Consider the following 572,450-nt stretch of genomic DNA (forward strand, 5'->3'; position numbering starts at 1 on the left):
ATGTTACCCAGCCATATCAGGCTGCCTGGTCTTGCCACTTCTTTTCCTTTGTCCTGTGAGGCCGGAGGGGCCAGAGCTGTTGCCTTCATGTCTTGGTTCATGAGTGGGCCCAGTGGACTCTTGGCATGCCCTGGCTTCAGTGCCCAAGGGTCCCAGGTGGCATCCCTTCTCTGCCCAGCAGGTGGCATGGTCCCAGTGGGACCATGTAAGGGTCAGCCTCTAGGCCATAAAGCCTGGAGTGAGGGCTGACCAGTTGGTCCCCCCTTCCCTAGCCCCTCAGCTGAGGGAGTGGCTGGGTTTTATAGAGGTGCTGACATGCATGGAATGCTGAGCTCTCAGCCTTCAGGACAGCTGTCTGTCTGCCCAGCCCAGCAGTGCTGTGCCAGCTGCTATACTGGCCTCCTCCAAACTTTGAACACCCGGCCCACAGGAGTGGGTCACCCCAGAGCACAGAGGCCTTGTTCCTGTCTGGGGTCTACTGAAGTTACCTGGAGGAAAGGAACAAGCTTCAAGTCTCTCTAATTCTACCTTTGAGGTCTGTGCCTAGGCAGCCATTTGGGGCTCGGTCTGTGTGCAGCACAGGGATTGTGATTGGCAGCTGTCACAAGTACGAGTACCTCAGGACACTGTGGCCCCTTAACGTGCCAGAAGGTCATGCAAAGGCCTGCCATTCCTAGCATGGAGACCTCAGCTGCTTTATGTCCCCGTGAACTTCTGCTGGCAACTGCGTAAGGCCAAGGGGCTCAGGGCAGGCCAGCCCTCTAGTAAGAATTGTGTGGTCTGCTCCATACATTGGTGGGTTCTCACCCTGGAGCTGGGTGCTGGAGCAGAGCTGGGTTTCAACTCCGGGTTCCCTGCTGTTACCTAACCCCCAGACTATCTGGCAAATGGCATTCACTGTATGTGGCCAGCCACACGCCAGGTCTTTCTGTGGACCCAGGAACTTGCTCCTAGCTGTGCAAATCTTCTCTACCAAAAAAAAAAAAAAAATCTAACTCTAGGTTTTAATATAGCACTCAAGCTTCTAGATGTAATCTGGTTTGAAAAAGCTATTCCCCAAACCCTTTCAACCATTCACGTTTCGACCTCAAAACCCTAACTACCCAAGAAGTCCTGATCAAACTTTTTATCATTCTTTAGGATACTTCTCTCAATCCCTGGATTAGAAGATACAGGCTAGTGGTAGAGAAGTTGGTTGGGATGCCCATGGGTCCCTTCTCCTGGATTTGCTGGTCCCCTGGGATGTCCCTGACTTTTGCTGCTGTGTACAGACCAAGCGCGGGCAAGCTGTGATGTCCCAGGAGCAGTGAAGGAGCAGTACCAACATTCCCTGGCTAGCATTGGCCTGGGTGTCCAGCTCCTCAGCTTTCTATTTGGGGAGTGCCAGCAGCAGCTCACTTCCAGCCACCTTAGGACTTCCAACCCTGTCCTTGCTTAGATTTGGAGAGAAAGGAAGCCCTCTTCTTGTGGAATCTCAGACCACAGTAGCCTGAAGAGTCCTCCCTAGCCACAGGCCTGGGGTTCCTCAACTTGAACTTCATGTGTAGACTTCACAGAAAAGCCAGTATTCCTGGATGAGATAGGCGGGGAACCCAGAAGTCTGTGTGGTGGTCTAGCCCAGGACATTCTCACGTTCTTGTCACCCCGGAGTCTGCAGCCCTCTTCTTGGGCAGCCTGCAGTGGATAGAGGGGCAGTGACTCAAGACTGTCCTTCCTTCAGCTTTGAGCTAGCTGTATCTCAGAGGGAGTCCCAGCCTCAAGTCAGAGAAGCCATTCCAGCCAAATAAAGTTGTGGGTTCTTGGGGGGAGCTCTCCAGAACAAGAAGCCTTGGAGGAGCACATTGAGGGCCTCAGCATGTGGGGAAGAGTGATGAGGCAGGGCCTTGAGGCAGTCGGACAGGAGCTAGACCAGTGGTCTGGAGCCGCTGGCTCCTTTGGTGACTCTGGGCTACCTCAGGCCCCAGAAACTTGGTAGGTGGAATCGAGAACATGGATACAGTGGCTCCCTGGACTACATGGACAGATTATTTATGGGACTCAGAGCAAAATGTCCTCATTCAGAAAGCAGGACAAGACTTTCTCCTCCTCAGTGCATCTCTCCTGGCACATCATGACATTTTTATCACTTGTTTAACGCTGTACTTCTTTGGCTCAGGGCATTTGACAGTTAAGTAGCCACTTAACTGTGTGAGGGAACCCACTGAGGATAGAGAGTAGCAGCCATCCTTGTGTGGAGGAAGAACTTGGGGGTGGGGGTGGCGCTTTGAATCTGTTTCTGTCTCTGAAATCCTCAGCCCATTGTGGACCAGGTAGTTATGTTATGGCTGCCATAGAGTCTTGAATCTAGAAGCTCCAAAGAGTCAGATGTAGGGACATGAAGGCACAGCTAATGCAGGGATCCAGGGTCTAGAGGGTCACACCCTGGTGGAGGTCGCAAAGCCAGCGGGATACTGGCCCCATGGGTCTGTCTTCCAGGTGGCCAGGCTATGGCCTATGCATTGCCAGGCCAAGGGAAGATGCTGGATGGTTGTGTCAGTTGGCTGTGGGGTCCCTCCCAAGGGAAACTTTTAGTCACCCTGGCACTGGGGCATGTGGAGCCAGAAGTGCCAGAAGAGCTTGGTTCTGTTCCAGGGTGTGCAGGGCCTAATAGTCAGCCAGAATGGAGGAGAATAGTGGTAGAGGCTTCCAGAATAAGAGAGATCTGATCTGTGTCTGTGAGATCCTGTGTACACGTGCATTCATGTGTGTGTGCTTTATGGCAGGTAATAGAATGTCTGTGCTTCAACTCACTGGCCCCAGGGGGCAGTGTGGGCATGGGTAAGGGTCAGGGGAGGTCAGGGTACCAAAGAGCAGAAACTGAACACCCTAAGGTCAGCTGCCACAGAACATACAGAGAGTAAGACCTGATTGCTTGGCCCCCATTAGGGTCTAAGTTGGAAGAGCCAGCCAGCAACTTTGAAGAACCAGGCAGAAAGAGAGGGTGTGTGACAGAGAAGTACTGCAACCTATATTTGTCTCAACTTTGATGTGTGGCCTTAGGCAAGTCATTCCATTTCCCAGCCTCAGTTTCTCATCTGTAAAGTACAGATAACGAAGATGCTTGTTACCTAACACAAGCCTTACAAGGCTGGGTGTTTGTTGTTACCATTGATTGCTTTGTTTCTGGACTCTGTCTGGTGGTCAAACACAGTATGTCCACAGGGTACAATGCTTAGCAGCCCAAAGAGGCAGCTGAAGAAGTTCACCATCCAGCACAGAGGGAAGGAGAGAGAAGGGAGAGGGGGAGAAAGAGGACTTCCAGTCCCTGCATTGTGGCGGCAGGAGCATGACTGAAATGGCTCAGCCATCTTATGAGATATTTCAGTATCATTTGCCCTTTGAAGGTGTCTGTTTTCCAGGATGGAGTGCTCTGGAGGGCCAGATATGTCAGAACAGACATCCCATCATTCAAAGTCTGCTAGAATCCACAGGTAGGACTGAAGCTGTACACCCTTCAGCTCCAGCTCAGCAGGACCAGAACCCTGGAGTCCAGCTTGCTTGCCAGTAGCTGCTCAGCTGGTGTGGGATCCAGCCAAACTGATACCAAACATCTGCAGAATACCCCATGCCAACCCTCAACTTGATCCTCCTAGGCATCTGGTCAGCAGAATGTAGCCGCCCCTTCCTCTCCCTGGAGCCATTGGTTGGTTTATCTCTGATGCCCCCCAGTTCCTCAGTTGTTCAGATCTGTTTTCCAAGGATGGGGGGTGGCCTGGACACACACAACCTCCAGACCTCCGTGCCTCCAGGTGAATGGGAGTTGGCAGCCTGGACAGCACATGGTTCCCAGCCTCCTATGGAAGCTGAAGTTAGATGGGTGGGGCAGGGGGCTCTGCTCCACTCCTGCCAATGTCCCTCCACGTGACCTCAGGCTAGTTTCTCCACTAGGGTCAGTCACTCCGGGCCCAGGGAAGCCAGTCTCAGGCTCACTCACTGCTTCTGGACTGTGGCGGCAGCAGCCAGCAGGCAGCTGGACAGCCTGGCCATGCTCCAGAGGCGCAGAGCGGGTTAAAGTGTGCGCCCGGCCAGCCGCCAGCAGGCTGGGCGGGGGAGCAGCGGTGGGAAGTGTGAGTTCCTCCCCGTCTGCCTGACAGCTATAAAGGCAGCTGCGGCCACAGAGCAGCCACTGGGCTGAGCGCCCCTCCTGGGAACCCCCTCCCTTGAATGCTCTTTGAAGTGGGAGAGGGAGGCAGCTGGGGAAGCAGGACGAGAGACAGGCAGAGCCCGCACATCTCTGCCCTCATCTGCCTGCGCGGTGCACCTGGCAGCTAGCTCTCACCCCTTTCTCTGGGAGGACAACCTGCTGACCCTGGGTGAGGTAGGCCACCACATACTTGTCCCGGCTCATGCTGTGCTCTCTGGGAGGTGTGAGATGCAGCCCACTCCAGGCCAGACAGCTATTCAGAATGGGGCTGGGGGATATCCTAGCCCCTGGGGAGGGTATTCAACCCTAGGGGAAGGGGGAGCAACCTGCACCACACTGTGGCTGGGTGGCCCCGAGGCTGGCTACAGCCTTGGTACTAGCAGTTGCTGTCTGTGATGCAAACCTCTGCTGTGGGCCTATTGAAGGTTTTGGACCCTAGGGAGAGATGGATCCTGTTTGAGCTGGACTTGGCTGGAATCCAGCAGTGTCTAGGATCCTTAATGAAAACCAAGTGTGAGGCTGACTGGGCACCTGTCTTTGGCGGGCAGGCAGCAGGGACTGGGGAACCATGGAGGCCAATGGGACAGTGTGGGATGGGGGCTCTGTGCTAGAGTAAAAATGGTGATGTAGATGGAGACCTGCAGGGGAGGAGCAGGCAGATGGGATAGGGGAGATGGTGGACCGCTGGTGGGATGCAGGGGTCTCAAGGATGAAGCTCCACATTTCAGGATTTACAGTATCATTGCATAGTCTGTCTGGGTGCGTCTGGGTGTAAGGGTGTTGCTGGCTTAGCTCCCACACACCTGCAGGTGCTTTGGGAGGGAGGGAGAAAAGGAGAAAAGGAGGAAGGGAAGGAGGGAGGGAGGGGGAGAGAGAGGGAGAGAGAGAGAGAGAGAGAGAGAGAGAGAGAGAGAGAGAGAGAGAGAGAGAGAGAAGTTAGTGTCAGTGTTTCAAGGGTGCAGACAATCTCCAGACTTTCCTCCCCTGGAATTATCGGGTGCTGGACTGGGCCCCTAAGTTTGCTGTGGGGTGTGGGGACAGTAAGCTGCCTTGCTGTGTGGCTTTGGGCAAGTTGACTTTTCTCTCTGGGCTTGGTGTTTCCTGAAGCCCATTGTCTAACTGGCTGGCTGATGACAACCACCTGAGATAAACGCTAGCCAGAGGCCCTTAGCTCCCTTTCTAAGACAAGGGTTATGCTGAGACTCAGGGGAGCGCTTCTGGGAGGTGAAACAGCAAAGCGGAAGCTCTCCCTCATCTACTTCACCTTAACCCTTGGTGGGTGTTTGGGCTTCAGGTGCTAGCCTGTTGGGAAGGAGTCAGGAACAGGGGCCCCGGGTCTACCTCCTACTGCACCTCCTGCAATCCCATGTTCTCTCTGGAGAGCAGGGCCCAGACTCCTGATTTGTGCCCCCACCTGAGGACCAGATTGCTGAACACTCAGCTATGAGGATGTTCCTCTGATAAGGGGAGGCTGCCATTTCCTGAGGACCACTGCGGGGGGGACAAATGAAGGCAGGGAGGAAAGGGAGGACACTCCTTCTACAGCTCATGAACTCTACGGGGTGGCCGTTCGCTCAAGTTGGCCTGCCAATGTTAAGCAGGTAAAACTCCCAAGGTGCTCTGGACAAGGCAGTGGGCTGAGCCTGGTTGCTATCCCTCTTCATAATGAGCTCTCCACCAGGCTGGGCCTCCAACCTCCTAGGCCGTCCGTCTCTGTTCTTCACAGCCGGTCTCCAGGGGCAAAGCTTGGCAGAAGATCTCAGATGAAGGGTGGCTCAGACTTGGCACTCATACCAGCCCTTTGTGCCTACGCCGGGCAGACATCTGTAATCACTTACCAAGCTGCTTGCTGAGCCCAGATGGATGGCTCAGTTTCTCTCAGATGGCAGCCACTAACATAGGATCCCAGATAACCTTACCACCTGGGGCAGGGAGGACCCTGAGAGTTTTTCTCCACAGCAGGGCCTGATCTGGTAGTGACGGTGGTCTTGCTTCATAGGATGGACGGCAGATGGCAAAATTCACACTGGGCTTGGTCTTTGCTGGCCATGGCAGTTGTGGCTGGGGGTACGGCATCTACTGAGGCCTCGGTGAGTAGCACTGTCCAGTGCCCCCCCAACCCCAGCTTCTCAGCCAGGTGTTGGGCTCACTCTCAAGTGGGCTGACTTTGGAGGATTGTGTAGTAAGAGTGGGCATATGCCATGCCCAGGGGTCTCGGTGTTCCCTTAGGCTCCAGAAACTTGCTCAGAGAGCCATTTAGACTAGTCCCCGATCTGGGAATCTGACCATCCTGTAGTCCCTGACCAGCTAGCCAGAGAGTGAGGTATGTCTGGTATTTCTCTTTCCAGCAAGGGTCTAGAGTCAAGCATATATAGATGGGAGTTATGTGTGGGGTGAGCCTGCAGATGCTGGTGTAGTGTGGGGTGTGAGGGAGAAAGCATGGTAGGTTAACACATGTTTCAGGCACTTGCCAAATCTCAAGATGCTCAGCCCTTAAGACGTGGGGCACATGTGGTCACCAATGGAGTTCTCTTTAGGCCATCTGAGAGACTTGAACGCAGGTTTCTGAGAGACCCAGCCAGCAGCCCTTTAGGAGGATGCATCATCCTCTTTCCCCTCAGCTGCCAGTGACGCCCTGTGGTGTTTGGGGTGCAGGTTCTCCTGTGTTGTGATTGAGCCTTCTGCTCACTATTGGGGGGCTTTTCACCCAGGACAACAGCCCCACATCCAACAGCCTGGAGGGGGGTGCCGATGCCACTGCCTACTGGTGGGGGGAGTGGACCAAGTGGACAGCCTGCTCCCGAAGCTGTGGGGGCGGGGTGACATCCCAGGAGCGCCACTGCCTGCAACAGAGGTGAGTTTGTTGAAACCCCCAAGGGTGGGTGGGCAGGGGCAGCCTGGTCCGTGGCTTGGTGGCTTTTCTTCCGGGCTTGCATTTGATGTATATGGTCTCCTCTTCCCATTGACTTCCACTGGGCATGGGGCTTCTGAGAGATCCTTGACAACAGTGTTCTGGGGTGCCAGAGAGGGAGTGTCAGAAAGCAAAGTCTGTTGTTTTAGGGCTCTGTCACTGAAACCTCCCCCTTGTTTTCTGAAGCATGAGCTACAGAAGCAGGGAAGAGCACAGGAAAGTTATTAAGAGCCTTTGCTATCAGAGGAACCTGGGTTTGAGTCTTGTCTCTGCTACTTCTGAGCTGTGTTACCTTGGACAGGGCACTTAATCTCTGAGCATCAATTTCCTCATCTGTGGCATCACTGGGGAAAGCATGATGAAGCCAGCTCATGTTTCTGGGCATACATGATACCACATGTGTTTGCATGTTAGCACAGGCCTCAGCAAACATGATTGTTACTCAGTACAGTTCTGTACAGCACAGCTCTGTTGCTGGTGCTGGGAATATAGAGGAGAATCAGATGCTATCCTAGGAGTCTGGGAAGCTACTGGAAGCTAATACATGCATGACAGAACAGGTGTCACGACCCATAGCTGTCACTCCAACCCTGGCTTGGTACCACGTTTTCCCACCAGGAGGAAGTCTGTTCCAGGAGCAGGGAACAGGACCTGTGTGGGCACGTCCAAACGGTACCAGCTCTGCAGAATGCAGGTGAGGCCAGATGCCCAAAGCTCCAAGGTCTTGGTCTTGCCCCTAGATCTCGGACATCCTGTTGCTGACACTATCCTCTCAGGGAGAGTCCCACGTAGGCTAGCTGATGCCCAGGCTCACACTGAGCCCTTCATACCTCAGATGTTGCATGTTCTGTTCCCTGCATGTTGGATGTGGTAGGATGGCTTGGATTCCCACCTGATCCTGGAAATCTAAGTGCAGCTTCAGAAGCTGGGGTTTCCCACCACAGTCCAATCTGCCTTGGACATTTGTACACCAGGAAGCCACAACAGCTATCCCTTCTTCCCACCTATGAAGCAGTCTTGCTGGGCAGCCACCCCAGGCCTCTCGCCTCAGCTCTTAGGTGTGCCTGTGTGCACTATTTCATTAGCCTTGGCTGGACACCAAGATGGCAGAGGCTTGGGAGGAGGCATTGATTCTGCCCGGGGCTCCAAGGAGCACTTTTCTATGGGACCAAAGTCTGTCTGAAACCTGGCTGCCTATCCAAGAGCCACCAGGGTGTGGTGGTGGAGGTGCCAGCTCTGCCAGTCTTACTTGGCTTGTCCAGCTGAGCTGTTGGAAGTCTGTCTTTGTGAGTGCCCATGTGGGGTGTGAGAGTTGAAGGGAAGTTAGCTGCCACAGCCAGTCATGGAGTCAGGATTTGGTGGACATTCGGGAGCTCCTGAAGGAGGCAGACACTAACCTAGCTTGGACTCCAGCTCCACCGTGGGCAATTGCCTCCTGTACCCCCAAGGTTCTTCTTATAGAGTCCCCTCCTGATTCAGTCCCTATGCGTAGCTATTAAGTGCACTGGATTAGTTGCAGGCACTTTGTGCACATGTGTGTACACGTGTGCAGATATGCACATGCTGACAGGGTCTGCCAGAGGATGGGGGTGTGGGCAGAGCCAGCAGCGTCCCATCTATTCCACAGTATGGCTGAAAAGTTCAGGGTGATATCCAGAGTATTAGGAAGGCTGATACCCAGTGGTATTGGAAGAATAGTCACTGGCCCTTCTGAGTAGTTGAAAGTGGGGGGAATGGAGGCTGGGAGCAGGGGCAACACGGACTATGGCCCCCAAGGGTCATTGGTTGTAGCCACTTCCTGCTCAGCTCCTCCTGGAGCTTCTGCGCCTTCTTCTTCCAGGAGTGTCCACCGGATGGGAGGAGCTTCCGTGAAGAGCAGTGTGTCTCCTTCAACTCCCGTGTGTATGATGGCCGGGCATACCAATGGAAGCCTCTCTACCCGGGTACCTGAGCCTCAGGAATAAGCTCTACGGGTGGGCGCGTGGGGAAACTAAGGCTTAGAGCCAGGTCTTGCTGAAGGCTGTGGTGGTCATCTACAGAGGTTGGAGCAGACCCCACTTCTCTAGAATGGGGCCTGGAGGTCTGCTCCCTCCCTCCCCCATGACCCATGACATCACCGGTAACAGATTATAGAGCTGAGTTTCCTGCAGGGCTGTCCTCTGAGATCAGGACTCCCCCACTGTCTCCAGGGCTTAGACAGGAACCAGTCCAGACAACCCCAAATGGGGACTGGCCAAGGTCTCATGGGACTGGGGTCATGCTGGCTGTTCAGTGCCCACTGTTCTCACCCCCCTCTCCCCATGGGAGAAGAAACAGATTGTTTAGGCACAGTGTAAATGAGCTATTATTCTTCCTCCACCCTGTGGAAGTGCTGAGGTGTCCAGTCCCCCTGCCACGGGAAACCTTTTTGTGGATCTCAGATGTGATGCCCTCTCACAAGGAGGCAGAATTTGGAACTCAGAGCTTGGACTGGGCTCGCTTCATTTCTGCTACCAACACTTTGTCAGGTCCCTTCTTTCCAAGCCTCAGTTTCCCCATTTTTGTAATGGGAAGGGTGCTATGTCAGTAGGAGGAGGGGGGTGAATCCAGCACCCTCTCCCCTGAGACTCTCCGCCTCATCCCCCAGATGACTACGTCCACATCTCCAGTAAGCCGTGCGATCTGCACTGTACCACGGTGGATGGCCAGAGGCAGCTGATGGTGCCCGCCCGCGATGGCACTTCCTGCAAGCTCACCGACCTGAGAGGGGTTTGCGTGTCTGGAAAATGTGAGGTTGTTAAACATTGTACCAAAAGTATAGCCGTTCTCACTGTGCTGGCCACCTGCCTGCCAGAGGCGGTGGCGCCCCTGTGCCAGCCACAGCGCCTCAGCAGCCTCTCTCCTTGCTTCTTGCAGCCCATTGGCTGTGACGGAGTGCTCTTCTCCACCCACACACTGGACAAGTGCGGCGTCTGCCAGGGGGACGGGAGCAGCTGCACCCACGTGACAGGAAACTACCGAAAGGGCAACAATCATCTTGGTAAGGGCGGGTGTGGCTGGGTGGGCGTGTCCCTCCATCTCACCTGCCAGGTAGGTGTCCTGGATCAGCTGCTTCCTATCATAGATCCTCTCGTTCTCCGCCCAGGCCCAGGCAGAGGTGTAAGACTCCTTCCAACTGGCAATAAAAAGGGGCCCTTCACATCATCTGCACACCAGAGGACATAGCATGGGGATCACATTTGGCCTTTGAGGCAGTCTTCAGGGAGGGCTGAATGGGGAAACTGAGACATGAGTCTTAGCGTGTGTGAGACTTGACTCTGGATATGCTGGATTCTGGGCTCATCCTGAGACTCCCCTCTCTAGTGCTGTGTTTAATGACTTTGTGTTTACGTCTGGCACTGGCCTGACCCTCGTGTTTGGGATCCGTGCATGAGACAGACCTTCATACATCACTCGTGACAGGCCATGCTCAACCAAATGCATTGCTGTGTCCCAAGAACTGTGTGCGGAGTCAAACTAAGTTATTATAGAGGAAGGGAGGGCAACTTGAAATCCACTCAGCAGATGGGGAAACCGAGGCCCAATGTGGGGTTTGAAGGCTCCAGTTCTCCTAGGGAGGCAAGGGAGTCCTACTGAGACCACCGGAGGGCCAGAAAGCCGAGAAATCTTGCTTGCCCTCACAGGAGAGGCGATCACAGAATCAGTGTGGGCTCCAAGAGTCCCTGCAGGAAGCCACCAAGAATGAAGCACTGACGTAGGGTCTAGGGAGGAGACTGACAAGGAGGGGTGGGCACAGCAGCAGCTTGTGTGTAGAATCTGCATGCTGTGTCTCTCTCGTGTGGTGGGCAGAGGCTCTTTCTTTGGAGGCCTGCCAAAGGTGGGGTGAGGCAAAGCTGGTCTGTTTGCTTGTCCCTCCCTTCTTCCACACACCTGCCTGCACAACTTTCCGCTAGATTCAAGGTGGAGCTAGAGTCAGGGGTCAGAGGTCAGAGGTCAGAGGTCAGGCAGTGCCTCTCCTTTAGAGCACTAAGCTCGTGTCAGATGCCACATGCTATAGCAAGGCCCACCAGACAGGGCCTGGGCTCTTGGTAATGCCCCCTCTGGGCAGGCTGAGGCTGAAGTGAGACGATCCCTCTAATTCCGCCGAGTGTTTCCCAACCAGGCACAGAGCCAGGTCTGGCCAGCATTAACTCATCCACATCTGGGGACGTTGCTATTATGCAGTAGCTGCTACTGTTGCCCAAGGCTGCAGAGAGAGCAGAGGGTTAAGGTGACCTGAGCTTCTAAGGCCTTGGGTCTCAACCTGGGCAGCAGGCCCTGGGTCCTAGCTGCAGAGCGACATATCTGCCCCGAAAGATCTGTGCTCCCTAACCATGCTCAAGACCAGGCCATATCCGGAAGCTCATGGGCGTCGAGCTCAAGGAGTTTTGTGAACCACTTGCTAGTTTGAAAATTAAAGCTGGCTGTGGTGGCACACGCCTTTAATCCCAGCGCTTGGGAGGCAGAGGCAGGAGGATCTCTGTGAGTTTGAAGCCACCTTGATCTACACAGCAAATTCTAGACCAGCCAGGGGTTCACACAGAGAGAGCATGTCTCAGCAAAGGGACCACTCCCCAGGCTTGAAGCCTCAATCAGTGTTTCGTCTTATGGCCATGCTGTCAGGAATCTCTTCCCGGCTTTCTGCCCAGAGACACCAACCACATGGACAATTTGCCCTCCGTCAGCTGCAACGGGACAGTGTGAGCCACATAAATAGCTCAGTGCTACAGATCAGAGCCCCTCCCCGCTGCTTCTCGAGGAGCCCAATGCGAGACACAGTCAGGGCAGGCTCTTCAAGGACCTGTAAGGTGAGGGCGGGTTCAGGGACGAGGCAGGAACATCTGGCCATCGATGGCTCGAGTGTGGACCCTGCTGCCTTGTACAGAGAATTCAGGACAGAACCACGACTCTACCAAACCCTCTCCTGAGACCCCTCTCTTTTCCTAGGAGATGACTCTGTTATTATTAACTCTTTCCTGCCAGAGCCCTCTCCACTAGCAGCTCTTTTTCCCCCCGCCCCAATTCCTGCTCCCTGTTGTGTTGGGAATTGTCTGTGGCTATCTCCCCACTATACCAAGGCCTGGGTGATGGGGTCTGAAATGACAGGCAGTACCTCTCACAGTCCAGGCATGTAGACAGTGGCCCTTGTAGGGTGGTCAGCTTCTATTTGAAGAGTCGACATCCGCTCTTTGTGTGGAGGCGTCAAGCCTTGGCCATCGGCAAGATGTTCTGATAAGATGGAATTTGAGAGTAACATGTGCTGGTGTTGATGTTTCTGGACTAGATGAGAAAACTGAGACCCCAAGGTCTCTCAAGTGATAAAGCAGGACATGACCTAAATCTGTGGACTTCAGCATGTTTAAAGTCCCTGTAGTCTACTGTGTCCCTTGTGGGGGGCTGGGGCAGGCCAATGTTTTTGATGGGAAAGGGTGTATGTACCTGGGCAAGGGCTCTGGAAGAGGGTCAGCTTCCTGGACAACATGAGCCATTCAACAGGACTAGGTGAAATCACATACCGACATCTGGGACAACCTCTAGGCAGGTGCCCCTTACCTATCTGGAGCTCAGAGATTGCATTGACACCCAGGAGTGGCTTTTCAAGGGACAAATGGCAGTCCCTTCTGTGTCCTGCCTTCCATGGCTTTGCTCACAGATGTTCCTATTCCCCAGGTTACTCTTTGGTGACCCATATCCCAGCTGGTGCCCGAGACATCCAGATTGTGGAGAGGAAGAAGTCAGCAGACGTGCTGGGTACGTAGGTGGAACTGGGTGTGTGTGTATGGATGGAGAAGGGCGCCTGAACTTTGATCTATATTTTGAGAAGTGGGATAAGCCAGGTGACAGGGCACAGCTGTGGAAGCCAGAGATGTACCTAACTGTTGGGGAGGAGGATGCTGACTTCACGCCCTGTCCTTAGAGGTGCTGAACAAGAGACAGGGTTTGACATCGGGTAGTGAGCTCCCCATCACTAGAGAACCTGGCCCAGGCAGAATCCAGGAAGCCAGAGGTAGGGTCTATTCAAGGATGAGTCACAGAGCTGAGAGGTGGGTGGCAAGTCCAAGGTCATGAGCTGCTGAGGAAGGATTTGGTCACACGTCTGTGATGCCATGCTGACCATGTCCAGTTTTCTGCAGGAGGTGTCACTCTAGAGTAGAAATGGCTACCTTGGACATCCTGGAGATATTACCCAGTGGTGAGGCCCCATCTTGATGACAGTCTTTGGATGGGTAGAATGTGAAGCTGGAGAGCTGACATGATCTGGTGGTGGAAGCTCCATATGGGCAGGTACCAATACCTATGGGTCATTCTGCCCTGGGCTCTGCCCTGTGTGGGACAGACCCAGGGCCTAGGCTAGGTTAAGGAGCAGCTCTCCAAAATGAACTCAGTCTTGATACCATGTCCCATCGCCCACCTGACTTCCCATCCCACACCTCAGGCTGTTGAGCATGGCAGAGCTCTACTCTAGGGATGTAGAAAAGAGGAGGGTGTGTACTGAAGATCCTCAGTTTGAGCCCAGCACCAGACTCTCCTGTCCCCTGCCAGGCTCACAGAGCATTTGAAGGCCCAACCCCAGCAAGTTTGCACATGGCTGGCCCCAGGCCTACACTGCTGGGGACATCTGTGGATTGAGCATGGAGAGCCGGGCCTCCAGCCAGGCCGGTGGCTCTGCTGTCTGCTAGCTTACTAGGGCTGCAGGGCGGCCGGGAGACGTTGTGTTCTCTGAGCTGGCTGCAAAGCTCTCATTCTTGAAGCAGACACTGGAAATACCAAGGGCTGGGAAAGCCGCAGGAAGGAAGGTCCTCGCTGTCAGGAAACAGGTTTTGGATGTGGGCCTTGAGCTGAGCCCTGGGCGCAGAGCTGGAAGCTGAGCCGGGACAACCAGGCCCCAGCCGGACTTGGACTTGACGCTATGTTCTGACGTTATTACGTTAAGGGTATTTTTCAGACACGTCCTGCTTGTTGCGTCTGTCTGATAATAAATTAATTGCCCCGGCTCCTCTGCTTGGATTGCATCAGGGCCTTTGGAAACGGCACTCGCTCCTCTGGCGGGCCAGTTCCTGGAACCGGCTTTAAGGACACCCTCTGGAAGACAGAATGTCCCCCGGTGCTGAGACTGCCTCCTCCCTTTCTTCCCCAGCCCTGGAGGCTCAGAGGACCTTTGCTTAGTCCCCATAGCTTCCAGAAAGGCCAGCTTCCAGGCTGGTGTTTGGCACTGGGCAGCTGGGAGATGGGCTGTTGGGGTGCCATGGGCATATTCCTTTCTGATCCTGGCTTTCAATTGCCTCCAGCCAAGTCCTCAAAGTATCCAGTCGTACCTGCCCAAGGGAAATGGTGATAGATGTGTCCAGACTGCTCTTGCCTGATTGGGTCCCCAGTAGGTGTTAAGCCCAGCAGGATGGACAGATTAATTGGGTAACAGTGAAGTCAGACGACTCAATGCCATTGTTTCTAATAAGGAGGACAGAGCTGGTCATCTTAGGGTGGTCCCAGGAAAACCCTTCTGGACAGCACTCCACACCAGCCAGACCAGGCTACAGTGTCACTCACTGTGGGCCTTGGATGAGGCACTGAGGCCCCTTCCTCAGTTGGGGAAACTGGAGCTGGTACCACAACCAGGGTCACGTCAGGTTGTTCTGTCTAGTCTAGTATCTGGCTGGTACCTGTTGTTCACGGCTACAGACCCTCCTGGTCCAGACTGGCCACTTGGCTATGGCGCTAGCTCATTACCTTGCAATCCCTTTGGCCCATCTGAGGCAGCCAGAAGGGCAGGGCCAGCCTTCCCTGTTGGCTCTTCCAACCACCCAGACTGGCCTGTGGTTGTTTGTTTTAGACTGATAGGAAAGTGTGTTTGTGTCTCTTAGGCCCTCACTGGCCAGGGCCACATGCTGGCCCCAGGCACAGTGTCTGTCTGATTCCCTGTGACATTGAATTTCCTGTCTTTGGGTCATTTTGGAGAGGGAAGGCAAGGCTGGCCACCATTCTTGGAACCTGCATGCTGGCTCCTCCCTGTGTCTCTCTCCTTTCTGCTCAGCCTGTCTAGCCCATGTGACTCAGTGATTTTTACTCTTTCAGCTCTCGCAGATGAAGCTGGCTTCTACTTCTTCAATGGCAACTACAAGGTGGACAGCCCCAAGAACTTCAACATTGCTGGTACAGTGGTCAAGTACCGCCGGCCCATGGATGTCTATGAGACTGGCATTGAGTACATTGTGGCACAGGGACCCACCAACCAGGGCCTGAATGTCATGGTGCGTGTGCCACAGGCTTTGGGGACAGTAAGGGTTGTGGGCACTGGCTTCCCAGAATCCAGCTACAGGTTGGGGCTTGAGGGCCCTGAACACACAGCAGTATTGTTGCGGTCTGGGGTGGTGGTAGTGTGTGTGTGTGGGGGGGGGGGGTTGGGGAGGGCTTGTTCATTCATCTATTCACTGGTCACTTTCTCATTCATTTATTCACTTAGGTTTAGTTCATTAACTTCATTTCCCATTGATTCATTAATTCATCTATCCATTCACGTGCTTCCTCTCTCTCATTCATTTTTTCATTCATTCATTCAGTCAGTACCACTGTTCTGTGTCAGCCCATTCTGTGACCATTGGGAACCTCATGGGAAGCTAAGGAGAGGTGGCTGGACCCACTGGCTGAGTTTCAGATGGGTCTTTATGTCCCTTAGGTCCATACTGCCTCCAATGATACTGCTATGTTTTCATAGCTTTTGGCCCCTTCCTCCCCTGGATTCTCAGTGCTGTGAGCAGCTGGCAGGGCAGGGTTGGGACCTGTTCTAGTGTTTTTTCACAGCTAGCATCAGGAAATGAAAGCTACTGTAGCTTCTCACCCCAGATCCATGGATACACAGAATGATTGTGCCTGAAATCAGGGCCATCACAATGAGCAGTTCTGGCATTCTCTGAGACCTGCTAGTTGTCTTCTGGACTTCTAGATCCCACCACAGTGAGCTCTATAGCCTCACATTGTAGGTGCAGAACCTGGAGGGGTTTGTGTAGTTACAGAATATTGTGTAGTTGCAGAATATTGAAGGCAGGTCTGCCTGGGCAGGGTCCACTTGTCTGCTTCCTTGTTGTGCTGGAGACATCTCTGGGACATGCAGAAATTCCATGACATCTTTCCACAGCCCACCCACCCAGGCATCTCCGCTGCTACTACTGCCCAGGGGCAGGCTGTGTGCACCCCAGCTGGGTCTGCACAGAACCCTCTCTGCTGTGTTCCACAAAGCAGAGGCAACATTTTAAGTTACCTGCTGTGTAGATTAGACTGATGTTACTGGATATGGAATGAGTCATTCCCAGAATTCCTGCTCATGGTAGAGGCTGCAAGCTGTAGTACCAGCACAACGTCCTAGAGAATGGTCCTGCTGTTTTATTACACGGTGACTGGATCACAGCTGTGTACGTTTACTACGATTCACCCAGGTAGATGGAAACTGCTCTTGGAGGAATAGAAGGAGAGTATTTACCACATCTGGGCCAAATATGCTCAACCTAAGGCCATGTTAATTTGCTCTAGAAAAGCCACCACACCTGTCACAAGGCTCAGTAAGGGTAACTGCTTGGTTGAGCTTACAGCACTCAGTTCTACTCTGATGACAGATCGCTGAAGTCATTTTAGTACTGTCAGGGCAACATGAGCGATGGGACTGAATGTAGGCTGTGTTTCCTACTCCTTTGTCCTTGAGGTCATGATGCATGGCGCTGACATTGATGGTACCCCAGGAAGCAATGGTATCTCAAATTTGCTCGCTCGGATATGTCAGGTGTATGCACTTAGCACCGTCAATAGAGGGCTATGACAGCTCCTTCTATTCCTCCAAGAGCAGTTTCCATCTACCTGGGTGAATCGTAGTAAACGTACACAGCTGTGATCCGGTCACCGTGTAATAAAACAGCAGGACCATTCTCTAGGACGTTGTGCTGGTACTACAGCTTGCAGCCTCTACCATGAGCAGGAATTCTGGGAATGACTCATTCCATATCCAGTAACATCAGTCTAGTCTACACAGCAGGTAACTTAAAATGTTGCCTCTGCTTTGTGGAACACAGCAGAGAGGGTTCTGTGCAGACTTACACACTTGGGGATGAGGGCCCCAATAGACACACTACTAGCCAGACCTAGGCCACCCCTCTGGTCATTACTCATCCAAATGTTTGCAATGAGGGCATCAATCAATGGTGGTTAGGGTCCACAGTCAACAGTGATAACTCAGACCTGCCTCCAGAATGTCCAGCCTTCTCTCCAGGCAACAGTTGAGTGAGCAGACAGCTGTCGGCTTTTTAGGGGAGAACTGTGGGTCCCTCCCTTGTTCAGTGGATTCTGAGTCTAGAAACTGGTTCAAGAAATGGAGGCAAGAGTCATAACCTTGCCCAGACAGCTGCTTCTGCCTCCTCCTCTAGCTTGGCCAGTGCCAATTAAGAAGGGTCTTTTTTTTGGCCCATTTGTCCATTCCCAAGGTGTGTGTGCGGTGTTCTGTCTTCTGTTAGCTATGTCTCTGTGTCTTGTCACTCTTACTGACTGCCACTGAGATACTGAATCTGCCTTGTGATTGGTGTGTGTGTGTGTGTGTGTGTGTGTGTGTGTGTGTGTGTGTGGTGTGTGTGTGTGTGAGAGAGAGAGAGAGAAAGACAGAGACAGAGACAGAGACAGAGACAGAGAAGGGGGACATGAATGCATTGGAAGGTCACAGGAAGACTTCAGGTGCCTTCTTCATCCGTCGCATTCTCTTGAGACAGGCTGTCACTGAGCCTGAAGCTCATTCCTTCCATTAGGCTGGGTGGCGAGCGAGCTCCAGGGGTCTGCCTCTCTCTGTTCTTCAGTGGTGGTGTTACAGAAGTGCCCGGCTCTCACATGGGTGTTGGGGGTTTTGACTCATGACCTCATGCTTGCACAGCGAGTACACTTACCTACTGAGCCATCCATCCGGCCTCTGTCACTGTTCAGGGCCTTCTCATACCTACAGCTGCTGGGGGAGTCCAGAGCCTGCCACCACATCTTGCCACCAGCCCTGTCATGAGAGAGTGTCCCACACTGTCCCTCTAAATGACATTGGCATCATTTGGCCACCCCTGAGTGAGCAGAATGTTCTGGGCTTTCCAGGACAAGTGGTCACCCAGGGAATTGCCTGCCCTCGAATCTCTCCTCTTGCATCTGCACTGTGTGGGCCTCACTCACTCTACCCTCCCTGTTAGCAGGCCAGCGTGTTATTCCAGAGGGTAAGAATACTAGAGGGTTGTGCTGGTCCTGAAGGCCCAGGAGGAACAGTCTATTCTCTAGGACTTCCATGGTGGGTGAAGGAGATGACTTTACCAGACCCTTTGGTCTGGTGCTCAGGAGAGACCAGACAAGGCCCAGAGGAAAGACAAGGTTAGGAAGGGAAGCTTTTCACACCATCTCTCCTAAGACAGCATTAACTGCTGAGGGAAGAGCAGTCCCTTCCCAGTCCCAGAGCATTCAGGGCAATTGAGATTTCACCATTTAAAGCATCTTGACCCAGATCTCTCTTTGTGGTGGGGTCCTACTGACCCAGCCTGACTCTTTCTGGTGCAGCAGACCCAGCAGGGTGAGAAGTTGACCTGGATTCCTCCTTTCTGCCCTGAAGCTTTAGGCATCAGAGTTTCTTGACCACACCTGCAGCCATCTGGTTAGCTTGAAACAATGCTGGCTCTCTTTGTCATCTTGCTCCAATGGCGTGCCTTCCACAGTCCCTGCTCCTGTCCCCAGGCACCCTTGAGATGTCATCCCAGTGGTGGCCATTCTTCCCTTGGCATCCTGCAATGGCTTATCTTGGCACTGCTTAGCTTTCTGTGGTTTGCTCGGTACCACCCTTCCAGGGCCCTGGTGTGCTGCGTGCTGCAGCCAGGCAGTGCTTGAGCTCCAACACTAGTGATTCAGAGCTGTGGCCCCAGGAGCAGCCAGTCCCACTGCCAAATCCACTCCTGCCGGCCTCCAGATCAAAGGCTTTGAAGTCTGCCTAGGAGAGAGGTCACACTGGCTTGTGGTCTCTGCAGAGGACTTGACTATCCCCCAAGAGCTCCACGACCAGGTGATCCTTCAATGCTGTCCTGAATGGACGAATGGTCTGGATTTAGTACCCCATCAGCTATCCTAGGAGTCCTGGTTAGATGCAGTGACACCAGTGCTATTAGGATTTCTGGCTTGTGATGGCAGTAACATGCAGTATGTCCCAGTATGTCCCCTATTCCCTGTTCTCAAGGGGACCTGCCCTCTGACCCTTTTGGTGTGCCTCATTCACAATCTCTGGGCACAGCTGCCCTAGGACATTTGAATGAGGCCGCATTCTTGGATCAAGTGTGATTCCCTGGGAAAGACTCGGCTGTAACTAGGGCTGCTTTTGTCTCAAGAGGCTTTTGGTGCTAGGTGGGGGCTAGGAAAGGAGCCAGGTCTCACTTCTTCTCCTTCCCCAGGTGTGGAACCAGAATGGCAAAAGCCCTTCCATCACCTTTGAGTACACGTTGCTCCAGCCACCACACATGCACCACCTGCAGCCTGTCTATTACAGCTTCTCCGAGCCCGCCTCCGAGAGCGCAGAGAGCACCGAGGGCCAGGAGCTGGACAGTGCCAGGCTGCTGGGCTTCATGCAGCATAATGGCTCCCTCTACCACCAAGCCTCCTCAGAGAGGCTGGGCCTGAACAACCAGCTCTTTCAGCCTCCAGCCCCTGAAGTCGAGCGGGGTCCCAGCAGAGGCCAGGAGACCAACGAGGTGTGCGAGAGAGCCAGCGGTGGGGTCTGTGAGGGACCTCCTAGGGGCAAGGGCTTCCAAGGTGAGAAAGAGGAATAGTGGATATGGGAAAGGCCAGGGTTCCCCAGGTACAGAGGCCTCAAGTCAAGAGTGTTGGTCCCCTTTGAAGTCTACAGAAGAGGCTAAAGAGAATTGCCAGATGCTTGCACATTCTCTCTGGGCAGGCACAGTGTGAAGTCTGAGGTATACAGTCATAGCTCAGGATCTGCAGATTGATGATAGACTCCTCTTGGACGCAAAATTCTCAGCTTCTTAAATCCTTGTATACAGTGGTGTGTTTGCGTAGAACCCAAGCTCTCCTCCATGTACCTGTGATCACCACAGCTGACCCACAGTACTAGATGCAGTGTGTGTGTATGCTGTGGGTAGTGATGACACTAAGTCATGGCAAGGTGACACGTGACAGGACCTATCCATCAGTGGATTAGTCATTCGTCTTGTGGCTGTGACGAAATGGCTGATGAAAGCAACTTCAGGAAGGAAGGTTTTATTCCAGCTCACAATTCCAGGAGATACAGTCCATCATGACGGCAGAGCATGAGGCAGCTGCTCACATTGCATCCGCAGTCAGGAAGCAGAGAGAGATGGAAGCTGGTGTTCACTGTCTCCTTTTACACGGGATGGTGCTGCCCACAGTTCTGGTGGGTCTTCCTTCCTCAATCAGCCTAATCTAGATAATTCCTTATAGACAAGTGCAGAAGCCTATCTCCTTGGTGTCTCTAGATCCCGTCAATTGACAACAACATTAACTGTCAAAATTGGCTTAACATAGACGTAATTCTTTTTCCTCCTCCTCCCTGCTCCTCCCCTTCCTTCTCCTTCTCCTTGAAACAGAATCTCGATGGAATGTGCTATGTAGACCAGGCTGGTCTCAAATTCACAGAGATCCATCTGCCTCTGCCTCCCCAGTGCTGGGATTAAAGTTGTGCACCACCAGACCCAGCCAGTATGCAATTCTTTTTTTCAAAATATTTTGATCCTTCACGGTCTGATTCTTAGGATGTAGACCCAACATCTGCAGAGGGCAAACCATATATGGTTTTCTGAGTCAGACAGAAGAGATGGGCTTAGAGAGGAGATAACTTGTCAACTCTTCCATCCAGTGGAACTGGAAGTCAAGGGCACTTCCATGGCTCACTTGGATAGCCCTGGCCCCAGGACATGGATGTTGCTGATGGCCTCAGGTGTGTAGGTTCATATATGCCTCTCTCCTGTGCTAGGCTTCTTGAGGTTTATGTGTCTGTGTTCTCTCTTCTTAGGGAGGCACTAGTCATAAATTTAGGGCTCACACTAAATTCTGGTTATATTATTTCATGAGCCTATAAATATCCTCTTTCCAAACTAGATCTTAGGCTGAACTTCCAGCTGAGCCTGGGCCCTGGGGACGATGCCCAGCTGTCTGCCGTGGCCGTTGGGTTTCCTATCGCTTGATGAGGCTGGCCCACTGTGTCTGATGGAGTAGAACCTGGGAGTACCTACTTTTTCCCTGCCCCAAGAAGTCATCCCCATTATGTAACTCACCTGTCACACACAGGAGTAGAGGAGGAGGGGCAACAAAGATCAGCACAGTAGCAGCCATGCATGTTGAAACACCTGTCTCTCTGCAGACCGCAATGCCACTGGGATAGCTCTCTCAGGGGACAAGGATGACCGGGAGGTCGATGCGCGTTTCACCTCCCAGGAGCTTCTCTCCGCCAACGCCATCTCCGATCAGCTCTTGGGCACGGGCTCAGACTCCGAAGAGTTCTCTCTCAATGAGACCATGAACAGCATCTTTGCCCAGGGTGCCTCAAGAAGCTCCCCAGCTGAGAGCCTCTATGTTGATTATGAGGAGAACGAGGGGCCTGCTGCCTACATGGTCAACGGGTCTTACCTGGAGCTGAGCAGTGACAGGATCAACACCACCTCCTCTGAAGCCCCATTCCCCAACACCAGCGCCAGCCTCCCCACCTTGGCTGGGAACAGGACTCACAAGGCTAGGTAAGAGACACTTCTCCTTGCCCTGTCTTAGTTCCCTATGGAGTAGGGGCCATTACAGGGTTCTGCCAGAAGGTCCAGGGACCTGGAGGTAATTGGAAGAGAGCCATACTTTCAACCACCCTGTGAATCTGACATGAGTTTATGGGCCTGGACTGTAACATGTCTTTTCGAAAGGTAGTTTCATGGGTCTAAGTGTCCCAGCTATGATTGCTTCAACTCGTGGTGCTGACCATGAGTTGAAGAATGCTGGAGGTATGCCGCTAACAACCTCCCTATGCTGGGATGGATTCACTCTTTTATATGCATAGATCAGGGAGTGATCACAATTACCCTTAGTGTTAGGCTCCTGGGAACTCAGAAGGGGAAACCATGCTGAGTGCACAGAGCCTAAGGATTTGGAGTCCTGGGTTCTATGTCTGGACAGCCATTGAAACATGGCTAGTAGGCACAAGACGGGCTCTGTCTGTAGCCCCTCAGGTGAATGTGGAGCCTCAACAGCAGCCTTCACCCCAACCAAACAGAAGATGATAAGAGAACCTGGGGTTCCCCCTCCTCCTGACAAGGAGACCCTGGATCAAAGTTAGGAATAGGCTGCTAGCGTAGTGGGCCTATGCAGGAAGCCAGCACCACAGGCAACAGCAGCTATGGCTAGGGAGGCCTATAGAATCACAGCTGGGGACACCTGCTTGGAGAGTGAAGCTAGAGATCCACAGAGAGGTGAGCCTGGGGATGCCTGGACAGCCGGGGCTGGGACAGAGGGCCCTGAGGTCTCATCCTCCTGGGCTAGTGTTATTTGGGAGCAGGTGACCCTTTCAGACCAGAGCTAGGGAACCTCTCTAGTTACTAACGCTGTTTCTCAGGTGCCTGGGTGTGCAGCAGGGCTCGTGTAAACAGCTGGGATTAGAATGTTAGTCACTGGTGGTGGATGAAGACTGAAGATGGGAACCAGCCCACTGGCTTTTGTGTTGTTTTCTGGGAACCCACTCGAGTCTTGAGATGAACTCTATCCGGATCAAGGGAGGCTGAGGCTGGGGTTTGGTGGAAGATTTGACAGTCACTCTTAAGGTGACAGGGTTTAGGTCATCTCCTCCACTTTTCTAGGGTTTGAGAGTAGTAAAGCTGGAGGCTACGGTGTTGTTCTTCTCTCACACTGCCTTCTGAAGCCTTATTCCCAAAGGCTGGTGCACACCAGGGACCCTGCTGACGAGCTCTGGCTACATGGGATTCTGGGCTGGCCACTTATCCTGACCTCGGCACCATCAGAGCTTCTAGGGCCCTCTGCCTAGTTTTGGGGAGCCAGTGGCTGGCAATGAATGACAGGCTTTACCCTGGGGGCACAGGATCAGAGACTGAGAGAAGTCACAGGCAGTGGTGATGGGCAGGGCGGTTCTGATTCAGAAAGCACCTGCTTTGTGACCCAGCCAGTCTCTCTGGGCTGCCGGCTCTCTTTGTATCTTCCTTTGGGACAACAGGGATTATATTTATATATATATAAAATGCACAACAAAGGCCCTAGGTATGGATGCTCCTAGTTAGTTACTGAGCATCCAACGCTTGGGGAGAGACCTCCCAGGAAACCCACAGCCCAAGTGGTGACAGCAAATCAGTGCTCTATGTAAGTTTATCAGGTAGCTCAAAGTCCCTGTCCTTTATTCGGCTGTGATATGGGCTATGTGGGTGGTGGTTGTGTGGAATAGTGAAAGAGCAGGTCACTCCATGGGAGCTGGATACATCTCCATTCTTTTCCAGGCCTCAGCTTCTCTGTCTGTCAGAGACCTGGAGGCTCAGCAATGCAATGCCTCACAGGCCAAAGTCACACACAAGCTGTTGAGGGCAGGGTTGGGCCCAATCAGGAGTCTCAACGTTGTCTGGGTCAAGCCTTAGGGACTGTTTTTTCCCCCATGAGAGGTTTGGATTACTCTGAGTAGGTGCTCTAAGCGGGTCCCACTGGAGTGCCCATGGTCCAGAATCCCTAAGCCACATTTGAAAGTGCCTGTCTCTTCTTATTCTGTCCCCTTAGCCCCGTGGGACATGCTGGATTCCCAGAGCCAGTCATTAAAACAGGTTGTCAGCACTCGGAAAAGCGCAGCTCAGTGAGATGCCCAACCAGCTGCCATCAAAGGATGCTGCTGGTGGGGACCAAAGATGGTCTGGGGAGATAATGGGCTGAGAGAGGCCGTGGGGGAAACTACCAAGCCGAAATAGCCACGTCTCGGCGTGTTGTCCAAACACAGGAAGTCGAGTCTGCTCTGGGAGCGGGTGAAATCAAAGGGGCAGCCCAGAAAGGAAGGGCTATTTTCATCTTCTAGAAAGGCTTCAAACAATCCCGGGAGGGGCTGTCACCAGACTCTTCGGGAACAGGCGTCTGGGATGCAGAGGCACACATCCCTCTCTGAAGCCTGGAGCGGGGTAGGAAGAGAATTTCTGGTTCACTTATAAACAAACAGTCATTTCAGAGCTTCTGCTCTCTGGGGATTTCAGGAGCCTGTGTCCCGCCAGGCACTGGGCAAAAACCCAAAAGCGGTGGCCACCGGTATCTTGGAAACCATCACTGCCGAGGTCAGGGCCCTTCCAGATTGGGGTGGTGATGGTTTCCAGGGTGTGGTGCTTCTTGGTGCACGGTCCAGGTGCGGCACTGCGATTCGGGCGGCACCCAGCACCCCACACGTGCTAGAGAGTGGGTGTAGACAGTCCCTCCAGAAATACCTTTAGGGCTTAAAATCCAAAGGGTTATTTTGAACCTGGCGGCTAGCTCTTGACTCAGGGATGAGTCATGCGGGCTGCGGCTGGGAAGTGTGTAATTATATAAAGATGGAGGGGCTTCTATACCAAGTGCATCTTCTCCTCTCTTTTTGTTCTTGGAAGGAATTTAAGGCTGCTGAAAGCAGTGTGTGGGGCCCAGACTGCTCCGGTGTTGTCTGGGTCAAGCCTTAGAGACTGTTCTCCCTAGTTCTTCCTTGCTGAGAGGTTTGACCCACCCTCGGTTGGTGCTCTAATTGGGTCCCACTGGGAACTCAGGTCCAGGATCCTTTGCTTTGAGATGAAGGGTCTTGGATGCCCTCCCTCCATGTTAAAGTTGTGTTTGTAACCAGAGAAGAGGACAGAGCTTCCCCTGCATAGAGCCTGACTCAAGGGTTGGTCTGAGCCCCAGAAGAGGGGGCCCAGGCCCCTACCTCCCTCCTTTCTGCAGGCACCCTCTCCTTCTGAGAAGTCACAGAATCACAACAGTGAGGCTCCCGTTGGCAGATCACTTCCTGGGTTCTCAGAGCATGACGTACTATCAGGGCAGTGCTCATCCCGAAGCACCCTCTTGGGAAACATGAGCCAATCAGAGCAAAACACAGGCGTAATCTCACCCCCTTGACTAGCAGTCCCGACAGATGTCTCCAACACAGAGTGGCTTTTAGAATGTAATGGCCTATAACACCCACAATCCTCCAGTGACTATAGTCCCCAGGAAAGAAACTGGTCCATTTAAGTCCTGTGAAAGACGTCAGTGCACAGCCCTTAGCTAGCCCCTCTTAGTTCCAAGGAAGGTGGAGTTGGACTGTGTGGCCCAAGGGAGCTGCTATCGATGGGGCCGTTCCTTCAACTGCTCTTCTTGCTTTGGGGGTCATGAGACTCAGGGGCTGTGTTCTTACTTGAGTGGCTAGGTCTTAGAGCAGACACCCTGGGTGGAGGTAATGCTGCAGCAACCGCTTCCTCCCCCTGCAGAGTCCCAAATAGCCTGCCCAGGGGGTGTTGAGGCTAGTTCAAAGAAGCTAACAGTCCTAACAATACTTGGCTGTGGCCACCAGAGTTCTGGCCAAGAATCATAGCTGTTGGCTGGCCGGCCCCAGCGTGCCTCTTCCCGTCAGCTGGCTTGTGCCGCCACTCACTGACCTGAGCTGCAGTGTGGGGCCAGGCCACTCTGCCTCCTGCAGCTGGCCTTTGTGAGTTTGAAAACTGGAAGCTGAATGGCCGGTGTCCCCATTCATCAGAACCCCAGCTGAGAGAGGCAGCTGGGGAAAATTCTGGAACATCTCAGTCCCTACGGGGTGGGAAGAAGGACTCTGCTGACCGATGAGAGATGTAGTGAGAAGCCTGCTCCTTCACTCGTTGAAGGAGCAGTTGCAATGTTGGTGAGTCCCTCATTGTTCAGTGAACCTCTGAAAGAACAGAATCTCTCCACACAGTCTGTCCAGTTCCTGAGAAGGGAAATGCCCATGTCTGCTCAGTGTCAACATGTGTGTCTCATTTGATTTTTGTTCCAGAGGGTGGGAGCCCTGGTCTTCATAGAGGGTACTGGCTGAAGCCCAGGAAGGTGTGTTTTTAAGGACAGTGTAGCCTCAGAGGGAGAATGAAGCTGTCTGAGAATGAAGCCTTTAAGTATCTAGCTCTCTTACCACACTCTCTGACCTTGTTTCAGGACCAGACCCAAGGCACGCAAGCAAGGTGTGAGCCCAGCTGACATGTACAGGTGGAAGCTCTCATCCCATGAGCCCTGCAGTGCCACATGCACCACAGGTAATGAGCCTGGGACCACTGGGCCACCTTTTCTGAGCCTACCTTTGCAGTGACTGGGCCTTAGCTGGAGACTCACCCATACACTTGCTGCCCCAAGCCACCCCCAGGGAACTTGCCTGGCTTCTTCACCTGGGAGGTAGAGCGGGATGGCAGGAGTTGGAGGGTCCCAAAAGCATCCTTGTTCCCATGGCATGCAGGATGACAGTCAGGTACGGGCCCATCTGTCAGCCCTAATTATTCTCTGATATCTCAGGAGAGAAGCTCTTCAGAGTAAAGATGGGGACCTTCAGCTTTGAGGGTCTGCTCATGCTTGCCCTGCCCCCAAACACAATGCTGCCCTGTACCTAACAATTTGGAAGCTAACGAACAACTTGGGGTGGGGTTGCATTTAAACCATACTGCCTACTGTATCACACCCCAGGCTCACAGCAAAGTACTACCGATTTTTACCTGTAAAATGGGATGTACTGTGGCCAAGGTGTTTGTGGGATAAGTGAGAAGAAACCACTTGTCTGGTCTAAATTCAGCCAGTGAGCACCATTGCTACTATGGGGTTCCAAGGCAAGGCTGAAGCTAGCCCTAACCCGGGAGCAGCCAGTCCACTGGCTCCAACAGATGAATGAGTCCTGTGACATGCCTTTCATAGGATGGACTGTCAGGACCAAACTTATGGCAGGTGCTGTGGCCTCAGCTTCTCAGAGCCTGTTGAAGCTGGGTGTGGGCATACTATGGATCCTTCTAGCCACCCTGGCTGTGGAACTTCCCATGTGTTGTGACAGTGGAAACTTTCTGGAGGCTGGGGAGGTGACATCACTTGAGATGTTTCCAGGTTGAGGCAGCCTTGGTGGCAAGGGGCCTGATGAATGAGCCTGCTAGATGATGTCTCCAGGGAGAGCATGACACTATTGTCTTTCAACACTTAGACAGTGGCCAGGCCAGGGAGCAGGGCTGTTCTGTGCTGCCCACAGTGCAGAGCAGGACACAGGAAAAGAGGAAATAGGGATACTAGGGAAGGGATGACCTCTGCCTTAGACAAAGATGTCAGAAGCAGAGAGGCTCCTGTCACCTCTGGAGGCACTGAGCCAATTGAGTGGCACCAGCAAAAAGGACAGAGAAGGGCCCATACTACGGACAATTCACTGCCTCTGCCCCTTCTGGCAGAACCTCATTAGTTGTTTGGAAAGCCCTACTGTTGCCAGGGCTTAAATTTGATGTGCACAATTGCAACCATGCTGAAGAAGGCAGGTCACAGTATGTGGGTTTTGCCAGCTGTGGATGCACACAATGTCTGCAGATGTTCTGTAGAGAATCATGGGTGTGAGTTGAGGATTTAGCTCAGTGGTAGAGCGCTTGCCTAGCAAGTACAAGGCCCTGGGTTCGATCCTCAGCTCAAAAAAAAAAAAAAATTGAGCTATGGAGAATCATGGGTGCACCCACTTCTCTCCCTCTTCCTTCATGCTGAGATCTGTTCCTGAGGCTATGCTAGGTTATGGGGCCTGCCTTCTCTGTACCCTGAACCCCTAACCATGGTAAGGACCTTAAGTTTGTTCTTTTGGAACAACAATACTGTCAAGTGGTCTTGAGACTTGGGGTATGGTTTCTGGACTGTCTCTCAGTCTCCCAGGGCATAGCAAAACATCCCAGGATCAAGGTAGTTGGTAGGACCATTACTGAGGATGGACATCTGGTCTTGTCTGTTTCATAAATCAGAGTGCAAAGCTCACTTCAGCACAAGGCACGGGCTCTGAGGTTAAGAAGTTTTGAGAAGCTCCCTACTCAAGATAGGTGTAAGGAAAAGGTGCCCAGAAAAGTGACATTTTGATCTTGTAGCCTTTCTGGAAAATTCCCATTCTGGAGATGAACAATCTGGGGCTGTGATGAGTCTGCTGGCCCTGCTAGATGAGACTTGGATTCTCTTCTATGTGTTTCCATTCCATGATAACAAGCCAATGCATAACCAGGTACTTAGGGCAACTGCACAAGTCCCCAGCCCTGTTTGTATATCTCTGGGTCCCAGAGTTAGTGTCTCTGAGGCCTGAAATCTTTCAAGTAGACCTGGCCAGGCAGCTGTCTCCTTCTCCAGCAGGCTGAAGGATACACAGCCCAGTGCTGGCAGGGGAGGAACTAGTAATTGCCACCTGGCTTGGCTCTCATGGAAACACACACACACACACACACACACACACACACACACACACACACACACACACGGTTTCTTCCCAGACTCATGGCTCTGTCCAGGGCTGGGTTTTGGAGCAGCAAAGGCTGCTGGGTCTCAGATACTCCTGGGAAGGTAGATACACTGAAAACCTCAGGAGGCTCTTCCACATACAGCTCCACATTGGCTTTCCCCAGCTAAGCACAATCCTGGCATACCTTGCTCTGGGGCAGGGGATGCTCACCCTTTGGAAAGCCCACATGCAGGCTTGCTCCTTGCTCTGGGGCAGGGGATGCTCACCCTTTGGAAAGCCCACATGCAGGCTTGCTCCTTGCTCTGGGGCAGGGGATGCCCACCCTTTGGAAAGCCCACATGCAGGCTTGCTCCTTGCTCTGGGGCAGGGGATGCCCACCCTTTGGAAAGCCCACATGCAGGCTTGCTCCTTGCTCTGGGGCAGGGGATGCCCACCCTTTGGAAAGCCCACATGCAGGCTTGCTCTTTTGGGTCCCGGGAAAAAGGAGAGGTGGTGCAGCCTGGGAATCCATATGGTTAGGAGAAGGCCGGCCTTTCATGTGTGCATCCCTCCCTATCCACAAGTGATCTTAGAATTCAGAAATTCCAGAAAAAGCCACACAGAGAGTTAAAGACATAGAGGTGCTGGTTAGGAGACCTTTAGTAAAAGCTGGGGCACCTAATCTGATATCTGGGGACAGGGCTGTCAAGGGCTGCAATGGTTTGTTTTTTCTTTTCTTTTTCTCTTTCTTTCCTTTTCTCTCTCTCTTTCTTTCTTTTCTTCTTCTTCTTCTTCTTCTTCTTCTTCTTCTTCTTCTTCTTCTTCTTCTTCTTCTTCTTTTTCGAGACAGAGTTTCTCTGTGTAGCCCAGGCTGTCCTGGAACTCTCTCTGTAAACCAGGCTGGCCTCGAACTCAAAGATCCACCTGCCTCTGCCTCCTGAGTGCTGGGATTAAAGGTGTGAGCCACCACTGCCCGGCTGGTTTGTTTTTTTCTGCCTGCCTGCCTGCTCATCTCCTACAGTGGGGTTTGTCAGACAAATGCACACCAGGGTACCTGGCTGTACTTATTCTGCCTCTGTAAGGCTCATTGAGGTTTGTGGCAGGTGAGCTAGATGCCTACGCTGGGCAGAGAAAGAGGTCATAGTTCAGATCCTGAGACTCTGGCCCACAGAGCTTTCCCACCTCCAGCTCTAGGCTTTTACCATCCCCAATCCAAGAAACAGATCTCTGAGTTGTCATGTGACTCATCCAAGCTCACAAGGCTCACCCATCTGCTGGTATCCAAGGTTCTTGCTGTTAACCATACAGTTTACAGACCCTTGCGTTGCCCCAAACCTAGGAGTCATGTCCACATATGCCATGTGTGTTCGCTATGATGGTGTTGAGGTGGATGACAGCTACTGTGATGCCCTGACCCGTCCTGAGCCTGTCCACGAATTCTGCGCTGGGAGGGAGTGCCAGCCCAGGTACCTGTCCTTGAGCACCCAGCTGGGTGTCAGAATGAGTGTGTGTGTGTGTGTGTGTGTGTGTGTGTGTGTGTGTGTGTGTATGTGTGTGTGTGTACACACCCATGCTCACACTAGGGCTCTGCTTTGCCTCTGCTGTGAGCTGAGGGGCTGTGTGGGGAGCAGAGCAGAGCATGCGGGACGGTCACTAGATACTTTCCATCACAGGGGGTTTTCCCTCTATACTAGAGGGCTATCTTTGTGCCTGGGCTGACCTGCAAAGCTAGGATTTCTGTAAGCTAGGGAAGATTACTCCCTGGGAGGTGAAGGGAGCCCCATCTTTCTAGCCCCCATGTCTCTTATCTTGTCTTCAAGGCAGAAGCAGAGCCTTGGTGTCGCTTCCAAGGAGCCATGTATTTCTGGCTCCCCAACATGCCACATCCCTTCTTTTCTTCTGGCTGCTACATCTAAGCATTTGTTCTTTTCTGGAGGAAAAGGCCACAGAGCTGGCCTGCACTTGACTTAGATTCTTCTCCAAGTATGTTTTCTCAGAGGGCCTGCATGGAGGAACCCAGTCTTTTATAACCCCACACAGCACAGGGTGGAGATGGGTGGTTATCCTGCACACTGGCGATGCCCTTCTCTGGGTATACAGCTGGACTCACACCTTTGGTTCACTCTTACTGCTGTCCCTGAAGAATTAGAGTCCAGAAAGGGCCACAGTCCCCTGTGTGACCCAACAGGGAAAGTGAGGCCTGGGGCTCTGGGACACTGGAGTATGGAGGGTGGTAGGTGCAGAAGGAACGGGAACAGACAGAAAGGACAAAGGAAGAAGGCCTGGAGGTGAGGGTAGGTGAAGGTGGCCAGGTTCCTGAAGAACACTCACCCAACATTCTGCTTAGGGCTACCTAACACAGGGTTACCATGGGCACAGTCCCCACTGGTTGGTCTCACCTCCTTCCAGTCTGGTTTGGCCTGTGTGATTTGGGGCCACTGAGGGCTGTCCTCGCTCCCGAGGCAGGTGGGAGACCAGCAGCTGGAGCGAGTGCTCACGCACCTGTGGTGAGGGCCATCAGTTCCGCATCGTGCGCTGCTGGAAGATGCTGTCCCCTGGCTTTGACAGCTCCGTGTACAGTGACCTGTGTGAGGCCACAGAGGCCGTACGGCCCGAGGAGCGCAAGACATGCCGCAACCCGGCCTGTGGGCCACAGTGGGAGATGTCTGAGTGGTCGGAGGTGAGAGTCGGCAGACGCAGGGGTGGTGGCCTGTGCTTGAGCACAGATGTACCATGATGCTTCTCATCCCGGCTTCCTCGCAGTGCACAGCCAAGTGTGGAGAACGCAGTGTAGTGACCAGAGACATCCGTTGTTCTGAGGACGAGAAGCTGTGTGACCCCAGCACCAGGCCCGTGGGAGAAAAGAACTGCACAGGGCCTCCCTGTGACCGCCAATGGACCGTCTCAGACTGGGGACCGGTGAGGGCAGATTTGGGCCATGGGGCTAGTGACAGGACCCTGACCCTGAGGACGCTGCTTTGCTGTGCATCAGTTTTCTCATCTATCTGTAATAAAGACATGAGGAGAAAAGTATAAAGACCTCCCTTCCACTCTTTTATGGACTCAAACCCCTGTCCAGAAACAAAAGTGGACTTAACCATCCCATTAACAACCTCTGTTTCCACATCTCCTGACGACATCTCTCCTTGTCTCTTTCTGTCTGCATGCCTTTCCCTGTCTCTGTCTTTCCGCCTGTTTTCCCTCCCTGTCTCTGTCGTCTCCATCTGTCTCTCTCACCTGGAACAGAGCTGCTCATATGCTTGGTAAGGTCCTCTCTGGTGGTGGGGGCTCTCAGGTGACCTTTGGAGCTGTGCTTTTCTCTGTGCGTGTTTTGCACTGAGCATGTTATGTCTGTAATTAGAACAGAAATGTTATTTAAAAAGTGGTTACCGTGGAAACTGCTTCCCTGACACTGCCCTGGGAGCTGTTTCTCTTACTTGGGGATGATGCAGGTCGGGGGCTGGTGGAGTGGCCCGTGTTATTTTACCAGCCCTTGTTGTTCCCTCTCACAGTGCAGCGGAAGCTGTGGGCAGGGCCGTACGATCAGGCACGTGTACTGTAAGACCAGCGATGGACGGGTAGTCCCAGAGTCTCAGTGCCAGATGGAGACGAAGCCTCTGGCCATTCACCCCTGTGGGGACAAGAACTGCCCAGCCCACTGGCTGGCTCAAGACTGGGAGCGGGTGAGTACCCAGGAGCCTGCACAGAGCCTCTCTCTGGGTCGCATAGGGGACAGGGGAGAGTTGGCCTGAGTGTCGATGGCTGGTCACAACGAAGAATTCATGACAAGCTATGAAAAACAACTGACTAACGATTAATTTGGGACAAAGCTAAAAAGGTAGTAAACCACTTCCCATCTCCTCCCACAGGGGTGTCTGCGGGTCCCCAGTATCTTGTCACTGGGCCCTGTCCCGGTGGACACAAAGCCAGAGATTGCACACACTTTCAGGCCACAGGGCCGTGATGACTTTTGCTATCACAACCCATTTGTCTTCTGTCCCAACCTGCCCTTGTCACCAACTTGCCATTTCAGACAATTGTTCTCAGTCAATGGTTTCAGGCGGGCCACTGCTAACTAAATAATCTTGGGCCAAATTGCTTTCTGCAGAATTGATTTTGGCCTGATCATCCTTGGCCAAATTACATTAGCCAATTTGTTTCAAAACAGATGGTTTGAGGCCTAATTGCTTTTGATCAAATCTGGATGGGGCCAAATGGTTACCGAACAAAGAGTTGTCAGCCAATCTCCCAGTTGAAACTGTTTACACTTTTACCCAAATATCATCGACCAAACCTTGGCCACCAGGGGTGCTGTGGTCAGGGTTCTGGTTCTCTGGGCTTCTGGCCACTGACCCATTCTGTCTGGCTCCTCAGTGCAACACTACCTGTGGACGTGGTGTGAAAAAGCGGTTGGTTCTCTGCATGGAGCTGGCCAATGGGAAGCCTCAGATGCGCAGTGCCCCTGAGTGTGGGTTATCCAGGAAGCCCCCTGAGGAGAGCACGTGCTTCGAAAGACCTTGCTTCAAGTGGTACACCAGCCCCTGGTCAGAGGTGAGCACCCAGCAAGCCTCCCCTCCCCACACTCCCTAAGGCTGCTTTAAACGAGGCCTGAGCTCTGATCCTGCCACAGAGCATCCATCTTGGCCCATGTCCATCGAGCCTTCCTCCAAGCCTCAGTCAGCCAGGGTGCTTGTCCCCAGATACTTCTAGATCAACTAGTGGAGAGCCACCACTACCCAGAAGCCTTTGCTGATCTTACCCTGGTGTCCTGCAACTCTTTTTGTGGGCCTGTCTGGGCCTGGTCATTTCTGGCTTAAAGATGAGGCCTTTAAGTGTTGTGTTTGCTAACAAGTGTACCTGATACTCTCCAAAGGGTAGTCCAAACCTGATGGATACAGAGGGTAAGATTGGCTGAGGCATGGCTAAGACAGAGGCATGAGACTTGGGCATACAAGTGGCAGAAAGTGAGCCCTAGGTCAGTGGGCAGAGCAGCAAGTTGTCCTGACCCAAGCCTGACCCCCTGTTCAGTTCTACGGGATCCTTCCCATGCTAAGCGGGATAGAGCTGAGCTCTCATCTCTGAAGCAAGAATGGAGCCATCACCTGTTGTCACCATAGAGGTCACTGGGGGCAGCTGTGGTCCAGCACTTGTCCCCAGATCTCTTTTCCAATTGTCACTTACCAAGAGGAAGAAACTGAAGTTGAGAGAGTTTTCCAACCTGGGGCCATAGTTTAAGGTGTGTTAGACATGGGGCCGAGGACTCTGCAAAGGGAAGGAGGTGCAAACCAGTCCATCCCAGGTGTCCGGGCCAAGGAGCCTAAGGTGTGAGTAGCCTCAACTCACAGGCAAGTGATGGGCAGGCAGAGAAGCAGTAAGTAGAAGTATGGGAGGGTCCCCTACCCACGGGGGGGAGGGACTTCCTGTCTAGTCTCTGATTGGCACAGCAAGGTAACTGCACCTCAGCTGCTCTTCACCCTGCCTGAGATGTCATACCACGCCTTGAGGCTTGTCAGCGTCCTGAGCCTTCCTAATACCACAGAGGCAATCACACCTAGATGTCAGCTTTTATTAACTCACATCAACATCTATATGCCATTTCTTCCTCCATGTCATCCCATAGCAACAGCATCCCATAGCAACAACACCTGTCCTGTGCAAGGACAAGGGGAGTCCAGAGCCATCTTTAAACATCCCTGGGCAGGCTGAGGACAGGACTTCCATGGCCAAGCTGAGTAACACAGGGTTTCAAGCTGTCTATGGTTTTGGTTCCCACATAGGTCAACTTTGAATGTTTAGCAATAGTAGTGGAGTGACAGATGGGGCCTGGAGTCCGGAGTCTTCATTGTGATGTTCTCTAGTGTCCAAAACCCCAACACATAGGTTCTCCCTGGGCTCAGCTGCTGGGATGGGTGGGTTACAAATTCAAGACTTGAAAGTCCAAGGGCTCTGTGGGGTGAGGCCCCAGCTGCTGTCCTTCTGAAATATGAGCTTAGGAACTCCAGAGTTCTTCTGTATAACACACACACACACACACACACACACACACACACACACACACACACACACACTGTGATACCCACCAATACCCATCACCTTGAAGGTAAGAAGGAAGAAGCAGGGCTGTGATTGCCTAGAGGGTGCATGGCAGAGCTTGAGGACCAGCAAATATCATTAGAGGAAGCAGGTAGAGAGACACACAAGGGTCTCTGGAGTGAAGATCCCCTATGAACTGATTGAGCTTAGCTGGAACACTGGTCTTAGGGTAGCTGTGTGGCCAGAGCCTAGTAAATCAAGGACCATGTTGGGCAATAAGAAAGGAGGAGTTTGATTAAGGAAGATCCCCAAAGCAGCCATGAGGGAGGGGTGCTTCCCATATTGCCCTGATGAGATAGCAGGAGCAGAGGGAACACAGGAGTGGTGGACATGTGGGAGGGAGCCTGCCCTTTCTGCTCCTGGCTGGGGCAGTGCCCTTCTTTATGGCTGCCTCATCATGATGCATCAGTTCAGTGTTTGTTCATCCAATTGTTCTGTCCCATTCATCTGCAGGGACAGAGGAGCAGGTGCCAGGACCTGTTGGGAGCCTACTTATCTTCAGGGGCATCTGCAAAGGCAGAGTGTCCTCTGGTCGCCTGTGCCAAGCCAGCCTCCCCTCTCCTCAGGGCGGGTGAACGGGCGGGTGGCCTTATGCCAGCCTTCATCAGCTCCTCTGTGTCTGGTAATCAGACTAGGGTGAGCCTGGGGCGGGGGCCTCCCCATACCTCAGGTCCAAGGCATGCCTGGGTGATGTGGGGTCACCACATCAGGGAAGCACTGCCTGCAGGATCTTGGCAGGGGAATAGGAGGGTAATTGGGGTCAGCAGATGTCCCTGGTATTCTGGGTAGCTCAGCAGGCTTTCTGAGGGGAACATCTGGACTCAGTGTGATGGCTCTGGAAGTTACATTGATTGGCCCATGGCAAACTCTCTGTGTCACTAATCTGGGACAGATGGAACCTGAGCACCCAGCAGGTCATAGTTGGCACAGGAGGGGCCACCCTCTCATGTGAAGTTGGGAAAACTGAGGTGGAGAAACCAGACAGTGCCTTTCCTCCAGTTACCTCTGCTCAGCCCCAGCTCAGGCTCTAGATTCTAAGGAGCAGGTGTGTCCTGGGCCAGCCTGTGGATGGTTATGGTGCAGAAGGGAGAGTGATGAGTGATGAGAGTCCCAGTCTCTATCACTATGGAGAGCCTTGTTATGTACCTGTTTGTCTGTCTGTCTGTCCCACACCAGTGCACCAAGACGTGTGGGGTAGGTGTGAGGATGCGAGATGTGAAGTGTTATCAGGGAACTGACATTGTCCGAGGATGTGACCCACTGGTGAAGCCTGTCGGCAGACAGGCCTGTGACCTGCAGCCATGTCCCACAGAGCCCCCAGGTGAGAAGAAGGAGGCTGGGCACAGGGCGGAAACTGGTGGGAGTTGTGGGCAGAGCCAGGGTCTGGAGGACCAACAGGCATTAGTTAAGGGAAGCAGCTGCAGAGATACACAGGCGTGTCTTCAGGAGAGGTCTTCTCTAAGGGGGAGGGACTAGCTGGGGCTCAGGGAATCCATGCAGAGACCTATGTCTTGGAGAAAGCACTGACCTAAAATGTGGTTGGGGGAAGCTGTGGGACCAGGGACCAAGATGACCTGGCCTGAGCAGCAGGTGCTGACTCTCAGGAGGCAGGGAGGTAGGAGCTAGGCATGGTCTCTGGCCTGGGCAGATAGACAAGGTCCAGTCTCCAAAGTGGATGCCAAATGTAGGGGAAGGTGAATTCTATTTTGGGAATACTGAGGCGAGGAGAGAGGGACCCACGGGCCCTGGAAGGGTTTGGACTTTTCAGAGGAGGTCGAGGACCTCTTCCAAATCCTAGGGTTTTACTGCCACCCCCCCCCAAGTGATCAGATCAAACTACCTAGTGGGATCCATATTTTCCTGGAGAGGGACTTGCATTAGGAAAGGGCTAGCTGGGACAAAGAACTGGAGATCTGTAGTAGGTGGGGTACTCTAGACCTTGGGGGGGGGGACTCATCTGTTGACCTGTTCATAGTGTGACTCTGGGAGCCCTTCGTGAGCTCCTGCCTTTGGGAGGATACTATGACAAGAGTTGGGGACCCTGGGAGCTGTTCCCCCTGGTCCTCCTGGCATTTCATCCTTCCTTTTGCATTGTGTCCCATCCCCAGATGACAGCTGCCAGGACCAGCCGGGCACCAACTGCGCACTGGCCATCAAAGTGAACCTCTGTGGCCACTGGTACTACAGCAAAGCCTGTTGTCGCTCCTGCAGGCCTCCCCACTCCTAGCCGGGGCCGTAGCCCCTGAGACCTGAGCACCACATCCCGGGGCTCTCATTGGACACCCACCCTGCAGGAGACCCTGGGCTGTGAAGATGTGACACAGAGCACAACAGACAAGAAGGGATTTTTGACACTGTGGGCACTGTCTCTGCCTCGGGGGAGAGCCTCCAGTGCCCACAGGCCCCTTCTCAGATGGAGCCACCCTGCTGCGGGAAGTTGTCCATGCTCTCCCAGGATCCTGTGTCTGTGCCCACCCTAGAGGGCCCAGAGTCCAGAACCCAAAGTGGGCAGTACCTGCCCATTTCCAGGCCCTTCTCTGAGGTGACTTGCAGATGACCCAGGAAGGAGAGAGTCTCCCTTCTTTGGCTGCCTTGGGCAAGGAGGGGTCTTGGGTCAGCTGAGGAGCCCAGACTGCCCTGTCTCCGGAAGTATTGAAGGTACCCCATCCTAAGGCATTAGTGCCACACTGCCTCCCCTCCTGGAGTTCTTGTGCTGGATGGAAGGGACAGCCTTTGCTCATGGTGCCCCTACCACCCTCCTCACTACTCACTGGTGCATGTTAATAAAGTGGCTGTATTTATGGCGGCGTGCTGGGGTTTCACTCACTATGGGCAGAAATGGTGGTCAGCCTTGGGAGCTTTAGTGAGGCTGTACGGGGTCCTTCGCTGGACAGTGGGTGCAGAGATGGGTGGGAACAGGGCAGTCTGATACAGAAGGCAGACAAAAGGCAACCGGAAGAGCAGGTGGTGTACAAGGACGGGCACTGTGGGCAGCAGGACAGTGTCGAGGTGGAAGCTAGGGTGAATCTCCAACCATCTTTAGCTGCCTTTGGTCTGGGGCTTATGGCCAGGATGGAACACAGGGCTATAGGAACGCTGGAGGAGCAGTGGGAACAGGAAGGCTAGAAGATACAGGATGTGGCCACCATGAGCACGCGTGGCCGTGGGCTCAGGTTTCGTGTAAGGCCATCTACCATTCTCTGAGGACAATCCTCAGAGACACAAAGGCAGCTATTGGGTGGTGCTTCAGTCTGGTTTTTCTTGAGTGGAGGAGAGTGGAAAAGACAACAGCATACGTATGCACGCGAGCGCGCGCACATACACACACACACACACACACACACACACACACACAGCCCCCAGTGAGGCAGGGAGGACAGGGCTGTCTGTGTCTGAGATGATCGTGGCTAGTCAGTTCCAAGACCCTGGAGGAATCCTCTGGGCCCAGGTAGTAGGGAGGCTGGTGGCTGTCTCCTGTGCTTTGGGGTCAGTCTGCCCCGACAGGTCTGCCAAATAGCTCTGTCCCTGAAGGGCTTAGGGTTTTGGGGTGTGGGGGAACTGAGGCAGCAACACAGCCCAGTGCATTACTGCTTCTCTGTGTGCCTGTACCACAGGGACTGAATCAAGGTAGCTGCTCCTAGAGATTTTATTTCCGTCCCCCAGATGCAGAAGTGGTCTGGAAGATGATAGTGCGTCAGGTCACCAACTGGGCTCGGACAGAGCGGTTTCCTTGTGTCTCAGGGGCTGGGACCTCTGCCACACCTGAGTCCCATCATTACCTCTCTTCCAGGCTCCTCCCCCTCCTGACTTCCTCCCTCTCTTCCTCATCCCACACTCCTTTCTGTTGGCCTTTATTGTGCACCTGACTATGCCAGGCTGTGTCGTGCATGCCACCATCACTGGCTGGTTTCATCTCTTTTTGAGGTGGGCAGTGTGAGCACCCCACTATGCTGATGCCAGCCCAGGGACAGCCAGCCCCTTGTCCTCAAGAAACATAGCCCATCATGTTCAATCTGCTCTTCAGGTTGGTTAACAGCGATCTTGAAAGCCATTGGGGGCACTGGTAAACAAAGGTGGCTTGTGATGATGCCCCTTTGCCTGAGAGCTGATCTCAGCCCCTCTGGGTAGAGCTGGAACTCACCAGCTAGGCTGGGAAGGTGGACTCCGTCTGGTTCCAGAGAAGGTCTGTGCCTGAAGGTGCCCAGTGGATGGACAGACAAGCAGCCTAGTGTCATGGTGTGGGAAACAAATTTATTGGCTTTTGCTTTTTCTCAGGGTGCTGGGTGGGTTCCTGGCAGGTCCCATGGTGGTGTTGAGTGAGCTGGTAGGGATGGATCTTTGAAGATGTCTATGGGTCTATACAGAGATGGTGGAGGTTAAAAAAAAGGAGGGGAGGGATAGGACACAAAGACAGAACAGCCCAGAGCACCCCTCCCTACCTCACCCATACCCCAAGTAATGCAAGGGACAGATGCCGTGGGGTAGACTGGGACAAAGAAGCAGAGAGGAAAGGGGTATTTTGGGGACTTCTGTGATTCTAAGGGTGGATTAGACCTTAGCAAGACCAAACCGAGGCAGGAAAAAGAAAAGGAGAAAAAAAATTCAAATGCCGAAGACAGCAGATCCTCACTAGCACGGTTCAGCTGCCTGTAGTAAGTGTGGAGGGCCCTGCTGTGGTACCTGGCTCAGGAGTGGCCACTGTCCTATAGGAAGGCACCTTCACGGGGGTCGGGGGGCACTTGCTCCCCCAGGGCTCCATTGCAGGGCCTGGGGATGAAATAGGGCCCCAAGGGAAAGGGACTCTTGAGGCTCTGCTGCCAAGAATGGTGCCTCTGTCAGAGCAGAGAACTGTATGCCTGATGCCTGGGGTTCTGGGCTTGGGGCACCTTCAAGGGGTGACCACCTGACACCAATTCCTCATCCAGTGGAGGGCTTGGAGCAGCATGGCTAGAGATGAGGCTTCCACACATGGGCAGCCAGCTCTAGCTGGCTGGGCCTGCGACCTCATTCCAAGCAGAAAACAAGAAGTGGATGATCTATTGCTCGGCTCTCCCCAGGGACCTCAGTTCCCACTGAGGACCAGAGTCCAAAGGGCTTTCTGCAGCCAGCTCCCCACTCCAGCCACTACATGTATGAGGATTCAAGCCCATGGATGGGATGGCTTGCCCAAGAGTCACACCTGAGACCCCTAGTGCATAGCTGGGCCATCTCCAGTGCATCAGCAGCCTCGCTGGGTGTGTCTGTCTGTTGACTGGGCTTAGGGATGAGTACGGGATGTGTAAATTTTGGTGTCAACCCTCCCAGAGTAATGTCCCCCGTGCCTACGCCTCCTCTCTCAGAAAAGCAGATCGGGGTAGAACAAGTGTCCCAAGGACACTGCTGTCACCTAAATTCTCCCTTCCACAAGAAGACTTGTCCATCTTCAGGGAGGCCAGAGCAAAGGGTATTTCAAGCTTGGGGCAGATGCTTGGCACCTAGGTTCAGTGTGAGACAAAGTGTGGAGAAGGAATGGATAGAGGGTGGGGAGAAGGATGGGAAAGGGGAGACTGGGTGAAGGGACAGAATATTTATTTGGTCCACGGTCTCTATGGAAGGTTCATGCTTGTAGGGCCATGGCAACCAGTGAGACCTCTGCTCCCTTGAGCAGGTAGGAAGCCCAAGGCCTGGTGAGGGAATGACAGACTAAGGCCATGAAGCCAGAGACTGACAAGTTGCTGGGGTGGACATTAGCCATCTTCTCATTTCCTGGGAACAGGACCTGGCTCCTGTGCCCCAGCAGAGCCTGACCTTACCCTCCTGACCCCTGCTTCCCCTCTTGTGCCAGCCGTCCCTACCCACAGCTGCCACACCTGGTTCATTGGGCTTTATCCTTGCAGAGGGCCCGGGGGTTCCCCATGCCTAGAGGCCCTAGGACAGGGATACAGGGAAGACTTGGCTGAGCCGAGGTCTGGGCATGGGGCCAGGGCATGCCATGGGGATCCTGCCATGATCTCAAGACCTTCCGGGGCTGGATGCCTAGGCAATATGGAGGCCTGTCACACGTCGGTGCTAACGCTGCGGCTGCGGGAAAAGGCCTCACGCATGGCAGAGAGGCGGTTGGGGTTGAGTGCCTGCAGGCCCCCGAAGCTCGCTGGGGGCAGATCCACGTCCTCCTGGCTGATGGTTTTGTAGGCCACGCGGCCCCCACCGTTGCGCACACCCTCAAAGTCGTCGTCCTCTGGCTCCTGCAAAAAGAAGGTGGGCGGCTCGTACTGGGAGCAGCTGCGGCAGAGAGCACGAGCCTGTGGGGACTTCTGGCTGAAAGAGGTGGTGGCAGCTGGGTAGAGAGCGGGCCCGTTGGTCAACACAAGGTTTCGGTTGGAATGCAGGGGCGGCAGGTGTGAGTGCACGGCGAAGTCGGGCTCCTCCTCGTCCTCCTCGGATTCGTCCTTCTTGCAGCAGTAATACTGTGGGTAGAGGGTCAGGTGACTGCGGGGCACTTCCCACCAGTGTTGACTGGAGGGTAGACTCCAAGATTATGGGGTGGCCCTGCTCAGTCACCTCCACCTGTTCCACCATCACCCAGCATCTACCCCAGCCCACTCCGAGCGGAGGTCCCCACAATGTGTCACCTATCTATCTCACCCACACAGCTAGATGTAAGTCTAATTTCCAATTTGCAGGCAGGTAAACTGAGGCACAGTTAGGTAAGAAACCTGAAAGTGGCAGAGCTGGGTAAGCCATTTCAGATCTTAGAGTTGTCGTAGGCACTGGGTGTGTATGCCTTGCACACAGGTGCTCCTTCTTCTCGGGAAGACATGGGGCCTCAGGGGCCTCTAAAGTTCAAGCAGGGAAGGGTACATGAGGCAGCACACCCCTCACTGCTGCTCTCCTGAAGGGTAGCTGTGCGCCACGAGCCACTTGACTCTCTCTGAGCCTTAGCAAAAGCCTTGGTGAGATGGGCATCTGGCCACTGAACTGCACAGAGATATCCCATCCCCTGAAATCTGACTTTACCCTCCTCCACTCCACCCTGGACCCCGACCTTCTCTGTCTTCTTGGGAGCTCCCCCGGGAGAGGCACCTCTCAGGCTCCACCTCAGCCAGATCCCCTTCCCCATCCCTTGGGAGTACCTGAAGCCGACAGTAGCACAGAACAGCGATGATACAGAGCAGAATCACAGTTGCCAAGATGCCCCCAGTGATGACCACAGTCCCGGCTGTCATCCGCCCACTTCTCCATCAACAGCCTGCAACAGATGCCACAGGCCACAGCATTGTTAGTGCCTCTATGCAACAGCCACTAGACCACAAGACCAGCTGGAGGGGAAAAGGAAATACCCCAAAATGTGGACACCACAGACTGGAGATCAGCCTGGGATGGAGCAGGCAGGAGGAGATCCCAGCCTCCAAGCTCTGCTCCACCTCTTAGCCTCAGTTTCCCCATTTGCAAAAGGTGACTGCTAATAGCCTGACATTGGAGTTTATTTTAATTTTTATGCGTATGGGGTTTTGCCTGCATGTATGTCTGTACACCAGGTACACTGTGCTCATGGATACCGAAAGAAGGCTTTAGATCCCCTGGGACTTGAGGTACAGACAGCTGTGAGCTGTCATGTGGGTGCTGGGAATTAAACTGCGGTCCTTTGGAAGAGCTGCTGGTGCTGCTGGTGCTCTTTTTTGTTGTTGTTTTGGGATTTTTGTTTGTTTGTTTGGGTTTTGTTTTCTTCTGTTTTTTTTTTTTTTTTTTTTTCCCCAAGACAGGGTTTCTCTGCTTAATCCTTAGCCCAGAGCCTTAACTCTCTCTGTAGACCAGACCAGGCTGGCCTAGAAATCACAGAGATCCTCCTGCCTCTGCCTTCCAAGTGCTGGGATTAAAGGTGTACACCTGGCCTAACTGCTGGTGCTCTTAACCATGGAGCTATCTCTCCAGCTCCTGACTTGAAGTTCTCTCTCTCTCTCTCTCTCTCTCTCTCTCTCTCTCTCTCTCTCTCTCTCTCTCTCTCTCTCTGTGTGTGTGTGTGTGTGTGTGTGTGTGTGTGTGTGTGTGTGCATGTTCCTGGGCATAGTGTCTGAGTATATGTGTGTACATGTGAGTGTGGATGGAGGCCACAGGTCAACATCACTATCAGGTGGTGTCTTCCTCCATCTACCTCCAACTTACTTTTGGAGACAGATCCCTCACTGAGCCTGAAGCTCACAGATTGGCTAGGCTGGCCAGCCAAGGAGCTCTTGTCTCTGATTCCCCATTGCTAGGGTTATAGATGTGTGCCACCACACCAGGCTTTTCCATGAGTGCTAGGGAGTGGAACTTGGGTCCTTATGATTACAAGGCAAGCCCTTTGCTGACTGAGCCATCTCCTTGGTCCAAAGGCAGAGCCTCTTGAGCATGTCTTTTAACATTAGACATAATACTCTCCCTTCCAGCCTAGCTCGACACTCCCACTTTAAAAAAATGTACTCAAAGCAGGGCACAGTGGCACATACCTGTGATCACAGCAGGGAGATGGAGGCAGGAGGATCAGGAGTTCAAAGTCATCTCCAGCACCATAGCAAGTATGTGGTCAGCCTGGAATACCTGAGACCCTGTCTCAAAAATAAACAAATAAACAAACAAACAAATAAACAAGTGCCGAACCCAGTCCAGGCAAATGCTGGCTTTAGAACTTGTCTATCTGTCTCTTTGTCTGTTTTCCCACGTCCACACGTTTTCTTCTGTAGTGTAATTTCTGACATATCGTACTACTCAACACAGCCAACCCCTTTACATATTTAGTGGTGGTAAGAGGCACAACACATACATTTTCCATCTTCACTGTTCCTGTGTAGCTGTGCACAGCTCTGGGACGGCTTGGATGCATGTGTGTGCCATGTGTGTAGAAGCCAGAGGTCCATCTCCAACAGTTTTTCTTAAGAGCTGTCTACCTTTTTTTTTTTAACTTAAAACATTTTTATAAGATCTATTTATTTGTGTGCATGTATCATGTAGAGATTAGAGAAAACCTGTGGGAGTCAGCTCTCTCCTACCATGTGTATCCCAGAGATGGAACTCGGGTTGTCAGGCTTGGCCGCAAGTGCCTCCATTTGCTGAGCCTCCTAGACAAGTCTCTGGTTTATGTGGGGATGGTGTGGGGGGGGAGAGAGTTGTTTGGTTTTCTTTTGTTTTGACAGGTTCTGTCATTGGCTTAGTATTTGCCAAGTAGTTGAAATGGCTAGCCAGCATGCCCCAGGGGTCCACTTCTCTCCACCTCCCTAGTGCTAGGACTACAGATGTGCATACCACATCTGGCCTTGTGTGTGTGGGGGGATACAGGGGCTAAAACTCAGGTTCTTGTGTTTGAGCAGCAAACGCCTCACTGACTGAACCGCCTCTCCAGTCCTGTCTTCATCACTGTTAAGTGTTCAGTTCAATACCGACTAAGCAGATTTTCTTTCTAGAACTTTTTCATCTCATGAAACTGAAAAAAATAAACAATTTCCTTTTATTTAGGAAATTTATATTTAGAAAAAATATATTCCCAGTGACATTATAGGGAAGCAATAGTGAGCCCCCCCCCCCCCCCGCCCTCCGCCGGCCCATGTTGCAGAACCAAACTCAATGACTTTTTCAGAATGAATTCTTAGAAGACAGATTTCTGCAGCCACGATGGCATGAGCCCCTCACTGCAAGGCGCTCACAGCCTGCATTCAGTGTGGACCTGTGCTGATTAACAGCCCTGCCCCCAGGACACAGACTCCCCTTTGCGGTCTTCCCTTCATATTTTGCAGGGTGTCCATTCCAATCACGGCCAGCGCCAGTTGAAGCAAGACTTAACAGCTTTCCCACAGCCCTTTTGTCTTCCGGGGCCCGTCCCTGACCAGCTCCAGCACCTGGGCAAGCCCATCCCTGACTCCACTCCTAAGACTTTCTGGTTCTGTGGGGCACAGGGGAGATGACATGGAGGGAGTGACTGGACCATTTTAAAGGAAAGCCAGCGTATCTCAGTCTACCCATAAACACTTCTGTACAGATGACAGAGGGGCACTCAGAAAAGCCTCCTCTCTGCTTGCCCCGCCCCCATCCTCTGAGATGTCATCCGTACAGTGGGTCTGCACACATTAGGACCACTTGTGTTAGACCCTTCATTCCAGAATGCCCCAGTTCTCTTCTGTCCTTCTCTTGCCTCCCCGCCACGTGGCTAGAAAAGAAACGGTGTCATTCATCTCACAGAATTTTCTATGTACTGGAGTTGGCATGTTTCCTGGTGTGGCAGTTAACAGGCCGTTCACGGCCACTTGGAACCCTAAGGTGGCCTCCTGACACATCACCTTCAAGGTCTAGAGTTGATTTCCCTTCTTGTGATGTTGCGTTGACATTGGTTCAGTCCAGCTCTTCCGTCATGGGATCTCCCTCCTGACTGCCACCGACTGTTCTAGCAATATCACAGCAAATGCAAAAGAGTGATTTTTTCCAAAGTTTCATTTCTCTCCCATTATTTACTCAGGTTCTCCCAGATAAAGTTACCAAGAGCTTGCTGAGCTGGTGATGGCAAAGCCGCATCTGAAGAGGGAAGTCATCCAGGCCCAGTTCTTAGCCCGGCATCTTCTAGAGGAGGCCTAGCCTCCCTGAGGCTCGAGGCTGTGTCCGAGGCTCACTGCAGCGCTGCTCACTGTCTGACTTGTTTCCATCTACTGCAGTCATGGTCCTGCAGTCAGTGTTCACACTGTCCCAGTGGGGCTGTGGATTTGGAGCCTCTCCATGGCTACTGCTGTGCCATTCTGGTGACCTCATGAGCCCCTGGTGGAGTCTTACAGGAGGATACTCACCGTCTCGATGTTCACAACAACCAGAGCATGGGGATCTTTTATTGTGAACTAGCTCATTAATTAATTTGTGTGCATGTCTCATTCCCTTGAGACGGGGTTGATCACTGAACCTGGAGCTCACTATTGGCTAGGCTGGGGACCAGGACATAGTGATCCTCCTGTCTCCAACCCCCTCTCCCCAGGGCTACAGGTACAGGGCTATGCCTCCAGCATTTTACGTGGTTGCTGGGGTTCCAAACTCAGATCTTCATGGGTGCACAGCTCTTACCCATTGAACCATCTCTCCAGCCCAACACTTTTTATCTTTTTTGTTTTTGAGAGACACAGTCTCATGTAGACCAAGCTAGCCTCAAACCTCCAGACCTCCTGACTCTGCTTTCCAAGTACTGAGACTGCAGGCAGGCACCACCTGCCAACATGCTTTATATTTTCGGAAGTGGAAACCTAAAACCCGAGTTTCTACTGATATTTGCACTTAAACTTTGGGATTCTGTTTTTTGGTTTGGGTTTTTATTCATTAAAATTTGATCTTTCACTTCTTTTTTAATATCCTAAATTTACTTGCTTTTCTCCTTGTATTTGTAGCAAGTTTGAAATGACAATGTCAGTATCCCCACTGAAGCCTTCTGAAAGCTCATTGTCTCTCTGTGCTCACATCCATGAGGATGGAATTGAATCAAAAGACTTTCAGAGTCACCATAGTAATTCTTAACAGTGGCTCTCCACCAACTCCACATCCAGAGTCACTTTTTCATCATTTGTTTTAAGTATAAAATTAATTAAATTTTTCTTTTCAATTATACAAAGTGCTTGGTTCTACAGACCACAGCATAAATCCAGGAGCATTTGGAGGCCTGCCCACCCTCCTCCCTCCCTTTGTCCCTCTCTCCGTCCCTCCGTCCGTCCCTCTCTCCTTTCTTTGCTATGCTCTGCCCTGGAAGCAGCAATCTGTCTTAGCACTGCATTGCTCCTTCGTGGTCTCATCCTCAGCACATGCACAAGAACACTTTCCCTTTCTCAAAGAAAGAAGGTGCTGTTATGTCATTCTGCACCTTCCTTTGCTTCATGAGGAGTCCGGCCCTGTGCTACAAGGATGGTCTTAGCGAGCCCTCTGGATCCACTGTGGAGCTTGCCTGGCCTCCTCAAGGCCATGTTCTTTAGGTAGAAGAACCCCAGATCACCCAGCTGGACCCTACAGACACCGTTGTCCACTTTTTGCTGTTACAGAAACATGCGCACATTTCTAAATTTCTGCTAAACTTGGCCAAAGACTTGCTGGGATTTGGGTTGATTAATCCTCTTCCAGGAGTGTTTGAGAGTAACTGAAAGACTGGTGTTTTGTTGACTCTCCAGGTCTAGGTGGGAAGGGTGTATATGAGGTGTTCTCACATACTTTGCAGCTGGACTTGGGCGGGTCAGATGGCCTAGTGGGGTCAAGCAGAGGCCTGGGTACAGATGGAAGAGACATGGATATATACTGCCAGGGAGAATCTTGCTCAGGCCACGCTGTGAGCCAGAGGCGAGGCTGGAACTGGAATTCAGACCCCAGAAGACAGATGGACAGACAGATGACAGACAGGTCCAGACAGACCCAGAGCAACAAGGCAAGAGACACAGACAGACTTAGGGACAACTCCAACCAAATACAGGCAAGTCCAGACAGCCCCTAAGTGTGAGACAATGGGGTGCAGAATGCTGGAGACACAGACAATGAAGGAGCCCCAGGGACCCTACACATTCCTGGGCACACTGCCTGGCAGCTCTAGCCTCTTCGGGGCCAGCTGGCTAGCTGGCCTTGCTAGGGCTGTAGGCCTGTAGAGCAGGAGATGGGAGCCAGTGTGCAGTAGAGGTATCTGGAGGGCTGTCCAGGTGCATGGCATACTTCTCACAGGAGGGAGACTCTGAACTGTGGTCACTGTGGCCACTAGACTCAGCTGCCTGCTCCCATTCCTCTGTTGGGGTGCAAGGAACATTGATTTTTTCTGGGGCCACTGAAGAGATCCCAGAAAGCCCTCCTTGGTGGTCAGAGGAGCTGGGAAGGGTGGGCAGGTACCGGAACCCTGATGCTGTAGGAAGAGGACTGAGGAGTGTCCACCAAACAATATCTTAAATAAGGTGAGACTGGTCTACATGTGTCAGCCTAGCATGCACTGGTATCCTAAGGTTGAAAGCCCTGACAGCTGGGACAGGGCCCTGTTGCATATAAGAGGAAAAGAGTAGTAGAGGCCAGTGTCTCCAAGGCACAGAGACTGCCTTCGTCCCTATCATCCCACCTGCTTGTCAGCAGACCCTTCTCTGAAACGGCATGGGCCTCCATGGCTGCCTACTTGAGATGATGTACTAACCACAGCCTGGAGCAGGGAAAGTGGCATGTTCTAGAGCCAGACCTACGGATGTGCTCAGGAATGTGTAGGGTCTCTGGGGATGCCTCCATCTACCTCAGGGCAGGAATGTGTCCTCTGCTCTACGCCCTCACCACCACCACCACCACCACCACCACATGACTGCTAACCCTTAAACCTCATCTGCATGAATGTCCTGAATCCTATGGCATCCTCATGGTACACGCACTGCAGCATACAGTTTGGGACATAGCCCAGCCTTACCCTTGCTCTCCTTTCTGGGCTCTGCCTCTGAGCCAAGAGGCTGGCGGCTGCATTTATACCCTTCTTGCTTGTCCTTGGATTAAGCAGGGATATAAATGGGCTTGAGGTGAATGCACGCCCTAGCCTGGGATGGACAGGTTCTCTCCTGGGAAACGGAACAGGAGATCCACTGGTTCCTGCTGGTCGATGGCCTTCCCTGTGTGAAGACACATGTGGCAAGGGCTGTCATTTTCAGCCGAATGTGTGGAGGAGAATCAGAAGGAGCGGCAGAGGCGGGAGAAACAGACACAGATGTGGAGATGTCCTGACTACTCAGCCCAGGACCCTCCGAGCTCGTAAAGATGTCACACTCAAGACAGATGACCATAGATAGAGCCCCATGGGCCACCATACTGGTGGGAACTTGTTGCACTCAGACAAGCCAAGTGGGAGGCAAGTGGCCAGCAAGCTGGACTTCAATGCCCTGGCGGTCAAGATTCAATGTCCTGCAATGACCCACCCCATCAGGGGGCTCACATGCAGGCTCACATGCAGCCACATCCAGGAACTGTGGCTGGGTTCTAGTGGCAGCATATGCCCCAGTCAAGGGTGCCCTCACGGATGCAAGGCTGGAGCTGAGGGGAGGAGCGAGCTCACAGGAGGCATGACAAGGCTGAGGGGCCTCCTCAGGACAGGGAAAGGAGTGCTCCACATAATGTACTCCAAGGCAACCTGAGTACCAGCCTAGCTCTTCCCCAGTCAGTCACTAGACAGACCCTAGATGCCTGCTTTTTTCGTGCCTCAGTTTCCTCCCTTGGAAGGTTAGGGAAACACTGAGGATTCTGGGAGGGGCAGGGTGATGTCATACTGTAGGCATGAGTCTTTCCTCGGTTCAGTTCTCTGAGGGATCTGGCCACACTCACCATAGAGCAAGGTCTGAGAGACACACATCCCTTGCTTGGCCCTCAGGGCCCAGGCTGCTTTTTGCTGCTCCTTGGGGCCTGGGTCCTCTCCAGCAGCAGGCAGCCTGGCGGCATGATGGGAAGGGTGCCAGCTTAGGCCAGGTGCCCAGGGCTGTCAGCAGCCGCTGCTCCAACACCCAGGCTATCCAGCTGGAGCGTCTCAGCATCGCTTTGCTGATACACACACAGCAACAATGGGCGCCAGGTCCCAGGGCCGGCCCAGCGTAGACACACAGGCCACTGGCAGCTCTGCTCACATCCAGCATGACATCATCTGTAGTTAACCACCAACAGTCTCGGGGTGACCAAGCCTCCCTTGGCTCTATCCACCTGCTTTCCCTCTGGGATACCCTTTTCCCACATGTCCACTGCCATTAAAGCCTAACATGTTTGTTTAATCCAGAAAGCCTTCCTGAATTTCTCTAGCATGTACCATATATTTGAAAAATACTACTGCTAGAAGGAACCATGTTGCATGCTTCTAGTCAATGGAAGGGAGAGTATGGACAAGAGGCCACTTCCTTCCACCTCACCCCACTGCTCTTGAGTTCTTCCCTACACATCTCTTCAAAGGCTGGGACTTCCCACAGCTGCACCTCTGCCCTTACCTCAGGACAGAGGCCTGCTCCTGGGCCCCAGTTCCCTCATCTGAAATGCTGATTCAGTGTAGTTTATCCAAAGGCTTCCATCTACTCCACATTGTTTGGTTTTTAACCAGCCTGCAAGGGGTCTTGGTGATTTAGATGTTGAGGGTCATGAGTGTAAGAAGTGTCCAGCACTGAGCCAAGGTGTCAGGGAAAGGGCTTCTGATTCATTTGTCCTTGCCTGAGGGAGGCTTCCCAACAGGTTCTGAGAAAAACAAACCTGAATACCTAGGAGAACAGGAAGGCTTTGGGGCTCAGAGAGGGAGTTGGGCTGTATTCATTGGGAGAAGGAACCCAGGGAGCTTCCTGGAGGAGGAGGAAGTTTCTACGCTGGTCCTTGAGAGATGGAGAGGAGGAAAAGAGCCAGAAGGGTCCAGGACAGCCCAGTCAAAGACTGAAGCAGGCCCAGTGACACCTGGCAGAGACCACCCTACAGTCTGTCCACAACCCCAAGGTGATTCTGCAGTCTTCTCATGCCAGCCAATGAAATTTGGCAAGGCTTTTGCTGAACTGTTAATTGCTCCCCTGGGACCATAAACAGGTTTATGGTCTTATAAACACGTGCTCCCCATCTCTATCCCTGATTTCTTCAAGGACGGAGTGTGAGTTGGAGCCACTATGTGGACTCTCCACCCGTTCTTGGAATCTGTATGTGTGTGTGTGGGGAGGGGTGGTGGTTCTGGTGAGTGACAGTATGTTTCTCATAACCCATGTCTAGGCAGCCAGCCTGGAGAATAGCCATGTTACAAGCTCCCGTTGTCTCCTGTGTAGAGGCCCAAGCGTCGGGGGCGGGGACAAGGCAGGAAACACCTGGCAGCAGAACCAGACGCCTCCACCTGCCTCCTCCCGTGAGCTCCCTCCTCTGGCAGGAGCCCCCCACGTAGCTGCCATCTGGACTGTGCATCCTGGGTTTAACCCACTCCTTTCTCTGCTCTGTTCACTGTGCCCACTCTGTCTTCTCAGCCTTAGAAGACTCTTGCATCCCACATTAGCCCCTGCCAGTGTCCCACGGGGTACAGGGCACATAGGAAGGCTTTGTGAAGGCCAGTGCTCTGGAGCCAGGGGAAAATCCAGCTGCCCCACTGGACCTAGGGACTTTCAACACCACAGGGTCTGGCAAACACAGCTGCCCCGGGGCACAGTGGGGCATCATGGGATCCCAAAACTTGGTGGTTTAATGAAGGTCTCTTCCAACCCAGTGAGAGTATTACTGCTTACTTCCAGATGGAGAAACTGAGGCTGGGACAGAGAAGGTTGGCTCTGTCTGGGAATCCAGGCTGGCTGCCTCACAGCCTCTTTCCTTGCCAGAGTCTGGGCAAGGGCTTATAGGGACTCAGAACCCTTTTCCTCCCCCAAACACATCTGTCTGGTTACAAGTATTTCTGCTACCTGGAAGCCCGAGGGCCCTGCGGTCCTGAGCGAGCAGAGAGCGGCCTGCAGGGTTCCTGTCTAGACCTCCTCTGCATTTGTTCCCAATTTCACGCTCTGCAGGCTCCCAGATTCCTGTGTTCGTTCAATAATAAATAGATGGGAAAGTGTTCAGCAGCTCTGTGTGGCTGGGTTGGTCTCAGAGACACTAACCAGAGCCCACCACAAGGGAAGGGCTGACAGGAGGCGGCTGGCTGGAGAGCATGCCAGCAGTGTTGGAATGTGTCCCCTGGCACTGTTGAGCCTGAACAGTGCCCCCGAGGACCCAGGAAGATTCCCAGGGGCTCATAATTTGTAGAGGACCCCAGAAAATGCCCACAACAATTAATAAACCTAGGCCCAGGGTTGGTTAAGAAGCTGTTGGCACAGGAAACATGGGGATGTCCAGAGCTTGCCTGATTGGTGGTCTGCACTCCTTAAGGGTCCCCTAGAAGGAGCATAGGGACCCATACATTCTACCAGCCATCTCCAGGGTATCATAGGTGGAAGACTTTCTCAGATCCCAGCTGAATAGCTCAAAGTCAGCCCAGACCTCTGAGCCTGGCCATGACTGGCGGGCTAAGCCCATTTCATCTTCAGGCTCCCCCTAGGTGGGTGATCTTCCCTGGTGGCAGAGTGAACCAGTCAGCAGATGCACCCTAGGCCTCCACACATCTCTGCAGAGACGACCTGACTCACATTCTGTAGGAATACACAGGCCAGAAGGGTGAGACCACCAACCAGGCAAGCAGGAGCTGCCTGCCCAAAATGGACACTGCGACTGTGTACCTGGAGGAACCTTCCTGGAGCTCAAAGCCTGTGGAGTCCACTCTGGAAGGCCACATGCTGACCAGCTCCAGCTGGCCCAAAGCCAAAGAACCACACAGACAGAGGATTCCCAAGGCAGAAGTCCTGTCCCTGCCCACATGGGTGTGGCTCAGAGCTGGGCAGGAGAGCCCAGAGGGAGGTACAGACAGGAGCAGAGAAGAAACCATGCATCTCCAGGGTGTGCTCTCACCCTGGAGAGGAAGCCCAGGCTGGGAGGGAAGCAGGAAACAGGAGAGAGCTGAGCTTGCTTCCCACTTCTTAAGATCCATCCACAGCTGGGGTTGCCTCAAATCTCATGAAAAAAGTCTCCGTTCTGCCTGAATCCCAGAGAACCCACTCCCCATCCCAGGGCCACAGTAAAGGACCCAAGTTTGGGTAAGAGAGAGAGCAGGTTAGGTAGGGTACAGAGGAAGTGTTGTTACCAGCAGAGGGCTGCAGCTGACTTCGTGGGTGGGCAGGTACTGGCCCCATGAGCATGGCTGTAGCCTGCTGGGCGCAGTTTTGGTGGAGCCAGAGGGTTGTTTTGTTTTTTTTTTAACCCTCAGCCTCTGCCTGATCCAGGACTCAGTTTCCTAGACTGGGGCCTTTGTGTACGGGTCTCTTGGGTCTCTCTGAGGTAGAGGGAGATGGAGAGAACAAGATGGAGGAGGCAGGGGGAGAGCAAGAGGGAAGGGGAGGGCTGGGAAGATGACTCAGTGGGCAAAGTGCTTGCTGGGAGGGCACGGGGACCGGAGTTTGGTCCCTGGCACGCATGTAGAAGCCTTGTGCGGTGGCTGTCTATAATCCCAATGCTGGGGAGAGAGTTGGCCAGGTCGTCTAGTGCTATCAGCAAACTGGAGATTCAGTGAAATAAGATGGAAAACTGTAGAGGAAGACACCTGATGTGAACATCTGGCCTCCACAGGCGAGCGCGCGTGTACACACACACACACACACACACACACACACACACACACACGAGTGGTAAAAACAAAGGAAAGTGAGAGACGTAACTTTGAAGGGAACCTTGAGCCTACCCCCATCTGATCCTCCATTGCACACAATCAGGGAGAAAAGTGAGAGGTCCCCTCCTTGGGCTGAAGAACCTGATTTAAAAGTGAACACTGTTGGCAGTCAGGCTGGAGCTGTGGCCTGAGGCTGAGGATGATACTGTGTGGGCTGTGTCCACAAGGGGGGCACCAGGGGCAGTGCTAAGTGACACAGGAGGGTATAGCTCACTCCTTCCTGGTAAAGGGGTGGCTCTGCCCCACTGAAAAAGGAGCTTTGCTTCAGTGAGGGGCGAACTGCTTCCAGGCTTGGGGTAGGAGGAAATGCAGGTGTGAACACAGCAAAGGACAATGTTTTAGTTAGGGTTTCTACTGGTATGAAGAGATACCATGAGCATGGTAATTCTTATAAAGGAAAACAGTTAATTGGGGCTGGCTTACAGTTTCAGAGGTTTAGTCCATTATCATCATGGTGGGAAGCATGGTGGCATGCAGGCAGACATGGTGCAGAAGGAGCTGAGAGTTCTACATCTGGATCCACAGGCAGCAGGAAGAGAATGAGACACACTAGGCCTGGCTTGAGCTTCTGAGACCTCAAAGCCCACCCACAGTGACATACTTCTTCTAACAAGGCCACACCTACTCCAACAAGGCCACACCTTCCAATAGTGCCTCTCCCTGTGAGCCTATGGGGGCCATTTTCATTCAAACCACCACAGAGAGGCTTCTGGAAGTTGAGCTCAGCTGCTGCTCAGAGAAGTGCTCAGAGGTCCCCCCTCCCACTTCCCGGTGCTCTGCAATGGTCACACCCCTGTCCTGGAGCATGCATACAGTTGGCTTCCATCTCTGTAGCCAGCCGATCAACTGCCGACCTTGCTGATTCTAACCAAGTTGAGATAGCCACTCTTCAACGGGAGGATGCTCAGAAACATCCCAGGCATGAGCAATCGCCCAACCTGGGGCTCTTACCTCACTATCATGTTGCTCCACTGGGCTTCCCAAACCCTAACAGCCCTACAGGTCACTCCGGCTGTGTTCCCAGTGACTCTTCCTAACAGTAAGCATACATCCCATAGTTAGTTTCTACACCAGGGGATATGTGATACCTTCCACCGCCTCCTTCAGTCCCTAGGACACCCAGGCAGGGCTGTTATCAGCCTATTCTACACACAGGAAACAGCATGGCTCAGCATTTGGAAAGAAAAGCACACATAGTCACACAGTAGAGATACAGATGAGAGAGGGGAAGCATGCTACTCAGAGCTGATGTCTTCACTGGTCCCCAGGTCCAGCTGCCTGCAAGTGTGAGGACATGGGTTTACTGTCCCTTCATCTCCGGAACCCACCTCAGGTAAGACGAACAAAACTGATTTCTCACCTGTTGGCAGTCCTCCGGCCACAAGGGGGCAGTACTGTAGCATATAGTGGGGGCTGTATCAGTATGCAATTGTGTGGACTGGGTTAGTGGGGAAAACACAGGGTTCTGAGTGTGGCAGTGGCATCTAGTGTGTGTGTGTGTGTGTGTGTGTGTTGGTGGTGGTGGGGTCTAACTTCTGTGGCCCCTGCCCTCACCTGCCTGTTCCCAGTGTCTCCTGAGGGCACAAATCAAAAGAGCTGCCGTCCGTTCAGGGCCTTTCCGGGGATGCAGTTTCTCTCCCTTCAAAATAACAAGGTCCAGAGGTCTTGTTTCAAACCCTTTATGCTGCTGCTGTTGGTTTTCTGGTGTTGTTTCTTGTTTGTTTGTTTTTATTTTTAAATTGCAACTTCCTCTCCCAAGAGCTCAGTGAAACTCTTGGTTCAGAGCCCGGACAGAGAGCAGGAGGGCGCCAGGCCTGAATGTCTGGAACCGTTAGCACCCCACTTCTTACCCTCACAGCATGTTATGTACGGCTGGAACATCTTCACAAAGAGAAAAGCAAAGGCGGGCGCAAGCATGGCCAGGGCCCATGTCCAGGTGTCTCAAGTTCAAGTCCTATTTTAGCAAAGCCCTCACTGGCCTGAAGAGAGGCCCTGAGACCCCCATGGATGTACCCCAAGGGCTCAATGATGTGAGGCCTGCAGGGCTGGGGAAAGGCCTGGCTCCTGGCCCCTGTAACATGATGGCTGTGGAAAGGGAGGGTATCAGCTCAGTGGTAAGAGGAAGTTGGAGCTGAGTGAGTGCCATCCTGTTAGTCTCCCCCTGTCCTAGCCTGAGATGAGTAGGTGAGTGATGGAACAGGTCCACAGTCCCCTCTCAGCTTGCTTGACCTCTGGTTCAGACCCTGTTGGGCATTTGGACCAGACACACCCACTCACACTACATTTACTGGACCTCTGCCTGACCTGCTACCTCTGCCTGACAGTCCTGGGGTTGCAGGAAAACCTCCACACTCCAGCTGGCAGCGTGGTTCGGCACTCTGACTCCAGCCAGGAATTCTGGGCTGTGCTGGGGACCCCTCTGTGAGTGGCCCTGAGTGCAGAGTGGCTGCAGAGCATGTGTGGAGCTGGGATGAGAGAGTCACTGGACACTGCTCCCCACCCCCACCCCACCCCCACCCCGGCCTTTTGGAAAATGAATGTACCGGGACCCTGAGAGGGGGCTGGCTCTGGGACTCATCACTCTGCTTCAGCATGTAGGCTCCCCTAGCATCCATGCAAAGCCCTGAAAAGTGTTAGGCCAAGCCTGGGGCATTGTGGGCTGTTAACGAAGGCCTAGCACCCCCTCTTTGCTTCCCCGTGTCTTCAGGCTGCCCTGAGGCGCTGTATTAGCTGCTGCCACACCTGCCAAGGGGTGGCACTGTAGGCCATCAGTCTTCTAAGACGAGGTTTAACCACACCTTGGCTTTGGCCCTGCTGCCTTCAATCCATCACCTGGCAGGCTTCAGGCTCTTAGAGCTGAGGCTCACTGCACACCAGGCAGTTTGGTCAGGGAACACATCCCACTTAACCTCAGGAGGCTCAGGTCCTGGGAAACCGGAGGACAGGAACTGAACAAGACACATCCAAGTGCTCTCTTTATCCTGTCCCCTCCCTAGCTTGTTACTTGCTGAGGACACAGTCAGTCTGTTCCCAGCCATGGTCTATCTACCTTCCCCTAGGGTTCTGTCTCAGGGTGGTTGGCTCTATCTTCGGGGCTTCTGAGTGGGGACCAGGCACACTTCGCCAGCTCTGAGGATGCCGACGCAACCAGTTCACAGGCCACACTCTAAGAACCCTGTGCTAAACAAAGAGACCTAAGGCAGGTCCAGGCTGACAATGCCCCCAGAACACAGGCCTTACTCCTTGGGTCCGGGCTCTGCCCCTCCCAGGCCTGGCCGGCTGCCTCTGCTTCAGGTCAGCGCTGGACATGCAGGTGGCTAGCTCCCTCTGATCCAGAAGGCCCTCCCATGTCTCTCCTTGTAGCTCTGCTGTATGTCTGGCCTCCAGCTTTTCCAGGCTTGATTCCCTAATGCCACAGGCTCCACAAGGGCTGCATCATGGCCTCACCCTGAGACACAGGCCCTGGCAGACAGCAGGTACTTTATAAGCGCCTGTGTGTGGTGACGCAGAGCCACCGGAAGCCGAGTATGTGGTTGGGGTGGCAGTGTGCCAGCATCTCCTGGTGATGTGTGTGTTTGTTTATTTGTTTCCTAGGCTGGCCAGAGATGACCTTGAACTTCTGCTCCTCTTGCCTTCACCTCTTGAGCACTGGGATTACAGACATAAACTAACATACCCGGTTTATGCACTGCTGATGACTGAACCCAGGGCTTCCTGCATGCAGGGAAAGTGTTCTAGCAAGCTTCTGTCTCTCAGACTTCCTCTTGCATAAGGAAACAGGAACAGTTCTGAATGTGGGAGCCTCAGGGTGGAGCCCTCCCCTGGGTTGCCTGAGGAGAGGCCTCACTATGGGGTACCCAGTGGATGAATTTATGGCTCTGGAGAGGGCCGAGTACCAGAAGGGGAGGGAAGAAGGAGGCCTGAGCAGAGCTGCTTCTGGTCCTTGCCAGCTGTGTGCCATTGGGAAACCCTGCATCATGGCCTCACCCTGAGACACAGGCCCTGGCAGACAGCAGTACTTTATAAATACCTGTGTGTGGTGTCTGCCCAAGACATCTCAGTTTCTTTGCCTTTAACACTGGTGTGGTGACTATTTAAGCCTTCACAGTGCAAAGGACAGTGCCTCACCACCGTCCCCGGAACTAGAGTCAGTGACCTCATCTTACAGGACAAGGAACCAGTTCCTGAAGCAACATCGCTTGCCAAGGGTGCATAGCCAGGAAAAAGCAGTATGGCTGAGCTGGGTCTGGGTGTTGGGCTACAGCTGGGATTGGGACTAGAGTGAGGCTGGGTCTGAGACTAGAGCTGGGAGTGGTGCTGGATCTGGGCTGTGGCTGTGACTACAACTGTCCGAATTTTTACTTGGGGCTGAGGCTGGAGCAGGACTGTGCCTCGGCCTCTGGCTTCCCCCAGGGCTTCTCCTTTCTCCAGACAAGGGGCCAGTCAATCATTGAGTGTAAGCATAGGTCTCTGGTTGGATACTGGGTCCATCCCTGCTGTGGGTAGGCGGCAGTGGAAAGGCTGGGTGGGAGCAGACGTAAATGGAATGAGAGCCGAGTCCATTCAAGTAACTCAGAGGTCAGTCAGGAGGTGAAGAGGGCTTTGGGAAAGGAGATGCTCCAGCCAGGCCAGAGGATGGGTAGACGTTATAGCTCACAGGTAGGAGTGAATATTGTCACAGCAGGCACCCCACCTGGGAAACAACCTTGTCTCTTCAACCTTGCACAAAACCACACCTATGTGGTGTGCACCAGGTCTGGGCATTGGCTATGCCTACCACCTCAAGGGGCCTTGTGCTCCAGGCAGCCCATGCTCAAGCCTGTGAATGCCATCTTTCCCCGCACAGCTATGGACAGCTTGACATCATGTCTGCCTGGGTATCAGAAAGACCCGAACAGAAATTTAGACATTCCTCCTGTCATAGTATTCGTATGTCCTGGTACCTCATCTTATTTTATCTACTGTGGCAGGATCTAACTGTGCAGCCCAGGCTGGCCTGGAACTTTCTGTGTAGCCCAAGTTGGCCTCAAATTCAGGATCCTCTTGTTTTATCCTCCTGAGTGCTGGGATGACAGGGATATGCCACCACCCCTGGCTCTGTCCCTCATTTTAGGACAGAATGATTATGCTGCTCTTTAGGTGGCCCCTCTCCATATTTCATGCTGACTGTGTGATGAGCACTGGGCTGTGTTGGGTGTCTGGTGATGAGGGGCACACAGTCCTCCTGCCTGTGGAGCCCCAGGGAGCAGGGCTATTGGGCAGACTGGACACATCCCTAGCTCAGGCCTCATGTGCAGCCATGGTCTGGCCTTGGTGGTACCCACTGACTTCCCCTCTCTATTTCCTTTGCAAAGTCTGAGTTCTGGGCAGGCCTGTCTTGGTCACAGTCACTTCCCCTGACCTAGCACAGGAGTTAAGTTGAGAGGACAGGAGCTGCTGTGGGAGGGGTGTTCAGCCCCCGGGGGTCTGCAGGGTGGTGGGTGGGGATGTTCTGTTCTCTGCGCATAAGAACAGCCTTGACAGGCTGCAGCTTAGTTTCCAGAACAGCTGCCTTGGTTTTCTCTGCAGCATGCCTTCTCCTATTGTGTCCCCACCGGTCTCTGAGCACAGAACTGCAGGTTCTAGGCCCAGGTATCTGTGTTCCTAGGCTCTCTATGGTTGCCCTCCCTTCCCATCCCCACCCTGTTCTGCTTGGAGCCCCAGTGTCCTCCAGGACTCCTTGTATTTTTCTAGGCAGGCGCTTGTTCCCCAGCCTGCCAACCACAACCCTAGTAATTTGTTTTTCTTGTCTTGGGGACTTTGCTGGTCATCCCTGAATTCCCTCCAGCTCAGCTTCTCGTTCAAAGTCATCATTCAGCCAGTTCCTTGAGCATGCCTTCTCGAATCCCACCCTTGCTCCCTCCTCCAGAACCCAGCAGCCCTCACTGTCCACATCATATACTTGGCATTTAAAATCTACCCACAATTCAGATGAGATCAGGCACTTCCAGGGTGTTAATGCCATAGACATCTGCCTACAATTTGGCAGTAGAACCTACTCACTCAGTCCTAGCCCATCCTGGTCCTGGATCCATGTCCCTACCCTGTACTGGATAGTTTTATGTCAACTTGACACAAGCTAGAGTTATCTGAAAGGAGGGAACCTCAATTGAGAAAATGCCTCCATAAGATCCAGCTATAGGGCATTTTCTTGATTAGTGATTGATGGAGGAGGGCCCAGTCAATTGTGGGTAGTGTTATCCCTGGGCTGGTGGTCCTGGGTTCTATAAGAAAGCAGGTTGATCAAGTCAGGTGAGTAGGCCGATAAGCAGCACCCCTCCATGGCCTCTGCATCAGCTCCTGCCCTGTTTGAGTTCCTGTCCTGGCTTGATGGACTACCATGTGGAAATGGAAGCCAAACAAACCCTTTCCTCCCCAACTTGCTTTTTGGTCACAGCGTTTCATCGCAGCAATAGTAACCCTGACTAAGACACCCCCTTTTGCTGGTTTAGTCTCGTGGGCAATGTGAACATAAATTAATACTAGGGAATTCGAATGAGGGAGAGTGGAAGGTGCTAACAGGGAGAAGGGAGTAAGGAGGGGGCAAGCAGGATGCCAAGCCCCGAACGTGACTGGGGAGGGGGTGATGAGGGAGAGAGCACCCCATAAAGAGCATGTTAGGCACAAAGGCCCAGAGGCAGGCAGAGCTCAATGGATCTGATCATCAGAAAAGCTCAGTCTGGGGCTGGGAGATGGAGCTCAGCTGGGTAAAAAGCTTGCTGTGTAAGCACGAGAACTGAATTTGATCCCTAGCACACAGATAAAATCTCTTCATGGTGGTGTCTGCCTTTAATTTCAGTGCTAGAGAAGTGGAGACAGAAGGATCCCTGGGGCTTCTAGGTCAGTAGTGAGTTCCAGGTTCAGTGGGAGAACTCAGTAGTGAGTTCCAGGTTCAGTGGGAGAACTCAGTAGTGAGTTCCAGGTTCAGTGAGAGAACTCAGTAGTGAGTTCCAGGTTCAGTGAGAGAACTCAGTAGTGAGTTCCAGGTTCAAGGAGAGAACTCAGTAGTGAGTTCCAGGTTCAGTGGGAGAACTCAGTAGTGAGTTCCAGGTTCAGTGAGAGAACTCAGTAGTGAGTTCCAGGTTCAGTGGGAGAACTCAGTAGTGAGTTCCAGGTTCAGTGGGAGAACTCAGTAGTGAGTTCCAGGTTCAGTGGGAGAACTCAGTAGTGAGTTCCAGGTTCAGTGGGAGAACTCAGTAGTGAGTTCCAGGTTCAGTGAGAGAACTCAGTAGTGAGTTCCAGGTTCAGTGGGAGAACTCAGTAGTGAGTTCCAGGTTCAGTGAGAGACTCTGTGTCAAGAAAAAAAAAAAAAAAAGAAAAAGAAAAAAATCCTCATTACCTAGGAAGGCATCATAATTCCTCAAATACTGGAAAGTTCTGGAGGGTTTGGGCTAAAAGCTGCTCTGGTCTTGCCTCACAGAACTTATAAGCAAGACTTTGAAGGGTCAATTGTTTGGCTACACCCAAGAGCCCTACTAGAGTGAATTGTGTGTGAGTGTGTGCGTGCACACACACTCGAGAACTCCCATTCATGCATGTGACACATGTGAGCATAGGAGAGTCCAAGGACAACTTACAGAGTCAGTTCTCTGCTCCGTCATGTGGGTCCCAGGGATTGAACTCAGGCCATCAGGCTGCCAGCGAGCACATTTACCCACTGAGCCATTCTGCTGGCACAAGAACATATTGAAATACACAAATACCTAAGCTCCCAGCAAGGTAAAAATCCACAACACGTGCCACCCAGGAAACAATTACCCAGTGTCAGAAAAGCAAACAAACCCACAGTGAAGAGAAAATCCAGTCAGGGACACTAACCAGAGGCAGGTCAGGTGACAGACTAGGGAGATGTGAGTGCTAAATAGTTACTGTGTCCTATAGTTCAAAACACTAGGGAAAACCCAAGGACAATCAGAGTTAAAAGAAACAGAACAAAGTCCCGCAGGTAAAGAAGTAACAATGTCAAAAAAGACAAATATAGAACCACTCCAATTAACGTCAGATTAGACAGAGAAGGAAAGGCTGGGGAACCCACGGATGGCGATGGAAATGATGCAAAATGAAACATGGAGATAGAACACAAGTAAATAAAGAACAAACAGAGCCTCCTAAGATGTGGAAACTGCAGGTGGCCCACTGTCTGGGTGATGAATCCCCAGGAAGATGATCAGAAGATAGACTGGATATTTTCCAAACTGGGGGCCAGCGGCATGGCTCAGGGGGTAAAGACACTTGCTGCAAGAGCCTGGTGGCTTGAGATCAATGTCCAGAACCCATGCAAAGGTGGAAGAAGAGTAATCCCACCAAGTTGTTCTCTGACCTGCATGTGTGCACAGGCGCATGCACACGTGCTCACACCCCCACACAGACACACACGCACACTAGAAATGTTTTAAAAAAAAGTTTTCAATCAGGATAACGATAATAAGCCTTTAGATTCCCCAAAGCTCAACAAACTGCAAACAGGAGGGTCTTAAAGGAAACAACAGCCAGGAACATGCCTGCAATATCCAGAGAGAGCCTAAAAAACACAGCACAAAGACTCAAGGCACTCAGGAATGGAGGCAAGAATGACAGCAGACTTTGGGCTGGAGACAGCGGCAGGTCGGAGACAGTGGAATGGGGTGCCAATCAGTTAAACACAAAAACAATCCAACAACCTGGAGCTTTCTATACAGAAAAAAACCAAAATTCTTTCCAAAATGAATGGTAAGTCTGAGATGACTCAGAACTGACCGCCCCTGCGACACCCAAAAGACAAGGTCCTGGAGTACAGGGCCACAGTGAAGCCAGCCCCTTGCAGGATGCACCGGTTTGGAGCTGACACAGACAGATTTTTATTTTCACTCTAGTGGCCCAACCTGGGCAAGGGGCAATATCCAGGCAGACTAGTCGAGGGTTTCCTGTGAGGACTTTAACCCTCACAAAACCCAGCCTCCCAGGGTCTGAGGGGTATATAAACTCTGCTCACATGGGAGCTTGTGGTATCTGTGTATTTTGGAAGAGGCCCAGGCTGAGAGCAGTGTCTCTGAATACCTTCACCAAAGAATAGGGGTGGGGAGTGAGGTGTGCTGGGCACAGTGATCTGAACACACATGCCTTTGTTCTTAAGCCTCACCTGTCACTAAGGCATAAGCATGCAGAAGAAAATCTGTCAATATTTTTAAAAAGTAAACCAGGAAAAATACATTTTAGTTGTTCCTAAGGTCACTTGTAGTTGCCATGGCTACAGAGGTGCCCCGGGTGTTGAGACAGGAAGGTGGGGCTCTCCTCAGTCCTGCACTTGGCGGTTCTCGGGTCAGAGAGTCCCAGTTTGGCTTATTTCACGGGTGGGAAACTGGGAAGAGGTACCCACGTCACTTCAAACAGCAGAGGGGTGACATGAACCTCAAGTCCTTTCAGGACCACACCTCAGGCTGGTCAGCTCAGACAGAGGTGCCCTGACAGCAGAACCCTCGTCTGGTGAACGGCAGGGCTGGTGTCCCCTGTGACAGGCCCTTCCCTCACTTTCACTTGTACTCCCCTTCTCTGCCCAGGTCATGTCTCCCTGGCTGGACTCATACTCTCCTCCATTCCGGTCCCTCAGGGCCTCGCCTGCACCAAGTCCTCACTGTCTCCTTGCTTCCACCTGCCACTCCATCCCCCCAGAACCACCTCAGGCCTCACCACTACGTCAGCTCCTTTCTCCGGTCTCAGCCAGTCTGGCCTTTGGGGAGCTCTCTTGACCAATGCTGATCCATCCTCGGGGAACCTTCCCAGTACAGGGCCTATGCACCGTGTGTAGTGGCCTGAGACGTTATCTCCCTACTCTGTGTCCTCCGCAGCCATGGGACAGGAAGTGTCTTCTCCTTCCCCTTGCTCCTTACACACTTAGGCTCTGCTGGGAGGGACATGAGTCCCCTTCCCTCCCCCCCCCCCACTACCTTCCTCCCTATGACCCCAGACTTCCTCTCTGTCCTCATGTGGACACACCAGCAGGACTTGAGTTGCCTTGAGCCAGCAGGATGAGGGGGCTCCTCACTCCTCCGCCTAGTCTTTCTCTCTCCCCAGTGTCTGTTCAGGGCCAAGTATCTGCCAAGCCTGGGAAAACGATGCTAGCATTACCAGCACGAGCATTTATCGAGTGGCCTCTTCATGCCAGCCGATTTCTTTCCCCCAGCCATCAGTTTTACCAGCTCGGGCCACCCCACTCACTCTCTCTGCTCCGACTGGAGGGAAGGTGAGGGAAAGGGGCCTCGGCCTGCTCCTCGCCCATCACTTCTCCAGATTGGCGGAACTGGGGCAGACCAGACAGCAGGAGCCAGCTCTGAGCTTTCATCTCTGTGAGACCTGCTCATGATATCACATCAGGAGGGTTTGAGCCTAGCCACTCCTGGGCACTCTGTAAAAACACAGTGTAGCTAGAGTTTTCCTGCCTGGCCCACAGTCAGGACAAATCTCTCTCAACCGCCAGTCCCACAGCCGCTCAGACCCGACCAAGTAAACACAGAGACTTATATTGCTTACAAACTGTATGGCCGTGGCAGGTTTCTTGCTAACTCTTCTTACAGCTTAAATTAATCCATTTCTATTAATCTATACCTTGCCACATGGCTCGTGGCTTACCGGCATCTTCACATGCTGTTTGTCATCATGGCAGCTGGCAGTGTCCCTCTGACTCAGCCTTCCACTTCCCAGCTTTATTCTCCTCCTTGTCCCGCCTATACTTCCTGCCTAGCCACCGGCCAATCAGTGATTTATTTATTGACCAATCAGCAACACACTTGACATACAGACCATCCCACAGCAACACAGACCCTGTAAGCTTCCTCCCTCCCCTACAATGGACCTTGTACTACTGTGTGAGTGGCAGAGTCTTATCTTGGTGACCTTGGCTTGGTCATATGACTTAACCAATGAAGCAGGGACAAAAAGGACCACATCCCAGTTCTAGGCAAAGTCTTGAAGAAGTATGGATTCCTGGGATCCAGATAGTGTATCCAGAAAGCACACACTCAGAGTCTGGAGCTGTGGAAGAGCCCTGAGGGTGTAGACTGGACACCCATAGTGAGTGGAACGGCCCCAGCTACCTATACGCCTGTAAGCAAGAAGAGCTTTGCTTGCTGTCCTCTTAGCAAATGTCAGGACAACTTGTTACACAGTCACTATGCCAATAACTGACCAATACACATGTGAGCTATCAGCCTTGCTTCTCAGGCTGAGACATAACAAGTGCTAAGTACAATAAAGCAAGAGTGACTGAGAGAATGCCCAGTGGTCCTTTGCTACCCAAAAGGCAGAGCCTGATGAAGCTTCCTTAGGAGTTGGCAGTCAGAGAACATGAGGGCGCCATGTTGCTGAAGTAGCCAAGTGAAAGCAGTCCTCCAGGAGGCATAGAATCTTCCAGAAGCCTGGGTCATGTGCCTGCAGAATGGGAGCGAGACAGTGTCTCCAAAGCACGGTGTTTCTTCCTGTCCCAAGGCTGCAGAGGGCACAGGGTGAGCTGCGTGTGTCTCTAGGTGTGTGTTTGTCCACACATGTATATCTCGTGTGTGTGTGTGTGTGTGTGTGTGTGTGTGTGTGTGTGTGTGTAGTCCTGGAGATAGAACTAGTTCGCTACTACTGAGCTACATTCGCTCTGTGCATATGTGTTGTATGTATGTGTATGCCTCTGGGTGTCTATTACATGCATGTGCTTGTTGTGTGTGTTTATGTGTATTTTGTGTTTCCCCATGTGTGTCTCTACGTGCATGTCTCGGTGTGGGTGTCTTCTCTGTGTGGGCATGTGTGTTTTTGTATGTGTGTCTGTGTTGGTCCTCATGTGCATATCTGTGTATCTGCTAGGTGCATGTCATGTGTGAGCATAGGTATATTTGTGCATATCTCTGTGTGTGTTCATGTATGTGTCCATGTGTGTGTCTATATGTACACGTGTGTCTCTGTATATCAGCTATGTGCATGTCAGTCATGTATGCATGTCTATGTTTCAGAATGTCTCCTTATGAATGGCTCTGTGTCTGTGTGTGCATGTGTGTTTCTGCTGGTGTCCCATGTGTATGTCTCTCTCTGTGTCAGCTGTGTTTTTCGTTGTTTCTTTGTGTGTCTACTGTGTCCATGTCATGTATGTGCATGTGTCCCCATATGCATGTCTGTGTATACCTGTGTGTTTGTGTGTGTATCTGCATTTGCCCCTGTTGTTCATGTCTGTGTGTGCACGACTGCCTCTGCATGTGTCCCCATGTGCATGTCTCTGCACGTGCCTGCTGTATGCATGAGTATCTGCATTTGTCCCTGTGTGTGTCTGCATGTCTGTCTGTGCTGTATTCTGACACACAGGAAGAAGACAGGAACAGAGTGGGGTCTGGGGTCCCAGCCATCCCACAGATGTCAGCCAACCTGCTCAGCAGTGAGGGAAGGGCTGCAAGACCTCTAACACCAAGCTGAGTCCCTGCCTCTTTCTCCTCCCTGGTAGCACTACAGGTTCTCTTAGAAGAGGACGTACAAGGTCCTCGCCTGCCTACACCCCTGTAGGGCCAAGCACCAGATTCCTGTGCTGTCTGCCCACCACGCATCCTTGGCCCCACTGTCCCCTTCATCTCCTCACTTAGCTGACTGGCATGGCTCGTCCACCCGGAGCAGCCCTGAACAGCAAGGCTCAGCACAGACCTGCCTGGAGCATTTTCATTTTATGGAATGGGGCTCAGCCGGCTGTGGTGACACACATCTATAATATCACTACTCAGGAGCCAGAAGTTAGAGGACTGTGTTGAGTTTGAGGACAGCCTGGGCTACCTAGTGAGATCTTGTCTCAAAACAAAACAAAATAAACAACAACAACAACAACAAACAAGGCAAACAAACCAACAGACAAACCAGGCTTTGGGGATTTTCAAGTGAGCGGAAACATGCTGAACACACCCAACTTGCAGATTAAATAATCTTTATAACTCTTCATGGTCCTGAAGTGGCAGTGTTGACCCCAGGGTCTGATGGGGTGAGGCTCCCCCACCTTGAGTCACCCTCTGTCACTGGCAGCTCTGTGGCAGGAGAGCTGAAATGAGGCAATAGGCCCTGGGGCTATAGGCAGGCTGCTGCATCCTGTGATGGTCCTCTGTCCTGAGGACACTGGACAGGGGTGCGGGAGGCAAGTTTTCCCAAGGCAGATGCCACTTCTGGCTCTAACAATGGTTGTCCTGACCTGGAGGCCATTCAGGGCCACACAGCTACTGCACCTTTCGGAAGATGGGACTGACCCTCATTCCACATGGAACTACCCATAACAGGGCCCACTGTGTCCCAGGTGCTCTACCAGCTGCTGGGGTTGGGGTGGGGTATAATGTGCAGCACCAGGCCTCAAGACCTCCCAGCCTCGATGCAGACCAGACCAGAGGGGAACAGACCTGACAGTGACAGGCAGAGGGGAACAGGGGGAAGACCTTCAGGGGAAGGCTCTCAGAGAGTTCCAGAAATGCACAGAAGCAAGCATGCGGGGCATAGCAGGGCACAGCAGGGCACAGCAGAGGTTGAGAGGGTGGATCCATTCCATGAAGGGCTCCATGGGCTGTGGCAGGGTGTCTGAGTTTCTCAGCCCACATGGCATGGGAGCTGGTCAGCAGCCTCTCTCCCTGATCCAAGTCCAGAGACTCCAGAATCTACCGCCATGTTCCACCATGCTCCTGCAGGGGCCTGGAATTATCTCTGATGTCAGAAGGGAAACCACTCCTGTCTTTATATGCCAGGAAACTGGAGCAAAGAGAGGGGTAGTGACCAGGCTACTTTCACCAGCAGGTCCGAGGTAACTGCTAAGAGTCTGGTTGATGGCAGACCCTACCTCTTCCCAGGCTTCCCCACTCTTCTCTCTCTTATTCTCTCCCCATCCTATCTCCTCATCAGTGAAGTGTGGCTCCCCAGGAGAAAGGAAGACACAGACTGGTGGGAATAAGAACAGCTACAAGAGTGATTTCCCAAGACACTGTGCCGTGAAACAGCCTTCTGCAATGGAGTTTTGTTTTGTAATTAGAGGGCATCTCATGTGGGAAGCCTCAGGAAGGTAAAAAATCACAGACGGCTGTACTCTTTAATTCTGCGAGTTGGTTTATAAGGAGCTTCCCACGTAATGAGTGTTTTAACCAAACAAACGCCAGACACAGGTAAACACCCCACAGTCCTTATGTCAACCACGTGGGCAAAGACTAGCGAATTCTAGAGAAAGCGACACAGACTGCCCCACACAGCCCCAGCCCGCCTCCTTTCAAAGGAGATGTGATCAAGGCCTCTCACACATAGAGGGCATGGTGCCAGTCCTGGGGTAAGCAGCCTGGACTGTGGGGCTCTGGAATGGGCTCAGAAAAAAGAACCCCAAGTGGGTGTCTGCCTATAAACTGGAAAAATGAACATCTTTATTTTGCCTTAGGGAAGTTCCTGAATGTTCCCAGTGAGACTGTGTATGCCAACCCTGAGTGGAGGGATTTGGAAAACACAATATAAATATTACATTTCAAACACTGTAAGGTGAACCCCAGACACATGCTAATGGTACTCCCAGCATCCTCCTCATTGCCTCCCAGAGCTCTGCAGTCTTGCTCTCCTAGCCTCCTGATGCTCCTGGCACACGGACAGCAAACAAGCACTAAGGGGTGTGCTGCCAGGCATGGTGGGTGGTCCAGCAGCAAGTGAACTGACTGGGCAGGGATATGGGGGAGCCGGCGATAGAGGGTCCTTTGGCCAGGGCCAGGAACGAGAGGTTGGCTAAGCCTGCCTTAGGAACCAAAGCACAGGAGTGGCATTCTCAAATACACTCATACAGACACAGTCAGAAGCCAATGAGGCACCTGGGATTAGCCCCGTCTGGTGCTTTCTTTTCCTCAAAGAAAAATCAGGGGCATTTCTGGAGCCCACTGATGGTCAGCTAGCACCTCCAGATGGCCTCCCTTGCCTCCAGCAATGGCAGTAGTATCTGGCCCTCTGTGCAATACCTGCTTCCTTGACTATATACCTACCCAGTGGGGGCTCAGCTCTGACTGCATCCAGGATGCCTTCCCTGACTGCTCCAGCCTGAGGTGATTTCCATAGAATCTGGAGTACTTGCCTCCATGCTGCCATCCACACAGAACCTTCCCACACTGCAGTTTAATCCTGTTCACATACCTGCTCCCACTCTTCCCCCTCCTCCTCGGCCAGCCACTAGAGCCTTCCACTCAATGTGTACAGCCCAGTCAACTCTAAAACAGAGTGAACCAGTGGATGGCACACAGGCCTGTTGCCAAACCAATAGGTAGATCTGTGAGTCAACAGCAAACATCTGGACCAGAAAGCCAGTCTGGGGCTAGGGCTTTGTGATAGAGGATGAAGCCCTGAAGCCCATGCCCAACATGGGAGCGGGAGTTAGGCCAAAGAACAAAAGAGGACCACTCATGAACGGGGACACTGAGGTCCAGTGTGGCGGCAGAGGAGCATGTAGACCACAGCCAAGGAGTCAAGGGCTTTTAGTTTGCACACAGTAAGCCAAGAAAAGCTGGACTGATCTTCCTTTTGCAGCACACACACGTTTGTTTTAATACAAATATTTGAATATATTATAAAAATGAATATATATTAGGTAAGCACACACAAGGCAGAAAATAAAAGAGACAAAACCACACATCACTGCTTTATGCAAGCAGAGACTGTTCCTGTCATAATGACTGGTATGGGTGTTTGCTAATCCACGGTTAGGGAGCCAGGGCACCCACTTCCAGAGAGGTTGGCTGCTGGTCCCGAGGCCACAAACCAAATGCCATAAGCAAGTAACAGCAAAAGACAGAGGCTATTAACAGCCTGGGCACAAGCCCAGCCATTGGGCAGAGCAACCTGGGAATACCCAAGGATCAACTTTGCCACTGGGTAGCCTGCAGGAAGCCTGGAGCTGGTTGTAAGAGCTGAGCCACAGGTGGTGACAGCTTTGCCCATTGCTGGCTTTGTCTGTTTGACAAGGGCATCTCTTGTCTGTTCTGAGGCCATCTTCTGGTTTGGCCGGGAACAGAGTACCATAGGAATTTCCCAGCAGTGTGCAGACGCTACTATGAAACTGGACCCTCGTACAAGGTGAACGAAGAACCCGGGGAACAAGGGGTTCAGTAACCTCACTAGGGACATATACTTTAGACATAAACACTGTCCCGGTCAGTTCCTAAGCTGTGCCACCCCGCCACCCACACCAGGCATGCGAGGTGGTGAACGTGGCTGTAACCCTAGGAGCACGGCTTGTTCTGGAAGCACTGCTCAGGTCGCTAGCTAATCCTCTCCTAATTCCCAGATAGCTGTACAGCCCTCCTCCCAACCACCTCACTACAGGAGAAATGGTTTTAGAACCACGAGCACGCATATGCGTGTGTGTGTGTGTGTGTGTGTGTGTGTGTGTGTGTGTGTGCACGTGTATGCCAGAGGACAACATGTTTTTGAGACAGGGTCTTTTGCTGGCAAGGAACTTTTCCAAATAGGCTAGGGTGCCTGGCCAGCAAACCCCTGGGATCTGCCTGTCTCCACCTCCCCCGTTCCAGGATTACAAGCATGGACCCCCATGCCTGGCTTTCCCGGCTCCCTCTCATGGGTCCTAGAGATCAAACTCAGGTCCTCCTGCTTACAAGGCAAGCACTTTACCAACCGAGCCTTCGCCTCAGCCCTGCTACTGGAGAGGTAGACAAAAGCACAGGGCACTGGCTCAGTCCTGGCGAGAGCCTTTCCCACAGATGCCCCTCTGGAGTGGCTGGGAGGACCCTGAAGACAGGTAACAGCATCCCACTGGGGTGGGATGTACCATCGGGTGCTACCTTGGTGCTGAAGAAAAAGCGCTACTCTAGGCCCACAAGGACTGCCTCCACATCACTCTCACAGCTCACCCCAGACTCTAGTGTAGGCCAGTCTGGGTGACGTTTGTTCAGTCCTGGGCAATATTCCCCACTACTCCAAACCACCCCAGCACCCCACACGGCTGGCATCTGCTCAATAACCACCGTCCTGGTCCAGATGGACATGGTGACCTCTTCTGAGTCCTCTTGCCTTCCCCCTCCAGTCAGGCTCTATATTGCAGGCCACAGTGTTAAGGCCAGGCCTGACCGTTGTCCACCAAAGTTTAGACTTTTGCATAAGGCCATCTTATAGCTTACATATAGCTTACAGAGCACAGCTTACAGCCTGGATCTGACTCCCAGCACATCTCCAGTCTCCCCGCTCACAAGATCCCTGAAAATTAGGGACAGAGTCCCTGTGTCATTTCTTAGGAGTATAAATCAGGAACCCACATGTCAGGCTCTGCACTCCAGCTTCCCACGAGTTAAGGGTTTTGGCCACAGACTCCCTGTGCCTTGGGATACGATCCCTTCTCAGGCCTTTCACAGCAGCTCCCAGCAAGGGAGTCAAGGCAGAGGACTTGGGCAGGAGTGGCTTCAGCAACTTTAGCCTCTTCCGTGAACCTGATTCCTGACGGAATGGAAAGCTTTGGGAGGAGAGAAGGAGAGGAGCTGGCAGGCACTACGGCTCCAGCCTGGATGAATCCCCTCTGGAGTGGATCCAGAGGGCCTGAGACTGCAGGGAAGTCTCAGCAAGGGCAGCAATGAGGTGGGCAGGAAGCCCCTTCCTGTTCCACCACATCCTCACCACGCTTCTGGTCATGCCCGAAGCCAGGTGCCACCAAATACCCACAGGAAGGCAGAAGCACCCTTAGTTTTGAAGATGAGAATGCTGTATGATTTACTCAAGACCTGGGCCTTGAATCCACATTCCCACCATACAAATAACCACTTTCCTGCCACCTAGTTCAGGGCTTGAAGGGGATCGGGGCAGTAGTGGCTGTGTGGGAGCAGAGTGGAAGGTCTGGGCAGTGTGCCACTCTGCCTCTCCCCCCAACCCCTGAGAATTTAGAGTCCAATATAATTGACTGTGAGGTGACAAATTTCTGCTTTGAGCACTATCATCATTACTCCTTGGATTGCTAGGTCTGCAGGAACAGGTCTCCAGGCAGTGAAGCCTCGCTCGGAACCGGCACCAGGCTTAGGCACTTAGACCCAGCCCAAAAGTGCAAAACCTGGGTGACAACTTAGGTAGAAGATGGGATGGGCAGGAATGGGGAGGACTGAGAAGAACCCCAGGGGCTATGAGACCATCCAATCCATCTGAGGTCTATAAAGGGACAGGAACTGGCCCAAGGTCACCCAGGAAGATGGGCAGACCTGGCCCAAGTCTTGACCCCTCTATCTGTGCCCATGTTCTCTGTAAGTTCTTTGTTCATGCTAGCCGTCTGTGCTGGCACAGCAGAGGCCTGGGGCGCTGGGAAACCTCTCCCACTTGCAGGAGAGGTGAAGGTGGAGAATTCACAGCACATCCTGGCTTCCACTCTCATGGCATTGGCTTGTCCCAGAGAGCCAGCAATGTTCTCCGGCTCCCCACCCCCAACAGATATTCCAGGCACTCAGTTCGGGAGCTGTGCCTCCTCCCAGACCTTACACCCTCCCAGCTTTACAAGTGAGTCAACACCAACCAGCCCTACAGGAGCTCAGGTGATGGGTACCAAGATCAAAGCACAAGACCACTCTGTCTCTTCCATGGCATGAGGCAAATGTACCACAAATGACTACCAAAGAAAGGTAGAAGGAAAGGGGGAAGTGAGCCCCTGGCCTCAGGAATGGAGAGAACTCAAAGACACACAAAGTTGCACGTATTCAGCAAGCCTGTAGCCCATGTGTCCAGGGAGGGTTTCAACCATATCCTCCTGGCCAGAGGTGCCAAGTTTGGAGAGTCTTGGAGAGCCTTGGCATGAAGACTTTACTCCCAATTCTATCTCAAGAAGGGGAAGACGGGAAGATGGGCCGATGTGCTTTTCTGCAGCCATAAACTTCTAGGAGGTAGAAGCTGTCCCTGGAAGCCTGCCAAGAGTTTGTCGACCAGCATAGGAAGGAAGGATCACAGGGGAGCAGCCTGGTGCTCTCCTGCAGACCCCTGAACTCTAGCTTCCCCCAGAAGGGCCAAGGGAACATGCTGGAACCTGTAGAAAGGTCTGGGGACTTGTCACCCGGGTGTCTTGCCCCCAGTCCCATCAGCAAAAGCAAAGCCATGTGACCCCGGCCTGGGGAGGACAGGACATTGAGCAGGGTGAGAGAGTGGAGCCAGAAGGATGGATGTGAACCTGCTTTGGGGGGTTTTGGTGTTTGGGGCGTGTCATTTCCCGCTTGAAAAACACACCTGCCAACCTGCTGTCCCCCTCCTGTCCTCACTATTTAATGTGGGAAAGAGGTGACAGGGGTGCCACCACCTGTTAACTCTGACCTTGGACAAGAAGCCAAACTTCTCTAAGCCTCAGTTTCTCAGTCTGTCAAATGGGGCCCCCAACCCTTTCATACAGGGGCTGGACAGAATGGATGTCAGCAGTAGCCCATGTCAAGCATGCAACACCAACCTGGTGGGAAGCAAGTCTCACCGCAGGAAACCAAGCATCTCAGTTCCAGGCAGGAAAGGATGAATGGAGCCAGGTATTCCATCTCTTCAGACAAACTTTCTCTCCCCATGCCCCTTCCCCCAGGCAGGCCACCCTTGGAGGGAAACAGAGTCCCTCTTCTGTCAGAGGGTTCCTCTGTCTCTTGGCCAGGACCCCACTGCACATCTCAGGGCACTTGGAAGGTGGGCCGCAGTGGGATGGGTCATGCTGTACCGGCACCTGTGTAGGTCAGGGCACCTGATGCAAGGTGGCCAGGGCAGGCTGCAGTGGGGACTCCAGATGAAGTGGGTGCCGAGCCAGAGCTTCCCAGCCTGCATCACCTGCTCTCACACCGTGACCTGCGCACCCTCTCGGCCCTTACCTTGAACCATGGGAACCACGTTGCCCCGGCTGGCGGAGGACTTGGACGCACGTGACAGGGCAGGCGTCCCTCTGTCCCGGGCACAGCGAGTAGCGGCAAATGCAGCCCAGGCCACGGCCGGTGGTGCCTGCTGGGGCCAGACTGGCAAGAAAAGAGCGGAGAGGCTCCTGGAGGCCCCAGAGGAGGCAAGTGCGTGCCCAGGCGAGAGCCCCTGCCAGCTACGCGCTGCGGCCACGGCTCTGGACGCCAAGCTACCTCCCCGAGAGCTGCACGCGCGACTCCAGCCCAGTCCCGGGCACGGGGCGCGCTCTGGAGGGGAGGGTGCGCGCGCTAGCCTGCTGGGGAGTGCGCGCTGCGGGTCCTGCGCGCGCCGTCGGCGGCGGCTGCTCCCCCGCAGCCGAGGAGCTGTCCCTGGTGCTGACGCTCATCCGCGGTGCCCCCCCCCCCCCCCCCGCGGCTGCACCCATATGCAAAGTCTGGGGACCCATACCTCCGTGTGCGCCCTGCGGGGGTTCTCTCCGATCTCCACCAGTCTGTTTTTGTTTCCCTGATGTTTGGTCTCAGTGGTGCTGTGGTTGCTTGGCTGTGGACAGTGCAACCTTGGGGCAGGTCCCTGGTCCTTCTTGTTTCTGGGGTGACTGACAGCAGGGCCTTTAAAGCTGATCTGAAAATGAAATGCAAAGATGTCCATAGACATAGCACACCCCCAAATGCTTGATAAATGCTCTCACTTGTTCCCATTCTCTGGGTCAGTCTCGTGTATCACTGGAGGGCAGTGCATATTCTCTGTACTGGACTGGTTGGTGACCGAGGCCTGTGACTGACTCAGGTTTCCAGCCTTTGAGAAGGAAGCAAATCTGTACTTTATCCCCAACTGCAGCATTCGGCCAACGGTTGGAAGATAAAGCAAGGCAGATTTGAGCTGGACATGAAGAGCTTTCTGACCTTTCCTCTTGAGAAATATGGTCCCAAGACAAACCCCATCCCTGAAGACGTTCAGGAGTGGACTGTGGCTGCAGACCCAACCTCAGGAGATTATATATTGAATGAGGCTTTGAGTTAGAATGCACAACACTCTGAGAAACCTTCCTGGATCACTAGGAGTGCTCCATGGATGCTTGACTGTGCTAGGATTGACCTGTCCCGATGTGAAGGACATATGTCAGCCCATTTTGAGGGGCTGGGGAGCTGGTGTAGTCTCCTTCACCTTTGCCCACTAGCTGGACATAGAAGGACCAGTAACTCATTCCAAGACATGCCACAGGGCCAGGGAAGCAGGTGCTTCAGCCAGACACCTGCACAATACCCCCATCCCTGCCAACTTCCCTGCTGGGTCCTTCCTAAGGATCCTCACTGAGCTCCCTAGTGATACTCAGATCCTTGGTGTTTGAGAGATTCCTTGTAACGAACTGGGAACATCCTTCATCCCATTTAACTACCAGGAAGAGCTGGTCCCTGCCTTTAAGTGTCTCTGCCCCTTGCAAAATGGGTAATTAATTGTCACCTGCCTCATTTCTCCAGGGACTGGTGGCTGTGTTTGATTCATTAATTAACTGTACTCAGAGCAGGCACTTATCTCAGAGTAAACATCACTCGTTATGTGCTCAATGCATTCCAGATGCAGTGCTGAACACTTGCATACATTGTCTCATTTAGCCGGCTCAGCAACGGCCAGGAAGATCCAGCTGGAACCCGTTTTGCAGGTGAGAAGGAATGACAGGGTCCTTTGCAGCAGACCAGAGCTGGGGCTCCTCAGCCTGTTTGTGGATCTCCCACACTTGACAACATTCCCACTCAGAGACAGGACAATGGACTCCATAGAGATGATCTATATAAGGGGAGGGCAGAGAGCCCTGGAGAGTGCCAAGGCGAAAGCACAGACCAGCCAGCCAATCAGCTCCTGCAACCGTTTTTTCACTGTCTCAATCAGGACTTCTTGGCTTTTCGTGATTGTCTCAGATCCTTAGATGCCGTCAAATGTGTGCCAAGAATTTCAAAATGAGCCTCACCATCAATCCTGCCTTTGCCCACCAGTACACCCACACTTCCACTTCTTCACATGTCCACCCCAGACAGTGAGTGTGGTAGCCATCATCTGAGCAGCCAAGTACCCAGGAAGTGGCTTGACCTTTGACTCTGGCCTCCAAGTTACTGGTCCTTCCTATGTGGAGCAAAGAGGTACATTTTCAGTACTGGTGATAGTGCAACTTTATTTAGGTGATCCATCTTATTTAAACTTGGCTTCAGTGACTCACAGCATGTACAGCAGACATGTGTACTAGTGTGACCTTGCACGTAGAGGTCAGAGGTCAGCAATGGCTGTCTTCCTCTATCGCTCTCCTTATTTTTGGAGACACTCATTGAACCTGGAGTTTACCATTTCATTTAGACTGGCTGGTCCGAGAGTGTTCAGGATCCTCCCATCTCTGCTTCCCCCCAAAGCTGGAGTTACAGACACATGCTGCAACACCCAGCTTTCAGGGGGTGCTGGGAAGCAACACTCAGGTCCTCATGCTTGCACAAGTGCCATTATCTGCAGAGTCAATCCCTGCAGCCTTCATTACCTTCAAAACATTAACAGAGGGGTGAAGTGACTTTCCCAAAGTCACACAGCCAACATGCACAGAGCAGATTTCATTCAGATTATGGCATAACGGTCACCACTCAACTTGTTTTTTTGTGTACGGAAGCATGCCTTGATTTTATTTTATTTTTTATTTTTTATTTTTTGTTTTTTTTGAGACAGGGTTTCTCTGTGTAGCTTTGCGTCTTTTCCTGGATCTTGCTCTGTAGACCAGGCTGGCCTCGAACTCACAAAGATCCACTTGCCTCTGCCTCCCGAGTGCTGGGATTAAAGGCGTGCGCCACCACCGCCCGGCCTTGATTTTATTTTTTAAACTCATTTCTAAAATTAGAAAAGGGAGGAGTCTGGAGGGGCCTCTGAGCTGACTTCATAGAAGCAACGTACCATCGAGTTTCCTAAAACAGCAAGTTTTGGTACAAAGAAAGAAGTCCAGCCCCACTCAGTTCTTCAGACTGGGCAGCAGCAAGCTATGGCATGGGAGGGATGCGAGAGTCATTCCCCTACGACAGGCTTTCCAGTTGCGTGGCAACTTCTGTCCTATCCCAGGCATCTTTCCACAACATACAGTTTAGTGGATGTAACCCAAACCCAACAGATGGTGGAGGTGTTGAAAACTGTCCAACACACAGCAACATGTGGGGCAGTTTGCAAGGCTTGCTTTCCAGTCTGGGTGAACGTGGCTTTAGTAAGAGCAGTCTCTTATGCTATGGAAATGGGGCCTTTGAGTGTGTTGATAGATGAGCAACTTCAGGGCTGAGGGCTGATAACCTCTTCATCAGAGGCAGGGATACCAAGCATTTCTCTCCAACGCTCTGCAAATATCCACACTCAGGGTACACTCTCTGGTGGGGTGTGGGAGAAAAATTACTAGTGACTATGAGAGGCTATGAGCACTCGACCATACCTAAACACCCCTAATCACTGTGGGTTAACGTCTTCAATATGACAGGGTCTAGAGTCACCAAAGAGCCAAACTTCTATGTGTGTCTGTGAAAGAGTTTGTAGATTGGTTTAACTGTGATTAGAAAACAATCTGGGTGTGAGAACACCATCCTGTAGTTTGGGATCCTGGGTTGAATAAAATGGAGAAATGAGCTGGGTACCAGCATTTATCCTTCTCTACTTCCTGGACATAGATACGATGTGACCAGCCGGCTTGTGGTTCATGCCTTCCCCGTGATGGGATGTACCGTCAAACCGTGAACCCACACAAGCACTTCCATCTGTATGTGGCTTTTGTCTGGTGTCTCGTGAAAGACAGTAACTAACACAGTCACCTGCATGCTGTGCACCGGCTCTGGGTCCTCTGGCTGGAAAGGTGTGCACCGGCTTCTGTTCATGATGGGGAGTGTCAGTCTGCAAAGTGGAAGGCACAGAAGTAATCCTGGAGGAAGGAGGCTTCCGCCAGGACCTGCAGAGCCAGGGCCAGAAACAATTTCCAAGTCTCTTTCGGGGAAACCTTGGAAGGAGGGATCTTGAGACTCCAGAAATAATATAGTGAAGGCTGGTGGGGACCCTTTCTGTCCTGGACACCTGAGAGATTTGGGGAAGGGTGGTGCTGGCTGGTTGGCAAAGGATTAAATGTTTGTATTGTTGAACATTGCCTTGTTCTCTCAGGCTGCGGTCATGAGGGGCTCAGAAGTTGATTGAACATGTCAGGTGGCAGAACCATGTGTCTACCCAACTCCAAGTGATCTGCTCAGGTCAAGTCCATCCAGACAATGAATGAATTAAAAGTAATCAGAGGCTCAGACACTATCGGGCAACTGTGATTATTTTGTGTTGCGAGACAGAGTTACCCTCACACCTCAGGTCAAGGCCTGTTAAAATGGGCAGCTTTGAGGCATGGCCAGGAAAATTAAAGTGTTCGAGAGAGCAAGAGGGTTAGACAAGAGTGCAAGAGAATGGAGACTGTGAATGGGTGGGGGTGCACCAAGAGGTGTGAAGCCCACAGGAATGGGCATGTGTCTCCTGCTGTAGTTCCCAACAGAAACCTCGTCTTTTTGGAAAGCATTTGTGGTGGCTTTTAATTACTGTCACATCCTAAAACATTGTGACAGTGAGCTCGATGTTCTCATTCTTGAGAGCTCATGGCGGCTGATAGATGAGGAGGTAGCGCACAGGTATCAGTCCTGGGTCTCTTGGGGTTCCTTGTGTGAGTCACAGGCTGGAAAATCTTGATGGCAGGGGAAGCCAGAGTCAGGTTTATTGTTCTGGGACCTTCATTGGTTCTCAGGATGTTTCACTCCAGAGAAGCCTTAACCAGAAGGGTCCTCCTAACCAGTCCACAGCCAGGCAAGTGGCTCCAGCAACCCAGATGGAGCATTCAGACTTCATTCATTTGTTCACCACACACTCTGTATGTGGGGAGACCGAAGTAAGAACCTGTGTATTCTGGAAGCTCAGAGCTGAGTGAAGCCTCAAAGTGAGGTTCTTTAAGTAGAGAAGTGTTCAGCTGGGCATCTCTCCTGTGCTGTTATATCTCTAAAACATTTTGACAGTGGTGAGCGGAGAACTAGTCTTTCCTTTGACAACCTCACAGCGAGGAACCTGTGACAATAGCCAGGTCCACGGGTCTCTGAAGTCCTTGCTGGCGATATCTTGAGCCCAGAGTGGTACCCTCAGTCTATTATGATTTTTTTTTAAAAGCCAAGGAAATAATGCAGAGACTGACTCTTTGAATTATGTGAGCCCCAAGTTAAAGCGGCCCCTCTGTACTTTCCTGCTTCTGCTAGCACTGCTTTGTGAGGAGGTGCACACTGGGGTTTAATAAAAGCGTGACACAGAATCTCTTCTGTGATTGACACATGCAAATACAGTGACAATAGAATGACAAGACAGACTGAAGCCCTTTTTCTCCAGGGAAAGACGGGGTCTTTCTCTTGGGATGGCTTCTCCAGGGAGAGCACCCACAGGCAGCTCTGTCCATCTTGGACCTGCCTCTCACCCCGCCCAGACCTAGGACACCTCTTGGGCACAGAGAACGAAAACTTGGACTTATTCCTCTTTCTCCTGCCAGAATTGATCACTACTACCAGCCTGACACCTGCTGACAGTCTGGATTGGGGTGACAGGAGGCAGCGTGTGGGGGAGGAGGAGGAGGTGGAGGAGGGAATAGGGGGATGGAGCTGGGGAGCAAAAAGAAGCATGGCAGATGAAGCATGAGAGATGGAGGCAGGAGGGAACCCCGAACCCCACAACTGTCTGGGGTTATGGCATGAAAGGGCACAGGTGAATTGCTAAGTCCTGGCCTTAGGGGCTGTCCTAGTCCCCCATCCAGGTAGCTTGGGACAGCAGGAAGGAAATCTCTATGCCCTAAGCAGAGGCACAGACGTGACCTCTTGTGACCCACCATAAAGCCTGAGGGCAGATGATGTGCCAGCATCCTTCTTGCATCTCTCTGCCTCAGTGTCTGTGAGTCTTCTCACACCGCAGTGCTTCCTGGATGTCTTTCTCAGCCTTTGCTCTGGACGGCCGAGCTGTGAGGGCAGAACTCTGCCTCTTGCCTTCCGCTAGCTGCACCACCTCTGTGGCCATTGGCTGTATGAATGATAAACATTCCCAGGAGAAAGCATTGGCCTGAGGCTCCCCGGCAGCATCACGAACACTGTCTCCAACAAGCACTGTTGGTTCTAGATTTTAGACACCCAGACAAGCAGTGGTGAGCAGCAGATCTCCCCCAGCCATTGAGAGGCCACCAGCCATGGAGATGCTTCATGTGGGATTGGCAAGGGCCAGGTGACTGGCTGGGCAGGGAGGTGGCTGGCAGCCTGGCAGTGCCAGCTGACAGATGTACCTGGCTCCACTTGTTCTGGACTGGGATTACAAATGTGTACCGTCATACCTGGCTCTTGTGTGGTGGCTGGAGTTCAAACTCAGGTCCTCGGGTTTGTTGATCAGTCACTTTACCCACCGAGGCATCTCCCCAGCCCCCACACTGCACTTTCTTAAAGTTGTCTTTTTCTGCAATTGTTGGCTTAATGCTACTTGAGCTGGATGTCTGAAGCCCAGGGGCCAGCTCAGACTGGCTCACCTGTTCGTTGAATACCTGCTATGTGTGTGTCCACTGTTGGGTGCTGGGAAGCAGACTAAGCAGGATGCTCTGCTTGCTCTCTCGGGATCCCTTGCCTTCTAGGCCTGCAGTCAGGGCAAGTCTGCAAGGAGCTACAGGACAAAGCCCCTCCTGCCCCGAGCCAGGTATTGGGTGACTCACACTTGCAGAGGGAAAAAATGGGACTCCAGACTACCCCTTTCTCACTAGGGCCTCTTCAACTGGGCCTATTTTAGACCTCAGTTTCCTCGCAAGCAGCATGGAACTACAAAATCTTTTTTCTGGGTTGGAGGTGGGGTGACCCTCGGGCTTGCCGGCTTGACTGGGCTTGACCAGCCCAGGTTCTCTGCTGACTAAGCTAAGGGAAAAAACCCATAGTAAGGGTCCACAGGCATCCCTGCTTTCCTTTCTTAGATCTGCTTCCTGTTACCAGTGATGGCTCTGGAGCCTGAATCCTGTGGCCTCACGCTGAAGAGTTCTGTGATGTGGTGGGGGTGGAGCAAGAGAGGACCCCAGGCAGACAGCCCTGGTGGGTCTCACAGAAGTGGGAGGGTGGAAGACTCAAAACTGCTCAGGCTAGCCTTCTCTGCCCGGGCTTCATCACTGCCATCTTGTGTGCTCCAAACCCCTAGGGGCTGTCCCTCCTCCGCAGGGCTGAAGAAGGCTTTGCATTCTTTCCCTTGGCAACGCTCTGGTTCCTGGGAGGCTGGGGGTGGGGAGCTGCAAGCAGCAAAGCCTTGGAACACCTGCATGCAAAGTCCTGGAGCACCAGCATGCAGAACCCTGGAGCACCTGCATGCAGAGCCCTGGAGCACCAGCATGCAGATCTTAGGAACACCAGCATACAGAACACTAGCCCAGATGAGGTTTTGTTGCTTCCTCTTTCCCACCCCAGGAAAATCCGTAAGAAATGCCCAGCCCTACCCTGGCCCTTCCTCCACCCTGACATAGTGTCAACCTTGACTAACCACCTTCCAGAGGGGTGGGTCTGGTCCATAAGTGAAATTCTGTCAGTACTTCATGCCCTAATTCTCCAGGCCAGGGAGGGAGCTCTGGCCATGCCCTCCCACCCAGGACAGTGTCTTTCCTCACACCTACCCAGTCTCTCTGGCATTTGCTTTTGTCTTGTTGTGGTGAGAGGGTTGGGGTAGATATGACACTGAAATCAACTGCACAGTGGCTTGCATGTCACACTGCTACTGAGCAGACTGTCTGCTGGCCTCAGGTCTTTATTTGTAGCTAAGACCCATCTGGGAATGGTCTTGAGTATTGGTGGAAGTATTAAGGCAACTCCATGCAGTTAAAAGGGAGGGTTATTTTGGGGGGTAACTTACAAGTAAAGGGATAGGTTACAGGGTCTGGGAGAGGTGTAGCGCAGTCCAGTAGTGTTCTCTGGAGAACTCTGCTTGGTCTACCTCCAGCATCCAGAATCCAGCAACCAAGAGAGCCGGCACATCCGGATCTCAGGTCTTAAAGGGCTCCTGTCTCGGCCCCGCCTCATGGGCGTGACAGTTACCAGAAGCCTCAATGGGGGTAGTACTTTCATGTCAAAGCTGGAACAGCTACCCACTACACTTGGGAGCTTGGGACAAGATGACTTACTTGGGCTGAGTTTCCATTTCCCCTCAAAACCGTTCAGTGAGGACTCCACTCAGCTTCCTTACAGGGCTTGGCTTGTGGATCCTTCGGAGTGGATCTCCTGGAAAGGTGTCTGTGGGTCACCCAGATAATAAAGTGAAAATGGTCACCTTTGCCCAGGTGCACTATGGGCTTCACTGAGGCTGCTGTGACTTCCAAACTCCCTGTAGGTATGACATATGAGGGAAGAAAAGAGGGACAGGCAGTTTTTACAACCTCCCAGTGGGACCCCACCTGTTGGGTCCATCTCTCTCTTCCAGTGTGAAGCATGGTTAGAGGAACATAGGTAAGCAGAGAAAGCTAAGTCAGGCAGGCGTCCTGATGGTGACCCTCCCCACCCCCAAGAAGACTCTGTGAGAAGAAATAGCAGGAAGGGCCAGGGGTGAGTAACTAGACAGGACCAAGAGGGGAAAGGTAGGACCCAGGGGCCTTACAAAACACCCAAGCCAGTGCCCAGCCCTAGGTCTCTCATATCCTGAATGAATAAGTCGTTAGTTTTCTTTTCTCTGCTGCTTGGCTGTCTGTCTTCCCTGGTATCTGTTCGATGGTTCGTTTGTACCGGGGAAAGACCAGCAGTCCCCTAAAGCACTGCCATCACCTCCATTACAGGTGGCTCTGGTGAGGCCCCACTCTCTTCCTGCCCCCAGAAGGGGCAGATGACACTGTGGCTCATCTGTGCCACTCGTGGCCCGGCCCCCCTCTCACGCACAGCCTCTTTCATTAAGGTCTCCTGACACACCTAAGCTGAGCGACTGGCCTTCTCCTTCACAGAGATGTACCCTTTCCTAGCCTCAGGTGGGACCATCCCTCTGCACCTTGTTTGGGCCCTACCTATTGCACAGCTCCTAAGTTCCATCACCTGGCAGCTATGAAGCTGAGGATCTTCATCATCACACCTTTGCTGGCCAGGGTTCCCACTCTGTGTCTTAGCTCCATGCTGATCCCAGATGCTGTTCATACATTCTGAACTTGAAGCCTTCCTGTCAGGAATAGAATGGTTCTTCACAGCCTCTTCCTTCTCATCAGCCCAGGACAGCTATGGCTGCATGTCTCACAGCCTTTGTAGAATGTTTATATTTATCTTTCTTTTAAAAATTTTTTAAATCACATTTATTTATTTATCTTGTGTGTGTATGGAGGTCAGGGGACAACTCATAGAAGTTGGTTCTTTCCTTCCATCGTGTGGGTTCCAGGATGGAACTCAGGTCATCAGGCTTGGCAGGCCTTCGCTGCTGAGTCGTCTTGCTGGCCTGATAGTTTTCAACTCATCCGAGATCTTGAGAGCCAAATCAGAGTAGCAATATAACCTTTCTCCTTTGCCTTGCATGCATAGGAGGTGGCTGCATTCTTTACTACAGAAGCAAGCGTCTGTTCTTGGACCCTGTGTCATCTACTTCATGGATGTATGATAGATGCTGTTATCTCAGCCCTACAGGGTGGTGTCACTTAGAAGGCTGAGGTTCCCACACCAAAGACCTTTTATTTTTCTGTCATTTCCCCTTAGTTATCAGCTGAATGACTTCTTATAAACCAGCCTGTGAGCTTTGGGCCTTTGCAGAGTTAATTAATATGGGGTTCGATTCTAGATTAGGTGGAAGAAATTGGCAAGAGAGAACCCAAGTGGCAAAGGCTGAAAGGAGCTAGCCTGGGTTCTTTGTCCCTCCCTCACTGTGTGATCTGGTACAAGTTAGTTGACTTGTCTATACCATAGCTCCTTCATCTATAAAATGGGCTAAAAATATACAGAGCCTTCTTGTAGGCCTGGCACAGAAAAGCCAATAGACTAATGCTATATTGGTAAATATTGAATCAATGTCTCTTTTAAGATAAGTCATTACTGTATTTACTATTAGAAAAGGAAGAAAATGGAGTTAGGAGAGCTCTGATGCACACTTGATTGCAAAGTGCATCCATTTCAGGGATGTTCATGTGTTCAAGACTTTTCTTGGGGTGACTCCAGTGACTGTTAACTTTACAGCATGCCAATGCCAGCCCTGCACAGAGAGCAGCCATGATTTTTATTTATGTGCCTTTCTTCATCTGTGAGTTAGACTTTACAGTAGTCTTTGCACTTATTCTGAGGGTCTTTGGTGACTTCTTAGGAAGGTGAAGGGGTCTTGAACTCAAGCTGCTTGAGAACCGAGCCAGGAACTGGAGTCCTTCATCCAGTCTTCAAGGATGCTGAGGAAGCAGTTAGTCAAGGTTGACACTTTCTGATGATGCAAACCGGCCAGCTGTGAAAGGATACCCAGCCGGAAGTAAACATGGAAACAAGCTGAGCTGTTCGTCCTCACCCCACAGCCTCCCCGTGACAGAGGAGGGCAAGGAACCTGAAAAGACAGAGGCAGAAATGAAAAGACACAAATATCGACCCAGAAGGAGCCTAGCTCTGACCACTCCTGACATGCGGAAAATTCCACTTGATAAATTCGAATGAATGTACCAAAGATTTATTGGGATAAATTATAAGTTTAGCAAGCTGACAAGATACAAGATAAACACTTTTTAAAGATTAACGTTTTGGGCCATTGAGATGGTTCAGCAGTTAAAGGCACTTGCAGCCAGGCCTGGTGTCCTGAGTTTGATACCCAGGACCCACATGCTGGAAGGATGAAATTAAGTCTTACAAATTGCCCTCCTACCTCTACACATAAGCCATGACAATCACCACCCTCAAATAAACAATACAAAAACAAATCTATACAGAAAATTTCAAACATAATTTGTGTTTAATTTCCAATTTCCATAGCCCAGTAATATGGAACTTTGAAAATTGATTGCATATAGAAGTCTAAATGAGGCTTGCTGCACTCTGTGATGCAGATACATCACAGTGGACATGCGCACCATCTGGATAGTGGTGAACAAAAGAACATTTGTGACATGGTTCATTGTATTTTTCTTACATTTAAAGACTTTGATAAAACAAAGAAAGCAACAAGATTCCATCTCCAGCAGTTGCAAGAGTCCTTAGGCATGGCACTATAGCCCCTGGGTTTTTACTATCCCCTCATTCTCTGTCCTTAGCTTCATCTTTCTTGTGTTAGAGTTTTCGTCTCATAGGAACACACCCTGCAGTAACTCTTTCGGAAAGGAGGGTATTATGAATTAACTGAGTCTGGTTTCTATTTCATTCCCAAACTAAAAGCTGGGTTTAGGAGTTGCCAGGAAGAAGCTGGTGTTGGTCTCTGCCCTACAGGGATCTCTCCTCTGTGTCCAAACTCCAGTTATTTATTTATTGTGTGTGTATGTACACATCTGGAGGAGTGAGGAGGAGGAGGAGGGTGCAAAAGTCGGAGGCCACAGTTAGAGTTCTTCTTCACTCACTCTCCACCTTGGCTTTCCTTAAAGGTTTATTTTTTCATTATTTCTAGTTATGTGTAGGTGTATGTGTCAGCATGTAGGTATGTGCACGTGAGTGCAGGGCCTGTGGCCCTGTGGAGGCCAGAGGTGTCTAACCCTCTGGAGCTGGAATTACAGCTGGCTCTGAGCCAACTGACATGGACGCTGTGAACCCAATTTGGGTCCCTGGGAAGAGCAGCAAGTGTTCTTAACTGTTGAGCCACCTCTCCAGCTCCAAACTTCGCCTTGTTCATTGAGACAGGGCCTGTCACTGAGCCTGGAGTCCACCAATTTGATGAGGCTGGCTGGCCATGGAGACCCAGGGGTCCTCCTGTCTATGCCTCCTAGAGCTAAGACTGGAGTCACCATAGAGCTCTGCTGGTTTTTATGTGGGTGCTGTGGAGTGGACTCAGGTCCTCATGCTTGCTTGGCAAGCACTTTGCCAACTGTGCCATCCCCCCAGCCCACTCCTCCTGACTGGTACTCCCGTTTGGTCTCTCTTGAGCTTTCTGTCTCTGGATATCAGATTCCTTTTCCTGTTACCGGCCTGTTTCAGGCCTCTTTTCTATGTTCATCGGCTTTGAAGACAGTGTTGTCCTGTGGTTGGAGAACAGCTGGCCATTTTCTCCACCCTTTCCTCGCCACCCTGCCTTTGAGAATGTCTGCCACCCACATGGGGGCCCTCTGGAGCTGGTCCAAGCCCCCCACCTTTCCCCTTCTGCCCTTTGCACTGAATTCCTCGGGCGGCACCTGCCTGATCCTCCAGCTCACTAATTTGCTCCTCAGATGTCTCTCTCTGCTTTTCAGACCATCTATTTTAAATCTCCATGATCTCTAATTAGTTCTTTTATATAAAAGCCCATTCTTGCTTCATGAATACAATAACCGCATATCTCTTTAAGGATAGTAATTATACTTATTTTAGAGTCTCCTTCTGTTGATTTGATCAACGCTGCTTCCTCAGGCATCGGCATTTCTGCCTCTTTCCTTGTGGTTTCAGCTCACACGTTTAGGCGGGCGGGCAGTGCGCCCAGCTCTGCGGTTGAGATTCACCATTTATCTGTCTGCCACTGGGGTATCTGTTTCTGCTCTTCTAATGCAAGTCAGAGAAGTATAGTCCCTTACCTGAGGTTTCATTGTATGTTTTTTTTTTTTAAGCTACCCAGAGGTCAACCTGGTCAAAAGAAATATTCAATGGAAGATTCCAGAAATAAACATACATAAGCTGCAATGCCTTTCATTAAGAATATGGTTTGAGTCGCTCTGAGTTGCAATCAGTCTCTTCCTATATTTGGCTTATAAATTAAATTTGATCCTAGGCGTATGTAGCCACACAGGGCTCCCCCAGCATGTGCACAGGGGCTGCTGTGCATGTGCCCAGGTGGGATGGTGAAGAGCTGCTGTCCTTCCACTGAAGTTGTTATCTTTCCACAATACCCCCATAGCTGCTTTCTACTCACACCATGATCACTGTCCACTCCATCCCACGACCAGTGACCACTCCATACTATGGCCAATGTCCACTCTACCATATCTCATGGCCACTTTCCACTCTACCCCATGACTGCTGTCCACTCTGTACCATGACCACTGTCCATTTCACCCCCACAGTCCACTCCACCCCCACTGTCTACCCCACCCAATAACTGCAGTCTACTACACCTGATGGCCACTGTCCACTCCACCCAGTGAACACTCCATCCACTTGCCATGGCCACTGTCCACTCTACCCCATGACCACTGTCTACTCCACTCCATTGTCACTGTTCACCTCACCTAATGGGCACTATCCACTACTCTCCATGGCCACTCTCTTCCCCACCCCCTGGCTACTGTTCACTCCGTGGTTGCCAAGACACTGCATCAATTCCCATACCTTCCAGGATACTCTCTCCTTTGCATCAATTCCCCCATCTTCCAGGATACTTGCTCCTCTGCATCAATTCCCCTATCTTCCAGGATACTCTCTCCTCTGCATCAATTCCCATATCTTCCAGGATACTCTCTCCTCTGCATCAATTCCCATACCTTCCAGGATACTCTCTCCTCTGCATCAATTCCCCCATCTTCCAGGATACTCTCTCCTCTGCATCAATTTCCCCATCTTCCAGGATACTCTCTCCTCTGGCATCTGCCTCCCTCTTACTGTATGAATCTGTTCTGCTGAACAGTCTGATCTGCTGAAGTCTTTTTTGTGTGCTCCTGGCTGCTGAGCCCAGCACCTGCCACAATCAAGTGCTCCTCACAAAGGGGACACTCAAAAGTAGCCCCTCTCCAGAGTGGCATAGCACCGGTGGGTTCTCTGGATCCTGCATCTGTTGTTTGGGTGACACCTGGGCATTGACAAAAAAATTGAATCTCTTCAACCATCAGAGACCACCCAAGACCACCAGAAATAAGACACAAGGCTCACACCCTAAGCAAGGTCCATGATCAGCCAAGTGTACAGCCACCTGCTCATCAACTGAGGTCTGTCTTGCCCTGTGTCTTAATTAGGGTTTCTATTGCTGCAAAGAGACAATATGACCATGGCAACTCTTATAAAAGAAAGCATTGAATTGAGGCTTGCTTACCAAACAGAGGTTTAGTCCATTGCTATCATGGTGGGAAGTATGGCAGCACGCAGGCAAATATGGTGCTGGAGAAGCTGATAGTTCTTCATCTGGATCCACAGGCAGCAGACACAGAGAGACACTGAGCCTGGCTTGAACATCTGAAACCTCAAAGCACATGCTGGTGACACACTTCTTCCAACGGGGTCACACCTACTCTAACAAGGCCACACCTCCTAATAGTGCCACTCCCTGTGAGCCTATGGGGGCCATTTTTATTCAAACTACCACATTCCGTTTTCCCATTGCCCATAAAGACACGCCTCTGTCCAGTTTGGGGGAGAAGAGCTGATACACCCTTCCATTCCAAGGAGTTCTGGAGAACAAAAGATGTTCCCAGTCAGGGGGACAATTGCACAGATTAAGATATGGATGCTGGGGATTCTGTGATGTGCACCCTCCTCAAGCCCTGCAACAGACTAGGAAATCCTTGGCAGTGAGCATATGGTGGCCTCAGCCATCCCCAGTGCTGAAAGCTGTGATTCAAAGATTCCTGTTCCAATAAGTGGGCCTTTGGCATTGACATCCAACAGGGCCTGCCTTTCTAAAAGATCCCATCCCTCCAGACATCGACAAGTCATTACCCAGAAACATGTCCTCATCAGCACCCAGGCTGACACGCCTCCTCTCCACCGGGTGCAGCTCCTCCACCCTGGTCATTTTAATCTGCCCTTTCCCTGCTGCCTTAGGCTGAGTCTTTCCTAACTCGATCAGCAGCAGGGAAATTGGATCAGGGCGTGCAGATCAAGGCCACTCCTGCTGTATGAATGTCAGAGGCCTCTGGGCTCAGAGACCTGTTCTTTTCTAGAGCTCCATCACTGACAGGCAGATGGCGAACTTCGGAGGGCCTTATTGAATTTGTCTTTATGGAAATGATGCGTCTGATTATCGCCAGAGGGAAGCAGCCTAAGCCAGAAGCGAATGTGGCCTATCTATGAGGCTTAAATCTACTTACCTTTAGGAAGGCCATGTGCTCCATGGGGACAGCTGGGTCTTCTGGCTGGTGCCAGAAGAGTCAGAGACTAAATGTTCTCCTTGCCTTGTGACCCTGGGGGTTGTCTTTGGTTGGGAACTGAGACGCAGCTTTCATGTGCTGATGCTCTATCCATATCCAAAGTGGACATAGAAAAGTCAGCAACAAGACAGTAAGGAATAGTGATGGTTCCGGGAGTCTGTCCTGTGGTGATTTGAATGAGCAACACATAGTATTTTAACACTTGGTCCCCAGTTGGTGGTGCTGTTTGGGGTGTTCTAGGAGGTGTGGACTTGCTGGAGGAGGTATATCACTGGGGGTGAGCTTGAGAGTTTAAATCCTCATACTACTTCTACCTGGCTCTCTCTACTTCTGGCTTGTGGTTCAAGATGTGAGCTCTCAGCTTCCTGCTCTTCTGCTGTCTTAGCTACTATTCAATTGCCATGACCAAGACAACTTACAAGAGAAAGCATTTAATTGGGGACTGGCTTACAGTTTCAGATGGCGAGTTCATTATCATCATGGCAGGGGGTATAGTGACAGGTAGGTAGGCGTGGTGCTGGAGAAGTGACTGAGAGCTCACATCTGACCCGGAAGTTACAGAGAAAGAAAGAGAGAGAGAGAGAGAGGAGAGAGAGACTGGGCCTGGCATGGGATTTTGAAACCTCAAATCCCACCCTCAGTGGCACACTTCCTCCAGCAAGGCCACACCTCTTAATCCTTCCTAAACAGTTCCACTAATTGGGACCAAGCACACAAACATATGAGCCCATAGGGGCCATTCTCATTCAAGTCACCACATCTGCTACTTTCTGCCATGCCTCCCATCATGATGGACTCCCATCCCTCTAAAACTGTAAGTCAAAATAAACTCTTCCTTTTATAAGTTGCTCATGGTGTTTTATCACAGTAACAGAAGAGTAACTAATATACCCCCCAAATTAAAAAAAAAAAGATCACACACATGATCCCGAAATATCACTTCTCACTATGAACCCAAGAGTCAAAAAATGGCAACAGGCAGGGGATGGTTCATTGGTAAAGGCTTGTCACTTGTAATGATTAGTTTTGTCAACTTGATCCAATCTGGAGTCATCTGGGAAGAGAGTCCAGATGAGAGACTGTCAAGATCAGGTTGGCCTGTGGCGTGCTTGTAGGGGGGTTGTCCTGATTTCCTTAATTGACATGGGGAAACTGTCATAGTTACTTTCTGTTGATGGGAAGACACCATGACAAAGGCAGCTTATATAAGAAAGTTCATTTGGGGCTCTCGGTTCCAGAGGGTGAGTCCATGATCATGATGGTGAGAAGCACAGCAGCAGGTAGGCATGGCATTAGAGCAGTAGCTGAGAGCTCACACCTTGAGACACAACCATGAGGTAGAGAGAGGCAGGGGGAGGAAGGGGAGAATGGCTAATCGGGAATGGCATAGGATGCTGGCCTCTGGTGAAATATCTCCTCCAATGAGGCCTCACCTACTAATCCTTCCCAAACAGTTCCACCAATTACTCAAATATATGAGCCTATGGGGACCATTTTCATTTAAACCACTACAAAGACCAATCCTGAAAGCAGGCAACACCCTTCCCTGAGTTTGGGTCCTGCATTATATAAGAGTGGAAGAATCAAGCTGAGCATAGGCATCCTCACATTCTTTCTGTCTCTGCTCTTGAGTGTGGTAAGGTGTGACCAGCTGCCACAAGCTCCTGCTGCCTTGAGTAACCCCACAGTGATGGGCCTGGAACTGAGAGCTAAAATAAACACTTCCTCCCCTAAGTTTCTTCTTGTCAGGACATTTTATCACAGCCACAGAAATGAAACTGGGACACCGTGTAAGCAGAAGGATGTGAGTTCAATCCCCAGCACACACATGAAAGCCAGATGTGTTGGCACACCAGTAATCTCAGCACTGAGGAGGTGGAGACAGGAGGATCCCCAGGGCTCATTGGCCAGAAAGTCTAGCCTCCTTTTGAGTTCTAGGTTGAGTGATAAAACTTGTCTCAAACAATGAGGTGGAGAAATGATTGAGTGAAGACACTGGACATCAACTTCTGGCGTCCACATTGACAAGTGCCTGTGTACACACATACTCACGCACACAAATGCCCATCCACAGATGATGGATAAGTAGCTGTCCACCCACACAGTAGAATATTATTTAATCTTAAGCAGGGAGGGCCTTCTGACATTTGTTGCAACGTAGACAAATCCTGAGAACACTGTGCTGTGTGAAATAGCTCAACACAGACCATACACATACTGTGTTAGTCCACTTGTATAAAGTCGCTACAGTGCAGAGGTCACACGGACAGATAGTAGACTAGTGGGTACCAGCCCCAGGGGAGGAACAGAAGGTGCTGTTTAAGGAAGAGTGTCAGTGTGGTGAGGAAAGATCTCTGGACAAAGATGACGGAGGCCGTCTTGCAAGATGAATGTGTCCTGAAGTGGGCACTTAATGGCAGTCTAGAGCTTTGTTTTGTGATTTCAGAAGTGTTTGTAGTTTTGTAACAGCAGAGATTGTTAACTTGCTGGGGTCTTTAGCACAGGCACATCCAGCCTCTGCCTAAGACAACTCAGAGAGCCACCATCCCCCAGTGCACCACACACACACATACACACACACACGCACACACACACACACACACACACACACACACACCATCCACCTGTCACATCAGCTCCATTGTGCCCTGAAAGAGAAGGAGACCTAAACAGGGAGGCCAAAGCATGAGGTCCTGCCTCCTTTTGCCTGTCACAGCAACACTTATTTCATTGTCAAGCATCAGGGGTCATCTTTGCTTTTAGGTGGCCAAGTGCTGAGCGTGGAGCTGGAGGCTGTGTGCTGCAGCAGACCTCAGCTGCCCGCTGTCCCTGGGCTTAGAGGCTGGGATCTCCTGGGACTGAGATCTTTTCCCCTCTGGTTTGAGGAGATCAGTTTTCTTAGCCGGATATGCCCTAGAGCTAGTGGGGGGTGGAGGTTAGGGTTGGTGACTTCTGAGACCTTGGGACCTGAATCTGCTTGCCTCAGCTTAAGCTGTTGGGTGAGTTGGGAGTCCTGGGGTTGGGTGGCACCAGGTTGTGTCAACGGTGCGAGGCAGCAGCTATCATTGGTGTCATATGGGATGTGGCAGCCCCAATACTTGCAGCAGAGGTGATATGGCTGCAGAGATCTAGGCTGGGGTCTAAGGGACAATTACAGGCCTGCAGCTCAGGCTTAGCAACTGTTCACTTCTCTGGAGCCCTAGTGAAGTCACCTTCGAAGTGCAGCTGAGACCAACAAGATCCTCTTTTCTCCCCTTCCTCCTCCTCTTTTCCCTCCTCTTCGTCCCATGAATGCAGACACCCACCCTGCCCAGTAGACAGCCCGCACTGTCATGGACAGTACCTCACTACCTTCATGTGGCCTTGACCAGAACGAGAGCAAGGGTCAACACACAAGGACATCCAGCACACACTTTGTCATTTGTGGAAGACACAGTGCTGCAGATGGACCTGAACAGAGAGCATGGGGGACTTGGAGTGATTGCTGTGACAGCATTCCTGTATAGACTCCTTCTGTGTGCCATGCAAGTGCCCAGGGCATCCTCACTCACTTCTCTCCCATGGATCTGCTCCAGGGTCATCCTTGGTACCCATAGTTCCCTGTGATCTCTGCCCAACCCCACTCCCCAAACTAGCTTGTGGACTGGCTTGGCTCACCTCTGAGCACCAACGCCTGGTAGCTTCTTTCACCGGTGACAGGCGGGGAATAAAGACTGGCTCGTTGTCGATAGTTTGGGGTGCACTCCAGTCTCGTCAAGTTGCCCTTGGGAAACTGCTCGCCAACATACTGCTTACTCATCTGCTTCTTCTCTTTGCACACCCTGGGGTTGTCTTTCATATAACCATCTTATGTATCAGTCCTTACCTTAGTGTCCGTGTCTAGCCTGACCTGAAGGTGCTCAGTGCTGAAGCAGCCGCATGAGTTGGAAGAGGAACAAAGGCTGGGAAAGTGAGGCCAGACTGCAGTACACACGGACCCTCTGGCCGCTGCAGTGAGCTGTCAATCACGCAGTTCTGAGGTCAGCAAGGCAGGATCCTCCTGGGCCTGAAGAGAGTCCATTCTTGCCTCTTCCTCATCCGGATGCTGCTATATTCCCTGGCTTGGGTATTCTTTCAGCATCAAGCCTGCGTCGTCTCGTCCTTGGACCTCACTTCTATCGTCATACCCACTCTGATTCTGAGACTCCTGTCACCTTATTCTAAGGCCACCCTGGCTCTTCTGGGTTCCCTGGGAGAACCTAGGACCATCTCTCACTTCAAGATCCTCAACTGAGTCTGGGGGATGGCATTGTTGGTAAAGTCCTTTGTGCATATGCTCAAGGACATGGGTTCAATCCCCAGGACCCACTGTCATATTGCATGGTGACTTGTACCCCTAGTGCTGAGGTCCAAGCAGAAGCAGGTAGGATCCCTAGGGCTCAGTGGCCAGACAGCCTAGCCTACTTGGTGACTCCTACACAGTGAGAGACCCTGTCTTAAACACACACACACATACACACTCACACACACACACATACAAATGGTGGCTGGCACCTGAAGAAGGTCTCTGAGGTAGTTCTCTGGCTTTCTCATACCCATGCATATGCACCCCAACTCATGTACACACAAACATACATATCCACATATGCACAAAGATCCTGTATTAAATAACACAGGATCTCTCTACCCTATGACCTCACCTATCCCCAAGATTGAACACAGACATTGGAGTATGATTGTGTCAATCCCATCACACCCTGGGAACCAGAGAGCACCCTGCAGGTAGGAGTGCCAATCATATGTCTCTCTGGTACTCTCCTGGGCTGGGAACCTAGCCGTCCAGCTCTGTGGTGTGAGGCAGGATAGCTGCAACAGGGAAATCCACGGTGGACAGGCTTCACCTCTTTAGATTGGCAGATTTGGGTCAGCAGTGGGTGAACGATTCCTGGAGAGCTAGTGATCTCTGAGACAACTAAGCTGTGGACCTCCAGGTGCTATGTGGTCTCACAAAGAGGCAGAGGAGGTTGTTAGAGGTGCTTGTGTGAATGTGAGTGAGTGAGTGTGTGTGTGTGTGTGTGTGTGTGTGTGTGTGTGTGTGTGTGTGTGTGTGTCTGGAGGACTGCCTCCCCCTTCACCCTTTCTTTACCCAGTACACTCAGAAGAGATGGAGTGTGAGGGGGATATCAAGGGTCCAGGTCACTCACTCCTGAAGGCTTGCTTGTGTGGGCTGCTCAGGTTTACATGGGATTTCTGGGTACCCCCCACAGGGCCTTGATCACGGATATCTACTTCTGGCCCTGCAGGGAGCTGGGTGCCCCTGGATCCTGCCACAGGTTCCACACTGCTGGGATGGACTCCTGTGGTAGCCATCCTGCTGATCCTTTTGTGGCCACTATTCTGGTTGCCGGACATCTCAAGGCACAGATGTCCCGTGGGCTCCTCCTGGGACAACTGCCCCTTCAACCTTCAATCACAGCCACTGTGCTTGGTTGAGGGGACAGCAGGCAGCTACCCAAGGGAGACACGCTGTCTGTCACAACCTTGAGTGTTGATCTGCCACAAGAAGTCCCTAGGGACTCAGCTTCAGGCTGGCGGGGTGCGGTCCTATGGCCCCCGTTGCTGCCGTGGAGCTGCCTGCCCTGACTAGTCTGGATCAGTTCTCCAGGCGAGCTTCCATGCCCCAACTCCAGGAGCTGCACTGCTGGTTATCACCGCCCACGTCAGGACGTAGCCGCAGCTGGCCTCACGTGGCAGAGCCAATGGGGGCTTACAGCTCCTGAAGGCCTCCAGCATCAGAGAAATTCGGGAAGGCAAGGGGCTTATTAAAACGCTGAAATTGGTTCTAAATGAGGTCAGCCATCGTCGATGAGCCTTGGCGCGAAGCCAGGCACTGAGCAGAACACGGAGCCTATTTCCTGACACGATGACAGTGACGTCCTGGGTGCCACCCCCAGCCCACCCCCACCCTGGGAGGGCAGCTGACACAGTCAAACCCTAGCAGAGTCAGCAGGGTGGGGATGCAGGCAAGAGCAGGAGAGAAGGGCACCTCCCCCAGCACTGGACCTCCCAAACACCATGAGGAAGTAAGTCCAGCCGGCTCAGTGGCTGTAGGTACTCAGAGCACCTGGGATACAGGCAGGATGGCTGAACACTGTTCCCTCTCCAGTGTCTGATCACTCCTTCTCAAGATTAATAAGAGAAGGACAAATAATGATAATAATAAATAAAATGAAAAACAACCAACATTGAAATTAAAGGACTGGGGAGATGACCCAGTCAGTAAAATGATTGTGTCACAGGCATGAGGACCTAAGTTCGAATCCCCAGCACCTATCTGAAAAAGCCATGCCTGGGTGTGGTGGCATATGCTTTTAATTTCAGCACACAGGACGCAGAGGCAAAGCAGACAGATCTCTGTGAGTTCAAGACCAGCCTGGTCTATATAGTGAGCACCTGTCTCAAAGATAGATAGATGGATAGATAGATAGATAGATAGATAGATAGATAGATAGATAGATAGATAGATAGATAGATAGGTGTAGCAGGAATCTTAAAAGTCCTTATTAATAAAATCAAACCTGAGCCAGGTATTGGGTTGAACACTGGAAGATCAGAGAGACAGAACAAGCCACAGCTAACCTCACCTGGCCAACTTCTCAACTGGTCTTGTTTCCTCAGACTGGAAGCCTCTGTGTCCTCATCTGAATGGCTCTCAGCTGAACTGCTGCTCGAAATTCTGAACGCTTAACCAGCCAAATGCTTAACCAGCCAAATGCTTAACCAGGCCAAATGCTTAACCAGGCCAAATGCTTCTTGTTTCTGGTCTTCACGCCTTACATATCTTTCTGCTTTCTACTCCCACTCCCTGGGATTAAAGGCTCACTTTCTGGGATTAAAGGTGTGTGTCACCATGCCTGGCATTTCCAATGTGGCCTTGAACTCACAGAGATCCAGAGAGAGTTCTGTCTCTGAAATGCTAGGATTAAAGGCGTGAGTGCCACCATTTTCTAGCCTCTGTATCTAGTGGCTGTCTGTTCTCTGACCCCAGATAAGTTTATTAAGGTACACAATATTTTGGGGAACACAATACCACCACAGATAAGATAGATAAGACAGATAGATGAGAGAGAGAGAGAGAGAGAGAGAGAGAGAGAGAGAGAGAGAGAGAGAGAGAGAGATGAGGAGGAGTGTTGGCTATAGATACCTGTGGACCCTGCTGCCTCTGCCTCAACCTCTGGTTTTTCTCTCAGGTTGTAGTTCTGGTCGGCACATCCTCATGACTCCTTGATTGTCAGGGTGCACCCCTACCCCTTATTCTGCTAAGAGAACCCATTTTGGGATCCCTTAATGCTGCACTATCCTGCTCTGCCCTGCTCTGTCCTGCCCATGATGGCTGTATGACCCTGGGTACCCATCTAACCCTCTCTGTGGCTTTCTCCCCTTGGGTGTCAGATGGGGACAACCGCAGGCTGGTTTCTCAAAGGCAGCAAAGCGGGCAGGCCCGCTTCCCTCTCCTGCTAACTGCCAGGACTGGGTAATGGTTGCTTCTGAAGTTGGCTGAATCACTTCTGCCAGCGTTCCAGCCTTGTTCCAGGCTGCAGAACGGGAGCGCTTTCTGAGTCTGTTAAAAATAAATGTGTGTGCGGCACTCTGCTGTTTACTAAGAACCGCGCCTCTCCTCCTCTGAGAAGCGAGCGCAACTGTTGCACTCGCCCTGGATCCAGGAAAGGGACTCAACTTGCTGCAGTCAGGCTCCTGCCTTTCTTGTGAGCACTGGGAGGGCCTGGAGCCTCACTGCCCCAGGTGGCCCCAGGCTGTGGCTGAGCTAAGCACACCCCCACCTCAGAGCCTGTGACTCTTGTCCTGGCTTGTGCAGAACAGTGTGCCTACTAGCCCTGGACCTTCTGCCTATCAGCTTCCCAGGGCAAGGCTGGGACTGTCTGGAAATCTCACCTGTGTGCAGGACTGAGGTCCCCTTTCCTCTGTGGGACAGAGCTCAGCGCGGGCTAGGCCTTGCTGCCAGAGGCTCAGGCTGAGCTGCTGTGTTTCTGAGAAAGCAGGAGGGAAAAAGAAGGAGAGAAGGGAGGAGGGAAGGACTCACAACTCATTCGGAGGGACCTGCAATCGCAGTCAGATGCAGAGGCGGGTGGCTTCGGAAGCAGGCAGGAGGCAAAGGAGGATTTCCGGGGGTGGGAGGGGGAGGCAGCTGTGCATGTCCGTCCAGCTGCTTCTCATCATGAAAGGGACAGGACTGAGCAATGGGGAGGTGGACACCTCAGACTGGTGGTCAAACGGTGCAGAGGCCCTGTGGGAAGTATGGGAGAAATAAGACTCGGGCCACGCGGCCTGAAAGGCAAGAGGAAGTCCTGGCTTTGAGAGCTTTGGAGAGAGAGGAACAGGAGTGTCCCCCACCTCCTTTTCCCTAAGGACTGTCCCCACAGCCACGCCCCTCACTGAGTGCCCACCTGTCCATCCAACTCCCTTTCGGCCTGCCCTCTGCCGTCTTCCCCAGTGACACCCCACACCAATCTGTACCCCATCTCCACACCCACTCCTTCTGTAGCAGCCGTGGCGCCAGCTGGAGCCCGTGGGGAAACAGGAGAAAAAGTGGGAACAGCAGGCCTTGGAGAGAGTGTCTAAACATGGACTATTTGGGGACTGTCTTTTATTTTTAGTTTGAAATTTGTCCACCCTCCAGTATTGTAAAAACAGGAGCCGGGAGCCCACCACTCACTGTCACCCCCAGACCTCCGTTGGATCACGTGTAGAGGGCATGGTACCTGGCTGCCTGTGAGGCAGTCATTGGGGCCTGGCTGGAGGCGTCCTTAGGGCCTATGGCTGCAGAGTAGGTGCTTCCAACAGGCGTCAGAGAGTTGTTGGAGGACATCAGCCATTCTGCTTTGATTCTCCTGATGATGTCCTGTGTCATTAGGGCCAATTAGGAGAGGATGGGAGCAAAGTGTTTGCCCCAGGGCACTGGCTGGTGGGAGGGCCACCAGGACAATTGAATTCCCCACCAGACAAATGTGATTAGGAGAAGCCTGGCCCAGCCCCACTAGACAGGCATAAATGCCCCGGTGGGGCCGGTGTGTTCATCCCAGCCATGCAGGCTCATCCCACCCACGGGCGCTGCTGGAGCAGCCTCCCCAGCCCCAGTGTTCGTGAAGCAGCTTCCATGTACAGTACTGCTGTGGCCATCTTCCTGGTCATCCTGGTGGCTGCACTGCAGAGCTCAGAGCCTCCAGAGAGCTCCTTTCCCTACCACATCACCCTGGACCCCGAGGGGATCCTGGAGCTCTCATGGAACATAAGCTACGTCCAGGAGATCATCCACTTCCAGCTCCAGGTGCAAGGGCTGAGGGCTGGGGTTCTATTTGGAATGTCAGATCGAGGTGAGATGGAGAACGCAGATTTGGTCATGCTCTGGACTGATGGGAACAGATCCTACTTTGCGGTGAGTCCTCCCCCACCTTGCTAGCCTGCCTGCATGCCCATACCCGCTAGCTGACAGCATTCATACAGCCATGCTCCACAATCAACAAAGGACGCTTGCCTACTGCTTCTGTGTTTGAGGTCAGTGGTCGGAATTAAGCCTGCGCACCCCTGTCAGCATCATAGGCACACTCATTAGACGATGAAATGGTAAGCAGATTCTTCCTGCAGTCCTTGACTGCACCTCCAAATAACGGATGCAGCAATCCCAAGAAAGGTAAGCACAGATGGAGGACCCACATGCCAGGCGGCACCCCCTGCCACGTGAGTACAGACCCTCCAATATCCACCAGTTTTACAAATAACAATTCCATGCCACATTGCCAGTACATGCACACCTGTTGTGGGCCAGGTGGTGGTATGTGGCTTAGAGCAGGCAGAATGCACACCCGCCTGGGACACAACACACACAGGCCTTCTGTGCTATACTCGACAGTGGCAGAAGTAGACGCAGATACACCACAACTCAGGTGTAGGACAACTCCACCCTCACCACACAAGCTGAACCTAGGCCAAGAGGATGCAGCTGGTTCCTTCTATTCAAAATCTACCTGAATGCCTGCCTGCAAGGGTGGCTAAGGAGGTCTCCTATATACCGGGGCAGCTTTCACGGACCCCAAGAAGCTACAGGAGGCAGCAGAGTGGGGAGAGCCCCTATAGACATCTTCTGGGGCCCTGCTGTCCCTTCCTCTGCAGAGGGGACTGACCATCAAGGCCTCTTTGTGTGTGAGTGTGTGGGGAGGTTTGGAATCTAACTCTCTACACCCACAGGGAAAGGATGGTCATAGATTTTCCTTATCAATGCAGGACATAACTTCTTCGTACCAGGCTGACCTCAACTTTGTGTTAATCCTCCTGCCTCAGCTTCCTCAGTGTTGGGATTACAGGTGTGAACCACTACACCTGACTAGGAGATGCCTTCTTGACCTGAGCAGGGCAGCCACGCTACCTGCTTCACAGTGAGGCTAGTCATTTGCTCAGAACTGGCAGGCAGAGTGACAGAGCAGGCTTGGCTATACAGTGTCTCTGCAGTCACAACCCTGTCTGAGACGTGTGGAGGACAGAAGAGCCTTGCTGGGTCCCAGAGGGACCCTCCTTTCCCCGTGCCAGGCAGCTTCTCCACGCTGCAGCTCCCACAGCCACGGGAGTCAGGTGTTTCACTTCATTTGCACAACCAATTCCTGTGAACACAAGTGTCAGAAGTGGGGCTCCTTGGGCAGCAGTATGCTCAGGAGCACACTCTGGATTCCCAACGGCAACGCTGCTGGCTGCCTGTCTGGTCCTGCTGCAAGTCAGCAGGGTCCTTAGCAGGAGCTTCACCACACTGCTGCTGTCCTCCGGGAGATTTTTGCAAACTCCTTGCCTTTGCTTTCCTTAAGACGTAATGATAGCCTTGGAGGTAGGACTAAATAGAAACAGCCCAGACAGTCCTTACAGTAGAGGCACGTGGTGTTCGTGAACCCAGAAGGAGGCCCTCCCACACTGGGTGTCATCCTATAGCCTACCTCCCTTGCACTGGCCTGGAGCCCTGCCGGGGAAGGCAGAAAAACTGGACCGGTGATCACGGCACTAGGAAATATCCTGGGGAAATATTTACTCCAGCTTCCAGTGTGGCTAGGGCAGCATCCCCAGCCCAGGCCTCAGTTTACCCTCTCCAGGCAAGGCTGGTGTTAAAGTGAAGTAAGAGATTCCTAGGGTACAGTATTGAAGGCAGCTTTTGCTCTCAGTGTTATGCAAGTGTGGGGTTGGCACCTGGGAGTGAGTGCCACCTTAAATGCTTGCCTGCCTCTTTCCACTCTGGCTTCATCGTCATCAGCCTGGGTCCAAGGCTCTAGTCTCAAATTTCTAGCCCTGGTGTGCACTCCTGTCACACCTTAACAGTGTGTACAGTTCTTCACGTCTGACGAGAATCAGTATGTCTGACTGTCCCTGGGATTCCCAGGACACCTGGCTCATGTGTGACAGGTTGGAAGGATGCTGGATTGGGCTGCAACTTCAGGCAGGATGGGCGACAGAATGTGATACGGGTGCTGGGAAACTTGGGTCAAGGGTGGACTGATCAGCTTGCATACATACACCAACACTGAAAAAGAATGGGACAGGTAAGATCCAACAGGAGTGAGATTCACCCACTGGGTGTTCCCGTGGAGCTGGTGACTCACTAGGGGTAGTGGATGTGATCTCGGCTGAAGAAGAGCAACTATGCCCTGCCATGCATGTGCTCCTTCCTGCTCGGACCCTGAGCCTGTCTCTGCAGGATGCCTGGAGTGACCAGAAGGGGCAGATCCATCTGGATACCCAGCAGGACTACCAGCTGCTCCAGGTGCAGAGGACTTCAGACGGCCTATCCCTGCTCTTCAAGAGGCCCTTTGTCACCTGTGACCCCAAGGATTACCTCATTGAGGTAGGCTGTCCGGTCCAGGAGCACAGTTTGCCTGAACTGTCCCTGCATCTTACGGTGTCAGGCCAAGGGCCCTCCCTCCCTGTGAAGCCTGAGGTGGGGCCCACACACAGGGAGAGAAAGTCCACTCAGCATGTGGAAGCTGTCTTGAGAGGCAGTGGCTCTGCCAGCAGCATGAAGTCTCCAAAGAAGCAGCTCCCTGTGGACATGCAGTCAATGTTCTTTCCGGATGTGAGTGCTATTCGGAACCCTCTTGCTCTGGGGTGTATTTCTATCTTGCTCCCGTCACTGTGTCAGGTAGAACCCTGTACAGAGCCCAGCACACCTGGCTTTCTACCCCAAGCACAAGGCCGGTCCCTCTCCCTGATAAACCTCAGTCTGCTGTCTATAAAATAAGGCTGGGAGCTACTGGATTCCCAACATGGAAGGCCTGATTGTGCACTTCATGGCTGCAACATAGCTCCAAAACACCTGGGCTCCTTAGCTGCTCCGCAGTTAGGAAAAGCCAGTCCATCTTGATCCTGGCATTCTTGTTATCTTAGTTAATCTTTCCTGTCCGTCCTGGCAGGGGTCGGCAGTTTCTATCTCCACTGTAATTTGTGGTTGTGGCTGAGAGACAGAGCGGAGATGCTGGTGCCGTATAGTAAGAGACTTACTACTCACAGTCCCAGGGAGGGGCCACCACAGCATGTGGGAAGTAGGAGGGTTAATCACTAGGTAGAAGCAAGGGCAGAACCCTGACAATGTGCTTGACTGGGCAAAGGCTAGGAGGGGCCTAGGAAGCACCAGTCTGGATAATTCTGACTCTTTTGAGCTGCAGGGTGATCTCTGCTTGCCAGTCCTGGCCTTGAAGCAATTTAGGGCAGGAGAGGTGCTAGCTTGGAGTAGAGGGTTGAGCAAAGCATGGTGATTTGGGCTCACCTGGGCTACAGGATTTGGAAGGCAGTTTACACCCATTCTAAGGCTGGATCTCAGGGATGAGGTAAGTAACTTTGGCCATTTGCTTAGACCTGTGATTGATTAATGGACATCAAACAGACAAATCCAGAATCCAAGAAAACAGATGAGGAATTGAGGCCAGGGAAGAGATAGACTAACTCAGGAGCTCTTGGCACGGAGACTAGAGCAAGGCCATTGGAAATGGGTCATCTGAGTCCCCACCCTCCTGTAGGCAAGGCAAGAGCAGTCAGAGGACCTTCGAGAATATGCCATAGGGCAGGCTGTTTGCATGTTTTGGGGTCAGAGACTTCTGCATAGAACTTGCAAGGTGTCCTCCTCAAGATCAGTTCATGGAGCTCCTACCAACCAGAGCACACCGGCTGCCCACCATGAGTGTACATCCATCAGTATCCAGAAAAAGGCTGCAGGAATTTCCAGCAACATATCCACCCAAAGCCACCGGTCTCCATCCATAGCAACCAAGCCAGCTCCATCTCTGTGGTCTGGCTCGGCCCTCCAGCATGGCAATGTCCTACAGACCTTTACATGTCCAGCTCCTGGAGGTTGAGGGAAACTGTGTCACACAGTTCACTACCAAACTCAGGGCTCCCCAGACTGGTTTCTTCACTCCCTAAGTGGTCACTACCCCTCTGGTGTGAACCAACCAGAAGAAATACCTCTTCCCTGCCCCCAGTGACCCTGGGGTTCGTTCATAGAGGAAGCAAGTGTCCCATCCTGCCTTACAGCAGGGCCCAGTGGTTGGATGCATAAATGGATGCTAAGCAAATGCAAAGTGTGTGTGAGAAAGACAAAAAGATGTTTGACTGGGTGGAGACAGGATTCCAGAAGCAACCTGGGGCCAGGCAGAGCTTCAAAGTCTTCTCACTTGCCAAGCTGACAGACAGTGAGGAGCTTTACCTGGTAGGAGTGGATGGGCAGGGGCATGGTTCCCTTCACTCACCACTGAATCTATCTATGCTGGCTCTGAGTGTGCAATAGACTGGTTCTGTCTGGGCTACAGGATGACACTGTCCACCTAGTGTATGGGATCCTGGAGGAGCCATTCCAGTCGCTGGAGGCCATCAACACCTCAAGCCTGAATACGGGTCTACAGCGCGTGCAGCTTCTGAAGTCTGAGGTCCCCACTCCAGCCATGCCTGCGGATGTACAAACCATAGAGATCCGAGCCCCTGACATCCTTATCCCCGACAATGAGACCACATACTGGTGCTATGTCTTTGTGCTGCCCCCAGACTTCTCTGAACGCCGCCGCCACATCATCAAGGTACACAAGGGTCCAGCTGCTCTGCTTTCCACCAGGGGCCCAAGAGCTACTGTAGCCCTCTTAGTGCTTGAATCTGATGTACTGGCCTGACTTCCTTAGAAGCAGCACGTACATACCAGTCCTCTGTGACCCTGTCACTGTCTGCCTCAGGGCCCCTGTATTCCTGTCTTACCTGCCTGGACCAAAGCAATAATTTTTTACTTCTGCAATTGCCCTTGAGGCCAGAACTGCTCTCAATTTTTCAGGCAACCTCTCCTCACGTAAAAGTAGCTCAACTCAATTGCTCCAAAGTTGCAACTAGGGACTTCATCACAGTGGTACCCAGAACCAGATACTGTCCCTATTCTAGAAGAGGAAGAATAACCCAGAAAGGTCATGTGAGTACCCAGGGTCACACAACAAAGAGTAGCCTGATTGTGTGGCTGTGCTTAAGGCCCCAGGCTCTAACTGAGAGGCCATCTTGCTTCCCAATGGAGCTTGCTTCCCAGGGGCCCAGAGTCACCCTAGGCACACAAGGACAGCTGCCTTCCTAGTTCCATCTTGTCAGGATATAGTCTATGTGGGTCCCTACTTTCTTCCCCAGAGCTCTTCACGGGTTCCAGTACCTCCTGGCTCTGGATTGACAATCCTCAATACCTAAAGCTGCCTTACTTTCATTTATATTTATAGCTTCTCATTTATATTTATAGCTGAGCAGATGAGGACCAGCAAGTCCAGCAGGGTGGGAGGGTTAGGCAGGTCCTGGGCTCCCAGCTCAGGGTGTCTGTTCCTCTGCAGTATGAGGCCATTGTCACTGAGGGCAATGAGGCCCTGGTGCACCACATGGAGGTCTTCCAATGTGCAGCTGAGTTTGACAGCATCCCCAAGTACGACGGATTTTGTGACTCTAAAATGAAGCCTGACCGGCTCAACTACTGTCGCCACGTGCTGGCCGCATGGGCCCTGGGTGCCAAGGTATGTGCACATTGCTCTATGCTTGTTCTGCTTTGCTTCCTGTTGGGATAAGGGGAGGAAAGGATTTACTTGGCTTACATTTCCAGGTCACAGTCCATCACTGACGGACATCAAGGCAGGCCTGACCAATATTCTGTGTATCCCCTCTGACTAAGGAACTCATAGCCAAGGAAGAACAGCAGGAACACTGGAGGATGCTGTTTACTGGTTGGTTTGCAGGCCAGTTTATACTCAGATAGCTTTCTTACACAGTCCAGGGAATGGCGCTGCCCACAGTGGGCTTGGCCTTCTGTATCAGTTAAGAATAAAAACAAACCTCATAGATGAGCTCACAGGCTGGACCTCCTGTATATCAAGTAAGAATCAAGACAAACTTCATAGATATGCCCACAGGCTCATCCTGATGCAGGTAATCCCACAGCTGATATTCTCTCAGGATGATTCTAGGCCTTGTCAATTTGACAGTTTAAAGTTACTTAGGACACTACTGCACCATCCCCAGGCCTCCTTTGGCATTCTCAGGATTCTAACTGCCTGTATCCATCTCTGCAAAACCACATCTTAAAAGGACCCAAGAGAGAGAGACTGAAAGGGGGTGCACCAGGCCATCCACAGAGTGCAGGCTCCAAAGAGCCCCAGTTGCCTCTACGATGCTTAAGCTTCACTGTTCTATGGGGCCACAGAGGCTCCTTCCAGCCTTCTGTGAAAACACACATGAGCATGAATGTATACCTCTCACAGGTACTACCATCACTGCGGAGATCTGGGTTCTGTGCACAGCATGATCCTGTGGCTGCCCGAGGCCGGGCAAGTTGTCTACAGACTATGCCCAAGAGTCTCATCAAACCCCTTCCCTGCCCCAGGCCAGAGGATGGTGAGGGCAGGACTGGAGGGTCTGGGAGGGAGCTCAGCCCAGGCTCAGTGCCCTCCTGATAGGACCGTCTGTGTGTGACAGCAAAGGAGAGCATCCTTCTAACCCAGCCACTTGCTGATATTACTAATTTCTGCTCAGGCTCCAGAAGCTGGGCTTGTTTGTCCCGGGCTCCCCAAAAGACCTCTGTCTGGTACTTCCGTCCCACACAGGCATTTTACTACCCAGAGGAAGCTGGTGTCGCCGTTGGGGGCCTGGGGTCTTCCCGGTATCTCCGACTGGAAGTTCACTACCACAATCCACGGAACATACGAGGTAGGTATGCATCTTCCGATTCTGCTCCATTTTCTCAGAGACGCTTGGTTGCAGCTTGTCCAGGCAGAAAGTAAACAGGGCGTATGTGCGCCAGAGACAACACAAGAGCTTTGCTCTGGTCTGCTTTACTGTAGTCAGCAGCCTAAGGAATCCTCAGTTCTGGGATCTGGGTGGACCCTTCAAGCCAGTGCTCTAACTGATTAGTGATGTCTGCCATAGACCCTGGGAGCAGGGCTTGGTGCTGCGCTGTTGAGCACCTGAGCACTCAGTGGAGACAGACCTTCACAAATCCCATGGGGTGGGCAGGATGTCAAGTCCACCTCCTCCCAGGGTGCCACAGCAGGCATGAGATCCTAAAGGCCAGGGCCCTGCCTGTGGCCAATCCAGCCGGGCGCTGACTGCTCTGGACCAGGTTCTTTCCCCAGTTCATGTCATATGTTTAGACAGCCCAAGGTGTCCAGTTAGCTTAGAAATGCCCAGGGCAGGACCACACCTGCCCACCTGTTTCTACTCCCTGCCTGCATAGAGCTGGAGAAAAGCAGGAGGCGGCCTGTTGGGCCTGAGAACACTGTGTTAGACAAGAGAATCTCAAGGTGAGCAAGACAGATCCATGCTGCAAACAGCTTCTAGAAGACAGACAAGGGGTGTGTGTGTATGTGCATGCATGTGTGCGTGTGTGTGTGTGTGTGTGTGTGTGTGTGTGTGTGTGTGTGTGTGTGTGTTCGTGTTCACATACAAGGGAAGAGCAAGGATTCCTGAAAGGGCTAGAGTCCAGGTGATGTGACTGGAATTTTGGTGACATTTAGTATGGATCTCGCAGGCATAGCACATTCCCAGGTAAGGACAAGGGAAGTCATCGTTATGGCTAGATCGCCCCGTGCCTGAAGGTGAGCAACTTGAGTGGGTCATTAAGGGGATTGACAGAGGACACCACATCAGAAACTAAACATTTCTTTGCTCTTGTACTTCATTTTTCATCAAATGTACCCCCTTTCCCTTCCCTTTCTCCCCGCTCCAGCTTTCTCTTCCTCTCTCTTTCCTTTTGAATGACACTTATATTCATCTATGCGAATGAGGAGCAGAAGGGACCCGATAGACAGACAGTGGCCAGAAAGAGACTGGAGCAGCTTCTGCACCCAGCTCCCAGCCGGGTGTGGACACTGGTTGTGCAAATTCAATGACGCAAGTGACTTTCCCTCTGGCTGTATAAGCAATGCCTCTGCCACCACAGGAATTATCTACAGCGTGCAGGGTAGGCGAGAGGCGGCTGGGGCCTGAGCACCATAGCGGATTTATTGCTCATTTAAGACCTGAGAGCAAATGGATTTTTGAAAACTCCTTAGGCATCAGGGAAGTCTGTCTTCCCTGATTGTCTGCATGTATTTATGGATCTTTTGCCAAATATAAGGGTTCTCCTGTCAGTTGGTGAATTTTGAGACAAGCTGCTTTTCTATTAATATCAAAATCCACGATTATCTCATTATTTAATCCCCATCTAAATTTTAACCAATTGCTGCTGCTTTTTATTATTTGCCTCTGATGTCATCAGCCCAGAGACACAAGGGGCTGTTTGAGTTTGGATGTTGTTAGGGGGGAGGGTGTTGAAAATAGCACAAAAGGAGGTACTCTCAGATTTGATGAGTAGAAAATGGCCAGGGCCCACTAGCAACATCCTGCATCCCAGCCAGCCGGTCCTGGGTTTGGGGCCCAGTTTGGATGCTTTCCAGACCTTGGTTTTAGGCAGAGTCTTCCATACAGCCTCCAGCTTCAATTTCTCCATTGTTAATGGGAACAATGGTTCTTACTATGACAAACTCCCATAGAGGTGACAGGTGACCTGAGAGCAGCTTCTGGCTCCACTCTCTCTTGCTCTCTTCAATCAGAAAGGGTGACCAAGCACACTGTTCCCTAAGGGGTGCCTCAGGGGCTGCTGCTTACTACATGCCTCTTCCCCAGGCCGGCATGACTCCTCCGGCATCCGCCTATACTACACGGGCAGTCTCCGGAAATTCAATGCAGGCATCATGGAGCTGGGCCTGGTGTACACGCCGGTGATGGCCATCCCCCCTCAGGAGACTGCATTTGTCTTGACTGGCTACTGCACAGACAAGTGTACCATGATGGTGAGTGGACTGGTCCTCTGCTGCTTGCGCTGACCAGGGGAGGGCAACATGAAGGATCCGGACCCCTGACCTGGAATCAAGGTTGTCTGAGTCCCTGCACCCCCCTCTGCAGCAAGAACTGGGCCATGCCCATGCACCCACACTTCCATGTGCCACTTTTAATTTTTATTTATGTGTGTGATTTTATGCCGTGCTCACGTGTGTGTGTGTGTGTGTGTGTGTGTGTGTGTGTGTGTGTGTGTGTTCCTGCAGAGGCCAGAAGAGAGCATTGGATCCCCTGGAGCTGGAGTTAGGTGGTTGTGAGCCTCTAGACCAGAGCATTGGGAACCCAAGTCCTCTGGAAGAGCAGCAAACATTTCTTCCCAGCTGAGCCATCTCTCCAGTAATCCCATACAACACATTTTAACTGCTTTTGTTATGGGACTATCAAAGCTTCCAAATGAGGCTCACCTTTTACAGGTTGCCCAACCCTCATCCTACCATATTTTACCACCAAGCATGGACTAGGAGAGGCAGCAAAGTGCCAGTGTCCCTGAGGCTGTGCAAGCCCTGGGTAAAGCTGCAGGGTAAAGCAGATGGGGCCTTGGCTTCTGCAGTCAGTAGGTAGTGACTCCTAGCCATGCCGGAGTCTGATCCTCAGCTGGGACGCTGTCTTGTCTGGGCTCACCTCTCACCTAGCAGTAAGCTGCAATGGATCTGGTGTGAGGCTTGTCCTGCTGTGGAGATCTAGAGAAGCCACAGGTCTCAGTAAGGGTAGTGACAGGCACCAGTGGGGATCTCACAGAACCCCCTCTAGACTGTCTGTCTGTGATGCCTTCCCACTCATGCTATAGGCAGCTGTGGCGTTCCCCCATGGTTGGAGAGGCAGGCAAGTGCACAGACTATAGCTCTCCCTTGTCCGTAGCCTCTGTTCATTTCTGCTAACATCTGCTCTTGCCCCTTGTAAGGATCTCTGGCTGGCTGCCATGGGCCTTACTGTCTGGAGCTCTTGCTATCACAGATGTGACTTCACTGTGTTCTCTGCTGGCTGCCTCTTTTTACAGTGACCTGTCAGGGAAGTGAAGATAGGCCTGGATCACAGACAGGAAGACCCAGGTCTGCCAAAAGAGGACACAGATCCCAAAGCTGCATCACAGAGCCAGATTGCTTTGTCACAGAGCTCATAGTAAATTCCCCTTCCCAGCGTACTCACGGGATGACACCTGTTTTTGGGTCCTCCCTACCCAAGCACCTGGTCTTTCAAGTACTAACTAGGCCCAATGTTCTCAGGCTGAGATGCTGGACACATTGGCTCTTATACTCAATCAAAGACTTTAGTCTGCGGCCAGGATGAGAAATCAACCTCCCTCCCCAGTCAAAACAGACAGGTCAGAAAAGTGATTGCTGGCTTGCTTCTGAAACCTGTGCCCACATTCCCACACACCCCCGCATGCCTGGCTCATTAGCAATGAATGGTCCCTGACCCAGCATGTATGTTGTCACAGATGTAGTCACGAAAGCCGCTGGTTTTCATTGCAAGAGGGATCAAGATACCCACAACGTGAAGGGCAGGGGCAGTAGCTGGCCAGAGCAAGACAGAAGGTTCAGAAGTAAAGGTGTAGCTAGCTCAGCAGTCCAGGGTCATCCACTGTCACCTGCCAGCCCTAAGCTCTTCAGTTCTGGCTGTCAGCATCAAAGGCGCGGAGGACCATGGCAGGGCGGCAGAAACTCACCACGTACAATGTGTCTGAGAAAACTTAGTATCTAAAGACGTGAACACAGATTAGGAAAACTTCTGTTCTCTGGAAGATTTCCTCATGCGTTAATGAGGAAGGGAGGCCTCCCACGAGGGCTGGCTATCTTTCCCCCACTGGCTTAGTGGTCGGCACCCTTGCTATTGACCGGGGTCATGTGATCTCAGAACACAGCCTCTTGTTGTGCACAGGGCATTCTGAGGCCTGCCGGGGCCCCTGAACATGATGGGAATTGCAGAACATAATTGACAGGGAACCCACAGAGAAGGGAGGTCCTGTCCAGCCAACAGGGAATGGGCCTCTGCTGGCTGAGGAGAAAGAGATCTCAGTCTTCAAGCACCCCAAAGAGACCAAAGGACAGGGGTGCCATCCACCCTGAATGCATTCAGATCTGGCTGCTGGCTGGGGCTTGCTGCTTCAAAGTCTTGGGCTTCTGGCCACAGTACACTCTTAAACAAGCCACTGTCTGGCAGTTTTATGATAGAGATCAGAGAGAATCATCTAGAAAAAGCAGATGTTCTGGTAAGGCAGGGGATGCTGCCTCTGCTCTGAGTCTGACTCTGCCGCCCCCCCTCCCCCAGGCACTGCCACCCTCCGGAATCCACATCTTCGCCTCACAGCTCCACACACACCTGACTGGCAGGAAGGTGGTCACTGTGCTCGCCCGGAATGGCCAAGAGAGGAAGGTTGTGAACAGAGACAACCACTACAGCCCCCACTTCCAGGTGGGGACCTTCCTGTCACCAGCCTCCTAGGCCTTCTGCTTCCCAGGGTTGTCCTCTAGCCTTTGGTGGGCCCTGGCCCAAGCTGCTGGGTGTCAACAACATCTTGGTGACAACTTGATTGATCTTGTCTCCTCCTGATTGGAGCTCACACTTAGTCCTGACTCCCTAGAGAGATTGAGGCAGAACTGATACCTCGGGGTAGCTGGACCAGGGCTCACAGCTCTCTTACATCTCCTGTCTTCCCCACTCCAGGAGATCAGAATGTTGAAGAAGACTGTGTCTGTCTTCCCGGTGAGTGTCCAGCAGGGACAAATGGCTGGGCAGGAGATACTTGGGGAACACTGTGCCCAGAAGAGAGACAGAGGAAGAAGTAGGGCAGGAGAGAATCCCAAAGACAGGCGCAACAGGCCTGGGTGAGGTCCATGTGGACTTCACGGTACAGAGGGGACATCGCCTTTTAGCTTCGGCTGAATCACAGTCCCAAAGGGTCTCACCCCTTGAGAATGCTGGAGAGAGATGGGGTGCCAAGATGCAGTCCTTGCCCATGCAAAGCTGGAGCTCTGACCTGGCCAGCCAGGCCGCTGATAGATATAAGCCTCAGGGATATTCAGATTATGAACCTCATTGGGGAGGGTTCTGGGCTCCTCATGGGAGATCACACATCACAGCGACTTGGCCACCATGAGATTGAGCTGAGCACATCTGTAAGTCCTGAGTGGGCAGATGCTAATGTGTCTGCCACCTCACTCTTCAGGGGGACGTACTCATCACCTCTTGCACATACAACACAGAAGACAGGAAGCTGGCCACAGTGGTAAGTCTCACTGGCTTTTCCAGCCCCCCCCCCAATCTGGAAAAGCGAATGGCCCAGAGTCTGGGTAAAGATTTCTAATCACTCCTGTGGTTGAATGTAGGCTGCCAGAGGCAGGACTGCTCCTCCCGCATTCGCCAAATGGACCGGACACTCTCCAGCTATGCCTCTGGCCCCCTATCTCTAGCAATCCTCCTCCTCCAGATCCTCAGTGCTTATTTATCCAAGCAGCATGCTGGGCCCTACACTGGCCCCACTGAGTCAGATACAAAGGTGACACTGTCAATACGGTCCCATCTAAGAGCCACTACAGTGGGTTCTCATTGGCATCCACGTGCTCAGTGTCTCTGTGTCATGGGAAGAAGCCAGGAAGCACTGTAGAACTCAAAATCCACCTGGGGAGGCAGGCCACATCTGCTACAGGAGAAGCAAAGTGACAGGGTCACAGAAACTTCACGATAGCCAGGACATCACCCAGAAATGACAGGAGGAATGTGAGGTCGGGGGAAGAGCCAGAGAGAGATGGAAAAGAGCTCTGCACAGGGATGTGTGGCAGAAGCCCCAGAAGATAAAGGTTCTCAGGATGGGGAGATGTTCAGCTGTGACAGGGTGGAGATGTGGGCAGCGCCAGGCAGGTGGGTACGGCAGGTGGGTACGGCAGGTAGGTATGACAGGTAGGTATGGCAGGTTGGGTACGACAGGTAGGTATGGCAGGTGGGTATGGCAGGTGGGTATGTCTGGTAGGTATGGCAGGTGGGTATGGCTGGTAGGTATGGCAGGTGGGTATGGCAGGTGGGTACGGCAGGTAGGTATGGCAGGTGGGTATGGCAGGTGGGTATGGCTGGTAGGTATGGCAGGTGTGTATGGCAGGTGGGTATGGCTGGTAGGTATGGCAGGTGGGTATGGCTGGCCAGTTCAGAGAAGTTACATGAGTCTTATTTTGGCTGGGCTGTGGATAGTCCAAGGAGGAGGAGCACCTCATGGGAGGACTATTTTAAAGGTGAGGTGTGCAGAAAATGTCTCATCCATCTGGGACCCATTGGGCAGGGAGAGGGACGCTTTCCACAGTCGTCTTGGGTCACAACTATTCCCAGCCATTAATCCCACTTACCATTTTTTTAAAAAAAAAATTATTTAACTTTATTTTATGTGCATTGGTCTGAAGGTTTCAGATCCCCTGGAACTGGAGTTACAGATAGTTGTGATTGCTGAGAATTGAGCCCATGTCCTCTGGAAGAGCAGCCAGAGCTCTTAACCACTGAGCCATCTCTCCATCCCCTCCCACTGACCTTTTTTTTTTTTTATTTTAAATTATTTATTATGTATATAGAAGAGGGTGGCAGATCTCATTACAGATGGTTGTGAGCCACCATGTGGGTGCTAGGAATTGAACTCAGGACCTCTGGAAGAGCAGTTGGTGCCCTTAACCTCTGAGCCATCTCTCCAGCCCCCCACTGACCTTTGATCTTTGAGCACCCAATAATTAACACATCAAGTGTGGTGTTCAGAGTGGGCCAGACCTGGGGCTACACCCCACCCTGGCACCCCTGCACCCCAAGAACTCCCATCGATACTGTAACACTATCTTCTGCACACTGTACCAAGCCTTCAGCCAAGGTCCAGGGTCCCCCATTCTGTTTCACATGTGTTCTTTAAATAGCTTCATTGTGAGATGATTCACACACCACGCAGCTCAAGTGTGAAGTGTGCAGCGCGTTGCCTGGAAGCACATTCACAGTTCCATGCACACAGTCAACCCACAGCTGTCACCTCCAGGTCCCCTCGCCCAGCCCAACAAACACAGATCCGTTTGCTCTACATGTTTCCACTCTGGACACTTCTCATCACTGGATTTACATGCTCTGCAGCCTTCTGTGACGGGATTGTTTTCCATACATTTAATCCATCTTAGTTTCGTGCCAGTCTCCAAGGCAAGCATTTCTCCCCGCACTTTCATAGGCATCATCTCCTTCCTGCAGGTGCATCTGCTACGGGTGGGGGCGGGGAGGTGCTTGCCAGTCATTGGTGGAAGAGAGGCCCCAGGCCTGCTCTGCCAGAGGCGTTTCTGCCAGGGCTGTATTCCTGTCTTGCAGCTTCATGGCTGAGAACTCTCTTGTCTCAGGATGCTCATGGCCATGGCCTAGCAAGCACCTAAAATCTCAGGTCCTAGGTCTTCAGGTCCAAGTCCCAAAGACAAGGGACCTCCTTGGCTATTTAGGCCTCATGACTTCTTAGGGTGGCTCCATCTGGGATCAGAGGGAATAGGAGCTCCCAGCAGGCAGGCAGGAGCTTCCCAGCTGTGACAACTTGTGGATCCAGAGAGATGGGGGCCTTTGAAGTGCAGCTTCCGTCCCAAAGTGAGAGAGGAGGGGAAAGCAGCCTGCTCTGACATCCAGGCCCTGTTCTCGTTCTTGAGGTGGCAGAGCTAGGTGGAAGAGGGCAGATTATGGGGGAGTCTCATGCCCACTGAGGGCTATGAAAGTTGGAAAATGAGGACTGGGGACAAACACTACAGGAAGACCCATATAGCACACAGAGGCCAGTCCAACTTCTTGTTGGTGAACTTCCTTCTCCCACACCTCTAGAGAGCTACCCCGGGCTCCCTCCACTCAAGGAGGGGCCAGCTGAGCTCTGCACCATCCCTGTGGTCTGTCATGGAGTAGGAAAGGCCTTTCTCCTTCCAACAGTTCTGGCCAGCCAAATAAAATCTCCCTTCCCACATCATGTTCACAAAGAGCCAGGATCCTGGAAGGAGGCTGAGACAGCCTTGGGCTGGACTCTCTGCCTGGTTCCTGACCCTACTGTGGAGTTCTCTCTCCTCCCATCAGGGCGAGTTCACTATATCTACAAGCAGCAAGTGGTGGGGGTGTCACCCACTCTGTCCCTCCCATATTGTGGAGGACTGGAAACTCTTCCAGGTACTAGCACCTCTGAAGTACCAATGTGACTAGTGGCCAGAGAGGTTTGCAATGTGAAGGGAAGTCAGCTCCCACTGGAGACCACAAGGACTTGTCCCCTGGTCCCTAAGACTCGGTTTCTGTGACCCGTAAAGCAAGAACAGCAAAGCTCTGTTTCTTTGTTTCTGTTTCCTTATCACCAGCTGATGCTTATTTACCGGGTCTCTGTCTCTCCCGCCACTAGCAGATGCCATGAGAGGGTGACCTCTCTCCTGGGTGGGGGTTTGAATGCCACATTGCTGCAAGCAGATGAATGCACCGGAGGACAAGTAGCCAGGAGAAAGCTACAGGCAGATTGCCGCTGAGAGGGATGCACTGAGGGCTGACAGGCTCTTCTCTCACCTCCAGGGGGGGTTTGGAATCCTGGAGGAGATGTGTGTCAACTATGTGCACTACTACCCCCAGACAGAGCTGGAGCTCTGTAAGAGTGCCGTGAATGATGGCTACCTACAGAAATACTTCCGCCAGGTGAACAGGTGAAAGGCTGCTTTTTGCTTTCTGCCCTTGGGAACCCAGCAGGGATAGTCTCTGCACCCTGCCCCATGCCCTCTCCTCTTAGGAGGCTGGGTGGCCAAACATGAAGAATTCAAGCTAAGTTCTCGGAGCAAAGTCAGCACGCATACCATCAGACCTATGTGTCCTTGGGGGTGCCTGTGGCAGGCATCACTAATCAGTCTCCTGGCTTACAAGCTATCCCCAGAACAGCCATTATCAACAATCAAAGGTGACATAAGCGATGGAGGCAGGGCCAGGACAGCTTCTTAGGCGGTGGATAAAGGAGGCAAGGCTGGGGAGGAGGTGACCCAAGGACAGCAGCTGGGAGCCGTGCAGGGTCTCCCTCCCTCTGCTAGATCTTTAAACTGAGTGACTGTCTTTCCTTCTAGTTTCAACAATGAGGAGGTCTGCACCTGTCCCCAGGCCTCTGTCCCCGAGCAGTTCACCTCCGTGCCCTGGAACTCTTACAACCGTGATATGCTCAAGGCTCTGTATCGCTTTGCCCCCATCTCCATGCATTGTAACAAGACCTCAGCGGTCAGCTTCCAGGTACGACAGCGTGACTGTGAGTGGTGGGTCGCAGCAGGCATGCAACGCTTGCTCATCCCCTATCCAGTTCCTGGCAAGTCCCACTGCTGCCTGAACCTCCAATCCCAGGTCTGCCCAGATCCTGAGGAGGACCCCAGGTGGGTTGAGGAGGGCCACCCTGAACCACGAACAAGAAGCACTCACATGAGATGGGGAAAATAATCAGATAGTGACAGAGACAGACAGATGGATGGTAAGGGGACAGGCCAGCAATACCGCCAGGAAGGCCTGGGCGCAGTGCAACAGGGGACTATGAATGGTGTGTGAGAGAGTGCCAGCATTCTCCCCAGGGCATAAAAATAGAGCTATGGCCAAGGGGTGGGGAAGAAACCAGCATTCTGTGACAATAGCCCCACAGCACCACAGCCCCACAGCTCAGCTTCTCCCTCCTTATCTGAGTCCTGCTGGGATTCAAAGGCACCTCATTTATTTCCCAGCAGAGCCAGCCAGCAGCAATGCCATCCCAGAGCTCTGGTCAGCAGACCCAGCCTACTGCATTAGGCAGGGGAGGCAGGCACTGCAGGGGGGCGGGGGAGGTTGAATAGTCCTTCCTGGCAGCATTTGGGTGCTGGATTAATTGCTAACCCAGACACCCATACCATGGGGGAGGCTTGATCGCCCCAGAGCGATTTGGGGCACTGCTGGATGTGGCTAGATCTAGGCTTTTGTAAAAGCCTTGGAGGACAGTGGCCAACACTGCAACCTGCCTCCAAGGATTCTCATCCTTTCCTCAGGGTAACAGTTGAGTGAAGGGGCAGGCATGGAGGTGGAGGAGCCTGGAAGGCTCCAGGTTCTTGACCAGAGAACACAATAGCTTGAAAAAGGGACATGGATCCTCGGCGGTAACCCTCAAAGGGTGACTTGGAGGAGGTGGGGAGTGTTCAGCTTGGGAAAAATGAATTTAAGGACAAGAACCCAATCAGCTAGGGAGACAGCACCCTGCCTGGCCCCTCCAGCCTCAGTTTACCTCCTGGTCCCTTCCTTACAGGGTGAGTGGAATCTGCAGCCTCTGCCTGAGATAACATCCACGCTGAAAGAATCTGCCCCGAACTGCCCTGCCCAACAGGCTCTGAGCCACACTAACCCCACCATGGTCAACATCAACTGGGGCAGAGGCTGAGTAGGGGCCTGTTCTTCAGCCCCTCCTCATGATGTTCCTGTGGGCTCACAGCAGCTCTGTGAACCCCCTTTTGAAGACTCCCCTTCATAAAATAGTGCTGTTCACCTAGAAGGAAGGGGCTTGTCACCCTGGAGCCACCTGCATGAGTGACACCATCCCATGAGGACCAATTGGACAGAACAGACCTGGACACGCTGCTGCCTCCATGTGGGAACAACTTGCCAGATTCAGCACTGCAGGACCTACCTTGCCTCCAGAACAGCCTTGCCAGGCTGGGTGCAGACTCCCCAAGCCTCACAGTCCCCACCCTGTTGGTCCTCCAATGGTGACTTGTGTTGGTGTTTGCCATGACAGCGCTGCTTAAACATCTCTTTGCAGAGTGGCTCATGTTTCCCAGTGGGTGGCTTCCCTGCGACAAGTCAGGACAAGGCGTTTAGCTAGTTAGAGACTCTCCAGGGGAACTCGCTTCATGGCAGAGTAAATAGATATTTTCGCCCACCTCTAGGGAAACCCCAGCAAGTAGTTCCATCATGGAGAGCCAAGATGGCTAGAACCAGGCTCTGTGAGGGAACAGAATGGTTAGAGCCGGTTACTTCTCCTGCTGGTGACAGATCAGGCTCTGGGATATGTGGGTGAAAGCTTGGCTTAGCCCTTTCATGAAGGAGTGACTAGGGCAAGCCGCTTAGCTGTCTGACCCTTGGTCTTCTTAGACAAGATGAGACTCACCCTCACCTAGCACGAACTGTGGACACATAGGCAGGGCTGATGCTCCTGCCCCTCCGCTGAGCCTTCCTGGGCCCTATGGTGCCACACACATTGCCCTGTGTGCATGAGGCCTGCTTCTAAAATTCTCGTCCCCTCTACCCTCCCCGAGTCCTTCTCTCCCTCATCTCCTGTTTACGGGCCAGCTCAGCTCTTTGATGGCTTTGGAAGGGAGAAGGAGACTGGACTCTTTTCAGCTCTTTCAGCAAAATGCAGGCCAGGCTCCTCAGGGAGGGAGGGTGATGGATGAGCTTCGTGTCCCCCACTACCACAGACATCAGCTAAGCGCTGCCTCCCCTTCAGCAAGGCACTTTATTACTGGGGAGCGAAGGTGCCCGGACTCTCTGAGTTGTGTAGTATGAATCATGGCTCCAGGCGCCCATAAGTCATGGGCGTAATCGGTGTGAAATGCCAGGTCTGACAGCCCAGAGCAACGCTCAGCCCTCCGTCATCTTTACAGCCTGAGGTGGGGGAGGCAGGCCGTCTCCATAGCTGTGCCTTCCCTCCATGGCTGCCTGCCTGAGTAGCCCAGAGCCAGAGAACGCAAGACTCGTGGAGCTCTGAGGAGCCTGACCTTCAACACAGTCACTTTACTCCTAGTGGTATACCAACTTACAGACAGGGAAACTGAGGCTCATGGGGACTAAAGAGGATCTGCCCGCTGCCCATGTGACATGTCCAGACCCACAGTCCTTTGCTTCCCTTCTAGGCTGTCGTGATCCTTCTCCAGGGAAGCCATCTGCACCCTGCCTGGCTTCTGTCACAACAGGCCTCACCAGGGTGATCAGGGTGTTGTTACAACTGCCAGTTGAGGCCCATGAGGCCTCCACCAGCTACCCAAGCCTTTAAGAACTCACTTTGTGTCTTTCCTAGACAAATGAGAAAATAGAGGCTCAGAGACCCGAGGTTAGCTGACAAGGTCCCTGTAGAACTAAGGGTACACAAGGGACCGAGACCCCCTCCTTCCCTAAGCCAATGCAAGTCTCCAGAACTAGCCCTCTTCTGAACTGGGGTGGTAGAAAAGGCCTGGGTGTCAGCCATTCTCACTTCGCTAGGTGTATTGTTCCCCTTGCTGGGTTTGGGTACCCCATGGAGCGGAGGGCTCTCTCGCCTCTCAGAAGCCAGGGCTTTTAGGAGGTGCCAGAGGATGATGTCTGCTACTCTTTAACAGTGTTAAGAGGGTCTTGAGTACGAGTAGGGTGTCCCCAGACCAGGGAGAAGGTCTTTCATGAGCTGGTCCTGAAATGCTCCAGGGCAGTGCCATTGGGTAACCCTCAGTCTCAGGTGGCTGTTTCATTTTTATTTATATTAATTAACAAATGGCAAGCACCACGGCTAGAGATGTAGCTCAGGTGGTAGAACACGTACCCTAACATGCACCAAGCCCTCGCTTCAATCCCCAGAACCACATTAAACTGGGCACGGTTACATGAGTACACCTGCCATCCTAGCACTTGGGAAATGGAGGCAGGAGGATCCGAAATTCAAGGTCATCCTTGGCTGCACAACAGAGTTCAAGGCCGGCTTGCTCTACATGATACTCTGTCTCAAAATTGAGACAGAAGTTGGCTAAAAACACAGCTTGTCATGCAAACGAAAGGACTGAGTTCAACCTCCAGAACCCATGTGAGGGTGCGTGTTTATAGTGCTATCACTGGGGGGTCGTGGGGACACGGGGATCCCTGAGGCTTGAGCCTCGTCAGCCTAGCCTAACCCAGTGAGCCTTGGGTCTCAGTGAGAGGCCTTGTCTCAGAAAACAAGGTAGACCACTGAAGAACAAAACCCAAGGTTGACCTTTGGCCTCTATATACTTGGGTGTGTGCACATGTATGCATGTACATAAACACACCACACACACACGCACGCACACACACCGTGCATGCGTGTGTGCGTGAGTGCGTGTGTGCGTGTGTGTGTGTGTGTGTGTGTGTGTGTGTGTGAAATATTTACAGTTCTCTTTTGGTGTCATGCCTTCATGTCAGGGCTCAGCAACAGTATGTGACTCATGGCTGCCACATTGGATGGGGCATCCACACAGCATGCTATCGTTGTAGGGAGCTGCTTGGGATTGGGGCACCAAATGAACTCCAGAGGGCTGCCATGGGCTGAAAATACCAAGCCTTTCTCCCGGTACCCCTCAGTAAGCCAATTATCAGTGGCTCTACACAGAGCCACCTACACAGCTGCAGGGATTTCCTGTGGGTCCCTTGGGGCAGGACCTGTCTTTGAGGCAAGGGGCACCCACCACCTGTGAGGCAGAAGGTGGAGACTCCTCACCCCGTGCAGAACTAGTGACACCCACTAGCTGTGGTGACCTCCTAAGATGCTTCCATGAGCTTGCATGCAGAGGTTCCCGGGCTTGCCAGTTGCCCAAAGCTCCCCGAGTTGGCCGCCACTGCAGCTTGCTTAGCAGTGGGAACCTAAGAACCCGGGCACCCATGCAAAGTGCCTGCTTGCAGGTCGTGACACCATCAGGTCTTTGGTAGAAGAAGCTGGACGGCTTGGTGCCTGGGCAGCGTGGTGTTCAGATGTTCAGCTATCTCCATGGGGGCTGCTTTCCTGAAGACTACAGGGAGAATATGGAAGAAAGTAGGAGGGGACCGAAGGTGGGAGGGGCTACATGCGGGGTACTCAGGTATCTGACCTGACTGGATCCATAACAACTGGCCAGGAGGGAAGTCAGGGGGCACACTGGCCAGTTTGCATCTTGACAGGAGGGTCACCTGATGAATGAGTGTTAACAGCTTGAGTTAGCCCTCCTCTGATGCCCTTCACAGATGCCCACCATTGTCTGCCTCTCACTCATCACGAGAACAGCCTGGTTCCCTCTGCCCACATACAGGTTGGGCCTGGAGGGACTCAAAAGGCCTCAGCTCTGCCTGTGAGCTTTTTACAGCTCTCTTCCTAGAGACCCAGAACCACTTGCCTGCCTGCTCTCCCTTACCCACAAGAGTGGCAGGACTGTCACTTGGGCTGTCCTTGGCAATCCCTCTGGCCTCTGAATCCCCATGGGGTCAAGGCAAGACAAATGCATAGGCTCAGCCAGGCTGGATGGAGGTCCAGGGGGCATGGTTGGTCCTCCAGGCAAAGTCCCTAAGCTGAGGCAGAGTGAGACAGCCCCATCTATCAGTCCCCCTCTACAGGTTGGGTGGTTTAGATACCACCAGGGCACGTAGCATGCTGGTCAGGCCTACCTCAGGACCACGACACATGAGCAGCTTGCTCTCTATGGCCTGTCTGTACCTCCCTCCTCTCCTTTGCCGAATGTTTCTGCTGTCTTCCACACAGACTAAAGGGGCGTGGCCCTGTGGCAGCACCAGAAAGCCCCTGGGATGTGTGGGAGGGAAGTAACTAGAAGTGACCTGGACATTTTGCCCTCAGTCCTTACCAGGGAAATGGACATCTCACCCTGCCAGGGTCCCCTCCCCGTCTCCCACCGGAAGGCATGTGGTGTGGCATGCTGCTTTGCGCTAATGCAAGCATTTTCTACGTGACCAGGACGGGGGCAGCAAGCCTGTGTGTGCGCCTGTCCTGCTGTCCTCTGCAGTGACAGCTCCACCTAGAAACCTCTGAACCCCAACACTGCTGTAGCTCACTGAGGCATCTGAGGGTACCAAGACCCCTGTCCCCCCCTCCCCGCCTGCCTCACTCACCTCCCCACACTTTGGGCATTTTCACATCGGTTTTCCAGTGATTTCTGATAGGCAATGCTCAGCCACAGTGGGGGCCATGGGGCATGATTTTCCAGGAAAAAAAAGTTTTGAAATATAGCAATGAAATGTGCCTCTAGATTGGCAGTGCGGGAAGCCGGGCCCGAGGTCTCTGTGATCCATCCAGGAGGGGGTGCCCTGGGCAAAGGCACTTCAGGGACTTTCCAGATGAACTTGGGAGGTGATTCTTGACAGCTGCTCTCACTCAGGGACCCAACACCCTTCCAAGGACTGCATGGGGGAGGCAGGCAGGCATGGGAAAGGCATGTGAAGTCTGGGAGAAATGAGTTCGGCTGGGAAAGCACTCAGACCTCCCTTGTCCTGAGCTATCCCCAAGGACAGGTTGTGAGCCACACGTGGTCATCGGCCTGACCACAGACTTGGGGGAGGGACGGCTGGGCAATCTGGGCAGCTGCCTCCATTCTCTCCTCCCCCTCCTCCTCTCCCCTCCCTACTCTATTTTACCCACACACACACTTCTTCCCCATCCTCCCATCCTCCCTCCCCCCTCCCTACTCTACCCCCCCACTTCTTCCTCATCCTCCCCCTCCTCCCCTCCCGACTCTTCTTTATCCCCACACACACTTCTTCCCCCTCCTCCCCTTCCTCCTCTCCTCCTTCTCTTTTGCTCACTCCTCCCTTTTCTCTCCTCTGGCTCCACATAGCTCATGTCATCCAAGAGCCAGCACTGTGCTCCCGAGAGACCACAGGTGTTCCTTCAGCCATTCAGAGATTCCTCCACACCCTCCCGCCTCCAGCCCTTCCCCAGACTCAGGGGACCAGATCCGCGTTTGAAAGGCCAACTATACCCCACACATCTTCCCATGGTTTCAATTTTATTAGCTTGACCTTTTCCAGCTCAGTGTGTGGTATGGGAGCCTGTAAATATTCCGAGTCCACCCAGGACAATTGTGCCCAACTCTCCCCTCTGCTGCCTTCTTTGGGTTTAGGAGACCCCGGCTCCATGCTGACGCAGCATCTGCCCCTGCTCCCCTAAACAACAGGGCATGAACTGTAAGACGACATGGTGACCTTTGTTTGGGCAGTCACAGCATCCCCAATTTCTAAGTCAGGGTATGAGGACTAGATCTATAGAAAAGTGACAGATGTTCACCCCAGGAAGGAGAGACAGGGTCACTCCCGACACGCAGGCAGGTGTAGGTGGTAGAAACGCACACTGCAGCAGGGCCCTGCGCAACAGCAAGCTTGGCATCCCTGGACCCACGAGCCACGGCGTCAGTGGAAACTGAGATAGAAGCTGGCACTGCTGTGTAAGGAACGGAGGTTCCTGGTCTGAATCCCATGACAGGTGCCCCTGCCCCCACCCCACCCCGTGTCACAGGCTGGTGACTCTCAGAAGGCTTTCTCTCCTGCAGAACTGGAAGGTTAAGGCAAGCGCTTTCTCTCTGTCCTCTCTGGTCTGGAAGGCAGCCATCCTGAGGAAGGACCGCACCAGTACAGCACATAGCTCTGTGCTCTCCATCCTATACCTGTGGGGGACACTGTTCCTAGACCCCTACCCGCTGTCCCCTGATTGCCCGTCAGCCGAGTGAGGAACAGAGGGGAAGCCTGCCTGTCTGCCTTCCGGCTCCTATCTTGGCTCAACCATACGCCTTCTGAGATACTCACAAGGACCTTGAGCCAAGACATCTGCAGGGTGCATTTTGGGAGGACTAGGGTGGATTGGAGACCACTGTGTGGTCCATGAGCAGGAGGAACATTGTGGTCCATCTAGTCCTGGTTAGGAGCTGGGGTGCTTAGCAGGACCAGATGGAGGCTAAGAGTTGGGAAGGCTCTGTTTGGCCTGTATGCTGGGTCTTGGGACACAGGGCATTTGTGCAGTGCAGGAGTTGGCAGGCAGTGTGGGAAGTGTGGCAGTTTCCAATGGCCTGAGCAATGTAGCTTCCGCCCTACAGCCCATCAGTAGATGCCCTTCACCCGCTTGTTGTCAGGGTCAAAGGGAGACTTCAGGTGAACTTGGGCAGGATAGGTGACCCCCATTCTCTCCAAGGCATATTCTCCACTCTTCACAAAGTCCAGAGAGACCTAGGAGCAGAGGGAAGTCAGACTCATTAAGTTGTTACTGGAGGGGAGGGGGTGTCTAGGGTTTCTCAGTCCTAAGTCTCTACTAAGCCAAGCCCTGTGCCAGGCCCCTTCTCTGAGATGGAGCTCCCAAGAACAGCAGATCATGTGTCCTGTGCCCATGAGCCAGACAGGGACATCTGAGTCCATCAAAGCTTAGGCCCAGTAGCCGTCAAGACCTCTCCCTCAGCACGACTTGTTCCTGTGACCTGTTCCAAGCTCCCTGGGAAAATGGGGCTCAGGCAGGAGCCTGGATGCATTTTAGAGCCAGACAAACACACCATTATTATAAGGCCAGGGCCAGTGGCCAGACACATTATCCTGAGGGACAGGGTGGACAGAACAGCTTTCTGGACAGCGTGGCCCCTGTACCCTCCCCCGTCCAGCCCATATCTGGCTCCCTCTTCTCAGCAAGCCCTCTGGAGCTGTTAGCCCTGGGAGCAGGTGCTCCTCCGACAGGGGAGAGTGCTGTAGCCTGACACTCTACTGTGCAGAGGGAGGAACATTCCTAGGCCACCCATGGAGTTGCTTCTTTGTGTACAGTGATGATTCCAGGCCCAGGCTGGAGGGGTCCTGGCGCTTGTTCCCCCCCCCCCCCCCATTCCAGGTGGCTCAGGACTGGATGAAAAAGAAAAAAAGAAAAAAGGCAGCACACCTTTTTAAGCCACAGGATGTTCAGGGATGAGTCCTCTGTGCCATGCAATTCCCTACATGATGGGAGACTGGTGGATTTCAGCAGGGTAAAGGCAGGTGTTCTGGGACTAGCCTAGTTCAACTGATAAACACCCACGAGCCACAGAATCCCCGCTAGCTCCTTAGTCTTACTTAGAAATGTGGGTTACCCCACCAGATGACTGATAAATAGGGAGAGAGGGGGTTGGTTTGCAGCATCTGCCCACTCTCATGGCATGAATATTCTAGAAGCTTGATCACAGCGGTGGGACATGAGTCTCTCACTCCTTTGGTCACCTTCAGGGTCGGGCTCCTTGTCTGTGCGGGGTTTATGTTGGGCCCCCAGGCTCTGTTTATCAGAAACCCAAAGAAAGAGTGGGCAGGGTGGGTGGCACTGATCTCTGAAAGAAAAGGCTGTGGGTTCTCCCCTGCCCACCAGGCCTGGGCACCAGTAAATGAACTTCTAATTTTGCCTTGGCCGGGACCCAGGTTGTGGCCTCTCAGTGTTAAGGAAGTCCTGTGTAACCACCAAAAGTCCCGGGCTGTTTTGCAATGTGTGATGACTGTCAGTTACGCTCCACTCAGTGTGGTGCTCCACACCAGAGTCCTGTGAGGAAGGTGGGAGCCTGTACCCTTTCTATAGGGAAAGCGCGGGATCTTAGGGAAACCTCTGGTCTGTGGTCATAGAGCAAGAAAAAGCCACAGGCTCAAGTCAAGCCTGTATCCTGAGCCTCCTGCTCTAGCACAGGGCTCCTCTCCACTCAGTCACCCCCATCCTAAGCTGGGCTCCACAAGTCAGGCTACCCCCAGGTCCCAGGGGAGCCACTTGTCCTTGCCTCTTCCCCAGCTTGGTAACCCCTTCCTCCATTCAGCTGGACACCGTGGTCTTGGTGTCAGGCTAGAAGGCAGAGCCAGGTCAGCACCTCTGGGACTGAAGCTGGGGCATAGGAGATCTCAGTGAGACTTCGGCAAAGGTATGCGTAGGTAGTGTGAAAATAAATGGCAATACTCTTTGCACCTCTACACCCATGGCTGGGAAACAGGGAGAGGTAAAGCCACCCCTTTCCTCCTGGGGACATAGCTGGCACCCTTCTATGGCTCTCCAGGCTGCCCCAGCATCTGCAGCCTGGGTTTGGCTCACTGGGGTTGAGGTATCTGGGATAAGGAGGAGGGGCAGAGATGGTCCGCTAGCCTCTGGGACCAGAGAATGTTGTTCCGGGCCCTGCAACTCTTTTTGATCAAGAAAATCCTGGGGCTGCCCCAGTCAGTTTCTTTTTGAGATAAAAGAGAAAACTGGCAAGATGCTGCTGGAGACCATGACTAGGCATTCCTCTGCCCTTCCTGGCTTCCTCCTGTGTTCCCAGCATGCACAGGTATGGTCCTGAGGATCTAGTGTTGAGCCTGGAAAGGGACAGGGAACAGGGCTCACCAGTCCACCGCTGGGGTCTCGGATGTAGCCATAGGCGATGGTTTTGTTTACAGTGAACCCAAAGTCAGCCCTCCGGACGTGGCCCACCACTTGGCCATTTCTCCAGATGGCCTCCAGGCCAAACATAGGCACCTCCCTGCAAGAAGCAAGAAGATGGCTGAAACCCCAGACCGTGGTGGGAACACAGCCTGGGAAAGCGAGGCAGCTGGACTGTATCTACAAGAGCATATGCCCCACATGGGTACAGCTACCCTACAAAGACCTTGCAAGCCCCCAGTAGCCCAACACCTGACCTAGGATGACAGGGGACCAAATGGGAGTGAACAGGGAATGAAATCTAACTAAAGCCGGGCAGAGGCCTGGGGCTTCCGCAAGGCCCCATTCCATCCCCTTTTCATTTAACTGCCTTTTTTAAAGGTCTATATTAACTATAGAAAATAATGGGGGGGCTGGAGAGATAGCTCAGCAGTTAAGAGCCCTTGCTGCTCTTACAGAGGACTACAGTTCCGTTCTCAGCACTCATGCCACGTATTCACAATCTCCAGAGGATCCTATGCCCTCTTCTGACCTCTGTGGGCACCCATGCACGTGTGGCATATACTCACACAAACAAACACATACACATAAATAAAATAAAATCTTTTAAAAAGAAAAATACTCTATTTCATTGTGAAATCATCATATATATATACATACTCATTCTGTTCACATTCACCCAGCTACCCTCTCTTGTCCCCCCCCTCTCTCTTTTTTTTTGGGGGGGAGGTTTCGAGACAGGGTTTCTCTGTGTAGCTTTGGAGCCTGTTCTGGAACTCACTCTGTAGACCAGGCTGGCCTCGAACTCACAGAGATCCACCTGGCTCTGCCTCCCGAGTGCTGAGATTAAAGGCATGCGCCACCACCGCCCGGTTTGTCCCCTCTCTCTATCCTCCCCTTCTACTTTCATGTCACACACACATACACACACACACACACACACACACACACACACACACACACGTGCGCATTTGCACAAACACACAAATAAAGGTCTTTTAAATAACAAAATAATACATGACCCCCCCACACACACACACAATAAAACCACAATTCTAATTTGTGGATAAATAGTGAGTAAATCATACACCATTGTGTATGTACCACATTTTCTTTCTAATTCATCCACTGGGCTGTGCACGGTGGTATACATGTTTAATCCCAGAACTCAGGAGACAGAGGCAGGCAGACCAAGATGAGTTCAAGGCTAACCTGGTCTACATGGTGAGTTCTGGGCCAACCAAGTCTACATAGTGAAACCCTGCCTCAAAAATAAATAAATAAATAAATAAATAGAATCATCCATCGATGGGCGTCCGGGCTGGTTCTGTGTCTTGGTTATTATGAACACTACTGCAGCAAACTTGACTGTCAAGTACTTCTGTGGCATGCTGACTCAGAGCCCTTTGGTATCACCAAGAGGGCGTGGCTGAGTCATGTGGAAGTCCCTTTGCCACAGTGGTTAGAGTGACTTACATTCCCAGCAGTGGTGGATAAAGGCTCCTCTTTCCCTGAATCCACACCAGCTGTCCTTCCTTTTCTTGGTGTCAGCCTCTCTGACTGGGGCAGGATGGAATCTCAGCATAGTCCTGGTTTGCCATTTCCCTCATAGCTGAGGACACTGAGCAATTTTTCCTGTGATCACTGGCCATTTGCATTTCTCCTCTTCTTCAGCTGTCTGTTCAGTTCATTTGCCTGCTTACTCTCTGGATTATTTGTGGGGTTGTTGTTAAATTTTGTTGTGGTGGTTGTTATTGTTTGTATATTCTGAGTATTTATCCCATCAGGCGGATGTCCCCCGTTCTGCAGGCTGCTTCTTCACTCTGACTACTGTTTCCTTTGCTGTGAAGGAATCACTTTGTTTCAGACAATCCCACTCACCAGTTCATGCGCTGACTTCCCACTCGGAAAGGCCCTGCCCACATTTATATCTTGAGGTGCCTTCTTCCCTCAGCAGTCCTCTGGAAGTCTCAGAGTTCCAGAGATTTAGATCTCATCCACTCCGGGATTATTCTCATGTAGGATGAGAAGCGGGGGTCTATTTCTTACTTCTACACGTGGACATCCAGTTTTGCCAGCACCATTATTAAAGAGGCTGCTTTTCTCTGATGTGATTTTGAAGGCACCTTTGTTGAGAATCAAGTGACTGTAAGAGCTGCGTGGCTTCTCTCTGGGTCCTCCATTTGTTCCCTGGGTCTACACGTCTATGTTTGTGCCAGGACTACGCTGGCTTTGTCACTATGGCTCTGCCATATAATTTGAGGTCAGGTATGATGGTGCCTCCCTCATTTCTCTTTTTTTGCTCAGGATTGCTTTGACTGTTCTGGATCTTCTGCTTCCATGTAAACTTCAGGATTTTTTTCTAGTTCAATGATGAATTCCATTAGAATTTTGGTAGTGAGTATGCTGAATCTAGTTCATTAAACAGCCAAGTGGCCTTATTTTACCGTGTTCTGGTCATCTGCTCTTTATAGTACATTTACCTAAAGGATTTTTCTTTATCAATGTACTATATTAATAATGAAGTTTTTGATTCAAAATTCAAAATGGTAGACAAAAGGAAAAAGAAAAAGAAACCCACTAAAACCTGGAAATGTCAGTGTCCAGCTCATGGTAACATTTGGTGCCATTTGCAGACTGACCCTCTGGGCTGTCATCAGTGGTGGCTTCTCAGAATGACAAGGGTCAGGGCAGGTTCAGATGCCCTCTTGGGTCTGCAATGCAGAGCCACACCATCTGGGTACCACCCACCAGAGGATGGGGGCCAGGAGGAAGGCTTGGTGAACATCTCCTCCCCAGCATCCTCTCCAGTCATTCTCCATGGGACAAAGCGGCATTGTGGAGGTTCCCAATTCACCCAAGTCCCCTCAAAGCAGCAGGCACACATCAACGAGTACCTTGCAGCCAAGAGCTACAGGGACAGGAAGGAAGCCCCTGAGCAGGACAGGTGTCAACCCTCTGCTCTGGACCTAAACACAGGCCTCAGAAGCTTTATTGAGGCTGGGACGGGGAGATATGGCAGTTCTGCCCCACCTGAGAGGCCCCTGCCACCCAAGCTGGGCAGCCCTCAGGGGAGTAGGTGAGATCTCAGGAAGAAGCCACAGTATGATGACAAACCCTGGTGCTGCTCATTGCCTCTTACCACACTTGACACTCTGAGCCAAGTGGCAGCATTTGTGGCTGGCTGTCAGCTGCAAAGCAATGTCCAACGTCATCTCCCCTTCCTGGAGACAGTTGCTATGAGAATTCCTATGGGTGCCACCGTGGGCCACCAACACTATCCAGTATGTGATTCTGACCCAATAGAACCCAGGCCTCCAGGATCCAAACTCTCTCGGTGACTTGGAGCACTTGAGCCTGAGCCTGTGTCCCAGTGACGTGTTCCAAGCTGTTTCTTGGTGAGCGGAATGGAAGATCGAGTTCCCCAGAAAAGGTCTCACCTTTCACTTCTGCTGTGTGACTGGGTATGAGTCCATGTCTCTGCCATTCTGTGGCCCTCATTTATAAATGGAGGGTAGTTCTGCCCAGTCAGGATTTAATTGGAACAGGATGGGAGGTGGTTGCATAGGGACAGGGCACCGGCTTGTAAGTAGGGGTCACCCTCCCAAGTCAGGCCTGGCTCTACTCATCACAGAGAAGCCGGCCAGGCTGCAGAAGCTTTTAAATGCCTTCATTGAAGAAGGTTAAGCCTTTTCCATGTTCCTGGGTCCCTGCCCATGCTCCCATCTCTGACCCACTTCTGGCCCACTCAGGCCTTGAGGGGTCTGAATTTGCATACCAGTTCTGCTTTTACCAACACACGATGTAGATCTTGTGTTGTAGATTTAGATCTCCTGGGCCTCACTTTTCCCATGACAAAGGGCCGTGGTGAATGGGAGGCTGACCCGAGGGACATGCCAGTCCCAGGGGCTCTCACTGTAAATGGTAAGTACCACCTCCTCCGTGTGGACAGTCACCCGATGGGCCAGAATACTCACTCTTCCACGGTGAGGCAGACCAGGCGTCGGTAGAGGCCTGTGGCACGCTGCTTCTCCAAAGCCTCACGGCCCAGGAAGGGCACTGAGGACTTGAGCTTACAGGTGAAGGCCAATCCTGCCTCCAGGGGGCTGTCATCAGGCCTCAGGTCTGCGTGCCAGTGTCGATAGCCTGTGGGACAAGGAGGACGCGGGTGAGGGTCCAGCTGGGGTGGGCAACAAGTCTTTAGAAGACACGTGTGGGTGCTGCCCAAACCCACACTACCCAGTCCCAAATCTCCACCTTCACTGTTGCTTAGCAACCTGGGCAGCCCAGGACGATGGAGCAGATCCTGGACTCCAGAAGGTTCCCTATATGAGTTCCTGGAGCAGACTAGTTCCGTGAGCTTTCTGGTCCCTTGTACCATCAGGGTGGGGTGTTTGGTGGACCTGGGAAGTGGAGTGAGCCTCCGTAGAGGAAGGGCAGATCTGAACTTTTATCACCTTTTAAAGGAGGTGAGGTGGCCACTTGTTAGCAGCCCATCCTGCTCCGAGTCTTCACCTCCCTGCAGATATCTGGGTGTCGCTAGTAGAACCCCACATAGGCATATGTGAGGCCCTGGGTTCAACCTCCAACACCAAATTCTTAAAAAGCTAAAAAAAAAAAAAAAAAAAAAAAAAAAGCCTCTCCAGGAGCCAACTGTGCTGAATTCAACCCCTCCTCACTAAGGCCTACTCCCTCAGGAGTCTAGGCAGGGCCTCACCTCTCTGAGGCCCAGGTGTGTGCAGGTATTGGGGACCCCAGCATCACTTCTGAGGCCCTGCATAGGAGACCCCACCCATAGGCAGTGAGGAGGGTTTGAGAAAATACCCAAGGCTGGGAGATAGAGGGATTTATGATGCGAAAATCTGGACACCAGTGACAGGAGCATCCCAGCTTCTTCCTGGTGGCTTGGGTGGCCTTCTGGAGCTCACCTTTCTCGATGCTCAGGGAATCAATGGCACGGTAGCCCGCATTGACAAGACCATGCTTGGCCCCTGCCTCCATCACAGCCCGGTACACTGGTAAGCAGGACGCACGGGGCACATGCAGCTCCCAGCCCAGCTCCCCCACAAAGGAGAGCCGGATGGCCCGGACCTGAGGAGACAGGGGTATGAATCAGACACAGCTGCCTCAGGATGATGAGGTAGGTCCAGACACAGACTACCGCTTAACCAGCAGGCCTGGCCTGGTCAGATTCTCAGTGAGAAATGGCGTTTTCTGAGGAAAGTTCACAGAAGCTGATCTGGAATCTTGATGTGAAGAAAGAAGATTGAACTTAGAGAGCAGGAGACAGCAGTGGCCAGCTGCTTCCCTACGGTCAAGCAAGTAACCAGAAACTGGGCAGCTCAAGCCGATGGAAATGATCTCCATGTCTGTTCTGAGGTTCACAGCCTCCTGGCAGAGCCACACCCGGAGGCTCAGGAAACACCTTCCTGGTTTCTTCCAAAGCAAGGGATCAAGTAATGCTTCAAATGTATCTGCGCTCAGCATCTACTGCTCTCTCTCAGCTGCCAATCTCCGTGGTTCCCGCCTCTTACCAGGACTCTGCCGTCAGGCTTCGGACACCTGGGACGGTTGACACTGACCATCGACATGATGGGATCTAGAGTCACCTAGGAGACAAAGCTCCGGGCATGTTTGAGGGAGGTTCTAGAGTGAGTTAATGGAGGGAGGAAGACCATTCCATAGGCTGAGCTCCCAAATAAAATAAAAAGGAGGAAGTGAGCTGGTGCCCACATCCATCTCTCTCTCTCTGCTCCCTGACCATGGATGCCATCTGACAGCTGCCCCAAGCTCCTGCCATCATACCTTCCCTGCCATGATGAATTGGACCTTCAAACAGTGAGCCAAACAAACCCTTCCTCCTCCTCCTCCTCCTCCTCCTCCTCCTCCTCCTCCTCCTCCTTCTTTTTTGTTTTGTTTTTTGTTTTCTTTTGTTTTTCAAGATAGTTTCTCTGTGTAACAACCCTAGTTGTCCTGTAACTCATTTTGTAGACCAGGCTGGACTCGAACTCACAGAGATCCACCTACCTCTGCCTCCTGAGTGCTGGGATTAAAGATCTGCACCACCACCACTCGGCAGTCCTTCCTTTTTTAAGGTGCATTTGTCTGGGGTTCTGTCACAGCAACAAGATGGTGACTATATAAACACACCCTCAGTTGGTCCCATCTGCCTGGATCTTATGTCCAAGTACAGCCACAGCCACAGGCTCTGCCAACCTGGGCTCTCTTTTTAAAAAGCCTGAAGCCTCTTCCATTCGTGGGAAGCAAGTGAGAAGTCGTAGGCATAGTTCATGCCTTGTCTGCATCAATTCAGGGTGGCTACATGCCAAATTCATCATTCTAGAAGCCACACGAATGAGCATCGTGGGTTCCTGAAACTGTGGCTCACAAACACAGGCATGGTGGCACCACTTATTGGCTGTCTCTAGGATGAGAACTTCACACACATCCTACCTAATCACAACCATGCAGGAAGGGCACTGAGGCCCAGTGCAGAGAGCTAGAGCTGGGTCTGAGCCTGGGGTCCACACTCACACAGTCAACATGAAGGCTACCTTTCCCAGAAGATGCAATCCTTCCATACATTTGGCTTAGGTACATGTCCCATACCCAAGACACCCAACAACTGATGCCTACTTCCCCGGCCTTCAGGCAAGTTCTGGGGTATGTAAGTGAATGTCCCCAAGGGTACACTCCATCCCAGGATCACCGTTCAGCTCATCAATGGAATATGGGGGGCTCAAAACACCTCACAAATAAAGAGGCCGGTGGCCAGGCCTGTGCTGCCCTCCCCCCCCCCCCCGTGCTGGGTAGGGGAGGGAACTTCTGTCTGACCACAAAGTCAGCACCTTGTGACCCTGACAGTCTAATCAGACAACCACTGAGAAACTGGATTCCAAACGCTTTGAAGCGGCACCATTTGCCTGGCCTCGTGAAAAACCTCAAACTGATGCAGAAACTGTGCTGTTGACATTCCCCTGCTTCCCAGTGCAAGCTGTAGGCCCCTGACAAAGACTGCCTTGTCACCAGGGTGCTAATTTTAGACAGCCCCTGAAGGAGCTTGGGGCTCAAAGCCAGCCTCATTTTGAAGCAGGAAAAGTCATTTTTAAAGTGCACACAACCATGCACCCCATTCAGACACTCCTCACCCAGCCAAGCACACAGGTGCGGTGATGTCCATGGGTACCTGAGGTCTCCTGACCTCAGTGGGACATAAGGTGGCCACTTCTGGGTCTCTACTGCAGACCAGTGTGTCCCATGGCAGGTGCCAAGAACTCCTGAGAGAAGACAGTAGGTTCTTATCCCTCCTGGCAAGGTAAGAATTTGGAGAAGTCCACATGCCTTCCAGGTTCGTAGATCCTGGTTACCTGGGTGCCTTACATTTTTTTTTCCCTTGAAGTAGTAGAGCTGAAGGCGGGCCTCATTTCTTCCTAGTATTGACGCACAAGGATGGGACAAGACTGAGAACAAAGATATCAGAAGCTCATTATCCTCATTCCTATGGGCCAGGCACCTCCCAGCCACCTTGAGGGCTCAGGTTATGTGCCCTGTCTAAGGAATGTGCTTCAGACAGGGTTCATGAGCAGCAGGGTTACAGAAAGTTTCATGCCCGGCATATATTCACCTGCCATCAAATGTTGGCTCAGGCACTGGCACAATCGTATTCAATGCTGCTGGAGTCACACTTGCAAGGAATTGGAGCCAGCCTAGACGCCCACCACCGGCTTAATGGTTAGTACATACACACATGGAATTTTATTTATCCATAAAAAATGAAATTATGAATTGTGTCGGAAAATGGGCAGGATTGGAAAATACTGGGTTAAGTGAGGAAACCCAGGCTCAGGAAAACACCACCACACTGGCTCAGGTAGCTTTAAAAGGCTATTGAGAGGGCTGAGGATACAGCTCAGTGATAGGGCACCTGCCTAGCATGTGGAAGGCCCTAGGTTTGATTCACAGCACCACAAAAAAGTATGAAATAAAAAGGCTTAAGAGGAGGCAGAGCTCCTAGAAAGATGCTGTTGGCAATGGCCAGTGCTAGGATTGTAGAAGGTTGGCAGGGCCTTTAACCAGGTTTTGTTAAAACTCTTTTCTCACTCTAAAGATTCCACAGTAAACAAATGCAGCAGTTTCAAGACACAAAGCCAACACACAAAATCGTCTGTCTCTATACCCTAGCAGTGAACAACCCAGAAACGGAAACTAAGCCAGGAATGGCAGCGTACACCTGCCATCCCCATGACTGGGAGATGGAGGCAGAAGGACTGAGCAGTTCAAAGTCATTCCCAGGTACATAGGAAGTTTAAGGCCAGCTAGGCTGCATGAGAGTGTCTTAAAAGTTCAAAAACAAAATAAAGAAGGAAACTAAAGCAATTTCATTCATGCCAGCCTTCAAATGTTTAGGAATAATCCCAACCAAGAGGTGAAAGGACTCTAAGATGACAACTGAATTCAAAGACACCCATGTTTAGGGGTTGGGAGACATATTCCTAAGATGCTCAAAGTACCCAAGGCAGTCACAGAGGCCACGCAGCCCTGGCAGAGTCCCCTGATACTTATTAAGTTGCAGGGACAGAAAAACAACCTCTTAAAATTCGTGCAGATTCTCAACCTTAAGAGCCAAGTCAGTTTTGAAAACTGACAAAATTGGGAGATCCACTCTTTTTCATTTCAAAGCAGACAGCAACTGGGCCACAGCAATGAAAACAGTGTGGCGCTGTCACAGTGACATGGAGAGAATCACATCAGCGAAACTCAGCAGAGCGTCTGAAAGCAAATTCCCACGTAGGTGACCAGGTGAGCTTCACGCACACAGACACACAGTCACATCTTCGATGAAGAAAGGAAATCATTTAGCAGGGCAGTGGTGGCACACGCCTTTAATCTCAGCACTTGGGAGGTAGAGGGAGATGGATCTCCGAGATCGAGGCCAGCCTGGTCTACAGAGTGAGCTTTAGGACAGCCTGGGCTACTCAGAGAAACACTGTCCTAGAAAAAAAAAGGCGACCCAGTGGGTAAAGGTGCTTGCTGCCAAGCCTGAGGACCCAAGTTCTACCCCTCGGACCAACATGGTGAAGAACAGAACTGACTCCCACAAACTATCCTCTGAAACCCACAGGCATGCCATGACACAAGTGTCCCCACGCATAAATAAATAAATGTAACGTAAATTTCACAAAATGCAAAACAAAAAGTAACAGATGCTGCTGAGGGTGTAGAGAAACCAGAGGCTTTGTACATGCTGACGTGGACATAAAATGGTGCTGTCACCATGGAGAAGTGTGACACCCTCTTGAAATTTTGAAGTAGACCTAGGTGGTGTGGCCTAGCTTGTGTGTAAACACCCCACCCCACCCCCCAACAGGGGAGGCAGAGCTCAAAGAGGAATTTTCACACTTGTGGCACCACAGCTGGAGGCAGAAGCAACCTAAGAATTTATTCACACAGGACAGCAGTCACCTGTGTTCCAGGATGTCCTGACACCTGCTGAGATGAGGAGGAACTCCAAGGCTGTGCTGGGTGACACAAGCCAGTCACAGAAGGGTCTATGCTGCAGGGTTCCACGGGACATCCTTTCCAGGACCAGGGCTGAGAAATGCCCTAGATTTGAGTATTAGCTGAGCAAAATGAAACATTCTGGAGGTCTGTCTCATAACAAAGGGAATATGCCCCTACTACTGGACAGAAGGGTTAAAATGGTTGAAGCTAGGTGTAAATCAGTACTCAGAAGGCTGAGGCAGTATTATGATTCAAGGATAGCCTTGTCTATATAGATGGATCCTATGTCCCTCCCAAAAGATAAGATGGTAAAAAACTAACAGACCCCTTCCAGGGAGAGAAAACTGAGGCCTGAGGATCTGGGTGAGGTGCACTTTGTCTGTGTCTCGATTGCTTGAGACAGAGAGGACAGATGAAGGCAGCAGAGCAAACCCAGGGAGTGGGGCCAGTGGGAGCTCCATGCTGTGCCCAGTGGTAGGTTAAAAAGAAGATCCTGGCGGGAAGAGGGAGAAGCAGAGCTGCTGTGGGTCCCAGCAGCTCTGGGGTCTGTCTTGGGAGGAAACGAAAGCTGTATATTGACGATAAGTCTACGCTACTACATGGTACCCTGCCACTACATGGAACTTCACCATCATACAATATAAAACCACCACATGATATCTCTCTGTCACACAGTACCCCACCATCAATGGTACCCCATCACCACACTCTTACATCCCAGCACGTGGTGGTGCTCCACCACTAAACAGTACTCTACCACCACGCAGCACGCTGCACAACATAGTACCCCCACCACCACATGGAACCTCTACCGCTACATAGTACCCATCTGCCACATAGTACCTTACTACCTCACAGTACCCCATCATTACCTGGAGCCTCATTTATATGTAAATTTTGTGTGTCAGCACAGAATCTACAATCAGACCCCAAGGAATACCTCTAGTGTAACTGTCATCCAGAAGCCCACCCCTAAGTGCCTGAAGACACTTCCAGTGGACCACAGGTTTAGGATGTGGGTTATTTGGGAGGATGTAATGCTATGCCCGGAACTGTAGAGCCCAGACTCTGACTTCAAATTTTCATGCAGCTCAGACCCTTGGCCAGGCAGACTACCCTGGGAGTGTTGGGGTAAAACATCCTGTCTGAGGCCAACTCTGGACACTTTGAATTAGACCCATGAGGGTGAGACTATAGAGAAGTCCTTGTCCCTGTGGAGGGGATTGTACCCTGGAGTTATGCACCTGTTATCAGTGTATAGATTAAGTGCTACAAATAAAGGGCACCTTTTTAACTCAGGGGCCCCACGGGGAGGCGACAATCTTCTGCCTGGCCCCAGCTATGACAAGGACTCAGGATCTATGGTCTGTCAAGGACCAGAGTTGATCATATGCAAGCAGAGCCACAGTAGCCTTCTGGGCTCAGGGCCTTGGATGGCGGAATGCAACTGGTTGAGAATTGTCTCTAGAGAGGCCCATAAGAGGGCTGAAGCCTTGGAAACCTGCACACCTAAGTCGCTGTCATCATCATTCCAAATAGCCCAGGACCTTCTTCTCCTGGAAGGTCCTGATACCTGACTCCTCTTGGCCCTGAAGGCATTCTGCAGGGTTCCATAGGTCCCTAAGGATGAGAGGTGAGTTCTTCCGCCCATTACTTATGTTATTCAGGACATCCAAGTGGTAACCTTTGCTTATTACAGCAGGTGCAAGAGACCTCACCTTATCCTATCACCCAGCACCATGTCCCTGCTGGAGAGCCAGCAGCCCCCACTATAGCGGTCAGCAGACTCAGGCTCAGCCAGGAAGAGCAAGATAAGAACCCAGAATTGCCGGGCGGTGGTGGCGCACGCCTTTAATCCCAGCACTCGGGAGGCAGAGCCAGGCGGATCTCTGTGAGTTCGAGGCCAGCCTGGGCTACCAAGTGAGTTCCAGGAAAGGCACAAAGCTACACAGAGAAACCCTGTCTCGAAAAACCAAAAAAAAAAAAAAAGAACCCAGAATTTCCTAGCAAAGCTTCCAGCCCATCAGCCCAGGGCTCTTCACAGTGGAGGTTTGGCCATATCTGCTCCATTCTAGAGAAGATCACTAACCCAGATGCAAGTGTTAAACCCAGGGCAGGACAAGGCTCTGAACCCCCATTCCACAATCACCCACCTTCAAGCACCCCATTGGGTCTAAGACACAGTCCCAGGATCCTAACCTTTGGCAGTTCAGAGTACATTGTCCAGCCCTCCCGGCAGTCAACTGACAGGACAGATGAGGAGTCAGCCACCCAACTATGGCAAATGCCACAAAAGCCAAGATCATAGGATGACACAAACAGAGCTTTGAATCAGAGACTAAATTTTTCTCCCCTGGCAACAGACCTTACCTCTGAGTCTCAACTTCTGCTTCAGTGAAACTGCGGAGTAACAGCCTTTGCCTCCCCAGGACTCATAGAAGCATGTCACAAAACAATCACCCTGAAATGCAGGCAAGTAAGGAACCCAGGGAGGTCCAGTCACTTGTTCAAGGCCTGGTGACATCTCTGGAGGCATGTGACTGTGAGATGTTGGGAGGCAGAACTGTCCCATAACCTCTACCAATTCCCGTGGTGTAAATGTTGGCGGCATGGCTTGATCATCAGGTGACTAATGATCAAGCAGACATCTCATTAATAACACTGGTCCTACAAGCTGGAGGACCCCAAAGAGGCCTTGAGGACTTTGGTGGCAGAACAGGGTTTGTCCTGATACTCCCAGATCCAAAATCCAAGCCCAACTCTGAAAGACACCTCCACTCTTGACTGTTGATATGAGAGAAGGATCTGGGATTTCAGTCAAAGGGCTGGGGGATTATTTCCCACATCTGGCACATTCTTGAGCTTCTCACCAGCTGTGCATGGAGGAGTTAAAAATCCAGGAAGGCACCCAGACTAGCCTTAGCTGCAGCTTCAAAGCCATGCCGGTGCCAGGACAGGGGAGATCAAGCCATTCCTTAGAGGATGCCCTGGACTTGTGCCTCCTAGAGAGTAGGGGCTTGAGGAGACAGGTCCTGCCTAACTTCGAGATCACACTATGCCACGGCAGTCTCACAATGTTTCCAGCACACTAGGTGCACCCTCTAAACTCAGTCATTCTTAAATAAATGAGGACACCCCCCCCCAGAGCATGGAAGGAAGGGTGCACAGATGCCAGAGCAGGTGTAGCCTGGGCCCAAACCCAGGGAGAAGGGAAGGAAGGTGGTGGTGGGACTGGAGGAAATTCCATCCAAACCCTCAGGAGACAGACACTCTGATTCTAAAACCATCACCCTTGGAAGCCAGAAGGGTGGGAGGTGACTCTCATGATGATGGCACCGGTGTGCTCATGGTGCTGATGCTGGTGCTGATGCGGGTGACACTGATGATGGGACTGACAGCAGTGAAGGTTGGTGACAGTGACGGCAATGGTGGTGGTGAAGGTGGTAGTAGTAATGATGCAAGTTATGGTGGCCATGGTGATGATAGTGTCGGTGGTAATAATGGCTGACTGTGATGTTTGTGGTAGTGATGGTGGTGATGGTGAAGATAAGGATGAAGTGATGGTGGTAGTGGTGGTGATGGTAAAAGCAGTAAAGGTGATGGTGATGATAGAGATGGTGGTGATGATGAAAGTGATAATAGTGGTGGTGACGGTGGTGATGGTAGTGGTAACGATAAAGATGGTGGTAATGGTAATAGTGATAGAAATGATAAAGGTGATGGTGGTGGTGGTGGTGATGATGGTGGTAGGTGTGGTAATGGCATTTGTAGTAAGAGTGATGATGGTGATGGTGCTGCTGCTGGTGAGAAAGATGATTATGGTCACCACAGTAATCAACACGATCATAATAGTGCCGATAGTAAGGGTGGTAATAGTGAAGATGGTGGTAATAGTGGTATTGGTGGTGATGGTGCTGATGACAGTGACGGTGATGGTGGTGATCATGGTGGTGGCGGTAATAGAACTAATGAAGGTAATGGTGGTGATAATGGTGATGGTGGCTATGGTAATGATGGTGTTGATAATGGTGATGGTAGCTACAGTAATGACGGTGTTGATAGTGGTGATGGTGGCTATGGTAATGATGGTGTTGATAGTGGTGATGGTGGCTATGGTAATGATGGTGTTGATAGTGGTGATGGTGGCTATGGTAATGATGGTGTTGATAGTGGTGATGGTGGCTATGGTAATGATGGTGTTGATAGTGGTGATGGTGGCTATGGTAATGATGGTGTTGATAACGGTGATGGTGGTTACGGTAATGATGGTAGAGACAATGGCAGTCTCAAAGGTGGTGGTAAGGGTGGCAGTTACAGTGTGGTCATGGTGGGATGATGGAGAGAGTGTTGATCATGGTGATGAGAAAAATGGCAGAAGTGATAGTGGTTTTGGTGGCAGTGGTTGTGTACTGGTGATGTGATGGTGATTTTGGCGGTGGTGGTAATGGTAGTAATGGTTGTAGTGATGGCATAGTGGTGGTGATGGGCACAATGATAGAATCCGGTCTTCTAAGCGTACTGTACCTAACCTATACTACTTGAAGTCGCTCCTAGAGTTGCTGGCCCTGGGCAGACTAGATCTGCCAACGACCTTCTTCCAGGCCCTCCACTGAGGAAATCCCCATCCTAGCAGCTCTAACCTAAGATCCCAGAATCCAAGCAGCCGATAAAGATGTCTGCAGCCACAGACAAGAGCAGCAGGTCACAGAAACCGGGAGAGAAAGGACGTATACCACTCCCAACTAGTTCTGGAACCTCAGTACACACTGGGGTCATACAGGGCGACCTAACCTCATTCCAGCCAGGCCTTGTTCCTACATTTTCCTGGCAAGCATGTTTGCCTCCACTGACAGCTTGAATAGTGGCAGGAGCACATGCCCAGACTGCGGATGCCGTATCTTTCTTGGCTGTGTCACGGAACTAGAGCATAACATACTACGGCTGTCTGAGGGCTTAGCAGATCTGTGCTGGCTTCACAGCACAAGTTTCTAGCAGCTGCACTCTGTGTGAATGTGTCCTCACTGGTACTCTGTAGTGTATCAAATGCATGCGGTGTGAGCCTGTTCTATCCTGAGCAAATGGAGTCACAGCAGTTACAGGCTAGGATTTCTTCACCGCCAGGAAAGAAATCCAATTTCCTTCTGATTTGAAATTAATTTTGAGAAGGAAATTGCTTTATTGTTATGCCTCATGAAGACACCCAGCCTGGGGCTTGCTGCTTTGCTAAGAGGGACCTGGCCTCATCAGCTGGGTGTGTGTGTAGGGGGGGGTGATGTCCTCAGCCGAGGTGCTGAGAACACCGTGTCTGACCCAGTACTGGCTGAGCTGAGCTCTGGGAGACTCGCCGGGAAAGCTCTTTCCCACTGGGGAATCTCGCTGGCCTTGAGGCAAATATCTGAGGAGCAAAGACAGCTGGTCTGTTGGCTGCTGAGTGGACACTCACTTTCCCCAGCCCCCTTCTTCCTCTAGGAATCCGAAGACTGTGGATGCCTGGCCCAGGCACAAGCATCTCAGAGAAGCACTATTGCAAAAGTCAGTGACGTGTGGCTGGGCATCTCTGACCAAGTCCTGTCATGAGTGGAGCTTGGCAACCACAGCAGGGCACTGGGCCTCGTCCACGGGCCTGGGTCTGCAGAACTTGGCACTCACCAACATCATTGCTCATGTCTCTGCTCGACCTGGGGTTTGCTGACTATGCAGATGGACACATTCCTCTCCTGCAGCTGGTGGGCTAGAGGCCAATTGATCTATAAATACGTGGCCTGGCTTCATGTTCTGGCCCCAGAGCCTCTACATGCTGATGGACAGTTCGTCAACATAGTTTAAAGCCAGAACAAGATATCACTTAGAATATGAAATTTCCCCTGGATTCCAAGAGGATTCATTATTTGGACAGATATATGTGATGCTCTAGAAAGGACTTTCAACATTGTCTGGACTTTGGACTACAGCTAGGGAAACTGAGGCCCAAGAAGGCTGATTCAAGACTGGAAGCCAAAGTCTGCCTCCCAGCTCCGAGAGTCAGTGTAGTACAGAATTGTTGGTCTAGACTACCCCTTCCTATGTGTGGCCCAGCTCCCTGCTCCCTCCTCCCTCCTCCCACCTGCCTCCCACTGGGGCCAGGGCTATGGCCAGCCAGCCTCTGCAGCTTGAAATGCCACCAGAGACTGAACTGCCACTCTTTTGCTGGCCAAGGAATAGGAGGGCTTAAGCCACCTTGGATGTATGTCCTGGGCCACACCGAGGGACAGCCTTCCAGATCAGCCCAAACCACAGCATGGGCCCCATGGGAACAATCTTGTTCTCTTCAGCCTAACCCTCTTTGGGGCCCTTGGGAGAAGGTGGGGCCACCGGGACAGGATTCCCAGGCGGGGCACAGCTGCAGCCCATGCCTGTACTCCTACCCCAGCCCACATGTTCTGGGAGCTGTGTTCATCAACTACCTGGCAAGCCCTGTCCCCGGAGGTCCTCTCAATCTGTGTGGCCTTGACCTCTGAGGAAGTAGGACAAGAGAGGAAAGCTGGCTGTGCTCAGGGACAAGCATCAAATGTTTCCGGGTGGGGATTGAACCACACCATGGCAGACCTTTCTTGTTACAGTGAACCATTGTGACACTGGCTCTTCTTGAGGAGCCAGGCCCCAGGTTCACGGTTGCTGGCAGCGGGGTGACAAGGTAAGGTCTCCTGTTGCTATCCCATGGTGACTGCCCCTCTAGTCTTACGGTGGGCCCTAGAGGGTGAGATGGATGCTGGGAAAGGCAAAGGGATAGGAAGCATAAAGCAACTGCTGGCCTCATGGGCAATCCTCAGGCAGGGGTGCCCGTAGCATAGGCCTCACTTTGAGACATTAGCATCTCCATGTCAAACCTCTCTTACTAAGACCCAATTCTCCCTGCGTGCATCTCCCAGGGACTCTCAGTCCATCAGCTCCTGGGCAGTGGCAGCCATTCTCTACTGCCCTGGACTGCAGCTGCAGGCTCCCTTGAGCCCATGGGTGGGGATGCACTCACAGAGGGTGGGGGCTGCACCTGCCTCCTCGGCACTAGATCTGGCCCAGTCCCACAGGTGCTCCTAGCCAACACATCTGGAATTCATTCCAAAGCCAAGGAAGGGGCTGCTGTGGAGCAGGGAAAATAAATTGTACAATAAGAATAAAACCACAGATTCAGACCCAAATACCAGAGCTCTCTGACGGTCCACAATGGTGCCATATGTACATGGCACCAGGAGGTACATTGCCATGGGGCCAGCTTTGATGATGCAATGCCCATGTCTGGCCTCAAACATACAGGCCTATCTGATAGCCCCATTGTGTGACCAGCTAGTTGAAATGGGACCTGGAATCTCCCCATAGTAAATGTTTTCTCATGTACCATCTTCTAGGCAGAGCTCAGGGCTCTGCAAGGTTCTGGGCTTCCCAGCTCACTACACATCCAGTCTCCTCAAGGCAAGGACCCTGGTCTTGAGAGCACCATCTTCTCCTATCCTACCAGATCTAGGGCAGCACTAGAAAGGGATGCAGCCAAGAATAAGGGGATAGAGCAAGCTGTGTCTCTGTTCAGTAGGTAGGTTCACTTATCAGTTCCTTTCTTAGGAAGGAATTCACAACCCCGTGTGCAAGGATATCTGCCACTAGGCTGCTCCCAAGAGCAAGAAATGGACCCCATGATGTTTGAGCATGGGTACCATTGAGGCAGGGGAGTGGGCACAGGTTCTTGCACACTGCAAACAATTAGCATGTTTCCAAACAGGCAGATGTGGTAATGGAGTAGATGCACCAGCCTCTAGGGGTGGATGGACCAGCTTTTTTGAATTTTCTCGTGTTTTACAACATGCCCAAGAGTTGGACGACATGTGCCTGTCAGTGTGTCCTTGCTATATGGGGAAGGACATCATTATGCATGCAGGATCATGACCCTCCCTGTTCCAGGGCTGGTCAAAGTTGTGGCCCAAGGTTGTGTTGCAGAAGTGAAGTCTGACTTGGGCTTGGTACCTAGCCTTTGCTGCACAGCCATGGTTGGAAACAGAACGAGAGGGTTTGAGGTGGGTCGTGTTGGGTGTTGTTGTTGTTTTGTTTCGAGACAGGGTTTCTCAGTATAGCTTTGACTGTCCTCGATCTCGATCTGTAGACCAGGCTGGCCTCAAACTCACAGAGATCCGCCTGCCTCTGCCCCTGAGTGCTGGAATTAAAGGTGTGTACCACCACCGCCCAGGCTTTCTCTTTGATTTTTGCAGTGTTGGAGATTGAACCTGGAGTTTCACACATACTAGATAAGCAGAAGTTGACCAGTCTGGCCTTGAACTTTCATCTCTCCTGCCCTGATCTCCTGCGTAGCTAGGATGACAGGCCTATGCCAACTGCCTGGGCTATGAACGTGATTTCATACACATTTTATGCTGCCATAGTCAGCCTGGCAGGAGACAAGATGCTCCCCAAACCAGACACCTACTTTGGGCTTGGCCTGTCCATGACCCTGGGCAGTGTGAGCTCTGTGTCAGCTCAGCCTGGGCCCTGGCCTAAGTCCCAGGCCCCAGGTGAAGATTCCCAGGCAGCCTGGGAGGGCTGGGGAGGTGGCCATAGTCAGGAGAGGGTCCCACAGGAGGGAGCAGCTGGAGTTGGAAGTCCCATGCGGCTCCCCCCACGGTGGTCCTGTTGATGGGGGGAGGATGCTGATCTTGACAGGAGGGGATATGTTCCCACCTGGTCTGCCTTCCATGAACATCCAAACCACACACAGACTGAGGCTACGCCAAGCCTCAGCACAGTGGAAGAGAGACACAGCTTTCCTCTCCTCCACATATCAGAACCCAGCCCTAACCAAAGCTAGACTCTGGATGCCGGCTAGACCACACAAATGCCCCCAGGATGCCCCCACGGACAACCCAAGCTGGAGTCCTGAGATCGGGAGGCGATCATCTCTTAGGGGCCCACTGCGCCACTCTCTCGGACCCTTCTCTGGGTCCAGCAGACAGCTTTGCACTAATGAGGCAGGAAACAAGCTAGACAGAGAACCCCCACCCCACTTCCTGAACCCTGGTGCAGCTTCCAGAGGGGAGGTGGAGTGCAGCCTGCGTGGCCGGCCGCCTTTATCACCCGCTCTCTCTGGCAGCATCCTCCCTAGCACTCAGCGCCACTTGGTTTATTACTGACGGGTCCCAGCCTGGTCCCGGGATGTCTGGCCCGGTTGTAGGCAGGAATCTCATTCTCCAACTGATGCTCCTCCACACTCTCCCCACAAAAACCTAGACATGGCCAAGAGGAGAGGACAGGACATCCCCAACAGTGGCCCTACCCTCCTGCAGGCAACATGTGTGTCACCAGCGTAGATCGATGTTCTCTGGGGACTCCTTATCTAGGCAGCCTGGGCAAGACACCCAGATTTTCCGAACTCAGTTTAAGGAGGCAAAACTCACTCAGCATGGCCTGAGGTCACTGCAAAGCAGCAGGAAATAACTGATCCAGGATAACCTCAGTGGGCAGCCTTGTCAGGACACACTTCCCATAGCCATCTCTAGGGGGTATTGCTGGTGACTGTGAGCAGAGGCCGGGGTCTCGAATCTCCCATGGGAGGAGGTGGTGGCACTCGGTATATGTGTCATCAGCCTCTCCCTCAGCCCAGGTGGAAATCAGTGTGTATTTTCCAACCAGTAGACTGAGGCCCAGGAAATGGAGGGGTCAGCCTGGAGCTAGGGCCAAGACTCCCTACCCAGGGTCTCCAAGGGAGCCCTTGCAGTCCAAGGGACCCTGATGAAGACGACATCCATAACCTCAGAAAAGCTGGGCTTCGGCACTTGGCCTTGGACTTCTAGAAACTGGAATGGAGATTTGTTGGAGGTCCGGCCAGGCTCCCCCACATCTACAATACCAGGACAATCACTAGGAAGGAAGAGTAACTTCCCCAGAGGATGTGGGATCACAGAGCACTGTCAGCTGTCCCCAGCCCTGGTGTTTCTAGGGAGGCAGTAGTCACCCTGGCTTAGAAAGACATACTCTGCTGCTTTGAGGAGAGGGCACAAAGGTATCTGTGCAAGCAATGAAGGCCCTTCCCAGATGAGCCTGGCATATGCCAGGTGCCAAGCAGTGGACAGACGGACAGATGGCACAGCATCTTAGCCCCTGCCATCCCTCTCTGAGTTCCTCCAGGGTCAGGCTGGCTGCCATAGTCTGGCTGACATTCAGGGCTGAGGCCCAGGGAGATAGGGACTTGCCTTAAGTACCAGACTCCGAGGCCCATCCACCTTTGCTAAAAGTTGCTGCCACCACACACCCTTGAGGCTAGTGGCCATGGCTACCTACCAGGTGCCCTGCAGCTCTCACCAGCTGGTGGGTGGAGAAGGGGAAGGCCTCATTGCTCAGGTCAGCGTCGAGCACATCCTGGAGAACGGCACGGCTGTGAACGAGGACAGAATGGTCAGTCAGCGAGCCGCACACCTCGGGGACTCCTGGACAGTGGGGCCCACGCTGGAGGGAGGAGGGCAAGAAATGACATATATCTAGACATTCTGGCAGGTACACACCACAAGTGCCACCATATGAGAAAGCCATCAACTTCCTATGGGCTGTCAGGGCCCAGCAGAGTCGGGAAGGCCAGGCTACAGATGAGCTCTGGCCTCAGGCAGGTAAACTCAACAGTTTACCCAACCGCCAAGCACTCTGGATCTCACCTGAATCCCCATGGTGGTCACTGAGAGAAGCTAGCAATGGTGGTCTCTGTTTTACACAGGAGAAGCCAAAATGTAAACTGTAGTGAGTAGACAGGAGCCAGCAGGACAGCACAAGGACACCGTAGTGCACCACACTACCACCACCACCACCACCACCACCACCACCCCACGTGCATCCAGCCAGGCCCAAGTGTCCTGCCTGCAGTGGGTCTCAGCCTCACAGGTGTCACAGGGAGGGAGAGAGATAGCATAGAGTCCCGTCCTCCTGGTGGACATCACCTTAAGGACAGGGACTGTAGCTAGCTAGGATATCCCTGCAGCACTGGACTCGTCTTCCCTAAATGGTCACATCGCAGTGGCTCATACTGTCGTGTCCACTGCTTTCCCAAACCACAACACGGTTCATAGTCACATGTCCGTTGCTGCTGGGAACTGTGTCTTGGAGGCACGTTCTACCGCATTCCTCGCTGGTCTCAGCCCTGCGGTCTCCCTTTCCCACCTCCCCACTCCTCTGGAGCCCAGCGCAGGCCCTCCTGCTGCTGAACATACAAATCTTGCTGGCCCGTGCCCCAAGCTTGCCCACCACCTAGCCCACGTTCCTCCTGCCAGGTCACCTCTCCTGTGTCCCTCCACACTTCTGCCCTGCTCCCTGTCACATTCAGCTCTCTGTCACTCTTCAGCTCTTGACTCAGCCAGCAGTCACCTTCTCTAGGCAGTGCCCCTAGACTTCTGGGTCTGGGCCAGGTTCCCTCCCCAGGGGTCCCACAGGTGTCTCTGTGTGACTACAGAGGCATCTGCCATTTTTCTCTCCCTTTGCTGTACCCAGCCCTCTAAGCCAGGGGCTCCTTGCCAACAGGACCCTACACGGCCCTCTGCTCGACACACAATTATCTGGGGAGTGGTAATCATTATGAGCATCTGGGCTCAACACGGGCAGCAGGGCATGTATCTAGGGCTGGAAACGCCCTCACTTCTACCCACCAGGGGTCCCAGAGGGCTTCAGCAAACTGCTCAGAAGTGCAGCCAGCCCAAATCCCCACCGCACAGAGCTGGGAGCTACCACCCACGCCTGCCTGAGGTGCTCAGCCGCTGCCTTCTGCCAAGATCCTTATGTAACCCCAGCCCCACGTGGTGCCAGCCCTAGAGGTTCAGCTCAGCTCTGCTGCATCCAGACCTTCTAGAACCCAGGTTCCCACAGCCCTGGGGCAGCCACACAATGGAGAGGGAGCCTGGCAGGATACCTAAAGCTTGCAGTGTCTTCCTCATGGGGCACAGGTGCTACAGTTGGCCCCTAAAGTGGAGCCTGGAGGATTGTGATCTGGGCTGTCAGCTCCAGAACACAGGTCTACCGAGGCTGCTGTCCTTCCTTGGGGAAGAACAGGTGGCCTGAAGAAAGAGGTCACCTGGAGTCCTAGGGGCAGGTCCCAGCCCCTCGAATGCCTCAGCCCTGGCTGCTACATGGAGACCTAGACAACCCTCAGAGAACCACAGAAGCCATGTCCAGTGTGTGGGGCTAATGTTGACAACCGTGACCATCCGGTGTAGCTCGGCGTGTCCCCGGCAACCACAGGAAGCTCTTTGAACTGAACAAAGCTCATTAAATTGAGGAACTCAGCTGCCCAAGAGGGTCAAGAGCCAGGCAAAGGCTCAGCAGCTGCCATACTGGCTGGCCCAGGGACAGCCAACTTCCAGAAAGTTCTTCCGAGTAGCAGTTCACATCGTACCTTCCATGGCCCAGGTGCTGTGCTAAGTGCTCCCCACACAGCTTAGTAACTAGTGACACTGCTACACACAGGGGAGAGAGGAGAGCCTTCTGGAAGAGATGGGGAGGAGAGCTGCCAGCCTGGAGGCTGCCACCCAGCTGTCCCCTGGGGCTACACCTTGATCTGACTGTCTGGTATCCCATTCCTTCCCTCCCTCCTCACCCACCTGCCTCCCTCACTCTAAAAATAGCCAAGCCCTGTCCAAGGTCACCATGCAATGAAATTAGAGTCTCCTGAAGGCCGGGCTGGGCCTTTGGTGCAGCAGGTGGGATTCCACTCCTTCAAGCTGGCATATGGGTTCCAATACCCCTTGGGGGGAGGGGGGCTGGAAGCCATACCCACAGCACCACTAGACCCTGCAGCAAGATGCTAATCAAACACTCTAAACACTTGAATAAATGGTTTCCATGTCCCCATCCTCATCACCTGCCCCTCTTCCTGGTCAAGAAGTACCTTCAGTCCGCTGTCCCTGAAAGGCGCTCAGCAAAGACTATGACCTGGTGCCCTTCCTGTTCTCAGAGCATTGGCCAGGGACTGGACTCTGCTCAGCCTATGCAGCATTCCAGGTTGTCAGAGCACCCATTGCTCAGATGAGTGGTTCTGCCCATGGGCTGGGCTGGAGGATCTGGGGCCTAGATGCACCCAGGCAACCCAGGTATCAGGTCCCTGTCTTCTCTCACCTGGCTGGGCCCTGGATACTGAGCATGCCCAGATCTTCGGAACAATCCATAAGCTGGCACCGGAACTTCTGATCCTGTAGAACTGTGGTTATGTGGGACCAGTTGTGCTGGGCCACAGCCCCACCCACGGCCAAGTAGTAGCCATCCCCTGGAGGAGAAGCACCAGGTTTAGAACAGGACCTTGGGACGGGGAACATGGTGAGGGTGAGCCTAAGGGACCCCAGACTCTTATTGCAGAAAGGGTATTATAGCTTAGTTCCTGCAATGGGCAGTGTTAAAGGTTCCACCTGCTTCTCAGAAAAAGGGTTAAGGCTCTGGTGCCTTCAGGTCCTGGGAGGTCTATCCAGCCTCAACCACTAGGGCAAAGCGGCCTCAGACAAATATTTTTCCCTCCTTCGATTTCAACATCCTTACTAGTTCCCATCATTAACATACCCCATGCCCCTGCACTCCCTGCCTCTGCCGTTCTGAAGCTCACTGGGCCAGGCTTAGAGATGGGGAGAGTTAGAGCCTACAGCCCCCTTATGATGGCTAACCTTGATGGTCAACTGACAAGACCTAAAATCACCTAGAAGACAGGTCTCCGAGCATGTCCAAGGGGGTGGGTTCTAGTAACTCGGGTAAATGTGAAGAAGCCCCACCCTGACTGTGGGTGACAACTTGGACGGGGTGGAGGACTAAGAAATAAAAAGGAGAAAGTGAGCTGAGCACCAGCATCCATCTCTCTCTGCTTCCTGACTGTGGACGTAACGTGACCAGTCATCTCAAGGTCCTGCTGCCATCTTCTCCCTGCTGTGTGTGCCCTTGGACTGTGAACTGATGAGTCCCTCCTTCTTCAGGAGGCTTTTGTCACGGCGATGAGAGAAATGGCTAATATAACCTGGGTCACCCAGGATATTAACACATTAACTTCCCCAGAACTTCAGAGAGAAGACATGTATTGGGAATAAGTGGAACCCACTGTCTCCGTGGCCATAGAACATCTGCAGAGCCACGTAGGCCCTGGGCCCCCACCCTTGAACACCAGTTCACTCTGCCAGATGTTTGGGGGAAACCACAGCCTCAGAGCTTAGTGGCCTTGGACCCAGTAATCAAGCTCACAAATCGGTGGTTCCATCTGTGATTCAGGGTTCACAAAATTTGTCATTGGAAAGGGCGATATGACCCGTGGTAGTCAGGTATCCCTGAACCACTGCCTTTACTACTCCTTGGACCAGTTGGGGGGAGGTGCGCGGCACAAGGGAGGTGGGGTGGGAGGCTTCTATAAGCCCCCCCATCTTTCTGACCTCCTTCCTCACTGACTCCCACGAGGTTCCTCTGCTTCACAGTAAAAGCCCTAAAAGTCCCTGGGCTTCTGGGCCCTGATCACTTGCTTAGGCAGCAGGATGCAACTGGAACCACCTTAGAGGGCTGCCGGGAAGAGGCAAAGCCACATCAGGCACAAGAAGCAGGGTTTGGGAGGCAGAACAGCAATACTTACACGCTCTGCCCCCCATCCCACCCAAGCTTTCCCAAACCTCAGAGTCCTCAGCACCGGCCTTGCAGCCTCTCCCTGCGGGACTTGGTTCTATTGAGGGGTGCTTTGATCCTGCCCAGTTCTTTCCCTTGGGGCCTCTCCACCTCCATGACCAGGTAGTGGCATCTCCTCCTGGGCCCCCTCTCATCCCCAACCCTGCAGAGTTCTGCAATAGGCTGAGTCTATGACAGCCAAACTAGGCACCGCCTGTCCCTCCACCCAGTCTCCTCACACTAGTGATGCACCTGAGGAACATCCTCTGAGCCACGGATGGCAGAAGGCCTGACTCCTCACATCTGGCACCTTTATGTTGGATACACCTCACCGGAACACACACATCCGTAGAAGGATGCAGTCTGGGGAGGCATATGGGCTTTGGCCAGCCTGTCCCACTGCACTGTCCGCAGCTTGCTGGCCGCAATGTTCATCTTTCTGAGCCTTTCCATTTTCACCTTACAGTGGGTCTGGCCCCACCACAGGGCTCCTTAGAGCCTCCAGGGGCAAAATGCTAGCAGAGCACCAGTTGCGGCACACCAAATCCTCCTCAAGAATAGAAAAGAGGGAGGGGGAAGGAGAGGGAGGGAGAGAGAGACAGGGAGAGAGAGGGAACGAGCAGAAGATTTCCTGATCCCTGGAGTTACCAGAGGATACTTGAATTCTGGACAGTGTCTTCAACCCCAGGCCAAAGGATATCCCACCATCACCAATGCCCCCATGCATACTTCAGGCCCCATTCTGTTACCAGCCTGAGTTCTCTACCCTTTGGCTTGAGAGTAATGTGCCTGTTTGCCCTGCGCAGCCATCCCCATTCAGCTGCCCTGCAGAGACAGTGCAGGGCCTGGAACATGGTAAAAGGCAGATCCACATGAGCCAAGGGGTAGAGTCTCACCCCAGACTCCTCTCCACCATTTCCAGGTGTGGGGTGAGCATTGTGGGTGGCAGGTCTTATATGCCATTTTCATTATGTCAGTGTGTTTCAAACAAGCAAGTACATCTTTTATAATATTAAGAAAGATGAATAAAGATAATTTAAAATTGCTTCCAAGATTGACAGCTGCTTAGTACACAGCCTTGATCACATGTAAATCGTCACATTCTCTTGACTTACTGGAGCGCTGAGTCATCTGCATAATTAACATGCATATTAAATATATACGTAATGCAATTGCATATGCATCCCAGGAGCTGTGCCGGTGCAGGAACCATTTCTCTACTGTTTGGGGGAGTCCCTGGGATCCACAGCTCCAAGGCATGGGGCTCACTGGGTCATCTGGCCATGCCCCCTGGGTGCAGGCCTCCCCCAAGCACTCAGCCCCAGGAACTATGCACAGGGTGGGAGGCACAAGATAAGATGTCACAAAGCACTTTCTTGATAGCTTCCAGCAAGGTCATTATTGCCAAGATGGGGAAATGGAAGCTTGGGAGGCCGCACCTAATCTCCTAGCTCCTCTTAGCTCTGATTCATTCCTGTAGCAGCTGGAGGAGGTGGGTTCTCTAGTGCCCATTTCACAAATAGGGAAACTGAGGCTCAGAGAGTTAAGGTCTCAAAATTTTAAAATTTCATAAAAATGGTGGTAAGGATGTAGCTTGGGGATACAGTACTTACTGAGAATGTGTTTTCCTTAGGTTCAACCCACCAGTACAAAAAAAAATCAGAATGGCTGTGTCACACATAGATAAGGGGTCTGACTCCTTAATGAGCCTCCTCCCATCCCCCTCTGCCCATGCCCAGACTGGGGCTTAGCACCAGGAGGCTTCAGGAACATGGGGAAGAAGTAGGAAGCAGCCAGGGTCCATCTGGGCCAGCACTGTCCACCGTCACCCTCTTAAATGGAAGCCCAGAGAGCCACACAGTTGGTTCCCCCTCCCTCCCTGTAAGCCACCCTTTTAGAAGTATCAATGCCCTCTTGGAGAAAAGATAGGCCCACTCTGTTCCCTCTCTTCTCCTGGTGGACATAGGCTACAGGACAGGACAGCTGCCCCTGTGGAAAGTGACAGGTAGGATCCAGGGTTGGGGTGACAAGGGGCAGACTTGTCTAGATGTCCTGTGCAAGCAGGACTAAAGTGCTGAGCTGCTTGTCATCAGGGGTGTGCAAGGAGAAGTGGAGGGACACAGAGGTCATCCAGGGGCCAGCGTGGGCTGGACACTGAGCCTGGTATCAGGGGACCTGCCCAGACCTGAGAATGGCAGTGGTTCAAGAACTCAGACCAGCCCAGATGTCAGGGAGGGAAGAGGCTGAGCTCTGATCGGGAGGTGTGGCCTTCCCCTGGGCTGATGCTGGACAGCTAGGCTGAGTCAGCCACACCAAGGCTGCTCCAATGTGCCACAGCACCAACAGGTTCAAAGACATAATTATGGAGTGCTCAGGGCAGCAGAACAGCCGCCTGAACATAGCTAGCATTTAGCCTGAAATGAGACCGCTAATCTCCAGGTCCTGACCACAAGTGGACATGACAGGTTATTATATAGTCGTGCCAGACAATTCTCTCTGACCTTCTGGTTACCAGTGACAGCCAGGCCCCTGAGCAGGTCACATCCATGCCAAGGCTTCTCATGGCCTTACCTTCAAAGGCAGGGGCCAGGGGACTGTCCTGGGTGCCTGAGGCCAGGCGGCTGACGGTCAGGTCGCTCTCAGTGCCTCCCCGGTGGTTCAGCATGCACGTGTACACCGTTGAGCCTGACAACAAGGACCCAGGCGTGAGCTCCACCAAAGCTTGCTCTTCCTCAGAGCCTAGACGACCCCATGGCAGGTCTCCCTCGTAAGACCTCCTGTCCTGTGACTCTATCTCAACCAACCAGACTATTGATGAGGTCATCCATGATTGTCATCTGGGGAAGGACATTCTTTGAAAATGCTCTCCTGGCTCCTCCCTCATCCCTACCCAAATCACCCTCAGCAGTGTGCCTGAAATGGCAGAATCAGTATAAGTGGTCGTGTGGATGAACAGCAGACAAGTAGAGGAATGAGTGAGGTGAGTGGGGTGAGTGGGAGGGTGGGCACCTGGGTAGTGGATAGATGGATGGTGAAAGGGCAGTAGAAAGGGCTAGAAGGCAGCTGGTGGTAGTAGGGGGTGAGCGGGTGGGTGGAACTGTTGGAAGAGTCACACCAGAGACTATTGGAAGAGTAAGACCAACCGTACACGGGGCTGATGGCTGCTGAACGGCTACACACAGGATGTCTCAGGTTGAATCACACCCCACAAATAGACATATTAGGGTGTGACTCCAAGGACTTGCAGGTGAGACCTTACTTGGAGGTAAGGTCCTTATCACCCTGGTGAGGCACAGTCATTCAGATGGACTCCCAGCCAGTAGGACTGTTTACAGAAAGAAAAAGCTAAGGCCTGGGGAGTTGACTCAATGTGTTCAATCCACAGGACCCATGTTAAAAAAAAAAAAAAAGCCAAGTGTGGTGGCATCCACTTGTAACTCCAGTGCTGGGGAGGCAGGGATGAGACTCCCTGGGGCTCCCTGGCTGGCCAGCCTAGACAACTTGATGAGCTCCAGGCCAGTGAGAGACCCTGTCTCCACAAAAACCAAGGTGGTTGGTTCCTGAGGAACGACACCCAAGAATGTCCTCTGACGTCCACATGCACGTGCACACATGTGCACCCACATCCACACACACACAGAGACAAGGAGAAAAGATGGGGGGATGCAGCATCAGAGGCCGAGACGAGTGAGGTGGCTGCAGCTAAGCAAGCCGATGCTCCCGGCCCCACCAAGCTGGAGGAGGCAGGAGGGAGCCCACTCCTAACCTTGGAGCGATGGGGCTTAGCCAGCACCCTGATTCCGGCCTCTGGCCTATAGGACCAGAAGGTAATCCATCTCCTATTTTAAACCACCTAGCTTGTGGGACTTTTTACAACAGCGTGGAAAGGGAATAAAGATGAGGATGGGTGGGTGGATGAGTAAGAGAGTGGGGAGGTGGGTGACAAAATGATGATTATCCCAAATATTTCATGGGCTACACCATAACAAAAATTGTTCATTATTTACTCGAGATCAAAACGCAACTAAGCACTATGGATTTTTAATTCTGGCAACCCCACATGGGGGAAACACCCCGGTAGTAAGAAGATGTGACTGGGTTCAAGCACCAGGAGGTACTGCTAAGTGTTCATGGCCGTGGATCCCTTCTGTGAGCAAAGAAAGACGGGGAAAGAAGAAAGGATGGAGGATGCGATGGAGGAGGGGGAAGACCACGAGGTTGGGGATTGGTGACAGGACATGGAAGGCCAGACATCAGACTGGTCAGACCCAGGGGAAGAACAGCAGGCTCCCTTCCTGCTCCCTGGTCCCTGTTGCCCATGCTATGCCGTGGGATTCCACCTGAAACTGAAGTCAGAGAGGAATGGATCTAGCCACCCTGGGCCCAGTACCTGGAGGTCGATTGACGTCTGCTGAGAAGAGCCAGTCAGCGGCCTTCTTGGCGTCCTCTCCCAGCAGGTAGAACTTCCCAAAGTAAGACATGTTGAACACAGCAGCAGCCCGTCGGCAGGCCAGACATTCCTCCTGGATCTGAAAGGCCCAGTGGAGGAAGGCTTTTCAGGGTGCTAGACCTGGGGACATGGGGCTGGGCCTCTTCTGACACACTTGCTCAGAGCCTCTCCACCACTACCCTCCCAGCCTCCCAGTCATCCCAGCTCAGGGGCCCACCACAGTGCCTTCTTCTCGAGAACGGGAGCGCACAGGGGACATGGGCAACACCTCATAAACAGGCTCTGTCATTCACAAGAATTGCTGTGAAATCCAGGCACGGTGGGTCAGGGCTGTCATTCCAGCAATGCGAGGTAGAGGCAGGAGGACCACAGGGTCAGGCTAGTGACCCTGCCTTCCCCTCCAAGAAACTAGAGAGAAAGTGAACTAAATGGAGAGCAAGCAGAAGGAAAGACGGCCAGTATGGGAAACCTACTCCATTTCTATGCATTAACACAGAGCAATCTAAAGAGAAACCAAGAAAACAACTCCATTATTCATAGCCCCCAAAGCCGTAAAAATATCTAGAAGTAGGCTGACAACAGAAACGCCAAGTTCTTACCATAAAAAGTGAAACTGTATGCATGTATATGTGTGCAGGTATGTGTGCATGCACGTGTGGAGAGCATGGGTTGATACCTGGTGTCCGCCTCAATGGCTCTTTGCTACATATTGAGGCAGGGTCTCTCACTGACCCTGGAGCCACTGACTGGCTAGGCTGGCTTGGCTAGGTTTTTTGTTGTTGTTTTTATTTTTTGTTTTGTTGTTTTGGTTTTTCGAGACAGGGTTCTCTATGTAGCCCTGGTTGCCCTAGAACTCGCTCTGTAGACCAGGCTGGCCTTGAACTCACGGAGATCCACCTGCCTCTGCTTCCTGAATGCTGGGATTAAAGGCGTGTGCCACCACCGCCCAGCAGTCCCTGGATTTTTAGATCCAGTCTAGGGATCCGAACTCAGGTCCTCATGCTTGTGTGGCAAGCACTTAACTGACTGAGCCGTCTCCTCGGGCCCTGAAGAAATGGTTTTGAGAGGAAATAATGGCCAAAACCAATGGAAAGACACCAAAGTTCACTGTCGGTAAGGTGACCGCACACTCATGTTGATCTATAGATCTGTCACAGCCTCAGCTGGATCTTTTGCAGAAGTTGACAAGCTCACCCTAAAATCCACATGGAATTTTAAGGGGCCAGAGTATCCTAAACAACCTTGAAAAAAAGAATCAAGTTGATGTGTTCACATTTCCTGATTCCAACGCTTGCTGGTACGAGGTGGGGAAGGAGGGGCTATAGTAGACAAAATATCCAACACTTGCTGGAGGGAAAAAATTACAGTAGACAAAATAGTGTTGGGCTGAGCTAGTGATGGAGATGTGGACTAATGGGGCAGAGCCCAGGGGCTGGAAATCACCCCCATGTTGATGGAGACTGGTCTTCAACAAGGATCCAGGAGAATTCCATGGGCATAGAGTCCTCTTAGCAATTTGGATACCCACAGGCAAAAGAAAGATGTCTGAACACTTCTTCATGCCACACACAAGATTCCAGACAAAATGGGTTGTAGACACAAGGGTTAAAGTGACAAACCCTTAGAAGAAAACAGGGAAGTATGTGTTTGCGGCTCAAGCCGGTCTCTTAGACATGATGTTGAAGGCGCCAGCAACACAAGGGTAAGAGAGATGAACTGGACATCATTGAAACTTTGGACGTTCATACAAAAGTATTAGAGTTTGTATTTCAAATGATTCCATAATGACAGTGAAAATGGAATAGGAGAGATCTATACAGTACACATCAAACAGGGGACTTGTATCCAGGATGTGTATTTATTTTAGGCTGTGTATGTACGTGGTATATGTGTCTGTGTATTGTATGTATATGGTGTGTGTGCCTGTGTATTGTATGTATGTGGTGTGTGTGCCTGTGTATTGTATGTATGTGGTGTATGTGTCTGTGTATGGACTGTGCGTGCCAATATGCAGTTGCGGGAGCCGGAGGACATTGTGTGTCCTTGTCTTACCGGTTTCCATCTTTTTCTCTTGATACAGGATCCCTCACTGATCTTGTGGGGGGGATAGAATGGGGAATGGGGGGTGACTCCTGGTGACTGTGGGATTTCCTGTGTGGAGAGATGAAGCTGTCCCACCGTTCCTGCTGAGGAACAGTGAATGGAAAGCTTCAATCGATGGACTGTGTGCCGTGGGAATTACATCTCAATAAAGGTGTTAACAATAAAGAGAGTACATACCCCTCCCATCCTCCTCCTAGCCACTGATCAGCTATGCCAACCTCACTTTCATTACTGAGGGTACAAATGACAGGGGGAGCAGCTGCCATGGGCTAGACAGACAGTGGGTGTCTCTGGGAGCTGAACCACATCCTCAACTCATCGCCCAGTGAGATGGCTGTTACCAACTCATTCTGGAGCCCAGAGCAGCACAGTGAAAAGCCACAGAAATGTTGTCAGCATGGCCACAAAAAGCCCCTCATCACAAGGGTGACAGCGGAGGTTTCCAATGCCATACCCTGAGCTGAGCAATTGGCCTTTTCAACCTTGCAGCAGGCTTCTGGACAAGCACCATGGACCTGGCTTAGCCTTCAGCCAGCAGGCTGGCACACCACACTGCCTCCTGAGGCCTCCGCTCCTCTGCTTCCCTCCAGACATCATTAAGGCTCACTTGCTGTCCGCCAGGCTTTGAGGTGCCTCTGCTGGCACTGTTAGAGCTGCCGACCCAAACCCAAACAGCTTCCTGGGCTGACACTCACGTCTGCCTGGCTGGGGAAGCTGCCAATGTGGAGAACAAGTGTGTGTTTCATGCTCGGGGACTGTCTCTGGTGCATTCGCGGAGGCTGGATGGAGCTGCTAAGCCAAATTGGCATCTCCCCCGAGCTTCCACACCCTCCGGGGCCAGAAGTCCCACAGGCTGTAGAAGCTGCAGGTGCTGAGGTGCCAGACACAGCCATGCACTCCCTTGAGGAGGCTGTGAGGACCGGGCACGAAGCCGGGCCTGCGACTGCTGCATTTTATGGAGCCCCTGACTCCTGGTACCACTTCAGAAAGTCCTGACCTACCTTAATAATCATTTCCTTCTCAAACAAGCATAGGGGAAAGCAGTGGGAAGAAATGGGCCCTTGCCTTCAGGACTGGCCACAGCATGCCACGAAAATAAGGGTTCTGGTTCAAAAGTTTGGAGAGACGCAGACACCATTGACACTGACTGTGAGGGGCTTGAGTGATGGCAGTCCCTGCCTCTGAAGCCCTACCCTGGATACCATGATGCCTTCCTGATGCTTTGCCCACAGTCTAGGGCCCAGGCTGAGGACTTGGCTCTGCACCTACCTCAGATGCACGGTGGGATATCGCAGGTGCCTCAGGCATAGTGACATGTCCAGAGACAACTGCAGTTCTCAGAGGAGCTAGGGAGGCATGGTGTGGACATCATCACTGCTCATTCTCTGTGAGCTCCCTGTGGGATGCACACTGCTGCAGGAATACCTGGCCCCCAAGCCTCAGCACCTCGTCTGTCATAAGGTGGAGAGGCAGGTCCATTGGAGAGGGACCACAAGCTGCCTGCACAGCCTCACCTGCCCACTTTTGAGTCAGTGAACAGGCTCCAATGGTGTAGCCACCTCAGCCTCTTCTGCTTTGGTATTTGGAGGAGCCATCCAGTGGCCTTGGGCGTGGGGCCAGCAAGCCCACCTCGTGTAGACCCATTCCACTCTAAGTGGAGGGTGGAGGTCTCTGTAGACCCCAAGAAGTGGAAGCCCCATCCCTCACGGATCTTCACAGCCTCAGAACCAGAGGACTAAGAGACGGTACAGTCCCATCTCAAAGCCAAGTCCTTGTTTTGTTGTTTGTGTTTGTAAGATTGACACAAGCTAGAATTATCTGGGAAGAGGAACCTTAGTCGGTAAAATACCTCCATTCTGATTGCCTATAGGCAAATCTGTAGGGCATTTTGTTGGTTAACAATGGATGTCGATGCACTCAGGAGGCAGAGGCAGGCGGATTTCTGTGAGTTCGAGGCCAGCCTGGTCTACAGAGTGAGATCCAGGACAGGCACCAAAGCTACACAGAGAAACCCTGTCTCAAAAAAAAAAAAAAAAAATGGATGTCAATGAGCCTAGCTCACTGAGGGCTGTGCCACCTCTGGGCAGGTGGTGCTGAACTGTGTGAGAAAGCAGATAGTGTCAGATAGGAGGAATGAGCCAGGAAGTGTCCTTCCTCCGCGGCCTCTGCTTCAGTTCCTGCCTCCAGGTTCCTGCCCTGAGTTCTTGTCCTTCGTGAGGGACGACAAATTGTAAGCTGAAACAAACCCTTCCCTCCTCAGGTGGCTTTTGGTCATTGTGTTTCATCACAGCAATAGAAATCTCAACTAAGACAGCCACCCAGGCCAGCTGCCTCAACCCTGCCTCTTGCTCCAGCAGCAGTATTGAGGGACCCTCAGACCTGACTGCCGACAAGCTGCCGATGCAGAAGACAGATTGCGAGGAAAACATTACGTGGTTTCCACAAAACTGCATTAACCAGAAAGGGGTGAACCTGGAGCAAGCCGGAGCCCCCCTCCCAAAGCCAAGGGCCCCTCAGGCAGCTCAGCAGTGGATTCTCCATGAGGAACAGACGGCAGCTGGGGACTCGACTGGACCCAGCACAGGCTGCTTACCATGTGATGGTGGGGTGGGAAGTCGAAAGTGTACTCCTCGCCCAGCAGCCTGCTGTAGGCGTAGTTCCCATGGGCCTGGTTTCCATAGGCCCCATAGTAGTCGTAGTCAAGGACCTGTTACAGAAAAGTGAGGCCATTTCCCACCCTCCCTTCCTCTTCCCTCCTTGCTGTGGCTTGAAGGTACACTGTCCCCCACGGGCTCCTGTGTTTGAGCACCCTGATCCCGAGGTTGTGGACCGTTTAGGACAGGGAACCTTATTGAAGTAAATGGGTCAAGGGAGAGTGGGGGTTGAGACTTGGCAGCCTAGGCCCACTTCCTTTCTGCTCTCTACTTCCTGACTAAAGACACAGTGTGACCAGCTGCCTTGCGTTCCTACCACCATGCCTTCTGTAAATTCTGAACATAACAGGGTTGATCCTGTCCTCCACGAACCTCCCTCCTGGACAACGAATGGGTCTCAGACATGCGTGGAGTTTGTATGGCTCTGGTAACACAAGGACATTTGCTCAAATGACAGCTTAATTCCTGTCTTGCTGGTTCTGACACCATGACTGGAAGTTGGGGAAGAAACTGGAGTGAGCTGGAGAGGAACTTGGGCCACTGTGAGGGCGTCTACCTGATGCCAGGACATCAGGTGGACGGTGAAGGTGTGGGTAGGAACCACCACAGAGTTGGTTCCAGGTACTATTGTCATGAAAATTCATGACACCCTCCAACTGCCACTGAAAGTGCCCACAGTGCCTAATGAGCCACCCACTCTGCAGATGGAAAACCTGAAGCCCGGGGGATTAAACCCACCTCAAAGTACAGACCAAGCTGAGGAGTCAAGGCATGACGCTGGGCGGGTGTGACTGGTGTCTATGGCTATTCCTGGGAGACTCTGGCAAAGGCTCCAGTGTCTGGTTCTCCTCCATTGTCCCAGTCTCTCCTGAGTTCTATCACCTCTGTTAGATGCCCCCCACCATCTCCCATGACCTCAGACTCTGAATGGCTTCCTTCACACTGCAGAGGTGAATAAAGGAGCTGTGGATTTCATTTCCCAAAGCTCCAATCCCAGGCTTCGCCCACTTCTCAGGAGTAAGAGCTGAGCTCCAGGAGTGGGAGGTTCTACCTTAGTCTCTTACGCCCAGCCCTGCTGCCAGCCATGGCATCTGTGAGGCCCTTCCCAGCACCTCTTCCTCCCAAGCCAGGCATACCTCCCCCGCTGGCCCCTGAGGCCCCAGCAGGAATATCCCATCTGCTTCAGCCCTGCAAGGTTTCCCAGACTGGCTTCTGGGTAAGTACAGTCTTCTCATCTGGGGACCAAAGCACTTCCATTCCACTCAGTGCCTCTCCCTGCCTAAGGCCTCCAGGGCAGGGGTCTGCCCAACCCATCCTGCCTACTCTGCCTCCGGGGGTCAATGAAAGAAAAGACCCTGGCCCTGGGACAGAGGCCCTGGTTGCATATTAATGACTGTCACCCCTAAGTGTGCCCTGCAGTGAGTCATGGATCTGGGTTACTGAGGAAATGGAAGAGGGTCACACTGGAATGGGATGGGACATCACATCGGCAGGAAGGGGTTAACTTGCACGTACCTAGATGTGGGCCTCAAAGCCTCTGGCCTGCTCCCAGGGGCTGTTGCTAGGATACCCTGGGGAGGCCCCTAAGGCATCCCAGAGGCCACCATATGGGATGGTTCAGTGGGTAAACTGACACACAGAGGCACAATTCCTCCTACTGACAGCAAGTAACAGCTGCTGTTGCCAAATATACATTCTGAAGGGTGTGTAAAACGGGGCCGCGTTCATCCCAGAACCGGGGATTCTCCATTCTGTCCACACTGCGGGTCTGTGCTGGTATCCAGTGCTTGCCCGCGTGGGCCTGGGAAGCCTGGCCACTTGCAAGCATATCAGGAGCAAAGCCTTTGCAGATGCTGAGGTGCTGACAACCCTCTCTCAGGCTGGTACTCAGTTTCCTGAGTGCAGATGACTGATCTATCACCACAGCCTGAGGCACACCGGATTGGCCTGACTCGGGTAGCTGGGAGGATGCTGAGATGAAGAAGAGTGTGAGAGGCCCAGGGCCTCCCAGTCACATGGACCAGTGCCCAGGCATCATCACTCACCGGAGCTGTTTCTTTGGGGTTGAACCACCCTGGCCGTTCCCAACCTTGTCGTTCTTGAAACACACAGCCTCGTTCAAGCAGCTCCTGAATGGAGACAGAGAGGGCCCATCACATAAGGCCAGACACCACATGGGGTCCAGAGCCAGGGCACCACCCACCCAAGAGTACTCAGGGAAGCAGGGTCCCCAGCCCAGATCACTGCTCCTCTCCACCAGCTATGAGCTGAACTGAGCCCCCATCAGCAACCTATGCTGAAGCCCAAACCACTGTGTGATGGGCTGGAGACCGAGCCTATAGGGAGAGCAGTAGGGCTGAATAAGGTCATAGAGCGGGTCCCAATCCCAGAGGGCTGGTCCCCTTCCAAGAAGAGGAGGACCTGCCAGGATGCTCAGAACACAGAAACTGTATCCCAAGAAGATTATGAAGAGAAGTCCTGTCTCTTCATATGCGCAGCCTGGCTACTCTGACATATACCGTCTCCCCAATCCCCGAGTCTGGTTTTCAGGACCTCTGCCTCTCTGCTTGGCCTAAAGTCCCTGAAGGAGCTAGTCTCCTCCAACCCTGGCACAGCACCCTACCCAGAACTCATGGAACACAGGCCTGCAATGGAGTACCGTATATGTGAAAGTTACCGGGACACCCCAAGGCCCTCAGCTTGTGTATGCCTGGTGTACCTCATGCAGGGGGTCTTTCCTCATGTTGCGTCCTGCCAGCGGTTCATCGTGGGGGAAGACAACTGAGTAGTTCTTGGCATAGGACTCGTGGCTGCGCTCGCGGATCCAGCGGCGGTGGTCCGTGAGTGAGTGGTGGAAACGCCTGCCACCAGTGAAGGAGATGGATCATTGCTGTGGGCAACCTGTCAGGGATCCAACCTGCAGCGTGGGCCAGGGCTAGCCTCTTCACTTAGTCATAAACTACTCCTCTCACAGCTAACCCAGCTAAGGCTGTCCTGAGGAGGCCAGTCCACAGTTGATCTCTGCCAGATTGGGTAAAGCAACCACATGTACAGGTCCAAGATGCCCAGGGGAGGTGAGTGGTCCATCTTCCCATTTCACAGATGCAGAAATTATGGCTCAGAGAAGAGGAAGGACTAGCCCAGGGCCACACAGCTGAGAGTGTTGGGGTGGGCAACTGAGACCCATCTGTTCTGCTGTGAGAGAAGCATCTGCTGTGGTCTGGAGGCCCCTGGTGCTGAGCAAACCTTGGGACCCTTCCCTTGTAGCTGGGGTCTAGACATGCCCAGGACCTAGTGCTGGCTGCCTACCCAGACATGTCCCCACTGAGGGGGCCTCCTTATAGAAGAGGGTGAAGAAGTGCAGCCTGTCCTTGACCCAGTTATAAACAGGTGACCCATAAGGAAAAATGGGTACAGAAGAGAGACAGATAGGTTCTGGTTCACATCGCCCCCTCTGATTCTTTCTGTGTGTCTGTCTTCCTCTGTGTCTGTGTCTTTCTGTCTGTCTGTCTGTCTGTCTGTTTCTCTCTCTCTCTCTCACACACACACACACACAGACACACACACACAGACACACACACACAGACACATACACACACATACACACACACACACAGACACACACACACACACACATACACACACACACACACACACACACACACACACACACACACACAGAGGCCTGGAGTCCACACACAGGCCTGGAGTCCACAGTGGGTCTTCAGGTGCACTGCACAGGTACAGCTGTCCCCAGCTGATCTGGTCCGGGCTGAACGAAGCCCTGATGCTGGAAGGGTGGCACTGACGATGGACCTGTGGCTCTGACCACACAGTTGAAGGAGGAGGTCAGGCTGCCCTGCTCTGTTTGCAATGGGAGGAGCATGAACAGGCCCTTCCCTGAGGCCCCTTGCAGCTGTATCATTTCTAGAACATTCTTCTCTGGGAGGAAAGCATAGGCATGGCTGCAGACAGTCTCTGAGGGGACATAGCAGACCTCACAGCACCAGAAGCTGGGTAGGGGGTGGCACTCTGGGGTTCTCAGAGTCAGCCATCTGTCTTTGTGGTGGCAGACGTCACCTCCCCCATGGGTGCAATGTTCTCATCCAGCCAAGAAGAGACAAGCTGGCAGGGCTGTGGGACATCCTGCGCTGAGCCAGCAGCCCCTCCACCTGACTCTGTCCCCATGCCAGGCCAACAGGGCAGCTGGGTGCCCCCTGGAGACTATTGGCCAGGAGCACATACTAACTGCAGACAGAACAGGCCGAGAAGCAGTTTCTTGCCTGGCTGCTCAGTTCCTGTGCTGCCCTGCAGTGCCTGGTATGGCCCCAGCAATGGGCCACACTGCACAGGTCAATATGACTCTTCTAAGAAAGGGACACGGAGCCTGGGTCAGACAGAACTAGGGAGTCTCTTGCTTCTCGCCTGGGAGCCCTGGCAGCAGGCTGTGGAGCCCTAGGATGCCTTCAGGCTCCTGTCATCGGCATTTGGCCCAAACTATACAGTTCAGTGCCCAGGGCTTCCCCACAGGCCCAAGTCCCTCTCTGTACCCACACCAGCCCGTCCATGCTGACTGTCCTGCATCGTGGCGCAGAGCCTGCCCAGTGTTGAGTCTGACTCATGTTGCACCGCCAGACAAGGGGCCCAGCTCTTGGTCCTAACGATGGCCCCAGCTGGGCCTTCTCCCTAGCCTCAGTCTCCCCATCTGTGCGGTAGAATGGTGGGATCCTGTTGATGAGGATAGTGGGTCAGGCAAGACCTAGGCCAGGAGGTCCTGGACTCCACAGAGGCTGTGGACTGCCGCACCCAGGTGCTTCTCCATGACACCTCCCGCCAACCACCGCCTTCTCTCTTCCCACCCTGGCTGCCCCACTTCCAAGAGATCGTCTGGATTTCAAGTCAGGTTCCTTCATAAAACAGCCCTCACCCCTTTGCCCTGCTCTCTGCCTCCAGCCACCACACTTGCCTGATGTCATAGCTGTACATGTCCTTCTCTGGGCGCCCATGCACAATCCAATTGGCCAGCTCGTGCCCACAGCCACCGCCCAGCATCATGCCTGGTGAGATGGGAGTGTAGGGCTACAGTCTGCTCCCTCCATACCCAACTTTACACATCTGTCTCCATGGTACCCACCCCCAAACCCTGTTCTTACACCTGGGTGTTGAGGGGCTGCGTGCCTTCCAGCAGGACTGCACTCTGCCCTACAGGTCTCCCCGTCTCCACACCGCCAGGGCCTTCCCCCATCAGGTGTCCCCTCACCTGCGCTGTTGAAGCCACAGCCAAGGAAGAATCCTCGGAGCTCAGGAGCCTCCCCCATCAGGGGCTTGTGGTCGGGTGTGAAGGATTCTGAAAAGAAGGGAGGCCTCAGACCCCTCGAGGCCTCAGGCCCTTGGGGAAGGGTGCCCTAGGACAGCAGGGATGGGAAAGTAGTCCTTGGCTAGTCTTTTGTTGAAACCTTCGATCCTTCTAACCCAAGGCAATACTGTTTCCTCCAGGGAGCCTCCCTGGTGTTTCCTGTCATTGGTCCCCTAAGCACTTGACCTGTGACTTGCCAGCTCTGCCCTGTGGGCCCAGATTCACATCAGGACCATTGTCACTGTTCCACCAACAAGGGGCCTTCCTCTGACCCAGCACAGTGCTGCAAGTCCCTCACTGAACCACCCTCTTTCTGTGTTGTTGACCGCTAGATACTGAGGGCAGAGCCCAGCCTTGCTAACAGCCGTGTACTCAGACTTAGCAGAGGCTAGCCAGGTACTCAATATGTGCTCTTGAATGAATGAATGAATGAATGAATGATCACATTTTCTTTGCTGCCAGGGTGCCTCAGGGATCAGAGGACATTACAGTCACAGTCACGGGTTCATCCTTGCTTGACTCCTCAGGCAAGCCACTCTGCCTCTCTGCCTCGACTTCCTCCATTGAACAATCAGGATTCCAGTACTGACTCCACAGGGCTGAGTTAGCTTACAAACATTTGTTCCCTGCCTATCACATGCTTGGCCCTGGGAGGCAGCTCTAAGCAAGACAAATTCCACCCAGCAGAGCTGATTAGACAGCAAGAAAGACAGAAACCAAAGAGCCGGATAAGCAAAAATGAGGGTGCTGCCCCAAGGTCAGCGGGATGCTCCCCACAGTCTTGCATGGCATGAACTACTGCTACCCAGTGTCTTTTCACAGGAGAGGAAGCCATCTGCCTGGGGTCTGCTGTGTTCCAGTCACTCAGCAAAGCTGCCCAGATCCAATCCTAGGTTCTTAGCCTCTGCAGGTAGAGAAGCAGCACGCCCGTCCTCTCCAGAGGGTGATTAGAGCCCGACCTGCTGATGGGCATGGTGTCGGAGCTGAGGGGCAACCAGTCATGGAGCAAGAGGAAGCTTTCAAACAGCAGGAAGCTGCTGCCATGTCCGAGGGCAATGGCAAGGGAGCCAGGGCCAAGCCACCAAGCACTCGTCCCTCAGATGGACTCCACAGGAAGGCTCATGTAAGGCCAAAGGCAGACATTGTGTGGGACAAGAAATAGTCCTGAAGCAGGCTGTGAGAGGCCGAAAGAGGGGCTCCTGGTCTGCCACACCATACACACTGGCCAAATATGAGCTCAGCACTTCTCTCATGGTTCCACATCAGCCCTCTGTGTGTTCTGGAAGGACTGGCCATTTGAATGAGCATGCTGAGAGAGGGCTCAAAGCCAAGGCAGACCCGGATGAGCCAACTGAGTGTGGTGAAGAGTATGGGATGCTACATTGGAAACCAATGGGGAAGGGGAGGAATTTGGTCGGCAGGGCCTTTTACCCTCCTAGTAGAAGGCCTCGGAGAGGGGAGGAAGGCCTGTGGTGGAGCTCAAGTGACTCTCCAGGGTCCTGTGTGAGGCTGGACTGTATGAGTGAGGGTAAGGGTAGTCGTCTGGGCAGGACCAGAGTGGCTGGAGAAGGTGATGGGAGCCATGTCCAGGTCTAAAAAGGTAAGAAAGGGATCCCAAGCAGATTTGTCAGAGCTGGGGATGGGCAGGTGTGGAGTACAGTTCCTTAGATTTTTAACACAGGCAAGACTGAGAAACTTAAGGACACTGGAGCTCCCAGCAGCACGGGTGGAAGGACTTGAATCTGCCATCTCACCTTGGCTCTGAGTTCTCAGCCTAGGTCTATGAGCTCTGTCTGTCCCCAGCCTCCCCCAAGTCTGGGGCTGGGATATCTCTGAATTCTGGAGGCCCAAACCTCTGAGCTGTTCGCCTGCCAAGGAGAAAAGCTACCCACCTCCGACCTCCATCCCCAAACCCACCCTCACTGCTAAGAGAACAGACCCAAGTTGTCCTCCCAAGCAGACTTCCCTCAAAATAGGGCCCCATGAGAGAGTGACAGCTTCCAGGCTAATTAGACAAAGAGAGCCGCTGGGGACATTCATGCCCCTGGGATTCTTCCTGTGTTTCTCACCATCGGTCCCACTCTGGCTGAGCAGGAACGTGAGTCACAGCCCTCGCCCACGTCGCAGATCAGGCGTGCTCTCAGCCTGCTCACAGAGGCTGGCTGCTGACTCCATCTGGCCACCCTGGGGCTGTACCCAGTGCCACAGCCTTCCTCCTCACACACACGAACACAGACTGAGCCGGCTGCTCTGTAGCCACCAAGCACGCCCAGACACTGAGGGCTGGACTCCCCAGAGGGCCCATAACACCTTCCATCTGGTACCCTTCGTCTCTCCTGAGATGGCCTGGCCACTTTGCCCCGTGGAAGACCCTTGGCCTGCTGGCTCCCTGCTGTCCCCTTTCATCCTTAAGGCTTTACTACCAGTGACTGGCCTGGCCCCAGCCTGTGACTTCTCAGCTCCAAGCCACCTCTGCTAACCGGTATTCTGTCCCCACCTCCCAGGTCAAATGCTGTGGTGCTCAGGCGCTCCCAGTCCCTGGACTGCTCAGCAAACGGAGCTGAAGACACTTTCCTTTTGGGCTATCCTATATCTTTCTGAGCTTAGTTTTCAAGGGACCTGAGCCGGAGGCAAAGTTCACTCTGTAGAAAGCAGGAAACACACCCCTGAAATTCTGCTGAGACCACGTTTCTACCTTGCCATGTGTGGTCTACATCTCAGCCCAGCGCCGGCTGGCTCTGTGATGGCTGATACTGATTTTCAACTTGTCAGGATCTAAAATTACCCAGGAGGCTGGTCTCCCAACTGTGAGGAACCATCTAGATGAGATTAGCCTCGAGGCATGCCTGTGACAGATTTTTGCTAGATTAGGTAAACTAAGGTGAGAAGACCCACTCTAAAAGTAGGCAGCCCTGTTCCCTGGGCAGGGGTCCTAGACTGAACACCCGCATTCATCTCTCTACTTCCTGACTGTGGATACAATGTTGCCATGTGACTCAAGCTCCCCATCCAGGACTTCTCTGCCATGATGGACTGAACCTCTGAACTGTGAGCCAAAATAAGCTCTTTCTTCGTTAATTTGCTCTTGTCAGGACACTTTGCTGCAGTAATGGGAAAAGTTACTAAGACAAGCTCCTTCCTCTGGGCAGTCCGGCCTGGGTCTCCCCTGCCAGGCTGGGAACTCTTGCTCAAGAGAAGGATGGGCTTTGTCAAGAATGAGGACACAGGCCTCAGGTGTGTGGAGCTACTGGGCAGTTCCACACTCACCTCCAAGATCCAGCTGCCTGACTCTCACTGTCAGCTAGTTGGTCAGCATAGACCTACTTTCCAGCATGGCCTCTTTCCTAGGATTCTCCACCAGCAGCCCTGCATCCTCATTCTGGAATGGAACCTGGGGTCCCCCGTGAGCAGTGGCTACTCTGTAGATAATCTACAGGGAGAGGGCCAGGGAGCTAAACTCACAGAGAGGAGGCAGGGGCTTGGGAACCCCTAGTCAGGAATCTCTCCATGCCCAGTTCATCTCTAACCCTACAGAGTTCTGGCCACCCAAGAACAGGGGGTGAAGCCAATGGTTGGGGACCCTGGCCAGGGAAGTGAGAATTGGGGTACAAACTGGGGGCTCCACCAGGTGATCACTGTGCTAGAGACAGAGTCCGTCTTCCTGTTCTCACTCCGCCTCCTGTGGTACTAGGACAGGGTCCCACATTCCCATTTTTGCAGACGAAAACCCCACGTTCTGGGAACGAGTGGGGTCTAGAGTCTCAGTGCTGGGGTCAGAAGCCTCATGGGCTTCACGCTCAGGGATACACTGCTGCCCTTGCTAGCTTGGGTTTTCTCCTACACCAAGCTAAGCCCAGGTCACATGAGACAGGTCACTCTCAGGAAGGTATTGTCACCCAGATAGATGGACCCAAGGATGCCTCTGCTCCAGCCTCAGCCTCCCCACTCACCAGGACCACAGACAGTGGACTTGATCCCCGTCTTCTCCAGCACAGGGACACGGTTAATGGCACCTTCAATGTGCTGGGTGAACACATCCCAGTCCAGGTCAAAGAGGCCAAAGGCAAATTTGTCTGACACCTGCAAAGGCAGCGTGGGGAAATCTGTCACACTGCCATGAGAAAAGCGCCAGTCCCTTCCAGGCCCACGTCTGACACAGCTCCAGCCCCTAGCCAGGAAGGGCACATGACTGACCTCCACCAGGTCAGAGGAGACAGAGGACAGGACTCCCTGGTAGGCTCTCAATCCACCCACTCCCCTTCCTTCCTTGTCCCACCCCCACCAAGCTTCCCTGGACTGTTTCTGGGGTCTCCAGTTGGGTACCAGCTTCTAGCCTCTAACCCATTCTCTCAAACCATACATACAGCAGCTGCCCTTCTTGGAGCCTCCCATGGCTCCCAGTTACCTACCACAACCCCGTGAAGCCCTCCATGCACCTGCCTCCCAACCATTCCCCTGTGCTCGGCCTTCTGACCTCCCTTCTGCTTTTAAGAAGGGCAAGCTGAGCCAGTCAGGGTGGCACACACCTTTGATCCTAGCACTGGAGAGGCAGAGGCAGGGGGATCTCTGGGAGTTGAAGGCCAGCCTGGTCTGCAGAGTGAGTTCCAGGACAGTCAGAGCTACACAGAGAAACCTTGTCTCAAGAGGGGGCCAGGGCAAGCTGGAGCTGCTCCTAGGCCTCCAGCACAGGCTGGGCAACTGGCCATCTAGTCCACCTGTGCCTTCAACCTGACTTGCAGTGTCTCTGGATGATCCATAAACTGCTAACTATATTTGGGGGTGCAGGCACCACCCACATTGCATTACTTACCTCTTAACTTTTTGTTGGGCTCCCCTCCTCCAGACATCTTGAGGCAGGGGCTATTATCTTAGTCTCCCCAACACTTTGCAGAAATAAAGTGGCATTTGGTGCAGAATGGCCATCTAATCATTCTGTGTGTGGACATGTGGATGAGACAGCTGTGTGATCCTCTGAATTGTCCTCCAGCCCAGAGGCCCTACTGTGGCCCTGGGGAGGGGCAGGGGAGGGTTTCAGAGGGCCCATCTTGGCTGCCGGCAGACCAAAGACTGAGATCTTTGAAAGCCTCATGCTGAGGGGGGCAGCAATCCCACCCTAGCTTCTGTGTACCTGAGTGCCAGCTCTCAGAAGTACTAGGGGTGGGTGGAGCCAGAGCACCTCTGTTTTTCCACCTTGGGACCCTTGGGGGGGTCTTACCTCCTCCCAAAAGATGGGGTTGGCCTCATAGCCACCCACAGACAAGGCATCCCCCTGCAGGCGGAGGTAGACAGAAGCATCATGATCTCGGACATTGGGCATGTTCTGGAAGGCAGAGCAAAGAGGCCACAGGCGTCAAGCAGGGCTGGTAGGACTGGTTCCCATGCCCTGAGATTGGTCCAGTCCTGGGTAGACCTGTGGCACATTCTCCTACAGTGGTAATGAGCAGAGAAGGAGACAGGCAGAGACCGGCAGGAATCCCTTGCAATGGCCCTGTTCATTTGTGAGTGGTAATCAAAATGTCCAAGTTAAGGACTGCTTTCAGGAGCTCGGTGATGCTTTCCGTAACCAAATACTGCTTTAAAATAATAATAACAGTTAGCTCTGCCAGGGTTACCAACAGCACTAACACTCTGACGATAAAGCAACCCTGGAGCACTATAGCACAGGATCATGGAGACCCCTGGTGGCCGGGGAAGCCCATGCTCCTGTCCCAGCAGGATGATACCCACCTTGGTACAGACTCTCCCATAGATCCCTACAACACAGGTCCACCCAGCAACTCCACTGCTCTCTACCTACAGGAATCCACCTTGCTCTTACTGGACAGTATGGCCCTATTCCCATTTTTATCCCAACTTCTGACCTCAATTGATTCTCCCCCAGCTGCTTCAAACCCTGCTGGCTGCTGCCTCTTGGAAGTCAGGCTGATTGCTCCTGCTCTTCTTAGTCCCTCTGGAGCAGCAGCTGGCTAGGTGACTCCATGCTCCTCCATCACCATCATCATCACCACAGCTACCCTGTGAGCTCCTACCAGAGGCTAGTACCTTGCTCACTACACCACCTTGCTTGGCCTCAGCAACCCCCCTGCACAGTTATTATCCATGCAGCAGGAAAGGAAACTGAGGGCCGAGGGCGTGGCTCAGTTGATAGAGTGCTTGCCAGCAAGTCTGAAATCCAAGATTCGATCTCCAGCACTGCAGGAACTAGATACAGCGGTGCATAGGATGATCAGGAGTTCCAGGTTGTCCTTGGCTACAAAGTGAGATCAAAAGCAGCCTGAGCTATGAGAGAGGGAGAGGGCGAGGGAGAGGGGGGAGGGGCCGAAGAGCAGGAAGGAGGACAGGGAGGATGAGCAGAAACAAGAAGAGAAGGAGGAGAGAAGAGAAAGATAGCCCAGCAAGATGACACACCGGGTAAAGGAGCTTGCCACCAAGCCTGATATCCTGAGTTTGATATCAGGTATTCATATGGTAGAATCCCATAAATTGTTCCTTACATGCACACATGCTCAGACACACACACACACACACACACACACACACACACACACACACACTTAATAAAAAAAATTAAAAAGGGAACTGGGGCTAGGAAGATGGGAAGAGTCTGGCTTCAGACCCACAGTCTGGGCTCTGGCCCTGTGCTTGGCACCTGGATAGGGCAGCCATCTCCTTACAGAAGCAGGTAGTAGGAGGAGGAAAATGTAAGGACAAAACCATGCCTTGAGTGGGATGGGCCCATGGCCACAGGAGGTCAGAGAAGAGCTAGCTAGGATCAGGGACCTGGGCGGCTCCTCAAAGCTGGGAGATCTCTTGGCCACCATAGAAGATGGGCACCCAAGCCTTGAGCCCTTGCTGTAGCCAGAGCCTGATGCTGTGGGAAGACAATTTCCTGTACCACAGGGCTGCCAGGTCCCCGGAGCTTCCTGAGCTGACATGGGCAGGAGAACAGCTGACATGAACCCCGGGGCAGTCTCCCAGCCTTAGGACCTGCCTCAGCACAAAGTGGGACCACAGCAGTGGACAAGAGAGTCTAAGCCCTGGTGCAGCTTCCTGTCTGTCCCCAGCATCTGGCAGGGCCAAACTCACAGAGCCCTCCACATGAAGGGATGGGGCCTGGGAACTCTCTCGTCATACCAGACTGTGCCCAGCACAGGCTTTAAGCATTGGGGCTGGTGGTCCTATCATGTGCCCTTATACCTACAGGCACACAGGGACCGTGAGTGACTATATAATGCCCGCAGCTTGCCTTTGATTGACTTTGACATTCCCGGGAGGGGAATGGCCAGCTGCCATCCGTTCCATTGCTTCCCAGAAGGGGGACTTTGTCAGGCATCAGGAGAAACTAGCTAGGACTGAGGAGTGGTGCCCCTCAGTGGATACCCTCTCTGCAACCTCAACCCAGGGCATATCTCCCTTCATGGTCAGAGAGTGACCCCTGGTGGCCACCTAAGGAGTAGGTTCTCCCACAGCTCTGAGCTTCAGTAGACAGCGTGACCATTCTTCCATGCTCACCTGATACAGTAGGTGCCTCTGTGAATAAGGACCTACTGTGTGTTTGGGGGAGTTGCCCTGGGATTAGTGGCAGGAACCCACCAGACACAGGTTTTTGCTATACTGTCTCCTTCATTCACACTATGAAACAGCCAGGCTTGATATCTCGGAGGCAGGAGGGAAGCCAAGCTCATGTAGGGTGGGGGAGGCAGGCCTCAGGGACAAGGCTTCTAGAATGGGGTAAGAGGTGTCCAGGTGTCCAAGACTCTCATCACTGGTCCCTAAACAAGAGCAGGCTGGCCTCTCACACTCTCCTTGCCCCACAGCCTGTGGCTCAGCTCTCTGAACTGTCAGTCAAAACCAAATGCCATGCTCTGTGTGATGGACCTTCTCTATCACCCTCAAACCCCCACTGAAGTATGGTCTCCTCCTTCTCCAGGTAGCCCCAAAAGATCAAACTGGTCCTCCAATCTTGGTAAGAGATGCCAGGCAGCCCGTGCCCAGCCACATTTGATCGGCCTAAGGGAAGTCAGTTGAGTGTCTTTGGGTATGGTCCACTGGAACAGAATCTACCTTGCACTAATTTCAGAGCCCTGGAACCTCTGTAGGGTGGGGTCCCTTCCAGAATCCTTTGCAGTTTCTTTGGGGGTTGTGTGGGAGCCCGTTCTCGGGTTCCTCGTGGCTTTACCCAGCAGGTCCACATAGAGGATGATTAGACCACGGGCCTGAGTGCAGGTGTCTGAGATGGTCTGCACTTGGCTGTGCTGGGGGAGGAGGTTTTTTGCTCCACCCCTTGGCGTCTCTATAAAAACCCTGGGGCAGAGGCAGTCGGGCCCGTTGGAAAAGGTTCCAGGCCCTCTCGAGGCTATCCTTTATTTTCTATCTGTTTATCTCCGCGATATTCTCCGCAATAAATCCTTCTATCTAATATTTCCTGCTGCTCGCACTCAAGAAAACTCTGGGGAACTGTGGGGGTGGTTGGGTAAACGCCCCACAGAATGGCGCCATGAACAGGGACTAAAGAAAAAAGAAAAAAGGACTAAAGAAAAAAAGGGGGGACTAAAAAAAGGGGGGACTAAATACAAATGAACAGGGACTAAAGACAAAGTAATAGGGACTAAAGATAAAGGAAAATAATAGTTTTATTACAGAGTTTTTGGCGAAAGTGCTGAGTTCAGCCCTGCCAGTGGATGAGGCATGCCGGTGTTATGGAAAATATATATTTTTTATATATATTATTGAGAGGCAGGGGTTTTATCCTCGAGAGAAAAGGAAAGCGGACTGGAAGGATGTCCGATGCTGCAGCGAAATTCTCTTCTGTCAAAATTTTCTATCTTCTATCCCTTTCTCAATTTCTATCTGTGAAAAATAAGTATAAGGCATAGGGTAGTAAAATAGTGTAGGAAAAACTTAGAAGTGTAAGATTGTGTAGGAAAAAATAAGTAAGGCAACTAGACAGAAAAACTCTTCAATTTTCTAACTTGGGGGCTCTGAATGCAAACTGGGGGAAAAAAACTTTCTTTGGGCTATTTGGGTAGTAAAAAAGCTCTTCTTCAAGCTTATGGGGAAGAATAAGTTTCCTATGGAAGCTTTTGACCTGGGGCAGCTGAAATGCTAAGTCCAAGCGGCAGGAGAAAGTGATTTCTCCCTGAGGCAAAAATGGGGATGTAAAAAGCCAAAAAGTTTAAAGTTGGGAAGTTTTGGGAAAAGTTGCTCTTTCTCTTGGGGGGGAAAAAACCTTTCTCTTAAAGCTTTTCTTGGAAAATTTTGGGGAAAAAACTTTAAAAAGCCTTCATCTTTCTTAAAATCTCTCAAACTTAAAAACTAAAGCCTTTAACTTTCTCTCAGAAGGACAAAAATTAGAATCACCTGAAGATATTAGTATGGGGACCACCTGTGATTAGCTCTAAGGGAAAAACAACAAACCTCTTAAGACAGCAAAACCTCTAAGTTCTGTTTTTCAAGCCTTAAAAATCCTCCCTGCAATGCAGGAGGCAGGGACAAGTTCCTAAAAACCTCTTCTAAGCTCTGTCTCTTCAAGCTAGTAAAAGACAGTGGGTCAGAGTACCCTGAGGGAAACACTTGGGAGAGTGTGGGTAAAGAGCTACAGAGAGCCCAAAAGGGCAAGAAACTTTACCTGAGAAAAGCCAAAAAGCCAAGTTTTTCAGTTACAGCTGAGCTGAGGCATCAAGGGTTTTGTTTGAGTGAGCATTTCAGAATGAAAAGGTCTCCTAATCATCCTAATGCAAAGATCCCCTGAAGCATGCAAACTGTTAGCATTGTATCCTCGCTTCTGACCAAAAACCCAGAGGCGACTGGCCAGCGTCTCTGAGTTGGGGTGAATTTTGGGGATACTAGGGTTCCTGCAGTGGTAAACTTCCTGGAGCACAGAGCTGAGGCAGGAAGGTGCAGGACCCAGGGGAAGATTGCTAATGAACAACCAAAACTAAAACCAGTGGGAACAGCACAGTTGTCCACTTTCCTACAAGTCCCGGGTTGATAGGTCCACAGCTGCAAAAAATCTGAGAAAAAGCTTTCCTATCAGAATAAGGACCTTTCTGGGAAAACAGTAAAGCTGAACTGTCTGAAGCAGTCGTCCTGCCGAGTCAGAACGCTGTCTGGGGAAAGCCCAGCCAGGGCAGAACAGAACTATCCAGGAGTAAAGCTTTCTTTTCTGTCAAAAAGCACCTCTTAGAGAAAAGCTTTGTTTCAACTGACTCCCTGAGATGAGGGAGTGTACCCCTGAGTGGTGATTGCCTCTGGCATAAGCTCTGTCCTTGAGCACCCAGACAAACAAATGCAACCCACTGGGGGACTGGGCCAGGTGAAGGTCTGATAAGGCAAAACACCTGTCCTAATGGGAGTTTAGAAATGGCAAAAACCTCCCTTGTTAGATTTTCAGTCTGTACGCAAACCACACAGACCCCGAAAACAAACGGACAAAAAACGCCTACCTTCAGTAGCAGGGAAAGCCGCCACTGTAGTGTCGGAAACTGTTTCTGGGGTAGAGGGGATAAACTGAGACCAAACTGGGAACTGTCTGGGAGAAAGACTCTGAAGAAACAGAAGGGACACAATCCTCCCCAGAAAATACATGACCTGAAAAAGCTGCTAGAATTTGAGGCAGATTGGGGGGAAGAAAGCCCCTACTTCCCAAGGCAGCTAGCAGAGGTACAGAGCCGCAGACAGATACCTGAAGCTCTGCATCTGGGGAAGGAAGGAACAAGCAAAATGAGATAAATCAGTGGGAGAAAATCTCTCCGAAAGAGCTATGGAAAAGCTGTTATAAATGATCTTGTTTTTCACTGACTGGCTAAGGCAAACACAAGCCCCGAGGAAAGTTGCTATCAGAAATTGTCCACCTCAATGCGCGCTAATGAGGCAGGTGCAGTTCTGATTTGGGGACCAGTGTCTGATGAAGGAGAAACACCTGTTAAAGCCAGTTGAGGCGAGAATAGAAATCTCCCAACGTGCCATAGCTGAAAATGTAAAATGCTTGTTCAAATCTCCCATTGCAAAAGTAAAAAACTTCGTTCAAAACTCCCGGGCAAGAATTTGTAAGTAAGTCTGGTAAAAGAGAACCAGTTGACTCTCAGACCCAAAAAGAACTATGGAAAATGACTGATATAAGGGAAATGATATAAGGGACTGATATTATTATGGACTGATATAAGGGAAATGCATTCTGGGAAAGGTAGTTTTTCCGCTAAAGATGGCGACATTGCCCTGAAACACTTTTGTCAGCTGGAAAATACGTTCATGGTAAACTTAAAATACAGCTTTTAAAAGAATAAGGAGGAAAATCATCTAAGAGTTTAAGTATCAGTTCCACTGGAAAAATTGAAAGGATACAGAACTAGGTGCTTCGCGGTTTGGGGCTCCGTTGGTAGAATGCCTTATTTACCCTAATAGCTGTGCAAAGTTTTTACGGTAGTAGGATGACAGAAAGCTACCTATAAGAGCAAACAAGCCACTTTAAAATCGTTAAGAAAGCAGTTTATACACTGAACGTTGTCTTAGATATGAAGAAACTTATGTTGAAATTAAAAGTTCTTTTCCTTTTGAACAAACAGCCTGCAATGAGCGATTCCTTTGCAAATCTAATTAAGGGGATAAGAAACAGGCATTCAAAAAGAAATGACTGCTTTATAGACTTAAACAAACTTCAGAATATCTACCTGTCTTACAAAAGAGTTGCTTTACCTAAAAGTTCCTTATAAGAAGTCAATGCTAAATATCACAGCTGCTAATAACATCAGGAGTTAAAGCTAATGAAATAAAAATACTAAATCCTAAAAATGCTTTTTCTCAAAGTAAGCTAATGAAGGATACGTTTCATGAAAGAACATCTATGTTTTTTACTCCTTTAAATAGTAACAGTTTTGGTAAAAATATTGGAACTAATAACAACCAAGTCAAAATGTTTCAATAAATTCAAGATACTATTCACAAAAAAAAAAAAAGTTGCCATGCTTTGTGGGCCATATTAAGAGCTCACTCCAATCTTCCCTGGTCCTTTAGCTGAGGGTAATGCAAAATGGAAAGATCCCTGCTTGGGATTATGGAAGGGTCTCGATCCTGTGTTAATATGGGGTCGAGGACATGTTTGTGTTTTTTCACAAGAGGAGAGGGAAGCTCAGTGGTTACCGGAGCCATTTCCTAAGGAGCGTGGAACTAAGGAAGGTCAGCTCCAATGACGTTCCTACAATGGAACCAGAATGAAAGTGGCTCGATTAGTGTTTCTGAGGTTTTGTCACTGGTTAATGCAAACAGTGAGGAAACAGTTCGGAGCTGTGCCGCTTTTGGCTTTACTAGCTCCTTTAGAAAAATACTTTATATCACCTAATAGCTGTGCAGTATTTGGTGAAGAGCTTGCAGCAGCTAAATACGGTAATTTCACCGTCAGCGTGAAGTGAAGTTTTTCGGTAGAACAAACCAAAAGTACTGCTGTAATAGAAACGTTTGTCTGAATTGAAGCACTTAGGGGAACTATTATGAATTTGGGTGAAGGGACAGCCTCTAGTTAAAAACTGTTTACCGCTGACAGTGCATCTCTGCCAGTTCGGAAAGGCTGAGAGAACTCGGCAACTTTGGAGTGTGGCTTCATTCTGGGAAAGTTACAGTCCCCTAGCAACAACTATCACAATTCTATAACAACAACACTCACTAAATCCCAGTGCTTTATAGCAAAGCTGACTACAAACTCTAAACTTTAGAAATGATGTACGTACTTCCTGTCTAGTTAAGAATCTTTCTAATAGAGATAGTGATAATAATTAAGAGTAAGAAATAGAAAAAGATGAAAATAAGATATGTAAGTTTATAAAAATTCTCTTGTTAGATCTGTGTTAAAAAATCTTTAGGTGTTTGCTAAGTTAAATATATGTTAATGGTAGCCCTGTATAAGTTTGTAAAATAGATCTATAGATCCTTTAAGAATATAAGCTTGCAAGAAGTATCTAAGGTAGTCTTAAGACATGTAGTGATAAGCTTGTAAGAAGTAAAGATGTTAGCTGTAAATGTAAGTTTAAATAAGAATAAGATGGAATGAACATAAGAAATATATAAGTAATAAGAAATATATTTGCTAAAGTAGTTCTATAGTTTCCTTAAGGAGTATAAATAAGTAGATGTTAATACGTTATATGTGAGTTTGTAAAATGTAGATGTTGAATGTGAGTCTAAATGCTTTGCAAGGCAAAAGGTTATATGTGAGTTTGTGAAAAAGTGTAAATGTTAAGTGTGAGTCTGTTAATGTATATGCTGAAAAAACCTGAGATACAGAACTTAGTGTCCTAGCAGACTGCAAAACAGGCAGTCTGAGCAGTTTTCAAAAGCTCCAGAAGCTGCTAAGAAGCTAAGAATGGCGGACGCCAGAACTAGCACAAGGCATCCGCAGCTGAGATTCATGGAAAATCAACGCAACACAGAAAAACCTGAGCTAACATAAAAAACGGTGTGGTTTAGAATACTACTGTACCTAGAAAGGTCTGTCTGTGAGAACAAAAGTTGCAGAGGCGCTTGTTTGAACTAAAATTGTTAACTGCAAAAAGTTTTGGTTGAAAACCATCTCTTCATATTTGGAAGTGAAAGCCTGATACCAGAATTTATTTCTTGTTTGAACTTTTTGAACTTAAAATGAGATAAAACTACAAAGATTTTGGTTATGGATTTCTTCATATTTGGAAGGCTCGTACCAGAATTTATCATGTGAATTTTGGGACTTAAAAAATGAAATGAACAGTAGAGATTTCATTGCAATGGGACAATTTTGAGTTTATTCATAGTAATGACCTAGAACTGTTTGCTGGAATTGGGTTAAAAATGGAACTGTTTAAATGAAGAAATTTATTTCTACCTAGAATCAAGATGCAGTTTTGTGTATGCATATATGCTTTATTAACTGGTGATTCATGAATTGTTTTGTGGAACTGTTTATGTAAAATGGAATTACTTATGGAACTGGTTTGTGTTACAACGGAACTGTTTAAACAGAAGTTTGGGTTTTCTAACTAGGCTTGAGATTTTGCTTAAATTATAAAGAAAAGGGGGAGAGTTAATATTCCTTAGTCTAATTTCAAAAGTTGTTTGAGTGGATTAATGTCATGTTATTGTTAGTAAGAAATGCAAATGGGGTATATTAAGAGACTACTTTTAAAGTATAAAGAGTTTTATTAAGAAACTGCTTTTGGATGTTTTGCTAAGTTTTCAAAGTGTTAATGGTTAGATTGAGAAGACTGCTTTTCAATATGGGTTTGTAGAAATTGTATGAGTTTCTTCTAACTAGGTTTGAGGTTTTCTTTAAAAAATTATAAAGAAAAGGAGGAGCTATGAGATTGAATTATGTTTGCAGAACCCTATTGATATTAATGCACCCTGGTTTTGTGGAGTTAAGGAAATATTTAAGTTTGATGTGAATACATCGAAGTTTTTCCTATGTTCTGTTAGCAAAAAAATTCAAATGATTGAGTTAAAGTTGTAAGACGGAGAAAATTGTTAACTATATTTAGCACCATATATGCTAATTCAAATGGTTCTGTTAAGAGTTTGCTTTGAGTTGTAAGATTGAGAAAATTGTGACTATGTATAGCAATATTTATGTTAACCTGTTAATGGTAATGATGAAGCTAAGGGATTCTTTAAGTTTGTAGTCGCCTTAAGAGTTTTTGGCTTAGAAAGGGCTTGAGGCAGCTAAGACTGCTGTAGTCACCTTGGACCTAATTCAAAAGAGAAATGCCATCTTTATCATCCTCTACTCCCATATTGGGAGGTATAACAGCTATGGAGATTGCTGTAAGCCATTAATAGTTATTTTTTTTATATATTAAGAAAGGGGGACTTGTGGGAGCCCGTTCTCAGGTTCCTCGTGGCTTTACCCAGCAGGTCCGCATAGAGGATGATTAGACCACGGGCCTGAGTGCAGGTGTCTGAGATGGTCTGCACTTGGCTGTGCTGGGGAAGGAGGTCTTTTGCTCCACCCCTTGGCGTCTCTATAAAAACCCTGGGGCAGAGGCAGTCGGGCCCGTTGGAATAGGTTCCAGGCCCTCTCGAGGCTATCCTTTATTTTCTATCTGTTTATCTCCGCGATACTCTCCGCAATAAATCCTTCTATCTAATATTTCCTGCTGCTCGCACTCAAGAAAACTCTGGGGAACTGTGGGGGTGGTTGGGTAAACGCCCCACAGGGTTGCTCCTTTGCTTGTCTGTAGGATCCCCTTTTTCTTTTCATGCAAAAACTGGGTCTTTCTCTGTTTTAGCCCCACCTCCTGGAGTAGAAACATGAAGCCTCTCCAGTCAGTGGTGGCTGGAGAGAGGGTTAGATTTCCATTGTAAAGAAGAATTAGCAAGCAGATGGATGATGGGAGAATCGGAGAAGGGAAAGGTAAATGGGGAGAAAGAAGGATGGATCATGATGGACAGATGGATGGAAGGCAATGAAGAAGAAGGGATGGAAATGGATGGACGTATACTAAGTAGATGGGTAAAGGGCAGGGTGGATGGAAGAAGACACCAAGGAAGAATGAAGGGCGGGGTAGCAAAAAGGATAGAAGGAAAGGAATAAACGGAGAGATAAATAGATGGGAGAGGGATCAATAAGGGGATAAAGGTGTGAAAAGAGGATGGATACATGGGGGATACAGGGGGAGAAAGAGGAGAGGAGGATGGATGGGGATACAGGGGGAGAAAGAGGAGAGGAGGGTAGATGCATGGGGGATACAGGGGAGAAAGAGGAGAGGAGGATGGATGGGGATACAGGGAAGAGAAAGAGGAGAGGAGGATGGATGGGGATACAGGGGGAGAAAGAGGAGAGGAGGGTAGATGCATGGGGGATACAGGGGAGAAGAGGAGAGGAGGATGGGTGGGGATACAGGGGAGAAAGAGGAGAGGAGGATGGATGGGGATACAGGGGGAGAAAGAGGAGAGGAGGATGGATGGGGATACAAGGGGAGAAAGAGGAGAGGAGGATGGATGCATGGGGGATACAGGGAAGAGAAAGAGGAGAGGAGGATGGGTGGGGATACAGGGGGAGAAAGAAGAGAGGATGGATGCAGTGGGTTTAGAAGGAGTGATGGAGGAGGGGGAGAGAAAGTTGGGCTCAGATGATTGGTGGAGGGAAGCAGGGTGGTCAGTGACAAGGTGTCAGAAAACTGCCAGCCACCAGCATAGGAAAGAAGAGCCGAGTAGGACAAGGAGGAGATAGAGCAGGAGGCATTTTCCTCCAGGTGCCTGCAGGTACACCAGGTCCGGGCTTCCCTCAGCAGAGGCTTTCAGAGAGGTACTGAGTGCCAGGAACCAGTGTCCTCTGAGACAGGCACAGTCATGGAACGAAGCCCTGGCCAACAGACTAGAGATATCAAGAAGCCAGGCCCTGATGTCCAAGGTAGCCCACACCATCAAATTCACCGTGCCAACTCCTGTAAGCCTGCTAGCACCCAGAGGTCTCCATTGCACAGGAGAGGTGCCTAAGCCTGAGGACCGTGCCATTTGTCTGTGCCCAGGTTGGGTCTTAGAGCAAAGTCCTTGACCTCATCAGCCCTCCCACGGCAGAGAACCTGGTGCCATCGCTTACCTGGATCCCCTCAATGCGCTCAGTGACAACGTAAGCATGGTGCATGGCCACCAGGGGGACCTTCACTCCGGCCATCTGACCCACGGTGCTTGCCCACACTCCTGGGGACAGAATGGAGAGCAACTCAGGACATTCCTCAGCAATCTTGCCTGTCCTGACTTCCCACCCCAGAAAGAGGTAGGACCAGAGCTGGGGGGAGTCAGAGGAACATCATTTCACCTGCACAGTTGACCACGCAGGGTGTCTGGATGGAGCCATGCTCTGTCTCCACCGCTGCCACCCGCCGCACTCCGAAGTCATCCGTCCGCACACGGATGCCAGTCACTGGGCAGTTTTCAATGACCTAAAACCACATGGAGATTTATGAAGACCTGACCTCCATCCCCAACCTACTGAATGGAACCAGGGGATGCTGCTTCTGTGAGGGACACTTTCTGATTGTATTTCCCTCATTTGATCAGAGAAATGAAAGCCACATCACAAGAAAGCAGAACCCACTTCTTTCCTTAGTTGGAAAACTTGTACAGATGGGTGTGGGAGGGGTGAGGGAGGGGTGAGGGCACTCACTCAGAAGAGGAGAGGATAGCTCACTGTTTTTCAGTAAGATTCATTTGAGGAATGGAAAAATGTTTATACATCACTTTTTTGTTTGTTTGTTTTTTGTTTTTAAGTCATGAAATGATGTGTCTGTGTATGCCTTCATGGAAACAGAGAAACACGCTAAAATGCCCACAGTACTGCCAGACTTTTTTTACTTCGTTTTTGCTTCCTACTTGTCTTTTTGTGTGTGCATGTGCTGTGTGGTGTCTGGGTGTGGGTGGGTGTTATATGTGGTGTCTGCGTGTATATGTCTGTGTGCACAAAGTATGCTGGTTAGTTTTAACTGTCAATTTGAAACACCTAGAATCACCTTGGAAGAGTCTTAACTGAGGAAGTATCTAGATCAGGTTGGCTATGGATGTGTCTGTGGAGAACTGTCTTGACTGTTCATTGACCCAGCCCACTGTAGGCAGCACCATTCCCTAGGCTAGGCCTGGACTGCATGAGTGAAGAAAGACAGCTGTGGGCACATTTGGAGGCACATGGGTGCCCTCCTCTGTCACTCTCTGCCTCATTCCCTTGGGACAGGAAACCCAGCAATCTTCCTAACTACCCTCCCCAGCACTGAGGTTACAGCCACCTTCATGAGTGTTGGAGATACAAACGAAGGCCTCATGCTTGTACATCAAGTACTTTAATCCAGTGAGCCATATCCCCCAGGCCCTGTTTATCATTTTAAGTTTTCTACAATAAGTGTAGGGTTGAGAGAAATGAAGACAAAATGATAAGAATGGATCCAGAGATTTCCTCTGTGACAGAGTAGGATCCTTGAGTGAAGCGGGGTGGGAATGCAGATATCTGAACAGAATGGACCCAAAGGCTAAGAGGTTCCAACTGGCCCAGGACCACATACCAGGCCAAGGATGGAGCCTGTTCTCAGGCCTCAGGATTTGTAGGGAAAGTGGATGGGCTCAAAGCAAAGATTCAGAGTTGGTAGTAATGGGTACCTTAGCTCCTCGAGCCACTGCCGCCCGGGTGAGGGTAGTGCAGGTGCCAGCGGGGTCCATGGTACCATCCTGTGGCACATACAGGGTCCCATAGAGGTCGTCCACATTCATCAGCGGATACAGATCCTTGGTCTCTGCTGGGCTCAGCACATGGGACTCTACACCATAGGCCTTGCCTAACTAGAGGGACCGAGAAGAAAGTACCTGAGCCCATGGAAAGCAGGTCTTCAGGCCACTCACCCAACCCGGGACCCCAGGTCCAACCCCAACCCTGCCACCTCTAGAAATCTGAGCAGGTCTCCATGCCCAGAGGACCCCCTGGGTCTGCTCTAGCAAGAGGATGAAGGGGTGGAGCCAGTACAGAGGCAGGGTCTGGAGCCACAACCCTTCAGCTCTAGCATTTGCTCCAGTACAGCTTTGTGATGGGGTTGGGGGGACTGAACATACACTCCCAGAAACGGGCTGATGGAAATTTGTGTGGTTGATTAAGAACTTAAACAAGAATGAGCTACAAATTGCTTAGTGTGTCATAATAAAATTAAAATGACCCCCAGTCTCATAGTTTGGGTCTGAGGATTAGGTTTCCAGGTTTTTCTCCAAGAAACACCCACATGATCCTGCCTTGGTGGCACTGTCAAAAAGATCATGTCCCGTATTTAACTGGACCAAGAGCAGCCAATCAAGTGGAGGTGGTGACCTATTTAGCAGGGTTCCACCTGACTAGTGATGAGATTCTCTAACAATATATTTTTTTTGAGACACGTCTTGTGTAGCCCAGGCTGGTCACAAACTATATAGCCAAGGATGACCTTAAACTTCTAATCTTTCTGATGGAGTAAGAGGCATGCATCACTATGGCAGGGTTCAGATAGCTCCATAGGTAAAACTCAGTGACTCTGAATAGGTCTGAATTCAAGGTCTAAGAGCAGGTGAGCCACCACCTCGTTTTATTCCGAATTGTGGGTGAAACCCAGGGCTTTGTGCACACTAAGCAAGCACTCTCCCAACTGAGCCCCATCCTCCGTACTCCCTGGGAATTTTGAATGAAGAGGGTGGTCATGCCTCTCCATCCAGGTAGCCTAGCCAGCAAAGAGCAGCCATAGGGTTTGAACCTAGATCTGTAGGCCCTTGTTTCCAGTGGCAAGGGATTACTGCACGTACTTTCTGCTAGGGCCTCCTCCACCTCGCTGTACCCTACAAATAATACAGCATCTATGTGAGCTCCCAAAAGGCACACACCCCACCTTTCACCCTAGGGAATATGGTCGCCGACCTGAGCCCCCTGCAGAGAGCACGCCCAGCTTTCCCTAGGAGTATACCCACCGACATGAGCCGCTTGTACTCATCCAGGCGCTGCCGGTTAGAGGCGATGAAGAGGCCACCATTCTGGATCCAGCCTGTGTGCATCCCAGTCTCCGCCTCCAGATCATGGCTCACCACTTGCCTTGTGTGGGCCAGAAGCTCTACCTCCACATCACTGGGCCGCAGCTGCCACAATAAGCCTGGCAAGAACAGGGCACCATCAGTCTCCTGCGGCGAGGAGACACACCCACTTCTTCCAGCCAAATAACGGGCAGCAATGGGGAGCCCAGGGAGGTTGAGTGGGACATGGCCTGCCACAGTTGGAGGTTAGGGCTGTTCTGGAGCAGCTCCAAGTGACAATATCACTCACAAGTGCCATCTATGTGCCAGGCCTGGTAGAGTCTAGTCTAGGGTGACCTCAAGAATCCTCAGCAGCTTTTGAGAGGCCTCGGCTAGCCTCAAACTGCTATGTAGCCAAGAATGAACTTCAATTCTTCCTCTTCCTGTCACGATAGGCCTAGGCCACTAAATCTGACTTTGAGAGGTTATAGGTAAACCTCTAGGTTCATAGGCACCAAATAGTTGAGTTCAAAGTCACAGAGCAGGTGAACGTGAGACAGAAAACTGGCTGGACCCAGATATTCCAGTCTTCTTAAGATTGCTACTTTCAACAGCAGAGGCTGAGTGGTAGAGGCCAGAAATGAGACTGGTGTGACATGGAGGGGCAGAGCTTGACAGCCCAGCTGGGCCTGGCCTTGGGAGATGGAGTGAGGGCCTAGAGCAGCGGTTCTCAACCTTCCAAACGCTGGGACCCTTTAATACAGTTCCTCATGTTGTAGTGACCCCCCCAACCACAAGATTATTTTCATTGTTACTTCATAACTGTAATTTCACTACTGTTATGAATCATAATGTAGATAAAGGACTCCCCCAAAGAGATCACGACCCACAGGTTGAGAAGCACTGGCTTAGAGGCAATATACTAAACACGGCCAGACTGTATCAGCCCTCCACGCTCCAAGTTCAGCAGCCTCGTGTTGGTCTTTCGAGAGCAGCTGAGATACAAGTATTCACACCACATCTAATTGGCTGCTGTGCACCAGGGCTGAGGACTGGGGCTGGAGAGATGGCTCAGAGGTTAAGAAAACTGACTGCTCTTCTGGAGGATCCAGGTTCAATTCCCAGCACCCACATTGCAGCTCACAACTGTCTATGATTCCAGTCCCAGGAGATCTGGTACACTCACACAAATACATATGCAGGCAAAACACCAATACATATAAAATAAAAATAAATTATTTTTAAAAAAGGAGTTGAGGACATGCAAACCGTGGGTGCTTAATGGTTGTGCACAAGGTCAGTTAGGAGAGTTCCACAGAAGGTGCAATTCCTATCACACTGGTCCATCCATCCTCCAGTAGGCATGCCTCTACCTGGTGGCTTTTTCTGGGGAAGAGGCTTTTGCTCTTGGTACAGACAGCTACCTGGAGCTAGCTTCACCCCTACCCAGAGGGCCACAGGCAGTGCCTACCACTCTCCCTAGCACAGCTCTTTGGAGAAGAAAGTCAGGCTGGCCTTCCACCCCAACCATACATCTTTGCTCTCCAACTCTGTTGCTCCTCCCAGACTGACCCCCCGCGGTGTCCACCCACCCACCAGCACCCAGGCCCCCACCTGCTGTGTGCCAGGTGGTCCCAGAGGTCAGCCGCTCTCTCTCCAGAAGCACTGCTTGGCTAACACCCAGCTTGGCCAAGTGGTACAGGGTCTGGCAGCCCAAGCTGCCCCCGCCAATGACCACAACATCCGCTGTGCTGGGCAGAGGCTGGCTTGGTCCTCGAGGTACCGCCGAGGAACCTTGTGCCTCCTCCTTCAGGGTCCGCTGGTACGGGACATTCTTCTCGGTGGTGGACCGGGCCTCCCTGGCTAGGGGCTGTAGACCCAGGTTCCGAGCAGATCTCCCTTGAGAACGGGTGGCAGCTACACGCAGGGCTCGGCCCAGCAAAGCCATGGGGACTTAGGGCTTCTGCACCTTGGGGAGCCAACAGAAGAGTCAGGCTGGATGGGGTGCAGTGCAGACACTGTAGGGGTTAGACTAAGTGCACGTCCATGTAACCGAGGCTCCCATACTACATCCATGGCCTTTCTACTGCTTCCCTGTGATAAGTATTCACTCACTTATCCACTCATTCACTCACCCATTCACTCACTCATCCACCCACTCATTTACCCACTCACCCATTCACCCATTCACTCACTCATTCACTCACTCACCCATTCACTCACCCACCCATTCACTCACTCATCCACTCACTCATCCACTCACTCATTCACCCACTCATTCACTCACTCATTCACTCACTCATCCACTCACTCATTCACCCACTCATTCACTCACTCATCCACTCACCTATTCACTCGCTCATTCTTTCACTCACTCATTTACTCGCTCACCCATTCACTCACTCATCCACTCACTCACTCACCCATTCACTCACTCACCCATTCACTCTCATTCACTCACTCACTCACCCATTCACTCACTCATTCATTGACCCACTCACTCACTTATTCACTCACTCACCCACTCACTCACCCATTCACTTACCTATTCACTCACCCACTCACTCACTCACTCACCCATTCACTCACCCATTCACTCACTCATTCATTCACCCATTCACCCATTCGCTCACTCTTCACTCACTCACTCACTCACTCATTCAGCATTGATGTATCAAGGGGTGGATTACAGCATGCTCTAGCTGGGCTCAGGGGAGACAGCTCTGGGTAGGGTGTGGATGTCAGAGAAGTGGGGTTGACACAGCTGACAGATATCCCAAATGAGGCCTAAGGAAAAGGGTTTATCCAGAGAGGGAGGGCACATGAGGACTGTTGTGGAATATTCCTTTACACTGTGTGGGCTAGGCATAAGAAAGGGCCCTCAGAGGGGCGCTGAGTGTCCTCACAGGAGCATTAGGGACCAGAAGGCATGATATAGAGGTGAGAACATCCAGGGCCTGGTAAAAGTTTATCACCTGGTCATGTTGAGGTCCCTGTCCTGGTCTGAGCTAGAGAAAGGCCCTAGAACTGATGGATAAGGGTTGTGAGGAAAAACCACAGCCCCAGGGGAGCCATGACTGCACTGATAGGAATGTGTGAGGTCACCTGCACATAGGGAGAGCCAGGCAGAGGTGAGTAGCTGTGTGGAGGAGGCAATGGGGCAATACCCCCAACTGGTGCTGGCAGTACACCCAGACAAGGCCCTAGCACAACCCCCCAGGACAGTCCCCACTCAACCCCACATAAGCCACTGCTCCTTCGGTGGCTCCCAACAGAAGCCAATGGAGGTTGTGGTGTCTAGACCTCCCCCTCCCCCACTGCCCCAGCATCTAGTTTTCAGATGGGACTCAGATCCTGGCTTAAGAGGCCTCACTTCTCTCTGTTCCATCCACAGTCTTTCCAACTACCCTTAAGGGCTCATCAAAAGCCTTTCCTTCAGGAAGCCTCCCTGCACCTCGCTATCCACCAAAAGGTAATAATAAGAGTGTACCTGCCGGGCGGTGGTGGCGCACGCCTTTAATCCCAGCACTCGGGAGGCAGAACTAAGCAGATCTCTGTGAGTTCGAGGCCAGCCTGGGCTACCAAGTGAGTCCCAGGAAAGACGCAAAGCTACAGAGAAGCCCTGTCTCAAAAAAAAAAAAAAAAAAAAGAGTGTACCAAAAATAGTGGTACCCAGGGCATCTCCTGGGGAGTGGATCCCTTTCCAGCACAGCGAAGGAAGGATGTCCCCAAGGTGTTTCTTGTACTTTTTCCTGGGATGAGCAGGAAAAGCAAAGGCTTTGGCTGTGACCCAGAGTGCTGGAGTGAGTGGAGCCAGCTTCCCTAGATTAGTGACTGCTACCAAGTGGCCAGTTAAACTGAGAAAGTCACTTCCATCATCAGGTGTGGGTGTCAGGCTCTGTGCATTCACTCACTCCCACAGAATGACCTGAGGCTCATGACTTGTCTCTTTTTCAGGGGGAAGAGACTAAGGCAATGAAAGGCTTCCTAGGGTAGCCGGGGTCACAGGCCTCTGTGTGGCTGCACTGAGCAAAGGGCATTATGATCCAAAAGCCAAATGTTCCCGGTTCCCAACGCGGAACCCACTATGGCACCGTATCCCATCTGTGAGCACTCCTGAGCCCTCACTGGACACAGCAGGAGATAGAGTGAGTCAGAGCCAAGCCGCTCACCTCAGCACCCCACTCCAAGGGTCGGGCCCAGCAGTCTATGCTGACAGGCCTCCAGGGCCGGGAGTGGTTGGATTTGCGGGCAGGAGCTGTCCTTGGCCTTACAGCCTCTCAGGTCATTCCCATCCCTACAGTGACAGCTGCCGGTCTCTGTGGCTTCCGTGGATGAGACGGAAAGACATTCCCCTTGGCAGGAGTCTATACATACCTTAGTCTTTGAATGTCTTTAGTTTTCCAGACGCTCCTGAGAGGGTCCTAGCAAGGGAAAGTCAGCATGATATGGACCCAGTCGAGGCTCTGCAAGGCCAGGCAGTACCTCCACCTTAGGACATCACACCAGGTACCACACACCTGCCAGAGGCACCTCCCTCCTCTCCAGAATGCCAATGCTGCTGGCCTGGGGAACTGCCACGTGCCCCTTCCCTGGCAGCCCAGCCAGTCACAGCAGGGGTAGGGGGTGGGGCAGCCAGGCCCCCAGCCTGCTCCTCCTTCAGAACAGCTGTTTCATTAACCTGACCTCTGGCCCCTGAAGGTCTCTCCTTCAGCTTCCTAAGAACCAGGGCACAGGACGCATGGAGTGAGAGCTCAGTCATGGAGTGAGGTCTCAGACACAGGGCCCTCTTTGAAGGCTGCAACAGGGTAGAAGGGGACCCCGGGGCGGGGGGTAAGGCACTCTGCAGAACCCTCCCATAAGGGAGCCCCCTCCTGCAACCCCACGTCACCCATGGTCTTCCCACCTATTCCATGGTCCCTTCAGTCAGAGGCAGGGAGAGGTCCCAGCTAGCCAGCAGCCAGTTCCAACCCTGCCCATGAAGGGGCTGCCAGGACACAGCCCCTCCCCTTCTTTCCCAAGCTGCATCTGGGTCTAGCTGAACAGGGCCACCCACTCCCTTGCTGCTGGCCCAATGTCCGTGCCTACAACCGGGGCAGGAATGCACCGCCCACTACCCCAGCTTCCTGGCCAGCCCCGCTGGAGCAGCTGCCAAGTGGGCAGTTCTCCTGGCTGGCCAGCAGAGCAGGGCTGTGAAACCCGAGCCTAGCTCTCGGCGTGACCTCCCCCTCTCACGGTTCCTTCCTCCTCACTAGCTCAGGAGTCTCCATATTGCTGTGGTGACCCTGGCATTCTGTCTTCCCATGCGTGCCCACCTTGGTTCCCCATCCCCTGAGTGAGCTGGCTGCATGGGCAGATCATCCTTCCTTGAACTGAGGCCCCTGGTGAGGTCATCTTGGCACAAGTATGTGTCTCCAACCCCAGCTTGCTCACTCCTGGGACCAGACAGAAAGTTCACTGTCCAAGGAAGCCAGCAAGGAGTCTGCGCTGACATCGCAGGGGCTGCCCCTGCCCCCCTGCATCCTGTTCTCTAGATCCCTCGCGGCTTCAGATTCCTACCTCCCTCTGACTTCTGGGAATACCCGAGTCCACAGGCCGTGGAAGGAGTCAAGCAGCTGCCCACAGTCGGCCTGTACCCAGGGCATTGTGTCCATTCCAGGCAGAAGTAGATGCCTCTAGTGAATCCAGGAAGAACCAGTCATGTTTTGAAACCTCTGGATGTCCAAAGAATCGAAGGAGGTGCTGGGACCAGATGGCCCCCACTTCTGCCCCAGCTGGGGTAGAAGGACGGAGATTTTGCGTGCAGCCTACTCACCACATTGTAGCGCCCAGTCAGGAAGGGGCAGGGGTACTGGGTGCTGGAATTCACAACTGGATGCTTGCACTCGTACTCACATGGAGCTGTCCAGCTATCTGCCTTGCTGCCAGCTTGTCTCTCATGTACATTTACTGAGCACCTACTGTATATAATGTAGCTGCTGGGGACCCAGAAACACCTAAGACCCAGGCCTGGCTTAGAGGGGCTTGGGAAACAGGAAACAAAATGGAGGGGAGAGGCCCCACATGGCTGACTGAAGAGCTGCTTTGCCGCTGGCCCAAGTGGGACCTTTCAGAGGAGGTGGCAGGGACTCTGACTGGCCTCTGTTGCCACAGGTCTCAGTCTATGCCTTGAGGGCCGGCTGGTCCCTGGTCCCACCAGCTTGAGGCTTCTCTGGAACAGTGTGGGATCATGAGACAGGGAAGGGAGCTATCTGGTCCCTCCAGATGCAGCCTGTCCCAACAAACTGAGGTCAAGCTGTGCTCACTAGACAGCGTGACAGGCTGAGTGGAGAGAAGGAAGGAGGAACATGGCCCAAGTCTTTTTCCGAGTCCCAGTCTCAGTGGTGGTGAGGGAGGGACACCTGGTTAATACAGCCCTGGGGGCAGTGGCTGGGCCAGGCTCACACTCTGAGACTGACACTGGTAATTTCAAAGTTGTCCTGAGGCAAGAGGACAGCACGGTCTCCTGGACTTTGGATAGGGGTGGTGGCCGAAGGCTGGGCCCGGTGGCTGGTCAGCACTGTAGGAGTTGTTGTTGATCCTAGCACGTCACTCTGCTCAGGTCAAGGAGAGGTGGGAGGCTGTGTCCCCGAGTGCTGGAGGGCACAGCTCACATCCAGGGACTCGAGGGCAGGGTCCTGATGACACTTGCATAAATGTAGGCTCCCTTCTCCCACCACGCAGGCAGAAGTGGTCCACGCCACCCCACATCTCATTCCACCGTACCCCACCCCACCCCACGCTGTCAGTGTCACAGCAGTCTTGGAAATTTCTCTGAGTACTTTGACTCTCCTGGTGTGTGTGAGGGGCATGGTAGAACCAAATGGCAGCTCTGTGGTTAGAAAAGGGAAAGGAAGGTAATAAGAATGGGCATCTGGGAGAAGGGAGCCTATCAGCTGGAGGGGGGCCTTGAGGTATAGGGCTGGAGGGAGTCTATGAGCTGGAGGGGGGCCTTGAGGTGTAGGGCTGGAGGGAGTCTATGAGCTGGAGGGGGGCCTTGAGGTGTAGGGCTGGAGGGAGTCTATGAGCTGGAGGGGGGCCTTGAGGTGTACAACAAGGATTTGTGATTAGGGCCGGAAGGAGCCTGGAGGCTAGAATGGACTTTGATAAGCTGATAGGCACCACAGGCCCATGTTAATGGGAGAATTGTATGTCCCTTTAGCCAGAGATAAGGGAAATGACTCCTTTTGGTAAGTGGGAAGCAGTTTCACAAGTTCCTGAGGAACTGGCTTTTATCCAGCAGAAATCCTCCTATACTCCAGGTTGAGCTCATTTCTGGCCATTTGGACTCCATTTTGAAGTTTGGGGAATTGGAGATTCCTTTGGACCTGACATTAGCACACTATGAAGAAGACTACGGTACAAGCAGGGGTCACCGTTGACCCCATTCTCTGGGGTGGGGGTTCATCTCCAGGCCATGACCCTTCCCAGCCACACAAAATCAAACAAGAGTTGGGGCAGACTGGCCTCCCCTGCCCTCAAGACCCCAAGACCATTCCTTCTGACTCAGCGGGGTTCCCACTGCTGGCCAGGCTTCCAGGGCAGAAGGGCTGCGGGCCACCCCTACCTAGGTAGAAGTCCCCTAGCAGGAAGGTGTTGGAGGGAGGGTCTCCTGCCAAGCTCCACATGTGGCCCTGGAAGAGTCCAGAGCAGAGAGAGAAAGAAGTAGATTGAACATGGCCAGCAGACTGGACCAGGCCATGAGAGAAACAGAAACACACAGAGAGAGGAAGGGAGGGAGACATAGCAGAGCAATATGGGGAATGAGCAGCTGTGGGGAAGGAAGTCCATGAGCTGGAGGGAAGTTAGGGTGGGGAGAAGGTAAGGAGAGCTAGGATGCTAGCATGGACTTTGTAATGTGTAACTGGTACTTGTGATACTGAGGGAGTCTGGCAGCCATCATGCGCTTTGAGATGCTAATGGACACCAAATGGCCCTTCGGGCTTTTGGAATTTGGGGAAATGAAGTCTCCTTTGGACAAAAAGGAACAGGTTCACAGGAGCATGGATGCTCAGCTGCAGTCACTCTGGGCAGTGCTAGTGTGGAGGACCGACAGGGGCTAGTCAGTATGCATCTGTATGTTCAACCTCTCAGAGGTGATAGGAATAGCCTGTCGTTGTGGAGATGAGAAAATTGAGGCAGAACACTGTTATTTAATAAGCGGCGCAATGGTATTCACTAAGCAGTGCTGTTCACCATGTGAGAAAAGCCACGAGGTACAATAAAACCCACTATAAGAGTTTATTAAGGGAAGAGAACAGAAAGGGGTGCTTAAGCCTATGGAGAGATTGTGTAGGAAGAGAGGGGCAGAGGGATGAGTTGGACCCGCTTTTATAGACTCCCCCACACATGTGTATACGGGCTTTTGTAGCTATGCCATGCATGCGCATAGATTACGTGACCACACTGCGCACAAATTATGTGGTCACGCAATGCACAGATTACATAGGATGTAAGGCCCTGGGATGACTAAGCATCTTGCCAGCTCATGCATGTTCATGGGGAAGTGGCTAGGAATTCTAACAAACACAGCTCTGGGGTACCAGGTGGCCACAGGCCACTGATAAGTTTCTAGAACATTGTTAGAGGCATCGTTCATGTCCCCAATATTTAAATTTTCCAAGAAAAACATAGAGCAAAGGGGCTGGGGGATGGCACAGTCAGCAAAGTGCCCCTACACAAGCCTGAGTCTGAACCCCAAAATCCATGTTTAAAAAGAAAAGGCCAGGTGCAATGAATGACACATGCTTGTAATTCCAGCACAAGCCCCAGAGTTTGATCCCCAATATCCATGTCAAACAAAACAAAACACCAAGAAACCAGGCACAGTGGTGCATGCTTGTAATCCCCGCACCATGGAGGTGGCGACAACAGAGGTTGCTAGTCAGTCTGCCTCACCTATTTGCTGAGTTCCAGGCCAATGAGAGCCTGTCTCAGAAAACAAGGATGCAGGGTAAATCCGGTGTTGGTGAAAGGACCAAGCAGATGCCATAACAGGCTGCTCAGTCTTCTCTCAGAGATCAGGCTTCAATTTCAGTTTCCTGAGACTTGAGCAAACAGTTTCTGGGAGGGTCATGAACAAAAGACATAGTCCTTGCAGCAGCTCCCTTTCTGCATGTACTCTTGACTGCTCAAGGTTCAGCCAGATGTTTACTGTCTGGGACCCCTCACCAACCTAGAGCTACGTGCATGGGTCAATGTGAACGTGCTAGGCCAACCAGCCTCCATGGCAGCTCAAGGACAGAGCCTGGGACTTGTCCAGGCCTGCCCAAAAATGATAACTGTAACCTCCAACCAGTAAATTCAAAGGTTACACACCCTCACCCAATCATATGATGCCAAGGCTTATACCACCCTGCTTGCGGTTTTTCCCTTTAAAAACCCCTCACCCTGAGAGCTCAGGGTCGTCCTCCTCCATCCTCTGTGTCGAGTGTTGGACACAGACTAAGCCTGGGCTTGCTTGTTATCAATAAACCCCTGTGTGTTTTGCACCCAATATTGACTCCGTGGTAGTCTTGCAACTTAGGCACAACACTGGCAAACCGAGAACCACCCACATTCCAGAACCAAGTGGTCCCTCCGCCCACCTTCAGTGACCCCTTGCCAGCAGCCAAATTCGACACATTTCCGCTATTGCCACAGGTTGCATACTCAGAGCCCACATAGAAAAACAGTTGTAAAACTTCTCAGACCTAATGAGCTCTCTGTTTACCAGTGAATCTCCTTTTAGACTAAGGAAGCAACAAGTCTCCAAAATATTTTGGATTGGTATGGATTTTTTGTATGATGATAAAAATTTAAGATTACATGTGATTCAACTCTGGTTTAGAATATACTGTATATGATGATAAAATTTTAAGGTTAGAAAGATCTACTCAGATTAACAAAAGCTGATTTAAAATGTATGTCTAACTACTTAAGCCTTTGCTAACTGTTCAACACCAAGCTTCCAGAAAATTTACATAAGTAACAACATATGTTTGACAGATAAGGTATATTTGATAAATAAGATTCATAAATTCCTAAGGTCTACTCAGGATCAAATAATATTTGTCTGGTTTCTTTGTCTTGGTAACTTTGTTAAGCTTCAGCAATTTGGATAAACTGAGTCACACAAAAAAATTATGACAATCTATAATAGTACACTATAAAAGATCAGTAAAGTTTCCAGTCTCTCCATGGACTAACATTTACTGAATTTATGGTTTATTTTGATACTAAAGGATCTTCAACTCAAAATTTCAAGACTCAAACATAACAGGTATAAAGCTATGAAATCTTAATCTTATAAAAGCTAATAACTTACTGTAAACTGTTAAAAATAATTAAGACATACAAGTTAATAATCAGTCACCTTCTAAGTGATCAAATTCTTTAATGTGTTCAGAACTATACTTGTAGTCATGCTATGTACTAATGTAATTTACAGGAATAAGCACTATTTAGCCTCTTGTATATATCTACAAAGTTAAACCTAAAACAAGTAACTAGAAACAAGCAAAGTTTGTTTAGTTTAGATATACATAATAGATAATGGTCCTCAAAACTTTTCAGAGATCTACTGAATATGGCATTTAAAATGTTTAGTGGAAAAAGCTGACTATGACAGAGACCCCCAGTTTCTAGCAGTGACCCCAAGGTCTCCAAAGAAGATGATGGGCACAGAAGAACTCTACCTGGAGCTTTCTTTAAATATAAGTATGTAAAAATAAAAAATACTTCAGATTTCTTTCCCTCACTATGCTATTGTTATATTAAGACTGCAAAAGTTCAGAATTTTAACATCAATCAACAGAGTTCTGATAAGCTATTAATCTGGCTCTGGTAAGCACTGATACTGTTATCATAGTCACAAGCTCAAATTTTTAAATTTCCTTTGGTTGTCTTCTAAGTATAGGCTTAAAAGTGCTTCTCATTGTGCTAAAAATATATGTCTAATTTATATACACCCAGTTTTCTGGATAGAGCAAAGTGTTCATGATTTTAAACCAAATCATTTTGGGTCCCCAAGTTTCTACTATAACTCAAAGGCCTGAGTCTACTGCCTTTTCCACAATGTGGATTTCTGTAATGATTATGAACAATGGTAATGCTAACATATCTAAAATTTACCTCTTTTTATAAACTTGAAAAATTCTTGTGAGCTTCAGGGAATTGACTTGAACCCACCTCTCACTGGTCAAATGGACTCCAGATAAGTACTGTCAGTCAACAGCCTGTTTCCCCACCTGCCTATTCCACTTATTCCTGAGGCTGGAGTCTTACCCCCTTTCCCTGGTCTTGGGACTCCCCTCCACCAACTACCAGGAGCATGGGCCTAAAAGTTTCAAATGTACACCTAAGAAAAAAAATTCCCCTTATATTTTTTAACTTTACCTTCTGCCCAAATATATATATATCTGTTCCAACATCTTGCCAGCTCCAGGTGTTTCCTCAAAATCTGTATCCCAGACAGCTTCAGAGCGTTGGCCCTAGGTGGTAGTCTAGCCTCACAAAGTACTTCAATTGCTGCCTGCAAGTCTCTAGCCCCAGAAGGTCTCACAGAGCCTTGTCAGCGAGTGAAACAGCCTGCTGCTCTTCCTAGACTTGGCCCAGCATCCCAGTTTTCTTGGCTCCCCAAAGATGCTGATGCCCCCAGACAACAGGAAGCAGTCTAAAGAAAACGGCACCCCCATTTCTGCCTCACCAGTCACCCCTTCCTATTCCCTCGCTTTTTATAATAAATAAGAGGGAGGAATGTTGGTAAACTGAGAACCACCCACATTACAGAAGCAAGTGCTCCCCAAGCCTGCCTTCAGGGACCCAGCACCAGCAGCCACATCATGCAGGTCAGGAGGCTCACCCGGCAGCGGTTCTTGTAACCACTGCCAGAAACGCGCGTGTTCAGTGGCAGATAGAGCACCGTGTCAGGAAGAAAGATGCCCACTCTAGTGCCTTTCTAGCTCTGTGGCTGTAGCAGCCAGACTGGATCACAGCCTTCTGCCTGACGCGAGAATGCTGATCCCTCAGCAAAGCATGCCTGCTCTGCAGTCTGAGCACATTGACAACATTCCTCCCCCGGCCCCTGCCCCGCTCTGAGTGGGCTCCAGTGGCTGCAGCGAGACCACTGTGGTTGTCGCTGGTACATTCCGCTTACCCACCAGTGACCACACTGCAGCCTGCTGGCACTCCCTTCTTTTAAATATGCCCCATGTAGTTGCTTAAGCTCACAGGTCAAACAACTTCAGAGCTCCAGGCAGAGCAAGGTACAGTGCTTGAGGACCTGCCTTGGCGCTACACCTATGACACCTACTGGCAAAACATCAATACTACATCCAAAAATCATCAAATGAACCAGCCATTCGCCCAACCTGATTAATTACACCTGAACATCTGGACACTCAGGACAATATTTCGAGGATCTTATCTGAGGTAAATTACTTGATAATTTCACACCTTCAACTGATTAATAAATAAAAAAATTACTTTACAAATTTTAAGTATTTCTTATATTATGGTGGATAATGTAACCATTCAGGAATTTTAAAACTTCTTTGTTTATACTATGGATGAAATTTTACAAGACATATATGACCTTCCTGGGATGTATACAGTTTTCATCATAATGGTAATTAGCACAGTAATTCATATCATATCATTAAAAAACTGCACCAAATATGAGACATTAATGGGACTGATACAGACTTTGAAAAGTGGTAATGAGAACTTAAACAAAAGGATTCATTCTTTGGAATCTGCTAATTTACCACATGAACTTCAGTCTGCTAATAATAAATGGACATTCAGATTTAATTCTATTGAAAATAAATGTGAAAAACGAATGGATAACTGAGTAAGTCTGCAAAGCAATCTTAATGTCATACAGATAATTTCTAAAGAGGAATAATCATCATTAATTGATAGAATGAAATCTTTGGAGTCATATGTTTATGATGAACATAAAATTTTTTTTATTCCATGAAGTCACTGGAATCATTTACAGTACAGGAGGCAAAGAATTTAGAAAAAGCTGTAGTTAATCAATTTCAAGCTTTGGAGGAGTCTGTTAGAATTGATATTAAGGGTGTTAACAAGGAGAAGGGAAAGGCTAGAGAGGTAATAACATCGCCAGTGCCTTACAGAGTTAGAGATGACCTACCAAAACTCACTTCCCATTATTATATATGTATGTCATATGACCCTGTAACCGTTTGTGAAAAGCCAGCAACTGATAAATATCCTGAAGGATATGTAGAATATATATGTAAGCATATACATATGAGAGATTTAAAGAACATCAAGGAAGCTGTAGTTACCTATGGTATGCATTCAACATATGTGAAACAGATATTAAATATGTGGTCTTCTAGAAATAGGATCATATCAATGACTGGAATCAGTATCAGCTGTATTATAATATAACCATCAATTACAATGGAAAAGCTGGTTGAGAGAAGCTAAGGCCCTTGAGCAGCAAGGTAAGATTAGAGGTTTTCAGATTTCCCAAAATAAAATTCTTGGTGAGGGCTGCTTCGCTGATATAGATGCACAATCTACCTTTGGTAAGCATACATTATCCATATGCCATGTGGCAGCCTTAAATGCTTGGGAAAAGATTCCAGAACCAGAGAAACCAACTGAGCTATATATGAAGGTCTTCCAGGGGTCAAAAGAACCATTTACTGATTTTTTTTTTAATAAAGACTGACCAAGGTTATAAACAAGACAATATCAGACCAAGAATTAAGATGAGTATTAATCCAATCTTTGGCCTTCAAAAATACTAATATAGAATGCAAAAGGATACTTGAACCTTTAAAGATCAGATCAGCACCCATAGAAAAATGGATTCAACACACAATCAATGTTGAGTCTCTTAACTACGGTGATGAGGCTTGGCTAGAAGAGGAGATTTCCAGAGGTATAAAGAGGCATCAAAATGCCAAATGTTTTAACTGTGGTAAACTAGGCTATGTAAGAAGAAATTGTACACAGGGCTCTCCTAGAAGCAATGCTTCTTCTAGAAATGACTCAAACAGGAGACCTCAACCTTCTGGATTATGCAGAAGATGCGGCAATGAATACACATTGAACATTGAACCAATGAATACAGATCAACAAGAGACATACGAGGCAACCCTTTACCAAGAGAGCAAAGAGAACCAAGACAGCATATGGCCAAAATAGGAATCAGAAGCTGAGGGAAAAGATGCAAAGCTCAGCTGGGGTGGGGAGGGCTGGAGAGGTTTAGGGTAGGGAGCAGGAGTGGAGGGTGAGTGCTGAGAGGAGCAAGGACTCTGTAACAGGTACTTGAGATGCTCTTGTCCCAGGTTTCTTTGAGACCTAACAGTGGCCACCCTGCCCCCTCCCATGTGCTTGCTGGACACACTTAGATGGGGTATATTTAGTCCAGTTGACCAGAGTCCCTGTAGTGGCTAGTTTTTATGTCAACTTGACACAAGCTAGAGTCATCAGAGAAGAGAGAGTCTCAATTGAGAAAATGCCTCTATAAGATAAGGCTGTAGGCAAGCCTGTAGGATTTTTCCTCTCTCTCTCTCTCTCTCTCTCTCTCTCTCTCTCTCTCTCTCTCTCTCTCTCTGTTTTTCCTTTCAGGGTTTCTCTGTGTAACAGTCCTGGCAGTCCTAGAACTCCCTTTGTAGATCAGGCTGGCCTTGAACTCACAGGGATCCAACTGCCTCTGAATCCCAAGTGTTGGGATTAAAGGTGTGCACTACCATGCCCTGAAGGACATTTCTTAATCAGTGATTAATGGAGGAGGGCCCAGTCCATTGTGGGTGGTGCCACATCCCTGGGCTGGTTGGTGGTCTTGGGTTCTATAAGAAAGCAGACTGAGCAAGCCATGAGATGTAAGTTAGTAAGCAGCACCTACCCCTGCCCCCATGGCTTCTGCATCAGCTCCCACTTCTGCATGAGCTCCTGCTTCTGTATCAGCTCCTGTTTCCAGGGTCCTGCCCTATTGGAGTTCCTTTGATGATTAACTATGATGTGGAAACAAGCTGAATAAACTCTTACCTCTCCAAGTTTCTTTGGTCATGCTGTTATATCACAGCAATAGCAACCCTGACTAAGACAGTCATCCATCATTCCATCCTCTTACATGTTCCACTAGCCTGGGGAGCTTTGCTTCTCAACTGTTTTCCAGGATTCTGGGGCTGATTTCTCAACAAGCACCCAGGGCATAGGTACCTCTGAAGAACATCCCTTGGGGGCCCAGGCATCCAGGAAACTGTACTTCACAGGGAGGGAAGATCACTAGCATTGTAAAGCTCATTCCCTGCTAGGTTCAATGTCCCAGGGTTCCTAGGAAAGGCCAAAAGTACCAACAGTTGTTGGCCCCAGCACTCAGCCCTTCCTGAAGAGGACTCTGGCAGGAAATACTGTACCCTGGTGGTTGTTTGTAAGTTCTACATCCTAAGAGAGCTGAACCCTGGCCCAGGAATGGGGTCATGGGTAGGCAGGACTGACCTTCCACTGGGCTGTCAGCCTGGGCTCTCATGGACCAGCCACCATCTCAAGGAAGTCTTGTTCACCAAGCAAAACAGAGAAAGGGCCAATGGGACGAGAGAGGAAGGAGCAGGGACCCTGTTGTGAGGAGCAGGGAGCCCACCTCCTTGCTCATTTCCCTCAGCTCTACCATCCCCTAGACCACTCACTGGAGACTTGTCCAGCACGCCATGACTCCATCTGTTACACTGCACACATTCCAGGTTATGCTGTGGCATGTAGTACAGTCCCGGGTTATTACCACTATTGTTCTTTCAGCCTTTGTTCACATTTAGTAATGAACTTCTGAATCCGGGGGAGATGAGGGCTGCTACTTGCTTCAGGCTCTGACCTGATGCTGTTTCCACAGTGTGAATCCTCCCACTACAGCCAATTTCAGGCTACAGTGGGAAGGACAGGCTATCACTAACTGTGGATGCCGAGGACACAGCTCTGTGGGCTGGCCTGAGCAAGTCCTTCTGTCCCTGTAGAATGCGCTGTCTTGGGGCACAGCTGGTGGCTGCCTGGTTATACAGTACCAACTCCTGTTGACACCTGCCTGGTGAGTCTCTTCCCACACATCTGCTTTTAGTGCCTCTGTGGCACCAACTCTCATGCCCACATTTAAGTGTGGTACTCAGCTGAGGTCTTCCATAGACAGTGGCTTAAAAACTCCTCCACAGGTTGACTAAGCAGAACTGGAGGCCTTTCATCCCTCTGAACTGCCTGCCTTTGTCATCTGTCTCAACCCTGGGACGGCACTGATTTTTGGCTTTTCTAGTGAATAAACGCATCAAAGAAAAGTGGATATGTGCACTCAGGCATGCTGGGATAAGAGCCCAGGGCTTAGAAATGAGGCCATCAGGCTTACATCTTCCATAAAACCTCGGGCTCAAAAGGCACTGACTGGGTCTGCTCAAGTTAAAGCCTGTTCTCCCACTGAGAACAGCTGGCTTAAAAAAAGAAAAAGGAAAAAAAAAGATGCTTTTTTTTCTGGTTTGAATCAAAAGCTAGTCAGACTAAGGTGCACGCTGAGAGGGAACCAAGGCCACTCACACAGCACAGCTTTGCCTGGACCTTGGAGAGTCAGCCCACCGAGGCACATGTTCTTACAGAGCTAAGGCTGTCTCAAGACGTGACTCTGAGAGACTGCTCCCCCATTCTGGTCTGTGGAGCCTGCCAGGTCACCTGGTCTCTGTGGCACGGTCTGCTGCTCATGTCCCCCACCCCACCCATTCTTTCCTCTTCTGTGGCAACAAAGTCCCAGCCTCCCTAGATGACCAAGTTATAGACTATGGAAGGTGGTGGATGAAAGTTCCAGAAAGTATCCCTAAAGAGAAGGCATATTCTTTTTGTGCCCCTTCTTCCTAAGGTAGATTAGCTGCTTTTCTCGCTGCTATGATGGAACACCCGACAAAAGCAACTAAAGGGAGAGCTTATTTCAGCTGATGGCTTGAGGTCACAGTCCACCACAGGGAGAAAGCACGGCAGCAAGAGCAGGAAGGAGGTGGCCACACTGCATCCAGTCCTGAAGCATTGAGAGACGCAAGGAGCTGGCCACACTGCACCAGTCCTGAAGCACCGAGAGATGAATGCTGGCACTCAGCTCACTTCTTCAGGGTAGGATCCCAGCCCACAGGATGGTGCTGCCCATATCCAAGGCAGGTACTCCTATCTCAACTAACCCAGTCTAGAAACTCTCTCCCAGACATGCCCAGAGGTTTGTCTCTAAGTGACTCTAGATCCCATCAAGGTGATAACTGACATTAACCCTTACAGAAAGTCACATGGAGAACCTAACAATAGAGACAATTCCCTGCACCATGGAGCCCAGACCTAGCCCTAGGTTGCTACCTTGGGCAGAAATAATGTTGTTCTTGTCTGCTGGGTCGTCTGTGGCCCTTCTCAAGCACACCATAATCCCAGCTGACCAGACTGGCTTTCATATGGAGCTGAAAGGGAGGGGTTCTCATCACATTCCCCATCAGGAGAGCATGTGAGATGTGGGATAGCACCAGAAGGGACCCGGATGAGTACTACCCCATAGAGCCCCCTTATGTAAATATGAGTTTGATTTTGTTAGGATACATAAAAGGAGCAGAATGGAATCTTGAAGGAAAAGAAATACATCAAGTCATGAGTGAAGGGCAGGAGGCGGAGATTACCAGAGCAGCAGACAGTGCAAGATCTTGCCTTGGAGAGGCTTGAGAACTGACTGACTGCCACTTTTCTGCCCTGAAACACAGCCAGTCTCAGTGAGACACAACCATTACAACCAGCGCCATTTCAGAGCCCTGCCATTTGTTCGCAGCAAATACATTTGTTGTTCAAATTCCTTCCCTGGGGAAACGTAAATGTCTTCACCCTAAAGTCCCAATGACAAACCCAGGTACAAAGCCACCAAAGCTCACAATCAGGAACCAACAAGTTTAATGGGCTTCCTTACCAGAATGTGGGTGCTCCCCCCAAAAAATATCTTTACCCAGTAGGGATGAGGGCTTTCCCATAGCCATATACAAGGACCCTCTTTTTCCCTAGTCCTGGCCCTATATACTCTAGCCCCTCTCCAAGACTACACATGATTAGGGCAGAATTGCATACAATAAGTGGTATAGAGTATCTAGATATTCAGATGATGGTACCTGCCCCTCTGTGATGGTCTTTTATAAGAGGGCACAACTGAACTCTCAAAGGTGGCAGCTGTTTGGCTCAGAGGATGGTCCCATACTTAATAGAGACTAAACTTTAATATATATATATATATATATATATATATCTTGTTACTTGTGTGTGCACGTGCTGCTCACAATGTCACTCTCCATTGTACACACTGTAGACACAATGTTGTAGACATAATGTTACTCTACGTTGTAATTTTATGTCCTTTAGCTTTACTGAGATATAATTGATCAAAATGTATCTATTCACAGTATACATGTCTTGACACTGTATACACTAATATCCAATTATACACAAAGCAACAGGTTTTGAAGGACATCCCTAAAGAGCATCAAGGTGGAATTTTTATTCCTGTGGGAGGTCAGCTCCCACTTTTCCCCCAGGGTACTCTTGAGGAGAGAGGGATAAGAAATGTTAGATAGAAAACGAGTGTGGAGAAGAGACAAACAGAAACACAGGATAGCTTCAGGAGGGCCTAGATCAATATCCACCAGCCCCTTCTGTTTCTTCTAAAGGGCTTTTTATAGGAATGCCAAGGGATAGAGCAAAAGACCTCCCCCTAGCAGCCAAGTGCAGACCCTTCCAATCACCAGGTAACCACGCACATGGTCAAGCCATCCCTTAATGCAGCCCTGCTGGGTAAAGCAAGCTCAGATCTCACTAAGAAACCTTTGTGGGCCTTCACAACTCCTCCCTCTTGATATAATAAAGGGCCCCTCAGATAGACTGTGCCTGTATTAGGTCTTTCTTCTTTACTAATCTTCCTTACCCATCATGGAGATACACTTTCCATCAAGCGTACTCTGGCTTAGGTTGGAAGCTAACAAGAAGAAAGTTCCCCATCTTTGGCTCACAGCCTCTGGAAAGAGGTGGTACAGAACCTAACTCAGCTCTGACTCAGGTCCCTACTAAGAGCTTGCAATAGTTGGAACATCCACAGCTATCCCTGGGCTGCTACGCCCTCAGTAAAGGAGTAGAGGATGCTAAAGATAGAATGTCCTTTTTGAATGGGTCTAAGATGTCTGTAACATCCTTAGCTGTGCCAAGGTTTTTTCTAAATCAAAACTCCCTCCTAACAGATATTCCCCACAAAGGCAAGACTTTCTACATGGTTATATTCATTAAGAAATTGAGTACAATAAAATCAGAATTAAACTTCAATAATTTAAAAATTAGAGCAATTAACTTTTTCATTGTCAATACACAAAGAACCTGGGAGGCTAATTATTAGTGTCGATAAAATTTTCAAGAGACTATTTTGATTTCCAGGAAAAAGCACTCATTTTAAAACACTTCAAAGTATCCATTCAAGTAAACAAAAACCCATGCTAATTATAAAGACACTTTTAGCTGTTTAAATAGTTCATAGATACATGTGTCCCTACCACAGCAGTAGAATTTCTGTACAAACTAACTCGATTGTGGGAGGCCTACCCCTTTCTGAACAGAAACAGAAAAGGAGTGGAAACTTCTAGGAAGAAGACAGAAAAGCTCCTCTAATTATAACACCTGCACTTAAGTTTTCCAGGGGTCACCAAGACTATAAAATTATATATAAAATTATATTTTGGGCTATCATAAAAAGTGTTCAAATATATCTGAAGGTAGAAGAGGACAAAAGCTTCAGGATGCTTCTAATGTGATTGATTTGGTTTATAAATCATATTCCTTTAAAAACTAATGTTTCCTAATTTGTCTGGACTAGACAGATATTGATGGAGTAATAAAAACAATTCTAGTATGAACATTACAACTAGCATGAATACCATATACATATTTACACTTTTTACAAACTTATATTCAAAAGGAAACTCTAGATGACTATTTTACAAACTTTAACAAACATCTAGAAAAAAAAATCTCTTAACAGAACTATTTACATTTTCTTCCAACAAGACAGAGTTTACAAATCATGAGTTACCACAGTTAAAATTGTAGGTGAACTCAAAACTGCTTCATTTCTAAAGTTCTGAGTTCACAGTCAGCTTTGATAACATCCTGAAAGTTTTCCTGACAGTTTGAAGTCAGAGCCTAATGTGTCAGTGGCTCTACAGTCTTTGTATACTCAAACTGTTTCTTAAAGGGGCCACACATTAATTTGCCGCTAGAAGTTGTGTGGCTCCAGGTTCATTTCATTCCAATAGTGACAAAGCCTTTGTCCCAAACTCCTCAGCAGTCGGGGGTCCCCTTATTTTCCTACTTTCCCCAGACTGCAGGATGGAACCTCAATATGAGGAACATTGGTTCCACTGCTCTTACTCCAGCTCTTCTGGAGGAGCGTCACTGGAGCTGACATTCCTTTGTTCCACACACCTCACCGAACTCAGGCAGCCAGCAAGCTTCATTTGGTGACTGAGGGTAAAATTTCCCCCTTCTTAATTTTTTGAAGCTGCATCTTAAGATTGCCATGAGTTCTTTTAACAATGTCAGTGTTACTCTCTTGCATTTCATGCATAACCAAGTTTTTTTATTTCCCCGTAAGTTTTTTCCATACCCAAAGCAATTTCCTGATGTTCAGACTGTTTCCCCTTGCTTTTTAAAGGATCTCAAAATGGCTTGTTGACTAACAGCATTAGCATTTAATTGCCTCCTGACAGTCAAGCTTTTACCTGTTTTCCACTTACAGGAGGTAAGCTAAGTTTTCTAACAGCGCTGGGGGGGTGGCATTTTAGGCAGAAAAAAGCAGAGTTTAGGGGCAGTGCAGTACTGGCAGTGGCAGTATTTTCCTTGGGCATTTTGCTGCTATATCTGCTTATACCTGCTTATACCACCACGCTGTTACAAACTACATTTCCCAAGCTGCCTTTCTGGGTCCGGGAGAAAACTTAGCTGTGGTTGATTGCGGCTGCTGCTCTCTGGGTTCTGTTCACACGATCTGCATTCAAGCTTTTGCTCTTTTGCCACAGGAGGTTTTTTGTCTTCCCTAAGCTCACATTAGGACACAGATGTACCTCTCTAATCAGTCTTTTCACCTGGCACTGTCCACAGAGGGTTGCGCCCATCTGCCTGCACACATTCAGACTAGTGCTTGGTGCCAGAAGCAAAAACGCTTCACAGCTTTGCTCCCCTGCCTCACTGAGTCAGAGAAAAGAGTGCTTGAAATGAGAGCTTTTTCAGAGAGATCTCCACCACCACCAATAGATTCTTTGTCCTGGCTTGTTTCTTCCCCCAGATTCAGAGTTCCTGATGTCACTACCACTGCTCAGGTGCTCTGCTAGCTGCTTTCTGTTCTGGGGGTAGGGGATTGAGTTCCCGTTTCTGTCTCATTTGTACAGTCAAATCCTGCCTGCCTGTGCTGCCATTGCAGCTACTGCTAGGGGCTTATTTTCTTGCCCTTTTCGTTGCAGGGAGGATTTCAAAGCCTCCACTGCTTTTCTCCATACCAGCAGCTTTTCCCTGGGTCCACAGCACTACCTTGGCTGCCGTTCCACCCTGGGGGGATGCTGCCCTGCTTGGCTCTCCAATGAGCTCTGCCGGGCATCTCTTGCTAGGCTCTGGCCAAAGGGGACTCTGTCTGTTGCTTTTCTAATACTGCCTTGAAGAAAAGACAGGACCATCAACGAGGGTTTGCCATATTCTGAGAGGGTTTTTTGTGCTAGGGCAGTTATGGGCGATCTTTCCATTCTAATAGATGTTCTTTCCAGGTGAGTCTAATTTTACCCTTACAGAAAGAAAAGAGATCTGATAAGTAAAGACCTGAAAAGCTTCCAGTTTTTTGAGAGCTAGATTACTAAGTTTTCCCCAAGACTTCTCTTCCCTAAACTCGGTTTTACGGCCAAGAGGGAACTGACTCTGATGGTATGATGCTTTCGTTCAGTGGCATTGCCAGTGGAGTGGAGGGTTTTGTCTCGCCCTTCTCTGCCTCGGGGAAAACTCTGCCCTGCCACTCAGGACTTAAATTTAAGCTGTCCACAGACCAAAAGCTTCCACAGGAATCTTTTTCTGCCCATTTTCTTCATAGTATTTTTGCATGACTGATTCTTCCCCAGGAGTCTGCATTAAAAGTCCCAAGAACACTTGTTGCTTTTCTAAGATTTTTTCTATACTGTGTTCCTATATTCTACCTTACCCTAGGTTTTTTCCTACATTATGTTCCTATATTCTACCTTATCGCAAGTTTCTTATCCAATATTCCTAAACCTAACCCTATATTTTTTCCTTAATTTTAATAGATAGAAATTGAGAAAGAAACCTAGACAGAGAGATACTCACTGCAGCTTAATTTTGCACTTTGGCATTTCTTTTTTTTTATTATTTAATTTATTTATTATGTATACAATGTTCTGCCTGCATGTATGCTCGCAGGCCAGAAGAGGGCACCAGACCTCATTATAGATGGTTGTGAGCCACCATGTGGTTGCTGGGAATTGAACTCAGGACCTTTGGAATAGCAGCCCATGCTTTTAACCTCCAAGCCATCTCTCCAGCCCCCACTTTGGCATTTCTTTCAGCCACTTTACTTCATCTATATACTCCCCAAAATAGAATACCATCACCTTTACTTTTAATTCATTACCAGGCATATCCCCCTGCTCCATGACACCCCCTAGCTCTCCTTTCACCAAGTCCTAATTAAATTTCTGTTCTGTGGGGGGTCCCTGAACCTGGGCCCCACATTCTGATGCCATCAGCTCCCACTTTTTCCCCAGGGTAATCTTGAGGAGAGAAGGATAAGAAACGTTAGATAGAAATGTCATGGGGAGAGAAACAGACAGAAACACAGGATAGCTTCAGGAGGGCCTGGATCAATATCCACTAGCCTCTTCTATTTCTTCTAAAGGGCTTTTTATAGGAATGCCAAAGGGCAGAGCAAAAGACCTCCCCCTAGCACAGCCAAGTGCAGACCCTTCCAATTACCTGGTAACCATGCACATGATCAAACCATCCCTTAATGCAGTCCTGCTGGGTAAAGCAAGCTCAGATCTCACTAGGGAACCTTTGTGGGCCTCCACATATTCCTATGGAAAGTTGTATCCCATCCTGAGAGAGGGAGGGGAAGAGGAGATGAGAGGAAAGAACCATAACAGGGCATTTTCCTCTAGCTTTCTGCCATGGCCTGGCGCTAGAATGTGGTGAGTGCTCACTTGTACCTGTAGAGTTGGTAGACATGTGTTCTGCTGGCCACTGAGACCTTCCTTAATACAAATACTTCGGCAAGTCTCAGGAGCAGATACCTCCAGCTGGCCTAGAAAGGGGAAATATCAACTGACTCACACAGAACAAGAGGGCCAAGGCCCTGGGTTCGGTCCTCAGCTCTGGGAAAAAAAAAAGGGCCAGGGTGGCAGGCCTGGCACAGGCAAGTTAAGTAACACTGTGGAGGGGTCCCTCTGGCCTGTTCCATTCTGTATGGTTCATTCCTGGGCAGCTCCTGCCACTATCGCTTCCAACTCAGCCCAAGGGGCAGCATTTCCAAGTGGTCCTGGCACCTGCCTCACTTGTGGCTCCCAGCTGCCCACCTCAGGCCACAATCTTCTTTCTAGCCCATGGATGTAGGTGGAGTGCCCTTTGTGGACACATAAGCTGAGGGGGTAGAAAGAAGGCTGCTGTCCCCAGTAAGGTCTGGAAATGCACAAAGCCTCTCTGTATGGGGTTGCCTGGAACGTGAGTGTCTTAGTTAGGATAAAACACCATGACAGACGAAACTTGGACAGGAAAGGCTTTATTTCAGCTTACACTTCCACAGCAGTCCATCACTGAGGAAAGTCAGGGCAGGAACTCAGAGATCAGAACCTTGAGGCAAGAACTGATGCAGAGGCCATGGAGAAATGCTGCTTAATGGCTTGCCTGCCTTCTTACAGCATTCAGGACCACCAACCCAGGGTGGTACCACCCATAGTGAGCTGGGCCCTTCCACACCAATCATCAGTCAAGAAAATGTAGCATAGATTTGCCCATAGGCAAATCTGGTGAAGGAATTTTCTCAGTCGAGGTTCCCTCTTCCAGAATGACTGTAGCGTGTGCCAAGCTGACATAAAACCAGCATGGGGAGGTTGGATTCTGCCAGCCTGGAGGCTGCATCATCCAGTGAAAGGACAGCGTCCCGCTCATGGGTAGGTAAAGGGCTCGGAGATAAACCACCCCAGAGACGATTTCAGGGAACAATGTCTGCTTTACGGCATGTGAGCGACCACTTACATAGTGGAAGCCTGTCAACCCTGATTGGTTAGCATATTACCTCGGACTGGATACTGAAATGTTCACACCACCAGGGTCTCTGTGGAAGAAGCACATTAAAGGAGTCGTGGAGAGTGCACACTCATCTACAGGTCAGCTACCGGCTACTCACGAGACTTCAGAATTCAGTGCTCTGACTTCAGGAGCGTGGTGTGCTATGCTTCTTGTTTAGAAGCACAGTATACCAAGTGGGCTGGCCACCAGGCCAACAGGCAACCAGAGGACGTGCATGCTCAGTAGCTGTGATGTGGATAGGGCTAGGGATGGACTGTGCAACAGAAACTCATGAGCTCTAGTTCCCAGGGGCAGTCAGAGCTGGGTCTTATAAGAGGCAAAGTTAGCAAGGTCCTCGCTGGCTCCTAATCCAACAAGGCTAGGGTACTCTTGAGAAAAGGAAGAAACATGTGTGCCAAGGAGAGGTCACCAGAGACCACAGCAAGAGGCTTCCACTGCAAGCCAAGGAGGAAGTCTGCAGAAAAAAAAACACCTGATGGCCTTGACCTTGAGGTCTGGGACCACAGGGATATGGGCTTCTGTACCTACATCTTCAGTCTGAGGTTTTCCTCACAGTAGAGGTAATGGAAATCATCTGAGGAAAGACGCAGAGCCCACTGGGAACCAGGACTCTGTCCCTCAGGGCACGGTGGCCCAAGAGGGACAGCCTAGGACCCAAGAATATCCCAGAAAGAGCTGCAGGGTTGAGGAAGCTGCTTCCTCTACCGGCTGCCCACATAGTGAGGACTTAGGCCACCAAGGCAGAAGAGACCCTGAGGAGGTGAGAGTGGGAAGTCCTGGACCTAATCAGCAGGAGCTGGCTGATGAGTAGCTGAAGGCCCTGGGGTCCTTCTGCCCTCTACTTCCCAGTGGCTTCTGGTTACAAATCCTGCAGAAGACTGCAGTGGCTGACCCATCACAGGCTGGGGAGAACATGTCCAAACAACTGTGGGGGAGGCGTGTCAGGACAAGGGTCTGAGCATACACAGGGTGACCACCACACTGCGTGGACTAGATAAAGCGGATGGACATAATAAAGATGGGATGGACATAATCTTCATGTTTACCTGGCCTGGGAGCATGGGAAAAATACATGATCACAGTCCTTCACACACAGACTGCTAGGGCTGAGATGGGGTAGTGTGGGCTCCTCCACTCTCACAGTAGTGAGATCACAGCCACAGGTGACATTTGTAAGAAGAACCCACACTAGCCAAGTGCCTCCCAGTCTCATGTAACATTCCCAGGAACCCACAAGGTGCACCTATGTCAAGGGCAGCCAGCTGCCCACCCTGGTGGCCTTGATCCATCTCCTTGGTAACAGGATACCACATTCTGCAGGTGAGCATGTGCCTACCTCACTCTGTGCACTTCCAAGCATCACTGTAGCCACGAGGGGCCCTGCAACAAGGTGCTGGCTAAAGAGCTAACAGGGGCCTCTGCTTCCTTCCACAGTTATACCATCAGGAACCTCAGGAGCCACACTGGGCAGTGAGGTAACCATGAAGAGGGAAGGACAGGCTAAGGATGGGAAACCGGGAGGGAAGCCTGGGATCCTGAGGCATGAGCTGCCTTTTCCCTATGGGGTGATGGGGACAAACAACACTTGATTATTTAGATTTTCTTTATTAAATCACACAGGACTCATCCTGAAGGAGAAAGTGCTGTTTTTATCTCTGAAGACTGAGGTTCCTGCTCTAAGGTCACCTGGTAGACTCTGCTGGATGCTGTGCCAGCCAGGCAGAGGTGACCATCTGGCAGCCAGGCTTTGGGTAGGACAAACCCTGCTGGACTTAGGACGCCAGCTACTCCCTCCCAGGCACAAAAGGTTAACCACGGCTGCAGAATAGAACGTAGGTTTATTTGTAGTAAAAACCGTAGTCTGGGGAGGAAAACCCATTGGCAAATGTACAATTGTTCCATTAGGGGGTGCTGCTGGCTGTGGGACCCCCTCATCCCTGACTTGCATGCATTGCACTGCAAATGTTCACAGCTGATCTCAGGCCCCCGGTCCTCAGCCCTCAAATGGTAGGTGCCCAGTCTCTCGAAGAGGTACCTGTGTACCAGCTTGCCCAGCCTTCCCATCACCCTGCTCAGTGTGGCGCAAAAAAACAAAAAACCCAAACCAAATACAAACGTCAAAACAAACACAAAACATTCACAAAACCGGGGCTCTAGATCATTCTTTTTCTCAGTGTCCTTCATTATCATGACTTATATCATGACAAACTAAAATATACATCATTTTGCTATTATAGAGTCTCTTATTCACAGATATATAATGGGAGATTTAGATGAAATAATTACAACTTTCCCCCCCTTTAAAACACAAACAGGCAAAACAAAACACAACAGGACAAACAACAAACAAACAAAAACCAGAAAAAACCTAAAGCACGGGGCATTCATATAGAAGGGGCCGACAGAGCCTCCCACAGCCTGCACTGGCCCTGGGCAGGCCGGGCCGAGGAGCTGTGCAAAGCGGCCTGTGCCCCGACTCTCTCCAAGCCAACTCTTCACTCCCAAACCAGCTTCTCACAGCTTGAGCCTTTCCAGGGTGTCTCACTTTCTGTTGCTCCCCATCTTCTGAATTCCTCCTTGCCTCCCCCCACATCCCAGCAAGCTGTGTGTGGGCCCCAAGCTGGAGCACATGAGGCCAACTTTGGAAAGTATCCCCAGGTACAAGATGGTGCCCAGTCCCACTCCAGCAGGGACAATGACTCAAAGCCTAGCCTTGGTTCCCTGCTCACCCAGGACTGGGCAGCTAGATGGAGAAAGAACCCCAAGAAGTCTGTGTCTTGACATAAGCTTTCACATGGAATTCTGAGTAGGGAAAAAATAGGGGCTGGCCAAGCCAGAGGTCAAAGGCCAGGAAGCACCAGGAGAGGGGGGGGTAAAGGGGTGGAGACACCCCAAGAGCACTTATTTTGGGTTGGCCACAGGTCCAGTGTGTGGGCTACAGGAATCATTGTGGGGACACCTGTCGAGGGCCAGAACCAACATCGAGTGCAAAGGCCAGCAGATTCCTAGGGACCATGGTTTGGAATGCAGAAGACCCAAGAGTGCCTCCTGGAGAGAAGAGAGGCAGTGGGGAGGGGAACCTGGGTCTCTCCCCTGCCCTTTGGGGTTCGCAGATGTGTCCCCTGGCAGCAGGGCAGGTAAGACCTCAGGAAAGAGGTGTCAACGAGCAAAGAGCAGTACCACTGACTGGGGTGGGCTGGGGGTGGGTCAGCAATGTCATCGTCCCAAAGGCCCCTCCAGAGAGAGAGAGGCTTGCAGTTAGCGCTCAGCAGGACCCTGATGTGTTGGGAAGGGAGGCGGTCAGGTCAAGCTGCAGAGCCAGCATGACCCAGTGGTCCCTGTGCAAGCTCTCTGATCCTGCACCCCAGATGGGCCTAGTGTGTGCCACAGCACTGTCTGGTCCTGCCTGCCTCCCAAGACCTGACACCCACTCTAGAGAGCAGCAGAAAAGACAGGCAGATAGATCAGTGCAGGGCCGAGCAGACGGGGCTGGGAAGGGCCCTCCCTGCTGTCCCCAGCCCTCCCTGGCACACAATGAGTTGAGTTCTGGGCTCCTGAACATCTAAACCACAGGGTCAGGTGGTGGCTTCTGACCTTGGCTGTCATCCACACCCACCTGGCCACATTGCCCGAGCTCCCTCTCCTTGGTGCTCTGGGTGTGGCCAGCACAGGTTTCCTCTATGTACAAGGAATGTACCCAGGGACAGGCCACCCAGGGCAGGTGACGGTGGAACACCTTCCCCATCCCTGTGGGCTGTAGCAGCTGCAAGCTTGACAGGCAGTTCCCGGAGCCATGGAGATGCCAGAGGTGGACTTCAGAGCTGGGGAGACTCCCAAGAACATCCGTGCGTCTGTCCATGTCTCGCCCTCACTGGACACCCTCCTCTTCCACATACGTCGAAGGAAACCAACCGATCTGAAAGAGATGGCAGGTCATGTGTGTCTGCCTGTGTGTGCACATGGCAAGGGTGTGTGTGTGTCAGGACAGGGTCAGGAGGAGCTTAGGGAGAGGAGAACTCTCCTACATGTCAGAGATCTCAACCAGGCCTCACCGAGCCTTGAGGAGAGACTGAGAGCCTGGACCTAGTCTATGATCTGCCGATGAGAAAAGCGTCAGACCCTACTAAGGAATGCATCTTCCCACATCTCTTGACACACAACCTGTTCCTCAGCCTTGACTGTGATGAAAAGCAAGAGCAAACACAGACAGCAGCCAGGAGCCCTGGGTCAGGATGGAAAGAGCTACTCCATATGTTCTAGAAAACTGATAAGAAGGCAGACATTTCTTCCAGAGAACAGGAGTCAGAAATCAAGGAAGTCCTTGGCCGGAACAGAAGCTGGATATACTGATGCATGTCCATGACCCCAGCATTCAGGAGACTGAGGATTACCTTGAGTTCAAGGCCAGCCAGCCCTTCTCAGTGAGACCCTGTCTTTAAAAATAAAACAAACCAGCACTCGGGAGGCAGAGCCAGGCGGATCTCTGTGAGTTCGAGGCCAGCCTGGGCTACCAAGTGAGTTCCAGGAAAGGCGCAAAGCTACACAGAGAAACCCTGTCTCGGAAAACCAAAAATAAAAATAAAAATAAAACAAAACTAATCAATAAACAAAAAAGGAAGAAGAGAGAGAGAGAGAGAGAGAGAGAGAGAGAGAGAGAGAGAGAGAGAGAGAGAAACAACCCTAGAATCAAAAGATACAATGACTTAAAAGAATCTAAAAGGATTAAGCAACAGGTTAGACAGAGAGCAGGACTAACGGTAGGTCAATTCAGGATAGAATGCAGATGGAAGGCCAGGCGGTGGTGGCAGACACCTTTAATCCCAGCACTCGGGAAGGCAGAGGCAGGCGGATCTCTGTGAGTTCGAGGACAGTCTCCAAAGCGAAACAGAGAAACCCTGTCCCGAAAAATTTAAAAAAAAAAAAGAAAGAAAAAAAAGAAAAAAGAATGCAGATGGAAATAGGAAATACAGGGACCTGTCAGTTAGCCTCTTAACCAAGTTCAAAGTTAATACCACAAATAATGAGAACCTGGAACCGGACACCACAATCAGAATCCATCCTAGCTAGCATCTGAGAGGAGAAGCCTTGATTAAGGGATTTCCCAGTTCAGACAGACACATCTGTGGGACTTTCTTGGTTATTAATTGATATAGAAGAGTCCAGCCCACTGTGGGCAGCACCATCCCCTAGGCAGGTGATCCTGAGACATGTAAGATGAAATAAAGCCTTCCCTCCCTTAAGCTGCTTTTAGTCAGATTGTTTTATCACAGTAACAAAATGAAATAGAACAGAGGTTGTAACACTGATGAATGACATTCCCCTTGTGTACACGAACATAAAGGTATGGCCTCTGTCTAAATGTGAAGAAACATCAAACCTAATAACGGGACAAAAAAAAAAAAAGTCCCCTCTTCAAAAAACATTACAAGTCATATATGACCAAGAGAAACTGAGGAACATTCCAATTAGTATGATGGTCATGGTCAGTAGTTCATGTACCCAGTAAACAACAGCTAGAAGAAACATAATTGAGAAAATTGGTAAAATTAGAAAATTTGACTACAGATCAGCAAACTGTATTATATCAAAGGGGAAAAGCCTTGACCCCAGGGAATACCAAGGAGTAAAGAAATGTCATTTGGGCAATTACTCTTGAATATTAAAGAGTATAGAAGATACACGGCAATGCCACACAAAAACTGGGAGGAAAATAATTTATAATTCAAGACTGTGAGGTCCTTACACCTTCTCTGCAGTAAAAGTCCTCAGTGAAGTGCATCTGGAACCACCAGAATATTAGCATATGTAGTAAAAGGGTATATAACTAAAAAAATTAAAAAAAGAAAACAATCATGAGGAGGGGAAAGAAAGTAGACAGAAAAAAATATTGGTTAAGGAGAGAGGAGTAATTGACTGACAATAAGCAACAAGAGGTTGGACTTATAAATGAATGGCCAATATTTATACTAAATGTAAATGGACTAGATATGCCTACTAAAGGGCAAAGACTGCCACATTAGAGTCACTTAAAAAAATCCAACTGGCTTCAAGGAACTCATCTCAAGTACAAGGAAAGAGAAAAGTCAACCATAACAGGAAAGAGTGTGGGGAGCTGGTTAGAAGGGCAGCTGCTCACAGGAAACCGCTGCTGCCTCTGTAAGGAGACAGACTCAGCAGTAAAACTGCCAGAGATAAAAAGGCATTCCATGATGATAGCAAGTTAAATCAGCAAGAGCTGCTCACAAAAGTTCAAACCAGTTATTTTCAAACTGTGATACAGAATGGCCTGGACCTGAGGCGGGCCCAAGCAAGTTACTGAATCACTGTCCCAGCTGCTTCCAACACAACTGGCATGGGCTAGCTTTCAGGGCCAGGGTCCAGCCCTCAAAGTGACTGCTATAACTCAGCAGCCTTCACTCTCTTGAAGGGCAGCTGGGTATGCATGAACACATCTTGGCCTGCAACACAGATACCAAGCTGACTGGGCACAGAATGGCCCCCCTGCTATCCGCTGTAGAGTGTTCAGCAGGGGAGCCGAGGCTGCCTGGTCCTCTGCACACAAGTGCACCTGTCTGGGTACCTAGGGCCCCAAGAAAACCCTGTTTGTCCTAAGGGGGTGGCACAGGGAGCTCTCTGCTTTTCCAAAAACCTGGGAGACCTGGGTTTCAGAGGCCTGGGTCAAAGCCAGTGGATCTAGATGGGTCTGTGGATAGAGAGGGGTTTTTGCAGGAAAAAAGAGTCTCAGGGAACTACCTGGCAGTCAGTGGAAACAGGAAGAAGAGACGGGGTGGGTAGGATCTGATGGGCGCCTGTGGCTTCCCTACCTTCAAATGACCAGAAGACTGTACATAAAACCCATTTCTGAGGGACCACAAAGGCAGGGAAACAGAGGGTCTGACACAGCACAGGGTCTGTGAGGCCTGGATCGAGACCTGACCAGTGCAGCTGGGATCACAATGAACATCTGGATCCTCACCCCCACCCCTGTGACATCAGGGAGATCTCAGGCACAGTGTGCCTAACAAGGCTGAGCACAGTCGAGGCTGTAGAATAGCTTGTCTGAGCCCAACTGGGTCAGAGCCAGCCCTGGGCCTTGGCACGAAGCCCTCAGGCCAGGGAAGTTACTCACCCGTCCATTCGTCTCGCCTTTCCACCAGCCCTGGTCCCCACCAATTCGGCTGTAGATCTTTACCACATCACCTTCCCGAAGCGACAGCTCCCGCATGTCCCGTGCAGCAAAGTTGTACCTGGCCACAGCTGTGCCAATGACCCGTGGTGTGAACACTGTTGGGGCAGACAGGGTGGTCCATCACACAACTTCAGGAGCCGCTCAGCCAGGGCTCAGAGGCCCTCGCACTGAGATAGGTCTCTAGCTTGGTACCTAGAGTCTGGCTTTGTGCCCACAGCTAGAGAAGGTCTCTGGAGGGACACGCCAGTCTCCAGCTCAGGGCCCTCTACACCTTGGTGGGTTTGGGTATATGACACACCCAGGCATGCACTAGAAGAGGGTTGGAGCTATCACCACCCATGCTGGGCAGCTATCACAGGCAACAAGCATGTCATTGGTGAACAGAGCAGGCACCCATGCCTTGACCACTACAGCTTGTGGTATCCCCATCCCAGATCTCCAAACTAGACTGGAAACCCACTGAACTGGTTCAGCCCAGAACCCAGAAGTCCTGAGGGGACAGGTGACAGTGGCAGTGAGTGAGGGGACACACACAGCCACACACAGAGGGGCTTTGGCTCTGGCAGCAGATAGCATGTCATACCAGGGCTGACCGAAGCCCCCTCCTCTGCACCCGTCCCAGTCCCATGGCCGCTTTCTCAGACGAAGAACAGTTACCAGATCTGCCCCTCCTGCCCACATGTCCCACAACCAGAGGCAAAGCACCCAATGGCCGTGAAGGATGACAGCGGGGGAGGCAGGGAGGGAGCTATCAACCAGGGAAGAACCCTGCCTAATGCGTCCTCGTGTGCAGCAGCCGTGGCCTGATTCCCAGCCTCCCTCCCGCACCCGGCACCAGGCTGCACAGCCAGGGGAACCCATCAGGCTGGGCCCTGAGCAGTAGAGGTACCTGACCAGAAGGGAGCGGAGGGGCCCTGAGGGGCAAAGCTGAGGCCCTGAGGACTGAGAAAAGAAAAGTTGTAGGAAGCACAGGAAGCTGCAAAGAGGCGAGAGAGATCATAAGACAGAGGGCAGGATGCTGACGGCCAAGAGCACAGGGGATGCCAGGCTCTACCTCAGGAGGACACCAGGGAGGGCAGGGACCTACATAGGCATGGCTAGGCCACTGCTCGCTCGACACCTATGGCTTGAAAAGACATTGGGGCCAACCGTCAGAGAGGTTGGCAACCCTCTGCTGGTCTGCTCCATCTGGGGTGGGGGAGGGACGTTCTCATGGCTCTGCAGGTCCCTGTAGACTGGAGACTCAGGGGAAAGAGTTGAGCTAGAGGCCAAATGCTCTGGGCCTGTCTCTGTCCTAAGGTCCAGGCTGCTCCCCTGTCCTTGGCTTTGGAGTCCTCCCTTTAGGCAGACAGCTGCCTGGAAGAGCCAAGGCCCCAGGACACCCAGGGAGGGATCTGTTCTCAGATCCTATCCTACTGCTTCTCACTACTGCCAGCTCCAAGCACAGGCGTCAAATGCCAGAGTGGCAGTGCAGTCCCCATCTGCTACATGAAATGAGCAGGGGCATGGGTCAGCGCCAATGACAGATGGGCAGGCCTGGTCCACGCTCAGGGATGGGGGCAACAACTCTTGACCCTGGAAGTGGCCTGAGTGGATACCCCTGGGCACAGACATTACCTGGGGACCGGCTTGAGGCCCTGGTGGCGGCGCGCTCCCGGGACTTGTAGGGGAACTTGAGCGTAGTGTCCAACTGCTTGAAGCTTTCCTTGAGTGAGTGGCACTGGTAGTACTCCACCAGCTCCTGCAGAGGGCGCACACTCACCAACTGCTGGAGAATCAGGAGCCCTCCCACCTCCTGGGTTCAAAGGTATGGACTCCTCAGAGAGCCCTCCCTCCAACCAAGCCCAGCTAGGGTGGCCAGTGCCTCAGACACCTCTCCCTCGGCTTTAGTGCTCCCAAATACTTCTGAAAGAGTGTTCTAGAAGGAATGCCAAGGTTGAAGGACAACCTGCTGACTGTAATAACTTCCATGCTGGATGAGGGCACACCGGCAGGGCAGAATGCCATGAGGCTAGTGGCAGGGGGAGGACCAGGCAACAAAGAATGATGGGCACACACAGCTAGGCTCTGGAAGAGTCTAGCTGCCCCAAGAGGAACCTAGAGCCTCACATGAAGGTGCATGTTAACTTTGGGCTGAGAAAGGGATTTTAGGCACTTTCTGTTTGCTTTTGTGTTTTCCCACGGGCCACAGAGGGGAAATGAAAGTTCCAGTGTCCTCCCAGGGGGGCAGTATATAACACTGCTCCAACTGTCCCCAGGTACCCTGTCAAGTTCCCCTACACTTTGCCCCACACTGGAAAGAACCATTCCTCCCTAGGCACAGAGAATGGGCCATCAGGGAGCAGAATAGTTGTGGAGTGGAGAACCAGTGGGCCTCTGTGGCCAGGGTCTGGTGCAGCAGGAGTGACGGGCACACGTACCAGGAGGCTCTCAAACTTCTTGGCTTCAGTGATGTGGATCCAGTTGTCTTTCTCCACTACCTTAATATGCTTCACCTCATCATTGAACCTGGACAGACACACAGCCCAGCTGTTACTGCATAGGAACACAACCCCAGGCTTATTCCAGATCTGTTTCAGCAAAGATCCTGACCCAAACCTCTGTACCACCTCTGCGGCCACTCCAAGCCAGCCGTTTCTCCAGCCCTTGGCTCACTCCATTTGGCAGATCTCCTGGGACCCACCCCATCGCTCTTCCTGCTTGCTTGACATCCACACCCCAGAGTCCCCACTACCAACTCGGCTCCCCTCCCCTCCCCTCCGCTCCCACTGCCGTCTCCAGGCTTCTGCTGCCTATAGTTTGGGACTTTTGCTCGTTGCCTGGAGACAGGGAGATCCCCCTCCTCCCTGTAAGCAGTTCCAGTGTACCCAACCTAGAGAGCCTTGAGAGGCTCTCCTGAAAGCCATCCCAACCCACGCCAGGCATCAAAGTCAAAGACACCACACGAACAGAAAAGTAGAGTCAGTATCCTAATGACTGTGGGTGTAGGAACCCAGCCAGTTAAGCAAGAGAACCTATCTCCCCATTTCATGTATATCTGTACACGAACTGAACATGTGACAAGGACTGGGCACCTTGGCCAGGGCTGAGGGGGTGGAGAGACATCCTAGGAATACAAGGTTGGCTCAATACCTTGAAATCAGCTAAAGCGAAAACTGACTAGTGAATGATCAAGCCCTCAACTGACCAGTCTCCCACTCCACAGGGCCTTTGCAGGTACCTACCTGTGTCCCCCTGGACTTAACATGTGCTGTGAGCCAGATCAACAGGACCCCCACTGTGTTGTCCTAAAGGCCAGGCATGCACAAGACACTGTGGACACTCCTATGAGGTGGGTGTGATGTCTACCATGTCATGACATGGGACTGGTTATAGAGTATGCATTTCTTAACCCTGTAACACCTAGTAACTTGTGCCCATGGGTGTCCTGTGCTGAGGAAAACAAACTGCCAGGTTTTTTTTTGCTTTGTTTTAATCTGAGGAAAGATGCCCAGAACAAGGGCCTGTAGCCTAGCTACAAGGCTGTCATGGCCACTGCTGGAGTTCTCCAAGGGTCCCCAGGTGCCACAAAGCAACATGATGAGTACATCCTACCTAAGAGTCACTGGACAGGCTGGCAGTACATTCCTGACAGTACCTCCCCGTGTCCTACCAGCCCACCTGTCTCTGAACATGCTCCATCCTTACCCACACGGCCATGGAGCCACGTCTTGTGCTGGCTGCCGGTTGCACCCAGCACACGTGAGGAGCCCTGATGGCTACCATGTGTCCTCTGCCACCATCTCGTCCAAGATTTTCTAGCCTGGCCATCAGAGAAGACCCACTCCATCCCCTCAATAACGGGCTCAGGAGGGATTCTCAGGGGCCCCAGGCCTGCGGCTTACTTGATGCTGATGGCGAAGCGCTCGGCCTCGGCTGGTCGCTCTCTGATGAGGTAGGTCCCACTGGGGTGAGACTTGAGCAGATTGTCCGTCTGCTGACGTTCCATGTTGCCAGCAAACCTGGGGTCAGGAAACCAGAACTGAGACACATTGCTGAAGAGGTGGTGGCCTTGGTGTGTACATGTCACCGCCTCAGGCTTCGCTCCTTGTCTGAACTTTAAAACCTTTGAGGTGAGGAGATGTGTGACTGGTGAGGGGTACGTGGCCATGTCCTGATCAGAGCACAATGTGGGGGCCAGCACCTCAAGTCAAGAATACAGGGTACCTGATGAAGATGTCACAGGGGAGAGACAGAAGAGAGTGCCACAGCCAGGTGGGGGTCTATCTGAACCACAAACTTCTACCAGACCCCATTTTTCTAAAATTTTTTCACTACTTGAAAAGAAGTAATGATGTGGGCACCTTGGGAGAGACACTCTGGAGAGGACCAGCATCCATGCAGAATGAGATCTGGGCACAATCGGGCCTTTCCCACCATCAAAAAAAGGTTGGTCACTGCTGTGGGATGTATGGCAAATGTGTTGCTAATTAATCAATAAAACACTGATTGGCCGTTGGCTAGGCAGGAAGTATAGGCGGGGCAAGGAGGAGAATAAAGCTGGGAAGTGGAAGGCTGAGTCAGAGAGACACTGCCAGCCGCCACGATGAGAAACAGCATATGAAGATGCCGGTAAGCCACGAGCCATGTGGCAAGGTATAGATTAATGGAAATGGATTAATTTAAGCTGTAAGGACAGTTAGCAAGAAGCCTGCCACGGCCATACAGTTTGAAAGCAACATAAGTCTCTGTGTTTACTTGGTCGGGTCTGAGTGGCTGTGGGACTGGCAGGTGAGAGAGATTTGTCCTGACTGTGGGCCAGGCAGGAAAACTCCAGCTACAGGTCACCTCAACAAAGCAACCCCCAGGTTCCCCGTGATATGACACCATGGGCCTAGTCTTCAGTAACATTGCACAATCAAGGTAGATCTGGGGTTCATAAATTAAATTTCTTGGTGGCTGGGGCAGGGGAGTCACTTTCTTTAGTAGGTTGCCCACACTCTAGTTAAAAAACAAAAACCCCTCCCCCCATGCTCACGCAAGCAAACCCAACTAAACTCGGGAGTCACACATACAAAAGGTATGAAAGTAGGAGGGGGGGCCACCTGGGGAGAAGTTGGGGGGCTGGAGAGTAGTGGGGGCAACAGTGACTAAAACTCACTATACACGTGTCTGAGATTGTCAAAGAATAAAAAAAAAATTTGAAAACTAAAACCACCATGGGGTAGACAATCTTGAGTGTCAACTTGAATCACCATGGAAACATCTCTGGATGTCTCAGGGATTATCTAGATTAAGCTAACTGAGGCAGGAAGCCCCAACCTCTGTGCGAGTGGGGCACCATGCCATGGGCTGGGTTCTCAAACTGAATAAAAAGAAGAGCAAGCTGAGCCAGTATTTGTGCATCTCTCCGCTTCCTGATCCGGGATGCATGTGGACAGCCGCCTCCATGATGTACTGTACCCAGAACTGTGAACCAAAATACACCATGAAGTACTGTACCCCGGAACTGGGAACTGAAATACGCCATGAAGTACTGTACCCCGGAACTGTGAACCAAAATACACCACGAAGTACTGTACCCCGGAACTGTGAACCAAAATACACCACGAAGTACTATACCCCAAAACTGGGAACTGAAATATACCACGAAGTACTGTACCCCAGAACTGGGAACTGAAATACACCACGAAGTACTGTACCCCAGAACTGGGAACCGAAAAACACCACAAAGTACGATACCCCGGAACTGTGAACCAAAATACACCATGAAGTACTGTACCCCAGAACTGGGAACTGAAATACACCACGAAGTACTGTACCCCAGAACTGGGAACCGAAAAACACCACAAAGTACGATACCCCGGAACTGTGAACCAAAATACACCATGAAGTACTGTACCCCAGAACTGGGAACTGAAATACACCACGAAGTACTGTACCCCAGAACTGGGAACCGAAAAACACCACAAAGTACGATACCCCGGAACTGTGAACCAAAATACACCATGAAGTACTGTACCCCAGAACTGGGAACTGAAATACACCACGAAGTACTGTACCCCAGAACTGGGAACTGAAATACACCACGAAGTACTGTACCCCGGAACTGGGAACTAAAACACACCTTCCCTTCCTTAAGTGGCTTTGCTAGGGATTTTGTCACAGTAAAATGACAAGAAACAAAGACTCCATCCAGGACAGTCTCTATGACATCAATCATTTGCGACCTGCAGGCCAATGCAGGGTGGGCATGCACCCACAGGCCCGGTAGGCTTCCTAGAGAGATGCACCAGGACAGACATCAATGAGGTGCTAGGAGGGGACAAGGACCTGGGAGGCTGTGCAGACACATTACATGTGATGCCTGGGGATACTGGACTGAATGGGGAATGAGCCCCATCTAGGGTCAGAGATATGTATGCTGCCCATGTGGGGCTATGCGGCTTTGAGGGGTAGTTCTTCTAGGCACTGGGCACAGCAGGGACAGACTCAAAAGAAGTAGCCCAAGACTCACGTGACCTGTGACCATACCCAAAACACCCACCTTTATCCTTCCATGTAACCCAGCCTCTCTTCTCACCAAAGGCATGATTACAAACTAGACCATAAATACATCACTTCTAAAGCTTACGTAATAAAGCTCAGTTAAGTCTTCATAGAAAAGGACTCATTACCACAAATACTGGAGCCTACTGATCTGTTCTAGAGATGGGGAAATGGCCAAGGTAGGGCTCAGTTTCCCCCTGACCCAGGCCAGCTCATGTGCTTATAGGGCCATACCCTATGACACAGGGGCCACCAAATGTCCCAAGTCTGCAGCCTACAATCCACTTACCAGGGGTATGCAGTGTAATCAATCTCCCGGGATGGCGGGCGGCCAATAGGTGGCTGGGGACAGAACACAGGTGTATTAATGTCCCCTGGGGCATAAGGAGAAGCTCATGAGAAACCCAATCCTGGGACCAGCAGTCTATACTGGGCCAGAACTCCAGGTGGACTTAGCCCAGCACCTCTGGACTGTGACATCCCAGGAACATGGCCAGGACTTCCTCTGAGCAGATGCTCAGGACGGCTGATGGAGAGAATGACTGGTTTTCACAGAAGGCATGCATGAGAGAGGAACCAGCAGCAAACTTAATTCCTGGGAGGGAAGGGGCTGGAGGCCACAGGAAATCCCCAACAGTGGGCATGAGGTGGTCATGCTCAGGGGGTACAGTGTCCCTAATCCCTGTCCTCCTCTGCTATGGGCTCCCCAGGTCTATCCAATGAGTTCTGAGTGTTTAAAACTTTCCCTTCAAGCAGCAGATGAACTGGGTGGGTCTGGGGTGAACAGGGATGCCTCTTTTCCCAGCACTTTCAGGGAGAAGTGTCTCTTTCACTTTTAGCTGTCCTTGTGGGGAGAGGGGTCAGGTTATCCCAGGCCAACTCCTTGCTGCTTCTGACATCACAGCCAAGAACAGCCTTGTTTGTTGTTCTGAACAAAATCCAGCTTTCAGGCCTTGTGTCTGGGAAGCTTCCTCTTCCCTGGGCTCTGATGGCCTGAGAGGATGTCTAAAGAGTTCTCCACAGGGGAGGGCAGTGGTTCTACATTAGTTTCAACTGGGTAGATGCCCACTGTGGTGGTCTGAATAAGAATGGACCTCATAGGCTCATAGATTTGAACGCTTAGGCACCAGGGAGTGGAACTGTTTGAGAAGGAACAGAAGGATTAGAAGGTGTGGGCTTGTTGGAGTTAAGTGTGTCACTAGGGGTGGGACTGGAGGTTTTGGAAAGCCCACACCAGACCCAGTGTTTCTGTCTGCTGCCTACGGAGCAGGATGCAGCTCTCAGCCACTACTGTAGAGCCCCGCACACCACCATGTACCTGCCGTGCTCCCCACCACGATGATAACGGACTAAGCCCCCAATGAAATGCTTTCTTTCCTAAGAGTTTCCTTGGTCGTGGTGTCTCTTCACAGCAATAGACTAAGGCATCCACAGGTTGCTCATTCTCAGCTCCAAACCTTTCAACAGACAATAGCAGCCCTGCCCACCCTGGGATGAACTGCTTTGCCCCAGATGCAGTTCACTGTGGCCATCTAGCAAGGACAACCTGACTCCCTGGCCCTAGCTCTCTGCATCTTGGACCCTGTGATCTGGAGGCATGAGGAAAAGGACTCACCCTTCCATCCACTGGGCAGGGCTTCACGGATGAGCTGGGAAAATACCCTGACTTCCGGGTTTGAACCAGTCGCCCCTGGAGGAAAAAGCAACCAGGAGGCATGAAGGACCCTAAGATTCCTGCAGCTACATAAATCCCAGGCCCAACATGAGTGTCACCTCCCTGCTGTGACCTTAGTTGGCCTCCTCACCACGTGGAGCAGAGAAGTGAGGATATTCCCACTTTACATATAAGTAACACCGAGGCTCAACACAACAGCCACGTGTTTCTGCAAGTCCACCTAAGAGAGAGGTGACACCCAGGGGGGAGGAAGGGAGGATGCAGACCTTGTGTGACACAACCCAGAATCATCTAAGACGGAGTCTCAGTGAGGGGCTGTCTACATTGAGCTGGCCTGCCTCTGTGGGGGACTCCCGGGATTGCCTCAGTGAGGTAAGAAGAGGCAGCCTGAAAGGAGGCAGTACCACTCCCTGGGTGGGGTCCTGGTGGAGAAGGTGAGCTAAACACTAAGCGTGCATTCCTTCTCTCTGCTCTTGACTGTGGATGGGATGTGCCAAGCAGCTTCAAGTTCCTGCCTGACTTCCTTGCAGTGATGGACTGTAACCTGGAGTCATAAGCAAATAAATCCTTTATCCTCGGAGATGCTTTCTGTTGGGGTGTTCCATCACAGCAACAGCATGAAACCATGACACCTGGGATGCAGAGCATCCTTCAGTACCTTTTGGGTCTCATGTTATGTGACTGTCCAGTCTGGCTCAATAGTCTGGACTCAGTTACTAATGATGTCCTTCAGGGAGTAAGACACTGCAAATATCACCAACCTTTCCCCTAACTCTATACTCCAAGTTGGCCATGGAGTCTCAGGGTTCCTTAGGTGCTGGACTCAACAGAGAGGGTACTAAAGACGTAACAGGCTCCAGCTCAGAAGTGTAAACTAGTCCACAAGAATATCATGGGGCCCATGTTTGTCTCCCTCCCACCAGAGAGGGCCCTGGGGCCAATCCCACACTGTGGGGGGCTGCCAACCAGAATGGGGGCACTGGGGATGGGGCATGGCATGGCTGGGACAGAATCTGTGGGGTCCACTGAGGCAGGAAGGAGACAGGGCAAACAAGAGTCTCTGTGGAAGTATGCTGTACCCCTACCTCTGTAGCAAATGCCTCCAGGCAGATATGGCAGAATTCACATGCAGAATGGAGGTAAGCAGCCCTCTTCTCTCACACCATGGCATCACCCTCAAACCTCCCTGCTTTGGCCTTGGGGGATGGGCAGGGAGAAGAGCAAGGCTGCACCCCCTTCCTCCAGGGCCCAGGACTCACCTCCCACCAAGGAGAATCGGGGTCACCCCGGAGCAGCTCTATCACGTCCCCTGTTTGGAAGGTCAACACGGGCTTCCCGGGAGGGGCTGGGTTACCATGGTAATTCTGCACAGCAACCATCTTGGGACCTATGGATGACAAGGTAGAAGAGGACGGCTCACTGGCGACCTTGTCCCTGCTGGCAGCTCACCCCATCACAGATCCATTCTGGTCTGGGGAACCCTTTGGTGAGACTGCTCCCCAACACAGGGAGCCTGCATTACCCCTCTGTGTCCTGCACATATGGCTCCTACATCTTTTTGACAAATATCCTAAGTAGATTATCTACTCAATTAAACAGATACCAGAACATTCCAGTAACAGCTACTAATTTATAGATGGAGCTTTATGACTCTTCCAGACACCACTGAACTGGGATCTGCAGAGTGAAATTGGGGCGGAGCCCCATGTTAGAGATGAGGTGCCACAGAACTGGTCAGAGGCAGGCCTGAGGCTGCAATGGAGATCCTCAGATGGAGTCCCATCGTGCCCCAGTCTCACCCCAGATGTTCAAAGATGTCACAGAACTGTCTTGCCAGGCCTGGTCCAGGCCACAGCGTAGCTGCAGTAACATCTGGGTAGGGATTGAGTTTCCTTTGAAGAAGCTCAGACTTCATCCAGAATGTGAGGCCTTTAGGCCTGATTGTTTCAACAGCCGAGCAGCCCAAACCAGGGGGACAGAAAAATGGCAGTGATCCCTGGCCTTCCTGCTCACTCAGGCTTTGGGGCAGCAACCTAGTGCCTCTCTGACCTGGGGTGGAAGGTCCTTGACTCTCTGCAGGCTGGCCCTTTCCCACACCGTCAGTACCTAAGTAAATCTGGGGAGGCCTCTAGAGAAGCCAGGACCAAGAATGGCTGTGCTAGCTGGGAGGTGGTGGTGCACACCTTTAATCCCAGCACTTGGGAGGCAGAGGCAGGAGGATCTCTGTGAGTTCGAGGCCAGCCTGGGCTACAGAGTGAGATCCAGGACAGGCACCAAAACTACACAGAGAAACCCTGTCTCGGGGAAAAGAGAGAGAGAGAGAGAGAGAGAGAGAGAGAGAGAGAGAGAGAGAGAGAGAGAGAGAGAGAGAGAAGGAAAGAAAGAATAAATGCCTGTGCCAGGCAGCCACCATCCAGGTGCAGTTTGTCTATACCCTGATATAGACTGCAGAGGTGACTGAGTCCAGAGCACTCACCTGGTCCGGCTCCAGGAGCATCCTGTGAGGACAAGGACAGATGGTTAGGGAAGGTGTTCCACCTTTAGTCCCCACATCAGCACCACCCACAGGAGGGTCAAGGCAGGAAGCAGGAGGGAAGGGTCATGTCTTAACCTCCAGCAGGTGTCTGTAACACTATTTTCCTCTCCCAGTATTAGTCATACCCCCTCACCCTGTGCTCCCCAACCCCATTACATACCCTTAACTCCCACCTCCCCCGGGAAGCCTCCCTGTCCAGCATCTGTTCTGGACACACCTTTGGAAAACACAACTAAGTATGTGTGATGGAGGCATCTCTGTGCCCTTACTGGGCCTGGTGAGCATCCATTCAAGGCTGGATAACAGGGCTGGACTCTACAGCTTGCCAGAGACATGGCTTATGCCCTATAATGACCTTAGTGACCTGTCCCCGTGGGTAGGTATTCTGTGCCACAGAGGTGCGGCTACAGTTAGAGATCCCTAGGGAGTTGGAGTGGGTGAGCTGCTGGGACACATTCCAGATATTAGTTCACCCAGGGGAAATGCACAGACACACGTCTATGCTGGCACATCCTTCAAGGAGTGGGAAGAGTTGGGAGTACTCACCGAGTCTGCAGGAGAACCTGTAAAGGAAGCAGATCAGGGGTCAAAGTGGAAGCCTCAACGGAAGGGCAGACTCCACAGTGCATGCTCACACCACAGGAGTGGCTGGCTGAGCTGCAAGGGGCTCCCTTCAGAGCAGATATGCACGCAGACTCAGCCTCACACCCGTGAAAGCTACCTTGACAGCAAGCTCTGAGTTCTAGCTCTAGGGAGCCATGGGGAGCTTGGACTGGAAGGCATTATCTGAGATAGCCTGGGTCTTTCCACCTGGGCCAACTCTGTCTGAATGGTGGCAACTGCCAGGGTCGCCTGGTGGTGCCTGGGGTTCATGGGGCAATTTCCACACCAGGTTGGTGATACCTGCCATGGGTGTGTGATACAGAGGTGGGTGTACAAAGGTCCCTGTTGCCACCCTCCTATAAGACCCTCCAGCTGGACACTGGTCATTCAGCAGCCACGTGGGAGGGAAGACATACCCAGTCATTGCATGGGTCAAAACAAGGGTCATGATAGTGAGGCTGTGTGACTGGTGGGACCTCAATACCCCCAACTATTGTGGCCACAGACTGCTCTGAGAACATTTGACTCTTTTACAGACCCTTGGCACATGACAGTGTGCTGTGGGATGTATGGCAAATGTGTTGCTAATTAATCAATAAAACACTGATTGGCCGTTGGCTAGGCAGGAAGTATAGGCGGGGCAAGGAGGAGAATAAAGCTGGGAAGTGGAAGGCTGAGTCAGAGAGACACTGCCAGCCGCCACGATGAGAAACAGCTTGTGAAGATGCCGGTAAGCCACGAGCCATGTGGCAAGGTATAGATTAAAGGAAATGGATTAATTTAAGCTATAAGAACAGTTAGCAAGAAGCCTGCCACGGCCATACAGTTTGAAAGCAACATAAGTCTCTGTGTTTACTTGGTCGGGTCTGAGCGGCTGTGGGACTGGCAGGTGAGAGAGATTTGTCCTGACTGTGGGTCAGGCAGGAAAACTTAAGCTATAAAAGTGGGTAGCAATGTCCCACAGGATGGCAGCACAGCTTCTGCCCTGCCCAGAGAGGACTCCCCATGGCCCTTAGGCAAGACTGGCATCTCCCTAGGGGCATCTAGGATCCCATAGGCATTACACAGCCCATCTGCTTTGGTGGTGGTACTGTCACAGCTTACAGGGGAAAGCTGACCTGTTGTGGGATAATTGCACACTTTGTGAAGGTGTATTGCTGTGATCAGTGTAATAAATAGCTAAACTTAGGTTGGAGAGGTGACTCAGTGGTTAAGAGCACTGGCTGCTCTTCCAGAGGCCCTGAGTTCAATTCCCAGCAACCACATGGTGGCTCACAACCATCTATAGTGGGATCTGATGCCCTTTTCTGGCATAAAGTCATACATACAGATAAGAGCACCCATATACATAAAATAAATAAATAAATCTTAAAAAAAAAAAAGCTAACTGGCCAATAAGTAGGCAAGAGATACAGGTGGGACTTCCAGGCAGAGGGAGAGAAACTGGGAAGAAGAATCCAGGCATGGAGGGGATGCCATCAAGATGTGGAATGAGTTGGACACACAGAATGGGAGAAAGAACACAAAGCAATAAAATTATGGGTTAATTGAAGTTATAAGAGCTAGTGGGACAAGCCTAAGCTAACGGCCGAGCTTTCATAATTGATAAGACTCCGTGTTGTTACTTGGGATCTGGCTGGTGGGACAAAAAAAGACTCGTTAAACTGATCAATGCCAGAGGAACACTACCAGAGCTAAGCATCTCAGAGGGAAAGCAGCAACAGCATCCCTATCTGAGGACCCATGGGCTATTCCCTCAGGGGAGTCACAAGCCCTGGAACAATGCCAGCCAGGGGTTGTAAGGACACAGAGGATACTGGTCTCTGGAAGGTCCCACTGATGTAAGATAGAACAAAAGCCCCAAGGAGACCAGGACCTGGGCACCTGGAACACAAAAGGAAGGAAATGCCCACATGTCTGCTGGTGCCTGAAGGAACTAGGAATAGATTTTTCCCCCTTCTTTTTCCTCACACTTCTCTACAGTTTAAACTTTCCTAGGCAACAAGTATCTAATAATTAAGGGAGAAAAGTAACTCTAAAAATGTTGTTTTCTAAAAAAGAAAAGCTTAAAATATTACAAAACATTGCCTTCAGTTATTTCTATGCCTTTTGTTTATTTTGAGACAGGGTCTCATGTAACTCAGGCCAACCTCAAATTCACTATGAAACCAAAGATTTTTTTTTCCTGATTCTCCTGCCTCCACCTCCTGAGGGTACTTTACCAACTGAGCTACACACACCCAACCCACGCCTTTATTTCTAGATAAGTTCATCGGCCGTGTTTCTTCTCTTCTCTTTTGTTAAGACAGAGTCTCACTATGTAGCTTTGGCTGGCCTCGAGCTCAATAGAGATCCGCCTGCCTCTGCCTTCTGAGTGCTGGGATTAAAGGTGTGCACCATCACACCCGGCCCTATCGTCGTTTTTACTTCATGTCTTCTTTTTTTATTCCTCATGTTTTCTATAACTAAGCTGGTTAACTTTTAGAATCATAAACACACACACACACACACACACACACACACACACACACACACACACACACACGGAAGTAACTATGGCAGTTGCCTTGCATGAGGAGCTTATGGCCACAAGAGGGCGACATTGACAAAGTCAATGCCATTGTCAAGACTCAATTTCCAGGGCTGATCTGAAGGTGGCACCTACTAAACCAGAGAGCAAGGTGACATGCTCAGTAACAAGGCAGTGAGTGGCCCCAGGACATAGTCAAGCACAAGAGGACTGCTTTCCACCACAAGGAGGGCAGATGCAGGGCTGTCCCACTAGAAGAAAATCCAGCCACAGCTCAGCCCTGGGACTCAGAGCAAGTTGGCTTCCTCTGGATGGTTCCTGTGTTGGTGCAGCATGATACAGCAGTACCAGTGAGGGGTAAGGATGGGGGCTCCCATCTGACGCACAGAGAATGGAGCCTGGCACTCAGCAGGTGGCACTACCCGTGTAGGGCTGTCCCTGGGACATGCTGCCCACACCCTACACCTTCCCTTCAGAGGAAGTTTTGGGGTCGGCAGAGAACTCTTCTAGCATGACCGAGACCCAAGGCAGATTTTTGCTCCAGCATCAGAGAAAAAATACAACAACCAAAAAAGCCTAAGCTTGCCTGTTCCCATCTGGTCTCACTGCTCAGTAAGACCCTGGTACCCCTCAGATCTGCCATAGGCTTTTGGCAGCTGCCTAGCCACTGTGAGATAGGACACCCTTTAAAAACTCCAAATAGTACTCCCAAATCAAACCCTTCAGAGGACCTCTTGGGTCTAGCTTCTGTTCCTGGTACCAGCAAGGCTCAACCTCCCCTGTGCCTAAGCCTCAGCCTCCCTCATTGGACAAACGATCATGAGAACAAGTACATTGAAAGTACATGTGCCCTGCACATGAGAGCACCTGTGTGCACAGGTATATATGCAGCCGCTCACTAGCCAAGCTGTGATGGCCAGGACCCTCCTGGAGGAAGAACCAGGAGCGAGAGCCAGTTACGATGGGGATTTATGGTGGGAACCCCCACATTCCTGCTGAGAACGTCCTGTGCCTTTTGTGGATGTGGATCAAAGGAACCACGAACTCACTTCCGGAATGGGCAGAGGTGCAGCAGATGGGGGTGGGTGGGTCACAAGAGCTTTGGAGAGGAACCACATTCCCAGCTATGGCTTTTGACACCCCCCACCCCCAGTCAAGTATCTTCCCATCTTGGCCTCAGTTCCTCTCATCTGACCCCTCCTAAGGCACAGAACTGTCAGGGGGTGAAAGGCAGATGTGAGCAAGAAGTTCCCACGGTCAAGGGCACTGGTGGTGGGCCCCACGACCATGCACTGGTGGGTACTCACTGATCTTGCAGGGGGGCATCACCTCCAGGCACTCCTTGTGTGCTCCGACACCACACCTGGTACACAGGTAACCTTGGTAGAAGGTACCCCTGTTGGGGAGAGGGTGGGAGGTGAGGCGGGGATGCAGCTCCCTGCATGCTCAGCCAGTCATCACCCTGGTCGAATGAAACCTATCAGTTCACCTGGTGATCCGCCCTAGAGCATCCATGCCCCCGAAGCACCTGCTCTCCCCTGACCACCCCAGCTGGCCCCTCACTCCACGGTCCCCAGCGGGGGCCTCTGCTGGACCCAATACTCCGATGGCCTTGGCTGATGACCCTATTGATTATGCCCCTGGTTCTTCAAGACATCATGTGGGGCTAAGCTGGGAGGTCAGATGCCATGGTGTTAAGGGCAGCTGAGCAGAGTGCCCTGGAGCTCAGGGAGGCTGTGGGTAGAGGGGGCAGAAGAGACCTACCTGAGGAACATCTTACAGGCCTTGCAGTTGGTAGTCTTGTCAAACGTGTACATCTGGAAGCTATGATGGTTGGCATTGGCCTTGTCCGGCTTGATGTTTGACCTGGGGAAAAAGGAGAGAGTAGGCACTCCACGGCCAGGCTACCTGAGCCCATGGACACAGTGACACCTGCATAAGGACCCTGGCTGCACACACCAGGAGCCTATGTTCCAGCCTGGATCTCCCCACACATGGCAGGGAAAAGGGTGGGAGGCTCCGAACTGCACCATGCTGGCCCAAGAGTGCCTGCCGGGTGAGGCGGAAGGTGATTCAAAATGGCCCTGGAGTGTCAAACTTAGCATGCATATGCAGTTGTCTCTCCTTGTCCATTGATTCCTTTCTGAGGTTTTGCCCACAATCCAATTCAGACTAAAAATAAGACATGGAAAATTCCAGAACTGAGCAGCTCACAGGTTTTTGCTCCTGTTGTGAGTAACATGGTGAAATCTCTCTAACACAGGACATGGGTTATCCTCTGCCACTGTATCCGTGCTGTGGGAGCTACCCACCTGTTAGTGGTCACTTAGTGATCTGGCATCAAATCAACTGTCACGCACACACAGTACTTGCATTCCAGTGTCCTGTATTTGCTTACCACTGGTCCCTGTGCAAGCGTAGTGATGGTAATTTCATCACTATCCACCAAATAATTGTCTAATAACTAGTTCTCAGTTATTAATTGTACTTGTGTATACAATGCACCCTAACAGGTCTGTACACTTAAGACATTTTGCACACATAAGGTTGACTCTACTTTGGTTTCAGGAACTTGGTGGTGGTCCTGGACTGTGCCCCATGGATGGTTTACACTTCACAGTGTAAGTACTTATAAACTCTGCACAAATGTGGAATTACTAGCTCAGGATCACACCTTGAGGCCACATTCAGTTCATCTTCTCCACCACTAGATCTGAGAAGGCAGGACAGACAGACAAACAGAAGCAAGGAGGGAGAGATGTGCATGAGGAAGGTGCTCACAGGCATTCTTGAATGCTTGAAACTGCTCCAATACTTCCCTGCACAACGCTGGGAAGAGAAATCCAACCCACAGAAACCGAGGGGCAGAGAGTCCCAGGGCTCTCCCAGCCTAGACACAAGCCAGCAGGCAGCCACCACCCAGTGTACCAGCCTGAGCCAGCTGCCCTGACCTTACTCTTGTACCCGTATGTCACCAGTGGGAAGCCTCAGGGAGTGGAATACTCCCCAGAAGTCCCCAAGCCTGGCTGCCACAGGGTCAAGCGCACATACCACACCCGCCCCTTCTGCTTGCTCTGCTCTATGTGTTGGGGTGCCACTCCAACCTCTCCAAGTTCTGAGATTTTCAAACAAAGACAAATCCCCAGTGGGCCCTTCACCAGTTCCCACCTAGCTGTCAAGCCTGAGGTTCAGCCTTAATGTTGGTGAGGCCCATCTAGCAGGAACCTGATGCCACCTGAGACATGTGGGAGACAGACAGCTAGGGCCTGCGGAGTTGGCTGGTGTCCCATGGGGAAGGATCTTGTCTCACCCTGAGCATCAGAACCACCTCCCACTACTGCTTGCCTGAGAGGGTCAGCAGGCCTGAGCCAATACGCCTGAGGCTCCTGCCCAAAACTCACATGGCCATCTCGAACTGCTCCATCCACTTGCGCTTCATGTCTTCCGTCTTGCAGAAGAACTGGAAGCCTTGCTTTCCTTGGAGGTGAATCAGGTAGAAGCCATAGGACCACTGTAGGAACAGAGGCATGCTGGCGGCTGGCATGGCTTTGTGGGGACACTACCAGGTACACCCAAGTTCTCTTACTGGTACTGTATGTGTATGTGTGTGCCCATGCTTGTGTGTAACATGCTCTTGTGTATATACATACGCACTCTTGCCTGGCTGCATGTCTGTATATGCATGTGTCCTCTGACATGTGAGAATGTGGGTGCACTGTGCTCTTTCCAGAGCGGGCCAGGGGGCTCTCATGTGTGAAGGTACATAGGAACCTGTGCCTGTACATGTGACTGGCCTTGTGATCATGTACCTATGTGCTTTCCTGTGCCTGTGTGTATATGTGTGCATTGGTACTTTTTTCTGTTGCCGGATATAGAAGTGTCCATATATGTATACCCAAGCCTGTGTACGGGTGTCCATAGCTCCCTTCACATGTGTGTACATCGTGTGTGCATGTGTTCAGACCCATGTGCACAGGTGTGTAGGTGATGCTGTGTGCACACGTATGCATGCACATATGTGTGCAGGGATCCTGTTGTGCTCATATGCATGAATGTGGGGGTCTTGCTGTGTACACATGTGTATATGGGGACCCTGCTGTAAGTGTGTGTGTGTGTGTATGTGTGTGTGTGTATCCTGCTGTGTACACATGTATGTACATGGGCACTACTGTGCCCATGCATGTGTGTGTGTGTGTATGTATGCTGGGACCCTGCTGTGTATGTAGGGGGCCTGCTGTGTATGTATGTATATATGTGTGGGTATGTCAGCCCATGCTCAAGACCCACCCTCTAACAGGATATCCCAACCTTCTTCCACCCTTCGTGGGGTGCTTCAACCCAATCCCTGCTGTCCCAGGGACTCCCCAGGGTGGTACTCAGGAACCAGCCTAAGGCCCTTCATAGCCCCACCCACTCACTCTCACTTCCTGAGTTAAAAAACAAACAAACAAAGAGAAAAACAGAACCCCGAGTTAAAACAATAGGAAAAACAAAGGCTGGGGTCAGGTGCTTGAGGGTCTGACCAAACCGAGAAACCCAGCAGCTGGCCCCACCCACTGGCCTGGCCAGCACTCCAGGCTGGAGGAAGGGGCTTCCAAAGGCCCCAGGTGAAGTGGAGCCTAGCCTCTTAGAAGTGGAGGGGTGGAGGGAGGCAGAGAAGGGAGAAGGATGGTGCAGGGCAGAGATCACGGAGCCTGCCTGCCAGGGCTCAGTGACCCCTGACGTCACCTGCCAGGAAGGAGAGCAGGTGGCGGGCTTCCAGGTCACACCTTCTGCAAATCTTTTGTCACAAATACATGTCACTTTCATGGTTAAGATGTCGAGGAAGGCCAAGCAGCGGTGGCGCACGCCTTTAATCCCAGCACTGGGGAGGCAGAGGCAGGCAGATCTCTGAGTTTGAGGTCAGCCTGGGCTACAGGGTGAGTTCCAGGACAGGCACCAAAACTACACAGAGAAACCCTGTCTCGGAAAACCAAAAAAAAAAAGGAAGGAGGAGCGGGGGAGGGCCACAAGCCTGGTCTACTCAGGCCTGGGGAGCCCCAGACCCACAGGTTTGGAAGGGCCAGCATCAGGTGGCACTGTGGAGGGAAGGGGAGGAGAGCACCAGGGGCTTACCATCTTCCCATGAGACTAGGAAGCATGAAGAGGAAAGGAAAGGGGAGACAGGTCATTAAGAGGCTTGGCTGGCCCTGGACGCACTGCAGCCTGGCGACACTGATAGCCCTTGATGGTAAGACCCAACTTGTCAAGCACTCTAGGCTGTCCCCCCCAAGGCTTGACAAGAAGCCTCAAGCTTTGGAAAGTCGCCCTGGTCACTGCCTCTTGCTTCAGACACCAGGGCTAGGAGGAACCCGTGCATGGTGGGCCTGTACCCTGTACGGGGAGTTGTAGGTCAGAGCCCTTAGTGGCTGGGCTCCCGTGCCCAACCCAGCCCGGGGCTACACACGGAAGGTGCTGTCTTCAGAAGCCTCAGAGAAGCAAGATAGTCTGCTGGCCATCCCATCCCCTCCTGGCCACAGTCACAACCACAATACCCACAGCCCCACCCTCTGGTACCCACGGTTCCTCCTCCTGCAGTCCTAGACCACTGGATTTGGAGTCTGACAAATCACAAATCAGCCCCCAGCAAACAAGGCAAAGGAGGAGTGGAGGAAAAGCCTGCTTGTTACAAGACACAATGAGGAACTAGAGTCAGGTCCACCAAGACCAAATGTCAACGTTGAGAGCTAGGCCCCTACTGGTGCCCTAAGTAAGGCCTCTCCTTCTGCTTCTGGGGAGCTGGAGTCCTAAGGGTGCCCCATGGAAACCCTCTGACAGTTACAATGACTAGCAGGCTCAGCCTCCTTGACCCTGAATGTGTTCTCCCTGGGGACAGGATGCTGCGCCCGCCCCTTCCGGATCTGGACCCACCTTCTTAATGTCCTTGTTGTGCATGGGGTCATCAGTCATCTTGTGGAAGAGTAGCTCAATGACCTCCTTCAGCTCATAGCTGTAGCCCTTCCTCTTACACACGATGACCACCTTGTCAAACAGGAACAGGTACCTGGCCAGATAGGGCATCGAGGGTCAGGACCCGCCATGCTCTGTGTGAAGAGCCTGTACTCCGGTCCGACCCCAGCCGGCAGTCCCCGAGGCCAGTCAGTGTGTCAGACCAACAAGACCAATGCCTGCACATGCTGTCCACTCTCCAAGGTCAACCAGGCACAGTGACTCTTGGTCAGGACTCTGCTGTTCCCATAAAGCGTTTCTCAGTGCCACCTCCATGCGGAAGGTCCTCAGCCCTCTATCTTGACCTCCCTTGGAGCACCGTTCAAAGGGCATAGCCAATTCTCTCTTCTGTGCCCCCAGAACCCTAGTCTGCTGTGACCTCAGCCCTCACAGATGCCTGACTCGTCCCGATTTCCCCACCACCCTCTATCTACTCCCAAGAGGACACTAGGCAGGGAGCTCGCATGGTCTCTCAGTCAGCTCTCTGAAGGCTGTGAGCTGGAGGCCAGACCTCTCCACCTCCTGCTTTGACAGTCTCCCAGCCCCGCTCAGTGCCCACCACAGGCAGGGCAGTGCCTTTGCGTGGCCTCTGCGGACCGGCATGACAGACACATAAAGGCTTGTGTGGAGAAGACTGAGTCATTAGAGCAGGGCTGCATAAAGCCTGTGGTGCTGCGCTTCCTCCCCCAGGAAGGTCTACTTCGGGCCACCGGGGAGTGGGGTCCCAGGCTGGAGGGTCGGCCTGGGATGGAGTGCCACCCCTCACCCTGCTCACCTGTCTTGCTTGGTGTGGTTGACTATGGACCGGACTTTCAGTTCCCCATCAATCTTCGGCCGTCCGAATTCCTCCAGCTTCACTTGCTGGAAAAGGCAATGACCGTTAGCCAGAGGGCAGGTGACCTCTGCTTTACTAGACAGGGAGACAAGTGGGCATGCCCAGGGCAGGATGGCAAGACCCAGGAAGTGTGCCAACAGTGACTGGGTGGTGCTCAGGATGAGGTAGCCCAAGGCCATTATGGACCTGAGCCAAGCCTGCCCCTTCCTAGGGGATCATAATGGGGACTCCCTTGAACCCTGGGAACAAAGGGCAATTGACGGCCTGGCCATGCTCACAGGCAGCTGCTGTGTGGAAAAGCCAGCAGTCCAGCCCTAAGAGAGCTAATAAAGAAAGCAAGTGGCACTACTGGATTGAATGGCAGCCACAGGCTGGGGTCCAACCAGGGGTCCATCCTCCACGGGAAGCAACCCTGTGCCCCAGCCTGGCTACCACCTGGCTGTGAAGACTCCATTTCTGGCTCTGCTTGGATTGTGCTTCTCTGTTCTGTTTAATCCAGAGAGATCTGCCTCTCCACCATCCTCTGAGTACCTTTCAAGAGGCAAGTCTATTCAGGAAAAGGCAGAGGGCAAGTTCCGGGGGGAGAGGGGGCGCATGGCTATGCCTGAGGGTGGCCATAGGAACTCCCAAGTCTCTTGTCCTTTGTGACCGCTCCTAGGGCTGGTGTCAGTGTGACACAGGCTGGCCTAGACATGACACAGCACGGGGCTCACATCTGCTCGAGGACTCTGCTGTGCCTCTTTGTCCCCATCAACGGGGACATATAACTCCAGGTGCCTTTATTGGAGACAGCACCAAGACTGCATGACAGGTGTCAGAGTCACGTCCCTGGAACATCAACATGCATGAATGGACCACTGCTCTTTTTCAGACAGGGCCTGTTGTGTCCCAGACTGGCCTGGAAGTCGCTATGTAGTCAGGACAACTCTGATCCTTCTGTACCCCCCACCCTTGTGCTGGATTACAGTTAGTGTCCCCAAGTCCAGTTTATTAAGGGCTCTGCGCATGAGAGGCAAGCACTCTGCCAACTAAACCATACCCACAATCCTTCCCTTGTCATTTAAAGAGCAAATATGACTCACAACACCACACCAAGCTCCCCTGCACACAAAAGCAGCTTGTCACTGTGTGGTGATTAGAAAGCAAGGATGTGGGGATGGACCCCACAAATGCTCATGCTTCAGGTCACACCCGTGCTTAGAGACGCACAAGGACTGTTTGGCCATTTCTTTCCCTCTCTGGCTGATGGCATGGCCTAGATGTCTCCTGATGAACCAGCTCTGCAGAGGGCTCCTCTGTAGATAAAGATGGGCATGCCAACCAAGATATCAAGCTTTGGTAGACCCAAGTTCACGAGTGAAGAATCACCAGGAAGAGAGGAAATGTTTGTGACAAAAAACAGTGGTTCTGTGTCAAGGTGACTCTAGGCATAGGACAGCATTTGGAGATGGAGTCATCAGTTAGCATCTGATGGGTGGGGGCAAGGGCGTGCGTAATTTCTCCTAATGCAGAAGACCACAACACAGAGAGATCCAGACCCAACGCGGGCCAAGCAGGGCCTGAGTCCAGAAGCAGCTCATCTCTTCTCCCCAGCCAACCTCTGAAGGAGTGGGCTGGAGAGTGCCATCCCTGCCTGATGGAGCTCCCAGAGGAGGGGACAACTGAAGGTCACCTCTCAGACTGAGATGACTGCTGCCTCGTCCCCAAACCAAGCCCTGTCCATTGCCTATCCCTGAGACTGACAGGGAGAAAGGAGGGTCACATACCAGGCAAGGCCTCCTGCCTCGGGTGGCCACAGCCTACAGCAAAGATGTAAAGGAGTCCTGGCTGGGAAGGGAGAATGGGAACTGTGTTTGCAACAGGACATTCTCCATCTCCTCAGCCCTGCTCAGAGTCCACCTCAGGGTATAAAGCACTCGGGTAGGCTGAAATGGATGAAGGCTTGTACTACTCCACTTCTGGAAGCTGGGCATGCCATGTCCCACCTTCCTCCTACTCCACGTCAGGCTTCATAGGCAACCGCTATGGTAAGCTAAGTGGAAGGGCCACCTGCTTACCAGGTTTTCTATGGAGCACTGGAACTCGCTGATCTTCTTCAAGGTCTCTTTGTCCCGTTTCACTTCGTTGATATACATGGCCAAGTCCTGGAAATCAAGACAGGACCAGTGCACCAAGTCACACGGGCTGAACTCCAAGCCCCTGCCCAGCCCAGTTGGTCATTCCACACCCCTTCTTCCATCTTGCCTTGGCAGCTGAAACTCCAGGCCATAGGAATAAGACGCACCACACACAGCAGACAAGGAAGGACACTAAAGTTGAGAATATAACATTTGGGCCCAGACTACACACTGCACTGGTGAGGGTGCTGGAAACCCCCAAATTCAGGCACTTGATGAAACTTCCCTCACTCAACAGGCCTTCTAAGTCAGAATGGAGAAGCAGACCAGCATGGTTAAGCCACAGTGGGCCACACACAGCCACCATCTACACTACACACCTCTCCGCTCTCAGGAAGCCCCAGCCCCACCTCTCCTGAAGAGCCTGGGTATTCAGGAGTGGCTTGGGAGAGGAGGGTCCCTACATAATACTGCGATCCTCCAGTTGGTCACCAGGGGGCGGTGCTCACTTTGCTTCAGAAAGTTTGTAATGGTCTAGAAACTGCCCAGTGGTGGCTGGGACAGTGTAGCAATGATCCTGCCCAGACAGCAAAGCAGAGAGGAAATCCCCAAAACACAAGAGCCAGGCCCACATCCTGGAGCCAGTTCCTACCTCCCTCATGGCCTCTCTCGCTTTTGGGGGTCACTTCAAGGGCCATATCCTAAGCCTTGCACCTGGCAGGGCTGAAGCTCCCTAACAGATACCACAGTGCGTGCATTTTTGTAAAGAGGATGGGTTTTGTTCTAAATCAACAGCAGGGACAGAATCTGAGCGACTGTGGCCCTGTGCACACCTGGCCGCAGCCACAGAAGTGCATGTCTGGGATGGGGATCCCCAGAGAGGCAGATAGTAAGAGCCCCAGAGGCAGAGCAGCCAGCTAGCAGAGGACACAGCCTTGCAGGGAGGGTACACTGCAACCCTGTGGGAGACCCAGCTCTGGAGCAGTCACAGCTCAGACACTGGCTGAATGGAGGATTTTCGGCTTTACACTGGGGACATTAAAGGCTTTTAGAATTCCTTCTGTATTGGTTTTTATAGAGGACACTTCAACTGAAGAATTGCCTTGATCACACCATCTTGTGGTGATCCCTGTGAGAGATTGGCTTGACTGGTGACTGAGGCGAGGGAGCGCAGCCCACTGTGGGCAGCACCATCCCTAGGCAGGTGGGCTGTATAAGAGAGCTAAGCAAACCTGTGAGTCGGTAAGCAGCCTTCCTTCTGTGCTTTCTGCTCTAGGTTCCTGCTTGAGTCCCTGCCCTGACTCCCCTTCGTGATGAATTGTGACCTGGAAGTGTAATCCGAAATAAACCTTTTTCTTTCCTAAGTTGCTTTTGATTGTGATGTTTTATCACAGTGGCAGAAAGAAACCAAACCAAAGCACCTTCCAAACTTTCAAGTTGTAAGAGCTGACTCTCAGTAACATGGAGGACACAGACAGAAGTCACATGCTCTCTGTGGAATGTCTGGAGCTATACTCAGGGCACCGTCCCACAAAAAGACCAGAAGCCACCTGTTGGCTAGCAACCAAACGATAGAGGAGTGGAATGTGTGGCCAGGCTGGGGCTCAGGGTGCACCTGCAGCCATGGGTCATGTGTCCCAGGAATGGGTAACTGACACCAATTGTGTCTGCAGTGGGAAGATGTGGTCCCTCTGCTGCAGTGGCAGGTGACCTCAGTTCCCCAGGGGAGCCAGCAAAAGATCCCTGGGACAGCCATGGTACCCATGCTCAAGTACCCATGCCCAAACTGGTACAAACTTCTACAGCTGTGTGAGGCCTGCTTACAGAGAGCTCCAAGCAGCTCTGAGATACAGCATCCTCCCGCTGAGCCTGGCAGCTGAGACAGGCTACAGCTTCTTTGAGGTGTCTTGGGAAAGGAAGAGGTCCAGGGCCCAGAGGACTTCTCAGGGGCAGGTGTCAAATATCAAGGCTGCAACTTATTTGCTTCTATCAGGCTGCAAAGCCAGAGGGACCTAGCCTGTGGGGGGCATTGCACCTGGACACAGGTGACCACGAGAGGCATGGGTATGGCTGTGGGGTAGCCTGACAGTCTCTGGGCTAAGGGGTCTGGAAGGTGACTTTCTTGGGCAGTGTCAAGTTCATGGCAAAGACTGATGAGTGGGATGCAGGCAGGTTAACAAGGAAGACGACAAGGCCCGAGTAGACACCCTGGGGTGGAAAAGAATAGAGCATGCCTGGGAACCTGAGGGTGGCCAGGCTTGCCTGGAATCTGGGGCTTTTCTGTGACACACAGCTTCAATGACCCTGTGAAAGTCCTGAAGAACAGGGGGAAGGGCCAGGCCTGACTGAGAGAGAGCAGCAGGAGCCACAAAGGCTTTTGAGCAGGACAGTGTGCTGAGCTTCAGAGGGCAGTGGGATGTTACCATAAGGCAGGCAATGGAGGAATAGGGGTCCCTGAAGCCAGTATGTGAAAAGGAACCTTCAAGCAAGTGACAGAGGGACAGGGCGTGGGACAAACCTTCAGCAGCAGAAGGCCTAGAGGGAAGGAGGTACTCCAGGATAGAGCTGGCCCCCGAAAACCATTGCCGGCCCCACTGGACACTTGGGAACACAGGAGTCGGCCCCACTGGACACTTGGGGACACAGGAGTTGGGGGACAGGGGCAACTGCTGGTAAGTGAAGTCGGGGACTTTGGACACATGGAAAAAGCACCTGGCCCGTGGCTTCCTCCACTATCCTGTGAGTCTAACCGCACCCCCAGTGCCCTGCCTGTGTCACCCTGGGCAAATGCTCCCATTGCCTCGGAGCTCGGTCGGGATCCAGGAACACAGACACACCGGTCTGGGCACTCCCCGGCTCTGCCTCGTCTTTTTTACATACCTGCATGGCTTCCAGCGCTTCCTTCAGCTGTTGTCTCTCTGGCCGGTCTGCAGAATGGCTCAGGAGTTCCTGTGGGAGTGAGAGGAGAGCTAAGGTTAGCCCTCGAGGTCCCTGCCCCTGCCCAGCGCACCTTTGTGCATACAGCAAGACCCTCAGCAACAATCTACCCACTAGCACAGGTGCAGGTCCATGCCCAACTCCAACAGACACGGGGACCCCTTACATAGTGGACACCTCGGCCAGGAAGCTGAGACTCAAGCAATCAACCACAGCAGCTCTCCTGTTCCTGGTCTGAGGATGCTCTTCTGTCTCTTCCCACCTGCCTGACCTTCTTGCTAGTTTTAGTCATCATTTTCCTTCCGGTTGCCATGATACCCTTTCATGGTGTATACTGAGCACAGAGTCACTCATCAGCCTCGTTCCACCCTGCCTGTGGGCCAAAGCCCATGCCACCAGAGCCCGTGTGATCGATGGCCTCACCTTGAGCAGCAGGTGGTACTTCAGCACCCGTTGCATGGGCACCACCAGCAGATCTTGCAGCTTGAACTTGCCATCCTGGACCTTGAGCGTGCACTCCTGGTGTGGGAGAGCAGTGAGTGGATGAGGGGTACCCTCCCTGGGAGAACCCATCTCCACTGCCAGCCACGAAGAGAAAGAGACCTCGGCCCTGGACTCTCAGACTTCCAGAATATGCATGAGATGGGTGTCATAGTATGTGAGCAGGACATACCACCCCTTACATCCTGGGACATGATGGGACCCTGGTATCTGAAGCACCCCTTTACCCAACAGCGGCTGCTGGGGCCAGGCCTTGAAGAGCATGGGATGTGTCATCTGCTCCCTGAAAGCCAGGTGGGGAGGGGGCTCACACAAAGTTGTGAGGTTACCTAGGGCCCCCTGGGGTGCCTGGAGAGGAGGCTCCAACACCACATGCCACCAGCACTCAAGCTGGAGCTCTGAAGACAGAGCTTTCCTGACCACACAGGGTAGGGACACTCCTGGACCTGGGGGTGAGGAAGAGCCAGGAAGGCGCTCAAGGGAGAAACAAGCTGACAGAGGTAGGTAAACTGAGGCAAGGGAAGGAGGCCTGATGTAGCAAGCAAGTCACCTAGGTCCCATCAAGGACTCTGGGATCGGCAAAGACTAAGGTCAAGTATCACTCTTTGAGACAGACTTGTCCAGGCCTCCACACGCTCAGGCTGTGTTCTAGCTTGGGACATGTGTTCTGGAAGTCACCCAACAAAACCCAAACCCAAAAAGATGGGTGTTGAGGGAAGCTGGTGTGTCTCTAGACCAGCCAGTTGCGCCAGGCCCGGGTACCGGGATGCCATTACCTCCACTTTCTGCCTGAAGTCCTCCCGGCTGGCAAGGAGCTGGTTCAGTGTACTCTGAGCATGTTCCATGTGGCTGCAGTACTCTCCATAGATCAGGAGCCTGAGGAGGGGGCAGCAACATCCACACACATGCAGACAGATCAAGCAAGACATTTGCAGCTGCTATGAGCCCGTACGGTGCACAAGCATGTGAACACCCATGTTCCCAGGCATGTCTAAGATACTTGCAGCTACAACGCCCTAACTCTTTCTTAGGCAGGCTGGAGAGCCTCAGGGTCACTGCCTCACGTGGCTCTGCTCCCCCGGCCCCCTTCTACTTTTCCCTCATTCTCTACAGGACTAGGTTAGGAGAAGGGCTCCCAAAGCATTAGCAAAGACAGGGAGGCCACCTCCTGCAGGCCTGCTTCAAGTCGTGACCCATGGTTCTACCTCGATCTGGAGAGGAATGCCTGAAACAGAGAGAGGCCCCCTGCCTCCTGGGGCTCTCTGCTTGCCTCCAAGCCTAGCATGGGGGCCACTCATTGCTCAACTTATCCTTGGGTGATGAACAATGGAGGTGGCCACCAGTGCTTCTGCAGGATGTCAGCAGCTGGATCCAGAAGATATGCAAGGCCTGTGCCCAGTCAGAAGCAACGGGGTCCCAGCAGCTCTGGCCAGCCCTATTTGCCCTCTGCCTTCCCCTCCCCTCCTTCCCATGGCCCATGCTGTCACCATCTCTCCTGGCCATTCAGATTATCTTTTTGGTGCCATACACTGTTCTCTTCTTTGTCCCCACCTGGATCCATGTGCTATCCCAGACGTGACATCTCTACAGATCAGAACCCTAGCCCACAACTCCCTCCTTATGCCCTGACCACCCAGAAGATGGTAAGAGGAGACTGTGCCAGGTAACAATGTTACCAAGCACAAGCACCCCTCACTAGACCACTGCTCTCTCAATGACAGTGTTACAGGTCCATTCTTCAAGCAGTCACCAAGGTTACTGAAGCCCCAGTGAATTGACTGAGCTAGCAGCTGGTGCCATCCTGGCAGAGCCATACAAGGGGCTTATTGGGAGGCTGAGCTTATCCTTGATGTTCCAGCTCCATCTACCCCATCCCAACATATGTCAGGGAGTACTGTATCAACGACTCCTGGATCCTCCCCATTCTGGTTCTAATAACCCTGCAATAGTTACTGTCCACTGGGACTCTTATTCCTCTTAGGCAACAGACCAGGGCTGAGGCAGCTGGCTAGACTTCTTGCAGAAGCCACTCAGGAAGAAACACTTGCTGTGGCTCCTGGGGTGACCAGGCTCTGCCACACGGGCAGCTCTAGGCAAGTCTCCTTCCCCTGGCGTGGTGGTTTGAATGAGAATGCCCCCCCTCCCCAAACCCATAGCCTGGTACGTTTGAATACTTGGTCCCCAGTTGGTGGAACTATTTGGGAAGGATTAGGTAAGTGTGGCCTTTGTTGGAGAAACTGTCACTGGGGGAGAAGGGAGGACTTTGTTTCCTCATTCTCTCTACTTCCTGCTAGAGGACTTACATGTGAGCTCATAGCTGTTCCTGCCACCAAGCCTTTGTTCTACCACTGTAGTGGTTTGACTAAGAATGGCCCCCACAGGCTCATATATCTGAATGCTTAGTCATCAGGGAGAGGCACTACTTGAGAAGGATTAGGAGGTGTGGCCTTGTTGGAAGAAGTGAGTCATTGTGGGTGGACTTTGAGGTTTCAAAAACCCAAGCCAGGCCCAGTGGCTCTTCCTGTTGCCTGTGGATCCAGATGTAGAACTCTCAGCTACCTCTCCAGTACCACGTCTGTCTGCATGTCACCATGCTCCCTGCCATGATGATAATGGACTAAACCTCTGAAACTGTAAGTAAGCCCCGATTACATGCTTTATTTTAAAAGAGTTGCCTTGGTCAAGATGTCTCTTCAGAGCAACAGAACAGTGACCAAGGCATGGTGAACTCTAACCCTCTGGGAACCATAAGTCCAATTAAACACTTTCTTTTATAAGTTGCCTTGGTCATGATGTCTTTCACTGCAATAGAAAAGTGACGAATACACCTAGGCTTTGGGATCAGATGACATTCAGCCCTTTCCCAAACTCAAGTCTAGCTGCAGAGGAAGACAGCAGCAGGCAGGAGCCCTGGTACCAGTGCCTTGCTGGCTTGACAAGTATGGCCCTGGCAGGGCTCCTTGTTCCACCCATAGGCCCCCAAAGGGTCTCTGGCCCTACCCAACAGATGCAAGCCCAGCAGACACAATAAGAGTGGCAGGCTTAAACAGGGGTTGGAGAGTGGCAGGCTTAAACAGGGGTTGGAGATGGATGTAGCTCAGAGGTTGAGAGCTTGCTTAGTGTATGTGGGGGTAAGGGGGTGGGGAGCGAGTCTCATCCTTGGAGTCCAGAGATACTGTGTAGCATAACCCTGTGCTGTTCCCTCAAGGGCTCCACCTGCCCCGTTGCCTATGCTCAGTTCAGGAATCACCACACCCTGCTACCTCTGATACTTGAAGCCTTGGGTAGAGCAATCAGGGGCTTTCCTGCAGACATTCCCCTGACCCTTTGTCCATGCACAGAGCTTCTAAGCACAGACTAGAGGCACGGTTTTGCTGTTCCTCAAAACTGAACAAATGGTTCATTCTGAGAGTGCTGGAGGAAGTTAGCTATGGAAGTAAGAGTTAGCAGGCCTTCATCTTAACCATCAATACTTAATACTGTTAAGAAAAATACTGGCCCTGGAGAGATGGCTCAGAGGTTAAAAATACTTCCAGCTCTTTTGCAGAGGACCTGTGTCTGGTTCCTGGCACCCATGTTGAGTGGCTTACAACCACTTATAACTCCAGGGGGATCTGATGCCCTCTTCTGGCCTCCAGGGGCACCTGCACTCTTATGCACATACCATCACACAAACACATAATTAAAAATGAGGAAAAACAACAACAACAACAACAAATCCACAACTTGGAAATAAGGCCACAGAGGCACACTCTTTACCTCATGTATCTCAGACAATTCCAGTTCGTCCTGAAATACAAGCCTACCTTGGTATACCTCTATCTGATCACTGTCCCCTAAGGAGACTGGGGGGAGGAGGGGACGACAATAAATGACTTGCTGTCACAGAGGAGACACTTCAAAGCTTTGGGGCTGTGGCCTTGGAAGGTGTGGGTCCCTCTTGTGATGCTGAGGACATGGGCTCCACCTCTGCTCCATATCAGCTTCAGCCTCCCTCCAGGGTCTGCTGGAGAGCTAAAGAGAATGGCTAAAACTGGGGCATGTGCACAGGGGTGTAGCTGCTACACTTCTGGACACCAAGTTCTGATCTTACCCAAAGAGTGCGCACCTCTTCCCAAACAGCCTGTGATTTACTATTTCTGGCACACAGCACCACAGAGAGTTGGGGATGGAGAGGAACAGGTCAAGTAATTCAAGCTGTCGTGCCTCACCACAAACATCAGTCACTATGATCCCAAGGAGCCAGAGAGGCAGAGAGGGTTGGAGGTACCCAGCCCTCCAAGCTGTGAAGGAGAAACAGTGGGTACTGACCAGGTACTGACCCTGGTCACAAAGAGGAACAAGGATCCGGAGATAAGTGGCCACCTGCCTCAGTCCCCAGAATGTGAGGCTACACCTCAGTGAACTGCCCTCCCTGCCTCTGTCATCCTGCCTGGGCTGGTGTAGAGAGGTCCACACGGTCTCCCAAGCTTTGAAGACAGAGCTGAGGCCCTGATCCAGCCAGGTGTCACTCACCTTTCCTTGAACTCCAGGAAGACCTTGGCCAGGGTACTGCCACCAGCCATCATGGACACATCAATGGCCCGCAGAAAGCTGTGGTGCACCTTGATGAGGTCCTAGAGGGAAGGCAGGGTCAGTGCATGGCCAGGCACACTCAGGCCCCTCTGGCCAAACACACCCATGAGGTGCTGTTGGGTTTTCACCTAAGCCTGTGTGAATGCCGGTGTCACTCAGCTAGAAGTTTCTGGCAGGCATGGCTAACTTTTTTGACATTGCAGCCCAGTGCCATCAAGAGAGTTGGTGTTCAAAAATCACACAATTTAATGACAAAAATATAAAACTGCAAAAGAAGTCTCATGATGTTTTAAGTAAACTTGAGATTTAGTGTTAGGGCTGCATTCAAAGCCATCCTGGGCCAAATGCTCCACCCTCCACCAAGCCTCAGGTTGGACACCCCTGTCTCAGTGCCTGGTACACACAACACTGGAGCACATTCCTATCATGCAGTGGAGAGAGCTGCCCAGACCCGAATCAGCCCCAAAGGACACACGGTAGCTGCCTCAGAACAGACTTGATGCCAGAAGGGGATGGAGAAGGCAGTGTGGCTGTTCTCAGCTCACAGCCTTGCAGGTCTCCCTGCAGCTGAGAAGGCGGCAGAGGCTCACAACTACCCAGCTCTCAGTTTCTGCAAGACGTAATGCCCTTACTGTGTCACCTTGGCCTGGGGAAGCGTGCTTCCTCAAGTTTCACAGCAGATACAGAACAGTGCTCAGCACACTACCCACCCCCTCTTCCCTCCCAGCTTCTTTTCTGTCCCAAGCCATTTGTCCTGGGCGAGGCCCAGACAGTAAAAGGGACACTCTGGTCAGCCCTGTGCGGGAGAGAAAGATTCCCCCACCCTCCACCCCAGTCACTGACCGGACAGAAGGTGGTAAGGCAGCATGCTCTGGAGGGCATCCACTCATGTGTGGCATCTGGAGTTGTAAGCCAGCTGCCTCCACAGGTTAACCTTCACACAGGGTCATCTAGTACACATGAGTGGTCAGATGCCTGCAGAGCATGCCTGCAGAGCAGGTGTGGGGTACACTTCCCTCCATGCTAACCAGAAGCCTTGAGCAGAGTCCTGTGGGTCTCAAGTCCCTTCCAGAGCCATGTAAATCTGTGCACAGCTGACAACTAACAGAAAGTCACATGGGAAGCTCTCAGGTCATACCAGATACCTCATCCTCTCCCTCCTGAAGCCAGAGTCTCCAGAGTGGGATAGCTGCATGCCTGACGGGAACATTCCAGAAAACTTACCTCCAGGTTGATGAAGATGGCGGCCATGTCCGCTGGGCTCAGCACCAGCCGCAGGGGGCCCACGTAGTTCTGGAAGGAAGAAGTTTATGCTGCCACTCAGTATGTAGGGTGCTTGCCACAACCAAAGCCAAAGATGCCAGGCACAGGGAGGTGCTCAGTGCTCACTGGATAGCACATGAAGAAGGCAGTATGGGACTGAACAGTGGGCAAGGCAGGCTGGAACTGAGTCCAAACCCACAGCACAGCTCTGTGGAGGCCATAGTAAGGCCAGCCTGGGCCACAGTGTATCTCAAGACCCTTGGCTGAAGGCTTCACTCACCATTCTGGCTACACTGGGGCCAACTCCACACCAGAGAACAGCCGAGGGAAGTTTAGCCTAACAATGGTGTTGCTCTTTACACAAGGACAGAGATGCACCAGGAAAATTCAAAAGCCAGGCCTATTGGGTGGTGATGGGGGCTAGGTGGTTGGGTATGGGTCACTGGTAGTCCTCGGGCTTGGGTGGCATCTAGTCACAAGGCCCATCACATCGAATGTGCTACATTCCTGGCCACCGACAAAGGCACCAGTGGGCCCCACAGGGCAAGAAGAAGCTTAGAGAACTTAGCTCACAATCTGGCCTCACGGGTTCAAAAGCAAAGCTGCAATCATGGCTGACTTAGATGGGAACCCTGAGAAGACATGCGGGAGAGGCTAGGGGGCTTTCCACAGAATGAGGGGAGGCTCCTTTGTGTGGGAATATGATGACAAGGTGGAGGGGCTGAAATCCCAGTGTGCTGTGTCAACGTGACACAGTCTAGAGTCATTTGAGAAGGGGGCTTTAACCGAGGGATTGCCCAGATTGTCCGTGGGCCTGTCTGTGGAGGGCTGGCTTGATTATTAACTGATGCAGGAGGGTCCGGCCCACGGTGAGTGGCACCAGCCCCTGGCCAGGTGGTCCTGGGCTGTGTAAGAAGGTAGCTAAGCGTGAGCCTGTGTGGGCCAGCAAAGAGCTTTTCTCCATGGTTCCTGTTTGAGCGCCTGCACTGACCTCCCTCAATGGCGAGGTTCCGATCGAATACACTCTTCTCTCCCTAAGTTCCTCTGGTCCTGCTGGTTTTATCACAGCAACAGAGAGGAAAGGAGAACAGGCGCTAAGCCCCTCCACCCTGGGGTTCCGAGCAAGGCCGAGGCTCACCTTCTCGATGTCCTCCAGGGTGCGGTAGTACTTGGCCTCGGTCTCCTGAATCTCCAACAAGCAGCAGCTTCTCTTGTCGTCCTCAGTCATGCCCATTTTCTAGAGGAGACACGAGGTATGAGCCAGGATCCCACTACCTGGACACCCGCTGCCGGCCATCTGTCCCATGAGGCCCTGGCTACCTGCCCCACACAACAGGGTGACACCTTCCCAGTATGGCCACGAGATTACTGAGTGTACTATGAGGTCCCAGGCCCTTCCCATGATCCGTGGTTGAGGAAACTGAGGCATGTGGATAGGAGAGAACTTAATGAGAGCACCAAGGAAGGCACAGAAGCTTCTAGACTTCTGGGTATCACTCCCGACTTGGAACCTCCAGTCCTCACCAGAGTGGAGTGAAGGTCTCAGGAAAGGAACATACCACATATAGGTGAGGTGTGCCATGGTACTTATGTGCGTGGGTCAGCCCTGTCTGGCACCTGGCATTGGCCAACTCCTTGGAGACCCTCAGTTGATCCATTCTGGCTTCCTCACACTAAATGCCCCACAGGCCAGACTTCCCCGAGAAGCCACTGAGAAGTCACATGGGGTCATACCTCTACAGCAGGGAGGACAGGGCCTCCCTGACTGAGAGATGGCCTGCACAGGGCAGAATGAAGCAGAGGTTTGGCCCCAGTCAGGCTGTGGTGGGCTTTATAGCTGCTTTCTTTGGATTCTCTCAGGCTCAGAGAGCCTGGTCTGCCCCAAAGACTCTGAAGATGTGGCACTCAACAGGTACATACCCAAGGATACTCTTGTTGATCCTAAGAGGCCCCTCCATGCTGTGTCACAGCACTCTTTGAGCACTGTGCAACCTGGAGTGGGGGCCTAGTGAGGTCCATCACTCCTGAGGCTGCATGGGATGGGTGTGGATGAGATCCATGGGGTGGATCTCAATTCAAGACCCTATACAACGCTGTGTACCTGACAGTGTGTCACCAAGAACATGGTCCTGAACTTTCTCTATGGCCTCTGCTACCTTCCCGACAGGTGGGAAAGACAGAGCTGACGGGAGCCCACCTGCCTTGTCTTACCTGCAACTTACCTGCATGTATCTGATCTGAATGCATGGAGGAGCAAACAAGATTGAACCAGTCAGTAGTGTCCACTGTCCTCAAGCCATGCTTGGGAAGTCAGGGGCACCGCTGACAGCCCACCCCACTGTTAGCCCCAGAAGCCACGTCACAGCCCTTCCTAGAGCCTGCTGAGGGAGAGTCAGGACACGGCCTCCTTGATGGTCCTCCCATGCCTGGGCTCTGAAAGCAGTACCTGCCTTTACCTTACTTCATAGAAGGCGAATTCTAATTGCCTCCCACTTGGACAGTTTGGTTCAGCTAGTTCCAGACAGGATGAGAAGGTGGGGGAACCCATTGTTTATTTCAGAGGTCTCTCATAGCAATAAGTCTATATCCCCTCAGTGGATGGACCAGACAGCTGAAAAGATCCAGCACCAGCGCTGGGCATTAGAATATTGGCTGTCCTTCAGGACATGGGCAAGCATGCCCCTGCCCTGAGGTTCTTCAGGACCAGGGACAGTGACAGGCTCCTGCAAGAGTTGTAGGAATCTCAAGAGAGAACCTGACAGCCTGGGCTAGGGACCCTTGAAATATGTCCCCCAGCTACTGTGCCTGGATGCTGACATTTACCCCCAGGGCACCTATCTTGCCAGGGACTTTGAAATGAGGCCTTAATCAGCCTGGTGGTGTTTCCTAGGCCATGTCAGGCCAGGTCTGGGGAAGCCCCAATCGGGCTGAGAGCAGAGTCTCTCCCACCTGCTCTGGAGCAGAAAGAAGCCCTGAACACGATGGGGAAGGAGACTGATTATAAGAATCTCGGAGACAAATGTGCACGATGTTCTTAAGGGTGTCGTGAGACGCTGCAATACCCCAGTCTAGCCTTCCATCTCTCCTCACAAGCCGGGGACACAGCAGGATGCCACCAGCCTGGGAAAGGCTCTCGGGGCTCTTCAGGATTCTTTTCTCAGCTTTTTGTTTCTCTGACACCAGCTGGAGACTCCCACACAGACGGAAGACAGAAATATTGGCTTTTGATAAATTTCCCACCTCTTCAGGAACACAAATGCGTCAAAAGCCTCCACAACTGACAAGTGGCACGGTGCCCACCTTTGGGGAGATCAGGGGTTGACGGGAGCTGTGGCCTGCCCCTCCAGGGCCCCCTCTCTGCATCCCTCCAGGAGGGACCCCCCACCTTCCACACAGCAGCTGTTGGCAATAAGCCGGAGCTGGCACAAAACATCGTCCGCAAGATCATTAGCCAAGGCTGCGTGGAAATAAATACCCTTCAACATAAAAGGCATGCAGCTGGCCGACTGAGCCCGCACCGGTCTCCTTATTCTCCGCACAAAGCGTTACAATGATGTGTGTGCTCAGTCGCACTGCACTGTGTGAGACTGAGTTACTATTTAAGGCTCTCTGGATAGGAAGGATTAAGGACCTTCCAGGGAAAATTTTGTAGCCACTCTGCTGGAGGGGGCTCAACAGTCATAGGTCGAATCTAGGGCACCTCAGAGTATCCTGACAGGGCTGCGAGGACACTGCAGGGGAGCCCAGGGGGATCGGGAAGGACGCGGATCTGTACTCAAGCAGCTCCCCATGGGAGGCTCAGTTTCCTGTAGCAAGAGCAGGGTGGGGGGTGCTCACCATGGGCTGCTGCACCTCCACCTTGATGATGTCTTCGTAGATGTCATCCCCTTCATCTTCACATGGGACACAGTCGTAGATGTCCTCACCCAGGTCATGTTCGCTGCACAGGGAGAGGTGGGTGAGCAAAGAAGAAAGGTCCAGCCACCTGGACTGGGCAGCTGTAAAGCATTTCCACGGCACCTGGCAAGGTCACCCTCCTCAGCTGAGGGTCCCATCTACAAAGTGGAGTGCCTCTGTGAGTTTAAATCAGATTAGGCAGAGACTGTCGTGGGGATCTGCTTGTCTTCAAAGGTTCTTTCTTCTTCAGCGATGCCCCAACCCTGGAGTAAATGCTGGAGACACACCAGGCAGAGGCCCTGGTTTGAGACACCTTCCTCCACTGGGATCCTCTTGGGCTGATCAGCAGAAATGCCCAGCTCCTACTCAGAACAGAGTTCCCATCTCAGCCTGTGCCTGGGATCCCCAAGTGCTCTGAGTAGCTAGCCCAAGGTCTCCACCATCCTTGTGGCCCCATCATGAAAATCAAGGGTACAGGACCCACATATGACTGTCTCTCGCACATCGTGGACACCAAGCAGAACGGAGGAACTGAGAGAGACATGGAATACATAGCACGCCTTCTCAAGCCAGAACACACTAAAGCAAAGACCAACTTCTGATTCTGCTCACAACTCCTGGACTTTCTCCAAGCTACCCATGACAACTAATTAACAATGACTGTCAATCACTGTGCCTACAATCACTATTGTGCTTTGAATGAGAACGGCTCCAACAGCCTTATTTGAATGTTTGGTCCCTAGTTGGTAGAACTGTTTTGGGAAGGATTAGGGGGTGTGGCCTTGCTGGAGGAGGTGTGTTACTGGGGGATGGACTTTGAAGTTTCAAAGGCCTATGCCAAGCACAGGCAGTCTTTCAGTCTTTCTCTCTCTCCCTCTCTCTTTGCCTCCAACTTGTGGATAAGATGTAAACTCTCAGCTACTACTTCAGCACCATGCCAGCCAGCCTGCCTCCTGCCATGCTCCCCGCTATGAGAGTCATGGACTCACCCTCTGAAACTGTAAGCAAGCCCCCATTAAATGCTTTATTTTATAAGTTGTATTGGCCATGGTGTCTCTTCATAGCAACAGAAAAATAACTAAGACAATCACCTAGGAGACAAACCCTCAGCATGTCTGAGAGAATCTCTAGATTGGATTGACTGAGATGGGAAGACCCACCTTGAATGTGGGAAGCATTATTCCATGGGATAGGACCCTGTACTGAATAAAAAGGAGAAAAAAGTTGAGCATCAGCAGCAGTCACCTCTCCCTCTCTGCTTCCTGACTGTGGGTGCAATGTTTATATCTTAAACCCCAGCAGGAAGCAGAGTGCACGGAAAACAGCTTTCATGTTTAAAGGCTTCGAGACTTTAATGAAATGTCTTTAAACTCCCAAAGCCTGCTTCCAGTGACATACTCCCTCCAGCAGGGCCATACCTCCCCAAACACTGCCAGCAACTGGGAACCAAGTGTTTAAATGCCTAAGACTATGGGGGACATTGATCATTCAAAACACCACAGTTACCTCCTGCAAGAGCGCTCTGAGACCTCTGCCTGTGTGTCTAGGGGTTCCCAGGCACACCAGGAGCTAGTGCAGTCCCAAGACCCCTTTCCATCCGCCTTGTGGTTGATGATAAGACATCTGCCCCATGCTTTGGCAATCTCATCCTTCACTCTGAACCCTCCCCAATCCATGTTGCAGATCTCCTCAAGCAGTCTGCCTGCTGTCCCATGCCCACTGCCTCAGGGGAGGTAACTGTGCTCTGGGGTTCAGAGGTGCAGATAGCGAGCCCCGAGCTGATAGCAATGAGATCCTACAGGGTAAAGGTTTGGAAAGGGTGGTACTTTGGGTAACCTACCTTCTGTCCCAACCCACAAGCACAGGTCAGAGGACAAGGCTAACAGAGGACGAGTCACACTCCAACAGTCACACAGAGAAGTGCCCACCTACCCTTGAGCCTTCTGAACACCTATACCCACACCAAAGTTTTTATTGTTGTTTGGTGTCTTTCAAGACAGGCTCAACTCTGTAGCCCAAGCTGACTTAGAACTTAGCATGGATCCCAGGCTTGCCTCAAACTCATGACAATCCTCCTGCCTCACTAGCCTGCTAAATGCTATGTGGACAGAGATGTGCCACCATGCTCAGCTTAAGTTATTTTTTTTTAAATAACTTTTATTTATTATCGTGTATGTGTACACATGGTGGGGAGGTACATGTGCTACAGTGTGTGTGGTCAGATCATTGCGTGGACTTCATTCTCTCTTGACAACTCCAGAGAGCTAACTAAAGTGCCAGGCTTGCATACAGGCAACTACTCTCTGAGCCAGCTCACTGACCCATCAACTTAAATTTTTAAAAGCCATTTGTTCTTTTTAGGCCCATAAAATCCTTAGAGGTGGCCATTTTGCACATTAAATAATACAGCTGTGCTTGCATGCAAATAGGAACACACACACACACACAGTGGCCTCAGCCTCAACTTTCCCTGGCTCTTCTCCCTGCAAATAGTGGGGTATCATCAATGGTGTGCAGACAGTGGGGTGCACACAGCCTCCTGCCATGCAGGGCTCACACTCAAGTTCACCTCAGAACATCCTGTGGTCTTTCCTGCTGACCCATGAGAGGGTCCAAGCCTAGGCAGGTCTGTCTGTCTCTTGGAAACTGTCACTAGAGATAACACAAATCATTTCCCCTGCCTTTCTGGGCTCTGTGCCAAATTTTGACCCTGCCACTCTCTACCCTCCAGACTCCTAGGCCAGGTGAGGGCTTCAGGGTCCTTTCTGGCAAACATTACTCAGCAGAGCGAGGCTGGAGACAGAGCTGCTGTCTACAATTCCGACCACGTGGAACTGAGGGAAACAGATGCTCCAGGCTTCAGGAGCAGACTGCTCCTGGCAGATGAGACACCTCCCTTTCTAGAGACAGACACCGGCTTCGCTCCAACGGGCTGGGGGAAGGAAGTGATGGACAGGGAGCTTTAATGTTACATATTCCACAAGCCAGTCAAAGGGGTCCAAATGGGTGAAATTTGAGCCTGAATAGGGTCTTACAGATTGGCAACCAGCCAGCATTGGAGCCCCCACTTTTTCTCATCCTACCTTGTGAGGATATCCAAGACAATTCCAGGATCACCCAGCTAGGTTCCTTCCCAATAAAAGACCTGTGCATGGACCCTACCTCAGGCTGACTGGAACCAGCTCTTGAAGTTTGACTCTTAGCTCTCCTAAGGGCCTGGCTCCTAACTCTCACTTGAAGATGGGATGGCTGGAAGGATCATAGCTCTACTGTGATCTCTAGAGCCCTGTCCTGATTCATAGTGAAACATCATTCATGTCTCACAAACTCCATGGTACCCAGCTCTGAAACCTTGGACAGGTGGATGCACAAAAGAGCAGATGCATATGCTAAACTTGGGTAGGAGGGGTCAGCCCCATCGCCCCCCAACAAGGCAGTGGGTTTACAAGGAGGTCTCAGCATTTCCTAGTCAGATGAGATTTGAATGGCATCCTTAAGTTTCCCATGAACTTGTGGGTTCTAGCAAAGGTTAGACAAGCTCTCAGCACCCTTACCCCCAGCTGACTCCATAGCAGCTACACACACCTACATCCACTGGCCTCATGAGCAATGCCAGATGGTGGATTTTCAGTGTCTTTGGTAGGGTTGATAATACTAGAAATATGCCTTGGCTGAGCCATTCTGACAAAGGGACTGTCCAACACCCGACCCAACCCATTCCACCTTATCATAGACCGACTGATCTCTCTCTCCACTTCCCCCCACTCAACTCCCTCCTGGCTGATCCTCAACAGACCACCTTCCCCACTGCAAGGTCAACAGCATAGACAGCTGTTCCCTTTGGCATCTGGCTTCGTGTCCTCTGCATCTCATTCCTGAGCTCAGGAGGATTTGCAGCTGGACCTTTGCAAAGCTGAATGAGTAGCAATCTGTGATCCGATCTCCTTTTCTATGGACACTGGGACCCTTAAACGTACAACCAAATATGGTGGCATGCTCTTGTAATGCCAACACTAGGGAGGTAGAGAGAAGTGGATCCTGAGGGCTTCCTGGCCAGCCAGCCGAGCCTCCTTGATGAACTCCAGGACAATGAGAACCCCTGCCTCAGAATACAAGAAGGGGAGCTAAAGAGATGGGCTCAGAGATTAATAGCACATACCGCTCTTGCAGAGAAGCAGCTTGTTCCCAGCACCTGCACCAAGTGGGTCACAACTGCCTGTAACTCTAGCTCCAATGCTTTCTTCTAAACTCCTTAGAAATCTGTTCTCACACATGCACATACCACCACCTGACACATACTTAAAAAATAAAATAAGTACGAGGCTGGAGAGATGGCTCAGTGGTTAAAAGTATGGATTGCTTTTGCAGAGGACATGGTTCAGTCTCAGCATCTACATGGCAGCTCACAACCACCTGTAACTCTCTCTAGGCCTTCTAGCCTCCATGGGCTCTGTATATATGTGGTACACATACATACATGCAGGCAAAACACTCATACACATAAAAACTCACATGACTCAGTTCCTCTACAAGAGCAGCAAGTGCTCTTAACCTCTGAGTCATCTCTCTAGGCCCCTGCTAAGCATTTATTCTTAACTGAACAAAATCTGTTTTCTCAGTTTTTTTTTTCTATTATCTTACCTAAGAAACCTTTGTTTTCCTCTAAGTCACAGAGGACTGACTACCCGACATTTTCTAAGACCTGTACAGCTACAGTGCTTCTGTTCAGGTGTCTGTCTGATCCATTTGAATTGGTTCTGTGTATAACATCCCCACAGGAATGCCCAAGTGTTCCAGGGTTATCTGCCCAAGACTTTCTTCTTTCTAGTTGGCTTCTTAAACATCTTGGACAAAACTCCACCTCACTATATAACTCCAGGTCCCTTCTAGAACTCTTGGTTCTGTCCTACATGGGCACTCACCTGCCCATATGCAAACACTGATGTTTCACTTTGATCTATCGAAAGTTTTGTGGTGGTGTTTATAAAGTCCTCCAGCTTTCTTCTTTTACAACACAAAATGACTTGTTGGGTAAGGGTGCTTGCTATCAGGCCTGACAACCTGAGTTTGATTCTTGGGCTCCACATGGTGGAAGGAGAGAACTAAGCCCACACACTGTCCTCTGAAACTCCACCGCAGGCCATGGCTCTTAATTTTGTTAAGTGAATACCAGACATTATGACTGATACGCATGGAGACTCTGGGTCCTGCAACTTCTGACATCGTGTTTATTCTAAGAATGAACCTAGCTGGACTCAGGTAAGAGGACATCCCGCAGAGGGCAGAGCTGACATAGCCACTGGATTCGGGTTCCAGCTGCCACCACGTTTTGGTGGAACACTTGCTATACAGATAGGATGAAGGGTCAGTTGAGGATGAAGGTAGGTTCTGGGCTTCTGCTGAGACCCCTGCCTCCCTTCCAAACTCTTTCATGCTCCACCCACAAAACAGTTCCAAAGGCCCGAAGACCACGTGGTCAGGTCCACCACAGCCAACAGCCCTGCTTCTCAGTTTCTGTCTTCGTCTTGTTTCTGTTGCTGTCAAAACACCAGACCAAAACAACTTAAGGGAGAAGGAGTTTATCTGGCTTGCATGTCCAGGTGACAGTCCTTGTTGCAGGGAAGTCAGGCAGCAGGACCTTGAAGCAGACAGTCACATCACATCCATAGTCAAGAGCGGAGAACGATGAATTGCACACGCATGCTAGCGCTCAGCACACTTTCTCCATTCTTCAAGAGCGCAGGATCCCCTGCCAGGGAATGGAGCCATCCACAGTGGGCTGGGTTTTCCCGTCTCAATTAACACAAGCAACATAATCCCTCACCCATATGCCCAGGGGTCCACCTGATCTAGACAATCTCTCATTGAGACTCTCAGATGATTTTAGACTGTCAAGCTGAGAATTAATACTAACCATCACCCCTCCCCCACCTTCAGGGAGTTCTCAGTCCAGTGTTCTGTCTGTCCTACTGTCAGTCTGGATCCTGACTGCCTTTTAGAAGCACAGGTGTTTAGTTCCAAGCCTGTGGCACTCCTGGCAGGTAGTGAAATGTTCATGAGGTGGGGAAGACGTTAGGTCACTGCAGGTAGGCCCTTGAATGAACTATTAAGACCCCACACCTTCCCCCTCTCTTTTCTCAACTGTCATGAGTTTCACCCCTGTGCCCTGAGTTCCATCATGACATCAGTGCTACCATAGATAAAGCAGCTGGGCCTGGAGACCATGTACAGAAACCGTCATGATGTCGGTGCTACCATAGATAAAGCAGCTGGGCCTGGAGACCATGTACAGAAACCGTCATGATGTCGGTGCTACCATAGACTAAAGCAGCTGGGCCTGGAGACCATGTACAGAAACCGTCATGACGCCAGTGCTACCATAGACTAAAGCAGCTGGGCCTGGAGACCATGTACAGAAACCGTCATGACGCCGGTGCTACCATAGACTAAAGCAGCTGGGCCTGGAGACCATGTACAGAAACCGTCATGATGTCGGTGCTACCATAGATAAAGCAGCTGGGCCTGGAGACCATGTACAGAAACCGTCATGATGTCGGTGCTACCATAGATAAAGCAGCTGGGCCTGGAGACCATGTACAGAAACCGTCATGATGTTGGTGCTACCATAGATAAAGCAGCTGGGCCTGGAGACCATGTACAGAAACCGTCATGATGTCGGTGCTACCATAGATAAAGCAGCTGGGCCTGGAGACCATGTACAGAAACCGTCATGATGTCGGTGCTACCGTAGATAAAGCAGCTGGGCCTGGAGACCATGTACAGAAACCGTCATGATGTCGGTGCTACCACAGACTAAAGCAGCTGGGCCTGGAGACCATGTACAGAAACCGTCATGACGCCAGTGCTACCATAGACTAAAGCAGCTGGGCCTGGAGACCATGTACAGAAACCGTCATGACGCCGGTGCTACCATAGACTAAAGCAGCTGGGCCTGGAGACCATATACAGAAACCGTCATGATGTCGGTGCTACCATAGATAAAGCAGCTGGGCCTGGAGACCATATACAGAAACCGTCATGATGTCGGTGCTACCATAGATAAAGCAGCTGGGCCTGGAGACCATGTACAGAAACCGTCATGATGTCGGTGCTACCATAGATAAAGCAGCTGGGCCTGGAGACCATGTACAGAAACCGTCATGATGTCGGTGCTACCATAGATAAAGCAGCTGGGCCTGGAGACCATGTACAGAAACCGTCATGATGTCGGTGCTACCATAGATAAAGCAGCTGGGCCTGGAGACCATGTACAGAAACCGTCATGACGCCGGTGCTACCATAGATAAAGCAGCTGGGCCTGGAGACCATGTACAGAAACTGTCATGATGTCGGTGCTACCATAGATAAAGCAGCTGGGCCTGGAGACCATGTACAGAAACCGTCATGACGCCGGTGCTACCATAGATAAAGCAGCTGGGCCTGGAGACCATGTACAGAAACTGTCATGATGTCGGTGCTACCATAGATAAAGCAGCTGGGCCTGGAGACCATGTACAGAAACCGTCATGATGTTGGTGCTACCATAGATAAAGCAGCTGGGCCTGGAGACCATGTACAGAAACCGTCATGATGTTGGTGCTACCATAGATAAAGCAGCTGGGCCTGGAGACCATGTACAGAAACCGTCAGCTGCTGTAAGCCTGTCTTCTCTTTCAGTTGGTTGTTAGGCATTCTGTTACAGTACTGAGAAGCTGACAAACGCACCTGGGAAGCAGCCTTCTAGAACCCCATCCACTCAGGATAGATCCTTATGAGATACTCCCTCCACTTCCTCTCAGCTTTTGGTGGCTGTTCAGTGCCTCTGAGTGCATTTTTACGTATTTTTTCCCCAAGCTTTGTCATTGCTGGCTTCAGGAGCCTACATTCTGTCACTGCCGAGAGCCAGACTTCCTTAGATATCAAGCAGCCCCCCTCTGCATCAGCATAAATGGAAGCTCAGGGGTACCATTATATAGAGACTGGAACCTCCTTCCTCCCACAGTGAGCACCTAGAGAAAAGCCTCTGAGGGAAGTAGGGAGAGGGGACCCAGCTTTGCCCCATCTGGTCACAGAACAAACAAGGCCACAGCCCTGGGAAGCTGTGTCACACAGGACTAAGACACTGGGAACACCCCTAGCAGGTACCCCAACATCACATGGTACTGAGATCCTGGGAACACTCCCAGCAGGTACCCCAAATCACATGGTACTGAGACACTGGGAACACCCTCAGCAGGTACCCCAACATCACATGGTACTGAGATCCTGGGAACACCCCAGCAGGTACCCCAACATCACATGGTACTGAGATGCTGGGAACACCCCAGCAGGTACCCCAACATCACATGGTACTGAGATCCTGGGAACACCCCAGCAGATACCCCAACATCACATGGTACTGAGATCCTGGGAACACCCCAGCAGGTACCCCAACATCACATGGTACTAAGGTACTGGGAACACCCCAGCAGGTACCCCAACATCACATGGTACTGAGATACTGGGAACACCCCAGCAGATACCCCAACATAACATGGTACTGAGATCCTGGGAACACTCCCAGCAGGTACCCCAACATCACATGGTACTGAGACACTGGGAACACCCTCAGCAGGTACCCCAACATCACATGGTACTGAGATCCTGGGAACACCCTCAGCAGGTACCCCAACATCACATGGTACTGAGATCCTGGGAACACCCCAGCAGATACCCCAACATCACATGGTACTAAGGTACTGGGAACACCCCAGCAGGTACCCCAACATCGCATGGTACTGAGATACTGAGAACACCCCAGCAGGTACCCCAACATCGCATGGTACTGAGATGCTGGGAACACCCCAGCAGGTACCCCAACATCACATGGTACTGAGATCCTGGGAACACCCTCAGCAGGTACCCCAACATCACATGGTACTGAGATCCTGGGAACACCCCAGCAGATACCCCAACATCACATGGTACTGAGGTACTGGGAACACCCCAGCAGGTACCCCAACATCGCATGGTACTGAGATCCTGGGAACACCCCAGCAGGTACCCCAACATCGCATGGTACTGAGATCCTGGGAACACCCCAGCAGATACCCCAACATCACATGGTACTGAGGTACTGGGAACACCCCAGCAGATACCCCAACATCACATGGTACTGAGATCCTGGGAACACTCCCAGCAGATACCCCAACATCACATGGTACTGAGATCCTGGGAACACCCCAGCAGATACCCCAATATCACATGGTACTGAGATACTGGGAACACCCTCAGCAGATACCCCAACATCACATGGTACTGAGATCCTGGGGACACCCCAGCAGATACCCCAATATCACATGGTACTGAGATACTGGGAACACCCTCAGCAGATACCCCAACATCACATGGTACTGAGATCCTGGGAACACCCCAGCAGATACCCCAATATCACATGGTACTGAGATGCTGGAAACATCCCAGCAGGTACCCCAACATCACATGGTACTGAGACACTGGGAACACCCCCAGGGTAGTACTCAATACATGTGCACTGCTGCATTCTGCTCTTGCCTTCCCGAAAATCAACGGCAACCAGGGCCATCCATCCTGGCAGGACCGTGTTTCACGCACCACTTCCCACCATCTCTCCTTACCACTTTGAGGTCAAACATGGTCAGCCAGAAGCGGGGTTGGGGGTGGGCTGTTCTGGTGCCTTAACCTAGGGCATCAGAGCCTCAAAGTTGTAGACTCTACACCCCCTCTCCACTCTGCAAAGCTTCCTGCCCAGAAAGAGCCGATCTGATCCCTGTCTGCATCCTCCACACAGAGCATGGAGGGTGCCCCTGAGCAGACTCCCCATACTGATATCATCTGCATTTATGCAATGCAGCCTCTGCCCATTATTTAATTAATTCAGGTCAACGAACAGCTCCATGCATGTTATTAGCAATTATAAAACCGGAGAACTGAAGTTTCACACATGCGTGCTCCAAAGTACTGGAGAGGAAGAAATGAAGAGAATAGCCAAGAGGCAGGCTTTTTTTTTTTTTTTTTAATGAAAATAAAATTATACTGTTACACAGAGAAATCCTGTCTCAAAAAAACCAAAAACAGAAAAAAAAATATAAAAGTAAAATCAAATATGATAAACAGCCAAAAGATAAACTCAAAGGCCAAGATAAACAAGTATCAATCAGATACTTTGAGGTTGACCCATATTTATCCTAAGATCAATTCTGCACCCAAATCTTTGTTGATCCTTGGGACAGAGATGACTTCAAGGTGGAAGCATGGCGGGGACAATGCTTAGATGAGAAAGGGGTTACTTTGGTGTTAGTGAGTGAGGTGACAAGCTCGGGCAGTATGATGGCTAATCTTGGTTGTCAACTTTCAACTAAAATCTATGTTGCTAGGCACTCCTGTCAGGGTGTTCTTTAGATCTGTTTGAGTATTTGAAGAGGGAAGAGCTACTTGGAACCTGGGCCATGCTCTCAGGTGGCTGCCCACATAAAAGGGCATGTTAGGAAGAAATCGTTTTGTTTTTAACCTGCTTGCCCTCACTCCCCCTGGCAAGTTCATCTCTCCTGTTGCTGCAACCAGTACTAAGTCCAACTCCTTCAGGACTCCAGGGTAAACTGAAAACCAACAGCTGTTCAGGAACCCTCTGGGACTCCAGTGCCAGACTGCAACTGTTCAGGTGTCAAACACCAGGGACTGCACAACTACTGGACTCTTCGGCTTTCCATCATGAGCCCGACATTGTTAGACTACCCAGATGGACCACAGCCTGTAAACCATTCTATCCAACTCCCTTCACTCTATCCGTTCTGTTCCTTAGAGAAGCCTGGCTTATACAGGCTGTCCTTCTGGCCACAGTGGCATGGATGTCCCAGAACTTCCTTGCTTCTTATACAAAGGTCTCACCTACACCTCCCAGGTCCTTGCATCCGTGATGACAGATTAGCAAATGTCTAATATGTGAGGACCTTGCTGGTGAGATGAGTAGGGAAGAGGCACTGAGCTGAAAGTTGGCTACAAAATGAGGCTACCTGGGTGATCTGGAGTGCCCTGTGCGGCAGCTGGATTAGGAGCAGGTTGTACAAGGACCTTCACTCCCATTTTCTCATGAACTCAATGAGAACCCAGCTAAGGCCCCAGAGCCTGCCTCAAACAGTCTCCCATGCAATCCTCCTCAAGGACCAAGGCCAGGCTGTAGAGCCTTCAACTGGGCCAATCTCAGTCCACCTTACCACAGACCTTAGAAAGTTCAAGTCACGCCGGGCGGTGGCGGCGCACGCCTTTAATCCCAGCACTCGGGAGGCAGAGCCAGGTGGATCTCTGTGAGTTCGAGGCCAGCCTGGGCTACCAAGTGAGTTCCAGGAAAAGACGCAAAGCTACACAGAGAAACCCTGTCTTGAAAAACCAAAAAAAAAAAAAAAAAAAAGAAAGTTCAAGTCCCTGCCTGGTCCTGTCAGGAGGTTCCAGGAACACAGAAGGGTGGAACTAGAGCCCACTTCACCTAGGGCCATGCTTCCTGGAAAAGCTGCGTCCCCACCACACTGCAGCTGGACAGTCAGTGCTGGTGAGTGCACACGGGCTCCAGGACAGGTGAGTGGGATGGACTCCTACCTGGAACTGGACTCCTGTGTGTCGTCCCTGGTCTGGGAGGTAGTAAAGCAGATCTACGCCATTTCCTAACTCAGTTTCCCTAGCACAGGCCTTGCATAGAGTACATGTTCAGTGCATGGCAGCCATGGTACACCATCCAGAGGGTGGAGGAGAGGTCCAGTCAGGAACATGACTTCAGCACAGCGGCTGTGCTCATGCACAGAACATGGGGCCGGCGAGACAGCTCAATGTATGCCTGCCACCAAACTTGATAACCTGAGTTCAATCCCCAGAACCTACATGATGGAAGCAGAGACTCGATTCCTGAAAGCTGACCTCTGACCTCTACACATGAACCCACATCCATAACACAAAATAAATAAAATGCAATTACAGTACTGTTAATAAAATAAGTCTTAGATGCTAAAGAGAAGGCTTAGTGAATACTGCTTTTGCAGAAGACCCAAATTTAGCTCCTACTACCCATATGGGACAGCTCATAAATGCCTATTAACTTCAGCTTTGGGGGATTCAAAATCTCTGGCCTCCTTTGGCACCTGCACTTACATGTACATACTCCACGTACAGGACATTAAATAATAATAATAATAAAACACAACTCTTTTAAAATTAAGTATTAGAAAGGAAGGAGAGGAGAGGAGAGGAGAGGAGAGGAGAGGAGAGGAGAGGAGAGGAGAGGAGAGGAGAGGAGAGGAGAGGAGAGATTGCTCACTGAATGGTTAAAAGCACTTGCTGCTCTTCCAGAAGACTCAAAAGTTCCCCGCACCCACATCCAATGACTTATAACCACTTATAACTTTAATCAGAGGATCTGGTGCCCCTTCTGGCCTCCTTGGGCACTCAAACACATGGCACTGGCACACACACACACACACACTTGCAGGCAGGGGAGACAGAGACATACATACACATAAATGAAAATCTTTTTCAAAAACAAAATATTTTTAATGACAGAGCACGGGCTTCAGAGACGGCTCAGTCAGCAAAGTGCTTGCCACAGAAGCATGAGAACCTGAGTTCGATCCTCAGCATCCACTGAAAGGGCAGGGGAGGGGGCATAATAGCAGCATGTGCTTGTGATTCCAGGTCTGAGGAGGTGGAGCGAGGTAGATGTCTGGGACTTGCTGACTAGCCAACTTGACCTAATGTGAGAACTCATTTCAAGAACCTCTTTCAAAAAAAAAAAAAAAAAAAAGGATGGTGCCCAAGGTTGATGTCCACATGTGCTCATTAGGCATTCATACACAGAGACTCCGGGGATAGAACCCATGGCCTTTCACATGCTAAGCAAATGCCTAAGGACACCAGATTAAACAACAATGAACACAAAAGCTAGACCATGGAAGCCCAGGAACTTGGGGCTGCGCTGGCCTCCCAGGGTTGCAGGAATCACCCTTCCTGGTCCAGCTGCCACGAGAAAGCACAAGAACATATGTGTGGGGAGGGACCGCCCCACACAGTGGCAGGACTATGACAATTAGACACAGCTGGGCCACATGGCGTGAAGGCACAGTTGCCCCTTACCTGCCCCAGCCTCCTCCTGCCTCACCCTCTCCCTCCTGCAGCTTCTGAAGCCAGCTGCACCGACAGATGCTACCTCCCAACAATGACTCCTCTTACAATGGCCTGAACTCTTCCAGAGGAGGCCCAAAGTGTCCCCCTCCCCCTCCTGCCTGAGCCCCTGTAACCCACGGCCTCCCTAGCCCACATAGGGGCTGATCCCGGCACCCTGGTTTTCAACAAGGCAGCTGCTGAGAAGCCCAGCTCCCTCACCCTGCAAAATGTGGGGGAAATGAGCAACTGCCCTCTGCCTCGGGCGCTGGGTGTTTACAGGGGACATAAACATCGTGCTGACAGGCTTGGCACACACTGTGAGCTCAGCCCCAGGCATGAGGCTGGCAGGCAAGCCTGTGACAAGCCACCATGAACTTGTTACTAGGAAACCAAAGGGGACATGGGGGGCAGGGGCTTCTTCGTTTTGTTTTTCTGCGACCTCGGCCCACACCAGACTACGGCCCACACCAGACTACGGTTCATCTCAGGGCACAGGCAGCAGAAAGTGGCTGCTGTGGACTGGATGGTCTGTTTGTGGGGACATATGGACAGACAAGGACCCTAGACACCTTTAATCACTCTCTGTTGGAAGAGTCACTCTACCTACAGGTAGGAGCCAGGAACTACCTGGCCAGACCTACCTGGCTACAAGCCTGTTGGGACTCTGCCCGACCCCCCACCCTCCAACACACACACACACACACACACACACACACACACACACACACACACAGAGAGAGAGAGAGAGAGAGAGAGAGAGAGAGAGAGAGAGAGAGAGAGAGAGAAACCACCACTTTTCTGAGAATTCTTTCTAAGCAGCAGAAGAGCCTAGAAACATCGACAAATAAATAAATAAGCAAGCAAGCAGGCGGCACTGGGTCACAAGGACTGGTCCCATAGGGACACCCTAGGCCCCAGGCAGATGGTCCAGGGTTTCAGTTCCTCCTTGTCACAAGACCGTGTGGCCTCCAGCAAGGCACTTCCCCTCCTGAAGCTCTAATTTTCAACTGCAAAATGGAGGACGGAGCCTCCACCTATGCCGCCAAGGCTGAAATGGCAGGGAAGCCAGCAGGGGCAATGTGGGGAATACACAGGACCCTTCACACAAGGACTGCAATATTCCGAGCATCCATCACCCCGTGTCTGTCCCCACCCCTCTCTCGATGGGGATGAGCGCCAGGGTACATGTGTGAAGACCAGACCACAACTTGAAGGAGACAGTTCTCTCCTTCTACCTGGTAGGTCCTGGGACTTGAACTCAGGCTGTCAGGCTTGGCCGCAAGCACCTTTCCCTGCTGAGCCATCTCACTGGTCCTAGCTCTTCCTTCTAACACTCTGTGTTAGGCTCAGGTCAAGTGATCTGCCTGCTCTGCTTCTTACAGAGGACCTGCAGGGAGCACTCCCTTATCACGACAGTGATGCAGTAAAACAATGAAAACTCAGGGTCAAGGTCACCCAGCGCTCTAGACAGACATCAGGGGAAGGCATCCTTTTGGTACGGCAGGGCTGTGGATGGCTTCTGAGAAGTGGTGTCTAGGCTGGGTTTTGTAGAATGAATAGGAGTTTGGCAATACCAAAGATGCCAAGTGCATGACTGAACTTCTACAGAGGAACCCTGTGTGGCCTGCTTATTCATTTTTCAGCATTCCCCCTTATGTGGTTCTGTGTGCCACGTCTGTGCTAAATATAAGAGACATGACATCAGGAAGGCCAAGTCTTCATATCTCAGGGTTTCTAAAATGCATCGCTGGATTTGGAAGGCCCCGTTAGGCAGGACAAAGCTCTCTGCTGCTTGTAGGAAAATGGCAGCGTATCCACACATGACTTTAAAACTCCTTTTTCTGGATGCCTCTGACAGGAGAGAAAGACCCTGGCTGGCTTGGTCCTGTGAGATCCTGTGCCTTGTCCGCTGTTACATATACCTGAACAGTTAGTCAGAGCGGAAGGGGCATGGGGAGCCTGCCCCCCACATCAGGAAGGCCCCTTGCTTTCTCTAGCACAGAGATCCTGCAGTGCTGGGATCAGGAAACCTACTGAAGTCTTGACAGCTGTGGCCCACTGCACTCCCACTGTACTGAGAGGCTCACACTGGAGGGAGCTCACAGAGAGAGGCTGTTCTCAGCCCACCAGCGCAGGCCAGTTACTCTCAGGCCAGAATGAGACAGGAAGTGTTTCTAAGTCCCCAACCTAACCTGCAGCCCTCTTCACAGGCGAGGGGATTGGGCAGTTGGTCAGACAAGAGGGCGGGGCTATACTCCCAGGTCACCAGAGTCAGAACTGCGGGCCCTAAGTTCCCAAGTAAGATATAAATGAGACCCAGACTCTCTCCAGACCCCTGGCCAAAACTCAGCAGTGGCTGGCCTGGCATGCAATTCAACAGATCCTGCCGAGTCCTCAGAAGGCATTCCAACAGACAGCTGTTACGGTGGGGACACATTTGCTTTGGTTTCAGTAGTCACTGGTAAGGTGATCATGTTCCTGTAAGCAACAGTGTTAATGACACTCACTGGGTCACTGTGGTGGTCTGAATGTAACTGGCCCCATAAGCTCACAGGAGGTGGCACTATTAGGAGGTGTGGCTTTGTTGGAGGAAGTACGTCACTGTAGGGGTGGGCTTTGAGGTCTCCTATATTCAAGTCACACCCAGTGTCACAGTTCACTTTCTCTTGCCTGAAGATCAAGATGTAGAACTCTCAGCTCCTTCTCTCCCAGCACCGTGCCTGCCTGCATGCCGCCATGTCTCAGCCATGATGATAATGGACTAAATCTCTGAAGCTGTAAGCCACCCCATTAAATGTTTTCCTTTAAAAGAGTCGCCATGGTTATGACGTCTCTTCACAGCAACAGAAACCCTAACGTAGACAGCCACCAAAAGAGAGAGACAGGAACAGAGGTTGTGAGAAAGCACTTGCCGCACAAGTGTAAGGATCTGAGTTCAACTCTCCAGAACCCCTGTAAAGGCTGGACATGGTAGCAAGCGCTTCTATAATCCCAGTGCTGTTAGAGAGCATTGCAGAGGGGCCAAGGCTTGGCGTTTTCTGGGGTCAGATGGGAGAAAAACAGTCACCCTCCCAGGTCACTGCCACCCCTGCCACCACCTCTGTACCTCAACTCCTCCCAGAGCATGGAATGGCTCCAAACCTCCTCCATTTATATATCTTAAGAATTACTGCAAAGTTGTTTCATAATGCAGTAAAATATACAGCTATCCACTTACAGAGAAGTTACAGTCCCTGGCTTGGCCATTTGTTTAAGGCTGAAAACTAATTTACCTCAGAGGACAATGAAGTCAGAGCCAGCACAAAGCAGGCTCTGCCATGGCAGACTGTGGAGTCTGTGACCTCAAAGGGACATCTGTGCAGGTTTCAGAGTGCAGACAGAGAAAGTGAGACCCTTGGAGGGACCAAGAAACTTGAGGCAGTAACACAGAGCACTGCCAAGAGAGCTAGACAGCCTAATATGAGTGATGCACACTCTTGCTTTCCTGGGCCCGGGGAATGCTCCAGCCATGTCACCTGGGCACAAAGAGCCCTGACAGGCAAGAGGAAGACCATGGGACAAAACCTTCGAAACCCCAGGGCCCTAACTGCTGCACCTCACATGTACACACTGTTCTTGTGCCAGCAAGACCCTTCTGTACGAAGTGGCCACCAGTCCCGCAGATGTAGACTGGGGGGCAGGCCTGAGAGGTGGGATCAGACACTTCCAGAGGCACGCCATCATGCAAATGCAGGTGGCAATTTTTAGAGCAATTGAAAAGCCGGCCTTTCCTTTTGGGCTTATTTTGCTTAATAATGACATTTTTAAGTGGCAGTGTTTTGTGTTCGCTGTCTCAGCCAGCTGCTCCGACTGCTTGATCACACACTACTTAACAATCTGAAGAGGGAGCTAAGAGCCTTTTCCAGTGTTCCTCGCGTATGGGGTTCTGCTCAAGCTCCCAGAAGGACATGTGAAACCACAGCTCCTACTGCCCAGCTCAGTGGCCCAGGGCCATGCACGGTTGTCATGTAACAAATGGATCTGGACCAATCACAAACTATATGCCCAGCCAGGGGACTGACTGAAAACGCAATTTCTTGTTGGCAGCTGTTCTGCGGAAAACATCACTCTGGAAACATTCTGGGTCAATCAGTTCAAATAAAATACATTCTTCAGATTAACTTCACCTGCTTCTTCTTCCGCTTTTGATGTGGCTACTAGAAAATCAGCAGTCGGGCATATAACTCATGTTTGTTTTCCTCCACACGGCGCTGCCACGGCCACTTAGAAGCCAGGGAGAGAGATGCTCTCAGCCAGTGAGGCAGATTAGGTGAGAGCCCCCAGGCGCTCATGGTGCCGTGAGCACCCTGGGGTTCACTCACACCCTCCAGTGCTGCTGTCCTCCCAACAGTCCCAACAAGCAGGTACCGACGTCATGTGTCACAAAGAGGAAACTGAGGTACATCGAAGCAAGCAACCTGCCAAGACCACCTGAGCAGGAAATGACAGTACTAGGACTCAGCTCACTGCTCCAGCAGTGGATGGTCCAAGCAGACAATCAGGGCCGCCCTCAGGTGAGTGAGAGGGTGGCTCTTGTCAAGGCTGGTCTATGTGCTGTGGGACTGTAAAGTCTCTAGGCAGGTGCTACATGGAGTTCCAGGACCCCTCAGCCAGAGACACAGAGGCAGCCTGCCTGTCCCTTGTGACCCATCTGCCCTCTCCAAAAATTGCCTTTGTGCTTCTACCTCCTGTCTGAAGCATGGGGTCTCAGGAGGCAGGCCCGGGACCCTACTCACTTTCTTATTGAAGGCCTGGCCCTGGCTAGACAGACAGACAAGGCTCAGCAACCAGGCAGCAACCGAACAAATGCATGGCTGATTCACTGCATACAATGTTCCCTTAGACTGTACCTGGAGCTCCAAGGAGACAGCCACATCAGGGAGCCAGTGTTTAACATCCGCCCCTCACCGCCACCACCACAAGCTACAGCGTCTGGGTCAGGGTGGCTGAAGACATGCAATATGATCACTATTGAGGATTCAGTCCCTTATACTCTGAAATGCTCCTCACAACACACAGCTGCTCCCACAAGATGACACCATCCCCAGCTGCTGCCTCACGCCCTCCTGAGGCGGTCTGCTTGTGTAATGGGCAAACACCACCACCAGTTCCACAGAGACCAGGTACCAGGAAATCTGCCTTCCAAGGAAAAGGTGGGTGGGGAGAGGGGGGTGGGGAGCACAGAAAATGTATTAAACTCGAGCCACTGGGACAAACTGCAACTTAAAGATTCAGACTCACCCTCCTTCCCTGTAATTTACGGTTCGGGTTTGCAGTAACCGCAAGGTGAAGGATTAAGGGGGCTCAGGGTAAATGTCACCCAGGAGCAGCCTTCAGCTGAGCAAGGCTACATGCTCTCCAACCTGCATTCCTATGGGAGCAGTTTTGGATAAAGAGACCAGTGGCAATCAGAAGGGCAGAGGAAGAGGGAGGTGGGTACCCAGGTTCCAGGGCAGACTCACCACATGTGAGTCCTTGGCATTGAAATGCGTCCCACGCACCATGGTACACAGGCTACCTCAGGATAGCTGTTTGGAAAACACGCTAGACCTAAAATACCAGGGTATTTCATACCCGGCCCAAGATACACAAGACCTACAGGGTCCTTGTCCTTCCAAATCCCATGCTGTGCCCACCTGAGGGACATTTCCAAAAGGTACAGGATGAAGGCTGAAGAGGGACATCAGGAGAACTACTCTTGGCACTGGCTCAGAGTTCCCCAGCCTCTAGAGGACCACCCAACTTGGAGGAGGGGTTAGGGCAGACTTGAAGTCAAAGTCTAGAATGCCACTTACTAGCTGAGTGACACAAAACCTGTTGCATCCTCCCTCTGAGCTCATTTCCCAGTCTGTGAAGGGGAGGCAACAGAAGGGTAGAGCTCACAAAGCATCAGAGGGGCAGGGTGCTGTGTGTGGTCCCAGCGAGAAAAGCTAGCGAGCACCGCCCACGCTGCAGTCCATCCAGGGCCACTGATGTCACACCAGGTACACCAGGCAGGTACTAGGGGCTGGAGTCTTCAGACACAGGGCCTGGCCTCAGGACCCTTCTAGTCTACTGGACACATTTAACCACCCAATCACTGAGTCTCTAAGATAGAGGTGCAGGCGCTGTGGTTAGGGACACACAAGGCTTCCCAGAGCAAAGGCACCTAGGATAACCCTGAGCTCGGCACATATCCCAGACTGCAACACCAGGGCAGAGGTGTCATGCCCTTGGGGAATCTCCCTTGTGCTGTGCCACCAGCCTGAATCCCTCTGTACCCCCATGGTGCCCTTCCTGCACCTCAGTGTTCTAAGTCCCTCCCCAACTCTGGAAAGGGGTCAGAGTCACAGTAGGGCCCAGCAAGCAAAGGCCTCAGGCCTTGGATGACTTTCATGGAACCCTTTTCCCTCTTAGTGTGCTCCCTATAACCCTGGAGGGTTCAACAGATGTCTGAAGGAACTCTGGGCTTCCACCCATGGGATCATCCCAGGCCTCCTGGCAACCCATTTCAGAATTCCCTCTGCCTCCAGGTGAGGAATCTCCAGCTCTCACAGAACTGCATGACAGGACTGCCAGCCTATGACAGACAAGCTAAGCTATGGATGAGTTCCAGGTATGTCTGACTGCCATCTGTGGGCTCCATGGGGCTCAGAATAGCTATGAATGCAGCCCAACATAAATCATAAACTCGTTTCAGACATTATAATTGGGAGGGGGCCTCTTGAGCATTAACTTTGCACATGACAATGTCACAAGGTTGGGCACATCTAATAGAGACCCTGCAAACACGCTGTGCTCCATCTCTGGAGACACCCCATGTGGGGGAGGGTGAATGCAGAAAACCCCAGCATGGAACCTTAAACAGCGGGTGCTCAGAACACGCTACCCACCCACCCCTGCGCCGCCGCCGCCGCCACCGCCGCCGCCGCCACCGCCGCATATTTCAATCCTTTCTGAGCTTGTGCACTGAGACATGAGGAGAGAGATAGCCAGAGTCTCCACAGAAGGAACGCATTTCTCAGAACAAGGCAATGTATGTGGTAAAAATGAGGACAGCGGTTTTCCAGGAGGCCCAAAGGAGCCTCAAGCTTGGGAGAAAAGCAGATATACACAGAAACACAGGCCGGGGCTGCCAATAACAAACTAGGCCCTGGACAGACCCAGCTCCTCCCAGCCTGGCCCCTCCTTGTCAGAATGAGGTGTCTGACCCCCTCTCTATCCCAGTTAGGCTCAGGGTGGGCTACTTCCCTTCCTTGACAGAGAGCTGGGTAATCCCACACTGGCCACATGATCCCACTCATAGGACCACAGCAGCCTGTAGAGCTAGGCCAAAGGCTCTTCATCCCTGTGGGGAAATGACCCAGCTCGGTCTGCACGTCGTAGAGGAAAAAAAAAAAATCCTCAGAGGAATTAAGCAGCATGGGACCACTAAGAAATAGGGAACCAGTGTTCCCCTGAAAGCCACACTGTAGCCAGGGGGGCTATAAGACAATCTGAGGCACAAGCCCCTCTGCTTAGAGCCTACCCAGTGTGACGCCCAAAGGCCAGGAAAGAGGAATACCAGGACACCTCACCTGCCCAGTGCCACTCCCAGCAGCTCCACAGAGGGAAACATTCCAAGAGAAAGGCCACCAACCATGACCAACAGACACCAAGGCAATTATCAGGCAGCTGGGCAGGCTTCTAGAAGGCAGCGGGTGCCCAGCAAGAGGATGCCTCTAACTCAGCCACGCAGAGAGCCCAGCTTCTGGCAGGGACATCGCAGAGAGGACAGTCAAGGCTGCCTTTGCCTGGAGAGCAGCTTTTACAACTGTGGAGCCTGGGGCTCCTTCCCTGTGCCCTCCCCGTCACCCTCCCTCCACTTACTCGGCCAGCTCTTCCAGGCTTCGGTAGACATCCTCATCATTCTCAGCTGTCTCCTCCGAGGGAAAAGGCCTGCAGGGAGAAGACAAAAATGAGGACAGCGGACCTCTACATCCCGCCCCCGTGGGGACCTGCCCGTAGTCTACCCTAGGCCCCACCTGACTGTGCAGGAGCAGCTGGGCTTACTAGCCCTTCCACCATTCTGCATTACAGACCCAGCCCTCTAGGTTGGTGGGCTCAGAGCAGCAGCTCCTGGGCCGTGGGTGAGTCAGCCCTTGTCTAGAGATCTCCAAGCCTCAATGTCCCACAGGAATATGAAGGATCTGGTCCAAGGGCTTTCGTCCTCTGTCACCACGCCGCCATTATCTACACAGCAGTCATAAAGTAGGTGAGCCTCCCAGGACACCTTGAGCTACAATACAGGGTAGGCAAGTGGCCAGTCCCAGGCCCCCCAGGAGGGCAGTTTAGAAGGCTGCCCAGTACCTACTGCTCTGCAGAGCCTGTGAGGACAACAGCTGTTACCCACCCGGACTCAGTGAAGACAGGAAAGGTCCTAAAGAGCTCCAACCCGTCATGGCTACCCATCCACAAGTGTGTGCTGTCCCGTGCCCTCCTAGGACAGCACCTTGGGAGCAGCAGCTGTGTGGAGATATGGCCCTGAAGGGCAGCACTGGACAGCTGTGACCCCCAAGGCATGTGTCACCACCATATCACAACCCCATTAACAGCAGCCTCCCTAATAACAGTCCCCTAAGCTGACCTTGTCAGTGTAAGGCTCCAGCCCCTGCTGGGGGGAGAGGAGGCCTTCATCTTACAGCCACCCGCATGACACCATGTCCTCTTCAGTGTCCCCCACCAAGCAAATACACTCAGGAAGAGTGACAAGAAGCTCCATGCAGTCAGATCCTGAGAAGGCTCCCAGCCGCCACCGCCGCCTCCTCTTCCTCCTCCTCCTCCTCCTCCTCCTCCTCCTCCTCCTCCCAGCTAACCAGGGCTTTACAGTTCACTGTCATCAAACTGGTCATCCTCATGTCTCCTTGATGGCCTCTTGCTTCAGCCCCAGACCCCACAGTTTATACCCCACCAAGCACCTACAGCTTGTGGTCAAGACATGGGCTAGCCTCATCTCTTCTGGCCCTCTGCCTCCAGGGGTTCCCACCTCCCAGAGACAGAGCCTATCCCAACCATGGCACCAGCCAGCACCTGCTCTTCCAGACCAGTACATGCTCCACTGGTGGAAAGCCTCAGAGGGAGAGGCTCCAACCTGGAACACACCTTACACCAACATCCCTAGCACCCTACCTCAGTCCTCCACCTGATGCAGACCATGTCTGCTTACTTCTGGGTCTGTAGCCTCTGCAGCTTCAAGCAACAGAAAAGGAGGAGCCATCACTCACTACCAGGGAGCGACTTCTGGGGACAGAAATGGGGAAACAATATTGGCAGACCAAAGCCGGGGAACAGGTACAGCTCAGAGTGTGGGGTATGGAATTCAAGGGAAGGGGACCACCTTGTGTCATATCCCCACCCTCATTTCCCGCAGTTAGGCTCGTGAAAGCTTTTCACATCTCATGAGACAGCTGGCTGGAAGTCCTTTACTTACCTCAACTTGAGATGTTTTATTACTTTTCTTTTTCCATGAAAATGTCACTAGGCTGTGATTGGGAGATGCCTGGAATTTCTGCTAACTCTGTGTTCCCAAGACCTATCTCAGAGGGCAAAAGAGTAGGGTGAGGGACTGGAGAGATGGCTCACTGGTTAAGAGCATTGGATGCTCTTCCAGAAGACCTGGGTTCAATTCCTAGCACCCACGTGGCAGCTCACAACTGTCTATAACTCCAGTTCCAGGGGATCTGACACCTTCACACCACTGTACATAAAATAAGTTAAATAAAAATATTTTTTTTTAAAAAAAAAGAGTAGAGTGAGCCTCTACAGAGTGTCTTTATTGATAGGAAAGGCTGAGAAGGTATGGGCACATGGAGAATGCCCACAAAGCTTCGGAGACTTTGGGCCATGCAAGCGCCACTCCCACGTCCCCTGAAGGGCCTGTGGCACAGGACTGTGTACTTGTATCTAGCTGAAACACACATGCCAAGCACAGAGATGGCCTCCAGGGGTGAGTGTTCCCAGCCTGAGGAAAGAACTGTATGCACTCAGGACCAGGGATTTGGAGAGGACCCAGAAGAGTTCAGAACACACTATACCAAAATATGTCTCTCTTGATATATTGATTACTTTGAGCTAAAAGAAATAGAATTAGCCAAGGCAGGAAATGCTCTTTACCTCCCTCCAGCTGGATGAGATAAGAGACTATGTGTAGCTCTTTGCTCTGAATGGAAACAGTACTTCCTAGAGGGGAAGTGGGCTCCTAAGACTGAGGAAATCAAGACAACACACATGGCCCAGGAAGTGAACAAAACGAAACAAAAGTCACTGACAGGAAGTTTCTGAAACGTAGAAGATTTACAAGGCCCCTCCCCCAGTGCTGCATAAGTAGTAACAGGCTGGAGAGATGATCTGCAGACAAAGGCATTTGCCACCAAGCCTGACGACCTTCATTCAATCCCCAGGGCCCAAATGGAGAAAAGAAAGCCAGCTCCTGCAAGCTGTCCACTGACATATACACATATACTAATACTAATGCTAATGCTAATGCTAATGCTAATACATCTTAATGAGTAAGTAGTAACAATTGCTGGGGAGAGGCTACTCTCATACTAGCTGAGTGGTCTGCAAATTGGACAAGAAGCTCGCCAGAATGCACCTTTTGTGTGTGAGTTGTCACTCATCCTGAGTGGACTTTTCAGTGGCACAGCTGCCCTTGAATCACCTATACTCCCGTAGGTAACCCCAGGAATCTCTGGGAGGAACGGTTTCTTTCATCTGCCATGGGCACCTATCTGGGGTGAGCAGGCATTGGTCCACATTTCCCCAGGCAAGCTACACAATGGGAACAACAGCCTTTATTTCACAAAAGAACTCATGCTCGGAAAGGGAATGTGATGAGGAAAGAGGCTGGTTTGAGGAGAGGGCCGCTCCGAGGCAACTCCAGCCACCTGAGGACTCATCAGGGAAGCAATGCTGGCTTTACTCTCCAGACACTCCTCCCGCCCCTTCCTTGACCCACCCACTCACCCTGTTTACCTTTTAAAGCCTAGGATGATTATGCAAGCTTTGACCATAGGCCCCTTATCTAATCTCACATTTTTTTTGTGAGATGCCTGCACCTGTGTTCCAAACTAAAATTGTTTTGCTCGAAGGGAAAAAAAAGGATAACACTGTTTGTCTCATTAATTCGCTTTACACCAATTTAACACTAGGCCAGCCCGGGAACCTAGAAGTAGCAGAAACAGAGATGCCACTCTCCACCTGCTGCCCTGACCTCAGCAGACTAGCAAGAGGAGACCCTGGAAGGAGGAGGAGGGCCCAGACTGCCCTGCAAGAGCGAAGCCCAGGCCACTCCCCTGGAGGATCCGAAAGGCCATGGGGGAGGCAGATCAAAGGCAGAGAAGGCAGCCAGGACCTTCCAAAGCCACAGGCCAAATCCACTCATCTCCAGGAGACAAAGGTGCCCCTTTAATTAAGTCAGGCATCTCCTCGAGGCCCCAGGTGCATGTTCCAGCAAGAATCAGCTACAAACAGGAGGCCCAGCTGGGGACTGGCCTTGGATATCCACACTGGCTGGGATCCCCTCCTTGCCTGGGGGACAGCTGACATTTTCAGTGTAAGATGATTCAGCAGTGAAGAGGCCACCTCTCCAGCAGCCTCCATCACAGTTCCTGGCCCAGCTCAAAACCTCACCGTCCCCAATCTTAGACAGTCACCTTCACTCAGATTAACTGCTGTGTCAGCCAGGTTGCTCTTTCTACATGTTTAACTTTTTTATTTTTAAATACTTACATTGGGGGCGGGGCCGGTGGTGGGCGGAACTCATAAGAGATCTATCTACCTGCCTCTGCCTCCCAAGTGCTGGGATTAAAGGTGTGCACCACTGTGCCCGGTGAAATATTTATTTTTAACTGATACAAAATACACCATAAGCGTACCTGTTTGTGGAATAGCATATAATGTGTCAGTATACTTTTTCAAATAAGGATGATGTTCCTTCTATAATACGAAAGAAAACATCGCCATGGTTAATCCTGAGTATTAACTTGACCAGATTTATTACAGAATCATCTAGAAGAAAGAGAAGCAGACCCCAGGGTGTCTCTGAATGTGGGTGGTGCTGTCCTACAATCTGGAGGCTGGATGGAGGAATGAGAGATGGAAGAAAGGGAAGAGAGTCTGTGGCACAGGTACATTCTCTGTGTGTGTCTCTATGTATATATGTCTCTGTCTCTCTGTCTCTGTCTCTGTCTCTCTCTTTCCCTCCCTCCCCTTTGTTCCACCATGCCCTCTCTACCACAATGGGCTGAAACTTGCAAAACCAATAGCCAAAACCAACCCTTCCTCCCCACAGTTGTTTCTCTCAGATACCTGGTCACAGCAACCAAAGTCAGACAAGCACCATAAACTCTTATTTATGATAAAATAAAAGTTTCCCTTATATATAATAGAAATGAAAAGTTTTAAAGCCCCATTCAATGCTACAAAAGTGTGATATGTATAAAATGGCGCGGTGGGAAAGGGCTGGGATGCAACTTTTGGTGCTGAATGGAGCAACCGTGGACAGTCCTGGAGGACACGACCCTGGGCAAACTCTTCACACAGGGCATGTATGGGTAAAGGTTTGCGCTAACCCTGGGGAGCAGACAGGGGTCCAGAACAACTACTCCTGTCCTTGGAGTCTACACTGCCAATCTGGCAGAGAAATAACCAGCTCTCCATTTGCATGTGTGTCTCACATATGTACATGTGTGTGGGGGGGGGCACACATCTATAATCCCAGAGCTATTATAGGGAAACAAGACTCGTTAGAAGCCCACAGCCCAGCTAGCCCAGTGTACGCCATGATGAACCAGAGACCCTGACTCAAACAATGGGACCAGGAACAGATCCCAAGACTGTTGTCTGACATCCACACACACAAATTAGGAGGAGGTGCAGGGGAGAGAGGAGCAGGAGGCACTGGGTTGGTGCTGGGCATCAATGTCTTATGTTTCAATCTCTGAATTCTTTAACAGTCTTGCACATATGGCTGTCCTACATTTCTCCTTTCTGCATTTTTTAGGAGTCTCTTTCGGTATTGCTTCCGCCCTCTCTTGCCATTTCCTCCACCTGCCCTACCCAATGGCGCTAAAACGGGCCCGTTAAAGGAGAGAGAAGGACAGCGATGCCCATAAACCTTCACTACTTTTACTGGAGCGTCACTAGCTGGGGCCACAAAGCCCTAGAGAACAAAGTTACAAATCCAATTAATTTCTGTCACAGCCAAACAAAGACAGGCGACTTGCCCGGGTGGGACAAGCAGGCCAGGCAGCCTACCAGAGCTACATAAGGCTTAGAATCCAGCCTGTGTGGGAGGCTGTGCCGGCACCCCCTCTTCCAGTTCCCTCTCCAGCAGCCGCCATGCTGGCTCTACTTCAGCCTCTGCACAGCTCTATCCTCTGTCTGAAGTCTGCCCACCCCACACACCTAAGTCCCAGCATCCCTTGACTCGATGCAAACCCTACCTTGTGTGTGAAGACTTGACCACTCATTTTCTACCCAGGTCCAAGTCTAAGAGCAAAGTGGTTAGCACCACAATGGCACAGATGAATGAATGGGAGGGGGATGGGTGGAGAGGTGAGTGAAGAGACAGACGGGTGGGTATACGGATGGCGGAGGAAGTGACTAGACTCAGAGATGGCTCGCCATGTGGGAGAATGAACACGTGGACAGATGGGTACAGTTATCAAAGTCCTCGCTCACGCTGTTCTCTCTCTGAAACCACAGCAAGCAGCAACCTCAGGCTAGAATCAGGGGGGCATTTTCAAAGAGTACTTGAGAAACAGCAAGAATTTGCGGCTGCTCTTGGGAGCAAATGTACCAGCCTGATTGAGCCCCGGGGGAGCCACGTTTGTACAGAGAATTGGGAAGGAGCGAGGGTTTCCCAATCCTCACTCCAGCTACAACTGCCAGCACAGTAAAGGTAGAAGCAGATCCTGGCTGAGATCACTCTGCACCCCACCCTCTGTCTTCAGGCGCCAACCTCCATCTCAATGTTCCCCAGCCCTGGCTTTCCAAGGCACCTGGGCTTTAGCTAGTGAGTTGATCTGTTCCTGTTTGTTAAAAGAGGGGGAGGAGACCTGTGTGATGGCTCAGCAAACAAGGTCACTTGCCACTGAGCTTGGGGACCTAAGTTTGATCTCCAGGACCCATACGGTAGCAGGAGAGAACTGACTCCTGCAAACTGTCCAACAATCCTCTGACTTCTGCACGTCTCATTCTCAATGTTGTTTAAAAAGAAAGAATAAGAAGTAAAAGAGGCCACTCTTGAGTCTACACAGAACACATTCTGACCTACACAAGCAGAGAGAGCAAGCCAGATCTCCCAGCGTGGGTGAGGTCCTCTCTCCATATCAGAATATTCCCGAACACTCACTTCCTCGTGCCCACTTCTGGGAAGCCAAGTTTCCCCTGAACTGGCAAGGGGATTCAGCGGATAGCCTCACAGGAAGAAAACCACAGCAGGCAAGAAATCCCCAGCATCTGGGGCTGAACAGCAGCCCAACCTCCTGAGCAGCATCTAATCCCAATGCAGCATTCCTCAGCACCAGCACCAGCCTGACCCTCCTGCCTCATGGAGCTGCCCCTGTATCCAAAGATCCAGCTACTGTACCCCAGGAGCCTCGCCTGACGGCACAGAGGTGTCTCTGGCCAGAGGAAAGAGATTTGAGAAAACAGACAATTAAGGGAGCACCCAAGCTCAAACTTAAAATGAAATTCAATCCCTGCTTTCAACAAGTCCCTCCTCTCCTCCTTCCCCTCCTGCCCCCTCCCCTTCCAAGGTATGCACAAGACACTTGTTGAAGCTGGCCACTTGTCATAGCCCCAGGAACAGTTGGGGCTTAGCGGTTTCTACCCTACGACTTCTGTGCTCATCTCTGAAGAGTGACCTCCTCCAAGTGCTTCCATCCACAGCCTGTATCGGCAGCAGGTTGTTAGTGGCCAGAGTCAAGACCCCAGAGGGCCCCAGAGGCCCTCCTTCAACAGCAGGCTGTGGTGCTGGTGCCAATGTTGGGGGGAGGGGGCAGGTAGCTCCACCGTTCCTGCAGCCAGGAGTAGGCAGCAGAACCTGGAATGCGCTTTATGAGAACAATTCACATGGGGCGCTGAGCTTGGACACTGCAGACCCAGGAGACACAAAGCTGCTGTGACCAGAGCTTCCTGCCCTGCTGCTCCTTTCCACGTACTCAGAACCAGCCTGGGAATATAGCTGTATGACTGATTCCACTCGAAAGGACCTTCCCTACCCAAGGATTCCTCCACCCCAGATGAGGGCAGCCTTTCTCACCTCTGTAAGCTAGGCAAGTGTTGTACATACAGCTTCCCAAACCGGCATCTATAAACAACCTTGGCCCAGAACCAAGCCGCTGCCCTTGACTCCACCACACACAAATGAGCACTGGGGAGAGGCCACAGCCCACTGTCTCTACCTGGTTCATCCCAGTGGGGGATCCAGAGGCAGGAGCCAAGAGTTAGGCCCCTGAGAGTAAGAATATCTGAGTTTCCTGGCTCTGCCCATCTGAGTCACACTACAAACGGTAGTTAGCACAATTGTTTACACTGAGATAAATCAGGAAAAGCTCTCTTGCGAGTAACACCCCCTCTGAGCATCCTTTATGTGGTGGTGTAGATCCCTCCCCCACTTTTGACCTGCTCACCCTACAAGCCCACTATGCTGGGTCTCAAGTCTCAGGTCTTGCAAACCCTGGAGCTGTTGTGAGCACCAGCTCTGGCTACTAGGAACCTTCTCGTGAGGAAGCCTGTAGGAACACCCAGGTCCCCTCACAATAGAGAGGCCTTTGACCTCCAGGTGCTCCTGTACCCTGCTGCTTCTTCCCATGATGGACCTGAAGAAAAACGTAGCCTTGAAACGAAGATGACCCCAGAAGGGACTGGAGCCTCAGATCGGCACCTGGCTTTGGTGCAGCTTGTCATCCATCAGTCTGTCTCACAAACGTGGGACCCAGAATTTGCTCTCCAGGCTCTGTAGACATTTCAAGAGCAATGTGACATGGCCTGAGACAGCAGCACTTCCCTAGTACTTTCCTTGAGAGCATATACAATGACCTCAAGTCTGTATACATCTCACCAAATCTTTCTGTAGTGCCCTCACCCCCCCCCCCCGGGGAGGGGGGGGAGGTCTGGCTGTGCAATATGTGAGAAAGGGTAAGGCTGGGCCTTGAGTCTGTATCCTGGGAGTGACCCAGCCAGAGGCCTCAGAAGCTCAGGTGTGCCTAGAGTCCAGCATCTACCCCTCAAGGAGAGCAACAATTCCCACATGCAGAGTCCTACAAGGTGACACTTTCCGTGCTGGAATGGGTACAGACTAGTCACCAAGTCCCACATATTGCAGACAACATGACTTACGGGCCTTGGCCAGGCCTCCACATTGGATCCTGAAACTTCCTCAGACCACAGGAAGAAGGAACCGCCACTAACCACCCTCAGGGTCAGCTCTGCCCTCCCCAGACATGAGGGCTGAGAGCCTAAACTGGATGAGAACAGAGGACAGCACCGATGTCAGAAGCCCAGAGACCACACCTGGGGAACATAACTGAGCCACAGGCCCCTCTGGCCCCATTTGCCAGGAAAAAGGCAGCCAGCAGACTTGAAAGGCACACCAAAAGCCTGGGGATGACAACTGCTTAATTATTCAAACAGGCACCTGGGTAGCCACATCCTAATGGGCAGGAAGGCCTTGAAACCCTGGTGTCTTACTTATTAAAAACAGCTCTTTTACTAAACAGCCCCAACTGTCAAAACAAGCCCACAGACGGTCACGGACCGGTCTCCTCAGCCGACATCCCACACAGTCCAGACAGTGGGATGAGTGGTGTGCCTTGCCCCCCAGCCACACCCCCAGCTAGCTCTGTGTCAGAGGAGCAGGCCAGTGCCACACCATGAAGGGAACAGAGAGCAGGAAGAAGAGCAGCTTTGGCCCAGGGGAGCCTGAGTGGCTGCAGCAGAAGGCAGCAGGAAGCTGGCCTGAAAAGAGTATTCTCCTTTTGAGTTCAGAGGTCCGGGTTGGAATCAGACTTCCAGGAGCTGGGGATCCAAGTTCCTAGCCTCAGTGACCTCATCTGATAAATGGGGGTAATGCACTTCCACACAATTAGCGAAGGAGGCAATGGTGAGCAATAGGACCGTGATCCTGTTTAAAGTAGAATAGCCCCAGGGACAGCCTGGGCAGAGGAACACAAGGGCTCTGCGAGGTGGAGACAAGCCAGGTGGGGATAGAGTCTGGTGGTGCAGGAGTTCAAGACCAACCACCAGGATCTTCAATGAAGTAAGGCTGAAGTAGGAGAGGGTCTCTGCCACTTTTAACAGGACCTGGAAGGTGGGGACAATCAGGCCACTGCCATAGCCTAGACAGTGATCTTTTTACCTCTGCCAAGAGCCAGCAGGGGCAGGGATAAGGGAAGTGGGGTGCAGCTGACTCAGAGCCTCCTGGGGCCAGAGCCAACAGGGCAAGACTCCAACTGACCCCCAAGTCCCACGGGGGCCCTCGTGGCCTGTGTCTAGAGCCCCACAGGCAGAGGAAGACATGCTGACGTCAGGGGATGGTCAGAACAGGGCTCTGCTCTGCCCTGCCCTGTCTGGGGAAGCCTGGGGCGGAGCTTCGGCTGATAACCGAGGAATGCTGCTTCTCAGCATCTGGTACACTGAGTTCAGCCTCCAGTTTTCTGACTCTCTTCTAGTAAAGAAGCCTCCAGCAGGCAGAGGTTTAGAAAGGAAAAAATACACAGGGCATCTTCCCCCTCAGGTAGAACCAGCCCTGCAGCCATTCTGTCTTTACTAATGCTGTAGTTTTATTTCTGTTGCTGTGATTAAAACACAAAACACTGATCAGAGCAACTTGGGGGAGGAAAGGGTTGATCGGGCTTACAATTCCATACAATTCCAGGTCACAGTCCATTCCTGAGGGGAAGTCACAATTCCAAGTCACAGTCCACTCCTGAGGGGAAGTCAGGGCGGGACCTTGGGCAGCCAGTCACACCATATTCACAGGCAAGAGCAGAGAAGAACCCACGCAGCCATGTGCACGCTTGCTCTTATGCTCAGCTAGCTTTCTTCACTCTGACACGGTTTAGGGACCAGGGGAAGAGTGCCACCCACAGTGGACTTGGGCTTCCTATATAAACAATAATCAGGATAACCCAGCAGACGGTTTCACAGTCTGGCCTTGATAATGCCTCCATAGAGGCTTTCTTCCCAGGTCATTCTGGGCTGTACGGAGTTCACAGTTAAAAATAGCCAGCACAGAACCCCATGCTGCATAGCCTCTTTCAGGGGCCATCTGCCCAACTGGGCAAAACACCAACGGCATCTAGCCTGACACTTAGGATGAGTCTCCCGGGAACCAGGTCCTCCTATACAGGCCTTAGGGAGGGCCCCAGAGCTCTGCCAACTGTACTTTTCCAGCCTCCAAGCTCAGGCCCCAGCAGCCACACACCACTGTGGCAGGTCCTTACCCAGAACAAAGCTTGAACTGTCCATGTTCTGCATGGGCTGAAGAACAGTGGTCTCCCCTCCTCAAGGCCTCCTGGCCCAGGCCTGAGTGAATGCAGAGTGGACAGGATGATTATTCTGCTAAGTGACAGTTCTGGGACCAGAGATGATAGGTCCCACCCACAGGAAGAAACCAAGAATGAGGATTGGGTCTGCTTGACCATGGGGCCCAGCCTCTTGGCTTCGGCTAGACTCTCCAAGCCCCGGTGGTGCCTCTCATAGCTCCAAACGGCCCCAAGTTTCTTGGAAGCCCCGGGAAGCTCACAGGAAGCACACGGCAGCTTTTGAAAATGACGGTGTTCTCATCCACCTCTCCACAGCCACTGTAGTCCTCTGCGATGTCCCGCGGCCCTGTGGGGCCTACTCCTTCTTCTCCATGCTCTGGTATATCTAGAGCAACCCCCTGAACCACATGAGCCAAGTCTCAGAGCTGTAGGCACTCCACATGAGCAGAACAGCTTGGTCTGGTTTGTGTCAGTGGCTGCCAGAGTCAGAAGGAACAAGAATAAATTCGCGGGCCTTGAATTTGCCACAGTCCCTACAAGTGTTCACACAGCTGACTTCCTTCACAAATCACAGGGAAGCTGACCATATGGACAGGACCTGCTTAGGGAGCTGGGGGCGGGGCGCAGCTAGGAGTACTACCAAGTGCTACCAAGTCCCCACGTGACCTCAGGCAAGACCCCTCCCCTCTTTGAGCAGCCGAGGGGAATGGAGTGTCACAGCAGCTGGAGGCTCTCCTCCATCCCCCAACATCCTGCCAACTTGCTGCTGGGAAATGAAGGGTCAGCCCAGTGGCCTTGGCCTTGGCAGGCCGCCTAGGCCAAGGGACCTTTCCCTTGGAGATCTGATGTGATCAAGATAAACCAAGGCCTGTCCTCTTAGAGCATGGCAGGCATCACCAATCAATCACTGTTCTGTCCCTGGGCTCAGTTGAGATGGTTGATGACAGCCTAGAAAGTGGACTAAGAGGAAGGGCACAGAACCCCAGGGAAAAGCCAGCTGCCCTGGTCAGCCTCCTGAGGGCAGTTCTGCCCAGCCCCTCTTCGCTAATGACCGTCCAGAGGTGGGATGAATATCAGGGGCCTGGGCAACTCAGGCAAGCCTATAAATACCAGCCTTGACCAGCCACCAGTGAGATGCCCTGTTCAGCAAGCAGGCACCAATACAATCCACAGCTTCTCTGCCAGTTACAGATTAGGAGGGCAGCCTGCTTCTTATGAAATCTCAATACGCAGGATGCTGAGGTCACCCCATCCCACTTAAAGATGGCATCTAGGTTTCTACTGGCAAGAGCAGATGTATAACTCCAACCACCAACCACTCAGGCATCCAGGTTAGGGTGCCATGGGTCCTGGATATAGGAATGGCTCCTTTAAAGGGCTGGATGGGGCTCCACCCTATTCTCCAGTGAAATAGGTGATGATTTCAGGGCAGTCTGCAGAGGACAATGTCCTGTGACCCCACAGACATGATCTTCCCTCTACCCTAGAACCTTACTCCTTCCTGAATACGGGTCACTAGAAGGATCCTTGGCCCAGTGCAGAGAGATGGGTTGGTACAAAGCTATCCCTACCCACAGTGGAGAAACTAGATGCATGGCCTCAGCTCGTGGCCAGGTGTGACATGTTTGGTAGACAGAAAGTAATCCCTCAAGATTGAGGGCAGGCCTGCCAGCCTCTGCTGACACCATCCTAGGTCACCCTTTCTCTTTATTCTGAGTCCTGCCTGCCAGTGACAGCTCCTTAGGTATGGCAGACTCTGTCTGGTGACACGCAGATCAAGGGCCATCGTGTTCCCGTCGCCCTTGCTGGTGCCACAGCTCAAACCATAGTCTTTGTGCCTGTCACTGTACTGAGGCGCACCCTGTCCCCTGGGGCGGGGGGGAGACAACTGCCATCAGTTCTGGCTGACACAAACACTCCAGGATCATAAAAACAAAAGAAACCAAAGCATGCAGACTTATGTCCTGGGCTTTCCCTCTCCCCTTCTCTCTCTCCTTCCCCAAATCAAGCATTACCCAATCAGGACCTCTAAGGACCTTTCCCCGACTGCTACTTTTACCACAAGAAACACCATCCACTTCACTACCAGAACATTCTGGAAGCCCGCTGTCCTGCTCTACATGCAGATGCACTGTCAGAGATTCCAGGATGAGCAGATCCTGGCCTACCTAAGAGTTCACAGCAATGAGACACATGTGTGTTTGTGCATCAGCATGTAGATATGTGTGCTCACTCTCCACCCCACCCTTACCCTCACCCCTCGGCTGCTCATACGTTTCTGCACATGACCCTGCAAGGGCCAGGAAAAGACAGGGAAGACCTCAGGAAGAAAAGGAAGCAGGCCAGACAGACCTGTGGCTCCCACCTGTCATTTCCCCCATTGTTACTGATCAATGATGGAGCAGTTGCTGACTCAACCAGGGGTCCCACGTGAGCTGGACAGCAGTCAATGATGGCTCTTCTGTCTCCCTCCCTGGGTAAGGGGATCAGCACCCTAATCATGCATGAGCAATCTACCATGCTGCCTCCCCCGAGGTCCTGCAAAGAGGAGAAAGGCTCTCCTCCAACTAAGCTGGCCACACAATCCAGCTCAACCCTGACAGCAGGTTCGCCAGGACCAGGTGGTCAGGATGTTTGATGTCACCAGGTGGGACAATTAAAACCATCTTGCTGGCAAGATGAGCAGCTGAGTGATGAAAATTGCCACTTCATCCCAATCTCCTCTCTCAGACAGTCCAATTACCTGGAATTAGTCAGGCAGCACCAGCTGGGAAATGGGGTGTCACCCACTGGATGGATGCCAACAAGAAAGCAGAGACACTGGGGGCAGGGAGGACCCCAGGAGCTAGCTGGGTCAGCTCAGGAGAAAGGACTGGGTTAAAGGCTGGGACCACAGCAGCACAGGGACCTAGTGCCATGCTGAGACGCTGGTGGACGGTCCCTACCCAGCATATAGTGCTCAGGAGGGCCCATGCTGCAGGATCCCCAAAGCCCATACAACTTGGGCTGAGAGGTCTCACTCCAGGGGCATCTAGCACCTTCCAGATTGTGAAAAACAGGTTGTTTGTCTTTTTAATTCAAAGGCAGTTTTAACTCTGATTTTCTGTTTTTAAATCAAAGGTCGTCAGCCTGGCAAGGACCCCTATTTCCTAGGCCTTCTCTTCCCGCTCTGCACAGATTAGCCAATCGCATCCACCTGTGAGGTCAAGCACCCTCCAATGGGATAAGACCTAGTCATAACCTCTGTCAGGGATAAAAGATATGAGCGGTGTTGGCCTCAGTGTGTTGCTGGCCCAGTTTGTGTTCTGGCAAACCCCCTTTGAAAAGAGAATTTCCCTGACAAGACACTTTCCCTTTGTCTGTGTGTTTCTTTGCGTGACACTAAGATGGTTCATTTTTGTTTCTAACATGTTGATTCAAATATCCCAAAACGAAGTCAAGACCCTGCCCTCATCACCTGAGGATGGACTTCCTTATCATCTGAGGTGCCCAGTGAGGACGAGAATGCTGGTGGGTGACCTCTCAGCCATTGGAGGCATAAAGGCAGCCTTGTTGGGGCAGGAAAGGGAGCAAGCATCAGGAAGGAGCTGGCTGACATCCACAGGGCCCTCTACCTACAATCTGGACCTGTTGAGGGTACTCAGCACCTCCCACTGCACCCCAAAAAAGATGAAAGATCAGGTTCTCTAAAGCAGCCAGTGACTCACCAGGCATTCGTTTTCATTCCCAATGTTCTGTTGTTCTTAGATTTAGATTCGGGTGTGTCTGCCTGATATGCCGAGAATCTGCTTCATATTGAAGGATGGCTGTTACAGCCCTGAGTACCAGGAACATTCTGTTTCTCCCACCCAAACCACAACCTGACCCCAGTCATGACCTCTGCCTGGCTTACCCACTAAACAGCACCAGTGACGGCAGCCCTGTTCTAACTGTTGGGAAGTAGAAACAGTCGAGAAGCCTACCCAGTAACAAATGGCCCAGTAGACGACGGACGGACGGTCTGTTTGGTGGGAGCCTTAAGGAGGAAGAAGCGGGCTGGAGAGGTAGCTCAGCAGTTAAGAGCACTTGCTGCTCTTGCAAAGGACCTGGGTTTGGTTCCCAGCACCACATTGGATGGCTCGCCACTACCTGTGACTCCAGTTCCAGGAGATGAGACAACTGTCAGTATTCCGGTTTTGTTTTTTTTTTTTTTTTTTTTTAAGAGTGAGGAACTGGAGAGAAGATGACTCAGCAGTTAAGAGCATATGTTGTTCTTTAAAAAAAAAAACAAAAAAACCAGGTTCAGCTCCCAGCACCCACATAGAGGTTCACAATCATCACATAGAGGTTCACAATCATCACAAGCATAACTCTTGTCCCACCTGGAACATAAATGCAGTAAAACAACCATGCACATAAAATAAAATAAAGCTTTAAAAAAAAAAAAAGATTGGGGATGCCCTGACCTTACCATGGCCTAGTAACCTTGAAAGCAAGCCCCAAAGACCACAAAGCATGTCATTCTGTGGGCACAAAATATTCAGAACACAGAACAGGTCATGGGTGACAAGGGGCTAGGGATGCTTGCTTCCTAGACATGAACTGCCCTCTAAGGAATTAAAGACATTTTGGAACTAGCATAAGTGTATAATTGCACAATACTATGGATGAAGTAAATGCTACCAAATGCACTTTATTATTTTTTTTATTTGCATTGGTGTTTTGCCTGCATGTATGTGTAAGGATGTCAGATCTTGGAGTTACAGACAGTTGTTAGCTGCCATGGGTGCTGGGAATTGAACCTGGGTCCTCTGGAAGAGCAAGAGCAGTCAGTGCTCTTTGTTTGTTTGTTTGTTTGTTTGTTTGTTTGTTTGTTTGTTTGAGACAGAGTTTCTCTTTGTAGTCCTGGCTACCCTGGAACTCGTTTTGTAGACCAGGCTGGCCTTGAACTCACTGAGATCCACCTGCTTCTGCCTCCCAAGTGCTGGTCATGTGCCACCACGGCCTGGTGCTACCACCACCCAGCTGTTTTTCAGTTTTTTGAGACAAGGTTTCTCTGTGTAGCCCTGGCAATCCTAGAACTTGCTCTGCATACCAGGCTGTCCTTGAACTCAGAGATCCTCCTGTCTCTGCCTCCCAGGTGCTGAGATTAAAGGTGTGCACCACCACCATCTGACCAAACTTCACTTTAAAATGATCATACTACCCAGGTGAGATAGCACACACCTATAATCCCAGCATTGGGAAAACAGAGGCAAGAAAATCAGGAGTTCAAAGTCAGCTATATAGTGAGTTCAAGGCCGCCTATGCTACATAAGACCCTGTGTCTGAAACAAGGTCATTTTATGTTGTGTGAATTTTTTTTTAAAGATTTATTCATTTGTATGTGTTTTGTCTGCACATATATCTGTGTGAGGGTATCTGATCTCCTGGAACTGGAGCTACAGACAGTTATGAGCTGCCATGTGGGTGCTGGAAATTGAACTCAGGTCCTCTGAAGAGCAGCCAATGCTCTTAACCACTGAGCCATCCCTCTGGCCCCATGTTGCGTGAATTTTATCTCAGGATTTAAAGTCAAAGAGCAGGCAATGTGGTGGGGCTGGTCTGGGACAGTGCTCCAGAACGGGAAGGTAGCTCTGCTCCAAGGAGCAGTCTTCTAAGGGAGAAGCGAGTTTACCCCACAAGCCCCGAGGATCTGCCCCAGAGGTGGCCTTCTGTGAGTCCTGGCTGCAGTAACAAGTTACCCCAAACTGCAGGACATAAAAAGAACACAGTTTACTATCTTATGGCTCAGGAGGCCACAATCCAAAACAGGTCCTTGTGTCCTGCTGGGAGGCTCCAGGGGAGAAGTAACCCTTTCCTTGCCTTTCTGGCTGCTAGCTTGGCTTATATCCCAGGCCAGACACTACATTATCCCAGCCTCTGTATCTATCACCAATCCTTGACTCTCTGAACCTTGCCTCCCTGGATCCTTCTTATCTCAAACACTCATTGCACCTGCAAACATCACAGCTGTAGGGATTGATTTCCCTGTCACACCTACAAAGTGTGTGCCCAAAGATTAGGAGGATGGTGGATGCTGGATGGGAGGCACCACTCAGCCTCCCCTAATGAGCTGTAGCCTGTGGGTTATCACAGCCTGTGGGTACAGGGCTGCACATCACATAGGCTTAAAGCAACCCCGGGGGGTGATGACATAACTAAGCATCTTTACCCGACATCACCTGGCTGTGGGAGCATCCTTCCTGAGCCTTGGTAACATGTCCTTCCTTCTAGCCATTCCGACCTCACGTTAGGACAACCCCAGGCTTCAGGTGGGTTCTGGCCAGGACAAAGATGCCTCCACACTCCTGGGCTGCTTTGCCCCTCCCTCTCTCCTCCACCCCATGTCTGATCCCCCCGCTAAGCAGGGTGAGGCTCAGACTAAGTCCCTAATTCATTGCCTATGAGAAGTATAATCGAAGCTTTTACAGAAAATCAGCTTATTATACAAAGTGCAAGGGTTGTGAAAAGGATTCTTTTTTAAACAGCATGCTGGGCTCCCATCCAGCCGGGAGGAATCCAGGGAGAGTCCTGGGGCAGTGGGCTTGGTGTGTGGGATTTCAAACAGGAAAAGTGTTCGGCTAAACAAAACCTTCTGTTACTTATTAACACCGGGAAGCATTTTCAGGCGAAGAGACTGGCAGTTGTCCTGGGAAGTGCTGCTGGGGCCCTCACAAAACCCAACTCCCCATGATAATCTCAACCCATTTGGAAGAAGAGAGAGCACTCAGACCCAGCATGCTCAGCAAGGTCCTGGTCACCTGGCTCACACAGGAGCAGGGGCATGGCAACTGAAAGACACCATTTTCTCTAGAATGATCCAGCGTTGGTCAGACCAAGAAAGAGAGGCGAGAGCACTGAGAAGGCGGGGCAGAGTCTAGCTGTGAGGATGAGAGATTCAGAGGGAGGCTCTGGGAGAGGCATGGAGGGCTAGGGTTGGTTAAGGCCACCCTCCACCATTCAAGAGGTTCCTGCCTCATTAAAAACAACAACAACCAAACCCTATTATTACATTTATTTAAGGGGAGGGGCGCCTGCGCCGTGCACATGTGGAGATCCGAAGACACCTTGCACAAGTCTGTTCTCTCCTCCTACCTTGTAAGTCCTAGGATTGAACTCAGGTCCCCGGGCTTGGTGGCAAGTGCCTTTACCCACTGAGCCACCTTGCAGGCTCTCCTCCCTCATTTTTTTTGCCTCCCACCTGTCCCCAGCACCTCCTCATGCTCTGGTCAATAAAAGGGTGACTTGGTATACTTGGTGGCACAAACTTACGCCCCAAAAGAAGGCTTTGCTCCTATAATCTCCAGAAGGTGACTTCTCACCTGTCAACCACAGTCTGGTAAAGTCCCCTGCCAGATCCTTGGCAGCCCTCCAGGCCTGGGCTCAGGGTGGGGCTTCGGGTCACACGGTATCATACAGTAGAGAGGACCAAGACTAAGTGGCTGAGGTGTCCCCATGACTCACGACCACGGCAGACCCATCAGCATGGTGGGCTCCCTACTGGCAATGCTCTGGCCAGTTGTCCCAAGCGAGCAGCTGGAGGATTAAACCCCAGCTGTGGGACTCTGCTAGGAGAGGAGCCCTCTGTCACTCTCTTTCAGACACTGGCCAAGTTCCCTGAACCTTCCTCCTTCATCTACTAACATGGCTCCTTGACTGTAACAGACCGTGGCTACGAACTCAAACTTTCTGCATCCTGTGAGGCCTCTCTGGTTGATCATGGAAGCAGAGGGATGTTTCCACACTAACCCCTCTGTAAACCACCACCAGGGTCTCACTGCCAAGTGTAAGGCCCCCGGAAAAGGCCATCCACACTGTCCATGGGGCATCTCAGCCTCAAAGGGCAGGGAACGGCGGCTGGATCACACCCAGGCAGCCCTGTCCCCTACACTGTCACCAAATAACACGTGGCTGACAGCGGGCCACGGCAGCTGGCCACCCTCCAGTTTGGGGATACTATAATAGGATGGGGCAAGGGGACACATTTAGGACTCTGTGCGGGGTCAGTGTGATGGCTGGAATCTGCTGAGAGAATGTCACTGTTGTCTGTGAATCTACGATGCAGAGTGTGTTGAGCCGGGTGGGCTGCACAGCTGTGACGAAGAACATCACAGTGACGAGCCAGCACGGCAAAGAGCACGCAGCTGCTCGGTTCCCAAACAAACAGCTCCAAGCCATGTGTCTGTGTGTCCAGAAATGGCACTGTTTTCAACCGGACGTCTGTAAGTGGAGCCTCTTACGGACTTTGCGGGGATAACCTACGGCAGAGTGAGGCTAGGCAGGCCACAGGTGTGTGCTGCTGTGTAAAGCCCAGGGTGCTGAAGGGACACAACTTACTACTACTGTTTGGTTTTTGCTTAAGGGTAGCTTTTTGTTGCTGCTGTTGTTTTTGATAGAGGTCTCACAACGTAGCCCAGGCTAGCCTTGATGTAACCCAGATTGGCCTTAACTCTTAGATCTGTCTCCGCCTCAAGTGGAATATATGCTATCACATCAGCTCTCAGCTATTTGTTGTTATAACCGGAGAAGCACTGCAAGCATCCCTTTCTGTCTCATGATTTGTTTGAAAACATTGTACAACAGCCTGCCTTCTGGTTAACAAAAAAAAAAAAAAGAAAAGACTTTGACTCAAAGGAACTTTCAAGGCCCTGAAGAAGCCATGCAACAAATGTCTCATAGATGCACTGACATGGCACCTGACCTAGGACTCTGTGTAAGTGAGCCAACAGCTACCACCAAGGGACACCATGCTCCCCCAGGACCCAAAGCAGAGTACATCAAGGCAACACTTGGTGGATAGCAACCTTGTACCCAGCATGTCACTTGTACCCAGGGTGGCCAGCATGCTCAGCTCTCAGGAGGGGCCGTTGCTGTTACCCTTGCCACTGGCCTGCCTGTATCATCAGGGAGCCCTCAGGTGTAGCAGGAAATGATAGCTTGTGTGTGCCCCCAGGTGACCTGAAACCTATCTCCCTGACCTGTACCATCAGAGGTCAAAATCTTCAATGACCAGGTCTCAACTGCGCCACCCTACTCTCCCCCTGCATCCAATCCATGAATCAGAGATAGAGGCCACAGGCCTCAGGAACATCAGTCGCTAAAAACCGTGTAGTCCATAAAGATCAGAGTGAGGCAGTCTATAGAGGCTGGGTTCTCCACAAGTTCTACAGGAGCCCTAAGGCTTGTGGGCAGAGACGTGCACTTCACTTCACTCCAGCCCCAGCCCTCTGAACTCACACCAGCTCCAGCACTCCAACCAGGACCCTGGTCCAGAGCTGAGGAGGTGCATTCAGGTTGGTAGGCAATGATCTGTGGTAGGGTTAATTTGCTGATCTTATTACCTAAATCGAAAGCGATTTTGCAGCTGTCAGTAACATGCTTGCAAGATTTCCCTGGTGTGAACCCACAGGCCCCCCTTCCACACAACCTTGGCTGCTGCCAATACGCCGCCAGAGTGCACCGTGAAAGCTAGTTCAGACCCACAGGCAGGGGATGTCTATTCATCTTGGTAGCACCAAGATTAAAGGGCCTGCCCTCCCAGCGTCACTCCGGAACTCACCTGATGCCTTTGTTCTGTGCGATGCTGTGCAGAGACAGTCGGGACACTGCAGAGATGACCTGGGAACACAAGAGAGAGTTCTGTAACATCAAACCGTCAGGAAGTCATCACAAACTGCACCGCGTGTTCTGCAAGCGTGGAAGCTGATAACTAAGCACACCTTGTAAGAACGACAGGGAGCTTCCAGGCTCAGCACTGGTGCAGTGTTTATTGCATGCAATCTGTCATTTGGCCACGCTATTATTTGCTGAGAGCGGCTGTGCTCTTGGTAAGGTGCCTCAGAGAGGAATGGGTTTCCATTCCTGTGGCTGTGCTCCTTCACCAACCCCTGGCCCAGCTGTGAGCTCCCAAACTGCTTTCTTTAGCAGGGAGAAGAAATGCTTTCTTGGGGCTGCTGTGGGTCTGTCTTAACCGAGGTCACAACTACAAAGGGCTCATCCAGTGCTGCTATTCTAGAAAGGTCTATATGAGTAACAGCAGCCCATGTCCACAGTAAGTCCTAACCCATCTTGGAGATGGAGAAATGGAGGCCCAGAGAGGTTCAGTGACTGACCACAATCACACCAGAGCTGCGGTGCCACAGGGACACAGACATCCACGTGTAGTCCTTGCTGCACGCCCCAGCCCCATGTCTGACATCTCAGCAGACACCAGCTCCCAGTCGGGATGTCAAGGGATAAGGAGCTCCAGGTACTGAGCCACATGGATCTTTGTAATATCTCCCAAGGTGGACAGACTCCTCAAAACACAAGCTTGGAAACACAGAGTAAGCAGCAGTGGGTATTCCTCAGCCCCAGCAACCCGGTCCAGCCCTAATTAACCAGGACCTTCCAGACAGGTAGCTCTCCCAACCTCAAATGCCTGTTAGTCCACAGAGCTTCCTAAGGACTCACAGAAAGCAAGCAGGGGGAAGGGGAGGCCCACAGCCGGAGGCTCCACAGGTCAATGTGAGGAAACTAAGGGAGGGGAGAAGGAAATGGCTGGCCCAAGACTACAGTGTGACATAACAAGAGACAGAAAAAGAGAACCTGTTCCTGGTCCCTCAACAGAATGAACGGGTACCAAGCATGCCTGATAGCAGGCACCAGGCACAAACCTGGACCTTGAGACTGCCACGCATGTGTCAGCCACATTCATGTGTCCATGCAGGCTCATATGTGTCCTGTGGGTGTAAATGAGCATAACTACGTGTACATATTACTTATATGCCTGCATGTGTGTGCTGCAAGCTCTCAAGTGTGCTTTATGTGCATGTTCATGTGCACCTGGGGTGGGGAAAAGAACCAGGAAAATGGTCTTGTAAGCCACTGCTCACTCTACAGACACCAGACACTGGCTGTCCTGGGAAACTGAGCTCAGAGGATGTCACACGTGCTACCCCATTGGATTCCCGGCCTCACCATCTCACTGTGCACACTTGGTAAGCAGAAAAAGAGACGCGCTCATTTACACAAAGCCCCCAGCAGGAACACACTCCCTGGGGTTCCTTTAGGCTGTTCTGCACTCAGCAGCAATTTTCAAAGGGAAAACACCACAGCAAAGGCTTTTTCTATGCCCAGTGGGCGGTGGACTCAGCCCACAGCTGAGTGTGTGTCTGGGCCTCCTGTCAGTGTCTGTATTTCCGGGGCTGAGACTCGGGGAAGTTATGATGGGGAATAACTGCGGTCCTCTGTATTTGCTCAGACAAGTCTCAAAAGGCTGATGTGCAGCTGGCTCAGTCGTGGCCCCCACCAGCCTGCTCTACAAGGGGCCTTTTACAAATAACAAGCAAAATGGCTTTTCTTATTATTTTTGGCTTTTAAAGGCTCTAAATATTTAGGGGAGAATAAAACTTAAGGCAATATTATATCCAACAGAATGCTGGAAACGCAAACCTTGAAGGATTTGGCTGCTGGACTATGGCACACTAGCTGCCCTTTTCCTATGCCTCCTGAGGCAGGTATTGCCAATCAACTGATATATACTTTCCCATGAGCCAACAGAGGCACAAAAACTTTAGCAGAGTCCTAAGATGGCACTAGCCATCAATCAGCCACAGCACAGGAAGCCGCAACCGGTTTGCCAGCCGAGACTCACTACCAAGGCCTCATTCCCACGGGTGGAAGACCGCGTGACCACGACTGCCTACAGGTAGAGGTAGGCCCTTCACGTCCATGTGTCTGTAATCTCAGGGGCCACATCCATGTGTCTGTTGTCCCAGGAGACAGTATCACTCCTGCAGCTGCTCTAAGCTTGGCCCTGGGCACGCACACTTTGCTGCAAGACAAAAGTCACCACAAAAGGACCCAGCTCTGGAGCCACGGCGGCAGGCAGGCCAGGCAGCCCCTCCAGTGGTTTAAACATGGCCAACTATGCTGGGGTGCTGCTCTTCCCTCCATCCTAATGTGCTATGTGCCTTCCATGTGGTGTGTGTGCAGGGAGGGGAGACTGACTCCAGTGACCCCAAGCAGTGTCTTCAGAGACATATACAGGACCCCAGGAGAACCATGGGTTAGATCGGAGCTGGAGGCTTCATGAGCAGCTTGGTAAAGGGTAAAAGCAGAGCCAGCTCTTGTAGAAGAAAAACAATTCAGAACCTCCCAACCCCCACAGTGCTCCTGGATGCGGCTTCCCACTCTCAGACTAGACAGCCAGGTATCCCCAGGGCTAACACTCTCGGCTGACCATCAAAAGCCTCCCTGCCAGGGCCCCTGGGGACTTCTGAGCACGAAAATGTCAAATGATGACATTTTCCCAACTTTCATTTCCACCTCCCAGCTGCGTCCCTGATAATAAATGGAGACACCCCCGCTTCTCCCCTCTCTCCTCACACAACCAGCTCCATCCTCGGTGTTATCACTCACCCACCTCAGAACTCAAGCCTAGCTAGTGGTGTGTGCTGGGGGTGTACAGGGATCAGGAAGGAGAAACGGTCAAGCCCCATGAGAACAGCCATGCTACAGAAACAACCGCACCACCAGCTCCCAGACACTGGACTCACTGGGCCATTCACTCATATCCAAACAGGCACAGTGGGCACCGGAGGAAGGAGTCAACAGTCTAGCGGATGCAGTGGCAGTCAAGGTCTGGATCATGGATGCAAATCTTGGCTCCACCCCCCACACAGGTGCTCTAACTCCAAATGCCCAAACTCTAGCAGCCTCCCACCCACCCCACAATGCCCCTCAGTGTCTGGGGTCCAAGAATCTACATTTATTGTCCACCACGTTCTATGTGACTGGGATGTGCGTCCTTCTCTGGCGAATAGGTGACACTGGTCACACTCCAAACTGGGTCAAAGCCAGAGAAAGGACCGGGACACACACCCAGATTGTCCACCTCTGGGACGCCTGGCAGAGAGAGACAGTGCATCCAAAAGAACGCCCACAGGAGATTGGTAGCTGGACAGCAAAGCAGAATGAGCAAGAAGGACCTGAGAACAGAGAGGGAGTGGTCTAGAGGCAGACTTGGGTCAATGGGAGAGCCATCCCCAGAGGAGGCCTCAGCAAGCCCGCTTTTCCCCCTACTACCAAGCAACAAATGACATTGTCCTGTGAGCCCAGAGCAACCTAAGCACCGGCAACCAGACTTCGAGTTTTAGGCTTCCAATCTTGCCCAGGCCAAAGAAACAGGCAGGTAGAAGGCAACTGAGTCCCTCAATGACAAAAATGACCCTTCTGCCCAGAAGTGACAGAACTGTCCCTACATCCAGCCATAGGCAACAGGCACCTGCCCCTGTCACCAGTCTAGGCATTCTGGTCCTGGCAGGTGCAGAGTCCTGGCAGGGGGGTTTTGCCCCAGCAACTCAGTCTGATGAAACAGATCCAGCAGAGACGTGTAACGCTCGCCCCTGAAGCCAGAGCCCTAGTTTTCTCTGCACAGAACTCACAGCAAATGCCTGAGGGGATCCTAGGGGATGTGAGGCTCTAAACACCAGCTGCAAATCTGTGAGGATGTGCCCTGAGAACATTCTAGAAAGGTAGACGTCACCTCCCAGTACCTTCCCAAAAGGTCAACATACCCAAAAAGGGTGAGTGTGAGACATCTTATACAGTTGCTTGGACAGCTGGAGAGATGTGGAGAGGGTGGAGCAGGGCAGCCAGTGGGGGGCCTGACCGGAATCCCAGTTCCAAGGGGGTTTTAAAACTCAGGGCTTTTCTCTCAAGATGACTGTGTTTCTCCCTTGTTTGTCCAGTGATCTGGGCCCAGAAGTGTCCCCTGCAGCACTTTCGAAGTGCTGGGAAATTTGGCAGCATCCTAATTACACAACCCGAGGGCTCCAGGGAAATGGAGCAGAGTGCATCACAGCCAGGGACTCCAAGCCCCTCGGGAAATGATGCTGTAAGGGGGACCACTGGGCAGAACATGCTTGGAAATACACCCTGCATGTGAAAGGAACGGTTTCCAAAATATAGACCATACAGGACCAGGTGTGCAAGTCAGGCTGACGAGAGAGAGCTCAGCAGTTCAGAACGCTGCTGTGCCGGGCGGCAGAGGCAGCACTCGGGGAGGCAGAGGCAGGCGGATCTCTGTGAGTTCGAGGCCAGCCTAGGCTACAGAGCGAGTTCCAGGAAAGGCTCCAAAGATACACAGAGAAACCCTGTCTCGAAAAACAAACAAACAAACAAACAAAAAAACAAAAACAAAAAAAAAAACAAAAAACACTGCTGCTCTTTCAGATAATAAATAAGGTTCAATTCCCAGAACCCACATGCATGGATGGCAGCTTACAACTGTCTGTAACTCCAGTCCCAGGGGATGCAACATGCTCTTCTGGTGTCCATGGGCACTGTTTAAACATGTTCACAAATACACATGCAGGCAAAATATTCATACACATAAAAAAAAAAGTAAAATGCACGCCCATTGAAAGAGCTGACAGACACCTCACAACATGTCAGCAGCCACTGTCACTGGAGAGAGGAGTCCTGTCTGTCCTTGATTGACTCTGTCAGCATCTACCCACACCCCACATCCTATACCTTATAGATGTAAGCTCTACACAAACCTCCCTAAACACATTATTAAAACCCAAGACACAGAGCCCAGTCACAAAGTAGACACAAAAGACCACTCAAGCTCACTATGCTATGGTCACATCATCCCAGAGTACAATAGCACCCCCCCTCCTCCAATTCTCACTACATCCACGGGGGGCGCTCACTCTTAAGAAACAAGAAATATTCTAGAGAAAAGACTAATTTGAAATGAACTAGCATGTGAAGCCATGGCCTTTAACTTTGTGTTCCAAGTGGCTAGCACATAGAGGTCAATTGGCAGATGTTAATGGGGGCGGGGCATGGATGGATAAATGAGTAGGTGGGTGTGTGGTCTGATAGATAGATGAGTGCATGGCTGGATGGAAGGATGGACAGATGGGTAGATTGGATGGATAGGTGGGTGGTTGGATATATGGACAGATGGGTAGATGGGTGAATATCTGTATGGATAAGTGAGTAATAGATAAAAGATGGATGGGTAGGTGGGTGGGTGGATGAGTGAGTAGTTGAGTGAGTGGATGGATGGGTGGATGACTGGATAGATGGATGAGTAAGAATGGTAGTGGGTAGATACATGGATGATGGATGAGTTATTGGATAGATGAGTGGGTAGTGGATGGAAGGATAGATGGGTGGGTGAATGATGAGTAGAGAGATATATGGATGAGTGAATCGTGAACAGATGCATGGACAGATGGATTGATGGATATATGGGGTAGGTGAGTAGGTAGATAGATGGATGGGTGGGTGGGTGGGTGGACAGACAATGGGTAGTGGCTAGAGATGCATAGATGGTGGATGGATGAGCGGGTGGTGGATGGAAGGATGGGTGGTAAGTAAATGGATGGATGCATGCGTGGATGAATAAATGGATAAGGGATAGGTATATAAATGAATAGATGTACTGATAGATAAGTGGGTAGGCAAGTGAGTAGATGGATGATTAGATAAGTGGATAGATGAGTAGACTGCATGGATGATGGACGGGCTACTGGATGGATAAGCAGTAGTGGATGGGTGGGTGGATGGATGAATGGATGGATGGATGAATGGATGGGTAAATGGATGGAGAAGGTAGAAGGGATTAGCAAAAGAAGTTCCATTATCTTAGTTTTTCTTCTGTTGCTGTGACAAAATCCCCTGACAAAAGCAACTTAAGGGAGGAAGGGATTGTTTTGTCTCACAGTTCAAGTCCATCATGTTGGAGAAGCCAAGGCACCAGGAGCTTGAAGCAGCTGGTCACGTCACATCCACAATCAGGAAGCAGAGCGTGAATGCTAGTGTTTAGTCCACTTTCTCTACTACACAGTCCAGGATCTCCTCCCAGAGAATGTTTGAGCCCACAGTTAAAATGGGCCATACCACATCAGCTAACTTAATCAAGACAATTCCTCATATGCATGCCCAGAGGCTACAGAAGCCCTCATAAGTGTGCCTGGAAGCTGGTTTCCTTGGTGATTCCAGATCCTATCAAGTTGGCAATTAAAACTAAGCATGCATCTGCTAAAAATGACCAAGTCCCTCCTTCTTAATTTTTGAGGACAACCACTCACTACATGCTAAGCAGCAAGATTAGCATACTGTATTCAGATAATGAGACCTAGAGAGAACAAGGACATTGCCCCAGGTCGATCTGGACTGCACTGGGAAATCCTAGAATGTGTGTCTACTGGCTGTACCTCACCAGCTGCCGGTAACAAAAACCTTCTTTCCTGGTCCCAGTCGGACACTCCCCAGCCTTGCATGTGGTTACTGAGGTCTACCCAGCAGACAGAAGTAGATGTAAGAGATTCACCTGCAGGCTACCTTTTACCCATACCCAGGGTGACCTCAAAAACCTTATGTTAAAAGTAGTAGAGCCACCATTCACCATTGGCCTGGATCCCTGCAGGTCTGTATGGAACAGCCACATGCCCTCTGCCGTGTTTTGCCCACCCACAACCCTCTGTAGTGTCTAGCTATCTCCTATGGAAGCTGTCACAGTCCAGAACTATCTGTCACAGCAGCCAGGGCTGATATAGTCACACAGCACCTTAATCTCCCACTGTAACTCTCCACTAGCCACTCCTCCAGCCAGACCTCAGGAGCATGATCCATCCAATCAAGCAGAAGCAATGAGAACAGGACTCCACTGCCCCAGCAGAAGTAGCTGCCCTCAAAAGGACACAGGAGCCGAGCCTGCCAGGGTTTCCGGCTGCTCTGAGCCTTGGCTGGAGACACGGTGTACGAGGGCTGGGGAATGTGCCATCTGCCGACCCCGCTTGCTTGGAGAGGCTGTGTGATCAGGAGAGTTTCCTGTCCTCATCTCTCTACTGTCATTAAGGATCAATAAGCAGGGACCGCTCAGCCCTAGCCGGAGTGGCAAACTCCTTATCAGCCACCACCACTCATCTGAACGCACGAGTCAAATGGCACGATTATGAGACTCATTTGAATATGTTGCCCCGGAAACTCACCTATCTGCTGTGGAAATCTGTAGCCCATACTGCTTGCATATTCAGGGGCAAATCACCATAAATTGCTTTCCAAGCCCAGCCCGCATACCCATCCCATTTTCCCCTTTTTCTAAACATCAAAAGCAAGGTCAGGGAAAACTTGGCGGTGCTGTCTTTGGAATGACAATTGGCCAGCAAGAAGTGATTAATTATGAAACGTGTATAATCAGAGCTTTGCAGTCAAGCTTCCACCAGAATGAGCTGGAAAAACAAAAGCAAACAGAGACACAGCCATTTCTCATCCACAGCATTTTGCTGTGGGATGTCACAGTGTCCAACACTGGTGTGTTTCTTCAAGGGAGTCAGCAGGTTGGGGAAGACAGGATGAGCCAATTCATGGGCCCCACAGCAGCTGAGTGGCAGGATGAAAAATGTCACTACTCAAGACACGTGAGGGATGGCAACTTCAGAATGGAGTATATTAAAGGAATTCCTGGCCATTCTTAGAAGAGCTGGGCGGACGGATGGACGGATGGATGGATGGATGGATGGGGACTCAGGGATCCCTCTGCCAGGCCCTCGTGACGAAGGAAAAGAAGAAACTTTTGAGTGCAGCTTTGGCCTACAAGTCCAAGTTGGCTAACCCACCCTTGAAGATTTCTGCACTGCATTCTTCTGTCTACACACACACACACACACACACACACACACACACACACACAAGGAATGGCTGCCCTATTTTACACTGAGAAAAGCAGAACCCAGAGAGCCAATGTGACTTCACCTTGTGCCTGTGGAGGCCTGGGTTTGGCTATGGCTCAAAGTCCAGATGCAGACATCTGGGAAGTGGAGAAAGGCCCTAACCTGGACACACAGCTGGCTACAGTTTTGGAGGAGCCATGCTCCCCTTCTAGCATCTGTCCCACTCCTCATTAGAAACGAAAAGCTGAAGATCCAGCCTGAAAGGTCTTCTTGATCACATCTTGTCCAGGGCACAGAAAGACCAAAAGCAGGAATGAGCCGCTCACGGAGGTGGCTGAGCAGAAGACCCAAAGGATGTTAGCTGTGACAGCAACACCACCCACAACCGTGGAACTTGGGTGGTGAGCTGGTCAAACATGGCTTAGACCTCATATCCAGCTAAGCCCTGGCAAGGGGCAGGGGGCCGGCCTGAAGAACAGCAACCCCTGGCTTCCTCCCTGTGTTCTCAGCTCCTACACCCTAGCTTCCTCATGTCTCCATGGCTGTAATGGGTGGGGACATGGAGTATAGCTTTCCCTCCTCTCTGATGGGAGGTGGGCAAGCTGAGGGTGGAGTGATCACGGTCCTCACCTCTTCACACCTTTCCTGTCCCACTGCCATCGACCAACCAGGACATAATGCAGGAGAGATCTGTCCTCAGGTGGAGAGGGACAAGGGCCTAGGAAAAAGTCTGGCTAGGAGACCTCAGAGACTATCACAGCATTTATCTTAGGAACCAAGACTTGGGGAGAGGGGAGGCCTATCTGCCCTCCTGGGTGATAGTAAGAAGCTGGGCACTGACTGGGCACATATTGCTCTCGGGACATCTATTCCAAATGGAGAGGTTCCAAAGGCCTCTGTTAGACAGAGACAGTGGCTGACATGGAAGCCGATGAAAGATGCATAAGTACATTAATACTTATTAAGTGCCTACTATTTGTCAAGCATATTATAGAAACTATTTTAATTAATTTCAGATCGTGAATAAAACTAGCTCAGAAATATAAACCAGGAGAAACACAAGACCTGGGCTCAGGTCCTACCATTGACTACCTACACCACATCCCACTGAACAGGTCCCTATCTGTTACACTAGAGATGACAGATCACACACACATTGTATTACCACCACCACCACCACCACCACCACCCCGCCCGCTATGCCCAGAAAGGCATCACTAATCAATCCTGGTACTCATTCCTACTAAAACTGGGGCTACCTACACAGTACACCCTTTGCAGTGCTCCCAGCTATCTACACAGTACACCCTTTGCAGTGCTCCCAGCTGCCTACACAGTACACCCTTTGCAGTGCTCCCAGCTGCCTACACAGTACACCCTTTGCAGCGCTCCCAGCAGCCTACACAGTACACCCTTTGCAGTGCTCCCAACAGTCTACACAGTACACCCTTTGCAGTGCTCCCAGCTACCTACACAGTACACCCTTTGCAGTGCTCCCAGCTACCTACACAGTACACCCTTTTGCAGTGCTCCCAGCTACCTACACAGTACACCCTTTGCAGTGCTCCCAGCTACCTACACAGTACACGCTTTGCAGTGCTCCCAGCAGCCTACACAGTACACCCTTTGCGGTGCTCCCAGCAGCCTACACAGTACACCCTTTGCAGTGCTCCCAGCAGCCTTTGCTATCAGATGTGTGATATACAATAAAGAAATTGCCCACTTGGGAAGCTCCTGGACAGAACAGCCACAGGGTTCCCCTGAGCATTGACCAGATCCACAAAGCCCTTTTGAGTCAAGGATCTGAGACATAACCAGACAGGGCTGGGTTGCAGTTATCCCAACCAGGACGCTGCAGCAAAATCCTCAGAGGAAGGAGCTTGGCCACCATCTGGTCCACACCCTTCAGTTAACCTAAAACCAGCTCAGGGGATGACAACAACCAAGAGGCCACCCAGCAATTTCCAGGCAGAACTCAGTCTAGGATAGAGGTTCCGTCTGCAGCCTGAGGCTCCTGTCTGCTTAACGTGACGGGGGCACGGCCCCAGCCTCCTGCCAACTCCTTGCCCGGAGTGCTTCCTTGATTCTCTCAAACCCCAACGAGGCAGTTCTGCAGGGTTCCCCATTACAAAGGAGGCCTGAGGCCCAGGGGGTCCTGCTGAGAAGCCTGCACAGCCCTCTGACAAGAGGGCCCCACTCCTGAACCTTTCCTGCCCAGAAAGGCCAGTTGTCCGTCTGGATGTGAGGCTGATGACAGTGGCTGATGGACAGGCACAGTCTCCAAAAGCACCACACGGTCACTAAGGCAGGATTTGCAGCTCCGTGGAGGACAGAAAGCCCACCCAACCTCTAGCTGACACCCACTGTGGGCTTGCCACTCACCTACAGAGGAGATGGCGGTCACACTGACAATCCAACCCCCGACACCAAAGGCCCAGGGCCACACTAAGGAGAGACCGAGGCTAAGCAGGCCTGTTCTAGGCCCAGTCCCTGTTCCGGAGACTCGGAGTCTCCGCAAGAGTGGAGAAATGAAACCACCACTTACCCTGCCTCCACAGCCTCAAGACCCTCGGGAAGAGAAGCAGGTCGGAAGCAGAGTCTGGGCCACACCTGCCCCACTGGGCTATGTGACCAGGGCAGTATGTCCCCTCCACATGTCTCAATATTCAATGAGACAGATTACACTAAGGACACGAAGAGCAGCTCAAGCAGACCTCACTATCTCAAGACACCTGGCCACATCCAACCGAGCCCTGGGAAGAAAGCCATGGAGGCCCAGAAGGGGCCTCAGGGTCCCAAAGTCCACAAGAGACACACAAGGGTGTGGACCAGATGGTGGCCAAGCTCCTTCCACACGCCAGGCCTGCTCAGCTCATCACTGTCGTGCCAGCACTGACCCCCATGTCTGAGCTGGAAGAAGCTTTAGCCCCTCCCAGAGCCCTTACTTTACAAGGGAAGACGTTCAGAAGTGCCTGTGTCCTATCTGAGGCTCACAGCTGTGCGCAGAGCGGGTCCAGCAAGGGTAATGGTGGGAAGGTGGAGGGTTCTAGAGACTCTTTCTACTGCGGTGTTACTGCGCCCTTCCTCAAGTGAGAAAACCAAGCTGTCACCTGTACACATTGGCTACACACTCCGCTGCCACATGAAAGCAAATCACACTTCATCCTTTGAAGAGGAAGCATCTAGACGGAGCCAGCCGCCTGAGCCTCCAGAGGAGCTGTGTCCACAGCATCTCTAGGAAGCATACGCTTCACTCCAGCTTCACGCTCATCCAACTGGCAGCTGGCTTCACGGTGAGAGGTGATGGAGCCATGACCTGGAGGGGCTTAACATGGCCCGAGGACTAATGGCCAGGACACCACGAGCATGCCTCTGGAGTGACAGCTGAGTATCTCGCTGACTGTACGGGTAGCTTTTCCTGGCGGAGAAGTAAATTAAGGACGGAAAAGGTTTGCTTCAGCTCACAGTTTGAGAGAACATCCATCCTGTCAGCAGAAGATACAGTGGCGGGAGCTTGAAGCAGCTGGTCAAACTGCGTCCACAGCAGGGGAGCCAAGAGAGATGGATGCTGGTACTGAGGTTGCCTTCTCCTTTCCATTCAGCCCAGGGTCCCAGTGAGATGCTGCCGCCCACGTCCATGGTGGACTTTTCCTGCTCAAGACAACCTCTCTGGAAAGGCCCTCAGAGACACACTCAGAGGTGTGCTTCCATGGTAATTCTAAATCCACGCAAGCCAACCAGGAGGGTTAACTCACATCCTGATCAACTCCACACCCACGCTATGCCACCCTTTAGGGGTGCCTGGGGAAGCACCTGGCCCCTGGTGCCCCCAAGAAACTTCTCATCTGGTATCTACTGGCAAAAGAGGTTGAGCCCCTTCCTCGGCAGGGGAGGGGCTCTCTGGACCTCTCAGGCCCACCGAGCGCATCTTAGAGATGCTAAAGTGGCACCGGGGGCACCTTTACTGAGACCCTGAAGAAAGAACTGGGCCTTCCACCCAGGGTGACTGAGCACGCCGGGCAGCGGTGGTGCACACCTTTAATCCCAGCACTCAGGAGGCAGGGCCAGGCGGATCTCTGTGAGTTCGAGGCCAGCCTGGTCTACAGAGCAAGATCTAGGACAGGCACCAAAACTACACAGAGAACCCCTGTCTGGAAAAATCAATCAATCAATCAATCAATCAATCAATAAATGAAGGGGGACGTCACTGGCTGTTCTTCCAGAAGCTTAAGTTCAGTCCCCAGCACCTACATGGTAGTTCCCAACCACCTGTAACTATAGGTACAGAGGATTCAACATCCTCTTCTGACATCCATGGGCCCTGGACACACATGTGGTGCACACACATGCATGCAGGCAAACACTCATATACAACTTTTAAAATTTTTACTTATTTTATATGTATGAGTATTTTGCCTGCATGTATGTCTATGCGCCAGAGGTGTGCTGTGCCTGCAGAGGCCAGAAGAAGGCACCGGACCCCATGGAATTGGAGTTACAGACCATTGTGGGTAGCCAAGTGAGTGCTGGAAATTGAACCCAGGTCCTCGGGAAGAGCAGTCAGTGATCTTAATCACTGAGCCATCTCGCTAGCCCCCATATATATAAGTCTGTATTTTTAGACGGGGACTGAAGGAGAAGACAGTCCTAAGGAGGTAGAGGCCAAGGCTGCTCTGGCAGAACTTCTGCAGCCAGAAGGTCTCTCCTAACCTCAGGAGGGGCGTAGCCCTCCACACCCCAATTTTAGAATTCTTGACAAAATTAATTCTTCTTTTCCTCCTTTTTCTTTTTGGCAGTGCTGGGTGGGGATGAACCCAGGCCTTGCGCATGGTAGGTAGGCACTCACATGCCACTGAGCTACACTCTGGCTCAGGTTCTTATTTTTCATGGCACCATGACTATAGTAGTTTGCTTCAGCCTCCAGAGGACATTAGCTTAAAGGTGAGCGTCACCAAGGGTGAGGCTCACTCTCCAGCCCAAACAAACAGCTTATTCTGCCCAGAACACTATCCTGGGCATCCAGGGGCCTAAGTTCTCACAGCAGAGGGCAGCCAGCCATCAAGGCAGGACCCCAGAAGGACTAGAAAGGGCCCCGAAGATGACTGAACAAAAAAGGCAAAGCTCATCTGCCCGGGACATGGCTCCCACTGCTCTCTTTGTCAGACATCTAATGACCTTCCTTCCGAGGATGGCCTCCCAGGCCCCACTCCAGCACCCAGCCCCTGCCAGCACTCTGTGGGGATCCCTCCCTTCCGGCCCATCTACTCCTTACACAGATGGACACCATCATCTGCTCATCTAACACCCCCGAGGGCTAGAGGGAGCCCTGGTGATTGATAAATGTCACTCCACATAAAGCCTATATCCAGAAAGCTCCATGGAGGAACGATACGGGCTCCACGGAGATGGCCTATGGGCGCAGTGGGGAGGCAGTTGAGGCAGCTGCAAGACTCACAGAGTCAGCCGCTGACTGGCTGTGCGGGCACTTAAAACTTGACAGGGACATACTGGAACAACGTGTTACAAGAACAATACTCACTCTGCCGCCTCGCACACTGGTCCAGCTGATGGACAGGAGCAGGCGGGGCTCAGCAAAAGGGTCCCCCCAGGAACACGCTGCAACCTTGAGCAATGAGCTCCCACCTCAGAGAACCTGCAGTCCGCTGGGGCTGGCACGATATGCCCATCTAACCAGAAGACCTCAGACTCAGTTCCACCCTGAGCTTTAAGCACACCCCAAGCCCTCACCTGAGGCTCACAGGCAACTGACAATTAACCTTAGTGACTCTTGTGGCCAAGGAGGGGATTCAAAATTCAAAATGAACAGTGAGATTTCAGAACATCAGCTCTAAAGCCAATTGAGACAGTCACACACACACACACACACACGCGCACGCACGCACGCACGCACGCACGCACACACGCACACACGCACACACACACAGGCATGGGCACACGTATTGATGAAGCTGCCCACATGGGTATCACGGGTTCCTCACTCGACCACTAATTATGTGTCCCCTATATACTTGCTCTACCTCCACATGGGACACAAGACACCAAGCCCAGTTCAGAGGCCACCCAGCAAAAGAAGCATGTCCCCCTGTACCTGAGTCCTCTGCCCTCTGCCCTCTCCTCAGGCCCACACATTCTGTCCAGTGACTAGAGGCCACCACTTCCCAGAAGGTCAACAGATGCTGGGCAAGGAGCCATGTCTCCATGCAGGACCTAGTGTTTCCCTACAAAGTTCATCAAGCTATCCACAAAGAGGAAATTTCCCTATACCCATGAACATCTCTATCAGAAGTTCCTTGAAAACAAGACTGGAGATGTAGCCTGTGGTAGAGCACTTGCCTAGCATGCAGAAGGCCTGATGACTCAATCCCCAGAACCAATAAGAAAAAAAATTGCTTTTAAAAAACATCTATAGAGTCCAGGTGGTGGAGTTGGTGCATGCCTTTTATCCAACATGCAGATCTCTGAGCTTGAGGCCAGCCTGGTCTACAGAGTAAGTTCCAGGACAGCTAGAGCTACACAGAGGAACCCTATCTTGAGAGAAAAAGAAAAGAAAAAGAAAAACCTATAGAGACCGGAAAGATGGCTCAGCAGTTGAGAGCACTTGCTGCTCTTCCAGAGGACCCGGGTTCAAATCCCAGAATTCACATGGTGGCTCACAACTATTTTTAACTTGAGTTCTGTTCCCAGCACCCATGTTGGGCTGTTCACAATTGCCTGTAACTCTTAACTCCGGGGACTCCAATGCCCTCTTCTGAACTCTTGTGGCATACACACATAAACACAAATAAATAAATGTTTTTAAAAGTTTTCTAAACAAACAAAAAAATCACCTGTAGCTTTCTATTTAAAGCATTCAAAGATAAATAGTTAAAGATAAACAGATTTAAATAGTCTACCTGTTTTCTCAGACCGACAAAAGCCCCAGGCCTCAGCTGGTGTGAGTGGCTGAGAGGAGTTAGTATGGCAAACTGCAATGCCCAGAGAGACAGGTGTGATGGGCAAGCCAACCCACTAGAGATACTAGGCTGACCCCAGGCTTATACCCATATCTTGTTGTGAACAACCAGGAGTGTCTAAGGGACATCACACCGATCTCCCTATGTCCACAACTCCAAAGGGTCTACTTTAGGCCCACAAGCTCTTCCTGTGACCACCTTGATGATAGCTTCTAAAGCACCTGAGCCTTCCCGGACGCTTGTCTCCAGAGGACTGCAAGGCAAAATCTATGCGCATCAAATCTTGCTAACGGCTTCTGAACCTGTGCCGTCTTGGCTAACTCCAGAACATCCTGAGGTTCTCCCAACCACGAGCTTGTCCTGCTCAGGGCAGTGCAGTCAACACAGCCTCCTGCATCGCTGTGTCCAGCTGGAACTGGGCACCGCCAGCCCACTCCTACCTGCCACTTCAGGGTCTGGGTGGCCTGGCGTCCCTGTCACATTGATGAGCAGTCTGGCACAGTCAGGTGCAGCTCTTAGAGCTCACTAACTCCAGAGAAGTAGGAGGCCCAAGGACCACTCTGCCCTGTGGCTACCATGAGCTTCACTGATGTGGCTAATGGTTTATCACAGGGCTTGGACGAACGCCACACACACTGTGCGCATGGTCCAAGAAGCAGATAAGTTCCCTGAGCGGGCCTCCTCCTGAGGTAATGCTCCAAACATCACAGTAGTGTCCTTCCTTGAACTGCTCCCAGCAGCCATGAAATGAGCTCCCTGGTGCCAGGCCCCAGTCAGTGGTCATTTAAAACCCAAGGGGGAGGCAGGTGCTCCACACCGTCTCCCAGACCTCAAAGGCCCACACAGCCCGAGAATCCCTCCCAGACTTGCCACAGAGTGCATGCCTTACTCCACAGGCAGAAAGAACAAGGAACTCCCCATCTGCCCTCTCCACGGGGCAGCTGTCCCTGACTGTTGAGCTCACCCATCTGCCCTCCAAGGGGCAGCTGCCCCAACTGCTGAACTCACTATGGAAAATTCAGACACAGCCTCGAGGACTCCTGCTGGAGGCTGGGAAGGTTACAAACTGTCCCTCATTTATGATCTTGGTCAAGCCAAGCTGGTGACGTGGCCCCATCTTCACCTACAAGATAAGGGTGGGAGACCACTAAGTCTAAGCATTAGCTAGGAGCCTAGACCCTAGGTCTGTGTAAGAGCCAGTAAGGTAGAGGAATGGAGCTGGAAAGGAGGCAGGTCACCTGAGCCCTGAAGTCAGGGAAGCCCTGAGGGCAGCTCTGATCCCAAATGGGTCACAATCATGGGCAGGAACCTTTAAGGACAGCACATGATAGGCTGGATCTCAGCCAACATCCTGCCCACCCCAGCCTAGAGGCATTTGAAGGACCACAAAAACTCTATCCTGGAGCTGAAGATGTGGCTCAGTTGGTAGAAGGCTTGCTGAGCATGCATAAAGCCCTCTTTTTAATACCAAGAAGACCATAAAATAGGGCATGATGGCCACACCTGTAACCCCAGCACTTGGGAGGTGGATCATAAATTCTCTCCCAGTCATTCTTGGCTCTATACCCAGTTCAAGGCCAGTCTGAAATACATGAGACCCGATGAGGAGGAGGAGAAGGAGGAGGAGGGGGGTGAAGAGGAGAAGGGGGGGTGAGGAGGGGGAGGAGGAGGGGGAGGAGGGGGAGGGGGAGGAGGGGGAGGAGAGGGAGGAGGGGGAGGGGGAGGAGGGGAGGAAGGGGGGAGGAGAAGGAGGGGAAGAAGAGGAGGAGGTAGTGGGGCAACTCTATTCTAGAGAGAGGGGAGTCATCTTGGAGCCTGCCAAGTGCCCCACACTGAGGTGAGCAAGGAAGGCTATTATAACCCTATGTTGTGATGATAGAATCAAGTTCAGAGAGGAGGTCACCTTGTGACCACAGTCTGAACTGTGACCTGGCCTGGGCAAGGGACAGGTAAAGACTAAAAAGCATCACACACTACTCCCCTCTGCCCAGACCCATGTTCGACGTGCCTGTGCCTGAGTCTAGGGAACACAAATCCCAATCTCTCTCTCTGGTGACATGATATTAAGTCAGGCCCAAGAAAGGATGCTGAGTCCTACTCCTCAGAGCACCCTACGGCCATTGCTCAGCCTAATGAGATATGCATAGTGTGGAAACACCCACTTCCGGAACAGTCCCAGAGAGCCCACCCATGCTAAGTACTGCTGGTGACCAGGCCAGCTGTGAGTGCTCCAGCATGGCACCCAGCTCCTTCACATCTGGAGCTCAGGCACCACCTGAGAGTGGACAGCTCTGCAGTTTGACCAGGCTGTCCCAAATGCATGACAGGTACAGAGGTGAGCGCTCACTCTGCAGCATCCCGACAGCAGGATTTCCCAGCTACTGACAGAGCAGACACAACAGGAGTCTTGCAGATGGAGGCTCAACCCGAGAGCACATGGCTCCTGGGTTCAGGCACTAGTAGATGGGACAGGGTGGCAGTGACCACTACAGATCTAACCCACTCTTGTTCCAGGAGGTGCCAAGAGGCCCCCAAAGACACACCCTGAGATCCTCGTCATCACTGGGGGTGTGGATAAAACCGAATGAACTATGAGAGAACAGAGGCCAAGAAGGCCCACAACTGCCAGTGGTGACACAGGGGGTAGGGTGGGGGATAGCAATGTTCCCTCTCTCCCCACCCCAGCAGCGCCCCCATCTCCTCAGCATCCAAGGCCCCAGGGACTCCAGCTCTATACCTGTTCAGGATAAGCCATCAAATTCAAGAGAGAACAGAAGGGAAAGGCTCTCTGGGAATCACCTCCCTACTATGCAAAGACAAGAGCATCTCCAAGGCCCCTCCAAGAGCAAAGGAAGCTGAGGGCTAGTCCAGCAGGTGAGCACCAGCCACGCAGGGCCTAGAGTCATACAGCCGCACTGGTAATACGGACAGGGAAGGGTACGGGGAGCCAGCCCTAGAGGAGACACCCAGAGCAGGCACAGCTAGTGCCAGAAGAAGTCAGCTAGCCCTAATCTCAGGTTTGGCTCAGACACAGGCAGCACAGGTGTCCAGGACAAGTGGCTGAACTCCTCTACAGTGAGAGTCCACACCTGGGAGACAGGACACCTGTCCGAACACCCAGAGAACAGAAATAGACAAGAGGCCTGTCCCAAGACCCAACATCTGGCATGAAGAGAGGCACTAGGCAAGGCACAGCCCACTCTCGAGCCTGTGGGGTAAATGTGGAGCAGCCTTGCCGTGTGTCTGTCTGTCACTCCTCCCTACACAGAGAGAACAATGACACCAGCTATGACAGAAGCCAACCGTGCTCAGTGAAATAAGCCAGACACAAAGGAACAAAAGGCGTGCATGTGACTGCACTCACCCAAGGTGCCTAGAAGTCAAAGTAGGAGAGCAGATGTCAGGAGCCGGGGGAGGAGGGGAGGCGGGTCTCTCCGGGACAGTTTCAGTTTTGAAGCCAAGCTGCACGTGGGGGTGGGGGGAGTGGCTCAGCGGGTAAAACATTTGCTGTACACGTGTGAGAACCAGAGTTCAGATCCCCAGAACCTATGTAAATGTCAGACAGAAGCGGTGGCCTTCCGTAATCCCAAGCCGGTCAGCCAAAACAACCAAATCCGCAAACTGTGGGTTCAAGCGAGAGCCCCTGCCAATGTGTAAGTGGAGCATGAACAGGGGAGACAAGAGACCATCAACTTCTGATGTCCACGTGTCCACACATGCAGATACACAAATGCACACATGTATGTACACATGCAAACATCACATACACAAACCTCACATGCCAAAAAAAAAAAAAGAGTGGAGGAAATGGACAGTGATAGGACCACACAGATGCCATTGAACTTCACACTCAAAAACACTGAAACGGTGCATTTATCATATGTGTGTTTTGCCATAATAAAAGAAAAATCTTCTGGGACTGGAAAGATGGCTCAGTGAATAACCATTAAATGTCAGGCCTCATAAGCCTAACAACATGAGTCCGGACCCCAGAATTCATGTTAAAAGCCAGACATATGGACTGGAGAGATGGCTCAGTCATTGAGAAGACTGGCTGTTCTTCTGGAAGACCCCGTTCAATTCCCAGCACCCACAAGGCAGCTCTCAACTGTCTATAACTACACTCCCAGAGGACTTGACAGTCTCTTCTGGCCTCTGCACACACATGGTGCACAGACAAAACACCCATACACATAAAATAAAAATGGAGGGGAGGGGTTGGGGATTTAGTTCAGTGGTAGAGCGCTTGCCTAGCAAGCACAAGGCCCTGGGTTTGATCCTCAGTTCCAAAAAAAAAAAAAAAAAAATGGAGCGGGGGGAACAAGGAAATGCAGTGGTGCAAGCCAACATCTGTAATCCCAGAGCACCTGTGAGAAGTGGAAGACAGAGGCAGGAGAAATATCTAGAAGCTTACAGACCAGTTACCCTGGCTTACACAGCAGCAAAAAAGACTATCTCGACAAGGTGGATCAGGAGTTGTCCACTGATCTCCACATGTGCATCACAGCATTCACATATACACCAACATATAAATGCACACCACACATACCCTCCTCTCTCTCTCTCTCTCTCTCTCTCTCTCTCTCTCTCTCTCTCTCTCTCACTCACACACAGACACACACACAGACACACACACACACACACACAGAGACACACACACACACACACACACCACACAAACTGTTACACTGGGATGCTGACCCAAATGTCAGCTCCTGTAAAACAAAGTCCTGGGACCCCTCTTCCTGCCAATCCCTGGTCAGGGCTTGGACCCATTTCCCTGCAGCACAAATTTAGGTCACTCCCAAGCAGTTTCCATAGAAACCAGCGCTGAGGAGACAAGCCCATCTCAGCTGCAGCTCCTGTTCAGGGCCGGCCTTTCCCAGAGTTGACACCTGTGTGCCACAGCCTTACCACAGGTATATACAGGCGTCAGAGCTAGATAACAGCTGGGTTAGACTTAATTGGCACCTGGATAAGTGATTTTCTGCAAAAGGGACATCCCCAGGCTGACTTCACCATACTTGATGTTTAGCCCCAAACCCAAGGGTGGAATGGGAGTGTCTGTTGTAAGGAACAATATTAATGACACTCATACACTGTCTAATTTCCCCCTCCACAATAACAAAAGTGGCATATCCCCCAATTAAAGAAATGGGGCCTTGCAGGTCACTAATTATTCTAAGGAGGACACTGGGCAGCAGTAGCATGCGCCATCCACAGGAATCTCTTTGCAGACAATACACAGAGGTCACACTGGTGCTGGATCTCAGGGAACAGGGGTGTCAAGTCCAGCAAGGAATCTGAGGTAGGACAAGAGCAAGAGAGAAGGCCCAGGCCCAGAGTTACACAGGTTTTCAGCCTGCTGCTACCACCTGCCCTCAATTTGGAAGGCCATGCTTCCTGGAAGATCACACAGAAACTACAAAGATGATTGAGAAGCCTGCAAGGGATGCTTCAGGACCCCAAGTCAAGTCACCTCATGTCACACTTGGCTTGAGTTCCTGGTCCAGGAAAATAGAAAAAACAACAGTGCTGTCCTCAGAGAGGCCTTAATAGGCCTTCATGCTCTGAAGAGAACACACACACACACACACACACACACACACACACACACACACACACACACACACACAGGCTGCCTGATGTCACAGCAGCCAGCTTCTAGGCGAGACTTGATATAGAGGTTACTTCCTTTCTTCAGAGGCATCCTGAGCGGGTCCCAGCTGCAGGCTGATACCCATCCGCCTAGGAGTGAGGCTTGGGGAGGCAGAATGATTTCCTATGAAGCAGGGAGGGCAGAAACAGCCCCTGGCTGGGACTCACACAGCCTCTGTAATCTGAATGCACAAATAACGACAGCCAGCACCTGCCTCTGCAAATGCTGGGCATGTCACAAAATATTAGGCTGTCCCTGGGGCATCACAACTTGCCTGTGTGACATCTCATTATTTCTCCCTTTCTTCTCTGTCCTGTTAAACTTAACTGGCTTTCCTAGGCAGGAGCTATATTAACGTAGTGATTATTAATATCATTACAATGCCCAAGACTCATTGCCTCCATGCAGAGCTCCAGGTTGAGTTGGAGGATAAGTGTTTCCCATGAATAATGCATGGTCCAAAGGCCTGGGATGCCCCATGAGTTATCATCCCTGAGAGGGGCTTATCAACAGTGTTGGGTACAAATCAGGAGGCTGAAGTACCAGGGAACAATAAGGGTGACTTCAAGGGACTGGTATAGGCTTTGCACAGCCTGTGGGCCAGGCAGGTGGGTCACACCAGTCTGGTGTATCCACAGTAAAAGGCTAGATAGACCTTGACTCTCCTCTACCCCTAGACTTCCTGCCTGGTGACAGGACTGGACAGGATCAAATGACATTCTTCCATGGCAGCCCTGAAACCAGCTCTGCATACCAGGTTTACCTTGGCCTTTTTAAGGACAGAGTGGCACAACTACAGCTATCCAGATGTGGCCCAACAGTAATACTGACCTCTCCCCCTGAACCCACCCTATAAAGGGACTAAGTCATACAAAACCAAAATGAAGTGAGAGGAGCCAAGCTAGACCTTGAAGACAGGAGCCTGGAATCAGCTAGGGGTCTGACCCTAAACTCACCTGTACTCTGTGTCCTCTGAACTAGACTGCCCCTCCCAAGCGGTTCTCACTCATGAGGGTGGAGGGAACTGTGGTAATGAAAAGGACTTGCTTGGTGTCATCGCTCAGCGACACCAAGGGGGCCAATTAACAGTGTTGGGTACAAATCAGGAGACTACAGTGCCAGGGAACAATAAAGATGACTCCAACGGTCTGGTGCAGGCCTCAGCGGGCAGGTGGGTCACACACTGGTGTAGTACACCGGCTACATAGACCTCGGTTCTCTTCATAGTGAGATTTAATACTGGGCAGCATGAGGCTGGGGAAGAGGCCAAGGTGCAGGGAAGGATGGAAGGGGATGGAAGATGGGGTTAAAAGTGTGTGGGGGGGAGATGGGTGAAGAATGAAGGATGGGAGGGGGAAGTGGGAGTAGGATGGAGATGCGATGGAGAAGGGGGTAGAAGAGAGAACAGAGGGGAAATAGAGGGAGGGTGAAGGAAGAATCAAATAAGAGGCAAAGGAGAGACAGAGGAGGAGTGGAGGAAGGTGAAGGGAGAGAAGGAGGGAGATGAAGAGGCAGAAGGCATGGCGGAGGAATGGAGGGGATGGAGGAGGAGTGAGGAAGGATGGAAGTATAAAAGAGAGGGAAGAGGGAGAGGAGAAGATGGAGGAAGGGACGAAGGGCTTACAGGGGGGATGAGAAGAGACGGAGAAGGCATAAAGGAGGGGTGGAGGAAGGGAGGGAAGAGAAGAAAGCGGTACAGAAGGGGATAAAGGGGACCAGAAGGTATGGAAAAGGATGGGATGGAGACCTGTTCTTGTATGTGGGGCTGGGATGAACCTGCCCAGGCCGAACTTCACTGTGAATCTAAAGGCTGGCTAGACCCATCTCTGTTTATCTGGAAATGTGGCTGTGCGTGTGGAGGATATACAAGCTCACAAGCACAGACTGACATCTATAAACCCACAGCATTTCCCAAGGTTGCTCCACAGGTTGGATGAACCCTGCCTGGGGTCAGAGAGGCAAACAAGGTTGTGATGCCTCCTGAACCTCTCCATTATCCATGTTCTATCCCCACACCCTTGTCAACCCAGGCAATGGGCACCAGAGACTGTCACCCTGGGTGCCCACAGGGTCTCCATGCCTACATCACACACCAATGACATGGGCAGACGTGTACCTCTGAGGGGAACTGGCGTCCTTACGGAATAGAGCAGCAGGAGGAAGAAGATAAGAAAGCTGAGGCACTCCATACCCACAACTGGAAAGAGGCCAAGAACAGATATTCTCTCAAGCCCCAGGAGAAGCCAGCTAGGACCAGCTGCCCAGCTTTCAGAACACTGAGAGAAGCCTGGTTTGCAGTCCACTGTCCCAGTCAGAAACCTCACCGGCTGTTAGCCAGTACTCGGGGGTCAGCAATGAGCCCAGAGCCCCATGCATGCCACTGGCTCTGCCCCTCAGTTTCCACCCCTTCCTCCATGGCATCTCTCTCTGCCCAGTACTCCCAACACAAGAAACCTGCCTGGGCCCCAAGATCCTACATCATACTCATAGCTGGGCAGTTGGTCTTTGAAAATAGATGTAGAAGTGACCACCTTGTGACATGCAACTGGCCACACATCTGTGAACCACAGAACCTTGACCTACCAACACCTACCCCTAGCAAAGACAGAGGACCTCGCACACCAGTCTTCCCAGATTCTCTCAACTGCATTCAAGGCAGCTCAGCTGAAGCAGAGTCCAGCGTTACACAGACCACCTGGGGGACCTGCTTTTGAAAAGAAAAATAAAGACGGTGAGCACAAGCCACACTGTCCCTCGGGGTCTGACCTCACTGGTGTGGACACCCTGAAAAAGAAGTTCTCAAAGGGATACATTCCCAAAGAGTTGGAATGACTCCAAGCGTGAAGGTGGCAGAAGAAGCCAGGAAACATTTCATACACTGTAAATGAAAATAGTGATTTTATAGCAACATGCCATTTCTATAATGTGTTTCTCAATAAATTAGCAAAGTCTCAGGCAAACACTTGACAACCAGGCCTATCTCTAAGAACTCATAAAATCACGTCAGCCCAGAAACTGAAAACCCCTTTACTGGGGAGAACCAGCTAGCGTGGCACGCTCACCATAAGGCCAGTTCTGCACCCTGATTTACAGAGACTAAACGGGGCTCAGGCTGTACCATGGTGCCCCAGTGCTGAGCTGACTTCAGCAAGGCATTGCTGCGAACAGCTTCGATCCTTGGGGGCAACTCCTGAGAGAACGGAAGGGCAGGTGCTTTCTCTAGATGCTTTAGAAGCATAAAAAGGCTGAGAACAATCGCAAATCTTTCCTCTCTAAATCTCGTTGCATCTCCTACACCAATAAAAGCAACGATCAATGCCTCAATTTTCCAAGTTCATGTCCTCGGGGGGCCTATGAAATTCAAAGCAGGAAGCACCTAGAATCACTCACTCCCCACTGACTCCCACAGAACTCGATTAGTGCCCACACCACGAGCAGCAGACGCTCAGGCAGGAAAGTGATGGGCGTGCACACCGCAGTGCTGCCTGCCTGGGATTCAGGGTTCCCCACACAGCAGGCAGCCCGCTCCACATGACAGGTCCTGGATCCCAGACCACCTGCCTGCCCTGTGCATCTTCCCAAGGATCCCTGAGACCTGGCTTTGGTTGTGGCAGCAATGAGCAAACCCCAGGTATACGCCAGGCACAGCCCCATCTCTGTGGCCAGCATCAGACTCTCATGGGGCTTCCTGCAGGGGGAACAAGGTCACTGCCACTCCCAGGGGGTTCTTTCAGTAAGGCAGCTTCACAGGGTTCAAGACCACAGGGCCATTGGATACAGGGTCCATGGCCTGGGCCCCGTCTTCCCTCCACTCTATGGCCCTTGTGAGTGAAGCTGCGGAGTCCACCGCTGGGGTGGGGGGAGGGGACCAAGAAGCCTACCTCCTAAGAGTCCAAGTACTGAGGGGTGGAGAGCCCTCTCTAGCCTGAAGCTTCCAGAAATCTCAACTTTGGCAGAATGCTGTTTCTACCTCAGCTTGGCTGTGCCTGGATCGGACAAGGGCATAAAACCATGGTACCATAGTCAATGCTCTAGAACATAGTCAGTACTCCAGAAACAAGAGGCGAGGGACACACGGCAGCCACACAGATGGGAAGCTCCTCTCAGTGATGGGACTCTGAGACAGCTGCCATTTGCAACTTCAGCTACTGAACCCCGAGCCTAAGTCACAGGGACTATGCCACTTCAGGATCCCCATCTCCCCAGATTCCATCACAGCAAGCAGACCTCAGGAGCCACAGGATGGAGACCCCTGGCTGCCATTCATAAGCCAAGACGGGGCCGCTTGATTCCACCCCCAGGTCCTATTCATGGCTGTCCAAGGATGTCTGGCTGGCCTCCTGAACTTTGAACCTGACCCCCAAAGCCCCTGGGGTGGAAATCTAATCCCCAGAGCAACCATGATGGAGATGAATGCCCTTTTCAGAGAGTCCCCTCCTTTCCCACCTTCCCTCCCACATCTGCCAGGCACGCCGTCCACTAGAGGTAGAGCACAGGCTGCCAGTCTCGGGTCACAAGCACCTACAAATCATGCAGTCTGTGAGGACAGGAAATAGAATGAGAGACCTACTCTCCCACACTTGCTTCACCCCAGCCAACCCAGAATCAGTGGGAAGAGACACCTGCCCAGTGCCAGTGCCCACCCAGCATAACAGGGCTAAACCCTCCAGAAACACCCACCCGGTACAGAAAAGCAAATCCAGGGGCTGGGATGCTCAGTGGTTATGATCTTGTACTGCTCTTGCAGAGGACTCGGATTCTGTTCTCAGCACCCATGTTGAGCACTCACAATTGCCTGTAACTCTAACTCCAAGGGATCCAGTACCCTCTTCAGATTCTTGTGGTGCGCGCATGTGCGTGTACACACACACACAAGCAATTTTTAACTTTTTAAAAATCCAGCAGCCTGACAGTGGTGGCGCACACCTTTAATCCCAACACACAGGAGGCAGAGGCAGGAGGATCTCTGTGAGTTTGAGGCAAGCCTAGTCTACAAATCAAGTTCCAGGACAGCCAGGGCTACACAGAGAAACCCTGTCTCCAAAAACAAAACAAAACAAAAAGCCCAGGCTAACAACTCCAGCCCTGTCCCCTGTGTGGACACTCGCCTTCCCCTGGGGCAGCCAAAGATCTACTTATATTCTAGCCCTAGATGCCAGTCACCCAAGCAGCACCCATCACTGCTAGGAACGGCATGATCCGAGCCATGAGAAGGGCTCAGTTACTGCAGTCTTGGCCGCTGCCCTTGGTGGCCTGGGGAGAAGGGTCCACCCAGCAGGCGCAGCAAAGTCAGGTATCAGCTGTTTCTCTAGGGCTCACAACAGGCGCACCCAATTGGAGAGCTCCTCTGAGCTGATTTAGGGGACAGGAGAAGGCCTTGCCAGAATCAAAACTGATTTACAGACCCCGGAGGGGAGGCTGGCATTTCCCAGACCCCAGCACCGTCCCTATAAATCACTTTGCTCTCCACTCGGTCGACACGATGGCTTTGTAAATAAATGCCAAGGCTGATGAGTCTGGGAACAGCCGGACTGAAAGAAACAAAGAGGACAGGAGTCAGCAGGCAGCGGCCGAGGCTCCAACTGGCACATCGGGTCTCGGGGACATGGCCCGCACCAGCCACAGGGAGAGCTTGAAGTCCAGAAGGTAGACAGAGAGGAAGGGAACCAGGGCCCATTAAGCACAATGGTAGTAGGGAGAGCACCCCAAAATAGAAGGCTCGGGCCTGAGTCACACCAAGTTGAAGCCCCGGGCTAGGCAAGCACACATCCTGTCCTTGCCCACTGGGAGCGCTGGACCACTCATTCACTGCTTGATCTGTGGGGACCTCATGAACGGGAACTTCATACTCCCTTCCATGGACCCTCCCAGACCCGCAGTGTCCACCCAACCAATCCTAGCCCTTCCTAGCACCATCTGGGTTTGGAGGATGTATATGCCGCATGGTCCTTGGTCTAACACCTGCTTCCTGAGGACAGGAAGCCTCTGCTCTGGATGCCCACAGCTCCCAGCCTCTCTCCTGCCTCAATAGGGTGCATATAATGGATGTGTAGTCTAGCCAAATGCTGGGGCTCAGAAAGAGGAGACTTGGAAGATTGACCCCATTCCCACCCCAACAGTCTCTGGAGCCTGGTGGTCACAGGCAAGGAAGCTTCCTGAAAGGAACCTGCTTTGTGTGTGTGTCCCAAGTGGTCTTTACCTTTTCACATCAGCCCCCAGGAAACACACAACAAACTATGGCTGAGCACAGCACCAAGACCTCTGGTCCGTGATATGGGTTTCCATCTTCCCTGGCTGTACACACACATCCTTTGATTGCCATCTTCTGGTCACGGGTTGCTTTCATTGCCATGACACCTGTGCTGTGGTATGCTGCCCTCAGAGCATAATGCCTATTACCATCCATCTTCATCAGGGCAGCTGTAACCATCCACAAGAGACACTCACTGGGGATGCTGACGTTCCCTCTATGAGCAGTTGGGGAAGGTCATCAAACCTTCACCTGAGATTCCAGCCACTCCCCCCTGCACCTCCCTCCCAGCTGCTTGCATTTCTGCCGTACCTCATGTGGTCTCAGGAGTGCCATAGTCTGGAAGGTTAACAGGAAAAAAGGCTCCATCTACGCGGCTGCAGGGAAATCGTCATCCATGCTGGGGTAAAATTTTTCTGATGCAGCTGCTTTGAGCTCACCCCGACTCCTGTAAGTAGACCCTTACCCGTGCTCTCTGAGGAAGCACAATAAACTCATTGGCTCCCCAAATTCGGCTTGAGGGGAATCTTTCCTTTGGTCTGTAGTTGATGCCTGATTCTGGTGAAGAAACATTTGATTCCAGAGACAAATACTCCTACCAGGTCGAAGAAGGAGTGTGAAGAAGATGAGGGCATTTGGCTCCAAACAGCGCCATGCAGAGAAAGGATTTGTCAAGCTCATACTGAGCCCTCTTGACAAACTGGCTCCTGTGTATGTGCAGCAGGACACCAGAACCACACTGGGTATGTAGGCTTCTTCTGTCTCACGAGTTCTGCGGTTGCTCACAGGACTGGTCCTGAGCCTGAATCCAGGTCCTCCTCGTGACTGTGAGAGGCTCTGCGCTTCTGTTTCCTCCTCTACAGGAACTAAGTCTAAATGAGGTGGTATCAGCCTGCTACCACAGTAACACAGGAACCATACACAAGCACCACCTTAATGTGGGGCCTCAGTGCACCTGAGCAGTGCTCAGTCTGCTGTCTGGCTCAGAGCCAGGATCTCTGAAGGTTAGTGAGGTCAGAGGGTAGGTAGGCCCACTGCCCAAGCCATGCCTGCACAGCCTTACTTCCGGCTGGAGCTGCCCAAGGTGAGCTAGGCAAAAGACAAGCGCTCGCAAGTGTACAGGTTTGAAGATGCACCCAGTCCACTCCATTACCATGACTCTGAAATGCCAAACACATACCAACTCTAAATTCCCCGAGCACATGACCAGGAATGGACTTACAAGTTACCCAGCTTCTCCCAGTCCCCTGGCCAAAAGTCAGCTGCCTACCAGGCAGGGGACAGGGCTGGGGATCTCCCACTTCCACTGTCACCTCCATCAGAGCTGTGAGAAGCCAAGTGACCCTGACCTGGCCAATAAAGAGCAAGACATTGATTGGCTCTTCTGCTTCCCTCCTGCCCCAACCTACCCTAGTGCCTAAATGAAGGAAGGGGTGATGGTTGGAGCTCTTGTAAACATCTTAACCATGCACCTAGGGGTGGGAGTTAGTGCTGAGGAGGAAGAACCAAAGACAGGAGGCATCTCCTATCAAAAGATAGGAGACCTGCCCCAGACTGGCAATATAAAAGAAAATTAATTAAGTCCATGGATTTTGACTGCTGTGTTACAACACTGAAGTCACCCAGAAGTTCAGGCTTTCCATACGAAGACACAGGACTCAAAGGAGCCTGTGCTAGGGGCTCCCCCACCGGACCTGCACAGACCCCGTTTTCCAGGCAGGGTCAAGGTTCACTGAGTCACCTGCCCAAATTCATACAGCTAGAAAATGGAGGCAAGAAGCAGGCCCCAGCATGTCTGACAAGCAAGCCTCTATAAGCACAGGATGTGGGAAAGAATGAGGCTGTGAATGTCCCTGTCACTACAGAGGGGACAGTCAAGAGTGAGTCTGTGTGTCTGTGTGTCCCCAGACCACTGCAGAGAGAATGATCAGGAATGAGGCTGTAGCAGGGAGAAGCACGGTCACCTGTCCAGCTTGGCAAATTCAAATGGCCAGGGATAGGCAGGCTGGACACAGCCCTTCCCTGGGACACAAATCTACTCTATGCTATCCTCAAGGTTTTGTGGGTTTTGTTTTGAGACAGAATCTCACTATATAGACCAGGCTGGCCTTGAACTCATAGAGATCCACTTGCCTCAGCCTTCATAAAGCTGAGATTAAAAATATGTACCACCACATCCAGCTTCTTCTTTTATGTATTTATCTTTTTTAAGATTTATTTTTATTTTTAACTATGTATATCTATGTCTGTGTGTAGACATATGCACACGTGAGTGCAGATGTCCACAGAGTCCAAAAGAGGGTATCAAATGCCACTGGAGCTGGAGTTACATGTGTGTGGAATATTCCTTTACACTGTGTGAATATATATCGCTGTGACTGGTTTAATAAAGAAGCTGACTGGCCTACAGCTGAACAGGATAAAGTAAGGCAGGAGAGCCAAACTGAGAATGATGGGAGGAAAAAGGGCAGAGTCAGAGGAGTCAGCAGCAAGACGCAGAAGTTGGACACACAAAATGGGATAGAGCTAAAAGCCACGTGGCAGGATGTAGATTAACAGAAATGGGTTAATTTAAGTTTTAAGAGCTAGTTAGTAATAAGCCTGAGCTATCAGCCAAGCATTTATAATTAATATTGAGGCTCTGTGTCAGTTATTTGGGAACAGGTGGGTGGGACAGAAACTTCCACCTACAATTGTAAGCCACCCAACTTCAGCGCTGGGAACGAAACTCAGCGAGAACAGTACACACTCTTAATCACTGTGCCCATCTCTCCAGCAAGATTTATTTTCATTTTTACTTATGTCTATGTATTTGTGTGAAGTGTGCCATATGTCTCTGGATGCTACAAAGCCCAGGAGAGGGCACTGGATCCCCTGAGGCTGGAGTTACAGGTCCTTGTGAGCCACTTGACTTGGGTACTAGGAACTGAACAAGTCCTCTGATGAAGTTCTTAAGCACCAAACCAGGCCTCTAGCTCCCATTTAAACCCATAAGGGTTTAAAGGGGCTGGAGAGAGGGCACAGTTAGTAAAGTGCTTGCTATGCACACAGGGGACATGGGTTAGATCCCCAGTACTCAAGTAAAAAGTGGCACAGGCTTGTAACCCCAGCTCTGGAGACCCCTGGGGCTCACTAACCAATTTGTATAGACAAACTGGTGAGCTCCAGGCCATTGAGAGATCCTACCTCAAAGAAGGTGGTCAGCATGCTCTAAATTATTGATTTACTCTAAATTGATTAGCTAGCTAATTAAAGACACACTGGAGCCAGTGAGATGGCTTAATGAATAAGGGCATGGGCCATCAAGCCTGATAACTGAAGTCAATCCCCAGGACCCACACAACAGGAGAGAACCCACTCCTCTGACCTCTATATGTATGCTTGCTCTCTCTCTCTCTCTCTCTCTCTCTCTCTCTCTCTCTCTCTCTCTCTCTCTCTCACACACACACACACACACACACACACACACACTAATAACAATAATAAGTCTTAATGACACAGGCTGAGACTACAGAGGTGCCTCAGCAGTTAAGAGCACGGAGGATCCAGTGCCCTTCTCTGGCCTCTGTGAGCACCTGCACGCTTGCAGTGCATATATACACACTCAGGCACAAACACCCAAACACATAAAATAAATAAATCTTTAAAAAGACACAGGCTGAGGTGGATGTGGTAGTCCACCCCTATAATCCCACCATTCAGGAAGTAGAAGCAGGAGGATAAATTATTCAAGATCATCCTCAGCTACTTGTGTTCAAGGTCAGCCTGGGCTACATGAGACCCACAAAAAAAATAATAGTTGTTTTTTTTTTTTAAACATAGGCTGACTTTTTTTAAAGTTAAGATTTCTATTTAAATTATTTTTATTTTTATTTTATGTATGCGTGTTTTTGCCTGCATGTATGTCTGTGTACCATGTGCATGCCTAGTGACCTATGGAGACAAGAAGTGGATGTTGGATCCTCTGGAACTGGAGATACAGATAGTTGTGAACCACCATGTAGGTGCTGGCAATCAAAGCCAGGTCCTCTGCAAGAGCAGCAAGTGCTCTTAACCATTGAACCATCTCTTCAGCCCCTGAATTTTTTAAAAGGGGTTTGAGTAAAAGACCCCATAGGCTACTCCACACAAAAAAACAAGGCCACTGCCACATTTTGACAGACAAGCTATATTTCCTCAGCAGAAATAGAGACCTCAGAAATGTTACCCTCACCAAGGCACATGTACAGAAAGACGGGGTCACTGTCTGCCCACACATGCAAAAGTGCTCTATGCAGATACACTTCCTGCACCACACTAGCAAAAGGCGGGTGGATCTCTGTGAGTTGAGGCCAGCCTGGTCTACATGGCAAGAACCAGGTCAGCCAGGGCTATATCGTGAGACCTGGTCTCAAAAAAGAAAGTGCCCCAAAGCAAGAAAAGCTCTGAAAACCTCACGCAAACTATGCCTCAGCACTGTGAATACAGATGAAATACTCAGCACAGCAAACTGGAAAAGATAATGCTGACGTTTTGAAACAGTGGAAAAGAAACTAAAAATCTGTAATGTGCTTGCCTTGCAAGCCAGCACAAGGACCTAACTTCAATCCCCAGAACCCATGAGGGGGAAAAAATGTTAGGTGTGTTGGATATACTTGTGATTCAACGATGGAGTGGACAGGAAGATCCCTGGGCCTCAATGGCCAGCCAGCCAGCCTAGCTGAATCAGTGAGCTCCAAGACAATGAGACCCTGTCTCAAAGGAGGTAGACACTTAGGATTGTCCTCTGGCCTCCACACAACACACACACACACACACACACACACACACACACACACACACACACGCGCGCGCGCACCTGCTTGCACACCCACACACTAAAAATAAAAAAGGCTAGAGAGATGGTTGGGGTGAAGCACCTGCATTGCAAGCCTGAGGACTGCAGTTCAGATCCCTGGGAAGCATGGACAAGCCAGGTGGTGGGCAAGCCTGCGATCCTAGTCTTCAAAGGCAGAGACGGGATCCCCAGATCAGGCTGGCTAGTGCAACTCACCATACTGGTGAGCTCTGGGTTTGATTGAGAGCCCCTGCTTCAGTGAGTAAGGTGAAAGTAAGTTATCAAGAATAAACCCCTACATCAACCTCAGGCCTGGCCTACACACACACACACACACACACACACACACACACACACACTAACAACTAACTAACTAACTAACTAACTAACTAACTAACTAACTAACTAGAAGGTAAAGGAAGGATGAACAGGAATAGACTCACTGTAAGATAGAGCATGCCTCAGGGGTGGACTCCGGGCAGAGTGTGTAAGGGCTGCAAACCTGCTTCCAGCCTGACAAAGACCTCCCGATTTCCTCCAGGCCAGGATCATTTCTAGAAGGCTGCCTCTAAAATTCTCCCATGACCCCACCCACACTGACTGACAGGCTCAAATTGCCTGCCATCTGTGAGTCTGGGGGCAGGAGGCCACATAATCTGGCATTCAAGACCACACAGATGATTTGACAGAAATGACACCAAGATTGAACTACTGCATCCACGTGTCTCCTGACCTCCCTGTATGTGACTGCCTCCACCTTCCAGGCAGAAGGTAATTCCGCTGCTCCCTCAGGCAGATGGTTAGTTCTGCAGAGGCTCCAGGATTCCATCTGACATGAAGGGTACCGAGGCAGAAGCATAACTTTAAACTGCCTTCCATCCTTGTGGTATATGACCTCCCCACATTCTAGCTTTCCACCCAACTTTAACAGACTCCTTTTTTTGCCCCACGGGAATTGTGGTTGGACTTCAGGGATTTCAATATTTGAGACTGGGCCTTTCTGTTTCAGTAAGGTGATCCCACCATACCCACAGATCCAGCACATTTCACGTCCACTGGTAACACCTCACATACAGCATATAATGGTGTTGCTCTATAGGGCTTCAAGGCCTCAATCAGGCCTACAGGATTTGGAGCTGGCTTTTTCCCACCAAGGATCTGAGGATGCAGAGGTCCCCCTTCCCTGCCCCAGCAGCCTTCCTGCCTCCCGTGGCCCTCACTGATGATGGTGCAGGGAAAAGCACATCTATAAACAACCACACAGCCCAGCATGGTGGCACAGGCTGGTCATCCCAGCATCTCAGAGGCTCAGGAGGATTCCCAGTTCAAGTCTATCCTGAGCTACACAAAAAGACCCATCTCAAAAACAAAGAAGAAACAGGTCCATCAAAGCAGGGAGCATTACTCATAACCGCAGGGGTCCCCTTCCTGGCTATGTACAAAACTTTCTCTAAGCTCTTACAAAGGCAGCTCAGAGCCTCAAACTTCCCAGACTCAGAGAATGTGAAGTTTCACCTAGGTGTGTGAGTGAACTTGCATAAGCCTGATGCCATCTAGGTGCTACAGTGGGGTCTGTAACACACAGAGGAAGGAAGCCCTAGGGAGGGGACACATGGGAAGTGGGCTGACACCAGGTCCCAGACTAGCCTGAACCACAGCAAGCCATCAGATGCCTCATCAGAAAGCTTGAAGGTATATCATGCTTAAGAAGACAAGGCAGCATCAGCGGTGGCATGAGCACAGGAGAGCTGGTCCCACCCTCCCCGGCTCTGCCCAGGCCCAGATCTAGGGCTTTGAGTTGGCCCACCCCAACATCTACTCCATCTATGAGCTTAGGAAGTGGCCAGTCCTGTGGAACCAGGGTGGCAGGACCTCCATGACTCAGGGCAACAGCAGGATATCCAAGGGAAGTCTTGGTGAGGGTCCCTCCCGTATTGGGGTTAGAGCAGAAGCCAGAGACCTTGAACTCATCGCAATGAACATTTGCAAGTAAAACTCTTTGGGCAAAAGGGTCTATACACTGCGTGACACACTGCGGCTTCCAGTGCCACTGCAACGAATGAGTATGTGATGGAGAGGCGGGAAAGATGGAGGGACGCAGTGGTACGTGTAGGGCAGAGCTGGAGACTCAACCGCCATGAAGGATGCGAGAGAAGGCTGCGGGTGATAAAGGAGCAGGGCGTTGCCCGGGGGTGGACGAGATGGGTTTCTTTTTTGTTGTTCTTGTTTCGTTTGGGGTGTGTTAATTTTTATTTTTATTTTGTATTTTCTGTTTTGGGGGGAGGTTTACAAAGGTGAGAGTGGACATAGAAGGACTGGGAAATAAGTAGGATTGGGATACATGATGAATCAATAAAAAAAAAAATACCATGGTTAAAAAAAAAAAAAAGATGACAAGACAGGCTGACACCAGGGCTGAGTCCAGTGCCTATGGTCCTGTCACATCAGGTGACTCCCAGAAGCTGGAGACCACAAAAGACGGCCAGGATGAAAGGCACTGCCCATTCTACAACCCAGCACTCCACCGAGGCAGGGCCTGGCCTAGAACTGCAGCCATGTACAGGGAGGGTTAGGGAAGAGTAAACTCAGGCTCTGACTACACCGTGAGACCTGTTCAGGTGGGAACAGAAAACGCATGTGTGTGCAGAGTCTCATCTTCAGTGTCCACAACTTAGCAGGGAAGGGACAGAGAGGCACGGAGGTCAGCTCCATCCCTTTAGGGACAACTGCAGAATGGCCGGTGGGTACTCAGGTCTGGCCCTGCTCCACCCTTCTCCTGCTCTACCCTTCTATTTCTATGTCAGAAGGCTAGTCCTTCTCAAATCAAAGTCCCCGAGGGGATCATGGCACTTCCATTCATTAGAACACAACTAGTCTTCAGGGACTAGTCTACAGGAACACTCTGGCATTCCCTGGCTTCCAGCTTTGTAGAGCCTGGCTGAAGTACGAGGCCTGGCCTGCAGTACTGCCCAGAGGTAAACACTGCAGGCAGCCTCCTCAGACAGGAGCAGGAAATACTGTTACTGGGAGTGATCCTGTGAACATGGACAGCACACACTTTCCTGAAAGTATTGGTGAGTACAGGGCTATATATAGCCCTAGGGATATCACAGCCCGGGTCTGCGGCTTCCTTGGTAAGCTGCAGAATCCTCAACAAACTCTGGTCCCCACACAAGTTCCAAACACATCTGGCAGACACCTCCAGCACCCACTGAGTCAGGCCCAGGATCTGAGAGGATGTCGGCAAAAGGTCCCCCTTCCAATTTATACCATCAGTTACTACAAGGACACCAGCCTGGGTCCTATGCATGGACCCAGTACATGTGCAGTCTCAGTACAACTCCCAAGGAGCTTGGACAGCAGACAATATCCCACTGTTGATCTACTTCCTGCAAGATAAACCAGGGTTCTGAGTGAACAGGGGGCTCCCTTAGGGTCCCCCATGAAAAGCATGCACACATCATTGGACATGCCAGTAGGCTCCTCTAGACTCTCAGTCCAGAGAGAAAAGCCAATCAAAAGTTACCCAGTGTACTTCCACCAGGGCCCATGCTACCTCCTCCCCGGGCACAAGTGAACAGTGGTACTCACATCACTTCCCAAGGGCACATGTGAGGGCAGATCTCACGTCACCTCCCTGAGGCACACTGAGCACCGAGCCTCATCTCACCTCCCTGCAGCACGGGTGAAGAGCATTACTTACATCACCCTCCCTGGTGCATATGTGAGGACAGGACCTCACGTCATCTCCCCGGAGCACACGTGAACAGCCACATCCTTGTCATCTCCCATGCCTTCTCCCTGGGGCACCCCTGAGCACCAGAGTTCCACATCACCTGCCCAAGCACCCAGAGGACGGAGGCCCCCCATCACCTCCTATAATACTTGTAAGGATATGGACTGTCACCTCCCTGGGCTACACTGAGCAGAGTTCCACATCACCTCCCTGGGATACATGTAAGTACCAGGCCCCACATCACTTCCCTAGGGGACGTATGAGGACCAGGACTATGGAGCTAGGCACTGTGCAATCCTCAGATCCATTTGCTGTGCCCAGAGTGTGACCAGTAAACGGCAGCTGTGTTCCAGAACGAACCTGTCCCCTGGCTACAGCCTGGGGAAGAAAGAAAGCATGCCTTTAACAACTTGTAGAAACTTCGCCGTGGAGCCTCACTCCTCGTCCTCCCTTTTCTCTCTAGAGTCTAGCGGCGGCAGCAATGGAGGGTGGAGAAGTGGCCCCACAGGGTAGATGGCCAGGGAGACCTGAAGGAGGATGGAGAGGAGCCCTGAAGCCCCCTGGGCAAAGAACAGTCTAGGGAGTGTGGCCAGCAGAAGCAAAGGCCCTAAGGTGGAACCACGAGGCTAGCCAAGCTGTGCCAGAGTGGGCAGCAGTGGCCAGAGGCTGAGGACCAGGCAGGGCAACATCACTCAGGGAGTGGCCTGTGTAAGAGGGTCTGACCTGCACCTCAGATGTTAAAGGCTGTGGTTAGATGTTCCAATGTGGAGTCCCCAGATTCCAATGTTAATGGTGTTTGCCACTGGGACTTTGAAAAGGAGACTGGGAATTGGATGAGTAACCAGGGAAGGAAAGCCACAGTGACTTGATTGGCTTCATAAAAAGAGACCTAAGCTAGCATACCTTCTCAGTCTCCCAGGCAATATCCTCTCCCATAAGAAGCCCTAGCAGGGCCTAAGAGATGCTTCAGCAATCACTTGTTCCAACAGAGACTAACTCTTAAGTGAAAGGTATGGCTGTCTAAGGTAGACTGTTAAGCTGAATATTTACGACCTACCAGAGAGCTGGGAGCCCATCATGAGAAAAACAGAGCACTGTTTTTCTTTTCTTTTCTTTTTCCTGCTAGAAGGGCTTTTGATGTTTACGAGAGATGCGGAGCTGTCACTTTATCAGTTTTAAGTTGCAAAGACACATAATCTCCAAGGGACTGTTAGCAACTTGAAAACAACATACCTGTCCCTCTCAACAACCGATGGAACAGTAAGAGGCCACATCCGTGCCTACAGACTCAGTCCAGGCTGGGACTGTGCAATGGCCTTTGTGCCTCTTCTTCTTTGAGTCCCCTCCCCATGCCCCATCCCGTGATTACCACCTCCTCTTTGCTTATGAAAAAAAAAAAAAAAACCTTGGCTCAGGAGAGGAGCAATCTGCCTCATAGGGCATCTGCTTACAGAAGAAGCCAGGATGGGGAAGGAATGCATACAACCTCATGAAAATGCAGGGGACCATCTGCACCCACCCACTGCTCCCAAGCTCACTTCAGCCAAGCAGGGACTTGCAGTGCCCAGCCCCAGCTCCAGGCTAGCCCCCAGCCACCATGTACACTGCTCTCTCTCACTTCTCCTTCTCAGCCTCCCTCAAAGGGCATCAGCAATCTCTCATTTCCCCGCTTCACCAATTCCATTTCCAAAACGATGGGGACTCAACACCATTAAACATGATTTAATTTGCTTTCCCCTAATGATTGGCCCACGGTATTAGGACATCTCTCCTTTCCACTTGAAAGGCCTTCAAAGGGGGTGATTTCCTCCCAACAAATTAATATGGAGACCATTAGGACACTGGAGGGGAATCGTCCTTAGCCACTGGAGCTTCTTAAACCGAGGCAGAACATGGTCCCAGCTAGAGGAGACAGCAGAGAGCAGACAGGTGGTGGGCTTCTGGGACTCCTTTTTTGCCCAGTTGCTATTACAGCTCATAGCACCACCAGGAACATTCCAGAGCCCAGCTCAGAGCCTTCACAGAACGGTGTGTTCACCCTCTGAGGCATGTGAATGAGAGTAGGCAACAGAAAGACAAGAGTCCCTGAGCCCCACCTACTGTGGTGACAGTGGCAGTCCTCACCTGTGCTCACCTTGGCTCTACTTCACTCCTCTCAGGTCCCCAAGGCTGGCACTGTAGACAGGGGACAGGCTGCATGGAACACACTCCCAATCCCAGCATTTGAGAGGCTGAAGCAGAGGTCTATAAATTCAAGGACATTCTGGTTCTTAGCAAATACCAGGCTAGCCTGAGCTACATGAAACTCTACCTCAACCAAGGGCAGCAATGAGGTTGGAGAGATGGCTTAGCAGTTAAGAGCACTTGCTGCTCTTGCAGAGGATCTGAGTTCTGTTCCCAGCACCTACATCAGGCAGATCACCACCACCTGTAACTCCAGCTCTGGGAAATCCATCACCCTCTTCCAGCTTCCTAAGATACCTGCACGCACACAGACACACACATGAATAAAATATAATAAAATAAGTCTGAAGGGGGAGAGTGAAGTTTTTCCCAGCAAGTTCATGCCCAAGGTCACATGTTTAACACACACACAAATCCTTAAATCCTGTTCTCAGGCCCTGGGATCCACAGTCCCCAGAGGACAGGGATGACGGCTGTATCTTCAAGTCACTTTCAACACTTCATGCTCTCCACTCCTCTCCAGGCCAGACTGGCTCATAACATGCCTTCAGTCAGTCCACAGCCTCCCTGTGAACCACCCTTACGGCCATGCCGCTGTGCTCCCACACTCCTGCTGTTCACTGAAGGGTCAAACCCTGCCTGTGTACTGTTCTGGAGTCTTCCATGGACCCAACACCGGAGCCTCCCCAAACCTCATTTTCAAAACACTGTTGCAAGGCAGGCACTAAAGGGAAGTAATGGCCTGATTCTGGACCTCACCCCTGTCCAGGGTCTAACTGGCTTGGAAATCACACCAAGGGCTACTGGTTTTGTGGGATCTGCTGGGCCTGTCGCTGCCCACCCCTGACTACCCAAGGATGAAGGGCTCCAGAAACCCAGGCACATTGAGCCTGGCTGTCCCCAGTGGTCAGAGAAACAACCAATTCCCTTTCTTTCTAAGCCATGAAACAAGAGCTATAAGCTTAGTGAGGGCACACACCAGGACTAGGACCTTGAATATTCTACCTGTGTTAGGAGGGAGAAAGAGCTCTCGGACACTTTGGACACCAGCTAAAATACTTCAGTCTTAGATCAGTGATGAATGCAAGCTGGAAGCAGTGTACGAATCAGAAGGACAGGGTGTGCTCAAGGTGAGCAAAGCAAAGGAACTCAGACAGACAGACAGACACTATGGTCTCCCAGGGTGGGCAAGTAGACGCCTCTCCCACCTGCCAGCCAGCCCTTTACTCAGGAACCAACAATCCCACAGCCTCACATTGCACAAAGCAGGCCAGTGTTCCACTGTCCTTGCACAGCCCAGACATGCCAGTACTCCTCTTTGCCAAACCCTAAATCAGCAGGCCAAAGGCCTGTTTAGCCCTAACCCCAAGCAGAACAGGGAGGGACTGGCAAGTACTCATCAAGCCAGGTTGGGCCAAGATGACTCTACTGGACTCAACTCTACTTATCTCCACAGATAAGAAACAGCAAGGAAGCCGGGCGGCGGTGGCGCACGCCTTTAATCCCAGCACTCGGGAGGCAGAGCCAGGCGGATCTCTGTGAGTTCCAGGCCAGCCTGGGCTACAGAGTGAGATCCAAGACAGGCTCCAAATCTACACGGAGGAACCCTGTTTTGAAAAACCAAAAAGAAGAAACAGCGAGGAAGGCCAGGCAGGGATCTATCTGCCAGTACAAGTTAGGCAGAGCCTTGTTTTATCACCCCAGCTAGGGCTGCCTGAGGATAAACCTCTAGGTTTAGTCAGTATAGAGAGCTGGTTCGGCCTCCAGCCCACAGCAGGCCACCAAGCAGGCCTGGCTCCCCACGGCCTCGCACTGGCTCGCAGGCCCCTAAGGGCTGTCTCACCACTCTGGCACTGCCCTGTGTCACTCCCGCCACAGACTGAAGCATCCAGTCATCTCAGGAGGTGGTCACCAGATAGAGGTGCCCCGAGCCCTTTCCACCCACCCAGCCAGCCAGCCAGAGAGATCTATGCAGATATGTACCCTCTGGGTGCCTGGCCTTGTGACCTGAGGGCAGCCAGCCCTTCTAGAAGTCCCCCAACCTCACCCTGCTGCCAACACAAAGGCCCAACTAGGCTCCGGACTGCAGCCCAACGCTTGCCGCTCCCTGTGCGGCACCAGCCATACGACACAAGTACCAGCCACACAGGCGCCCGCTGTTGAGAGGAAAAAGGGTTGATGGGAGGGTCCCTGAAGGTCCCAGGGCCTCCACATACCCTAATCACACCCACCCCAAAGCCTAACTTGTGCCTACCCTTCCCGGCTGGCCTCAAGGGCCCTCTGTGTGAGGCACAGCCATCAGGTGGGGGTCAGAAACTCTAATTATAGATAAAGCTCATAATTAGCCTTTGATTAATTAAAAAGTGAGAAAACTAATTATTTAACAATGTCATTGGCTTAATATGTGTAATCTTTGGAAATGTACAACCCCAAGAGGAGAAGGAGGGGGGCGCTTCTGAAAGGATCCTTAGAGGGGACAAAGCTAGGGATACAACTCAGTAGGTCTCCCCAAACCTCTGCCCTCAACCTTGAGGACATGAAAAGATCTAGATAGCTAAGTGCCGGGGTCTGAGACAGCAGGGACCTGGGAAGGCTGTCTCCTCACCACCCATCCTCTCTGGAGGACTCCATCAGGGATGGATGGATGGTTCTTCAGATTTGCCCTCAGGTCACAAGGCCAGGTTCCTGGTCACATATTCTCACCAAATATCTGAGGACTGTAACCACAGACTCCATCCCAGAGCTCAGGCCCTTCTTACTGTGAGCTAGCGCCTGCCCGAGAGCCTCGGTCTGTGGACTCGGGTGGTGAGCCAAGAGGGAACACCCTATAACCACTTACACCTCTGAGGAGACATGGGGACGCACGCACCTCAAGACAAGTCTCACAGGGCACAGCAGCTGCCATCAATGGACTACATGAGGATGTCACTGATACCACAGGACTACCATGGCTAGAAGGCCAAGCAGAGCCTGTAACAGTCACACTTCAGCCATGGCTAAGGATGGTCTCATGAGCAAGGGTAGCCCCAATCTCCCTGCCCAGAGTTTTCCCATGAGTGAATCGCCCAGTTCAGCCATGTTAATATGCCCACTGAGCCACGCCAAGCACCAACCCTCCTTCAAGAAGCAGCCCTGGTTTCGGACACTCAGCAGCTCCTTTCCATCGGGCCTCCATCCTTCAGCATCCTGGGGTTCCAATACCAGAACTAGCCCTACCACATCCCTACAGGTGCCTACAACTCCCCCACTATGACCCCTCCCCCACTGGGCCCCAGGCCTGGGTAAGCACAAGCCATCTCAGTTGACCTGCCCAGACCTGCCAAGCTCCTGCCAAGTCCAGTCCACAAGTGCTCACTCACAAGGACATGAGCTGACTGGACGTGCCGGCAGCTGGCAGTGCGGTATGCACCTCTGGCTAAGGGCAGCCAGGTGTGCTCGGCAGACTCTGGTAGCTGGCTTTTGTCAACTGGACAAAAAGCCTAGACATATCTGAGAAGAGGGAACCAGAACTGGGAAAATGCCCCAAAGCAGAGGGGGCCCAGGGTCCTCATACTTCTCATCACCAGGGATCAGGTACAGTGTCTCATATCACCCCAACTACAGGAGTTCAGCACAATGCTCCACATCACCCCAACTACAGAGGACTGGGCATGGAACCTCACATCACCCCAACGGCACACTTTCAGCACAGTTCCCCACATCATCTCAACTTCGGGAGACCAGCATGGTTCCCCACATCACCCCGACTGCAGGGATTCAGGCACGGTGCCGCACATCCAGAGCTCAGACCCAGTGTTCCACAGCACCGCAGGGATCTCTGTTCCAAGCTCACAGCTCACACCTCGTGAGTCCAGAGAGACCTGACTCTCCACCCAGAAGGCCTGACCTCACAGCTGAGGCTGCCACTGGCTGGCCACAAGCTGGCGGCAGACTCCTACTGACCTTTGGAACAAGCAACGCACCCCGAGAAAGGTCTTCCAAGGTGACCAGAAGTGACACCATCACAAGGAGCCACTTACACTTTGCTCTTTTTTCTGTTCTCCTTCCTAGTCTCATTCAGATTTTTCTGCCACAAACATCCAACTGTCAGGCTTCACCAGACACAATTAATGCTTGGGGCACTGGGGAGAAACAATTAGCCAATTAAAGCTTAATTAACTGTGGACAAAAACCAAAAAGAAAAAGCCTTGCACCAGTTGCCACCGGGATGAGTGCAGAAAAGCCAGGCTCCTCATCCCCAGGTGGGAACCAGCTGGGTAGAAAGACACCAAAGCAAGAAACGGCAGAGACTTGTTCTTAATGGATGCACACAGGACAGGAAGGGTGGCCCTGCAGACTACGTGAGAAACTGAGGTACAGAGAGAGCAGTAATGAGCACACAATCAGTGACACACCATGTGTGCCGTAGCACATCTAGAGTCTGTCCCTGGCTGCTTCCTGGGGGTGGGTTCCTGTTTCCTCAGAGCCAAATCCTAAGTGAGCAGGGAGGGGTCCACAGGTAGAGCAGCCTCCCGGTACCCTGGCACTGTGCAGGGCCTCAGCCGTGCTTTCCCAAGTGCCCTTACTAAACCCTGATGCCCTGGCCTGTAGTTTTGCAGGGCAGGATCACCCTCCTAAAAATCCCAACCAAGACAAAGCCCATGTTTCAGTCATGCTCCACCCCACCCTGTCCTGCCTACGCTAGACGGAGCTGGCCACCTGCTGGGCCTGTATATCCCCAGCCTCCCGTCCATTGTACATGCAGCTCCCACCCCGCCCATCAAAACCAGAAATTCCACTAGGAAGTCCTCTATAAACAGCTCGGCTACCCATGCCATTGCTGCCCCACCACGGCCCACTACCACGCAGTGGGCCTGGGCTCTGCCTTTCCAATAGTTGAGGTTGTGTGCCCTGGCACAGGCTGAGCTGAGCAGAGGACACAACAGAAAGGCCCATCCTCCATGCAATGCCCATCCCATCCCCCACCAGGAAGACCAGGAAACCCAGCCACTACATCTGGCCACTGAACCATACCAGTTGCCAAAAATCTAGTTTTCTCAGCTTAACTCCATACACACCATAAGCACTGCAGACATCATCCAGCATATGAGCCTGCTCTTACCAGAAGGGCTGAATCTCAACCATGAGAGCTTGCCTGAGGACTCACCCTACAAATGACCACCAGTATGAGACCAGCTCGTCCACAAGAATGAACATAAGACCTGACAGGGCCCCACATCTCACCTTAAGCTGGGGCAGATATCACTCATCAATAGCTGAGCCTCAGCAACCATGACTGACTGTTCCAGGAAGCCACTACCAATCAATCAGGATTAATCAGTGTTATCAGTCAAGCTTCTCCCTTTACCGACATGAGCATCAAAAAGCCTAGGAGAAGGTCGTAGGCCACCCAAGTTCTCACAGCTCAGAAGGAACTCTTGCCCAGTCCTGCTCCGTGGAATAAGGAGTCTTTTCCAATAAGCAGTGCTGGGTCGTCCATGAAGCCTAGGCCAACAGGACCTTCCTGTGCCACACACCCGCACTCCAGCATACTGATTGGGTTTTCTATCTAGACCCAGACCCCCACAAGCTCCCCAGCCCTTCCCTCTGCTTCCATCCCTCTGGTTTACTGCCCTCAACAACTCTAGAACGCCAAGAGTCATAAGCCCCAAGTGGGTACCAGCACCTAACTCATCACCATGGCCTCCAAAACAGAGTCCTGCCCCTCATCACCAACACTGGAAAAGAGGTACCAATCCTTAGCTGTGGACTCCTCTCAGACTCAAACTTTCAGCCTCAAACCTTGCCCATTTCCCAGCAAGGCCAGTGGACCTCCACACAGCTCTTCACAAGGCTAGTGTTGACAGCAGGGTCTCAGCTACTGATCCAGAAGCCTCCTCCACCTCCCTTCCTTTCCCAGCAGGCAAGAAGGAAGTAGTTTCTGCCTGAAAGAGCAGGCAAAGTGGAAGAAGCCTCAGAGCTGGGTGCAGTCAGGAGTAGAGTGCCTGTCCAGCATGCAAAAGGCCCTGGGTTCCATCCCCAGGACCATGAGAGACACAACGCTCCCATTGGCGGTTAAAAGGCAGAGGCAGACCGTGTGTGTGTGTGTGTGTGTGTGTGTGTGTATGTGTGTGTGTGCGTGCGCGTGTGTGTGTGCGCGCGCGCGCGCGCGTGTGTGGGCCCGCATTTTTACATACACACTCAGCATGTCTGATCATCAAGTTCCCCTGAAAGAGTGGACTAATAACTCCTGAAGTGACACCCACTAGCAGAGGTGTGGAGGAAATCCTTCCAAGCAGGGCCTGGAAAGACCTTGCCAGCAGCCCCTGCCAGGACTCTGCCTGGAGCCCTGAGGCTGCTCCGCTCCATGGTGGCTGCATTTTAATAAGTAATTAGTACGGAATGGATGCTGCAAAAAGGCCCAAGTACCTCCCAGACAGCATTAAGCCAAGGCGTGCAAATGAACTTGGCACAGCAGGGGCTGGTGAGAACCATCAGCCAGCGGCAGAGTACCTCGGGAGAGCACCAAGTCCACTCAGCAATTTTCCTGAACAAATATTAGGGGGGGAAATGAGGAGACGCAAGGAGGCTTGAAGCCTGGGTGTGGAGATCAGGGATGTCTGACCAATACCCATGGTTACTGCTGCTTTCGTCTCTGACCAGATAGGGCTGGAGACCCATCCATACACACAGACACCAAAGTTACAGAGACTATCCCTCCACACACTTGACAGTAAGCAGGGCGGGATGGCAGGTGTGCAACATGACATCAGAGGCTTGGTAAGGCCAGCGCTCCAGGCAGCTGGAACAGGCCATGGGGGTACCCCTGCCCACTTGGTCAACATAGGTACAATCCCAGCGTGACTCCCAAGAGCGCCACTTAGAGGGCACACCACAGAAAGACATGCAGCTGCCTCAGCTGGCCTCTTCCTCCAGCAGTTCCTGGGGGAGGAAGAGCCTTTACACCCATTTCCAGGTTGGAATGCTACAGCGGCAACATGGGGATCAGCTCAAGTCAAGCCCAATGACATCTGGGGTCTGCTTTAGGACGCTTCTACTCAAAATCTCTCAGCTGCCCCACTTTACCTAGCTGCTGGAAATAGCAGCAAATATGCCCCTCGGCCCATTCCCCTCCTATGCCAAGTTTTCAACAGCAGCAGATGACTGTGGGAGGGGGTAGGTCAAAGCGAGGGGACAAAACCAAGGTCTGGAGGAGGCAAGCTGGCTTCCTTCTGCGTCAGCTACAGTTGGCTGTCAGAGGCACGGCCTGCTGTACTGTGGGCTCTGTGGAGAGTGTTAGATAAACTAGTGATGCCTGCTTGGGATCAGAAGGGAGAGGGGCGCCCAGTGCCAGGGGGATAAGCACGGGGCCCATAAACTGCTGGAGGAATGGTGGGACAGACAGAGAGCTGAAGGCTCTGATAAGCACAGCAGGGCACTGGCAGGTAAGCTCTGCCTCCCACCACCACAGCATAACACCAGCTCCACTAGCAACCCACCTGCGCCCTTTCAGACCCCCACCAGGCTGGAACCTGAGATGACATCCTTGGCTGCAATGAGACCAAGCTTTCAAACTCTTGCTTCGAGCTTCTTCAGAACTCTTCCTGCCGAAAATGCCACACCAGAAAGGCCGGGCTGGAGCAATTCGACAGCGCTCCATCATCCCCCTACTTCCAGCCTCAGTGGGAGAAGCTAAAAATCCACAGCTGGGGAGACGTGTCCGGCCTGCATGCCTGCCATCGGTAAAGCCACAGGCATTATGCAGTGTCCTACACTCTCAAAAGACCCACTGGAGCACCCTCTCCTGAGGCACAGGCATATTACTACTACTACTCAGGCGCTGGCCAGCTTCCACACTGGCCCCTGACCTCCATACTGCCTTATAGCCCCCAAACCACCTGACCACCACCACCACCACCACCACCCCAGCTTCCACGCCACCGTCTGGCCTCCTCACTAACCTACTTCCCATTCCTTCAGGTTCCTGTGGGATGCAGGCACTCCTGAGTGGAAAGGACTCAGCATATGGTACCAGTGACAGGCAGAGAGCAGCCATGACCTCCACGAAAGTGAGAGGACTTAGGGGCTCAGAGGCTGCTGGGTGGAGCCTAGGCACCTGGGTAAGCAATGCCAAAATCATGTAGTGGCCTGTCAGTCCACGCCCAGGTCTTGTTGAGGACCAGGTCAACTGCTGCAGAAGTATGAAATGCAGTGACTTTTCTAGTGAATCAAGGAACCCACTGATTAGGAGTACACCGCCATGTGACCCACCCAGCTGCTCCCTCAGTAGGTGACTATCTGAAATCAGGCTGGTGTCAACAGTACCACCTGGTGGGGCTGCAGATTCCAGGTGAGATCCCAGCTGGGACATGCGTGAGTAACCTAGGGATTACTCTGGAAACCACAGCTCTACCAAGGGAAAAACCAGCCTCCTGTCCCTAGTGAGACTAGACCTCCTGGAACAGTCAGGGCTGCATGCCTCTTGCAAGACTCCCCACCATAAGGCTCAGGCCTCTGTCATACCACAAGTTCATACAGACGCACCAAGGCTCTGGTGCGCCGTTTCCCGACAGGAACTCAGGAACTCATCCCCCGTTGGGATGTGGACAGTGTAAGTGATGTAAGTGAGCAGGCACTTAGGACGCTGCCAGGAAGAGAGAAAGCAGGAACAGAGGCCAGGCTGTCAACTGTACCTGCAGGGCAAGCCTCACTTAGCAGAGCCAGGGTCTGAAGGAGACAAAGAGGACAGCATACAGCTAAGAGGAGAACCCAGCAGGCCCAGGGAGGCTTGGGAGATCTTCCAGTTTAAAAATAAAAACCAAAAAAAGCCGGTGTGTGTGTGTGTGTGTGTGTGTGTGTGTGTGTGTGTGTGTGTGTGAACACCTTTAATCCCAGCACTCAGGGGGCAGAGAGACAGGTGGGCTGGCAGATCTCTGAGTTTGAGACCAGTCTGATCAACAGGATGAATTCCAAAACAGCCAGGGTTACACAGAAGAACTCTGTCTTGAAAATTTTAAAAGGCCTTCCAGTGATGGGTGGGGTCTAAGGGGCTCTCCCTGGCAGCTTGGGTCAGCTGGCTGCAGAGGTGAGCAAGCAGAAGCAGGAGAAAAGGGGGGGGGGGTGCCACAAGACCATCCTTAGACAACCAGAAGCACACAGTGGGCCTAGCTTCTCTCCTGCAGGCAAGAACTACAGCCTCCTACACTTTGCTCTTAGGAGACTGAATGAAAAAATGGGGACATGACTGCTCCCAGGTGTGATTGAGGAGAAGGTTTATTGTAGATATGAGACAGACACAACCAGAGGCCTCTGGAAGGGTTGGGGGGCACAAAGAGAACACCTAGGAACCAAGAGAGCACGTGGGGCTGGGCGGTGGTGGCGCATGCCTTTAATCTCAGCACTCGGGAGGCAGAGCCAGGCAGATCTCTGTGAGTTCGAGGCCAACCTGGGCTACAGAGTGAGTTCCAGGAAAGGCACAAAGCTACACAGAGAAACCCTGTCTCGGGGGAAAAAAAAAAAAAAGAATTCATTGGAACCAAGAGATCAAAAGGGCATGTAGCCAAATGGCTGAGTTATATAGGGAAGAGAAGCTGGGGGAAGGGGAGCCAGGCTCAGGGGCTGGAGAGGTGTAGAGTATGGGGGCAGGGTATACCAGGCAGGACGACTCTGTAACAGGTACTTGTGAGTAGGGAGGGACTGGTAGCCTGACAGAAACCACCCTACGACCTTCCCTTTCTCTGTCTCTCCCTTCTGCCTTCCTCCCTCCTTCCTGTTCCTGACCCTTCAAAGCACACACTTTACCTTTTGAGACCCTGTGACCTTTACCTCAACCTAAAGAGGCAGGTTAAAATGCTCAAAAGTAGCGGCTCCCATCACAGACAAAGAGCGGCAGGTGTCTGTCCCTCTCTGTTCCCTGCTCCAGCACTGCCCAGGGAACTCTACAGTGCAGGCCTGGCTGTGGACCTCCTGCGCACAGGAGACAACACAGCAGTGACTGGACAGATGTAGAAGTAAGGCTCAGGGACCATCACAGCTCAGCAGGCAATGGAGCTGGACCTCCCAGTGCCAAGTTGAAGAGGTGGGAATCTCAAAGGAAAAAAAAAAAAAGGTACCCGGCCATTGACCCTGAGCAGGAAGCTGGCCACTCTCTCTCTGTGAGCCTCAACTTCCTGTTCCACAGTATGGAAGAAGGAAGAGACAGGTCAGCACAGAGGAGAGCTGACAAACACACAGTGCCCAAATCCCAGGGAGGAAGCAACGCTGCTACCATCCCGGTGGTGTGTAACGTCTAGGAGCTGAGATCTCAGAAGAAAGCAAACAGAATCCTCTCCAGGGCACCTACCAAACTTCCAAAGGGATTTTTTGTTCTAAACTCTCAGAAAGAAGCCATGGGGTGGCCATCTATAGCGTGTCCCTGTCCCTCGCACCCTGGGCCCCAGCAACTGAACAGACAATGGCCCAGATAGGACACACGAAAATGAAAAAAGACCGCATGGCAGGGACAAGGCCAGCAGATGACATCACTAAGTGGGCAGGCACCTCACCGCCAGGCCCAGCAGCCAGAGCCTGGCTGCCATGCAGCACAGCCACCCCGGGCAATCTCCCGGACAGGACTTATCTGAACTAAAACCTATTATCTTTAATGTAACTCTTCGGAAAAACACCAGGAAGGCAGCCAAAAAGACACTTCCGGAACTAACTTCTGGAGCCCTCAGTACTTGCTGGAACCGGTAGGGTGAAGGACCAAGAGCAGGAAGAAAACACTTACACTAAAAATGACAAGAACCTAAGGATTCATTTCCTTGCCAATCCTTCAAGCGATGCTTCAAGAGCCAGCCACGATCTTCCCAAAGGTTCAAGAGATCAAGACCGTGCAAGAGTCAGGCCTCACCCGGATGAACTGACAGAGTCCTACGCTCTCTCGCCACAAGCCAGCCCAACTTCAACAGAACAGCAGGAGAGAAGGCACAAAGGCGGGAGACATCAGGTAGGCTTCATGGGGTCAAGGTTCCCTCATCCCTTTGGAGTCTCCGAGCATCTCCCTTCCCACGCACTCTAAACCAGGAAAACGGAACAGAACCAAGAGGTGGTCGGCCTCCCACGGAGCTCAGCCCCAGTGGAAGAGGAAAGGCCAAGGACATAGGATAGAGCCAGCATGCCCAGCACAAGGACCCTCAAGATCTAGAAAACCCAACCAGGCCAGCCCCACCTCTGACAGCCTGCTTGGGCATCTAACTGCTCTGTAACATACAGACTTGCTCCCACATCAGGTACACAACCCTAGCACCTAAACTTGGTCTAGCCCTGTGGAGATGTGCTAACCAGGGGGCTGGAGGGACCAAAGATGGCTGCAGGGGCAGAGCAGGTACCAAGATTCATACTCTTCTGGACAGACCTTCAAAGCAGTGCCCCCTGCTATCTACAAATGGGGCTTGGAGAATCGGCAAGGTTGCATCCCGGTGAAGACAGAGCAGAGACACACCCACACTGATGGGTTCCAGAGTTCCAGAGCTTAGCTACCAAGCTCTAGCCTCCAAAGGTGCAAACGTTGTATCTTTTACAAACAAAAGAATTGGAAGATGCAAAGGGAGAGGCTGACACCTCCCTGTGACAGTCTGGGTTGGTCCCTACTAGCACTGATGGTCAGACAATGTTAGAAGCATCAATTTCTATCTGAGGGGACGCTACAATGGCCAGCCCGCCTGGGCACTTCCCACTCCCAATCCATTCTCTCTCTCTCCACCTCTCACAGCCTCACATAGCAAGGGTCTAGGGCAGTGGTTCTCAACCTGTAGGTCTAGACCCCTTTGGGATTAAAAAGACCTTTTCACAGGGGTTGCCTAAGACCATCGGAAAATACAGATTTTTACATTATGATTCATAACAGTAGCAAAATTACAGTTAAGAAGTAACAACAAAAATAATTTTATGGTTGGAGGATCACCACAAGATGAAGTGTATTAAAGGGTTGCAGCATTAGGAAGGTTGAGAACCACTGGTCTGGAGGCACTGGGTTAGGTATCCTTTACCCAGCAGTGGAGCAGAGGAGCCTGATCCACCCAGCCCACCCTTAGGACTGGACAGGGTCTGAAGCAGCAACAGACAGAGGTGGGCTGCTGGTCATATGAGCTCCTGTAGGGCAGAGCATGAGGCTGGACCCCACCCCTCAGCTTGGCTGCAAGGTCTGCACTGCAGGGTCACCTCCAGCCCCAGCACCCCACCCTATGACTCAAGGTCCAAGCCCACAATCCACTCCCATTTCCCCTAAGCACATGCTGGGGCAATGCCAGGCAGACGAGGCTAGAGGCCAAGGGGAAAAGCCCCTGGTGAAGCCCCTCCACACCCACATGCAGCAGACACAGCGCACTCACTGCAGGGCCAGAGCTGTCTTGTCAAAACTGCTGACACTGACAAGGGCAACCCTTCTTCATAAACAGCTTGACCACACAGTTGGCCGATCGGATGATGAGAGCTTAATCCAGATTTATGTGTCTTACATCATGCATTCCGCCATAGCAAATTAGAATCACAATGAAATTACATGAAATTATACACGGAACACTCCAGGGCTGTGCTGTTGAACCAAACACGGGTTTGGTTAGATTTTCCCATCTTTTTCTCTATATGGTTATTCAATGTCTGGGGCGTGTGTGTGTGTGTGTGTGTGTGTGTGTGTGTGTGTGTGTGTCTAGGCCATCAGCTCCTCCTACCCAGAGTGCTACGGCAAATTCATCTCAACCACTTGCAGGGACAAGACCAAGAGAGAGTCCCAAATAGACCTATCAGACTGAGAAGCCACTACTCACAGGACAGGACACCAGCAAAGCACCACCCAGACACCCCTGCAGAGGGAAGCCCAACTCTGTCTGTGCATGATAATGCAGCAAACTCCCTGCACCTGCCCTGCAGCCAAGACCTCCATGCACCACATAGAGACCTTGCTACACACTACCTGGCCTTGGCAGCTTTCTGGAACCTTGGTGCAAGCCTCCATGACTCCTTCATTCTTGCATCTTTCATGCTTGACAAACCACACCCATGGTGCCAAGATCTGCTGCTCGCTAGAGACCTGGTCTTGAGTTAGAGCTGCAGTGACCTCTATATGCTTTTATAGCCAAAAGAAACCTCTAAAAACTGGATGCTCATAGAAACAGACTCTCAAAAGGAGACTCCCAGGACAGAGGAGACCTGCTGGAGCCATTGGTTCCCAGAAGCCTAGTCCTGAGCACTAAACTGGCTCTGAACACCACATCACAGAGAAGCCCCTTAAGGAATAAATCTCTCAACATTTTCAACCGCAGTTTGCTCTCCCATTCACATCCTGGACTCATGGGCCTTTTCCTCAAACACCCAGTTCCTCTTCCATCGGCAGGCAGAAGCAGCAGGCTCAGAGGCCAAGCCAGCCGTGGGGGGAAGGGCGGGCAGTATGGAGGCTTGAGGAGACCTGCACCTCAACTCTCAGTCCCCCATCCAAAAGACATTACAGTCATGATCTGACCTAAAAAAAAGTGACAGAGGGCTGGAGGCATGACTCAGTCGTTAAGGCACTTAGCTAACATGTATGAAGCCCTGAGTTCGATCCCCACCACTGCATAAACCAATGGTAATGAACACCTGTAACCACACAACCCAAGAAGTAGAAGTAGGAAGATCAGAAATTCAAGGTCATCTTCAGTTACACAAGGAGTTCAAGGCTAATCTGAGCTACATTAGACTGTGTCTTATAGGAGGCCGAGGCAGGCAGCCAGTGAGATTGAGGCTAGCCTGGACTGTTGCACAGAGAAACCCTGTCTCAGAAAAAACAACAACAAACAAACAAAAAATGAGTTACCAATACTTTGGTGTCACCTAACACTGTCACTCCATACCCATGCACATCAGGAAGCCACCAATGAGTCACAGCCTCCATGGACTTCGCACCTGCCTGGCCTCAGGTTCCTCTCCCTCACCAGGGGAGGTCCAACACACTCAGCTTTCAGGACATCCCCCAGATTTAGACACGGGTGGTTCCCCTGACTGAGAGAGGAAAGATCTGCCCTCCAGCTCCACCCTGTCACACAAACCTGGTTTCAGCACCTTCCCATCCGTGACACAGCGCAACAGACCATTGGCAGGCAGCCAACCTGGCCCAGTGCAAGCGTGTCTCAGGGAACCCACTCACCTTCCCGAAGTCTCGGACATCGAAGAGGTCAAAGGGGTCAAACAATTCACTGTTCCTTAGTCCAAATTTGTCGTGGCAGACTTTGAGGAAGGTGCGAATATTCTTCAAACACAGGAACTAGAGAGAGAAAGAGACATCAGTAAGGGGACAGTATCTCAGAAAACACCCGTCACAGCAGCCACAAGGTCCTGCCTTTCGTGCCCACGCAGACAGAGGCAGCTTGGCAGTGGGAGAAATCCCTGTTCCAGGCTGGGGAGGTGTGCTGCAGCTCAGAACCACCGCAGCCTCAGGACCCCCAGGCTGAGGCTCCTATCTTCCATTCATGATGGTTTGCAAGTGACAGATGACACCAAATCACAGCCGGCTAACCCACACCCTGCCCTGCTGTAATCCTGTGCATCTCAATGCTGATGGTCACAGCAGCAAAGAAACATGCTGGCCTCGAGCCAACATGCACGACAGAGCACCTCACACATGTGCACATCACGCTCATGTGTATGCGTACCCACAACTCCTTACAGCACACACCTATTACTTCACAGGAGCCAAAGCCAGTAACGGAATTGTGCCACTGACAACCAAGCCCTTGGAAAAGAGCTGTGCGGGACACAGCAGGAGACTGTAGGAACAAAAGGCTGTAACTCCCAAACCAATGTCAGGGTCCCTCTATCTCCACCACCAAGCTCCAGGCCAGCTCTGACCCTGACTTGTATGGGAGGGGTGACAAGCCAGTCAACTTCTAGTCCTTGTAAAGAAACTGTCAGGAGAGATGGCTCAGCAGTTAAGAGCATGTGCTGCACCCGGACCAAGTTCACACAGCCTGTAATTCTAGTTCCAGGGGGATTCAACTTCCTCTTCTGGCCTTTGTGGGAATTGCATGCACACAGTGCACATATAAACAGGCACACATATATACACATTAATTAATTACACTTTAAAATTAGGAACGAGCCAGGCGGTGGTGGTGCACACCTCTAATCCTAGCACTCGGGAGGCAGAGGCAGGCGGATCTCTGTGAGTTCGAGGCCAGGCTGATCTACAAAGCAAGATCCAGAACAGCCAGGACTGTTATACATAAGCACCCTGTCTCACAAAAAAAAAAAAAGGGGGGGGGTAATTTTTAAAATTTAAAGAAACTGAAAGGCAGAGGGGAGGAGGCCCCAGCACAGACTTTGGAACACCGGGGTTCCTGGTTTGAACCTTGTCTGAGTGATGACAAACAGTGGCCCGTGCTCCTGAAGTATCTGTTAGGCAGTGACTGTCCTCTGATAGCAGGCAGGGAGCAAACAGTATGTAGAAGACGTTCAGTACCCAGCACAGCTGAACACAGCATTCAAGCAGCAAGGACCAGCACCCACAGCCCAATACAACCTAGGACTTTAGGCCAATCAATACCCGCCCCTCTGGGGCCAACTGCTAATCTGCAGTGAGCCTCAGGAAACCTGTCCTGGCTCAGCAGCAGTTTGGACAACTGAATGGATTCTGATATAACAGGCCAGAATCACAAACGGCATAAGCCTCTGCTAAGCTCAGGGAGACAGAAGCCAAGCTGTGCTGAGAGCCCCTGTCCTGTACCACCACCTCTCCTGAGAGCATACGGAGTCCCTCGTCCTGTGCCACCACTGCCTCTGCCTTGGGTCACTGCCCACCTCCCTGGCTGAGACGTCATCATTTACAGACGATACTGGCCTGGTTCCTGTGTCACACAACTCTGTGTTTGCGCGTGCGTGTGTGTCTGTCTGTCTGTCTATCCGTCCGTCTGTCTCCATCTCACTCTAAGTAATTTCTTCCAAACAACATTTGGGATGAATTGTGCACACTGTATGCTTTATCCCTAAACACCTGAGCATGCATTCCCCGAAACAATGACATCACCCTACATGTTCGCAGCACAATCAAGAAATTATCACGGATGCCACCCAATCTGCACATTATATTACATAAAGGACAACCAGAACGGCCTTTATAGAAAACAAAAAGGAACCAGGCGGTGGTGGTGCATGCCTTTAATCCCAACACTCAAGAGGCAGAGGCAGGAGGATCTCTGTGAGTTTGAAGCCAGCCTGCTCTACAGAGTGAGTTGCAGGATAGGCTCCAAAGCTACACAGAGAAACCCTGTGTGTGTGTGTGTGTGTGTGTGTGTGTGCGTGTGCGTGTGCGTGTGCGTGTGCGTGTGCGTGTGCGTGTGTGTGTGTGAGAGAGAGAGAGAGAGAGAGAGAGAGAGAGAGAATAAAAAGGAAAGGATGTTAAGGAAAGAGGGGAGGGGAAGGGAGAGGAGAAATACGGCAGAGGGTCCAACCAGGACCACATGGGATATTGCTGTCACATCTCTTTCTAGGTTGATGTCCATTAACCTAGAACCGAATTCTACAACAGAACATTCTAGAATGACAATACCCTTTATAACAATGTCCTTTATATATTCTGTCCCATACAGGCTAGGCCACTAGACACATGTATGCAACAAGTACTTCAAATATTCAAATGAATAGCGGAATTTCCCATTTAATTTTATTTTAATTCAGTTACATTTAAAGGCCATGAATGTCTGAGGACCTCTGGGCATGAAGTGTTCCACGTCTCTGTCATCTGTAACCCGATGGTGTTGAAGAGCAGCCAACCCTAGAGGAGTCTATTCCCATGAAGTTCCTAGAGTCTAGATTCAGAGACAGAAAGCATTTATGGGAGGAAGATGTGTGTGAGTGATAGCAATCTGGGAAAGAGCCATCCTGGTGGTGGATGGAGACACACACACACACACACACACACACACACACACACACACACACACACGCTGCTATACATGTGCTAAAGTATTTTTTTTTCTTTTTTTTTTCCCCAGGGGAGAGCGCGAAAGCAGTCCCCCACTACCACAAATTATGCTAAAGTATCTAGCTGTGTGCTTAGAAATGGGGAAGCTAGAGCTAGGTATGGTGGCCCACTCCTGTAGTCCCAGCGCCTGGGAGGCTGAGGCAGGAGAATAGCATATTCTGGGCTGGCCTGGGCTATCCAGCAAGACCCTAACTCAAAACAAAGGGAAAAAATTGGTTATGATGATAAATGCTTATATATCACAATTAAAAGATTTACAAAGAAAGATGTGGAAAGTGTGACCCACAGGCAGAAGGCCACGTGACGATGGCCTCGGGGAGAGACAGACTACTAGAATGAGGCTGCTGCAAGCCAGCAACAGCAAGTGTTACCAGCAGCCACCAGAGTGTGGAAGAGAAGCCTGGGGCACAGTCTCTCTCAGAAGCCCAAGAAAACCATCACCTTCAGACTCCGTCCCCAGCCTCTGGTCACCGCCAGCAAGGGGGCACATTTCTGCTACGACAGGCACAAGTCAGCAGGCAAACACAGTTAAGGCAATTGCAGGAAGCGACAACACACACACACACACACACACACACACACACACACACAGCCCAGCCTGGAAACTGGGACGAGGGGAGGCATTACACCCTAGAGTCCCCGGCGCCACCTCCTGCCCTATGGAGCACTGAGCTTCCAGCCTGGCTCAACTATTTTTTGCCCACAGCTCCTCTCTAATTTCCACTAAGCATTTATTTTAATTCCTCCCCAGCCTCCCATTTTGGAGTTAATTACACAGGTCCCAACCATAATCATGGTCAACCAAGCCAGGCTTCTCTTCAGGGCTCAGCACAGGCCAGGATCCCTTGTCCAGCAGCCCAGTCTCAGCCTAGACCCACCCTACCACCACCCCCACCAGTGGCCACTGAAGCAACCTAGCCTTCAAGAGCACCACCCCTGGAAAACAGCCACACAGGCGAGGGCTGTCTTCACAGACAAGGACAAATAGGACAGTAACATGAGGCTCTACCATGAGGCAGCATGCACACCACCTCGCCTCCCTTCCTGCGACCTGTTCACTTATGGCCTTAATCGCTGCCACTGTGCTATGAGCCATGTTATCTAACACAAAAGAAAACTGAGGCGGTAAGCTAAGGACTTTGGCACACAAGCAGACAGCATCAAAGGCCACGAACGAGCCCATTATTTGCTTCAGAGTGGAGGGCACTTGAGATGAAAGGGTTCTGCGGGGCACAGGGTCACCTGCTGCCTACCAACACCACCCTTAACACTCTCTCTCTCTCTCTCTCTCTCTCTCTCTCTCTCTCTCTCTCTCTCTCTCTCTTACTATACAATTAGGGAAACTGAGGCCCAGGGTGACCCGGGTGTGGGGAGGAATACCTGGCTGGGAAGGACAGGACTGGGCTGGCTGTCCGTCTCTTTCCCTTCCCATGGAGGCAGGGCATCAGGCAGCTGTCTGTGCAGCTCAGATGCCTTCTTCCCCGACTGCCCGAGTACCAGGAGGCCATGAGGCTAAGACCCGCCCCCCGCTTGAGCCACTCACTCCTACACTGCAGAGACCGGCTTAGACTCCAGACAGAGTCCCGAAGGCTGGAGGTGAGAGCAGGAGAGAGGGCTGAGGCTTCTGCAGCCCGTCTCAGCCCAGAGGACATAGCCTGAGTGGATATGGATGAGTGGGGCCCAGGCAAACGACAGCACGGAGGCAGACCTTCCCCGTTCTTGGCCAAATGATGGGGCTGTCACTCGCGGCCACGGAACAAGGATGGCCGCCCATCAAGGGTGCATCAAGGGTACACAGCATTTTCTCATTGACCTGCCATGGCCTTCGGGGCCTTCACAGGGAAGTCAGGGGCCTCACAGTGTCCTGAAGCAACACTCAAGCTCAGGGAAGTCTGGTGAGTGCTCTTGTGAATAATAGGGCTCTCTACGGGCGGCAAGCAGCAGGCCGCTGTGTTTGTTTAAAACGCTCAGAGGGCACAGGCCAGCCCCTCCTGTTGTCCTTGACCCTCCCCGGGCTCCACCTCTTGGCCAAACCACGCTGCTTAGTGGGACCTTGGTGGTGGGGGACCCAGAGTAGTTGTGCTGGAAACATCAGCCGCTCCTCTCGCTGCCCGCCAGCTCCCGGCAGATCTAATCAGGCTGAAATCACATTAGCACCAGGACACAGTCTCCAGCCCACACACCTCCCCAGGCTCAGCCGGACAGGAAGCCTGAGTAGCTGCTCACTGTCATCTGTCATTCAGCTATGACAAGGATGGGGGGGGGGCACATGTGAGCCACCAGAAAGCCTAACATCACGGAGGGGAGTTTTCAGGCCCAGCCCAAGTGGCTCCACCACAGCCGCTTCTCCGTTGGGCTTTGAAGCCAACTGACCACGATAAAACAGCCCTCTCCAGCCTGAAGAAGAGACCCATCAGGAGAGACAACCTAAAGGCTGTGGAGCCCCCACCACCTCTGCGGGGCTCATGGCGTGCTGCCAGAGTGAGACGGACAGGCTGCCCTGCAGAGCACATTCTACATGGATGCTCCATACTCAGCACCAAGATGTGGACATAAAAAAAGGAGGGCGGGGCTGTTCATCTGCCTGAGGCCACACAGGTAGCTAAAGTCATGTTTAGTTTCAGTTGTCAAAATCACCTGGGAAGGGAGTCTCCATCTCAAAGGGACTGTCTAGATCAGCGGTTCTCAACCTGTGGGTCACGACCCCCTGGGGGAGTCATAAGATCTTTTCACAGGGGTCACCTAAGACCAACGGAAAACACAGATATTTACATTACAATTCGTAACAGTAACTAAACTACAGTTATGAAGCAGCAATGAAAATAATTTTATGGTTGGGGGTCACCACAGCATGAGGATCTGTATTAAAGGGTGGCTGCATTGGAAAGGCCGAGAACGACTGGGCTAGATCAAGTTAGCCTGCGGACTGTACTGTGGAGGGGGCAGAATTTGTTCTCATTTTACAGATTGGAAAGCTGAGGCACAAAGAGGACAAGTGGCCATCAAGTGGGAGTAAAAAAGTGTCTTCTTGATTAAGTTAGTTGAGGTAGGAAGACCCAACCCACTGTGGATGCCACCACTCACTGGTCTGGGGTCTTGGACGCTAAGAATGGAGAAAGCATGCTAGGACGTAATACAAGCATCCATTTCTCTCTGCTCTTGACTGTGAATGGGATGGAAGCAGCTACTTCGAGTTCCTGCTGCCTCGACTTCCCAACAGAGAAACTGGGAGTCAGAGATACTCTTTCTCCCTAAACCGCTCCTGTTGAGGTATTCTATCACAGTGACAGGGAAGTGAATTAGAACACTGGCCCTAAGCCTGGAGTGCGCGGTTTGAACACAGGTGGCCTGGGCACTGATCACTGGGGATGAAGGGCCACATCTCAGGTTTCTGCACTAACCTCATGATGGGATGCCATCATGCGCCTATAAGATCCAGACCTGGTGCACAGACCATCCCTCTAGCTCACAGACCAAGCGGCTTTAGCAGTCTGGTCACGGGCAGCCCAGGGCCAGGGCGTGCAGCCACAGCAGCAGCACGGTCCTGCCTCCCCAAGGACGGGGGCTGCTCTGTGCTTCCCAGGAGGGTGGCTCTCTACGGTATCTCTGCCAGTCAGCCCACCTGCCCTAGGCATCCGTGAAAGGACAGCAGAGCATCTGGGACTGCCCTTTGTCTAACACAGACCTGGCTCCTGGCTCTTGAGCCACACATCTCCACACCACGGGTTCAGCCCAGAGCACCAGGCCCTTCCATCTCTGACCTCTGGGAGTCTCCATGGCTGACTCAGGACAGCCACAAAAGCCCCACTGTACAGGGTTTTCCAGAACTCCAGGCGCTGGATCAGTGCCCCACTGAGCAGCTCAAAGCAGCCCCAACTCACTACAGAGATAAGGAAACCTAGGTTCCAAGTCCCCTCCTGGCCTGTCCAAGCTCACTAGCCAGGATTCCACACAGCTGGCGGCAGATCTGAGAAATTTTGATCTCCAAAGCCAGATTGTTGTTACTGTAAGATATCCCGTACAGGATTCAGGACAGAAGGAAAACGTGAGACTTTTTTCTTTAAAGAAGAGACCAATCCTTTCAGGAAAATTTTGTCTATAGCAGATACCACGGAGTTACTAAGAGTAGAGCCCAGCCATTCCCCTGAACCCTCATACTGACATAGACCCAGTACTGGCCAGTGAGATTATTTAAACCATTTGCATATAGTAACTAACTAGCAGGTGTATGCTATTCACAGTCGCCTGAGACGTGGGGCCTTCATACGCTTGTAATCCATCCTGACAAGGGGCTTTTCTTCTCAACCCCATTTCAGATGCAGAAACTTAAGACGTGAGACGGGAGATATGACTTGAGATTGGATCCAGGTCTGTCCCTGCCTGGTGCTCCCTGGCCAGCTAAGCTCCAGGAATGGCAATGGGGGAGAGGGGACACAACAGGGGACTCCATGGGGCAAGACTTTCCTCATCACTCCTCCACACCTTCTCCACTTCTCCTCACTACCACCCCACCCCCACACCCCCACACCCCTGGGAATCATCACCAACACACAGAGCGCTCAACACTCCCTTTGCCTCCTTGTCCCACGTTTCCCAACCCCCAGGATTCAGCCACATTCTGCCATAGACCCATAACAGGCATGCCTGGTGGTGATAGCCTGGCCTAACTGGGAGAGTGTGTCCAAAGCTTACTCCCACTTGATGGCCACTTGTCCTCTTTGTGCCTCAGCTTTCCAATCTGTAAAACGAGCACAAATTCTGCCCCCTCCACAGTACTAAGGATAAGCAACAACTGACATAGGCTATCTTCTGAGCAGGCCCAGAAGGGTCCAGAAAGAAGATTGGGGAAGAGGGGAAGCGCTGGAGAGATGGCTCAATGATTAAGAGCACTTGCTGCTCTCCCAGAGGACCCAGGTTCAATTCCCAGCACCCACATGGCAGCTCACAACTGTCTGTAACTCCAGTTCCAGGGAACCTGACATCCATGGCAAAACACCAATGCACATAAAATAAAAACAAATAAATTTTAAAAAGAAGACTGGAATGGACAAGGCCCACAACCTTATCAGGGCCTTAAGAGCTGTACCTAAGGCTGACACTAGGCCACACCAGGCATGGGTCAGGACCTTCTTTGCCACCCACCATCTACCCTGGTGGAGTTAAGCCTGTCACCTCTACTAGATTCTAATCAACTCTCAACTCCAGAGAGTAGCCACCCAGGGGGTGGAGGGAGAGGACCGTTACTCAGAGACCCTGGAGGCAGATTCAGGTCCTCTGCTCACCGGTCTCCCCAAGTCCAACTCCCCATGTTTCTTTTGTACACTCAAGGGTCTGCCAGAGACCAGCCACACCCATCACAGGCCCAGGAGGAATGTGAAGGCCACACCCAGGAAGAGTGGCACAGCAGTTCTGCCCCCCCACCCCCCGTGCGCGCACACACACACACACACACACACACACACACACACACACACACAGAATGGCACTCTTTCAAAGCCTCAAGGCCTCTGAGAGGTGGGGACCACCATATGCAACTGCCCTGCTCTGCAGGAAGGCCAGGAGAACACCCGTGGCTGCTGGCAGTCTTTGCAGAATATTTCAACAAGTGGAGCTAAGTCAGCTCTGCTTCCAGTGTCTGCTCTGGCTGGGGTGACACTGCACCTCCCCGGGGCCCTGGGTCCTGCTGATCGGAGCTTTGACTGGCAGCTAGGGATGACTTTGATCAATAAAAAATGGGAAAACGAATTAATGTCTTGCTTTATTTATGCGATGCTCATTCCAAAACCATTTAAAACAGCATCATTACTATTTAATAGGTCTAGTTTGCTGGAATGAATCAGATGTGGGGCTCTTGGAGTAGATAAACAGGTAATCCTGGGTGACAAGCTGGCCAGACGGTCCCCAGGGCACATACTGAGGCCACTTGCTCCCTCTAGGGCCCAAATACCCTGGATAATGGCCAGCACATTGCAGGGGCTCAGGAGCTGGTAAACGAATGGATGTCCACAAAGCACCTATCAATGTTTTCCAGCTGCAGACACAACAGCCTTGCCTCTTCCCAGCAGAGGGGACTTTAGCTACCCTAGTATCAGAGGCACACACACACACACACACACACACACACACACACACACACACACATCAACCTCTGCACTGGCTGGCTGACCTCAGAAGAGAAATTGAGGCACACAGGCTGGGTCTGGCTGCAACTAGACTTTCCAACAACACCCTACAGTCACCCACAGGACCTTGAGACCTCCCAGGCTGTCCCCAAGACCACTGTGACCCCAGCAGGCCCTGGTGGTGAGACAGCTGAGGTGGTGTGATGCCAGGTTCCCAGAGCAGAGTTCCAGCCAGCCCATCCTCTGACGGGAGCAGACTGCGGAGAAGACGGGCAGGAGCTGATCTGAGGAGCATAGGGATTTGATTATGTCTGAGTGGTTTAACATGAATACTTCCTGTATGCTTCCTCGGCTGCACACACATCATCCAGATGAGGTGCCAACAGCCGGGAATGAGCCCAATGCCTCCAGGCAGGGCCTGGCCAAGTTTCTCCTATACAGGGCTGCAAGGCTGAGTGGCCAGTCCAGTAAGAACTGGGGAGGTGATATTTTCTTTGTACCCCAGGTCTGCCAGGGATAGGCCTTGCCCCCTACCACTCTTATTAGGGTCTGCATGCCCTCCATGGAGGGAATCCATCTGCCAGGAGCAAGCAGCACACCTAGATGGCTGGGCTTCTCCAACAGGGCAGGAGAATGGGCCAGGGTACCATGTGCCTCCTTTACCATTTCCCAAGGTCCCCACACTGCAGTGTCATTCACAATCAGTGCTTAAATGCCACGTGGCATTTTACCTTCTCCAACAACAAACAGCACCAGATGATCACCAGGCTGGGCCAGGCACTGTGCCAAGCCCATCATGCCACGGTTAAGTTCCTTCCTTCTAATGTGTCCTTGACCTGATGATGTAGAGATGACTCAGGGATCAACTCTCTTACCCAGGGTGGGGATGGGGCAAGCCAGGGTGTGCTCTACCGCCAGAAAAGCACCAGAGCCACTGACTACACCATAGGGGTGAAGAGTCTGTGTCTCACAGGAGGACAGTGCTCCCCACAGAGGCTGAGCCTGCAAGGCCTCTCTCACACCTAGGAAGTAATAATCCAGATGACCCAGAAAACAAACCAAAATGGGGTTCAAAACAAGGGAGCCCTTCACGCTAAACCTGTGCAACAAGCGCTTCCAGAGCCAAGTCAAGACACTGTTCTCCTTCCCCAAAGTACCTGGGCCCTGACCACCCTCCTGAGGCCTCCTTAGGGGCTTCCCATTCCCTTACCCTCTCCCCTTTGAGTCAGATTAGGCCTCACTAGAGGCCTCGGATGTTGCAGGCAGTGACACCCTCTGGAACTCATATCATGCCCTCTGTCCCCACCTCCCTTTGGGAACCAGGCCCTCTCTCCTCCAGCCCTCCAGCTTCCCTGCCTCCAGCTTCCAGGTAGGTAGGTGTGGTGCATGGGGCTGCTTGCTCAGCACACTCCACAGGGTGCTTTGAAACAGGAAGAGGGAAGAGACTTGCCAAGGACAGCGATGGGGGCTCAGTAGACTGCGGGGGGGGGGGGGGGGGTACAGGAGCCTGATTGGAACTTGCCTGGATTCAGAAGTACCCAGCAGAGTTTTAAGCCACACTTCTGGGCTTGTCTGGAAGGTGCTTCCTCCTCCCAGATGTGGTGGGTGCTATCCCATAGGCTGGAGTTCGGACGGAACAAGAGTCAAGGAGGAAGCCCGGGGGCATGGGGCATTCATTCTCCCTCTCCACTTCTCTCCCCTCTCTCCTTCTCCCTCCTGCTGGCCATGAGGTAAACCAAACTGCTCTTCTTGCCATTATAGGACTAAAACCTTGAGAGCAAATGAATCCTTCTCCCTTGAATTGTGTCTGGTATTGTGTCCCAGTGAGCAGAAAGCTAGCTAAACCTGGCATCATGAATTTGACAAGGCTATGATCCACACCAAGACCCCAAACTCTAACCAGCCCTGGATCCCAGCTGCCACCGTCCCCCCATCACAGGCACAGGCATCCCACTGACAAAGGTTCCCCTCTGGATTCCCTGAGCTGAGCACTGCTGGAGCCCCAAGCTGTTGCCAGCAGGGATGAAACCCAAGGAGGCAGAGTCTGTCTGTCATGGTGATGTCGGTCCATCTGCGTCCAGAGCCCAGGCCGTGGGGAGCAGTTTCCAGAGGCTGCTGGATGGAGCTCTCTGCAGAAGAGACTCTCACTCACCCAGGGAAGGGGGAAGCTGAGAGACTAAGCTTGGCTCAGCCTTCAAAGCACTTTGTCATCCACACCTGGGAACAGAGCCACTCAGGAAAGCACTCAGCTAGAAGACGAGAGGAACAGGTGGGCGGGCAGGCAGGAGACTCTGTTCTCAGCTCCGAGACCCTATCAACCCACTTAACTGGCAGCCACTGCAACCTAAGCTCAGAAGATGTAGCCTGAACCCAGCAGAGGGGGCTGCGAGAGAGTAACCAGCTCTCTGCCCACTCACCCTCCCACCCTCTATGTGGCTAATGACCTGTTTGAGCCTCAGGGATAAGAGTGGCCCACAGTATCAAGACTTCAAGGTCAGGGTTTTCAAAGCAAAGGTTTTCTATAAAGCTAGCAGGAAATTGCTTTTCTAGTATCTCGTTGTATAACCATCTTCCTTAAGCCGGCTCAGAATGCCGCCCGAGGGTTCAAATCCCACTCTCTGCTGCCCAGCTCTCCTAGGCAGGCAAGGCTCTGAGAGATTAGGCCAGATGCTGCCTCGCCATGCCCTCACTAACTCTCCCACCTCCTTCACCCCCTCCCCTGCTGCAATCCAGCAGCCAGACCATTAATGTGAGCCCACAAGCCGCCCGTGAAATTGCCCAGTGTCCGCCTCTTCATCTTCTCCATCTCTTCTCCCCTCTGGAAAGTGGCCTCCAAGGTCACTCTGGGAGAACAACTCTCTCCTCCAAGCACCCCTTCTCCTGTGCAATTTGGACAATCCAATTCCAGACAGACCCAGGCAGAACACTCTCCGCCATTCTTCCCCCATTGCTCGCTGACATCAAAGCCAAATGCATCCCTTAATGGTTGGCACACACCGGATTATCACTCTCCCATCTGCACAAACGAATCTTGCCATTACCCGTCCTGCTGAGCTGAAAATGTGGCAGGAAAATCCTAACAGTAGCATCGGGGAGCTCCCCCAAGTAGAAGAACAAAATCAAACATTCTTACGTGATTCGGAGCCAAGAGCCAACAGTCCTTAGCTACGAGGTGGGTAGGACGGGAGCCGGCCCCACTGCAAAAGGCTCAGGGCAGCCGTGCACGCGGCAAAGTGTCAAAATTCTTGGATAAACTGTCAAGTAGACGGTCTCTGGGGCTGAGGGGCAGCAGCTGACCTTTGGGAATACTGGGGACAGGCTTCGAGTGACTTCACTTTCAGCACCCTGGAAACTCTGTCTTCAGTCCCCCCATGGGTACCTCCACAGTTTCAGTCACTGGGAAACCATCCCAGAGAGGATCCCCTTGGGGCCCAGAGATAATCAAGCAGCCTTACCTGCTCTACAAGCCCACCACCAGGACCTGGAACAGTTAGACTGGACCCCTTGTGCAGCCTGAACACAGACCCCTGAGACCTGTCACATCACTGCTCAACACCTGTCTCCTCACCTGGCCAATGGGGCTGACAGGAGTAGCACACTGAGGCCGTTACCAGTCCACAGGTGAGTCACTTCCACAGGAAGTCTGGATTTAGAGGGTTGCCCAAAGGCCCATGTGTCAAGTCTGGCCACCCCTGCCTGATGCTATTGGGAGGTGTTAGAAACTTTACGAGGTGAGGCCTAGGGCTGGAGAGATGGCTCAGTGGTTAAGAGCACTTACTGCTCTTGCTGAGGACCACATTCTATTCCCAGCACCCACATGGTGGCTCATAAGCATCTGTAACTCCAGCTCCAGGGGATCCAACACCCTTTATTGGCCTCCATGGGTACCAAGCATGCATATGGTACACAAACATATATGCAGACAAAACACTCATACATCATTTTTTTAATCTCTTAAAAAAGAAGTAGGGCCTAGTAGGAAGCCTACTCATGGTCTATGAGTACTGGGATTGTGGGGTCACCCCTCCAAATGCCTTGCACCTTGGTCTTGAGCAGCTGGCTCTAGCATGCATGTGGCACACCCAGCCACAACGTGCTGCCTCGCCACACCAGGAAAGGACCAGTGACTACCCATGGACTGAACCCTCCACGGTAGAAGACAAACCTTTCTTTTTAGATTGACATCTCAAGTATTTAGCACAGTGGCAGAAAGGCACCTGACGCACTCAGTCACACCAGGGCTGAGAAGACATTAGGCAAGACCCAAGACCCAGAGACTTCACCACCTTCCACAGGTACAAGGAGCGCTGCGGCTTCAGGAAACCAGGAGCCTGCGCTCAAGCGGCCACGGCAAGCCCCCCTAAACTAGGGGACATGGAGGTACAAACTACAGGGAGCCACACAGGCCGGAGAACATGCAGAGGCCCGTGTGCTGCCGGGTTCTGGCAGGAGTTCCCAAACTGGCCTGCTCCCTCCTCTCTGGACCCCACACAGCAGACCTGGAGAGGTATGATGGAGACCTTTACGAGGGCACAGGCCCATTATGAAAGCTCTGTCCAAAGCCATTGCCTAAATGTAATCAGCTCCCAAGGCCACTTCCTGATACCACCCGACTGGGGGCAAGGCTGCAATGCATGAGTAGGGAGATGCAAGCATTCAGTCAATGACGTCACATGCACACTCTGAATAGAGCCCCTCATAGAGACGGCTCTGACACCCCCACAAACTTTACTGATGAGTTACTGTGCAAACGGGGTCTTCACAGACATAACTTCTCAAGACCAGGACCCTAGCTCTCTAGTGAGCCACACAGTCCTACAAAGAGTGAGAGAAGGTTTTAGAGACTATCATGACACAGCCCAGAAGCCACAGGACACCCAAAGCCACAGAAGAGGGAGAGCCAGGCACAGCCTCCTCAGAGCCCCCAAGGGGAGTGTGGCTCACACCGTGGTTTGGGAGTCAGACTCCAGCACAAAGATAGCATAAATTCCTTTGTCCAGCCCTACCTAGTCGGTGGGCACTCCAGGGGCAGCTGGGCCAAAGCAGCCCTAGAGGCCTTAACCTCCCGCTCCAAAGGCTCAACACAGCAGGCGAGACCAAACATCACAGAGTGAATGAATGCATGAGCATGCTGACAGCTGGACTTCTATAGCTGTGACAAATATCTAAGCAAATCAACTTAAAAGAGGGAAGATCTGTGTTGGCTCATGGTTTCAGAAGTTGGCCATTACTTTGGGACTGACTTACGTCCAGGCACCACGGCTAGAGTGTGGCAGGGGAGGCAGCCGGGCACTGGAAGAAAAGGCTTCCCCACCGCTCCACCTCCCAGTAAAGCCTCCCAATCCACCCCAGGATTATCTCCTCTGATGTTGGAGTCTTCAGAGTCCCTTCATGTCCCCAAAGCCCAGCAGTGGCCACCAAGCCTTTCACGTGGCATTCAGAGGACATTTCGGATCTAAACAATAACAAAAGGACCGCCGTGCAAGGGAGAAACTAGTTTCTGCAACAACTCTCCTTCTCTACCGGTCACACTGCTCACAGGTTCCCACCAGACTGCCCAGGCTGAGGCCCCAGACCCTGGACCAGCCACGTGAGGGGCAAGGATAGGATCCATCTGGGACACTTTGAGTAACAAGGTCCACAAGGGAGCCCTGCCCGGCTCCAGTCTCCCACTTCCCCTACCAGACACCATGATATCTCACTTCTACTACGAATACCCCTGGTGCCGTGTGTCACTCAAGAAAGTGTAGATCAAGACTAACCAGCTTCCAGGCAGACAGCTTGGTTTAAATCTTCTCCACCACCCATTCCCGAGAACTCCTGCCCTCGGGGGCCATGACTCCAGGCTGCACACAGATCCACCTACCTAGTGGCTGCCTCCGTGCACTGGTCAGTTTTTTGTCAGCTTGACATAGGCTAAGGCCATCTAGGAACAGGGAACCTGGATAGAGAAAATGCCTCCGTCAGATGGCCTGTGAACAAGACGGCGAGGCATTTTCTGGATTAATAATTGATGTGGGGCGGTGGAGCACCTGGAGGCAGCTGCAACAGTCCCCTCAGTCCTGCACAAGCAGGTGACACCTCCCACACGTGACAACTCAATGCATTACTGCAGATATCACAAGCCTCATTTTCTCAGCCATGCTACACACCCCTCAGTTCATGGGGAAACAGCTCCGTGGCTGACACAGCTCGGTGAGCACACCTGGAATGCTGGTATGTGGTGTGTGTGTGCACTGTGTGTGTGGCACGTGTGTCTGTGGGAGGGCGAGTGGGTACCTGGGCACACGTGGAAGAGTGCAGTAGGTGTGCCTGTGTCTGTGCACATACATAGATAGGTGTGCATGTGTCTCTGTTATGACTAATAAAAGTGTCCAATAAGAAAACTTTAAAAGAACCCAGGGAAATAGTTTTGGACTACACAGAGGTGGACGGTAAGCATGTTTTTCCTGTTTCTTAAATGCAATTCCTTTTCATTTTACTCTCTGTGTACAGTAAACACAAGCTTAGCGGGGCAAAGGAAAGGAAGACAAATGCCCTTCCCTTCTGCTGCCCCAACAGACTGTCACCCTGAGAACCTGGGCAGAGAGGAGGCTCCCTCTGAGGCCCACTCTACAGGGATGATGCCAGCTACGGGCATCCTAGCAGCTTTCTGGGCCGATTCCTCGGGCTTCTAGTCTTCCATCCGTCTCTTACTGAGGCTCGGGGGCATCACTATCAACTCTGTCAGCTTAGAGGGTCCACCAAAGACTTGGCTTCTGAAGTCTCCTGGCCTCTGTTACATGAGGAAAACTTGTGATTCCCAGGTCGATTCCATTCCCACACAATCAGGGGCTCAGAGAGTTCAGCCATCAGTGGCAACCACTGCTCCAGACCTCCGCACCCCATCCTGGTGAAATGCACCCTGGGAACTCTCAGGTGGAAGGTGCGTTACCCTCATCTCCTGCCTGGTTTAGTCTCAAGATTAGGACCAGAAGGCACTGGAGCAGAGGGCACAGGACAGAACTCTGCTGAACGCGGCTCCCCAGATGGCCCTGGGCAAGTCCTTAGTTACCTCAACTGAGTAGCTCTATAGTTCTGAGGTGGAGAGGGGTGGGACTGAAGCTTGAGGGGGTCAGAAAGACTTCCTCAGAATTTAAAAGGAGTCTTTCCCCAGCTCTCTAAAGCAGGCCCTCAGTGACCTTCCAGGTACCCTCCCACCACCCAGCCTTCCACAGGACCCTGCTCTGCCCTCGGCCCTCAATTCTCCGGATCCCTGATTCTCTCAGGTCAATGGGCAGACTCTACACTTTTCTGCCTGCAGGGAGGGGACAAGGACACAGCCCCACACTGCCACCCCCACCAGCCTGAGGAATTCCCCTAGTCTTTCAGGAACTTAGACTCAGGCCAAAGTGAGTTCGTGGCTTCTTCTTTTGTTTCTGGTTCTCAGCTCTTAGACTATAGCTCCAGGCTGTGGGGGGAGGAGGGGATCCCTGGAGCAAGGCCAGTTTCTCAGAAGGCCATGAAACACTGACAGTCATCAAAAAGCTGAACTTTCTAGAAATTCCAGTCCCACTAGCTCCAGGCCCCTCAGAGCCCCACACCCCCAGCAAGAGAGAGGGGACGGGGTTCCACTGATGCCAGGGGAGCAGGTGGGCCAGTCAAGGTCAGGAATGTTCACAGCTGCAGGTTTACCCTCAGGCCCCAGACCCAAGGAGGCCAGCATGTGAGAGGCTACCCAGGGATGACTACCCAGGGACAGAGGGCAGGGTAAGAAAGCTGGGCCAGAGCTGTTAGTTCAGTCCTGACCCCATCTACCCCAGGAAGTACTAATGGTAGCCTCCCACCTGCCCTTGGCACCCTGGGTCCCACAACCAACCAGAGTTCCTGCCAAGGCATCCAGGAATTCTGATTTCTCATCCTCTTGTACTGGCTAGCATGTTCTGGGCTAGGAGAGGCACTGCCATCTTGTTAAAGCAGGGGCACAGTGGCCCAGGCTTGCACTCTAGGGTGTTGCCTATGCTGAGGAAGGGTCCCAGGTCCTCTCGCCTGTGAACAGGGAAGGAAGGAGCCTGGGGTAAGATGGGTTTTTTATTTTTCTCCTAATACAGAAAAAAACCTCTCCCAGACAAGGAGAAGGAAGGGATTCTACAGAACCTGGCACCCTTGCCCTGCAATGCCAGGAACCACAGAGGTGTTCCACCCAGCTGCTACAGCGCTTGGTCCAACCTGGTGCTGGGAGTGACACAGGGGTGACCAGAAGTTGGGTCCAGTACCTCCTCCCTGGCACCTGAATGCCCCTAGCTCACCATGGAGGTGGGTATAGTTGCCCTGGCCTGGGCCCAACATTTCTCCTCCAGTCTCCCTACCTGTGGACACCCAGATTGTTTCCACAGCTTCATCTCTAGTCAGGCGCATGATGGTAACAGCTGGGCTTATTAAAGGTGTGCATCACATTGGGAGAGGAGGTTCCTTCCACCAAAGGAATTTCCACGTCTGGACCAAAAATCCCAAATTCCAGGTCCCTAGCAAACTCACCTTGTAGGCAGAGCAAGAAACAGAGACAGCCAAGTCGCCTCCCCCTGTTGACCTCAAACACCATGTATAGCTCTGAGGACCCTGTACTAAGGCCCTCATCAAGGATGCCCTTCCCTGGCCACATTCCATGACTACCATTATCCAACAGCCTCTGTCTGAGCCCACAGGACACCAGGGCCAGGTCCTCACCACTTTCCCTAGTCCACTCACTCTTCATTCACTTGGCTATCAAATTTGCATCATGTCCCACTTTGTGGCATGCATGAAAAAAAAAAAAAAATCTCTTGACCTGCCTTCAGAGAGAATGGCAACCCCACCCCGCCCTGCCCCATCCCAGGTGTTATTTTAGGGGCAGGGGATGGGGCAGCCAAGGGAAGTGAGAGGGCAGCAGAGCGGCTCAGAGGTGCTGCGAAATGGAGCATGCTCACAGCCCCCGCCTCCCCAGGGCAACCAGGGTAGCCAGAGAACAGAAACCCAACAGCGGCAGATCATCCTCTGAGAGGACAGAGGTCATAGCCAAAAGCACAAGGGTGGCCCGCCACTGCTGCCACCCGGAAGGGACACTCAGACTCCTGCCATACCAGGCAGCAGCTTTGGGGGCATGGATCCAGACCCAGCACCCCAGCAAGCCCACCCAGGCTCCATCCACATTGCTGTTCCGCTTCCGCTTCTGCCCAGATCCTGCCCCCGCCCCGCTCCCCCAAGGAATCCCAAGCTGTTCCTCTCTCACAGCCCCTTGCTATCCGGTGTTCGTGAGCAGCTCTGACAAGACTTCACATCCAGACAAAAGAAAGGGCACACTGTGTCAGGTAGACAAGACAGACTAGAAAAAAAATAAAACAGTCACATCGTAAATCCTGGAACCTCAAAGGTACCCTTAAACCACGAAGGGTCTTTGCAGATGCACTAGACACTACCCAGGCGTGGCCCAGTGTGAGCGGTCCCCACTTCAGCTGTCCCCTCAGATGCTGCTATCCTCAGGGGTGCCCAGGTACCTGCCCCCATCCTAACTGCGAGCCCCATCTGCCCAAGGAATACCCTGATACCCCCTCCCCGCCCCGTGAGGATTCACACCAAAATCAGCATCGTCTCTCCCAACTCAGCTCTGGGGACACCCTCTCCCAAACGGGCATCAGTTGGTCAGTACCCCTCAGTCATCACCGGCCCCATGGGATGAACTCTCAGAAGTCACATCCCAAGGTTAAGGGCATGGGCCAACAGCTCACCATAGCCACCACCACCCCCTCAACCCTCATAAACACCCCAGAACCACAAAGGCCTCAGGGCCCTGCAAGGGCAGACAGAGCGTGAGGAAGCAGACTAGGAGCTCCACATTGCCCTGGGGCTCTATACTGGCTCCTCCCCCTCCACACTGTAGCAAGTGGCTGCAGAGCTTAAGCACTACAGGCTTTGAGCTCCGAATGCCAGCTCTATGCCCCTTAGATCAGCAACTGAGACCAAAACCCATCACCATCCGCTCAACCCATGCTACTCATTCCTTGAATGGCTTTCAAGAGATCCCAGTTGAGTGTTTTGTTTGTTTCAACTTTCCTTTTCATTTTACTCAATGTTACTAAATGTAACCCTTATGCTTTCCACGGCACCTCCCTGGCTTCCCCTCTCGGCTCCCTCATTCAACAGTCTCTTACTGTCCTTTCCTGGCTGGTGTTTGTATGAAGCCTTCTTTTCCCTGCAACCTTGTCAGGAGATCTGGGATTCGCTTCATCCACTTTGGTCCAAAACAAACGCTATCACACATGGCTTTACTGGTCACTCCTATTTTGCTCTGATTACCTCTAGGAATAGGGATGATATGGGACTAGCAAGCAGATAGCAGCTGTCACGGAGCCATGACATTTCACACAGTACAGAGAAGGTGGCCAGGGTGAGAGGCAAGACCTGGGGTCATAAGTGACATTATTATACCCTACATGTCCAGGGACTCTATTCAGACCTGGTAGGACACAACGGATGGAGGGGGTCTGGGTGGGGTGACTCCTCTCTGAGACCCAGCAACAAGAGGCCCTACAAAAAAGAAGAGTGGCGGCGGCACACGCCTTTAATCCCCGCACTCGGGCGGCAGAGGCAGGCGGATCTCTGTGAGTTCGAGGCCAGCCTGGTCTATGGAGCTAGTTCCAGGACAGCTAGGGCTACACAAAAGAAACCCTGTCTCCAAAAACCAAATAATAATAATAATAATAATAATAATAATAATAATAATAATAAGAGGAGGAGGAGGAGAGAAAATCACTGATGTTCATGGGGGAGCCTGAATCTGAATCTCAGCAGTCAGCAGCCTAGGTGACTCAAGCGACAAGCAGCGGGGTAGAGAGAGGGAGAAACAATGAGCAGGAGAGCAAGGGAGTCTCAGGAGAAAACACAGCCATCGAGGCCCTGTTCCGAGCTCAGGCTCACTAAGGGCATGTAGCAGACACCCATGGCATCAGATAACAACACTTATGCTGTCCTTCAGTCCAGGCTGGCTCCAGGTCCACCAAAGCAGGGCAGGGGCCCAGGCTCAGCCCATGTGGCCAGCCCTGGGCTCATGACCAGGTATGGTCACCCAAGTCTTAGCAAATGCTTCTCCGTGCAACATCAATGAGGCTCTCAAGTGAGTCTCAGCAGAGCCACTGTGAGCTTGTTTCCTGACTGAGGCTTTGCTGGATCAATAGCAATAAAGGAGGCCCCAAAAATCAATTTAAGGCAATGTCCTTTTTAAGAAAAAACCACTCCGTTCATAATCAACACTCACTTTAAAAACAACAGATAAGCTCTTCTGGGTTTTCAGTCTGCTCGGCTGGGTTCTGCAAAGACCACCTTGTCACCCTCAATGAACCAACATGCTAGGGACTAGCCCTTCCCCAGGGAGCTGGGGCCTAAGGCCCATTTTACACCTACAGGAAGCAGCAGTTCACACCTGCTATGATCTGAATGAACTGCAACCTGAATGCAAAGCTGTTAGTTCAAACTGACAGGAGAATCTAGGGCTGAGTCCCACCACTCAAAGCCAGCTCCTCGGCTCTGCAAGTGGCTACTGAACCTGAGTGCATGCATGCACACACACACACACACACACACACACACACATCACACACACACACATCACACACACACACATACACACACATCACACACACACACACACACACACACACACACACACACGCACACACCAACTGAGCTAGCATCACGCCATCATCTCTTCTTTTGTTTATTTGTTTGTTTTGGTTTTAGTTTTGTTTTGTTTTTTTGAGACAGGGTTTCTCTGTGTAGCTCTGGCTGTCCTGGAACTTACTCTGTAGACCAGGCTGGCCTCGAACTCCAGAGAACTGCCTGCCTCTGCCTCCCTGGTGCTGGACAGGATTAAAGGCGTGTGCCACTATGCCCGGCTACACCACCAGCTCTTGAGTCCAGTAAACATGGCCCTACCAAGGGAAGAAAGATAAAAAAAGCAAAACCATGCACTCACACAAATGCCATGATGAAAACCTATTGTTTTGTACAATAACAACAACAACAACAACACACACACACACACACACACACACACACACACACGATCAATAAAGAAGCTGGGGAGACGGCTCAGTCACTGAAATTCTTGCCACGGAAGCATGAAAAACTGAATTTGATCCCGACACGAACATTAAAAAGTGGGGACAGCGCTTGCTGCACAAGCCTGAGGATCTGGGTTCAATCTCCAGCATCCGTTAAAGCTAGAGGTGCTCGTGAAACCCCAGCATGGGAGGGAACGGAAGCAGGAGGGTTGACAGGGCTTGCCGGCTGCCAGCCTAGCTCCCGTCTCAAAGGAACAGGCAGAGAGTGATGTCCTCCACAAGTACACCCAGGCACACGCATGCACACATCAAAGTCAATTTTAATTGCCCGGTGGAGTAGCTCACTACTTGAACCCCAGAACTGAAGAGGCAGAGGCAGGCACATCTCTATAAATTCAAAGCTATTCTTGTTTACATAACAAGTTCCAAGCCAGCCAGGGCTACATGGTAAGACCCTGTCTCCAAAAAAAAATAAGATAGATAGAGGGGCTGGAGAGATGGCTCAGCGGTTATAAGCACTGGCTGCTCTTCCAGAGGACCCAGGTTCAATTCCCAGCACCCACATGGCAGCTCACAACTGTCAATAACTCCAGTTCCAGGAGATCTGGCATCCTCACACAGACATACATGCAGGCAAAACACCAGTGCACATAGAAATAAATAAATTTTTAAAAAGATAGATAGATAGATAGATTGAGCTTATAGGAATTAAGGTAGGGAAGCAGAGACAGGAGAATCCCAGGTGAGGTAAGAGGCCACGTTTCTTTTCTTTTTTTTCCCCCAATTTTATTTTTTTATTTATTATGTGTGTATGTACACTCACATATGTGAGTTACAGTGCATGGATGGAAAGAAGTCAGATGACAACTTGTAGGACTAGGTTCTCTCCTTCCACCATGTGGGTCCCAGGAATAGAACTCAAGTCCATAGACACCTGCACTCAATGAGTTATCTCACTAGCCCAAGACAGCCTGTATCCAAAAAAAAAAAAAATCCAAGATGGATCTGTCTGTCTCTGTGGCTCCATTGGTTAACTGAAATAAGGTGGAGAGCGACTGAGGAAGGCACTCACTATTGACCTTTGACCTTTGGCCTCTGCACACAAAACACACACACACACACACACACACACACACACACACACACACACACACTCCAAAAGCTCAAACAGCTCCTGGAGACCATGTCCTTCCCTGTCTCTTCAATCAGCTATAAAACTTGACCCCAAGGACAAAACCCAGCCTAGTATTCAAGGCATTGCCCAGGCCCCACACCAGGGACCTCTTCTTCACCCACGTACAGTTGATTCCAAGCCCATCACCCCTTACAAACTCCCTCATAGCCTGTTCCTCTCTTTCCCCTAATTATACCCACTGCCCACCTATCACAGACCCAGAGCTGTCTTGTACCTCACTGGCCAACCTCCAGCAGAATTTTCTAGAACCAAATCTAAACACACTCTTACCATCTCTTCTCATGACCCTCCCAAGGATGAAGGCATCCACATGACCAGATACTCACTGCCACGAATCCTTCAAGGCAGTAGCTTGGAGTCCCTGTCCTCTCCCCTAAATACAGGGTGGTCTGCAGCCCTGGCCTCAGCAAACACAGCCTCCTGCCCACTATCCACTTGAGAGATCATGCCTGTGTTTCCTCACTCTGACCCCAGAACCTACAGAACCCTCAAAGGAAAGATGAGCTCTCACCCACCTCAAATGGGCATCAAGGGTCCACCTGTGCCCAACAGAGATGGGCACCACTCCCCCATTATACCATACAGCAAGGCACTCATAAAAACCACTGCCTGTCAACCCCTCTCCTGGAAAACCCATTATATAATGAGGGAGTTTCCAAAGCTAGAGATGGGAAACAACCAATCAGAGTGCTTACTGGAAGCCAGAGACTGTGATCTACACAGGGCCTGAGACTGGGGAGGGAGTCATCCTAGTCCCTCCCACAGCAGCCCCTCTTCTCTAAACATACCAGCTAAGACTTGGGGTATCTAGGAACCTTGTCCACAAGCACACAGGGCCAGGTCCACAGTGGGCCCAAGTCTGAGCTCAGGGTCCTCAGGAGGACCTTAGACTCACAGAAGCTGCAGGGGCAGGGGCAGCTTCTTCCCAGGAGTCCCAGCCACAGCCCAACATAACTTCTGTCCCAGCCACAGAACGGAAGTGGGCCCTTGTCCTCAGGGACCCAAGGGGCTGAGTGCAAACGCTCTAGCTCTCCCCACCCCCACCCTGCACCCTGGCCTCTGGGTGTCGGTCCCACCCCAACGCCACTGCCTGCAGGCCACTCTCCATGAACAGTGAACACAAGGGCTTCCCTGCTCCTCGCTGCAAGCTAGAGCCCTGCTCTCCCTGCGCCTTGCTGGCTAACAGATGTTTCATTTAAGCAGCTAAATTACCACAAAATACACCCAAGGAGATGACAGGCCAATTTCTCCCAAGGTTTATTTGCATGAAAAGGAGGGAGTGGTGTGTAGACATTCTATCTTCCTTTTTTTGAGGGGAGAAAAGTTTTATTATACACATGGGTTGAGAGAGAAAGAGAGAGAGGGGGGAGAGGGAGAGAGGGGAGAGGGAGAGAGTGTAGGGGGACACTCTAACACATGAATTATGGATGGCAACAAAGGATACAAACCCTCATCTTGGGAAGCAGAGGAGCCTCCTCCCAGAGCAGGCACTAAGTCTGCAGGGCCTGTATGGAGCCAGTTCTCAGCCCCACATTCTGCTGATGAACTCAGACTGGTTCTCGGGGCTCAGCCTCAGTTTCCAAAGCTTTTCAAACTGTACTCCAGGGAACATCCTTTGCTGTTGAGTCCACCTCAGGACCATCCACTGACTAATCAGAACCATCTCGGAAATCCCCCAGAACTGTCCTGGGCAGGCAGCATGGCAGGCGTCTCCCTGGGCCCAAGGACTCTACAGAGGAAAGTACCTGGGCTGTGTCCTCCATCATGAGGCACTATCCTGGCTGGACGGCTGACCCAGCTGCCTGACCATGAGGAAGAAGCCCAAGGATCAGTCTACATGCCGAGAACCAGAAGACAAAGCTGGAGGAAGACTGAGGGCCAGAGCCTCTCTGCTGGGGACAGCAGGCTGTGGCTGTGACAGCTGGCCTCCTGCCTAGGATGACCATTTTTCATGCTACCTGGGATCATCACAGTTCATTCATGGGGACCAGGTACCATGTAGGGCCAAGTACCAGGTGGGAGAGAATGGGAAAAGACGAACCATTCAGCTGGACGAAGAAATGGGCTGAGCCATGGTCCCCAGCTATTCTCAGAACCCCAATTGGGAGGCCTCCTCCACGGCTGTCTGTGCCACCTGGGCAACCTAACTTTCAACAGGGAAGCAGCCAGCACCCCCCAGTAGAAAGGCCAACTCCTCATCCACAAGCATCAATAGGATAGACAGCTCAGTGAGCAAAACGAGGTGCACAGGCCCCTGAGCAGACAGACACCCCAAAACAAGCAGAGGCCATGAATTACACGTCCCTGCCTTAGGAGACACAGACAGGCACCCGGCCTGGGAGCAGATCACACTGACCTCCAGAACCCAGAGTCCTCCACGACTCAGCCCCACCCATCATCATCCCAGGAACCTTGCTCCTGGGAAGCACACTGCACCAAGCAGCCAAGCCTTAGTGCACATACATGGAGCGTGTGTGTGCGTGTGTGTGTGTGTGTGTGTGTGTGTGTGTGTGTGTGTGTGTGTGCACGTGTGTGTACACAACACACAACATACAACAAAGGTGAGGCGCACGGCTAGGGTTTATCACTCCCCACCCTCTCCTTACAACGCATTCTTAGCACCTGCTGAACAAACAGTCCAGAAGCACACCCACCCCACCATCCAAATCTGCACCGTAAGTCTCAAATGTTCACATTCCCAAAAATGCCAGGGCAGGTCTGGGCTCCAGGGTGGGGCACAAGAGCATTACGTCATCAACTAATCTGGGAGAAACTGAGATTCACCCAAAGAGCCACGTCATTATTAAAAGCAGCCACTGCCAGAGCTTGCCTGGGGGGCCCCAGACGGCTGCAGCTGGAGAGGCGGCCGCCTCACTCCCACAGGAACGTGCCCCACCTCTAGGAGCAGCTGAAGAGGGGACTTGTCAACCAGAGCACGGAGCACAGAGCTGAAGAGTCACTGGCAGGGCAGGACGGCTCACCACAAGAGTAATTACACACACACCAGACAGCAGCTCTGGAGAAAGACAAGCAACTTCACGCGCCATTCAAGTCTTCCTCTACCCCCCTAGAAGGCATGTGGGAGACAAGATGATCCCTTTTCGCAGGCCTGAAGCACAGGGCCACAGAGCCGCACCCACTGGGATACCCTCCTTCATCGCTTATGCAGAGTCTGGCCCTGGCTCCTCAAAGGAGTTGCCAAGAGGGGCTTCTCTCTCTTCCTGACAGCTGGGGGGGCGGAGGGGAGGGACATGTAGCAGGTGCAAGCTGAGGATGGATAAAGGAGGCCAGCACTGAGGGGAAGCTGTCTCTTGGCTTCTGGAGACTGAGAGGGGAATCTTAGGTAATCCCCAGACAGCTGCCCAGGGGCACCCGCCCCACCTGCTCAGCAGGAGTGCGGACTCAGTGGGAGAAGGGGCTCAGACCTCAAGGAAGGCTTGTGGAAGGCCCGAGAAAGGCAAGAAGAGCCAGACATTGTGGCACAGGCACGTAATGCCAGCACTTGGGAGGTAGAGGCAGAAGGATCAGGAGTTCAAGGTCATCCTCAGCCAGACAGCTACAGGAGACTGTCTCAAGTAAACAGATAAAGCAAAAGAGAAGGCAGGTGGAAAGGTGAGCACGCAGGAGCAGGATGAGAATGGGCGAGCCGCCCTGCCACTGAAGCGATGAGTAAACTGAGGCTTGGCGAAGCACAGCAACCTGCTGGTCTCCAGGGCTGCTCTGCCTCAGACAGGCTTCCTGTGAGCTCTGGGTGAAAATAAGCAAAGGGAAGGGACGTCTCAGGATGGAGACTGTGCCCTGGGCCGAGACGGGTAAAGAGTAATGTATCACTTACAGGTGCGAACAGCCCAGATCCAAAGAGGGGTGTTTCCTTTCACCAAAGCAGCTGTAGCGCCTCCTCTCCCAGCTGCCAAATGAATACAGTAAGGATGGAGAGGGGCACAGATGGGGAGAAGGGAGCAGAGGGAAGAGTGGGAAGAACCTGGAAAAAGAGGGAAGGCAGGTCTCAGAACAGGGCTGAATGGGCATAAGGGACCAGAGCCTTCCACAACCCCCCCAAGGGGGGGCATGTCATGTGGCTAGACTATACCTAACCAGCTGCCCTTTATACCAGGGGATAATGATCTAACAGTCTTGGGCTGATCACCCTCTTACACAGTTAAGAGATGAGGGGCCCATGCACATGACCACAAACCTCTGCATCTCACTGAGGGTAGAGAACAAGGCAAAAAAAAAAAAAGAAAGAAAGAAAGAAAAAAGGAAGAGGAAGAGGAGGAGGAGGAGGAGGAGAAGAAGAAACAGTGTGAGCCTCAGACCTCTGGGGTTCCAGTGCCAGCAGGAATAAGGCTCTGGAATCAGGAGGGGACACTTAACTGAAGCATCTCACAGCTTCAAGAGGAGGCTCAACACCATGCATCTCTGCTCCTTAGCCAACAAATGAAGTCCTATGTCACACTCCACAGCCCACACCACCTGCGCCATGGCTGTGCACTCCAGTAGAAGATAACTGTGAAAATCAAAAGAACTTCGCTGCAAATGCAGTGTCAGAGACACTGTATTTAAATGGGAGACCAGTGGAGGGAGGCCTAGGGAGGCACAGGGAACAGAAAGACAACGTGGTACCTGAAGAGTACAGGATCCTGGGAGATCATTCCCACCTCCTACCTCGGAACCCTCCTAATGCAGCCACCAAGGGCTTGATGCCCCCCACAGTGGCGACAGCAACCTTTTGAAAGGTCATCTAATAAGAGAAGATAAGGAGGCAGGCGACTCGCCACACCCTGAGCAGATGGCGAAGGGGGGTGGGGGCTGGGGACAAGCTCTGTGGTCCTGGAAAAGCCAAGGCTTAGGAGCAAGTGGAGGAAAAGGGGACCGTGACTGCACTAGCCCCGCAACCAGGAGTGCAGAAGAGGAGCCAGGAGGGCTATGAATGGCTTCAGGTTTGACTTGGCTCCAGGGCAGGAGCAGCCCTATAAAAATTCTTTTAATCCTTACACAAACTCTATAAAGAGTGGCAAACACACGCCACCGAACACTGTTTGTAGCTGAGTCTGTCCTTGTGAAGCTGCCGCTGGCAGGCTGCAGGAAATCTCAGCCTGGCCCCCGGTCAAGCAAGCCTCACGCGGACCTGTCACCTCCTCGCCACTGTGGGTTTTGCTATTCTTGTTTATCTTTTGGATCCAGAAGCCAAAGACAGTGATAACTACAGGATACTATGCAGTCAGGGGGCCCCTGGGTGCCAGGGCAGGGGGGGAGGGTGATCACAGGCTGAGTGTGGGCTCAGCCTTGCTGGGGGAGAAAAGGGAGGCAGGGAATGACTAGGGCCATGCAAGGGGCCCTGAAGTGACTCCGTTCTCTTGGGCCTGTTAGCAGCTGGTGGGATGAATCTCAGCTCCAACTCTGTAAGGGGTGTAGGGGTACCCCATCCACAAAGCCCTTCTCACAGGTCAGGTACTGTCCTCATCACTGCGAATTCCCTCTGCTACCTTCAATCAGTCCTCAACCAAACCCTGTTCAGTTGCTCTTAAAAAGCCCCATTCAGAGAATGAGAAAGCAAGGCCCAAAACCAACAGCCAAGAAGACATAGTATCTGCAAGAGGTGATATGGGCTAAGAGGGCCCTGCTGGTGTCCGCCCAGAGACATGTCTGCAACCACACCCTGCCCAAGTGCCTGAGGCCAGGACCAGGACGGAGCCAGTGGGTCCCCAGTGGTCTGCATAAGGTCAGCTCTGTGTGAGTGGGTGGGGTCTAGGATCCCAGCCCTGGGGGAAGGAGCGGATGTGGCATGGCCACACTCCACAGAGGATGTTGACAAGCGGGAGGAGTGCACAGGAGACTTCCGTGTGCAGAAACACAAAGGCAGGAGCCATGGCTACTCCTGACAGACGGGATCTGAGTGAAGGAGGTGAGGATGCCTTGCCCTAGGCCCACGCTTCCCTGCAGGCCCAGCTGAACCTCCCTTAAGCTGCCTGTTTGCTGGTGTGGCTAAGATGAAACACCTGGGAACATGAACTTCCCAAGAAACACAAGAAGGCAAGGGGGTCACCATCACCTGGCCAGGAAGCCAGCCTGAAGGTCCTATGGGTAGCAGCGCCCAGCCCCAGTCTCCTTCCAGCTTGCTTCTGACCAGTCATCAGGTCAACACACAGAGCTGTCTCCATGGCCCAATGGCCAATGGCAGATGCTTTGCAAACAGGGTTGAGGAAGTGACCAGGTGAGCCCCTGGAAACAGGTCAAGGAGAGGCCAGGAAGCCATGTGGCCAGGACAGAGCCAGCTAGGCCAGCCCTTTGGATTCAGTCACTGGCCTTCTGACATCACAGCCTCCCAAAGGTGAGGACCCTGCCAAAGGCCTGAAGGTTTGCAAGCAGAGTGGAGACAGAAGACCGTGGAGCTCCGGAGCAAGAGGCCTGCCCTGGCTGGTGAGAAGTCCCCACACAGCTGCAGGACCTCAGCTGACCCTGTCCCTCTCCCTTCCCTCATCCATTAACAAGACCAGAGCCATCCAGCTCAGTGCCTGGGTGGTCAAGAAATAAATGCTCCCTGGAAAGCTAGAGAGATGGCTCGGCAGTTAAGAGCACTGGCTGCTCTTCCAGAGGACCTGAGTTCAGTTCCCAGCACCCACATGGAGGTCCACAACTGTCCTTGACTCCAGTCCCAAGGGATCCAACATCCTCTTCTGGCCTCCACAGGCACCAGGCACACACAACTAAATCACCAGCCTGCAGCCCATGCTGGCCAAAGCAGAAGAGCCTAGCCTCAAACGCTGCTTTCCCAGGGTACTGGGGCCCTGCCCTGGTTGGTCTCCGCAATAACCATTCTCCAACTGGCCCTTGGACAGACCACCAATCCTGTCCATCTCTCCAAGGTTAGCTTATTGCCTGCAGCCAGAGGAACACCACACTTGTCAGGCACTGAGGATGGACTCAATCAGTAGCCTCACTGGTCACCACCATCCCACCCACCATGCCTTGCCTGCCTCTGGGGTACAGATTCATAAAACACAGAACCCCATGATCTAGGGTGAGGCACAGAATGGAGGAGCCTCCAGGTTTCTGTCTACACAGAGCCCTCTCCCTGGAATAGCCCCTATCTCCACCGTTAGTTACAAAAAGCTTCCAGTTTTCAAGTACCATCTCTTCCAGGAAGCCCTCTCCCATCCCCCTAGCTTTATGCATCCCAACCACTCTGTACCAGAGGGCTGGTACAACTCTGAAACACACTCACAGCAAAGATGATGTGTGTGTGTCCACCTCCTGCCTATCCAGCCCAGAAGTCCCTGCCCAAGAAGCCACAGAGACAGGGCAGAAGGCCTTTTCAGTCATCTCAAACTCCACCCAGGGACACAAGACCAGAAGAGCCTCCTCCTCAGGCCAGGGGGATATTAACTAATAGTGTCCCCATCTGAGCAGAGCCAGGTGGCCTGCCAGGGCCAGGGCTCTGCTGCAGGTGAGCACTGGTGAGGAGGGAAGGGGACAGATCTGGGTGCCACGGGAGTAAGCAGCAATAAAGGGAGGGCAGGGCACGCAGCATCCTGAGGCAGCCAAGCCTGTTCCCTGGCATACATTTCCCACAAAATCCTCCTAAGAGCTGTAGGATGGAAGGGCTGTCATCCTATTTCAGGTAAGGAAACCAAGTTCAAAGGACCCTCATCAGCCTGGCTTCCACATCTAGGACACTTTACTGAGGGCACTAACTGACCTCGAGGACCGAGGTCATCAAGGAAGCATGAGAAAAACAGGTCAGCATTTTGCTCTTGTCCAGCACTTCCTGTTAGACAAGCTTGTCAAGGGTTTTTGGCAGAAAATGAAGTATGTAGACCAGCAGCAAAGAGCAGGACAGAGAAGAACTGGTATGGGGGTGAAGGGGGCCAAGAGCCCTTCTCCAAGTTTAGACCTGGCCTGGGGAGGTATGGGAGCAGAACAAAAAGAAAGAGTAAGGCTTGGAAGGGACTGCAGAGTATATGACCAGGAAGTGGGAAGCAACAGGAGGCAGCCAGAGGCTGAGTTAGAGCACCAGGTGCCAGACAGAGCGAGAGAGACACCTGATACCAGGTGAGCCTCAGGATAAGGAAGTGCAAGTGGGGTTGGAGGACCAGCTGGGTGCAGGAAATCACTGGGAAGGTGTCTTAGTTAGTTAGGTTTCTACTGCTGAGATAAACAAAACACCATGGCCAAAATCAACTTGGGTAGAAAGGGTTTATTTGGGTTACAGGTTATAGTCCATTATCAGTGGAAGCCACGGCAGGAACCTGGAGGCAGGAAGTGAAGCAAAGCATACTGAGTTGATCCCCCTTGGTCTGCTCAGCCTGCCTTCTTAAACGCCCTAGGACCACCTGCCCAGGGATGGCACTGCCCATAGTGGGCTGACTGGGCCTCCAACATCAATTAATCAAGAAAGAAAATGCCCTACAGACTTCCCTACAGGCCATCTGATGGAGGCATTTTCTCAATTGAGATTCCTCTTCTCAGATGACTCTTGCTTGTGTCAAGTTGACAGAAAAAACCAACCAGGACAGAAGGGAATGACCTGAAGCACAGGTCAACAGACCCTAGCACTCCCAGTACCAAATGTACGGATGCTGATTTTTTGTTGTTGTTGTTGCTTGTTTTGGTTTTGGTTTTTCAAGACAAGAGTTTCTCTGTATAGCCCTGACTGTCCTGTATCCGCCTGCCTCTGCCTCCCAAGTGCTGGGATTTAAGGTGTGCACCACCACTGCCTGGTGGATGCTGGTCTTAGAAGTCCCTTGGTCTTGTACGACACATAGTTGATAGTCTTCCCTTAGGTATTGACCCTAGGACTCTGTGTATGTTAGGAATGTCCTCTACCATTAAGCTATATTCTTAGTCCCTGTACTCTTTATTTTAAGACAGAGTCTCAATAAGTTGTCAGATGGGTCTTGAATGGTGATCCTCCTGCCTCAGCATTTCAAGTAACTGATATGTCAGGCCTGTGCCACCACCTACCCTGCTTCATACATCCTACAAGATAAGGAAGGTAGGAGTGTGTGTGTGTGTGTGTGTGTGTGTGTGTATGTGTGTATTGTGGTGCTGGGGATGGAACCCAGGGCCTGGCAAATGTCACCAAGCTACATCCTCAGCTCCTAAGAAAGGTTACATTTTAGTGCCTGAAAGGAACACCTTATGAAATTCAGAATTCTGTCTCCATAAATACATTGTACCAGAGCACAGCCACACTCTCAGTTCATAGAACAGCTACAGGTACAACTTCCTGCTATAAGGGCAGAGTTGGGGCAGGGGAACGTTTACAACAGAGGCCATCAAGCCCATGATGCCTAAAATACTACGATTTTACTTTACAGAAAACATTGAGTACCCTGCTTCAGGAGAAAGATGGATGGCCAGGCTGGGGTGTGGGAGAAAAAGATGTTTTCAAGGAATGTGGGGAGGGAAGCCTGGTTGGGGAGGTGGCGGGGGCTAACTGGGGAGACTATGACCTGCATCTACCTAACACAAGGTCCTATCACAACGGCCACCCGCCCCACCCAGCCCATCACTCTGCACTGTGTGTTCTGAGTTTGTGCTCCTGAACCCACACACATCTATCTCCTGGACACAAAGACGAAAAGAACAGGCCCGGTGACAAATGCTGCATCAGGAGGGTCCTCAGAAGAGGACATGGAGGACAGAGAGAGGGCTCAGTGGTTAAGAGCACCTGCTTTCAGCCGGGCGGTGGTGGCGCAGGCCTTTAATCCCAGCACTGGGGAGGCAGAGGCAGGGGGATCTCTGAGTTCGAGGCCAGCCTGGGCTACAGAGTGAGTTCCAGGACAGGCACAAAGCTACACAGAGAAACCCTGTCTCCAAAAACCAAAACCAAAACCAAAAACAAACAACAACAAAAAAAAGAGTGCCTGCTCTCACACAGGCCAGCTGTAACTCCTGCTCTCAAAGATCCACACCCTCTCTGGCCTCCATAGGCACCTGCACGCACAAACATACACACACATATAGACACACAAACACACATATAAATAAAAATTAAACTGAACCATTTTTCAAAAGGGAGATCATATTGCCAACCACCTTCTGGAGACCCCATAGCTTCTGAGAGGATAAGAAGAACTTTCTTCAGGGTAGGGACAATTTGGGTCACCTTACCCTCAAAGCAAGAAAGAACTCAACTGAGAACCAGGGATGGAGGAAAACATTTTCCTTGTCAGACCCCCAACAAATAAGGGTACAGCTTGACAGCTCCCTATTCCTGGCTTACTGAACTTATGTCCCCAGGGACCTGTTGCTAGAGTTTTCCTGCCTGGCCCACAGTCAGGACAAATCTCTCTCACCTGCCAGTCCCACAGCCGCTCAAACCGACCAAGTAAACACAGAGACTTATATTGGTTGCAAACTTTATGGCAGTGGCAGGCTTCTTGCTAACTGTTCTTACAGCTTAAATTAATCCATTTCTATAAATTTATACCTTGCCACATGGCTCGTGGCTTACCGGCATCTTCACATGCTGTTTCTCATCGTGGCGGCTGGCAGTGTCTTTCTGACTCAGCCTTCCACTTCCCAGCTTTATTCTCCTCCTTGTCCTGCCTATACTTCCTGCCTAGCCAATGGCCAATCAGTGTTTTATTTATTGACCAATCAGCAACACATTTGCCATACAGAACATGCCACAGCAGGGACCAAAGCAGGGTCAGGCAGTTCTTCACACAGACCTCCAACCTGGCCCTCAGCTTCCTCTCAGCAACACCCTGACTAGCAAGCAAACCAGGTTATTTTTTTTTTTAATCAACACACACCACACGAACAATTCACGATAGTGTTAAGTGTGTCTGCCCTTCAGCAGATGCTGCTGCTCCATTGAGTGGTCCACTGTGTGAACATCAGGCCCAGGCCTAGGGGCTAGGCTGCCTAAAGCCCTGCACCTGCGCTCCCTAAAGCCCTGCACCTGAGTTCCCTGAAGTCCTGCACCTGCGCTCCCTAAAGTCCTGCCCCTGCACTCCCTAAAGTCCTGCACCTGAGCTCCCTAAAGCCCTGCACCTGTGCTCCCTAAAGCCCTGCACCTGAGTTCCCTAAAGTCCTGCACCTGAGCTCCCTAAATCCTGCAACTGCACTCCCTAAATCCTGCACCTGCACTCCCTAAAGCCCTGCACCTGTGCTCCCTAAAGTCCTGCACCTGAGTTCCCTAAAGTCCTGCACCTGAGTTCCCTAAAGTCCTGCCCCTGCGCTCCCTAAAGTCCTGCCCCTGCACTCCCTAAAGTCCTGCACCTGAGCTCCCTAAAGCCCTGCACCTGTGCTCCCTAAAGCCCTGCACCTGAGTTCCCTAAAGTCCTGCACCTGCGCTCCCTAAAGTCCTGCACCTGAGTTCCCTAAAGTCCTGCACCTGCGCTCCCTAAATCCTGCACCTGCACTCCGTAAAGCCCTGCACCTGAGTTCCCTAAAGTCCTGCACCTAAGTTCCCTAAAGTCCTGCACCTGCACTCCCTAAAGCCCTGCACCTGAGCTCCCTAATGCCCTGCACCTGCACTCCCTAAAGCCCTGCCCCTGCGCTCCCTAAAGTCCTGCCCCTGCGCTCCCTAAAGTCCTGCCCCTGCGCTCCCTAAAGCCCTGCCCCTGCACCTGAGCTCCCTAAGCCCTGCCCCTGCACTCCCTAAAGTCCTTCCCCTGCACTCTCAGCAAGTCTTGAGCATCTCAAACAGTTCCCTGCAGAAACACCAGCACCCAGAATCACATTCTCCCACTTTGTTCCCACTACCTGTGCCCTGAGGAGTCCTTCAGACACTCCACACACCTCACCCTCCCTGCACAAAGCTGGGTTCTTTACAGACACATCTTCACCCATGACAAGAAAGGGCTTCTGCACCACCACCCCCAAGACCTGATTTTCACCCTCTCAGGGGTGTTCTGCTAAAATTGCATACCCTACGTAAAATATATCATTAAAATTAGTGTTACAGAGTAGGCAAGATGGCTCAGGAGGTAAGGGTGCTTGCTATGCAAGCCTGGCGACCTGAGTTCGAGCCCTGGAATGCAGCAGGTAAAGGTGGGAGGAGAGAACCACCTCCACAAAGTTGTTTCCATACACATACCGTGGTATGACTACCCACATACACATCATATTCACACATAACAATCATAAACTTTCTCCCAGGAGTGGTGGTGCATGTCTTTAAATCCAGCACTCAGGAGGCAGAGGCAGATGGATCTCTGTGAGTTTGAGGCCAGCCTGGTCCACATAGTGAGTTCCAGGACAGCCAGGACTATATAGTGAGACTCTGTGTCCAAAAGAAAAGGGTAGAGTTGGAAAAAAATTTTAATGAATGTTACACATTTGTCACTTTTTGTTATGACCACTAAGAATGTGTAAATCTAAAGGTGTGTGTGTGTGTGTGTGTGTGTGTGTGTGTGTGTGTGTGTGTTGTCTGTTTTCATGAATCCAATTACCCTCAGAGGCCAGTAAAGGGTGTTGAATCCCCAGGAACTGGAATAATAAGCCCTGTGAGCCACCCATCATAGGTGCTGGAATTCAAACTCAGGTCCTCCACAAGAGCAGCAAGAGCTCTTAACCACAGAACCGTCTCTCTAGTCCTGTGAAAATCTAGCTGTAACTCAGCATCAGCAGCGTTAACATATATAGAACACAAATATGTATAGAATGTGCACATACGGGGCTGGAGAGATGGCTCAGTGGTTAAGAGCACTGACTGCTCTTCTGGGTTCAATTCCCAGCACCCACATGGCACCTCACAACTGTCTGTAATTCCAAGATCTGACACCCTCACACAAAAAATACATGTAGGCAAAACACCAATGCACATAAAATAAAAATAAATAAATATTTTTTTTAAAAAAAGAACGTGTGCATACACAGACGTGTACAGACACACATATACATGTATGCTCTCACACATATCTACCCTGGTAAACTAAGAGCACCCAGGAGTCCTTATCTTGGCCTCTATATACCCCTCTCCTACCAAGGAACTACATCTACTGAAGCAGAGGCCAACTCCTGAGCTAGGACAAAAGAACACAGATGAGCCTAGAACATCTTGTGCCAGCAAGCCAGTGATGCTCCCAGAATGACTGGGAATGTGCCAGAGATACACAGACGCCAACCTGGACCAGTTCCCACTGTCGCCTCAGACAATGTGAGCACCGAGGTAAATAATGGTTGTAGCAGATTAGAATAAAACAGGAAACATAACCCACTCTGGGTGGGAAGAGAGAAAGAAGTGGGGAGAGGAGAAAGGAAGAGAAGAGGGGGGAGGGAGAGGAGAAATCAATATTTACCTTATCTCGAAGCACCTCCTTAAAACCTAGGTTCCCCAACAATCAGTTAAACTCAGCGTCCCCAGTCAACAGGCAAGGCTCTGACCCCAGGGAAAGGGTGCCGGGTGCACGGCCTGAGTCTAATCCTGAAGCTTCAGCCAAACCCAAAACCCAAGCCTGCACCTTGGCCATAAAGATCAATGAAAGAATGTCTGGGAGAGGTGTAGCTGAAGATCCCAGGTCACCTTTGCCAGAAAGGACACTTAACTGGGACACCTGGGTAGCTTGCTTGTAGCCACTGCCTCTGAAAAAGACAGTCATGCTGTGGTGACAGAGAGCACACTTTTTGGAATGCACTGGTCATTAGGGGCAAACAGGACCAAGTTCCTGCTTACCCTCAGAGGTCCACAAGAAAGTGGCCTCAACTATACAGGTTGGTGGTGAGTCAGAACCATTCTCAGGACGTAAAACTGCCGGGCTTGAGGCTGGAAAGATGGCCCACTGGTTAAGGAGCACTTGCTATTTTTCCAGAGAACTCAAGTTTGGTTCCCAGCACCCACATCAGGCAGCACACAACTGGCTGTAACTCTAGCTCTGAGGGATTGAATACTCTCTTTTGACCTCCAGGACATCTGTACTCTTGTACACACACACACTAATAAATCTTTGCAAAACTGCCTGGCTTCCTTGAGAATCAGCTTTCCTTTCTCTGCTTGCCAAAATCGCTGTCTTGAATCTCAGACTCTCTAACAGAATCTCCGCACATACACTCAAGGAACTGAATACCCATCCAACGGCTCCTTTCTCAATCAAAAAACATTTCAGCCGTACCCACTGACTGCCCTTGCTTGCCGAGACTTCATAAGAACACTGGCCAGCCTGCTCCCCTCCTGTTCCTTCCCAGCCTGTGACAGGGAGCCAGGCAAAGGACTTATTCCTTGAATGAAGAAAGTAGACGGAAAGACCATCGCTCTGCACGGGAGGCCAAGCTGAAGGGAGTCAGGAAGGATGCAGCCCTGCCTGGAGAGGCTCACATCCTTGAGGACCCAACACCACACTCAGATGGCAACATCCTTCAGGATCTAAATCCCCCAGGTCCTGAGTCTAGGTGGGTAGGCAGCAAGGGATGTTCGTGAGAACACAGAGTGTGGATAACGCAACCCAAGAGATATATACCTGAGCAGTGTTAGCTCCGAACAAGGCTCAGGACAGGAGCACTCAAAGGACATTTCCTAGAGGAGAAAGGGACCCCTCAACCAGCTGACATAAAGAACCAGGCTGGAGCTGGGCAGTGGTGGCATATGCCCTCAATCCCACTTGGGGAGGCAGAGGCATGCAAATCTCTGAGTTCGAGGCCAGCCTGGTCTACAGAGTGAGTTCCAGGGTAGAAGGCTACACAGAAATCCTGTCTCAAAACACACACAAAACAAAAACCAAACCAGAGCCAGGCTGAAAGGAGGTCCGTGAGTAAGCTTGTGGTGGGTACGAAAGGAAAAAACATGGGGGAGAGACAAACAGTACCAGGGGGAGGGTCAGGGGAGAGGTGGAGCGTGGAGGACCCGGAGGTCCTAGAGGCAAACCCTGGGTCCCTGCAGCAGACAGACCATCGATGTCCTAAAGGGAGAAGGCCACCAGAGTGCTATAAGCATGACAGAGGTTGGTGAAAGAGGCCCCTCTTGAAGAGGCCTCCCCAGAGCAAACGAGTGGACTGTCAGCTGACACGGGCACCCTTGTGAACTCCTACTGTACCCGCTGCAACTCCACTAGGTCCCTTCTTAGGATCAATAACTAGTGACCATACCTAATTAGTTTAAATAAGCCCAAAGTGGCTTCCAGGCATTGGAGTACAACAAAGTACATCCTGCCCGTTTAAGACGGCACAACAAAGCAGGCAGCCAGTATCTCTCCATGACCATCAGTACACAACAGACGCTAGATAAACGTCTATCGCCAGGCCTGGCACGGTGGTACATTCCTTTCATCTCAGCACTTGGGAGGTAGAGGCAGGCAGGTCTCTAGGAGTTCCAGGTCAGCCTAATCTATCAGTCCAGGTTATAGTCAGACCCTGTCTCAAAAAAAAAAAAAAAAAAAGCCATTATGGCCCCCTAGGTCCTCCAACAGCCCAGCTGAGATTAAACTCAAAGTGAGAGGGGAGCTCTGAGTCCTGAAGATTGACCAGAAAGCCATGTGGCCTTTGTGGAATGGGGGACATCAGAGGCCAGTGAGCTGAACATGTTCTGGCACATGACAAGCAGGGAGAAAGGAAATGCTCTCTCATGCCTTGCCAAATGGTCCTGCTGACTCCCCCATAAAGGATCCAGATGTCCAGGGAAACCAGACATGTTCCTACATCACCCCAGAAAGCCCACAGGTCCGAGGGAAAGCCCAAAGAAGTCAGTGAGGCTGCAGATCAGCTGAGGGAAGTCTTGAAATCACCATTTCTTTAGGAAGATGTGCATATAAAAGCTGGTTATGCCGTTGACCGTCTGGGTGACCCAGGGCACATGTGTGGACCTCTCTGAGCTTTAACTGTTGTCTACAGGTCAGAGGTGGCACACCACTCTACAGATTGTGCATAGCCCAAGGCAGTTCAGGAAAGGGCAGCTGTGATTCCTTCTGCGCTCAAGCAACCACAAACCAAGATAACATCATCTTCCCCATATCAGAAATGTGAGCTTCCCTGTAGCAAAGAGCAAGCACCCAGACAGAAAAGAAGTCTCTCCCTAGACCCTGCACAGCCAGCCCTGGCAACAACTGTTGTTTCTTTCCTTATGAACACACACATAGGGCCATGAGGCTAAACTTGACCCAATACCGTGAAGGTTCAGAGAGTACCTGCCATGTGGGGACCCTGGGACACACCAGCCTACAGGAGATAACAACAAGAAGAGAACATCAACCTTCTGAGTTGGTGTCAGTAAAGGCCAACAGTTGGTGGCACCTAGAAATTTCCAACAGAGGGGCTGAACCCTGAGGCCTGCCCCAGCCAGCACCCTTCATCCCATCCAGCCCAAATCACAGGAACCAGCCACTCCCCAGTCAGGCACAGCCCCTCCCAACCTCCCTGCCAATCAGTCTCACCCTCTTAACCCCACCCCACCACCACCACCACCACCACCCAGCTCTAGGCCCATCAGCAGAACCTGTCAGAAGCAAGCCAGCCTTAGCCTCCGACAGTTCAGGGACAGCCCACGGGGAGAGGGGACTCAAGACCCAGCTGTGTGCAGGAGTTGCCCCCTCCCTTTTCTTTCTCTAGTTATGAAAGGGGCTAAGAACTCCGCAGCCTCCCCGCCCCAACGTGGGGGAGGGAGACTCACCCTTCCAGATCTGTTAAAGTCCTCTCCACAGCAATCCTTGGAGCGTGCCACTTGGGCATACTGTCACTCAGACCTTTCAGGGCTCTAGCTGCAAGTGAGGCCCGGAGGGCTCCCTCTCTGGCTCTCTGGGCTGCTGGGGTGTTAGTATCAAGTAGAAGGACAACCCCTCTCTTTCCCTTCTGGGGCTCTCCTTTGTCAAACGGGAAATAGCTGGCCCCATCTCTTTGGAAAGGCAGGCACAGCCAAAGGGCAGACAGAGGCTTTAGCGGGGAGGGGGTGGAACCCGCCAGAATATTAGGATCAGTGACTCTCACAGACTCCCACCCCGCCCCTAGACACCGCGTTTCCAGAAGTCCGGGTAGAGAATACCCAGCGTCCACTTGGAGTTGCAAAGTGGGCGGGTCGCACCTGGACAGTACTGGCTGAACCAGGGCTGCCTTGCTCTTCCCTCTGCCTGCCAGGATCCCTTTAAAGAGCGATCGGGCGGGGGATCCGAGACCCCCGGAAGGCGGGCCACATGCCTCGAATCTGCTTAACTCTCGGCCAAGTTCCCTTCAAGGGGCCAAGAAAAGCAGCTTCAGTCAGCGGAGCGGACATGTTCCTGCCTTGCCCTGCCCTGCCCTGCCCTGCGGCCACACGCGTGCCTCGGCCTCCACAAAGGCCACACTAGAGCGACAGCCGAAGTGGAGGGCGGTGAGGAGACGAAGAGGACTCCCTCCCAGGCTGGGGTCGGGAGGAGGCGCAGGCCGAAGAGGGGGCGGTGCCCGGCCCTCCAGCTCCCTTCGGCCCGCGCACCCCGCCCGGCCCGTCCCCTCCGCCGCGCCCTGGGCCAGCGCAGCCACCGCTCCAGCTCATCCTCCACCGGCTCCGACGCCAGGCGCGCAGCCCGAGGACGCGGCCCCAGCGTGGCACGCACCAGGTTAGAAGGGTCACTCGGGGACCCGGGCCTGGGCGCCAGACTGCAGTGCTGGGTGCCACGCGGAGACTCGAGTCGCCCTCCACGAGGCAGCGCGGACCAGGGAGCCGGCGCACACAAACGATCCCCGTGGCGGTGGTGGCGCGCCCTGGGCTTGGGAGACTTTGGCCAACTTCGCGCCTTCGGGGACCGCCACTCGCTAGAGAGGGAAGTGGAGACAGAGACGTTGCCCCCCCCCCCTTGACTGCACTGACCCTTGAGCCAGCCGCTCGGACCAGGGCGCCAGGGCCTCCCGCGGCCGCCACCTCGGCGCTCCAGTCAGCGTGCCCCGCAGCTCACACGCCGGGACCCTCACCTGGGACATCTGCGGCCGGAAGTTGATGTCCTTCAGGTCGATGGAGCCGGGGGAGAGGTTGTGCAGCAGCTGGCACAGCAGGACGCCGTCGCGCAGCGCCTGCGCCAGGTCGAAGACCACCGCCGAGGGCCACACGACACGATGGTTGGGCGGCAGGACCTTGCAATCGATGAGCCAGCGGCCGCATTGCCGCCACTGCTCCATGGCGCCCGCGGCGCCCGTGCGCTCGCCGCCGCGGCCGCTGGACCAGCTCGTTCAGGGCAGCTCTCTGGCCGAAGTGCGGTGACCGCGGGGCATCCCGCCCGCCCGCGCGGGGCTAGGCGGCCGGGGCGGGGCTTCGTGCAGGCCGCCCCGGGTCCCCGCTGCGCGGCCGCGCGGCCCTCCTCTTCCTCCTCCTCCTCCTCGGGCTACTAGCGGGCAGCCGCTCCCGCCCACGTGCGGCCACCAGGCGCTCGCGGGGCAGCACGTCGGGTACCCCCTTCACACACACAAGTCCGCTTGAGCTCCGGCCCGGGCTCCACGCCTCCTGCTGCCGCAGCGCTCCTCGATCCGCCCCTCCGGGCGCCGCATTCTGCGCTCGGGGAGCCCCTCGCCGACCGCCGCTCCTGCCCCGCCCGAGACAAAGGCGCAGCGGGTCGCTCGCTCCGTGCGTCCGGCGCCTGGGCTGCCCGCGCCGCCGTCGCTTTGTTCGCCCGGCCCGCGGGCTCTGCGCTCCTCGCGGGGCGCTGGGACTCTGAGGCTCCGCGGATCCCCGGCGCTGGGGGTGCAGGGGGCGCGGCCACGGCCGGGCGGGGCCGGGGGCGGAGCTGGCACCCTCGCCCGGCACCTCCCCCGCGACCCAAGCACCGCCTCCAACCCGCCCTCTCACTTCCTGCCCCGGGGCCGCCTGCGAAAGTTAAGGAGGGCGGGGCCGTAGCGCGGGCTCTGGACCCGTAACTTTACCTTAGGTGCACGTGGACCCAGGCCGGCAGTATCTCCTGCAGAGTGATGAGGTCGCTGCACCTCGGTGGACTAGAAGGTGACTCCTGTAACTCGGGGCGCCCTTGCATGGCCCTCTGCAAAGACAGACCCGGGAACGTGCATCTGGCTGGGCTACACACCCACGCCCCTGTGGCCCCATCAATCTGGTTAATGGGCTCAGGTCTTACAGAGTCCCCTTCCAGTCCTCTGTCCTTGCCAGGATCCGCAGGACATCCGCCTCCCGAAGAGGGAGAGCGAGGGAAAAAAAATCTGAGCCCCCTAGATTCCCTGGTGAGAGGTGCTGGAAGGATCGACAGTGTGGTGTCCTGAGGACATTGTTACTGTGGGAGGGACTTCAAAGCATAAATAACTGATCTTGCAATTGAAATTACTTTGCTCTGGACTCATCTATCAGGAGTCGGAGCCATGGGTTCTTGGTAAAGAACCCCACAAACCCAAGCCTCTGAGACTGATGTCATGGAAGGAAGCTGGGAAAAAGGGGAGTGACCAGTCCACAAGAGCTCTGACTCGATCTGACTCGCAGCGTTGTGTCAGTCCCTGCGTCTCCCTCAGTTTACCTGGCCCAGGGCAGGATGACAGATCCCACCTCGATGCACACACAAAGCCTGTCCCCTGCATCCAGGGAAGTTCTTCCTAGAATGGCCTCTGCAGGAAGTCAGTTTACCCCTTCCCCACCTAAGGAGGAAGCACGAAACCTAATCCTAGAGGGTCAAGAGAGGAGCCAGATAGGGCCAGGCTGAACAACAGGTAAGCCTGCAGCTCCTGCCTACTTTTCTCTGAATAGCCTCAGGGAAGGGACCTGCTGCAGGGAGGGGGTTAAATCATCCAAAGCACAGGGCCACAGGCAGACCCTCCATCATCTCCCCATTCAACACCCTGCACCACAGGAGAAAAAAGAAAGAAGGAAAGAAAGGATACTGCAAAGCTGAAAACAGAGCACCATGCTAATCCTGTTCCTTTCATGTCTGGGTGTCTGTACCCTGGGAGCTCCTTCACAGGAAAGAGGCCTCTGCCCTCCCTGCCTCAGGGCCTTCCTGCCTCATCAGGAAACTCACCATGTCCAGACTAGGTCTGGGACAGACACCAATCTGACACCCAGTCAGGCGTTCATCTGCTGCCCCCTGGTGGTCTTGAGGACAGTGACCGCGGACAGCCCAGATGCTCCAAGAGAGGGGACTGCCTTTGAGGGGCTGTAGTACAGAGCTTGGAGTTCACCTGTCAGTCTTATGAGTCAAAAGATGTAGGCCTCCTGGCACGGGTGGTCCTGCACCAATCGTGTGCCTCTCTGGTACCCAATTCTTTATCTGGATACTGTGTACTTGGTGGAGTCCTTGGGAAGCTCTGCAGGGAAATAATAGGAGGGATGCATGAAGGAAAACTGGGTGGAAGGATTTCAGACGTCTGTTGTGCATGTGGAGGTTGGATTGCATGGGCTGAAAACAAACATGCAGAGGGGATACTTTTCCTCAATATTCTACCCATCCGTTCTCTCAGCCCCAGCACAGTTTGCCGGGACTACCCTCTGGACACATCCAGGAAACAAGAGCACCTCCCCACGTTGGAGATGAGCTCCACTGAAAGCCACTTATGCTGTATACCAGTGACCAGCTCTGAGGTGAACTGAGCAGATGAAACCCTGAGGGAAGGGCTGCCAACCTAGCCACATACCCAGGATGTAGAAGGAGGGCCATGGACAGATCATGCAAGAGGTCGCAGAGAAGGATGCACCTGGAAAGGGGTAGCAAGGCTTCTGGGAGTTGACAGTCCATGAAAAGCATGCTTTTGGAGGATACGGCCTGGGGCAGCAGAGCCTGGCCCAGAGTCCACTCTAAATCACAGCGGAACTAAACATCACTTGTACTTCCAGTCACCAGCGGGTCAATGGCAACAGCATCTCTGATGGAGTCTGGTGGTAGTTCCTGCACTTACCTGCCAGCAGGTTCAAGACCCACATCCAGACTCTGAGCAGTCCCAGCTCTGCCACTGCCAAGGTCCAGGTCCCTCCCCTTGGGTTCCTCAACAGCCTGCTTCTCCCTTGTCCTTCAGTCTGCTCTTCACAGCCAGCGAAGACTCAGCCAAACCTAGAGGCAACCCTGTCACTCTGCCACCCCAAAGCAAGCCCTTTGTGGAACTCAGCTCCCAGATGGTAACTTGGGCCTAGGGTTCTTTGAAAGAACACCATTTGGCATGCATGAGGACCCAGTGCTAGACCCTAAAGCAATGGTTCTCAACCTGTGGGTCATGACCCCTAGGAGGGAGTCAAATGACCCTTTCACAGGGGTCTCCTAAAACCATCAGAAAACACGGGTATTTGCAATTTATAACAGCAAAATTACAGTTGTGAAGTAGCAACAAAAATATTATATTTGGGGGTCACCACAACATGAGGAACTGTATTAAAGGATGGCAGCATTAGGAAGGTTCAGAACTACTGCCTTAAAGGAAATGAAAAAAGAAAAAAATAACAGAATCAAAATCAGCCAGGCGGTGGTGGCACATGCCTTTAATCCCAGCACTCGGGAGGCAGAGGCAGGCGGATCTTTGTGAGTTCGAGGCCTGCCTGATCTACAGAGAGAGATCCAGGAAAGGCGCAAAGCTACACAGAAAAAAACCCTGTCTCAAAAAAAAAAAAAAAAGACAGAATCTCCCTAAGCAACCCTCCCCCACTTGGTACAGCTTCCTTCCCTGGCTGCACATTCTGCCCCCTCCTCTTCTTTACACTTGCAGTTCCTCTGCCTGGAACTCTTCATCAGAGAGGGACATGGCCAAGGTTCCGGCTAGCAGAGGAGGGATTTGAACCAGGATCTCACCATGGAGTCTTTTCTCCAGCGCTCCCAGCAGAGCTCTTTGCATTTACTCTAGGTTGACCTTAAGGCTTAGGTGTCAGCACAGGAGAAATCATGGAACTCGATTTGCCGCTGTGCCCCACCCCCAGGCTTGTGCAGAGAGTGCCCCTCATCCAATCAGAGACATTGCTCACTGGGCAGTCCCAGGACTGCTTTTTGTCCAACACAAGTGCCTGTAAACATGCAGTGCTTTGGATGACACCTGCCTCAGTGGAAGTTTCTGCAGACACTGGAACATCCAAGAAACTGAGGACCTCCACAACCAGACCAGCCATTTTGATTATCAGTCCATGCTTCCCCAACAAACACCTAGACACACTGCATGGTCTCTATACTTTCATCAAAAAGACCACCGTCAAAGGGCTCTTCCCGACAGGAGCCACCAAGTTTCTCATTCAAAGCAATACCAACATTGGCCTCCCATTTCTCTATCACCCAACCTTCCATTCGCATCCCACCAGCCCTGAACCTCTTTTTACATTTCTTAGTGGTCCTTGAACTCATCTACCCAGCCCTCTGTCCAGTTACCCTTTAATCTAGCCCTTCGTTCCTCCACTCGGCCCTCCCATGTTCCTCTGCCCATCACTCATACATGGCGCTGGCCAGCCTCCCAACTGTCCATCATTATCTGCCCCACTCCTTTCCACCCACCTATACCTGCATCTAACCACCCATCCCTCCCACCAGACAAGATTGACTGATTGCTGGCTTTCTTCCTGGAGAAGGGGAAGTGAATGTTTTGACCTGGTGAGGGATTTAGTCCCACATCCAACCCACATGAACACACATTTTACAAATTCCATTTGGAGCTCCATCAGGCAAATTCAGCTGTCACAATTTCCCAGGAAATTATAGGTGTAGGAAAAGACCATCTGGCCAACCATGGAGACAGAGCACGCCTTGCTGAATGGTGGGTGAGGGTCCTCTGCATTTCCTTTGAAAAGGCAAAACGTAGACTATTACTGCTAGCTGCTTCAACTTCCAAATTAAAGCCAAATGCCACAGTCTAGAGACTGACCCCTCCACTGAGGTCTCTGAAATCTTGCTGTAAATCAGCCACAGTTTGGGCCCCTGCCAGTGACTATACAAAATATAAAGACAGCTTCCCTGTCTTGAGGCTGTAGCAGCTCCTGGGAAGACCCTGTGTTTTGGGGCAGGTGAGCACAGTCTTAAGAGGGTGCAGAGTCGAGGACACAGGTCAGCTGTCCATATAAGACTGAGAGGCAGCCCTGGGGGCGGGGCCTCTGCTTTCCACAGGAGCCCTCATCAAAGAGCCACAAACCACCTGGATGCTAGATAAACGGAGAGGGTCCAGTCAAAGAAAGCCAAGCTCCATTTGGCTGCATGTGAATAATGGACTGGGCGGGGAGGGGATGCTGGAATCCCCACAGGCACTAAGCATGTCGCCAGACAGGCTCAGATGACCACACACTGGCTTGCTAGAAGTGTTGGGTCTTAGTAAAAGCAAGTTGGTACCCACAGTGTGAGGCACACAGCCAGGGAGAGCCTGACGGTGCTTCGCCCCACCCTCGTCAGAGCCTGAAACCCTCCTTCAACCCCAGGGGAGGCACCCATCTCCTGGACCCTTCCACCTCTCCTCCAGCCATAACCTTGAAGTCAGAACAGCCAAGGGAATGTGCCAACCACACCTGCTCCAAGACCTCCCTGATAGGGCACAAGGCAATGCCCCCACCCTGAAGCAGTTGTCACCCAAGAGACCTTGTACCCCTTAACTGTAACCCCCGGCCTCCACCCACCCTCTGCTCTGGTAACCACTTTTTAATCTGCTTTGGATGTACCTCTCAGGGACACTTTGTATCATTGGAATCACACCGTGATTCACTCGTGGCCTTTCATGCCTGCTTTTTTCACCTTGAATATGCCTGAGGTTTGTTCATGTAACTCATGTTCTTCGCTCAGTAAGTTCTTTGTCCCTTTCTATGGCTGACCAGTAAGTAATTCATTGTGAGCAGAATCAACCTTAATGTGACAATTTAATATGGCATGTCTGAGACATTGTTATTTTGATATCTAATCAACATTAAAAGTTACTAAAGAGACTTTTTACATCCTTTTCATGTCTTCAAAATATAGGGTATGCCTTACACATACAGCACATTTCCATCTGAACCCTACGTTCCCCTCAGAAGCATTTGATCTAAATATATTTAGGTTTCATAAAACTCACAGTTGAGAAAGATTTTCATGCTCAAGCTGTTTCAAATACATTTAAAAGTTTGCCAAAAATAGAATTTAGTATCAATTTCTAAATTAATTAAACTGAACAGAGGGCTGACTGGAGTCTGGGAAATGTGGGTCTCCTCAAGCCCAAACAGCCATCAGGCCTGACAGAACCCTTTCCTTTGTGCCTTAAATGGAGGTCCTGTGATGTCCACACGGCTATGGAGCCACCTATACCCTGTTCTCCCAGCACCAGCACCATTGCCTGGCATGAGTACATGGCTCTACTCACCCACCTACCCACTCACATACAGCCACCTGTCTATCTGCTCACCACTCATCCACCCAGACACATATCTACCTAGCTGCTATGCATCCATATACCCACCCATCATCCACCACCTACCCATTCATCCATCACTACCCACCCATCCACTCACCTACCCATCCACCTGTCCACCCATCCACCTACCCACCCACCCACCCATCCACTGTCTACCTACACTTACACACCTACTGTCCAGGTTTGGTTTTATGTTGACTTGACATAAGCTAGAGTCATCTGAGAAGAAGGAGCCTCAGTTGAGAAAGTTTCTCCACCAGATTAGCTTGTGCACAAGCCTGTGGGGCCATTTTCTTGATTAATGCTTGATGTCTGCAAGGCCAGCCTACAAGGGGGGAAATGCCACCCCTCGGCAGGTAGTTCTGAGCTGTGTAAGAAAGCAGGCTGAAACTGCCAGAATTGCACAGCACTGGCCTGGCTGTTTTAGGTTTGTCTCATGGTCAGAGAATACTGCAGGCATGCAGGAAAGTGGTCCAGACTGAGAACACATTTAAACAGATACAGAAAAAAATGGGTATAGACAGTCATAGAAAAAATAAATAGTTTAAAAATAATAAAGTCTTTAAAGAGAGAGTAAAGTAATAAAAAAGAATAAGCCATTTAAGGATGGGAAATACACAGGATATCTGGATCCTGTATGGTGCTTTGTTGACTTTGAATTTTTAAATGCTAATGTACAAAAAACAATGGCTGCTGAGAGACATTGGATTATGGAAACTGCTAAATTAAACCAACCTAGATACTTTAAGAATGTATTAATAGGGCTGGAGAGATGGCTCAGAGTTTAAGAGCACTGGCTGCTCTTCCAGAGGTCCTGAGTTTAATTCCCAGCAACCACATGGTGGCTCACAACCATCTATAATGAGATCTGGTGTCCTCTCCTGGTGTGCAGACATACATGCAGGCAAAACACTGTAAACATAATAAATAAACAAATCTTAAACAAAAAAAGAAAGAAAGAAAGGAAGAAAAAGAAAGAAAGAAAGAAAGAAAGAAAGAAAGAAAGAAAGAAAGAAAGAAAGAAAGAAAGCAGGCTGAACAAGCTATAAGGAGCAAGTAACTCAGCTTACTAGCTGAGTTCCTTCATGGCCTCTGCTTTAGTTCTTGTCTTAAGATTCCTGCCTGACTTCCTTCAATGATGGAGTGTAACCTCAAAGTTGTAAGCTAAAATAAGCCCTCCCCCACCACAACAAGTTGATTTGGCCATGGTGTTTTATCACAGCAAGAGAAATCCTGACTAAGACACCTACCTATCTAGCTACTTGTCCATCTACCCGTCCATCTACCCACTCACCCACTTATTCCTCCACCCATCTACCTACCCATCTGGAAAATACTTCACTGTACCACACACGTACAAGACTTGAAGAGACACAGGATGACAAGGTGACAGCTTATAGCTGTCAGAATCAAACAAGAAGTATCAGATGTTCAGGAACAGAAGAAGCTGCCCTTCCTGGATTCTTGCCTCCTGGATGGTCTCAACAGGGCTCAGCCTCTGAAGATATCTTACACCTCCTCTCTGCCCTGCCTCACTCACCATCTGATGCAACATGACAACTACCCCAAGCCTGGCAGAGGTCCCTACTGCTGAGTGAATTTCACAGGGCCACCAGCTCAATTGGTCCGACAGGAGGGGGCAGCCAGGGCTGGCATAAGTTCCTTGGCTCCTGTCTGGGAAAGCATAAAGGTCTGACTGCAGTTTCTGCTAGGTCAAGGGGCAGAGCTCTGGCAGGAAGTGCTAGCCCAGATCTCTTTATAATGAGAATAAGAACTGAAGCTGGGCATTATGAATCATGGCTTCCTTTAATTCCAGCACCTGGGAGGGAGAGACGGGCAGATCTCTGTGAGTTCGAAGCCAGCCTGGTCTACATAGTGAGTCCCAGGACAGCAAGTGCTAGATAGATAGTCTAAAAATAAAAAGAACTGAACCACAGCAGAACAGGCCCAAAGAGGTAGCCTCCTAAGACACGAAACTCCTTGAGAGGACCCCTGAGATTCAGCCTCCTTAGCTTAAACTTGGGGCCACTCACAGGCGGGCCAGGCATGACTAGGATTCCCCTACCCATCTAAGCTCTAAGGCAAGCCATTATTCTTCACCATAAGTGTCCTATTAGGGGCCAGGGGCCTTCATCCAGCTGAAGGCAAGAAGGTAGGTAGGGTACTGAGGGTCTGGGAAGGAGGCAGCTGTTTTTACCACTTTTCCAGCAATGGAGGCAGGAAATACCCATGTGCCAGGATGGAGTGGTGGCTGTAGTATTTCAGATGCTGAATGGAAAGGCAACATTAAAACAGTGGAAACGAATGACTATTTCATGAGCGGGTGGCATAGGAGAAGGGCAGAGATCCAGTGGTGATTTGGGAGACAGGAAATACTGAGGGCTCTATTGTTGGGAGCACAGCACCCACAGATCTCCAGAGAAACCAGGAATGTTAAGCGTTCAGGACTGTCTTTCCAATGGGGAAGATGTAAAACCTGTTCTTCCACCCAGAAAGCCGGGAATTGGAAGTGATTAATATCCTGGTGATCTGCATTATCTGTTGGGCTAGGGCATATCAACCTCCTATAACTAGGACCGGAGATGGCAAGTAATCTAAATGACCCTTACAGCCAAGGGCTCCCCGAAGTCCTACAACTAGGACCAGAGATGATATCTAGTAGTCTAAATGACCCTTACATTATGTGTATAGCCAGAAGCTCCCCCAAGCTCTCATAACTAGGACCAGAGGTGGCTAATAGCCCAAATGACCTCAGCGCTATCTGTATGACCAAGGCCAGGACGGACCCTTCCTTAGGCCCTTGCGTTAGTACTTATCTCTAGAACCTATCTTCCTGGAAGGATGACATGTACCGAGTCAAGTTTCAGTGTAATGACACTTGTGCGCCATGGATTGTATTACAGCAGGACATTTCTTTCCAAATTGTACTGTGTATACTAACAATGAACCACCTGGCATCAGACTCCCCAAAGTCTTGGCCCAGGTTGATGAAGTCAATCTGAGTTTTCATCCTCACCTCTTTGCAATTGATTTCCCTGACATGAAGTATTGCCCTCACTCCATGAATTGTGAGTTCTCCAGCACTGCTTGTCTTATAGGCTAAGGTTGGGCACCTAGGGGAATGCAGGCCTCCCAATCCCTCCTCGAGTAAAACCACAGATTGGGAACAGAGGTGAAAAGATGGTTCATCAGTTAAGAGAACTGGCCTCTCTTCCAGAGGACCCTAGTTAGATTCCCAGCACCCACACATGGCTCACAACCATCTATAACTACAGTCCCAGGGGATCCCACACCTTCTTCTGGCCTCTGAGGGCACTGACATACATGCACGTAAAACACCCAAACACATAAAAATAAATACTTTTTTTAATGGTGAGGCCAACAACAGCAGCTTCTCCTCCCTGATAAAGCCTGCCACAGTCAGGCAAGGAGACTTCCCAGAGGCCGCCTCAGGCTAACAGACAGCACTCTTGGGTAGTAAATTGTGCCTAGAACAAATATTTAGGAATGCTAGTCTTTTATCCCCTCTGAATGAACATTTTAAAAATCCCACTGAGCTGCGCAGTGGTGGTGCACGCCTTTAATCCAGCGCTCGGGAGGCAGAGGCAGGCGGATCTCTGTGAGTTCCAGGCCAGCCTGGTCTACAGAGCGAGATCCAGGACAGGCACCAAAACTATACAGAGAAACCTTGTCTTGAAAAATAAAAACAAGGGGCTGGAGAGATGGCTCAGAGGTTAAGAGCACTGCTTGTTCTTCCAAAGGTCCTGAGTTCAATTCCCAGCAGCCACATGGTGGCTCACAACCATCTGTAATGAGATCTGGTGCCCTCTTCTGGCTTGCAGGGATATGTGCAGACAGAACACTGTAGACATAATAAATAAATAAAATCTTTAAAAAAAAATAAATAAACAAAACAAAACAAAACAAAACAATCCCACTGGGACTGTGAGTGGTCAGCCACCACAAATGGGTCAAATGGGTCACATGGGTCATATACATCAATCTTCCCTCACTCAAGGCTCAGAGAACAGCACACATGAAAGAGTGGGCAAAAGACATGTGAAAAGCTGGAAGAGAACTCTGTGAAATGTCCTCTAGACATGACACAATGTTACACACAACTCACAGCAGCTGTTGTTGCCTGCACAAGACCTGCATGAGATAAAGCCAATCAAAATTCCAGCATGGACCCTAGTGGTTGTGGTGCACACCTTTGATTCTAGCCTCTGTGAGTTCGAGGCCAGCCTGGTCTACAAGCGGGTTCCAGAACAGCCAGGGCTACACAGAGAGACCCTGTCTAGAAAAACAAACAAAAAAATTCCAGCATGGATGAAGGAGGGACTCCTGAGGTCCCACTCCTAACTAAAAATCTATTGGCAGCTGATGGCTTCTGAGAGAGAGTCACTTTTCTTTGAGGATGTGGACACTGTCCATGCCCCAGTGGATAATCCCACACCCATATGCATATGGTTAACATTAATTAGAATCAGTGGATAATCCCACACCCACATGCATATGGTTAACATTAGTTAGAATCAGTGGGCTGGGAGCTGGGGAGATGGCTGAGAACAAAAGATAAATAACAACAACAACAACAACAATAATAAAAGTACTTGGAGTCAAGAGGCTGACAGGTTGGTTGGTCCCAGGGAAGAGGTGGAGGGAAGTAGTAGGGGGTTTGATAAGATCAAAAAGCATTGTAGACATGCATTCAAGTTTCAAAAACTGAATACAAAATATTACTTTGGGCTAATGGTTGTAGGTCAGCACTTACACAAAACACTAAGTTTGCCATGCCTGGTGGTGCAGGCCTATAATTCTATCTACTCAAGAAGCTGAGGCAGGAAGATTGTAAATTAGGGCCTGCTTGGACTACATAGTGAGTTACAGGCCAACTAGTGATATACATGAAGAACTTTTCTAAATAAGTAAATGAGTGAATAAATAAATAAATTCCATACTGTAGTCAAAACCACTGAATACTTTTTTTTTTTTTTAACCATTCTAGATCCTTCAGAAGCTGCCACTGGGCTCCACCTCCTGGGCAACCAGAGGGGACAATCTGATTAGTCAGTGTTTAGTTAGTGTTGCCCTTTGACCTGTCCCCTGAGACAAGCTGTTTCCATAGCTTTCAGCCACAACCTGGCCAGATAGACAATTCCGACCTCCCCCATTTTTTTCTATACCAATTTCTGTCTTAAGTTTTGTAGCAGGGTAAATGGAATGCCCCCCAAAGACATGCACATAAAATCTGTGAGGCCTAAGAATAGAATCTGATTGGGGATAGGGTCTTTTTTTGTTGTTTTTTGTTTTGTTTTGTTTTGTTTTGTTTTTTGTTTGTTTTGGTTTTTGGAGACAGGGCTTCTCTGTATAGTTTTGGTGCCTGTCCTAGATCTTGCTCAGTAGACCACCAGGCTGGCCTGGAACTCACAGAGATCTGCCTGGCTCTGCCTCCTGAGTGCACCACCACTGCCCGGCTGGGGATAGGGTCTTGACAATGAGATCATTTTAGATTGTCTTCATGGCCTCTCAATCCAGTATTGTATCCTTAGAGACTTAGTGACACAGGGCAGAGAACTCATTAGTGACACAAAGAAGAATGGCCATGTGGTCACTGAGGCAGGGGCAGGCGTGACTCAGTCACAAGCTAAGGATGGAGGAGAGGGGGCAGTCAATAGTAGCTAGGAGACACTGCAGACACCTTTTCCCCAGAGCTCTGGCGGCAAGAGTGATCTTGTCTGCAGTTTTTGTTTTTTTTGTTTTGTTCTGTTCTGTTTGTTTTTTTGAGACAGGATTTTTCTGTGTAGCCCTGGCTGTCCTGGAACTCACTCTGTAGACCAGTCTGGCCTCGAACTCACAGAGATTTACTTGTCTCTGCCTCCCAAGTACTGAGATTAGAGGCGTGTGGCACCACCACCCAGCTTCAATTTTATTTATTTATTTATTTATTTATTTATTTATTTATTTATTTGAGACAGAGTCTCAGGTAGCCCAGGCTGGCCTCAAGTTCACTCTGTAGCCAAGAATGAGCTTGAGCATCTGATTCTTCTGCCCCCACTTCTAGAGTGTGGGGATTATGGGCTGCACCACTGTATGCAGTTTTATCTTATGAAGTTCTAGAGATCTACCTCGGGCTGTGTGCATGCTAAACACACATCCCAGCGACTGAGCTATATCCCCACCTCCCATTCACAACACAAGTTCAGACGTCTCACTTTCAGAACTGGGAGCAATATAGTTCTGTCAGTTCAGATTCCTGTGCATATGGGGCTTTTCTGCCACTGCTGCCTCGGGAAGCCACAGAGCAGCTCCTAAAGTTCCTGCTCCCATGGAGCAAGTACAGGTGAGGAAGGACTGTCAGTGATTGGTCTCATAAATAGGCAACATGAGATCCCAGGCGTAGGAACTGGCAGCACCAAGGGCCAAGGTGCATAGATCAAGGAAAATCTTCTGCAAATGTCACCCAAACTGTAGAGCTGGGATGAGCCAGCTCACCCTTCAGGGGCCTGCCCTCAGAAACTGAGTACTGTTACTTGATGGCCACTTCTACCTGCAATCTCAGCACCCTAGAAGCGAAGGCAGGAGAATCATTAAGAACTCCAGGAGGGCTGGGCAGCAGTGGCATATGCCTTTGATCCCAGCACTCAGGAGGCAGAGCCAGGCAGATCTCTGTGAGTTCAAGGCCAGCCTGGTCTACAGAGCGAGATCCAGAACAGGCACCAAAATTGCACAGAGAAACCCTGTCTTGGAAAAAAAAAAAAACTCCAGGAGGAACTGGCAGTGGTGGCACATGCCTTGGGAGGCAGAGGCAGGCAGATCTCTAAGTTCAAGGCCAGCCTGGTCTACAAAGTGAGTTCCAGGACAGCCAGGGATACACAGAAAAACCTGGCTTCAAAAAACAAACAAACAAAAAGAATTGGTATTCTGCAAGTTGATTCTGCTTTGAGGGTGTCCATATTCTTTTCTCTGTCTCTGTCTCTGTCTCTGTCTTTGTCTCTCTCTCTCTCTCTCTCTCTCCAAGGTCTTGCTATGTAGCCTTGGTTGGCCTGAAATACCACCCAGACTAAGCTGGCCTCACACTCAGAGATCTGCCTGTCTCTGCCTCCCATGTACTGGCCACCACCATCCCACCCTACACGCTCCCCAACACTCGCTGATGTCAATATTCTTCACTGGCATTGGGGTAAACTGTAAAAATAACTTTATGATGGAAAATGACGGTCACGGGGTCAACGTATATTGCTGGAGTCTAATTGGAAGAGTGCATAGTGCATGCTGAATTTTCCTGGGGCAGTTAGGACAATTCAAATGAGCAGTACGGGAAGGGATGGAGTTTCATAGCTGCTTTTGAAATGATACATCCCACACAACAATGAATAAATTGAAAACAAATGCGCCCATCATTTGAGTGGGATGTCGATAGTAATAGCAATAGGTCTGACAAAGTAACTGCATGAAAGGAAATAAAACCGGCTGAGGACAAAGCTTCACTTGGTGCACTTGCCTAGCATGCCCAAGGTTCTACTTCCAGACCACAAACACCCCAACCCAAACATAAAGAAAAGCCGCAGGAACCATGACAGGATCAAAGACTGGGAAGGTGCCTTAATGCTAACTCCTCGTCCCTCAGCATCTCCTCCAGGCTTCCTCCCTGTTCCCCAGCAGCTCCTCCCCCTCCAGGCTCCGCCTCAAACCCCGCCCCCAAGTTCTTCTCCCCGGATCCTAGGCTCCCGAACCTGCCCACCCACCCCCGCATCCTGACTCCTCTGTGTGTCTTCCCAAGCTCCTTTTCTCTCCTGGCTTCTACCTTTGTCTTTACCATTCCTCCGCCGACTCCCGCAATACCCCTTTCCTCCCCCCAAACGCCTCTTCCTCCTCCGCTTCTTCAGGCTTCTGGTCTAAATCCTCGTCCTCTTCTCCCCAGCTCTTCTTCCTCCGGCTCCTTCCCTGCTCCTCCTTTCCTCTCATCCTGCCCCCTGAAGATCCTCCCCATCTCCTAGTCACCCTCCCCCCCCCCACACACACACACTTTCTCAAGATCCTCTTCTCTCTCCACGCCTCTTATTCTGGATTTTGCTCTTCTTGACATCTCCTGCCGTTTTCTCCGGCTCCTCCTCTCTCCCCTCCCTCCAGATCTCCTCCTCATCCTCTTCTCTCCTTACTACCACCCTCCTCCCAACACCTCTTCCGTTCCTCCTTGTCCCCAGCTCCTCCTCCCCCTCCAACCTTTTCCCTTCCCTTCACCATCCCTCTCCGACTGCTCCGCCTCTCTCTCTCTGCCCTCTGTTGTCTGCCCCGCCCCGCGGAGTGATCGATGGGTCCGTACGCAGCCAGTCCTCGGCGCTCGGCTCGCCACGCCTGCGACGCTGCCATGGAGACGTAGCCGCAGCCTCCTGGCCCTGCCCCGGACCTGGAGCATCTGCGTCACCTGGGCCACGCGTGTCCGCGAGCGCCGGTCAAGAAGGCTGCTCCGCTGGAGCGTCTGGACAGGGCGGGGCAAGCGATACTTTTGCCAGAAGCAGGGGTGCGGGACGTGGGCCTTGCATCCTCCCTCCTCCCAGGAACTCTGCTCCATAGTTGAGGGACGCTTCTCACACCAGCGGAAACCCTGGTACCAGTAACCATCCGTGAGTTATTAAGGGACCTGCGATTGGCCCACACGCCTCACCTTTCTACCCAGCTCAGCTGGCCACATCTGTGAGTAGCTTCACTGAACGCTGGCCCATCGATGCTGCTCTTGATGGCGAGTACCGTGATGGGCCTGCTCCCGATGCCAGACAGTTTCTTTCCTTTGCAGTGTCACCCTTGCTAAGAGAGGAAGACTGGCTAGAAAAGGACCTGAACCAGCACTAAGTACAGATTCCAACTGCGTTTCGAGTGGTGTGGACAAGTCAGCCCCTGCTTCAGACTTTACAATGCTCGTTCTCTCGGGACCGTGGATACATCTCCTTGAGCTCAGAAGCGTCGCAGAGGCAGTGGACACCTAACAGGCCCCCAAGAGTGGTGTGGAGTCTCCGTCAACGTTATACAACTCTACTGTACAGAGCTTGGACCACAGCGCCAATCTGAACCATTTTCTGTCTGGAATGGCTCTCACATGGCTTCTGAACAGGGTCAGAGGTGTCTTGGCTTCCCCTGCCTTCCTGAGATCTTGTCTGAGTTGCCTACTTCCACTATTAAGTTGAACAAGGACTCCTTAACCCAACAGCCATCAAGGCTGCTGCCAACTAGTTAACAGAGCAAAGCAGCCAGCTGCTTCTGACCTAGGAGAGCCAGGTGTGCAGGAGCTTGGGGCTGGGGGATGAGCGGTCGGGTCTCGCTGGCAGAGAAGGCCCTGTCAGAACGCTATGCCCGCCTCCGGTACAGGGACACTTCCTTGCTGATTTGGCAACAGCAGCAGCAGAAGTTGGAGTCTGTACCACCTAGTACATACCTGAGCAGGAGCCGCAGCATGTGGTACTCCCAGTATGGAAATGAGGCCATCTTAGTCCGAGACAAAAACCAGCTTGGGGTCTCTAAGGACACTGGCCAGTCTAAGTTTTGCTCAATCATGTAATTCCAGGGAGATCCTTGATGGCTGTGAAGATCAAGCCATGGTATAAAAACTCAACACCCAAGAATATCACCCAGCTCTTTATCAATGGCACACTGCCGAGGCCCTGGCAATGCTTCCAAACAAAAGAGAAGCCAGTGAGATGTCCCCAGCTCCTATGAGCTGCTTACCTGATACAGAATGGGTCAGGTCCAGGGTAAAGAGGGGACTCTCTTCCCAGAGGGTCTCAGATCTGTCAGTTCACTGCAGTGACATGTGAAAAGGGGCCAGAGCCGGGGTGGCATTCCAAAACCAAGAGTTTTAGTGACCAATTGCTATACATTACTGCATTGTGGTAGCACCCACACTGGTCTTGTATATAGGTGTGTTGTGTCCTAAACACCTTAAGTAAAACCCTCCAATTTAAAGCTCCATCTAAGTTGCCTGGGTTGATTCCAAACTTAATCGTGTGGGAAAGAGCATTTGCCCAATGGTGGAGCATTGGGACCTCCTTTCTATCAGGTTGCAGTGGTCTATCATGTGTTCCACCTCAGTACACATGGTGTGGACAGCTGGAACATACTTGCCTATGTAGCAGTTCAAGTCTCTGTGGCTATGCAAATTTGGGGATGTGTTTTGTCAAAGTTGAGCCTTCTAAATAAATGTCTTAAGACTCTACCCTTTCTCATTTATCTTGGTGTGTAAAACCTTATTTGGCTTTCTGAAATAACAGTAATGGCTAATGATTGATAAGAGCCCCAATACAGGGATACATAAAGCAAGCACGGTCCCTCCCTCAGGACAGCCACTGTCAGAAGGCATGCATGCCCTCTCACTCTGCACTGTGTGCTCAGTCACAAACTGCCCCAGTGGCATTACCCCCACTTGCACCCTGCTCTGCCCACTCCTCACCAGGCACTTCACTGGCACAGAGATGGCACCTGGCTTATAATCTATGCTAAGAGCACGTCTCACGCATGGCCATGTTCACTGTAGTGTACCTCTGCAGATGTGCACGTTTGTACTACGACCACCAGGACACAGTGCACTCCTCAAACACTTCACCCAGCCACAGACCTGGCTAGCTGGAGCCTCCTGAGGAACCCAGGTCACTTGGCTCAGTGGACTTCTGCAGTGCATTCTTGTACATTTAGAGGGGAAGCTCGTACAGTACGGGCTGGTTGGTCTGACTGGGAGGCCTAGCACTTGGAAACTGTTCCAAGTTCATTAGTTTGTCAAGCCTTTCAGTTCCATTGAAGTCCTGCAAGCAAGCTTCAGACTTATCGGCAATTTCTGCCACCTGCTCACACCTCACCCTAACCCAAGACCACATCAGACACAGCACTGACTTGGAGACAGGATTTGAGGTCACAGACTGTTGGAAGGGTAAGCACTTGTGGGGCAGCTTCATCAGGAGCGGGTGGTGCACAAGCATCAGGCCCCATGTGGGACACTGGGGAGTCACTAAGCTGCTTAGACTACAGGAAGATGCCATCTGTGTTTAGCAGGCCAGGCCAGTGCTGGAAGAGACTAGTCTGATGAGAAGGGTTAGTGTCAGCAAGAACGACCCATTCTCGATGAGGTGGACATGCCATAGGACCCAACATGAACCTCCTGCCCAGGCTGGATGCCAATGGTTTGGCCATTTGGAAAACAACTTTAGGGTCCTCATTCCTTCTTCACTATGTCTAAGCCACTACACAGCCTGTTCTCAGGGAGTGCTATACGGTTCTGTATACATTCTCACCTACATTTCCGCTGGGCTCACTACATGTGGAGGCCTATGCCACAAATAACCTGGCAGTAGACTGCAGCAAGATGGGATGGAACAGACATTAGGTGAGACCATCTGAGGAAAGCCTTGATCCTTGGAAGACGGTCAGTCCAAATGAGGACTGCAAAGGACTCCCTGTCCCCCAGCACCATGACAGAAGATGGCAGCTACTCCAAGTCCTTTGCTGTTGTTCTGTGAAAGGGCTCCCACTCTTACTGTGTTGTGGACTGGCCTTAAACAATTCACAGCAGCCAGGCAGTGGTGGCACACACCTTTAATCCCAGTACTTGGGAGGCAGAGGCAGGTGCGTCTCTGTGAGATCGAGGCCAGCCTGGTCTACAGAATGAGTTCCAGGACAGCCAGAGCTGTTACACAAAGAAACTTGTTTCGAAAAAACAAAAACTAATAATAATGATAATAGTAACAGTAACTCACAGCAGTTCTACTGCCTCAACCTCCCAACACATTACAGGTATGTGTCACCACACTTAGCTCCGAGTGTTTCTCAAAGCCCTTTTTGGATGTTCTATGTAGTTCTACCAAGAGCTGTAAGAGGTAAAGTATGAGGAGCTTATCCCGTGCTCTCAGGAAGAGGCACCTCAGCAAAGAGCACTACGCAGACATAGCCTTTTTCCCCTTCTTTTTATTATGAAAACAAAACAAACACCCCAGGAGAAAGGTTCATGATTACCAGAGACACCAGAGTACTTCCTACCGTTTTTAACTCTGTGGTGTTGAGGCCGGCATTGCAAAAAACAAGCTAAAACTACTTACAATGGACTCATTTTCAGTAACTGACATTTACAGGAATATACTAGAAACGGCACTAAAAAGTTTTAAGAAAAGTTACGGTAAACTTGCATGCACATCATACAGAAAAGAAACATTTTAAATATATATATAAAAAAGAAAAGCTTCTGGAAGTGTTACACCAGTAGCCGAGACAGTGATAAACAGGGTGACAAGGCTTTAACAGTGTGACAGCTGCAAAAGGACAAACCAAGAAAACCACACAAGAAATGTCTCCAGTCTGTAAGCAAGCGAAGTTACACAGCCCGAGGAGGCCTGCACCCCAAAGCCCACTCCTCGGCCTCCAAGACTCTGCCAAGTGCCCACCCCACCCCTGTATGTGACCCTCAAGGAAGCTATGGACAGCTGCCCTCCACCTCTGTACAGGGCAAGCTAAGTCTCTGCAGCCTTTGTAACTCAGAAGAAGGGAATGGCAGTTACCCTGCAGCCTGGCATTGTGAGAACCAATGCCCTCCAAAACTCTGGAGACAAAACAGTTTATGTCTGGACAGAAAGCTTTTTTTAAAAAAAGTTAAAAGCACCAATTACAGAAGCTGCTCAGTAGGGACCAGTTGTGGAAGTGCCAGACCCTCCATCCCCTGCAACCAGCTCTACACCACGGCCCCGCTGCTGGGATGCCACTCCAGGGCCGGACTCTGCTTGCCTAACAGCTCACAGAGGCACTCTGTGTATGCCCAGGCACTGTGCCCTGCCTAGGCACGCTGGTGAGGCTGTCACGGTAGGCCACCAGAGACCCCATGTGAAGGCCTGTCAATTTCCTCATGTTTATTTCTTACAGTCACAGCTTAAATATTCTATTAAAGATCTGTTTAAAAAATACCTTTGAAGAACAAGGGTAACTTTAAAAAAATGGAACCTTAAAATCCACTTATATTTTTATTATAAACAAAACTGGCTTACAAGTTTAACAAACTGGCTGATAACTCACCAGGCGTCTAGACATGGCAGTCAGCCAGCCACTTCCCGAGCTTGACACCCACTACCTGTCCACATCCACAAGGGCTGGTGGAATTGACTTTAGGTATTTTAAACATCTCCCATGTAGGGATATTGAGGATGAGTCCTGGGCTCTGCCTAGAAGCAATGGAAGAAACTGCAGGGACCCCCACTACAAGTAAACCACCCAACACAAGGCTCTGCACTTGGCGCTCTGAGGTGGGGGGTCAGAAGAATCAGTTTCCTGGGCTAACTGGAAATTCTTGAACAGGGACCCCTGCGGTCATCAGGCTCACCTTTGCCCCCGTCCAAAGTAGGGAGGTCAGGAAGAGAGCCTCCACAGGCTGGAGAGGCAGGTACTTACAGGCCGGCGAGATTGGCCCGTGTGCTCCTGGCTGAGGCTACAATGCTCAGAGCTAATCCAGGCTGACCCTGAATTCCAAAACCATTTGGAAGCCTCAAAAACAACAAACTGATGAGAAGTTTCTGTTAAACTCTGTATATTATTACTTTTTACAATAGAAAATTAACTGTCAAGACCTTGGCCTGATATACATCGCTTTTCTCTCAGCTTACAAAACTTGTGTTGAAGAACCGAGGTTCCCTCCGTTGATGTTAGCAAGAAAGAACTGAACAGACAACATAAAATGAGGATGTGCTGCAGCCGAAGGGTGTCTACACTTGTAAAGTCCCCAAATTTCATTAAAAAAAAAAAAAAAAAAAAAAAAGCCAACGAGCCCAGAGAGCCCAGACGTGATGAGCACCAGAGGGGCGCACCGCCACAGGACCGATCTTCTCACCGCGGGTCCAGTCTCCTCGTCGCCAGAGGCCTGCATCTCCACTACTTCTCCTAATGCACTTATTTATGGTTTTTTCTTTTCTTTTTTTCTTTTTTTTAAAAATGACCAATGATGTTAATAAATAAAGTATTTATATATACATAAAACTGGGGAGGTGGTTCAGAGTGTGAGGCGGCGGCAGCCAGACAGCGCTAGCAAAGTGGGGCACGCTGGGCTGGACTTCTGTAGAAAATGGATGAACTTACAAAAAAGTTTTTTTGTTTTTTTTTTGTTTTGTTTTTTTTTAATCTTTTTGTTTTTTGTTTTTATTCCCTTAAATTGAGGTAAAAGTTTCGGTGTCCCGAAACCTGCACGCTGTACACACAGCCATAGGGCTAGAGAACTCAACACCCCTCTTCCTCCACGCCCAACTCAGAGGTGGGAGGCTCTGGTCTGCAGCTACGAGGACCCTCCGCTGGGGCCCAGCCTGGTTTCCGTGGGCTGACACATCTGTCCTCAGCCCCTGCAGAGAGAAGTAACCTGCTGGTTAGTGTTCTCACAGCTTTCAAACACAGAACCCATTCCAGAGCAATACCCTTGAAAGCTTCCTTCAAGTTACTAAGGGCGAGGCTGGGCCTAGAGAGGTACTGGGCAGGTCCAGCCACGCCTCCCGCTGTGTCTATGGTTATCAGGTTAGCATCCCAGGCCGCAGTCTCCAAAACAACTAAACCAAGCTGCAAAGGCATGTCCCGCCGAGCTCGGCCCTCTCTTGGGGTCTGGTGCACGTGCGAGGCTCTCCGCCCTACCGGAGCACAGCTGGAAGAGATCATAACACTGAAGTCAAAGAAAACCTGCACACCATGGAACGAAAGTATATTAACCATAGGAGGGGACACTGCAGTCGGCGTGTGCCACGTCCATCTGTCCAGCTCTGCTCAGTCCGAGATCACTCTGAGTCACTGCTGTCGGAGCTGGACCCGCTGGAGCTGCTGCTCGCAGACTCAGAGGAGCTGCTACTGCTGAGCCTCGACGGGCCTCCCGAGGGCGCTGAGCTGGATTTCTCTGCAGGGACACAAGGGAGGCCCTCGCTGAGCATCGTGTCATCAAAAGTGTTTGCGCCACCACCCTGCCATAGGTTGTCTGTGTCTTGACCCAGAGGTGCACTACATATTTGAAGGATGCCCATAAAGTAGCATTCAGTGGCCACATGGCCGCACTAGGACACATGTCACAGACCCTCACAGCCCTATCTGACACCAGGAAGATGGGAACCACAAAACTATAGCACTCAGTTGGTATGCAAGCCTAGGTGGGATCCCAGCTGACCAATGGTCTCAGACTCTGTCCACTGCCTACATCCTAGAGCATCTCTGAAGCCAAAGGAAAAAGGTCTCGGGCTCCAGAGGAAGAAGAGACAAAAATATCTGCTCACCTAAATCTAAGGCCTGGGTTGGAGGCAGAGCTTGCCACTGTAGCAATTTAACATGTTGGATTAGGAAGTCAGAAATTCACTGCTTCCTACAAGCTGGTGATTGACGCTCAGGGGTGAGGAAGTAGCAGGGGTGGATCCCAGGCCCTCGGCATCGAAGCCAACCCTGAGGAGCTCTTTCCAAGAACTCAACTGCATGGGCCTTTAGCACGCACACACGCATGCACGCACGCATGATTCTGCAACTGCCCCAGGGCCCAGGATGCCCCACCCCTAGTTGCAGATTAGTCTAAGAGATGCTAGGAGGTTGACCACACTCTTCTGGCCCTTGTGAATGCTGTCCTCTGGCAGCAGAAGGCCGGGACGGTTACCTTTCTTGGTGGGCTTCTTGCTGTTCAGCTGTCCACTGACATCCTGTAGCCGCTTCTCCAGCTCCTTTTTCTTCTCCTGCGCTAGCTCCTCTTTTGATTTGGCTGCCTGCTTCTTCCCGCTTGTTGCTGTAGAATGGCAGGTGAACAGTGAGACACTCCCTACAGCTGTGCCAGAGCCAGTACGCAACCAGGTGGCCAAAAGCCCCAGCCCCACACACTAGTGCATGCACCACCTGCCCTGCTGCAGGACCAGCAAGGTGCGGAGCTGTTATCGGATCCCTGTGTAGCAGGAAACATGGAGGCCTGGAACCATCATGATGTATCTCCTGAGTCCTCCCTCATTGCTACACCTCACCAGAGTCCGGAGCCCGGGCTATGACTTGTCCTCTGTTCCCATGGAAAGAGCACAGACTCTCTGTCTCAGTCCTACCTCAGCACAGCTAGTCTCTCCTGCCTGAGCCACAGAGACTGACACGGTCTGGGAGAGTTCAGCCTTCACCATCAGATTCCTGTATCATTACCACCCTTAAGTCAGTCTGTTCCGGAGTAAATGAGAACCAAACACACGTGAGCAGGTTCTCACACGTAGGTTGGCATGACCCTAGACAGTGAGGGGCTGCCTTGGGACTTCCCTTCCTCCCAGCCTCTAGCACCTGCAGACCCTGGCAGTGACTGGTTCCTGTTTGGTGAAACCATCAAATTCAGGGTGCACTTTACCTAGGGTCAGAGTCCATTCAGTGGGGATTCTGGACACTTGATCAGTCAAGGGAGTGAGACTTTTCCCTGTAGCCAAAGCCCCAGATGCAGCCTTAGGAAGGGGTGTGAGAAGGGCCCTAACTAGACCTGAATGAATGAGCTAGGCCAATCCCAGGTCCTACCTTTCCACTGCAGGCCAGCTGAGGCCCAATAGGCATCTTTCTTAGCAGAGAACAGGGAAGAGGACATGGGGGCAGGCTGTACTGGCTGAGTGCAGATGTCCTTGGGGCCTGTGGTGAGCAGGTGGGCTTAGACAGCAAGGCAGCTGTGAGCCAGGGCCCACTCTCAGGGAATATGAGCAACGTGCTCTGACGGAAAACTTACACAACGGTTTCCTCTGCTTTTTCTGTAAACAAGACTTGACATATCTCTCCAGTTCCCGTAGTGTGGTTGGCTTCAGGGTCTCAAAGTCAATTTCAATCTCATCTGGGTTTGAGTCCCTGAGCGAGGGCTCCCGGGACTGGATGATGTGCACCACACGGCCTAGCTTCTCGCCAGGCAGCCGGTTGATGTCCAGGCTGAGTTGACGCTTTTCATCATAGCTCATGGGCAGGCCCTCCTCCTCTTCCTCTGAGTCATAGGATGCAGATGCCTGCTTGCCACCCTTCTTTAGCTGTCTGAGGCAGAAGACAGGGAGCCATGTGACACTGAGTCTCAGTTATCTGTCCCACCACCTAGCCCTCTTCCTTCTCCACTATAGACTGCCCTCTTCCCTAGGGGTGTACCCAAGGTTCTTCAGGAGCAAGAGCTGGGCAAACTCTCTGAGGATGGATGTCTAGTCTGCCTGCTACAGACAGGCAAGACCGTACTTCAGGGTCACAACAGGTGACCTGGCTGAAGGCCCGCCCAGTCAGGAACTACCTCTCAAACCCAACAGGTCAAAAACAGATCTCCACATTCAGATAATTTAGAATACGGCCGGAAGAGGAAAAAACAGGGACAGAGAGAGGGATAACATGGTAGATGAAATCCAAGTGTGTCAGTTATTACATTAAATGCACGTGGCTGACCTACCAGCTAAAAGGAAGATGGTCAGATGAGAAACAAGACCTTCTAGTGTCAGTTAAAGCGAAGGAGACGGGAAAACACACCATACACACCTCAACAGGTAGAATGGTGGTCAATTCAAAGGGAGTGTAGACTGCAAGAGGAGACCCTGTCTCTGAAGGGGTGGGAAAGCCATAAAATGGCTGTATTACACTCTTACAAAGAGGGCTGCAGGGGTTGGTGGGATGGCCTAGTGGATGGAGGCTTGATAACCCGAGTTCGATCCCCAGTATACACACATAATGAAATGGGAGAAGGCCCTCTGTAAAACTCTTCTCTGACCTCCGCACGTACATTGTGGTGTATACACAAACACACACACTCACAAATACACGTGATTTTCTAATGATTTATCGAGACAAGTTCTGACTACGTGGAACTGTCTTGGCTGTCCTGGGATGTGCCGTGTAGCCCAGACTGGCCTTGACAGAGGCCTGACTGCCCCAGCCTCCGGAGTGCTGCAACTGAAGGCATGAGCCGCCACACCTGGCTCGCTCTCAATTTAAATTTAAAATTTAGTTTTAATTTTTGTAAGTTAGCAGCCAGCCTGGTTTACACAGTAAGTTCTAGGACAGACAGGGACACACAGAGAGACCCTGTCTCTCTCTCTCTCTCTCTTTTTGGTTTTTCGAGACAGGGTTTCTCCGTGTAACTTTCGTTCCTGTCCTGGATCTCGCTCTGTAGACCAGGCTGGCCTCGAACTCACAGAGATCCACCTGGCTCTGCCTCCTGAGTGCTGGGATTAAAGGTGTGCGCCACCACTGCCCAGCCCCTGTCTCAAAAAAAAAAAAAAAAAAAAAAAAAAAAAAAAAGATTAAAAGCAACAAGAAGTCAGGTCAAGCAATATTATCTGGAAGAGAGACTGAATACATTGACAAAAGTCTACACCATATGTCAACTGTCCATGAAGATGCTTTAGTCCTACAGATGTACGCATTAAAGCCAGGCCACAAAATGCAGAGTGGAAGAGTCCCACAACACACTCAACCCCCAGAAAATGGGGAAAAAAGTAAGCAAGTAAACAGTCTTAAGTGTTCTAAATGAAGCCAGGCAGTGGTGGTGAACACCTTTAATCCCAGCACTCAGAAGGCGGAGGCAGAGGCAGGAGGATCTCTGAGTTCGAGGCCAGCCCAGTCTACAGAGTGAGTTCCAGGACAGCCAAGGCTACACAGAGAAACGCTGTTTCAGAAAAAAAAAAAAAAAAAAAGTTCCTAATTACTCTGGAATATTATATCCCACCATTTCAGAGACCAGAATTAACAGGGATACCAAACCCAGCAAAGATAGTATGAGAAAAACTGACTTCTGCATCCCTTCCAGGAGAGAGAGAAGAAAAGAGAGCCCAAGGCAGGTGGGAACAGAGACTGCCTGCACCATCTCTTGGCTGATGGTCTCAGGGCTGCACACACCTTTCTCCTGAATCCAGGCACTAAAGCCTTCCCACCTCAGCCACAAGCAGCTGTCAAAGCCTCTTTCTCTGCTGCCACCATCATTCTAAGGCAGTGTCCTCACGTCCATGACTGCTGCCCATGGACTTGTCCTCCACAATGGCCAGAATCAGACCTTCAGTAGTCTCTGGCTCCCTCCCTCTGAGGATGCCTTACCAGAGCAGGGCACCTTGGCAGTCCACACTTAGCCTTTCCAGGTGTATCAATTCCACTCCAAAGGAGCATGTCTGCTAGCCTTGCCTGAGGCTCTGTCCTAAGCGTCTACTGCCCACCTGCTCAGAGCAGCTGCTGCTTCCGCCTAGCTAGAGAATCCTCTCTCCTGCTCTTTTTCCTCCATCAACCCCCTTCCTACCGGGTGCACCAGAAATTAGAGCACTTGGCTCCACAGTGAAGCCCCTTGGCCCACATCAAGGAAAGGTCCCAAACACCAGAAGCAACGAATGCCTCCTCTGGCAGACACTCTAATGCCCAGCAGAGCCAGCCAGACAGGTGAGGATGACCTCCACTGCAGGCCCCAGAGGCACCCAGTGGCCCCCAAGTCCCAACCCAGTTTCCATGTAGCCAAGGTGCAAAGTCCCAGATCTGGCAGTCCTTGTGACCTGAGGTGGTTCGAGAGCCTGGCAGGTGGCCACCCACCTGCTGGCTGTGGTTGTGCTATTGGCCTTCTTGGTGGGAGCCTTCTTCTGCTGGGCCTGCTTAGCTGGTGGGGCGGCCTTGGCCTTCTTCTCCTCCTCAGACTTGGCCTTGTGCTTCTCCTTCTCTTTGTCTTTGTCCTTGTCTTTCTTCTTCTTCTCCTTCTCCTTCTTCTCCTTCTTCTTCTTTGGTTTGTTTACTGGGGCCTGAGACAAGGCAGCCAGCTGTTCATGCACGGCCTTCAGCTGGAAAAGAGCAGACAGTTAAGCAGCAGTCTGGGTGGGCCTGCACCCCTGCGGCTGCCTCAGCTATGTGGGAAAAGCCAGGGGCATCTGGGCCCCACTCTGCCTTTGGAAGCCAGAGAGATGTAGGGAAGCACTTCACAGCCCACTCTGCCCCTCTCTCAGTGCCTGCCGGTGAGTCACTTCACCTTCTGAACCTGTTCCCTGACCTGTGGGGGACAGGGGCCCACCTCCCAGGGTGGCTGCCCATAGGCTGGGCTTGGGGCAGGTGACACAGGAGGAACTGGCGAGAACAGCTAATGCTTTCATTGTTAATGCTTATCTTTCAGATGACCGGACTAGAGTGTGAGCACCTGCACAGAGGAGACATTCAACAGCTGATCCTGGAAGGTTCCGCAGCCAGTCTGCGAGATCAAAGTGAGACAATGGCAGCAGCCCATCCTCCTGGTGCCCACCAGCAGCCAGCAAGGCAGAATGCTGCACTTATGTCTCGGGGAGGAGGACTGTGACCCATCTCGTACATGGAAGCAGGTACCCTGTGTGGCTCCTGGGGATCTTGGGGAAAGCTACACAGCCAACAGGGGAAGGTATCATGCACTGGGAAGGACTCATCAGTCCCAAAGGCCACACCACATGGCCAATTCCCTGCTCCATGTCCTCATCACCTCAGAATCTGACATGTAGCTCCATCTGGTGAAAGATACTCTCCTCTCCTGGCCCTGCCTCCCCCTGGAGCTACCTGCTCATGCATACTACTTTGCCTTGGTGGCTGCATCCTGACTTCACGGGGCTGGCTACCACCCCCTGGGAAAAATAGTTCATATTCTTGGGCTGATCCTCAAAACAAGTCATGTCATTCTGCATATCAGGGAGACTGAGGCAGAAGAAAGCATGGGAGGAACAGATCTGAGCGCCAGGCTCCTTGGAGCCTGCAGCACACCCACTGTAGCCACTCCTTAAAAGGCATCACTGCGCCTGTGTATGACTTCCAGGTCTTTTGGGGGGACCCTGCCCCCGAGGTGTCTGAGAATGTCTCAGACACGCAAGTGCTTTGGCCCCGTGTGCTCTTGGGTGTCAGGCTCCAGCCTCCTCAGCCCCAGGAAGGTGCTGTGAGCAACCCCACCAGAGGCCCCTCTAAGAGCACTAGGGACAAGAACTGCAGCAGCCGGAGAAAGGGACAGGTGATGGCAGACAGGCTTGGTGGTCCGTACCCAGTGGGAAGCAGCACAGAGCTGGCGGTCCTCACCTGCTCCTGCAGCTCTGCCAGCCGAGTGGCTCGCTCCTCCTCGGAGTCTGAGCTGCCCGAGTCTGAGGAGCTTTCCTCGCTACTCCGACTGCTCTCGGCACCTTTGCTCACTACAGGGGCTGTGGGAGCGGGCAGAGCAGGTGCCTCCATGGGCTCATCAGGCATCTTGGCAAACCTCATCTCAAACACATCCTGGGGAAAAAGAGGGACAGCTGAACACCTATACACCCACAAGACAGCCCCTCCAGCATGTAAGATGCCTCTGAGCTGCACCACACCATGCACAGCTCAGGCTCTACCAAGGGACAGGCCTGCCACCTTCCTTTGTCCCCTTCTATCCCCAAGCAATTCCCAAGTGTAGGCCTAGAATGAGGGAAAGAGGCCAGCCAATCACAGACCTGGTTTTCTGGGGCCTGGCATGCAGCTCCCCTGGCTAAATCTGCAAGTCTGTGTAGGAGGCAAGGACAGCCCTGCAGCCCTGGGTGCCAGGCTCCTCAGGAATGCCCCTGTTAACAGGAGTGCCTTTCCTTCAGTCCTCAACTCCAGCAGGGACCCTAGCCACTGGAAGCTGCCTCCTAGCTCACCTCTCTCCCTCCTGGGGTTGTACTGCAGTGGCACATCTCACACACCAGTGAGTGCCCAAATGGGCAAAGCCCAACTTAGAAAGCCCCTCACAGCTCCTGCAGGACTGGACACTCTATCCTGGGGCAGACAGGGAGGAGGGGGCCATGTGGAAATAAGGCGGCGGTGGCGGCATTCCCTCTGCCTGCCTCATATACTAGGTCCACCCAGACAAGTATGCGATGCACGCACGTGCACACCTACCATGCTGGAGCCCAGCTTCTGAAAGTGCCTACTTTGAGTGTGCTCTCAGACTCCTCCAACCCTTAGATCCCCCAACTAAGAAGTCAGCGGTCTGGGAGGCTACTGCTGGCACGCCATTATGGTGCTGAGCTCTAGCCCCAGTGCCCAGTTCATACAGTGAACAGTGGTGACTACTGAACAGCACTGATAACAAAGCTCCTCCAGCCTCTGGGGCTGGGTGGCGAACAATCACCTTCGACAGGGCAGCTTGCCTTTTAGTAGTAGCACAGTGCCCTTCGACATTGTATGACGAAGCCTTTGGAGTCCAAGTACAGCAAGCAAGGTCTCAGCAGTAGACAGGCCCTAAGGCTGCCTGTGCACGTAAGGGACCTCCACAACTACTGTGCCCTGTTCCCCAGCAGTGCCTGGCCAGAAGGAGCAGGGTATAGCCAGCACTGGAAAGACCTCATGCCTCACAGAGGTCCACTTTCCCTCACAGGGGGCCATTTTCAAAGGAAAGTGAGAAACATTAAGAGGACACACAAGTGGGAAAAAAGTCTTTGCCTACCAATCCTCATAACTAAAGATGGCTGTTAGAGACCTCAGGACATGTCTGAGCAAGGAACTAAGAAATTCTCTTAGAACATTCTGGGTCCTAAAGCCAGGTGTTGTGGTACACCTGTAATACCAGAACTCAGGAGACTGAAGCAGGAGGATCGCCATAAATTCAAGGCCAACCTAAGCTACAGAACCAGACTCTGTTTTAAAGATTTTTTTTTAAAGTTTTTATTTTATGTGTATTTTGCCTGCACGTATGTATATGAACCACATGCATGCAGTGCTCACACAGGCCAGAAGAGAGCGTTGGATCCCCTGGAACTGGAGTTATAGATGGTTGTGAGCCACTATGCAGGTGCTTGGAATCAAACTCAGGTCCTATGCAAGAGTAATAAGTGCTCTTAACGGCTTAAGCCATCTCTCCAGCCCCTTAGACTCAGTTAAAAACAGCAAAAACAAACAAAAAACAAAAAACAAAAAACAAAAACAAAAAAAAACAAAAAAACAACCAACAATCAAACCAAAACAAAACAAAAAACCCCCAAATCAAAAATCACAATGTTCAGGTGCTGTTCTATGGTCCTTGGCAGTACACCGTATGTATATAAAAGCGTGTTTACACATGCTGGGTGAAACCACGTGGATTGCTCACGCTTACACCAAAAGCTATGCCAGAACACTCTGGTCTCCCCTTAAGACAGTCTGTGGTTTTTCTCTAACACACAGTCACTGTCATTCACTGTAAGCCCACCCAGTCCTGCTCTAACACCTCAGCAGAATGGACACCTGCCAGCCCCACTAGGGTACACCAGCCCCAGATGGACAGGCTCACCTGTGGTGATACCCTGCAGGGCAGCTAGGCATGGGCTCCTGCAGCCACAGGGGCCACTGCCTACTTTCCACCTTCCCATCTCAGCCTGAAACTTCCAAAATCAGGCTAGCCTCTTCACCATGTATCCTGGAATCTGCTCTAAGCCCAGCAGGATCTAACTGCCACACAGGCGAAACAGGCTGTGGAATTAAGGCTCCTCAGAGGCCTGCCTGATGCAGATGCTTCTGAGACACCTGCATTACCCACTTTACCCAGACTATGTCTAAGAGCTTCAACACCCACAGCATAACTCAGCTGTTAAATCACACTTACACCCAGCCCTGGGTTACCTGGAGCTTTCTGGCCATGGCCACCACTTCGTGGTCTGGAGGGTTGTACTTATAACAATTCGAGAACATTAACCGGATATCAGCAGCAAAGCCCTGTGCATCTGGGTACTCGCGGCTGTCCATTTTCCTCTGTAACAAGCAACAAGTGTGAGCAGATGGCACTAGCCAGACCATGTAGGAGATAGACTCGGACCCTCAGAACTTCCTCCGGCAACCAAGGCAATTGCCGGTCAGGACATCTGGCAATCAGCTTGGGTTAGAGTACTCAGAGGAGGGAGCCATGGGGGAAGGGGGAAGTGATGGTTCAACATGAAGCACCAGGGCTCCAAGGACAGAGCCACTGGATGGAAGACACACTGGGAGCCAAGCCAACCCCACAGTCAACCCCATCCTCATCTAGTTTTTAGTTCCACATGGCAGATATCACAGAAGGGTCTGGCACTGGGGACTTTCATGGAATTTCAGGTAAAGATTCCGCCAATCTTGGGAAGCCCACTCAGTTTACTGAAGGAGACTTTGCTTTTCTTGTGAGGAATCCAGGAGCTGTTACCAACTTGCCTCTTAAGAGATGCCTTATGTCTTGGGCCCAGAGGCAGCTCTGAGTTTGTGCAGGGGTGAAGGGCAGCAGGGGCCTGTGGAGCTGATGCTGACCAGTCACAGGGACCTGGTCACCCCGTAGCGAAGCCCCTCAGACTCCACTGACGTCTAGTCCAAGGAGTCCCAGCAAAGGCAGGTTGGGTGGGGTCACACAGGCACACAAAGCTGGGCGGGGCAGATTGGTGGGGAGTGGGTTGGCATACTTTAAGCTGTAGATGAGGGTGTGTGGCTCCTGTTTTGTGTGGAGACCAGCAGTCAGTGACCTAGGGGCTAAGCACCCACCCCAACCTCTGACTGGACATGGGTTCCCACACATTGGAGGGATCTCAATAACAGGCTTGGCCCTTGTGCCTGAAGACAACCATGTTCTCAGCAGATGGCTGCTTGGAGAAAAGCCTCCTGGAGCTGGTATGAGACATGTCAGTACAATTTCCCCCTTAAGCTTTATTATTAAATTCTGTAACATAGTGGATGCTGAAGAGATGGTTCAGCGGTTAAGGGCACTTGTTACTTTTGCAAAGAAGCTGAGTTCAGTTCCCATCACCCACATGGTAGCTTACTGCCATCCATTAACTCCAGTTCAAGGGGACTCAACACCTTCTAACCTCTGTGGGCACCATACATGCACGGTGCACATACACACATGCAGGCAAAACACTCATACACACAAAATAAATCCAGACAAACAAAAAAGAAATCCACAACATATTAAGGTATTTCTTTCTCCCTTTACTGCACTGTCTTTAGAAATCGAGGCTGCCTTATACCCCTGCTAAAGTCTTTTCACGGGGTGTAACAGTCAGGCTCAGGCAGGAGAGAGTCACATGGGTAAGCACCTAGCCTCTCTATAAGCCTCAGCAAAGCACACGGTGACTTCTCAGTAAACTGAACTCCCAAAGCTGCCTCATCTTGGACCCAAAGGCAAATGAGAGCCCAACCAAACAGAATTATCCTGTTGCAATGCGTCCGAAACAGTGGAACCCCCAGCAAAGTTCCAGAACTCCACACAACGGCACAGTAGTGGCCAGGCAGGATAAAACAAGGCTTCCAGCAGCTTTGGGGCTACATGGTTCCCAGAGCCTGCTTCCTCACCCCAGCCCTGCCGGACAGGCCAGCTGCTTACTTCATTCTTACTCAAATGAGCACTGATCATACAGTGTTTCAGGTGGCCAGGCCTGCCTGACCCTGATATAACTTCTATTGGAGAGTCTACCTCAGGTATAATGAGGTCCAACAGTTGACATGATTGCCCCTGCAAGGATGCCTGGATGAAACACCCCACGATCCCACTATCTGGCAAGGGGAGTCCTGGGAACTACCACAGAGAATTCCTCTAGGAAGGACAGAAGAAGCAAGCCCAGCTCTGGGTCTGTCATCACCTCCCAGGCTCCTTCCCCTGCAAAAGCTCAAGTCCACTTTCACACCTGCCAGGCCCTGATCTGGCTGGACTCCAGCAAAAACCAGAATGAGGCAATGTCTCTGGGAAAGCCTGGCATGGGGATGGCACAGCTGAGCTTGTGGCCTCAGTTCTTTGCCCATCTCTCTATACTTCCGTCTGTCTGGGTGGGGGCAGGGCTCAAAGGTAGCCAAGGGCTAAAGCAAGGTCCACCCCTGCTGGCCACCAGACTCCCACCTCTGCTGTGAGGCGCCTACACATCAGGGGTTTTGAGACAGGGCCTCTCTGTGTAGCCCTAGATATCTTGGAACGTGCTACGTACAGCAGGCTGGTTTCACACTCACAGAGATCTACCTGCCTCTGCATCAGCCTCAGAAGCAGACACCATTAAGAGCCCCCTTACCTGGTGATACAGAACTGGGGGACAGAAGGAAGAATTGAACCACTGATCTATGTTTCACCAGAATAAATGACAATGGAGGGGCAGATTCAGACCAACAGGCCTTCTTCCCTGACCAGGCCAGGGTGTGGGCAGCCCAGCTCTCAAGGAGCAAGGGACATCAACAGAACAGGATCTGGAGGAGGTCAGAGTGGGCTCAGCCAGGCAGCATCACCAGGGCCAGAGAGAGTCTACTGGCTCTGGCTCTGGGCACCACCCTGCCCTCCACACCACCCCACTTACTTTGACTGTGCTGAGGTCCATAGGGTGCTTGATGATGTCGTGGTAGTCATGCAGCTCCAGTGCCTCAGCGTCCACTGGCTTGTAGAAGGGCCAAGCATAGGCAGCATGCTTCTTGGACAGCATCTCCCGGAGGATGCTGTCACAGTGCCGCAGATGCTCGGACAGCTTCCCCTTTTTACCCGCATGCTGTGGGACCTCACCATCTTCCAGGTCCTTCTTGGGAGGTTTGATGGGTCGGCCCCCGCTCTCCCGTCGAGCCACCACCTTGGCCTGCTTGGGCTCTGAAAGTGGCGGGGGAGACTCGCTCCGGCTGGCAGTGATGGCAGACGTTGTAGGTGTGGTTGTGTCCGCTTTCCGCTTCACGCCCTTTTTCTGTGACAACAAAGTTACGGTGAACTCCAGAAACAAGGAAGCGGACAGGGAGATGTGTCTCACAGCTGCCACACCTCTGGAGTGGCAGACTGCCTGCCAGGCGCCAAGCTAGCGACCACATGCAGGGTCTGTCTCATTTCCTCCTCAGCTGTCCCCACAGTACAGAAGACACCGAGGCTCAGAGGGGCCAGGCCCACAGTCCAAGGTCACACAGCTGGCCATGGTGAGGCTGGGACTCTCTCCCTCAGCCCTGAGGATTCAGCTATCCAGGTGGGTGAGCGTGCCACTGACCTGAGCAGCATGAGGTGCTGCAGGGAATTCACCAACATCTAACAAGCACCACAGACTGGTGCCAGAGACAGGGACTCCCTGCTTTAAAGACCAAGAGGAAAGTCCAGCCCAGGCCCTGAGCAGGTGCTTCAAGGACAGACACAAATCGAGCAGAAGGAAGGGAGGCAGGAGGAGCATTCCAGGCTGGATGGGTGGGGGCAGCCTGACCAGGAGACAAGAAGCAGCCACAGCAGTTAGAGGCCAAGAGACTCCAAGGGCTGCAGGCACGGACAGACCAGGACTCTATCTGGAAGGCGCAGGCAGTACAGAGGGCTGCGAGGCCCAGGAGGTGCCACAGCCTCCCCTGGGTGCACCTGGAGCCAGCTGCACGCATATAGCCTTTGCCAAGGGACCTGAGGGGGAAAGGGGGTCTCTGCCAGAGCCTGAAGAGCCCAACCAATAGGTATCACCAACTGAGACGGAACCAGGGTTTGGTATATATTGAGACCTGCTCAGTGGATTTCTCTTAGCTTGCTTAGGTGGGCAGAGAAGCCAACAGGAGCCACAAACTCACAGGCCAGGTGATGGCAACAGAGCCTGCCACTGACAGCCCCCTGGTTACTTTCCCAGCCAAGCTGCCACCCTCAGGCTGACAGGGGCACAAGCTGGCCATCCAAAAACATTGATGGGCACCTACAGGATGGCAAGCACCAAGCACGAGCTGCAGAGGACCTGGGGTGGGAGGGCAGACTCGCTGTGGCAAACAGCCTGGCCAGGCACCACCGGGAAGTGCAGGCAGTGAAGGCCACAGGGAAGGGAAGGCAACGGAGGTGGCATTTTACCTTGGGAGAGCCATTTAACCCCTGAGCGCCTGTTTCCTCATCTGTAAGAGGGGGGACTACTGCCTGCCCCAGAGGGTCACTGTGAGGATCAAATTGAAGAAGATAACACACATGAGTGCCTGTTATGGGACCTACTCAAAGCAGGAGACTCAATAGGCCTTGCCAACCCCGCACCTCACAGAAAGCCCCCACTCCATCTGGGCCCAAATAAGGCCCGGCCAGGGCAGGACAGTGTCCACTGTGAAAACTCCCAGCAAACAAGGGATAGCTGTGCGGGCCCTTACAAATCCAGGCTGGTGCCACTGGCCACCACTCCCCTAGGGATGACCAGAGATGACCTGATCCCTCTACCCTCATTACTCCCCCTGACACCTTCCACACCTTCCCCAATGGCTTGTAAAGGCCAGGGCTAACAGGCCGGAGAAGCTGGGGTTCAAGTCCAGCCCAGCCAGCACCAGCCATGTGACCTCTACCCCTGAGCCTCGGTTTCCTTGTCTGTGTAGAAAACCTTTCCAAACGGCTGCACCTGGAGAGGCAGCGGAGGTCCCACGTGTCCCAGGGTTGCCCCTGCTTCAGAAACTCTATGGGGCTGAGACCCCCCAGCCGACCTCACCAGATAGCCACACAGGCCTCAGGGAAGCTCACCTTGACTACAGGCGGTGTGGGAGGGACCACAGGGACAATGGGTGTCGCAGGAGGAGGCGGCGCGGCAGCTGGGGGGACGGGAACTGATGTGACGTTTGCAGTGATGGTTGGTACAGGGGTGGCAGCAATGACGGGTGTCTGGGATACGGTGGGGGGTATGTTCTGGAAGGGGGCTGCTGGGGAGACCGAGGATACGGCTGCCACTTGTTGTGTACCTTCAAAGTAAGGACAGGAAGCTCAACACAGTGGGCTCTGTATTTCCAAGCATCTAAGACCATGCCATCCAGCCAGAGCACTAGGGCCTTCTGGGACAGACCAAGGTACCCTAGCTAGAAGTCTCTCTTCCTAGCCTTGGGGCAGGGGGTGGCCCTGCTGCCCAGGCAATGTTCACTGAGTGACTAGAAGAGGAAACCAGAGGAAGCCACAGAGCCAGCTCTGGGTGGAGAACCCCACTCAGAGGCCACAGCTAACTAACTGGCAACCCAGGACTCGGCCTTTCTCACAGCTAGCTGGGTTTCAGCTACTCCCTGCCCAGTCAGCCACTCTGTCTGACACATCTCTAGTCAATACCCACTCTCAGACCTGGTTGGACCCCGGACTGGCCCCATGGATCTGGATAATGATCACCTCGACTCTCTCCAGCCGAGAGACAAACTCCTCTAAACCAGACAGCAAGCAAGGCAAAGCCAATGCTAAGATCAATAAAAACGGGTGAAATGTGGGCGGTCAGCCAGACACATGACAGCAGCTCCAGCAATATCCTCCCTGCTCCAGACCGATCTGCACTGTCAAGCTCATCGTACAGCCCTTCCCTGGTAGGCAGCGGACACAACTCAGGGCCCAGGGACTCGCACCCGCTCCACTCACAGTCTCCAGGGGCCCAGGGACTCGCACCCGCTCCCCTCACAGTCTCCGCAGAACACGCCTGCACGCCTGCCTGCCTCCTTTTACCTGCACTCTGGGCTCCTGCAGCTGGCTTCCGGCCTTTGCCCTTTGGAACAGGGGGCAATAGTTCAACTTCCTCCTGAGGCATCTGGGCCACTTTCTGCAGAAAGATTTTCTCTAAGGCCTGGGCCATTAGCACTATGTCATCTGTGGGCTGAAGACAGAGAACCCAGGTCACTTGCCATGAAGGGAGCTGTGCACTTGCAAAAGACAATGTAGGTTGTAGTCCAAGAAAGTACTAACTTTTGTTAAGAGGCTTGGTGTAGAGGAAGGGCAAGAGCAGTATTTTTCAATGTGGAAAATCCCAGAAGAATAGAAACAAAGTACAGAGATAGCCTTCACCAAGCAGAGAAAAGGAGCTTCCACAGCTCGGCTCCAACACCTTTCCCTTTCACGCCGCTAAAAGATCAAATCCCCAAGCAGGGTCCCTGTGACTTCAGCCATCTGTTCCTACACTGACCACTCTTCAGGGTTCCCAAGTCCGAGTGCTCTGTATAACACTTTGGGTGGCTGCCCATTGGGTCACAGCCTACTTGACTACCTCTCCTGATGGCAGGCTGGGCCCCCAGTTCTGCACCCTTGGGCTTTCCAAGGGTGGGGCCCTCAGGTCTCAAGACAGAGCCCATGTCAGTGACCTCTGAAAGCTGTCCAGTTTCCACTGACCCCCAGCAGGCCATTGGAATGGCACAGGGACTCACTGACCACAAAAGTGCCAGGGTATTGCCTGCTGCAACCCCCAAGAGCCAGGGCAGAGGGCCCAGACTCACAGGGCACCTGTGAACCAACGTCGTGCCAGGGACCCGGGCCTCCCAGTGCCAAGCTTGCTCCCTCAAGCAGCTCTGGGGCTCATGTTTTGTGTCTCACCTTGTTATAAATATAACAGTTTGTAAACATGGTGTTGAAGTCCTGCATACACTCACTGGCACTCCAATAATAATTATTTTCTAGTCTCTTCTTGATAGTCCCCATGTCCATTGGGTTTTTTATTATTTTATGATAATCCTAGGGAAAAGATGTTCAGAGGTGTTAATCAAAATAGTGTTATTCTCACATTTCCCAAGCACAGCAAAGTCCTCTTAAGTCAGCTGGATCACAGAGCCAGACCCAGAGGCCTAAGAGCAGATAGGGCATGTGGTCTGAGGAGACTCTTGGCCAGTCCCAAACTCCTGCCAAACCTGTTCTCATGGGTTTCTCCAGCTGGGGGGGCAGACCCCAAGCTGGTCCACATGCACACAGAGCCAAACTCCCTGATTCTAAACCTGCAGGTGTCCAGGGCCCGAGCCGTGCACAGAACCAAACGAACCAAGTGCCTGCCCAGGCCTTCTTGCTGCAGCTCTTCAGGTGTCTCTATTTGTATCCAGATAAAATTTATGTGTGCACTGAAGGGGCCATCACCTGGAAAATAGGCCTTATTGCACACCTCACATCCAACTGTGAGTAATTCTGATGAGTGTGCAGAGGCACAGCCCCTAGTGCATGAGATAAAGACTTGCATGACCCTCTGCCTCAGGCCCCATCATCCTCTAGCCCAGCGGTCCTCAACCTTCCTAAGGCTGTCACCCTTTAATACAATTCCACATGCTGTGGTGACCCCAAAAATCAAATTATTTTCATTGCTACTTCATACTGTAATTTTGCTACTGTTATGAATCATAATGCAAATGTCTGTGTTTTCGGATGGTCTTAGGTGACTTCTGTGAGAGGATCACTAGACCCCAAAAGTTACCATCCACAGGTTGAGAACCACTGCTCTAGCCCCTTCCTTTTATTCTTTCACCACGGAAGCCATAGGTTCTCCCCATTTCTTGTACCCAGGGTAGCCACCCTGCTAGACCAATGGCTTCCCGAGGCACTGAGGCGCAGACAGCACCTGCTGTATCTCAGACACCACCTTTGGGCTAAGGCCCACTCACAGGCAGGTTCAGCTTGATTGCATCCACAGGCTGGTAGAACGGCCAGGCGAACTGATGTTTCCAGAGTGTTTTCACCACCACGTTCTGCATGTACTGCAGTTGGTTAGTCTTTCGGCCAGGCTTGCTGGGGTTGGAGACCTCGGGTGGGGGAGGGTTCACAGGGCCCGGGGCTGCCGGGATCCCCGTGGGGGCAGCTGCTGTGGTAGTGGACATCCTCTGGCAGCTGTTCACTTGCTGTCACCGCAGCAGCTCAGAGAGGCACTCCTCACGGAGGCTTGGCATCCCATTTCGGGGCCCAATCAGGCACCTACAGAAGCAAACAGAGAAGCCATCACTCTGAGAGCCTCCACCTCAGCAAGGACACAACCTTCTCTACCGCCTCCATGTGTGGCTGTGGCACTCCTCAGAGCCACCCGGCCACCGGCTCCCAGAAAGGGAATGGGGAGAGTACGAGGGACCTAGCCCCTTTTCAGCTCACAGCCCCACGGAGTGGTTTGGGCTGGCTCAATTTTACCCAGATTCTCAACTACTTGGCTGTGGCAATGTTTTAAACAATTCAGGCTCAGAGAACTACAACATGTACTTAACAGCTTATCTGAGAGATGAGCAACAACTAAAGTTTGCAGACTTAAAACCTAGCATAGGGAGCTAGGGCCCTGGGCATTGCATGGCAGGCATGAGGTTCTAATGTAACCAGGAGAACCAGCTGGGGTTTGTGATGGTGGCCAGCTGTGACATGCCTGACCCTCATCCAATCAGAATGGTGAAAGAGGGGTGATCACAACCTGCGGTCCTCTTCGGTATCCTGCCTGTGTGCTCAGTTCCTGAACAAGACACATTCTACGACTTCAAGTCCCCTATCCTAGCTGTCAGGAATGCTGGCCACACATACAGCTGGGGTGTCCATGACAGTTCGGCAAACCTCTGAAAAGCCAGGGTGATATGCAACACTGGTAGCATGCAGGGTGTCCCCACTCTACAGAACCCCTGCTGCATGGCACTCCCATGGCACAGCACCAACAAGGGAGCAGCACCATGCGGCAGAAACTCAACAGTGAGGATATTATAAAGCAGAGGTAGCACACAGTAGGACTACTGTGTACTGTGTGGCAAGAACACTGTAAGAATACAGGGTATATGTGGGGGGGGGGGGAGAGGTGAGTGCCATACAGGAGGAACATGTGCAGGAATATATACAATTCCCTCAATATTCAAACCTCTTGCAGTCTAGGTAGCACACAGTAGGACTACTGTGTACTGTGTGGCAAGAACACTGTAAGAATACAGGGTATATGTGGGGGGGGGGGGGAGGTGAGTGCCATACAGGAGGAACATGTGCAGGAATATATACAATTCCCTCAATATTCAAACCTCTTGCAGTCTGTTGACATGAGCACAACCACAGCCTAAGACTCATGGAGGAATGGCAAAGTCCTACCCATTCCCTGGGGTGAGACCCAGGCAGGAACAGCAAAGCCGCCTTCTGGTCCATGTGTGCAGAAAACGTCCACCGTAGCTTCCTCCCCGAGACACTTAAGGTCTGTAGTCCCTCTTACAGCAACTACTCCTGCTGAGATTAGCTAAACTTGTCTCCTTGGCCTACCCTGGCCCCTTGTAGAGCTGTGTGTAATAACCCTACCACCCCGTTCCACTGGACATAACGAACATGCTGAACTTTCAGGGTGCTGCAGCTTCTCCATCAAAAAGCCCAGTCCACCTGACTTTCAGCTATTTCTCCTCATCTGCCTGTCCTTTCTCCATTCCTCTGATACCCCCAGTCAGTTCTGTCCCTAGAACAATTGCAAGGACTCAGCAGCTATCTCCTGAGGAGGAAGCTGGGCAGCACCATGTGTGCACTGTGGACCCACTTCCACTGGTAAAGGCCTAGCCCAGGCTCCATGCTACATGTGGGGCCTGGTGCCTCATCTGTGAACCCGGTGTCTTTCAGACTTGTTTATGTATATCACATTGGAACGGTTCAAGGCAATACCCAGAGGTGAGATGTCCCAGTGAGGCTCCGAGTACTCTGGGGCTGGCTGACATCCTGCTGGTCCTTTCACATCTCACCACAGAGGTTGGGAAATGCTGCAATCTGAAGCTTTTCTGGAGAAGGCTGGCTGCTGAACATTTGGTAACATCTACTCTCAGCAGGTTCCATCCCTCCCTCCCCACCCCCAGCTCAGGGTAGAAAAGGTCTCAAAAACCTGCATCAGACATGCGTCACCTGCCAAGCAGCTCTTTCTGCCCACTTACTGCATCCAAGAAGTGCTTCTGAGCATCTGGGGTGCCATCTGTCTGCACTGAGGCTCTCCAGGCATCATCCTGGGCACCCACAGCCTCAGGGAGAAGACCAGTGGACAAGCAGCCCCTCCAACCTGTGCCAACAGCCGTGAAGCTGTGTCCTCCCTCCCCAGTAGACCAAAGGCTACCTAGGCACAAGCCCATGCTATCTACCCACCAGGATGTCAGTTCTTATCTCCACACCACTACTCACTGGGACCATGAGACAGTCCTGCCCTATACAAAGGAGATGACCCTGTTAGCATATCAGATCAATCACTTGTAGATTTAAAACCCTGCTCTTGATTCCACACTAACCAGCAGAGCCTGAGGTGACAGGACCCTGGGATGTGTAGCTGCTGTAGCCATGTTAGCCTTTATTATCCCTCAGGACCTGGGGCTCATGTCCTCTCAAGGCCTTCTTGGAACTTACTGAAATCTAAACAGCATGGGGCTGCAGGGCAGATGTTGAGGTAGCCACCCAGGGTTGTTAATTCATCCTTGCTACCTGCCAGCCTCACAGTGTGGCCTTTCATCTCCCATGGAGCTGTGAGCCTGAAGTTAAGCACTTGGGGCTCTGGGAGCACAAGCTGGAGACGACCAGTGTAGGAGCAGAAGCTGACTTTCATAGTGTATGAGATTCCCAGGAATTGAGGCTGGTCCTGCTACTCTGTGGGTCCAGAGAGCTGCGACAGGAGACTGAATCTGCCGTGGGGGACCCATGACATTGAAAGGGGCCTGAGGCTGCAGGCTAAGGTACTGGAAGGCCTCCTCTGAGGAAGGTAGATGGTCATAGCCTTTTGCATACCCAGATACTGGGAACCACCTCCTGAAACATCCTAATGCCTGGGACGGAGAGGAGGAGGGTGACAGCAGGGTAGGAGGTGGGGAGGGTGGGGAAGCCAAGCTGCCCAGTTCCCAGGGCCACCAGAGAGAAGGGCTGAGAGGTAGGGTCCCAACCAGTGGGCGCCTAAGCTCCCTGGCTGTGTGAGTTTGTATGCAATCGGCCCCCATAAGCTCACAGGGAGGGGTAGGTACTATTTATTAGGAGGGGTGGCTTTGCTGGAGTGGGTATGGCCTTGTTTGGAGGAAGTGTGTCACTGTGGGGTGGGGCTTTGAGGTCTCTTTTGTTCAAGCTTCCCTCAGTGTGACACTGAGACCACGTCCTGTTGCCTACAAGCCAACATGTAGAAGCTCCTTCGCCAACACCATGTCTGCCTGCACGCCACCATCCTCCCTGCCATGATGAGGAATGGACTAAATCTCTGAAACTTTAAGTGAGCCACCCCAATTAAATGTTTTCCTTATAAGAGTCTCTGTGGTTATGGTGTCTCTTCACAGCAACAGAAACCCGAAGACACTGGCACATTACCTACCATCCCTCTGGATTGAGTCAGATGTCCACATACCTCCCTTCAAAGCACATTTAGTCTGGCATGTCTGGGTAGTAGGGGCCACTGTAAGCCTGGCCTGACCTTCACCCATCAATGCCTAGCAACCCTCAGCCAACAAAACAGCAGTGCTGTGTGAACCAGACACTGTCACACAGGAGATGCTATGTCAGTGTAAGAACCTGTGAAGAAAGGAAAGCCAATGGACTTCCTTGAAAGCCATCTCCTACGGGAGAAGCAGCTTTCTGACCTACAGTGGGCCCAAGCTCCTTCCTTATCCAGGTGAAAACTTAGGAGGCAAGTGAGGCTTCCAGAAAGTAAAACTGAGACATCATCAGGGCCTGCTGCAGGCAGGCAGAGACACACCAGAGTACACAAATACGCAGGCTCCTATCACTACAAGGAGCACGGGCTGCAGTGCAACCCTAGCCCAGCCTCTAAGGTACCTCCAGGTGATAGGGAGTCATGGCAACCAGAAATGCCACCCGGCAGGCTATGTCTGGGGCCCTCTATCTCACTGATGGATATACAGCTGCAATGCTCACAAACCTACCAATAGGAGGCGCCCCACCCTTCCTTGTTTTTTGTCCTGGCTCAAGACACTCTACAACTCAGACTGGTCTGAACTATGTAGCTCAGGCTGGCTGAGCCTATGATGTATCTCTCGTTAGGTCACATGTTTCAACTGCCAACTTTTCAGATTTCAGAAGGCCAAACCAGTGGACAACACCTTATGGGGTGGGGTGGGGTGTCTCTCCTATGCAGATCTCCATTCTCAGATCTAAGATAACGCTCCAATCCAGCATCACCTTCTTCAGGGAAGTGCCAATGGCCAAGGGCCTGATGCTAAGAGCTTTTGAATAAAGACGGTGATCCCACAGCAGGAAAGCTGTGGTACCCAGGGCTGACTTCTCTACAGAGTCCTGGATCCCCTCACTTGGGCCTCCAGGACAACACAGGGTCCATTCTGTAATTAGGAGCCAAGCTTGGGGTAAGGTATGACACTCAAGATTGAAGCACATGGGACTCAGCCTGTGCCTTGGACTGGTTTGCTGGAAAGCCTTGTTGGAAAGGGAATAGAGGCCAATGACCTTAACCTTGACTTATGATTCAATTACCTTCAGGAAACAGTGCTAATTCTTTGGGGGTGATGGTGCTGTGGTTGTGAATTTCAAAAACCTCCTTATCTTTTAGGGGTTTGCACTGTACCTTCCATGAATGAAAGTGTCTGGAGCCTGATGGCATAATGGGAGAAGCAGAAGAAAAACGGGAGTCTGGACAAACCAGACAGCTTAGGACTGTCAAGAGACAGGGCACTCCATCTCTACTCTGGCCCTAAGCTACAAATCTGGACCATAAGCAAAAGAAGACGCACCCTCCTCCTTGGCCCCCAGCAACAAAGAGTGAGACCTGGTGACCACATCCTTCAAGAAGCTGAGGCAGGGGCCAGGCATCAGGTAGGATGGCTAGAATGGAACTCAAGTAGTGCCAAAAAGACCTCAGGGCTCCACACATTTCTAACCCACAAAATCTGCCTTCAACTTCACCTGCCGCCAGGAGGGGCATAGGAGGGGCTCCAGCTGCCTTGGGGTTGCTCTTTGCTTGTGGTGCAGATGGTCCTGCACATTTGGTACCCATGGAGCTGGAACCCAACTTTCTAGGTACCAGTTCAAAGGGGTGCACACGTAGGATGGCAGGACCTCACACAGTAAAGGGGCTGGCAGACCTTGGCATTGACCACACAGCTCCACTGACAGCCAATGAATGCCAGACAACTCCTCACTGCAGATAAACCCCAGGGGGCCACCCTTCTGTCTCCTGCCTGTCCAGCCAGCTGCTGATCCTGATGAGTAAGTCAGCACACAGCAACTTCAAGCCTTCTAAGGACTGGTCACAGACGCTTCCACACAGTATCACTAATACTCATAGCAACCACTTTAGTCAAGCTTGACAGAGATGGAGCCTGTATCTGAGGCTTAGGCCCTCTCTAAGGCCCTCACCTCCCCAGGCTTGCCACTCAGCAGAGCCTGACTTCTCTAAAGAGCCCTGGAATCCCCTCGCCTGGGCCTCCAGGACAACACAGGACTCCCACAATGGGCAATACCTCAGGACAAGTGTGGGTGAAAGTCCGTCTGCCGAGACAATCATCCTCAAGAGGATGTGAAACCACCTAGTGTGGAAACTCAGACAAACCACAAAGGCCCACAAACACCAGAGGAAGCCTGGAACAAGGCTCTAATGAGACCCTGAATGCTGCAGAGGGGTCACCCAGAGAGGGTGGAACTAATTCAAATCCTGTACTGTTGACAGCCCCCCTCACCACAACAAGGAAAGGCAAGAAAGGCCGACAGGGCCCCAACTCCCCACTGACTCCCCTCACCTTCCTGCCCGCCTGCCAAACCCATTCAGGACAGAAGGAAGGAAGGCCTTAATCCTGCAGATTTTCCTGCCTCACTGTATGGCCTTAGGCAGGCCACCTCCCCCTTCCCCAGATCCAAGAATGAAAGCCCTTTAAGTCCAAAGGACAAATCAGCAAAGGTGAGAGGACAGGGCTCAGAGGCCCTGGAGAGACAGGGAGGGGGTGGCGACCTGCAATTTTATTACCACGGAAAACACACAGTAAGCTCACAGCCTCCTCCTGTCAACTCACAAGCTGTGCGGCTCAGGTGCCCGGCATCCCCTCCCACCCCCCACCAGGCCACTACTAGACAGCAAGGACCTGAGGGCCAGCACCCCTGCAGCCTTGTGTTCAGGCTCAGCAAAGGTCAGCTCCACTGCTACTGACCCAAGCACACAGCATCTTTCCCCAACGTCAGACCAGGCATGAGACAGTGGCCAGGCTTTGGGAGCATATCTAGCCTGGGAAGTTTTTCTTGGGACCCAGGGAAAAAGAAGCCTCTACACTGAGCTTCAAGGCAAGCTGAGAGGGCTATCTATGGGGAAGGCAGGCCTGGCCATGTGGGGGGGAGTCGGGAGGAGAAGAGCCACCCCAGGTCTCAGGGACTCCAGAAGGTCTGAGCTGCAGAAAGGCAGGGGCCATCCTAAGGGGCTCCCAGCTGGGGACATCTGAGATCTGCAAAAGGTGGCCCAGAGAGGAAGCAGCACAGGCATAGATGCTGGAGGGGTAGAGGTGGTGCCATGGGTGGTCAGAACAGGAAGAAAGTCAGGCTGGGTATGCCCAGATCTCAATAGAGGACTCAAAAAAAAAAAAAAAAAAAAAAAGTGTAGGGCCTCAGCTGACCACACATCTTAAAGAGGCCATCTCTGGGGCTGGAGAGATGGCTCAGTGGTTAAGAGCACTGGCTGCTCTTCCGAAGGTCCTGAGTTCAATTCCCAGCAACCACATGGTGGCTCACAACCATCTGTAATGAGATCTGACATGCAGGCAGAACACTGTATACATAATAAATAAATAAATCTTATAAAAAAAAAAAAAAAAAAGCCGGGCGGTGGTGGCGCACGCCTTTAATCCCAGCACTCGGGAGGCAGAGCCAGGCGGATCTCTGTGAGTTCGAGGCCAGCCTGGGCTAACAAGTGAGTTCCAGGAAAGGCGCAAAGCTACACAGAGAAACCCTGTCTCGAAGAAAAAAAAAAAAAAAAAAAAAAGAGGCCGTCTCACTTAGAGGCAGAGGCAGAGGCAGGAGGATCTCTGAGTTTGAGGCCTGCCTGGTCTACATAGCAAGTTCCGAGACAGTCAAAGTTCCTCTCCATCTCTATCCCCGCAAGAGGCTGTCTTCTGTGATGAGCAGGAACTCACTTCTACACACTTAAGGTCATCATATCTCTATACCCTAGTCTCCTCACTCCCCACAAGTCACCATAGCTCTGGAGGACCCTCCTCCTTACACCGGATTTCTGTATCCTGGAACCCTAGTTTTCCGAGTTCAGCCCCAGGTCCTGCTAGATACTGCTGCTAGTTCCAATACATGAGTGGGCATCCATGGGCTCCACCTCTCAGGTAGGCAAGCAGCCTCTCAGAGGTAGAGAACAGAGACACAATATGGCCCAGGCAGGAGAAGTCAAGAGCCAGGCTCCAACGGGGCCATCTACCCAGACTCACCACTGTCCCCACAGAACTCTTAACAATGCTGTAGGCGGCGTCTTCCCGCTGGCATACCAGTTGGGTGCCCTGGGAGGAGCCACCCTAGGGTTGGCCCTCCAAGCCCGGGAAAACGGATCTGTTAGGGCAGGGCCAGCTTCTGTGACAGACAGAGCCAACTGTTCATTGCTGTTGGGGCCTGGGGAAGAACATGACTGGGGGCCTCAAGGCAGGCAGGAGGTCTATATAGGGCCTCCCTCTCCACTAGGGACTCTCCTGAGCGACACTGCCTGTCCTTTACTGGTAGGGAGCCCCAGCCAGCACCCCAAGCTCACCCTGGTCATATCACACCTGCTTCCAACAGCTGCCTGGCCCTGTCTGGCAGGGGACCCAGCTGATAGGCCAGGCCCCACCCCATGAAGGGTGAGCTTTGTTGAACCCATGGCTGTCCCATGGAAGGGCACACAAGGCTCAGTGGCTGCAGCTGTCACTCATCACCGCACCTCTGACTTCCAACGGCTGCCCATGGCCCCAGGCTCCTCACGCTTCCCGAGTTCTTCTTAGGCCTTTATGCCTCATATCCCAGCAGTCCGCCCAAGGAAACTAAGCTGCTCTTCCTCTAGAGACTGTGGCCTCCAAAAGGGCCTCCGAAACACCCTACCATAGCCACCCCACATCAGACCAGCTGTGAGGCACTAAGAAACACCCTACACTTTCCAGGGGACACTTAACCTGCAGAGGGAAGGTGAGTCATGAGCCTTGTACTTAGAGAGAGTCCCAGCCCCTTCACAGGGAGCTAGCTCCCCCACCCCAGGTGGCCCCACATGTACTAAGGCTCAGGGAGCCTGATACTACATGGAACAGAATGCTTTGCAGAACAAAGCTGGGCAGCAGGCGCACCTGGCACCTGGGTCACAGAAGAAACACTCTCCTCGTGGGCTGCATGATAAGAGCCCAACTCAAGGCCTGATTGACAGATGAGTCAACTAAAATCCACAAGGGTTGTCACCTTCTTTTTCCCCTCTCTGAACACCCCCAAAGCAAGACTAGGGGCCAGGATGGGAGGGCGATGCAACTACTCACAGCCCAGCAGCTCAACTACCTCATCTTCCCATCTACCAGCCACCCAACAGAGGTGTCAGCCAAGAGAAAGCCACCACGTCCATCAGCCCTTACTCCCAAGTGTCTCCCCAAGTCCCTCCCCTCCAACCAGTGGCCCCGAGGAACCAGTTCCATCAGACCACATGAGAAGGAAGGCTGAGAAAGGTGGTGGCCTAGGAGACCACAAGGCCAAGAAGCACAGAATCGGGTGAGTCAGAGGGCCAGGAGCCCAGGAGTATCACCTTGCTCGGTCCTCAGACCACTCAAGACAGGCTCCAGGCTCTCCTAGAATAGATTGGGGCAGAGCTAAGGACGCTGAGCACCACAAGGGCACCTGCTTCCTGAGTCCAGTCCTCCGCATCTGCCCTGGTTCCAGGGTGCTGGGTCAGCTCTCCAACGCACTCTCTGGTGGGTAGCCCAGGGCCGAGCAGTAACCCATCTTACTTACCCTTAGTCTAACAGGCCACACTGCCCAGGGGAGACACCACCTGCACAGCTCGGTCAACCCCCTCTTCCTGCCATGTGCTAAAGGCAACAGCAGAGACACAGCAAGCCCAACAGCGGCAGCTGCTGCTGCAACTGCACCTGAGCAGGGACCACACAATGCTCATGAGAAACTGAGGCCACCCCACCCTTAAGACCTGTGGTTTAATGCCTGTGACACAGATGTCCCCTTTATCTCAGACTCCAAGTACCACGGGGCTCTTCCTCTACAGGTCACGCAGTGTCTGGATATGTCTTCTGAAATGTCGGACATGGGTGAGGAAGCCCAACTTCTAATGCCACTGGAAGTTGACCATGACCCTTGGACATCACTGTACCCATGTGACACTTCTGAACAGCTGGAAGCCCCTCCACTTCCAGCCCCCAACATCTAGTGAGCCCTTCTGTGGGGCTCTGATGGGGCCTGACTGGGGTGAGGGGAGGCTTTCTCTAAAATGTATGTCCAGTTCAAGGTCATCACATCATAGAGACACTGAGAAATCAGAGCCAACAGTGCTGGCCTGCCAGAGCCAAAGTCTGAGACACATACACACACACACACACACCCCAACCATAGACTCAGATCTATATCAACCAACAGGCCTACAAAGAGACTACCAAATTGCAAGTATTCAAAATGGGACACCTTCCCCTGCGAAGAGCCCACCAAAACTTAAGATGGCTGGGTGTCCCAGAGGGCAGCAATGACCACAAATAAACAAAGAAGGCACCACATCTGTCAAAAGTTACTGCAAACAGCAGCCCCCAGGTGAGGCAGCAGCACTCGGGTGCAGGGCATAGCTTCATCAGGACCCCAAAAGGTTCAAGGCTGCCCCATGGGAAAGAGTACTGCTCTCTGGTACAACTTCATATTACCTTCTGAAGCAGAAAAGGATCTCCACTGGATCCTGGTTTCCCCACTCAATAGTTCCCTGTAGCTCTTCCTTTTGAGATCTGGGCATTCCAGCGCTTATTTGAACAGTAGGCAGAACATCCCACTTGTGGCCTTGGGCCACCCTCCCCCTGGGAAGGCTCTGCCACAGTAAACCAGGAAGTGGACAAGGTAACCCTGGGAGGCCCTGGGGGCACAGCTCTAGGCTTGTAGGAGCTTGGGCAGAAGCAGGCCAGGCAGTGCCTTCCCTTTCAACACTCCCCCACTTTCACTTTCTGTGGGCCTAAGGGAGGGAGAGTGCCTTTACAAGCTCCATCCCTTATTCAAAAGCTCACTTCCGAAGCAGGACACTGCACTGCTGAAAGAAAGCAGTTACTCTACTCTGTAAAAACAAACCTGGCACCTTCTTTAAAAAAGAAAAAGAAAACAAACAAAAAACCTGGCACGCCCCCTGGTCATCCACCCAGCAAAAGCTTTTCAATGTCTCTCTCCTGGGTTTCCCAGGCGCAGGGCTAGGACTGGATCTCCACAGGCTCCTAGTGCTTTGCTCAATCAAGCAGTAGGCCCAGAGCTTACCAGCAAGGAGAGAAAGCAATTACCCCTACCTCCTGGGCTGTCAAGCCTGTACCTCACCTCTCCTGATCTACAGCCAACAGCACATATCAAGGCCTCAGACAGAACTAACAGCAAACAGGCCTTTATTTGCAAACGAGAGGCCATGGGGCCACCAAAAAAAGGTCACTGGGGCCTGGGGCTGGCTCTTGCAGTAGTCCTTTCCTGGGCCCTGGAAACTGGTGAGAAACTCTCAAGGAGCACAGCAGACTCGGCTCTCTTCAGGGACATCCCCACGGACCCACAATGAAGGCCACTCTAAGGACTACGAGAGTGCAAAACAACCAGTTTGTCCTCACTGGGTGGGGGTGGGGGTCAAGGGGGCAGGAGCTGAAGCCCTAGTAATTCCTCCACTTACTTTTCTTCTTGCACCCAGCCTCATGTTAGCCATTTAAGAACACACACGCGCGCGCGCACGCACACACACACACACACACACACACACACACGCGTCTACTACAGTTACGAAGTTTAAGGTACAGAGGGAAACAACAGCTGTGCACTTATTTCAGGCAGAGAGCTCTCGATCAAAGGGCAGACAGAGCCTTAGGAGTGAGCCCTCAAGTGGGAACTCACAAAAGGGTATATCCCGCTACCTGGCTCTCAGTGAGTCCCCTCCGTGCCCCTTACCCCCAAGGGCAAAGAAGGCTGTTCAAGGCTTCCACGTCAGCCCTGCCCCCGGCGCAGCAACTAACTGGTGGAGAAACTTCCCCAGGCCGCCAGGTTTTCTTAACCGGGAACCCTCAAGAACCTCATACGAGAGGCTTTGGGGTGCACATTCCTCGCCCAACTGGCTTGCATGTTATACACGAAGTTGGTTTGTAAAAAGACGTGCACCCCACCCCTCCCACCTCGATTCAACTCGACCTCGCCCGGATTAAGTACTCTTTCAGGCTGATTTCAAAATGCGAACTGGGTTTCCTCCTGGCCTGGCTGCAATTATCAGTAACTCGCGAGAGCGCAAAGTCGTTCCCGGGCCATAACTCTGCAAAGGCGGCCGCCGCCCCCCAAGCCACGCCGCCGCTGCCCCCCCCCCCCCCCCGGCAAGGCTCACGCAGAGCCCAGGCCCAGCCTGGCCTGCCCCGAGATGATCCGCACAGGCCGGCGCCAGCAAAGTGGCGCCGGAGCGCACAGCCGCGACCCTGGGCACACCGCGCGCACCTTCCCGCGCCGCGTCCTCCGGGCAGTCCCCTTCGGAAGATGGCGGGCAGAGGAAAAGGGGAAAGGAAAAAAAAAAAATCCCTTCCGTAAGGGAGGGCTGGCGCGGAGAGCGCGGGCCGTGCCAAGTCCAGGCTGGGCGCCTCGACCAAGGCGACGCCTCCCAGGCCAGCCCGAGGCGGCCGGCCATACGCGGGCGCAGAGCGGAGGGGAGCGGAGCCCGCGCAGCCGCCGCGACCTCGGGCGGGCGGCCGCCGCGCTTTGTTGCATCGCGGCCGCGCACAAAGGCGGCGGAGGCGGCGGCCCGGGGCTTGGGGTTTCGGGACGCGCGGGAGGCCTGCGCCATGCACTCGGGGCCGCGCTCCCTCAGCCAGTACCGCCGCCGCCGCCCCGCGCGCACAAGGAAGCAAGAGAAAGGCGTACTTGGCCTAGGCGGCTCCAGCGCCGTCGCCTCCCGGCCCGCGCGGCCGGCTCCTCTTTGGCTCGCCGGCCCCGGCAGCATAATAGACGCGCCGGAGCTGTACAGGGCTCATGCGCTGCGCCGCGGCGCCTGGCGGGAGTCGTAGTCCGCGCCCGGGCTCGCGCCAGGGCCGCCCAGGGGAGGCCGAGGCGCACGGACTACATGTCCCGGCCCCGCCGGCGCCGCGCCGCGCCCCGCCCCGCGCGCCCCCAGGTGCCCGCCCCGCCGACCCGGCCGCTAGCGGGCCCGGCCCGGGGGGCGCGTGGGGGCGGGGCTGGAAGGCTGCCCTCCAGGACCCGGGCGACGCTGGAACCCCGGCCTGCCGGCTCGCGCTCTCTCCTGCGTTCCCTGCTACACGCAGGGATAAGAACCGGTGGACGAATTTCCAGAAGCCCAGAAAGCGTGGGAAAGGCGGGAAAGCAGTTAGTACCCTGGAGTCACTACCTGGGCACCCCGAGGCCTCCCTCAAAACCCGGACGCGCACATGCGGGGCGACGCGCACCTTCCTCGAGCCCGTGTTTGTAAACAAACCGCGTGCCTAATTAGCCTGGCGGGGGCGCGCGCTGGGCGGGCCCTGCCTGGGAGGAGCCGCGATCAATCCCGCCCCGACGCCCTGAGGCAGGATGAAGACCTAGGGACCCAGGAGAGACCTGGCTGCTAGGGCTGGAAGAGCGCCAGTTCTTCAAAGCCAGTAAGGGACGCCTCAGGCTGTGCCGGCAGACTTTCCCTCCCCCGGGCCTCAGTGTGTCCCCATCTGCCTGTGGAAAGACATGAATGAGATAAGTCTCTGGCCCCTTTGCTGCATTTTGAAAGGGTTAGTTCGAAGTCACAGTTCAGATCTTGTTTTCGGTGAAGATTACCCCTGTGCCTACGTTAGTCCATTTTTAGCCAGCTGTAACTGAGGTGGGTGAGTGTTAGACCCCAACAAAAACGTCACAAACAAGTTTTTCATCAGGGCCTGCCGAACCTGCCAATGCAGGGTTCCAGTTCCTGGTGTGGGCTGGAACCATTCCAGGCTCCTGGTGTCACTGGGTTTATTTCTGGTTGAGCAGGCACTTAGCTGCGTGCAGGAAATGCGCAGGTGGTTATGGTATTAAATGCCAGAGCCCCCCCACCCCCAACACACACACACACACACACACACACACAGGCACACGCGCACGCACGCACGCACGCACGCGTACACAGTGAAGATGTTCTGTCCCTGGAGAGGAAACTGAGACTCAAAAAGGCAAAGTGACTTTCTCTAGGTCTCAGAGCTCATATACAGGAAGTTCCAAGCCTAAAGTACAAGATCCTTGGAAAGAGATTTGAGGACAAGTCAGAACCTCTCTAGGCTTCCTGCTGTCTTCGGGTCTACAGCATGGGTGCCTCTCACACCCTGAGTCAAGGTAGCCACTGCAAGAAAGCTCTGCTTTTTAGATTGCAGACTGGACACGGGCAGAAGAGTGTAATCTGAGAGACTCCAAGTTAAAGTCCTTAGATGGTTGGCCCAAAGCTATGACTGGGACCCTGCAGAACTGCAGCCACCTTGGAGGTTCTATTCCCATCCCTACCATCTGGATCTCACCCTTCTGGACTCATTGAGCACACTGGCCACCAGAACGGGTGACTTGCCACTTAATTTTTTTTTTACATTTAGTGTGTGTGTGTGTGTGTGTGTGTGTGTGTGTGTAAACGTGCATGTGCCACAGAGCACATGTAGAAATTAGAGCACGACTTGTGAGACCCATGTGGGTCCTGGAGATTGAACTGGGGTCATCAGGCTTGGAGACAAGTGCCTTGGCTTGCTGAGCCAACTCTCACCAGCCTAGTGACTCACTACTTAGAAAGAACCCTTGGGGCTGGAGAGGTGGCTCAGTGGTGAAGAGAACCTATTGCTCTTGCAGAGAACCTGAGTTCGGTTTGCAGCACCCACATTAGTTCCTAGCTACATGGTATCTAAGACCCTCTTCTGGCCTCCATGGCTACCAGTTATGCACATGGTATTTGTAAACACAGATAAAGCACTCAGATAAAATGAAATAAATCTTTAAAAAAAAATTTTTTTTAAAGACTCCACCACATACCATCCAAGTCCCCGTCCCCTCCAAATCTGCCACCAGGCTTGACCTTATAGGGTGCAGGCAGTGTGCTCTCGAGCCACTCCAACCAGCTTGAAGCTTCCTGACATGCCCATCTTGTCCTCTGACTTCTCACTGAGATGCCCCTAGGGCCTCTCCAGGGCCTAGTCTCCACTCTCACAGAACTACACTCATCCTGCAGAGCTTAATGGAGCACCTCTCCTGGGCCCAGCTGGATCTGTAAGAGATTAATCTGTGTGAGGATAGGACAGGAGCTCATCTGAGTGTCACAGCCCTGAGCTGGCCATTCCCAGGGTCAATGCTGGTGTCCCTCCCTGGAGCCCAATGAGCATGGGGAAAGGATTCTGGGTTCCCTGGCTGTCCCCACCAACATCCCACCAGCATACCACCACCAACAAAGTTGAGCCTTGAGTGAAACCTCCTAATCTCACTGGCATGCTTCTTCCTCTGTCGAAGATATAAAAATAGGCCTGGCTTTCCAGCTTCTAGAGGATTGGGGTGGGGCAAGGCAGGCCTGAAGGCACGTCAGGCCTTTGCCTCCCTTTCCTCTGCTTACACTTCTCTCTACCTCCTTGTCTCAATCCTTGTGGCCTTCAACAGCCCACGACACCTAGTGGGTACTCTGAACTCTTAAAGGAAGTAATATTCATTTCTGTACCCCAGCCTCCACCTCCACCTTAGCCACCCCGGCTCATTCTACACTCCTTAGGTCCCACAGGACTTCAGAGCCAGGCTCTAGCTGCTGCCCTCCTACTTCACTCAGCCTGCCCCTTTACATGACAGCATCTGGAGAGGAGCAGAGAGCACCTAACAACCTGGTAATTTCTGGGCAGCTGGAGATAGGCCAAGTACTCTGTGAATCTTGGGGCAGTTTGGGTTTTGTTTTTTATTTTTAAGATTTACTTCCTGTGTCTGAGTGTTTTGCCTACATGTGTATATGCACACCATGTGCATGTCGGGTGCCCAGGGAAGTCAGAAGAGAGCACCTGATCCTCTGGAACTGAAGTTGCACATGGTTGTGAACCACCATATAGGTCCTCTGCAAGAGCAACAGGCGCTCTGAACTGCTAAGCCTTCTCTCTCTCCAGGCCCCATTGGAGCAGTCTTCTGGGGTGACGGGCACTGTGGCCATGTCACAGTGGAAGCAAGTGGACGGTGAGGTGTATTGCCAGCCTCAGCCACCGTGTGAGTGCCCATTTCATCCGCAAAATACACTTGCAGTCTGACCTTGAGCAGATAGACTATCACCAGGAGGAAACAATGGTTCTTTCACAAAAGGGAGCCCAGAGGGAATGGGGCTGAGAACAGAGCTGTATGTATCACTTTCCCCTTTTTCCTGTCCCCAAAATAGAAAGTCATTTAAGCCATTTGCACAAACCCAATAGTAAGGTCCTTTAAAAACACAGAATCAATCAAGGCCAGCCTGGTCTACAGAGTGAGTTCCAGGATAGCCAGGGCTTCACAGAGAAACCCTGTTTTGAAAAATCCAAATAGATAGATAGACAGATAGATAGATAGATAGATAGATAGATAGATAAAATAAAGAAATAAAAATAAAAAGAGAAAAAGGATTGGCAATGGGACAGCTCAGTAGTAGGACACTCGTTTAGTATGTGCAAGGCCATAGGGTCAACCCCAGCACATCATACCTGTTCACGAACAGTAGGCAGATGTCTGGAACAACCTGCAGGCTCCAGGGGACAGAGAGAATGAGCAACGTAGCAGCTTCATAATGTGGTTGCAAAAATGGTGAGGGGGATGTGGGGCAATAGTCAGGTGTGTCCCCACCTCAGCCTCAGATTTCACACCTGTATGTAACACCTACCTCACAGGACAGCAGTGAGAATTAAGTACGCTGCACTCATTCACTGCAGAGGCCTTGAGAGAGTGCATGGGACCACGTAGTACTGTTGTTACCCAGTAACAAGACAGAGCTCCAGCTGTCACTGAATCGGCATGCCCAGGGGCAGTCAGAAGTAAGCAAGACTGCAGGGCGCTCAGTACAAGGGAGAAAAATCAGAAGGACTCCAAGAGACCAGACTGCTGTGTTCAGGGCCACGAAGTATGAGTCCAAGCACTGTGTGTAATTTCAATTAACTTTCCTTCTTGACTATTGGTATTTTCCTTTCTCACCCCACCTCCATGTGGTAAAAAGGTATCCGTGTAGTAAACACTGAGTTTTGGTTTAAGACGCATTCACCACGAGGAGCTAAAGAGACGCTGACTCACCAGGTAAAGCACCGATTTGCAAGTGTGCAGACCTGAGTTTGGATGCCTAGAACCCACATAGAGTGGATCCTGAAGGTCACGTGTCGGGAAATCCAGAGAGCCGATGGCGAGGTGGATGGCAGAAACAGGCTTCTTCAGAAGCCAGGAAGTTGAAAACCAACAGTAGTGTTGCCTGCATTCACACACACACACACACACACACACACACAGAGAGAGAGAGAGAGAGAGAGAGAGAGAGAGAGAGAGAGAGAGAGAGAGAGAGAGAGATTAAACAATAATAATCAGAGGCTGGAAAGATGGCTCAGCAGTTAAGAGCACGTACTGAGCCGGACGTGGTGGCACACAGCTTTAATCCCAGTAATCCGGAGGCAAAGGCAGGTGGATCTCTGTGAGTTAACAGGCCAGCCTGGTCTACAGAGTGAGTCCCAGGACAGCCAGGGCTGCTATACAGAATAACCCTGTCTTGAAAAAGCACATATTGCTCCTGCAGAAAACTAGAGTTCAGTTCCCACCACTTATGACCAGCAGCTCACAAGTGCCTATAACTCCAACTCCAGGGGATTCAACACCCTCTTCGGGAATCTGTGAGCACTACATTCATGTACAAATACCTACACATGTACACACATATATATACACACACACATAATTAAAAATAAAGAAAAATTATCATCATAAGACAACAGAGACAGTGCTGGCCTGGGTAGTGTCCCAGATCCTGAGTCTCCTAGACTCTTGGTGTTTTTTGTTTGTTTGTTTGTTTGTTTGTTTTTTGGTTTTTCGAGACAGGGTTTCTCTGTGTAGCTTTGTGCCTTTCCTGGATCTCGCTCTGTAGACCAGGCTAGCCTTGAACTCACAGAGATCCGCCTGGCTCTGCCTCCCGAGTGCTGGGATTAAAGGCGTGCGCCACCACCGCCCGGCGAGTCTCTTGCTCCAATTCTAGGTGCCTCATGCCATTCCTGGTGCTTTTAAGGGACTAGTTTGTCTTGACTCTGTCATCCACAGGAAAGGTTTCTGCATGAGACAGTACAGTCCTGTCTCTGACCCTGCTTCATATCCCCTGCCACAGAGAAAGAGGTCTAATGCCATAAAGTAAGTGTGTTTAAAATGATTAGTGGGTGAAGTATAGTGATATACACCTTTAATCCTAGTACTTAGAAGGCAAAGGCAGGTGGGTCTCTGTGAGTTCAAGGCCAGCCTTGTCTATCTAGTGAGTTCTTTTTTGTTGTTGTTGTTTTTCGAGACAGGGTTTCCCTGTGTAGCTTTGCACCTTTCCTGGACTCACTCTGTAGACCAGGCTGGCCTCGAACTCACAGAAATCCGCCTGCCTCTGCCTCCCGAGCGCTGGGATTAAAGGCGTGCGCCACCACCGCCCGGCTTCTAGTGAGTTCTTGACCAGCCAGAGCTACATAGTGAGACTCTGACCAAAAAAAAAAAAAAAGAAAAAATTAGGAAAGGGTCAAATGATAGTTCAGATAAAGCTGAAGAGAGAATTAATTCCCTGATAGTGAAGGAAATCAGCCAGAATGAAACTCAGAAAGAGAAATGGAAAACATAAAAACTGAGTCCAGGAGTGGTTAATGTCAGTAAATCCCGCACTGTGGAGGCTGAGGTCAGAGGATTGCCATAAGTTTGAGGATAATTGGGGCTGCAGAGGGAGACATGTCTCAAAAAGCCAAAAGATAAACAAGTAAATAAACAAGAAGAAAGGGAGGGAGGGAGGGAGGGAGGGAGGGAGGGAGGGAGGAAAGGAGAAAACATAAAAACTGGACGATTCACTGGGTAGTAGTGGCACACACCTTTAATCCCAGCACTTGGGATGCAGAGGCAGGTGGACCTCTGAGTTTGAGCCTGGTGTACAGAACTAGTTTCAGTAGTTAGTAGCCAAAGTTACACCAAGAAATCCTGTCTCGGGTAAAAACAAAATCAAACAAACAAATAACTGGACAATTCAGAAAAGGCTTTTCATTTCCCTTTGATAAGAACTCTGGGGTCTGTGAGACCGCTCTGCAGGTAAAAACCCTTCCTGAAGACCTGAGTTCAGTCCCCAGAACCCACAAGGAGAGAACTGACCTCCACAATGCTGGGGTCGTTTGAATAAGAATGTCCCCCATAGGCTCAAATCACTGAATACTTGGTACCCTGTTGATGACACTGTTTGGGTAGGTTTAAAAGGTGTGGCCTAAGCCAGTCAGTGGTGATGCACACCTTTAATCCCAGCACTGGGAGGCAGAGGCCGGTGGATCTCTGTGAGTTCGAGGCCAGCCTGGGCTACAGAGTGAGTTCCAGGAAAGGCTCCAAAGCTACACAGAGAAACCCTGTCTCAAACAAAACAAAACAAAACAAAACAAAACAAAACAAAACAAAACAACAAAACAAAACAAAACAAAAGGTGTGGCCTTGCTAGGGGAAATATGTCATTAGGGGTGGGCTTTGAGGTTTCAAAGCTAGGCACCATTTCCAGTTTGTTCTCTCTGCTTCCTTCATGAGGTCTACAGTATGAGGTCTCCATGTGCTGCCCCAGATGCTGTGCCTGCAGCTTGCTGCCAGGCTTCCTTGCTATGGCAGATTCTTTTTTTTTGGGGGGGGAGGGGGGGTTTGAGATCCTCCTGGCTCTGCCTCCCGAGTGCTGAGATTCAAGGTGTGTGCCACCACTGCCCGGCAGCTATGGCAGATTCTTAACCTTCCAAAACCATAAATTCAAATAATCCCCCTATAAGTTACCTTTATCACAGCAATAGTAAAGTAACTAATACACATAGTGTATTATACACACACACACACACACACACACACACACACACACACACACACAAAATCTCACTAGAGGAACCCCTGTTGCTTCTCCACGTTCTCCCAGGGCCCTGTGGGTCTCAGACTCTGTTCTCTTTTTCTTCATTCTTTTTCCTTTCTGTTCCTCAGACAACATAATCTATGGATTTATCTTTAAGATTACCGACCCTTTCTCGTGCCTGTAAACTGACACCGTACAGCAGCTTGTGTAACAGGTACACGCAGAGGACAGCACCATTGATTTTCCCATTTGTTTTCAATCTCCAGTTTGTATCATTTCAACGGCAGGTTACAATTCTTTTCAAGTGAGTGTGGAACATACCCAGAAAGACCCTGAGTTAGAGCCAAAGCAAGTGACGGTAATTTTAAGATACTGACATCAGACAGAGCACGCCTTCTGGCTGGAGTAGAATGACACGGAAAAACCAACAGCAGACAGGAAGTTGGAGAATTGGCAAGTGTTTGCAAATTTGATAGCACACTCTTAAACAATGTAGGTATCAAAGAAGAAATCACAAGAACTTTTTAAAAACAAACCAAGAAACCCAACCACCTGAGGTATGAAAGCAAAACGGGGCTGGGAGATGGCTTCTAGAGGACCCAGGTTCAATTCCCAGCACCCACATGGCAGCTCCCAACTGTCTGTAACTCCAGTTCCAGGGGATATGGAACCCTCACATAGACATGCATGCAGGCAAAACACAAATGCACATAAAAAATTTAAAAAAAAAAAGGAAAAAAGGAAATTATCAGACACCCCTATTTTAAACAAAAGATCTGCAAATCATGTACTTGATAAAATTATAGTGTCCAGCCCAGAGGTCACAACATCTGAAGTCTTACACTGAAGCCCCTGAGAAGGACTTGGAGCTTGCTTCCCCCGCCCCCAGACATTTTGGTAAGGACACAGTGTGCTGGAGATGCATGGAAGTGGTCTATGGGAAAGCCAACCCCAGGGTTTCTCTCTAACTGCAAGGACATCTACTGTCTCAAGTGTAACTGAGTACTGGGTGGGGGGAGGAAGAAGAGGAGCAGAAATGAATTTATCCATGAGGCCATGAGCATGGAGGCACAGGTATTTTGATGGAAGATGAAGGGGCTGCCCCTCCAGAAGAAACTGCTCTTCCAAGCTTGCATATAGGACAGTGGTAGAGAAGAGCCACAGGGACAGTTAAGGGGGAAGGACCATCCAGCAGACATTGCCCTCCACCTCCACCCATCCCTGGCTAAGGAACCACTCCTGGGAGCTGGCTGAGAGCAAACCCTCTAACAGTGATGAAGAGGAGGCTGCCACCTTCGACCTGGGTGAGAGGAGTTTCTCAAATGCTTTGGGCTGCGGGTAGGGACTTGTTTCAGGAGAAGCTGGGAGTTTCCTGACTGGCACTCAGAACAGCCTCCTGTGGCTGGGTGAACTCAGCTAGGCGATGGCCGCTGTGCGGAGGGAGTGGCTCCTGTGCCTAGATAGTCTGTGTGGTAGGCCTCCCCCCGCGCGCGCGCGTGCGCAGTGTGGCTCGTTGCATCACTTGTTTTCAGTCAGGCTGTGCTCAGGACTTTGGACACTCATTTTGAGGACCCCAGGTTCAAAGGTGAAAATACTGGATGTGTTTTGGAATCAAGTATAGGCTTGATGGGGAAAAGGGAACCCAAGGTGACAAGATGCCTTCTGTTGGACACAGACGGTGGCTCTCCAGTGAGATCTACACCTCTATGGGGGGTGGGTACTTTTTCTATTATTTTATTGTTTTATGTGTATGAAGTTTGGGGGACTTTTCGTTTGTTTGTTTGTTTGTTTTGTTGTTTTTCAAGACAGGGTTTCTCTGTGTATCCTTAGCTGTCCTGGAACTCCCTCTGTAGATCAGGCTGGATTCAAATTCAGAGATGGGCCTGCCTCTGCCTCCCCAGTGTCGGAATTAAAAGCGTGCACCACCATTCCCAGCTGTGTATGAGTATTTTGCTTGCATATGTGTCTGTGTGCCACATGTGTGCCCTGCCGTCCATGAGGCCAGAAGACAGCATTAGATCCCCTGTGAGCCACCATGTGGGTGCTGGGAATTAAACCCAGGTCCTTCGAAAGAGCAGCCAGTGGTCTTAACTACTGAGCCATCTCTCCAACCCTGTGGGGTTTGTTTTGGGGTGTGTGTGTGTGTGTGTGTGTGTGTGTGTGCGCATGTGTTGTTTATTTGTTGGTTTTTGAGACAGGATCTCATTCTGGCAGTGGTGGTGCAATCCCAGCACTTTGGAGGCAGAGGCAGGTGGAGCTCTGAGTTCTAAGTCAGCCTGGTCTACAAAGCCAGTTCCAGGCCAGGCAGTGGTGGGGCATGCCTTTAATCCCAGCACTCGGGAGGCAGAGGCAGGCCTCTGTGAGTTCGAGGCCCACCTGGGCTATAGAGTAAGTTCCAGGAAAGGCACAAAGCTACACAGAGAAACCCTGTCTCGAAAAACAAAAACAAAAAAAACAAAAACAAAAAAGCCAATTCCAGGACAGCCAGAGCTACACAGAGAAACCCTGTCTCAAAATAAAATAAAATAAAATAAAATAAAATAAAATAAAATAAAATAAAATAAAATAAAATAAAATATAAAAAATTAAAGGTAAGGGCAGATCTTATTGTGTATCTTAAGCTGGCCTTGAACTCACAGAGATGTACCTGCTGTGCTGCCAATGCTCTATACCTCTGTGGTTTTATGTCTGTTCCCTACCCTGTAATTCCAACACGTGCTTGTTCCATGATTTGGGACTCTTGTCTAATTGACCACAAGGAATACTACTGGGTTGCCAGAACCAGGTGTAAATGTGTTGAGATTAACATAAAATCTGTTTCGCTTTGTTTTGTTTTTTTCCCTTTGGGGCTGAGGAACTGAGGGTCTTGAACTTTCTAGGCAAGCATTCTGCCACTGAGCTAAATCCCCAACCCTGACATAAGACAATCTTAAAACGCCTAGTAGATGCAGTTCCTTTGATGACAGATAACTCCCAAGGGCTGGTGGACTCAGCGAGCGAGTGATGGAGGAGCATGGGAGCAGCTTCCCATCTGTGCATACGGGTGCAGGATTCTTAGCCTTCGTGGACAAACCTGGGTTCGTTTCAGCTCCGGTGGCAGGTAGATCTTCAAGATCCAAGTATGTGGGTAGGTGTTAACTCAGCAGGCCTAGTAGCTCTGTCTGTCTGTCTGTCTACTGGAGAAATGGCATTAGCCACAGAGGTTAAGTGATATGTTTATCACAATTACCAGTCCAAGCTGGGGTGTGTACTTAATGTGGTATGTGTAAGCTTTCTCATCCAGGCACTCTTTGTCCCCATTTTAGGGGTTCTGTTGTGAGTCTTTCTTTTGTTTTTGTGGGCCTCATTCTATCCCTGAGCTTTGTAGCTAGACAGATGGATTCAAAACTGTCCTGAGGTCTTCACTGGAGGAGAATGATTGCTCTGTAGTAATAAACCCCCTTCCCATTAAAGGAAGCTGTGGCAACCCACAAGACCAGCAAAAGTTAAACTGCTGGAGTTCCTTGACGGAGAATCTTATATTTGCATTCTGCTGCTCTGTTTCTGAAAAAACATCATGGGAGATGCTGAGAATTTGTCCTTTTGCCCCAGACACATTCAGTCTTTCACTGAAGAAGAAACAACTGAGGCTGGAGTGATGGCGCAATGGTTAAAAGCACTGGCTGCTATTTCAGAGGACCCAGGTTCGGTCCCAGCACCAACATGGCTCTTGGCTCACAACTGCCTGTTAACTCTAGCTCCAAAGGATCCAGCGCCCTCTTTTGGCCTCTTGGGGCACTGAGCATTCATTCAGTGCATTTAACATGTATGCAGGCAAAACACCCATGCATATAATATAAAAATAAACCTTTAAGCCGGGCGGTGGTGGCGCACGCCTTTAATCCCAGCACTTGGGAGGCAGAGCCAGGCGAATCTCTGTGAGTTTGAGTCCAGCCTAACCTACAAAGTGAGATCCAGGACAGGCTCCAAAGCTACACAGAGAAACCCTGTCTCAAACAAAACAAAACAAAACAAAACTTTAAGCAGGGGTGGGAGCGCATGCCTTTGATCCCAGCACTTGGGAGACAGAGGCAGGCGGATCTCTGTGAGTTTGAGGCCAGCCTAGTCAGCCAGGGCTGTTACACAGAGAAACCCTGCCCTTCCCCCCAAAAAAAAAACCTTAAAAAAAAAAAGTTGATGGGCATAGTGACTCACATCTTTAATCCCAGCACTCAGGAAGCAGAAGCTAGATTTCTGTGAGTTTGAGGCCAGCCTGATCTACGTTCCCCAAATAAAACAAATATATGTATAGTGCCCAAAATATAATTTTAAAACATTCAACAGCAAAAGACAAGGGAGGGACACACCCACACTTTTTTTATTTATTTTTCTCTCTGTGTGTGTACATTATCACAGGGATGTCACAGCACACATGTAGACGTCAGAGGACTATTGTGGGAGCTGGTTCTCTCTTTCCACCATGTGGGGTTCAGGGCTCAAACATGAGGCAGCTGGTCACACTACATCCATGGTCAGGAAGCAGAGAGAGGGAGATGAGTGAGGTGCTCTGCTCCCTTTCAACTTTTTATTCAGTCTATGGTATGGTTCCATTCACATTCGGTGTGGGTCTTCCTACCTCAGCTAACCCATTCTAGAAGTTCTCTTACAGACATGCTTAAGGTTTGTCCCCGAAAAGATTCTAGATGTCAAATTGACAGTAGTAACCATGACAACGAGCTTGTTCAGATTTGTGTTTTGGGGAAATGATGGGATTATTGGGAGGCAGTTGGGATCTTTGGTGGTAGGGCCTAGTTGAAGGAAGTATGTCACTTGGGGATGGTAGGGAGTATTGTTCTCCCAGGCTCCTTCCCGTCTCTCTGCTTCCTGCCCACCATGAGGTGAGCAGCTGTGCTCTGCCATACTCTCCCACCATGCTGTTCCAGTCTCAGCTCAGGCTCAATGTGACAGAACCAGGCCACCACAGTTGAAACCATAAGCCAAACAAGCTCCTCCTTCCAATTGTTTCTCAGGTATATTGTCCTCCATGAAAGCTTGCCCAGCACACCAGCCTGCAGTCTCCATGCACACTTCTGCACCTTCCCAAGGCTCACCCACTGCATATACCTGTGTCCCCAGGTGTGGGTTTGTGACATGTGTCTCCCACTGAGCTCAGCTCCAAGGGCTGCTGCAGGCTCTATGGCCCTGTGTCTGCTGGTCATCCTCAAGTCCTCGGCACAGGTGTGACCAGTGCAGTGTGGCCCATGGGTGTGAGCCCCGGGCCAGGCTGGAGGGGAAAACATCAGAAGCAGCTGAAGTCAGCCTTGAGCTAGGGTACATGAGTGTGGCTTTTTGCATGGTGATCACTGACAGCTCTGTTGATCTGTGCAGTCCAGCCCTGATGTTTAGCAACACCTTTGCTTGTGTGGAAACAGCCATCATTGCTCAAGTCTCTTTAAACCCAATCAGAGTAGTCTGCATTTTCAGAGATAGGGAAATGATGCCAAGTTGAAGATTCTCTGAGGTAATCAGGAGGTTGATACAGTTAAGTAACTCTCTCTCTCTCTCTCTCTCTCTCTCTCTCTCTCTCTCTCTCTCTCTCGTGTGTGTGTGTGTGTGTGTGTGTGTGAGAGAGAGAGAGAGAGAGAGAGAGAGAGAGAGAGAGAAAGAGAGAGAGAGCTTGCAAGAGATGACCATGCTGTGCTGAAAAAAGGTACCGCCATGTGGTAGAGCATAGATAGATAAGAAATATGGACTAATTTAAGTTATAAAAACTAGTTAGGCCAGGTGGCGGTAGCGCATGCCTTTAATTCCTCTCAGGAGGCAGAGCCAGGCAGATCTTTGTGAGTTTGAGGCCAGCCTGGTCTACAGAGTTAGATCCAGGACAGGACAGGCACCAAAACTACATGGAGAAACCCTGTCTCGGAAAAAAAAAAAAAAAAAAGGAACTAGTTAGAAACAAGCCTAAGCTATCAGCTGAGCTTTCATAATTAATAAGAAGTCTGCATGTGGTTGTTTGGGAGCTAGCAGGTGGGACAGAGAAAAAGAAGGACTCACTACAAATGGCACCCAATGTGGGGCTTGAATTCACTACTCTGAGGGGTGGGTGTGTGTGTGTGTGTGTGTGTGTGTGTGTGTGTGTGTGTGTGTGTGAAAGAGAGAGACAGACAGGACAGAGAAGCATTTGAGATGCTACTTTCCTGAGAGCCTTGGATAGACCAGAATGCAGGCATGTAGAGGGTACAAGGAACTTGCCGTCACAATGGGCTCTCCTTCCTGGGCCTCCATTCTCTCATCCCACCTGTTCTCTGCTTCAGTTCTCCTTTTATCTCAACAACATAAATAATTTTATGTCTTCCTTCCAGTTTGGAGCCTCTTCCTCCTCCTCCTTCTTTTCCCTTTTTTTTGACAGATTCTCAAACTTGTAACCTTAGCTGTCCTGAAATTCACTATGTAGACCAGAACTCACAGAGATCCACCTGCCTCTGCCTTCCAAACACTGAGATCAAAGGTGTGCAGCATCATGCCCACTTCCTCCTCCTCCTCCTCTTTTATTTATTTATTTATTTATTTATTTTCGTTCTGATTGCTAGTTAGTATTTCTGGTACTAAACTGAATAGAAGTGCTGCTTTAATACTGATTTTACTTTTGAGACAGAGTCTTATTGTTCCTGATTTTAGAAAGAAAAAAAAGGGGGGGGGGAGTTGGGGATTTAGCTCAGTGGTAGAGCACTTGCCTAAGAGCACTTGCCTAGCAAGCACAAGGCTGTGGGTTCAGTCCTCAGCTCCAGAAAAAAAAAAAAAAAAAAAAAAAAAAAAAAAAAAAAAAAAAAAAAAACCCAAACCCAAACTTTCCATTTCCTCCTCCACATTAGTTGTTCTCATTTATTGCACTGAGGGAATGTACTTATACTATACTCCTGAGTTGCTGTGATTTTTTTTTTTAATCAAGAAAAGTTGTTGGACGGAATATGGGGTGCTGGTGAGAATGCTCATCAGTTAAGAGTGTGTACTGCTCTTCTAGAGGACCAAAGTTTGGTTCCCAGTGGTTCACAACTGCCTGTAACTCCAGTTCCAGGGGGAAACCAATGTCCTCTTCTGGCCTCTGTGGGTACTGCACTCACATATACAAGCTGATACACACATACACATAATTTAAAAATAAAAAGATATTGGTCCTTGCCAAATGCCTTTTATGCATGTCTTAGATATACAACTTAATCTTACATTCTGTTCATGAGGCATATGTCATTAATTGACTTGCATGTGTGTGCCAACCTTAAACCTCAAGGATATGTTTCCTTGGGTTATGACATGTGATCTGCTTTCAAATTATATCATTTAGCTATAGTATTGAAAATGGCATGTGGACCACCAGAACAGAAGAGTGAGTTCAGGAACAAAACCACATTACAGTCATCTCATTTCCAATGTGACCACTCACAGATGATGCTGGGAAATTGAGACTTCCACATGCAATGAATGGACTTTGAGTCTCACCTGATACCACACATAACAGTCTACAGATCAAAGACATACATCTAAGACCTGAGACTAAAACCCCTGGAAACTGGGAAAAGCTGCCTGACATTGGTTTTGGTGATGATGCTTTGAACATCACACTGAAAGCTCAGGTAACAGAATAGGAAATACACAAGGAGGCTCTGTCAGCCTCAGGATCTTCAGCTGAGCAAAAGAAGCAACAGGATGAAAAGCCAGCTGACTGGAAGAAGGTATTTTCAATTACTAAGGGATTGATATCTCAAATGTAAGAGGTACTCCTACAATTCAGCTGCAAAGAGAAAGAACTCTTTAAAAAGAACATGGGGGGAAAAAAGGAAAGAAAAAGTACCCCCCCCAAAAAAAAGATTGAAAAATGAGCAAAGGATCTGAACAGCCATTTTTTTATTCAGAGATATAAAAATGAGCAGCAGAGGTCTGGAGAGATGGCTCAGTGTGTAAGAAGAGTGCTTGTCGCTATTCCAGAGGACCAGAGTCTGGTTCTCAGCACCCATATTGGGTGACTTGAAACCACCTGTAACTCCAGTTTCAGGGATCTGCCACCTTCTTTTCAACTCACAGTTACCTTTTTTTAAAAAAATGGGTGGTAGCCAGGTGATGGTGACCCATGCCGTTAATCCCAGCACTTGTGAGGCAGAGCCAGGTGGGTCTCTGTAAGTTCGAGTCCAGCATGGTCTGCAGAACAAGTTCCAGGGCAGCCAGGGCTACACAGACTGTCTCAAAAGCAAACAAACAAACAAACAAAGGACACCAAAAATAAAAAAAATAGGCCACAGGTCAAGTGTGGGGATGGGCACCTATCATCCTGGCACCCGGGCTGGGGACAGAGAGAGAATGCCGTAAGTTTTAGGTTCCCTCTCTTTTCTCCTTTTATTCTATCTGAGTTCCCAGGCATGAAGTGGTGCTGCTTACAGTTAGAATGGTGTTTCCTACAGCGATATTCTCACAGACACACCCAGGAGTGCGCTTTAGTAATTCCCTAGGTGATTCTGTATTGTGCGTGTATGTGTGGCAGGTACCACCATGCTGATGATGTTCCCTCGGGCCAGAGTTTGACATGACTTGTCTTCCACTAACACTCTTCTTCCTTCCTTCCTTCTATTTTGTTTGTTTGTTTGTTTGTTTGTTTGTTTATTTATTTAGTTAGTTAGTTAGTTAGCTTTTTGAGACAGGGTTCCTCTGTGTAGCCTTGCCTAGAACTTGCTCTGTAGCCCAAACTGGCCTCAAACTCATAGAAACCGCCTGCCTCTGACCCTGAGTGCTGGGATCAAAGGTGTGTGCCACCACTACCCAGCTAGTTTCTAAAGCAGAGTCTCTCACTGAACCTGGAACTGGGTGATTTGGCCAGTCTGGCTAGCCAGCTTGCCCCGCAGACTGTGTTCCCTGAGCGGGGACCACCCACTCAGCATTTATGGGGGGGCTGGTCTTCACTCTTGCACAACAAGTGCTTTATCCGCTGAGCCGTGTTAGGCACTTCCCAATCCAATCACATTGACAACAAAGACTGATCATCTCACTGGTCATTAGTATGTATGGTTTTTATGTTTTGTTTTCTTTTGGTTTGTTTTGAGACAGGGTCTGGTCCTGAACTGGATATGCAACTGAAGCTGGCTTTAAACTTCTGATTTTCCTTTCTCCACCTCCCAAGTGCCAAAATGCTGGTGTGTACTACCACTCCCAGGCTCCTATGTTTCAAAAGTTTTAAACTACATTTATTTATGTGTTCTTGTGCCACAGCATGCCTGTAAAGGTCAGAGGACAATTTGTGGGAATCTATTCTCGCCTTCCACTCTGTGGGCGGGTCCCAGGGATTGAATTTAGGTTGTTGGGTTTAGCAGCAAGCTTCTTTGCTGCTGAAGCTATCTCTCTAGCTATCTACCTTTGCTTTTGAGACAGGTCTTGACATGTAGTCCAGGCTGGCCTCAAACTTTTGGCAATCTTCCAACCTCAGCATTCTAAGTTTTAAAATTATAGTCATGGCCCACAAGCTCAGCAATTATACATACATATATACATATGTATATATATATATATATATATATATTTGTGTGTATGTATGTCTCTGTGTGTGCATGCATGTGTGTGTATGCCATGGGAAAGTCAAAGGACAACTTTCAGGAATTACTTTTCTCCTTCCATAATGTGGTTCTTAAGAATTGAACTCTGATGGGTAATGCCTGGGGGTCGCTCACCAACCTAAGACAGAGCGCCTGTGTGGCCTGGGCAGGCGTCTCCATGACGGGTAAGGTGACCTGCTGACGTCCCACGCAACCTAAGTCAGAAGCTCATTTTTTAGTAAAAGGGGGACCTCTAGGTCCCTGGCTCCCATTTTGGGTAATTGTTGCCTTGCTTGCTGACCTTGACCTTGATATCCTCCCTATGCTAATTCCCTTCCGGGTTCCACCCTCCTGAATGCTTAAGGGAAGTTCCTTGTCTGTGTATCCTGCATAATGGCGTTAACAGCTTAGATGCAAGATTGTAAAACACCTGTAGCGAACTTCTGCCCTCCGGGGTTCTCCCATTGTGCTGTAAGCCTATATTTAAGACCTTAAGACCTCCTCCCTCCTTCAATAAACAGCATTCAGCATTAAAAAATAAAAGAAATAAGTGGGCTGTTGAGATGGCTTAGTGGGTAAGGGTGCTTACCAGGATGCCTGACAACTTTGATGACTCTGGACCCACGTGGTGGAAGGACAGGATCAGCCCCATAAGTTGTCCTTTGACCTCCACATGTGCCCACTGCACAAGCTCTTATGAATAAATTTAAATTTAAAAAAAAAAGTTAGTCCTTAAACTAAGCAGTGGTGGCACATGCCTTTAACCCAAGCACTCAGGAGGCAGGGGCAGGCAGATCTCTTGAGTTGAGGTCAGCCTGGTCTACAGAGTGAGTTCCAGGACAGTCAGGGCTACAACAGAGAAGCTCTGTCTCCAAAACCAAAAACAAAATTAATTGCCTAAAATGGTGATAAATTTTGTATGTATTTTACAACAACAACAACAACAACAACAATAATAATAATAAGTTGAGCTAGGTGTGATGGGCAGACCCTTTGGTCCCAGCACTCAGGAGGCAGAGGCAGGTGGATTTCTGAGTTTGATGCTAGCCTAGTCTATATAGTCAGGTACAGGACAACCAGGGCTACATAGAGAGACCCTGTCTCAAAACAAAACAAATCAAAAGTGTTGGGGGCTGGGGAGATGGCTCAGTGGTTAGGTCTCTTGTCATGCAGGCGAGAGAACTGGAGTTCAGATGCACAGAACCCATGTAAATGCCAAGTGGGCATGAAAGTTTACTGTAATTTCAGCCTTGAAAGGTGGAGACGGGAGATCCTCAGATCAAGCTAGCTACCAGGACTAGCCATATTGATGAGCTCTGGGTTTGACTGAGAGACCCTGCCTCTGTGAATAAGGTGGAACTGTGGTTCAGAAAGATTCCTGCTGTCAATGTCTGGCCTCCACGTGTGTGCCCCCACACACTGGGATATGTTCACAGACACATACACGCACACCATATATATATATATATATATATATATATATATATATATATATATATATATATATATATATGAAAAGCTAGGAAAAAAAAAAAGAATTGAGGGGGGTCAGGACACAAGTAGTGGGAAATCCTGCCTCCCATAAACTTGACCCTCTAAAGTACTGGAGGATGCTTATGAATTGCTGGTTGCAGGAAGTGACACTTCAACTCTGGAAAATGGCTTTGCAGATTCTTAAACAGTTAAACAAACCCTTTCCCAAGACCCAGTACCCTCACCCCTGTGGACAGACTCCAGAGTAATGTACATTGACATCTGCACCAAAGCCCTCATGTTGACACAAGCCGTGGCTCTGATCCTGAGCTCTAGAACGCCAAAAACAAGATACAGGCACGCACACAAAAACAATAGTAAGAAGAAAAAAACAAAACAAAAAACCCAAAAACCATGCCCTAAGCATCCTTCATTGAGAAGCTAAACAAGCCACGTTACAGCAACCAGGCAGAATCCTCCCCAGCAAAGAAGAAACAGCTTGGAGCAGGACCAGCTGGGTGAAAGTCAAAGGCTTGACCAAACAGAGCGCCAGCAGCAAATACACAAAGTTTGCAGATGGAACAACTGCATTTATGTGTCAGTCTGGGGAACACTCACAGGTCAGGCTGCAGAACCCATGTTGTCAGTGACTGCCAGGGTTCAGGAGGAGAAGGGGCAGAGGAGGGCGGTCCGCCCCCCTCCACCTGTTGTCCTTGGACCTTTACAGTCTCCCTGGTGGCGGCACACGGATCTATTGGCATCTAAGACTCAAAACTGTATGGTCCCAATTCAGCTTCAAAATTTATTTTCTTTAATTTTCAGGCCCCTCTGCATGTTAGGCAAGTGCTCTGAACAACTGGGCTATCCCCCAGCCCTGTGATTTATTTATTTATTTATTTGTTTGTTTATTTTTTGGTTTTTCGAGACAGGGTTTCTCTGTGTAGCTTTGTGCCTTTCCTGGAACTCATTCTGTAGCCCAGGCTGGCCTCAAACTCACAGAGATCCGCCTGGCTCTGCCTCCCTGAGTGCTGGGATTAAAGGCGTGCGCCACCACCGCCCAGCTCCCAGCCCTGCAATTTATAATTTAAGAAAGTAATTGTTTTGTGAAGAAGTAAACCTTTTGAATGTTTACTGGAGTTTAGGCATGTCACTTTTTGTTTTCGTTGTTGTTGTTTTGAGACCCAATCTCTCTATGTTGCCCTGCTATTCTGTAAATCTCTCAGGCTGTTCTTGAAACTCATAGAGGTCCACCTGACTCTGCCTCCCAAGTGTTGGAAATAAAGGCATGTGCCACAATGCCTGTTTTTTTTCTTTTTTAAAGACTTATTTTATTCTTAATTGTGTGTGTGTGTGTGTGTGTGTGTGTGTGTGTGTGCATGTGACTGCAGCACCCATGGAAGCCAGAAGAGAGCATCAGAGTCCCTGGAGCTGGAATTAAAGGAAGTTGTGAGCCACCTAACCTGGGTGCTGGACCCTGACCTTAAGTCTTCTACAAGAACAGTACATGTTCTTAACCACTGAGCCATCTCTCCAGCCTGATGTGTTTTGTTTTGTTTGGAAACAGGGTCAGGGTCTCACTATGCAGCCTTTGAGCTTGCTATAAGATCAGACTGCCTCTGCCTCCTGAGCGCTGAGGCTGAAGGCCGAGGTCTCATGCAGCTCAGGCTGGCCTTGAACTCCATTTGTAATGGTGCTGGACCTTGAACTTCTAACCCTCTTGCCTCTATATCTCAGGTGCTAGGATTACAAACACACATCACCAAGCCTACATTATATGGTGCTGGGGATGGAGCCCAGGACTTGGTGCACGCTAGGCAAGCACTCTGCCAACTAAGCCATGTCAGCGGTCCAGGTGTTGTGTAGCAGTTTCCTTGGAGACTGAAACATTCCATCTTGCAGGGAAGCTCCTTACACAGGAAGGTAAATTCAAAATAGTTTCAGGAAGTCCCTGGAACTGACCAGATTCAGTAGGCCATTCTCTCCCAGAGTAAGCAATAAAAATGGACTTTCAGATAGGCCAAGTGGCAAAGACCCTGAGACCAGACCAGTTTCCAGGAAGAGGTTTGAATCAACTGAATCACTTAGAAAGACACTCTCCAACCTGTTGAGATGCCTGTGGGCTGTGCAGTGTGCTCCATGCTCCCAGATTTTGTGAGCTGTCACCCATGCTCGGATAGGCTTTGGTGATACAGCTGTCTTTCAGTCATTTTTGGTCCTGTAAGTAGCCCCCAAGTCACACCAATAAAACTCACTGGTTAGACTTTGGTGGTATTTATACCTTGGTCTGTCGTGGGTTCCCTATCTGGGGTGAGTAGGTGTGTGTGTGTGTGTGTGTGTGTGTGTGTGTGTGTGTGTGTGTATGTGTGTGTGGTGTCTCCCTAGAAAAAGTCTTGTCACACAACACATGGGAACACAGTTTCTATTAGTTGAACCAAGAAGCTCTCCCTACCCCTCTGGTCCTCAACAGCTTAAACCTGAGGCCCTGAGACTCAGGTACAAACCAGTGCCTTGCTACCTAAGGTATCACATCTCCTTTGCTCCAACTTGGGCCGGCCCACTTGTCTTACAGCAGGCAGTTGTGTTCCACAGGCAGTGCGGCTCTGGCTACTGATCTGGGTGTGGCAGAATGGTTGTCCCCACTTCTGGTGCTGCCCTCAAGACCAGGCTGGCCTCAGCTACCAGTGAGACTCAGACTGAGCCTTGGAAAGCCTCCTCACTCACATTCCCACAGATGTTCCAGCCTGAGCTGTTGTGCGTGTGGGAACCCCAGAGGATGGGAAGAAAGGGTCAGCAAACAGAAATGCCATCCTAGGGGAGTCTGGTATAGAGAGAGCTTGCTCACAGTGCTGGAGTCCAGCAACAGCCTGTGCCTCTGGTCCTGTGCAAACGTTTCCTGTGTCAGCGCTTCTATTTTAGGACGCTTGCTCCTCCCTGGGGATTCTCTGCTGTGTGGGAAACCCAGGGAGGGAAGCACTATATCCACAGCCTGGTCTGTATTCTGTGCTTCGGTCCCCTGAGTTCCCTATTCTGCTTGTGGGTGAGGGACACACCAGCATGTCTCAAACACAGGTCATCCCTCCCCTCTCAGAGTGTGCCTGTGATTGGCAGGTCAGTCCTAGGTTTTATTCTAGACAAGCATCTGTCATCCTAAAATCCCCCAAAAGAATGGAATCCTGCAGTTTCCAAGAGGCAGCAAGAGGAGGAGGAAGTGAGGCGGGAGAGGAAATGCCTGTGTGAAGGGCAGCCTGCAAAACTGCTGTGGGAACAGTAGTAAGAGAATGACATCTGTCCCCTCCCCGACCAGAGCTGGTGTGCTTCCAGAACATATAGTAGGGCTAAGGAGGCCTGAAGAGCAGGGTCAGGCTCCAGGCTGTCATTCCTTGATGGGACCGTGCACAAGTCACTGAGGCTCTCTCTGAGCCCCATTTTAATCATCTGTAAGCATCAGAAGGTTGAATGAGATGACCAGAGTTCTTGTAAGTGAAAGGCACACCGTAGGTGCTCAGAGTGACCATGGGCAGATGGACTTCTCTTGACAAGATTGACATGATGGGTGAGCATAGGCAAAATACTGGCTGCCAAGTTAATATTTCACAAAGGATGGCCTTGTGAGCTGAGGAGACTGGCTCAGTGAGTAAAGTACCTGCTGTGCTGGCATGAGTTCGGATCCCCAGTGCCCCTATAAAAGTCAGGCACTATGACATGCGTGTGCAACCTCAGCACTGGGTAGGTGGAGACAGGGCTATCCCGGGATCTGGCTGGCCATCCAGTCTAACCAATTCTGAGGGCATCAGGTTCAGCAAGAGACCCTGCCTCAAAAGATAAGGTAGAGGCAGTCACGGTGGTCTAGCCTTTAATCCTAGGATCTCTGTTAATTTGAGGCCAGCATGGTCTATATAGTTCTAGGCTAGTTAGGGTTTCATAGTGAGACCTTGTCTCAAACAAAACAAAACTCAGTAGTAGTAGTAATAATAATAATAACAATAATAATAATAAATAATAACATTAAGAGTAAAAATAGGGCTGGAGAGATGGCTCGGAGGTTAAGAGCACTGGCTGCTCTTCCAGAGGTCCTAAGTTCAATTCCCAGCAACCACATGGTGGCTCACAACCTTCTGTAATGAGATCTGGTGCCCTCTTCTGGTGTGCAGGCATGCATGCAGACAGAACACTGTATACATAATAAACAAATAAATAAATCTTTAAAAAAAATAGTAAAAGTAGCCAGGTGGTGGTGGCACATGCCTTTAATCCCAGCACTCCAGAGGCAGAGGCAGGTGAATCTCTGTGTACTTGAGGCCAGCTTGATCTATAGAGAGAGTTTCAGGACAGCCAGGGCTACACAAAGAAATCCTGCCTCCAAAAAATAAACAAGCAAAAAAGTAAAAATAATAATAATATGGAGAACAATAGAGGAAAATGTTTCACGCTGACCTCCACAAGCACACATACGTTGTGAAGTATTATTTTAATACGTGTGTTGCTTTGGTTATCAATGCAAGGATGTGTTTCATGTGTTTGATTAAATAAAATTAACCTGCGAGCAGGAGGCTGAGTTGGCAAGTAGCTGACAGGAAGTGGTAAGAAGGAACCACGTGTAGCTAGGGTTCTTAAGTGGGGGCTGAGCAGAAGGACACCGGTTTTTTGGAAGCCGCCAGCAAAGGGAGAAGGCTAGCTACTTGGCTATTCAGCCCCTTTGAATCCTGGCTTCTTTAGTAGGATAGAGATCTAGATAGAGTTTCCCTTAATAGCTGTGAAAGAGTTGGTGCCCGAGGGAAGAGAATTCCCTCAGGCCAGGCCTTTGCAGCTGAACCCTGCTGGTAGAGGCAGAGTTGCAGTCCTGATTAGGACAGCAGTTGCTTAAGGGGAAGCCACAGTAAATAATAAAACACGGTCAACAACACACATACACACACTAGATAGACAGACAGAGACAGATAGGTAGAATGGACCTTGAGCTCCTGGTGGTCTGTTGCAACGACCTTTCTTTGTCAGGCCTTTCTAGTCCAGGGAGCTCAACCTGAACCGAGGTGGGAGGAGCTGCCAAGACAGAGCCAGGTGCAGCCTGACTTTAGAAGCAGGGCCACATTCCTGGGATTCCTGGTGCACGACTTGCCCTGCCTGGTCTGGGGCCCAGACTGTCTTGAGACACATCCGGTGCTGTGGCTGAGCTCCCAGCACCACCTGGAGGTAGAGCAGGGCTCTATCCCAGGCAGGGACTTTGGCCTGCTGTATGCCAGGAGAGTACAGTCTAGGGTTTGATCCCGGCAGGCAGTGCAAACAGACTTCCCATGGTTGTTTGTTGAGCCCTACTATATCCTCTCAGCAGGTACCTAGGTGGTGAGGCGTCCCTGACAGGAGGCAGGCAAGCAGATGGACCTTAGATACCTCAGGAATGGTGGGGCCATGAGGAGAGCCAGTCCAGGAGAGCAACTGCGTGTGTGTGTGTGTGTGTGTGTGTGGGGGGGGGGGGGGGTCCTGGGACAGGGACTCTCTGAAGCTGGGTGGGTGCTAAGTAGCTGTGCTGTAACCACCCTAGTGAGGAATTACCTAGATAGAAGTACAAAAAAGCACTGTAGGGTGGTGGTGCACATCTTTAATCCTAGCACTTCGGAGGCAGAGGCAGGGGGATCTCTGAGTTTGAGGCCAGCCTGGTCTACAGAGTGAGTTCCAAGAGAGCCTGGGCTACACAGAGAAACCCTGTCTCGGAGAAACAGGCTGCACAGGGAAGGGCTGGGCGTCCAGGAAGAAGGAATCTGTATGCAAAGCCAGACAGGCTCTGTGAATCCAACTCACTTTCCTGTGCTTGGGCAACAGGCTGAGGGAAGCAGGATAGAAAGACTGGAAATTATGGGATGTAGGAAGGGAGGGAGCCCATCACCTGGGGATCCAGTCTGAAGCCTGTGGCCAGCAGGGAACCAAGAATTTCAAGGAAATCAACAACATCCAACAACTAGCAACAGCATGCCCTTGGGTAGGACCCCCATTCCTTTCCCTAAGTGGTTTTTGGGAATCTCCAGCAGGAGTGTTGACTTTGTTTGCAGTGGAAATACCCTACCTCCCTGCATCCCTGTAACTTACAATGATGTGTGTGTGTGTGTGTGTGTGTGTGTGTGTGTGTGTACGTGTATGTATATATACCAATGATAACATATATACATATATTTAATTGTTTTTGTTTTTGTTTTTGTTTTTGTTTTTTTTTTTTTTTGGTTTTTCGAGACAGTGTTTCTCTGTGTAGCTTTGCGCCTTTCCTGGGACTCATTTAGTAGTCCAGGCTGGCCTCGAACTCACAGAGATCCGCCTGCCTCTGCCTCCCGAGTGCTGGGATTAAAGGCGTGCGCCACCACCGCCCGGCTGTTTTGGTTTTTTGAAACAGGGTTTCTCTGTGTAGCTCTGGCTGTTCTGCTGCCTCCCAAGTATTGGGATTAAAGGAGAGGGCTACTATGCCCGGCTACTTTTTTTTCTTTTTTTTCTTGAGACTATATAGCTTTGGCTGGCCCAGAATTCACTACGTAGACCAAGCTGGCCTCAAACTCATATATATCTATCTTCTTTTGACTCCAGATTGCTGCTACTGGAGGTGTGTATCACCATGCCTGGCTAAAGATATAGTTTTAATATTTTAATCGTGTGTGTGTGTGTGTGTGTGTGTGTGTGTGACACATGTGTGTGTGTGAGACAGCCAGATGTAGCCCTGGAACTATATGGGCACACAGTACTCAGGGAACGGCAAGGCAAAATTGGCAGGGTGGTGCTGATGACAGAAGCTGATATTACAACCCCCCCCCCAAACTTGTTAGCTGCCCCCAGAGTTGCCAGGGAAAAGAATTCACACACACACACAAACACATCCAACAAAACAAAACAAAACCACTCTTTGCCTACCTGAGCTGGTACTCAGCATCAGGTTCTTCTGGCAAGAGCTGTAGCTCCTGGAATGAGTAGAGCCTGCTGTCCAGTTAGGGAATCTGGGGGTGGGGGCAACTCCTGGAACCCCCGGGACCTAAGGTCCCTTGGTTTCCAGACCCACCCTCTTCAACTGCCGTCCATCGGAATCTACCCTGCCTCAGAGCTCTGGGCTCAGTTAAAGGGCCAGAGGTTCCTCTGTCCCTGTTGCAGGGCACAGCATTCCCACCACCGGGCTGCTCCTCAGCCCCTGCACAGCACATCCTCTCTGAGTTTGGGTGGTCCGCTGTTGCTGAGGAAATAGTCTTCACTAGGGAACAAAATGAGGTTTCTCTAAAAAATTTAAGTTCTGTAGCAGGTGATGGTTTTAATTTCAGCTCTGTCACAGCTGGACTCCCCAGCTCTATGCCTGTTCACATGGGATGCTCTCTTCCTTGAAGAGCCAAACAGTTTCTTACCACTTATCCATCCACCCACCCACCTGCAAGGATCCCTGCAAGTGTCTTGGCAGGCAGGGAAATGGAAACACAAAGAGGTGAGAATAAAAAAAGACAAAGTCAGGCTGAACCAAACTTTAGGAGTCTGATGCCAGGTGGTTTATTGTAGGTATATTTAAACACAGTAGAATTTGGAAAAGGGTTTCTATGCAACAATCATTCCAATTCTAAGTCCATAATAAAGCTTAAGGCATGACGACATAGAAACTTCTTTGCTAAGTACATGTGACCTTGAACGTAGGTTCTATAGCTTAAAGGCCTGGGATCTGGTATGGTCACTGACTGAGGTAGCATAGAGGTCAGCAGGCTATAAAGTACATATGACTGTGGTGATGTATTGTGTCCCCCAATATACTGTGTCTCCCAATAAAATAAAACTTGCCTGGAGATCAGAGGAAAAGGCCAGCCACTATATAGAAGTCAGGCAATGGCACAACCTTTAATCCTATCACTTGGCAGGCAAGGATCTGTCTAGATCTCTGTGAGTTCAAGGCCACACTGGGAACAGAGCCAGGCGTGGTGGAACATGCCTTAAATTCCAACACTAGTTAACCATGGAGGTCTGGAGGTCTGTACAGACAGACAGGAAGTGACAGAGCTGGGCAGGAAGAGGAAATGATGTCGCTAGGCTGAGAGAGCAAATGAGAGAACAGAACAAAAAGGCACATTGGTGTGGGTAGACAGGAAGTAGCTCGCCTTTGGAAGCTGCCGAGTGGGTGAGGTGAGGTTAGCGGTGGCTTTCCCTATTTCCCTGATCTCAGGTTTTCATCCCTGTATCTGGCTCCATGTATTTTATTTAATAAGACCGCTTAGAAATTCGTCTACATATGACATTTCCCCTAAGGATGGATCCCATTAACTAAGAGCTAAAGATAAAGGTCTAGGAAAGGAGAGTCTGTGATAAACATTCTGGAGATTTGGGTCTGGCACTATAGATAACAAAGGTCACCAGGTCATTAAAAACATCCACTCCCAGCTTTCTGGGAGGAAAGCCATATTTTATTTTCTCCATTTGAGGAGACACCCCTGCATGTGTAACATTTTTGGTTTTCCTAGTGCTTATCTGTGAGTGCAAGAACCTTGTGCCCTCTATACTCACCTATCTCTACATATTCACTCATATGCTCATTTGTCTATCCACTTACCCATCTATCCAGATGCCTATTCATCCATCTTCCCATCTATCCATCTAAGCTCCTATTTGTCCACTAATCCATCCATCTAGACACTTATCTGCCATCTATCCAGCTATAGACCACACACCCATACACATAATCATTGTCTAGATATCCATTGTACACTCACCCATCCATTTATAGAAGGGGGATAGAAGTATTCAGTATTTACTAGATGTCACCCCTCCATCTCCTTTTCCTTGCCAACTGCCAAGACTGCTGTGTGAGACTTCTGACCCACCACAGCCCGGCCCAGGGGACAGTGAGCCAGGACCTGCAGTGAAAGAAGATGTTACTGGGCAGAAGGAGCTAGCCGCTGTGGAGACACAGCTGCAACACTCATTTATCTGGGGATCAAGATGGGAAGTCCAAGTGGATATTGGCTGTTGGGAGTTTGCTTGGCTGGTAGGAGAGCTTTGAGTGGGAGGGGAGAGGAACTTCCTAGAAATGGTGTATTTATAAGAATTGCTAGGGGGCTAAGGATATGGATCAGCAGTTAGGAACACTTGCTGCTCTTGTAGAAGAATTGGTTCTATTCCCAGCACCCACATTTCAGGTTGGGAACAACATGCAACTCCCATTCCAGGGGACCCATCACTCTCTTCTGGCCTCTGCTGGCTCGTATAGACATGTGATGCATATAAACTCATGCAGGTACACACACCAGCATATAAAAATAATATGTAATAAATAAATTAAAAAAAAAGGATTGCTTCCTGAAGCAGTTTTACCAATTCATCCCTGGTCAAAGCCTAGTTATTGTGAATCAACAGTCTCTAATATTTTCCCTCTTCTGTGGTCCTCATTCTCACTCAGCAAAGCAGAGAGGATGATGTTGGAGACACGATTTTATGTAGCCCAGATTGGTCCTGAACTCTCTGTGTAGTCAAGGCTGACCTTGAACTTCTGATCTGCTTGTCCCCACCTCTCTGAGTGCTGGGAGACAGGTATGCACCACTACTCCCACTTTATGTGGTGCTAGGGATTGAACATGGCGACTTTTCAAATGCTAGGCAAGCACTCTACCAGCTGGGTTATCTCCCCAGCCTTAGCTTACAGTACTTTTTCCCTCCCTGTTTTTTTAGGTTTTGAGACAGAGTTTCTCTATGTAAACCTGGCTGTCCTGGAACTCACCATGTAGATCAAGCTGACCTCGAACTCACAGAGTTCTGCTTGCCTCTGGCTTCCCAGTGCTGGGATTAAAGGCTGTGTGCCTCTTAGACACACAGTTCCACGTGAGCTGTTTCTGTGCCCTCTTTGGAAGGAGATTCTAGGCCAATTGCCAGTCTTCCCTCACTTCTATAGCTATGGCAACCACGCACATTCTCAGCTTCAAAGGCTCAGTCCCTTTGCACAGGTTCCTATATTATACTTGATATTCCCACATCAAAAGATAAAAGGCTGTGCAGGCCATGGACACCGCCAAGATTCTAAGACTATGTGTGTTAGACAGTGAGGTGAGAAGGTGCAGCCTAGCTCCAGGTTCTCCTTATGTCCCTGTGTCCTTTCTGGGTCTTTCCTCCATTTGTGACAGGAGTAGAGGTGGCCTACAGGAGAAAGGGCTATGAATACTTTGCTTACTTCAGGGCAGCCTTCCTGCCAGGAGCTGTCTTGTGAAAATGAGAATTATGGTGAAGATAGAGTCTTTTTTTTGGTTTTTCGAGACAGGGTTTCTCTGTGTTGCTTTGCGCCTTTCCTGGATCTCGCTCTGTAGACCAGGCTGGCCTCGAACTCACAAAGATTTGCCTGCCTCTGCCTCCCAAGTGAAGATAAGAGTCTTTAAATGGGAGCTAGATTGTAGTGGGTGCTGCGGCTGCCTGGAATGTGAGCTCGGGCACCTAAGCTAAGGGGCAACTGAATGGTGCAGTGGTTCCAGATGCATGCATAGCGAGAGGACGTGGAGCCCCTGTGTTAGGGACATTTGCCTTTTGTGACCACATTCTTGTTTATCTTCTATGTCAGGTAGCTCATCTCTTGTCAGCATGTAGGTTTCCCCTTTTCCTGCCTTCCCTGGACACTGCTGCAGAGCTCTCCCCGCCGCGATAGTTTCTAAGACCTTTTTCTGAGTATGGGACTGCTCAGCACAGCCTCCTTGTCGCCCAGCTCAGAGGAGAGGCAAGCGTGTCCAACTTGAGCTGTGGCTGGCAGCGGCAGGAATCTCCAGCCCTGCGGTAAGTTGGGGAGCCTGCAGGAGCTACGGACTTCCGCACCTCGTGGACGTCCACCAGTAACACCGAGAGGGTTCCCAAGACCCCAGCGCAGGCACAGGCCAGGACGGCCAAGCTGTAACAACAGGAGAGGCACATAAGCACATTCTCTCTCATCCTTCACCGCAGCCACTGAATCCCCCGTAGCTGTCAAACAGGAAGCGAGAGCCACAGGCGGCCCCTTTAAGGCACTCCGCCTCCTCTAATTTTTCTGACCCTCGTCGCCGCCCGTTGCCCTGCCCCCTCGCGCACGCGCACTCCCGCCCGCCTACCGCGCTGCTGCCGCCTAGTCCAGGAGCTCGTCTGCTCTCGCGCGCAGGGCCAGCCGACGAGACGCCAGAGCGCCCGGCCCCGCCGCCGCGGCCCCGGCAGGTAAGAGGGTGACCCGGCCCTGTGGGCGCGAGGCGGGCGGTGGCCACGAGGGACCGCGGGCTCCGGGATCCACAGCGCCGCACGTGTTCCATGGGCCTCGGGCCGGGCCGGGCGCCGCCTCTGCGTCCGCGCCCCGACCCCACCGCCCCTTGTGGTCGTCACGGCCCGCTCCTCCCACGGCACCCCCAGCTGAGCTCCCTGACCCTTAGTTGTGCGAGCTCCTCGAAGCCCACCTCGGGCTGGCGTCATTTGGGCGTGGGATTCACGGTCTCTCGTCGGGGACAACCAGCCAGTATTTCCCAGGTTTCCTTGGCCGCTTGGCGCCTCTCTTGTGTTGCCAGCACAACCTTCACCTGAGTGAGTTCCAGTGCAAGTTTCTACCTGACTAGGCCTCACTCTGGTCAAGGGCTTTGTAAGCATTGTCTGGATCAGCCAGGCAGGTGAGCACACAGTGGTGTGAAGCTGGGCTATTAGGACCAGGGTATCCAGGAACCCAGAGAGGATGGGTTGGAGCTCTTTGTTGGGTTGACCAACTGCAATCACCTGAGTGACTGAAACATTGTGTCTCTCCACACTTGTGCACTCAGTGTCTGGGGTGGCATCCAGGAATCTGCATTTGATTGGAGGGAGAGTGGTGCCCTCTGCCCTTCCGTGGTTAGGCTCACTCTAGTATAAAGCTATGCCTGTGTCAGTTGACCACCTCCTTTGTGGGCCGTGGAGGGCAGCCCTAAACCTCCTGCTGAGTATCCTGTTGAACATACTTCCCTCCCTCTCAGCTGTCCTTCAATCCAGCTTTCCTGTAGGCTTAAAACTTGAACACCTGGACACTCTGTCTAGACTCCACCCAGTGGAATCGGAAATTGGTGATTTCTCATGTAGATGCTGGCTCCACTTGTAACTGCTTTGAACTCCTGAGCCTCTGCCTCCTGAATGCTGGCTAAAGTTGATGTGGGGGGTGGGGGCTCCCCCCCCCAAGGCAGGGTTTCTCTGTGTAACCCTGGCTGTTCTGGAACCCACTCTGTAGACCAGGCTGGCCTTGAACTCAGAGATCCTCCTGCCTCTGCCTCCCAAATGTGGGCTAAAGGGTGCACCACCATGCCCAGCTTGATGCTTTCATATGTTAATATTTGGCATCTTGAAGGAAGATCCTGTCCCTGGGGCATTCCGGGGTGGGGAGGGTGGTGCTGGTGCACACTAGTTTGCAAGGCCATGCGTTCACTGTTAGGTGAACCTCCTTATAAGCTAAAAGAAGCTGCTTAGTTCCAGAGCCTTCCCACCCAAGAGACTTGCCCTACACTGTTGCCCTCTCCTTTAACTTGGGTAGGGAGATGTGCTGGTCTTTGAAAGGGACCAGCCTCCTCAGCTCCTCCTGGTACCTATATGGTCAGCAAAAGTGGTGGCTATGGGAACCCATGGTATGGCCAAATTTGCATTAAGAATAAGCTCCAGGTCAGGCCTGGTGGTTGATATATGCTTGTTAGACCAACTGTATTCAGAGGCTAACACAGGAGGTTTTTGAATATCAGGTACATAGCTAGAGCCTGTCTCCGAAAAGCTAAAAACACCAAGCAGCTGGTATTTCCTGGGCACCAGGGCTTTGTTCCCTGGAGAGGCCTATGGGACCTACTCTCCTCCAATCCTTGCACCTGGACTTGAGCTACAGCAGGATATGACCTTGATGGAGCTGGCTGCAGGTAAAACAGCTTGGCTGCACCTGTGCCCTGTGTGGTGGGTGTTGTTGCTGTTCCTTCCTCTAGGATTGAAGACTTTGAGATGTGGTGTTTTTTTTTAATCTTTCATTTGTCTTAGTCTTACATGAGGTCTGTGTGAGGTTTCAGGTTTAATCTCAAAGCTGGAATTTACATCCTGCTTCCTCCTTACATTGATGACGGAGGAATCCACGGCCAGTGACATTTGTAAGCATGTGTTGTTAGTAGCTCTCCTTTGAGGAGTACGCATTTCCCAGTCACGTGGTGTGCTTTGTGCGACGCATTCAGGTGATGGGACCTATTGCTGCGATGGAATTAACTGTTGCGGGCGCACCCGTTCCAGGCTGAGTGCTGTCAAGCTGACTGGGATGATTGCTTTCCGCTGCGCTGCAGCATGCATGTAGTTTGCAGTTTCACTGCTGCTCGCCCTGCTGCTCCTCCAGAGGAAACCTGTGGAGGCAGTGGCCATTCTGGTTTACTCTTGACCTCTTTTGTAGTAGTGTGTGCACTGAGTCTTTGAGCTCTGTTAGCTCTTAGCATTCTAGAAGGCAGCTTTGTACCTGCAGCCTGTGAGGTCTCAGGGAGCCGCTGATGAGGTGGTGGCCCCTGGGGTCATACTCCTGTGTTTTCATGATCAAATTCCGTGGGTGTATTTTAGGATAAGCCCCCAAACTTCCACACAGAAGGTCCACCTCCTGTCACTTGGCCTATCAGTTTCTGTCAGAAAGCCTTTTTGAAACTGTCCAAGACACTTTGAAGTAAAGCTCACATGCCTGCACACATCTGGATACTGCAGTGGGAAGGCTTTTTGAGGGTCACGTTTTTTTCTTAGGCTCACAAAGAGATCAAGAGCAGGTCATCATGCAGAGCATCTGAAGTTTCTGCCTTGGGATAGGGTGACAACTATGATCCCCAGCTTGGAGCAGCTAATTTGCTGCAGGGTTCAATGTAGTGCTCATGTTTCTCCCTTTTACCCTTTTTCCTGAAAATTACTGCTTTTTGTTATTTGGGGGTGGTGGTCTTATGCATGTTAGGTGAATGCTCTCTCAATGAGTTATTGCAGCTCAGCCTCAACAACCTTTTCGTTGTTTTGAAACGGGTTTCTCTGTATAGCCCAAGCTGTCCTGGAATTACTCTGTAGACCAGGCTGGCCTCAAACTCAGAGATCCACCTGCCTCTGCCATCCAAGTGCTGGGATTAAAGGCATGCACCACCATGCCTAGCCAAATTTATTTTATGTGTGTGTATGTTTTGTCTTTTTACCTGTGTGTATGTCTGCATACCACATGCATGTAGTCCCTACAGAGTCCAGAAGAGGGCATCAATCAGATCCTCTGAACTGGACTTAGAGATGGTTGTAAGCCCTCAAGTGAGAATCAAACTCAAGTCCTCTGGAACAGCATCCAGTCTCCTCCCAGTAACCTTTTTTAAAGAGAGGATTTATTTATAGGCCCCATACTGTAGAGTACGATTTAGCTGACAGCCTCTTCCACTGTGACTTCCCCTTCACTGTGTCCTGCTTGGTGGGCTTCAGAGCCATGGCCACGGAGGAGAAGAAGCCAGAGACAGAGGCTGCAAGAGCACAGCCCACCCCTTCCTCATCAGCCACACAGAGCAAGGTATGTACCACAGGGACCACTGTGGCAGACAGGCTGGAGAAGTTCTCAGGGATGTTATTTCATTTGTCCAGGCTGCTCTGCCCAGTAAGGTATGCTGCCAGTGTGCGTTCTGATCACACAGCGGTGGTCACACAGAGCCAGCTATTAGGTGCCATTTAGAGATTCCCAGACCTAAGGTGGTGGGGGTGGGGCTTAACAAAAAGTACAGTTTGTTTTGAGGCTGGTGAGGAACTTAACATGCAGACCAGGCAGGCTAGTCTTGAACTCATACAGATATGCCTGCCTCTGCCTCCCTCTCCCCTTCATGTGCTGGGATTAATTTAAAGACATATACCACCACACTTGGCCAGAAAATTGCAAATTCTTGGTGTGCTGAGGTGGGGACTCCAGAGGAAGTAGGGGCTTTGAAGAGAGTGATAGGCGCACACTGACAGTTTGAAGGGTGACATCAGATAAGGTAGTAAGTTCTAGTGTTTGAGTTTGGAACCAACTAATACTTAATTACTCTTTGGGCATCAAGTGAGTTGATTGGGTGATAGTAGTTGCCTCTGGCTAAGTTGTACTGTCTCCCACAGCCCACACCTGTTAAGCCAAACTATGCTCTGAAGTTCACCCTGGCTGGCCACACAAAAGCTGTGTCCTCTGTAAAGTTCAGCCCCAATGGGGAATGGCTGGCAAGTTCATGTGAGTATCCTTCAGTCCTCTGGCTGATGGAACGGCTGTCTGAGCTTTAGCTGAGGAAAGGGTGGGGGCGGGGTGGGGGTAGAGGGGTGGGGTGGGGAGGCTGTTACTTCTTACTGCTCCCATAGGTGTGTAGGTTTGTTAGCATTCAGAATGTAATTGCTTATTCATATGCCATTGCCACTCTACAGTGAAGGGGTGGGAGGGGGTGGGGTCCACACTTCCACACTTAGTTCACTGAGTGACCTAGCCCCTGTATTTTAGGGGAATAGCTACCTTTTCTAACTCCAGCTCCTTTTTAATTCTTTCAGCTGCTGATAAACTCATTAAAATATGGGGAGCATATGATGGAAAGTTCGAGAAAACCATATCTGGTCACAAGCTGGTAGGTTTCCTGTGAGGTGCACTGGCTGTTAAGCCGGAAAGCTGGTTGACCTGTCTGTCCTGAAACTTACTCTGTAGACCAGGCTGGCCTTGAACTCAGAGATCGACCTGTTTTGGCCTCATGAGTGCAGGGACTACAGGTGTGCACCACCATGACCCAGCTTGTCAGGCCTGTCTTCAAGGCTGATGGGTACAGGGTCTTACTATGTAGTCCAGGCTGGTCTGGAGCTGCAGTCATCCTGCCTCAGAATCAGGCTTGCACTACCATACCTGGCTGCTTTATATTTTTAGTGCAGGCACTTTGGGCCTCCATAGGTGAGGGAGTCTAGGAAGCCTGGCAGAGCTGAGAGTCGTGGCCTTTTGCTAATGCTGGCTACAAGATTTCCTGAGGGCATGGTGCATAGTTAGGTAGGGTTGATCTTTTAACTGGTCATTTGGATTTTGATCCATATGATGGTAACCAACTGTTTTTTCTTTCCCAAGGGAATATCTGATGTAGCCTGGTCGTCAGATTCTAACCTCCTCGTGTCTGCCTCTGATGATAAAACTTTGAAGATATGGGACGTGAGTTCTGTAAGTGACACTGGTCTTCCCAGGGGTTACCTGTAGATGAGTTGGTTTTGGGGAGGTCTTCAGATGTGCTGGGAAGTCCAGGGCTTATATCTGGGGATATAGCCCCTGGGCTCACAGAGCTTGCTGTGCTGTGATTGCTCTAGGGGAAGTGTCTGAAGACCCTGAAGGGCCACAGTAACTATGTCTTCTGCTGCAATTTTAACCCCCAGTCCAACCTCATCGTCTCAGGGTCTGTAAGTGCGTGGGTCTCTCCTCTGAGGGTGATAAGTGTGGTGTCACGTATTGGAGCTCGGTGTGGGGTAGGCAGGGTGGGGACAGGTTTTGGGTCTCAGGAACCACACTATTGCTGCTCCTCTGTTCCTGTAGAGTCACTTTAACGTCCTGTCTCATCTTTAGTTTGATGAAAGTGTGAGGATATGGGACGTGAAGACAGGGAAGTGCCTCAAGACTTTGCCTGCCCATTCGGACCCAGTCTCAGCCGTAAGTCCTCCTGACACGTACCCTACATGAGTGAACTTATTTGCTCACATATAGCATCCAGATGACATCTCTTGGTCCTGTGTGTTGTGGGTGGGTGGGGTACAGTGGGGAGCACCATAGGACACTTGGTGGGCTAGAAGGTACATGGCCAGGGATTTTCAAGGGGGTGTTAGGGAATGGGCTTTCACAGGATAGGGCTGGCTAAGTGTAAAGGAATATGTTTGGACAACAGGGAGCCATGCAGTGGGCACTAAACACAAGTCAAGAGAATTTTGAGTAGAGTAGCTTTAATTAGTGGGTGTGGCAGCATCCTAGGGTTTCTGTTGCTGTGATAAAAACAGTGACCAAAAGCAACCTGGGAGTGTCTAAGTTTTGGTTTACTATTGCTATAATGAAACACCATGACCAAAAGCAAGTTGGGGAGGAAAGGGTTTATTTTGCATACACTTTCACATCATTGTCTACCATTGATGGAAATCAGGACAGGAACTCAAGCACAGCTGGAATCTGGTGGCAGGAGCTGGCTGATGCAGAGGCCACAAAGGAGTGAGTGCTGCTAACTGGCTTGCTTTTCATGGCTTGCTCAGTCTGTTTTCTTAGAGAACCCAGGACCACCAGCCCAGGAATGGTTCCTCCATCATTAGTCACTAATTAAGAAAAACACCCTACAGGTTTGCCTACAGCTCAGTGTTATGGAGGTATTTTCTCAGTTGAGGATCCCTCCTCTCTGACTCTAGCTTGTGTCAAGTTGACATAAAACTAGCCAGGACAGGAAGAGAAAGGTTATTTCGTCTGTTTTTTTTTTTTGCACAGGGTTTCTCTATGTAGCTCTGGCTATCCTGGAACTCATAAAGATCCATCTGTCTCTGTGTCTTAGTTAAGGTTTCTATTGCTGTGAAGAGGCACCATGACCAACTCAACTCTTATAAGGAAAACATTTAGTTGGGCCTGGCTGACAGTTTAGAAGTTTGTCATGGCAGGAAGGATGGTGGCATACAGGCAGATGTGCTGGAGAAGGAGCAGAGAAATCTATATCTGGATGGGCAGGCAGCTGGAAGAGAGTGACACTGGGGTTGGCTTGAGCATTGGAAACCTCAAAGCCCACCCCCAGTGACACACTTCCTCCAACAAGGTCACACCTCATAGTGCCACCCCCTGAGCCTATGGGTACCATTTTCATTCAAACCCCACACTTTGCCTCCAGAGTGCTGGAATTAAAGGCATGCCCCACCCCTGCCCGGGGGTATATTTCTTATCACAGTTCCATCATTGAAGGAAGTTAGAGCAGGAACCTGGACACAGGAACTGTTGCATAGGCCATGGAGGAAAATTGCTTACTGTCTTGCTCTTGTGGCTTGGTCATTTTACTTTTTTATACAAGCCAGGTCCACCTGCATAAAGGTGGCATCACTTACACTTAAGGCCCTACAATCATTAATCAAGAAAACACCCAGCTGGGGCGGTGGTGGCGCACGCCTTTAAGCCCAGCACTCGGGAGGCAGAGGCAGGCGGACCTCTGTGAGTTCAATCTCGGTGAGTTCGAGGCCAGCCTGGTCTACAGAGTGAGATCCAGGACAGGCTCCAAAGCTACACAGAGAAACCCTGTCTTGAAAAACCAAAAAACAAAAACAAACCAAAAAAAAAACCACCCTGCAGACTTTCTGCAGTCTAGTCTTAATGGAGGCATGTTCTCAATTAAGTTCCCTCTTTCCAGATATGTCTGGGTTTGTGTCAAATTGACAAAAACCAACCAGCACAGGTGGCATAAAACAGCTGTGAGCTGCTGATGCCAGGGCCCTCTAATCTAGCCTGCACGGTGTCTGTGCTCTTGTGTTAGCCAGCTGCTGCTCTGGACAAAACAATTGACAAGTGTCAAACTATACTTTCATTGATATTGATGAGTACCACCCACCGCCCAGCTGGTCTCTTGGAGGCTTGCTGAGGATGACCTTAACCTTGAGCGCCTCAAGCCGGGCGGTGGTGGCGGCGGTGGTGGCGCACGCCTTTAGTCCCAGCACTCGGGAGGCAGAGCCAGGCGGATCTCTGTGAGTTCAAGGCCGGCCTGGGCTACCAAGTGAGTTCCAGGAAAGGCGCAAAAGCTACACAGAGAGACCCTGTCTCGAAAAACCAAAAAAAAAACAAACAAACAAACAAAAAAAACCTTGAGCGCCTCATGCCTCCATCTTCATAAGGCTGGAATTATAGGTGTGTGCCATCACACCTGATTGGTTCATTGATTTCTATTTATTTATTTATTTAGGTGCTGGGTATTGAACCCAGGACTGGTGCACACTAGGCAAGTGTTCTACCATTCATTGATTTCTATTTATTTATTTGTTTGTTTGTTTGTTTACTTTGGTGCTGGGTATTGAACCCAGGACTGGTGCACACTAGGCAAGTGTTCTACCATTGAGCTGTATCCCCAGCCCAAATTGTGCCGATTATAGACATGGCTTAGTTAGATGCCAACTTGTGTTACAGAGAGACAAAAGCTTCCATTGTAGAATAGTCACCTAGGATTCTTGAGGCCCTGGACTTAACTCTCCAATCCCCAAGAAAGCAAGGGCTCAAAGGGTCCTGTGTCATAGCTGCCTGATGGCAGAATAAGCATGTGTCAGCGTTCTGTTGACTGGCTGGACTGACAATTGCTTACTAAAGCCCTGTTAGTTTAGGGTCTTAAGCCTTTTATCCTTTGGCTCAGCAAGACCACCCATATCATGCAGTCCTGGTGTGCACGTAGCTTCCGTGGCTTACAGCCACCGCTACTGTAACCAGTGTTGTCACATAGGCCCAGCTTGACTGCTGGCTGGCTGCCCTTTGGGATTACATAGGGCACAGTGAGGTTGAACTCATTTCCGTACTGAGGGTTAGCTGAACACTACTAGGAAAGTAAGTTTGACGGAGGGGTGTGAGTAAAGAGAGCTGTGTGGATATGGGTCAGGAATGGCTTTAAGAGACAGGAAGGTTCCCATCTGGTCTCCTATAGGAGCTATGTGCAAGTTGAACTCAGGAAGGCAGCAGGTGTAGGAAGCAGACCAACAGCCCCTGGGGTCAGCTGGACTCTCTCTGCCCCTCTGGGGTCTTCTGCTTTTTTTTGGTTTTTTTTTTTGGGAGGGGGGCTAGATTTTTAAATTTGATGTGTATGAATGTTTCCTTCTGCATTTATATGAACCATGTGTGCCTGGTGCCCACCAGTGTCAGAGGACATGAGCTCCTCTGCTCTGGAGTTTTGGGTGGTTGGGAACCGTCATGTGGGTATGCTGAACCCAACCGGGGTCTTCTGAGAGGGCCGCAGAGGCTCTTGTCTGCCGAGCCATCTCTGCAGGTGCCACCCTCCTCACCCTTTAAAAATTAGCTAAGTAGTTTAGAGACGGTCTCAGTATGTAGCTTAGGCTGGGCCGGAACTGGCTGTATAGATAGACCAGGCTGGCCTCAAACTCAGAGAGCTGCCAGCCCCTGCCTTCCCATTACTGGGATTAAAGGTATAGGCTGCCATACTCAGCTTTGGCCTTCAGTTTAAATACCCACCCTTCGCCGGGCGGCGGTGGCGCACACCTTTAATCCCAGCACCCAGGAGGCAGAGGCAGGTGGATCTCTGTGAGTTCGAGGCCAGCCTGGTCTACAGAGTGAGATCCAGGACAGGCACTAAAACTACACAGAGAAACCCTGTCTCGAAAAACCTACCCTTCCTCATGCTTTGCTTTTAAGTGATCCTGGGACTGCCTAACTGCTGTCTGATTGTTACTATCTGGTTCAGAAGAGCCTCTTGGGTATCTATGTACATCTGTATTCCTGGGACCCACTTTGGGCCAACACTTGTCTGGGTACCCTCAAAGCTTTTTTTAGCACTTCTATCAAAGAGAGGGTCTGTTGGCACAGCTTTTCACACTCACAGGATACTTGAGCTGGTGGGTCTGGTAATGGAGATTTAATTAATGCCCTTTGGATGCTCTCGGATTTCACCACCTTGGTCTAGGCCTAGCCTCAACTGGAGCTTCTTCCTGTACTCTCTCCCTAGCTGCAGCCTTGGCCTGTGTGTTGTCACTGTATTGATGGGACCCTTAACTATTGGCTGTGTCTCACCTCTAGCATAGTCCTGTTAATTGGTCCAGGGTGGGTCTGGGTACCGTGTGGGCTTGCTAACTTGCTTCTCCAGGGTGTTAGCTGCATATTAGCTGTGTGGAAGTAAATGTCAGGTGCCCATATCAATTCCTTACCCCGTTAATGTCTTAAGAATTTGTTGGCCGGGGGTTGGTGGCGCACGCCTTTAATCCCAGCACTCGGGAGGCAGAGCCAGGCGGATCTCTGTGAGTTCGAGGCCAGCCTGGACTACCAAGTGAGTTCCAGGAAAGGCGCAAAGCTACAGAGAGAAACCCTGTCTCGAAAAACAAAAAAACAAACAAACAAAAAAAAAAAGAATTTGTTTGGTGTATTAAAGATAGGAATGAATGTAGGTAGTTGGATTATCTTGAATTAAGGAAGGAGCTCTAAGTGATTGACAGTTACGTTTGAATGACTGTTTAGGATCTGGCACATACTTGTCAACAGTAAAAAATGACCTCTGTGGCTCCAGTGCTGTAGAGTCCTGCTTGGTCCATCAGGTCGGTGATGGCAAGAGTCCCTGAAATCTGAAGGTTGTTTGTAAGTTTTTGTACATGCCTGTGAACCTAGCCCTTAGGAAGCTGAGTTGGAGTATTTCTTAAGCTTATCACCACACCATATACTGAGAGTTCATCTGTAAAAAGGTTTGTCTTTGGCCACACCTGCCAGAGACTCAGTGAAAGTTACAGAAATTCCAGAGATAGACTTAACTCCTGACACGAAGATTTAAGCAGGGCTAGAGATGTAGCCCAGTTGGTAGTGTTTGCCTAGCCTGCACCACAGTCCTTGGGTTCCATCGCCAGTATTGCAAAAGCATGGGCGCATAGGCACGGTGATACACGCCTATAATCCCAGCACTTTGGCAGAGGCAGGAGGATTAGGGGATAAAAGCTACAGCTACATAGTGAGTTCAGAGTCAACCACAGCTGCACAAGACCCTGTCTCAAAAAATAAAAAGGAAACACTGAAGTCACTTACAAGAGGGCCTAAAGTCTCCTGAGGGCACCAGGGGCTCACAGTGAAATTTGCATAGTGGCCTGAGTCTCATGGCTGATCTGTCCCATTGAGCATCTGGTGTGGCAGTGATCTAGGTATCAGAGACTCAGGCTTAGTGAGTGAGCACCAGAGCACCTGTGGACCATTCCAGAAAACCGGGTGTCTCTCCTGACTTCAAGGTCTCGCTTTTTGCTGATGGGAAAGGTGTTGTGGTCCCCCCTCCTACTCCCAGTTGTATTGGCCTTGTTGGGCGCCCAAAGGGAAGGTATGTGATGAGTTCTGCGGGCAGGATACCACTCGGATCCAGAGCCACATACTACTGATTAGGAAGTCAGCTGCTTTTCCTCCTCTGATTTGTAGGTTCATTTTAACCGTGATGGATCGTTGATCGTTTCCAGTAGCTACGATGGCCTCTGGTAAGTGAGAGTCTTCTTCATGTAGTGAACAATTGTTTATGGCCTATTGTGCTGTTGTTCCAGCTCTGCGGTACAGCAGAAAGAGGGGACATGTGCCTCACCTTCTAGAAGTCTGTGCCCCTCTGGTTGCAGGTCATTGACAGACGTGTGTTACATAGTTCAGGGAGTGAAAAGCTTTTATAAGGAGGTGGTAGAGATGACAGAGAGGTGAGACCACCCAGGGCAGAGTGAGAGCTGTGAGCTTTGCATACCCCTGAGTGTGCCATTTCACAGTTGTAGAAAGGAAGTAAGTGGCCCTGTCCACAGATCCCCATGAATTCTGAGCAGGTGAACCACCAGATCCCATTGTGTGAAAGAGAGGAAAAGCCCGAGGCGTGGTCTGCAGAGCTTCCAGCAGTGGATGGCAGTGTAGACCTGACTGCTGGGTAGAAGTGCTCAGGGTTCTTTAGGAGACAAGGGAGAGTGTAGGTCACAAGAGGCAGGCTTAGGACTAAAGTGCTAGTTGTACCCTGAGCTTGGAGATCATAACTGTGTTGAAGTTCTGTGTTGAGCAGAAATAGAGGCTGATGGAGATCAGAGTGAGTCTTGTGTGGGTGAGTGAAGCATGCTGTTGGTGTATGGCAGGGTTGATGGGCTGGCTGAATACTCTCACTAAAGGCTTTATCCATGGCTTTGAGGTTAAAAAGACCTTGGATGCATTTAAATATACCTAAAATTAAAGATATCTAAAATGAAGTGTTTGAGTGGGGCAGGTGACTGACATCTGTACAGCCAAGAACTGATTTGAAGATATGACAGGACACTGTGGCCTGGAGTGAACCAAAGGAACTAGAAACCTGTGGGTCCCTAAGCAGTACTGTGACCAAAAAGCAGAGAGTAATATCTAGACATAACAGAGAAGGTGACTTAAATTTTACTTATTTTCTGTGGAGCTGCAGGTGGAACTGAGCCTTGCAGTTGCTCAGCCTGAGTTTCGTCACGTTGACTGAACAGGGCTGGGCTGGGACTTAGTGAAGCCACGTGGCAATATTATTTGTTTACTGTGCACATACAGAGTACTGAGTGATGTAAACTAAACATTTTCTTTCTCTTTGGGGTGGCACAAACTGTAGCATAAAGACAGTTCTTTCCAAAAAAAGGTCAGTTCACTACGACGTGTTTCAGTTTTGCCAGTCCAGTGTGTGTCACTCTGCTGTCACTGCCATTGGCAAAGCGACCCCAGAGACCTCAGGTGGAAGCACACTTGAAACCTGAGTTTTCCAGAATGAGTCCAGAGCACGGGAGGTTGGGGAGATGGTAACAAGAGAACCACACGTCTGTGAGAGTGGGTTGGCTGGAGCCCCAGAGGCTGGTCTGCACCCAGCACACAGCCTCATCATGGGGCTGGCTATGCTGGTGGGAGATGAATACCTGAGCCCCGGCTGTTGTCTGGCAGGGTGCACCTTACTCTGCCCAGGTGGAGATAGCATTTGGGGCTGTGGTTACCTAAGTGTGCTATAGCACAAAGTCCCCCGTCCTGGGCCCTGTGCTTGTCACTAGTGGCCAAAGTAAAAGCCATAATCCACTTGAGACCATTCTTCTGTTTGCCACAGAGAATAATACCAGGTGGCAGCGATGTTGGAGAGAAGTCTGGGGGCACAGAGCCCCTGTACCCCCAAGTGTCCTGCCCTCCTGGCGCCTGCGTGTGTTGACCAGCCTTTGGTGCTCGACAGTGACCTAGAACCTGGGATAGGCTTCAGACCATGTATAGACTTGGCTTTAAGAAACTTTCCAAAAAGTTAGAAACAGTTTATTGAAGAAGCTGGCAAGAAGGAGCTTGGAAAGTTGAAAGGAGCATGCCCTCATCCCAGCACTCTGGGAGCAGAAGCTGGCACAGTTGAGAATTTGAAGACAGTTAGGGCTGTATGGTGAGACCCTGTCAGAAAGGAAGACAGAAAATGGTGTAGTGCAGAGAAGTAGGAGCCACTTGTGAAAGGCATGTTTGATAGGTAAAGAGCTAAAACTTAGGACTCAGAAGTAAAGATGAGCAAGGTGAGCAATAGGGAGGTGGTGCCCTGAGTTCGGAGAGGACAGGAGCACCAACAGTGCACTGCACTTGACCCCTCTTTTCCTAAGTGGACCCTGGAGATGTGTGATGGAGGCAGCCACCCTAAAGAGAGCCGGAGGAAGTGGTTAAAAGTCCGAGATTACTCTTGGGGTCCTGGGATCTTAAAATTAATTAATCAATTAGTTAGTTTATTAGAGACAGGGTCTCCTTTTGTAGCCCTGGGACTCAAATGCAGACACTCACAAATAAAAACTAAAAAGCCACCTATGTGGTCCTTCTTCCCTTGCCGTATCAAATTCTTGCCACCCTCATTTGTCACTTGGGAAGTGTAGGTAAGCATAAATACTTGACAGTTGTCCCTCAGCTTAGTAAGTGACAGACCAGGATCCCCCTTGTGAGTCAGATGCACTGCCCAGCCTCTTCGGAACCTTGGCACTTGCTGTCTGGTGTGTGGGATTATCACACATTTGCCGGGTTTTAAGGTGACTCTTTTTTTTTTTTTTTTTTTTTTTTGCCTGGAGTTAACCAGGAAGATGATGGAAAAAGAGCTCTGTTGACAATTAAATGCTAGGATATTTAGGAATGCTTTGATAGGAGAGAGGAGGAGCCATGGAGAATGAGACTGCTCGAGCACACACCCTGGGGAGTTCAGGACAGAGTTACAAGTCACCATCAGTCACTCTGAGCCTGTGTGCCAGTAGGCGGTTGGGTTTTAGTCCCTTAGAATGTTTTTGCTATTGTACAAAAGTGAATTTAAAAGAGGCCAGCGGGTAGTGCATGCCTTTGAGCCTTTAATCCCAGCACTGAGGAGGCAGATCTTTGTGAGTTCAAGGCCAGCTAGAGGTACATAGTGAGACTGTCAAAAAAGAAAAGAAATCCACAGAGGATTCCAGTCGTGGCAGCTTATGTCTGTCATCTGGGGATGAGGATCAAAAAATAAACAAGTGCCTGCAGAGAAGTGTCACCGGGCATGTGCTGAGAGGACTGAGCAGAGAGGAAGAAAGGGCTGTTGCTTCTAGATCAGACCAGCTTGTCCCAAGAGTGGAAACCTTGAGGAGATGTGGAGAGGCTGGATGTGGGTGTGTTGGGCATTGCCTCACTTTGGGGAATGGTATATGGGGCCTGGCCTGGGTAAGATTTAGATTCAGTGAGAGCATGGGGGATCTGATTGGGAAGAAGCCTAGCAAAGAGCCAGTGTCCCTGCTTCAGGAGGCTGCTGAAGAAGTGTGTGGATTGTTAGCAAAAGTCATAGAACTTTGTATCTGCAACCATGTCAAAGCCTGGCATATCCTCTCTGGGATGGAGGTCTCTGAACAAGTTCCTTGTCATAAACCTGTGGGGATGTCCAGGAAATGCTACAGTCTTTATTTTGTAACAGCTCAGCCCTCTGTGGGACATACTGGCAATTGGTGGCCCTTAAATTAGAATGTAGAGAGGACAGGCATCGTTTTTTGTTTGGTTTTGGTTTTTCAAGACAGGGTTTCTCGGTGTAACCCTGGCTGTCCCAGAATTCATTCTGTAGACCAGGTTGGCCTCAAAGATCTACCTGCCTCTGCCTACAGAGTGCTGGGATTAAAGGAGTGCACCACTACTGCTTGGCTTTTTTTTTTTTTTAACACAGTTTCTCTGTAATCCTGACTGGAGGACAGGTGTCCTTTATGCCAGGTTGGGAGACATTCTGGGTCAGGTGAAGCCTCCCCATGTGTGCACACGTAGTTTTTACTTAGTCTCTAGAGACAGAGAGTAACTGTTGTGTGCAGTGCGGTGCTGTGGGAACTGGGAGAAGTGCCCTCCCAGAGCTCAGTGGGATTGGTGACAGCACTCACAGCAGTCTGCATTCTCACATATTATGTTCTTGCTTGACAGCCGCATCTGGGACACTGCCTCTGGCCAGTGTCTGAAGACGCTCATAGGTGAGTGCTCCGTTCTGTCTAGTGGGGGATGTGGAGGTGGGTAGAGGAGGGTAGGGGCAGGCTTTCCCCGGCCTGCCATGTCCTGGTGTTCCTTATAGAGTATCTGTTTTCAAGAAGTCATCTTTCCTTTCTGTCCTGCGCCTCCTTGCTCTGGAGGACTCATGATATGTCCACCCTGTCGTCCTTACTGACTAATAAAGCTGCCCATGGAACTTGCCTCCCCCCACCAAATCTCTCATGCTCACATGGCATCCTAGGAGTGCTTTACATTGTTGAATAATGTCCTTCGTAGCTATTTGGGGCCCTGCACTTTCCACCTGTGCTCATCAGCCTCAGCCTCAGCCTGCCCCTGGCCCCTTCCTCCCTGGAGTTGGGGATACATGCTCACCTACTAGGGTACTGCAGGGTGGGCAGAGTGTTGGGAGCAGGACAGGTCTGAGCTCACGGGTGGGTGGGTGGGTGGGTGGGTGGGTGTGGTGTTGGAAGGGCGTTACTTGGCTGGGCTGGAGTTCAGAACTTTAGGTCAGCAATGTGAAGGGTTGGCAGGCCTTTCTTTGCCAGTCTGGCTTTGGGGGTAGCTAGGCTGTTGTGATGAGTTGCTACTTCCCTAGGCTGTTAGGAAAACTTTGCCAGTCTGGCTTTGGGGGTAGCTAGGCTGTTGTGATGAGTTGCTACTTCCCTAGGCTGTTAGGAAAACTAATGTGGCCATTCTGGCCTGCCAGATTGCTAGGATAGAATGCCTGAATTGCCAGAGAAGACAGGAGCTCATTCTCAGTTGGAGTTTAGGTGGCCAAGCAACAAGCATGGGCAGGACGGCTTCTCCTGACATCTCTGGCCTGCAGATGCCATGTACACCCTTGTGTTTCTCTGTGCTCAACTTCTTAATGACATGCTCACATTTAACACCCCACCACTACCATCACATGTGTGATGTTCTCTCCAAAACAGCCCCTTGCTGTAGCTCTAGGTGGGCTTCATGAGTTTGAGGACACAGTTCACCCTGGGATAATGGCTTTTATGCTTTTCTTGCTGTTTGGGGCCGCCCTTGGCTTCCTGATTTCTCAGAGCAGTCACAGATGTCAGGTTGTAAGGTTGTCCTGTCCCTGCCACTCCCAGCCATCTACCAGGGACCTCTCTGGTGCTAAGTCATGCAGCAGACACTGCAACAAATACCTAGTGCTTGTGTAACTGTCTGCCACTCTGTGGGCAAGGGTATCATCCTTGGTTCACAGGGTAGCATCTTAGGTACAGAGATCAGCTAGCTGGAAAGCTGCATAGCAAGCCCAGTCATCCTTCGGTATCTGTGGGAGAGGGACCTTATAGATCCCAAGGTCCTCAGATGTTCAGGTCCTTTATTTGAGATGATGCAGCGTTTGCATGTGACTTGTGCACTTCTTCCTGTGGTTTAAATCTTGAGGTGGTTTAAAATCCTGGGTGTATGAACGTAACATACCAGGAGGCGATTGCTGTACTGCACTGTTGGGATGATGGTAGGGTAGGCAGGTACGCGTCCAGTTTAGGTGCAGCCATCATAGGCAGCTTGAAGAGGTTGCCCCAGGGTGGAGAATGCTAGAGTTACTGCACTCACTTACCTTCAGCAGTTGTCCTAGGGAACAGTCAAGTTCTGTTTGGTTTTGTGGGGTTGTGGGCTTGTTTGTTTGTTTGTTTTTGTAACAGAGTCTCAACTGTGTAGCTCTGGCTGGCCTAGAGCTTGCTTTGTAGACCAAGCTGGTTGTGAACTCATAGAGATCCACCTGCTTCTGGAGTGCTGGGATTAAAGGTGTGAAATACTATGCCCAGCAAATTCTGTGCTTTAAAAAAACAAACCAAAAAAACCTGTATTGTGTGCCCACAACCCCTGCACCCCCCAGTACACACCGGCAACACGTGTGTGTTTCTGTGTGTTTCATGGCACATATGTGGAGGTCAGGGGACAACTTTCAGGAGTTTGATCTCTTTTCCTACTGTGGGTTCTGAACTCAGGTTGTCAGGCCTGTGCAGCAAGTGTGTGAGCTGTATCACCAGCCCTGGGTTTTTGTTTTTGTTTTCCAAGATTTTTTTTTTTTTTTTTTAATTTATTTTACATCCTGGCTGCAGCCTCTCCCCTCCCCCCAGGCCTCTCCTCCCAGTCCCTCTCTTCTATTCCTCACCCCCCCCCCCCTTCTGTCTCCATTCAGGAAAGGACAAGTCTCCTATGAGTATCAATAAAACATGGCATATCAAGTTGCAGTAAGACTGAGCACCTCTCCATGTATTAACAGCCCTGGGTTTTGAAACTTGTAGACTGCTTTGTTTTATATCACTTGTTGGCTAAACTTTGGTCTGTGGTGGGCAGCCAGGTACAAGGCCAGGATTTAAATCTGGGCGGTAAGCCCTAAACTGAGATAGGCAGGCCTATTTGGCCCAAGGTCTGTTTCTTTTCCCCATGTCTCTTCAGGTTTAGAAACTGATTCTTTTTTTTTAGCAGGGTGTGTATTTCAAGACTGTTTTTCTGTTTAGCCCTGGCTGTCCTGGAACTTATTCTGTAGACCAGGCTGGCCTCAAACTCAGAGATTCACCTGCCTCTACCTCCCCAGTGCTGGGATTAAAGGCGTGTGCCACCACCGCTTGGCTAGAAATTAAGATTATGATTAGGACTTACTCAGCACAGGTCAGTGATGTTTCTCCAGGGATCTGTTTCAGAGGTGACCTGGGTAAGGAGCACAGGTACTGTTCCATGTTGACTGAGACTGAATTAATGGCCTTATCTGGCCTCACTCTCTCGTGTCCCTTTCAGTGTGTGTGACCAGTCCCAAGGAACCAGTCCCCCTGCGAACCCCCTGTGGTAATGCGTGTGTCAGGATGCAGCAGTCTTTGTATGCACACCTTAGGGCCTGGTAGGCTTCCTTGGCTGGCCAGGCAGGCACACCCCAGGACACAACCCTTCTCACCCTTCCACTGTGAAGGAGGATGTGGCATCGTTGTGCCCTGGAAAGGAGCTTTTATGTGGGCAATTCTAGGAGGCCTGGCTCTTCAGCAGTGCAGCAGTCCCCCTACCTCTCCTTACCAATGCTGAGGCTAAAGTCAGCAGCCTGGTCTTCAGCAGGCAGGGGCGTGACCATCATGAAAGGAGGGCTTGCTTGACTGCAGAATGGGAATGTGTCTGTAGGACTACCCTAGGCCAGGCGGCTTTCTCCAGGTGGGGGTCAGTTGTTCAGCTCTGCTGGGGAGCTTTGGGTCTCCTTTCACAAGTGGTGAAGCCTTGTATTGGCAGGGCACTGGGGTGAAGCCTTAATGTGAGTGACCAGGAAGGTGATGGGAGATGGAATGTCAGGCTCTTGGAGGGCCTTCAAGGTAATGGTAATAGTACAGGTGGCAGGGGCCTCACACAGATGTCCTGCATGGGTGACAGGGAGCTGTCCTGTCTCTCTACTCTGCCAAGAATCAGCCTGTCTTTGTTCTGTGTAGATGATGACAATCCTCCAGTGTCCTTCGTGAAGTTCTCTCCAAATGGCAAATACATCCTGGCTGCAACTTTGGACAAGTGAGTGCTTTAACACAGCCTGCATTGGTGGAGCTCCTCTCCTGTTGTGTTGTGTTCTTCCAGTAGCCTAGTTAAGGGCTTTTACATTTGCGCATTAGAGCTCGGCCCTGGACTGTGGGCTGAGGGGCCAAAGAAAGGCCGACCTCCACTCCAGCTAGTTCTAATATGAGAAGGATTTGAGGGCTAGGCTGTTTCTGCAAGGCAGGCCAAAGATTTCCTACACAGAGGTGACGCAGACAGGTGACCTCTGAAGGCCTTCCTGGGCCTCTGAGATCTTCACTTTTGGTTTGTTTGCCTTCAGTGCAGGGCTGGAGCCCATGGCCTCACATGCTGACCCCTTTCTAGGTGCTCATTTAAGCTGGCACACTGTATAAAGTCTTAAAGGAACCCTGCCTGGTCACCCCTTCTGAGAGCTGCTTGATTGGCATTATCCTGGTTAGCCTACCACTTTTCCCCATGGTCGGCATGAACCTCTGTCCCAAGGACGAGCAGAAGATGCTTACCGTGAAGTTTGTCCTGGATGTTTCTGGAGCCAACGAGGTTTTCCACATTCTGCTTGTGGCCAGCCACTGGTTTTGGGAAGATAGCCCGCAACCTCTTCAGTCTGTCTTTGAAACTACAAGTACTAGGTTCCTTATGTTTACTCTTGTGTGTCATGGAGTGGCTGAATGTCCCGACACCCATGGTTGTTGGGAAATGGTGGCATCAGAGGCTGGGAATGGCCAAAGATGGGCTGCCCCTCACTCCCGCTCTCTTTCTTTCAGCACGCTGAAGCTGTGGGACTACAGCAAGGGGAAGGTGAGCTTCAGGCACTCGGATGGCCTGGCCTGTCTACCAGCCCCAGGTAACAGGTTGAGGGTGGTGCAGCAGACCCGGGAGTTGAAGCAGAAGAGACTAAGAGCCGTCTTCTTTTTAAGCAAGTTTGGTACAACTGCCTTTAAAGACATGGTGTTGTATGAATAGCTAGTCTGCAGGTCAAAGTTGGGGCCTATGGCTTTGTCACTGTATGTGTCTAGAATATTTTCAGAATATATTTAGGATATGTATAGTCGGATATGTGTGCCCAGAACTTGGAATCCTCTGGAATGAAAGAGGACCACAGAGCTAACAATGCACACCCATCTTTTCAGTGCCTGAAGACGTACACTGGCCACAAGAATGAGAAGTACTGCATATTTGCCAACTTCTCCGTGACAGGTGGGAAGGTGAGTCTTCCACTGAGCTGCTCTTCCCCTGCCAGCTCTCTCCTGAGAAGCCACCTATCACAGGTGGCTTCATATCTGTTTTTAAAGATTTATTAAGTATACAGCATATATGACTGCAGGCCAGAAGAGGGCACCAGATCATTACAGATGGTTGTGAGCCACCATGTGGTTGCTGGGAATTGAACTCGGGACCTCTGGAAGAGCAGTCAGTGCTCTTAACCTCTGAGCCATCTCTCCAGCCCGGCTTCATGTCTTTATGAAGCTTCGCTGAGCCTATGGAGTAAACCCCATACATCCCCTCCTGGATGGAACTGTGGTGTCTTGCACTTGAATCTGGTGGAAGATCTAGGAGCAAGTGGTGACTGGATAGAAACTCAGACTCACCGAGGGGTGGCATGGGAGGCATTTGGCATGTCCCCAAGTTGAACGAGGGGTCAGAGTGGTGCCAGGCAGCTTGCCTGTTGCTACCTACTCAGCACATAACTTACTGGTGTCTTGCCTGTCCTTGCTGGCTGCCTGCTGTGCTGCTGCAGTGGATCGTGTCTGGTTCTGAAGATAACCTGGTGTATATCTGGAATCTGCAAACCAAGGAGATTGTGCAGAAGTTGCAGGGTCACACAGGTGGGTGGAGCCACCCAGGGGAGTCTCTCAGTCCTCCTAATGCTTGGTTGTCTCTGCAATTTAGGGGCACACAGGCAGGCATTGCTACTCTGTTCTGCCTGCCGTCCCAGCCCTGCAGGCCTGAGAAGGCATTCAGCTAGCTTGGAAGCAGCATCAAGGGCTCTCGTCTGGGGTTCTGGGCCTGGTTGGTTATAGATGTTGACTCAGATCCAGGCCTCCTGGGAATGTAGCTTGTTTTCCTCACTGGAGACCAGGCATGTGGAGCCTGACAGCTGCTGGCACTGCGACCCAAAAGTGAATATGGAAAGTGTCTAAACTAAACGGTGAGCTGCGTTTCCTGGAGGCTCCATTCCCTTTCAAGGATGCTGGTTTTCCATTTCTTAGGCATAGCGCAGCTTTGAGGCCAGCACCTGATTCTGAGGTGTAGCTCTGGAGTAACCTCACTCACTTGTTCTAGCTGTTCCTGCCTGTCCACTCTGTGTGGGGGCAGGGATAGCATGTGCCTCTCTGCAGCTCTTCTTTCTGACAGCAGTTGCTCTCATCTGGGAGTAACTTGGTTACATTTGCTGTGGTTCCTGAGCACCCAGGGAACAGGCAGAGTTAGTGGCCCTCAGTGCCCAGCCCAGGTGTATGGTTACCTCTTGCTCAGGGAGAGCAACCTCATGAAGTTGGTGTTGGTGGTAGGAGGCGATGGGAGTAGTCAGCCCTGGGACCAGTGAGGAGGGCAGTAGACAGGAATGAGGACCCTGCTGTATACCCACTAAGTTCTCTGTGCCCAGCAGACGAAGGCTGTGGTGCATGTTGCTATTCCTGGCATTGTGAGCACTCCCCGAAAACCCTGGGGTGTTCCCTGTGCTCCTGAGGCCAGCAGGCATGTATTGCTACTGCTGCCCCTGGAGTAGCACCTGACTCACTCTTTTTCAGATGTTGTAATTTCCACGGCTTGTCACCCGACGGAGAACATCATTGCCTCAGCAGCGTTAGAGAATGACAAAACCATCAAACTGTGGAAGAGTGACTGCTAAGTCCTGGCTCCATAACCGACTTCAGGAAGCCGCCTGGATTGGCAAGAAACACACGTGGGCCAGAGGTGTGGGGCCAGGCTAGGGTGACAGGCCTGGTACACCTCCTCTCTGAAGATGTCGGGTCAGGGGAGTGCACACTACCGAGTCTTGATAGCCACTGTGACATTTCTTGCCAATTCTGTCCCTGCCTGGGGAGTTCCTGGTCTGTTCTGTGCTCAGAGGCAGCAGATTTTTAATTTTTTATTACAAGAGTGAGTTCAACTCGTCATGGGTTGTTTTCCCCAGTAATTGTTCTGTATCTTTTTGGTATTGTATTGCCCAGTGCACACTGGAGCAGGACCTGTAGCCCCATTCCCGTTCCCTGCCTCCAGCCTTGGCCTGCTTGTTCACGTTCCCTTCCTGTAATAGTACCCAGTATGTTTCCAGGACTTTCTGGAAACATAGAAAGGTTGTAAGTTGTATCTGTGTCAAGTCCCTTTGTACTTTTGGAGTTCATAGGTCAACACTGACCTCTCAGTGGTTGCACAGTGTCCTCTTGTCTCACTGGTGTCACTCAGTAAGCTACACACACTGTAATAAAAGGTGGGTTTGGACCCTCTGTGGACCTGAGTTCAGACAGGAGCTCATCCGCACCTGGCTTTTAGAAAGTTCCCCCAGGGCAGGGGTTGGAAAGGTCTCTGGGAACATGGATCCTTGCTGTGCCTCTTCTTTCCCAATGGCTGCTGTGGGCACTGAGTGTTTGAGAGGAAGACCTTCAGCTGAAAAAGAGTGGAAATCTTGGACAGGCATCATGTGGGGTGATTCTGGTCCTCTCCATTCTGGGTGAGGCTCAGGGTCACCTCTGAAGGAGGGAGGGGTTCATTGTGGTGCTTATCCCAGCAAGTACAGCCTCCTCCCTTGGCCACTAAACCTACCAGCCACACAGTCCCTGCCCCAAATGGATCCTCTATTCCCTGGCTTCTGCGTAACCAAGACTAGAAAGAGGTGATGACCAGGCTCAGAGCTGCACAGCATTTTAACAACTGCTGGCTATACCCTGGGTGGCCTACCATGGTAACAGAGCACAGAGGCTCTATGAATATTTCTGGTCCAGATGGTTGGGTGAGGCTGCTAGGCACAGGCATGGCTCTGGAGAGGTTCTGGGTCTGCTCTGGCTGCCGCAGCCTGCATAACCAACAGGTCTCTATGAACCCAGGTTGTTCTGGTCTGTGGTTGCTCTCCTTTGACTTTGCTGAGGGCCTGTCCTCAGCCCATGGTCCAGACAGCCCTTTGTTGGCCACTCCGTCCTGGCAAGAATCCTAAAAGATGTTGGAAAAGGTACTTCCTACACACTCCTGTCCCCTGCTTTTGGGAGACGATGTGCACATGGGATTAAAGAGGGTGGCTTGTCACTGACATGGGTCCTGGGGCCTGTGGCATCTATTGGATAGATGTGCCTGGGTTCTGGTCAGCATTGTGGACATGTTGCTGTGGGGTGTCTGGAGGGGTGTTGAGGTCCTTCCAACTGTAGCCTGGTGTGCAGCCCCCTCCCTCAGGAGGGAGCTTGCTTGCCATGCTGAGCGCAGTATCCCCAAGTATAGTTTTATTTTTTCTACAGTTGAACTCTGTTGTAGATTTATGTAAAAATACATTCTCTTTTTGGAAATAAAAGATTTTCATGTCTTGTAATTTTGTCCCATATAACTTCTTTTAAAGGAATTCATTTTGTGTATATAGATACGTTGCATGCTGGAGGTCAGAGGACAAGCTATTGTTTCCTCCTCCCACCTGGGGAGGAGACTCTTCACTAGGCTTGGTGCCAAGTCCTGTTACTTGTTGAGCCACTTTGCTGACACGTCTATAAGAATTTCTAGGCCGGGCGGTGGTGGCGCACGCCTTTAATCCCAGCACTCGGGAGGCAGAGCCAGGCGGATCTCTGTGAGTTCGAGGCCAGCCTGGGCTACCAAGTGAGTTCCAGGAAAGGCGCAAAGCTACACAGAGAAACCCTGTCTCGAAAAACCAAAAAAAAAAAAAAAAAAAAAAAAAAAAAAAGAATTTCTTAGCCAGGCAGTGGTGGCACACACCTTTAATCCCAGCACTTGGGAGGCAGAGGCAGGCGGATCTCTGAGTTTGAGGTTAGCTTGGTTTGCAGAGCGAGTTCCAGGACAGCCAGAGCTACACAGAGAAACCCTGTCTTGAAAAAAAGAGAATTTCTTAAATTTTTAACCAGGCAAGGTGATGCATGCTTTATTAAGTTAATGAGTTCTAAAGATCACCGAGAGAAGGAAGCAGGACGCTGCTGGGAATGCACAAAGAATGTTTGTGGTAAGCATTTAGACAATGAACTCTGCAGTAAGATAATGAGGTCTGCAGTAAGAGTCACCCTGTAATCCCAACACCAGATAGAGTCAAGATCAGTCTCAAAAACAGCCTGTATTAGGGTTCTCTAGAGTCACAGAACTTAGGGAATGAATCTCTCTCTACACACAAATACATACATGGAAATTTATTGGAATGACAGGCGACAGTCCAGCAATGGCTAGTTGTGAAAGGAAATCTAAGAGTCTAGTAGCTGCTTAGTCCCACGAAGCTGGGTGTCTCAGCTGGTCTTCTGTATATGCTGGAATCCTGAAGAAGTAGGTTCCAATGCCAGTGAATGTCCCACCAGCCAGCTCCCAAATAATGAAACAGACTTATTATGAAAGCTTGGCCTATAGCCTAGGCTCGTTCCTAACTAGCTCTTATAACTTAACCCATTTATATTAGTCTATATTCTATCATGGCCTTACCTCTTACATCTTGCACCTCCTCTTTCCTCTGTCTCCTGGTGTCTCCTGCATACCTTGACTCCTCTTCCTTTCTCTCCCTGGAAATCCCACCTATACCTCCTGCCTAGCTATTGGCTGTTCAGTTTTTTATTATGGCAATCACAGCAGTACATGTTCATACAGTGTACAAATATCCCACAAGTGAAGGGATGGATGTGCTGACAAGGCAAGGGCAAGCAGGCAAAGACCAAAGCCGCCTTCCATTGTCCTTAGGCTTTCAGCAGAAAGTGTGGCCCAGATTAAAGGTGTGCCTTCCCACCTCAAGGTCTGAATTAAAAGTATGTGTCTTCAAGTGTCAAGATCCGAACCAAAGGCATGTCTTGCCTCAAAATCTGAATCACAAGTGTGCCCAACATTTCTGGATTATAGCTCATTCCAGATACAGTCAAGTTGATAACTAAGAATAGCCATCACAATCCACCCCTTGTCATCTTGACACACAACCATCTCCTTATGATTAATTTTTAAATGAAAACAATAACCCGGTCATAATGCCTAAATATAACTCCCATGCACAATTGCAGACACATTATATATCTAACCAGGTCATAATTACACCTAACATGATAAAACCCTCGCACAACCCAAACACATAAATTTAGAATAGTGGTAATGTCTTTGGGGGAGCATCCTTTTATTATCTTAAACTTACGTATGATAGCCACTGATATTCTCTTAATTGGTGTTACAACATATGATACGGAAATTGAAAGAAAAAACACATTCTTAACAAAATAGAACAGAGGGACTCACGTCAGTTATAATCCTCATTTCTGCAACTGGTCACATGGCCTTAGATGGTATTTGGAACTACCTCCCTCTACTATCCATTCTGTAGTCCCTCCACCCTCTGCAAGCACCCCCAAGAGAAGTGTGTTGCTCCATGGCCCAATGCATTAAAGGTTTCTACCCTCCATTTGGAGAAGAGCTGTGTTCTTCTCCCTTTGGTTCCAGCAATGCCATTTAGAGCAAATGTGGCCCTGAGTTCAATTTCCCATATGTCTGTCCGTTCTACCCCGAGCAGGTGCTATGGCCCTGAGAAGGCCAAATGTCCTACCTTTGCAAGGAGGGCTGCTGATCTGACCACTTTACCTTGTGGGTGGGCCAGTCATCCCCAGGGTGTATCTGTGCTTTGAAACTCTTGTGGGTTGTTTGTTTTGTTTTTGTTTTTTGTTTTTGTTTTTGTCTATCACACTGCAACCCACAGATCCAGGGAGGCTACCTAGCAGGGGGGACCCTAGGATGACTGTAGCTTATAATAAGTTTTGGTTTTGCCCAATCACTGGGCAAGCTTTAGTGAAACATTTCATTGTTAAGATAAGAATTTGTACTGTATCAAGCTGATGAAAGAAAATGCTGGCTGTGCTTTCAGGAGGGGAGGCTAAAATCTTTTTAGATTATGGATTAGCCTATAGAAAAATGTCTGCCATAAATAAACACTGAAGGGGAAGATGAATAGGAATCTCACTTATATAACTTAAGTAAAACATAGCTCTCTGAATAGATGAAGATAGGTTTCTTCTTTATTCCAGAATCTAATCAATATTTATATGTATAATTCAGCTGTCATTTGGCTTAAAAGGGCTTATTGGGAAATGTTAACATTTTTACTATTTTCTACAGAGAAAATAATTTTTCTGTTTCAAATAACCCTGGACTTTTGAATTATAACCTGTTTTTATGTTTAAAAAAATGGTTACAATTGCAAATATTATGTTCATTTAAAAAAATAAGGTGGAATGTAATCACCATACATTACATGTGTGTATGAAATTGAAGACAGCGATGTTCTAAAATAGAAAGTGGTGATAGTATCATGGGCCTATGAGGATGCTGGACTAAAGACTATCAAATTGTGCAAACAGGCGAATTGTATACTATGTGAATTATTTGTCAATAAAGATTTTATAAAACACAAAAAAGACTATCAGACAAAATAAAAGATAAAAATAAAAATATTTTAAAAGCTAAAAAAAAACCCTCAAAGTTTGCATATTTATGTTAATTTCAAAGTAATGCATGCAAAGATGATGTTCTACGTTAGCATCTTGAGAAATGTTTTGAAGTATATCCATTACAAACAAGTGAGGGGCAGGTGTGGTACAGGGCTGTAATCAACTTACTCCAGTCACTGAGGCAGGAGGGGTGTAAAGTTCAAGGCCTGCCTGGATCGCAGAGCCAGAGCATCTTAGGAGTGCACATGGAGATTAGTGGTAGACTTTATCTTGATAAGCACTGGTTTTCGCTCACACACTCCCTGCCCTCTTAAAGAAACCAAAAACTTAGGAATCACTGGATGTGGTGGTGTTAAACCTGTAATTCCAGCATTTAGGAATTGGAGGTAGGAGGGTCAGGAGTTCAAGACCACCCTCAGCACAATAATGAGTTCAAGATCAGCCTGGGCTACATGTGACCTTGCCTAGCAGAGACAAGACATGACTATTAGAAGCTTTCAACCGTGTAGAGTGGAGAGAGCAGCATTTTGCACCTTTCTGTCCCTGTTTCATAAATGTCACAGGTCTTTCTCAAATTTGTTTTTGAGATCAAGAAAAGTATGTGATTTTATTTTTCATTTGTCTTAATACTTTAAAATTTTGTGCTGTGTGTACACATCATATGAGCACAGAACACATTTGTTCACCTGAGCACAGGCGGTATACAGTACAAATGGGTATGCACCTCAGCACACATAGACATGTACACAGTTACTAAATACACAGAATGCACAAGTTATGTGCCACAGTCAATTTAAGGAAGCCAGTGTGGATACCACCTCCTGGTACAGCCTGCTCTGGGAGAGCCCACAGGAGCTCCCAGGCACAGCCACCTCCATGTCTGGAGCAGCACTTGGGGTCTATTTGCTGTTCGAGCATTAAGTGCAAGAATTCTATCAGGAAAGCCCCAGTATCTGAAGGTGATGAGCAAAATGCTCTCAGCAGATGGGAAGTTGAGTTACCAAACCTGGCAGTCCTCTAGGCTTCAGACTGTCCCAGGTGCCTCGGCACACATACACGGTTCAGAGAGCCAGGATGGTTATCAGAAGTTTTGAGCAAGACTGTAGGATGTACAAAAGTACGTCCTCTGCAGCCTTGAGCTTCTCCAAATCTTACACACGGACGGACAAAACAAAAACAGTGGTTAGATGCCACGAAGTAGGTGGCAATGCCTTAACCGTATGTGTGTTGTTAGGCCCAAGGGCCTCTTCCATCCTTGTCAAGGGGAGTGCTAACCTTCTCTCCTTTCATACAACACAGCTTGCTGCCTGCGCGCAGGACTATTTATAGGCCAATAGTTGTAATACTTTTTGGTAATGGTGATTTTTTTTAATATAGTCCAAAAAGACGTGTTAGTAGAAAGGTACTCTAATTCTATTAATCTGCTTGATAATTTAAGCACTTATCCAAATGGTAAAAAAAAAAATTATCCATTTTATCCCGACTATACTTTAATTAATTCATAAAACTAGCCAATCAGAGGCCGAAGGGAACACCGGAAGTTGTGAGCGTTCTTTAGAAAAACAGATTCCCCCGGAAACAAAACAGGCCTGGCGCGCATCCAATGGGGACACGCTCGCCGACGGCAGGAAGTGGAAGTGGTCGGAACGAATCAGAAGACGAGCGTCGGATGATCCTCCACGGATTTCCGTATGCCGGGCGGTGGGCACATAGGCGGCGGGGAAGCGGTGCACCATGTCTGCGCATGCTCCGCGGCTCTGCCGCCATCTGCGCATGCGTAGTGATGGCTGGCTCCCTGTCTCCGGGCGCCCTGTGTAGGAGGAAGGGAATGGTTCACCTTTGCCATGGTGGCGTTCCCTGCTTTTGTGCCCACGCCCATGGGTCCTTGGTTAAGTCCCTTCCATAGAAGAATCCATCGAGCCAGAGCAGCCTGGTGGCACCAGCCCTCTTTCGTAAAAACACCATGGTACGAATGTACACGTGTCTATACAGGGACAGGCATATCCACGCGTGCACGAGTGTCATGCACAGTTTTACAAACGCATGGCCTAGTGCACCCGTGTGCACATAAGTGCACAAACAGTGAAGGACCCTGCTGTATGTATCTGCTATGTTTACTTTGCGTTTTTCGGGCTGTGTGTGTTCCCAGGTGAGCTTGTTGGTCACAGCCTTAAGTAGTTTGAGCGTGTGTGGTGCACGCCACTCTTAGTAGCTGGGAAGTGCAGGTAGGAGGACTGAGTTCTAGGTCAGCCTAGTCCAGGTAAAGGAGACGGGTCTCAGAAACAAACAGGACTTAATTTGTTAAGGCAGGTTTGTGTCCAGGCACTGGAGGAATCAGTTCAGCTAAATATTGGAGGGGGAAGGGGGGTAGGGAGTGTTGTGCATATCGCGTCTGGATAAGTAGCCTTATTTATTTAGAGAGGGTCTATACATAGCCCTGACTGTTCTGGAACTTGCTATGTAGACCAGGCTGGGCTTGAACTCAGAGATCCCTCTGTCTCTGCCTCCCCAGTGCTGGGATGAAAGGCGTGCACCACCATGTCCCACATTCTAGCTTTTTCTGAGAAGCTGAAGGACAAGCTCGTTGGTTACAGATGGAAAACTGATCACAGTTAGAAGGGAAGAGCAAGTCACCCTGCAGATTGTCTGTATGAGACCATGGCCCAGGATCTGGGAGAAGGCTGGATCATCTTCCCGGAGGTGGGATCTGAGGTGGAAGTGGCATTTTGGATGATCTTGGCTAAGTTTGTAGGGCATTGGAAGGCCTGGGTATTGCCTGGAGCTGGGAGAATGAACTGGCAAGTTTGGTTTGGCACCAGCAAGGCTCCATCCACCTTGTGGGTTTTCAAGTTCATTGAGCATGGTAGGAGGAAGGGGCATCTGGCTCCACAGGAACACCAGACCAGGCTTCTTAAGCTTTAAAACAAAGCAAAAACAAAGACATTTACTTTGTGTGTGTGCATGCATGTGTGTTCATGTGCCATGCACACCTGTAGAGGTCAGAGGACAGCTTTTCAGAGTCAGTTCTATCATGTAGGTCACCAGATGCCTCTACCCACTGATTCCTCTTGCCAGCTCTCTGTGCTTCCTACCACCGTGGCCTGACTCTGCATCTGGTGCAGGTGGAGGTCATTTGCTCATCTGAGGACGAAGCTATAGTGACTCAGGGTAAGGGAAGATGGCTAGAGGGGCTTCACGGGGTCGAGACCAAGCTGTCATAGGCCATAGTTCTTTCTTGGACAACCTGCAGAACCTGAGAGAAACAGGGAGGCTCTTGGTTGGCTTCATTAACAGAGGGTGCTTTGCTGGAACCTCTGGGCCTTGAGCTGTGATAAAACTCCTCTGTCCTGTTGTCCACCATACTGTAGGGCGAAACCTAGCACCTACTCACAGGAAGGCCCCAAGTGCTTGTTTAATGTACGTCTGGCCAGCATAGGTCACAGAGGTCCTTGCTGTGAACTATGCCATGACAAATCTTCACTGATTCCTAGGGCATTAGAAACAGTGAGAAAGCGCTCGAGGCCAGCAGCCTGGGCTGGGATACAGGTTGAACCGGCTTTTCTTTTTCTTTTCCATGTGCCTAGAGTCTGGGGCAGGAAAATGGACAATTAGAGAGATCATTTCTGGATTGGTGGTTCCTGAGTACGTCAGGGACTGCATACAGAGAAAGTTCTAGAAGCCAAGAATGTTCAGGTTACCTCACTGACCAGAAGCTGAAGGATGGGGGAACTTGTTATATGGGACTCAGGCACCTTGAAAATTGTCACTAAAGTGGTTTGATGGGACTAAGCTAACCCACCCCCAGGTACTGGGGACAGAACAGTTGGTGTGGGTTCCCTTCCGGCTGTGGTGCTGATCCAGGCCTGAGTTCTTTCCTACTTGGTATCATGGTGCAATTGCCAGATGGAATACAATATACACAACTAAACTGGAATGTCAGATGTAGATGGATTTTTCTTTAGCCCTACAGCTCACAAATAATGACATGGAGACTTCTTTTTTTTTTTTTTTTTTTTTTTCCCCGAGACAGGGTTTCTCTGTGTAGCTTTGCGCCTTTCCTGGAACTCACTTGGTAGTCCAGGCTGGCCTCGAACTCACAGAGATCCGCCTGGCTCTGCCTCCTGAGTGCTGGGATTAAAGGTGTGCGCCACCACCGCCCGGCCGGACTTCTTATTAATTATGAAAGCTTGGCCTTAGCTTAGGCTTGTCCCACTGGCTCTTATAACTTCAATTAACCCATTTATATTAATCTATGTTTTGCCTCATGGCTTTTTACCTTTCTTTCATTCTCTATGTCCAACTCCTTCCATGTCTTGTTGGCATTTGCCTGTGCCTCGAATACTTCCTACTTCCTTTCTCTGTGCCTGGAAGTTCTGCCTATATCTCCTGCCTAGCTGTTGGCCATTCAGCATTTAATTACACCAATACACAGCAATACATTTTCACACAGTGTACAAATATCCCACAACAGTAAGACAAGTGTATGTCCTAAACATTTTACAGGACACATTTCACTAAAACTAAACTGTTTACCTGAGAGTCACAGTTAATGGAATGTCCTGTATTTTCAAATTTTACTATTATTTTTAAATTTTATGTGTATGAGTGTTTTGCCTTCATGTATGTATATGTATGATGTACATGCAGAGACCAGAAGACAGTGTCTGATCCCTTGGAACTGGAGTTAAAATACTTCTGAGGTGCTGTGTGGATGCTAGGTATTGAACCAGGCTCCTTTGCAGGAGCAGCAAACACATGCAAACACACACACACACACACACACACACACACACACACACACACGAATTGTATATAAATGAAGAAAGCTATCTGGGTATAAGCAGCAAGCAGGCAGCATGGGTACATTCATTTATCCAAATTCGTGTATGGATGTGATGTGATTTCCCCTTGATGATGGACCGTAACCTGGAACTACTGGCTGAAGTACACCTTTTCTCCCCTCCGTTGCTTTTGGTCAGGATGTGTTATCACAGCAACAGAAAGCAAACCAGGGCACCATCTAAGTTCAGCTTGTACATGAGGGAAAGAGAATGGAAATTACATCTGTGCTACAGAGCTCCTCCTAGGATCCAAGACTTGGACTCCTGGGGAGAACAAGGTGGGCCTGAGTGTGGTGCAATGCCCTTTTCAGCAGCCCAGTTGTGAAGGAAGTGAATTCATCAGGAACCTTGGTATTGGTGTTACGCTTTTGTGGCTTTGCTGAGCCCCTGGTGGTCATGATCCTTAGATGATAGAAGAAGCTCTTGTGGACCTAAGTGACATCAGTCAGTATACAAAGTGAGTTCGTAAAGTGCTAAAGCAATCAAGATCTGGGGAGAAAAAGAAAAACAGATAAAGAGAGTCACTCAAAAGCAAACTGGAGATGCTCAGTGGTAAGGTGCTGTGCAAACATGAGGAACAGGTTTGGATCCCTAGCACCCACATGAAAACCAGGTCTTGTGGCACATGTGTAACCCCAGAGCTGGAGACAGTGGAAGTGGGATTGTAGTAGAGACAGGCAGGTCCCTATAACTCATTGTCCAGATACCCTAGCTGAAATAGTGATTACCAGGTTCAGTAAGAGACCCTGTCTCAAAAAATAAAAGTGTAGAGTGATTGAGGAAGACAGTCAATGTCAGCCACTGGCCTCCGTACATACATGCACAGGCAAACATACTCATACACATGCACCATACACATTTTTTTTTTGAGACAGGGTTTCTTTGTTTATGGATGTCCTGGAACTCACTCTGTAGACGAGGCTGGCCTTGAACTCACAGAGATCCGCCTACCTCTGCCTCCTGAGTGCTGGTGTGTGCCACCACCACCCGGCCACAATTTTTTAAATAAAGCAAATGTGGTGAGATTCCTCTTGAAGTTCTCAGGGGGAAAAAATGACAGGGAGCCAAAGTCGGTGTTTGTGAGCCTCTGGGAGGCTTAAGAATCTGAACAATTCTTTACCAAATGTGATTTCCATTACATCCCCTTCTGTGGAAGAATATCTCATGGAGTGGGAAACCACCTGTTTTGTCAGTGTTCTAGTTCTATGAAGAGACACCATGACCATGGCAACTTTTTTTTTTTTTTTATAATGCCGAATGCCGTTTATTGAAGGAGGGAGGAGGTCTTAAATACAGGCGTACAGCACAATGGGAGAACCCCGGAGGGCAGAAGTTCGCTACAGATGTTTTACAATCTTGCATCTAAGCTGTTAACACCCCTTATGCAGGATACACAGACAAGGAACTTCCCTTAAGCATTCAGGAGGGTGGAACCCGGAAGGGAATTAGCATAGGGAGGATATCAAGGTCAAGGTCATCAAGCAAGGCAACAGTTACCCAAAACGGGGGCCAGGGCCCTACAGGTCCCTCTTTTACTAAAAAATGAGCTTCTGACTTAGGTTGCGTGGGATGTCAGTAGGTCACCTTTCCTGTCATGGAGATGCCTGCCCAGGCCACACAGGCGCTCTGTCTTAGGTTGGTGAGCGCCCCCCAGGTATTACCCATTTCTGAATACTCATTATCATACAGGCTCAATCGTGTGTGAGCTGCAGAGTTAACTGCTGCCAAAGATCCCAAAGTGGCACTGGGCTTGCAATCTGTGTGTTCGACACAGAAAAGACCAACAGAGGTCCTATCCCACCCATAGCCAGTAGGCTAAAGGCAACTGAGCCATTTCCTTCCTTAATGAGCCTTACTGCAAATTGGAGTCCTTGTAAGATGGTATCCCAAAAGCAAATGGAACTTGAGTTTATAAATTTATAATTTTCAAAGCCAATCAAAATGTATGTAACTATTGAATTAAATTTATCATGCCCAATAGAATGAAAGATTAACTAACTGTGGTAGCTACTTTTGCTGCCAGGGTCTCCACTGTGCTAGCTGTAGTAAGAAATTATGAAATGGTAATCCCAGAAACAGTAGCAATGGTGTCCGCCACTGCTATAACAGCAACAACGGCAGCAGCAATGTCAAATTCTCTTCTGGAGCATGTGGACATCCACTGGCATGGATACAACTCCAGGAACACGAACCGCCAAGGGACCATGGCACCTTTTTAAAGGAAAACATTTAATTGGGGCTGGGGCTGGCTTTCAGTTTCAGAGGGTTAGTCCATTATCATGATGATGGGAAGCATGGTAGCACACAGGTAGACATGGTGCTAGAGAAGTAGCTAAGAGTACTACATTTGGATCCTAGGCAGCAGAGAAGGAAACACTGGCCCTGGCTTGAGCTTTTGAAACCTCAAAGCCCATCCCCAGTGATACACTTCCTCCAACAAGGCCACACCTTCTAATCTGTCTCAAGTAGTGTCACTCCTTGATGATCAAGCATTCAAATATATAGACCTATGTGAGTCATTTAAATTTAAAACACCACATTCCACTCCCTGGATCCCTTAGGCTTGTAGCCATATAATAATGCAAAATACATTCAGTCCAACTTCTAAAGTCCCCATAGTCTTTCAGTCTCAAGACTGTTTCAAAGTCCAAAGTCTCTGAGACTAAAAGAAATCCCTTAACTGTAACCCCCTGTAAAATCAAAATAAAAAGCAGATCACATGCTTCCAACATACCATGGCACAAAATATACATTACCATTCCAAAAGGGAGGAAATGAAGCATAGTGAGGAAATGCTGGATGAAAGCAAGACTGAAAACCAGTTGGGCAAACTCCAAATTTTGCATCTCCATGTCTAATGTCAAAGTGCTCTTCAGATCTCTAACTCTTTTCAGCTTTATTGACTTCAACACACTTTTCTTTCTTGTCCTGGTTCCACACCCAGTCTGTAGCTCTCCTCAGAAGATATCCCATGACTCTGGTGACTAACATCTTGGGGTCTCTAATGAATCTAGGCTTTACCTCCACAGTTTCATGCAGTGATTTCTCTGGTCTTCCTTGTAGGGAATGCCCTAACACACAGCAGCTTTCCTTAGCTATAGAGGGACATTCCACAACCCCTTTCTTGTATCCTTGACTCTAAAGCCAGAGCTATGTGGCTGAAGCCTCCAAATTCTGTTGCTTGCTGGGGCTGGAACTTGGCCCTCTCATTCAATGACATGTGCATAAGCTTTCTGTCTGTTTTCAATGTTTTCCTCTACTGCTTAAGCTTTTCTTTCTTTATTCCTTTTTTTTTTTTGGTCAGGGTTTCTCTGTTTAACAGTTCTGGCTGCTCTGGAACTCCCTTTGTATACCAAGCTGGCCTCAAATTCACAGAGATCCACCTACCTCTGCTTCCAAGTGCTGGGATTAAAGGTATGCACCACCACTGCCTGGCACTTAAGCTTTTCTTTAACTCCTTTACACAGGTTGGAAGCTTAGCTAGGTAGAGTCTTACTCTGAGGTCACCACTCCCTTTAGTCCATTTAGCATCAGACTTTTCTTTATACTTTTTATCTCCTTGAACACTGGACTTAGCTTTATTTCATTTCCTAGTGTTCCTTTTCTCCTTAAGTTGTACATTTTGTATTTTTCCTTACTCAGTTTGCTCCTTTTCATTATAGATCTGCATAAGACCATTAATAATCAAGTGGCACAGTCAAATACTTGGCTGTCTTGAAATCTCCACTGCCAACCCACACCATGAATCCAAAACTCTTCAGTTTAGCTTCAGTCAGATTTTTAAGGACAAGGGCAAAAAAGCAGCCACATTCTTTGCCAAAATATCACAAAAATGGTCTCTATGCCACTAAATAATATTCTTCTTCTCTGAAACCTCTTGAGCTAGGTCATTATAATTTACATTGCTCTCAGCACCACTATCTTTCATGCTCCTACTAGCATGGCTCATTAAGCTCTACTTAAAGCATTCATCTACTTTCCTAATCCAAAGTCTCAAAATCCACAACATTCCACCAACAAGCAGCATGGCCTGTCACAGCAATATCCCACTCCTTGGCTTCTGTCTTAGTGTTCTATTGCTGTGAAGAGACCCCATGACCATAGCAACTCTTATAAAGGAAAACATTTAATTGGGGCTTGCATACAGTTTCAGAAGTTTATTCCATTATTATCATTGTGGGGAGCATGGAAGCATGCAGGCAGACATGGTGCTGGAGCAGTTGAGAGTTCTACATCTGGATCTGCAGGCATCAGAAAGAGAAAGAAAGCCAGTGGGCCTAGTTTGGGGCTTTTGAAACCTCAAAGTCCACCCCCCCACGTGACACATTTCCTCTAACAAGGCCACACCTCCCAGTCCTTTCAAATAATGCCACTCCCTATGAGCCTGTTGGGGCCATTTTCAGTCAAACCCCCACACCCAGCAAGATGACTCTGGATAAAGGTTCTTGCTTCTGAACTTGACCTGAGCTGGATCCTTGGGCCCAGAATGTTGGGAAGAGAAAAATGACTCCCACAAGTTGTTGTCTGACTTCCACATGAATGCAGGCCATGGCATATGTATGGCCCACCCCCAAAAAAATAAATGTGAAAAATGTTTTTAAAGATTTGTTTAAAAAAAAAAAGCTCAAAAGGAATTTAAGACATTAGTGCCATCAAGACCTCTGGGCTTATAGATCAGTTCAAGTTAGGCAATTCGTTGAGAAGTTACAACTCTCTTAGCTAACTGAGTTAGACTTCTGTTCACTTGACTTTGAAACTTTTTCTCATACAATCAAATAACATGTAGACTGCCCATCTATTTCTCCTCTTGGGACACTTCTGTCAATTAACCCCAAATCTCCCAGAGTCAGATCATTTTTACTACTGTTTGATTTTGCTGTCCTTATTGTCACCATACCCATGTTATATTGTTATTGATCCTTATGCCCATCCAATTATCCTATTGCAGCTATGGGCCCCAGCATGGCAATGGTTCACATTGTGATTTTGACATATGGGGAGAGACCACAGTGTTCCCCACTGATGCTAGAGATCCCCTGGAAAAATGACTTCTCACAGTCATGGTAAGAGCAGTGTCCTCTGGACCACCCAGCATGGGTGAACAGTCCTGCTGGGATAAATCTAGTGTAACATTTCAATATCACTGAGCCCCTGGACACTTTCCTCTGTATCTTAGTTAGAATTTCTATTGCTGTGAAGAGACACCATGACTACAGCAACTCTTTTTTTTTTTTTTTTTTTTTTTTTTGGCTTTTCAAGACAGAGTTTCTCTGTATAGTTTTGGTGCATGTCCTGGATCTCGCTGTGTAGATGAGGCTGGCCTCAAACTCATAGAGATCCGCCTGCCTCTGCTTTCTGAGTGCTGGGATTAAAGGCGTGCATCACCAATGCCTGGCATATGGCAACTCTTATAAAAGAAAATATTTAATTGGGTGGCTTACAGTTTCAGAGGTTTAGTCCATTGTCATCATGGTGGGACATGGCGGCGTGCAGGCAGACATGGTGCTGGTGAAGGAGCTGAGAGTGGAGAAGGATCTACATCTTGATCCCACAGGCAACAGGAAATTATCTGGGACATTGGGCGTGGCTTGAGCATATGTGAGACCTCAAAGTCTACTTCCACAGTGACACATCTCCGACACACCTACTCCAACAAAGCCACACCTCCCAAGAGTGCCATTCCCTATGAGTTTATGGGGGCCAGTTACATTCAAACTACTACACTTTGTCACCAGAGCAGTCCTGGGCTTCCATTTTAGTGTCACCCACCTTCTGGGCCACATTTCAGCCAACCAGTCAAACTGTTTGATCATCTTTAACCACTCTATGGCCCCAGAGCTACGAAGCTGAGTCTATAATCTCTGCTTATTTTTATCAGCCAACAAATCCAATCTATCCAGTTTGATTCCTCTGACAGTTATCCCACGTATTTATAGTGCATTGGATCCAAGTTATAGATGGGATGTCTTAGGGTTTCTATTGCTGTGAAGAGACATCATGACCACAACAACTTTTATAAAGGAGAGCATTTAATTGAGGCTGACTTACAGTTTCAGAGGTTAGTTCATTATCATCCTGGTGGGACATGGTGGCATGCAGGTAGACATGGTGCTGGAGAAGGAGCTGAGAGTGCTACATCTTGATCCACAAGCAACAGGAAGTGAACTGAGACACTGGGCGTGGCTTGAGCTTATATGAGACCTCAAAGCCCACCCCACAGTAACACACTTCCTCCGACAAGGCCATACTTATTCCAACAAAGAAGCCACATCTAATAGTGCCACTCCCCTTGGGGGCCATTTTCTTTCAAACCAGCACACGGGGCCTGGATCTTTCAGATGAGAAAGCTCTTTCAGACTATTACAACACTTACCACCATACTTTAGAGAGTCTGACTTTCTCAGATCTCAAATGCAATTTCTGCTCTTGATCTGGATGAAGGTCAGTGAATCAGGACTCAGGTGACTGGAGGGAAATTTGAGGCCAATGTGGGCCTGAAGGGAGGTAGTTGACGCCACCTCCCTCTCCAGGCTGTGCAGATGGCTTAGGTGTACCTGCTCCTCTTAACTTGAAGCTCTGTGCACCTACCAAGGAGGCTGGGTCCCAAGGCTGGAGCAGTGGGAGTCACCCTGCTCGAGGAGAGGCTGCTGGCGGGGCTAATCTCCGGGAGACGAGATTCCTGGCAGTGTCTGTGGGTTGCACAGGTGAAGCAGAGAGAGGAGAGCCCAGCCTCTGCCTTGCAGCCCTCTACATCAGCCAGCCTCAGGACTTTCCAGAGCTCCTGAGAGGCTCAGAGCCAGGGTGACATTCCCAGGAGCAGGGACAGACCCTAAGGACCCACTCACTGCCTCTCCAAATGGAAGGCCTTGATTATCTGAGTCCCTCCTTGTGCTGTCTTTCAGGATGACCACTGGAGCCCAGAGCATCAGCTTCAAGGCCACTGCAAGGCTGTCACACTGAACAGTGGCTTTTGGAATCGGGTCACCCCTGGCTGGTGGTGGCTGGTGGCCTGCCTTACCCTTCTATTGGTGGAGACAGAACCGTCCAGGGGCTTCAGACCCAGAAATTCCATCAGTCTCCACTTGGGGGCGGGCTTGCATCACTCAGGGTGCAGAGACTCTGGAAAAGCCAACCTGGTCCTGGGTCCTGCCTGCGTCCTGGGCAGAGGAACTTTTGCTCCCAACCTCCAAGCCTCAGTCTGGCCTTGGGCAGGGCTGCATTTTTTGACTCTCTCTTCTCGCTGCCTGGGACAAGGTGCTTACTCGGACTATGCTTCAGTTTCTTTCCCAAACGGACTTGATCAGAGAGCTACATAAGGTGGACCTTAGGGCTTGGCTCTAGGGCAGGCTCAGGAGGGCCAGCTATGGCTGTCCTATTTTCTAGGTGGAGAAACCAAGGCTTGGAATGCTCACAGGCTGGTGGGGAGGTGACACCTGCCACTTTTGAAGTCTTCTGATCCTTTTCTAGCACTTTGGCTGACACGCATGACCCAAACTGGGGTCTACAGCCCCAGAGGTCCCTGTGATGTCAGGAGATGCCCTGGGCTTGTGGCTTAGGTCCCTAGTAAGTGCTGTCGTGGGCCAGTCACATCCCATTGCATCTGTGTTGTGCATGCATGCAATTCCCATGTATGATGATTGACTGTCAGCTTGACAGGATCTAGTGTCACCTATGACACAAACCTCTAGGCATGTCAGTGAGGAATCTTCTAGATGATGTTAATCCAGGTAGGAAGACCCACCCTGAAAGTGGTCAGTGCTGTCTCATGGGCTGGGGTCTCAGACTGAATAAAAAGAGGAAAGTGAGCTGAGCACCAGCATCCGCCTCTCTCTGCTTCTTCAGTGTGGATGCCACGTGACCAGCTGCCTCACTCTCCCGTTGCCACGTCTTCCCCACTGTGGTGGACTGCACCCTCAAACTGTGAGCCCCCCAAACACTTCCTTCCTTAAACTGCATTTGTCAGGTGTTTGGTTATATAGCAACAAGGAAAATAACGGATACACCATATGTTTTTCATGCCACCCAGGAGACAGATGGAAAACCAAAGAGATGTGAACCAAAGAGCCCAGTCCAGTCACCAGATTTTTCTGAGGGACACAGTTTGTACCTCTGTAAACCTGGTCGTCTGTTTCTTGTGAGTGGCTCTGGAAAGATACAACCAACCAGTGGCTTTGAAGGCTCAGCTGAGTCCCTGCAGGGGACAAAGGGCTAGGCTAGAGATTTTTGTGTGAATGACCAGCTGAGGTGGCTTAACAGGACCTTGTCTGTGGACACCTGTGACTATACCAGTGTCCTGTAGATAGGCCATTGCCCAGGCTGTGCTGACTGTGTGTTGCTGTGTGACTCTGCAGGCTATGTGTCTTTTGTCTTGTGTCTCAATGAGATTGGTGTCGATTTGGGGGTAGCTGCTGTCTGAGGGAGCCAGAGATCTGGCAAATTAGCTTTTTGTTTCTCAGAGCAGAGAGTGACCAAGGCCAAGCTCTCTCTGGGAGATGCCCCCCATAGGGAGCGAGCCTGTGCTCGCTCCAGGGGATGCCCCTGTGTCTCTGGTCCAGCCTGCCCTGGATGCTTTTCTGCTTCTACAGGGAGGTGAATGACCATCCAGCGGGGTGAGGCTTCTCCTTGGGGCCCTCTATTAATAAAACAACCACTGACCCCCGGACGTGCAGGCAGATGAGGGGACACAGCATTCCCAGGGTCGGCGTTTGTCCAGAGACCTTTCGTGCCTGACCCAGCCGCCTCTGGAGTGCTCCCATCCTGCTCTGGCCCCTTGGCTGAAGGACCGGAAGTTCTGCATGGACCAAGCTGGGGCTGCCCTTCCTCCAATATATAAATATCCCACTACCAGCTCCCTGGGAGAGTCCTAAGGGCCTGAATGAGGGAGGAACAGAGCCCCAGGCCCTTGAGACCAGGCATGACTCAGATGCAAGTCATCTGCCCTCCAGGCTCTTCCAGAACCGTCTTGGGCTACCCTGGTGTCCTGCTCTGTTTGTGGAACCCAGAGGCAGCCTGGATGAGGGGGCTTGCTCTGTTTCTCTCTCATTCAGTTGTTTTTGTGAAGTTAGTGGCTATTGGCTGGGAACAGAAAGGGAGACAACTTCCTTCTAGCTCTGGAGACCTAGCTGTGCTGGAGAGGCAGGAAGGCTGAGATCCAGGGGAGGGATCAGATTTCTATCATCTATTTACAGCAGTGGTTCTCAACCTTCCTGATGCTGCGACCCTTTAATACAGTTCCTCATGTGGTGACCCCTCACCATAAAATTATTTTTGTTGCTACTTCATAACTGTAGTTTTGCTCCTGTTAATGAAGTGTAGTGCAAATATCGGTGTTTTCCAATGGTCTTGGGAGACCCCTGTGAAAGGGTCGGTCACCCCCAAAGGAGTCATGACCCACATGTTGAGAACCACTGCTCTAGAGTCACGTGCAATTCTCAACTGAAGCTCTCCAAGAGGGCCCCTCAGTCACCCTATTCCTTTTGGGTTCTCCCAAGTGCCCCAATCCTTGTCACCGAGGTTCTCCCAAGGTGGCAGTGACTTTGTCCTGTGGTCCCTGGTAGCCTCTGCTGTGTCCCATTCTGTTGAACTGGGGCCTGCCTGTTTATGTCTGCTCCCTGCTGGCTCCACACTCACTGAGCCACAGGGGAAGAGCCAGCATCAGACTATATGTGCTGCAGGCTACATGGGGTCTCAGGATACCTACTGGAACAGTCGGACACTTGGGGTGCTCAGAAACCTGAACTGAAGGCAAAGTGTGCCTGGCTATGCTCACCTAAACTTCCCATTTTGGGGGCGGGAGTCAGCAGATAGTGACGGCTGGAGCTCGGGGCCCAGGCCCCGTGTTCGGGACACCACATCCAGGTTGGGGTCCTGTTTTACCTGGAGCAGATACAGGTCTCTGAGCATCCTGATACTGCATCATTGAAGGTCCACAAACTGCCGCTGAGCAGTTCACAACAAATGTATTCTCTTCCTGTTCTGAAGGTCGGAGTTCACTACCAAGGCCTGGGGCTGGGGGGTTTGGCCCTCCCCAAGGCTCCTGGAGGGATGGTCTTTCCTGTCTCTCCTGCACTCCTGGGGTTGAGAATGTGAATAAGTTTCTTTTTCCTCCTCTTAAGGCCTCTTCTTGCTTCCCTGTGTGCTGTGTGTCCCCTCTAATGGCACTTGTCCTTTGAGTTAGGGCCTTCAGTCCACACTGATCTCTTTCCATGATCCTGTACCCATTCACATTTGCAAAGTCCCCTTTCCCAAACAAGGACAGACGTAGGTTTCACAGGATATCTCTTTGGAGTGTGTGGGGGGTGACATTCAGTCTACTACTCTCTATGCTTCCATTTCACACATTTCTTCTCTGTAAAGTGGGGTGTCATGAGGTCACAGGTGGTGTGCCGTCAGTGACATGACTACAATTCCATGTCCCTTCCTCTAGGTCTGTCCCTCCAGGTGAAGCAGCTCTTCCCCACGAGCCAGGACCCAGGGTTGCTTTCTCTCTGTGACCAGCTCCTGTTGTGAAATGCAGGAGATACTTGCTAGGGTCTGCCTTTTCCAGTCTGGGGTGTCTGCATCCCTGGAAGAGTACAGCTGTGACCATACGTGACCCCAGGGGCTTTGGGGCCCGATAACCTGAGTTCATTCCATGTTTCAGATGTGTGTGCTGTAAGTTGTCCATTGACCCAAGTGGAACACTGAGGTAGCCAGCCTGGCAGACCACCAGCCCTGCACAGCCCATCCTTGGCCCCACCCTTCCTTCTGTGCTAGAATGTTCCGCTTTCCCCACTCAGGGCCCCTGTTCCTGAGGTTCCCTCCCCCTTCAGGATGTCCTCTGAGCTGGTCTCTCAGCCGCACCACTGACTAGCTCTGCCCCTGTTCACTGTGTGTGCCTCCAGTAGGCCTTTTGGCAAATACAGGATCCAAGGGACATGAGGACCACAACTGGAATGGTGGGAACCAAGGTAACAGATGGAGGCCTGGCTGGGCTTGCATGGGGGCTGCCCATGAACTGCAGGGTTGCCCCCTGAGGTGCCATGCCCACTAGAGCATGGGCTGAGGGTGCAGAGGACAAAGGCCCATTTCCAGGCCATCCCTTTGCAGTCCCACTGTACATCGGTCTCTAGGGAGGTTGAAATGGTCTAACTTCCTCAGCCAAACGCCATGCCTCAAGTGGGGATGAATACGACAGCCTGTTCTCCCCCTTCTCCTTGCAGCTGAGCACCAGAGGGCTCATTTTATGACAGACAATGTCTTAAAGAGGCAAAGCCACCACCCCAGGATCCACTAGAAAGACTTGGTCTCAGGCTCCTCTGTAGTGTAGAGAGCCCAGGCTAGTCCGGGATGGTAGAGACTGTCCTCTGAAACACCTGAGCCCAGATTTTCTTTCTGTGAGCCCTCTCTTCAGCACAGGACCAGCATCTGTCCTAGGTACTGCTAAGGCTCCTAGCAGGGTCAGCCACAATGTGGCTGACAGAGACTCTGTTTCCTTTGTCCTTCTGTGCAAGCTCTTAGTCTTCCAGGAATAGTCCTTGCAGCTGCCTCTACTTGGTGGGAGCCCACACTTGCCATGGTCTTGGGATTCTGGAGTCTCTATGTGGGATGGGACTGAGGGGCTCATTCCCTGGCCCTGAGCCTGATCATCTGCTGTAGGTCACAACAGTGAGAAAAGCTATCAATACAGAAACATGGACAGGAAAGTGTGGCCCACAGGTTTTCAATGGGAAAAGAGGATGCTATTGGGAATTGGACTGGAGGCCATTTCATGTTACATTCTGGTAAAGAATCTGGCCAAGTCATAAGCATTTGAGGGGAATTCGACTCTAAAGTAATGAGGCGGGGCTGGAGAGATGACTCAGTGGTTAAGAGCACTTGTTGCTCTTGCAGAAGACCTGGGTTCAACTTCCAGCACCCTCATGGTGGTGCATAACCATCTACAATTCTAATTTCAGGGGATTCAATACCCTCCTCTGACTTTCTTATGCACATGGTGCATATACACATGTGAGGGCAAAACAATCACACACATAAAAATGAATAACTGTAAAATAAAAAAAAAATAAATAAAAAGTTCTGGAAGTACTGGACTAATTGGTTTGGTGGAGGAAATTACAATTCAAGACAGCAGTTAGGCTGCAGCATGGTTACTGCTCACTGCTCTTACCCAGGTTGGCAGTGGTAGAGAGCATCAAGGGGAGCAAAAAGACACAAAAGATGTACGATTTGGCAAGGGGTGTTTAAAGTTCCAGACAAGCAGGGTGCACAGAAAGCAGCTGTGATTGCCAAGGAGATTATCACAATTCAGAAACCCTACACTTGACACTGGGTAAACAATACGAAAGGTTTCCCGAAGGCAAGACCCCAAAGCTCTACGTGGTAAAAGTGCAAAATCACTCGAAAGGAGAGAGACTGAACTGAGAATGTTCTGCTTAACAAGCAAGCAAACAAACAACAAACAAACAAACAACAACTACCCGGGAAGCATTTTCCTGGGTTCAGCTCCCAAAACACACAGCTGTGGCAAGAGGGTCCTAGCTGGCCTCAGGCTGACTCAAATCTTCTTTGAGGTGCCAGTTTTGCAGGCATGAAGATTCCAAGTACTACAGGGTCATGGAGGTTTGCACCAAAGTTCCAGAAAGTCCCTGTGGCAGTACTGTGTGGCAGGGTTGGAGTCCCTTTAAGGGGGCCCCAAGAGACACTGCGTGAGGCTTGAAGGTGAAAACTTAAGTTGCAGTGGAGATCCCAGAGTGTTGGAGACGGCAGGACTGTGGAGCATCCGCTGAGGAAAGCTGTAGGCACATAGTGGAGCTGACCTGGGAGAGGCTGAATGTGCTGCAGGTGGTAGAGTTGGAGGGATGGGGTTAGTCAAGGGTGTTGGAGTGCGGGTGGGGCCACCACGAGCCTCAGATGCTGGACAGGGAGCATACTTACCCCTTTGAGTTTTGGTCTGGCTTTGGTCTGATTTTTTTTCTTGTTATTTTTCATTCTTCCCCTTCGGAATGGGAATGTTCACTTTGTGCCATTAACAAACAAACAAACGTGATCCTACCACAGCTAAGGCCTGCATTGATGCTGTGGTCCACATTGCCACCAAAAGTCACATGGATGCTCAGGGTCTAGGTCATAACCTGTGGACATGTGGGGGTCTGGGGGCTGTGCTGCCATCAGGGCCATGCTGTTCTGAGAGCCTGCCCTGTCACCTGGGGGCCATGGTGTCATCTGAGCCAGGGATGCTGCTGAGGGCCATGTCTGGGTCCGAGGCTCTATAGCAGCCAGGGTCTGAGTTGATGTTCATGGCCCCTGTTACCTCCAAGGGCTGTGCGGATACCTGGGTCTGGTCTGCCACCTGAGAACATGCTGGTGTCAGAGGGCCATGATGCTACCAGGGCCACACTGAGTGGCCTGTGCTGCCACCTGGACTGTGGTGACACCTGGGCCTGGGCTGCTGCTGAGGGCCATGTCTGGGTCCGTGGTCCTGCTGTGGTTGGGGTCTGTGTTGATGTCCACGGCATGTGTTACCACAGGGGGTCATAGGAACCAAGTGTGTTGAAATCCAAGGGCCATGCTGAGCTGGTCCCTCCCCTCACTGGCCCTGGGGTAGCTGGCCCTGCCCCTCGATAGATACTGCAGCAGAAGAGCTGCCCCCCCCCCCAATCAGGAAAGATGGTAACACCCCTCACCATGGCTTGCACCTCACCTGGGGAGCACACTAGAGCTGAGCCTGTTGTCGGGACGCAGATGAGCAATCCCCAAGGACACGAGAACAGCAGAGCTGACCCCAGGGCCTTCCTCATCTACATGTAGTGGCATGGGTGAAGGAAAGATGCCCTCTCTCTCCCGCCCCCTGCTACCTGAGGTGGGTGAGAGGGCTGGCCCCAGGATCGCGAGAGATGGAGAACTAGCCTTGTCCCTCACCCGCTGAAGCACATGGAAGAGCAGGCCCTGCACCCCACCTGGACAGCACACTAGAGCTGATCCTATTGTTGGGGGCCACAGGTGAGACAGCACTGAGGACGTGAGGGGGGAGAGCTGACTCCCCCTCCCAGCCCCCAGCCCCAGTGAGAGAGAGAGAGAGAGAGAGAGAGAGAGAGAGAGAGAGAGAGAGAGGGAGAGGCGGTGGAGGGAGGGTGCTGCACCTTGCCTGTGCAAGACAGTGGAGCTGGGTCTGCTGGTGTGAGTGTGGATAAGCCAGATCCCAGGGCCTGAGAGCAGGAGAACTGGCCCCGCTCCTCACTGCAGGCTGCGTTGGGTTGGCTGAGGGAGTGCTGGAGAGCTCACCTGGGCGGTGACAACGGGGGGTGGGGGGTGGGGGTTGGGGATGGGGGGGGAGTGGTGGGCTGACCACCCAGGTCCAGAACCAGGCCTATGAGTTGGCCCACCCCAACATCCACCTCATCTATGAACTGTTGGAACACATGAAGGGGACAAACCTACAGATCCAAAACTGCAGGATCCCCATGACACAGGACAACAGAATATCCAAGGGGAGCCCCAGTGAGAGCCCATTATGGATGGTGTAGAAACCAGAGGCCTGGAGCCAGACCAATGACTCATGGCAATGAACATTTGCAAGTAAAGATGAATGGACTAAAGGGTTGACCCTGTGACTGAACGGGCCACACTACAGCTTCCACAACGAGATCCTTCTCCTTTTGTGTTTGTTGTTGTTTGGTTTGGTTTGGTTTTTGGTTTTATTTTTAAATTTTGTTTTGAGGGGGAGGTTGCAAGGGCAGAGGGCAGATGGGGCATTGATGATGGGGAGATGGGTGGGATCAGGATGCATAATGTGAAATCTGAAAACAATCAATAAAAAGTTAAAAACAAACCAACAAATAAAACCAGAACTCATTTTTTTCCAAAATTTGACTTAGGGCTGTAGAGCACTTGTTACTTCTGCAGAGGACCAAGTTGGATTCCTAGCATTCACATGGTGCCTCACAACTATCTGACCCAGGGAATCAGATGCCCTCTTCTGACCTCCATGGACACCAGGCATGTACACATACATACATGAGGGTAAAACACTCAAACCTACAAGATAAAAATCAATAAGTTGGGCTGTAAATATGGCTCAGTGGTTAAGAGCACTGGCAGCTCATGCAGAGGACCCAGGTTCAATTTCTAGCACTGATGTAATGGCTCATAACCAATTGTAACTCTATTGTATGTTCTAACTCCAGTTCCAGAAAATATGGTGCCTTCTCTGGCCTCCAAAGGTACCAGACATGTATGAAGTGCACAGACATGTATGCAGACAAAACATTCATACATACTAAAAAATTTAAAATTATTTAATTTGAGTTCTTAGTTAAGAATTTGAGTACCAGAAGAAACTGCACTTTTAAGCAAATTGGCACCCTCAAAGACTATAGGGACTTTTGAAGTTGGACTGAACTTGTTTTGTGTGGGAACCAAAATTGGACTGTTATTGTTTAAGAGTGATACGATTGGGTGTCAACAAGGGGTGGACTTGTGATGACTAACTTCATTGTCAGTTGAACGGGATTTGGAATCACCTAGGAGACACACCTCTGTATGTGTCTGTGATGTATTTCTAGAGAGGCTTAACAGAGGAAGGAAGACCCACTGTGAGTGTGGGTGGCACCATCCATGGGGCTAGAGTCCCAGACTGAATAAAAAGGGAGAAGGAAAAAACCAACTTAGTGCTAGCATGTCCTTTCTATGCCTCCTGATCTACCAAGGCGTGAGCAACCGGCTCCCCCCCCCCCCCCCCCCGCCCTGCCACCATGCCCTCACCACCATGAGGCGCTGTATTCTCTGACTCGTGAGTCAAAGTATGTCTTTCCTCCCTCAAGTTGCTTCTTGTCAGTGTTTGGTAACAGCAGTAACGACTACAGCTCTTTCCCCAGACACAACACTGGATACCATTTCCTGCTGATTTTATAGATTGACTAAAGGCATTGCCAACTTTAATATGTTTTTGTTTTCACTGTGCTGCCAAGACTGGGCTCACACTCTCAGATCCTCCCGCCTCAGCCTCCTGAGTGCTGGGACCATGGGCACGCACTCCACCCCAGCCCTCCAAGCTTTGTCCTCTCATTTTTTACATTTTGCACTTTGAGACGATAAATATTACAAACAGGCTGTGGGCGGCTATGCCTGTGATGGGCTTTCCCTCCAGCAGGAGAGCCTCTTCCTGTGTGTGTTTGTTGGAATTCCGGGTATGTCAATAAAATCTCTTTCTGTTGTCTCTTGTGAAAGCTTTGTTTTCCTTTCCTCCGGTTTGCTTTTCCTTTGTTGGCTTAGCTTCTTGATTTATATTGTTTGTTTTTCATGTCAAATTTTTTTTTTAATGTGAGGTGTCATTCTTTAGCAGTTGCCCACCTTGATCTCTGAGACAGGGTCTCTCGCTGGGGCCTGGGAGCTCCTCACTCACTCACTGGGCTGGCCTTGCTGGCCACCAGGCTCCAAGGGTCCCTCTCTTTCCAGTTCCCTAGTCCCAGGTCTGCAGTGTGCACCATCATGCCTTCCTGTGCACCATCCGTTCTTCATGTGGGCACTGGAGGTCCTTATGCTCGCACAGCGGGCACTTTTACAACTGAACTATCTTTCCAGCCCACGGCAACTTTTATTAAATATTTTATTTTACATTTTAAGATTTACTTTTTAAAAAAATTCTGTGTACATTTGTAAGTATGTACACATGCCTGTAGGTGCCAGAAAAGGGTGTTGAATCCCCCAGGGCAGGAGTTGCAGGTGGTTGTCGGCTGTCTGACGTGGGTGCTGGAAACCAAACGTGGGTCCTCTGGAAGAGCAGGTTATTCTTAACTGGTGAACTATCTCTCCAGCACCCTCATATTAAAATAAAAAAACCATTTATTTTATTTTATACGTTTGAGTATTTTGCCTTTATGTATGTATGTGAGCTACATGCATGCCTGGTGCCTGGAGAAGTCAGAAGAAGGTGTTGAATTTCCCGAACTGGAGTTACAGATGGTTGTGAGCCACCATGTGAGTGCTGGGAATGGAACCTAGGTCCTCTGCAAGAACGAGTGTTCTTAACTACCGAGCCGTCTCTCCAGCCCCACATGTCAAGGTTTGTTTTAGATTTGTTTTCAATTATGTGTGTGCTGTGTGTGTATGTGCCCTCGAGTGCAGCTGCCTGTGGAGCTCATAAGAATGTGTGGGGTCCCCTAGAGTTACAGGCAGTAGTGAAGCCACCTACTGTGGGTCCTGGGAACTTAACTTGCGTCTTCGACAAGAGCAGTCCTCACTCTTTTTAATTGTTTCATTTGTTTGTTTTTGTCTTTTGGAGCCAAGGTGTCACTATGTTGTAGCCCTGGCTGTCTTGGAACTTACTATGTAGACCAAGCTGGCCTGGAACTCACTTGCCTCTGACTTCTGAGTGTCAGGATCACAGGCGTGTCCTCTCATGACCTGCATGAGCAATGCTGGTGCCTACTCAACCCATCTTTCCAGCTCCACAGGTCAATCTTTATATTTACACAGTCAAGGCTTCTTTCTTGCCTGGTGGTTGTGTTGTGTGTGGCCTAGGTTGGAGGCGGAGGCCTGGGCAAGCCGCAGTGAATGCAGCTGCCCTTTGAGACAGCTCTGTGCTTTGGGGCTTCCGCCGGCTCTAGTGAACTCTTCCTGGAAGTGAGTCCTGTGGTGGATGGTTCAGGGTCACCCCTTTGGCTCCTGTGGACCTAAACAGGACATTCTGTTACAGAATCAGAAATCGTGTTTGTTTGTTGGAAAATCAACAAGATATGACAGTGTGTATATGTATGTGTGTGAGGAAATGGGGCAAAAGTCACCCAATTAGCAGGCTCAATGTAGCCTTTGACCATTCCCAAGAATCTATTTCCTCTAGTGTCTGCTGAGTGGTGGAGTGCCTTTGCTGAGTGCTCAGAACACAGGCATCGTGAGGGGCCCTCCTGGAGGGGCCCCAGTAAGTGTGAAGGATTGGCTTAGGCAGCTCACAGATATCCGAGGGAGCAGGACCCCAGCTCACCTGTGCAGGCTTCTTCTTTTGAGCTGGGCTCTGTGCTCAGGTTGGTCTCAAACTCCTGGAGCCCAAGTGATCCTCTGCCTCAGCATTCTGGGTAGAGTAGCAAGGCAGACTGGCGTAGCCACCCAAGATCACCCTGTCGGTGCCTCTTTTGCCTGGGGTGCCTCACAGGCCCGCAAAGGCATTCTAGGGCTACTGTCAGATCTCTGGGGACAGGGTCCTAAAGAGGGTGTTTCTCCTGTGGACTCAGCTTCCCACTGAGGAGACACAGCCATTCTGGTCTCCAGCTTTTGGCCTGTGAGACGGGACATTGCTCCTGGGACATGGTCCTTGTTTCCTACATTATATTAGCTACTGAGAACTCAGGCCTTGGCACACAGTAGGTGTTTAGTCAGTGATGACCAGGGTATGGTGGGCATGAGCCTCATTTATGTGCTGTGATTGTCACAGTGTTCAGGTGGCAGGCGGAGTGGGGGGGCAGAGCAGATGCTCTAGCTAGGGGAGGACTGCTTGTAAGCTCTGGACACTGGCCTTCCCCACCCCTGCAAGATGTAATGCTCCAGCTGTCTGTCTGACAAGTGGTCAGACTGCTAGCCTCTTAGGCACCCTGAAGTCAGTTCACCTGCTCAGTGCCAAGGCTTGTGCCCAGGCACCAACCCAGTTTTTGGAAACAGATGGGTTGGCCCTGGGCTCTGAGCCCTAGTTTTATGCCCTGCATCTGCCCTTCTGTAGGTGAGTGGCCACCTATGGGAGCTCTGTGTTCCTCTCCCTACCATGGGTCTAGGGAGCACACTGGGGTCCCCTCATAAGTCAGGGACCATCATGGAGTACAGCTAGATTTTGTGGTCATGCATAGTGTATACCACGCCCCTACACACACACACACACACACACACACACACACACACACACACACACACGCACACAATGCCGAGTATTTGGCATGGGAGCATGGGTGCATGGGAGCATGGGTGCATGGAGCATCGGTGCATGGAGCATCGGTGCATGGAGCATCGGTGCATGGGTGCATGGTCTAGCCTTTCAGTGTCACTGTCAACTCTCCCCTGCCCTCTTTGTCCCCACTTTACTTTTCCCAGGACCCAGGCAGGAGTCATTAAAAACTCCTAAAGCCAACCATGGAGTTCCAGTCTAGGCCTCCTGCTGCAAGGGACCAGGTCTCTGGGTTTGCCGCCACTACAGAGGTGACCAAGCTGGCCTCATTGCCTGTGTGCCACCCCCACTGACAGCAGAGCCAGCAGACAGGCTCTCGGCCAGTGCCCAGGGACTTTCCGTGGTGGAGGAGCCCAACCGAGGCCCCACAGCTGTTCTGTCCACAGCTCAATCTCCAGCTGCCTGGGTGCAGGATCCTTTCAGGACTGAGCTTGGAACATCGGGAGGCCATAGACCCACCCAGGTGGGCAGCAGGAGGATTATGACACAAGGTAGGGATGTCCCCAGACCTCTTAGATGGGAAACAGGTGACATAGAGACCTACCTTTGGAGTCAGAAATCCTGTCAGCCAACCTGCCCCAACTTTGGGTGAGGACAAACTATGGGGCCCCCAGAGTGTGGCCGAGCTCTCAGGGTACTCTGACCCAGCTCTCCAGCTTTCAGGCTCTGGGAGCGTTGATTTCTCCCCATCCCTCCCTACTTGGGCTCCAATCAATCAATAGAGGAAATCTTTCGCGTGGCACCTCTCTGAGCCCTGCAGGCTCCTACAAGATTGATTAACACAAACATCAATTTCTTGGGCCGCACGCCTCTGAAAACACGGTGCTTTTTCAGATTGAATTGCTACTGTGCGCCCGGTGTAAATAAAGGAGAGGGAATAACACGGAAGATTTGTGACTGTGTGCTGTGGCTGCCCTCTCAGCTGGTGCTGCTAGACCGGTGACAGGGAGACAGAGGGCAGAGGAAGAGAGGGGAGCATATGTGGCATCCCCTGACCTCCTGCCAAGACTGACAGACAGACAGAGAGGTGGAGGAGAGCCAGCGGGTGTGGAAAGTCACAACTATGGCACAGCAGATCTGTAGCAGGATCTCTGGAAGATTCGTGCTAATTGGCTCTTTATTTTCTCTGGCTGTCTGGAGGGTGTCAGCAGAGGGGCAGGTGTCACTACTGGCCCTGCAGCAGCTGTGGGATAGCTTGGCTTCTGGCCCTGAGGCTGCATGAGGCTCCTTTGGCTTTGCCCCTCCCTCTCCCTCTCCAGCACAAAGCAAGGCATGATCAAGCAGGCTCAGACCAGGCACCTCGTGGGCACAGGGCCCGGGAGAACCCGAGCAGGAGAGTTTGTCAAGGTAGAGACGCATACAGGGACTGACCATGGTCCCCGGGATCTTCCCTGAGGCCACACCCTGCCCTGCTTGGCTTTGTGCCTTCAGGATGTGTCCCTGAACCCTGTTGCCTGTCTCCTTATCCTGAAGCCCAGCTACCTCCATACCCCTAAACATTTCATCTGGGCCATGGGGACCCTGAAAAAATTAGTTGGTTTTTTTTTCTGTTACTATATTAAAACGCTCTGACAAAAGCAACTTAAAGGAGAACAGGTTTATTTGAGATCACAGTTCAAGGAACAGTCCATTGTAGTGGGGAAGCCAAGGCTGTAGGAACTTATTGCAGCTGGTCATGTTGAATCCACGATCAGGAAGCAGACAGTGATGAATGCACACTGCTGCTCTGAGCCCTTTCTCTGAACCCCAGCCTAGGGAATGGCGCCACCTATGGTGAAGATGGGTCCTTCCCATATCAATTAATGTAATCAAGAGAATCCCTGCAAGCATGCTCAGAAGTCCATCGTCCCTGGTGATTCTAGATTCCTTCCATCTGACAGGCAACAGTAATCTTCACAAGGCCCCAGCCTAGGGCATGTGAACTGTTGAGAAGTCTCACAAGGCTTCTCACAGCCTAGAATATGTGAACCGCTGATACATCTCACAATAAACAAACAAGAAATGGGTGAGGCTGGTGTCAGTAATAGAGTTCAAACATCTTGAATTCCCCACTGTGGCTACCCAGCCTGAGACAATGAGGAACCACCTTCTGCAGGGCTTCCTGTCAAGTCTGTGACTACAGCTTCTGGGGTTCCTGTCAAGTCTGTGACTACAGCTTCTGGGGTTCCTGTCAAGTCTGTGACTACAGCTTCTGCACATGGCTGGCCCCTGCTGGTGCTTGAGAATAATCGGCAGGTGATGTGGTTCTGCTACTATGCTTTGTCCCTGCAGTAAAGGTCCAGGTCTCTCCGGGCTCAGCCTTTGTTCAGATCTGATGGCACACCTGTCACACTGGGAAAGTTCTTATTTACAGTTCAGGTGCTAGCACAGTTGGGGCTGGGGGTGACTTCAAGAAGAGAAAGAACACAATTCTAATGAGTTCTAAGCTTCATATTTTTTATCCTGTACCCCAACTGGAGAGGTCAGCAGACTCCAAGGAACTGACTTTGGACCTGGGCAACCAGACAATGGGAAATTATCAAGATCTTAGTCGCCAGCTCAGCTCTGGGCAGAATCCTGGGTCCCTCTGTTGACTCATATTGGGCAGCCTGATGGAGCTGGGTCCTGGAGGGACAGGCTAGTTATGACTGTGGTATGGTCTTACCCAGTTCTTGGAATGTCTAGAATCAGAGCCACTGCTGCTCCTGAAGCCACCTGTCGGTTCAATTGGAGCTGGACTGTCCAGGTGAGGGTCTCCTGTATTGAGGATGGATAGGTGGTGGGAAGTGGGTTTGCAGAAGCTGTCTGACTTGCTCTTTACCTCCCATGCCTCAAGTCTTCCACTGTTCTCCAGTACCCTCAAACTCAAGCTACAAGAGCCTCACCTGGTCTCCCGGAAACTTGCAGCACGCTCCCTTCATGATCTTACATCTGAACCTGGTGATCCCTTCAGGGCTTCTCTAGTACCTTTCCCAAGGCTGACTCCAGTCTCTCAGGATGTGGTTTCTGACAGGGCAAGTGATTACCAAGGACCTAGTGTGGGTTGGGTGCCAGGCATGCCCAGCACAATTGTGACTCCCAAACTTGCAGTTCAGGGTCTTGCTTTTCTTCTAGAGGCAGGGCTTTTCCTGCTGCTCAGGGGTGTGTGAGCCTAGCATACAGCAGGAGAGGTGCCTCACCCTGGAGTACCCTTCAGAACATATGGCTGAGTCCTAGTTCCTTCCTAGCTTGGGTCCTGTGTACCAGATGCTTCTACATCCCTGGGCTCTTCAGCAGGGTTGTGGGGCTTAGCTGTTCAAGAATGGGCGATGTGGGGAGTGGGGAGCTGCATTATAACACACTCATTGACCAGCCACATCCTGAGCCAGGGAGGACAGGCATGTTCCCTGCCAGAGAGATGAGAAAACCCACAAAGGTATGACTGAATGAGAGAGGTCTTGAAGAACTGATGAAGGATACAGAGGTGCCTCCTAGTGTCAGGCATCCAGGCTTGCCTCCAGGGGAGGTAGCCCTGCAGATGGAGAGAGTGTAGATGCCTATGCAGAGACTCAAAGGTTCACAGGAGGAGTGGGAACCACAGGGTTCTGGTCAGACAGATTTTGGAGAGATTCCCAGGGCTCTCTGGGTGGAGAGCTACGGAGGCCAGAGCCTGAATAATCTAGAGGCAGGAGGCAGGTGAGTTGCAGAGATGTGTGGAGGCAAAGGGATGGCCAAGGGAAGGCATGGGGCTGGGGCTCTCCTTTTCTGGACATCCCTGGAGAGATTCCCCTTGTCCTTCCCCTTCAGCATGTCACCATGTCACCAGAAACACGTTCCTGAGAAAGTGAGCTGAGGAAGCCGGAGTAGCCCCTTCCTTTTTTCCCGTTTCTCTTTGCAGCCCCATTCTCATTAGACAGACTTTGAGTGCCTACCCTTTCCTTGGGAGTCTGCTTTTTTATTTTTATTTTTATTTTTTATGGTACCAGGTTACCTGGCATTTAAGAGACTAGAAGTGGAGATCCCAGAGCCCCACTGATGTGTTTAGACTCCCTTGATCTGAATTGCTGCCCCTGTGAGACAATGCAGAGCTTGGGGCTCAGGATGATGGGCCAGGAATGAGCCAGGGCAGAGCCAAGATGAGATGCTGCTGCCTGGGCTTTCAAGTGGAATCAAATGAGTCAGCTTCTGCAGTGCGTTCAGGCGTGCCCAGACTCGCAGTAGCTGCCTGTGGCAGGCACTTGAGTTAAGTGTGGCTAATTTGGTACAAGAACACGATGCCACCAGTAATTTTGCATTTTGGAGACAATAAGAGACAGTACAAGGCCTGTTTCAGATGTAGCAGGGAGGGGGGCAGGAGAGAGCAGTGGACAAAGGGCTGGGCATGGACGTGGAAGGGATTGGAATCTGCCAGCCACTTCCTGAAGCCAGGACCCTGGCATGGCACCTGCAGCCCCAAGGTTTGTTTTTTTCGAGACAGGGTTTCTCTGTAGTTTTGGTGCCTGTCCTGGATCTCATTCTGTAAACCAGGCTGGCCTCGAACTCACAGAGATTTGCCTGGCTCTGCCTCCCGAGTGCTGGGATTAAAGGTGTGCGCCACCACTGCCTGGCACCCCTGGGGGTTTGTGGGAAAGGCAAACCCGGTCCTAGCTTGTTGAAGCAATGGGCCTGGGTAAAGGCTGAGGGTAGTGACTGTGTCTATTTATGGTCATCGTGAGCGCTAAGTCCCTCTGTTTGCTTGTCCCCTGGTACTTTCATCCCCTGCACCAGGAAGAACAGGAGGCCCTGGGGTGAGCTTGGCATAGAAGCCAGCCCCTGTGGCCAGGCCACAGCAGGTGGCAGGGTGAAACTGGGAGTCAGGACTTGACACTCCTGTATAAAAGCCTCCTTGCATCTTGGTTCAGTAGCACAAAGCCAACCTTCATTCTAGGCCGAAGGAACTGGGTAGGGAATCTGCAGGGAGATGGTTCTGAGCTATGCCCGAGAGCCACAGCTCACCCCCACCCCTAGGTCCCCTCATTTCACTTCATCCTTCAACAAGCATTTTCTGAGCTCTGGGCACCCCTGGGAGTCAACCAGGCTCATCCTGCACATCCACTCTCACCCACGACCTTTTTGGCTGGGTGATCTTGGCTAATGCGGTCTGGTGGTGACTAGCAAGTCCCAGCCCCTGGTCACTGATGGACGTTGGAAGCTTCCTGCCATTTTCACCATTGTTTTCTTGGGCCAGTGGACACAGCCACAGAGGTAAAGTTTCCTTCTTTAGGCTCTTGGTCACTAAGAAGCAGGTTCAGAAGCAGGAAGGTTGGGGTCCTAATACCATGCTTGGTGGGATGTTGTGAGAAGGACTGAGCTGAGGAGGACATCAGGGTGGTCTGATGAAGTGGGCTTCAGCTTTGCTCTGAGCTGACTGGCCTAGGGCAGTGTGTATCCTCAGTCAGCTTGAAGCTCCAGACACCCCTCCATCTTATTTGCCTAAGACTGTAGCTGAAGTTTTCTCCAGTCCTGCCTGGCCCACAGTCAGGACAAATCTCTCTCACCTGTCAGTCCCGCAGCAGCTCAGACCCAACCAAGTAAATACACAGAGATTTATATTGCTTACAAACTGTATGGCCGCAGCAGGCTTCTTGTTATCTAGTTCTTCTATCTTAAATTAACCCATTTCTATTAGTCTATAAGTTGCTGCATGGCTCGTAGCTTACCAGTATCTTACATCTTGCTTTTCATGGCGGTGGCTGGCAGCATCTCTCTGCCTCAGCCTTCCACTTCCCAGAATTCTCTCTCCTTGTCCCGCCTATACTTCCTGCCTGGCTATTGGCCAATCAGTGTTTTATTTATTAACCAATCAGAGCAACACATTTAACATACAGAACATCCCACAGCATAAGACCACACAGCTAGTAGAGGGAAGTGGTTAACACCAAGAGATTGACAAAACACTCCACACTAATGAAAACTAAGGTCTGATAATGTGTGATGTTTTGGTGGCACTAAAAAAAAAAAAAATGAAGGAAAGTTCATAGCAGGAAATAATTATATTAAAAGGAGACCAATGATCCTAATGGCCACCTTAAGAAGTGGGGGGAAGGGAGCTAACTGGGGCTGTAGCTAAGTGGACAGAGCAGCTGCTGTTCATGCGCAAAGTCCTCCGTTCTTTTCCCAGCACCTTGTAAAATGGGTCTGGTGGTGCATGCCTGTAATGTCAGCGCCTGAGAGGTGAAGGTAGAAGAGTCAGAAGTTCAAGGCTGGGCCAGCGATGTGGCTTAGCAGGCTAAGGTCTGCTCTCCGGAGCCCACTGTGGAAGGAGAACCTGTTCCCAAAAGCTGTCCTCTGACCTCCACAGAGACATAGTGGTGTCCATACCTCCCCTCACCTCATAATAAAATAAAGAAGTTCAGGGTCATCTTTGGCCACATAGTGATTTTGAGGCCAGCTTGGGCTATATAAGCCCTTGTCTAAAAAAAAAAAAGGGGTGGTGGTGGAGAGATGGCTCAGGAGTTAAAAGCACTGGCTGCTCTTCCAAAGGACCTGGATTTGACTCTCAGCACCCACACGGAGGCTTATAATTGTAACTCCAGTTCCAGAAGATCTGATGCCCTCTCTTTTGGCCTTCTTGGGCACCAGGCATGCACATCATGCACAGACATACATGCAGGCAAAACAACTATACACATGAAATAATAATGAAAAAAAAAAACCCTTAGGAAAAACATGTACATAGTGTTTAACTTCTTGCAGTGTGCGTATGATGCACGTTCCCCATTTACTCATGTGTTCATTGGCATTGATCAATAAAGTTCCATACCTTTTCCTAAGTCTTCAATCAGATTTATTTCTAGGAAGCTGAGCTATCTTGATATTGTACTAAGTTGTATCATTTTAATATATATTTTTATGTCGAGGATCGAATCCAAGGCTCCAAGCCTGCTAACAATCATTTCTCCAATGACACCCCTAGCCCTAACCTTGAAAAAAAGTCTGTTTGCTTAGTTCTATATTTTAAAGACTTATTTTATTATTTATTTTATGTATGTTTGTCTGTGTGAGTGTATGCTGCATATGTGTAGGCACTTTGGAAGCCACAACAGGGCATCAGATCCCCTGGAATTGGTGTTACACGTGGTTGTGAGCCACCCAACATGGGTGCTAGGAACCAAACTTCAGTTACCTGAAGGAACAGCAAGCACTCTGGACTACTGAACCCTCTCTCCAGCTCACCGTTGAGTCCTGTTATGTACAAATATGACATTGTGCATTTATTTTGCATTCAACATTCTGCTATACTCAGTATTTCTGATGGTTGATCAGTAGGTTATTTCAGGTCTATGTGTACAATCCTGCCACCTGTGAAAATGACAGTTTTGTCCCTGCCTTTCTGAGAGTCTTTCCACCTTTTATTTGTTTTTCTTATCTTATTGCACTGGCCACAGCTGCTCCTGCGGTGCTGAAGGGACACGGTATGAGGTGAAATACTTCCTTTCTGGGGTAGCTTTCAAATACTCCCACCAAAGACTGCTTCTTCAGATCTTTCTTTTTAAATAGAGTATCTTTTATTGATTCTTTAAAGATATAAAAAAATTATTTATGTGCCTAAATATCTTGCCTGCATGTATGTAAGTGTACTGCGTAAATGCCAAGGCCAGATGTGGGTACTAGACCACCTGGAACCAGAGTGAGGGATGGATGTCAGCTGCCCTGAGGGTGCTGAGAACAGAACCCAGGTCCTCTGAAAGAGTAGCAAGTACTCTTACCACTCAGCCATCTCTCCAGCCCTGAGAATTTTATACATGTAAACAGTGGATATTAATTAGTTCCACCCCTTTCTCCCCTTACTCCTCCTAAACAACCAGACCCCCCCAACAGGCTCCCTCCCCTCTTTAAGTCCTCTCCTTGCTTTTGTTTTTCCCTCCCAGAGTCCAGCTAGTGCTGCCTGTTGGCATGTTGACCGATCCTGTTGGCATCATCTTGGGTAGGTTTGGTGGAGGTAAGTACAGCCTCAGTGAGTTCATGGCCAGAAGACTGCACTTGGCAGCATCCTCCTCATCCTCTAGATCTTACTTAAAACCAGCACCATCATCATCAACAACAACAGGATCTCATTGTGTAGACCAGGCTGGCCTTGAACTCACAGACATCCGACTGCCCCTGCCTCCTGGGTGCTGGGGTCAAAGGCATGTGCCCCAGCACCTTTGAGATAAGATTCTTGTTCTATTTCTGCACTGTTTACACCAATCTCTTTTTTAATAATAATAATAATAATAATAATAATAATAATAATAATAATAAAATCTGTACCTCTAATATAAAACCAGCTCTTCACGGCTGCTCTTTTCACTGCTGAATTCCACTCATCTTTGATTGATATGTATGTTCACATCTCTATACATGAGATACTCTTTTTTTTCTAGGGCTGCGAACACAAAGTCCCTGGGGCACAAAGTGTGTGTTGTCTGTGCTCTGTTCCTGACCTCATCACTAAATGTTGAGTTGTTGGCCCCTTGCTTACCTTCTGGCTTTAACATTCTCATTTATTTTTAGTTTAATTTTAAGACTATGTCATTCTCACAATACAGTCAAAGAGTATGTCTGATCTGTGTTCTGGAAAAGTCAGGACAAGATTAGAATTGTGGCCAGCCTTCCACAAGTAGAGTTTACAGGTAAGTGATATGGCCTTCAGGTCCTGTGTTAAGGATTCTCTCTCTCTCTCTCTCTCTCTCTCTCTCTCTCTCTCTCTCTCTCTCTCTCGTTCTCTCTCTCTCGTTCTCTCTCTCTCGTTCTCTCTCTCTTTCTCTCTCTCGTTCTCTCTCTCTCTCTCTCTCTCTCTCTCTCTCTCTCTCTCTCTCTCTCTCTCTCTCTGTTTTGCTTGCATGTCTTTGTATGCACCACATATGTGTAGTGTCTTAGGAGGTCAGAAGAGGGTGTCTGATTCCCTCAAACTAGAGTTATAAATGGTTGCAAGCTGCCGTGTGGGTGCTGGGAATTGAACTTGAGTCCTCTGGAAGAGAAGCCAGTGCTCTTAACTACTGAGCCATCTTTCCAGTCCCTTTATTTTATTTTTTAAAGGGAGATTTATTTTTTAAAGATTTCATACATATGTGTGTGTGTGTGTGTGTGCACCACGTGTGTGCTAGTGCTCACAGAGGCCAGAAGATGGTGTTGGATCCCCTGGAACTGGAGTTAAGGTGGTTTAGAGCCTCCCCGTGGGAATTGAACTGGGTCCTCTATAAAAGAACTGTCAGTGCCCTTAACTGCTGAGCTCTCTGCAACCCTTTCCGCCTTATTTTTTAAGAGCTCATCAATTTGGCTAGGCTGGCTGGTCAATGAGCTGCAGGAATCAGCCTGTCTCTATGCCCCAGAACTGGATCTACAGACACACACCATCATACCCAATTTAACACGGATGCGGGGGATCTGAACTCAGGTCTTCATGCTTATGTGGCAGTCAGTTTACCAAGTGAACCATCTTTTTTTTTTTAAAAAAAGATTTATTTGTTTATTATGTATACAGTGTTCTGTTTGCATGTATCCCTGCAGGCATGTATCCCTGCAGGCCAGAAGAGGGCGCCAGATCTCATTACAGATGGTTGTGAGCCACCATGTGGGTGCTGGGAATTGAACTCAGGACCCTGGAAGAACAGCCAGTGCTCTTAATCTCCGAGTCATCTCTCCAGCGCCCCCAAGTGAGCCATCTTACCAGATCCTGGTGTTTCTTCTCCAGTTTAAAAATCTTTCTTTCTCTTTCTGGTTTGGAGGAATTGGGGCTGGCTCTACCTGCTTTATGTGTCCTGCCCTGCCTAGCCCTAGTGAGTTCGGTGTTCCCAGACTGTTATTAATTGGATTCCAGGTCATGTGACCTAAATCCTTGCTAGAAACAACCAAAGGGAGGATGGTTTATTTGGACTGACAGTTTCAAGTGCTTGCTCCCTGGTCACCTGGCCCCGTGCTGTTGGCCAGGACACTGTGGCGGTGGGAACATGTGGAGCATGTTCAGCTGAGCACAGCCAGAAAGTGGAGAGACAGGGAGGCACCAGAGACATGATACCCATTAGTAACCTCTGTTCTCCAGCAAGGCCCTACCTGCCGAAGTTTTCAAATCTCCTTAAACACTGTCACTGTCTGGGGATCAAGAGTTCAACACATGGGCCTGTGGGGGACGTTTATTCAGTAACACCAGCCTAGTTCCTGGGCCCCTCATCTGGCATCAGCAGCCACTGCGTTCTGCAGTGCTGTGTACTGGGCACAGAGTGGACCTGACCCATGGGCACAGGCCTCTTGCTTGGAGGTGGTATCAGTCTTCTTCTGCCTCTATGTGGCTACTCACTCAGGCTGCAGTGTCCCCAGATGTCACATGCAGAACCAGAGCTGCTGGCTTTCCTGTTCTCTTCTTTCATAAGCCTGTGTTGTATGTCTCCCTAGTCACAGTCCCCACCGATCATAGGGCATGTCCTAGGTCCAGACTCACCTGCATCTTAACCCGAAGCCTGTAGGCTGATGTCCCTACCACCCTAGAGAGGTTTGTGGGGAGGATGGTACTGCTGTAAGTACCCTTGTAATCTCTGGGGTTGTCACGGATCTGTGCGTGCACAATGCCTTGTGCAGGGACCATGAGGTGAGAATTGTGCACGGACAGCCGCAGACCCCCTTTGCAATGGAGTGACTTTCACTTCTGGTCCTCTGTCACCTCAGTTCTGACAGATGGGCCCTCAGTCTGAGCGCTGAGGACCTTAGTGTGCCTTGTAGAGACAGCACCTTCCCTACCTGACCTCTACACTGCAACCCTGGGAAGCAACAGGGCCGTGGTGGAGTTTGCACGCTCCGTGTGGCAGGACATCCGGTCATTGCCGCCCCCCCCCCCCCAGAGACCCATTCCTTTAGCTCTCTTCTGTTCTTTATCCGCCCTCACCCTCCCTGTTCCAGCTTAAGCAGGGTTCCTCAGAGAGGCCTGTACCCTGTCTTTGCCTTCAAGGTATCCTTTTGCCTAGGCCTCTAGGCTAGCCCTGAAGGTGGCCCCAGGGACGGACCCATTGGAAGAAACCTAAAGACTCCGAGCTTTGGACTAAACTGCCTCGTTCAGACAGACCCCATTGCTGTGTCACAAGGGGGACAAGGTTGACTTCATTGTCTCCTCACCAGGGCCCCCGGCTGATGTCCCCACCCCCTCCCCCGTCCCCTCTGAAGGGATCAGCGTTCAGATTGGAATGTGCGTGCTTCTCTGAGAGGTCCAGTGTGACTTCCTGTTTGAAGATCTTCTAAGTTTATGGAATTTCAGAAACGCTCTGTTAATAAAGGCAGGGTGACCTTTGACCTTTCCCCCCCAACATCCTGTAACAGGAAGCCAGAGATTCACTTCTGCCCCACCTACCCGAGGGGAGCAAGGAAACATCCCTGGGAGGAAGGCCATTGCCTTTTGCCCTCCACCCTCATTCTGGAAAGTTCCATGCCCTCCCTTGGGGGTGACTGAGATACCCTTGCGGGATGGCTGAGGATAGTTAATGAAGACCAGAGCTCTGCATGGGCAGCGGAGGCGGTTTTCCTCTCGTGGGGAGGTGGTACAGACCCTGGGGGAGGGGAACATTACCTCCTGCTAAAACTGTGAGGACCCTTGGGGACCCTCAAGCCTAGTTCTCCCACCCAGGGAGGGGTGGCAACGAGGCCATCAATTTAAGAGTTTTATTTACCTTGAACTACTCAGCCAAGCAGACACATTATTTAGGGACTAGAATAAAAAGCCATTCACTTTACTTCAATTGACCATTTAGTTCAATTTGCGTGTTAGTGCAGGTAATTACTGCAGTAATGACACGTGGTAATCGGGCTGATTGGGAGCCTGCCGGCTCTGTATTAATACCTCCCGTCATATACACTAATTACCCATGTGTTGCCATGGTTATCTGCATGGACGCCGTGTTAACGACACCCTGGAAACATAGAGCAATAGCGGGTGTTGAATTAAATCTTTGTGTTCTCTTAGAGCTAAAAGCGCGTTTCACATAAAATAATCATGAATAAAATGAGATCATCCTGGCGGAGTTGCCAGGAAGCTGATTAACTGAGCTGTGTAAATGTGACTTTACCCCACTCAAGAATCAGAGTCTCCCAAACGTTGTTGGGGTTGCTAGGCAACGCCCCAAGATTACATCACTCACACAAGCTGAGCTGCCCGCAATGTCATCTCTGCACGGTTACAGCACTTCTGTGGAGAGGGTGAGTGTTATAGAAATGACATTATTTCCCCCTGAGTGATGGGTATAAACGGCGGGCAGGCCTCTGAGGGCCGAGGAGGAAAGGTTTGGGAATACCTGTGTGACGCACTGGGGGTACGACGGATGCTCCACGGGTGATGCTGATGTGTGCACATGGGAAGGTATGTGCCTAGATGAGGGGTCTGAAAACCCGCTCAGACGAGCCCACCCTCTTCCTGCCTGTGAGTAGGCCACTGGCAAAGGAGCTACACTGCCTGAGTGGGGGAAAGTCTCCTGTCCCACACCACTAGGGTCTGACTCCTGTTTCGCCTGGAATGTCAGGGAGGAAACATCAAAGCAAAGGACCAGGAATGGTGCTGAGTTGTGTTACGGGGGGCAACCAAAGGGAAACTGTATGGCCAGGGCAGAAAGCAAAGGAAGGTAGGAGGCCAGAGGTCACCTGACTGGCCTGTATTGGGTAGACTCTCATCTGCCCCTTCTTTAGCCCACCACTCACCATTGGCTCTGCTGATCCTGTGACACCCTCCTGGGGGCTGTGTGACTCTCCTCTCTGGGGCTCAATCTGCCAGACCATATAGGTCATTCCTATCCCACAGCCTTTGCACCCACCACCCCGTCGAATCCTCCCCAGATGTTCTCCAGCCCTCTAGCTCACTCTCTGACTTTCTGGACTCTCAGCTCTGGTGCCCATCCTCAGGGTCTTTCTTCCCCCAGCTCCATCCACTCCTAGCTTGATTCTCTGTGTGACACATACATCAGAAACTGAGTTCTCTGCTTATGAGTGTGCTGAGTTCCATCACGAACTCGGAGTCCATGAAAGCAGTGGAAAGTTCCATCTCCTTGTCCATGTTCAGCATGCCGTTGTCAGCTTAGTAACACAATGGAGCTGATGACAGGTAGACACTCAGATGGCTTCAGGACATGCAGGGAATGGACACCTCCCCAGCACTGTCCTCAGCTCAAAGCAGGACAATGACTCTCTGTCTCCAGTCCCTGGGAGGTAGCCCAAGGCCATGTGTGACTCAGTGGTACTTTTTCCTTGGTGTGGTGTCACAAGGGAACCAGAGAGGGAAGAACACAGGCATCCTAGAAGCTGCCACTTGTCTTGAGGAACGTGTGATACTGGCCACTGTGTAGAAAGCTTTCAGGGGAGAACCACCACAGGGCTGCCTGAGGGTCCCCAGAGAATACTGATTTGGGGATGTCCTTCAGGGAAAAGACAACTATGGCTTCAGGCTGAGAGCTCAGCATGGAGATTGAGGATTGTCTGAGTGTATATTCTTTCTGTGGGGTGGGACGCATGGTTGGCTTGTGGGGCTGGGGCTGGTCCAAAGCTGCAGGCTTGGGATGGGGGAGTAGAGCGTTCCTAGGATCCCTCAGAGAGTGGCTTAGAAGGAGTGAGTTTTGAGGTAAATAATCGAGGGCCTCTGGGCCACGGGGCTGACGTGAGCTGCATACTTCTTATACACATCGGCCCATGGTCTGCTGCCATCTACTGCTACCAGGATCTCGCCAGACATGTCATTCATACACATTCATACAATGACAACAGTGAGGACTCAACTAGAATCCTGTCAATAACTGCACTCAGCCAGGGTACGGGGGCTCACGAGGCCCTGGCAGGGACTCTGGGAGCTACGAGGCCCCAGGCTGACCCATGACAAGGGCCTGAGGGCTAGGCACGCCCGGCTTCATATTTCCCATGGTTGTGTGTGATGACATTCTGCCAGCTCTCCTTTCTGCCAGATCTAGCATACCTGCTAGATTTGGAAACTGAGGCCCAGTTTTTTCATCACGTTATCCATGAGTGCTTTCCAGTTCCATTCATGGGGATGAAATGCTCTACAGGGGTTAAGAGCAAAGCCTGGGAAGGCATGCTGACTTCCCACTTGCCTTTCTCTCCCTCCTGTGAAGCCGAACAGTGCCAACATGCTCCCAGAACCTGCTTGGGAAATGCTCTGGCAGGGAGGCTTTGGCACACGCTGCCTGTAAGCAGGGCAAAGATCTTCTCGGCCTCAGCTCCCAGATTGGCAGCCACTGCCAACGCCCCTCAGCCCAGACCCTCTGACACACATGCTCTTGCTTCCAGCAGCGAGGGGTCTCCGCCAAGCCCATACTTGCCACATCTGAGCCATTCCATGATATTTTTTGGAGGGTTCCAGGTCCATCCTGTGATCTGGATCCTCCTCCTTTCTGCTACACGCCAACCCAACCCTGTAGCCAATGTGTGGCCAAGTAGGCCACAGCCCATGGAGGCTGACTTACAGTGTGCTATGCTGGTACTGCTGTGTGGTACTGCTCAGTAGTGGCAGGGCTAGGTCTTTGGGACCCCCATAGTTGAATGATAACAACTTGCTGGAGTCGGTTCTTAGCAGACCTCCAGGGCCAAGGGAAGCAATGAAACTCAAATTGGGAGACAGAGAGAAACCCAGAAAGTTCTGGAATTCTAACTGGGCATAGTAGCACAGACCTATACTCCCAACTCCCAAGAGACAGAGGTGAGCGGATGAGGAGTTCAAGTCAGCTTTGAATACATAGTGAGTCTGAGGCTAGCCTGGGCTATTGGAAATTTTTTCTAAAAAAACAAAAGTTCGAATGGGGTTGGGAAAATGACTCAGTGGGCAAGAGAGCCTGTTCTGTAAGCTTAAGGACCTGCGTTTGAATCCTTGGCACCCATGTAAAAAGCTGGGCATGGCTATGCATGCTTATAACCCCAGGATTGAGGAGAAGAAGATAGGTAGACCCTGACAGCTCGGTGGCCAGTCAGCCTAGCAGAAGAGGTGAACGTCCAGTTCAGTGAGAGACCCTGACTCAAGACAATGAGGCAGCAAGCAATAGAGGATGATACCCAGCGTCCTGCTCTGTTCTCCACACATGTGCACATGCACTGACATGCATGCACCACACATAACCTGCTACACACACTTGTTCAGAGAGAGTGCTCCATGGTCAGTGGCCGGAGGTGGTAAACTGGGGCTGGGGCTGAGGAAGCAAATAGCTGGTCAAGGTTGAGGCCCTGAGTGGGCGTGGCTACTGGCACATGTTAGTTAGCTACAACTCCTCTTGGGGTGCCTCCTGGCTGGCTCAAACCTGTTGCTCTGCCTGTCTCTCTTTGCACATCACAGCACACCCTGCGGCACAGGCAGATACTGTAGAGGTGAAGATGCTGAGGCTCGGATAGGTGACATCACCCGAGAGCCGGCCATTAGCAGAGTTGGCCTCTGGGTCCACTCCTCACGTGGGGACACGGGAAGCAGGAAGTGGACCAGAGACAGGGCTCCTGTCCCTGTCCTCTGGGCCTGGAATGGGAAGTATCTGCTCACAATGGGGGAACAATTGCCTCACATAGGCTCATTCTTTCTTTCTCAGCCTCCTTGGCTTCCTACCCAGGAGCTGCTGGTAGGTTGTGTTGGCGGAGGTGGTGGCTAGTGCCTAGGGACAGCTGTCCTAATCAGCAGAAACAGCTGGCCTTTCTTTCTCTCCTGAAGACCTTGGCCCCACAGCTCTCAGGCTCTGATGTGGTTCAAGTTTCTCCAGGGAGAGTGTGGCATCTCATCCTGTAAAGGTGATAGGTAGCTGCCACTGTGGTGGCTGTGGGTGCCCAGTGGCAAGAAGCATGAAGGCTGATTCATCTGGCACTCAGCACAGCCCAGTGATGCTGCCAATATCCTGAGCTGATTTGCTTAGTGGAGGGAAACATCGACATCCAGAGACCCATTTTATAAACCATGCCCGAGATGCTCACTAGTATGGGGCTATTAAGAGCCCCAGTGGGCTTCACGTCATCATCTGTAGTAGAGAGTGAGAAGGTTCCTGGTAGGTTGGTAGAGGGCATGGCATATGGGCAGTGGGAATAGTCTAAATGGCATTGGGGTGTTTGCTAAGCACCTTTTCTATATAATCTGGAGCCAGGGTACTGTAGTGTCAAGACCTACATTCAAATTCAGCTTTACCCATGCTCAAAAGTGACCTTGTCCAAGCAAAGGTACCTAGGAGTCTTTCTTTTCTAATCTGTAAATGGGAACTGTGTGACATACAGATGGAGTGTATCTGGAAAGCAGAGTCAGTGGCACAGGCTGATGCCTTATCTCCCCGATCTTCTCCTCCAGGCCCCACTAAACCGTGTGCATCAGGTCGCTTCTCTGATGTAGGGTGTTCTTGCTGTGACTCCAGAAGGGATCTAGAGGGACATCCTAAGCTGCATGCAGTCTGCTGTGCTATGTGCTGAGGGTGTAAGATTAGAGGGGACCAAAGATAATTGCTCCAGGCTGCCCTCTTGGAGGCAGAGGTTGAATCATCCCAGCCTTCATGTGGAAGTGGGAACCACATCGAGCTGTCTAAGGTCTCTGTAATCATGTGAGATGCAAGGAGTTGTAGAGTGGGGTGGGTGTCCTTGGACATGGCCCCCCTGCCTCATTACCCCCAGTGGGAGAAGGGGACTTCTCATAGCTTTCTAAAAGGAGTGGGGTGTCCCAGGAAACCAGGATGTGGCAGCAGTTCCATTATCTGGATTCTGAAATGTATGGAGTCTGGGTTTGCTCTACTCACTGGTTACTGTGTGCCTTTGGGAAAGTTATCCACTTCTCTGTGCTTATGTGATCTGCTGTGGACAATGGGCATGATGACAGCCCCAGCATCCTGGGCTGTGGTGAGGATCACACTGTTAGCACACTCTTCCTGAGCTCCAAGGAAGGCAAGGAGGAGGGAGCAGAGGACAAAGCAGGGACCATTTGAGGTGATTTCTTACAGGAAGCTCACTGAGCACCAGCCACTCAGGAAGGATGGCCCCACTGTGGAGGAGGACCTCCAGGGAAGGGCCTTAGCCCAGGGAAGCTGGATATGAACTGAGTGGAGGTAGGACTCCAGAGACCCCCATAGCTCACCCTCCCCACCCCAAGCCCTGTGCCTCATTTCACCAGTGATGCCTGTCACACCCTGGGGAAAGTGTGAGGTGTGAGGAGACCTCGTCCCAAGCCTGTAGTGTGGTGTGCCTCTGACTTGCACCTGTCAGGTTGTGGTGGGGCAGAGATGGTCAGGTTCCTGGTTGAAGGCTGAGGTCAGCCCAAGGCTGCTGACTTCACATGTGTGTGAGGGAGGTCTGCATGGTGGACCTTTCACCAGGCCACAGAACCCCACTTGGCCTTCCTGCCAGGCCCCAGGAAGGAAGGAAGATGGGGACGTTCCTAGCACAGAGTTGCACTTGCCCTTGACTTTGGTTTTTGATGGACAGATCTCTTCTCTGTACACCGGAGCTGTCTGCCTCTGGGTTTGTACTGCAGACCTCAGGGGTGGGGCGGGGGCTGGTGTAACATCAGTGTCCCACACGGGGACACAGAAGCAAATCTTGTCAAGCAAATTCTTTTTGCAAAAGGAGGGTGTGTAGAACCCAAACTGGGCTAACAACACACTGGGGCCAACATGTCTCCAGCCTTTTATCCCGGATGTAGGTGGTGACTGTGTCTTCTTCATTGATGTGATTGGCTAATAGACACGAAAGGAAAGAGAGAAGAAAAGTTCAGGAAAGAGTCTCAGAGTCTCTGTTTGGTTGGACAGAGGAGCTTAGAAAGAGCATGGGTTTTTCTTTTCCTTTTTCTTTTTCTTTTTCTTTTTTTTTTTGAGACAGCCTAAGCTGGCCTTGAACTTCAGAACCTCCTGTCTCCACTTCCAGCTATCCCAGCCCCTTGCAAATGAGCCATGTGTGTGTGACACATGGGCCATCATGAAAACTTCTATTAGATGAGGGTCAGGAGCCCAGAGTCACCAGTGTATCCTCCACTCTGGCCTGTCTAACCTTCAGTTCCCGCCCTTGGCAGGTGAGGGTCACCATGGGGGTCCCAGCTGTGTATAGATCATCACACACAACTGGACAAAGTCTTGAGAGAGTGCTTGTGGACTCTTGGGAAGTAGTATTCAAGACTGCTTCATAGAAAGAGCCTCAAGAAAGGGCTGGTCAGGGCCTTTTTATAGCCTTGTCCTATGAGTTAGTTCAGCCCTCTGCAGATGGGCCAAATGCCTACTATGAGGATGAGTGAGTACTCCATTGATGTCCTCAGTTTCTCCTGGGGAGGCCAAGGATGGAAAACTGAGGCCCATGAAGAGGTAGCCAAGCTGGCCTGTTACCTAGGAATGCAGCTGCTCACTCTGTGTTCAACACAGCTTTGGTACGGTGTCCTTTTTTTTTTTCTTCCATGAGCCTCCCCCCCCCCCCCCCGTTACCTATATCTTCCTCTGATGCCCCCTCTGAGGTCTTTTACCTCCTTTCATTACAGTTTACAGCTGGGGGTGTCTCCTCAGGGGTCCCCAGACCCTACTTCAAGGGGCCTGTGGTATGGCAAATGGTCTGTAGCCAATGTTGACAGAGAGGGGCATGCAGGGCTCTCTGCACCTTCAGCAGCCAGCCCTACCCTCTTTCACTGGGGCCGTTTCCCTGACTCCTGATTTTTCATTACAGCAGCACACAGGCTCCGAGCTGCCCAAGGTCACAGAGCTGCGAGAGGAGCAGAATGAGGCCATTACACCAGCCTCTAATGTCCCTGCAGCCTCAGCTCGCTAGCTGCCTCGATCAAGCACCCGGGACACTCCAATTTCCGCCTGTCCTGAGGTGATCGTATCAGGGCCTGAGTGATCTCCTTGCCGGCGGGCAGTGGAGATGCTGTAGCAGCAAGCTGGCTGTCCCCCTACTCGGCCACCTTCTGAGTCCACCCATCCTCTCCCTTGGGAACAAAGGGAGGCACCAGCTGAGACCATTGGCTGAGAAATGGCTGGCGGGCTGTCTCCCTGCGCCTCACCCTTGCCCTGTAAGAGTTCAGGCTCAGTTCAGCTGCTGGCTGGCCAGGAGCACCACTCGCTGCCCATCAGTCTGGCTGGCTGGGAGGGCTGGGATGCTAGGCTCTAGCTGGGCTGCACGGGATGTGTGGGTGAGGAGTTACACTGGCTGTGTAGTGAGGGGGATAGTGGCTACCCTCAGAAAGTCTCAGGCCCCAGACTTCTGTCACCAGTATTCCTTTGTGAAAGGCCTGCGGTCCGGGGATACTGGCTGCTGCTGAGCCCTATGTTGACCCCGCCCATGCCCCCCCTCCCCTGCCAAGGGCAGGATCTGGGGTGAGACGGACCAGGGTAGAGAATGAGTTGATAACTCTGGATCTCTGATCCCCATCATTTAGAAGTTTTTGTGATGGTCCACTTGCTAAACATGGCCCAAGGATGTGGTGGCTGCGACGCTTGCTCTGGGCTGGGAAACTTTTTACTAGAATCTGTCTCAACAAAAAATGGCAAAAAATGCAAGTGTCTGAGCTGGGGGAGGAAGAGACAGGCTGTAGCCATCCCTAGACAGAGTCATCAGCAATCTACAGAGGAGAATGTAGTGTGGGGCCCCTTAGCTGCCTGGTGCTGACTTGGAAGTGGCTGTGGCTATACTCCGGACCATAGCATTGAAATAGAGCCTAGGTAGACAGTGCTCACAGGGTGAGCTGCTGGCCTCAGAGACAACAGGGGATGGGAAGGGGGTGGACAGAGTGAGTGTGCTTATCTCGAGTATACGTTTACAAACTCTGAACCGTACGTGGAAAAGGGCAAGTTCTGCTTGAGACAGTTCCACAGGGCTGCTTCTTGGGCAGTGGGCACAGATGACAATCAGGTGGCCACTGGCTGAGATGCTGCCAAAAGGCAGAATGGGACCTCGGGCCACCTGTCCCCATGTCTCTTTGCCCTTTGCTAGACCTGGACTTGCTACTGGTCCTGAAGCCCAGGCAGGGACCTTGGGGCAGGAATCTCCTTCCACAGATTTAGCTGCCAATGTGCAACGTGGGGTCCTTATTACCCTAGGCCACCTTCTGGTTTCCTCTGGCTTGGGAGAGCAGCCTGCGGGGGTTGGCTTTCTGCTCCAGCTGGAAGGCAGGGTTCTGTTAGGAGTGTGCTGCCCTTGCCACATGTTCCCCTGTGATTTCCGTTACACTGTAAACAAACCAACACCAAGATCAAACCCATAGGGATGGTGGTGGGGGACACAGCGTTGGATTGGAGCTGGGACTGCAGGACCATGCAGCATGGTGTTCTTTCTTATGGGGCAGCAGATGCTCAAAGAAGCAGCGGATGAAGACCAGGATCTCCAGGGGCAGGGTCTCAAGCCCCACCACAGCTGTGCTGGAGTCCTCAGGAAAGCTGGGAGGCAGGCATGTCCCCTACATTCCCCACCTTCTCACCACTGGAGAGACCCTCTATAGTGACATGTGCAGTGAGATAGATTTTTTTTTTTCGAGACAGGGTTTCTCTGTGTAGGTTTGGAGCCTGTCCTGGATCTCACTCTATAGACTAGCCTCGAACTCACAGAGATCCGCCAGGCTCTGCCTCCTGAGTGCTGAGATTAAAGGTGTGTGCCACTGCCACCCAGCAATGGAATTTTTGTTTTTTATAAGTAACTCTCCCTCTTTCCAATGAAGCCAGAGCCTTGCAGTGTCTAAAATATACAACTGCATAGACCACGTGTCTTCAAAGTGTCTCATCCAATCACCTACATTAGATTGGCTGCCTTGGGGCCCTGGGCTTTCCAAGGGAATGCTTTTATTTTCCTGCCGAGGAAACTGAGGAATGACCTCATTTCTACAGCTAACCCAATCAGGCTTGGTGGTGTCCTGTTAGAGGTTGTTTTGACCCTGGCACTTGAACCACCCCACCCACACAGGTAATCTGAATCAGGCACACCAGCATCCTGGGTGTAGCCTGGCACTGGAATGTTGTGACCCTGTGGTGATTTGGGGCCAGGGGAGGTGGGGAGGTGTCTTTCTGGTTGAGCTGAGGTTCTCACCTCTCAGGCTGGTTGATCTCTCAGTGTCTGGGATGGAAGCTATAGACATCCTCCAAGCTCATAAGACTCTGGAGACAATCAGTACAGCATCCCGGCTGTAACAGGAAGGAGGAATTAAAGAGGATCCCTAGTGATAAACTCACATGGATCTCTATGTGCAAATGCCTGACCTGCTTCATGCAGGATCCCAGAACCTTCTAAGTTTGGCTAGGCCTTGGATCCTTGCAATCCCCTAATGGTGGATTAATCTGAAAGAAGCTTGCAGGAATTGTTGGAGAGATGGCTCAGTGCTTAAAGGTACTTACTGCTCTTGCAGAGGCCCTGAATTCTGTTCCAGGACCCTTGCTGGGTATTCATAACAGCCTGTAACTCCAGCTCCCTGAGATCTGACTCCCTCTTTTGGCCTCCAAGGGCTCTGCACTCATGTGTACATACTCCCAACACACACATGTACATACTCCCAACACACACACACACACACACACACACACACACACACACACACAGAGAGAGAGAGAGAGAGAGAGAGAGAGAGAGAGAGAGAGAGAGAGAGAGAGAGAGAGAGTTAAAAGATAAAAAATAAATATTAAAAAATAAAAACGAAGCCCAGGGTAGTTTTGTAAAGTCCTAGCTCAAGTAGTGAGAGCATCTTACCACTTCCCTGGGCAGGGCTGGATGGTGTTGCTAACAGGGATGCTTCATCATCATGAAAACCCACAACTACCTTTGCTGATTTCCAAAATGTCCCTTGGAGAGAAGACACTAAGGGTGGAACCATCCTGGTGTTTCTTGGTGTTACGTAATAATACACACTCTAGGGGGACACACAGCCTGCAAGGAGACTATCTGCTTGGGGCCTGACAGGCCATCATGTAAAGCTTAGGCTAGCCATGCCTGGAGGACTGGGGAATGGGCAAGGTTGAAGGTACATCCATCAAAGAGCCCTGGCTGGGCCAAGAAGTCCCAGATCCAAAAGGGTCTACAGTCAAGAGTGATGATATTTGAGTTATTTGAATATGATCCCTTTAATAAGCAAAGTTAAGTTAAAATGAATGCAAGCTAGATGCCTAGTCACAGTTCTCAGGCTCTGTGGGCTGGGTAGGGCCTCTCTGAAGTCCTTGTGTGATGGCTATTCTTGGTTGTCAACTTGACAACATCTGGAATTAACTAAAACCTAAGTAGCTGGTTACATTTGTGAGGGATTGTTTTAATTAAATCATCTGAAGTGGGAAGACCCACCTTTAATCTGGATCTTTTGAGGTGGGAAGAGCCACCTTTAATCTGGGCCATAATGCTGGTAGTAGCCTATATAAGGACATGAAAGAAGGAAGCTTTTGCTCTTTGCTGCTTTCTCTGGCTGGCAAGTCCATTCTTTTCCTTCACTGGATTCCAGCATATACTGAAGACCAGCTGAGACATCCAGACTCATGAACTGAACAATTACTGGATTCTTGGACTTTCCATTGGTAGACAGTCATTGTTGAACTAGCTGGACCACTATTTGTAAGCCACCCTAATAAATTACACACACACACACACACACACACACACACACACACACACACACACACACACACACAGAGTACAGAGTTCTGTTCCTCTAGAGAACCCTGACTAATTCACCTGGCAACCACAGAGCTCTCTTCTGGTGGAAGGATGCTGAGTATCAGACACTCCAGGCCTGTCACAACTCCCTGTATCCCGGTTAAGGTGTGGCCCTTCCAGGCTATCTGTGGTATCAGTGTCTGGCAGACCCAGAGCCCAGACACCTTGTTGAGGGCCGTGCTTAGTTGGGGAAAGACTACCCTGACCTGACACATATGTGGAAGTGTGTGTGTGTGTGTGTGTGTGTGTGTGTGTGTGTGTGTGTGTCTCAGTAGGGAGGGTCACAAAAACAGCTGTCTGGCTCTGGCTTTGGGCCCCTCTTGAGGTACCAGTGGCTGATTTTCTTGGCTCCTTTGTAGCTTCAAGTCCTCTCCAAGGGGTCCCGGAAGTCAGGAACCCAGCTGGGATGCATGAAAAGGCCTAAGCCTCAGGTGTCCTAAGGATGGGTCTTAGCTAGCTGGACTTCCCAGAGCAGCTTAGAGTCCCCCATCCAAGTGTCTGGGGGCAGGTGGGGCCTGGGTACCCTGACTCTTCTGTGCAGCAGGATCGGGAGCCACTGGGGCTTACCGGGCCCTGCCCACTTCTATGTCCATGTGATGTCACTTTTTTTTTTTTTTTTTTTTTTCGAGACAGGGTTTCTCTGTGTAGCTTTGCACCTTTCCTGGAACTCGTTCTGTAGCCCAGGCTGGCCTCAAACTCACAAAGATCCGCCTGGCTCTGCCTCCCAAGTGCTGGAATGTGCACCACTACTGCTTGGCTCAAACTAATTTTTTTTTTTTTTTGAGCTGAGGATTGAACCCAGGGCATTGTGATTGCTAGGCAAGCGCTCTACCACTGAGCTAAATCCCCAACGTGATGTTACCTTTGAGATCCCTGTGCTCCTACCCCATACCCCACGCCTTCCTCACCTCCATGATTCTCCCCCGAGCCTGACGTTCAAGAGTGGCAGACAAATGCATATTGCAGGAAATAGGGGACCATGTGAATGTGTTCGGCCTGCACCTTTTGCCAGGCTTCATTGGTTCCCTGGCTTTACAGACCCCAGACCCCAGGCCAAGGGACAGAGCAGCTTCACTGACGTCTCAGCCCTTGCCAGGATTGGAGGGGTGGCGGCAGCCCAGTCCCCAGCACTTACTCCAGCTCCAACATGGCTCACTTAGTGACTGGCAGGGTGAGTGAGCCCTTCCAGTGTCCTTTCCTCGTCACACAGGGCCGCTGAAGCTGGCCTAATCTATCTGGCTGAAACTGGCAGTCCCAGCCGTGGTTATTGTGTTTCGCGCTGAGATACTCGGATTTACTGGGTTATTGGGTCATTTTTCACTCTGCATCTCTGGTAACCAGACTTGGAAATGAAAAGTCTTGTGGTGCCTAACCATGATGGAAGAGGGTTGGGCGAGTGGGAGTGCCTGCCAACCTGCAGGGGCTAAGGGGCCTGGACAGAGGAGAACAGAGCTTGTGGCCCCATGGACCACAGCTAAAGCCTGCTGCTGGGACAGGGAGCCTGCCTTACAGCGTTCTTCTCCGCACATCGGAGCCGTTCCACGTCTGTGTCATTTAGCTGCGACATGCTATAACTTGGGTATCTATGGGACAGAAAATAATACACCCCTTTTATTTTGGGGATCTCTTAGAACACAAGAAGGAGGAGGAAGGATGAAATAGCTGTCTTGAGGAAAGCTCCCTCTGGCATTCAGTCATGTCCCCGTGGTGGCCAGGCAGCATCCCCAAGGGCAGAACTGCGGCAGGGGTGGGGCAGGACCCACCCTCTTCTTTTTCCCTCTCCTCCTCCGAAATTGGATTATTTCAGAGCCTACAATGCACTTGTGCAACACCCGAGCCTCTCCCAAGAGAGCCCAGGGCGTCCTAGGCCTCGCTTTCTAGTGGGGTAGGAAGGGCTGGGGTTGGGGAGGGAGGCAGTATTTGGGTTAGCCCGCAGGGTCACAAGCAACCCAGGAACAGGACTGAGACTCACACTCAGATCTAAGCTTCAGTGTGTTTACAATCCAACATCTGGTCACCATCCACAGACACTTGAGGCACACGGATCTAGCGGGCAACAAGAAATTGGGCCTGGAGCAGAGTTCTGGTGGGGAGAGACCAAAAGAGAAAGAACACAAAATCAAAGACCACACCACTTAAATGCTACTAAGGAAAGAGGTCTGGAGACCCTGCTGTGGGCAGTTGATGGCACTGAGGAGGGTGGTGAAGGACCTCTGCTCTGTGAAGATGAGAACAAGCTTAGCCATTGGTGTCTCTAGAGTTTTCTCAAGGACAGCACAGCTTGGGTGGAGGCAAAGGGATGGACAGGCTCACTTTTGTATTCTGTATTCTTTTTTGTTTGTTTTTTTCGAGACAAGGTTTCTCTGTGTAGCTTTGCGCCTTTCCTGGAACTCACTTTGTATACCAGGCTGGCCTCGAACTCACAGAGATCCGCCTGCCTCTGCCCCCCCCCCCGAGTGCTGGGATTAAAGGCGTGTGCCACCACCGCCCGACTTGTATTCTGTATTCTAAAGGCACACCTAAATTCTGTTTTGGAGGAAGAGTTTGATTCCCAGCTTAGCGCATACACACTGGTAATGGTTAGCTTGTTCTGAGTTAATCCTTCCAGTCCAGATATCTTGGAGGAGTTTAAGGTTCGTTGATATCAGCACACGCCATTAATTCCAGCACTGAGGAGGCAGAGGCAAGTCATTTCTGCCAATTTGAGGCCAGCCTGGTCTACATAGTGAGACCCTGCCTCAAAGCAAATAATAATACAAAACAAACAAACAAACAACAGCAACAAAAATAAGCTGTACCTGAGCCTACAGGTACAGGATAAGGGGAGAGAGCAGGGGATGATCATGAGAGAGGCAAAGACATCAAGGGTCTTAGAAATGTGGCTGGCCACCTGATCAGAGGGGCTAGGGGAATGCTGGACTGATAGACTGCTCCCACATCCCCTTTGCCTGCTGCCTGAAGACGGAAGACAGATTTTGTTTTAAAAACATTTTCTTGACTGATTGATTGATTGAGCACAGCTGCATCCGCCACAATGTGTCTGTGTAGAGACCGGAAGACAACTTGTGGAAGTCAGTTCTCTCCTTCTGCTGTATGAGCTCCACGCACTGAAGTCAGGTAGGTGGTCAAGCTTGGGGGCAAGCTTCTACCTGCTGAGCCGTCTAGCTGTCTTCTCAGATCACCAGCTCCCAGAATAAAGAGCAGTTTAAAGAGTTGATTTCCATCTCTGCTCATTGGTTTCTGAAATGACTGACAGGCAGCAGGAAACAAATTCCTGCTTCACGCTTTGAGCTGTGGCCTGGCACTGGCTGCCAGGAGCTGGAGTGTGGCTCCGATGGCCCTGTGAGGTGGCCTCTCTTCAGCACCTGTCCTTCATCCACCAGATTCCTGTCCAGGATTCATCCTCAGGAACGCTGGCCCCTTGCAGCACATGGGTGTCTCCCTCCCAGTGTTGCTGTGGACCAAAAAACAGATCAAAAGAAAGCAAAAACCACCCTAAATTTTCCTTGGGGAAATGGGAGGAGGACGCTCGGAAGACCCCTGCTCTGATCCTGAGTGCAGTGGGGTGATGTCACTACTGGGATGTGCGTCCTCACATTTCCACGTTGGCTGCACTGTGGTGTGTCTGAACCTCAGACTCCAGGGAGCCATGCTTCTTGCCAGCCAAGTGTGGGTTCTAACCTCTGTAGGTCCCAAAGACCTAGGAGGTTTGAGACACAGGCACAGGAGCCCAGCATGGTACGGCTCCTCTGAGCCCAGAACCCCTAGGCCTGGCTGCCCATCAGTCTCGGGGTCAGTGCCCCACTGTCTAACTGGCTTCCCTCTTGCTTTGCTCCCTGGTGTCTGAGCCGATGTTGGCATTCAGCCTCGCTGTGCAGGCATGGGTGCGTCCATGTAGCAAGAGATGAAGGGTCTGCGGCTTTGAAAACAATCTTTCCCCTGTTGGACAAAAGCCCAGGAGGCTAGGCCAGCACATGACTGGTCAGCAGAACCTTGGGAGTGGGTATGAAGGATGCTGAGAAAGCAAGCTAGGGACCACACTCCTAGCAGTCGTCTCCATGGTGGCCACTGGCTGTGCAGGCCTTCCCTTTAGGCAGGTAGCAATACACCCTGAGTCCCCCCCTCTCTGGGTGGGGATGAGGGATTGGAAGTCTGGGGGTGTCTAGGAAAGGCAGGGGAGCGGCTGGAGGGAAGGGCCTCCCCTGCTCTACCCTCTTCCCGTGGGTTGGATTACCTGGGGAAGTCACTGTCTGATAGCCACAGCCAGCACACCTGAGAGCTTAAAGTTCAAGCTGACCATAGTTGTCTAGAACTTGTCCTCCTGCAAATGAGTGACCTTAATTTGACCGAATTTTACCCATAGCCTAGGAGGGAGGATCCACCAGCCACTGCCCAGAGTACCAAGCTGCCCCCCTCCCCCACTTGCTGTACTCACTTACCCTGGAGCCTCAAGTTCAGACCCAATCATGCCCTGGCCAGCATGCAGCGAGCATAAGAAGGCCCAGGCTTGCTGAGTGCTTCTCCTGGATCATGTTTATCTGAATGTACTTTCCTCATTAAGGTCTCTTCTGATGGAGATGGAATCTGTGTGACCCAAATGAGCTCTCATCAAGTGTGCCGTTCAGTGGGATTCAGTAGCACACAGTAGTAGGTGCACAGGGTGGTGTGGCCAGCACCTCTGTCTAGTTCTAGTGCATTTTCAACACTCTGAAAGAAAGTCACACCTGGGATATGACTAACTTAGCAGATTGCTTCCTAGCCTGCCCAAAGCCCTGGGTTCCACACCTAGTATTATATATTATATCAGTTGGGCATGTGACTGTAACCCCAGCATTCCAGAAGCAAAGGGAGGATGATCAGAAGAGGTCATCTTAGGCTATACAGAAAGTTTGAGGCTAGCTTAGGCTACAAGACACCCTGTCAAAAAAGGAACAAACACAAAAACAAAAGCAGAAGAAAGAGTGAAAGAAAGCCATGTGTGGGAATCCAGTCACTCCTGTGTATGTCTTCTCTCAGTGCCTGGAGTCCCCCACCGTGCTGTATGTGTGGACTAGCTTATTCTGCTTTTCCCATGTACATGGAACCACTTACTAGGTGGCCTCTTGTGTCTGGCTCATATCACTAAGCATCGTATTTTTAAGGTTTACCTATGCTGTGGTAGAAGTTAGGGTATCACTACCTGTCTTAGTCAGTGTTCTATTGCTGTGAAGAGACACCATGACCATGGCAGCTCTTATTTAAAAGAAAGCATTTAATTGGGGCTTGCTTACAGTTTTAGAGGTTTAGTCCAGTATCATTATGGCAGGGAGCATGGCGCAGGTAGACCTGGTGCTCCATCTGGATCAGCAGGCAGCAGGAAGAGAGAGCACCACTGGGCCTGGTGTGGGCTTCAACCTCAAAGCCCACCCCCTGTGACATACTTCAACAAGGCCACACCTCCTAACCCTTTCAAATAGTGCCACTCGCTGGTGGCCAAGCATTCAAATCTATGAGTCTGTGGGGGCTATTATCATTCAAACCACCACACTGATTTTTGTGGATAAGTAATATTCCAGTGTATGGGTAGACCACACTGTTTTTCATTTGTTAATGAGGGCTCTACTATATTTTATCCACACACTGACCCCATGATGCTGATGTTGATGTGGTTTCTGTTTGAAAGTTGGAGAAACTGAGGCTCTCTGAGGCCAGGTAGCATGCTGGTGATTGTTCCCTCCAGGACACAGGTTTTTCCTCACTTATATCTTACACTAATCCTGTCTGTCCTTAAAGCCCCAGGACCTGTTTCTTTCCTTTCAGAAATCTTCAGAAGGGCCATTTTCTGGGCAAAGAACTCTAACCTGGTGTGCTAGCTCCTGGCAGACACTGGGCCTAAGCCAGATGTGGTGGTATATGCCCAGAATCCCAGGATTTACAAGGCTGGGATTGAACTCACAGAGATCTGCTTGCTTCTGCCTCCCCAGTGTGCTGCGATCAAAGGCATGTGCTGCAACACCCAACTTCTTCTTTTATAAATGTAAATAAAACCACATCATGTACATGTATGAAAATGTTATGGAGCTGGAGCAATGGTTTGGTGGGTAAGAACACTTAAACTGCTTTTGCCGAGGACTCAGATTCTGTTTCCAGCACCCACATGATGACTAACAGACATCCTTAATGCCAGCTCCAGCCCTCTTCCAGGCACCAGGCACACATGTGGTGCACATACACATAAAAATAAGTATTATTTTAAAAGAAAAATGCTGTGATGAAACCCATTGTTTTTGTTCGTTCGTTTGTTTGTTTGTTTGTTTGTTTGTTGTTGCTGTTGTTGGAGACAATGTCTCACTATGCAGTCCTGGCTGTCCTGGAGCTCCCTGTGTTGACCAGACCCACCTCCAACTTTCAGAGATCCACCTGCCTTTGCTTTCTGAGTGCTGGGATTAGAGGCATGCACCACCACATCTGCCTGAAACCCGGTACTATGTATAATTAATGTATACTAATAAAACATTAAATGAAAAACACCTGACTTGGCATGTGTCCTCATTCCCTGTGGCTCCAACGGGGTACACAGTAGGTACTGTATGAATGAGCACATCTTCATGTATATGGTGCTCATTCAATCACCAGGTTCTAGTGGATCCCAAGATTCGGCTGTGACTTGGAGGGAGGTGGGTCCACAGCTAGGGGGGCGGGGAAGTGGGCAGTGGTGCCCACGGTGCAGCTGGGTGAACTGCATGTCTGCTTGGGAGTGGAAAGGAGCATGTGTGTGGAGGGGAGAGCACGGCCGAGACACCCCTTCTGGAAAGATGGATCATTTCTCTTTTTTCCGGTCCCCCTGTAGAGAAAATGTGCACTTTTCAATAAATAGGGTAGGGTGTTGGGGGAGAGGATAGCCACTGTGCAGGCCAGTTATCACTGGTTTCAGCTGGGACTATAAAATTTTATGAGCTATTAAATGGTCCTAAACCTCCTTTAACATATAAACCTGAGTGTCTGTGATTACCCATTAAGAAAAGCAGGTTCCGTGGGAGAAGGCTCACATTCCACCCCAACGTGTTCAGTCAATGAAACTTTGAACCTGCTTTGGTGGCCGACGGGGGGGTGGGGGGGGTGGAGGAGTGGGGGGGTGGAAGGGGGGAGGGGGGAGGACACAGGGTGGGGGGAGCAGACACACACACATTGCCTTGGCCATAGCCTTGGGTTTGACTGTGGCTGAACAGTGGCTCACCTCTGAACCTTGCAGAAGCGTGTGCTTCGCGTCATGATTTGGTGGCAGTGAAGTGAACGTGGAGCCCAGGCCAGCACTGCCTAGCAGCACCACAGCAAGAGGGCCACATGCTCCTGAGGGCCAGGAAAGTTGGAGTGTATGTGGGAAAATCAGGGTTGGCTCTGAGAGGTGGGCTGAGGAGACCCTGGGCTGGAGGGAGTTGCATCCTCTCCATAGCTGAGCTTGGCTGCCCGTGAAGGGGGTAAAATACTCACCAGTGTTCACAGACAGGGCCCAGGCTTGAGAGGAGCTTGGCCTCCAGGCTGGGCTCTCCTGTCCCATCTGGGCCAGGTGGGTGCTTGGCTAACTTGAACTGTTTTGAGTTGAAGTGTTCTAAGACATGGGGCCAAGGGATCCCAGGGTGGGAGACAGGGGCCTTTAGGAGTCCTGCTCTGAGGCAGACCCCAGCCAGAGGACTGATGATGGAAAGCCCTCCTTTTGAGGGTGGTTCCCTGATATTTTGACAATCCCAGGTTTCCCAGGGTCTTCTGCTCTGAAGAGGCTGGGGAGGTCCTGGCAGCTGTGGCTGTCCCCAGGGCTCCGGGGCTGGGCCTGATCCACATCCCAGTGGAGCTGGGCGACTTGGGCTGGGCAGGTCAGAACACAGCTGAGGTAGGGGAGAGGTACCCTGCTGGGCTGTGGGGAACATGGGGGAGTAGTCTGGCTTTTGTCCAGACCAAGGAGGATGGACATGAGAAGGAACGCATCTGAGGCTTGGGGTGTGGGCCTCTGCATCCTCACCCTGAGTTTTCTCACGTGTAAAGTGAGTTAACAGGATCCATTTCTAGGCAGGATCCAGGGCATAGGTGTGCGGAGGTGTGTTCAACAAGAAGTGTGTGATGGAAAAAAATCACAGAAGACCCTTAGTGGGGAGGTGTGGCAACTGACAGGGAGTGGCCAGTACTGCTTTTGGCTTTTGCCTTCTTGTGGGGGGAGGGGGGAGGGGGGGAGAAAGCAGGGAGGCTGGGACATCCAAGTCCAATCGGGCTTGGAGCAAAGGGACGGTCCTTAGACTAGATATGCACGTGAGGGGTAGGTCAGACCCTCCTGCCCCAGGACCAGCTTCCACATAAAGAAAATGGGGAGTCAAACTGCCCACAGGGGCCTGGGAGTGAAGAGTAGTACAGGTTTAGGGTTCTCCCCTTTCCTGGGGACAAGCCAGTAACACCCTGGTACTGTCTTGGAGTGATGACAGATTCAGCTTGGAGCCAATCCTGAATACAAATCTCCCTCCTGTTAGACTCTGCTCTACAACCGTCCTGTGCCCAGACCCCAGGAGCTCTGGCTTGTAGCTGGGGCATCCAGGGTGGAGGGGGACCAGGAGGCCTGGATCTGACAACCATGTATCTGCAGCCTGGCGCCGAAATTTAAAACCATTGCAACAGACCCATTGGGCAATTCCTGTGGGGACGCTGTCTGCCGGGAGCGCTGCAGTGGAGACACTTCCTGGTTATGTTTATGTGGCTGGCTTTAATCTCCCAAGCTCCTGGAGCGTGTATGTCCCCCTGGCTGGCTTCCTCATAACACTGAGCCCTATTTCCCCTGGGCATGTGGCTCCAGGCTGCCTAGTGCCTAACAGGGTAGGGGCAGGTCAGTTTGGATTTGGGGGGCACTTGGGGTGTCATCCTGCTGTGTGGAGCCTGGTCTGTCAGACGCCAGTTAGCTTGTGTGACACAAGCCTCTGTCTGCTTGGCTGTAGGCTGTGTGATCCACCCCAAGGCCCCTCTTTGCCCCAGAGTTGGATAACTCAGGGGCACTTCAGGGTGTTGGTGGCCCTTTCTCAACGTCAGCCTTTGGGAAGGGGAGGGTCTGGCCTTCATTCTAGATTCCTGACTTCCACTTCAGCCCTGTCTCTAGGTAACCCATGTACTCCTTGAGTCACTGCCCCCCTCTGAGAAGGGAGGGGAAACTGAGTATCCTAATTAGCTTTAACTGTCAACTTGACATAGCCCAGATCCACCTGAGAAGGGAGTCCCAAGTGAAGGAAGGATTAGCCTTTGGGCATGTTTGTGGGGAACCGTCTTGACTGTTAACTGATGGAGGAGGGCCTGGTCCACTGTGGGCAGCACTGTTCCTTAGACAGGTAGGCCTAGGCTGTATAAGAAAGCTAGCTGAACATGGGTCTGTGAGCAACCCATGCTTTCCTTCATGGTTTCTGCTTTACAGACCTACCCTGCTTCCCTTAAGGATGAGCTATAACCCGGAAGTTTAAATAAACGCTTTCCTGCCCTAGGCCGCTTTTGGTCCTGGTATTTGTCACAGTAACAGAAAGGAAATTGGAATAGTGAGTTAGGAACTGAATTCCAAGGCTGAGTTTAGCTTAGTCCCCTCTCAAGGGTGTGTATGTGTCTATGCTCTGAAGCTTCATGCCTGTGGCTGCAGGAGCTGCCTCAAAACTCCATTTAAATCGGGGTGCAAGTCCAGAGAAAAATCACCCAGGCTTTCTTGCACATGGGGTGTGGAGGGGCAGAGCTGGGATGAACTGTTTAGGGGTGCAGGGGCTGCATAGCTGGGATCCCTGGGAAGGTGGGCCCGGAGGAGGAGGAGGTGTGACCTCAATGTGGGGAGCCATGTTGGGAAAGGGTGGCAGGGCGGGTGACAGAATCTGTGAAGGAAGAGTGATGAAAGCAGCCTCAGAACCTCCATTCCTGGATAATGGGGAGCTCAGCAACCTTCCAGAGATCCTGGGTGATACCTCTGTGGGGTGCTGGTCCTCAGAGGTTCCTGTGGAAAAAACACTGGGAGCCACGTTCTCCCCATCTTTACTGAGGGACCTCTCAACTTGGCAGTGCCCACTGCCCCCCCCCCCCCAAGCCTGCTGAATGAGGTTTTCTGGAGAGAAGGATGACCCAGGACTCTACTGGGATGACCCAGGACCTCATGTAGGCTTCCTTGGGGTAGCCCGCCTACGCTTACAAACTGGGCAGCAGAGGAGCAGCTACCCTCGTCGTCCCTGGGTCTTAAAGGGATGCTGGTTGGTTGGAGAAACATGGGGTCCCTTTGGGTGGAATGCCCATGTATATTCTCATGGTGACCTTGTGAGGTGGGCCAGGAGCTTCCTTATCCCACAGAGCACAGTGCTCAGACTCAGGGTGTGGCCCTGGTCCATAGCAGCCGGTCTCTTCCAGATTACTGTAGCCCCTTCTACACCCGTCCCCTCGAGGCCTTATGCTCTTGTGGCCTGGGAATCCCTGGGCACTTCTGCTCTAGAGGGAAGGGAGAACCCTTCTGATGTCACTACCTCATCTCTGGCACCTCCCTCTTGGTGGACTCTCTCCTTCCTCTCTCCCCACAGCCCCCTGGAGGGTCCCTGAGCACTGTATTGTACAGGTCCTGGTGTCTGAGCACCTCCTACCCTGCAGGTCCAGCCCAGCATACAGCAGGGGACAAGGGACTTCTCTGGTGATATCATGGAAACTGAGGTCCTCTCTTGGGGTTATTAGTCTCACTAATAAAGGAACTCAAGAATGGACTCAAACAGAAGCTCCAGGGATAATTTTATTAGAGTTTATAAGAACTCCCACCCCCACCGGGTGGATCGGCAGTAAATCTCAGTAGTTGCCCAGAGGAGACTGGAGGAGAGGCAAAACACACGCTGTGTGAGTTAAGCTGGCATGACAGACAGACAGACAGACATGGTGGGGAAGAGAGCTTTAGGAAAAGAGTAGGGAAGCCTAAAGAGTAAGCCGAGCCATGTTTAGAAGAAAGAAATTAAAATACGAAACTTTACATTTTTCTGAGCGATTCAGAAAAGTGGATAGACTTAGGACTCGTGGCTGTGTCCCTGTAAGCCATCATGCTCCAGGGTGGGACCCTGAGAAGGAAAATTACCGTCTCCCATTAAAGGGATAATTATTCCATCTATCTCTGTAGCATGGCTGAAGGGGAGCCTGACTTCCTAGTGTGTGTGTGGGGGGGTCCCTTAGCCAGACCAATCTGGAATGTTAGGTCTCCACCCAGGTCAGAGATTCCATCATCCTCTTGACCACATGAAATAGTTTTTCCTTAATGGACCTTTACTGCTGCTGTGTCCCTGGGGTCTCTGGGAGACAATGATCTAATCTCATGGGGGACACTCCTCTCTTTCTGGTCTTGGGAGGCAGAGGATCCATCTATCTTGACCTTTGGAGAGCAGATAGGCATGGTTCTCTTTGCTTTCCTGAAGGACTAACCCAGACTTCTCCTCCCTGGGCCTCGACTTGTGGCGGAAGGGACTAGAGGCAGATCTGGCCACCTTTTCTCTCTCTCCTCCTGTCCTGTGCCAGTTCCACTGGCTCCCTCGACTCTGGCCCACTGGGAAGGAGGGCCCTGCCTCCCTAGGCAGTCTCTCTGTTCTCCATGGCTCCGCCCACCTGCCCAGCTCCACCCTCCAGGCTGGACTCCTGTCCCTGTCCTCCCATCTTCCTAGGACCTAGAGGGTTTGGCAGCCCAGTCTGTCTTCAGTCCTTGTACAGGATTCTGGGTTGAAGCCTTATCTTTCTCTATGTGACCTCGGGATCTTCTGTGTGACCCCCTGAATCTACAGGGGCCCCAGCACTGCCATGGGAGGATACACAGGCCTGATCTCAGATGGCACCCCTCAGCTGTCATAGTGGCCTCCTGGGCCCTTCCCTTACTCCTACTGGCCTTGGGGCCTCTCTGCTTTCCCGGGAAGGGCATCAGGCATAAGAAGGCTTTATAGGACCAGTGCCAGCATAGGCCACTCAGAAGAGTCCTCATTGTGTGTTTGCCTGGCTGAGGATTTGGAGGACAGCTCAAGACATGCCATCCCTACTCCCTGCTGACTCCTTTATCACCATTTGCTGGTCAAGGGCTGCTGGATCCCCACCTCGCTCCCTCCTATGGGATACCTCAGGAGAGGGTTCATAGCCTGTGTGTTTTGACTGACTTTGGCTCAGCCTTGCCAGGAGACCCCATCCCTATGCTCACTGTGAGAGCTGAAGGGGTGGACACCCTGGCTGTCCTGGCATTGGCTGGCTCTGTTGCAAACTCTGCTGATAGGCATTTCCCAAATGGTTCTCCTGGCTATGCTGCCTCCTGCAGTAGCCAAGAGGTGGATGTACCTCCCAAGGCCGCCCCCAATGGGCTGGGCAGGTGGCCAGGGACTTGACTATTCCATCCTGCCCAGCTCGCCAGCCACTGTAAGGACAGAGTCCACCGCTGGCTCTGGGAAGCATCTGCACTGCATGAGGAGGAATGGGCCATTGTGAGCACCAACCTTCTCTCTGCCAGGGCCAGGTGGGGTTGAGCTCAGGTCAGTTTGGCACCAGGATGGCAGGGCTCTGCCACTTTTATGTCCTGTCTGTCTTTTAGGGTTCTGTCTCACTGGGGTCAGCCACCCGCGGGGCAAGCATTGACTGAGTAACTACTGTAGACCCAGTCCTGTTCTAATCTTAATTCTCATGGGCCCAGCCTTCTTCCTTCAGACCTTTCTCACACTTCTACTCTTTGGAACCTTCCCTGTCCTTACAGCCTAGACTGGTTCGATGCCTCACTTTGCTCCGACTACTGTATGTGTCTCTCTCCTAACCTGGCACACAGGCTGTCCTGTGCTGATATCCCAGCGCCTCACCCTACCATTAGGTTTTTGCACAAAGGAGCTTGAGGGATGTGTGCAGGCTCCATGTGGGATGACTCAGAGAAAACCCTGCCTCCTCTGCAGGATGGCCAAAGCCAGAGGACAAGCTGTGGACCTGGCCAGCTCCTGTCACCGACATAGACATGTGCCATGAGGATTGATTCCTAGTGCCAGGCGCCTTGTTTGGCTTTAATCCAATTGCATACTGCTGTTTGCTCATTCCACATAGCAAGGCGGCCTTGGAGGGCATGCTCTGACATGCCCAGGATTGACATGGTCCAGGTAGCTGAGCTGGTGTGAGGATAGATCTTTGTAGCTAAGGCCAGCCTCTGGTATCTGCTAGCACTGGGCAAGTCCCCAGTGGGGTGCCAAAGCCCTTGGCACCATCATTACAGCCAAGATCAGTCCCGGATGAGTTGAGTCTGGCCTTCTGACAAGTACTTGCCCCTGAGGGCTGCTCACCTGGCTTCTTTGGCTTCATGGATCTTCAGATTCCTTTTCTTCAGTCACCAGGTCACCATGCTCCTGACCCTAATTAGCTGACAGGGGAACAAGGCTCCTGGCACCCTTCCCATGCTAGGCTAGGGACCCTGAAGCCTGGGCAAAGGACAACCGTAGGGCTGGTGTCCCGCCTAGCCTTTTTTTTTTTTTTTTTTTTTTTTTTTTTGCTCCTTGGTTTTTCAAGACAGGTTTTCTCTTTGTAGCTCTGGCTGTCCTGGAACTCACTCTATAGACTCAGAGATCCATCTGCCTCTGCTGGCTAGTCTGTCAACTTGATACAAGCTAGAGTCATCTGAAAGGAGAGAACCTCAATTGAGAAAATGCTCCATAAGATCCAGCTGAAAGGCATTTTCTTAATTATTGATCAATGGGGGAGGGTCCAGCCCATTGTGGGTGGTGCCATCCCTGGGCTGGTGGTCCTGGGTTCTACAAGAAAGCAGGCTGAGTAAGCATGAGGAGAAAGCCAATGAGCAGCGCCTCTCCATGGTCTCTACATTAGCTCCTGCCTCCAGGTTCCTGCCCTGTGTGAGTTCGTGTCCTGACTTCCTTCAGTGATGAACAGTGCTGTGGAAGTGTAAGCCAAATAAACCCTTTCCTCCCCAACTTGCTTTGGTCATGGTGTTTTATCACAGCAATAGTAACCCTAACTAAGACATGTTCCAGGGAGAGCTGTGTGAAGCTGTACTTACATGTGTTCACATGCTCCTGACCACCCCTGCACTCACGCACAGCCATGGGTTTTCATCTACTGTGTGTGTGTATGTGTGTGTGTGTGTGTGTGTGTGTGTGTGTGTGTGTAGGTGGTTACACACCTCCCTGCCAGCTAACATATCCACATGTACACACACCCCTCCATCCACACAGGTAGCTCCAACAGTTGTACACAGGTGTGTACACACCCCTCCCCCATGCAGGCAGAGGCCACAGCTGTCTGGCGTGCACGTACATGCACACCCAGGGCAGTTCTGTTGCAGCACAGCCCCCTCCTGCAGCCCAGAGTCGTCTTTTGCAACTCTTGCATTTCCAGCGCAGTCCTTTGTATAGGCAGAAGCTTTCAAAACACTCCAGGCTTGTTTACCAAGCTGTGCAAGAACATTTTGTCTCTTCTCCAGCTAGGCCTTCCACAAGGAGCAGGAACGTGCCCGGCCCAGTGCTGGGCCAGCTGTGCATTTGCCAACAGCGCCCCTGGCCTCTTAAAGGGCCAGCTGGGCGCACCTCAGAAGAGGACAGTGGGGCCTGGACAGAGGCCAGCTGGCCAGCTCTTGCCCTCCCAATGGCTACTGGCTCCTCACGCCAGGTCCCTTGTGAGGTGAAACATTAAAGGGCCCGAGCCCAGGAACCAGCCTGAGAGCCGTTCATGGGGGTGGGCGGTGGAGGGGATCGCTGGCGAGTTATTGCAGTGAGGCAAGAGTCTCGCTCCTGTCGGGGTGAGGTATGGATTGCGCCAGAGGCGTAGTATGCCAGTTATGCCCTCTAGGCTCTAGAGTTGGTGGTAGACAGAGTATCGTAGAGGACGGCCTGGTCATGCCAGCCTGGCAGTAGGGTCCAGGCATTTGCTGGGAAGGCCAGCCACCCTGTGGAGTCAGGGTGCTGCCAGAAGTTTCCCTTGACTGGTGTTCTTGGGCGGTGATCTTTGCCTTGCTTCCCGTCTGACCTCTTCCCAAGCCTCACCCTCTGCCCAGGTACCCCTCCAGGTCCCAGCCATTATAGACACTGTTCTTAGATATGCTATGCCCTCTGTGACAAGGCTGATGAGTGTCCCCAACCTTTTCTGTCCACTCCACTCCCTGTTCTTGCCCAGTCTGCCATTTGCCTAGCTCCTGGCCTCAGCCTGCCTGGAACACCCATATTCTCCCAGCTTGGGGTATGCCAGGGACACAGATGGGAGACAGAAAAGCAAAGCTAGCCCTGGAGGTCAAGGTCAAGTGGGAAAGCATGCACAGGGACTCTGTGCTTCGCTCCCAGTGTAGTGTTGAGTAGCCTGGTAGCCAGGACAATAATGGATATGTGACCAAAGAGAGATTCTTCCTGTTGAAAAAAGAAATCTTTTATGCTATGTGTGAGAGGGTCTTTGAACCCAGGCTCTCAGGGCAGGGTAAAATGCAGCTAAGACTCCTGCTAGAACTCTTGCCTAAAGTATCCATGGGAGGGGCCTGCTGAGGACCCGCCATTCTGAGCAGGAGGCTGTGGGGTACCTCTGGGGTAGAGTAAGGACTGGAGGCTGTGACAGATTTGAGGCAGATGGCACTGAGGTTCCTCAAGCCCCAGAGCCTTGGACTTGGATGTTTGAGCAGTTTGAAGGTGTCCCCATGGCTTTGTGGGGGATGACAGGTACCCCGAATACCCAGCCCCTCAAGAAGTGCAAGAAGGTGGGTAGTGCCTGCTCATAGGCCATGGAGTTTGTGCCAGAGTCCTAGAGGCCAATGGCTCTTCAAGGGGAAGGGTACTCAGTGGCCCTTTCTCAGCCTCAGCCTCTGGGAAGGGGGAGGGTCTTGCTTTCATTCTAGAACCCTGGGTCCTACCCAGCCCTGGTTCCAGGTTAGGGAGGTGCTTCTAAGCCTCTGTCCCCTTCTGAAAAAGAAGAGGAGAAAGTGTGAGCTTTTGAGTTATGCAGTGAGTTAGGAGGTAGAGACTGGTTCAGCCCCTTCCACAAAGTCAGTTGGGACTGGGGGTGATGTCTGCGGTTGTGGGAGATGCTTCAGTGCCCCACTTAAATAAGAGTGCGTGGGCCGGGCGGTGGTGGCGCACGCCTTTAATCCCAGCACTCGGGAGGCAGAGGCAGGTGGATCTCTGTGAGTTCGAGGCCAGCCTGGGCTACCAAGTGAGTCCCAGGAAAGGCGCAAAGCTACACAGAGAAACCCTGTCTCGAAAAAAGAAACAAAGAAAAAAAAAAAAAAAAAAAAAAAAGAGTGGGTGGGACTCGAGAACGGGGCCTAGCCTGTCCAAGAGCCTCCCTCTGCTCCTCTCCTTCTGCTGAAGCCTCTCTACAGGCTGACTGGCCTGATGGGTTGTCGAGAGACTTGGTCCTGTGACAGAAATGCAAAGCAACTGGTGGGTGCTGGTGTCCTAGCCGCCTCCTGCTCAGTTTCTACTGGGAAGCAAGGCCTAGACACCAGACTGGGCTGTGGCCAAACTTGGAAGCAGGAAGGCCATACCCACCAAACAGGAGGCCCCAGTGAGGTGAGAGGAAGGTTCCAGAGCACCAAGACTGACAAAGTATAGAAAAAGCCAGAGGGCTAAAAAACAGGAAACACCTCACTATTGTTGTTTTTTGTTTTGTTTTGTTTTGTTTTTAACTCTTTAGGGGCCTGCTACTCAGCTCCCAAATAAATACATGGAAACTTATTCTTACTTATGAATGCCCGGCCTTAGCTTGGCTTGTTTCTATCCAGCTTTTGTAACTTAAATTATCCTGTTTCTCTTTAACTACATTCTGCCTCTTGGCTTTTTACCCTTTTTATTGTATATATCTTTCTTTCCTTCTTACTTCATGGCTGGCTGTGTGGCTGGGTGGCTGGCCCCTCGTGTCCTCCTCTCCTCCTTTTCTCACTCCTCGCTCTTCTCTCGAGCCTAGATTTCTCCTCCTATTTATTCTCTCTGCCTGCCAGCCCCACCTATTTCTCTCTCCTGTCTAGCTATTGGCTGTTCAGCTCCTTATTAGACCAATCAGGTGTTTTAGACAGGCACAGTAACACAACTTCACAGAGTTAAATAAATGCAACATAAAAGAATGTAACACATCTTTGCATCATCAAACAAATATTCCATAGCATAAGCAAATGTAACACATCTTCAACTAATATTCCACAACACCTCACCAGGGCTGCATGCAATGGACAAAACATGTTCAAGAATGGCTTGCACTCTTCAAATGCTGGGGGAGGTGAGTGCCACGAAGGACATGTGGAGGATCAGGGCTCTTGTGGTTGGGGGCTTTTGAGCCTCAGACCTTATCCAGCTCTTCAGCTCACTTTTATTCTTAAAAACACCTTTCTCTTTTGTAATAAACTATTGCTGCCATTGTCCATTATATCCCTGGTTCAATTCTTTGTTCTGGGACAAAAGACCCTGGAAATCTCAGTGGAGGCTCAGCAGGTGCCCTCTGGACTCTAATCCATGCCTACAACACAGCAGCCCACCCTGGCAGTTGAATGGGCTTTGCCCTGATGGGTCCCACCTGTAACCCTCTGCCTGGTGGCCTCCCTGTGTCATATAGATGCTGGCCATGGCCTTAGGGACAAAGGCCCTACTCTTTCCACCCGGGGCCTCAGACAGGTACTCCAAACAGCAGTGTTTCTTGCCCACTTTGTCCCCTAGCTCTTCCAGCCCTGACGCTCTGAGTCTTTCATCTGGCCAGCTGGCCTTGGCCCCAGGTCATCTGCCTCCCCTTCACACACAGAGCATCACCAGCATGTCTTTCCTTCACCCCATGGCTCCTCCAAGGATGGCTGCAGCTGTCAGGTACCCTATAGTCTAGAAGAGCACAGGACATCCAAGCCCTTCCTTTCGCCAAGTTCTGGGCTGAATGGAGCCTCTTGCTTCCTGGGTTGTAGTCTCTGGTCTTAGGTGACCTTGGCAGAGCTCTATCTCCATTCACTGGCCTCGCCCCAACCTTCAGCATGGGCCAGCTCTCTCTGGCCTCCCTACCTTGCCAGACCAGCCTGAGAACAGGCCAGTTGCTGGACCTCTATCTTGAAGTCTTCAGTGTTCATTAGTCTCGGTAGAGGCTGGGGATGTGGTAGGAGGTAGAGTGCTTAACTAGCATGCTCAAAACTCTGGGCTTTGATGTCCAGCACCACATAAAACGGAGTGGCAGCATGTCTGTAATCCCGGCCCAGGGGAGGTTACATAGGAGATTTGAGGTCAGCCTGGGCTTCACGAGACCCTGTCGCAAAATAAAATAAAATAAAATAAAATAAAATAAAATAAATAAAATAAAATAAAATAAAATTCAAGTTTGACTTCATAGTGGAATGCTGGCATGAGGGGTCAAGGTCTTTTGGGACCGACCTGGATACCCTCCTCTCCTGCCCACATTGTTCCTGCTGCTGCTGGAGCTGCTGCTCTGGCTTTGGCCATGGACACAGCATAGGGTGGACACAGAGCAGCCATGAGCTTTGAGTCAGTGGCTATGTGAAGTTATACCTATGGCCTCTTTCTTGAACCACGAAAGTGGAGACAGAGGCTCCCAGGGTGACGGTCGTATATGTATACATTGACAACTGCCATCATGGTTCTTATTCAGGGATGGAGAAACCGGTGCCTATCTCTGTCCACAGGAGGGAGTGAGAGATGGACAGGCAAAGTGCACCTGAGAGGGTAGTGTCTGCCTCGGTTTCCCCAATGGAACAGTCTGGCTCCTGGCAACCTGGGAGGGACAGGAGCTGCTGCACCAGGGGACCCCTGATGGGACCGCGCTGACCCACACAGACCACTCCCCCTTAGCAGTCTTCGCTCCTGCACGGCTTAGAGGCTCCTTTGCTGCCACTTGACCCGGGCTTTCTCTACAGCTATCTGGGCACCTTCTGAGGACACAGGGTTCCGGATAGTGGCCAAGCTTCAGAGCTGGCAAGTGGGGTTCTTGTGGAGCCTGGAGGACAGCAGAGAAGGAAGAGGCTCCCACTCTGCTCTACCGGCCCTGTGAGGAATGGGGTAACGTCCAAGGCAAGGGCTGTTTAGAGTCTTCTCTGGTCTGGCCTGCCCTGTGAGAGTGCCCAGGGGCCACAGGGCAAGGTGCCAGTTCCCTGAAGGATGGACAGGGAGACAGTGGTTGGACACTGACTCCTTCACGGAGCCCATGTACCTCCCTCATCCTTCTTGGCTTCCTTGGATTACGCACCTCTGGCTGTCCCTTTCCTAGTCCCCTGCCTCCTGACCTCACAGCATCAGAGGACAGATGCTGGGCAGTCTTCCTCACCTTCCCACACTCCTAGAGAATGTGAGGCTCCTGAACTATACAGGCCCCCTCCTCATCCCTCTTCTCTTGCATACTTGCTCCAGAGGGGCCCTGGAAGCTTGGTTACCAAGACCTTGAGCCCTGTAACTAACGCCTACCCTGCCTCTGTGTTCCTGTTTCCTGCCTGCTCAGTCCACTCTGCCTTCAGCACCAGGTCCAGCTCAGGTATCATGGCCCCAGAATCCCCCAGTCCCATCCTCAGAGGGGTGGTCTTCCTTCCTCTAGGCACGGACTTGGGATCCAGCTTTGGCCCCTCCTTTGTGCTGTGACCTCTCAAGTCTGGGCCTTAGCAGGTCTGTGGTCACAGGACTCTTGGGGCTGGTCGTCATGCCTGGCACTGTGACTGTGCTGTGGCCAGGATGGATGCCCATCTTTCCAGTGTCTGGGGATTACACAGGGCCTGCTCAATGGCCTTTTCAGGCCTGTTTGTTTCTGTTCCTATGGCAGTGCCATGGGTGGGGTGCTCCCTGGCAGCCTTGGCTCCACACTTCTGAGTTGTAACTTTCCTCTCTGGGGCCCTCTTCTCATTGCCCCAACACCCTCTTTTGTGCATAGGCTTGGGCTGGAGTCAGGGGCTGCCCAAGTTCCCCAAGGAAACAGTGCGAGCACTGTTCTTTCCTCTATCTCCACAACCTGGCTGACAGCCCAACTCTCCCTAACATCAAACTGCCCTTGCTTGGTTTCTGAAAGCCCCCTGCAAGCACTTGACTGTAGCTCTGAGCCGCGCATCACAGCTCTAGAACTTGGCCCTTGCCCAGCACTTGACTAGGGTGTTGGAAGTGCTCCCTCCCCAAGATAGTTTTGTCAACTTGACAGAATCTAGAATCAATTGGGAGACAAATCTCAGTGAGGGATTTTTCAGATCAGATCGGCCTGTTGCATCTGTTGGGGATTTCTTAAATAAACTGAAACTGGAAGACCTGCCTACAGTGGGCGGCAACATTCCCTAGGTTAACTGTACGAATGTGGAGGAAGTGAGCTGATGCATGCTTTACTCACAGCTTGCTGCTCTTGATAGTTCTGGATGGAATGTGACCAACCCGTTCTCTCAAGCTCCTGAGGCTGTGACTTCCCTGCTACGATGGAATTGTGTGCTAAAGCAAACCCTTTCTCCCTTAAGTTGCTTTTGTCGGGGTATTTTTATCACAGCAATAGAAATGAATGAAGCAGAGATATCCCCTCAACCCCACCCACCCAATGCATTGTCTGAAGCTCTGGAAGCCTCCCATGAAGTCTGCATAGCAGTGTAGTGGGACCAGTGACTCTGATCTAGAAGGTGGGCAGCAGTCTTGGCCTGTCTCAAGGAGGCTGTGAGCCTTCTAGCTGGCTTTGGCTCTCCCCAGGGGTGCAGTGGATGTGAGAGCAGGTATCAGAAGGTCTGAGGGGCATCTTTGTGATGCCAGCAGAGACAGCTGACAGTTTATTTGGCCTCTGAGACACCAGGTCTCTGTGATGGGGCAGTTGGGGTGTGTGGTGATCGGGTTGAGGCCATCAAGGACAAAGGATCCTTGTGACCTTTCTAATAGTCTGATGTATCCCCACTTTAAGGCCAGTCTCATGTTTAGACCTAGGTAACAAGGTTATTGTGGCCATTGGATAGATGGGTAAACCAAGACCAGGAAGGCAGGACAGAGACAAAAATCAAATACCCCAGCTGACTCCAGAGAGGGCGCAGGCTCTGGGCTTGAGTCACTTTCCAGCACCTTCGGCCAACTTGGCCGCACACTTCCTGGCTGTGGCTCTGCCCAGAGGCTGTCAGATATCCAGAACACACTCAGGGCCTGGGGGTCCCCTCGGAGCTCTGTCTGGGAACTGGAGTTGGCGTCTATATTTCTTTTCCTCAGCACATTTCCCCTGAATTTTCACACTCATGAGAGATGGCAGCAGGCAGTGTTTCTCTCCTCCCCTCCCCTCCCCTCCCCTCCCCTCCCCTCCGCTTTCTTCTCTCTTCTCTCTGAGACAGGGTCTTGGGTATTTCAAGCTGTGAGCTGTGTAGCTGAGGGTGGACTGGGACTTGTGATCCTGTCACCTCCACACCCCAAGCGCTGGGATTACAGACCTACATCCCTACACCCGGTGTATGCACTACTGGAGGTGAAGCCTAGGTTTTGTGCACCTTGGGTGAGCACTCTCCCGACTGAACCACATCCCCAGCCTTCTTCAATACTTTTCTAATTGATCACAAAACTCAATGACGGGCTTTGTCCAGGCCTGATGGGCCTCCCAAGTCTTTCCAAAAGGCAGAAAGCTGAACACCAGGCCAGAGGAAGCCAAGGGAACTTCCCAGTCCCACTCTGGCCACCCCAAGGCCACCTGAGCTTGGGACTGGCAGGAGATGGGCACTCACATAATAAGCACTTCTGTTGTGCCGTTTCTAAGAAGTAAGTAGGAACCCCACTCTGGCTTCTTTCTGCTTTTGCTGCTCTCGAATCAGGAGGATTTGGGTGAATGAAGCCGTTGCCAGCACACAGCCAGCAAAGCAGCCTTGGGCAGGCCAGGACTCTCTTGTCCAGGCCTGATGAGACAGCCCCAGGGTGTGAGGGGGAGGCTTTCTCTGGAACTGCGTTGGACTGTACTCCCTTCCCCCAGGACTTGCAGGCTGCTCTGTGTCTTCGACCCTCAGGTGTGAAGCCAAAACTTTGCCGGCACTTCCTGCTCCCTTCTCTACAGACAGCCTGGAGGTGGAGGGGAATCAGAGGGGCCAGAGGAAGCACCCTGACATTTTCTAGCTGTGGGCCTTAGGGCAAGGTCTTCTCTCTCTTCCTTCCCTAAAACAGTGGCTCTCAACCTTCCTAATGCTAAGACCCTTTAATACTGTTCCTCATGTTGTGGTGAGCCCCCCTCAAACATAAAATTATTTTTGCTGCTACTTTAAACTGTAGTTTAGTTACTGTTATGAACTGTCATGTAAAGATCTGATATGGGACCTTCCCAAATGGGTCACAACCCACAGGTTGAGAACCACTGCCTTAAATCAAAACAGGGAGAAAACAGAGCCTGTGTATGTGGAGCTGGGCCTATCCATAAGGCAGGCTACCGTCCCCCTCAGGATAAGCCAGGTGGTGTTAGCCAGCCTGAGTCAGGCTGTGAGGGATATGAATAGGCTCCCCAGCCCTGTCTGCCCCTTACCATCAGTGGCCCACCTGACCCATGTTTTCTTGGCTTGGGCTTTGTGCCTGCCCTCTGTCACCTCAGGATATTACAGGTCCCTTCCTATATTGGTAGTGTGGGTAGCTATTCATGCTTGTGAGGGGCTTGGAGCCTCAGAGGAATATCTGTCTCCATGAACACAGCTGCATTTAAGACACTGTCTGTCTAAGTGTCTGTGGATTTTCCCGTGCTGTGGTCCTGATATTTGTGTTGTTGGAAGCAGAGTGTTTGGTGAGGCAGTAAAGGTCCCTTGGGCTGGGGTCTCACTGGTGAGGATTTGCTCAGGTTCCCGTGTGCTCCCTCAGGGTTGGCAGAAGCTGGAGTCATTCCCTAGGGGAATGCAGCTTCTCAATGAGACAAGCAGCAGGGTCTGAGTCCTACAGTACCCTCTTCAGAGGGGTTAACCAGGTGGCCCAAATGGAACATCAAAAATCATTACAAGAAGGAAAGTCAACATTCCCCTTGAGCAGGAAGCTAGGCCAGCCCAGGAAAGCTGCTGTTTTACCAGAAGTCATACAATGCAGCACAGACAAAAGTCATAGTTTAGGGCTCGCTGTGTTCTCTGCTGGAATGCTTGAGAGGATTCACCAGGAAGTGGGACCAGGTATAACCAGACCTCAGAAACTATTGCAAGATGTGCCGGGGGGAAGATCAGGACAGCAGTGGACAGACCTATCAGCTGTGCAGCTATGGGAGTTACTGCAGAGGGACCTGCAAAGTAACCACGTCAGTGAACTCATCTGTGATACAGCCGAGAATTCCAAGAGATGCCTGGAATCTACAAGTAGAAAGTTTACAATTGATAAGTGTGAATACTGAAATGAAAACACGGAACAGGCTTAATAGCAGGCCAGAGAACATTTTAGTACCATGGAAAGGGGAGTGGAGTGGGGGGGGGGGTAATGGCACCACTCAGGCCGTGTGCAGCAGCAGCAGCACTGGATGGGCTGTGGAGAGGGGAAAGGATTCAGGGAACTAACAAGAAGGCCAGCAAGGGTGGTCAAGATGAGGGAGAAGTGGTGAGATGATGGACAAGAAACACACACACACACACACACACACACACACACACACACACACGCACACACGAATGCGCATGCACATGCACATACACCCATACACACATGCACACATACACACATGCACATGCACACACATTTTTTCTTCCTTTCTTTCTTTTTAAATTTAACTTCTTTATTGATTCTTTGGGAGTTTCACATCATGCACCCCAATTCTATTCACCTCCTGGGCCCCCATATCTTCCCCTCACCCCTGTAGCACCCCCTACAAAAGAAAATAAAAAAAATCAAACCAAACCAAACCAAAGCAAGCAAGCAAACAAACAAAAACAAGAATAAAACAAAAAAACCAAAAAAACCAACACCCCCCACCTCTTCCCTTCTCCCTCTTTCCCGCCTCTCCAACACCTCCTCACTTGTCCCGGGTGGCATTGGAACGTGTCACACAGTGCACCCTTTTGTCCGATCAGCTTTACTAGCAAACATTCACTACAATGAGTCACTGGTCTGGTTCAAGGCCTCTGGTTTCTGGTACACCATCATCACTGGATCCTTACCGGAACTCCTCTGGGATGTCCTGCGGCCACCAGAGTCATGGAGATCCTGCAGATATTGTTTCACAGGATCAGTCCCTTCACAAGCTCCAGCAGGTCCTAGATGGGGTAGATCTTAGGGTGGGCCTACCCAAGGCCTGGCTGTGGGCCTGGGTGGTAGCCGAGCTGGTCAGTCTGGGCCACTGGGGTCGGAGTCAGCTCCCTATGCCCATGCCCTCAGGGTTGGATCATTCTTGCCTGTGGTGAGAGGTGGCTTTCTTTTTTCAATGATTTATTTATTTCTATTTTATGTGTAAGAGTGTTTTGCCTACATGTATGTCCGTGTGAGGGTGTCGGATCTCTTGGAACTGAAGTTATATAGGAGGAAGAGGAATTGTCTCGGGTCTAAGGCAAACCATATGTGAACTGCCATGTGGGTATTGGGAATTGAACTTGGGTCCTGTGGAAGAGGAGCCAGTAATCCTAACCACTGAGCCATCTCTCCAGTCCCCACACCTTTTCTCTTAGACAGTTTTTCACTATGTAGCCCTGGTTGGCCTAGAATGTGCTACTTAGTTGAGGATAGCCTTGAACTTACAGAGTTCGACCTACCTCTGTCTCCTTGGTGCTGGGTTCTCTACAAGAGCAGCAAGTGCTCTTAACAACTAAGCCATCTCTCCAGCCCCAAGAATATTATTTCTTTATTATTATTTAAATTTTATGTGCGTGAGTGTTTTGCCTGTATGTATGTATGTGCACCATATACCGATGGAAGAGACCAGTGGTGGGTACAAATGCTTGTGTATTTTAGAGCTTGGGTAGAACTGGCAATTACAAGGTCTAGGAATTGGAGAGCTGTGGCTGTCATCAGAGGATGGGAAACCAATTACAAAAGGCCAGGAGTGATTAACAGACCCGCTCAAGACACACTGTAATCAAACTGCAGCAAGCTGAAGACACAGGATATACTTCAAATAATCATTTTATTTTTGTGTGTGCGCACATGTACGAGCAGCTGTCTATGGAAGCAGAAATGAGCACTGGGTCCCTTGGAGTTACACCCGATGTGGGTGCTGTGATCTGAACTCTGGTCCTCTGATCAAACAATCAGTAAGTGCTTTAACTGCTGACCCATCTCTTTAGCTGCCTAGGCAAGGAATGTTGCAAGTGGCCAGGGCAGTGGTGGTACACACCTTTAATCCCAGCACTCGGGAGGCAGAGGCAGGCGGATCTCTGTGAGTTTGAGGCCAGCCTGGTCTACAGAGTGAATTCCAGGACAGCCAGGGCTACACAAAAAAACCTTGTCTTGAAAAATCTAAAATCAAAACCAAAACAAAACAAAAAAAATTTTTTTGAAAGTGGTTAAAGAGAGGTGGCAAAATAGCTCAGGAGGTAAAGATGCGTATTGCTGTCAAGCCTGACGACCTGAGTTCAATCCCCGGGACCCACATGGTAGAAGGAGAGACCCGTAAATTGTCCTCTGACCTCCAGATACATTCAGTGGCATATGTCCCCTCCCAATATAAAATGTAACAACTTTTAAAAACATTTAATTCCCCCCCCCCCCCCGTGTGTGTGTGTGTGTGTGTGTGTGTGTGTGTGTGTGTGTGTGCCTGGAGCTGGAGTTGTAGGCCATTGTGACCTTCCCTATCTGGCTGCTAGGAACCAAACTTGGATCCTGTGGAAGAGCAAAAAAAAAATGTTTTTTAAAGTGGTGAGAGAAGCAATAAGGGACCCTCAGTACAGCTGACAGCCAACTTCTCAGTAGAAGCCATGGGTGTCTGAAGGCGGGTGACATCATCAAAGGCTGAAAGAAAAGCCTGCCAAACGAACTTGGTAGCTAACAAAAACCGTACTTCAAAAAGGAAGCATTTAGTGGTGGGTCTCTGTGAGTTCTCAGCCAGCTTGGGCTACATAGTGAGACCCAGTCTCAAACAACATCCAACAAACAAAAAACACAAAGTAAAATAAAAATAAAGAATTTAAGATTTTCTTAGATAAGATAGAGAGGTTGGAGAGATAGATCAGCAGGTAAGAAAGTTGGAGCCCCCAGAACCCAAGTAAGAAGTTGGGTGTGGCCGTGTGTCCCTGGAGCCTCAGTTCTGTGAGGGAGGAGACAACAGGCCCCCTCGGGCTTGCTGGGCTGTCTAGCTCCAGATTCATGTGAAGTCTGGACTCAAGGAGACAAGTGGAGAGTGATGGAGCAGGTCACCCCGCTTCCTCTCTTAGCCTCCACATGCCCACATGCTTCTGCACTCTCTCCCTCTGTCTGTCTGTCTGTCTGTCTGTCTCACAAACACACCCCATTCAGAAAAATGAAGGAGGACATTAGCTGTTGCCAGACTTGCTCTGCAAACAAAAATTTCAGAAAGTAAAGACCTGAGGCAGAAACTCAGCTAGAGTGAGGAGGTAAGGAACTCGGGAAACAGTCACAAAATGGGAAGTGGACGGACAGCAGAATGCCTTTTAGTTTGGATCTCTCTCTCTCTCTCTCTCTCTCTCTCTCTCTCTCTCTCTCTCTCATGTGTCTTATTTAAACGACATTTTTAAAGTGACAAGTCTAGGTTGATGGGATTCCAGTGTATATAGAAGTGTGATTTGGGAGATCTAGGAGCAGAGGCTGTGGACACTACTTAAATTAGGTTGGAGTTAATTTGGGACTGGATTGTTACAGAATGTACAGTGTAACCCCTAAAGCAGCACCACAAGAAAGAACCAAAATACATATATAAGAGAAATCACAGTGAAACTCAAATTGTACACGAGACGGTCCTACTTCGCGCAAAGTATGAAACAATGAAGACTCTGAGGAGCGAGCAAGGTCTGTAGACAACGAATGGTAAGGATGATAGGAGTTTGTTCTTTTTATGGGTATATTAATGTAACAGATTAAACCTTCAATTAAAAGGCAGAGACTAGCAGACTGAGTGAAACAACATGACACAATTACATGCTGCTGTAAGACTGACTCATTTTACAACCGTAGGCCTAAATAGGTTGAAGGTAACAGAATAAAACAATGTATTTCTGCCAGGTGTGGTGGTGCACACCTGAAATCTCAGCCCTTGGGAATCTAAATAAGAGGCTTGCACATTTCAGGCCAGCCTGGACTGCCTAACGTGTCTGAAGCTTACCTGGCAACAAAATGGGGCGGGGGAGATATTCCTGGGGCTGGAGAGATGGGTCAGTGGTGAAGAGGTTACTGCTCTTGGAGAGGACCTGGTGGCTAGCACTCATCTGTTGGCCCACAACCATCTGTAATTCAAGTTCCAGAGGCTCTGACAGATCTCAGGTTCCTACATGCTTGTGTTCCACATGCATAAGCTCAAGTATTCATACACACATATAAAGTAAAATAAATATGGTTTTTTTGTTGTTGTTGGTTTTTCAAAACAGGGTTTCTTTGTGTAGTTTTGGTGCCTATTCTGGAGCTCGCTCTGTAGACCAGGCTGGTCTCGAACTCACAGAGATCCTCCTGGCTCTGCCTCCCGAGTGCTGGGATTAAAGGCATGTGCCACCGCCGCCCGGCATAAATACGTATTTAAAGAAAGATAGTTAATGCAAACATTATCCAACAGAGAGATGGTGTGGCAACATTAAATTGGTCAAAACAGACTTTAGTAGGAAAGTTATAATTATAGACAAGGAAGGGAAATATATAATGATAAGAGGATTGATCCCGCATGAATGAACACTTATCATAAACATGTATGCGCCTGATAGAGCCCTAAAATAATAAGTCAAAACCAGAGAGAAAATAAGTAATTCCATTAGAGTAGGGGAAACTTAAGTTTAATGGAACAGCTGTAACAACTGGAAAGAAAGCTGACAAGGAAATAAAAATCTCCACAACCTTTCGATCCTGAAGAGTGCTTGTCCTGTTTTTTTCTCTGCTGCTGTGATAAGACACTGACCAAAATCCTGTGGAGGAAAGGGTTTATTTGGCTTGTATGTCCACATCACAGTCCATCATCAGGGAAATCAGGACAGGAGCTGCATCAGAGGCCTTGGACGAATGCTGCTTACTGGCTCGCTCAGCTTGCTTTCTTATAGCACCCAGGACCACCTGCCCAGGAATGGCGCAGCCCACAGTGGGCTGGGTTCTCTTACATCAGTCGTTAATTAAGAAAATGGCCCACAGATTTGCCCACGAGCCATTCTGATGGGGGCAGTTTCTCAGGTTCTCTCTTCCCAGATGACTCCAGCTTGTGTTAAGTCAACAAACCAGCCAGCACATCCCTGCACCCACAGAAGAGCTCACATTCTTTTCCAGTACATGGAACAGTCTCAGGACAGACAGATGTTAGGGCACAGACCAAGTCTCAGTAGATTAAAAAAGACTGGAATTGTAAAGGCCCATTCTCTGATCTAGTGGGATATACATATCTGTGCCTGTGTCAGAAGCTAATAGCCCCAGCTTAATTTGAAAAACTCGCTGATCTGCAGAAATGAAATGCCCCCTTAAACAACCAGTGGGGAATAAGAAAAGGCTTTGAGAAGAATGGAAACAAAGACATGACAAGCCAAATCTTAAAGGATGCAGAAAAGGCAGTGCTCTGATGCACGTTCTGCCTTGAGAAGGAAGAACGGAGCCGGGGAGTTGGCTCAGTGGATAAGAAGGCTTGCTGTGCAACCGTGAGGACCTAAATTCAAATCTCTAGCATTCGTGTAAAAAGCTGGTAGTGGTTGCACAGTCCTGTAACCCAGTGCTGCGGAGTTGGGGTGGAGACAGGAGGAAGGAGGATCAGGGGGCTTGCTGGCCACCAGCCTGGCTCCAGGTTCAGTGAGAGACCTGTCTCAAGGGAATAAGGTGGACAGTGATATAGTAGGACAGTTTATGTTTGCCTCTGGCCTCTGCACACACACCACACACGTATGACACATGCCAATCACCTAACTTCTCACCTTAAGAAACTGGAAAAAGAACAAACTCTGTAAGAAGGTCACTGTCAGTGGGCATGTCCTGCACATGCCCAGAAGCTTCAGGCCTTGCAAGGGACAGGCAGCCGCGCAGAGGAGGCCCAGCTACAGGCTGCTAAGGCAATATTGCTTAAATAAAGCTGGGCCATCTTCCCTAGGGCAGTTTGAGGAGATGCTGTGCTCCATAGGCAGTCCTCAGCCCAGAAGCCAAGGTGGAAACGGGCATCTCATTCTTCACTGCTCCTGGCTTGGTGGTCCAGGCAGCATGTCTCCGTAGGGGAGCATGTTCTTCTGGGGGGACAGCACAAGAGACCCATTGAATGTCAGCCCAAGCAGCCATCCTGGGAGGAACCCTCAGCCAAAGACATTGGGTGGCTAGTGTCACACTGCTGGGTAGCAAAGAATAGCTTTAGCACCCAGGTGGCCCGTGGAGGCATCTCTTGCTATGTGCCTGCCCAGCTGTGATGTTGGCAGTGATATTATTTTCCTTGTCCTTGGGACAGAATACCCAACCAAGGGAACTTAAGAAGGAGCAGTTCATTTTGGCTCACAGATTGAGAGCACAGTTCACCACAGTGGGAAGGTCACAGTGGCGGGAAGGTAAGGCAGTTAGTCACGCTGTAGCTGGAGTTCATCTCACTTTCTTCTTACTCATTCCAGGATCCAAGACCATTGCATGATGTCACTCAAGTCTAGGGTAGATCTTTCCTCTTTAGTTAAGGCTCTCCAGAAACACCCTAAAGACACGCCCAGAGGTGTGTGACTCCTAGATGATTCCAAAGCCTGTCAAGGTGACAATCGTAGTAGGTAAAGTAGCAGCCACCGCCAGAGAAGCACATGGAGACTCAAGACTCCCAACCTAAGGCAGGCAATGGCCTAGCCAGCAGGAAGCTGATTGGGCTAGTGGAGAGAGCTAAGCTAGGGAAGCAGCCCAGACGGGACTCCGTGGAACCAGTGCCGTTGGCCTGGATACCAACCATCAGAGCAAAACCTTGAGAGGATTGCCTGAAGTGAGAGCGTTCTGTATAGGCAGGATTGTGGGGAAATCAGGGGCAGCTGTGCATGGAGCTCCGTGGAACGTTTATCCCAGCAGGGAGGTGTCAGGAGAGATGAAGTCCTCAGGATGTCTTTGATGTCTGGACAGCTGCCAACGTGATATCTGTATAAGGACCTCCTGCAAACTGATAACAGCTAGCCAGCGAGAAGTGAACAGACGCCTCACCTGGGGACTTTACAAATAGGATTTTAAAGTAAGTATTGGGATATTTGTTCTGTTGAGGGAGCTGTGAGGGTATTGCCACTTGAACCCCAGGGGCACATCATCACTTTTGTGGGAAGGCTTCAGACTCTGGCAGTCCTTGGCATCCTAAGGGGACAGGGCAACCTTGCTTCTTGGATGCTGAGAGCACTCAACTGATTGGCCACCTTGGAAAACTTGTTAGCGTTATTTATAAAGTAGGAAAAGTGCATTTCCCAAGGTCTGGCCTCCCACTGCCCATCGATGTGAAGACACAACAGAACTGTGGCCTGGATCTGCTAGAGGGACACCCAAGGGTCTCCTTAGCTGCAGTGGGAACTAGGAACCACACCTTCCCACTACTAGCAGCGCAAGTGTAGAACTGGAAACATCTACCTGAGTGCTGTCAGACCACTGTGGTGGGTGGCAGTATGGGTTTGCTCACTCCAGTGGGCTGAGGGTCAGTACTACCCAAGCAAGCACACACATGCGAACCCCATGTACCGATCCTTAGACACAGTCTCATCTAAGGGGGCAGCTGATGGGGGAGGGTGGCCCAGGACTGGCCTTATCTGTTGATCTGGGTTGGGAAAGGCTGGCTGAGTCGATGGGCTTTGGGGAGCACCACTCTGTGGGGTGAGAGGCAGTGAGCAGTGATGCGGTTGGAGGTTATGAGGCTGGCGCTTGCTCTACCTTCCACCTCTCCATCTGTTGTAGAATCCACTTCTTTGGGGAGGGAATGAAAACAGTTTTGGGAAAGGAGCAGGGGGGAGGCAGACCCCTTTTTGCTCCCCTGGATTGTGATTATAGAGTCATTACTTAGTGTCTCTAGGCCATGTGTGGACCCTTAGTATCTTCCTTGGTTGCTCAACTCCTTAATTCATTTTTTCATTTATTTAAAATTTTTTTTTAGCCAGGTGGTGGTGGTGGCATACACCTTTAATCCTAGCACTTGGGAGGCAGAGGCAGGTGGATCACTGAGTTCAAGGCCAGCCTGGTCTACAGAGCGAGTACCAGGACAGCCAGGGCTGTTACACAGAGAAAACCTGTCAAGAACGAAAAATCAAAAAAGAAAAAAAATCCTTTGTTTTAGATTTATTTTTATGTGCATGAATGTCTTGTCTGTCTGTCTGTATGTGCGCTATTTGTGTGCCTGGTGCCTGTGGAGGTTGGAAGAGGGTATCGTTTTTCCTGGAGTTACAGATGGTTGTGAGCCTCTGTGTGGGTGACTGGGAACTGAACCCTGATCCTCTGCAAGAACAGTAAGTGCTCTTAACCACTGAGCCATCTCCCCAGTCCCTGGCATCTTTACTTTTAAATAAACTGATTGATTAAAGTAAAAGATTCTAGCTCCCTGGGGACACAAGTGTGTCCTTCATCTGAGTGTGGCTGGACACGGCCACCCAGACCCACCCAGCCCAGAGTGTCCACCTGCTGGGGAGATGGAGGGAGCTTCTGTTAGTCTTAGCACTGTACTGGAATGTTCCATTGCTCACTCTGGCCTCTGGCCCAGGGACCCCTGTCTTGGAGTCCCTGTTCTTCACATCAGTTTCTCTTGGTCGGCTCTGGGTCCTCAGGTTTAATATCCACAGAGCTGGGTTGAGGACTGCTGCCAGGGCCTCTGTAGGTCCCTCTCCTGTGTGCTGTGCCAACAGTCAGTGGGGCTGTGGACCCCAGCTTCAAGTCTTCCATGGCGGATAATAAATCAATTAGAGTGCAGTGCTCAGGGACACTGATGTGGATTATGTTTGTGCACTGGGTGGAAGGGAATGTCTCTAACTTTAATTATAATTTAAGGGTAAAACCCGCCTCTTCTGCTGCTGTGTAATTACTTCTCGGCGGTCTCCTTGCCACCCCCTTACACTGCCTCCTGCATGCTGTGAACAATTAATTTGTAGGCTGGTAATTGGCTAAAACAATATTTAAAGTAATTTGGCCCAATGTCGTTTTTAAGGGGAGCTTGAGGATGCAACTCTGGGAAGATCCATTTCACAGCCTGCCGGCATCCCTAGCTCCTGGACTCTCCTTACTTGTTGCCAGATGCACTGGGCTTCTAGTGGCCCTAGAGCAGTAGAGACAAGGGACACACTGGCCTTGCCTGCAGGAGGCAGAGGCAAGCTCACTGGTTCCTTACTGCAGCAGAGCAGCATGTAGCAGGGCACTCAGAAGGCTGAGGAGCCAGAGGCTGGAGCTGCTGAGCTGAGATCATCACCATCACCACCATCATCATCATCACCATCATCATCATCATCTTCTCCTCCTCCTCCTCCTCCTCCTCCTCCTCCTCCTCCTCCTCCTCCTCCTCCTTCTACTCTGTTACCCTACGGCTGATGCTGGATATGTTCATTAAGTGGAATTCAGGAGGGTGGGTGTGGAAGAAGGAGGTGACTGTGTGTACTCGAAAGTGTGTATATTTGTCTATTCATGTGTATAAATATGTGTGGAAGCCAGAGGACCTGGGGTGTCATTCCTCAGGTGCTGTCCACTTTGAAAAAATACATTTTATTGAATGTATGTATATGCATGTGTGCCACAGCCCTTGAGGACAACCTTGGGGGTTACTTCTCTCCCTCTACCATGTGGGTCCCAGGGATCAAACTCAGGCCATCAGGTCCGACAAGCACCTCTATCCACTGAGCCATCTTGCCAGTCCCTTACCTTGTTTTCTGAGACAAAGTCTGTCCCTTGCCTAGAGTTTGCAGGTTAGGCTAGGCTGGGTGGCCAGTGAGCTCCAATAATCCTCCTGCCTCTGCCTCCCTACCACTAGGCTTTTTAAAATGTGGGTTCTAAAGGCCCGATTCAGGTTCCTGTGCTTGGACGGCAAGTTCTTTACTGACTGAGCTGTCAGTGGCCCCAGCTAGGTTCGGATGAGTAGAAGCCCCAGAGACCAGGTTTGGGCTGTACCGAACCTAGGCCTTTAGAGGAAGGGTGAGGACTCAGGGGCGTGAGGAGGAGGTAAGGTCAGGAGAAGCAGCAGAGGTCTGAGAGCTGGAGTGAGGGAGGCTGCTGAGGGCTGTGGTGAACCAGGATCCTCCCAGGGCTTGACCTGAGTCAGAGAGGTTTGTTTTACAGTGTCTATCCCTCTGGGCTGCCTCTGGCCCACACTTCCCATGGGGTGAGTTTGGCAACCCTGCCTGTGTGCAGGCAGCCTCTAGACTCTAGGATCTAGAGGGACTGTGCCCATTGTGTCTTCTGCAGAGAGCCTGATAAAAGGGCCTAGACTGAAAATCAATTTCCTAAAGCTGAAATCAATAGCAATAACTAATATTAATACTGATGACCCTGCTGCATTGCTCTGTGCTGCTGGGCAGGGATTGTTTCTGAGACTGGCGTGCGGGGGGGGGGGGGGGCGGGCTGCAGCCTGGCAGGGCAGGGGGAACCTGCAGCCTGGTGAAGCGGGGAGACACTGGTAGTTTCGCCTGGCTACACCTGGTTTATGGCTTTCTCCTCCCACTTGGGTGAGTTTTTTTGTTTGTTTGTTTTGTTTTTGTTTTTTTGTTTTTGTTTGTTTTTTTAATTCCAAGGTCTGGTTTCCCACCTAGATCCCCAGATGGCAGGGTTCATACCCTGCACAGGTGCTGGAGACTGGGCATTGGGCCACAGATCTGTGCTTGCAACCTCGGCCTCCCAAGAGCAGGTACTGGGAAGGGAGGTTGTGATGTCCCCAGGCCAGCAAAGTCTAGGTGTTGGGTTTGGCCATGGGGGAATATGGGCAGTGACCTAGGGCAGGAACACGGACTGGGCCAAGGGAGACTATCCCACATGAGGTGTGCACCCAGTTCTGCCTAGCACTCTGTGTCTGGCCTGGGATTTGGAGGGCTGGGGCTGGTCTGGGCTTTTGTCTGAGTTTGTGGGGACAGGAGCCCAGAGGCAGAAAGAGGATGTCTGGATATCGGACCTTTCCACTAGGGAATCTCCTCTCCTCTCCAACAAGAGTAATAGCTCATTCTCATTTTCCAGGTGTACAATATGACAGGAGGTTGTGGGGAGGGGTTTACAGGGCTTTCCCCAGGCTAGGCGTTTAGGATACACAGGCAGGAGACTCGAAGATGCCTGTTTGCCTCCCACAGCCCCAGCAGTTCACTGTGCACCCAAAGCCACGTGTCAGACCCTAGGGGGCCCAGAGAAAGCCTCCAGCTGTCTATTCACAAGGTCTATAGAAGGGCAATGTGTTTTCTCAATGAGCATTTTAAGGGTAAGTTGGGAGTCTCAGGGGCAGTGAAGTGATCAGGTGTTTGCCTAGCATGCTTGAGGCCCTGTGCTCTGTCACCAACACAACACAGGGGGCCAGGGGTGGTGGTAGGGGAAGGCAAGAACCAAGTTGGAATTTGTTGTTATTGTTGAGACAGGGTCTCACTGGGTAGCTCTGGCAGGCCTGGAACTTACTATGTAGCTCAGTCTGGCTTCAAATTCAGAGACCCACTTGCCTTTGTCTCCTGGGTGCTTGGTTTCAGGTATGGACCACTATTCCAGACTATAGCTGGAAAATCTTATGCAATGTTACGTGCATGGCCACAAACTTAGACCCCTTCTGGATACACTTGGCAGTTTGAAAAAATAAACACATCAAAGCTTGGCATGGTGAGGCACACTGTTAATCCCAGCACTAGGGAGGTAGAGATAGGCAGACCTCTGTAAATTGGAGGCTAGCCTGGTCTACATAGTGTGTTTCAGGGCAGTCAGAGCTACATAGTAAGACTTTGTCTCAAAAACCAAACAAACAAATAACCCCCAAACTAAAAACATACCCCAACAGAGCTGGAACATGGAAATGGAAGAAAAAGCCAAGGAATGCTGTGTAGACAGAGGGTAAGAGAGAACGACCTTTGCGCCAGGGAGGAGTCGATGCTTGTCATTGGTCACTGTCTTAATTTCTTTCCCCATTGCTGTGATGAAACTCTGACAAAAACATTTTCAGGGAGGAAGGGTTTGTTCTGGCCCACAGTTCCAGGGTACAGTCCAGCACAGTGTGGAAATCAAGGCAGCACCTGAAGTAGCTGCTCTCACCACACCCACAGCCAGGAAGCAGAAAGATGTAAATGCAGGTGGCTGCTCACCTCCCTTTCTCTGCTTACACAGAGCAGGGGGAATGGTGTCGCCCATGGTGGGCAGGTCCTCCCACCTCAATGCACCCCATCAAGATGATCCCTCACAGGCATGCGCTGAGACCTGCAGCACAGGTGATTCTAGGTCCTGTCAAGCTGACACTGCTAATCATTTCAGCCACTTAAGAAAGAATAGAACAATGAGGTTTTGTGGTGTTTGCCTATAAATGGAAGGGTTCTGGTCCCCCGGAGGACTAACTTTTCTGGTGTGAAAGACCCAGACTAATTTATTATATATTTCCTTACAAAAAGAAGAGAGTCTTCTGTTGGGTGTGTTTCCTTCACGGGCCCTCAGCTGAAGTTCGTCTGGGTGTTTGTTAGGCAGCTGGCTGAATGCAGAGCTGGCTGAGCAGACACGTACCCTTCTGACAGCGAATCCTGGGTGGAGTTCCCCCACAAAGCAGGCTCTATAGGATGGGACCCGCCACCTTGCTTTCCATAACATCCTCAAGCCAACCTATCGACCGAGGCATTGGGCGCCCTGGCTGCCACTGTCACATGAATTTGTGCATCAGAGGATGTGGGTTGTCCCCTCTGACTTTCTCGAGGAATCATGGGGGTGAGGGTAGGGGCCACAGCCCCACTGGGGTGCTACAGGGTGGGGACTCAGGATGAATAAGAGCTGGCCTGTGTCCCCAGGCAGGTTCTTAGCCAGGGTCAGAAGGCAGAGCTCCTGCCAGGCAGGGAGTGGGGCTGACGCAGAGCAGAGACCATAAGCAGCTATGGCCAGCTGAGGTGACAGGTGGGCTGCAGATGTGTGGTGACAGCTCTGATCCTGTTGTAAACACCATCTGACAGGCAGGTGGACTTGGGCTGCTCCAGCTTTCCCACCTCACACACTGTGGCTCACGCTGGCCAGAGTTCCATTTTGAGCAGGTGGGCCATGGAGAGAACTGTGGGTGGGCTGTAGGAGGAAGCAAGGGTTCTTACCGCTGGACTTGCCTCTGAACCCCTACCACAAGCCATGGCCGCGTCCTTTGAGTGAGCCATTTGTGAGCCTTGTGTCTCCTACTCTGACACTCACGCACTGTGGTGACCAGAGGACCAGCCCTGGGTCTTGGTTTTCTCTGAAATTTCTGGAGGCTTGGTAGAGAGAAAATTCACAGTCAGTCATTAGGCTATGGATCTGAACCCTACACTCAAGCCCAGCTTGTCCCTGAGTTGTGTGGCTGTGATAGGTAGTAGGGTACAGAGGACAGCAGAGCACCCCACTTTCCAGAATCCCATGCCTTGGGCCCTAATGAACATGTGCTGGGGACCCAGAGGGTGAAGACTTGAAGCCAGGCTCTGATTCTGCTTCTGACTGGTTCCATGAGGTGCCACATGCTACAACATGGGAGTGTCTTTGTTTCTATGTCTCAGTGTTACATCTGTGGCATGGTTACTGGGGACTGTGGTCTAGCCTGGGACTGTGGGGATAGCCTAAGAGTATGTGTAACTCCTTGGTTCTGGTCACAATTGCTCAATGTGACTGTGGCTGTGCTGTAGACCCATTCTGATCTGGGGTTCAACGTGGCTCCTGCTAAGGCTGTCCCCTGCCCGTGTGCCTTTGGCCAGCTACCCACTGGGTCCCTGTTTACTTTGCTGTCCATCTGTCTCCACCTAAGCAAATAGACAGAGGACAGGACAAGCAGAGAGAGAGAGTAGATAAGACTTGGCTAATGGGTGCCAAAGGTGAAGGGGCTCTCACCTCACCTGCCCTGTGGGTTTATTTACTGTCCCCAAATGTTTATCTGCCTCCCCCTGCCACACCCAGGCCCAAACCACCAAAGTGGATGAAGGCCTGACACCTGGTTTCTGGAATTCTGTGGGCTCAGGGGGCCCAGGCTGTCCACTGCGGGGAGGATACATGGAAGTGCTGGGTTAGGACTTTGGTTCCCATCATCAGCTCTGGAGTCTAAACTCTTCAGAGCAAGCCCTGTTGGTCTCCAAATCTAAAGAGACTTTAGCAGCTAACAGTGCCCAGAAGTGGGATAACACTAGAGACAACCCCTGGGGGTAGAGCCCTCTCTAGGCAGGTTTGGGACAAGTGGAAGGGGTTCGTTCATGGTCTGCTGAGAACAGAGGAGAGGCTCCCTGCCGTCAGGGAACTGACCACACACAGGACGGAAAACTTAAATACCCATGAGGCTTGGTGTCCAGCCCAAACTTACTCCTTTCTGCAACTCCCCACACGTTCAGTTCATCCCACCACTGCCTTCATTTGCAAATTCACAGAAACTGTGCCAAGCTGAGGTAGCTGAAGGGTCCTTGCCCTTCTGCCCCAGCTTTCTTCTTCCTAAGCTGTCTAGGGGACAAGTTAGGTGCTGAGCTGGAGAAAGATCTGGACTGAGTTCTGGATCCAGTGGAGTCTGAAGTCTTCCCCTGAGTGAGTGCTAACTGTTAGTGTTGGGGACAGGAGACCCAAGACACCTGGAGGATGCTTCCAGAGGTAGGGGAGTCCATCTCATGCTGCTCCTTTGAGGTTCAGGACACCCCAAGCCCTATACTCCTTGACTTTCTGCAGTTCTTTGGCAGGGGAGTCAATGCCTCATGAAGAACCCTCAACAAGGGTCCAGTCGGACTGCCCTGCCCCTGGGACAATGTAAGACAGGGTGTCATCCCTGCTGTAGCCGAAGGCCACTCGGGAGAGCACTGGCTGTCTTCCCTACACCAGCAATATGTTTCCAGGTATTACCCCAGCACCTAATCCTTATCCAGCCTAAGAAAGACAGCTATGGTTTATTCCCTAGGCACCAGGAGAGCACAGAAAATAGGAAAACCAGCTCTGGCTGAGTCCAGCAGAGGTGGAGGCAAAGGCAGCTTTTTGATAGACTTGAAACAACCATCAGAGAGGAAGTTGCTCCCAAGAGCCCCCACTGCATCCTCTGAGACCTCCCCTACTGCATTCCTGGAGGCCCCCATTGCATCCCTTGAGAGCCCATTGTATCCCCCGAGACCCCTACTACATGACATAGTAAACCAAGACCCCTGTTCCCAGCCCTGGTTTGAGGAATTCAAAGGCAAGAGGGAGGTAGTGTTTGGCCTATGCCCTGTGGACTGGGGTTGGCTCCTCTGATCCGTCTTATTTGTGTAGAGTTAATGTCATGTCATTAGCAGTTGAAAGCCCCATAGGAGGTTAAACATTAAGCAGTATGTGCTGGGAAATGTGTTCTCCTGTGCCAGGGCCACTGGTCAAGGCTGTGGCCCTCAGCCTTGGCTGGGGCTTCTCTAGCACACAGGCTTTCTAAG

The 572,450-nt window shown here is 51.2% G+C and overlaps 8 protein-coding genes and 1 non-coding gene across 17 annotated transcripts; 4 read left to right on the forward strand and 5 right to left on the reverse strand.

Moving 5' to 3' along the window:
* The first annotated feature begins 6,183 nt into the window (after positions 1-6,183).
* On the forward strand, positions 6,184-37,104 carry Adamtsl2 (ADAMTS like 2). The gene is made up of 18 exons (XM_059258996.1): positions 6,184-6,273; positions 6,895-7,037; positions 7,713-7,788; positions 8,935-9,037; positions 9,721-9,866; positions 9,990-10,113; positions 12,783-12,863; positions 15,186-15,361; positions 19,550-19,907; positions 21,493-21,865; positions 26,274-26,371; positions 29,882-30,008; positions 31,009-31,222; positions 31,306-31,461; positions 32,055-32,225; positions 32,917-33,093; positions 35,812-35,956; positions 36,744-37,104. Exons 1-18 carry the CDS (start codon positions 6,184-6,186, stop codon positions 36,860-36,862), a joined length of 2,877 nt encoding a protein of 958 aa, XP_059114979.1. The 3' UTR covers positions 36,863-37,104.
* Positions 37,105-40,670: 3,566 nt separating this feature from the next.
* Positions 40,671-41,840, reverse strand: Fam163b (family with sequence similarity 163 member B). Its single transcript, XM_059258997.1, has 2 exons — positions 41,748-41,840; positions 40,671-41,081 (listed from the first exon to the last, which is right to left on the reverse strand). The coding sequence occupies exons 1-2, from the start codon at positions 41,838-41,840 to the stop codon at positions 40,671-40,673; spliced, it is 504 nt and encodes a 167-aa protein (XP_059114980.1).
* Positions 41,841-97,020: 55,180 nt separating this feature from the next.
* Dbh (dopamine beta-hydroxylase) lies at positions 97,021-114,808 on the forward strand. The gene is made up of 12 exons (XM_059258998.1): positions 97,021-97,371; positions 99,667-99,813; positions 101,771-102,034; positions 102,812-102,988; positions 104,072-104,174; positions 106,131-106,297; positions 108,612-108,755; positions 109,008-109,046; positions 109,510-109,569; positions 112,872-112,999; positions 113,408-113,567; positions 114,595-114,808. Exons 1-12 carry the CDS (start codon positions 97,021-97,023, stop codon positions 114,724-114,726), a joined length of 1,872 nt encoding a protein of 623 aa, XP_059114981.1. The 3' UTR covers positions 114,727-114,808.
* Positions 114,809-120,523: 5,715 nt separating this feature from the next.
* Sardh (sarcosine dehydrogenase) lies at positions 120,524-183,528 on the reverse strand. Its single transcript, XM_059259000.1, has 20 exons — positions 183,182-183,528; positions 181,529-181,707; positions 180,206-180,385; positions 178,878-179,001; positions 178,659-178,759; positions 167,313-167,417; positions 166,048-166,177; positions 162,002-162,088; positions 161,708-161,798; positions 159,461-159,602; positions 158,787-158,870; positions 156,681-156,794; positions 151,925-152,063; positions 150,106-150,219; positions 146,026-146,173; positions 143,215-143,308; positions 128,346-128,508; positions 127,395-127,563; positions 123,382-123,517; positions 120,524-121,244 (listed from the first exon to the last, which is right to left on the reverse strand). Exons 1-20 carry the CDS (start codon positions 183,513-183,515, stop codon positions 121,119-121,121), a joined length of 2,760 nt encoding a protein of 919 aa, XP_059114983.1. The 5' UTR covers positions 183,516-183,528; the 3' UTR covers positions 120,524-121,118.
* A 24,248-nt stretch (positions 183,529-207,776) lies between these two features.
* On the reverse strand, positions 207,777-382,551 carry Vav2 (vav guanine nucleotide exchange factor 2). Its single transcript, XM_059259872.1, has 27 exons — positions 382,348-382,551; positions 342,302-342,418; positions 290,427-290,485; positions 270,183-270,251; positions 249,072-249,174; positions 246,373-246,471; positions 245,196-245,264; positions 243,912-244,012; positions 240,173-240,272; positions 239,319-239,414; positions 238,839-238,907; positions 235,899-235,985; positions 233,782-233,867; positions 232,929-233,061; positions 230,420-230,529; positions 228,783-228,884; positions 228,326-228,414; positions 224,432-224,448; positions 223,826-223,847; positions 222,609-222,736; positions 221,290-221,364; positions 219,964-220,016; positions 217,031-217,147; positions 215,567-215,654; positions 214,764-214,887; positions 213,087-213,241; positions 207,777-209,873 (listed from the first exon to the last, which is right to left on the reverse strand). Exons 1-27 carry the CDS (start codon positions 382,549-382,551, stop codon positions 209,826-209,828), a joined length of 2,520 nt encoding a protein of 839 aa, XP_059115855.1. The 3' UTR covers positions 207,777-209,825.
* Positions 382,552-396,718: 14,167 nt separating this feature from the next.
* Positions 396,719-398,908, forward strand: Brd3os (BRD3 opposite strand). The gene has a single exon (XM_059259001.1). It carries the CDS (start codon positions 398,000-398,002, stop codon positions 398,252-398,254), a length of 255 nt encoding a protein of 84 aa, XP_059114984.1. The 5' UTR covers positions 396,719-397,999; the 3' UTR covers positions 398,255-398,908.
* A 4,477-nt stretch (positions 398,909-403,385) lies between these two features.
* Brd3 (bromodomain containing 3) lies at positions 403,386-457,491 on the reverse strand. 6 transcript variants are annotated; one of them, XM_059259878.1, is made up of 13 exons: positions 457,325-457,491; positions 419,887-420,193; positions 418,838-418,975; positions 417,980-418,127; positions 417,029-417,096; positions 414,900-415,271; positions 412,225-412,353; positions 409,702-409,893; positions 408,809-408,859; positions 408,217-408,458; positions 405,410-405,702; positions 404,330-404,455; positions 403,386-403,591 (listed from the first exon to the last, which is right to left on the reverse strand). In XM_059259878.1, the coding sequence occupies exons 2-13, from the start codon at positions 420,097-420,099 to the stop codon at positions 403,476-403,478; spliced, it is 2,088 nt and encodes a 695-aa protein (XP_059115861.1). In that variant the 5' UTR covers positions 420,100-420,193; positions 457,325-457,491; the 3' UTR covers positions 403,386-403,475. The 6 variants fall into 6 exon arrangements, with proteins under 6 accessions (XP_059115861.1, XP_059115856.1, XP_059115859.1 ...); XM_059259873.1 differs by having other exon boundaries at positions 417,029-417,243; XM_059259876.1 differs by lacking the exon at positions 457,325-457,491 and adding an exon at positions 432,266-432,386 and having other exon boundaries at positions 417,029-417,243.
* Positions 457,492-461,491: 4,000 nt separating this feature from the next.
* Wdr5 (WD repeat domain 5) lies at positions 461,492-484,557 on the forward strand. Of its 4 annotated transcripts, none has more exons than XM_059259879.1 (14): positions 461,492-461,596; positions 464,756-464,924; positions 465,500-465,608; positions 465,917-465,990; positions 466,473-466,562; positions 466,706-466,795; positions 466,959-467,042; positions 472,500-472,555; positions 476,469-476,515; positions 479,963-480,038; positions 480,803-480,836; positions 481,169-481,243; positions 481,777-481,864; positions 482,789-484,557. In XM_059259879.1, exons 2-14 carry the CDS (start codon positions 464,844-464,846, stop codon positions 482,887-482,889), a joined length of 1,005 nt encoding a protein of 334 aa, XP_059115862.1. In that variant the 5' UTR covers positions 461,492-461,596; positions 464,756-464,843; the 3' UTR covers positions 482,890-484,557. The 4 variants fall into 4 exon arrangements, with proteins under 4 accessions (XP_059115862.1, XP_059115865.1, XP_059115863.1 ...); XM_059259880.1 differs by having other exon boundaries at positions 461,495-461,596; positions 464,840-464,924; XM_059259881.1 differs by lacking the exon at positions 461,492-461,596 and adding an exon at positions 462,716-463,290 and having other exon boundaries at positions 464,840-464,924.
* Positions 484,558-488,822: 4,265 nt separating this feature from the next.
* Positions 488,823-488,948, reverse strand: LOC131910179 (U6atac minor spliceosomal RNA). The gene has a single exon (XR_009379038.1). It is a non-coding gene; the product is annotated as a U6atac minor spliceosomal RNA (small nuclear RNA).
* Between the last annotated feature and the right edge of the window lie 83,502 nt (positions 488,949-572,450).

This window comes from Peromyscus eremicus, chromosome 4 (assembly GCF_949786415.1).
Source record: "Peromyscus eremicus chromosome 4, PerEre_H2_v1, whole genome shotgun sequence".
Taxonomy (NCBI): domain Eukaryota; kingdom Metazoa; phylum Chordata; class Mammalia; order Rodentia; family Cricetidae; genus Peromyscus; species Peromyscus eremicus.

Coding starts and splice junctions, on each gene's coding strand:
- Dbh (XM_059258998.1), top strand. CDS start 97,021: ATGCAGGCTCATCCCACCCACGGGCGCTGCTGGAGCAGCCTCCCCAGC. Junction 99,814..101,770: donor CCAAGGATTACCTCATTGAG/GTAGGCTGTCCG, acceptor TCTGGGCTACAG/GATGACACTGTCCACCTAGT. Junction 106,298..108,611: donor CAGACAAGTGTACCATGATG/GTGAGTGGACTG, acceptor CCCCTCCCCCAG/GCACTGCCACCCTCCGGAAT.
- Vav2 (XM_059259872.1), bottom strand. CDS start 382,551: ATGGAGCAGTGGCGGCAATGCGGCCGCTGGCTCATCGATTGCAAGGTC. Junction 246,472..249,071: donor TGGAGGTGCAGCAGCCCATG/GTGAGCACCCCC, acceptor TGTCTCCTCTAG/AAAATGGGCATGACTGAGGA. Junction 233,062..233,781: donor AACCACACCAAGCAAGACAG/GTGAGCAGGGTG, acceptor CTATCTGGCCAG/GTACCTGTTCCTGTTTGACA.
- Brd3os (XM_059259001.1), top strand. CDS start 398,000: ATGAGCGGTCGGGTCTCGCTGGCAGAGAAGGCCCTGTCAGAACGCTAT.
- Adamtsl2 (XM_059258996.1), top strand. CDS start 6,184: ATGGACGGCAGATGGCAAAATTCACACTGGGCTTGGTCTTTGCTGGCC. Junction 6,274..6,894: donor CGGCATCTACTGAGGCCTCG/GTGAGTAGCACT, acceptor CTTTTCACCCAG/GACAACAGCCCCACATCCAA. Junction 33,094..35,811: donor ACACCAGCCCCTGGTCAGAG/GTGAGCACCCAG, acceptor GTCCCACACCAG/TGCACCAAGACGTGTGGGGT.
- Wdr5 (XM_059259879.1), top strand. CDS start 464,844: ATGGCCACGGAGGAGAAGAAGCCAGAGACAGAGGCTGCAAGAGCACAG. Junction 466,796..466,958: donor ACCTCATCGTCTCAGGGTCT/GTAAGTGCGTGG, acceptor TCTCATCTTTAG/TTTGATGAAAGTGTGAGGAT. Junction 476,516..479,962: donor GTGTCTGAAGACGCTCATAG/GTGAGTGCTCCG, acceptor TGTTCTGTGTAG/ATGATGACAATCCTCCAGTG.
- Fam163b (XM_059258997.1), bottom strand. CDS start 41,840: ATGACAGCCGGGACTGTGGTCATCACTGGGGGCATCTTGGCAACTGTG. Junction 41,082..41,747: donor TGTGCTACTGTCGGCTTCAG/GTACTCCCAAGG, acceptor CTCTACCCACAG/TATTACTGCTGCAAGAAGGA.
- Sardh (XM_059259000.1), bottom strand. CDS start 183,515: ATGGCTTTGCTGGGCCGAGCCCTGCGTGTAGCTGCCACCCGTTCTCAA. Junction 162,089..166,047: donor GTCCACTGTCTGTGGTCCTG/GTGAGTGGGGAG, acceptor CCTTCTTTTCAG/AATCCTTCACACCCGACCAC. Junction 150,220..151,924: donor AGACGTCAATCGACCTCCAG/GTACTGGGCCCA, acceptor CCTTGTTGTCAG/GCTCAACGGTGTACACGTGC.
- Brd3 (XM_059259873.1), bottom strand. CDS start 420,099: ATGTCCACTACCACAGCAGCTGCCCCCACGGGGATCCCGGCAGCCCCG. Junction 418,128..418,837: donor ACTGTTATATTTATAACAAG/GTGAGACACAAA, acceptor CTCTGTCTTCAG/CCCACAGATGACATAGTGCT. Junction 417,244..417,979: donor TGCAGGAGCCCAGAGTGCAG/GTAAAAGGAGGC, acceptor CTTACTTTGAAG/GTACACAACAAGTGGCAGCC.